Consider the following 483834-nt stretch of genomic DNA (forward strand, 5'->3'; position numbering starts at 1 on the left):
AATTTCAACTTCAACAAAAATTCTCGCCTCCCGGGGTATAAATCGTCTGATTCCACATTATTTATAGTACTTGCACAATTTAACGTTAAATATCGACTTTCCCCATTCATTTTCAACGGGACTGACATTGAACTTTTCCATCATCATTCTTCATACTGGTAGCAGTTGCTAAAGAGCATTGTCCAGTAACCAGGAGGTTGCAGGTTCGAATGCCACCACCTACATTGTACATTGCACATATATCCATGGCTGTTATGCTAAGTAATATACATGTATACCAACTGACTATCATATCAAGAAATTGATTATAATTTCTCTGAAATGATTAAATCCCACTTCAATTAATTTGTCATTTAACTACAATTAAAATGTGTAATGTTCACATCATTTATCTTTCAATTGACTTCATAAGCACGTGCATTCAAATCTGAGCATTCAGCTTTTCAGCATTCCCACGCAATTTTCTGCAAAAATTGCTATTTGTCTCGTGGGATGTCTAATCTTACTACACCTGAGGTGGTCGGATGATCTCGGCAAAGTAGAAGTGCTCACTATTCCTAATGTTGACACATTTTGTCCTCTCTTTGTGGCATCCCGCGTCTTCCTTGACAACCCCACCATGTTTTTGCGGTTCGCTACAATCCACACGCAATATACTGTATGTAACGACATTCCTGCACAGTGGGCTCACCTGTTTGGCAACCCCGCCCCGTACCCGAACCTCAGTCCACCCTGCCTACCGCCGTCTGATCCCAGCCTGGCACTTTACTGGCAGATTTGCGAGGCATATTTGTACGTGAGTGATGGCGTGCGTGTGTGCATGCAGTGGGTGGGAAAAGTGAAGGCTGCCACTGCGGCATCACTCATTTCTCTACCCTCCCTCGCTCCCTCCCCAGGGCCCATAAACCTTTAAAGCACCTATAAAACACTTGGCGAGGCCTTTTTGAAGTTTTTATGAAGATCTGGCTTCATTGTTCCCAAGAGATGAGCCCCGCTCCGCTGGCGCCTCCGAGCTTTCTGGAAGTGCCAGTGAATTCAGGAGGGGAGGGGGGGGGGCGGTTGGTCGGCTTGGGTGCGGGTCCCAGGGAAAGAAGGGCTGCGGGGTTGTGATGGGGGGGCATGGTGGAGCCTGTGTTTTTATGTCCTACTGTGCGTGTGTGTCAGGCGAGCAGATGAGCCGCAGATGCGACGACAACAACGGTGACAACTTCATTTTCTGCCGCCAAATCTCGGCCCCCGTAGTTTTTTTCCACCCCTCCTCCTAGCGTTTAAGACTCCTTTAATGAAATCGACGCAGGTTGTAAGGAAAGCACATGTGCGAGCGCGCATGTGTCGCGCCATGTGGGTAGTCTGCGTATGCCTTTTGTGTGCGTTCGCAGACGACGGGGCCAGCAGGTTGCGTGGTTTGTTGTTTGAAGTGGGGCTCTGTTGTTCTCATACGGCTAAATGAATGGAGCCGGACCCCCCTCCATCTGTCTGATCCAGCGGCACCGGCCCTCCCTCCCAAATCCCGGCTCCGACAACCCGACGCACCGGCCCCCTCAAAGGAACAGTTGGCAAACGGGACGGACCATTAAACGGGGCCACGATGAGGAGTGTGTGCGTGTGCGTTTGTGTGTGTGTGCGTTGAGGGAAGCAAGTATGTGTAGATATCGGCGGACTTGACTTTGACTGTGCCCTTCAATATCCTCAATGTCACAAAAGTGTGCGAAGTCAGTTGGGTCTGTAGTTCAAAGGTCAGAATCGGGACAATGGTCGACCTTCTCAGTTCAGGTCTGCTTTTGGGATCCAAGATTTTCGTTGAAAACACTTATTGGAAGTTGATTCCGTTTATTCAAGATTTTGGGGGCATTAAAAAAAAATGCATAATGTTCATATTTATGGACAATTTTATGTGGATTTATTATTATTTTTACCTCAAATCCGTTTTCTGAAAAAATTTAATTTGGGTTGGTATTTTTTATTTTTTTATAATCGAATTGCATTTTTCCCCTCAATATTATTATTAATTAATTTATTTTATTAATTTAATTATATTTATTCAATATTTTAATATGATGATTTTTTAAACAAACACAAGCGACACAATAATAATATACACTAAACAATATCCGATTTATTAGACATAAATGTTTTGTTCTTATAGGTTTTCAAATAGCGGTGTTTTTATTTTGCTTGTTTTTTTAACGTAGTAGAATAATGTGTAATTGCACATACACTACAGTAGGTGGCGGTGGCGCTCTCTTTGTTTGAGAGTGTATAAGAGTTTTAGCTCCTTTACAGAGGCGTTCTTTCAACAATTTTAGAAACAAATGATGCTATTTATAGTCATGGCGGAGAATTGATGTAGCCCCCTACATATGAATTATTTTCCACTTTATGGGGGGGGGGGCAAAAAAACTATTGAGAAGCACTGGGTTTGGCTTACACAAAAATAAAGGTACAGTAATTTCTGGACTATAAGGCGCACCTGACTATAGGCCGCGCCAACTAAATTTGGGGAATACTCGAGTTTGTTACACATATAAGCCGCACCCGACTGTAAGTCGCAGGTGTTTTAATGTTACCGTACCGGGTTCCCGCTACTTTCTTTTCCATAATGAGGGGCGCAAATTGTCTCTCTGTCATTCGTATTTGGGCTCACTTGGTTTGTTTTGCTCTGCCTAACGCTTCCTTTATAGTGCGCCCCCTTGTGATCTTTAATGGATAAGCCGCACCTTTGTATTAGCCGCAGGGTTGAATGCAAGTGAAAAAAGTAGCGGCTTATAGTCCAAAAATTACTGTAAATGTTTACAGTTTATGTATCGATTTCAATTTGAATTGTTAACTTCCTAAACACTTTTTTTATGTAAAATTCTGCCAAACGTGGCGTAAAACGAGTCAGTAAATCAGACTACAACAATATTGCAAAAATTTACGAAGCAAAAGTCAGAGGTCAAAGCAAGTATTTGTTATAATATATGGCGTTGCGTCATGAAACCTTGTAGGTCCAGCGTGTCGTGAACCAAAGGACCCCAGCATGTAACCTGACCCGGTTTGTGTTTCAAGTCGCTGCGTAAATAATGTCACGTGACACCTCCCTTCTTTCTCGGCATTCTGTGTTTGGAAAGGTGCCTTGTTGTCTTCTCATTGACCGGTTTATTTTTTTTATCATCTTATTTGATCACAACCTTTCACGTTTTGCTACAACGTGAAGTCGTCGAAGCAAAGCAACAAAAGTGAGAGCACCCCTATGTGAAATTATCCCCGAGGTATCAATACTATGTTTGGCATGAAGTTCACAAGATTGAGGTTAGGATGAGGACTTGAACCAGTTTGGATGATTTGCAGATGTGAACAGAAGCAAAACGGACACGTATGAAAACTGCACGCGCATCCATATTAACCGCTTTGTGCAAAAGATGATGTCATGTCTTCTGAAAACAGGGGGGGCAGGGGTTGGCGTCGGGCGGGGGGGTTAAGGGGGGGGGGGGGTTCCTTTAGTCCTTTCAAGTTTGGACCACGGCAGGATGGACGGTACCAGAGCGAGAGGCTCAACGCCTTCATCCACGCCGCCGCGCCCCGTGTCACCCCACCCCGGCGAGCAGTCACATTAGGCACGCTTCGGCCGCGCCATCAAAGGCCCGGCTCGCTCTCTCACACACACACACACACACACACACACACTGAGAGAAAAACGTGCGCGCAAACAGCCGAAGGTAGGAGCCCGCAGCCGGCCTGACACAAGTTAAACAAGCATGTTCGCACCCGGCCCCAAATAAACGCGTGCCTAAAAATAACAACACAGTCACGTAGCGCCAGTTCAAACACACGCACACACTTCATGGCTGTGTTATTGTTTTGAAAATATGATTGCGGTGACGGATGGGGCGGCGGGGTGGGAAGGGGACTCTGGCAAAAGGGGGCGAGTGGCAGGGCCCCCGCCATTGTCCCCGACCAGTGTGAGGCTGTGTCCATAGCTATAGAAACTGGGGCCACACTGGGAAGGCATGCTTTCATCTCCACCGCAGGCAATAAGGGGTCAAATAAATCCCCCTGGATGCAGTAAGGGGGCGGTTGGGGGGCTTATACGCACGCACACACACACAGGGAGCATGTTTACCTGATAGATAGCTGCATTGATATAGAGCAGCCATTTTGAAATTCCAAGGACCTTAATCCTAACACTTTTCAGCAAAAAATAAATAAAAAAATCTGCAAATATATATTTTTCTTTTTTGCCAATTTTTGGAGGAAATATTTAAACCTCATTATCTTTGTCGTATGTGTTTGTTAAAGGGGAAGGCAACCTTAAACATTTCTTGACAACAATATGTTATATGTGGCCTCACTAGTCTAAACATTTTAATTAATATTGCATTTGTGGAATATGAGTTACGAAGCAAAATCCAGCCGTTTTTATCCGTCTCATGGGGCGGCCATTTTGCCACTTGCCACTGTCGACTGAAGATGACATCACAGTCGCTTAGGGCTCAGGCAACGGCCAATCACATCTCACTTGTTTTCTGAAGCTGAGCTGTGATTAGTTGTTAACCAAGATCTGGGTAACTGTCATTTTCACTCGACTGCAAGTGTCAAAATGGCAGCCTTCCTTTTTTTATTGACTTTAAAAAAAGAAGAAAAAAAATAATGGCCGCCTTCCGATATTGATAAAAACTGCTGGATGTTGCTGCTTAACTCATATTACACTAATCACGAGACTAGTGGGGCTGCATAGAACATATTGTTGTCAAGATTTTTTGGGTTAATGTTAAAAAAAAAATCAGCCTGCCTTAAAATTCTAATTCTAAATTTTTTGTTTTTTAACCTGCCAACTTTGCCAAGTACAACGAAGTAACATAATGACTAATAATTTCATTTCATTTTATTTGAAAGGGACAATGCACTTTAATGAACAACAAATTAAGTTGTAAATATGCCAGATTCTAGCAGCAGTTGCTAATTTGCATCTGTAGTCCCCTATACATAAATACATTAAAATGCACATCACAAAGCAATACAAAGTCAATAAAAAACAATTAAGAACATTGCAATAAGACAAGATAGGTAGTAGGTGATGTCTGGTCGCTGCTGGATTTCACTTTCCTTTCTTTACTTTGATCCTTCCTCGGGTCTCCTGACAACCTCACAACTCGAGCTAGATTCTGAAGTATTTGGTTTAGGTGAACGGTATGGGATTTTTAATAGGTACAGAGTACACACTCACACGCATGCGCACATACACACGCACATACTCACGCACATACAAAATAAAAAAATACAAATAATAAAAAAGAGAGAGCAATGATGATGACATGTCGAATCGGTAAAATTACCGAATGAACAATACTGAGCTCTCTCAAAAAAATAAAGTAAGATGACAAGATAAAAACAAAACAATAATAATAATTGACACCTTATATCCATCTCCGGGGGCGGCCATTTTGTTTGCAAAACCCCGGAAATGTATTTAATATTGTCTTTGTGGTTTTTATTAAGCAATTAAGCATCACTGGGAGCGGCCATTTTGCCACTTGCTGTCAACTGAAAATGACATCACAGTTACTCCGAGATCAGGTAAGGACCAATCACGACTCAGTTTGCAAACTCACATTACCAAATTAAAAATTTAAAAAATTAAAAAGAGCTAAGCCGTGATTGCTCATTACCTGAGCTCTGAGCAACTATGATGTCATTTTCAGATGACAGCAAGTGGCAAAATGGCTGTGATGCCTAATTCACATTCCACAAAGACAATATTAAATACATTTCCGGGGTTTTGCAAACTGCCTTTTGTTTGTTGCTAGACCCAAAATATTTGTTCGATTCATTTCAAATGGCTTCCCTTATAAGGGTCCCCAATACCGCAAGAGGACCCCATGACGTGAGCGTGGAAACAGATCTTCTGTATGTCCCCGATGATGAATCCCCTCACACACACACTTTTTGTGCGCGCGCGACCCAGCACAGCATTGAGATTTATCCGTCGGATGGCCTGGTAAACAGGACAGGTAAACAGCATCTGGAGCCAGCAGGATCACTAATTTCAACACACACATACTGTCGACACACACAGTGTTTTTATGTTATGATCTCCTCGCTCAGTAAAAAGCTCAGAGCGTTGAAAAAGGACGCATTTTAACGTTGTGTACGGTCGTAAACAGCAGATGCACGCACGGGGGGAAATCATCTGGAAAGGGGCCAGCCGCGCCATTAGAAACGGACGTATGGGAGAAGCGGCGCAGGGGAAGAGGAGAAGGAATGAAGACGGGAGGCGAGGAGAGAGAGGGAGAAGGTCGGCGGCACCGCCGCATGCCACAGACAGACTGACGATACTTGTACTGGGCTCCACACCAGGAACCTGGCTGTAATTACACCACACGCGCACGCACGCACACACACACGCACACACACACTGTTACCAGACAGATTGAGGTTCTTCAAGTGTGTCTTTATGTCTTTCAATCGCAACACACGTTTGCACCGCTCACCATAAATAACATCCTCTTTATCTCGGACGCCGACGTAAGAGCTTGAAGAAAGTCCGGGCAAGGGTTTTCAAACTTTTACAAGGCGGGGATTTTTCCAAGGGTCTTAGTGCCAACTAAATATAACGACCATTTGTAGCCCTAAATGAGAAAAAAATAATAATAATAATAATGAGAATGTAATATTTGGAGTAAATATTAAGTTTAGAGACGGCTCAATTTTATTAAAATTATTTTAGTTTTGTTTCGTCTGTTTTTTTTTCTATTATAATTTTTTCTAGACAGTTCAGGTTAAAGCTATTTTTTTATTTTATTTAGGGTGTTCTAAGTTTATAGATTAAGCAATTAAGGCTTTTTAAAAAGAAAAAATCTAACTTTTATTAAAATGAGCTTTCAAAAAGGTCTCTAATAAAAATAATAGTTTAAAGTTTATTAGAACTACAATCTGAATTACAAAGCCTATTTGTGTGTGGGGGGGGGCTTGTAATGTTATTAGAATCCATTTTTATTTAGCAATTTCAAAAAAAAGAGACGTAAAATGTTAGCATTAAAAGTTGAAATCTTATGAGAATAAAGTTGTACATTTCCAAGATAAGTTTAATCATAATCAAATCACAGCTCAATTTTTAATTAAGGGAATTTGAAAAAATACGACTACTCTCATAACAGTATGCATTTTAGTTAAGAAACGATGTTATTATTCTCCTAAAAAAAAATGCATTACAAAATGTAATCAATCATATCAAATGGGCAAAAGCTAAGGCAGTAAGGAGTCATTGATATTAGCCATTGTTTTATCCTCATCATATCCTGAATCAATGGACTCAAAAACCTCCAGACAAAAAAACAAGTTCCTTCAATCAAAGCAAACAGAAAGTTCATACTTGCATACAGTGTACACAGTACACAAAGACGACTATAGTATAATATTGCCGACTGGTGGAAATACGTTGCAAAGTGTATCGGAATATAATGCTCATTTCACATGTGCATACATCAATGTTGTGTTGACATGTTTTTGCAGCCGGAAAGTGGCGGAAAAATCAGAAAAGCACATTTAAGGGAAGGCAAAATAAACTGAGTGAGAGTGTGCTTAAAGTAAATAAAGAAAAACCTTGGCAAAGGTTAAGGAATGATTGTGGTTTTGATTAATAAAAAAGGCAAATATTTCATCGCAGGTTTGTGGCGCAGATAGCTTGCGCGCATGAACGTCTCACCGCCCGTCGCCCTTCAGACCTCCACGTCCTTAACTTGATGCTTTGCTACAACAACAAACCTGGATTGACGTTAATGGTCGGTCATTAGAATGAATGTTATTCAAATGACGAGAGAATGAGTTGACCCGTTTTGTCCCAAAAGTGTCAAATGTGCTTCAGATGGATGGATTAACTTTCATAATTGGCACTTTATTGCAAAAAGTGACTGAAAAAGCACTGGTTTGTTCGATGGATACATTGATAGAGAAATATCAGAGAATGCTAGGTGCTAAGCTAACTTGCTACAAGCTGACTAGCTAGCCTGGCTAAACTTCTTTCATGGTGCGGAGCCGCAGTTCTAAACCACAAATTTTCGTTTCCATGGCAGCAAATAAACTTCACTTGTGACAGGTATCACTATTTTATTGCAAAAACTGACCCAAAAAAACAGATTTGTCAGGTGGCCAGATTTATAAATTGATAGAGAAATACCAGGGAATAGGCTAGGTGCTAAGCTAACTTGCTACAAGCTGTGGCTGGCTATCTTAGCGGAGCTGTTGTTCTAAATCACTAATCCTCATCTCCATGGCAACAAATAAGATACACTTATGACAAGTGTCATCATCGCTATCATCAAAAGGCACGCTAATCGCTAAGATAGTATGAAATATCGAGTAGCAAACTCACACCAGCAGTTTTACGAATTCATCAATTTAGCTTTGCTAAGGGATTATGTAAATACTTGATTATAATTTCTACATTTCAGTTTAGATTTTGCGATATAGCGTTAGCGTGAAAAGATTGATTTTATACCATTTTAGCCAGTTAGCTGCTTAACCATAAAATGGTCCATTTAGTTTTTTTTTTTTTGGGGTATAATTTCATATTTTGTGTTAAAACCGTCCCACATGACCCAAAATCATCTAAAACGACATCATTGTATGATTTATTTATTTTTTTAAGATTGATGGTATCGATAAACAGAGCTAACGGTCCGGCGCCGTGTCAATAGTCATATTCATAGCATGCTAGCACAAACATGGATTTCCCAATTTTCTTTTGTGAATGGACACGCTTGTTCCCAGAGCTCTCGACCGGCCAAATCCAAGGTTAAATAAGGTCAACAGGGTTATTGGCACAAACCACAATTGTGATTCTGTTTGCCTTCTCGACTGACACCAGCGCAGATCCCCGGTATCAATAGCTCCTTGTTGATCGGCTTCTCTCTCTCTCAGTTCCCTCTCTGTGTCTCTCTTTCTGTCCGGGACTTGTGAAAGTTATTGGAGTGTGAATGCGTTTAACAGCCTCTGTCTGCTGCCCTGTGGATGCAGAATGCTGACTGGTGTCTGCCCTCCTGCCTCATAGGTCTCTTTTGTGTGCCGCTCCGTGAAGGTTTCCACTTCAGCGACTGGCAAGGGGGATTGACGAGGTTAAACGTGATCAATTGGTCGCAATTTCAGGATAAATGAAGAATGGCGTTGGAGCGCTCACTTTTATTTGGATCGTCGTCCCGCGAGCCCAGTTTGACAACCACGGCTTTCGGTTATCGCCAATGTGTTGTTCCGCCAATGCGCTCACTTAATGAGATCTTCTCATTGACTATGACAGGTGGGTGGGAACGGGTGTTCCCCGTTCCCACTGAGTTCCCATTAAAAAAAGACGCATTAATCCTTCATTGAGACATAAGCAGCTTGAGGTCTGAGGGAGGCTTTATTTTTTTTTACATTTCCAGAGTTCTGACTTAACCGCACTTTAGTGCCCCTTAAGTCTGTCCAATTTCTCATGACTTCATTACTCCTCTTCGGCGTTGAACGCGTACCTCATCCCACATCTTTCTTCCCGCTCGGCCGGGGGGAAAGAAAGGCAGACGCTGGTGTTTGCTCATGGCTCCAGGGGCTTGTGGCTCCCGATTAGCAAACCAGTATGAGTCAACATCTGCTACATCCCTTAGACAAACTATCTATCGGCGCACACTCGGCCTGTTGTCAGACCTCCGCCCCGTCCTGTCCCGTTCCCAAGCGTTGAGGCGCACCCCCCGGGAGGTGGTGCGCGCTCACATGTCGGCGAGGCATTTGCCAAAGACTTCCCAGTTCTCCTGGCACCACGGCAAGCCATCGCCGTCTCGGCCTCATGCGTGCTTCGCTTGTCGAGGGACAATAGTCGGAGGCGTGTTACCAGATATGTATTTTGAGTATTTTTTTTTTAACGGACTATGCTGGTATTAATCAATGGGGTTTCATTCCAGACCACCCCCACAACAGACAGAATCTGTGTCGTTACCACAGAGTGAGGTCATCTTGTCCAATATGGGTTGCCATCCTCACATTCTACACTGTGGCATCTGTAACATTGGATGTGTGTGTCTTTAAAAGTCGGGCCTGGTCTGTTGAGTAACGTACACTCTAAAAACTGTTGGGTCAAAAATAACCCAAATTGGGTCACAAATGGACCAACTCAATTTATTTGTGACATTCAATTAACCCAAAAAGTGGGGTCAAACAAATAACCTACAAAACAACCCAAAAATTGCATTGAGTTGTGGGTTATTAATTAAATGTTACCAACATTTCCGAGCTATTTAACCCAAAAAGTCGGGTCAATTCATTTTTGACCCAGTTCAATTGGGTTATTCAATTTGCCCAAAAAGTTGGGTCAAATGAATAACACACAAAACAACCCAACGAATTGCTTTATGGGCTATTTAATTTGACCCAACGTTTTGGATTAAATAACTCAAAAATGGGGTCCGTTCATTTTTGACCAAATTCAATTGGATTATTCCATAAATTCAAAAAGTTGGGTCAAATGAATAACCCACAAAATAACCCAACATATTGGATTGCTTTGTGGGTTACTATTTAATTTGACACATTTTGGATTAAATAACTAAAGTTAATTTTTGTCCAAATTCAATTAGGTTATTGAATTAACCCAAAAAGTTGGGTGAAACGAACAAAGCACAAAACAACCCCCAAAAAGTGGATTGGATTATTAATGTAATTTTTTTAATAACAAAAAAATAATTTTGATTGGTCCATTTTTGAACCAATTTTTGATCAAGTCGTTTTTATAGTATAGAAGTCCTCTGTCAATTGTCCGACTGGAAGAGGAGATGGCAAACTAGTTGCCTAATCAATCCAACCCCTATTTCAGACTTTCAGTACTTTTTTTTTTCTTCTTCAACTTAAGTACAAGGATTCATGGATTCCAAAGGGCATCAAGGTCTGTTTGCTTAATCAAGACCCTGGGAGGTGAGCTGCGCTGCCGTCGGGCCCCACTGCATCTTTGCGACCCGCGGCGCTCATTTGGCAGCGCGGCATGCAGGACAACGTGTTTAATGTGGTTCAACGAGCTGCCAGCTTTAAACAGAACCACCTCGAGCCGCGCGCCGCCGCAGACGACTCTCATAGACGCCGTCGCCGACTTTCCTTCGCTTTTGTTTTTGTTAGGCAGTGCCAGTCTGCGAAGTATCTTGGCTCCAGACTCAACAGAACACACATGCTGCGGCCCGGGGCGGGCAAGGGAACATCTGTTGTGGTCAGCGGCTGTGTAGCGAACGCTTTCGTTTGGACACGATGGCTTGCGGCGGCACAATGGCTTAGCGGTCGCACGGAATGCCGGCACTCGCGGTTGGGGTTTACCTAGCTTGCCCTCGTCATTCGCCAGGCTACAATTTAATTCGCTGTAAAAGGCACGTATTGCATTGTCTTGATGGGGCATTGGAATTTACAGCAACTTTTTCCTTCTTCTTTCCAGTGTTAGCTTTTCAGCGACGATGCCCTTAATGCTTAGCTTTTGGCCCTGCAAAAAGATACGGCGGACATTTTACCTTGGAGCACAATACTTGGCTCTAATGTGTACATTAGCGTAGATAATATACTCTGCAGGGCAGAAATTCACTCCTAGGAGGCAATTTGTGTTCCTCAAGTACAATTTACACCAGCTGTCAGGAGCTTTTACTGTCAAAAGAGCCATTTTAGGCCAAATCAATAACAAAAAATGTGTCTGGAGCCGCAAAACCTGTGAACATTGTGATGAACGAAACAATGTGTTAGTGTTAGTCGAATGTACTGAGGGCCAATGAGCTCATTCGAGCTGCATCTTTACCAAAAGTATGCAGCATTTCTGTCAAATTTCTGACATTTTTGGCAATTTTATGGACATACAATAATTTTCTGCCTGTTTTTTGACATTTTTTCTGCCTTTTTTAATGTGCTTTTAATTATGTGACATTTTTGACAATTTTCAGGACATTTTATGGTATTTTGGGGGACGTCTTGGTTACCTTTTGAACGTTGTCTTTTCTGCCTTTTTTAAAATAAACTATAAATATTAAATATTTGTGTACATTTTATGGTAAGTTTGTGCTTTTTCTCTAACTGTTTGGACATTTTAGTTTTTTGTTAGTTTTTTACTTTTTCATCTATCTCTCTTTTTCAGACAACTTACAAATTTAGACTATTTTTTTATATTATATTATTCATTTTTTATATAATCATTAATTCACTTAAAGAAGATTTTTATCCCCAAAACATAAGTATGTAAAAAAAGGGTTTTACTAGTTTTTTTTCTTTCTTTTTTTAAACTCATTCACTGCCATTGACGGCTTTAGACGTCAACATTTATTTTTAACTATTTCCATTAGTTTAGAATTGTTTCCACTTTTGTTAACAAGATTATGAAAACTTAGAAAAAAGTTTTTATTGTACATTTAGAACTGATTAATCATGAGTTAACTATTGAAGTCATGTGATTAATTACAATTAAAAAATGCAATCGCCTGACGACCTAATTTTTAATCATCTTTTCTTTTCATTTTTTAAATAATCTTTTTTCAAAAAAGAAACGATTATTAAAAATGTGGGCGTCGGGCGATTAAAATTTTTAATTGTAATTAATCGCATTACTTACTCATGATTAATCACAAATGTTATATCTGTTCTAAATGTACAATATTTTTTCCCCTAGGTTTTCATACTCGTTAACAAAAGTGGGAAAAAATGTTAAATGAATTTTTGACGTCTATAGCCGTCAATGGCAGTAAATGAGTTAAGAGATCCACAGGAGAGGGACTAAAGAGCCACGTGTGGCACCAGAGCCGCAGGTTGCAGACCTCTGATCTACACTAGTACTTTCCAGGACCAAAAATCAAATGTCAAGTGTCCAAAGACAGAATGCATAAATGCCAACTGTCACGAAAGCAAAACGTAAAACATTTATTTGAATTGCCTAACTTGCGATTGCATAGATTGTTTGTTGCCATGACAACCGATTCATCTGAAGTTGCAGTCTCGAGATGTTTGGGCACCACCATCGTCCTTCCTTTTTCTCCCCCCCCTTTTTGCTTTCAATCTCTCCCGTCTTGCCCGCTCTTCCCCTTTTGGCTGCTGTGCCACTGCGGAGACGGCAACAGTGACTCTATTGTGAACGATGGGAATTGGGCAACGGGCCAATGATGTCATCCTGCCATAGGGAAGACCAGCGGGAACGCCCTCCTGGCGTTTCGGAATGCACTATTTTTTCCTGTTGTTTTCCGGAAGGCGGTGATCAATTTAATTCCACCCTCATCACTCCCTGCTCCAGGGCGAGGGGTGACGAGGTGGGGGCTAAGGGGGGAGCGTGATGAGTAAAAGGAGGGGGGGGGGGGGCGGTTATTCGCTCCTTCAAAGCGGGATGCGACCATTGAAAGAAGGTGGCATGGTTTATTTTTCGGTGTGTTTTTAAATGTTCATTTGGTGAGATGCGAGCAATGGAATGTCGTCAGGTCACACCGGTTCGTAGCCGCCGGGTGTCATTACAGAAGAATGGCGGCAGTTCATCAAGCAAAAGGGGGCGAACGGCTCACAAAACACGAATAGTCCTTCACTCACAGTGCAACCCCTTCGGGCCAAAAAGGAGATAATTGCGCGTATAGCTTATAAAGAACACACAGCGCTTATTGCTGATTACATTAAAGGAAAGAATATGAAGTCATTTGACCTTCAACGAACCGCTAATTCATTTTGGAGAAACAGCATGCCGTAGCAACGCCGAAGCATCTCTTTTAGTGGTCTACAGACCATTCTTGTCATTTTTCTACAATATTTTGTAATGCAACAAAATGATGGTCATTTACAGTTTATCAAGTTATAACGCGGGCTAATGTTGTTAGCCTTTTAGCATGTACGTCAGCTAGACGGAAGCTTTGAACAGTTGTGTGAAGCGGTGGTCCCCACTAAAAAAATATTGGATCAATCATCAGTTTTTGCTTTCATTTGTTCCAATGCCAGTTCATCAAAATATTGCTTTACATGAAACCGGTCTGTGGTGCCGAACAGGTGTAATTACACTCCAAAACTGCAGAGGAGCTAATGAGCAAGATAAACAATAACGCTACCTGATTCTGTGGTTAAATTGACTCTGTTTTTGTTTTTTTACGCACAGTAGAATGAAAAAAGGTTAAATGCATTGAGTAGGTCTGTTTTGTTCAAAATGGAAGGTACATTTTCATGGAGACTAATATCTTAACTCATTCACTGCCATTGACGGCTATAGACGTCAAAAATTGATTTGAACTATTTCTATTAGTTAAAAAAAAAAATTCTACTTTTGTTAAGCGTATGAAAACCTTTTTTTTTTGTACATTTAGAACAGATATAAAATGTGTGATTAATTGTGAGTTAAAAAATGTATTTGTAATTAATCGCATGACTTCAATAGTTAACTCAGGAATAATCACACATTTGATATCTGTATTTCTAAAAAAGAAAAAAATCTAGGTTTTCATACTCTTGTTAACAAAAGTGGGAAAAAAATGTTCAACTAATAGAAATAGTTCAAATGAATTTTTGACGTCTGTAGCCGTCATTGGCAGTGAATGAATTAATAGTCTTTATGTGAACTGGCACATTAGCTCACTTTGTGTACAGTGATGAGCAGGTAGAGTCAAAAGAATTGATCACGTTTTCCACTCGACTGGTAAAATGTGGTTGAAGTAGGAGGAGGAGGAGGAGGAGGAATCGGGCTGATGCTTGTGTTGTTTTTAATCCGCCGATTTCGCATGTGAATGATTGTGCGTGAAATGTAAAGTAAAAATAAAAATGACAAGGCAAGCATGCGCGCCGCTAGCCAACAAGCCGTCTAAGACGCGATTACTGGGAAGCGCAACTTGACGTTTTCTCCATCACAACGGCATGGAAACTAAAAGAAACGATGCCACGCTTTGGAGACGATTGCATCAAGCTGGCGGAGGTCTTTCAATGAGTTGGACAAGCGTTTTAATCGCCTCCTTGTCATCGTAAAACTGAAAAAAAAAAAAGACTTTGATGCTGTTTACTGGCTATTTTGCAAAAAAATAAATAACTTAGCGATCATTTTTAAGGGAGAGAAAAATGCAGAAGGGGCTTCAAAAGTAGCGTTAACGGGAGACAGATTTTTGACACGCTTCCCGAGCCATCTGCTTCGGGTTAAAGCTCCGAGACGAAAATGGGGGAGAGAGAAAAGAAGTGGAGAACATGCAGAGGGCAATGGGGAGAATAGAGAGAATGCAATATTGACAGGCAATGGTGGAAAGATATTTATTTGTGCTCGGAGACTCTTTTTTTTTAATTTTTTTTTTCATGTTTGGAATTGTTGTGAAACCCGGAGAAAGACAAAGAATTCCGTCGTGGCTGCGATACAAAAATAAAGAAAAATGGCTTGTTTGGGGAATTTACAGCAACAAAATTCCTGCAAAAATATTTGGTTGTGCATCACATGAGTAATTAGGAGGCATGTTCCTGACGTGAGATGATTTAAAGGCCGATTGAACTATTTTCAACTTGGAATTTCTTATCTTCTAATCTGGCCTTCCCTCAAAGGAAAGGTGATGATTTAAAAAAAAAAAAAAAAAGATTATTAAATGTTTGTGACTCCTTCTCCAAGCTGTCAGTCTCCCTCCCACCCGCCTGTGCCATTCTACCAATCCCCAGTGGGCATAGCCAGCCAGTCTGGCCAGGCCTGCCCCTTGCTGTGCCCCCGTGCTGGATAAGCCCCTGCCTGGACCTTGGGTAGAGCCCTTTGTATGGAGCCATAGGGGTGTTAGTGTGTGTTTGTGTATGTGTTATGTGTGTATAGCATTCACAGCCAAAGGGGAGAAGGGGGTCCTATCTGTGCCTAAGGGCTGCCTCCCCCAGTACCCCCCTCCCCCCCCCTCCCTTCCAACGCACCCTCACCATGCGCCCTATTGAGACCTAAGGGAGCGTGAACAATCACTGCAAAACCAAAGAGCTAAGTCCCCTTGTTATACAAGCCCAATTTTCGGCGAACCCAACCCGCCGGCCTCCCACCCCCGCCGACCGGCGGCCCGGCCCCGCTCGTCAGAGGTTGCCGGGCTTCGTTAAAGCGAGCCGGGCTCCTTTTATGGTCTTATTTAATTAGCCATTCCACAGTAAACTGCCATTCGGCACCAACGCAAGCCACCCCCCCGACCCTCCTCCTCTTCGTCACCCGAGTCTTCACAATCAATCATTGGGTCTTTCCATTTTCCATTGGCTAACAAAAACATTTTAATTGGAAAAGTGGCTGATTATTTTAGCATTTCTTGGGTTACAGGAGCGGGAAGTTTGCCGCCACTATGTTTGCGTGCTATGACCCAACAGTCATATTCTATAAAGGTCAAACATGTTTGAAGCACTATTGTAATGGACTTCCTGCATTATGAAAGCAACCCAAATTTGGTGAAATAGCTAACCCAGCGCTGGGTCCAAAAGGGACGGAGCCAACGCTGGGTTGCTTCTACCCAGCGTGTTGGGTGGAGGGTTTGAACCACGTGTTTTAATCCAACAAGGTCTTAAAAAAACACGAGTTAATGCTAGAAAGAAAATGTGTTTCAGGGTTATTAATGTGCACCCTTAAAACTGCTGGGGCAAAAAGTTGGGCCGACCCACTAACTTAGGTCAATTTGAAAAACCCAACAGTTTTGTACAAAACAACCCAAGGTTGGGTCAAATGGACCAACTTAGTGAGTCAGTCCAATTTTTTATCCAAATTGGGTTGGTTTTGACCCAGTAGTTTTAAGAGTGTAGATGTGGATAAAAAAAAATAATACTAATGTAACTACCAACATTTTTTAAGATGAAGAAATCTCGTTGCCACACTCTAAAACCACTTGGGTAAAAAAAAAAAAAATCTAAATTGGGTCAAAAGGTCAATTTGACACATTTTTTTTAATTGGGGGGGATAAATGACCCAAGTTGTTGGGTTGTTTTGTGCAAAACAACCTTAAAGGTTGGGTCAAATTGACCTAAACTAGCAGGTCAGTCCTTTTTTTTTTTTTACTCAAATTGGGTTGTTTTGAGAAAATTGGGTTGAAAGTTGGGTTAAATTCAGCAAGTTGGCCCAATTTTTGGCCCATATTGGGTTGTTTTTGACCCAGCAGTTTTAAGAGTGTACTTTTTCCACGATTTGACATTTGAATTACAGGCGAATGGTGTTACAGATTTGACGGTCAATAAAAAAAGACCATGTTCTTCAACATGAGCTTTCATAGCAAAAATTTAATTTCCTTGTCGAGTAACCTCCAGCCAGCCTAACTAACTAACTACATGCATATTTTCATATGTAGCAGCTGTTGCTAAAAAGCGAAGCGTGGAGAATCTCTGTCACCCAAACGCCCGAGTGCAGTCAATGAATGGCGTGTTCATTACCAACAGCCTTTTTTTTTCATGAACAAACTTCATGAAAACGTAACTAATTAAATATTTAAAGCAAATTCTTTCCTCTGCCCTGTTTTGATCTGAGCCTGAATTATTATTATTTATTTTTTAAATCACATTTAAAAAAAAAAAGTCATTTTTATATTTTCAATTTCTTTGATTGGCAATCGGGAAGGAAAAGAACCAATGGCACGTGGACCTCCTCTGCTCGCTGTGAGTGTTGCTGAGGAAGGGGGGCGTGCCGCCGCTGGCCCCCACGGGGTGGGCTCGCTCGCTCCGCGGACGTCCTCGCGGCCCGCGGAGGGGAAGACAATGGACGCCGACCGTCCTACAGTAACCGGCTCAGCCCGACTGTCCCCGCTGCCCACTGAGCCGTCTTTCCTGGCATCCTAATCATAAACCACATGACCACCGAGACGCATGCAGAGAGGGCTAAGCAAGAATTTCCTCTGCACAACCCGACATGTGTTTGCGCTTATTACTCTACAATATGAATTAATTAGAAAAGTTGTTTTAACAGCGTAATTGAATTGAGTCGCGGCCACTCAAAAGCACTCCATCCAGAGCAGGCAGCCACATTCAGACTCTGCTGGATGATCGCCCTCTAGTGACCAACCCAAAAGACACTCACTAATTGAGAAAAAAGGGGGTGAAAAATAAGACCATTAAAAAAAAAAAAAAAAAAGGAATATAGTTACAAAACGTTTTGTTTGTATTCCGGGCCTGTTGTGATATATGCACCAGCATGGCTCATAATGAGCGCTTCGCATGGGAAAAGTTCCGTTCAGTTATCCCTGGCCATTTATAGCCTTAATTACGCGCCTATTTTGTGACCCCTGAGTTCAACGGGGCCAATTCCTGTGTAGACCCAAATCCTGATGAACAAAGGTGGAATGCGATGCCCTCTTTTTTTTTTTTTTTTTTTTTTTTTTCCTCCTCCTCTCCTAAACGTTTCCCATCCATCCCGATCTCAACTCCCCTGTAATATTGAAACTATTAGTGCAGCGAATGAAGCAAGTTGAAGCTCAAATGTGGACGAAAAGTGCGCGTTAGGACCCAGGCTGGTCCGTGATTGTGGCTGACATTTTCCACGTTGCGAGGGGAGGGCTCGCCGCGGTGGGGGTGGCCCAAAGGGGCCACTGTCAATCAGTGAGAGTGGCCCAGGGTGGGCAGGCCCCCTTTGACACTTTGTAACGTTCGGAGGAGGGGGGAGGGGGGGGGGGGGGGAGATATTTAACTTGGGAGCGAGCGCCCACTCGCTTCCAGACACGCTCACCCACGTTCGGTGTGTGCTTCGGCTCAAGAGAAGGGCGCCAACTCTCTCTCTCTCTCCTTTTCTCGCTCGCTCTTTCTCCCTCCCTCTCTCTCTCGCTCTCTCTCTCTCTCTCTCTCTCTCCCCCCTCTTTCTCTCTAGCTCTCTCTCTCCCGCATACTCACGCACTCGCTCCTCCAGCGAGGAGCCACTCAAGTGGGGGAGCTTCTGTGGCAGCCACCGAAGCAGGATTTTGGGACTCTCGCCATGCATGAGAAGGAACTTCATTGAAAGTGGACTCTCTGCTGTTTTTTTTTTTTTTTTTTGGGCTTCTTATTACGTGGAATAATAAGAATATTTGGAGTGTTCTCTTGGGAGATAAAAAAGGGCTTTTGACCGGCTGGAATATTACAACTTATCTTTTGCGAAGCAAGTGCGTGGACGGTGTCCCGCGAGGGCGCACGTTGGTGCGTTCAAGGGGAAAAAAAGAAAAAAGGCAGCCGTCATCGCCGGGCACCTTTTTGGGAAGCAGCCCGCGTGTTTCCATGCAGCTCTGTCATCCAGTGACTGTTTCGCCGTGGCTTCAAGTGGTCCAAGTGGTAACCATGACAACCGAGAGAAGCCCCAAGTGAATCCGAGCGGGAGCTGCGCAAGGGCATCTCGGTTGAACACTTTTTGACGCACTCGCCGCGCACCGGCGGACCGCGAAGTGGTCTATTTAAAACGTGTCAAATATATGAAGCGTCAGGCTGCCCTTCTGAAGTAGAAGTGTCACTCAGCGCGCGCGCGGAGCGAATAATAAAAAAAAAAAAAAAAAAAAAGGTCCCAAGAGGAAAACCATGGGCAGCTCTCACCCTCCGCTGCTGCTCTACATGCTGCTGTGCGTCCACGTCGGAGTGTGCCAGCACTACCTTCGCCTCCGGCCGTCCCCCAGCGACCACCTGCCCGTGCCCGACCTCAAGGAGGACCCCGACCCGGATTACGACCCCCGGGAGCAGGACTTGTCCGAGAGGACCCTGCGGAAGAAGCTGGGCAGCCACTTCGACCCCAACTTCATGTCCATCGGCGCGCCGGCGCCCGGCAACCACTCGGCGCCGGACGTCAAGCTGCAGGGTCCCATGCCCAACGAGATCAAGAAGTTGGAGCTGAGCGAGACCCCCTACGGCAAGCGCGTCAAGGTGGGCAAGAAGGCGCGCAGGAAATTTCTGCAGTGGCTGTGGACCTACACGCACTGTCCGGTGGTGCACACCTGGAAGGATTTGGGGGTGAGGTTCTGGCCGCGCTACGTTAAGGATGGCAAGTGCTTCTCGGAGCGCTCCTGCTCCTTCCCGGAGGGCATGTCTTGCAAGCCGGTCAAGTCCGTCAACAAGATTTTCCTGCGGTGGTACTGCCAAGGCTTTTTGAGACAGAAATACTGTACGTGGATACAGGTGCAGTACCCGATCATCTCGGAGTGCAAGTGCTCGTGCTGATCCTGCAGGACGCTTTAACGTGTGGAGTGGACTGGTTTCTATTGCACTGTTAACTCTCTACAGGAGGTGGGCACCATAGCAAATCTATTTTTTTATATAGCATTTTAAAAGTGAAATACCAACATTGTACATATTTAAGAGGAATGCAGCTATTTTTTCTAATCGGACCAGGACCATATTTTATTGTCAAGCCTGAGACGTTTTGGGTGGAAGGGGGCGGGGACAGCAGCACTTCATATGGAAGAGCTTTTTTTTTTTTTTTTTTTTTTTAAAGAGACATTGATGATGCATATGCTACACCTCTCCAAGAGGTGAACCTTCTCCTTTTTTTTTTTTTTTCAACTGACTGTTATTTCACTGCAATGCTGCCTAGAGTTTTTGTATATTAATATCAATATTAATTAAGTTGTAAAAAACACAAAAAAACACAAGTTGAGGTTAAAGATTATATATAAAGGCGTGAACTCAGCTTTTTTTTTTCTTTTGGGAATACATAGTATTGTAGAAATAAATCTGTATGTTTTATTTATTATTTTAACGATTGTGAGTATAGAACATAAGGACAGAGAATAGCAGAATATACCAGAAAAAAAATAAAATATGGGAGATGTCTACTTGAATTATCAAAAAAAAAAATGACTCAAAAAATAAACAACTGAAAACAGCATCCAAGTGTACATGTTATGGTCACGTTTCTAGCAATAAAGTCCATGTTTTCAGCATGCGTGTAATGTATGTCAAAGTATTGAATATTTTTTGCTTGAGTGCAGAAAGTTTGTGATTTACAATCCGCGTGATGTGCATAGCTCTGTTTGGGGGGGGGGGGGGTTAGGCTGATGCCCATTCGAACCCCCCCCCCCCCTTGCTATGTCCGTGCTGCCGAGGTGTTAACATAATGGCTCAAATATGATGCAGACGTTTGAAACGCTGTCTGTCTGCAGGCTCTGGACGCCGCACACAAGTTCCACTGAGGTATTTGGAGACCGGCGCCTATTCTAGTCTGACCACCCTGCACTGACAGGAGGGAGGGGGGAGGGAGGGGGGGGGGGGCTTTGGGGCGGGGAGAGAGAGAGAGAGAGAAAAAAAACAACAACCATGAAACATTGCTCAACTGTTTTTATTACTCCAAATAGCGAAACATGAAAAGAGATTGTGGACTCGGATGAGTCACTGCGGAGTGTAAGCGGCGTTGTTTGTAGCCTTTAAATAGACGACGTGAGTCAGAAAGCAGATTGCGCCCAAATTGCGTGCGCAAAAACGCGCATTTGCGGGCTCGGATTTGACACTTGCCGCCCAGTCATTGTGACAGAAAGCCATTTGAAGGGGTTTGGTAAGCGAAGGAGGCTGGGAAGAGGGACGGCAGCGTGCCAGTTAAAAAAAAATAAAAAATAAAATAGGGTTGGGGTGGGGTGGGGTGGGGTGGGGGGGCTGCTTTCCTTACTGTCAGCTTCTTTCTTGATGATGTCTCGGGTTTTTTTTTTTTTTTCGAAAGTGCGTCTCTGACTCGACGGCGCCACTCAGCCGCCCCCTCTCGACTGCGCAGAATGAAGCACTTTGGGAAACAGTAACCCTTTCAGCCTCTGCCCGGAGAGTATTTTAGAAGCGTGTGAAAGGCAATACGCAGCCCTGGCTCCAGCCACTGAGGTGCGCACCTTTTTAGACATATGAAGACCCCCTGGCTGCCTGTCCCATCAGTACCTCCTCCCCGAATGTGTGTGTGTGTGTGTGGGGGGGGTGTCCTCAGCAGAACCGTGACGTGGTGAAGAATCCAGTGTTATTTCATAAACTCAACTATGACTAATAGTCGAAACATGAGGCACACCTGCACAATCTCATGTTGCATCTTTGCCATAGTCTGCCCCTGTCATGCAGAATCACATTTAGCAGTAGACAACACTCAGTTTTTTTTTTTGAGAAATTGAGAGGGGGGGGGAGAAGATCAAATGAAAATGAATCTGCCTTTTTCCCCTCTAAATCCAGCCATAAATGAATCCCAGCAATTTACAGAGATTATTAGACATGTTGGGAGGGGTGGGGGGATGCGCCCCCCCCCACCCCCACCCCTTCCTAGTTAAATGGAGACTGCATGGCTTATTTGTCACAGCCAAGGACGTATCCAATCCTCAAATGAGCCACTGTTAAGAGACTCCTGTCTTCACTTGCTGGAAACATGCCGACGTGGCCTAATTTACTACTTCACACCATTCACTGCATCTTAAACGCTCATTGGGAAATAATAATAATGCAAATGCATTGTAAAGAACCCATCACGGTAAACTCGACCGCCTTGTTTACGGGAGCATGACACAGTACGTGTGAATTCCACTTAGCAGAGATTTGGTCTGCACGCTCGTATGAGTAAACATAAGGGCCAAGGGTCAAACTGTACTTGAATGCACAAACATATGCACACAAAGATGGTGATATATGTTGAAACAAACACACACCAAAAACTGTTTAGAAAAATAAATAAATAAACAACCCAATTTGAGTCAAAAAGGGACCAATACACAATTTGGGTCAATTTGACCCAACTTTCTGGGCTGTTTTGCACATTGGGTCTTTTTGTTAAATTCATTTAAAAAAAATTGTACAAATTGACTTGTCAGGTTGGCCACTTTTTGACACAAATTGCATTATTTATTTATTTCAACCCAACTTTTTTTTTAGACTGGTTTATTTTATGCAAAAGCTTGATCAAATGAATAAATCAAACAATCCGATTTTTTTAGTTTTAAAAAACTGCAAAAAAAACAAAATTTTTGTTCTGTCTTGTGGGTTATTCATGTAACTTATTGGGTTGTATGAATAACCCATGAAGTTGGGTTGGTCCCCTTTTTAACCCAATAAGAGTTTTTGGGGTTTTTTTGTTTTGTTTTTTAACCTAACTGTCCCTAACAACAAATACAAATAAAATTAAAACTTGGGTCAAATGAATAACCCAGAAAATAACCTAAACAGTGGTTGTTTTGTACAATAGCCCCCAAAACTGAGTTGTATTTTACAAATCCCTAAAAAAAATTGGTTGTTTTGTGGTTTATTCATTTGACCCAGAAAGTTAGATCTGTCCATTTTTGGACCCAATTAGGGATATTTTGACGTTTGGACCCTTAAAACTGCTGGTTCGAAAATTGGACCAACCCAGTAACTTGGGTCAATTTTACCCAACTCTGGGTTGTTTTGTACAAAACAATAAAAACAAAAACAAAGGGGGTTGTTCTGAAAAAAAAAAAACAGAAAATTGGGTCAAATTGACCCAAGTTAGCAGGTCAGTCCAATTTTTGACCCAAATTGGGTTGTTTTTGGCCCAGCAGTTTACAGAGTGTATGCTACGATACTAAACACCAATACCACTCCCACCAGCCTGTCATATACATTCCAGGGAAGGCGGTAAGACAGCCTTGTGGACGTGGGATCCACATTTCCAATTGTTTATAGTTCTTCGTCTCTTGGATGGTATATACTTTTGAATTGTGCCCCCTAGTGTTTAGACTGATGTAACTGAAATTCCTTGCATTACGGGCTGCCATTATCAAGTATCTGTAATCAAATGAGTACTCTTACTCATTCTGAAAAAAAGTGGAATTTTGGCATCATCTTAACAAAAGCACACATGCAAAAACACTCCTACACACACACACACACACGCACCAACGTAGACAGAGACGGAGACGAGGCTGCATGGCTGTAACTAAGGCCCAAACCCCATGGTGGTAAAAGCCAGTGAGTCAGCAGAGTTGAGGTTATTGATGATGACAGGGTATTAGATGGAGCACTGAAGGGGGGTGGTGGGTGGATCTCACACACACTCGCACACACTCGCACACACACCACATGAGTTAGTGGTCTGACTGACGGAATGTTGGGTATCATCTGCTGTGTTTGTGTCAAATATTAGTTAGCACTTGTGGGAGCCAATAAGCACGCGGAGGCCTAATCAGTCAATCTGAACTCTTAGCAAGTGAGTGCACCTTTTGTGGGGAGTTTACAGGAAGCCGTTTATTATTATTATTATTATTGGGTTATGTAAGGTCTGGTTGGATGAGTTTGGTGAGACATCAGAAATGTAATATTTTCAATTTTCTCCCAGGAGGAATGGCCAAGCTTCCCAAAAAAATGTTGTCCAGAAAAATGCTTGACAGAACCACTCGCAATGTTGTCATTGGTATCTCCACACTCCTACCCAGGATGTATGGCTCTACCGAATCTAGAACATGATGCATGTTCAGTGGTTTTCTTCCAGATCTATTCGACTCTACCTGCAAGCGTCCAAGCACCAAAAGGCAACGATTGGTCAGTAAGACTAAAAAAGTCGATCAAGTTTATGCGTACGAGTTCTTTTGTGAGTGTTCAAAAAAGCTCCTCTTTGTGTCTCTTCCAGCGCTTTGATGCTGATCCAGGATCAGGAGCCCAGCATGATCTCAACACATCCATCACGTCCATGACTTGACCTGGATTTCAGTCTCAGTGGGCACGGGATTCATGACATGCCATGACATCAACACGGCGGCCACAACAGGTGACCGCGGTCGATAACAGGCGATGGAAATCGAACCCCCGGCTCATCGCCGTCAAGCGGGGGGCTTTGGGACAATTAAGCGGACGGGCAGGAAATGCGCGCGATGCTGCAAAGAGCCGCGAGTACGTTTGACACTCTGTCTTGCTTTCCCCAACTCTGGTTGGCACTTAGTTTAGGAGATCATTTATTACACGTGGCAAAGTGTGGCAGCTCACTGGAGAGTGCAACGCATTCTTTAGTAACTGAAGAGCATAATGCAGACCATGTAAGGCGCCTCCGTAAGATCAAAGCTGACAATTAAGAGCCGTATGCGAATAAAATATTTTTTTAAAGAAAAATAGCACTATAACATTCCATTTAAAAAATCAATCATAAAATAAGTAAGAAAAAAATCATAAATAAAAATAATAAGAAAAATAAAAAATAAACATTCTATTAAAAAAAAATTAATCAGAAACTTTACAAATAAAAATAGCACTTTAAAACATTCTATTTAAAAAAAATAAATCACAAAAAAATTGTACAAAAAATATCCTAATAACATAATTAAATAAAATATAAATTTGTGCATCATGATTTAATGTTGCAATTCAATTGTGCTACTCCTGCTGGTGTGCTCATCTTGGCCACCGGGGGCAGTATAAGAGTCATATGATCAAGGGGCAACACCACGCTCAGCGACACAATGAGCTGCTACCAGAATTGTAATACAATATTTTTTTGCACAGGATAAAGAGTTTACATCTGTGAGTGTGACAACTATGAATGCTATTCCTTAGCATGTCTATGCTATTTTGTATTATGAGTTAGCATTAAGCTATTAGGAGCATTTCTAAGGCAAAATTCTTTGAGCTTCACAAATTGTTACACACATATTGGATATGTTGTAATTCGTTAGCATTATTGGCTAATTTTACATTATTTAGGGCTCATTCGTCATATAGTCGCTGTGATGTAACATATTGCAAACGCACCAAAATGTCAGGCCTATACCGTAAATAGAGTCGTGGGTGGCACGGTACGAACATGGCTGGGAAAAAAAAAATACATATCCTTCATTCTGTTGCCATGGCGACGCCAGCGAGGGGCTCAAATTCACATGTGGTCCCACTACCTCAATGGATGTGTTTTATAATCATCAGCGAGAGCAGCATTTGTCTTTAAAAATCATGAATCCTAAGTAAATATTGAGTCATTTCTTATATTATTACTGCAGCGGTGTCACATATGCAGCTAAAACATCAGCATTAAACTACACTATGCACACAGCCTTGCTCACATGAACACAAAGTAGCACCAGAGGAGCATAAATACATTAAATAATAATAATTTGCTTCTTGGTCATCATAAGGATGTTGTTTTTAATTTCCTTAATTGACCACTCGACTTAAATATCCCTGCATCAATATACATGCTGGAATTTGCCCTCTAATTGGACCATACATTTTCAATATCCATCTTCCTGACGGCACGCACACACACACACACACACACCTCCCCCTCAGTGTGTCCAGTGGCTGTCTCCGAGTACCCCTCTGTGCGTCTAGATGGCATGCTGAGAATGTTTACTTTCGCCACAGTGTGTATTTACAGAGCCTAATAGTTTTTAGGCCGCAATGGCGCCTTGCTTCGTAACGTGTGTACAACCCAGCGAGTCCCAACTCACGCACGCACGCGCACACACACACACACCAGCACCAGCCCCGCTGAACAACAAATCAAACTTGTGCTATGTGGAGGCGGTTCTAACGATGCCAAGCGATGAGAGTGTCGAAATGTGGCGCTGGAAGCTTCTGTGATTGGAAATAATGGCCCGGGCGGCTCCATAAATACAGCAAAGGCCAGAGGGCGAGAGCGTAAGTGCACTCAGGGCTCGCAATGAATGGATACATGATTCCTTTCAAAGGTGACACGAGGAACCCTGAAATTTGTCATTGTGACAGTCCCTCGACAGCGGCGATTATATGGGCCGCCAACCACCAGGGTCGACTGCAGAAGCGGAAAAGCGGAAAAAGAATACGTCTAATTCAATATTGTGTCACATTGAAAATACAGTCAACCATTTCGCTGAGTTATTTTTGTGCAGAAAATAACCGTATTATGGTGGAACTCTTGTTTTATATTGTGTGTAATTCCACTGTCGATGCAGAAGTGACAGAAGAAAAAGCAAAACAGGAAGTATTTCAGCACAGCCTAGTTTTTTGCTGAATATTATTGAACGTCTAATCCTGATTTTTACGCCTACAGAAAGCAATGGCTGTAGGTTTATTTCGTAATGTACATCAATGGGTGTGATTATTGAAGTAGTATATTATGAGATGATGAATGTGTTAGTTTGGAATAATGTTGTAAGTGCTATAAAAACATGCCTAGAGTATTTAAAGGTGTTTCTGTATCTTGGATTTCACTTATTGTGGAAAAGTTATCGAGTAGTGTTGAATGTCGCCAAGTGGTAAGCAAACCTGCCAGTTTTGATATTCGAATCCAGGTTTGTGCGTTTGATTGCATTTCCTCCGAAATTGCATGCGTAGAGCAATTTACGCTATTTATGGCAAGTTTCAAACAACTCAAGAGGAAGGTCGGCTACTACCACCACTGATGTAAACAGTGAACTCCTATAGCAGGCGTTTGCGCAAAGCCAAGTCTATCCAGAGGGGCTGCTCTGGAATTCCGTATACACAAAATCAAGGTTTAGCGGATGCATTCCGTTTTGACATTCTCATACACACCCAAAAAATTGCTCGTTTCATTTGAGTTGCTCAACCCGCTCGGATAAACGCAGTAAAACATCGCGTCGCGATAACTGTGTCCTTTAACAGGCCGATTGTTCCGTGCTTCATTCAGCTAATTGAACCCGCAGAAACAGGCACCGACTGCTGAATGGCTCTCAGCGCACAATGAGAGCCAAAGGAACAAAACAGGTGAAAATAACTGAGTGCATGACTTGGGCCGCTGAACCTGATGTTCTGACGCCTGCCTGTCTGTTGTATTCAGCCGAGGTGCTCTATTCATGCCGAGGGATGCGGGGAGGGGGGGTGGGGGGGGAGACACAGCCTCGGGGTTACGGACGTGTTTGTGTGCAAGGGGGAAGGAACGGGCACGGCGAGCCGCAGAGAATGCTTGGTGATGGCTTACCAAAAACAGAGCACCCAAGGGGGACAATGGGACCCAGGAAATTCCTGACATAACCCCAACACACGGGAGAGGAAGTGGAAAAGGAGGGATTTATTGGTGACAACGGCCCCCTCGCTTCCACTGGAGAAGTGGGTACCTCTTTTGTCCCCTGCGGCATTGGAGGTGGACTGAATCGAGGCGCCTTGCAACACCTAATCACTCTTGGAAAGAAGAACCGCCAATTAGGGACTGGACATAGTCGGCTTGCAAGAATTCAGGACGTGTTGAAGTTCTGCTGCAAGGCCTGAATGGGGGGAGAGAGTGAAAACAATTGGGGTTGCGTTGGACAACTCAAATTGGAATCGTTTATGTAGCCAGATATTTATTACACTCTAAAAACAGTTGGGTCAAAAATAGCCCAGTTGGGTAAAATGAAAAACCCATGAAATGACCCCAAAAATGGGTTGCTTTGACCCAACCGTGACTGAAAAAGTTAGGTCAGTTACATTTTGACCCAATTCAGTTGGGTTATTCAATTAACCAAAATGTTTGGTCAAACAAAACAACCCCCAAAATTGGGTTGCTTTGTGGGTTATTAATTTAATTTGACCCAGCATTTGGGGTTAAAGAAATGTTTTTTCTTTTTTTACTTTTTGGGTAAAATAACTGCAAATTGCTTAATGGGCTATTAAATTAACCCAACGTTTTGGATTAAATAACTCAAAAATGGGGTCATTTCGTTTTTGACCCCATTCAATTGGATTATTTAATTAACCCAAAAAGTTGGGTCACATGAAAACCCCACAAAACCCAAAAATGTGGTTTCTTGACCCAACCTTTTTTGCCTTAAATGACTCCAAAGGTTGGGTTAGTACATTTTTTTTACCCAATTCAATTGGGTTATTCAGTTAACCCAAACGTTGGGTCAAATGAATAAGGCAAAAAACAACCCGCTTTGTGGGTCATTAATTTAATTCGACCCACGTTTTTGGGGTCAAATTGCTAAAAAACAACAACAACAAAATGTTTTTGGAGTGTCGTTTCATCCATATACCCTAATAAACAGATTCTCCTCCAACCACTCATTAAGCCGATTCCGTCTTTCTTTAAGCAAATGGGAGGACTGGTTTTGTGTTGCATTCTAATTACCGGCCTCGACTGCCTGAGCCCCCGTACAGCTTATGCAAACAATATTGAAGGTAAATAGGCGGAAATGACCGTGGCAAGAAGGCCGCGCAATATGACAAAGAAAACCTTTTCTCTGTGAGATACTTGAGACCTCACAGAAAACACAAGAAGGACACGTTAACGCCTGCTCTCAAAGGCTGTTGATTCAGAAAATATGACTTCACCCGCAAAAAGTTCGATTGGAGAAAATTGCAGTAAATATTAGCCATGGATTGAGGAGTCGTCGTCTCAATACACAACAGAACATAATAAAAAAAAAAATAGTGTTTAGTGTTAAAGTCTCCATGAATGGATCACACATTTCTTTTTCCTCACTGTTCATATTTGCAGCCAACTTGAATGGGTTTTTTTTAGTGAATGAAGCCAAATCGGCAAAGTAAGCCAACACTGCCACCCAGTGGCAAAGAGACAACTTCTGTCAACAGTCAGCTCGACTTGGGACCTCAATATGAAGTTTAGTCATAAGGTTGGAATACTCACCATTGTGGCTTTTTACAATACAGATAACAGATTGCATTTGCTGCAGTAACTTTTCAGGAAGTTAGCGCCATGCTGTGGTAAAACTATTTATACCACTCGCGACCTTAAGCAAGACAATGTTGCCGATACTAAAGCAAAATATGATTCCAATAATTAGGACAAAGAAAATCAAGACCCTGGACCATGCACGGTAAAAAAAAAAAAATGGCCGCAATACTGGTTTCTGCACTGCATCAGGTCCAACTTCCAATGTGACATCACACTCATACATATAATTATGTAAATGGTCATGAAGTGTTTTGTTCAAAGCAATTTGATGGCAAGATGCGGTGATGTCACAGAGCAATAAAGCCGCCACATATTATTACCACATACTGCTGGGCTTTCCCCGCCCCCAAGCACCTGCCGCCAACGATGCCGAACGTGAATATGGATGCGGGAACTGACCGCATAGAATTTCACTTTAATTCCACGCCGTGCGACTCATTCCGTCCACATCAGCATGACAAGGACTAAAATACAGCAGAAGCTGCAAAAGAAGCCTCTATGTTATCGCCGACTACAAACAGCTTATTAAACTGCAGTTTTTCACGCCGCTTCCCCAAAGTTAAGGTAAGCGCATTGAAATTGTTCTATCAAACTCATCAAGAGCGATTTGATTGTCCCCCTAATGACATATTGCAGAGTGATGTCATTGACTGGCATGTCATAGCTTTTGGGAGGCAGGGCCAACATTTGTTAACGTTCCATTTCTCTTTCTAGACACTTTTTGTCAATTTTGCATGCACATTTTTTAACACAAAAAAGCACTATGTTAATAAGAGGAAAACTTTTTTTTATTGTAAGAAACAAAATAATAATGTAAAAACTTAATGGGAATTTTCTATTTATTGTCATTATCTTTGTCTCTTTAGACGAAATGGAAGGACAAGGGGACGGCCGGCACAACGGTCCAAATTGTAAGTACTTGACGTTTGATGTCATCGAATCCGTCCGTTTGGCTACAATTGATTTGTGTACGATTCTATGCCGATGATAGTAGCATGTACGCGTGCCAACTGTGTTGCAGGCTACCGTATTCCGCTGCCGATAGGAAACGGAGCGCGCAATATGGAAACCCTCGGGCTGAGGGTTTTCATTTTAAACCAGGAGATCATCTTTTCCATCCACGCCATGATCAGGCCGCCCGATAACGACCTGAACGACAACGACGGCAACACGGAAGACAACGACGAAGACGAGAATATCGAGGAGAACGAGGAGGACGACGACGACGAGGACAACATCGAGGACGCCGACGAAGACAACATCGAGGACATCGACCAGGAGGAAAACATCGAGGATAATGAGAATATCGAAGACGAGGAGGAGGAAGAAGACGGCACCGGAGAAAGCGACGGCGACGCCGACATGGAGGACAACGACGGCGACATGGAGGACAACGAGCACGGCGAGCATCACGACCACCACGCTGACAACATGAACGACATGCACCTGAACGACGACAACGCCGTGCTCCTCTTCAGGATCCGGGTGCGGCCGCTGCAGCACGGCGACGTGTTTGACGACATTTTCCTCGAACTGCGTCTGGTGAACAACGACGACTTTGACGAGATCGACAACAACGACGAGCAGAACGGCGACCCCAACGAGGAAAATATCGAGGACGAGCAGAATATCGACGACGAGGACAGTTTCGAAAACGTCGACAATATCGACGATGAAGACGAGCACAATAACGACAATGACAATTTTGAGGACAACGACTGCAATAACGATGAAGGCTTCGAAGACATTGACAACGAAAATATCGAAAACTGCGGTTTCATCGGCACGATTTCCAACGAAGAGAGAAAAAACTCTGACCATGTGGTCTACCAGGACTTGGAAGACCCTCTGCCCGGACCGTCAAAGGAGAGGTTCGTCGAGAACGAGGACGAAACCGGCAGGGGCAAACAATTCCAGTGGTGGGACGATTCCAATTCGGACAGTTGCTCCGACAACCTTCACGAAGAAGACGACAACCAAGGATGTTGCGCATCCAAGCAGCGGTCGAGCGACGACGCGGATTCGCAAGACGACAAAAAGGGCAAGAAAACGCGCAAGAAGAACTTCCTGTCCAAATCGGAAGATGAGGAATTTGCATTTCCTTCCGGTGAGCAGGACGCGGACGAGGACCTCCCGCCCGAATTGTCCAGGAAGAGGCCGCGGGGAGAGGGAGGACATTTGTCAGAAACGGGCAGAAACCAGAAACGTTTTCGACACGGCGACACCTCCGACAGCGACTTGGACGACGACGCCCAGCGAGACCCTCGGCCCGGATCGTCGTCCTCAAACAGGTTGACGGACGATCAAAAGGAAGAAACGAGGGACTGTGAGCAATAGTTCCCGCGGTAAGGATGATAATCCATCAACCAATCACAGAAGGCGCCTCCGAGCAGTTTGAGGCAAAAATGAGGCGCGCTGCTTGATGGCAACCAGCAGAGGCGCTGGTGAGCCAGCCGCCACTCGTTCGCTGGTTTAAGAGCAGCCGCGTGTGACGCCAGCCGCAACTCCGGGCAGCATTACAACAATGACACAAACTGGAGTTGGCAACATTCAAGAGAGATTTCTACCCCCAACCAATTCAAACGAGATCCAAACCGATGAGGTAATTGAATATACATGTCTTGAACATGCGCTTTATTCTTGATTACTGAAGCACTTTTGGTGTAATAACGCGCACTGGTGGAAGATTATGATTTATATCTAAATCCAGATTTTCCATTTTTTTCTACATTTTCCTAATGTCAGGAAAGTGCCTGCGAATGTTTTTTTTTTCTTGTTGTAAATTCATGTACTGATGATGTAAATGATGAAACGGATCTCAATATCACATTGGGGTTTTTTAATAATGTCAACAATCGAGTCAAAGCAAAAAAAAAAAAACTACTGTTCTCTTTGATGGTCAGCCTTACTAGTATCGGTTCAGCAGTCACACTCAATAGCGACATCATACGCGTCATGTGTTGATGACATAAATTGCTTTGTTCAAAGCATTTGGAATCAGGGTAACAAAAGATGTGACGATGACACAGAGAATTAAAGCCACATTGTTTTACTTCATGCACTGATGACCGCCATCTTTTGTTTTTTTTTGTTTTTTTCATTAATGATTGAAGCGTGTGGTGTTGTTTTTTTATCCCCTATAAATTGATTAGTAACCTGAATGTTTTTGTTTGTTTGTTTGTTTGTTTTTTCTCGCATATGAACTACAGTTTTTCAAAGCAGGTCCTTGGAGTAAAGGTATGTCGACACAAAGCATGTTTTATATTTGAATCATTTCATCAAATAGAATAGAATAAATTCATTTTTTTTTTAACACATTGGAATCAGAATTTTGTCAATTTTGTTTTCAACCTGTCCAATGTTTTTTGGATTGATTTTTTTTTTTAAACTGATTTTAAAACATGCAATTATAATACACATTCCAATTTATAGTTTGTCTAATCCTATAATTGTACATACATTAAAATATTTCGGATAAATAATTTTAAGAATTCATTACATTTGGAAGCGCCTTTCAAGACCCTCATTTAAAACAAAATTCGACAGATTAAATGGTATGGCTAAAAAAAAAAACGAATTCAATATCAAGAAAAGAGCAGTGTGGTTACAGTGTGTTTGTTTTTGTGGAGTTTTTAATTTTAGAGATGTTTGACGTGCACTTAATAGGCAATTAGAAACAGCAATGCAATGCTAGACAGTAAAAGCAAATACAATATGTAGCATGTAAAATAATAATTTGGGTGATTGGCTGTTAGGGGTAGTGTTTTTTTTGGTCCACTTTCTTACTTGAACTCTTGATCTTCTGCATGTCTTCTGGTGTCATTTTAATTGTAAATAAATACTTTTTTGTATTACACGTTGTATATGAATGTACTGTCATTTCATTAAAAGCACAGTTTGAGACCCGGATCAACAACCAGGGAGAGTTTTTATTCTTGATTTTGGTTTCCTTTTAGACAAAATGGAAGGACAAGGGGATGGATGGCACAATGGCCCGAGTAGTAAGTTCTTCACATTTTTTTTCTTTTCTTTTTTTAAATTCCATGCACGTTTCCTATGAGCTATTTAGGGTCAAACTTGTTTTTTTTTTCTTTCCACGTCTTAATGAATTTCAGGTTACCGTATTCCGCTGCTCATAGGAAATCGCCCGCCCAACGATGACTCCAACATGGAGTACATTGTCATACTGGATTTTATCGTGAATCAGGAGATCATCTTTGCGAACGAAGGGGAGCCGTGGCCAAACGACGACGACGACATGAGCGTCGGCGAGAATCAAGGAAACGTTGACATCATTATTGACAGTGACAATCAGTCGGAAGCGGCTGTTGGGGCGGAGGTGGAAATTGGCGTCATTCGAAGTGCGGAGGATGAAGACGACCCTCTGCCGGGGTCGTCGAGGAATGCCTGTAAACGCAACGACGGCGATGGCCAGGATGGCGACGGAGAGGACGACAGCGGCGGCTTCCGCTGGTGGGACGAATTCGACGGCAACAGCTCCGACGGCAGCGCCGAGCCGGACGCGAGTGACGCGGAGGCGCCTCTGGTGCTGCAAACGCAGGCCAACGTGTACGTCATGAGCTTAAGCGGCCATTTGGCGCACGGCTCGGGCATCATCGTCTTGGCCGAGGGTGGGAGAGCTTCCAAGGAGGGAGACGGTTTCTGGGAGCGAGACGTGGAGGACGACCCGCTGGCCGCGGCGTCCATGGAAAGGTTGAAAGAAAGCCGCGAGGAAGGAAATAGCAGCGTGGTGAACTGATTGGAAGAATGGGATGACATTCATCGCAAATCTATGGACGCTTATAGTGACAAATATTTCTATTTAAATGTCTCGTGCATGTTTTTTCACCATCCAAATAATAAAATGTCCATTATTGGCTGACTGTGATCCATTTTCTTGCCCAGAACTGAGCAGAAACTTTTAACGGTGAGATATTGTGACAGTGTGGATTTTAGAGCGCCTCGTTGTAGGCCATGAGTGCATGTGACACAGTGAGAAAAGTGGAAGCACCACGAAAGGAAAAAAAAAAGCGGGTGATAGGGGGTGCTGGGATCTGACTGGACAGCCAGTGTGTGGACCTGGCATGGCCACTTTAGAGTGCCTCATTGTCAGCCGTGAGTGTGCGCAAGCCACCGTGAGAAATGTTGATATAGATTCACAGTTCAATCATGTAGTTATTTATATGCTTCAGAAAGATACTGCATGACTTAGAATACATTTTTCCAGATCGTAAAGTAATATTTGATTGACAGTTGGACGGAGCTCAGGTTCGGTTTTCTATACTTTGTGGCAGGGTTGTTGACAACTCTTCCCTGTGGTGCGTCAAACAAGACATTTATTTATTTTCAGCGACTTTAACTCATTCACTGCCATTGACGGCTATAAACGTCAAAAATTCATTTGAACTATTTCGATTAGTTTTAAAAAAAAATCCACTTTTTGTTAGCAAGAGTATGAAAACCTAAACGTTTTTTAAAATCTTTTTTTTAAAGAAAAGATTATTAAAAATTAGGGGCGTCTTAAAAAAAAAAAAGCAAAGATGATTACATGTCAAATCGGTGAAATTATCGAATGAACAATACTGAGCTCTTAGAAAGGGGGGGGAAAAATAAATAAAAAATTTATTAATTAGGGGCGTCAGGCGATTAAGTTTTTTTATTTTAATTAATCCCATGACTTTAATAGTTAACTCACGATTAATCACAAATTTTATATCTGTTCTAAATGTACAATAATTTTCTTTTAGGTTTTCATACTCTTGTTAACAAAAGTGGGGGGGGGGATGTTAAACTAATAGAAATAAAGTCTATAGCCGTTAAAGGCAGCGAATGAGTTTTAATGATCAATATATGGCAAGTCACCATAGCAGTGTTTACCAATTATTATTTTTTTAGCCAAGGCATATATTTTACATTAGAAAAACCTCGGGGCACAGCACCAATAAAAAAAAAAAATGCCACAAAAAGTACATTACTATTTCAATAATTAGGGATGCATACGTTAAATCGTACCTTCTGCTTATAAGTGGAACAACATTTAATTGGATGGATGGATGCAACTCGGCGTCTTTGGATATTTTGATTTCTGAAAGCGTCGCATTGTGCTACGCTACATTGACAGTGACATCACACCGAATACGGCGCACGTCTCATCACAATGATGTAACGACACGCCATGTCATCGAGTGCTTTGGTCAAAGCACGTCCTATATTCAATTTGTAGACATGTTGCCATGACACAAAGTGTTGTTTCTCGAGCCACTGTTGGGGGAACTGCCACCTTTTCTTTTCTTTTCTTTTTTTAAACGTTTGAAGTCTTTGCATGGGCGCGACAATGAAACGCTCTCCGGATTGCCTGTGAAAGCATCGTTTACTTTGATATTGCAACTCGTTTAAGGTCAGGTCAGCATGATCAGGACTGGAATATTGCAGAAAGTAAACTGCTATTATATAAACAAATTCCCGAAGCCGCAGGTAAGCGTTCACGCAGCGCATCATTTAAAACAATGATTTCTGACAGATGTGTCTCGAGAAATTCGAAGTTATCCAATTTCAATTCATTGGTCCTAAAATTATTCATCTCGCACAACTACTGGATTATTTTCAATTGTCATTGTCCGGTCTTGCTTTCACCAAGTGGAGAAAATGCCCGTAATTTCAGTAGAACCTTAGGTAAAAAAAATGCTGACTCATTGAAACATTACAAATTTAATGAACTACTGACCTGCTATAATACAAATCAACACTTATCTTGCTATAAGAAAAGGACCCCCCAAAAAAATTGTATGATCTGCTCAGGGCAAGCGATCCTTTCGATTTACAAAGGTGACAAATTCAAACTCACGTTATTGTCCTGTAACTGTTTTACGGATGTCTTCTAGACAAAATGGATGGACAAGGGGATGGATGGCACAATGGTCCAAATAGTAAGTCCCTCGACTTTTGATGTCCAACTGTTTTTTTGTGTGACCGATTATGGTAATAAGCGCGTATGTCGATGATGTTGCAGGTATCCGTTTGCCGTTACCGAGAGGCCTCCGCCCGCCAAATGACGAACCAAACATGGAGTTCATTGCCATCCTTGATTTTATTGTTAATCAAGATATCATCTTTGTGAATGAGCCCGAGCAATGGGATCTGGATGAGAACAATCAGAATAATAATCCCATTCGTGTCAACAATGTGAATATAGACGACAATAACGATCAACCGCGTGATGCGGTCGTCGGGGCTGAAGCTCAGATGGAAGTCAATCGGCGCGCGGAAGCGGTAGAGCAGCCGAGGGACCATCCTCCAAACGACGAAGATGATGAGGATGAAGATGAGGATGCGATCCGAAGCAGCGAGCGTGTAACGAAATCGTCCCCTTTAGATAATACCTCAGACAGCAACACGGACTTGGACGAAGCCAACAGAGAACCTCAGCCGGGACCCTCCTGGCAAAGATCCGAAGACGATGACGAAGACGAAGATGGAACGAGACGCAACCGTCGTTTCCCGTGGTGGCACGAGTTCCATCAGAAAAGTTCCGACAGTAGCCCAGACTTTGATTTTTACGAAGTGAATCCTCTACTCTGCGGGTCGAACCAAAGCTTGGATTCTCAAGATGAAAACGGAGAAACGGAATCAAAGCCCCGGGGGGAATTTTCCGCACTCGCTTCATGCGCCGATGACCTCGCTCAAAGCATCGTCGACAGCGGCGACCCTGCTCGAGAAGTATCTGACTCCGAAGAGAGGTTGAAAGACTTTAGTGAGCAAGAGACGGAGCGCGAGCCAGTGGAGGAACAATTCAAGAAGAGTTCAGCGGGTCAAGCCAGACGTCAAATGGAAAGAAGGAGCGACAAGCATTGCCAACGGTGTCGCGGGTGCGACGATAACGTCTCCGAGCGAGACGATCCTGAAGAAAACGGTCTTGCCTGCGAGAACTCGGAAGAGACGACGCTAGAACTCCGCAACGACTCTCCTAAAATGGCCGACTGTGAGCGTTCTCTTGGCATCGGAAGTCGTTGTGCACCTGAGAAAGGAGGCGGCCTTTCTTCTGACGAAGACCCTCAGCCCGGACCGTCCAGCCGCGCATCAGGAAACGAGATCGAGATGATAAACACGAAGCATTTGAGGTGGTGGCATGAATATTGCGCCAATAGTTCCGACAGCAGCACGGATTTGGAAGAGGCCGAGGGAGTCCCTCCATCCGGAGCGTCGAGGAAGAGGTGCGGCGGCGATGACGATGAGGAACACGCCGAAACCAGAACCAGCAAACGTTTCCGCTTCGGCAACGACGGCAATTCCGACGAGGTCACAGATGGAGATGAGGTCGAAGAAGAGTTGAACAACGATTCCGATTCCCGTGATGTCAAAGGGAAAAAAAGATTACGGTGGCGGGCTGACTTTTCTGCAAGACCCAAATGTAATTCTCACAGCATCAAAAATGGTCCTCGTGAACTCGCCGCCAGTTTCAGTGACCAAGAGGCGCAGGATGACCCGCGGGCAGCACCGTCCAAAGACGGGTTGTCGCAACTCGAGAGAAGATGCGCCGAGGGTTTCCAACTGAGGCATGGACGTCGCTGCAGTAGTTCTGACAGCAACGACTCGGACGCCGCTGAAGACGAACCCCTGAAATTAAGTCTGAGGGACAATTTGGCCCTACTCAGTTTAAGCAGCCGTGTTTCTCACAGAAAACGCAAATCAGTCCGGTTCCAGGAGGAAATCACTTCCCAAGCATGTGATCAAGAGGCAGAAGAAGACCCGCTGCCGGTGCAATCTCATGAGACCTTGAGTGAGAATGGAAACGCTAGTCACAAGCAATGATTTTACGGTCAAATATCTTTATCCAAAGACTAAAGTTGATTCCAAACTACAGATACAATACATGTAGTTAATCTAACTAATGAACTGAGGTGGCAAATCCAGGTCCACAGATTAGCTTTAGCCCCTTGTGCTAGCTAGCTGGCTCCCTAGCAGGTGACTGAGCACCCAGGCTGCTAGCTAAGGAGCTCGCTATCTAGCACAAGGGGCTAAAGCTAATCTGTGGCAGGGTTTCTACTTTCTGGACTTGGATTTGCCACCTCTGCTAATGAAAAAGGTTAGCTGAAAGCTATTTGCTTTATTTTTAAGTTTTTAAGTTTTAGCCTCTGATAGCTAACTTGTGATGAATGCTATTGTTTTAAAAGCTATTGTTTTAGATGTCAGCCGTTTTGGCGGCTATCTTGATCAAAATGGGACAATTTTTGTCAATCTTTTTTTTTGTGTGATCTGGAATAGATCTGACAATATATGAATCCGTGTTTTGTCATTTGTCCGCACACAATACACTTCCTGCCCAAGTAAAAAGTAGAGCGCCGACCAGGCCCGATGTTGTTTTTCATAGAAGGGCTGAAGGGTCAGTCATCAAAATGACATCACCCGCCACATCATCACAATGATGTAATCTTGTGTGATGACGTGAAGTGTTTCGTTCAAAGCATTTTGACTTCATGTTCTATGAGGCTATGACACAGACCCAACCACGGAATTGGAAATGGACTTAGCAGTTTTACATTGATAGCTCAGATACGTTTCGAGGAGCAGCATGGAAACAACATCGCCATCAGTATGAAAACAACTAACGCCTGCAAAGGAAACCTTATCGCCAACTTCGGACGACTTGGTAAACTGGCATTTTACAGACCAGTTCCCTGAAGTTGAGGTAAGTCAGTCCAGACCTTTTTTTCACTGTTACGGTTTTACTCGTTAAACATGAGCTTTTCTTTACCTTGACCTTAAAACCGATGAAAAATAGGGTGGCCAGACGTTTCTCAGCCTTTGGCGGATTTCGACATCCTCGTTTTTTTTTTTTGTCCCGATATTGCACAGGTCCAGTCACGGCGTCTTAATTTGTTGTCATGGTGATTCATTGGATAAACACATTAAAAGGGAATTCAATTGTTAAATGCCTTCCTATTTACTTCCAAATTCGTGTATGCGTATCGGGTGACCAGATTTTCAAAAACACAAAAGTGTGGGACACTACAGTTTTGCTGAAAATCAAATATGCAATCAATTCTCAACCAGGAGCTATTTGACCGATTTAATCGCAAGCCACTTTGATAACTGGTAGTTGTGTTATCACTTTAGCTAATTCTAAACAGAAGACTCAAAACTCGGGACGTCTGGTCGCCCCGCATTTGCATTCCCAATCGTATCTAATCTGTAGCAGCACGCAGGCATTTACCGAAACTCAAACTACTTCCTGATTTCGCATCTAAGAATCATGGGAAATGTAGTCTCACTGAGGTCACCAGTCGCAGTTCATACAATTTTTACATTGTTTCGAGACCAGCGCAAGGTAATTGGCACAGCCGGCTAACAATAGCTATCGGCGCAGAGCAAAAAAAATTGTACAATGGTGGGTGCATTGTTTTGTTTAGCGAACAGTCAACCAAGATAGCATTTAGCATTAGCGATTGCCTCCACATACCCCTGGTCAAAGATTGACTACCGATGAAATTTTATGAAATGATATAGCATCCCGGTTTTTTAATTTTGCAAATCTGGCCACCCTAAGCAAAAGTGTTCATTCAAAAACAGATGACAGATTTTGTTAAATGTATTATTTACTGATTTTGTTCCCCCTTCTTTTTAGAATTCCTTTGGACAAAATGGAAGGACGGGGAGATGGACGGTGCTCTGGTACTTGAGATTTGTTTTGCCATTTAGGTAAAAGGGATTCAGTTTCAGATACATATTTTTAACGGCATTAACACATGTCCGACATGTTGCAGGCTACCGTATTCCACTGGATTTGGGACGAGGGGAACCGGATTTGAGATTCCGCCGATTTTGCATTTCCTTGCATAGTGATGAAATTTCCTTCATAATCGAGGCAGCGCCGAGGCAACCTCCAAATGACAACGACAACAACGACGACGACGACGCCAATCTTGAAGACATCGACAACGAGGCCAACAACAACGAAGACGACGACGAGGAGGAGGAGGCCGTCGCCGAGGACAGCGACAGCGAGCGCGATCTCGGAGACGGCGACGGCCAAAATGAAGACACCGACAGCGACGGGATGCTTGACGATAACGACGAACTTTTCCATTTTGTTAATACGCGCGAGCAGTACGCATTGATCCGCTTCATTTGGCAGGTGTGGCCATTTTCTTGCGGCAACATATTTGACGAAATCGTCTTTGATTTCCACGGAATCCGCGAGGAAGATTTGTACATTCGCAACTACGACGTTGATGGCATCCAAGAAAATGTGGACGACGACGACAATAATGCTAATGAAGTAAATAACGAAGACGGCGACAACGACGGTGTTGAGGACGTCGCCGACGACAACCGAGTACAAACGAGTGCCAACCAAGCTTCGGAGCAAGTCGATGAGCGGCCTTTGCCTTTGTCTTTGCCCGTACCGAACGTCAGATCTAAATTCGAGGAAATTGATGAAGCGTTCCGATGGTGGCACGAGTTTGATTATAACTTTTCAGAGAGCGCTGGCGTAGATGCTGACGAAGAAGACCCTCTGCCTGCTGGATGCGAGAAAAAGACGAGAGAGAACACGCATGACGCGAGAGGAGAGAAGTCGTCGGGATTTCAGATCAACTCGAGCGACGGACTGGATCACGCCATCCGAAACTGTGATTTGGCTTTGGTGGGAAGCGAGTCTGTCTCTTGTTTCAGTGAACTGGAGGCAGAAGCGGACCCTTCACCCGGACCGTCCAGGAAGAGGTCAAGAGAGGAGGCCGGACTCAACCAAGAAACGAGAAGTAACAAACGTTTCTGTCGGCGTTCTGATGTGATGGTGAAGCCTTCCGAAGGCAACGCTGAGGATTCTCTTTCGAGTGGCGCCACAAAAAGATCATGAGACGACTCGGATTAGACATCTTAGATAAAATGTCCAAAAATCGTAACTTTTTATTTTTAACTCATTCACTGCCATTGACGGCTATAGACGTCAAAAATTCATTTGAACTAGTTCTATTAGTTTAACATTTTTTCCCACTTTTTTACTGTACATTTACAACAGATATAAAATGTGTGATTATTCGTGAGTTAACTATTGAAGTCATACAGTTAATTACCATCAAAAATTGAAATCGCCTGACACGATTTAAAAAAAAGAAGAAAAAAAAGGTTATTAAAAATTAGGGACTCAGGCGATTAATTTTTTTAATCGTAATTAATCACATGACTTCACTAGTTAACTCACTATTAATCACAAATGTAATATCTGTTCTAAATGTACAATAAAAATCATTCTAGGTTTTCATGCTCTTGTTAACAAAAGTGGGAAAAAAATTAACTAATAGAAATAGTTCAAATTAATTTTTGACGTTTATAGTCGTCAATGGCAGTGAATGAGTTAAAATGAATAAACATTGAAAAATCCAGAATTTCTACACACTTTCCCTGTTATGCAATAAACATAATATTCACTATACTTCTTTTATATATATATATATATATATATATATATATATATATATATATATATATATATATGGTGAGTGCAATTAGAACTCATTTCTGTTGTGATTTTTTTTTTTTTACGTCTATAGCCGTCAATGGCACTGAATGAGTTAATAAGCAGTCTGCAATGGTGAAAGGCAGATTTGGAATGTTTTCTGATTGTTTGTTTTTGTCCTTCTGCATAATGTATTGCTGTTTGATCTGAAATTTAAAAGATTTGATTTGTGAAAGAGCAACTTAGTGTCTGATATCTTACTTCAGTTCTAATTGCTTTTTTTTTTTAAAAGGCATATCATGACTGGAAAGAGTTATTGTGATTTGACTGAATCCCTCAGATACTCCTACTAGTTGACACTATTTTATATAAGAGGCGGCAAAAACACAAAGCAGTCATCTGCAAGAAAGCGCTGCTCGTGAATATCCCGAATGTCAAACCAAACTTTTTATGATCGTTTTCCAGGTTGCTGCTTCTCCATTTTCAGAACACACATCGAGTTCAAATAAGAACTCCCAAGCGCTTGCAGCTGGCAACACTTTGAGATAATGACGCTGAATTCCACACAAATGAACGCTCCAAATGCCATACCTGTACAATCTGCTCAATGCCTAGACATACAATAGCAAACTTTTTTTTTTCTCTCTCCCCTCAATGGCTTGATCACACATGTAGACACTTAAGATGCGAAGCTTATTTCCCACCAGCATGGTCTTATATCAAACATGACCTTTCATAATTCAACCCCTCTTTAACACTTTTTTTAGATATACACATACACAAAAAAAACTTTTTAATGGAGGCAATCCCATATGGCTGAATGGAGAAGAAGAATACGCATTCAATGCAAGTATAATTGTGGTTCATTCACAATATCAGGTTCATTTTCCCACTGATGGGAATGTTAAGACAGGTGGCTGTGATTGAAGCAAGTAAAGACCAAAAAAAGCGATTTGGAAATGTATTGGAAACGCTGATTTTTACGCTAATGACGTCATTTTCGGAGGTGAGTGTTGTTGAACGTGTGGCCACCAGAGGACGTCCTTTCCCCGTTTAAAAGCAGCTCCTGACAAGGTAAGCGTCAGCAATAATAGAACTTAATGTTACTTTAGAATAATGTGATTTAAGTGAAATTAAAAGGTAGTAATCCAAATAGTTACTTTAGCAAGTGTATAACTGGTCATGAGTAACTTCTGCCTTTTTAATAAAGCATGTAATAACTTGTAAAATATTGCCCAACAACATCAACTAAACCAAATACAAACACAATAAATTGTCTTCAATCATAACCACAATTACCATGCAGAGATATTTTTAATGAACCTATTTGGCTAAATTCCAAATACATACGGTATGTGTAAATATATGGGAAGTACTTGATCCTTCATTAGCTATCTTAAGCTTTATATTTGTTCAATAAGACATCCTTAAAAAAAAAAAAGCAATGACGACTATTTTTGCTTGTGTTGAGAATAATGTGTTTGTATATATAATAGTCTCCGTTAGCGTCTCACTGGCGAACCAAAATAGCACGCAATTAAGCACCTGCCTGTAGATTAAAAATAAATAAAAAGTGAGCGAAATGTAGCTCAACTTAACAAAGTATTCTAATAAGCAGAAATCCTCAAGTAAAAGTTTAATGTAAGTTGCGTTAAGATCGCCCAAAATAAAAGGTATCCTAAACGTACAGAGCACAAATAGTTACTACTCAGCTCTGCCAACAGGGGGTGCCAAAAAAAGAGAAAAAATGCACTCAAGCTGGCATTGATTGTCTGTGGGGGGGTTTCCACTGCAGGGGGCCGCGTCACTCATTCGGGCTCCAAGTGTAGCAACAAGGGCTGAGAAGCTGGAATCCCATGTGAGTGTTTCTGCTCCTTGTTCCTTTTTTTTGTGACATTCACTTTGACATTTCTCACGTCTAATTGGAGCGGTCATTTACATAAAGAAAACGCCGTGTCCACTGTCCCTTTAGTTTGTGTCTTTTAATATTGTTTTTTTTTTTTTCTCTATCTAGTGTCCTCTCTCTTTTGTTGTTATTGCTAGAAACATGAGCAACTTTGAATGTTTATATTGTTTTACTTTTAGGACAGGTTTACGAGAGAAATGTAATACCATAATTTTGTCGCATCAACACGTGTCAAATTAATTGGGGGGGGGGGGGGGGTTTGATTGGCGTGTCCAAGTCAGCTGGGAGTCTTCGTTCTAGTTATTAATTGGTAGTTGATTGGCTCCAGACTTGTTGGAGAGCGTGTTTTACGCGCATGCGCACTCTGTAATGAGACGATTGGCTCCAGACTTGTTGGCAGAGCGTGTTTTACGCGCATGCGCACAATGTAATGAGACGGCTGCCTCGAGCTCATTGACTGTATAAATGGCACAAAGCGTAATAATAAGGGCCCCGTTAGCATCCGAGGATTCAGAAAGAATGTTGATCAGCTTAGAGAGGTTTTTAATGCTGGTGCTAAGATATTTGAGGAAATGGGTACCACTGGACTTTGGAGTAACTTAAGAACCAGAGCGCAAAATTGCCAAAGCAGTACATTTAATCACCCCCAATGTAAAGCTATTGTGCCCCTAAATGTACAATTATAATTAAAACTTCTTTTTTTTCTTTCTTTCACGATTCTCAATCCTCAATTAAGATTTGGCATTGTTACCAATGCTTTTCTTCAGATCTAAAAGACATTTACGTTCACTTTACAGGGGCTTTATATAGGTACAATCTTCACTAAGTCGTGTATTTGTTGTCCCAAACAACACAATAAAACATTGTCAATAACAAAAGTGGTGGGGAAAAAAACTTTAAATGTAAAAGAAAATTCTTGCAAACATTCGATTTTAAAAATTAATATATTTTCTGAATAGCATACATCATGATATATTTAAATGGATAGTGTGTAGAAATTGTTGCCATTTAGTGGTAACCTAATTGAACCGTTGCATTCTATTATTTCACCACGAGATGGCTATCTGCGCATCTAATTTCAAAATGGTACATTTGGAAGCACGTGCACTACGGTGTCTCAGAAAGACCACACTTCGAGTGTCGTGGCCGGAAACGACGCTGATGTGTGAAACCCGGAAGTCGGAAGTCCATTGCATTGATTACTATAGCTATGATTATTTTTTATTTTTTTTATTTTTGTAACTATACGTTGATGTGATAAAAAATATGTATATATAGAAATTATTAGTGGGTTTTTAACTCATTCACTGCCATTGACGGCTATAGACGTCAAAAATCCATTTGAACTATTTCTATTAGTTTTACTTTTATTTCACTTTTGTTAACAAGAGTATAAAATCCTAGAAGAAAATTATTGTACATTTAGAACAGATATAAAAATAAACGTGAGTTAACTATTGAAGTCAAGCGATTAATTACAATTACACATTTTAATCGCCTGATGCCCCTAATTTTTAAATATTATTTTCTTTAAAAAAAACTAGATTTTTAAAAATTTACTCTTGTTAACAAAAGTGGAAAAAATGTTCAACTAATAGAAATAGTTCAAATGAATTTTTGACGTTTATAGTCGTCAGTGGCAGTGAATGAGTTAAAATGAATAAACATTGAAAAATCCAGAATTTCTACACACAATTTCTACACACTTTGCACTATACTTAATTTTTTTTTAAATATGGTAAGTGAGTGCAATTAGAACTCATTTCTATTGTGATTTTTTTTTTTTTTTTTTTTAATGAAAGTGTTTATGCCATCAACAGGTTTCAATGTAAAGTTCTCATTACGACCTCCATCGGCCAGCACGATAACGACAAGTGCGTAAAAGCTGCGCAGCGTAGTCGTTTGTAGTAAAAAAAAAAAGTGAGAGCAAATGGGGAAAGAGCGAAATGATGCAAACGGTCGCTTTGGTTTCTTGCTGTGGTTTTTGTTGTTGTTTTGGCTTGTGGCTTCTTGGCAACATTAATTAGCGCCCAATCAAGTGGAACACGGACAAAGCGCATGTCGAGCGTAATTGGAATATTTGCTTCTCCTCCTCCTTTGCCCGAGCACGCACGCACGCACGCACGACGCCCCCTCCTCTCCCGCGCACACACGCTTGGGGGAAAATGTGTGTTTGATTTGAATGGGGAGTAGCCAGCCTACCCCGGGCTCGCTTTACAACATATGGACGACTGCTCGCTTCTTCTCAGTTGGGTCGAGGCGCGCGAGAGAGAGAGAGAGAGAACTGGTCCACATTTTCACTTGGGACTTTCAAGAAAACAAGAAAAATCGCGCGTGAGAGCGATTTTAAGGACTGTTTTTTTTTTTTTTTTTTTTACTCTATATGACATATCCTGAAAGGCTCATTTGCGGGGATCCAATAAGGTGAGTTTCATATGATTATTAGCGTGTTTGTATTGCAGTGGCCAATGACAGGTTACAGGAACCTGTCATTAGTTTTAAATGGAGCCAAATAGGCTGTCATTACCTTATTATAGGTTGAGCTCGTGTATAGTGCGCGCACATTCACAGACAGGTGTCACTCTCACTAGTTGGTGGTGGTGGGGGGGGGGGGGGGGGGCATAAAGAAGTGTGCGTGCACTGTGTGGTGGAAGCTCAAGAGGCGATTGTGAGCCAAGGATGCATGCCAAAGCAAGCAGTGCGCCTTCTTCCTTCAACATGCGCGTGTCACTTCCAATATTTTGCCAGCGTGCACGCTCTCCAGTCTCCACACCTGAAAAGCGAGAATGACGTTGGAGCAAAAAAATGTAGTCAACAAAAAGTGGTGGAAGATGAAAACTGAAGTTCCTTTACGTCAACATTTTTAAGTCCATTAAGTCCTTCATTGAAAATTGTACTTAAGATGTTAATTTTGCTAAATAATGTCACTTTTGAGTCAAGTGGATCGTGTTAATTTCACGTCATGGATGTTGTACAACTATTTCATCAAATAATTCTACGAAAGCTTTTTGAATTTTTAAATCAAACAAAGAACACTTAGATCACGATGTACCATTACAATGACCAACAGTAAAACAGTAGCGCAAAATACGCCTTAAGTGTTCATAAAAAAAAAAAAAAATTCAAGAGAATATTTTGGTAAATCAAATTTACATGTAGCCTACTTTGTCATTTTATAAGAAAAAAATCTGCAATTAAAGCTTCAGTTGAAAATTTTGTCGCTGCTATGTGAAAAACACTTATGTCCATTTATTTTTTTCATTTATTTTTTATTTTTAGGTTTTTGGATTAAACTGACAGACATCCCAAAAACCTAAATAAATAAATGGGCATAAGTGTTTTTCTCATATGATGATATATTGCACTAAAAGAAGTTGAGCAAAAATACTACCCAAATAAATGTTTAAAAATGTAATTCAAATCTATTAAATGCAAAAGTTGAGTTCCGCGTAACTGTACTCGAGCAGCAATTCTTTCTTCTACCACTAGAGGCCGCCCACGTACCACCAGTGATACTCAGACTACACTTTTAAGAATCACGGCTTTAAGTGATTGAATTCGGTCTTTTTTCTTCTTCTTTTTAAGACATTTACATGAAATCCACAGACATTAATATTGAATCTGTTACATGTATAGATAGAAACTATACTAATATATAAAATTAGTTGTAAAATGCATTTGTACAATTGACACATTTCCATCTATTCAATTTAGCTTTTTATCTTTAGTACTGGGGCAAAAAGTCCGATAATAGTCCTGTGGGTACATTTACGCTGAAACGACTCTTATTGTACCCGTGCGAAGTGCTTTCCGTGCTTCCTTTAAGTGTAATATCAAACCCGCTCAAATGTTGAGCTCCACCCCCTCAAAGCCTGCTCTCAAACAAGTCCGGAGCTGAAAGCGACAGTCCCGTCCGGCACTTCTTATCTTAACGGCTTCAATGGCCTTAAAGTATGCCCCGATTGCCCCTTGAAACAGTGTCAGCCACTTGACCTACTTCTCACCGCTCTTCACCGGAATCAGTCCAATCTCTATCGGTCAAAGCGTCACGTGTGTTTGTGTGTGCGTTTTGGCAAATGAATCATCATTATTTAATTGCATTGCGCTGGGTCTCCGTCATGAACGAGAGCCGGAGAAGGTGGAGCCAGGAACAGGGGCAGCCACATGATGTGTGCAAGATAATCCAAGGCAACACTCTGCAGATTTTGGTCAGTGTGTCGCATATGTGTGTGTGCGTTGGAGGTATTTATCAACTGGCAACTGAATGGGATGGAAAAAAAGATAATCTCGGCAAAACAGAGGTGCTCACTTGCAGATTTAAGAAAAAATAGTCCATAAAAGGAAAACCTTTTTGGAAAAACATGAACACATTACATTCACTTTTTTTTTGGTGTGCTTTTTGTCCCGTTTGACAAATTGTGTGCGTTGCACTCGCCTGTAAAAGTGTTTAAATACCTGCCGTCCGTCGGCGTGACACTCAAGATGTGTCTGGCAGCGGGAAGGACGACCAACCGGGGGCATATATGGGCATGCTCGGTCCTGTCTGCTTCCCCCCCGCGTCCCGCTTGGCCCGCATGCATGTGTCGGCCACACGTTTCCTCCAGGTGTGCGTTTGTGTGTGTGGTCTGCAGCATTTGTGATGTGCCCACCTACATTTTTTTTTCATTTGAATGCACACATCTTGAATTGAATATAGTTTTTCTGTGGGTTAGTAGTCATATCTTGGTGGCCTGCAACATAATTTGGAATCAATTATGTTGTATGTAAAAAAACAAATTTTTATGTTTTAGATTTTTTATTGTTATTTTAACTTATTCACTGCCATTGACGCCTATAAACGTCAAAAAATAATTTTGACTATTTCTATAAGTTAAACATTTTTTTCCACTTTTGTTAAGGGTATGAAAACCTAGAATTTTTTTTAAACAATCTTTTTTTTTTTTAAGGAAAAAAAAGAAAATATTGTTAAAAATTAAGGGCGGCAGGCGATTACATTTTTTAATTGTAATTAATCGCATGACTTTAATAGTTAACTCACAATTAATCGCAAATTTTATATCTGTTCTAAATGTACAAAAAAAAAATCTAGGTTTTTATACTCTTAACAAAAGTGGAAAAAAAATGTTAAACTAATAGAAATAGTTCAAATGAATTTTTGACGTATATAGCCGTCAATGGCAGTGAATGAGTTAATCAGTTTTGATCCATCTCAGGGGGTGGCCACTTTGACATTATAACGCCCTCAGTGTGCAAATGTCACATGACCAAACCCAGAAAACAGGTGAGCCGTGAGCCTTTAGGCACTGTGATGTCATTTTTAATCGACAGCAGAGGGCACTATAACGTCAAAATGGCCGCCACCTACAATGGATCAAAACAGATGAATTTTTGTGTTTAATTCCTTTTGTTTAGATTGGTGTGGACGTTTCGAACATATTGTAAAGGAAATTTTAAAGTTAAGTTCCTGCTGTTCCTGTTTGATTGGCGTGTCATTGGAAAAATGAAATGCTTGGAACCCAAATTTTTCGAACCTCTTGTTCAAAGAGTGACAGGGCGTACACATCCTTGATCAAATGTGCTTCCACGCTTTAACGAGTACCACACAACCATTCAAGAATTCCAAGCACTTGATAAATGGATTTTTGCGAGCTCAAAGCAGATCATTGCTATTTGCTCTGGGCTACATGTTGCGCTTGAACAATAGGGAGGGGGAGACTGCTAAATGGAAAAATGTTAATAATTGTATATGACTACTAGCAAAACTATTTTGTGGGGGCGATTCTAGGGTTCCTGAGCTTACCAGTCAGGCAAGATAAATGTAACTATTTTGTAAAATTTTAACACAATTTAATTTCCACATTTATAAAAGAGAAGCATAACACTTTTTGATCATGGGCATTCGGTCAGTTAGCTTGTCAGGATAAAATGCTAGCTTCAATCATTCCATCGTTTGCTAGCTAGAAAGCGTCAACTCACTCCTACCTAACAATATTATTGCTGTCAATTTGTTACAATATATTTCAATGATGGACTGTATGTTAACATACTTCTCTATTTTGTTTAAAACGAGTTGATACATTGCTGTGAATGGGACTGTTAGCATACCACGGCTAGTCCACCAATTTTATGTCACTTCAAAATTGGCACAACTTTGATACTTCTTTTTTGTATTACAAGCCAACGTAGCATGAAGCGATTGTGAATTTGATACTTTTATGTCATATTATTCGATATTGGCAAATTCATGTTTCTTACCTGTCTTGTTAGGAATGTTTGGAAAATGCATAAATGGCTTTCTTTGTGCCAATTAACCCTATTTAACCCTTCAGTCTAGTGTCTCGCTTCAAACTTTTACACTCATGCTCCCCCCGCCCCTCCTCCACTATTACCCTCCCATTTTCTCAGCAAAACACTGACCTCACAGTACACCCGAGACGCAGAAAAATACACTTCAGTTCGGCCCTATCAGCAATTTTGTCTGCTTTTTCTTTAAAGGTTGTGAGAACTACTTTGACCTTGTTGTACACCTTGAACCTTCTCTCCTTATGCATGGTGCCGGATGGGATTGTGTTGATCTTGAGGACCTTGCTCGGATTCTAGGCCAGAAAACCCGATACATTGTTTTGTGGGGCGTTCGGGTTCAGTGTCTCAATTTCTCAGATGGAATGATTGGGATCAAGTCGCACATGTGAAAGACGAAAGTTCCAGTTTGAAAAAAATCAAGTTGAATCCTGAGTAAATTTCAATCAAGTCGTTATCAGTAATATGCTGTCATGATTACAATTTGCATGAATGAAAATAAATGACCCGGTTGAATCCCACCCATACCCCCGCAGACACCCTTTCGTGACCCCTCCTAACCAGAGTAGACATGGGCAAGGTTTAAAAATTTGTCGCTGATCCGTCTGCTAATGACGCCCTTAGCTGGGAAAGTTGACCCTCTCTTGGCCTGACCCCAAACCCCACCCCACCCCCCCACCCCCCCCACCCCCCCATCCACTTCACTCTACCCATCCAAATCCTTTTCTCACTCACTCTCGCATGCTTACGCAAACACGACAATTGCCGTCACCACTATGGAGATGGCCGTCATCAAGCAGGCGACTGACCTCTGTTACCTGAGGCCTGTCAGTCATGTTGACTCATATGGACAGTTTTATTTTCCCTTCCTCCATGTGTGTGCGTGGGTGTGTGTGTGTGTGCACTCTAAAAACAGTTGGGTCAAAAATAACCCAAACTGGGTTGAAAATGGATCAACCCATTTAGCCAAAAGTTGGGGCACATGATTAACCCACAAAACAACCCATACAATTGGGTTGCTTTGTTGGTTATTCAATTAATTTGGCCCAACATAAATATCTTAAAAAGTGTGGTCAGTTCATTTTTGACCCACTTTGGGTTATTCAATTGGGTTGTTAAATTAAGCCACACGAATACCCCACAACTTGATTTGTTTTGTGGGCTGTTAATTTAATTTGATCCAACATTGTGGGTTAAATAACTAAAAAATTTGGGTCGGTCCATTCTTGACCCAGTTTGGGTTATTTTTGACCCAACTGTTTTTAGAGTTGCATATATGGCTTTATTCCAGATCTTCATAGTTGAAGAAAAATGAAAAATATGTGACAACCTGTAAAATTTTACCAATTTCATCACAGTTTTCAGAATTGAGCTAAAATCTTCTTAAAAATAAACTTTGTAAGTGTCAAAATTTGTCACGGAATACTATAAAATGATATCAAGGAAAGTAGCAATTGGTGATAAGGAAGTGCACATGTTGACGTAATGCAGCTCGCCAAGCCGTATGTTAGCACTTTTAATACTATTATTAAGCTCACTCAACACAAAGAAAAAAAGTTGGATAATTAGCATTGCTAATAACAATGGGGGGGGGGGCTCAGTAGATGTGGAAATCTGCTAATAACCCCACCAGGGATTATTGTACAGCAGGCTGGAGGGACAGCAGGGCACCACCTTGGGCCTTCGCTCACTGTCACCCGATCGAGGACCTCCCTTCGCTTCCCGACCAGCGTGAAAGGCTCCCACTTGGGATACAAAGCAGCTCAGCTGTCCCGCTCGGATCCTCACCTCCCCCCGCCAGCTACCCCGGAGCCCTCCACTATCCACCCAAGCCAAATAAAGCCTCTCAGCGACTTCTGTTTTCCTAATCTGTGAACTCCGACTGAGGCGCTCACGCTTGAAAGAGAGACAACTCAACATGGGATGATCTCCCGGTGACAGGGAGAAGCTGAAAAAACGAATGGCGGAATGTCTCCGCTGAAACCGCAAGACCACCCCGGCGTCCTCCCTTTCTTGTCCTTCCTGCTCCACTTCTGCCTCGTTTTCATCTCATTTCCCTTCCCTTTTTGCTCTACCTTTTGCTAATTGGTTGGCACTGGATGATTAAAACCAACGAATGTGTCACCGGTTGTACAACGTGGACATGGAAAACCTGATGCTCATCATATTTTAGAGCAGTCGTAATGGCTGAATGACTCGGCGTCACCAGCAGTTACTGCACTATGAAATGTAGTTGCTAATAGGCTAACCGTGATGGAATTAACTTTTTTTTATTTTTTTTTATTTTTATTTTTAAAGATCTGTTTCTCAGAAATTCGGCTAGAGGACTCATTTGTTAGCTTGCCTAAATCTTCTGCTTATTGATCCCCCCCCCCCCCCCAAAAAAAAAAGACCACCATTAATAGACTAGGTCTCGAACGCTGGTTAGGCTGATTATGTGTGCCTCATTCTCGGGTGTGATTTGGTCGACACAACCCAGGGGAAATCGGGTACATAAGGGGAAAAAGAACAGCGTAGTGGCCACGACGGTTGCTAGTGAGGCCGCTTAAATATTGAGAGGGGACTCCGCCGCTGTAGGTGGCGGTATACCCCATGGAGATGTGATCCACCAGTAATTTAAAAGAAGAAGAAGAAGAAGAACAGGAAGCGACTGTGCGATGAATAAATCTTGATCAACCATAGCGTTTCTTTGCTGTTTTCCAATAGCATTAATATTCGCTTCTTTAATTCATTCCAAAAAGATTTCTGTTCCCCCCGACAAACATACGTGTGACGTAATATCCGGTCAAAACGTGCGACGTGTATCCAGTCTTGCCTGCGTTATTCGCAAAACCCGTTTCCATAGCCAAAATGAGCATTTCCCTTTTTTTGATTTGCTTCAAAATCCACCCCCTCTAAGCGTCGAAACTTTTTTGCAAATTTTGGGCCTTTTTTAGAATTTCTAGCGTTTCCATTCAGTTTCATTTTTGCATTTCTTGAAAATTTGAATAAAATTTTTAAAAAAATATACTAATATATACTTGAAAAAAAACTAGTAAAGTTTTTTTACTCAGAAATTCCAAGTACATTTTTTCAAGATATTTGAATACATTTTCCCAATTTTTTATAATTTTTTATTGTTTAATTACTCATGCGTTGATGCATGAACTCATGATCTTCAGCTTGAGAGACAGCCACTCTACCACATGAGCCATGCCACTTTTGACGTAGTGTCCAAAATGAGACCAAAAAATGGTTTCTTGGGAGTACAAGGATTCTGCTTACTAACACAGAGCATTTTTTTGAAAAAATAAAATAAAAATACTAACACACAGCAGGAGCGGCATGGCTCAGGTGGTAGAATGGCTGTCTCCCAACCTAAAGGTTGTGGTGTTGTTCCTCAACACTTGAGTAACTTTTTCTTTCTTTCTTTTTTTTAATAAACTGGTAAAAGGTACTCAAAACAATTTTTGTAAAATGTAGTTAGAATTTCTTAGTGAGTAGTAACTATTACGCTCTCTTTAAAAAATAAATAAATAAAATTGTGTTTTGGGAAACCTATCAAGTGAAAGAGACTTTTCTCAGTCTCAAAGTTTAAAGTTTTGTATCAGTTTGCCAGTTGAATCACACGATAAGGTTAAAGCTAGCATAACTTCTTTCTGTGGAAAAAAGACACGCCAACTAATCCTGGAGGATTCTGATATCCCAAAATACTGTACGTCGAAGCCTTAAAACTATTTGTTTAATTTTTGACGTCAGCGCTAAAGTACTGTATATGAAAATATTTTCTCAAATATTTCAACTTGAAGGCTTTTCCCGCGCCTGTATCTAAATGGAAAAACAATGCACCCATCAATGCTGAATACCGATTTTTTTTTTTCATGCTGGGACACATTGTTAGTATTACAGATGTCAACCAGAAAGACCACATTGGAAACAAGAATGAATGATCTGATGATTTTTATTATGATATGGGATAAGTCATAAGGTTTTGATGACATAAAAAAAAAATGAAAAAAAAGCTAGTATCCCCTCCAGAGATTGTGCTTTGTCACTGTTCCCACTCTGCTGAAGCACCCGCTCGTCTCCCAGTCCGCGCCATATTTAGTCATTCCAGGCACTGACACGCACCATCGCCGTGGTCCACCTTAATCTGTCTCGCTCCATCCATCTCATATTTTTATGCCCTCGTCACCTTCCTCCTCGCTCTCTCCCTCGCTCCTATTGCTTCCATTAATCTCTGTCCTCGCTCTCCCTTCCGTGCGTGCGATTTTCAACGTCTTCTTTCCTAGAGTTGCTTTGAACAACTTTTCCGACTTCCTTCTATCTCATGTGTCTTCATTCCATCCCCCGCAAACTTTCAGGCACCTTTCTCCTCTCGCCAGCCTCTGCCTTCTTCTCTTTTCTTGGATGAACTCGCTGCTGTTGGAAGCTAGGTCCGCATGCTAATGAGCGGCTAATTCCATCAGTCGTCCCTGTGTGTCCTCCCTGCGGTAGCCCAGTCTTTTTGATGGAGTGCATTGGCTGATGAACTCTCCCCACTTCAGCTTCCTCCTACCCGGACACATGCCATTGATCAATGTCCCGTTCCCCCTAATCATTTATGGGCAGCCTCCTTCCCTGAAATCCATTTTTTATGCGATTGCGACAGAAGGGGATGTTGCCTCTTTGAGTAATGTTTGCTTGCATGCCTTTCATTTCTTTGGGAAGACTGTTTTCTGCTTTTGAAAAGGCGATTCAAAAACATGGCACGAAAGGGGGAGATGAACTCACTGATCCCCTGCAAACTGTATCCACACTTCTGCCTTTACAAAATAGTTAATATAACGGCAAACTTATCCTATTAAATACTGTACAAGACATGTTGAGCCCTCTATTTCATGAGTATAGAAATAGACCCCCCCCCTCTCCCCCCATTAAAACCCTGACGTATATGATCTGACACATGTATTGCAAGGATAATCCATTAGAGGGCAGTATCACCCAGCTGACTCTGCAAGATCGCCCCAATTGAGAAATAGAACCCGTGGGAAATAGTGGGGAGATGATCTTTCTGATTTTTGGAAATACTAATATGTTTGATATGTCTGTTTATCAATATATTTTTGACAGTTATAAATGTTCGAATTTAAAGCATTGTGACCGGATGTATCAAATATGACACAAATTAAAAGTCATATGAGGAAGTTGAAAAAATGCTAAAAAGCACCAATAAATACTCTATTTACAAAGAATCAGAAGTTTCTCTCATATATTTCATGCTTTTTAAAGCATTCACATCAGCGGTTATCTGGCACAACTCTCATTTTAGGCTGGCTCTTACATCCATCCACTCAAGGGACTGCCAATGAAAATTAGCTTAACTTGGCTAACTTGGTCACATTTACATTGTGAAATGTTGATTAATTTGTATTGTCCCTCTCAAATAAATAAATTCAAATTTAAACCGCAAATGCATTTCGCACTTTAGAACGCCTCGTTGTCTGCCGTGAGTGCACGCACATCACAGAGTGAAAGATGAACGAGTGATGGGAGAAAAAAAGTCTTTAGGGCTGTAATGGCTGGTTTAGAGTGCCTCATCGTTGCGGTGTGGAAAAGTCCCGCAATGCAAAGAAATATAATAGACAAGCATCCATTTTTACAAGATGCACATTTTCTAAAGCACCAATTACCAAGAGTGTAATTTTATCTTAAACCCACAATAAGCAGCGGTTCTGTATCCACTTTTCTTGCCATTTTCTTCCTGCGCTTAATATTTCCCCCTCACTTGTTTCCTTTTCACACCCAGTCTCCACGCCAAATAGTTGAGAGTGCAGATGAGTGCTCCCATTTGCCAGTCGGCTGTTTTTTTGTTTTGCTTTTTAAGGGTTGCAATCGCGCGGACCCTTCACACGTAAGAAGAAGCAAACTTTTGTCTTTCCGACTGCCCTTAAATCCATCTGTCTGCTTTCCGCGCTTGACTGAAGTGGATACAGAGGCCACCTTTTGTCCTTCCCAGATGAAGAAGGGATGCTGTTGTATGAGGGGAGAAAGTGCGGGCGGGGCGGCTGTGATTCATTGTAATTTAATAAATGCCACACAAAGAGGGATGCGGTTCCTTTCGCAAACCCCTTCAGCTGTCACTTTTCAAATGAGGCACCTCTAGATTGGACACCCAGGGAAGGAAAAGGGGGATTAGGGAAGGAAAAGCCCCAGGGCCTTATTCATCTCCTTCTCTGTCTTTCACCCCACCCCAATAGCTTTCTCACCCTGAACCCCTTCGAGGTTTCTTTGGGACCAAGAGGCCCCTTGTCTCGCTGTGGATGTAGAAAATGATGTCACTCAGGTAGAACACAAATCCAAAACAGTTATCAACTCATTGACTTCCATTTTTCAACCTGATTTGATGTCGTTGGTTTCTAAGCGTTACAATTACTCGCCTTCGAAATAGTGTCGAAGTTGCTCTTTTGGCAAACGTGCCTGTTTGGCTTCTTAAACACAGAGGCCACATCTATGGTCCATTGCACCACACCATTACCAGGGATTACGGGCCGCCATGCTACCGAAGCATGACCGCAAAGCTATGCTGGTTTTGACACCAGCGGAAGAACGGAATGAGGGTTAGCGTAGCAATTTTGGACGCGGCTGCTAATGTGGTTCTTGAAATGGTCGCTTACTGTCTGCCTGATTGGATTTGACAGGATTTTCTTCAGTGAAAAATAGACGCAACTACCAGTAGTAATTAGTTAGGAACTCAATTACTTTGTAAATCACTGATTTAGCAATTGACCACAATTTGTTCTTTATTTGAACCCGTATTTACATTACCAAGATTCCTAAAGGAAAATGTCAATCAATTGTATTTACTGTTTCCCCCGTATACAGTATTTGGTTAGTTGATTCAACTTAAAAACACACAAAAAAAACGTTAAAGTTCAGAACTCTAGAAATACTAGGATGGTCTTGGTCTTTTCTCATTATTATTTATTTTCACAAATATTTTTGAATTGTCATATGTTAAATATCATGACCCCGGAGTAGCACAAACTTAACTTAACTTGATTTAAAAAAACTAAATCCTAATAAAATTATTTAAATATTGGATTTGCAAATAGATTGAACATTGGTCAGTTAAAAATAAATACATAAATAAATAATTTTGGCCCACCGGAGTGGCCCATCAGGAGCGCCGTGAAAATTCCCAGTGGGCCGGAAAATTCGGATACCTGTGTCTTTCACACCATTTTCGCAAAGATACAGTATCTTTAGATCCCTTCATAATTTACCATGATTTATTTATATTAACAAAATATTACATTTCCAATTGATTTGCTCTGACTGGCAACTACTCCAGTGCACCCCACCTAGCTTCCCAGAGACCCTAATGAGAGTCCATTTTCCTTGGGGCCAACTGGGGCCCCAATGAAGTTGAAGTGAAAAAACTTTGTATTGAAAATAGCCATACAAGTTTCATGACTGGAAGTAGATGATAGCCAACATGTCAGAATTTTTCGCCAAATAAGTTAGACAGACGTGTTTGTGATTGTTCAGCCTTGGCAAAAGCTCTGCGCTTGACTGAGTGCCCTTTTAGTTCCTTCCTTTTGTGGTAACAATATGAGTTTGACACTGACCTCTGTGTTTGTATCCGTCTCCCGCAGGAAGGGCCTTACGTGAAGGGTCACCGAGCACTGACAGTCTCCTTCCTCTGGGCTGCAATTAAGCACGGCTAAGAGAGATTTTAGTGAGACGTTTGACACGTCGCTCTCGCTCTTCTATTTACACGCACGCCATCTCTGGTGGACTCGCATATATTTGCATCTGAAGACGCGTTCACTCGTTGCTAGCCAGGCCCTCGGAGCAGAATGAGGGAACCCTGGACGTACCTGCTGCTGTGCTTGTGCCTCTTGGCGCGCTCGGCATCCTCGCACGGCGCCAACAACCCCTTCGCGGTGCAGCAGACCCCCGCGGACCCTTGCTACGACGACGCCGGCGCAGCCCGCCGCTGCATCCCCGAGTTCATCAACGCGGCCTTCGGCAAAGAGGTGACGGTATCCAGCGCGTGCGGCCGCCCGCCGTCCCGCTCGTGCAGCGTGGTGGAGCGCGGCGACGACCGGCCGTCGGTGCGAACGTGCCAGATCTGCGACGCCGCCGACCCCCGGCGCGCCCGCCCGGCTTCCTACCTCACCGATCTCAACTCGGCCCACAACCTGACTTGCTGGCAGTCGGAGAACCTCAACACCTCGCCGCATAATGTGACGCTAACGCTTTCCCTCGGGAAGAAGTTTGAGATCACATACGTGAGCTTGCAGTTCTGCTCGCCCAGACCGGAGTCACTAGCCGTCTACAAAAGCATGGACTACGGGAAAACATGGATGCCCTATCAGTTCTACTCGTCACAGTGTCGACGCGTGTACAATCGGCCCAACAAAGCCGCCATTACCAAGCAGAACGAACAGGAGGCTTTGTGTACCGACGGCCACACTGACCTCTACCCGCTCTCAGGAGGACTCATCGCGTTCAGCACCTTGGACGGACGACCGTCCGGCAAAGACTTTGACAACAGTCCGGTCCTTCAGGACTGGGTGACCGTCACTGACATCCGCGTGGTCTTCAGTCGGCCCCAGCAGTCTCGGGAGCTGGGACTACCTGCCGGGAGGGACGAGGATCCCGCCGGGGTCACGTCCACGCTGCCGGCGTACTTCTACGCGGTGGGCGACTTCCAGGTGGGCGGGAGGTGCAAGTGCAACGGCCACGGGTCACGCTGCCTGAAAGACAAGGAGGGCAAGCTGGTGTGCGACTGCAAGCACAACACGGAAGGGCCCGAATGTGACCGCTGCAAGCCCTTTCACTACGACCGGCCGTGGCAGAGGGCCAGCGCCCGCGAGGCCAACGAGTGTCTGCGTGAGTAACCTTTTCGATTTGGGTTTATGCGGGTTTGCATTACAGATGGGCCAATAAGGCCCGTACCAATTATTAATAGTCAAGGAGGCCGATAACCAACACTTAAAGCCGATATTCATTTTCAGGGAAAATATTGCTAGCAAAATTTTAAAAAATGCTAATGCCGAATCTTGTTGGACTCAAAATGCCAACTATCAGCTATCAGATAATTGTCCCTGCAAATAATCGGTCGATCCCTAGTTTGTAAAAAAAATCATAATAATAATAAAGAAAGAGGGAAAAAAAATACTCAGGAATATCTGCCTATGGTCCAAATTGTCCACTTTGAAAATGTATTTTCTATAAAAAAAAATATTTGTTCATCTATCACATTTAATTTAATTAATATATATATATATATTATATGCACAAACAAATGTTCTCCAATCTCATATGAAATGCAGCAGAAAGAAGGAAAGTTTTATTTTATCTACCCCTTTTCTCCCCATAATTCAGTTACAAAGAACGAACACAACTTAAACTAAAATAAAACTTGTATAAATAAATATATTTATATAATTTATCATCTTTATTTTATATATAATTTTATAATTTATATATATTATATATTTGATCATTTATATATATTAAAAAATATAAATATAAATAAAAGCTAGTCACACATTCACATAGCATTTTAGTTTCCAAGTTACAATTCAGTTCATGCCGTTAATGACAAAAAAAAGACAAAAATGACTGGTATAATGATCATATTTCATATTCATATCATCATGCTTCACAAAAGAAAAAAGAAAATACAACATAAAATAAAAATCAATAAATCAATCAAATTAAACCTCTTACTAAACGCTTTTTCAATTAGATTAAATGTATTCACATGTTGAAATACCTCGGCTGGCATTTGTCATAAACACAATCTAAAAACACATTTACACGTGAAAGAGACACCCCTTAGAAGCTACTTAAAGTTTATTTAATGGGTGCTCCAAAATGTATGTCAAAGGTCTTAGAGCCATGAGTGATGCAATGAATAAAACGATTAGCATTGTAGCCATTAATTTTTTTCATCTAAGATAACAATTTTTACTCATTATTGTCTAAAAACGATCCAGACTTTCAATCTTGAGGCGACATGCTGCTGCACTGCTCCCGCGGAGTGAGGAATCGGCTGAGTTTATGACACTGCTTTATACATTTCACCTGTAGATTTAAAAATGGTTAATAATGCTTCCAAATGACAGGTGATGTGGGGGACAGACCAATAGTATAATTTTGTGTTAAAATATGAAATCAACAATATTTGGACAGCTACAATAGACCAAAAAAGGTCATTGTTTGTAATGACATGCAAAGTCCAAGTGACTAATCACTTAGGCAGAAAAATAGCGGATGCGTGGATGTTTTTTGCTGGAGTTTTTGGTCGCTGCCTGTTTGAGCCGGTAAACATGGCGACGTCTCTCAAAAAGACCGAGAATCCATCACTCGCCTGCGTTTCCCATCAGGCTCGTGAATTAAGTGCACCTCTTCAGGGAAACGGTCATGTTTTCTGGAAACGTCTAAACAGTGGATGACAACTCCTCAGCTCACTGGCACTCAGCTACGGCTAAATCATCCAAGTCATCATGCGACCGAGCAAGTGTTTACGCTCTGGAAGCTTGCCATGTCAAATGGTGACTCTTATTTATGTGCCAATGGGCTGTTAATGTAATTGTATAGCCCTTATGCAGTGATGTTGATATGCTCATTTCCAATCCACTCGCTTTTTCACGTGTGGAAGTTTCATATTAGATTTGTACACCTGTTTCAAATGTAAACAGACATCCAGTGAAATTTAATTCAGCTCAATTTTACCTGTCATAAAAATGTGGAAGCATAGCAAAGTAGCACCGAATTAGTGAGCGCTGTCCCCGTTTTCACCTCGCCCCGCTGATGAAGCCAAAAAAAGTGGGGAGGGGAAAAAAATGAAGTTGAGAGTGTATATTTTTCTAACATGTTGTAATTGCCCGGTGAGCTGGCCTGAGATCATATTTAGCAATGCCAGATCTGCTTAAGGGTGACCAGGAGTGACAAAGCTAAACGCAAGCTATCCAACTCGCATTGGTGCCAGCAATACTTGCCCTCTGCACCCTCTCTTACTCGGCGCACGTGCGCCCGATCCGCTTCTTGCAACAATATCCTGTAAATCCCTCAGTGCTTTCTCCGGCGTGCCTTCTGCATACGCCCTCTTTTAAATGTCCCGTAGCTCTTTCCGAAATGTTACACCGGCTTCCTGCAGGTCTCTTCTCTCCGTGGGATGTTATATGTCGCCTTTATCCAGGATTCCTGGACCCAAACAGCCCCGCTGCGCCGTCCAACTCCGATGACCTAATCCCGGTGTTGATACGGGCCAATTAAAGCTCACTGCACACTATACGTTCTTCCATATGCCATAAAGTCGGGCCAAGATATGCGGAATGTAAGGTTCGAAGTGGTTGTTCTGCTTCCAAATGATCCTCAGGGAGCTTTAAAAAAAAAAAAAATTCTTCCGTGTGTAGCATGTCATCAAAAAGCCCCTATAGCTTGATTTCTTTGTGTGTTGTTTTCTGCTGAACAAATGGCGGCAGTGCGGCCTGAAAAGTGTTTAGACAGGACAAACGTGTTAAAAGGTGGCAAGTTACAGAGCGGGGAAGTCCCTTAGGTGTCACTGGAACCCAAAGCTGGGCCTGAGGGTGTTTTTAGTAAAAGGGAAGGTCTAAAAGGGAACAGGGCGTGGGGTCGTGATCCTTTTGCAAAGTGGTGACATGCTTAAGCTGACGCTGAGATGTTGGAGGATGTCGTGGAATATGAGTGGGGCACGTGAATAATTCTTAGTTTTCTGAGAGACAATTGTGCACTCTAAAAAATAGTTGGGTCAAAATGAACCCAAACTGGGTCACCAAGGGACCGAAATGAATAACCCCAAAAGTTGGGTCAAATGAGTAACCCATAAATCAACCTTCAAAAATTGGGTACCGTTTCTGCGTTATTAATTTAATTTGACCCGACATTTTGGATTAAATAAAAGATGAGTCAGGTCAATTTTCACCCAATTCTATTGGATTGTTCAATTAACATTAAATGTTGGGTCAAATGAAGAACCCACAAAACCTCAAAAATGTGTTTGCTTTGTGGCTTTCTTATTCAATTTGACCCAATATTTGGGGTTAAATAAATGTTGGGGGTTGGTTCATTGCTGACCCAATTCAATTGAGTTATTGTATTAACCAAGAAAGTTGGGTCAAATGAATAAACCACAAAACAACATTTATTTATTTATTTATTTATTTACAAAGAATGTGTGTCTTTGTGGGTTATTCAATTTGACCCTAAATTTTTGGGTTTAATAAATGTTGGGTCAGTTCATTTTTGACCCAATTCAGTTGGGTTAGTCAATTAGCCCAGAAAGTTGGATCCAATTAATTTAATTTGACCCAACATTTTGGGTTAAATAACTCAAAAAGTTAGGTTGGTTCATTTTTTACCCAATTCAATTGGGTTATTCAATTACCCCAAAAAGTTGTCATGTGAATAACCCACAAAACTTGACCAAAAATGTGCTAACATTGTGGGTTATTAAATTAATTTGAGTCAACATTTTGGATTAAATAGCTTAAAAAGTTGTTGGCCCATTTTTGACCCAATGTGGGTTATTTTTGCCCAAACTGTTCTTTTTTTTTTTTTGTAGATGATACAGAATATATGCCTATCGTATATTATGTGTGGGGATCTTTGCGGTGAATTATTGGACAATTTTTAACGTCATTTAATTTTGCCCCCCCCAAGTAGATTATGGGCTCTTCTTTCGACCCATCTGCTGCCTCCATCTTGAGCACACTTGTTTCCAAATCCTCGTCCTGGAGGTTAGCGAGGGCAATCTGTTCATATTGATGAGGAACGTGTTGGAGAAGGCTGCGATTTATCTGCAAAGTGGAGCGGGACAGAACGAGGAAACAGATGCAACAGTCCTGTTTGGTTGCCGCTTGTGATTGAGTATTGTTGTTTTTGCCGGCATGGCCCATGCCGGAATGTAAATACTGTTTGTTGACTTTAAAATTAAGTCTGCTAAAAAAGAGACTGTATGGGATGAGAGGCCTCTTGTGGAGTCAAGTGACACGAGTCGGAGATGATTTATGGTCTCGCCGTTGCCTCCAGTGTTGGCGGTGGCGGCAAATTATTCTCCAGTCCTTCCTTCTCGCTCATTTGGAGCACAGGAAGTGCAGCTCAGGGATGCTCCAAGGCCTGAGCCAGGCACCATCCATCGCTAATGGTTGCTTAGCTTAGCCAGATCCCACTGCAGTGTTACACTGGTATGCATTCATTGCACCAGCGAACGCGGGTCATTTACAGGCTCCTTGAATCAGTCGGGTTTATTTTTCAAGATTGCAGGTGAGCTGAGGGTTGGCAGCGCAGTAGAGGGTGTGGCGCTGAAGAATATTTTATTACAGTACGTCGGAATCGTTGCGTTTGGCAGGCGATCGCCAGGAGCCGGTCTGGTATTGCGCACCTTTCAAATCGAATCAGTTGAATCAATAAGGACTCGGTGCAGACATGTATTGGGTATTAATATGTCATCACCTGAGGGAAATGCCTTAATTTAGAGATAGACTGATTTTTTTTTTCCCCCAGGGCCGATACTAATTATTAATAGTAGCCGATAACCGATATTTGGGGCCTTTTGGGTCAGTTTATCCTGAGCTTTTTTGAAACTATTTAGCAAGATTAAGGAGGACATTGGCAGATGGGTTGCTTGGTGAGAACAGTGTGATACATTAGAGGTGTTTGTTTGTGTGCAATCCGAGAGACCAAGAGGCCAGCCAAGGAGAACCGTGCGCCCGATAAGCTCGCAGATGCACACGCAGAAACCCTGACGACCATGTCGTTATTTTTCTCTCCCCTCTGACAAGAAGGCAGATGCTCATTTGATGCTGATTAGAATTTCAAAATAGACCCGCCATCCTTTTACTCCATTTTTTTTTTCTTACCCGCCGCACTTCTACCAGCCGAGGGCAAGTCGAGGTCAGCCTGTGTTCCACTTGTAGAGCGCATTTGTCAAAGTCACTCACGATTTGAGAAATGACTTCACGGAGCAAAAAAGTGCAAACGTCGCAGGATCCATGTCACGTTATCTCGGTTTTCGCACGAGGATGTTGGATTCTCTTCAAATGCAATTTTCAAAGCAGAAGTCAAACGACTGTCGCCCGAGGGCAACATGATATAAATAAAAGACTGTGATGAGATACCAAATTTAGAAGGGGAAGAGAGCACAGATGCTTTGATAGCACTGCCCCCTATGTGTCATTATCCTACTTTTCGCTAATCGACTTGACGACCCCCCCCCCCCCCCCCCATGTCGCTGGAGGCTAACAAGGCCTCATCACATCAATTACTTACAGGATGATGTATTTTTCTGCGCAGAGGAGGAGTTCATGAAAAGGAGCCACTTGCGCTTTTGAATAATTACACAGCCGAGGAATTTTGTTGTAAAATCAACAGTCAGGAGCAATTGTGCCTCACGGGCCTGCACGGATTTAAAAAAAAACAGCGGTCGTGAGTGGTTTCTTCCCCCACTTTACAGTTTAAGCGCTTGCTTGCTAGCTAGCTCCGCCTCTGCTCCGAGAACGTATTTGTGCCTCGTTGTCGACCATGAGTGTGTGCATATGTTTACGTCCGGCTTAACACCTAATGTGTGGACAGCTTGGGCGACCGCTTTAGAGTGCCTCGTTGTTGCGGTGTGGAAAAAGCCCCATGCGGAAACTTTGAACAGATCTTTTTTTTTATGTCTCAAACGTGTATTTTTTTTAAGCATAAGAAAGACTTTATTGACAATTGAGCATAACTTGGTTTCAGCCCATTCAGTAGACTCACTCAGAGCATTCAAGAACATAGACAAAAAAAAATGTGAACATTCAAATATGGCAGGGAAGTTAACCACACTCTTCTCTGAGGTGTTTCAAATTTACTGGACATATTTATTATCACTTTACAGGGCCTTTAAGAGGCCAACAAGCTGCCACTTTCTCTATTTTCAGTTAAAAACAGACATCCCAAGAAGTGATGTAGCTTTCCTTGTTAAGCCCAGATTTAATCCGTTTGATTGACAGTCTTCCCATCAAGTAATTATAAAGAGGTGAAGCCATGTTAATTGTGCTAATATGTGGTGCCCACGCCGCTCTATCAAATCGCACGCCCACACATGGTAGCAATCAACCTGACTTTCCCACCAGTGACTTTTTCTATCAAGTGGCCCCTTCGGCTGAAATCAGAGCCTCGCTTTTGTCATTGAAATCTCGCAGTTTTTCTTCTTCTCAATGTTGTTGCAAGCCTGCGGGCTCCGTTAACTGCCGAACGATGCGGTTTCCAGCCAACACGCTCATGTTGTTGGTGGCTGCGGGAGTCGTGGCTGTTAAGAGAGAGAACATGAGTGCTGAGGACTGTTCCATGAACTCTTGTGTACCCGGTATTAAGTTTTGATGAAAATTGTGTCCGCTTGTTCGCGGCCGATACATCACATCTCTTTCTTTCAATGTGCTATACATTGTGTGTTGTTTGTCTGTTGGTGTATTGGATGACGCGAGTAGTGTGTCCTTTGAATCAATTGTTAGGTTTGACAGAGCAGCTTTATCCAGTTCGACTTGTATATGCATATCCCTAATATATATATTGTCAAAATTAATACATTTGTGCGTTAATTTAGAGGTAATTTAAAGTTCCTTTAGCGCCACAAAATTATATTTTTTACGCGCGTTTAATGACCGCACCTTACTTGGAAAGCCTATACTGGGGGAATTCCAGTCGCAACGCAGCAGACACGTCCAAGTCAAAATTTAGAAGTAATACATTTAATAATAATGCATATATTTGTAGAGACTGAGGTCAAGTTGTATTTTACAATTTTTAAAATGTGCAGAATGGCTTTATGTTAAACATGAGATAGCTCTTAATATGAAAATAAAAATGCACTGAGCTGTCACCAATGTCTTACAAATGCATTTATGCCATCTAGTGGCAGAAAAATGGCCAACGCAAATCAATATCACACTCGTTTTTTACAGTACAGTAAATCTGTTTAATGTTAACTCAATGTTCTGAATTATTCTGACATGACTGTATCAATGACTAAAAGATGCAGCCATATTTCTATTAGTTTATTTTAAAAAAAAAAATCCACTTTTATGTTAACAAGATTATTAAAATTTAGGAGGAAAAATGTATTGTACATTTTTATTGTACATATATAAAATCACAAATTAACTGTTGAAGTCATGCGATTAATTACAATTACAAATTTTAATCATCTGACGACCCTAATATATATATATATATATATATAATTCACCACACTGTATCAATGCCATGGATCCAACAAGGAGGTAATTAACCGGGTGTTCACCCCCAGTGTCTAGAGCAGGTGGCTCGAGCAGCCAGGCACAGTTCAGCCCTGCAAACACACACACAGAAAACCCAGAGCCAGTTTGGCCATGTCGAGAGTAACACGGGGCGTGCTGCAACACGTCTGGACCACAGCCTAAGCCAAGTCGAGAAAGATGGCGCCCAGAGAGTGGCCCTCCGCTCTTTAAGGACCAATATTAGTCATAACATTTTGCGGGGGGAGGGAAGTTGCACAGGCATCCAAAATCAATTGGCTGTGCATACCACCTTGGCTTTGCTCGAAGTGAAGGAAAAAATGAGGTTCGATTTATCCCTAACATATGGGGAGGAAAGAGCCCGGTTGTCTGCTTCACAAGCACACTTGCATTCTATTTGTTGAGAGCAGGCTTCAGCAGGCTGATTCGTCACATAGGATCCTTGACAGGAAGGCTGTGAGAGCCGACTCTGGGCACCTGTTTGGAGAGCCGAAATAGAACTGGGCTGTTCTTGAGTCAATATGTTACCTGGCACGCTCGCTCTATTTAAAGGACTTTTGGAGATGGTGAACTCAGAAACATGTGCGGCGGAGGAGGACGTTGGCTTCCAGCTGAGCGAAGCCGTAATTCCGTCACACAGTAACTCCAATTTGTTGCTCTTTATCTGAATGACATATGGTTATTTTCTTCTCGCGTACTAAAAATGATTTGTCGCCGGTTTGTTTGCCAACCGCCGCTTGTTTGTTGTGTGATTTCCTAGACAACATGCGGACCTTTTTTTTTTTACACTTCTCAACACTGGCTACATGCAAGGGGATTTTTTTTCTTTCCACATTTGGAAACATGTAAGCTTAATACAATGAATTGGGGCCTTCCGAAAGCTTAATGTGAGTGTGAGGGTTGTCCAAGTGTCAGGTTGAGGGTGTCGCAAAGCGAATTTCACATGTAATGCTAGCATACGAGAAACTCCATAGGCTAACAATTAGCATCTATGTGGCCGTTATTTTGCTAAACAAATATAACACACGTAAGCAGATAATACACCCGTATGCATATATTCTTTGTCCTCTGCGAAGAACAATGACTGCCAAAATAGAAGCTCAGTCATTTACTCTCGCTACAGTCTCTGTTTTGCATTATTAGGATCTTCTAATAACGCAAATAAACTGCGACAACCGACCCCGGCCACATATGTTAGAACACTCAAAAGATTGGATTCATTACATTCTCCACACTTGAACGTGCCTCTCAGTACTTTGTTGGACGATCCTGTTGCCGCACGGCAGTAAATCAACAAAACGCCAGAAGACGGCCGTCAGTTCTTCAGCTGCACACAAAACGTGATCCATCACTTTCATGTTCTACCACAAGGTGTTAATGGTCCCACATGCTTGCAGCTGTATGTGCGCTTGAGATGCTTAATCGCAAAAACAGCAGAATGAACTTGTTTGCGTCATCTTTGCATGTTTCCAAATGCTTTTTAATATCGGCTCAAAACACCTTCAATAGACATTTGTTATGAATATTTCACATTCTGCACTTGTCATGTGGTCAAGATGCTTTTGAATGGAACACCCCTGAAATGGGCAGCAGCAACTTTGCGCTGTCCGCGACGCCTCATTATTGATTCATATTTGAAACGCGATTTGATTAGCGTCCGAATTCCAAACAAATTGGGCAGCGTCGTAACCAGATGGAATTGGGGAAACAGTCTGGGAATGTGCTTCCCCCACCCCCATTTTTTTTCCAGGATCTGGGACCGGGGAAAAACAAGGCCTCATTTCCCTGGCCTGGTAACAGGCTTCCTTTTTTTGAATGTGGATATCATGTACGGCTCTCGTGATTGCAGCGACAATGTGTAGTAATTGTACCTTTTAAAAATAACAGTTTAAAAATGAGTGTGATGGTACGTTGATTTGTTGTCTGGAGAATAGATTCCCTGACATTGCCATACTTTTATTGAGGCAAGACGTTTTTTTTTTTTATTAGAAAAATCGCACACATTTTTTTTTTATAATAATAAAAAAAAATCACACAACTAACAACCAAACAAATAAAGTTTTTCTAGGTACGCCATCACTTGACCCATTTTTCCAAAGAGTTACATGCACTAAAGGGTGAGAGTAAATGTCACAACCAGCTGCAGTTTCACAGATTATTCTTCAAAAAAGGCAAAATTCTTGCCTATAGCTTTTTTTGTTTTATTTTTGTCATTCATAGTTTTGCAGTCGACTAAACAAAAATATGGCTAGGTTAATGCTAACATCTAATGCACATAGACTAGCTAACGAAAATAGCATCAGTGCAACAGATATTTGAACAAAAACAAGAACACATGCAGACAGACAAAGAACAAAAATACATTGCTTGTAAGTAGATAAATGGGACCGATAAAGTGAAATTGGAAAATTAACCCCATAAGAGACATTCTAATATGCATGCCAGATCAATGATTGCCTTAAATCCCCATCTTAAATGATCTGTGATCATGGTGGACCAGCAATGGTCACTTGTCAAGTTGTATTAGCATTTACAGAGATTTGTGCCATGCTTGTGCAAACTTGATTACTCGTTAAAACGATAAGATGAGGAACTGTATGTTTATTTTTTAAAGCTGAACTGTATATTGACCATGTCAGGACATGATGTTTCAATGCGGATGTGGGCTGTAAATTTTAAGCGCATACATCCATTGGCTTGGCATGAAGCTATGACAGTGGATTTACTGTAAAGTACACAAACTGAAAGAGGAGCCAGAAAACATAAAAAAAGAAACAATTATTCCTTGGAGCTACTTCACCTCGCTCTGGTCTTAAATCAAACTCTGCAATGTAAACAAGATTCACAGGTTTCGTAATAGCCTTTAATCTCCAAGGTAAGAAGGAGCAAACCAGTCAGATTTCTGAAAGTGCGCCTCACGTCTCATTATATCCTGGCTCACCTCATCGAGAAGCTCAAACCTCTTCCTTTATCTGAACCCGTTTTCCTTCAATCGTCCTTGGGAGACTTTACTCGTCGGCGAGCCGCCTGGATTAAAGTGTCTCTTTGCGGTGATTAATAACGGATGGACCGAAGGAAGCCGGATTCATAAATTATGAGCGCCGCAAATATCATTTTGATGGATGAGAGACGGAGCTGCAGCCAAGCTCGGAAGCTGCAATGTCGTTTTTTACCAAGGCCTTCATCGGTTATACATACTTTTGCATTTCCGTTCCTTTCGACTGGGAAAGGTGATTTGACATAAAATGGTGGTCATGGAACAAATGACGCTTGTGTCTCAATCGCAATTGTTGTCCGTCCGCAGCGTGTAACTGCAATCTGCACGCCCGCCGCTGTCGCTTCAACATGGAGTTGTACAAGCTCTCGGGGAGGAAGAGCGGAGGCGTGTGCATGAACTGCCGCCACAACACCGCCGGCCGCCACTGCCACTACTGCAAGGAGGGATTCTACCGAGACTTGGCCCGACCCATCACTCACCGCAGGGCTTGCAAGGGTAAGTCCTCCCATTATGCGCTGCATTAACTTGGATTTGCTTGCGGTTGTCAGGAATTTGTGAGATACTGCGGAGAATCTGTATCAGTCGTTCTTTCCGTCCAGTTGCCAAACAAAAATGAAGAATTGAACAAGTTTTTTTTTTAAGTTAGCTGCAATGCTACATTCTTAAAAAAAAGTTGCGTCAAAATTTTGATCGACCCACTAACTTGGTTCAATCTGACCCAATTGTTTTGGGGGGGTTAAAAAAATAGTGGATTGTTTTATCCAAAACAATCTAGAAAGTTGGGTCAAAGTGAGCTAAGTTTTAAGTCTAAAAACAATTGGGTCAAAAATAACTAAAATTGTGTCAAAAAGGGACCGACCCAACTTTTTGGGTTATTCAATTCAAAAGTTGGGTCAAATAAATCGGCCACAAACAATGGGTGGGTTATTAATTAAAGTTGACCAAACAATTTGGGTTAAATACCTCAAAAACCCTGTTGGGATCATTCAATTATCCCCAAATAGTTGGGTGACATGAATAACCCATATACAACCCAAAAAAAACTCGCTTTGTGGGTTATTGATTTCATTTGACCCAGCTTTTTGGGTTAAATAATTAAAAATGCAATTCAGTTGGGTTATTTAACTAACCCAAAAAGTTTGTTCAAATTGGGTTGCTTTGTGGTTTATTAATTTAATTTGACCCAACTTTTAATTAAATTAATAACCCACAAAGCAGCACCGTTTTTTGGGTTGCTTTGTGGTTTATTTATTTGATACTTCTTTTTGGGTTGAATAACTCAAAAAGTTGGGTTGGCCCATTCTTTACTTACAGTAATTTGTGTTATTTTTGACCCAACTCTTTTTAGAGTGTTCCAGAAAGCCAGTTCTGAGATTTGAACATTGTTCCCCCTTTCATTTCCTGTGATATCTGGTTTTTCTTTCTTTCTCACACACACACACACACGCACACACTCGATCCTCGTGACAGTGTAATTGTGTCTGTCTTATCAAAGCAGAGTAATCAGAACCTAAACAATGCATCACCCTTTCTTTCATATCCCAGATGTGACGGATATTAAAACTCTGCAAATCCCCCAAAAACTGAAGGTCTTGCTCCATGACCGATCGCAGCAATACCTCAACCCTTGCTCCAATTAGGGTGTAAAGCCTTTGTCTTTTCCCGTCAGTTGAGCGTATTTTAATTTCTCCTGCTGCCACATGTCTGGGTAAAGCAGAGGTGAAAGGTGCGGGTATGCTTGAGCGCGGGGTGAGTGTCACATCTGAAGTGCAGTTACGACAATAAAATACAGGTGTTTCCAAAATAAGGGGGGAGAGCTGGGCTTAAGAGGCAGCGTCTGTTACTAATCAGACCTGCTCTGTAAATGAGCGTCTGAGGTGTGGAATTAACTTGCCAACAGTTTTTCACTCTTGCCTCCGTCGCCAGTTTACCTCCCACAAACATGAACTTCTTGACGAAAATCAACGGCACTGATGGATTCGTGTCGCGAAGTAAAAAAAAGAAAAAAAGAAAAAGAAAATGCCAATCACGCCTGGCTGCTTCAGAACACAAAAGAGTTTTTTTGTGACGCCAAGCCTTTGCCATACAGCTGTTTTTTTTCGAGAAACCGCTGATAAAAGGCTTTAAAAGTCTGTGTGAAGAAACACCCAGACAATATAAACCACATTGGTTTCGAATATCTGTAAGGGAGGGCTTGATTTATGCTGTCGAAGACCACTGAGTGAAACAATCTAATTCTTCAAGGCGTGTTGGGTAAAAATGTCTGCATTTCGAAGGGCTAATGGATTTTCATTGTGTGAAAAGTGAAGTTCTGTCAGTGTGCCAAATCCCAGTTTGGTGGATATTCTGGTATTCAATCAATCAATGAATAGGCAAGAGAGGAAATAACTTTTCATTTCGTCACACTGGTTTTGCTTAAGTGACATCTATCTCCGTCGCCTTGACCCAACCGACCCCAACTGAAGGTTTATTTGCGATGGAGGTCCTCCATTTGACATGCTTCTTGAAAATGCAGGTGTCTTTCAAGGTTGGTCGGTCGTCCATTCAAAGTCTACCTGCGATCGTCACATCAGCACTCTTTTGAGTTTTCCCTTCATTCCAGATGGTCACGTCCTGCGAACGCATCCAAGCCTTGGATTGTCACAATCAAGTCGTAAAACAAGAAGAGCGATGCAAGCGTCTTCATGTGGCCAATAACAGCAGACAAACATCCACTATTTGCACACGAGAGGATCTAATCAGATAAACAAATGCCCGTTAAGGACTACAAGTCCCAATGCGGCGTCTGTCACAGCTGCAGTCACGCAGGCTTGAAAAGTCATCAACATCTGAGGACTTTTTTTTTTTTTTACTGCTTCTTAACTGGCCCGAGCCCCCCTGCTCATAAAACTTTAGAAGAAAAAAAACTGTTTGAGGAGAAAAGGAGGGGGGGCAGAGATTGACCCCCCCCAACCCCACCCTCTAAACCACCTTACGACCTGCTCATATTTGCCTGCTTGTTTACTGAACACGGTGGACAAAGACTATAAACTCTGATGTCTTAACAACCCGAGTTTGTTTTGTTTAGAAGGTCTGCTCTCACTCAATGTTCCCGTCCCTCCTCTTAACTGTTTGGACTCGATGCTGTTCGTCCACCAGCCAGGAAGCAGCGGCGTTTGTCCATTTGCCACGCTCACGTCCTGGCGGGCCCACACACCCCAAAACACCACGTCAAATAAAAAGGGGTGTCTTACTGATTTAACGCAGGAGAAATCAGAGAAATCATTCCATGGGGGTCAATCCAAGATGGATTATCTGCTGAATTGTCTGTCAGGAACTTTGAAAGATTCTTTGTCATAAGACAAATGATGAGTTCCCTGGCTCATTTTTAAATGATGTTCATATTCATCGTAGTGTTTGTGGTCCAATTCTGCTGGGTTTCATTAACACTAATGAGGGCAGAACTCCAGGAATGCCAGAAATGTTTGCTGCACCTGGTGTGGCCTCTGGCCGATGAATTAGGAGACACGGTTGGCACATAGTGGCAAGGACCGTCTCGTCTTAACAGCAGAAACTCTTCCTGAGTTGGTCCCTTTTGTGCCAACATATGCCGCCATTTTTCTCTTTTAACCCGCGCCGTCAAAGCCTGACTGTTCCGGGTGAGCCGGCGTGACCTGAACGGCAGAGATTTTGCGCGGCCTCTGAGCGCGTCAGATTTACGTCCGCTTGAAATGAACCACGACCACTTTGACACCTGCGGACCAGACCGGCCGTGCCCGGAAAAAAGCCAAACGTGCTTCAGAGGATCTGAGCTCTCGTTAATCCCTCCTTGCCCCACTGCCAGATCTTTCTTGGGTCAATTTCAGCCCTTTAAAAAGCTCCAGCAAACAGGTGGGCCCTCGTACGCTGCTCTGCTCGAGTGGCTCAAAAATGTCCGGTGCAAATAAACACATTCACACTTCCGTCAAGTCACGGAAAGAAAGTGTGGCGTGGAAGCAGCTGCCTGGCAAGCCTTGGGAAAAAACAGTGGTGGGTTCCAGGCTTTTTCCTTTTCCAAGTCATTTTGTCTCTTCTAATCTTTTTTTTTTTTTTTTTTTTTTACTCATTCACTGCCATTGACGGCTAAAGACGCCAAAGTTGAGTCAATCAATTTGGCCTTTCCCAAACTGTCCTGCGGCGTCCAGTCTATCGAAATGATGGCTGAAGTTTCACGTTTTGTTTACCGTTTTGAACACACCAGAAGTTCTCTTTGAAAGTCGCTAGATCTCTCGCTGTCTCATCGTCACCTTCAACTTGTTCCGTCCTGCCCCTCCCCACCAACCGGTTCCAAGAGAACATCCTGTGCAACTGCAAGTCCACTGGGCCGCCACGTATTTTATTGCCCTTCGAAACCAAAAGCCACGTGAGAACAAGCTTACCAAGAGTTTTGCTTGTTTATGTTGGCATTCGCCAGGGATTTGAAACACTTTCGAGAAGTGATGTGTCACCAAGCAGGCACCAGAACAAGATCCCCAGTTTTGCTTTATTTCACACGTTTTGTAAGTCGGGTCCATTTTGAACAGCCTGATGCAAATATTTTCCGTTTCTTCTCAAGAATATTGTTGACATCCAGTTTGTGTTTTCAGAAATGAATCCTAATTTCGTTTTTTCTCTGCCCTCCCCAATTTTCACACCCGACCTCTGCCACAGCCTGTGACTGCCATCCTGTAGGAGCAGCGGGTAAGACATGCAACCAGACCACAGGCCAGTGCCCCTGCAAGGACGGCGTCACCGGCATCACCTGCAATCGCTGCGCCAAGGGCTTCCAGCAGAGCCGATCCCCCGTGGCCCCCTGCATCAGTGAGTGAACGCACAAACACGCTCGGCCCGCAGCGGTTTGATTTCGGCTCGGGGCGCGTTATTGTAACGAAGGGGGTGCAATGGCTACAAAAAGACTTGTAACCTTAAAGTAAAAAGCAGCATTCGCTGAAGTCACGGAGATTAGCGGGGGCGTAATTTAAAGCACACGTCTGGTGTAGCCCCGAGTCACTTTTGGGCTTCTGACCGGCCAAGCCGATGTACGCGTGTTCTGTGGGATTGGGGGCAGCCGCAGAAAATGCCACGGTCATTTCATAGAGGAAAGACCAAAACATATGTGAGGATGTGTGCCAAACAGATGCCAAGTGGTGATAAAGTGCAACGTGACCGTGGCTGAGCGCTGACGGAAGGAAAAGGATAGAAAGGGGCAACATTGCCGTTGCAGTTTTCCAGATATATGGACACATATTACCATTTTTAGGAAGTTTAGTCTTCTTCCGCCATTTTTTCCAGGAATTGGAAGTTGTAGGCTTTATCTTTGGTCTCGTCCAACTTTTGCCCTTTCCAAAGAAGCTCTCGTGTTTTCACAGACGGATTCCCCCTGATTTTCAATAAAACTTCTACCCTGGTTGATTCAATATTTTCTGTTCATTCTCTCTGTAGTGCCCTACTAGTACCAACTGTGCCATGAACCACTACCAGTCCATGGCCCGGTGTTTGTGGTTCCACTTCTCAACCACAGATGTAATTCACCACAAAAATGTTGGGAATTTCCTGGCTGATGTGTTTCCGACCACGCTGCCATGCGTAGTGTAGAGCAAGCAGACTGTACGAGGCTCACTGACTCTCTCCAAAAAAAATGACCTTTGCCCATGTAACGTCACGCTGCGCCGCGCCGCGCCGCACGGTGCCACATGGCGCCGTGTTGTTTCTCTCGCGTTGCAGCTCCGGAGCAGATGGCCGACAGAAAGAAACCACGGTCATGGATGGCCGACCCCAACCATTTCAGTGCCACTGAACCATCCAGGGACCGAAAGGAACCGTGCGTATGCGTGTGTATTAGGCACATGCATAAATTTAGCTCTATTAGGCTTAATGACAACTTTGTGTGTGACAATATGGCCTCATGGGGGGGGGGGGGGCATCTTTGCTCCTGGTGAGCCCCGAGACAGAAGACAAGGCTGTTAAGCAGCCAATTAGTATGTTTGATGGCAGCATCCCGGATCACACTGATCCTCTCATTGTGTGTCACTAGATGTGGTGGAGTCAAAGCAACAACCTCCTTTGTTGTAGGCTGTAAACACAATTTTGATACGGATTTTTTTTTTTTTTTGTCCGAGTCAAAACAGCCTTCCAAGACCTTGTCAACATGTCCCGCTGGCTTGCCTTTGGAGGGTCCAATCGCATTCAGTCAAACTGTATGTTGTTGTTAACGTTTATTTTGGAATGGTGCATATAATTGGAAGAGGACCTCGAGGCGTTCCATGAGGCACTTTTAAGAGAGCCAGATGACAGCAAGGGTGGGGGGTGGGGGGGGGGGGGGTCCAGTGCTACATCTGTCTCAGGATGATCCAAAACCTAATAGCCCCCCTTGCCATCTGTTTATCCGTCTACATGGGCTCGTGTAGCGCTTACACAACAGCAGTGTTGACTTAACAACACAACAAATTCGATGTGCCACGAACAATCTGGACTCAAATGTAGAATTTGACATATCTGGGTTAGATTGTTTTTGTCGTTTCCATCTTTCACGGTTCCCAAGGCCCAGGTTGGAAGGCTGTATCGGCCTTCAGATCGATTTTCATATTTTCACACTCATCTATGATTGTCTCTGTGCCTGCTGACCGACAGCATGGTTGAAAAGTGAGGATTTATGTTTCAGCAGTTTTTCTCTTGTCTGTTTCAGAGATCCCCGTGGTGAACCCCACAGCTGCGGTGAGCAGCACAGAGGAGCCAGCAGGTTGGTGTACACTCGCTCGCACCCCGCCCCTCTACTACTTCACGAGAGGAACAAAAACATCTTTTTTTCTTTTTTTTTTTCATATTTCTGGGCTCCAGTTCGAAGGTGTGGAATAAATATTAACGGAGGGTGGGGCGCCTCCTTTTTGAAGTGCTTTGGCCCAGACGTATTTTTCCCCCTTTGTCTTGAAATCCCGAAGTCCTCCGCCAAGTTTCCTCGACCTCGAGGCGCTCAAAGCATCGCCGCGGCTCAAACGGCAAGGCCGGCCAATAGACAGCGGAGGTGATTGGTTGCAGCGTACGTGGTAGATAAAGTGGAAGGAAGCGTTTTGAGGCGTGAAAAGACTTTTGGCAACTGACTTGGGAGGAAATTGGTTCACTCTCCCTTGAACCCCCCAATTCTCCGCTCAATTACCCTTATTTTTCCCTTCTTGATTCATGTCGATTTGGAAATGTTAATGATTTAATGGGCGTAGGTTCCAATGCGGCAAGGCTTCTTTTTTTTTTTGTGCTTCCTCATGACCACACCACATAATTCCAACAGTTTTATTGAACAGCGATACAAATCAATGTTGGGATACAACTTACCATTCCATTGACATTAAGCTCAATAAGATTTTGATTTGTAGCAAATGTTCGCGTTTGGAAGGCTGGTGCAAACCAGACCTTTTCCTCTTGTGTAAATATTTTTTGAAATGCCAAAAATCATTGCAACGGATCTTCTATTGTGCGATGCAGTTTTTGAGTTTCTGGAAGGGTTCACTCGAAACCAGTCACAAAAAGGTCAAAATTCCTCTGAACTCTACGTTTCCGTAATGGGTGCCAGTCTCTCACAAATGAGTTTTTCAGGCGTACTGGACCAAATTTCTTATTTTACGCAGGATCAGCACTAGGGACGATTTCAGTCAAAACAAAAACAAAAAAATCATGACTTGTGTGGTTTGCTGGATTTCGTTTCTTCAACTCAGAAATGTTCATCTTCCACTTACACTTCCAATTCCATTACTTCAAACTTCATTTTGCGTTTAGGAATTTTCTATGGTGAAAACCAGAGCAGAAAAGTATCAAAACTTAACAGTCTGTTTGCTGCTTCCGTGGGAAAATGTTTCAAATCCCATCTGCAATTCTCCTCAGGCACTCGAAAATACGCCATCCGCGTCTTTCTCCCAATCCTTAAACTTGACTGTCCAAACTGTTGGTTTTGTATGGAAGGGGCGGAAGAAGCAATTTGTCCTTGTCGCGGCAGAGAAAAGGCCTCAACGGAGCAAAGGCATCAAGAAGCCTTCAGCCAATTGTGTGTGTTTTCACTGGGCTGCTCTTCTGGGTCAGTGGACGATTTATTTATTTTTTTCTTTTGGCGAGAGCTTTTCCAGGTGAAAAGTGGCTCCTCATGGGAAAACGCTTGCTGCTCCCCCTGCCAACGTTTGGCCGCCAGTACCTCGGGGCCAACCACAGTACGCCTCACATTATACAAGAAGTAACATGCACATATTTGGTGTCGCTCTAATGAAATCCATGCACATCTCATACAAATGCATGCCTGTCACAGTTGCATGCACACGTTCATGATAATGAGCTGCATACGAAACCACTAACTCACCTATAATGAAAAGGCCTTTTGAAAACGAAGATTTTTAAAACAACAGGGAATTTTTTTGGTCAGAGCTCCCCATATAGTTGTAAAGTTTAATTTATTTATGGGGTTCTCATATTGGCGTCTTCAGACCGGGTGCAATCAATTATGTTTTTGTTTTTTTAAGTGAATTGGGACTGGCGTGCTAATAAAACAAACATAAAACAGCTTACTCCTTATACTTTAGCTTTGGGCCAATTAAAAAGCAGATGCGTCCCATAAATATGACATCCCCACAAATTTTCCAAAATAATATTAGAATAATGTTGTACTTTTAAAAAATCCTTTGTTAAAATGTGACTTTCTTAAACTTGAGACTTTGACTGTATTATCATCATCATAATAATAATAATAATAATAATAATAGTTAATTTGTCAACTTACAACTCGTAATATCGGGTTGTAATTATTTCATTCCTCCAAAATACATCATTGTACTTTTGTAACTTTTTCTTTAAAAAAAAGTAATAACATTTTTCTCCTCTAAAAAGTATGAAATTGCAATCATGTTGGCATGGCTACTTTTAGAGTGCCTCATTGTTGGCCATGAGTGTATGTAAAACCATAGAGAAAAGGCAGGCGAGTGAAGTGGAAAATAAAACTAGAATTGACAGCAAGCAAATATACTCAAAAATAATTAATTAAAAAAAAATTAAACACCCTAACTCTTTTTTTTCTTCCTTTTTTCTCTCTCATTGTGCCTTTTAAACTCTCTTTCTCACTGATACACAGCCAAGTATCCTGGACATTTTTATGACTTTCCTGGTCTTCTGTTCCTTCCTAAACTCCTTCATTTGCTGCATCCGTCTTTCCTCCCACCCCCCCCCCCCCCCCCCAAAAAAAAAACACGCAACACCCACACTCGCATGCAACTCGGGCATTTTGTGCGCGCGGTCGCTTTTGATTGATTTACTTTGGTAGACGACGTGACCACAAGGACCGGGTCCAGTTCACCAGCATGTGGTTTCTGCGTTTCGTAGTCTTGACATTCCGAGCAGGCAGCACGGTCAACTTCCCGTGTCCTCTCAAGATGCCTGACTTCAAACATGGGAAATGTTTTCTAATCCGCTTTCATGTTGTCACTCCATCATTGTCAGAGGTCTTCTTCTTTTTTTTTTCTTCTTTTTTTTACGACAAATATGTGAATTCAGCACGGATCCACATTTCTATCATGATAGCGCTCGTCTGTTTTTAATAGTTATGATCCCCCCCCCTCCTCCCTCTTTTCATCATCTCGCAACAATTTGAATTTTGATAAGAATCAAACATACGGGAAGATTTACATGTGCGTTCTCGCCAGCTTGCCTTCGGGCTCTCCGTCTAAAATGAAATTATTGTCATTTTTCTATCCAGCTTTCAGAATGAGAAACTCGGGGGAAGATGACTGAGGCAAACAGTTTTTAATATGTATCTGGCCAATGTGTGGTCTCGGGCTTCACGCAGGCCCACTCGCACCATCCGAGCATGACCTGCTTCCACCTCGCTCTGTCTTTTCTCAACAACCTAGAAAACATGTCAGACTTAACACTTTGAGTCCTCTGCTGTGTTTCACCTGCCATGCGCCACTGCTTGTTGTCCAGGCTTCAGATGGGCATGTCAAATGTTGGGGTTTTCTTACACACAAAATAGCCACACAAATCTTAACATCATCCTCGATTCCTTGCCATTTAATCTAATATGAGTTCTTTAAATGAATGTGTGTAGGGAAATGACATGCTTTCCGAACTCCTGGTTTTCAATTGAATAGCACGTTGTTTTATTCTTGGCTCATGCTACATCGTTATTTTTTTTTTAAAGAGGCCAAGTTCTGTTTTTAAAGATGTTTATTGACAATCACAATTGAAGTTTACTGTAAAACTAAACATAAAACAACAATTACAAGTGGTATTTTTAGCCAGACCACGTAACTTTACCGTACAAAAGTCAGCTATCTCAATGCTAACACATAATGGGAAATGCTATGGACAGGCTAAGGTAATTAGCATCAACAACTACATGTGATGTTTTTTTTGCCAAACCTCATAAATTTACCTTACAAAATCCTTAAAGGGATACTTGCCATTTTCAACAACAACAAAAAAAGTCCGGAATTAATTTGATAACTTCCTTATTTTCATGTACAATTAACACCTATCTACTTTATCTACTTCCTCAGCACAGGTGATGTAATCTTCAGTCGACAGCAAGTGGAAAATTTCGTTTTAAAGGTTTTAATTGTACATGAAAAATAATGTAGTTATTAAGTAATTGTGGACAAAATATTAACTTTTTAGTGCTGAAAATGGCTCAATGAGTCAAAGTATTCCTTCAAGTCCTTAATGCTAGCACATAATGGGAAACGCTGTAGACATACTAAGTTAACTACTAGCATCAACATTGCAGTGATTATAAACCTTTAAGGATTTTTTTTAATTATCTAATAATAATTAACTATTAATTAACTATGGGTCAAAAATGGACCGACCCTCTACTTGGATCAATTTAACCCAACTTTGAGTCAGGAAATTGGTCTTTTTGTGTAAAAACTCATAAATATTGGTCAGATCATTTACTTGTGTCAAAAAAATGGGTCATTTTGTATAAAACAACACAGAAAGTTGAGTCAAATTGACCCATGAAGTGGATCTGTCCATTTTTGATCCATAATTGGGTTACTTTTGACTCAATTGTTTTTAGCGTGTAACACAAAGGGTAGCAACAAATCCAGACAGAGATTATCAATAACAATAATTTCATCCTCTGCGAAAAATGACTAATAAAGAAGCATCTTTGAGGTCTTCTTCTGTGTTTCGTCATCAAATCTACTATGTAGTAGGTCTTTATATCTTACACCGCCCCCTGTTGGCCAAGACACGTACATCGGACACAAAGCCCAGTTAATGCTAGAAATCATGATGCACAATTGCGCACACTGTTTCATTCGTCACATGTAATTGAATGTATTTGTTACTACTATTTGTTTTCGGACTAAAGATAATACTGTAGTTTGTTCAAGTTACTGTGGAAAAAAAAGAAAAGAAAATCACCATTATTTCTTCATGTTACATTTAGAAATGATGGTTGTGCTTTTAGCAAAAATGATGGCAATTGACGCACAATATTTGCTTCAATGGGCCCCAAGCTGTTTTTTTTTTTTGTTGAATGTTTTTTTTTGTCTTTGTTTTGTAGACTGCGAGTCCTACTGCAAACCAGTGAAGGGCAACTTGAAGATCAATATGAAAAAATACTGCAAAAAGGATTATGGTAAGTGTTCATTAGCATAGTGTGACGCGTGCAATGTGATTGTTGACTTGGAACTGTCATCGGATGTATTTTCAGCGGTGCAAGTGAACGTGCTGGACATGGAGACGATCGGCGACTGGGCCAAGTTTTCCGTCAACGTCATGTCCGTGTACAAGAGTCGCGGCGAGCCCTTAAAACGAGGGGATAACATCCTGTGGGTACACATGAAGGATCTGGCCTGCAAGTGTCCCAAGATCCAGATGAGCAAGCGCTTCCTGGTTATGGGCGGAAGCGACGGCGGGACGGGCCCGGGGACGGGGGTCGGGCCCGGCGGAGGAAACTCCAACCCGGGGGCGGAACGCGTGGGGCTGCTGGCTGATAAGAACAGCTTGGTGATCCAGTGGAGGGACGTTTGGACGAGACGACTGAGGAAGTTCCAGCGCAAAGAGAAGAAAGGGAAGTGCGGCAAAGCATGATGGGAGAACCGTACCGTCAAACCCTGACCCAGCCCCTTCCATCACGGGAACGCTGCACATTACCAAGACTGCATGTACCCTACCTGTTTTAAGGACCACATTTTGTGTATATTGTACAATTATTTTCCTTTGTATTTTTCCAAGATTTGCCTCTGTAATGTCTCGTCTTTCTCGTCCTATGGTTTGCCTTATAAAGGGACCGTTAAAAAGGGTATGAAGTCTAGACGAAAGTAAGGCGCCGTTCCCGTCCTGGGTGACGACGTTGGAACCATCCGCTCCGTTTCCAACCGCCGCTCCTTCAAAAACTCTTCCCAAAGGATTTTAAGAAGCAACGACGAAGTCTTAAGGAATCACTTCCAGTCGCAACGGGTCATTTTTTTGGGTACCAGACATCAGCAAGAACTTCTTTGCAATCAAGATCTTTTGAATAGTCTTTGGGATTTTCCGCAACAAACTTGCCGCTGCCGCCGATCTGGACTCAAGCAAAGCTCACTTGCTTCTTTTCTTTGCCGGTTATCTCGTCCAACGTTTTACATACCATGACAGCAGAATGCTCGGATGGTTTCTAAAGAGTTTTTTTGTACCTCTCCCTGGTTGGCCCCTCTCGAGTTCGCTGACAACTTTTTTTGTATTTCAGAAGGACGCAAGTCCTCTTGAGCTGGTTGGTTACTGAAGTGTCATGTGACTTGACAAAAAAGCGAGACGTGACTATTTAGTCTGAATGAACGAGGCCGGAACGTTTTTAGCGTTCGTCAAGAGCGTGCTGTATTATGACACGAGGCTATCGCATTTCACTCCTCGTGTGTTTTGTCATGTTTGCATGTTCGTGGTTTGTGCTGCCCCCCCCCCCCAACCCCCCCCCCCCCCCTCGCAGCGAGCCGCTCAAGAAGCATCGAAAACGTATCTCCCCTGTCATCCTTTGCCAAATGAGCACAGTCGGGTTTTTAAACTTAATTAAGAGACTATGAGAGTCCGATCCAAGAAAGGACAGAAAAAAAAACGGCTGGTAGCTCTAAGCGCTTTTTTTTTTTTTTTTTTTATTATCCGCCTTTCATTCTATAAAAGACATTATAATGTACGGTATAAGATAAACAAAGTTTTGAGTCTGAGGTTCACGTGGCAGCCAGCGTGCTGACAGGCATGTCATGAAAGTTAGCGGTTGTTTGGCTGCGGCCGAGGCTGCTTGTTTGGCTTGTCCTTCCTCCAAAAGACTCTCTCCTCTGCTTCGTATCAGCCAAGCACCCACCGAAACCCCCCCGAGCCATTTTTTTTTTTTTTGCATGTTGTGTATTGAGTGTCTTAGATAAGTGACAGCGCAGGTTAAGGCTGCCAAATGGCCTCAGTGGCGCACTGTACTCCGCACTGTAAGCGCTCCTTTTAAATCTCCGAGAATGTACGTCAAACTGTGAAGGACTCGCTCTAATGTATTGATTGTGTTCGCTCGCCCTAAAGAATGTCCATGTAGTGGAACTTTGCGGCTTTGCGCCAAATGAAATGTAACCAAAATAAGTTCTTGTCAACAGTTGATGACTTCATACTAGCATTATGACCCCAATGGGAACTACAGCGTAACCTCCACATAGGGACACATTTTAAGTGATGGAATTCGTTCCTGTCATGTCATAAAATTTTGAAAATAATTTAAAAAAAAACAGAGACAGTGGGTGTGTCCACAGACTATCCTAAAACCACGCCCCTTTCAGCTGTCAATCAAATACATTCACTACAACCTGGAAGAAATTATGTCTTGCATCTTCCTTGTGCGTACAATGAGGACAATTAGGTGGCCCCCATTCCCACAAAAAAATCCTCCCTCCTGGCACTTTGACCTTTCTCATCTTGATGTACGCACACTCATGGCAGACGACGAGGCGCTCTAAATTGGTAATGCCAAACCCCATAGCCCTTGTTCACACATTGGCTGTCAAGGCTGACTTAAATTTTTTTTTTAAAAATCTCCCTTTCATGGCGCTTCCAACTTTCTCAGTGTGATACGCATGGCAGACGACGAAGCGCTCTAATGTGGCAATGCCAACCTGTAGCCCCCATTCACGCCTTGGCTGTCAAGGTTGACGTTCCACCTTTTTCAACACTTCCAACTTTCTCAACATCATGTACGCACACTCTTTGCAGACGACGAGGTGCTCTAAAGCAGCCACGCCGCCAGACTGTCTGGACATTGAAAGGGGGAGGGCTGACTCATGCTGTCAAATATTAGGCCATGGCCAAAAAAATCTGAAAAACTGAAATTCAGTACTACATAGTTCTGTCTTTGCACATTTTCAGAAGTTTTCTTCAAACATGTCTAATATATTTAGAAACAAATCTCAGAATTCATCTTACATGGTCTTTAATTGTATTTTAATTTTTTTACTGAGCAGCCAGAACATTTCTGTAGTTATCAGCTTCAGTTCACTAAATATCTAAAGATGATAAGCAGTATGAAAATATTGGATAGTTATCATGACCTTAGCCTTTATTGAAAAAAACAAAGCCAAAGAAAAAGCAAAACACGTTTAGTAACACAAACGTTTTGTTTAACTTTGGAGGTTCCACTCATGTCGATTTTCGCCTGAACAGTATCTGCATCTCATTTCGCAACAATATCGCCGTGCCCTATTTTCTTTTGGCACTCTCTCAAGTGCCCACCCTGAACGTTGACGTGAAGATAAGAGCGTGCCAGATGTTTTCTCGTCTTTTTTTTTAGTGAGCCTCACAGGGAGCGCCGTCCTGTTGTTTTACTTTAATGAGGCCCAAAGCTTGGCAATGGAAGCCGGCCCTTTTTGCGCGTTTGCTTTGTTTCATCTGCTGCAGCTTTTTATAGCGCTCACAGGTGTGCGTGAGTGAGAATATGTGTGTGTGCTTCTAATTAGTTCACGCAAGTACCCTCATTGCTTTTGGTGCTCAAATTAGATGCTGTAGAAGATGTTTTGTATGTACACACTGCCGACAACATGAGGTACACCTGCGCAATCTAATGAGCTTGATTTTCTGCAAAATCTCTACTTTTCAGGAACCAAACTCCCTGTTCACTAATTAATTGAATAGGCTAAATAAAAACGGAGCAAAAGACAGTGGTTGCATCTTTTCCCCCAAACTATTTTTCAAAGATCTTAGAGCCATGCAAGTGATGCAATAAATTAAACGATACGTCTCGCTGACTACACAGTTTAGTTCCTTCTGCACCAATGCTTTACATTTAATAAGCGAACTAAAATTATACAGCATGTGACCTATTTTCACTTGTGATTGCAAAAAAATAAATAATTCAGCCTTTCAGTCTTGAGGTGACGTAATGGCGGACGGCTACCGCAGAGTGCTCGTAGATTTCTTCTTGACATTTTCAGCACTCCAAATTGGTTAATAACTTATATAAATAACATGATGTGGGGATAAAACGCTAGTATTGAATTGTGAAAAATAAGCAGCAAAATCCACCCATTTTTATCCATCACAGGGGGCGGCCATTTTGCCACTTGCTGTCGACTGAAAATGACATCACTGTTGCTCAGGTAATGACCAATCACGACTCGGCGTGCGAATGTCACTTGACCAAATATAGAAAACAGCTGGTCTTTTCCTGAGCCCTGAGAAGCTAATGTCATTGTCAGTCGAAAGCAAGTCGCAAAATGGCCGCCCAAACTTGATATCAATCAGAACGTTGTGTTTACAATAGTGGCTCTGCAGAGAACATTTTGTAAAGAAATGTTTGGGTTCCTTTTTCAGCCAGATCTGTCATGAGGTTTGCGCAGGTGTACCTAACAAAGTGTCCTCCCTGTCTGCCTCACACCTTCCGTGTCTTCCTCCCATTTTCCCCACTTGTCATGCTGTAAATATGCGGCGGGCTGGCGTCTTCTGTTGCGTTACGTGAGGCGTCACCTGATGACTCACGTGCTTGTATTGTACAAACAAAGCCGATGATGTTCCACGGATGCCGAAAGCAGAAACATGTGCGTTGGTCATCCCGGCCTTCGAGATGTGTTTCAGATGGTACGCAGAATGTATTCATTTAAGCTTCTATGACAAGCACCCTATTGTAAATACCTTTGGTGCGTGAAGATGACTAAGTATGTGACACGGGGATGATTGGACCCTTTGATTCCCAAGTGGAAGTACAAATGGGAATGGACCCTGCCTCTTTCTGTTACATGAATGTCTGGAGTATGTCACTCATCCCATGAAGTATCCACAGCTTTTTGTTTTGGTGCATACCCTGCTCCCCCATTTCTATATCCAAGTCTTGTACTTTTTTCCCTTGAGGCAATGAACCACTGACTTTTTCATCTAAGTGATACGAAAATAAATTATTAGTTAATGAGCTGTGTGCTGTGTTGATGATCTGTCTCGTTAATGGCGAGCTGCGGGAAATTAGAATGAATGCGTCTTTTCCCGTCGGAAAGGAGTTCTCGCGCACGCATCGGCCGGCGTGTTTCCACTCACTGGGGTTCGACCTTTTGGGAATGAGGGATAGAGTAGCGAGACCAAAAGCTCTGTAAATAAACTGTGAGGCACACCAGTGTAGCTCACCTCTGTGGAAACCTAACACTCCAATCAAAGTCTGGTCCAAAGCAGGAAGGTTTTTTTTTTTTTTTTTTTTTATCCCCTTGTATTTCACTCTGTCACCTACATGGTCCTCGCTGCCCGAATTCCCAATTTCTATCCAAACAAAATCCTCCTCCTGCTGGAAAGCAACCATTTATCATTCAAATCCCCCTCGGGCTAAACTACCAAGTCGTGTCTGGATGATTGTAGACCTTTACCATCAAACGCATCCGTCTTGGACATCCTGTCTTCCATCTCGTTGTTGTGCCAGCTTCTATTACCGGACAACATTTCAACTTAATGGACAGCGCTTTATGGTCAGATGAGGGAGTCCGTGACAGGAACAGATTGGGCAGATAGGACTTGCACGCGTTCAGTATTAGTCCTGTTCGGGGACAAGGAGATTTTCTCACAAATAAGCTTGTGTTTGTTACGATCAGGCTTACTTTGTTGTGTTTAGTATACAGGATACAGTACTACTACAATACTACAAGTTTCTATAAAGTGAAAATACATGTCTTCTTGTTTACAACACTGCCAAAAACTGCTAAAACTGGAACCATCTCGACGAACCGTATCCTAAAGCCACCATTGGCTTAGAACACTGTCTCCTCTACGCCGCAACGTTAGCCAGCAGCTAGCTTGTGAGCTAAAAGACTTGCGGGGCTCCTCACAGCCGGCGGCTAGCTGAGGAACACGCTCGCTTGAGAATTTCTATTACGACATTGAGCTGTTCAGTAAATTGTAATATCCAAAGAAGATGCAAGTTCAGGGTGTAGGCGTAGCTAGCTAGCTAACTGTACGCTAGCTAACTTGCAACTGCCGTTTGGGCTAATGTATTTGAAACAAAATCCCTGAATTCTCTTTACAGCAAATTTGCTTGGATTTACTAGTTAGTCATGCACATTTTAAGTTGTGTGCCATTAATTAGACAGGGTTTGCTCATATGGTATTTTATTTGTTTTAAACCTAAGAACAAATCCTGTGAAGACTTGCCAACATCCTGACATTTCTTAGCATTACGCAAAAATAATGGGTTATTGAGGTTTTTAATGTTCAGTTAGTAGCATTTCATATTCCCAGCTGGTTGTCAAATGTAAAAAAATAAAATAAAATAAAATAATGCTGATAATATTTGCACATCCTAATATGCAAAATAGACGGACTGCTTGTGTTTTAAGACATAAAAGAAGTGCTAAATCCAACTGCTAACGAAATCTATGCCCCATTGTTATGTAACTCAGGTATGAATGAACGAATTAATGATTATGTTTATTGCTCACTCCACTAGTTAAAAACAATGTGTAGGGCAGAAGCATCAGCTTTTAGACAGCCCGCCCTACTAATATATCACATTTTCATTTTTGTTGACACACATCCATAACTATAGTGAAATAAATAACTATAAAATGCTATATTTTCATTGTGCAAAATGACCTTCCCCCGGATAAGTACAAAAAATACAACTCAAAAACCTGCCATTTTTTATTTTTTTTTAAAGAACAAAATGAAACCTAGTGTTAAAATGTGGCCCAGTGATTTATACGAAAGCTAAGGAAGTGTGTGTTGGTGTGTTTCTTTGACGGTAACACAGTGTAGCCGAACTGTTTTTTTGGAAAGCGGCGAGCTGTTTTGAGGATTTGGAAAAGTATCCAAAGACGCTTCATTCTTCTCCACATTCTTCTTCCAGCACTCGCCGAACTTGCTTTCATACGCTGCCAGCGTAGCTTCATTGGCTTTAAAATGGAGCCTCATTACCACTCGGCTTTAAAGTTCTACCGTCTCTTCCAGCAGAGAGTAGATGGTGTGTGTGTGGGGGGGGGGGGGGGGGGGGTGTAAGCTGTGCACTGTACTTTTTTTTTTTTTTTTAAGCTTCCCCTTGGTTCGTTTCTTTCTCTTGTTTTTTTTTTCTCAAGGAAAGGGGTCTGCATGTGTGAATATGTGTATGTGTATGTGTGTGTGTGGCTAACCACACGTCTAACCTCCCCCCCCCCTCCCCTCCCCTTTGAAAACCGCAAAAAATGTGGCAAGAAATCTTTGTAGGGCTGCATCATAAATATTCAGCGCTGAAGTTCTGATCTGGATCTCTCTTTTTTTGGGACGCACGTCTTCGCCGTGAGTGAAAGCAGCTGTCGTGTGACGAGTCCAAACTCCCCATGGACGCCAACGTGCGTGACAATGGCCACACCTCTGCTCGCACATCTGTCATGCTTCCATCCTTTCATTTAATAAAGGCAAATTCCAGCACTCCCCGTTGGGGAATATAGGGCAGTGACACCCAAGTTGTCGGACGTGATGTTTGGCTCAGCACGTGGCTATCACCGTCACGTCACAGTTATAGAAACATTAAGTACTATTAAAAAACACAATATAACAGCACGTGACTGGAACGGTTCAGAGTCAATATTTACATTGGAACCTTGATTTTCGTGATTGTTCCTTTATAGAAAGTCTGACTATAACCCAATTTTTCAAATACCAAAGCAATTTTTCCCATAGAAGACAATGTAAATCCAATTAATCCATTCCAGATAAGGATACCAGGTATCGGCATCGAGCTGATGCCAGGCCCTTATTTCTTATAAGCATTAGGTATATAGGTATTTTTTTAATTTATCTGTCATTGTGATAAAAAATAATAATAATTATCAAAAGTATTAGTCTTACCGGTATCGGGAAAAAAAGTGGTATCGAGCATCCCTACTTATTACATTTAAGTTTTTTGTTGTTTTTTCCAGTGTATTTTTATTTATTTATCTTGCACTCAACAAATAGGCTAAAAAAATGTTTTAATTAAAGCTAACACTAAATCTATTAACTATTAAACTAAAAAGAAGCCTTTTGGGGAAAACAATTACAACTCATAGTAAACCCCCTCTAAACTGATTAAAACAAATCTAAAAATAAATAAATAAGTAAAGCAACAACAAAAACTATTACAACCCTGGAACGACCCAAAAATATGAACCAAAAATATTTCAACTATCGGTTTACACACAGAAAACTGCAACATAAATATAACTGACTATTGAATCAGAGGGAAAAATGCTGCTGACAACATCAAAGGCCAGCGTGCTGGCCCTGTGAGGATGAATTTGAAATCTGATTGGTTTAAAAACACACACACACACACACAAAAACAGCCCCATTGTCTAATATAGTTTAAGTTGCATCGGCCAGCCAAATTACATTGACAAAGCAGGACATAAAGGGGGAAATCTGATTGGCTCCAAAAAACACAATCATGTACTGGAAGCAGTGCAGCCAAGAGAAACACTTCAAAATGAAGAGAATAGACTGTTGAGAAATGAATTAATAACATATCTTAGAACAAATGTTATAATTAAGTTTGCAAATATAGGTCGGTGCGTCTGACAGTGTTTCGGCTCACCAGTGAGTGTGAGGTTCAGTGTTGACCCGTTAGTCGTGGCAAAACACACTTTATTGAGTCAGCAAGTGATTGGGGAATAAGTGAGAAATAAAGAGGGTGTAATTCAAAACCAGTCATTCCTGAATTTGCCTTCTCTTAATCCATTCTGCAGCTTTTCCTTTGATTGGGCGCTGTTGAAAATGCGGGATGAGTCCCCTCAAAGCGTGTAACATTAGAGGCACGTGTGTGTGGTAATGTATTTAAGAGGACATTGATTAATCAAACCAATCATGCTTTCTTGAGGTCATTGACCCAATCGATACCTCATAAGCTGAGTAGAATTGTTCATGTGGAAGAAGAGGGACATCTTTAGTTGCCGGGACTGAAAACGTTGAAGCATGACTGGAAAGGTCTTGGTGGCCAAGTGCAGCCAGATGACATCCCAGTCAAAGCAAAAACTCTTGAGTTTTCGCAAAAACTATCAAAAGCACCAACGTCACTTACCCCCCCCCCCCCCATCCTGTCATGTGGTCTCCATTTTTCACTTGTTCATTTTCTCATGGCTTTTTGTTTGCTCCCACCCCCGTCACCCTCACCGACTGTGACCTCCCGAGCCGTCCGTCCGCACAGATAAGTGGGCATCACCTCAACCTTTCACACGCCATCACATGGGAGCAATCACGACGGGCTTTGGCAGACAAATTAGGGCGGTTAATGCCGACCGGAGATCAGCGCGAAGGTGGGGAAGCTGTCGCTAAATGCCAACAGATGGGGTTTGAAAAGGGACCGGGTCAGAACGGGAAAGTGTGATACAGTACAGTATGGGGTACGATAGGGTGACCATATTCCAAATTCCATATTCCCCCAAAAAAGAGGACACTTCCCCCGACCTTGAAATTGTGGTACCAGTCTAAGTTACTTGACCTTCTATTAGTCACACAATGCCAACAGGACATTTTCATGATTTTATAAAACCCCCGGACAACCAAACAGGATGTAAGAAAATGGCCTGTCCTCCCAAATTTCCTCCCAAAAGAGGACGTTTTGGTCACCCTAGGGTACGAGGCACTTTGAGGCTTTTTATGAAAGGGATGGACGGGTCAAGTGCTGACTGATTCGAGACAAATGAGTATGTGAACCAAACCGCAACGTTCAAAATAAAAACGTTGAAGATATTCCAAAGTAAAAGCAGTAATTCCCTCACCCAATCAGAATCGATAAAATAATTGACAAGGAATCTGATCATTAAGAAGTAACGATAATGGAATCGAAGCGCATAACCCACTGAGGGGGCGAACGTTTGCGAGTGTTTGCTAGCCCATGTTGATTTAAATCAAGGTTGCAACGTTCACTAAATGCGAGCTGAAAGTAAACGGACGTTTGCCAATTGTTTTAAGGGTTTTTCTTGAACATGTTCAAAATGTCCTTGCGACAAGAAAAAAAATTACCGGTCGAACCCTTAAAACTCTTCGAACGAAACGCTGATGAACTGGCATGCGTTCGCCCCCTCAGTGGAACAATTCCAACCCTGAAAGTCGGGGCATCCTTCACTATGCTCAACCAAGGCGTACCACAAAGCTCCCTACTCTGCCCCCTCCTGTTTACAAATGTCCCTGTGACGGATAGCTGGTCAAACGTGAACTTTATGTTGGTTATATAAATTGACGTGTTTGAGAAAGACTGTAAGATCTAAATAATGACTTGACTTGCTTTAAATGTAGTGTTCACTAGCATATGCAGCTCCGTCATTCTTCTCATTTGAAGCCTGCATTTCACAAACCAATGTTCTAGTAATGTTAAGAGGGCAGAACGCTTCCTAAGGGAGCCCAGAGCCACTTTCCCGCCGCGCCACCTCAAGGGGGGGAACGTATGGACAAGCGAGGCCTTGTGTCAACCCAACCCGGGCTTCTTGTTTCAACAACGGCCGCACCTGTGAAAATATGGGCGGCGTATCCACGTATCAAACCAAATAAACTCACCTTGGCGTCGCCGTCGAGCGAGGGCGCGCTCCGATGACAGGTGCCACTCGGCGGCCCAAACACGTTGGCCGGTAAAACACCTCGCTGGCAGACTGCTTTTTTTTTTTTGAACGTATAGAGGCGCTTTATGTGCGGTTATGCCAACTGGTTGGCGGCCAGATTTCTGCCCTGCATGGCAGAACTACTGAGCAAAATATTGCGGACCAGCCATTTTTAATAACACATTCCGAAGAGGGTATGTCACAGCTTAGCAAGGCCAAACAGCACCCAAGCAGTAAAAGCTGCGGAAACCTGACTTCCTGTCCTCTGCTTCTGTTTCCTGTGCAGCACTGGCAGCATGTGAGCCCTCGCAATTTATTTACTGGCAGCGTGACATCAGAGCAGTGGCACCGATGCCGAAGGTGGGAGGAGGAGTCACATGGAAGTCATAAGTAAGTCATAAGTTTTAACCCTTCAGATTTCAAGCAAGGCCTTGGTTAGTTTAGCAAAAATCGAGTAAATTAAGTCGAGTCTTTGCTAAGTTTCAAGCTAATTGAGTTTAAAAGCTCTTAACATGAAACACAAACCTAGAGAATTAGCTGTTTAGCTTAATGCTAAACAGCTATGCTAAACATATCCAGGTCCCCGACATGAAGCTGTTTAGCATGAAGCTAAACAGCTAATTCTCTAGGTTTGTGTTTCATGTGACGCTAAACTAGGAGAGGTATTAAACTCAACTAGCTTAAAATTTAGCAAGGAGTCGACTTAATTTGCTTGATTGCTAATCTGTTTATCTTAATGCTAAACAGACACGCTAATAAATAGCATAAGTCTTGCAATGTTATTTACCTTTAGGCAACGGATATTTGATTTATTACTTCAGCCTATTGAGTCAGTAGTGAGACTGTCCTTTATGTCAAAAACGGTTTAATTCTGTAATTATGTCAATACTGCATTTTTGTTGTTGTGGTAAAACATGTCAGTAAATGAATATTTTTGTAAAGTCGTCATAAGATGAGAGGAAAGGGCCTCATCATGCAGACTTGGACTGCAAAAACCATCGAGAAGTTGACCTGAAACCTTTCGTACCTCTTATACGATACATCTGGGAAGTTTGACTGTACGGCCTTGAGTATTTTATATACATCATAATGTTCGGATGACGCCGTTTGAAGCCTTTACAACTGCATATGGTTAATCTTTATTCTTGTTTTTCACTGTTAAAAGACACCCAGCGGACACTTCTTTAGGTACATCTGCTGCATCCAATACCAGCGCTCTGTGGTGAACGTTTCTGCCTTTACAAAGGTCATGTTTTGGTTTGGTTATTTTGTATTCAAATGTGCTAATTGTTGAGTTGCAGTAGTGAGTCTGACATGATGACCTCAAACAAGGAAGGTTTGGATTCTGTCCGTTTTGGAAGTGCCACATTTGGTTACGATGTTTTGCATATCTAAAGATCTAATCGGCCTGCACGTTGGGGTACTGACACATAGGACAAGAAACCTCTCAAATCTCAATGTTTTGCCAGACCTCGTGTGCGCAACGTTTCATAAATATTCGCCTCGGTTTGTTTTTGTCAAAATCAGTATTTTTCTTTGAAAACAGCGCGTCGCCACGGCAACAACGTGCGACAAACTGAAAAACAAAAATATGTTTTCGACTTAAACATCTTTTAGTTTGAAGATGATCAGATACATTTTCGAGGAGGAGTTTATTAAAATGTAAGCCCTATAAAAAGCCACAAAAAAATGGTGAAATATTCCAAAGTATTTCAAAATGGTGGACTTCCTGTTAGGTTTCGCATATGGCTCCAAAAGGCTTCTTTTTTTTTTGTAATACAATAATTTAATAAAATGTAAAAACTTAAATAGTTTTGCCACATTTTTAAACATCATTTCAATGAATATTGTGCCGCTCCATATGGTGTGTGTGCCTTGACCACTTGGGGGCAGTATAATGCGGATTTAGAGAGACACAGGAAAGGGTCACAGTCGTAATCAAACTGCAATTCATCCCACTGGGAGGTATTTATGACAGTCGCAACATGAGAAATATTAGAAGCATCTCACAGTATAATACAGTACAGTTGTACAACCAAGATAATGAACATTGTTTTATTTTTGTCTCTAGGATAGTTGTGCTTGGAATGTAGAGCTAAAACCACAACACAAGTCCAATGTGGCTCTCGGTCGCCGCCGCTCTTTCATTTTATTCCCGAGAGAGGTCATAGGGCTAAAAGGGCTCTTTTGTCTGATTAATGGTGTTTGCTTCACTTGCATATTTGCTGCCTGGCGTTGATGAATCCCAGCGTCCTCGTAAAGTGAAAGTGCGCACAAGTTGTTTCTAAATGGCAATTGTTAACAGCTCGGTGGTTTCTATAAACACGCAGCAACTCGGATTGGGAACAAAAACAAGGCGGGTTTTAAAAAGGGAAGATGGCGGAGGCTGTAAAGATGTCATATCCAGGTGCCCGACATGAAGCTGAGTTCAGGTTCCAGCAGCTATCTGTTAGCTGAACTGCGAGTTAATGCAGCTAACCAGCCTTAGTGGGATTTATAGTGACAGATAAAATAGTAAAAACCGGGACACTGCAATTTCACCAAAAATCCAATTATACAATAAATTCTCACCAGGCACTATTCACAACAAATTTAATGGCTGGTCAACCTGGTTGTGTAATTACTTTAGCTAATGCTAAATTCTATCTTGGTTGACAGTTAAACAGCTGTAAATAAGTCAATGCGCTAGAGCATTGTTATTACCCATCTTCATTTTGACCCCAAAGTTGAGTTTTTTTATGGCAGATCTTGGAAGCTTCCCACTGGGTTTCTGTTGTTTATTTATTAATCTCTCACACATGTTGGCTTGTGGTGTGCGTACAGCAGCACGGAACGACACATTCCGGACCGCTCCATTAGGAGGTGTTGGAATCACCACCGCGGTCTGCGCTTTTCAGCAACTCTTTGTGACCCCCCCAAAATGTGACGTTAATTGTTATCTGCAGGGCATTTGAAACATATTTTTGTTGAAAATTCTCAAATAACTGACAGTTATCTCATTAAATGTGCAAAAAAAAAAAAATCTATTTGCTGGAGGTTACAGCTGTGTACACTTCCAAAGTGAGGCATGTGCGGCATCGACGATTGCCAGGTGAGATGTTGAGAGTTCCCCTGAGTCAGCATGTGATGGTTTCCTGTCAGCTCCCAAAGTGGCTGTTTTTTTGCCACATGCGTGCCAAGCCTTCAACATCCCTGACAGCTGCTTTCTCACGTCCCCTCTGCGGCTTCGGGCCATAAGATTCCTCTCGCTCGCTCTTTTTGCCGGTTGGTCTGGATACCTTTTTTCGCATGCGTGTCTCAGAATGCTCGCCTTGAATAAGAACCTTGTAGGGTCATTTTGTTGCTATGAGAAGTCAAATTCATGACTTTATTTGTTTGGAATTGCCATTTGGGTTGATTGTTTGAACTGTGTCTGTGCTGAATGAAACATGACCGTACCATAAGCTGCCTATATGCTGTTTATTGTGCTCTAATTCCAATATGCTTACATTTTACAGAATAGGCCGATGGAATCAGCATTGTGCAAGTGTTCTCACGAAAAGTGGGAAATCACATGGTAAGGTAAGCGCTATATTAGGTAGGTAGTGTTTGGAGTATTGCATTTTTTTTTTGTAGGTACCAATCTATATGGCTTATTGTAAGCGGGGTGAAAGGTTATATGTTTTCCCCAATGGGAGCTCTGCCAGTTTTCTTTTCATTACTCTACCTGCGGGCTGAACCCCCGCTATCACAATAAGCTTTATTTTTATCGACATGTCCAGACGGAAGCGGCATTCCTGGGAATTAGGCTCAATTTCACTTGGCCTCCAGTGTTTTTAGGAAACGCTCCCCCCTGATTCCCTTGCATAGCGCACCGTATCTCCGCCCGATATCAGATATTGTTGTCCCACGTTGGGGTTTATTTATTCAATTTGTTTTCTGAAATCTTGCATTTCGGTTATTGTTCACTGACCTAAGAATTGAACTTGTGTTCTCTCATAGCACTAATGAAAAGTTGCCAGTAGAGCAAGTTAATTTGTATTTGCATGCATCAAAACCCATTTGAAATAAAAATTAACGCTTGAATTCAGGAGAGAGAAAAAAGGTAAAGAAAATGTTTTGCCACATTTTTTTTCTTTTTTTTTTGGGGAGTTGTGGTGATCTCATACGGTTAACCGCAATAGATCAATCAGCAACAAAAACCTCCCTGTTCATTCCTAATGACAATTAAAAAATAATAATAGAACGCCAAATGAACTTCTGTCAACTCTTGTTGTTGTAGAACTGCAACATCTGTGTTTCACATCATGTTTATTGTAATTGCCGTCCGACAGAAAATTTAAGGATTTTATTATTATTTTCTTCCCTCAAATTCAACTAACAAACAATATAACGTATTGATACAGCTCGTATAATGGACCTCATCAGATTCCTTAGGCGTACCTAATGTAGTGGCCAGTGATGTTGTCTTTAGGTGACAAGAACGTCAAGACAAATAAACTGTCCATTAGTGTGCGCTTGCCTCAGCCAATTAGTGTTTTATCATCCATGCTTTGAGGTCAGGGGACGAGTTGACCTTGCACTAAACAGCACCCCCACCCCCACCTCCACCCTCCCAAACCCCACTTTTAGTCTCCATACAAGTGCGGACCCACCTGTAATTAGATGGGGATTATCCTTTATTGGAGCAAGCTTTATAGAGTCTAGAGACACTTCCTGGTTTGTGACCCCCTGGGAAAAAAAATCCTCCAATAAAAAGGCCCCTATGCCGTAATCACAGCAGGACGCCCGCCAATCAATGCACCAGCCACACTGGCCATTTGCTTCATACGGAATGAATTATAGCATATACGGTCAATCCCGATCAGGAATGCATCACCACGCAACCAACCCGAGGTCTACATCACAGATAAAAGCTGTGAGCCCGCTGGGCTTTTAGAGACATTGTCCAGATGGTTAAGCATTTTAGTCACATTTTGTGTGCGAACTGATTCCAACCCACCCTGGATGACAACAGGTGCGCCCGCAGTTAAAATTCATGCTGAACTTCGCTGTTGCCTCGGATCGTTCCAATGTACTCGCTGTCGCACGCGATGTGCCGACTGAAAGCTCCCCAAATCGCGCCGAGAGCACTGGGGAAGTGCTGGGAACTTAGTGAATGGGAGCATGAAAAAGGGAAAATCCATTAGGTGCAGCTTTGCCAATTGTACGGCGGTCACACCCCAACCCAAAGCATCAGAACCTCTTGTCGGCTGCCAATTATAGCAAAACAGCTATTCAATGCATCAAAAATTCAAATCCTCATATAAGTGGGTTGTTTTTTGGCTGAAATGTTAGAAGCTTGCGAGCGAGCGCAGGTGGCGCACAAAAAGAAAGTGCAGGGAACACGTATTTTTACAAGCTGGGAAAAGCCAAATGCGCGCGTTGCGTGCCTCGTTGTGGCTCGCGTTCTTCCCGAACTATTAAACGTTTGCAGAGAAATGTGTGAGGCTCAAAGGTTTATGCGGTGTTCCCCCAAAAGAAAACCGACTTCCACTGGCAAAAGAACAGCTTGTTGAAACATTGGCACTTTGGAGTTCAATCACAAACAATCTTCTTTCCACGCATGGCGTCAAATGTCTCAAAATGTTCCGAGCATCCTCCCAAGTCGCCAAAATGGCTGCCCGTTCTCCACTTGACTCCGGGAGTCCATTAGAAGGAGAAGTTCGACATTTACATGCCATCATCGGTGAACCGAAAGCACCTGGGGTTCTTTCACCTGGCCAGTGTTTAGCAGAGGTGACAAAAGTAGCTACATTTTGGACTTCTAGTGGATATGAAAAGTCTACACACCCCTGTTAAAATGCCAGATTTTTTATTTCTAAAAAAATGACACCAAGATAAATAATTTCAAAACTTGTGTACAACTCAATTGTATTTTATTCAAACCAACGTCGGCACACACCTGCCACCATTTAAAGTGTCTCTGATTAACCTTAAAAAAAATCCAGATGTTCTAGTAGGCTTTCCCTGTCATGCTTTTTTCTTGCTAAAATTGGCTTTATAATTCCGTCCTCCTTGGCACTTAACACCTAAACTGTAAATAATCTACCTAAAGCCGTTGGTAAATTTCATGCCGCAGTCATTTCCCTTCATATTGAAAATAAAATGAGAGATGAGAATAATTCCATCACTCTCAGTGCTTCTGAACGTACCATAAACAGGTGCAGACATTCCATCGCCATCCTCTCCATTACTCTATACCCTCGCACCCGCTCACTTCCTATTGTTTAATTGCCGTTATAAAAACGTCCAAATGCTGCCCCTTTGATGCAAGAAGGGCATTCCTGGCATCTCTTAGATGTCGGCGCGGCTTTGTGGTAATCCAAGCCTTCTTGAAAGCATTTTCCTTGGGGGAAAAAGAGGACCGCTCGCTACGGACAGGCTGCGGGGACACCTGCAACTCTGGAACAGCAGTGACTACAGATGCCTCTTGGACAACACTCAACACCAGGAAAGAAATGTGCGCTGCACACTCACACACATGCACTGACACTTGTTATAAGTTAGTAAGTAAGTCTTGGGTCTTAATGTTCAAGTTACTTAGTTTAGCCGGTCATTATATCAGAGGTGGGATTAAGTCATATTCATAAATGCTTGTCAAGTTCCTAGAAAGTCTCAAGCTCCAGTGGCAGAAATGAAGTCCCCCAACTCTGCCGGTTTTCCACTCTGCCTTCCGCCCTTTTTCGTTAATTCCATGATGAGAGAAACATGGTGAAAATCGGGACAGCTATTTCCATAAAACCCTGTCATCAAATTGTCCCAGTCGTTAAAATGAACTGTAATTGGCCTAATTGTGGTCAATCGTGATTGCCAGCCGCACCGAAAGTAGTCGGGTCCCCCTTCAGGATCACACAGTTGATGATTGTACACTTTTTGCCAAATATGTCATTAATTGATTAATGAAAACGATACAAATGATGCATAAGTAGAGTTTGGATTGGAAAGCTTTGAATTAAAAAAAAAATCAGAAGTGAGATGTTTCTGGCATATATTTCAGCCTAGACTGCATGGACGGACTGACGGACCGATAGGGCTACGATAACAAAGTCTGTTCTTCAAATCGCCGCCTCATCGAGCCTTCCATTAGCTCTCATTTTTCCACATTTCCCTTAAGTCAACCCATCTGAAGTGAGTTCATCATTTGATCAGTCTCAGCCCATCGTGAGAGGCGCTAATCCACCGCAGGATGATTTTCTTTAAGCACGCATGGTGAGAAGTGAAGTGACAAAGCACTCCAAGCAAGTGTGAAACCAGATTCCTCCTGGGGCCCCCCCATCCACTGTCACTCTGAGCCGGAGATGATTGACTCGGCGGACACTTTCTCCCTTTGGAACACGGTATTTGCTAAAAACACGGGCATATTAGCCCGGAGAAGAATGTGGCAGCTTGTCATTTGTGACGACGAGTATGGAGGAGGCTAGAGAGTCACATGGCTTGACTTAAATCAGACTTGAGTCACCAATCTTCAAGACTTGCTTGGATCAAATTGATCAGAGATTCGATTTGACTTTGGCTTGGTATCCATGACTCAACTTTGCTTGCCTGGTTACATTTGGAAAACGTGCTTAGCCTAAGTGACTTGATTGGGATTTGGACTTGACTTGACTTTCATTACTGCCTTACTGTAACTTAACTAAGGTTAAGACTTGAGACTTACTACTTTGCAAGCCACTAGTAATCCACCTGGAGTCTCATGTTCTTTCCCAGTCTTTTTTGGATTCTTCCTGGATCATCCACAGTTCCGTTCATCAAAACCAGTCCTGGAACTTTTCTGACACACCTCATGTCACTTACTCCCACCACTGGCGAGGGCCAAACATGCTAAATAAAACCTTCCTTTGGCCAGGGTGCGAATTTGTGGAGAAGGTGTTCCAGGGCAGCTCAGGTCAACCAGGACACTTGTATGTAGGGCATTTGTATTCAATTCGTCCCTACCTCCCTTCCACCTCCTTCAAATTGTTTCCAGCCCACGGCCATCACGACGCTGTCAACTGCTTCTCTCTTCCTTGGAGTCTCCAATCACACACAATTCCATCATCATTCCTTCTCTCCGCTTTGAGTCTTCACTTACACAAACAGACTAAAAAAGGGGGTTGGGACGGGGTGGAGTGGGGGGGGGGGGGCTTCTGTCTGAGCTATGCAGCGTGCATGTGTGTGCGCGCACGGCCTTGCTCTTGAACCGCCGTGAAAGGTCGCCCCTCCAAAAAGGCAGCGCTTGCCATAATTCCACTGCGACTGAAACTATGTCTCGTGATTTCATGCATGCTTGGTTGAGGTAATCAATCTCTTTGAAGTAGTGGCCTGTCTCATTTGGAAACCAAATAAATGGACAATTTCACTGAGTTGTTTGACATCAGGTTTAACTGATTGTGGAAAATGGAGCGTGATTTCTGCTTCTTTTTCACATTTACTCCAGAATGTGCAATGAATGTCTTTCCGAGTGTCTGTTTTCGTGCAGTACTCCCTCAAAACTCGAAAAATTTGGCAATTAAATGATTCTGAATTTGCCAAGAAGAATATGTCAAAACAAGATTCCACTAAAATAACTAAATGGAGTGAGTTGGAAAACAAACAAAACTAATGGGGTTTTTTTGGAACCTGCATCAAGGGTTTCGTAGACCAATGATTTCTAACCAATGTGCTGCATAAGTGCCTTGAGAGGTTATCAGATGTACGATGAGAAATTATCCAATTTGACCAACTTAATTGAACTGAAGGGTATTTTAAAAGTTTAACAAAAGTGAGTTGTATCCCTCTAATCCTGCACCGGATTAACTGTGTTTATTCTTCTTCAATTTGAGATGAATTCTGTTCAATTTACAAGGGTAATTGTCTATGGATCGAAGGTTGAACCTGTCAGATTTATAGCCCACATAGCTTTAGACAAGAGTTCTAATGTGGCTCTGGAGAGGAAGTCTCCTTAGAGTTGTGGTCCCAGGTCATGGTTCTGGATCCCAGCTGCGTGCGCTTTGATGGTCGGTTAAATTCGTACGTGAAAAAAAAAAAACTTGCGGGCCAAAGGTGCAAGGCTGCATATGTGCGAGGAAGGTGGGAGAGTGAGAGCGATCCAAATTGCCACCCGGAGATCTGGAGATGCTGTGCGAGGCGAGGCTTGAGATTGAGGAACGTGGAGGTCAATGAGAAGCAAATGTCGTCCCATTGTGCCGCTCGTCTCAGCAGCGCACTTGCCGTGACCCAGAACATATCACGCTCAATAACCATCATCCAAATGGAGAGTTACAGTAATGCGAGCCTTTAAAGAACATCTCATCTCGCGATTGTCCCTGTAATGATATCCCATTGTTGACAGTGTTGGACTTATTCTGTTGGGACCCGCACTCGGCTTTCAAATACATCCCAGAAGTGGACACAAGGTCCTAATGAAAACCACTTTCCAGAATTGAGAAACTTTAGGATGTGTTTTTTCATTGGAGGTGTGAAAACATTAAGTGTGAGATAGATAGATAGCTGACTGACTAGCTAGCTATCTAGCTAGCTAGCTAGTTAGATAGATAGCTGACTGACTAGCTATCTGACTGACTGACTAGCTATCTAATAGTTCTAAAAGTTGTAACGAGGTGACATTGTGTCCAAACACAGACGATCCTCTGCAGATTTCGGAATTCCAAGCCTTTCAGTATTTCCAAAAAGACTCATTGTGTTGCTGTGATTTCTTCTGCTTTTAAGAAACAACTCCAAACACCCTCACATCCCTGGAGAGCAGAGGGATGTTTTTTTTTATTTTATTTTATTGTTGTGAGGGATGTGAGAGACCAGAGAAGTACAGTACGGTAATCCAGTCTGCTGTGAGACCCGTAAGGAAAACTTTTGAAAGGATGACAAGTTGGTGCCTTGAGGGAATCACAAAGGGTTGGAAAAAAGGGTGATGGGAAAACAAAAGACATGCTAGACTTTATTTTGACAGCAGAGGTGGCAAAAGTACTCACAGTCACGATTTCCATGTTCACATAATGTGCCATGTATATCCTCATAATAATTGTTTACATCAAATTATGAACTGCAGAAATTTAGGTTCAGGAGCACGAGGCTGAAACGGATTATTGGCATTTCCATTCATCTCTATGGGAAAGTTGACTTGAGATGCATTGGGATTGGTGAAGAGACACAAGAGAAGGGGAAAAAAGGGATGCAGATGGAGCGAAGGAGTGCATCCATGCTCGGTGGATTAAAAGCACATGTGCTCGCCGGAGGTGAGGACACTACCGCAACACATGCGAGGAACAAATGGCGTCACTTGGCCCCCACCAGGGACCACACGCCGCACGCTTGTTTCCACACGTTGTTTGCCTACGCCGGCTTTCATCTCTTCTCACAACTTTTCACATCTCTTCTTTAACTTGTTATGAAAAATAAGACTAACAATAGATTTTTTTCTTTTACCTTCAGACGGCTGAGAGGATAGTCCCAGAGGATACCCATACTGGATGGCCGTAAAATCATGGTGAAAGAAAGTGTTTGGGATGCCAAGGACGTTGTGGAGAGCCAGGTGCACCATTAAATTTGACTATGATTTGTATTTGATTTTGTAAGTTTTTTTTTTTTTTGTATGTGTCAAGTTGTTCTCCAGTTCTGACTCCTACGTAGAATCTATAATATTAAAATATATCAAATTCACAGGCGTTTGCCTTCACCTGATGGCTGACAGCCGGATTGACAGCGAACAGCAGCGTGATGGAAGATTCTAGTGGAGGGATGACATGCGAGCGAGGCTCTGCTCAAAGTAAGGTACATTTAAGTATTAATTTGGTATTTTTATCCTGTGACCTGTGACCGACGAGTGACCAGTTCAGGTGTAAGCCTTTTTTTCTTTTTTTTCTTTTTTTGCCTGAAGTCAGTTGGATTATGCTCCAGCACTCCTGCGACTCTGAATGGGATAAGCAAGGTTGAAAATGGATAGATGGATACTTCAGTACAAAAATATATTCATTTAAACCCAAAATAATTTTATGTTTCCAAAATATTACATTGTATTACATTTGCTGATTTTAAATGTATGAAATGATAAGCAGCTTGGAGATCGAGTGCCGAGGGGGGTGGACGGGCGAGACAGCCGTGCTATGGGAAAGTGTTTTGGGGAAACCAAATTAAGGGGAAGAAAGGCTGGACACAAAGGCCTTTGAAAAAGGCAGACAGCTCCCTTGACGTGCGCCTTAAAAGAGATGCTGCTGCTCATGCCAAGAGGGGGAAAAAAAGTGAGGAACGAGAGCGACAGAAGGGAAGAAGGGAGGGCAAAGGGAAGTTAAGACGAGCAGCAGAGCACCAAACTGCAGGAAAAGTCCGTGAATGTCATCAAAGGCAGTCAACAAGTGCGGCTCTATATTTTATTTTCAAATTTGATGTGTATTCTTTGAGTATATGACTCCATATTTGCTATATGGCAGCGATTGTTAAAAGTGTGGCACAAGCTCCCTCTAGGGGTACACAAAAGTATTGCTGAATTAAATGTTCAAATTGTGCATAATTGTTTTTTTTAACCAGTGCAGTACACTTGGTAAGTACATTCAGTTGTATTTAACTTGTAAATAATGCACTTCCATTGAATCTTTTAGTTTTAAAATTGTTATATTGTATTATTTTATTTATGTATTTAATATTTACATTTATTATTATTGATATATTTTCTGCAAGTACACAAAGCATAAATGTCTTAAATCCATTTCTGACCGTGTGAATAAGCTCAAAACGTTGCATCGTAGTAGCAAGGGATTAGCAAAATGTGGTGCGCACAACCATGGTGGTGCTCAATTGCTCTCCAGGGGGTGCGTGTGATCAAAAGTAAGTAAAAGGTAATGGTGGTCTGGTATGATAATTGTACATGTTTATATAGTGAAACTTTGATGTGGTATTTCAGCGAAACGTGCATGGGAGAGTGTGTTGTTGATTTTTGTTTTTTTTATTAGTTTGTCTCATGATTAATTGATTAAACATGGGAGCCTTTATTGGCTAGCCATGTTTTCTTTTATGTAGTGTTACTGTAAGTCAACACCTGAAGCTAACGCTAAGGAGTTTGAGCATTAGCATTGCGCTTCAATATAGAAACAAAGTTCAATAATATATATATATATATATATAATATACATTACACAACAACAAAATTCTGTTTCTCGTGTGTTTCTCCTCTTTGATGGGCTAGTCTCATTCCGTCATCCATTGTTTTCCCCTGCGCTAAATCCACACTCCGTCTCATGCTCGCACAAACAAACACACCCACTTTTTCTCTTTTTCTTCCTTCTGTGTCCCGCTCCTCCATGAAATCGATTTCAGGTCCTTTTTTTCTCCCACCGGAGATCAAGACACTTTTTCCGTGCCAGCCTCCTCGGAATTACGCTTATCCGTCCCTCAGCTGCCCCCCCCCCCCCCCCCACCCAGCTTCTCATCCCTCTGTCTCTGTTCCACAATCCTTCAGTGCTCCATCTGAGTCCTCTGCGTTCTGTGTCAAGTGGTTCCGATTGGCAGGGGATTCCCAGTTTCCACTGTAAATCAGTCCTTATTTTTGTTTCATATGACACGCTAAATCAAATGTGCCCAATTATTAAATCAGAAAGACATTAAATGGTGGGTTTTCATTTAAGAAACTCTCCAAGACAACCTTTTGGAAACAGTTGTCAAACTCCAGGCGCAGGGCCCAGATTTGGTCCCGCCACACCATTTAGTAGCCTAAATAAAGTGTGCCAATTTAATATTTTTCATTTTGGCAGAAAATCGGTACTAAGATTGGAATTTTGTTTTTCAAGCACGTACTTTCACTCTTAACATAATTTGGAGAATTGTTGTCTACTAAAATATTTGCTTGTAACAATTTTTCACAATTTTATGATTTGAAATTAAATGAGGCATAAGCAAATTTTAATGTTTTACACAGTAAACAAGAAAAACAAATTTTTAGCAAGTATTTTTTATTATGCAATTATACTGTTAGTTATGCTGGACCAACATAAAAAAAAAAGGAAAAAATATCTTTTGTAATGGTATATAATATTAACAAAAAATTAAAATCAAAAACTGAAAACCAAGTAAAATTGCTTGGCACACTAAAAAGAATGCCAAGATGTGACTGAAGTGAAAGTGGTTGTGGGGGGGGGGGGGGGAACAAGAGTTTGTGATCTCCTCCATCAGGTCGCTGCAGAGCGTTGGGGCCCCGACTCCAAAGGCCCGTGCGTCTCTTGCTTTTAGCCTTGACCTGACAATTAGAACCAGACCTCAGCCCAAACATCTCAGCCTACACTGGAGCCTCGTTACGCTCGCTAAGTCGGTGATGTCATCACGAGCCGTTCAAATTTGAATAGCACGCGTAACCAAAGAGGCGGCGCTACATTGGGAGGCTTCCATTGGCGTGTGTTGGCACTGATTAACTCGTTGAAGTCTTTGAGAATTTCAATTGAGACAGACAGGAATACGGCGAGTAGTTAAATGTGGATGTCATAAAAGTCTCGATGACAGGTTCCAGATTCTTAGCGGATGAAGAGGAATTTTCCAGATTTGACAAAGTCGTAGAAAAGCACGAGAACCGTCGTCGTAAATTAGAATCAGAGGAAGGAATGAGCGTTGATGTATTCCATATGATGGATGGTGAAAATAACACGATATAGACTTGAGTTTTGCGAACAGTGTTAAAGGGGAAGTCAACCCCCCAAAAATTTTATTGACAAAAATATGTTCTATGCAGCCTCACTAGTTTAAATATTGTATTCTGGTTAGTATTGTGTTAGTGGAATATGAGTTAAGCAGCAAAATCCAGCCATTTTTATCCATCTCAAGGGGTGGCCATTTTGCCACTTGCTGTCGACTGAAGATGACATTATTGTTGCTCAGGACTCAGGCAACGACCAATCACAGCTCACCTGTTTTCTGAAGCTGAGCTGTGATTGGTTGTTACCCAAGACCTGAGCAACTGTGATGTCATCTTCAGTCGACAGCAAGTGGCAAAATGGCCGCCCCCTGAGATGGATAAAAATGGCTGGATTTTGCTTCATAACTCTTATTCCACAAATGTAATATTAATCGGAATGTCATGTTTAGACTAGTGAGGTCACATAATATTATTGTCAAGAAATGTTTAAGCTTGACTTCCCCTTTAACTCATTCACTGCCATTGATGCCTCTATATGTCAAAAATTCATTTAAAATATTTTTATTAGTTTAACATTTGTTTCCACTTTTGTTAACAAGAGTATGAAAACCTAGATTTTTTTTTATTGTTTATTTAGAATAGATATAAAATTGTGAGTTAACCTAGTGTAGTCATGCAATTAATTACAATAAAAAATATATATATAGCCTGACGCCCCTAATTTTTAATATTCTTTAATTTTTTTAATCATTTTTTTAAGAAGAAAAGATTATTAAAAATTAGGTGCGTCAGGTGATTAAACTTTTTAATTGGAATTAATTGCATGACTTTACTAGTTAACTCATAATTAGAAAAAAAGAAAAGATTATTAAAAATTAGGGGCATCAGGTGATTACATTTTTTATTGTAATTAATCGCATGACTTCACTAGTTAACTCACGATTAAAAAAAATACGATTATTAAAAATTAGGGGCGTCAGGGTGATAACAAATTTTAATTGTGATTAATCGCATGACTTCACTAGTTAACTCACGATTAATCAAAAATGTTATATCTGTTCTAAATGTGCAATAAAAAAAATTCTAGGTTTTCATACTCTTGTTAACAAAAGTGGGGGGAAAAATTGTAACTAATAAAAATAGTTCAAATGAATTTTTGACGTCTATAGGCGTCAATGGCAGTGAATGAGTTAAAAGATCCTGAGATGTTTCGGTGTTAGATGTGGAATATGTTTGTCCTATTCAACCATCATGTTTGCTGTTTTGAGTACAGTACCCAAAGAACGGGTACACTATTACACGCTTATAAAATGCAAGGTTGTTTCCCTAACTCACTTGTTTGGGAACTGTGGATTTTAAGAAGATTGGGTTACTTTCTACCCAAATTTGGATTAATTTTATTTTGACCCAGCAGATTGGATTGAAGATTGGATTTTGTTCGTCGCCATTTTGGACTGGTTAGTTTTTGTGTACTGATGGCGAGTGAGGTTCAGAAACCCCGCCGGGGGAAAAATTAACTCATTAAATTCCAGCCCCGTTAAAATGGATCTTTGACGTTTATAACCGTCAATGGTAGTGAATGAGTTTTAAACATCAAAGTCAAGGTCTCACTTTGTATACTTTGAGATTTTTCTAATGTTGAGTATGTGCCTTGGCTCAATAAAGGCAGTGGAAACACTGGTCAAGAAGTAATAAAACAGATGTTTTCTCATTATTACTTGATGACAGAATATCATCAAGAAGTGTGTTATAGTTTCATTTCCATGAATGGAAGCGCCTTCAATCTTCTCATTTGATTCCAAATCCCCAAATTGCCCTCAAGTGACACAAGCTGAAAGCAAGACGGACGTAGCGTGGCTTCTATTGCTGTCATTGCCCCAGGTGATGCCCGCCACTCTTCCCTAATCCGCACTGACAGGGTTTTCATCATCCGGGGAGGCGGGAATGATGGAGGACTACTGGGAATCGGGACAAGTCAAGGGAGGGGAGCGGGGGACTCTCCTCTTCTCGCTCGCCAATGGGGGCGCACGTCTTTGCGGCCTCAGCCGGGGCCACCAAGGCCTCCTTTGTGCCGGTTATCACCAAGTGGCGAGTGATGGTGCTCCCCAGAGAGGGAACAGCCTTAGCTCGGACGGGGTTGGAATGTTCCCAGGTGAGAATGCATGAGAATGGAAGAGGGAAGAAAAGAAAGAAGGTGGTGTGGCCAGCGTCTGTAGCTGGCTCACAGGTGCAGCATAGTTGGAATGCGTTTTTTGCATTGTGGAAGAGCAATAAAAACTAGAAAGTGGATTTTCTCTAGAAATTTCTTGTGAGGGCTGAAGAGGTGAAATAGTGGTTGAAATGTAAAAATGCAAAAAACAATGTTAAATGTAAGAATGGGAATAAATGCAGAATTTAAATGATAGAGGTACATTTGTAAAATATCCCCATCAAGTTAGGAATTTATAGAAAATGTTGAATACTGTGAAAGTTGGAATGGTTTGAACCAGTCAAGAAATGTGGACGATTGAGGTTAATGTGTAAAATCGTAATTTTTAATTTGAATTTTTTTTTTTGCGGAAAATGTTAGGATTTAAGCAATGTGATGAATTATTCCAAAGAGATTAGCCTGAATGAGCTGAATTATTTGAAGTTGGAATGGTTTGAATGTTTCGAGAAATGCCGAAGAAGGAGATCAATATTACTGAAAAATTCGGGAAATTTAGGATGTGAAAAATAGTTCCCAAAATGTCCTGAATAAAATGAAAATTAAATTGGAATTGGAATCTGAAAGAGATGTGGAAGCTGGAGGTAAATATAAAAATATATCTCTTCAATTGAATTGTGAATTTGTTTGTGGATGTTTTGGGAATGTGATCTAGTTCCTTGGATGCTCTAAATGATTTAAAGCAGTGGTCCCCAACCTTTTTTTCCCACCATGGACCGGTTCATACAAGTCCACAACTTTTGCGGACAGCCAACAGGGCACCCCCTGAACAAATCTGAATTCCAAGAGTAACTCACTCACGATAATGCTAAATTAAGAGAAGCTCGCCGCAGAGCGGGCCATCATGCATGGGGGACTTTTTCTCCATTGCAAAGAAACTTTCCAAATATGTCTGTTTTTTACTCATTTTGCTAACTTGACAATTAGCATCATCGCTACGCGACTGAGAGAATTTGCATCTTGACATGTGTCAGAGTCCGTCGTAAACAGAGAGAATCTGGTCACTTTTCAAAATAAAATATTTTTAAGCCTCGGATAATCTATCAACCGGAAGTGCAGTATGTTTTTTATTATTATTATTATTCTTTCAACTGTGCGGCCCGGTGGTTGAGGACCACTGATTTAAAGGATGACTCAACAGGAAGTCAAACTATTGCTCCACCCCTCCCGCACTAAGATTTGAAATCGGCGCTCGTTGCCTGGAGGACCGTTGGGTTGCGAATAGGAAGGGGGTCGGGCGTGGTCTGGCTGTGATTGACAGCAGCAACTCACTAAGCCGTTTAAGGAGGCGTGTACGAGAATGAGCCGGTGGGTGGTGGGGGCGGCTACGTCCGTACGTATCATGTTTAACCTTCAGATGGCAACAAACACACGTTTTTTGCCCCGAATTCAAGCTTTAAACAAACATGTACTAAAATGTAAAAAAAATAATGACCAGGACATGTAGACACCAGTTTATACAGTTTATCAGCAAAAAAAAAAAAAGTCGAATAAGTGTTGAGTTTTGCTTTAAGCAGTGTGAAGTTGGAATTGTTTGAGTCAATTGAGAATTATGGAAGGACGAGGTAAACATGTAAAAGACTGTGGGACTTAAGTTTAACAATTAGCCGATGTCATCCAATCGCCATGGCTGCAATGATGTCATCTCTTCGCTCATTTCGGTGTGTTTAGACTCAAGTGACTCCCCCCCCCCCCCCCCCCGCCAATGAGCAGACGACGTTGCAACCGCTTCCTTATCGCCGTTGATCTCCCCTTCCGCTCTTTCTCAAACCTTCTCCCACGCCCTCCTCATCCTCGACGCACCTGTGCGTTCAATAGCAGCTCCCTCATGTCTGTCTTCAGCGATACCAGCATCACAAACATCTCTCACACACACACACACACACACACACACACATTCCTTGACTTTCCAGCTGCATGCGCACCTGGGCTGGCGACTGTCATCGCCGTGGTAACCGGCCTACAGCTGCCTGTGTCACTATCATCTGCCTCATCTTCTTCTCCAATAATGATTGGCAGCTGGAGACGAATGATAGCGAATTGTATGGAGTCATATAAAATATTACAGTGAATCCCGGGCCTATTTGCACTTTGCTATTCACAAATTCACTTAGTGTTAAAAGAAGTGATCTTTTAAGTCAACTCTGTCGTTCTTCTGAAGTGTGCTTATCAATATTGTTCATTTGTTTTTAACATTAGCTTCATTTGAAAAGCTAACCTGAACGAGGCAAGTTAATGAATTTTCCCAGCAACATAAATACATTATCATCCCAAAATCATGTTTATTGACTCATTGAAGAAGAAGAAAAAATGCTGGTTAATTTTGTTGTCGTTGTTTAATAGGGCGCCAGTTACTGGCGTTAGCGGCTAGTAGCCTGCAGCTAGCTTCTAGCAGCTCGCAGAGAATGCCTGACTTCTAGTATGCTAGGCTAGCAACAATAATTTTTTCAAAGGCAGTTTAATAAGCAAAAATGACTGCACAGTTTGATGCTGAAATGTCATCATTGTTCCTTACCCAAGCAAAAATATATTTTGTCTGAATACAGTAGCTAGCTTGATAGCCTGTTATCCTCTGTCGTTGAGGTAGCTAATGGTTACATTTGAGTACAATTTTTATAAATGTCATAGAATCTTTTGTATATATTATATTTCCTAACTCCTTCCCATTACACCACAGACAACTCGGGGTCCACGGACTCTCGTTTGAGAAACACCGCCATATAACTAATTCAGTAACGCCAAAAGTCAAACAATTTTTTTCCCCTTAAAAATATAATAGCAGCTTATTTTTCCCATTGCTAACGGGTGTGTTTTCTTCTTGCGTTCATCTCCAATTTAAATCTTCCCGTTTTGACTCACAACAACTATCCAGAAGGCATTAAAGTCAAAATCAAACACGCACTGCCTTCCCTGCGGTGGACCACCTTCCTCGTAACAACTTTTCCCTTCAGTTTGTCATCCGACTCTGAAGGGCTTTTACAACATGTCATAGTGACATCGCTGTTAATCACTCCGCTAATGAAATATGCTCAGTCGCCGTGCGTGTATAATAAAATCCACATGAAGAAAAAAGCGCATGCCCACCCAGATTAAAACATCGGCCCTTGTTATTCCATTTTAATACCACAAAAAAGGCCTCATTCTTTCGTTTTTTAAAGGTCAGGATCGGCGTGGGTTAGGGTGAGGCGGGGGGAACAAGACTTTGAAAGACCCCCTGCACGGAGGGCTTTCATGACATCAGAGGAAGTGGCAGCGCTTAACGCCAACCACCCTGCTCGCCTGTTCCATCCCATGACTCTGACTGAAAGCAGAAATGTCGTTTCATAGCTTTTAACGCGCCCGCGCACGCTAGCGGTGTGTGGCGCAGGCACCTCGCGGCATATGTGCAGGCGTGTCTGCAGCGCCTCTTAAGTAGAAAGGACATCAAAAGGTGGGCTGCCGCCCCCCACACCACCCCGCTGCACAGCCCATTGCCACTCCTCACTATAAATCCCACCCCAAGAGGAGCCATTTATGGGACAATAAGAGTGGATTTATGGGCCTCCAGAAAATGAAGGCTGTTTAGAGGTGTGGGATGAAAGATGGCAAAAGATTTCGTGGGAGGCAAGTTGCGCTGCGTTTACTCACGATGGCCTCCTCCATCTTGGAGAACAGCAGTGGGCAAAGTAAAGAGCCACACACCGCCTGGTGAGGGTTATCAAGAGTTATGTAATATTTTTGGCACTCAAAATTCAAATGAATTCAAAAGTTTTAATTTGTTAGCCTACTAGCCTAACCGCATAGTTATTTTAACTCATTGTTAGCAAATAAAATAATTTAAAAAATTTAATTGTAAATGTCTTTTCTTTTCTTTTTTAAATGTTTTTTAAATTATTCTTCTTTCTTTCTTTCTTTCTTTTTTACTAAAAACGTTAGGCTACGAGTTAATCTAATTGAATAATTGGTTAAATGATTTACTTTAAATAATAAAAATTGTACTTTATTAGTAAAAAATAATAATAATAAATAAATAATTGTATTCAATTATCATTAATTAAACTGAATCTGAAAATTACATCTAATTAATTATTTCAATAAAAAAAAAAAGTAATTTAAAAAAGTATATAAATTATTGTATTACGTAAACAGAAGCCATAAACTGACAGAAATTCAAGGCACCAGACGAGCATGTGATGAGATTAGATACTAATTTAATTAAAAAAACAGGTCATGACATTTAAATCATATGCAGTAACATAAGATAGAATAGAGCGATATATGGTCATTTTAAATACTGTATACCTGTATACAGTACATTTAACATTTTTAATCTAGTTTACAAAATAGTAATTTCTCAAATTGCAGCTAAATACATCCAAATGACATTTTTCCATTATCACAATACACATTTAACATTTTATTTATTTATTTTTTAATACATTTTGACATTGGCCATGATTACACTTGGAGTGGCAATGATGCCCTCTGGTGCCACAAATGTTAACTGCAGGACCAATCAGCCTGAGCCTTAGCCATGACACATAAAGTATTTTAAAATCATTGACAAACAAAAATGTCACAAATTTTTTAGAAACTATCAATTTTATTTTGGGCACTCGAGTGTGCGCAAGAACCGATCCCAGCTGACTTTGGCCACCCTGGACTGTTCGGGAAGCTCTTTTGGCCTTCGTGTTCTCACTCATTCATGTTTGATGTATTCTTATTAACAGTCTGTAATAGCAAGTATCAATTAAGATGACTTTTGTTGCTTTTTCCAGAGGCACTGTAGGCAAGCCAAACGTTTGCTGTCGGCATTTTATTGGCTTCCAGTGAGGAGCTTTTTAGTTGTTCATTACAATCTTGGCACGCCAATAACACGTTTTAATAAAAGCAGCTGCATGGGATTAAGGCACTCTCTTCCCCCCCGCCATCTCCTTTTAGGAAGTTATGGAAGAACAGAGAAGTGATGCAGATTTTGTCCTAGTCAGCATTTCTTAGATAGATATCAACAAAATGCCCGTATGCATATGAAACTGGTGTACTGTATATAGTATACGTTTTTCTTGGCTGTGTGACTTTGGACACCACATTCCAGTTCTTCAAGGTTAAAGAAAAGCCCTTCAAGACTTCCTGTTCCATATGTAAAATGTACAATACTGAACCTGTAGCGGAGCGTGCCGTCGACATTCCACGCTGTCTGTCAGCATGTGACCCCAGTTCGTGTTTCCTTTTCGGGTTGCTCCATCAATCATCTCTTATTTTCACACCGTCTAATGGTTATTTCAACACGGACGAGCTGGCACGCAGCTGCCACTTGGAAAGATGGGCCAGGGTCATTCGTATAGATGAAAAAAAATAAATTCAAAAGTTCATGTGCATGTAAAAAAATTGCTTATTCTGACGTTAAAATCTGCCATAACTTACTTAACCTCCGAGTTTTATTTCGTCTTCGTTTAAACACAAGTCCTCTTTCATCGTCGTTGGGCGGCTCGTACAATTAAGCAGAATTCACATGTGAGAGAGCCAAACGAATTGACCACAGTCCACCAAAGTCATCAGAACTGTTGTTTACACGGGCCCTTTCAAGCCCAGTGATGACATCATCATTTTTTGCAGCACGGCCCCATCCCACTGCGACAATATATTCCGGTCGCACGGAGCGCATCGGAGTGAGAAAAGTTTTCCCCTTTTGCCAATAAACGTCGGCCAACGCGTCAATTCCGAGAAAAGTCTCCCATCCGTTCCAGTTTGAAACAGCAACATTTGTTGATGCTGCTTTGGCTGACGCAGCTGCGGCATGTTGAGCCAGCACCAATCACTTACAAGGTTTATTATGGCCTGGATCTTGGACATTATCTTTTGTTTCTTTCATGAGCAGTGAACGATGATTTTTAACCCAGCCATTTTAACTTTTTTTTTTTTTACACTTAAAATTGCTAATATATATATATATATATATATTTACACTTAAAATGGCTTGATTACAAATATTTTTCAACCCATATTTGTTTTGTTTTTTGTTTTTTCAACCCATATTGGTTATTTAACTCAGCAGTTTTGAGGTTTAAAGTTTTTTTTAATCCATATTGGGTTTTTTGGTGTGTGTTTTTAACCCAGCAGTTTTAAGCAAGTAGTTGAGATTAAAAAAATAGTTTTGCTATGTATTGTCAATTTCAAGGGGTAGGACTAGATACGTTTTTAACTTCCTCCTACGCCTTTTGAACATATAAACTCTTGTTTTCCTTTTTTACTTCAACTTATATTTTATACTTGTGATGTGTTTTGTTGTGTTTTCTTTATGTTTATATGTTCAATAAAACCCATAAAAACAAACAAAACGATTTTAAAATGCATGTAATTCATTTTCATATTTATTTGGATTATTGGTAATTAACCAGTATTAATAATTATGTAACCAATTATTTAATCATTAATCATAATAAATTAATTATTAATTTTAAATAATGTTAGCAGTGAAAGTTGACTATTTTCATTTAAAAAAATACTTTAGATTTTTTTTTTTACATTAATTAAACCAATTTAACAAGGTAACTGAATTTAAAAATAATAATAATAATAATAATAATAATAATAATAATAATAATAAAATAATATTATTTATTTCATTTTAAGTCACCAATTTTTTAAAATCAAAATTCTAATTTAATACAACAAATATGGCACGGCTCTATTTAGATCATGAACTTTTGGACCAGATCAAAGAACGACAGACTGTGTGCGCCCCCACCCTCGCCATATTTTGCCCACCCCGGGTGTAAACCTAAAACTGAGCCATTTAAAAGTATAATTTCTCATCATGTCACTCAAGTAAACATGAATCCTGCCTTTACTGACAGAATATGTGTTGGAAAGACAAACAGTGCGGGCCGGGCCTTCGCTAGTGGGGGCTTGGAAGTTAAACAAAGCCAAGACAGTTGGGAAGTGGCGGTTTATATGACAATATAATCACGGTCATATGGCAGTGACCACCCAAAGGCACCCAGAGGTTATTCGTGATTCACTGCGATAATGAGCCTCATCACTTAGGCTGTCACGCTATCTCCTAAGAGGCCCGGGACCATCATTTACAGCCCACCAGGAATCAAGGAACCATGCAAATGTGACCCGTATCATCCATTTCTAGTTGTGCGTGATCCAGAACCCAAAAAGAGGGGTTCGACTTTCGCCGTAATTAAGAGACAGTGAAATAGAGACAAGGGGAAACGATGGAAGAGATGAATCCATCATCCTTCCATCGTCAAGTACGAGCAAATGATTTCCCGAGTTGAAGAAAAAGATGGCTAATCATCCTCACTGTACTGCAAATATTCGGCTTAAAAGAAGGGCTGAACGATTTTGCATTTTACCCCCCCTCACTATTGCGATTTAATATGCGATTTTTTTTTTTCAAGATCCTCTTCCTATGTACATTTTAATAACACAAGCACACATTAATCTGTATTACAATAAACAATATCAGATTTGCTTTAAGGCAAATGAACCACAGATTAATATAAAATAATGTACTTACTACCTAATTTACAACATGACAAAATTCTACCAAATAAGTGTTGGCGTAAACATAAATCAGTCAATCATAAGATCACAATAACAATGCAACAAAAAAATAATAATCTGTGGCTTTATCACTTCAAATGTTCATGTTTTAGGAAACAATGAGCATAGACACTATATCAATAAATAAAGTAATAAATTCTACTGACCGATAGAAATGAAACAGAAGTTTCTATAGCCTAAAAATTTGTTCCATAACAATTTTGATGTGCACACGTTGGCCACCAGGGGCAGTATAATACAGATATACTGACACAAACAAAGAGGAGCTTCACAACTACTGTAAGTGACTGCAAAAATATTGGTCGTCTTTCTCAATAAATAAAGATGTAAACGTAATCTAAACTTGGCTCAATAAAATTTATGAAACACTGCCCTACAAGTCTAAATTGGAAGGACTGAGTGCAACCTGTCCAGGTTGGTAAATTCTGCACGGACACAGGCGGCGGTGAGAAGGGTCCGAACCGGCGCAGCTGAACAGCAGCGGCTCCTGCTGGAGGCGACAGTGTCGACCCCACGGGGTGTAGGCGGGGAAGATGTGGTTGACTTCCTGTGCCATGCTGGAACAACCGATCGCAAGCCTGCAAAATAGAGCGATGGAGGAAAAAGGATGAGTCGTCGGAAGGAGCTGATTGGCTGACGCAAGGGACAGAGCTGACGAGAACAGATTGAAATAAAAAAAATAACAAAGACAAGAAAAAAGGAACTCAGGGAAAAAGATTCTAACCTTGCAAAAGCATCCAGGTTGTTGAGGCGATGAAACTGAGACGGTTCACACACCAACGAGGCGCGTGCACACACGCTTACACATGACTGACCGAGGGGACCCATATGCACCCTTAGCGCACTTTCTGGTGGCCACGTGCTGACTGATGGAGTGCAGAAATTCTGGATGGACGAGGTTCATAAAAAAAATAATAATAATCACATTGGGTTGTTAATGATATGTACACCTTACTGCTGAAAATTGTGCTTGAATAAATGCAGGCAATTATTGAATTTATGAGAAATTGACTTCATTGTTGATTGAGTAAAGCCTTACCAGCAGCATATTGGCTAAGGTGGCTAATTTGTTAGCTATGATAGTTTCTTGGTTGGTTATTTAACTCGAATTAGCAACAACAAAAAAACAAAAAAAATAAGGAATTTGACCGTTCATTTCACTGCTCATATATGAATTGATTTCCAAAAACACATCAAACCGGTAACATTTCGTTTTGAGCAATACGCTATCAACTCATGCTAGCAACGTAACTGCCATAAAAATACAAAATAATATTATTAATATTTGTGAAACACATAGTCAAGTCAAGTACAGATAAGTATTTGTTACTTCCCACTACTGTGTATTGATAAAGTAATACGCCATCTAATATATAGCTATAGGAGGCTTTACCTGTTGTGTGATATATTGATGAACCCGTTCCAGCATTCCCTCACAAGAGAACTCTCGAGGGGTTAGAGGCTTCACCTGCAAAAGTGCAACGCTCCTTTTAGAGACTCGTCTTGGTTACGCCTCGTTACGAAAACATTGAGCGTTACCTCCGAGCGTAGAATTTCTTGGACTGCTTCCCGTATTTGCGTCTTATTGCTCACATCCACTGTCCACACATGAGGTCTGCCAATGAATTCTTCTGCATACGGGTGCTGGGAGGAGATCTGTAATTGAAAATCAATCACTCTTAGCACATTTGAAATCAATTTACTCAAACGTGTACCTTTCTCGTTGTTGGTTTTCCTTTATAGAAGTCGTTATTGTCCGAGGAGTGAGGCGGGCTGAGCCGCGGCTGCAGGAAGACGCAACCCAGGGCGATGGCCTCGATGGGCGCTGGACCCTCGTAGGGGAAACCGAGACCTACAAAAACCTGATAGGGTGCAAGTATTGGCCTGTTTTACTGCCGCTTCTCCCCCCCAAAGTTAGATCGATCCAATGCGCCAGTGGTCTTAAAGAGGATAAGCGATATAGAAAATGGATGGATTTTGTGATGGGCTGACCTTGGCTCTGCGAAGGAGTCTCAGAAAGTGTTCCTGAGAGAGCAGGCCGTGGTTCTTTACAAAGGTGGGTATGGTGGAGACGTGCCCAGGAGGCTGGTAGACCGTTGCGTGGGTTTCCAGCTCTTCGCTGATCACTTTTACATATTCTAAAAGCCCCTAAAATATTTACACAGGAGGAGGGGGAAGCAAAAGATGGCATGGTTTTCATCTTGAAGGGAAAAATACTTAAATTCTATACTTGAGTAACAAAAGTAAAAAATAAAAATGAGGGGTGTCAAAATTTGCACGTTAATTTAAAGTTTTTTTCTTTAACGCCACAATTTTTTTTAAACGCGCGATTAATGACCCTTACTTGGAAAGCCTGTACTGAGGGAATCTCAGTTGCAAAACAGCAGACAAGTCCACGTCAAAAATTTGCAGTAATACATTTAACAATAATGCATACATTTGTGGAGAATTTCACAAGTTACTTCATGTTAAAGATTAGATAGCTCTTAATATGAAAAGAAAAACGCACTGAGCTGTCGCCATCTTACAAATGCAATTATGCCATCTAGTGGCAGAAAATTTGGCTTCAACACATATCAAATCACACTTCTTCTTTTTTTAAGTACAGTACATATTTTGAATTTTAACTCAATTTTATGAATTATCATGAAATTACTGTATCAATAACCAAAGGATGCAGCCATAGTTTTCCACTTTTAGGTATGAAAAAACTATTTTATTGTACATTTAGAACAGATATAAAATTTGCGACTAATCGTGAGATACCTATTGAAGTCATGCGATTAATTACAATTAAAAATTTTAATCGCCTGACACTCCTAAATAATATACATTATAACTTATTTCCATTACCTGCCACATGTACTCTTGTTTGCCATAAATGACAGCAATCTTCTCCTTCCTGTTGAGGTCCGACTCCTGGACTCTCACCGCATCCTCACTTACAAAGCCCAGGAAGGAATTATCAGGTGTGTGCGCTACATAGAAATAGTTCAGAATTTTGATGAAATGAAATGTCTCGTAAGTCATTTTCACATGATCAACCATTAACTCATTCACTGCCATTGACGGCTATAGATGTCAAAAATGTATTTGAACTATTTCTATTAGTTTGACTTTTTTTTTTTTCACTTTTGTTCACAGGAGTATGAAAACCCAGAAAAAAATGTATTGTACATTTAGAACAGATATAAAATGTGATTAGTCATGAGTTAACTATTAGTCATGCGATTAATTACAATCAAAAATGCAATCGTCTGACGCCTCTTTTATATTATATATATTTTCTTTTTTGTTTAGTTACTTAATTATTTAAACTCAAGATTAATCACAAATTTTATATCTGCTCTAAATGTATAGTGCATTTTTTTCCTAGGTTTTCATACTCTTGTTAACAAAAGTGTGTGTGTGGGGGGGGGGGGGGGGTTGATTTGAATAGAAATAGTTCAAATGAATTTTTGACATCTATAGCCGCCAATGGCAGTGAATGAGTTAAAAAGAAGAAAAAAAACAGCTGATAGTGGAAATAAGAACTCTCCACAAATAAGAAGTCCACCTCTGACTGTTTGGATAGTCAGCTGCCTTGCCCACCTCCCTCCGACTCACTGAGTGAAGTGTGAGGGATGAGTATTTACCTAAGAGATGCAGGAATGTGCCTGCATAGGTGTAAGTGTCATTCTAGTTTAAAAACTCTGCTGGTGTGTGTGGGCAGAACGGATTCAAACACAGAACCTCTCGATTGTGAGGCAGAAAAAGCAAACCGCTGTTTTCTTCTAAGTGGCCCTTAAACCTAACACCTATCCCTCACTCTCGCCTCCTCCGGCAAGACAAATAAACACGTTCCATGCTGAGGGATGCCGAGCGACTCATCTCGACGCGTCCAGCTCGCTTCCATCCGCCGGCAGGCCAGAGAAAGGTGACGGTGAGAGGTGTTGGACTGAAAGTTCTGTCTGGACTGACAGTTCATTTAACCATGGCTATTAATTCTCATGATGAGAATACCTTAAAGTATGTGAGCGGGCCCTCATGGATAAATACGAAATACGTTTTTCATTGCCGTTATTGCATTATGCATGCACAAATACTGATCATATAACACAAACTTACGGAACATGGTCATGTACTGCAGAGGTTGGAGGCCCCAGCTACCCCACAGTGTTTGAAAGCCACGGGCACGCGCATAACTGCCCAAGTTAAACGCTGGTTCGGTGCCAAACGAGTCCAGGATCCTGAAACGGCATCTATAGTACAAATTTGGAAGTATATTGTTAATATTTGGTAACAATTTGAAAGAAGCTGCAAATTATCTCAAACATCTTCTCGACACTCTAAAAACAGTTGGGTCAAAAGTAACCCAATTATGGATCAAAAATGGACCGATCCACTTTAAGGGTCAATTTGACCCAACTTGCTGGGTTGTTTTATACAAAATGACCCAATTTTTGACCCAAAAAGAGGATCGGTCCATTTTTGACCCAACTGTTTTTAGAGTGTACTACAAATATTGTATATTTTTTTCAACTATTCAGTGACGTATAGTGAACAATTTAAAGAGATACTTGAGTCAGAAGATACGATTTTGTCTTTAATAACTTCATTTTTTTCATGAACAATAAATAGCTTTAAAATAAAGTTTTCCACTGAAGATGACATCACCTGTGCATAAGGAAGCAGCTTATGACCAATCGTAACTGAGTTTGCTGACCAAACCCAGTAAACAGGTGAACCGTGATTGGTCGTTACTCATTAACAATTTCCTCAGAACAGGTGATGTCATCTTCAGTCGACACCAAGTGGAAAATTTTATTTTTAAAGCTATTATATTCAAATTGTAGTATCAAATTAATTCTGCACAAAATATTAACTTTTTACAGCTGAAAATGGCTCGAAAGTCAAGTATCCCTTTAAGGCTCTTCCACTAGCTAATTAACCTTTTTATCCACCTGTCATCAAATATGTTTGGATTTCCTCATGAATTCCACAAATGGATGAAAACACAATGAGAAGTGTGTTTGCACTACCTAGTGGTGACGTTGGTAAATTACAGCTTCATAAATGCAATTTAAAAACACGACTTCTAATCATCATAAACCATAAATGCTAACATGGTTAATTAAGCTGCTATGAAATGATCGCGTAACAATATTACACTAACATAAACAAATGTATATTTATTGACTCTTACTGATAATGCTGGAAAGCCAGGCCCATGGCTCCTTGTAGGTGCGCAAGACCATGGTAGTCAGTATAGATGAGGTCAAACGTCAGGGGCCCCTTGATTGGACAGCTGCCGCGGCCGGGAGCGGCGCCTATCAGGCTTAACCATCCAACGACAATTGACTCAAATCATTGCGCATCAAATCTTCTAATCGAATAATATTTGCCAGATGTTGGTTGCCCACCTGTGGAGGTGATGCTGCGAGGTGGTGAGGATCACATGGTGGCCCAATATGGTCAAACAGGCGCTGAGGTCTGCCCACTGAACCAGCTCTCCAAGGGGACCGCCTCTTTCCACCGTGGCTTGGAAATGTTGGCCTGCGCCGCCAGCCAGAGCGCCGGGGTAAAGCAGCACCTACGCGTCAACACAAATACTCTTGAAAAGAAACTTAATATGAAAGCTTTTTCTACGTCATGCATGCTCCACATTTGGCGTTTTGCAAGCATTAGCCTGTGGTGTTAGCTAGCGTACGACGCTGCACGCATGAGCTGCTAACTTTACCACAGTTGGGATGCTGCAGTTCGACTTTGGGCCAGAGGTGGCAGTTGCGAGTAAAAAAAGTGAGAAACTACACAAGGATCCTTCAAAAACGCAAAATATTCCAAACTCAACTTAAAATTACTATGTTGACGTTCTACCGCTCTTTGCTGTCCACTGAAATTGACATCAAAGTGTACACCAAACGTCACAGCTGACCTGTTTTTTGGATTAGGTCACACTCTATAAAAACACTTGGATCAAAAAATTATCCAAAATGGGTCAAAAAATGGAAAATACACAACTTTTGGGGTTATATGTTTAACCCAAAATGTTGGGTCAAATGAATAACCCAGTAAACAACCCAACAAACCCAAAAATTAAGGTTTTTGCGCAAAACATTTTTGTTTTGTGGGTTCATCATTTTGACCCATCTTATTGGAAGTCCCTATTAGACCCATATTGGGTCATTATTGATCCAACTGTTTTTGGAGTGCACATTACCTTGACTTTGGCTTTAATTAGAGTATAATACAATGCAATCTATGAACTATGCCCAGCATGTCACTTTTCCCACATAATTTGTTACAAATGTATTACTTATTTTTTTATATATAAATACATTAGCAAAAATGGGCCCTTAGACAAAAAATTATAATTGTTTGCGTAATGTGTAGAATTTTGAGAGGAAAAAAAATCCACTTTGGAATACAGCTGTAGCCTGTAACATGACGAAATGTGAGTAACTGACTGTCAATACTTTTCTGGATGCACTGTAAATAAGTTCTAACCTTCATCAGAGCTGTGTGTGTGTTGTTGCTGTGTTGCCTCATCACGAGAGCAGCCCGTCTCCAGCATTCGGACATCATTTCCACTCTGGAGCGCATGAATCTGATTGCGGGGCCACTGATGTTGCCGAGGACCTCATAGAGTGAACTCATGGTCGTCCGGATCGCCGCCTGTGGGAAATGCAGCAAAATTCTGTAAGTAAGTATGCACCAAACTTTTTGGGGTACCGTAATTGAATAAACCTGTTTGAATTGGGTCAAAAATTAACTGGCCCAACTTTGAGTTATTTAACCCAAAATGTTGGGCCAAATTTAATTAATGACCCACAAAGCAATCCAATTTTGGGGTTATTTTGTTGGTTATTCAGTTCCCTTTTTGGGTTAATTGAATAACGCAAAAAAAAAAGTTGATTGAATAACCCAGTAAGTCGTTGGTATATTTTTGACCCAACTGTTTTAGAGTGTTCCAAAAGGGACTGAGATCATGCTGGATTATTTACTGTATACCCAACACAGATGACTGTAAAAGCAGTTGGGTCAAACTAAAAAAAACAACAACATAAAACAATTTGGCTCAAAAAGGGCCCATTTTATATTTGTACCCCAAAGAATAAGAGGGTTGTTTTGTACTGTGTTGTTCTAATTTGAAATAATATTTGGGTCATTTTGTACATAACAATCCCAAAATTGATCCTAGCAGATTGGTCCCTTTCGACCCAAAATGGGTTATTGTTTAATTCAACTGTTTTTAGAATGTTTGACCTACACATGTGAATAACCCAACGACTGGGAAACAACGACCTATAATAATGAGTTAAAGCCACCAAAAAGTGGTTACCAGTATAGCTGTGGTTAAAAATAATACTAATTTTATTACTAACATTTTCAAAAAAAGAACAAAACTGTTCAAAATGGCGACCAACTTCAGTCTTAAACCCAATCTGCTGAGTCGAAATTATTAACAGAGCCATGGGTAAAAGTAACCCAATCTATTTAAAATCCAAAGCTACCCAGCAAGTGGGTTCAGAAAACAACCCAGCATTTCTTAGTGTGAAGGAGGCCAAAAAAAAAATCAAGCAGCTCAAATCGAGTCCCCACGTAATTTCTAACACCTTTACTTGATTGGGTACCTTCTTTGCGTAGGGCTGAACTATCTGATGCCAAGGGGGAGAAGAAGAATGGTTTCGGCCAGGTTGAGGAGGGGGGCAGAAGTTTTCTATTTGGCTGAGGTAGGTCAGTATGGAGCAGGTAGTACCATCTACTCCATAAAAGGCGTAGCAGGGGTCTGACGTCCATTTGGCCTGCAGGAACTTTGAGATAAACGAGCATTGAATCAAAACGATAGGCGCACTACAAGTTTCAGAATGTCAATATCTAAACATTATGTTGAGAAAAAAAAAAAAACACTTTCTCACCTCAACTTTCTCTGAACACGCTGGATATGCAGTATCCACAGGTACCACACATGCCTCCTTGGACCCTAAAGGGGACGAGAACATATCAGAAAGACCTTTTTTTTTTTTTTCATTATTATTGCAATAAGCAACAGGAAGGCTTAAAGAAAATTAACAGGATGCAAAATGTTGTCTTTACAAAGATAAAAATGTTCAGTTTATAATTTGAAAAGGGAAAAAAAACATTTGACTTCAACAATGGCTCTGTCTTGGATTGCATTAGACTGCACCTAATAAAATGTCCTCTCAAATAAAAATGGACATAATAACATAATAAACCATCAGTGTGCGGCACGCCTGTGTGTGTGGGTGTGTAATAGAATTTAAAAGCAGAGGCAGTGTGCGGACTTCCCGTAAGCCCCCCCGAACCTCTCACCAATGTCAATCAAGTGTAACTAACACCTCACGCACACACACACACACACCTGATCCACCTGCGTCCTATCAAACAGTCGCTTTTTACAATTCTGGCCTTTGCCAAAATAAACACTCCTTTTCTGTGTAAAGCAAACCCAGTAAAAGGAATAAGAGAGGATAAGAAAAATAACACGCATCGCCCATGAGCTTTAAAACAGCACGGTGGCTCCCTTGGCAAATGTATGAGTGGACAAGTTTTATGAAAAGGCTCCTGCGTCGTACTTAATGTGGGCAAAGTTTGGCCCAGGAGTAACATCCGGCTACTGCACATTTCCATGTATAAATGTATGCACATAAGTACATAAATAAAATAAAAAATTCTATAACTTTGATATTTTTTATTATTGTATTAAATAATTTAATAACTAAACGAGTCACCAATATAAACTAAATAATAGATAAATAAATGTATACATACGCTTAACATTATTTCAATTGGGTGGTGCCTTGAAATATGACTTTAATTGAATTGAATTCATGTCTATTACCACAGTCATACCTCAAAATATTCTTATCTCAAATCATCTTTCCCCATTGAAATTAATAATAATGCTATTAATCCGTTCCAATCCAGCCTCACCCCCAAAAAATGGGGGAAAAAATTCAAATGTTTTTACAGTAAGAGAAATACTAATAGCACTCTATATAGTTGTACTTCGTACAAACATATATTATTAAAATAATTAATTTAAATGTATACAATTAATTTGTGCCTTCCAGTGTGCGCGACTTAGACACCTGGGAGCAGTATAATAGTCATGTAGAAATAAACAAAGATGATTTTCACAACTAATGTAAGTGGCACTAAAAAAAAAAGGAAAAACTAGAATGTAGTCATTCTTCACAGAGGATAAAGAACATATGCATGTGAATATTATTGTATGTCTACTATTACTATTTGACATCTCATTTTACTTTGATGACGAATGTGCGGTCGTTTTTAAAAATGAAATGCGCATAACTTTGCCCACCCTAGCATGCACTGTAATCATGTCGACAAGTGTGCCTGTGTGGCTCTGCTTTCATGGACAAGCAAGGAGGTGAGAGTGCACCCGCTCATCCCCGAGGCCAACACACACAATTTACGTGCCAACCATAGCATGCGTAACCTCATTCTCACCTGACACCTCTCAGGTGGGTGGTGGGGTCTGGTATTCCAAAGACTTCATTCCCCATAAGCACCTGCACTCGTTGCCCTTTAAACCAGAGCCCCCTCCCATTCACATCCATTCTCACACGCTTGTTAATTTGGCCCTGTGGTTAACCTCTCTCGCGGTGGAGGCTTTGAAGTGAGCGTTTGGCTCACACTGCAGGGCGACCACAGAGGCGCTCGCAATTGGCCAATTAGTCGATTAGAACTGGAGAAAACCACAAATCTGACGCGAGCTGGGGTTGCACGGTGGAAAAACTCAGCTTCGCTAAGCAGGATCTTTTTTTTTAGCAGCATTTGCCTCTCACTTCTTGTACAGTGGATATAAAAAGTCCACACACCCCTGTTTTCTAAAACCTGATTTTTGTGATAAAAAAATGAATAGACCAAGAAAAATCATTTCAAAACTTATAACCCAATTGAATGTTTTTAATATTTTCTAAAGGGGTGGTAAAAAAATTAACATCTTGTGGTTGCAAAAGTGTGCACACCCACTTATAACAGGGATGTGGCTGTGTTCAGAATAAACAATCCCATTCAAACTCATGTTAAGAGGGCACCTTGCCACCAATTAATTAATTCACTGCCATTGACGGTTATAGACGTCAAAAATTCATTTGAACTATTTATATTAGTTTCACATTTGTTTCCTCTTTTGTTAACAAGAGTGTGAAAACCTAGAATTGTTTTTTATTGTACATTTAGAACAGATATAACATGTGTGATTAATCATGAGTTAACTCATCAAGTCATGCATTTAATTATGATTTTAATTGCCCAACGCTGCTAATTTTGAATTGTAATTAATCACATGACTTCAATGGTTAACTCACGATTAATCATAAATGTTATATCTGTTCTAAATGTACAATTAAAAAAAATCTAGGTTTTCATACTCTTGTTAACAAAAGTAGAAAAAAATGCCAACTAATAGAAATAGTTCTAATTAATTTTTGACGTCAATGGCAGTGAATGAGTTAAAGTGCCTCTGATAAACCCCAAATAAATTTTAGATGTTCTAGTAGGCTTTTCCTAACTTTTTCCCCCCCTTCAATATATACGATGTTAAAGCATTATTGCGCCATGATACTAACAAAATCAAAGATTTGAAGACCAAAAAAAATCCTGAAAATAATACATATGTTCTACCAGGACCAACTTCATTGTGCCATTCCAAGCTAATAGATAAAGTACCCATTCACAAATTACAAATTCATTTCAACTCAAAATTTGGCCAAGGAATTTAAAATATTGGACATAAGTGTAAACAGTTTTCATGCAGCTGATCAAACACACCTCAAAGTCAACTATTTGCGCAAAAAAAAAATTGGGGTTGAGGGGACCTGCGTGTTTTTTTTGTGAATCTCACGTGTCTGCGTTGCCTGAGGCGGACGATGATAATGATTGAATTGGTCCAGTTTCTGGGAAACCCTCTTCAGCTCCCTCTCCACCAAACGAGCCAAGCCTTGCTGGTCCTGTCGAAAGCTGCCAAACCAATATAAGATCAATAATCAAATCTATATACTGTATCTATGAAGTGTATAATGGGTCATTTACTATTCCATAATTCCAGGTGTTGTATTAGTACCTCTGTAGAAGCATATGGAGGGCCTCTGAGGTCATCTTAGCGTCTCGCTCTGTGCTCAGCCGCTGCACTTGAGTACTAAGAGCCTCTAAGCGAAGCGTCAACCTACGAAATCCCAGACTTTGCTGACCTAAAAGTAACATAACACATCCTGCTAAATTCTTCATGTACAGTGTCCCCGCCATTATAACGATGCTTAAAATGGGCTCTTCTTTTTTGTACCCTGATCCTCAGCAGGGGACCTCCCAGCAGGGTCATCTGTGGACAACTCTCGTGGCACCCAGAGGGTCTGCAGCAGCAAAGTGAAGGCAGACAAACCAAGGCAGAGCACCAAGCAACCACTAGAGGGCGCAATAGAGATGGTGGGAGGAAACGTGCCAAGATTGCTCAGATTTCAGTGCTTAAAAATGTAATTAAGTTACTTGTAATAATAATTTATATTATTATTATTATTATAAAAATATCATATTTAAAATACAGGAATATAATGTGCGGATGAAGTCCTTCAGTTAAATGAGCAGAGCACAGCTAAATCTAAGCATTAGTCTGATGATGCTCAATCTTACCTGCGCGGTCGCAGTGCAACACGCATGACCCTCCTCTTTATGCTGTTGCAGCTGTCGGACCTCACTGCCAAACACAGAATGACTCACTCAAACTGTACAACATGCTGAGCGATCATTGCGCAACACCGGACCTGTTGTAATATAATTTCAGATTCAAATTCAAATTGAATTATATATTTATGTAATATATGAAAATAGCCGAGAGATCAGCATGGCCTCGTGTGTTTGATATAATACTGAAGTAAAGTCACCACAGTGGAATGTACATTATATAGATGTCAACATGCACACACTGCTCACCTCCTGAGAGCTTACCCACTGCCAGGCTCCCATCAGGCCTGTTTGTAAAACAAACAGACTTAAAAAAAAAAAAAAAAGAAGAAGAAGAAGATGGAAAATAAATGAAGTCGGGTCTGGAAAGTCCTTTTTTTGTCTGCTTTCGCTCTCTTTACATCCTTCTCTGGCTGCGTCCTTTCTCTGTCTCGCGGCCCATGGGTGGGCATCCTGCGGTTGCCGTGGTAACCTGACTCCCCTTTTTTAAGGAAGACAATACCCACTGTAGCGCTGGGGCTATTCACAGACACAATGGAACCCACGCTATAGGGTGACAGAGTTCCTTTCAGGACTGCTAGACACACTCGAGCCTGTGCTGTGAAACGATAACATGATTATAGACAGGATATAATCATCCAAAGAATGAGAATTGATGCATTTATTTCAAGACATTGGGGCTGTTAATGCCACTCTCAGTTAAAGTTTACTGTCAAACTAAGCATAAAGTCACATGTTGTGTATTTAGAACAGCCATGTAAATGTGCCTTTTAGGCCGCTAGCTCAATGCTAACACATAACGGGGAACGCCATAGACAGGCCGTTTGTGACGCTAACGAATGTTGATTTAACGTCGGGGTTCGTTCAAGGTTGCAACATTTTCTAAACGTTCTCTAAATGTTCTGTAAACAGTTTTAATGGTTTGTCTTGTCACAAGAAAATGTGGCAAGAAAAACCATTAAAACATTTCTGTTAGCATTAAGCTAGCGGACTTAAAAGCAAATGTACGCGGTTGTTCTAAATACATACCATGTACTTCTCTTTATGCTTAGTTTGACAGTAAACATTAATTGAGACATTGACCCAATCCAGATGAACATTTACATGAAATCAACATTCACTACTGTTGCAAATGTTTGCCTCTCAGTGGGCTACGAGCTTTATAAATAGCATCTATGAAGCGGTGTTATATTGCTTTAAGAAACAGATATTTAAGGAATTAAAACACATGGCGACAGACAATATCACTTACAGGCATATGTTCTTTATCTTCTGCAAAGAACAACTATGTTTTTTGGGGGTGAAGCTGGAACGGATTAATGGGCAAAAATATTATTTATAATTTATTATTTACAGTTTGCATAAATGCCAGCCAGAAGCAAAACCAATTATATTGAAAAACAGTTCTGCATTTCATTTTAAGAGCAACTCTGTGTCATAATTTTCAATGTCCTTCAGTGTGTCATGCAAATTGCGGTGCATTTCAACAAGGCAATAAAGTATGTTTGCTTTATCGCTCTGTTTATGTACAGTATCTGTCCAAACAGGATTTTCCAGCTCAGCGGTGCCACAAATAGAAAGTGTTAAAAGCATATATCATCACTACCAATGGACGATCACCCGTAGGCCCACACAGGTCACACCTTCCTTTCTTAGAATTAAGCAGCAGTAAGTATGCCCACCTCTGATTGGCTGAGAGTACCAACTGCTGTAAGTCAATTGAGGCGACGCTGTTGAGCTAATAAAGAAACAATGAAGAATATTTATTATTTATTTATTTAGATGCAAAAAGAGTTCAATGCTTTTTTTTTGCCTTTAAAGAGCTTCAACAAAAAGCTTTCCACTTTCCAGCCATCCATATTTTTTTTTTGTTTTTTGTGTTTGCGGTCTCCTATGTGATGTCACGCCATGTGTGGAAGTGGAAGGATTTGAAGAGCGTAAGCTTGGCCCTGAAGGCTTACTGGCTTTAGACCCATCTGTCCTCGCTTTCTCTCACACACGTACGCATGCACAGTCACAGTCATTGGAACACGAATGCCTCGTAATCGCCGGCAAACGCCAATGCATGTACATACTCCGATGCAATGCCATCTGTACAAGTCTCACTTTGATCGTGGACAGTGAAAATAAAAAATCTACACACCCCTGTTAAAAAAAAAAGAGACCTGGATAAATAGTTTTCAGACAAAAAAAATTAATGTAACCTATAACCTGTACAATTCCATTGAAACAAAATCGAAGTAAAAATAAAACTTGCATAAGTGTACACACCCTTAAAAACTGAGGATGTGGCTCAGAATTAACTAATCACAAAGTCGTGTTAAACAGGAGTCAGCACACACCTGCCACCATTTTTAAATGCCTGATTAACACCAAATTTCTAGTAGGCTTTTCCCAATATTTTTAGTAAGTTTTTAAATGATCTATCTTAATCTTGTTTTTCTATCTTTGCTCACTGTTCACCATGCATACCACCACCTGCACTCACCATTTCAGAATTTTTATAACACTGGACATTTTTCTGTGTATTTGTATTTATTTTTGCATTGTTAACACAAAAACCTGGCATGTGAACAAAGGGTGTGTGGACGTTTTATATGATATCCCCTGTAGTCATTTGACAAACTTATTTTCTTACAGATACTGTTATAGAACGCTGGCTGGAAATATCATATATATTCATCTGAAGGGCTTGACCAGATGCACTTTTTCCAATTACAGTATTACAAAATAAACGATGAAATATAGTTGTGTGACACAAGTTGCTGCAAGTGGCACGGAGGTTTCTCCACAATTTAATCATCAGTAACAAGTGTCATGTGTTGGGCGGTTGTGTCTTGGTGGTAGCTTTGACCACAGCACAAAGGAAGGTTTTGTTACCCTATTAGAGTGCTTCCTGTCCCACTGTAATCCACTTAGACAGTCTGGAGGTAAACAAGTAGCCTGCCTATATATATGTTGCATTATGTGCGAGAAATTCTAGTATGTGTATGGTCTTGGGATTTTGGTCTCAACATTAAGAAAATAAGTCTGAATGAAAACAATCCATTTGAGCTCTTGAGCTTGTCCTGCAACTGCAAATTGAGCTTGAATGCAGCTGAGCCGCTTTGGAGCAAAGGCGCATGCGCGAGGCGACTTGCTGAATTCCGCTTGACGTCTCAAGACAACATCTCCCGCATCCAGGTAGGAGCGACATCAGCATTTGTTTGCACCTTTAGTCTCCTTAAGAAGCATATATGCTCCTTCCTGACACTCGGGTTGAGATCTACATGCATCGTTTTGTCGCCAAGGCACAATAAAAAAAAGACGACGGCGCTGCAAAGATTCGTGTGGCGGTAGGGGCGCTTACGCTAGCCGATGCTAAACCGTTAGCAGACACATTTTTACGATGTTATTTTAATATCTGAATGGTTGTGTACACGGTTTGCGTTTGCATGTGTGGGTCGTAGGTAGCTGTGCCTGTTAGATTGTGGTAGCGTTCGTCACAGAGGCAGCTGGCGGTTAGCTCATGCTAACAATGCTAACCCGGCAAGAATGAATGGAAGAGGTTGAGACAGATTTCTTTTAAATGCACCTTACATAATTATTTGAAGATCACGTTTAGATTTGATGAATTAAGATGTTTTTAAGCGCACTTTTGCAGATGCAAGCTATATTTGTGAAATGTATTTAACCTCAGGGCCAGAGAAAACGACAACAATGTTAATTTGTGGGGCTAAACATAAAAGTACAAATTTAAATGCCAACTAATTTCTTCTACTGATTGAAAATTGATTTTAAACAATCTTTTAATTGGCAATTGTAGCGTATGTACTGTGAGCCCTCTTGTCTTATTTTTAAGTACATCTTTTTTATTTTATGATTCTCTTGTCCGAGGTTATTTTGCATTTGACTTAGCTGAGTGCAAGGGAAATGTTTGTAAGCGTAAGAGTCAATAAATGTATCTCAAATGTTCGTATAAATTAGCGGCAAGACTTAAAGTAAAAACTACATGCATTCACTCCTTAGCATGAGAAAGTACGCTCCTGTTACTCAATTACAGTCGGACAAGTGGATCCTCATGATTGTTTGTTCACATTAGCACAAAGTCTCCCTTGCCTTCCTTTTAAGTACAATTGATGCGCTTTGTGGAAAGATATTTTTGTGACATGGATCATGTGGGAAAAGCAGCTACTGTATTTTAAGTGAATAAGATGCCTCAAATGAGTTAAACAAGGATCAAAGTCTGCAATTAACTATGTGTGAGAGCAAGTGTCTTGACTGTTGCGTAAAAACCACGAAGAGTGTTTTACGACGGCGTCTTTCTGAGTATGTTGCAACTGATCTTTGGACATACTCGTTAGTTCTCCGCGTGATGAGCGCTAAAGCAACGTTAAAGGATGTTCTATGCATATGCTACTTGATCTCCTATTTGCCACGTTTCCGGAGATGCTTGCTTTTAACTTGAGCGTGACCAATTAAGATGTTTCCTAGGCCAGCGCTTCTCGTGAGAACTTGCATTCCAGTCACATCACGGATTTACTTGATCTAATTGTCAGATATTTTTGGCTGTAAAGTGCCCATAGATTGGATTATGCTCTTTCATAGCAAACATTTACTGTGACCAGCTGGCAGTGAGAAGTAATAAAAAAAAAAATCAAATATACAGTATTTGGTATATGACAGAAAAATTGCCAACAAACAAAAAATGAGGATCACATTGCAATTTTATCACAATTTTACTTAAGCTATTATTCTGTTGTATGAATAGCAACAAGTGGATGTCATGTTTCACCATTGCCACCAAAGAACTTGCTAAGCAAGGCGACCCACCAGGCCTATGAAGCACTGGGGGAAACCCTGCCAGTTCATTTTATCTTCTGCATTCTAGTGGAAGACAAAGATACTTTTTGTCATAAATGCATCATTTCAAGACAAATTAAGTCCAACTGGATGATGATAATGGTCATAATGATCTCTTGCAGCACAGTGGTTGGTATTCTATGTCTATCCTTGGCTCTCAAAATGTCTGCTAATTTTTCATTTTCCCTTTCTTTCTTTTTTTTTACAGTGACAGTCATGAGGCTCTAACTAGAATAGGCCAGTGATCAGCTGTGTGGAGGAGTAGTTTAGTAACGCCATGGCTGAAGAGGACTATGACACCTTTGTGGACTCGACCCAGATGGGCGATCTGGCCAAGAGCAGCGGGCCCGCCAAGGTGGACTGCAAGGACCTGAAAGAGTTTAAGCAGCTGGCTCGTCAGGGTTACTGGGCCCAAAATCACAAACTTCGGGCGCAAGTGTACCAGCAGTTGATCAAAAGCATCCCCTGCCGCACGGTCACGCCGGACGCAGAAGTCTATCGAGACCTCATGGGAAGCGCGGCCACGAAGAAGCCGTCCTCCAACATCCCGCTGCCGGACTTTGTGGACGAGAACCCCGTGCCGCGCTACTGCTTGAAAGCCGACGCAGTTGGCTCCGCCCATCGCATCATCAGTTGCGTGGCTGGTCAGTTTCCCGATATTTCTCACTGCCCGTCCCTCCCGGCCGTTACGTCTTTGCTGCTGCACTTCAGCGCAGACGAGGCTCAATGTTTCGAGCACGTAAGCCGCATACTCGCCTGCAATGAGCCGGGGAAACGGCTCCTGGACCAGACCTTCCTGGCCTACGAATCAGGCTGCATGACCTTCGGGGACCTGGCCAGCAAGTACTGCGCACCAGCGCATAAACTGATCGTGGCCACGGCCCAGGATGTTCTGGAGGTCTACTCGGACTGGCAGCGATGGGTGCTCGGCGACTTGCCCTTCAGCCACATAGTCCGCGTCCTAGATGTCTACCTGGTGGAGGGCTACAAGATTCTGTACCGCGCGGCCATAGCGTTGCTCAAGTTCTACCGGAAGCACAAGGCGGGAGCCGCGGCGGGGCTGGCGGACCAGCAGCAGGATTCCGGCAAAGTCAGGTCGGACATTCGGGCTTTCGTCAAAGGGATCGCTTCGGTGGTCACGCCTGATAAGCTGCTGGAGAAAGCCTTCTCCATCCGGCTGCTGAGCCGCAAGGAGATCACTTTGCTGCAGCTCACCAATGAGAAGTCCCTGCAACAAAAGGGCATCACTGTCAAGCAGAAGAGGTAGAACAGAGAAATGTGATCAGAAACAAACACAGTAAAGCCTCAGACCCGACCAGAGAGAGGAAATACAAAACATTTTATGTCGTTTTTATTTTAGTGATAGACTGATGGTTTTTTTTCAAGGCCGATTCAGATACCAATTGTTAAGGAGACCGATAACTGATATTTTAAGCTGATATTAATTTGCAGTAAAAGAGAAAATATTATCATGAACATTTAAAAAAATATAAATATTTTAATCTTAAGCATACAAAGAATTTGTTTAAAATTTCTAACAAAAATTGCAGGGAGCATGTGTTACGCACTAAGTTAAAAACTAAGCAAGTAAATAATTCCCTAAAGTTTTCTACTGGAGATAAAGTTTTCCAAAATTTTGACAATTTCTTAATTTAATTTTTTTTTTTAATAAAGTGTAGGGAGTTCCCAGTGTCAGTATATTTTTTTATATAAAGTGGAAATTTAAATAAATCCATAAATGAAAAATTTCCTGTGTGTCACCGAGCGATAAATGCATGGGAAATACAAATATAGCTAATTTGGGGGGTTTCCCTCAGGGTTCGTAAAAGGTTTCAAAAGATCTTCGCAGACAGTAAAAATTGTCTGAATATGTTCGAAATGGTTTTGTGAAAAGTAAAAACTTGTCTGTGAACATCTTACAAATCGTGATCAAAACCCTCAATTGCGCTACGTTCGCAAGCATTCACCGCTCAGTGAGATATCGGTTTTATCGGCCTTCAGATTCGTTAAAAGGCAGATGCCGATATTTGTCAAAATGCCAAATATTGATAATCGGTCCATCCCTATTTTATTTGAACTTATTAAACACACGTATTCCTCTCAAATAAGAGGCGAAGCGTGCTTGCTTCAAGCTGTTTATTCACCACTCCAGTTGAAATTGACTGGAAATCTGACGCAAAACAAGAAATGTATATTTCAACACCAAAATATTTAACCAAACCATGTATTTTTGTCTTAAAAATCAAATTACAAAGATGGGCTTAAAAAAAAAAAAACATTTTGCAAAATAAGCGTGAGTTCGCTGTATTAGTTTTACTTTTGTTTGTTCTCATATTCCTGTCTCACATTCTCTCCTTGTTTCTTTCTTTTTTTTCTTTTTTGCTCTATTCTTCCATCAATTTTCCATCTCCTCTTCACTCGCTTCTACTTTTGGGTCAGATCGAGGTGGGTTCTCACCTCTCTTCTACCATCTCCATTCATTGTTTTCCCATCCCATACGTGTTGTCTTTTACTCTAGGTTAGATTTCATACCACAATTGTAAATTAAATGGACAAACCAGTCCAACACCCGGTGATTACAGGAAGTGAAAATGGAAGAAAATATGTCGTTCATTCCCCGTTGGCAGCTAAAACCAATCAAATCAACTCTGCTTGCTTTGTTGTAGTTCATGTCAAAAATGTCTGACAACATTTGTGTCCATATACAGTAGTGCAGGGTTTCCTGCCGTTGTTGAGCCAAGGACATCATTTAGTACATTAGAAAGAGAAAAAAAAAAAAACTCATCAAGCAAAAATCTATTCTTGTCTCAATTTGGTCACAAATGTAAATATTTGTGAAAACTGAGCTCATTTAGTTACTTATATTAAATTATTTTGTCTTTATATGTTAATTATTAATATGAATAATTAATAATAATACTTTTTAATTTAATAATAATTATTTAAAAAAATTGTTTTAAATAATTTTCAGAATCACTGCTTTAGTTGCTATTCAAACCACTCACCAGGACTGTAAGTTAAGCATCCCTTCCTGTGTTTTTCTTCCTGCGGCGTCCCCAGGAGGAACGTGCAGCTGGCACTTAACCCGGACACCTTCTCCTCGGAGATTGTCAGCGCTAAGGAGATGCGAGACATCTGGTCGTGGATCCCCGAGCGCTTCGCCTTGTGCCAACCGCAGCTCCTCTTCACCACCTCCACACATGGCTGCAGCCTCAATCGGTACATTTCAGCGTCTCTGCTTTTTATTGGAAAATGGGCACCTGTCCTTCGAAATAGGCGGAGCAAAATAAGTACATCAAGAACATAAAATAATAGTAATTTTATTTAAAAATCAGAGATTTATTTATTTTCTTACTTAACTCATTCGCGCCCAGCCATTTTCACTGAAGCAACCCCCTTCCTGGCTGTTTTACTGGATTTTGACAGATTTTGCAAGGCCCGCAAAATATTGTGTTCTATTGCTTTAAAAAACATGGAACTACCAAAAGAAAGATTTCTCTTCTTTCATCAGGGAAAAAAAAGAAGAAGTATATTTATATCTGTTTCCGTTTTGCGGCAATTAGCGCTGGTTGATCTCTTATACTCTGCTGTCACCTGGTGACCGTTTTTGTAATTACTACCATTGCTTCACCCGTACAATGATCGTATAAATACGTCTTTGGGACACTTACAACATTTAAACTAGAACGTATTTATACGTTTTGGGGAGCAAATGAGTTAAGTGTAGTGCTTCTAGTTTAGGAGCATGTGTGTATTTATATAATTGGTATTTGTGTTGAATGTAAAGTGGGTCTTTGCAGCAAGTTTACTGTACCCCCCCCCCCCCCCTCCAGATTTTACCAGCATTGTGAAGGCTACGAACCCACGCTGCTCCTCATCCGAACCACAGACGGCGATGTAAGGCAGCAAATTTAAAAACGAATGTTAAAGATGTTGAAGGATGCAAATGAGTGAATTATCCCAACGCTCTTTTGGGCTCAGGTGTGCGGAGCCTTCCTGTCTACTGACTGGGAAGAACGCAAGAGGGGAGGCAACAAGTTGAGCTTCTTTGGCACTGGGGAGTGCTTCGTCTTCAGGGTTAGTTGATTTAGTTGGTTAGTTTTATTTATTTAACCAACCGGTAATTCGCAAGCAATTTTTTTTAATTCATTTTACAAATATTGTTTTTGTTGAACTGCACAGGGGAGGTTTAGACAGAAATGACATGGTAAAAAAAATTATAATCTGGGAACAAATGTGGCTTACATTGTGGTCGTTATTGTTTTTCATCAATCTAATGTCGGGCTCTGCTGACAAGTGCTGCGCTTTCTCATTATAGCCAGTAGAGGGTGCTGTCCACTCTGGTTTCACATGCTCTTGAGTTCAACCTTATTGGCATCAATTTGCAGAAAAATACTCCATTTGCTAAATCACGTTGAACAAAAAAAAATCTAACCAATTTTGTGTGGTGCATTAGCGAGTTTCCTGCACTATAAATAGAAACGAGATTATGTCTCAGATGTGTGCCCCCGGTGTGAATTATTTACTCGCCACAACTTTGAGCTGTCAGAGCTGCGCACGCCGTCAAATGCGCTCATCTTACGCATTCATGTTTAAGCACGGCAAGATCCGGATCGTCTGTAACCTGATCCGGTTGTATTTCATCGGGTCACCATAGTAAAACGCTGGACTGATATCAGGAATTGGCGTTTTAAAGGTAGCATGAAGCAACTCGGCTAATTATCTTTTTAGATTTTTTTTTTTTTTTTTAACTGTCTTTTCTTGTTCAAAGCACTTCCTCATTGACAATATGGCAGAGAGGAACTAGTTTAGAATGCAGGACTGTTCCTAATAAAGTGTCTGGTGAATCCCTGACTGAATCCTAATTTGTTTGTCGCCAGCTTAAACCGGAGATGGAGCGCTATGAGTGGGTGGTGATCCGTCACCCCGAGTTAGCCTCCGCTGTTAAGAATCGGGGTCACGGGGACGCCGAGCCCTCCGACGGCCAAAACGCTGACGGCAATGGTTTGCAGCAGCCAGAGAAGCCGCTTGGCGAGCTGTCGCCCTTCCTGTCCGCCCGCCACTTCAACCTCAACTCAAGGAACACTTCCATGTTCATGGCTGGGAACTTTGACTCCATCATTGTCGGTGAGTGACAGAAAAGGACAGTCTTTAATGCAGTGATTCGCAACCACTGTGGGAAATCATCCTATTTCGCTGAATTAGTCTGAAAATTATTATTTACTATGAATAATGGCTGTTTAGCGACATCCAAAGACAGGCATTGCTATTTAATGCTTCTCCACTAGATGGCAGAAGGAACAATTAACATGCGTATCCACCTGTTGCTATACGATACAATAACATTTTTGTGCTCTACTAAACAGTCCCACATTTAGCAACCGAAACGGATAAAAAAATGGTCTAATTTGATTTCAAAGATCCAAGATCTAATCTTAGAAAATGCAATAGTCTTAAAGTAAAGTATAGCAAGACTGATTTGAGTAGGTCTTAAGACTATTCTGAAACTAAAAGTAATCCAAGTAAATCTAAATCCAAGTGTAAGCAAAGTCAAACTAAGTTTACAACAGTAGTTCAAATTCAAGATTAGTCTAAATCGAGACAAAGTTTGAGAGTAGTTTTCTGTCTTGTCGAAGTCCATGACCTCTTAAAGTAATCTAGTTAAGTCCAAGACTTGTCTAAATCCAAGACTATGGTAGTCTAAATGCAAGTGTAGTATAAATAAAAGACCAATCTAAGTAGGTCTCAGACTAGTCTAATTACAAGACCAGTCCAATTCCAAGACTAGTCTAAGTTGGACTCCGAGAGGCCTAAATCTAATACCTCTAAAAGTGATCTTGTTAAGTCCAAGACTTGTCCAAGTCCAACACTAGTGAAAGTGACAGTCCAAGTCTCGTCTAAAATACAAGACTACCAGTAATCTCAGAAGAGTCTTAAATCCAAAGACAATTAAAACAAATCTAAATACCCAGTAAGTCAAGTGTAAATTTAAATAGAGTATAATAAAATATGACTGTTCTAAGTCTAAAAGTGAGCTAAATCCAAGACTATTCAAAGTCCAAGTATGGTCTAAATCCAGGGCTAAATCTAAGAGTAATCTAGGTCTCAGACCAGTATAATTCCAAGACCTCTTAGTCTTGGACTAGATCACCTTGATCGAGTCATGTCCAAGACCTGAATGAAACCTCTAAAAGTGATCTAGTTAAGTCTAAAACTTCAACACTAGTCAAAGTGACAGTCCAAGTAGACTAATCTAAGAGTAATCTAAGTAAATCTCAGAATTGTTTTAAATCCACGACTAAGTAAAAAAAAATATATATATCTAAATAAGTCAAGTGTAAATTTAAGTCTAAAAGTGAGCTAAATCCAAGTATAGTTTAAATCTAAGACTAAATCTAAAAAATAATCTAAATCGCAATTGCAGTAGTCTGACTGGTCTAAATCCAAGATCACAGTAGGCCTATTCTAAATCGAGGACTAGACTAAATCCAAATCTAGTCTAAATCCAAGACTGTGTTCAACGACAGTAAATGAGTCCAGATTTTGAGTAAGTAAATAGTACATAGTAACTGTGTAGTTTTTGTGGCATTTTTGTTTTGTGTGGAGCCATGAGATTATTTCGACGTGAAAGGTGTGCCTTGGTTCAATAAAGGCAGTAAATAACACTGCTTGTAACGGGTGCAATGCTGCATTGCCAATCAGCACCAACTGTGCGTTTTCCTCTCAGGTGGCGGTGAAGGCAACGCTCTCTACATCGACTCGGAACTCAACCACGGGCGCACCGGCTGCTGCACAACGTTCGACAACCCGCCACTGTGCGCCGAGAGCTTCCAGGTGTCCCTGCTGGAATCGTGGGGCTTCCAGGACGCCATGGCCACATAAGGTCACGCCCACCTTTATACAAGCCAACTGCATTAAGCACTTATTCTACACCGCTCACGAAAAGTTTGGGATATTCGGCTTTCGCTTGAAATGTCAGCACATTTGCTGTTTTCGAGCAAAGAGCTGAATGGCAAACTTAACAACAAACGTCCTGCTTCAGTTTGGATTTGGAGGTTTATCCGCAGGTTGCGATAGAGATGGGGACTGGAGGAGTCACAGAAAGGCATAAAAGTGTACGTCCTTGGAAATGTTCAAGTTTTAGGTGGAAACATTTCTTCAACTTCAGCCGTCCTACAAATTAATCCATGATAGTATTTATGAACATCATTTCATCAGGTATAAAATGTGATCTCCCTCCCCCTTTTTTTTTTCCTATTTTCCCCATTTTTTTTCTATTTTTGTATGTAGAAGTGTTTAGAACTGGTTTAAAAATGTGTACATTTTCATGTGGTGTCATCTGTGGTGTGTTGGTACGCGCGTTGAGCTGAAGCAATTACATTTGTAAATCAGAATGTGGATTTGGTTTTGTGTGACATTTCTCAAGACGTTTTTAAATGTCTCGTAAACGGGATTGAAATGTCATAAAAGTAAATGGATTTGCTCAGTCAGCTGAAGTTGTGTTCATGTGTACGTGAGAGCTCCGACTGAATCGATGTGATCTGTGCTTGTATCTGTGATGAATTTCAGTGTTGCCATTTTGCACTATGTTTATGCCAAAGCTGCCGAGTGAGTGACAGCTCAGTTAGCCAATTTTGTTCTTTTTTTTTTTTTTGTTATGAACATCAGAAATTTGATGATTTGGGTTCAAATAAATGTTTATTATCTCCTGCTTACCATTTGGATTTTCCGTCCTTGTGTAAACAGTTACAAGGGCCCAGAATTGTGGCCTGTTGGTTAAATGCTCTCACACTTATGCAACCGTATGCTATTTGTACATTTGTGTGGTTAAATGTGTAATTAAAAAGTCACTGGTATAATACAGCACTCATTCGACTGTCTTGACGTCTTGTTTTTTCCCCCACCCTTTATTCAAGTCAAGTATGCCAGATGCCTTTTTAAAGTCATCTGACCTTGAATGTAAACCTTTAATCCCCCTCACTAACAACTCATTCTCTTGGTTGCTACTGCAATTTTATTAAGAAAATGCTCTTTGTTGTTGTTTTCGGGTTAATTCCTATTTAACTTCCTGATGTTTCCGAATTGTGTTAATGCACAATGAAAATAGATGCGTGCATGTGAGGGAAGGAATGTACTCACTTCTATTTTTTGTTGTTTTTAAGGAAGTTTCTGACTGAACTGCAAAACTGGAAATTTTTACACAGACATCCACAGTTACCTCAAAATGGTGAATTTGTATTCAGTAATGATTGGCCATTTTCATTCTTAGTGTTAAAATGATCCATATCCTTGACAATTTGACCATTAACACAGCACTTAAGTATAGCAAAAAATCTGCCCTGAAACAAAAATTATGTTAGAATTTATTGCACATAAAAGTAAAAAAATAATAATTGCACCAAATAAAAAAAAGTTGAGCCATTTAATTCAGTGATACTTTTGTGCACCACTAGAGGGAGCTCATGACCTACTGAGATTTACAAGTTTTAGCATTCTAATTGAATATAAATATAGAACATTAGGCATGTATTGCTAAAGAATTAGCATCCGCCTCACTGTTTCCATTTCGAGAAGTATTTTTTTATTAATATGTCCACAGTTGAAACAGTATCTATTCTTTTAGTACACACAATATGTGTTAAATCATCCATATTGTAACTCATCATTATTAAAACAGCCATTTTATTAGCACTGGGTGTGGCAGCGTAATGCATCCTGTGAGATGTGATATAGGTGATGGCAAAGCGGCGTAGTAATTCCCTCTTTACGATAAGTGCCGTTGACTCCAGCCTTCCGAGGCCGCTCTCTTCATTGAGGATCCTGCTAATCACACATGTGCGTCTATATTTAGCCTGCTGCTTTGGGTGTTGGTCTGGCGCATCTTCTTGGAGACCACGCTTTTGCAGCCCTTGCAATAAGATGCTTATGTCTTAAACCTATACTGAGATGGGCTTCTTCTGCAACAGGACCCCCCCCCCCCCCCCCGCGCCCCCCCTTACAAGTAAACAAGGGATTTAAGAAACTGACTTGGTAGACGATCCAAAATAATATTGTTTCTTCCTGTCATGTGAGTGGGGGGTTGCATTTAGAGTCGCACTGTGACCTCATCATGCCCTTGTGAGAATTTGTCACGTTTCCCCTTTACAGAGGTTCTCAATATACTACAAATGCCAGCTTGTCTGCCCATAGCTGATTATTATACCCTAACATTAGGACCAAAAATGTCATATTGTAGGATATATAGAAGGCCTTTTGCTGCTAAATGGCATCACGTGTGACAGGGCTTTGCCGTGACTTCAAGGGGGGAGGGGGGTGCTTGTCTAGTGCTGACTGGGCTGCAGAGATGGGAGGAAGAGGCGGCGCGGGGAGGCACAAGCCAGTTCTGACGCACACACTAGTTCCCCATCCCCTCTCTGAGCCTGGAGGAGAGGGGATTTCTCAGCAGCCACCCCCACCTTCTCATCCACTCCAACATTTGCGCTGCCTCAAATTCTTTCACGCCTGTGTCCCACGTTGCAGCATGTCACAGCTCGCTGCAAAGCACCCGCAGCTGCACTGTTGAGTCCCGGTGCAAAATGCAGGGATATGTGTGAACACATGCGCAGTGGAGTGATAGATATCCTCCCATTCGGCTCAGTCAATCATACAGAATATGTCGACAGTTTGTAATGTGTTTTTTTTTATCAGGAAAATGTAAAGAAAGAAACTTTTTGTTTGTTTGTTTGTTTGTTTTTCTATTCATTGGGCTGCTCCCTCTAGTGTGCCCACTTTGGCCACCAGGCGCAGTATAATGCAGTCATGCTCATAAAAGAAGAGTCACCACTATTTTCAGTGGCTCAATAAGCTGCAATAAAATTTTTTTAAAAAAAGTTGTTTTCACAGAAGATACTCGTGTGAGTAGTCTGACATTACATGTCTACATAATGTTGCTCGACTGTTTGTGTTCAATTATCCGTTATAACACTTTGTCTGCGACTATGATGCGAACATTAGCCTGTCTATGGCATTTTCATTTATGTGTTAGCATTAAGCTAGCGGGGCATTTTAGTTTGACAGTGAACTTCAACTGGGAGTGGATTTAAATCTTTTTTTTTTTTTAACAATTGCTCACAAAATGCCAAACTGCTGCTTATTATGAGGTAAGTTGAGTTGAGTTTGCGGTATCTGAAGTTGGTGCTCGTAAGTCAAAGCAACAACAAAAAAAATCATCCAAATGGCGCCTTAGGTCTAGAAAAATCATAAATTGGGACACGCGTATCTCATGGCAGCACTGAATTTGATATTATGTTTTTATAAGACACACGTGGCAATTAATTTAATCCTGCATAGCATATTTTCATTATTTCATTTTTATAAGTGTATTTGTCTTTATTTTTCATTTCATGTTATGAGCAAACTAACATTTCCATTGTGTTAACAAATAATATACCATTGACATACTTGTTAATGTTTGTTTTTATTCTATTTTATGTGTTTAGAACCACTGCTTAATTTCATCACATGATTAGGTTCTTTAAAATGTATACTAATAAAGGTTTTAAATCCTGCATAACATACGTTTATTTATTATTTTCGATTCATTATGTGCTTATACGACTGCGAACTACGAATGTAATTGCATTAATATTCTGTTAATTTGTTATGCCAATAAAGATGTTAAATTCCCGGAATCCTGCTACTGCCTCCAAACGGTCAACGCACATCAAAGGAAGCCTGCAGCGGACTGTACCAAATGGACTCCGTCGTAGGGGTGACCTTCAAAAAATGAGCCACGATAATTGACATTTTGTTACCATTACAATAGCGGGTTAATTGAGTTAATATTAAAAAGATGTTTTTGTACATTTCTGTAAAAGGCTACGTTATTAACAAAGGTTGGTTTAAGATAAATAGCCATGTTGATAACTTCGAGGTTGGTCAGGTGATATTTTCCGCTTCGCCATTTTGTGCCTCTGCGCCGGGTATTTATCACTAGAGTCGTGACTGAGTCGCAACACAAGCAACTGCTAGTTTAGGTAGACGCTTCTTTCCCCCTTCGTAATCCGCCTCCTCCAGCCCAAGCCTGTGGGCCTTCGCCTGGGTTTCCCTTTTTCACTCGACGTCGTCACATCCCTTATTTTCTGGTTTTATTTTTATTTTTTGATTTTATTTCTATATCTTGTCTGGAACAATGTCGGCCTCAAGTCCCGAATACTCCCCGTTCTTCGCTGTGATGGGTGCCTCTGCGGCGATGGTGTTCAGCGGTAACTACGACTCAAGCTTTTAATTTTAATTATATTTTTTGTTACTAATTTGTTGTCCACAAAATGGCGACGTGTGTGTTTTTAATGTCATTTTATGCCAACAGCGTCCGGTAAGTCGAAATGACAACCACGATATTGGCCTTTGGGCTAGCTCTCAAATGTTGTTGGTTGCCCAATTCGTCTTTATAAAAAGCATTTAATTGCTTTCGGTTAAGTCGTGTCCTCCCTCAATGATTTTATCGCATAATTGCATGCTCCACCACGACAGGCATTTAAGCTAACGGTGCTAAAGCTAACAGATGACGTGCACCTAAGTTAGCTTCACGTTAGACTGATATTTACTTGAAATAAATAAATAAATTGTCATAGTAGCAATATTCACACTGGTTAATAATACACCAACAACAACAAAGTAGATCTCTTAAATGGCTTGACGAATGTCACAGACTTATCACAGATTCCACGTGGAATAATTATTTAAATAAAGTTGTGTGTCATTAATGACGTTTGCATTATGACTTTCTCCATATACCGAAAATAGTCAACGATTATTGCAGCATCTGCTGCATCACGTCTTTTAAGTTATTTATGCATAATTGCAGCATAGTTTGTGGTATATATCACTGTAGCTAATACTTTATTATGATAGCCTACTTATAAAGTCTCTTTCTGGCTGGAGTCAATCTGTAACAGAGTCCATTTCTTCAAACTTATTAAAAACTGTTAGCCACTGACTGAATATGTAATGTAACTTATCTTCTACGTACTGTAAGAACTGTGCCATTTCTTTTGCAAAACTTTGGGAACTCTGCTCAGGGGGGTAACTTCCTTATTGCTCAAAGGAATGACACTAAGTCACATGACAATCACATGATAAGCCTTCTGACTCGTACCGGCCATCTGACTGGTCTTGTGAAATCTCGGCATACCTTAACATACTCCATCTGTTTGATTTGTAAAATGTGACCTTACATAAAGATGTACACTTGAACATACTTATATTGTAAGTATTATAATAATATATATAATTAATATGTAGGCTTAACTTACTGGAGCTTTAGGCCATCTCATCATGTATGTTTTTTTTTTTTTTTTTTTTTTTTTATGGATTGTCAACCCCCCGCTTTTTTATTTTTTTTAAACATTATTGACACAACTCAAGGCTTCATAGTCCTCCTTAAGAAATATTGTTGAATGTCAAGGTAGTTTCAGACATCAAAACAAAAAGTATCAGAAGGTCGATAGAAATAGTGTAGAGAAGTGACAGCTGAAGAATTAGCATTCTGGGAGCTGTGTGGCGAGGGGTTTGAGCACATTGGGGGAGGAAGTGGAAGTATTAAAATGAATGTAGGCGTTTTTAAGAATTAAGACTTAGTGCCGTAGTGAAGTGACATTAGCTAGTGTTTCAACTCAACTCCAGTGGCTTCAGTCAACACAATGTATGCTTTTTGGATTTTACAATTTATTTAGCTAGAATAAACCATCTTGTTCTGATAGTAGGTATTGGGGACCACTCACCGTGCTTGCCCAAGGTCACTCATGTACTCTTCAATAGCAATGGACATTTAATGTCTTTGCTTGATTGAAAAGTAGCGATTTTATTTATTTTTTGGGCACTAATAGTAGTAGTGACACATGCTTGAGTTGATACTGCACTGGTTCGATTTCCAGCTAGTGCCACAACTCTGTCACTGCCGGTTCCAAAATGGATGAATTAATAATGGGCGGGTAGCGTCAGGATGTTCATCCGACATAAAAACTGTCTGTCAAATCATGTGAATGGCATGTTGTGGGGACCTTTGATGGGACAAGCTGAAAGTGGCAACATTTATATGTATTTATGATTTGAGAAAATCAAAAAGTAAATTGAAAGTTAATATTTTTGCAATATATGTATAACAATTAAAGATGGTCTTTAAAATGCTTTGAAACAAAACAGGAATGGTAAAATCGAATAATAGACATAAGTGGCACCCATTTAAATTTAGGAACAAAAACAGGGAGGATCATAAAACATAAACGCCATGCATCTAACATGTACGCCATCACGAACCCATGTTACATAAACAACTCTTAAGTTGTATCACTAGTTAAATCATCGCACACAAATAAGCCACCATCATAGTTAGCATACTAGCCTAAATAGCATGCTAGCACAAACTGACGTAACATCACACAAGTGCCAACAAATAAGTTTACTGGCACTTCACTGGCTTAATACAGTTTGTGTTACATGTATTTTTTTTTTTTAATGATAAATCCAATGCAGTTTTTCCTTCATGCACATTTTATAAAGCATTATTTCTGCATGTGGCAGTAGGTGGTATATGCTTCAGCTCGCTCTCTTCTTGTGACGCATGGCTACAGCGTGACTCATACTGTAAATGTTGCACCCTTAACATTACACAGCCTGCATGATTTTTACTACTGATCCCGATATTGGCCAGCGTTTTCTTTGTCTCCCTCGCCTGCTGAACAGTCTAATCTCAAACGCTTGAACAAGTTTGCTCTGACATCACAAGACGTCACAGCAGCTTCCCATTAAAGCAAATCATCGGCGAGGAGGAAAAAAATGTAATAGCTCTTAGCCTGATCTGAGGGGATTAGGATTAAAATCTCGGGTTTGTAGGTACACACCGCAGCAGCTGCAGGAACTACCACACGTGACACATTTCATAGTCTGAATTGAGTGCTTATGTGTGAGGACTCCGTCATTACCTGTCACACTCCACTGACGATGACGCGCCCTGAAATAATGGAGTTGACACCGGATAATGTTACGGAAAGCTAATTTATCACCTTGTCAGGTAAAAATGGATATCTGAGCACAGTGGTGGACCCTTTTCGATTGGTTATCAATTGATTAATCAGACACAAATTGATTGTACATCTTAAACAGAAACATTTGGCAGTAGTTTTATCGTTGGCCCGCAGTGCTCATCGCTGCGCCTTCTCAACAATGATTTAACCTCATTTTGACCACATCTGTCATATAACTTGCCGGATGTGGTCGACCGCTGTGTGCACACTTAAGTGATTGGCCCGCGTCTACATCCATTTCCCAGAAAGCCTTCACGGCTCATCTTGGCGTGGCCGTCTCCATGCTAGCTCTCAACACGTTGCCACAAGAAACTAGTTAACTGAGAGCATCGCGAAGATGTCTCTTGAGGCCTTTCAGATGCTATTAAGGGTTCTGTAGAGAGTTCTGTGCACTTCTCAATGTCTTTAAGCAAAGTAATGTTTAGCTCACAATGCCTCACCTGGGAGACATTTTACAAACCAACTGTATTTGGTTACTCATTTTGAAACCACATAGTTGTCCTTTTCTCGCGCATGCACGCGCCTGTGGTATTGTGGTATTTTCTGTGTGACTTAAACTGAAGTGTAGAAAAACTGAACTGAAAGCGACATGACATTACATTCACATCTGTCTTTATTCGTGTGTGACGTCTCGTCTGTGCAAATCTTAACCGCTTTCCTTTCGTCCTGTCCCGCGGGCAGCCTTGGGAGCGGCCTACGGCACAGCCAAGAGCGGCACGGGCATCGCCGCCATGTCGGTGATGAGGCCGGAGCTCATCATGAAGTCCATCATCCCCGTGGTCATGGCGGGGATCATCGCCATCTATGGCCTGGTTGTAGCCGTGCTGATTGCCAACAGCATTACAGAGACGGTTACCCTCTACAAGTGAGTTTGCGTCCACCGCACTCCTACAAAATGTTATACCCCGATACTGGATTTTCCCTTCAATTACATGAAAAGAATAACAATTGCCACTTATGATATGTTTTTATGAAACATTTTAAATAGAATGCAATCAAATAAAAAAAGTATCTAGTGGAAAATACCATTCAAAATATCTGGTAGTTTTCAAAGAATGCAATGAAGTGCAAAGAACTCAAATAAAACACATCAACGAACTGCTTCAAGTAACATTTAAGAATGACTAGCTATTAAAAGTACAAATAACTTAACTGTTTTAGAATGAAATCTTTTAAAAATAGCTTGTTGCTTATATTACATTTGTTCTCACCTGAATAACATTTTGAGAGATAGGAAAAGCTCGTTCACTCTCTAACCTCTTGCATATAAAATATGGACTGTTTAAAGTACTGGGCCCTGTACTTTTTTCTTTTCTTTTTTTAATCTCTGTGATTTCTATGCAATCATACTATTTTGTCGCAACTTAATGCTGTGGCTGCACAATTTCACGCTGCGTCGGCAAATGGTAGAAAAGGTTGGACGTGGTGGAGGCCTCTGGCAGAGTATTGCGGCTGATGTAAAAATGCTACGACAAAGTCATAGCGTTGCTGCAATTTCATTAACCTTCGTTCATTGTTCATACAGGGATGATTTAGCATCTAAGGTGAAGTCACTCTTTGTCACACACAAACTCATGAACTCTTTTGGAGATCTCTTGATTTCAAGCATTATGCTTTTGATTAAATTGTAACCTTTAGCATCATAAATTATATTTAGAGCTGTCAAACGATTACATTTTTAAATCAGATTTATCACATCTTAGAATTTTGATTAATCACGATTAATCGCTTGGTAAAAAAGGCTTTTTTTATCCCCAAAAAATTCCCGCAAAATTTGAAGAGCACCGGTTGTGTGTGAATTCTTTTGACATTTAATGTTATGAGGACGTCTTCAACATTTCTCGATCCACTGCTTACGCTCATCCTCCAATTTTTTTAATCCGTTAATTACTTGAAAATTTTTAAATGAAAAAAATATTACCCCAATATTTTGACATGATGAAATATTCTAAATGTGATACGCAAACATTTATTAAATGTTTTACTTTAATGCATGTAATTGTTTATTGCTCAAACACAACCTATGCTACCTCGAACGTAGCCATCCACTGTCACGCTAAAGGATAATCAATGGTCAAAATTAGTGTGATTAATCTGCGTTAATTCATAATTGATGCGATAATTTTTTGTTATTAATTAATCAGTTAACGCTTTAACTTTGACAGCACTAATTATATTTAAAATGTAATCATAAGAATAGATATATATACACAAATTCTCTATTGTCACCTTTGATCAGGCTAAGCATTTCTAAATTTCTCTTTGCAAGTCGAAATTGTCTTTTTCTGTGTGCACAACTGATGTCAGCAGTTTTCATTTTTTCATACCTTCAAAATAAAACTTTTATTTAATAGATAATATCAAACATAGCAAATAAAATTTGCCCTTCACCACCCACGAAGATAATTAAACTATCATTAACTAGAAAGTTTAACTCACCAAAAGCTAGTCAAACATGAACTAAGTCTCAAGTCAGTTACGCATTTTATTAAGAAGACAATGACATCATAGACAACACGGAAACAGTTTGGAGACTTTTTAAAAACTGTGTTTGTAAATACAGATACTGACTGCAAAGTGGCTTGTGTTCCAATATATGTTGTAACCCAAGTAATGATTTGACGGGACCTGCCTGAAATTTTGTCTTGACTTTAGGGCTGCAACAATTATTTTAGTAACTGGAGAACAAAAACGAAGGGTTGTAGGAAGCTTTACAGGGATGTTTTTTCCACACGGGATAATATTACCGCAGTTTAGAAATAAATTGGTGTAATGGAAGCAAGACAGGAGGACAATCTGTATCTGTAAAAGGCAGAAAATGTCCAATTGCTGTAATGAACAAATTGTAAGAAAAACTCGTAAACACAGAGTAACACATTAACAACCAGCCACTACGACACGTTTTATTCGATGGCGCCCATGTCACTCACCAGGCCAGTTCTTTTAAAGCCATACTCACTCCAAAGTCATAGTGGAATGTGAAAATGGCGACTCCAAGTGGACAAAAATAATAACTGCGTCTCGCACTCCTGTTATTGTGTTAATTCAAAATCAGTTTTCATGCAAATAATTAAATGGATAACCGATTAAAACATATTTGATAGCTGCACCCTCACCCCATTTTTTTGCGACAGTAACTGAGGACTTCAAACTTAAAGAAAAAAAAAGAGACTTACTGCGCACATTGAATCCATCAACATTTTCGTCATGTGCTGACCACGACTTTCTGTCTCCGTGTTCAAGGAGCTTCCTCCACCTGGGGGCCGGCCTAAGCGTGGGCCTGAGCGGGCTGGCGGCCGGCTTTGCCATCGGGATAGTGGGCGACGCGGGCGTGAGGGGCACGGCTCAGCAGCCGCGGCTTTTCGTGGGCATGATCCTCATCTTGATTTTCGCCGAGGTCTTGGGGCTCTACGGGCTCATCGTCGCCCTCATCCTGTCCACGAAATAAACGCCGCCCCGCCCCCCGCTGCACATCTCTACTACAAGATCTGTCCTACGTGTCGCTGCTGGAGGAGTGTAAATTGTGTGCGTGTGTGTGAGTGTGTGTTGGGGGGAGGTCCATTTGTAAAATTTCTCCAACACAAAGTGGAAGAGATATCAAAAAAGAATTGAAATGGCTCCATGATACGGTCTCGTCTCAACAATGTGTACAAATTTGATAGTCGACTTGTAAATGCGCAATGTAGTAATTTGTCTGTCTTGTGTGTGTGTGTGTGCGCGCGTGTGTTTCAAAAACAATTGTGTGATGAAGATTTCTTCCCCCATCACTTACTTGGGGCCTGGAGTTGAGGTCTTTAAAGAGCTGACCAAAGGGCGGCACAGCTTTTTTTTTTCTCCTGCGGAATTGCATTAATCTTGAGGATCGATTTGTAAAATGGAAGGTTTTTTTTTTCTTCAATGATTTTATTTATAAGAATTTGCCCATTAAAAATGTTGAAATGCATTAAGCCTAACTTCCCAGGATATACATTTACATATATACAGACATATAGATATCTCTATAGATAGGTTTAATGCACTGTGGATTAATTGTGCTAAGTGGTTGGAATTCTTCTGGATGTAATTGTTGGTTTCATCATTTACGATTGCCCGAAGCGTGTCGCTGTCGGGCCGGGAGTTGTCGTGTGTAGCTGTACTCGATTCATGACCGCAAAACATTCTCAGTGTTTTTCCTGTAGTACTGCTGTTTGCATTAAAGGTGTGTGCGTGTGCCCAGTGTCGGGTCTCCAAAACGCTCCCCATCGCCCCCATCATCTGTGGCTGTACCTCATCTTTTCCTCACATTCCAGCTGTTTAAATCATGCATGGATTTATTTATTTTTTTAAGTGTTTTGTTATTGTTGGATTGAGTATTTTTGGGAAACGTATTCCGGCTCAAAACAGCCACGGACCTGTTCATGAGAACTACAGTGGGCTAATGCGCTTTTTGTCATTTTGCAGGAAAGTGATTTGAAGTTGCTCACTTTCAGGGATGCTTGTCCCATCAGGAGTCACCTCAGCAAGTCAAGCAGATGACAGGAAGCATTTCATAGGCGTCGACTTGGAAATGTGAGTTAAACTAGTTTTGCACTGTTGAGTCAGAAATAGTGAGTGTAGTAAGGGAATGTCCCCAAAATGTCTAAATTGGAACTAAACCTTGATTTCAATCAGCATTTATTTCCTCTATTAATAAGGTACTTAGTCGAAAATGTTTAAATGTCAAAAATTGAATTAGACCACGTTAGTTCTGTGTTTTGGAGTAGTGTTCCAAAAGTTTGATCTGGAGTACGTTTCCTGAATCTACTTCTAATGGGTTTACTGACACGTCAACCTTACGATCCTGTATTACCATTATTATCCTAATGTGTCGACGTGAATGTTTCCACAAGCAAATTAAAAGATTTTAAGTTAGATTCCAGTGGCTTTCGAGCATTGGCAATCATTCACCCCCCTTCCCACCAAGTGTGACTGTCCTGAATTTTAAATTAAAATATGACATATTGTGCCGTTTCACAGTCATCAACTTTTAGAATAGAAATTCTCATTTAGTTTCACAAGAAAAAAGTTACCTCACAATCGATTAGCAAAATATGACTGCAGTCAGAGACAACTTACTAATCAATACATTTAATTTGTAGTTTTAAGAATACTGTGACATGAACTTGTCCACAATGCCTTTGTCACAGTGGTCCCTATTCACATGATTTTTACACTTCATGTCATTCAGCAGTTTGGAGACCCTTGAGGAGAGTCTCAGTAATGCCACTAATGGCACTGAAGGTGGCGCTGTTGGGGAATGACTTGAGGAAGTCTTTGCCTTGCTCCAGGCTTGCGCTCAGCTGAGGATCCAAGGGCACGGAACCTGGATAGGAGACATCATTGATTGTTGATGACACGGATACATTTCATAAAACCACATTACTTAGCTTGGAAATGATTACCTCACAGTACACCAGATTAGTTTTAACTCACCAAGGAAAGGTGATCCTGTAAGTTTGGCCAATTCCTCGCCACCACCTTTAGAAAATATATTGCTACATTCCTAAAAAAAAAAAAAAAAAAGTCAAAATATATATATATATTTTTAAACAAAGCTGTGACAAAAGTGAAAAATTCCACTCACTGAGCAGTGCGGGCAAACAAAGCCGCTCATGTTTTCTACGATCCCGAGGATGCGCACGCCAGTTTTCTTGCAGAAAGTCGCCTCTCTCCTGACGTCCCCCGTCGACACCGCCTGCAAGATAACATGAGGGGCTTTTGAGAAGACATCTCGTAACATTTCAAGTGGATCAGGTCACCTATGTTTTTCTTACCTGGGGAGTGGTGACCAAAACAGCCCCATCTACATCTTTGTGCTTCTTGAGGTTCTCCAATATGGCCAAATGTTCGTCAGATGTCCCTGGCGGCGTGTCCACCAGCAAGACGTCCAACTCTCCCCACGCTACGTCTGATACAAACTGACCGATCATCGCTGAGAAGACAACGACAATGAGTTCAAGTGCAAAAATATTCTGATGATGGTAGTTTTTGGAACCCTGCTCGATGTACGCCACCTGTTTTCTTGGGCCCCCTCCACACCACGGCTTCGTCTGGATCGTCCAGTAGGAAGCCGATGGACATGAGCGCAAGGCTTTTCTCCGCATCAGCGTAAACTGGCACCCAGCCCGTGTCGCACTGGTGAACGTCTTGATGACCCACGTTCAGCATTCGCGGGATGCTTGGGCCGCACAGGTCGACATCCAGGATGCCAACCTGGTGGAACGCAAAGTTAATATGCTGTGTCAAAATGTGAATTTATTATGTTGACAATTTGACACTTATGACAGAGACCCATCCTTTCATACATCCCTGTATCTTCCTATATCACCTCTTCCTTCTTTCTATCCTTAGCTTTAAGATGAGCCTTTGCTTGCTCCCCTCCATTGTTCCTTCCATTCATCATACCTATTTTTGGCCCATCTTGTATATGAGCAGCATTGTACAAGTAGTACAACTTAAGGGATCGAAATGTGCTCTAATTTCTTTGTCCAATAAGTTAAGTATCACCGGCCTTTTTCCCAGCATGCCTCAGTGCCAAAGCAAGCTCGGCGGTGATGGTGCTCTTCCCCACACCTCCTTTTCCAGACAGAACCAAGATAACATGGCGCACTTGGGCCAGGCTGCTGCTCTCTGGGAAGAAAACATACCTGTACATTGTAATTGTAATGTCCAACAAGGCTTGTTACTTTTTACACCACTGCATACGTAGTCTCTGAATTTATTCGTGAAAATATGTTAGGACAGTGAACTACCAAAGTGCATTACAAGTTCCACACAAGTAGGTTCGCGTTCATGATGGGTGTCTTATTCTTTTTCTCAACGTGTCGCTTTAATTACGAAAGACATCAGGGAACGAATCGATTTCCTGTTAATCTAACACGAGATATTACGCTTTATTCGTATCTGTAATTAGCAAACTAACCGGAAACTCACCATTATCCGGTTCCATAACTGTGATAAGGCAACCTACGCAGCAGCATCAGTACACATTGAATGCTGAACACATTTCCGTGAATAGCCACATGACTAATCTCAGCCAATCAAATGACATCGTGTAACTATAAAGTGGCCAATGGCAGAGCGCGTGGTGTTCAAGTGTTTCATTGATGCTCGGATTTCTATAGGCCTTCAAATTGCAAACGTTTACTGAGAATTTTCAGCCCGCACCCTAACTTTAGGGCATTTTAACGCTGACTTGAGCCTAGTTATTATTTGTATTCTTTCATTTTAATCATTAGATCATCATTCGCTGTTTTTGTTCATTAGTGGGTTCTCTTAATTATTGCACACTTAAATTTTCCTTTAAATACTATAGTAAATATATATATATATATAATATTATTTACAATATTCATAATAGGTGTGTCGTAAATTGACAGTTTAATTTATATATATATTTTTTTAAATAATTCCCAAAATAACACACACACAAACCCCTCCCTCGCATGGGTCTTATCCAATGAGCGTAAGGCAGAGGCGTGGCCAGGTCATGTTTACGTCTGGCTTCGAAGAGGAGAAGAAGTGGGCCGCAATGTAGAGTGCACCTGTCACATGCTCGGATATAGTGGCACGCTCTCCGTCAAATGAGCCGCTGCTGCGAGGCAGGTCGCAAGAAGATTCTAGTAAGGTAAGACCACCAACCTCTTTTAATATTACTTTGGCAAACTGCGGCATAAAAAAGGCATTTCTCTACAACGAGGCTGCACATTGTTATGTCATGTAGTGTAACAACAGAATTGGCCAAGATATTTCAGTTTAGCCACTGTACTACCATTTATTTGACTATTTCAATCGCAGTTATATTGACAATCCTTGTTTCCCGCGCAGTATTCTAAACGAACCTCAAACTAACCCATTGCAACGGTTCACAGTCAAGTAATGGCTGCTCACGAGCCCAGATGATGCATTTGCAGAATGTAGGCCAAAGCCCACTTAAAACGAGCCCAGCTCCAGACTAACTAATCTAAATTGTTGGCAATTATCTGGTGCACCTGCTTGGAAAAGCAGCGACCAGCTGCTGTGAGCACTGGTGACGTAGGTCCAGGCATGCTCGGCAGGCTGATCGTCACAGCACTATTGCAATTCTTTATGTAACTGGTTAAGGTGGTTTAACTTGTGAATTAAGCTTTCATATTTCCAACAACAACAACAACAACAAAGTTGTCTTTAAAGACATTTTCTTGTTTATTTACACGATAACCTAATGCAACAAGTCACCTCAACTATGATACATATATTTTATTACTATGACATGATTTCCCATTCCCACAGGATGTTCCAAGGTGAACTTCAAATGCCCGTTGCACAGTATGTGACCTAATTTGCGCACAAGTGCACATGAGGCTTGTTGTAGTAGACCTCTCGGCACAGCGTCATAGCAGAAGGCTGGATTTAAACGTTGCACACGTACGCGCATGCCAATTGTGTGGCATATGGGAGAGGTAGAAAATAGGCACGCTAGAACGCAAGCTGCCCCTCCCCCCATGTTTGCTGGCTGAAAGGAAACTGTAATAAAATGCAAATGTAGTGAACCTTATTGGGACTGAAAATCATGTATGTGTTGTTGATTTTAGAGCCCATCCCAAGTCTGATTTGAAGAAGCTGGAATTCCAAAAGAAGTTGCTTCACAAGTAAGTCTGTTTCTATCTGTTTTTGCTGGATTTGGTTTAGAAAATGGAAACTCAAAGTCAATTGAATCCAAAAAGTCATCATGTATGATTTCTTAATCTTATGGGAAGAAATAACTGAAAATTACAAAATGTCAATGATTTTGTTTGACTTTGGCGGTTCCGATGTACAAAAAAATGACCTCTGTTCATCAAGCAATAAAAATAGAATGAAGACGCCTCGCTTAGCATGAAACGCTGCCTTCTAGGAACACTGATAAGTGGGGCCGGGTCTTCCGGTTGCACATCGTCCATGCTGAGAAGGGGAAGGAGCGGCCGGGCTCGACATTTGGCCTGGAGCGAAATGCGGCACGGGATGGATGCCGTCACCGAGATGTCGATATCAGCCGAAGAATGGGAAAGCCAAACAACAACACAGGTAGAGTGGTCCCCCCTTCTATATCACATTTTAAACCATTGTGGGCGGGGCTGGACTGGCCATCTGCCATACAGGGCAGATGCCCGGTGGGTCGGCCTCTTTTGGGGCCGATGCAGTGGTTTTTTATTGTTATTGTTATTTTCCTACATTTTGCCCCAAGAGACTGGCCCACAATTTAGGAGAACCAGTCCATTAATCCATTTTGAATATAGATAGCAAACTTAAACATCAGTGGTAGAACTACATATTGGGCCGGGCCAGGTCAAAATACCAGGTCTGATTTTTTGAATTTTTTTATTTTTGCCAGTCCAGCCCTGATTGTGGGAAAGGAGAGCAAAGTCGCACTTTTCAGCCATTTATTGAACGGCGGGAGAACACACATAAACCCGATGATCACACACATGCAAGAGCTGCTGTTGGCCACATCTCACATAGACACTCAAGAGAAGCAATCGTTTTGTGTTTTATGTTTTTTGTTGCTCGAGTCGCTAGCTATCTTTTTTTTTTTTTTGCAACATTTTTAACTACCTATCTAGCTAGAGCTATATTATTTAGCTATGTTATCTAAATATCGTATCCATCTATTGCTGGCTCTCGCTAGCTGGGTATTTATTGCTAGCTGGTTTGCCATAACCAATCACTCCAAACTAGTAAACCAAAGGAAATAATTTTTCTTCTCGTTCGCTGCAAAAACTAGCCTTAAAAAAAACAAGAGAAAAAAGTAATTAATTGGGGGGGATATTCTGTATTACTACCAAATTTGATTGAGCAAGATTTCGTAAGTCAAGTAACTATACCAAAGCCTTAAAAATGAATACATAATTAAATAAACACAGCTAAACTTAATTACTTAAAATGTACTTGGAACCGCAATAACAAGTTATAATGCTGTAAATTTCTCAACAACTGAAATGTATTGACACACAAAAAAAACATGGCCTTGATTTGAGATATTAAATTTTTAAATATTTGTATCTTTTGCCCAAATCCAACCTTCCCGGATCATCTTTCAAGAAGCTGCAAGATACTAGTAGTACTGTCGTTTGCGTCACGCAGGTCAGTGACATGGAGTCGGCGCTGGATCACCTGGCGACCTCCCAGACGGGCTCTGAGCTGACAGAAGCGGCGGCCCCGTCCAGCCTGGCGCCCGTGCTTGGGGAGTCGTTCTGCCAGTGTGCCTGGGGAAACGAGCTGAACGCCGGCTTGGGGATCAGCGCCGAGTGCCTCTGTGGAGAGGATGACGACGGTGAGCTCAACAATAATTTGAATGATTTTATTACTTATCAAGACAAAATATAACAACCCTGTACAGAGGGTTGTACCTAATATTCTGCCCCTCTCCGTCCATCCATTTTCCTAATCGCTTATTCCTCTCATCGAGCTAAATAATATTGCAAATAGTGTTGATGCAGTTCAGTTTCCCACCACTAGAAAACTGCTCCCGCCAGAAATATGGACTTAAAACGAAACCTTTGGCTGTTTCAGACTTTGACTGGGTTTGGGACGAGCGCGTGAAGTCCTCCGGCGCCTTCCTCAGCTGCGACGACCGCAAGGTGAGCTTCCACTCGGACTACAGCTGCGGCACGGCCGCCATCCGCGGCACCAGAGAGCTCGCCGAGGGGCAACACTTCTGGGAAGTCAAGATGACATCGCCCGTCTACGGAACCGACATGGTACGTATGGCCAATCCTAATAATAAAGTTTAGGAAGTCTCTCTTAGATTTGATTCTTTTGGTCTTCTGTAGATGATTGGAATTGGAACTGCGGAGGTGAACCTGGAGAAATTCAAGTATAACTTTGGAAGCCTGCTGGGTCACGACGAGGACAGCTGGGGGCTCTCCTACACAGGTTTGGGCTCGGAGGTGTCAGTCAATGGGATTACGTGTGCAAAAGTAATGAAACACTATTGGAATGGGGAAGAGCTTAGTTTACACAGGCCATAGCCTTGTCTAATAGAAAATGTGCTTTGCTGCCACCTTGTGGCTTCTACAGGCAATTACAAACATTTTGGTGGGCAATGAGCATCCCGAATGCTTATGTCTACAGTTCCTGAAAACTGCGTGTTTTATGTCTTTTTAAAGGTCTCCTCCAACATAAAGGTGAGAAAGTGAATTTCTCCTCCCGCTTCGGTCAAGGCTCCATCATCGGACTGCACTTGGACACTTGGCACGGCACTTTGACCATCTACAAGAATCGACGATGCATAGGTGGGTTCCGAAAGTTGAGACCTTTAAGATAAGCCAAGGTCTGACTTTATGGATCATTTGCTGGGAACATAAAAAAACACCCAAAACAATAGTAAAGTAATGATTATACAGATGGTTATAAAAAATTATTTAAAAAAAGACTGCTCAAAAAAGGGCAAAAAAACCAAAACAAATTCAAATACTGAAATGCATGTCAAAATTGTTGATTATTTAAAAAATAAAATTTATGTTTTTGCAAAATTATTTTATTAATAAACATTTTTAATATAAAATTTTGAATATGCATAATCACCCAAATATTTATCCGAAAATATCAAACATTTTACATTTCTATGTAAAATTGTAAATTTTACTATTTTGCATTAAACATTAAAAATGTTATGTAAAAAAATATCCTGATGAAAAATTTAATTAATTAAATTAAAAATTATATATATTTTTTTGTTTGTTTTTCTATTTTGCTCACAATGTCACCGCAGAAAGCTGCGCATAGAGCAAAAGTGTGACGATAACCACAGACCATCGTCTCTGTTTCCCGGCCACAGGTGTGGCTGCCACCAGGCTGCAGAACAAGAAGCTGTACCCCATGTTGTGCTCCACGGCGGCCAAAAGCAGCATGAAGGTGATCCGCGCCTGTTACACGCCCACTTCGCTGCAGTACCTCTGCTGCACGCGCCTTCGCCAAATCCTCCCCACCTGCCCAGACGTACCGACTGCCCTGGAGCTGCCGCCGGGCCTGCTCACCCTCCTGCGCCGGCGGCTCGGCTGGGTGTTCTCCATCACGCCCGCAGAGGGTGACGCCGGCCCCGTCAACCTCAGTGCCTGCGACTCACCTAGTCCGGTGCCGGAACCTTGTTTTGAGCCACCGTGCTGTCTCAGCTCTCCCCTGACGCCACCCAGCAGCGACGGCGAGAGTTCCGAGCCGGAAGATTATCGGAGCAAAAGATGCCGCTGGACATGATGCGTGCGTCTCCGAGCAGTAAGTCTGTGGCAAATGTTTAACTGTTGCTGTTTAAGATGAGACGGGCAAACATTCACTTGTGTTTTTTTTCTAAAGTGAACGCTCGACTTATCTGAACTCAAATAATGTGACAACAGTGACAAGCGTCATGTCGAGCAGAGAGTTTAAAACAAAGTCTGGTCCCAAATTTTCTTTTCAGTATGTTCTATGTGCGCTCCACTATGGTGTAAACACGGTATTCTGATTAATATTGCTTTTTTATTTTTTAATAATAATGAACTTTTTCCAGCCATCTAAGGAGGCGGTTTATTCTAAACGTATTTATTTCAGTATTACGGTTTGTACAGAAGATGGAAGGTCAAACAAGTCGTTTGGCAATTGTAGTTTACTTTATTACACAATACTTATTGTGACCCTTTTTTTTCTAATTTTATGCCTTGCACCCAACAAATACTCTATAGAAATAAAAAAATAAAATAAAACTATTAAAAACTAAACTAAAATGAAGCATTTTACAGAAAGAAAAAAAAACAACGAATAAAAATAAACACTTGGTCTAAAATTTAATTAAAAATAACTGGATAAAAAAAAAATCCAAATGAACTATAATGAAGAAATAATTTTTCACTTGACTTTGGCTTTAATGACTTGGTCTCTTTGTAATGCATGTAAAAGTGATTTTCAACAGATTAGATCCCAAAAAATGTGATGAAAAAACTGTGGGAATGTAATAGGAGGGTTAGTTACCAGGAAAAAAGGAATGACCTTTTTGATACTATGGGAAAAAAAAAAAACTTTTTGTAACCTTTCACTTTCTTACTTGGACACTCCTTAAAAAAATAAAAGACAAACACTTGTGCATATTATTTTTAATTGAAACATTGCTACTAAAAACATTTTCCCCAAGATTGTAAATTGATTGCTTATATCAGGATGTCATGCTATTTGGAACATAATACCTCAGGCATATTTTTAGCTTATTGACACCAACAATCAATCAACTGTCACATGATAGCAGCTAAGTGACATCTGGAACTTGCAACAATATGTAAACATTATTGACCACATTTTCAAGTTAGTCCAGGACCAGTTCAGGGTTGTGAGCGGCGAGGCAGCGGTAAACTCTGGTGGAAATCTCGGGTCCGACCCGCCTTTCTTTGCCTTCGCCCTTCACTGCCAGATCGGCCAGCAGCTTCTTTCGCTCCTCATCTGAACTCGATGCCTTGTAAGCCTGCAACGCAAAGTAAGTAGCACAAACGTATCCAAAGGACATGACGAGTCTATTTTGATATACAACACAATCAAAATGAGACTCAATACTCAAGTTCATTTCAGCACGCACGCACACACACACGCAGCTCCACGAGTCGATGTCGTACCTGAAGCAGCAGTTGCGGTGACGGGTATGCGGCGGTCACGCAGGAGGCGGTGGCCTGACTGACTCTGTTGAGCTGCTGGATCTGCTTGCTCCACACCTGCTTCAGCCCGCAGCCGTCCTTCTCCACCCGCACCCCGCTGGCCCACGAGCCGTCCGCACAGAAGGGAAGCTCCGACTGCTCCGTCAGCTGCCTAATAATTAGAAAAATGGATCTCATTTTAGATATTTCTTAATATTGTGATTGCAATTTAATATGTGACTATTTTTCAAGTCAACTCCTATGACTCGAGTCGAGTCAGAATTGAGTCTGACTCGAGTCAATACACACAACTCGAGTCAGAATTGAGTCTGACTCGAGTCAATACACACAACTCGAGTCAGAATCAAGTTGATTCAAGTCAAGTCATGCAAATTGAGTCAATTCCCATGACTCGAGCCAAGTCGGAATAGAGTCTGATTTGAGTCAAGTCTCGCGACGCGCGGCCAGCCGTTCGAGTCAAGTCGCGCGGCCAGCCGTTCGAGTCAAGTCGCGCGGCCAGCCGTTCGAGTCAAGTCGCGCAACGTACTTAAAAGGGCGTCTGGACAAGGACTTGGTGACGGCACACACGTGGTCAGTGACTTCCTGCCAGCCATCCACAAAGAAAACGAAGATGTTCTTGTCCAGCTGCAGATACACAAGAACCTGGACGGGGTGCAAAGTACGTATTGAGTATTTTGTCATGTTAAGCAACGGCACCAGATACGGACCTCCTCAACGTCCAGATTCTCCCCGCCATATTTGGATTGGAATGTTTCACCTAACGCATGTCTCCTGTTGGTCAGATGCAAAAGTGAATAATGCAATGCAATACGGTTGTCAATGTTTTGATTCTTAACGTATGCTTTATTTATACGAATTATCTTTTTGCCGTCACCTGTATTCTGTGTGGGACAGAGTGACCAAGAGAGTGGCCACCTTCCCAGCATCTTGTTTGAGGCCCTCCGTGATGAGACCGAGGACAGAACCCCCCACTGGCTCCTCCCCTTCATTGTCAATCATCTGTAGCAACAACATAACAATTTCAACACAGCCAACGTGGTGGCACATTCAAAATTCAGTGCCCAAATCATTCTAAATAATTCTAAATTCAGTGTCACGTCACAAATTTGTCTCCCTGCAGGTAGGTTACGCATATTTGCTCAATACTTGACACTAAATTTAGCATTTTAAGACGACCGTTTCCTAATGAAAAACATGCAACTTGAACTAAATATTAGACACAAAGGAACGCCAACTTACTTTTTTCACAGACATGACCACGTCTAAGAATTCGGATGGACTTAGCACCTGCACCAGCTGGTCCTCTGCAACCGTTCCAGCGCCATCCTCAGCCAGCTGGAGACACCGTCGAGCATATAAATGTAACCGTGCTGTTCACCTTTTTCCAGTTATTACACAATAGAGAGAGGAAGTCTTTTGAAAACGCGTGTCCACCTGAGGCAAATCCCTGGTCCACGTGATGCTGTTGGGAAGCGGCTGCTGTTGGATGCTGTACCGCCATTCAAAAGAAGACAAAGTGCCCAGCAGGACATCACAGCCTTGCTGTTGCAGGAGAGCTGGAAACCAATGAAATGTAGTAGCACAGCAGATCAAGTGAAATGATCGTTCGAATGGACAGCAACTTTAGGAAAGTTCCTGAATGCAACCGACCTGGATCTATGCAGACAGTCAAACATTTGAGATAGTTCTCCGGCTTGAGACTGTTGAGATGTTGTGCAGCTTCTTTCCTTTTCTGCTGCTCCTTTCGCTTCTCCTGCTTCTCTATTTCCTTTGCAACTCGGTTCTTCTCTCGAGCCTCCCTCCGTTGCTTCGCTTTCTTTTTATCCGCCTCGATCTCCTCCTTGGAACGGCGTTTTTTAGCTGGATCGGGCCGATCGCGTTGATCCGATGGTGTTTGAACTAAAACATTTCTGACTATGGAGTCTTTAGCACTTCCGTTAAATTCTAAATCGCTTTTTGATTCTTCATCGACTTCAGTATCTGAATCGGATATTTGCCATATCGTAGGCTTATGCGACGTGGTCATTATAAATAAACAGAAAACCGCCGATCTTTTTTTTTTTTAAAGGCTTTATTTACGTCCTACTTGTGACGGTGTCCGCTGAAGGTCAAAAGCTATAAAGGCGTGTTACGGTGTTCGTCGAGGGGCCCAATAACCAAAATGAGTTCTCTATGCATTTCACATCGCCAAATAGTTGCATAGTAGTCAATTGTAGTAGAATAATTAGGAGCCAGAAACGATAACGAAATGGTTGACAAAAACACCGACCAAAACAATATGTATAATAACTATGGGAACAAATATTGATTTGGAATAGTTTTTATTTTATAACACACAAACCCCGTTAACCAACAAAAACAAACAAACAGAAAAATATCGTCTATTGTTATTTAATCTTGTTCTTAAAATTCAAAATTATAAAATGTAAAAAACAATGTACATTTGATTTTTAGCAATAAAGTTATATTTGAAACGTCACGTGAAAAATGTACGCATGCGTACTATCAGCGCTGATTTGTAAACACATCAATCCGTCTTTACAGTATATCAGTTGCATCCACTTTGTTGTGAGTTTTAATATTCTTGACCGCTTGCAAATGTCCATGTAAACAACACTAGGGTAGCTTGGACTTTTCCCCCTTTTTTTAACCAGTCCTCTTATCCTCTCACCATGGCACAACCGGCAGAAAAAGGTACGTTTGCCTGACAGAAATACACAATTCTTCGTCGCGTGACCAGATTTTTCGTCTTGTGGAACTGAGCCACTAAAATGGCAAACTCAGCAAGTTTGACTGCAGTGCCACAAGTCTTGAATGGGAATTAAAAATAAAATAACACGTCTAAATGAATGAATGAAAACTGAAATGATGTCAGATTTGCAGTGGGTTCGTGTGAAGTCATGAATTTGAGCAAACACATACATAATCGGAATCTTGAGTGGTGAAACTGTGTAGGCAAAGATGATTTTCAAGTATGTTGTATGATATGGTGAATATTTTGGGGTTTTGCATTACTGTCCTGTTTTAGATTTAATGCAATGTAAGGCAGTGTCTTCTTTTTTCCTCCCACAAAAATAAAATGAAACACTTTCCCCTCTCTGTCATAGAAAAAAAAAAACAATGACAAGGACATATTTCAAAACAATTTTTGTTGTTTGTTTTTCCCTTTTGGGGTTCACTTTATTCCTTCTGATACCAAAACTCCAATGACTTGATAAATTCTTCGCCCTAATGCAGTGCAACATAAAATATATATTTTTTCTAGGTTACTATCGCTTCCTGGTGCTGTTCTTCAACTGCCTTTTGACTTTTGGCTCCTACTTTTGCTTTGACATGCCCAGTGTTTTGCAAAACCAGTTCCAAGGGGTATGTAAAGCTTTGATCAATACAATTGTGGCCTCGGGGTGTCTGTTCTCTCAAATTAATCACATGATAACCCTAGATCGTTTTCCCGTACTCAACCCCCTCAGAACCAGACATGCCCCAATGCGACATTAATCAATGGGACAGTGGACTGTGTAGATGGCTTGGGGATGACCCCTCAGGAATACAATCTTCTTTACGCTATCTATGCGTGGACGTAAGTACACATCCGCAACAAAAGCAGGCGTTCTCAAGCTTTCTTAAACACAAACACGGTTGATCGGCGTCCTCTCATCTTCAGGAATGCAATCGTGGTGATCCTAGCTGGCTTCATGATTGACAAGTTGGGAAACCGATGTAAGTCCATTTCATTCTTATGGTCCTGATTACATCCCCGGGTGATTAGACAGAACTTACTGAGCCCTCAATTATCAAACTACAGTATGTCGCTAATATGTTAACACGTATTGTTACATTTGTGTGACCAGTCAAAGTTGTAATAGCTAACGTGCACTTATTTAGTCGTAGGACATTTTGGCTTGTTGTCAATCAGTCACTTTTGTTTGTTTCTCTCTTCCCATAGTCGGAGTGTTTGTGTTTTCCTTCCTATGTGTTTTGGGCTCCTCCCTGTTCGCCTTGGGCTCCCACTTCAAAGGAACTCCCTACCTGCTGCCTCTCATGCTTACAGGACGACTCATCTTCGGATCTGGCAACGGATCTCTGACCAGTAAGCGCTGTCCATCATAACTGCAATGTGTTTTTGGTGCTTTTTCTATAACTCTGTAAGATGCTAAATGATGACGCCTCAAGGTAAAATAAGTGAATAATTTCGAAATGGAAAATAAATGGGCGTAAATAACGGGATTCCTGTAAATACAATTAAAATGCACTCCTCCTCCAGTCGTTCAGAACCGCATCACTGCCTTCTGGTTCAAGGGGAAGGAACTGGCCTTAGCCTTCGGACTGACCTTGGCGTTCTCCCGCCTGGGCTCAGTCCTCAACTTTTTCCTCACGCAGCGCTTTGAGGAAAAGTTTGGCATGCAGTGGACCCTCTGGGGTGGTAAGTGGAAAGGAACTGCAAAATACTTTAAGGCTGCCGTCTTAGTGTAACTTCGCATAATTATTATTCTTTTTTTTGTAGGCGCACTCTTGTGCGTGCTGGGCTTCACGTCTGCCATCATAGTGAGCTCCCTGGACAAGGTGGGAATGAGGCAGCTCGGTCTTGATGGGGTCATCCAAGAGGAGTCTCGCAAAGTGGTATGAACTTTGTTCTAAGATGAACCTGTGACATAATATATCTGTATATCGACTTCCATTTCTGTTATGCGCCACAACAGACATTAGATGGGGGGGAATTGTGGTCATAATATAGATATGATGAAAACAAAAAAATACTTTTGCACATTTGTAGCCATATGCGCACAAAATACTAATTTGCGGTCACAAAATATTCAGTTGGCGTCCCAAATTAGTTATTAGGTGTGTACGAAATACTAATTTGCGGCCACAGTTTAGATATATAACGTGCACAATTTAAATACTAATCTGCGGCCACAAAATATCAATTTGTTGTCACAAATTACGTATTACCTCTGCACGAAATACAAATTTGCGACCACCGTTTAGTTTTAACACGTCACAAAAATACCTAGCTGCGGCCACAAAATACTAATTTGTAGTCATAAATTAAGTATAAAGTACACTCAAAATATTAATCTGAAGCCACATGCGCACAAAATACTAATCTGTGGTCACAACATATCCATTTGTTAGCCACATGCGCACAAAATATTAATCTGCGGCAACAAAATATCCATTGTTGTCACAAATGTGGTATTATGTGTGCACAAAATACTAATTTGAAGCATGAAGTTCTAATTTGCGGCCACAGATTAAATATAACGTGCACAAAATACTATTCCACGGTCACAAATGATCCATTTGTTGTCACAAATTAGGTATTGCGTATCCACGAAATACAAATTTGCAGCAAGAAATACAAATTTGAGGCCACAGATTAGATACAACGTGTGGACAATATACTAATCCGTGGCCATAAAATACTAATTTGTGGCCTCAAATTAGGTATAATGTGCGCACGAAATTGTAAATTGTGGTCACAAAACTGTCATTTGTAGTCATAAATTAGGTATGAAATACTAATTGGTTCTATGAAATATTAATCTGTGGTCACAAATTTTGTATGACATGCACATGAAATACTAAATTGGTGTAATATGCAAGAAATTTACATTTTTAACCATAAAAATAAATGAATGTAATTCCTGGACAGTTGTTCATGGGTATTAATCCCACAAATTAGTATTTTGTGCGCACAATATACTGTACCAATTTTATGGCCACGCATTAGTATATTGTGTAGCCGGTCAATCTGTTTGTTTTGTTATGTTTCTGTAGAGAATTCAGGATGTGAAGCTGCTGTCTCTGAGATACTGGCTGCTGGTTCTCACCATCATGTTCTTTTACAACGGAATCTTCCCCTTCATTGCTGATGCCAGGTATTGGAAAAGCTAAATATAAAAAAAAAGAAACAAAGGCAGGAAAATCATAACATTGGGATTTCCTGTGCAGTAAATTCATTCAGGATAAATACGACGATTACACTCAGAAGGAGGCGGCCTACGTCGCCGGCGCCGTTTACGACAGCTCACTCGTCCTCTCCGCCAGCGTTGGCATTCTTATCGTAAGTCGTCGTTCTTTCCCTATTGCGATGAACCATGAAACGCCTCAAAATTGAAAGTGAATAAAAAGTTTTGTTTGTGATGATGTCTTTTTCAGGATTATGTGGGTCTGCGGGGGATTTTCGCCCTGTCCTGTGCCGTATTCACGCTGCCCGTGTTCGGACTGCTGGCCTTCACCTTCGTGGCTCCTCTGGTTTCCACCATCTGGCTGGGGGTCACATACTCCTTTGCTGCGGTCAGTTTGGCTCCACTCCACTTGCTTGGAATTATACGCATTAACATCACTTATTTTTAATTAGTTTTCGAAATATCCATTCATCCATCCATTTTCTTGCTTGTTTTCACGAGGGTCGGGGGGGGGGGGGGGGGCGCTGGAGCCTATCCCAGCTGGCTTCATCAATATGCGTAATAACAATGTTATATGTACTTTAAACAATTGAAAATTTGTCATGGTATACTTTAATTAATAATTGGATAATTAGTGAATTTCTGTAGTTATTTTCTAATTTAAATTATTATTTTAATATACAAATATATTATAACAGTTTTTTAAAATATGCATTTAATTAGTTTTTATTAATTTTCTTAAATGTCAAAATGCATATTATAACAATTGTAGTGTAACAAAAAACGATTTGAATCTGTAACTCGGTTTTGATTTGACTAACCTAATTTAATTGTTACATTTTTAAATCGTATCACAAATCCTATCAAATCTTCTCTTGTGGACAGATGTATACCCCTAATAACAATTTTATGTATTCATTTAACATTTTATTTATGAAATAATAAAATACTGTGGAAAATGTGAGCATTTTCTAATTTAAATTATTTTAATATATAAACAAAAAAAATACACATTTAAAATATAAAGATTTATGTAATGTTACTGAAACTATTTTGTTAAAATGGCGCCAAAGCACTCCTTTTACATTAGACAAGGCTTCGGCCGTCAAATTGAAGCTCAATGAACGTCAATGTAATTCCTCAGCACCTGGATGCCACAATTTGGCGCTGAACCATACCTTTGGGGCTTTAGCGCCATCTTGTGGCATTTCAGGGAGTTTCCCCAAAAATGATTCACCAGGAGATAATAGTTTGTGTTTTATGGCAGGCAAGCATGTGGCCATCTATTCCTCTGGTGGTGCCCCAAGCGACCATCGGGACAGCCATGGGCCTCGCTACGTCCGTCCAGATGATCGGCATCGGTATCTCCAATCTTGTTGTCGGGCAGATTTTGGGCACCAAGTCCAGGTAGGAAATCCTGCACAGTGCGTCAACGCTCCGTTTTGGTTCATAATGAACGTCGCTGTTTTGGTTTGCTGTTTCCCGGCCACTCAGTGACACGAAGATTCCGCTGTGGCGGTGGCAGAGGATGATGATCTTCATGTTGGCCAACACCATCGCTTGCATCGTCACTTCGGTGATGCTCAACATCGTCGATCACAGACAGGTCACATATTTTCTTCTGTTTTTCATCCTCCTCCCACTTCTGCCGTTTGCAACTAAACAAGTCTTTTTCTTTAGGGCGGGACCCTGAACAAGTTGACCAAAAGATCGGCACAGGTCGAGAGGAGGGAGTCCGACACGGAGCCGCTAACCCGTGGAGAGGAAGTGGACGAGGAGGAGGAGGAGGAGGAGGAGGAAAGGGATGACCAGCCGCCACCTCACTCCATCAACTCATGATTTCTCCAAAATCCTCAAGTTTGAACTTTTCCCTCAAACTCATTTTTTTTGATCAGTTTGATTTTTGATGACGATTTTATAGACTCTTTAAAATTGAACTTCAAGGATTTTTTTTTTTTTACAAGAAACTAAATGAATATGGAGGATGTACTAAAACCTTCTTCTTTTTTTTTTACTCAAACTGTATTGCATGATTTTAATAATATAATCTACACAAATCAAATAATCATAGCACATTGTATTGACGACAACACTAAGACTGTTAACTTTTGCTTCCACAGCTGTTTTTTTTCTCAATACTATGACATTTATGGCCAGTGATTTTAATGCGTTCTTGAAGAAGGGAATTAGATCACGTCATAACATAAAAAAAAAAAGAGTTAGCAAAAGTGAACAAACTTAATAACTTCATGACGTAGAATGAGATATATGACCTTGATGTTCTGTGCAGGAGATGATTTCAAATCCCTGCAGACATTTTTGCAAATAGAACTGTAAAAATATGTTTTGAAAAAAATCATAATTTTCTCTCCATGAGTCAACTGACATTTTTGTGTGGAGAGGCTTTTTTTGTTTGTTTGTGAATACAGTATTACCCGAGCACGTTTTACACATTGCAGCCTGTAGGTGGAGCTATAACATTTCGTTTTGAGTCCTATTATTTGTATTGCGTTTAGATGTTTTATCTCCGACGATTGGTGAAAAATGTACTCATGTTTTAGTCATCTTATTAAATAATTGGTTCATTTATTACATTTTTTTATTGCCAAAAACAAAAAATTTAAAAGTCAACACATTCTAATATGTAAAAGAATTGATCAGTTTGCCTTTTATTTTTGATTATTTTTGGGGTTTTTTATAGCCATCATAGCATCAAAGTCATAATTACATAAACATTTTTCCTTTTTGCAATATTCTGTTCAACAGTATTTAATGATGAATTTACTTTCATTAAAGCAGTGATTCCCAGAAACTACTTTCACTTAAGCGGTAAGTCCAGTTTTCTATTTTGTTGCCTCAAGGACTCAAAGCAGTACATTTTCAGATGACTAAAAAGGGCAATTGTCCAGGAACATAACGGGAAGCCTAGCGGGTTGCCTATCAGCGTCCTGAGTTTCAATTTGAGAGTAAACTGAGAAACGAGCCTCATGCGTAATTTCAACAAATATATTTTTCGGGGTGTACTGTGTAATATTTATAATGTAAAATATGTGCCTCGGCTCAATGTCATGTATTTAGTCATCTGCTCTAACATTTTCAATGTTTGCTGTAAATAAATGGACAGTGTGGATTAGTCCAAAAAACAATCATGAGTTATGTTTTCAGCTGGTAATCAGAAATGTTGTTTGGTGTACATGATTAAATTGGTCCATGTTTATTTTAATCCCACTAAAGCTCAGGCAGAAAAAAAGATTACAAAAATAATTGAGATCAGTATTTTCCCCTCTATTGAACCCACTACATTGTTTTAAGACTGGAGCGCCTCGTCGTCTGCTGTGAGTGCATGCATGTGACGGAGAGAAAAACAGAAGAATGGTGATTTAAAAAAACTTTTTTTTTTTAATCTTTCTCGACATAAAGGTTCTATTATGCTCTATATAAACAGAACTTAATATCTTTCCGCTACAGAAATTATGGGATGGCGGTGTTGTCTCCCATGGTGACACACTTGGAAGAATGTTACCTGAGAGACATGTAAAAATCCTCTGTTTACTGTGAAGATAAACACTAAAAATACACCTGCCTTAATCTGCTTACAGGACCCGTGCTGCCCGATGGAACACGCACGCACGCACACACACACACACACACACACACACACACATGCAGATTGATCCTTAAGAGCAAGCTAATTCCTGGCATTTCATCTCCATCCAGGGTCCGCTCTTATGGTTTCTCGGCTGGAGGGTCTGTGCAGCCTGGACTGTGTGGACAAGATGAGCACGTCGAACCGCCTCAGCCTCAACAGCCTGGGCCGCATCTGCGGGACCGGCGCCAGCAACGACATGGTGGTCCTGGACCGGGTCAAGAGGAAGAACTCGGTCAGGCGCATGTCCATCATCGAGGACGGCCAGATCGCAGAGGTTCTCTACTTGATCCCCAAGCAGTGCATGATGGAGCAGCTGCCGTTCCTCAATCCCAACGACTACGTCCTGTGTGAGAAGTTGGCGGCCATACCTGCTGAAGTGTCAGGTACACACACGCACGCACTCTCTCTCGCATGATCTCTCAGATTTTTTTTTTTTACTCTCCCTTAAAGGGATACTTGCCTCATTTAGCCATTTTCAACGGTAAGAAGTTAATATTTTGCCTGTAATTAGTTTGATAACCTGCTGGGTTTAGTCATGTGATGTTCCCAAACTGAGCCATGATTGGTCATTATCTGAGGTCTGAGCACCTGTGATGTCATTTTCAGTCAACAGCAAGTGGCAAAATGTGTTTTTAAAGGGACTAATTGTAAATGAACAATAATTAATATGTTACACGTGACCTTACTGGTCTAAACATGACATTCAGACTAATATTACATTTTTAGAATATGAGTTATGTAGCAAAATCCAGCCATTTTTATCCATCTCAGCCATTTTTGCCACTTTGACTGAAGATGACATCACAGTTGCACAGGGAACGGCCAATCACAGCTCACCTGTTTTCTGAAGCTGCGCTGCGATTGGTTGAGACCTGAGACCTGAGCAACAAGTGGCAAAATGGCCGCCCCCTGAGATGGATGAAAACGGGTGGATTTTGCTGCTTTACTCATATTCCACTAACGCAATATTAACCACAATACTAGTGGGGCTGCATAGAACATATTGTCCCCCCCAAAAAGTTTTTGGGTTGACATCCCCTTTAACTCATTCACTGCCATTGACGGCTATAAACGTCAAAAATTCATTTGAACTATTTCTAGTAGTTTAACATTTTTCCCCACTTTTGTTAACAAGAGTATGAAAATCTATAATTTTTTTATTGTACATTTAGAACAGATAGGAAATTTGTGATTAATCGCGAGTTAACTAGTGAAGTCATGCAATTAATTACAATTAAAAAAATGAATCGCCTCTTGCCCCAAAATTTTTATCTTAAAAAAAATGAAAGAATTTATGGCAGTGAATGAGTTAATTTGTTAATGAGTCAAGTATCCCTTTAACGTAAATTACAATTGTACAATACTTTTAGTATTTGTTAACTTTATAACAGAGAAAGTAATCAGCAAAAATCAGTCTTTTTCTTTTTTCTTTTTAAATCAAGGCAGGCTACAGCAAAAACACACATACTTCCCAGTGAGTGGATGATGTCACGGCTCAGAGGCACATTTACACCCATAGCGCTCATTTAGAATACACACACATTCCCGCACACACACGCATGCTCCTGGCCTCGGCCCGCCCCCTCCCCTTTTTACTTGTATCATCATGAAGCAATAGTCCGGCTTGTTCCCCTTCCCGCTCTGAACCACTGCAGTCAGAGTTCTCCTCGCCAAAAGCCGCGCAGTCACCGCCATGAAGGAGAAAGGTAGTGTGCGTATGCATCCTGAAGACTTTTTTTTTTGTTGCATTTTGGAAGTTATGCCATGTAGCTTAAATGTTTTGCATAATAGAAGAATCAATACAATGTGATTCTTATTTGTAGTACTTTGCTTTAATTTTATATGATGATTTGAAAATCTATTAGAAGTTATAGTCTTTTTAAGTTTCAACAAACCCAAACTTGCAACGTTTGCGGAAGAGAGAAAAATTTGCCATTTGTCATTTTCTGCTCCCGATTTGTATGGACCTCAACCTCAGTGCGTTATTCCAGAAATATTTTTAACCGACAGAAGGAGAAATATTCAGGAAATGGAAAATGGGGGGGATACAAACTGCTGTTGCCAAGTGTGGAAAAGAGAAAACTCAGTTAAACATAGAGCAACATGTGAATTTTGAATGACCCTTTCACGCACCTATTATTATTTTTTTAGACAAAAAGTGTTCTTACTTTTCACTTGCGGCGATAAGTGAGAAAACAGTTCTCTCCTTTTTTCTGAGACATTCCACAAGAATCTCATGAGCTGACTCCCATCTTGCCTCACAATTGCAAGATCATCGTTTTGGTCAAATGTGACTCATAGCCAAACACCCGCCCGACTTCTCCGTAAAAAGAATGCAACATTGTTAAACAATTCCACACTTCCTGTCTGCTGCGCAAAAATGAATGGCGATACTTTAAATAGATTCTCCATCGCTCGGCCCGATTAAGTGGGTGTCTCGGGTTCCTCGCCATTTGCCGTCTTTCTAAATCTGCCGTTTGCTAATACCTGACAGCAGATCAGCTTCACATTCAGGGAGTGATGTTGAGAACTGTGCAGTATTGTCTTAGGTTAAGACCCTCCTTTCTCGGCAGCATTTCGAAGCGGTAATCCATGTCTTCGTTGCATCTCGGCCGGATTACTGTAATGCACTTTGCTAGACATGACAGTGGTCTGCAAACGTGAATTTCACACAAGATGGGCGAGATATTTAAGATTTTTAGGTGAGGACCCTTGTCCTTTGTCGCCGTCTTGTAGCATATATGGTCAATAACTCACAAATTTGAAATAAAATATGAAGAGTAACCAAATAAAATTATATGGAGTCTTACTGTATATTGTATTTACGAATAAAGAAGAACATAAACAACACAAACAAAACTTCTAGCATTTAGTCTCAACAAAATAGCAGCACTAGCAATGCTAAGCTAGCATTAGCATCGTAAACAAGCCAGTGTTAGCCACAGCTGCCGCATTGTAGCATGAATTATTCATAATACAGTGGTATTCTAACACTTTTTATTGGTTTTGGAATGTGCTAATAGTGGCTTCGCTCTCCTTCTGTTTGCTAGTCTCATGCTCATTTGTCGGCTAACGAGGGATTCGGATCTTTAGAATAGTTTGTGGTGTGTGCCCCCACTCGTCTGAACATGGGATCCTGATTAATATTACGTTTGTGGAATATGAGTTAAGCAGCAAAATCCAGCCGTTATTATCCACCTCAGGGGACGGCCATTTTGCCACTTGCTGCCTGTCGACTGAAAATGACATCACAGTTGCTGAGCGCTCAGGTAACGACCAATCATGGCTCAGCTTGCTAACGTCACATGACCAAACTCACAAAAGAGGTGAACCGTGATGTGTCCACAAATGTGATGTCATTTTTAGTCGACAGCAAGTGGAGATGGATAAAAGCGGGTGGATTTTGCTGCATAATTCATATTCCACAAGCGTAATGTTAATCACAATGCCGTGTTTAGACTTGTGGAGCTGCATAGAAAAATTTTGCATTGACTTCCTCTTTTTGTATTAAATATAATTAAAGATGACGTGATAGCTTTTACGTCACCTGGCAAATTAATCTAATCTGATGGCGTTTTGATTTTGATTATTGTTTTTTGCACATATGGTACAGAAATATGGAATTCTGTTGGTTGGCAAAAGCAATTAATAAATTCAAAATTTGCAGCAAAATGTAGTGAGTTTTCCATTGTGCTAACACACAATGGTGAAAACATGAGGTAATAATCATAAAGATGACAACAACCAGCCCCTTTCAGGATAGCTTAATCAGTTAACGTCAACCTTTGGAAAGCATGTTCTTGTAATCTTGTTTGTTACTGCGTACATGTCTGTTACCATGGCAACAAATCTCCCCTGTTGCGGTGCAGATCTGGAGCCACATACCGATGTGTCAATTTTATTAGCTTTCACGAGGCTCAGGCGTGCAGTCCGTTTAGTTTTTGTGTTCGACTGAGATTCAAGAAAATAGAGTAAACTATTATGACGACAACAAGAAACAAAAAAGTCATCCACACGCACAGAGTGGGAGAGGCTGTCAATGTTTTCACATTCTTTCCTCTACCAATCACAAGCGGGACCTTTCCCCTGGCCTGTGATTAGATTGTCCAGGCATCCTCTCTTTTTGGCTGCCAGTGAGTGTGACAGCCATGATAGAAGAAGAAGAATGGGGCCCCAAGCACATGCTGCAATGTGACATAACTTGGGTCCAAGCTGCTCTTGACCTGCAGCAAGCCGCCAAGTCTCTGAGGGGAAAACACATTACATTCAGGAGCATTTCATTTATTGCCCCCCATCCCCCCATAGGACCATTTATTTGGTGATTGTTTTGTTTGTTTGTTTAAAAAAAGAGCCATCGAACCATCAGAGTTATTTTATTTGTTATTATATTTTGCTGTGTTATATCACTCAAGAAAGAGAGTCTTTTTTTTAATACTAATGTAATTTTAGTATTATTCTAATTACAGTATCAGGAAATGAAAATAAACACTAATGTTAGCGTGTTTGCTATCGAGTACATGCTAGCTGTGGTAGCTGTCATGCTAATTGGTCATGCAGAACAAGCTTAACTATACAATAAAAAAATAAAAAGAATAACTTTGATTTTAATGTATTTTTCTGATAATATGAGTAACATGTTTTCGTTGGTTTGAGAGACTCCATTAGTGTGTTTGCTCAATAATACATACTAGCTGTAGTAGCTGCTATGCTAACTGGTCAATAACAAGCTTAACTATACAGTAAAAAGAAAAACTTTGATTTTAATGTCTTTTTAAGTTAAAATATAAGTAACAGGGTTGCGTTGGTTTGAGTGATACAGCTAAAAATGTAAAAAATAATGAAAAATTAATTTGCATTTAGCTATATGATGCCATTTCTACTGAGACATTTTAGGGCATATGTACCACTATTTAAACAATGTCTGTTTTATTATTAAAAAAAGAAAAGAAAAAAAGGATGACAAATCAACAAAGTGATACCCAAAAAAGCTGATTTAAAAAATATTTTATATATCCATAAAGTCTCATAGGTGCCTCCCATACTTGAAGAAACACTGAACTCTAACTGTATCTGAGGCTGTTTACCGCCAAGCGATCCCAAGTCACATTTTCCATGACATGCTGATGACAAACAAATGATTGAAGGCTCACCTTCTGCTCTCCCCCGCAGTGCTTCACACTCACCCTCCTGCCGCCAAGCGGGTCATCAGATGCGCCAAATGCGGGGAGGTCTGCAAAGGGGAGGTACTGCGAGTCCAGTCCAATCACTTCCACATCAAATGCTTCACCTGCAAAGGTCAGTTTTCCATTCCAATGACAACAACAAAGCAACGTGAGCAGGCGGGAATACTGTCATGTTGCCAGTTACTGAGCAAATGGGCCGAGAGTTGAAGTCAGGTCTATTGGGTGTTTAACAAACAATAATTTTTGACCAATTAAATACAACTTAAATTGGGTGATGACGTCACCACGCCGATAACTTTGATCATATTCCACTTTTTTGAGAGCCGCTAGATCGTCCCAACTTATGTTGTTGTTGTTATGGTCACATGACTCCAAATGGTAGCTTTAATTTGAGCAAGCGTTGCTGCCCCTCGTGCATTATTCAAACTCAATTTATTGCAAAATGTTCCCTCTTCAATGAGCTCTTGTGGTTGCCGGACAACCACACACAGGAGTTACGTCTTCATGGGACTCATGTTTACCCAGCATGCCATTGTCTTCACCTAATTGACCCTGACAGGCTTCTCGTGTTGGTGCCCTTGTTGTGTTCTTGTGCTGTGTTTACCTCGCCAGGGGAGGGAAGAAAGAAAAATAGAGCAGGGTAGCTTGCATAATTTTAATCAACAGTGGGGATTATTGGGAAGCATTTGGTTTGGTGAATTGACGTGAATTGTTTTACTTATAAGTAACTTTATTGGGTTTGGTACACTAACTGAGTTAGACTTTGTATTTTTAACATTCGGTAAACATCTTTGTAACCAAGGAGATGTACTCAAATCTTTCTCATTTCATCCAACATCCAGCAAATCAGGTTGCAATCCATTTGTCACGTGACACTGGAACTGGAAGGATAAAAATTCAGGTTTAGAAATTAGATGACACAGATATACTTCCATTCAATTTTTGGAAGCTATAAATAAAAGTGAGAACTGGCAAAAAACAGTAATCCATAAAACTTTAAAAAGTAATCATTATTATTAAGACAATTTGTTGAACTCTGGTGCAGATGCATGTTTTCATTGTAGCAAACAATGCTCATGTACTGACTTGACTCCCCAGACAGAAATAGACAGCCCTTGGCATTTGAACGCATTCTGTGGAGGTGCAACTGTTACAGGCTCAGATGGAGTATTTTGAGTATTTATTCTTTAGTTGTCTTAAAGTGTTCAAAAACCTTCTGTGTAATATTTTTTAAAAACTCTTAGCAGCATGTAATGTGACCCCCGTCCCCTTCTTAGTTTAAGCATTATATAAGTTAGTAAAACAGATAAATAATTTTGTGTGCTGGGATTTTTTTTGGGGGGGGGGGAGAAACATTAGCATAAAAGTCGAGCCAAGCTAGCCAGCACTTTTTTTTTTACCATTTTGAAAGCTAAAAGAGGGAAACTCATTTGTTTGCAAAGATTTTTTTTAAATTGTTTTTGCTAATTTATCAAGACGGTAACAGACAAATACAAGTTAATTTAAAATTTAAAAGATGCAGAGTAGTTGAATCAGAACTTCTACTTTTACTAGAATCCTGTTTTTCCACTCAAGTACTTTTATGTCCTCTACACATGTTGGCAAGTGCCTTTTTTTGTGGAATTTAACGTGACAAATTGACTACTTTTCTTCTCGGTCTGTTTGTGTAGTTTGTGGCTGCGACTTGGCCCAGTCCGGCTTCTTCATAAAGAACGCAGACTGCCTCTGTCCGCTGGACTACCAGAGGCTTCATGGCACCGTCTGCAACAGCTGCGGGGGATTTGTGGAGGGAGACGTGGTTGCCGTCTTGGGCAAGACTTATCACCCGACCTGCTTTGTGTGCACCATCTGCAAGTAATATTACAAAACAAACCACAGAGACAGTAATTTGAACACTGAATAGCCCCTAGTTTGATTGTACCACAAACTATGATCTCAAAACCCTAACATCATTTACAACATTTTTTTTGTAATACTGTTTAAAATTAATGGCTTATAATAAGATATTATTTTCTGTTATTCCGCAGGCAACCTTTTCCTGCTGGGGATTGTGTCACATTCAGTGGGAAAGAGTGCATCTGTCAGCGGTGTGTTAACCCGTTGACTCCCCCACCAACTGGCATCAGATACTCCAACAGTAGGTGCATCTTTGCGTGATTTCAAGGGAACATTGTAAAACGTATTTTAAAGGCTTAATTAAGCATGCACATTTTGCGATACTGTTTTGTAAACAGAGCTGATATTTAAATACAGGTACAGTACATAGATAGATGTACACTTTCTTTCCGGAGACGCACAACATGACTTTGAAACACACAGCTGTCCTCTTGGGGAGTGCGTCAAAACAGTGACTCACACACACAGGATGATCCGAGCTTGGCTTTACCTCACTTGGTGGCAACTTTGCATAGCCAAGTTTTAGGATTAAGAGGACAATTGTGCTCAATTCAATGAGATGAGACAAATGCTTCTCGAATTCGCTCGTGTACTTTGTCCGAAACAGAAAACTTTTAACATTTACGTGAACGTATGTTGAGGATATCTACTAGCTAACCATCTAGCTCGCTACTTAGCTAGCTACCTAGCATGAAATGTTAATGACATAAGAATTAACAATTATATTTGATGGTAAACCATAAAAAATATATATATATATATATATATATATATTTGTGTGTTCTTGTAAAAAAGAGAAAAAAAGAAAACTCTATGGAAACCAATTTACAAAGTTCTGAATTGTGTCCATCTGTCACAATAGCAAATGGCTATGTGTTTGTTTTTGTGCTCCTAGATTGCAATGGCTGTGGTCGTGACATCAAGAACGGCCAGGCTTTGTTAGCTTTGGGCAGCCAGTGGCACCTCGGCTGCTTCAAATGCAACGTCTGCAAAAAATTGCTGAGTGGAGAATATATCAGCAAGTAAATACCAATGTCTTGATTATCCCTTTCTTGGCTGATCATTGTCCAATTTGTACACACAAGTCTGTATTGAGCAAATTTCATATTGGAAAAATCTTACAATATACAGTACTGAACACTCACATTTGTACAGTGTTTAATCTGGTTGTCTTTGGTTTATTGCACATTCTGCTATCTACTGGATGAGCATTTCATTCTTTTTGGTCTTACAGGGACGGCGTTCCATATTGTGAAAGGGACTACCAGCTTCAATTTGGGGTTCAGTGTGACGCGTGTCAGAAGTTCATAACAGGGAAAGTCCTTGAGGTGAGGCATGACACATGTACAGGAGCCTGCATTTATACACGGAAACCGGCACTGATTTGAGATCATTTTCATGATTGTGATTTCCGAACTACCGCAATATACGAATGAGTGCTTTTTTTTACGAGTGATCCTTTCTGATTCCCGAAAGGCGGGGGACAAACACTATCACCCGGAATGTGCACGATGCAGCCGATGTGACAAAATGTTCACGGAAGGCGAAGAAATGTATTTGCAAGGTTCGTGTGTACAATGTGGATTTCGACGCACGCAAACATTAGTGTCAATTGTTAAGTGTTGTGATTACGCTTTCTCCATTCATTAGGATCAACAGTGTGGCACCCGAACTGCAGAGAGCGCAGCAGAAACCATGAGAGCAACAGGGTAAGAATTTAACATTAACGCTCAGCTTGTCTTGAAATTATTAATAAAAAAAGCTAGTTCTGGAGAATTGTATCTACTTCTTCTCAGGTCCGACGACTCAAAACACCTTGTCTTGATTTATTTTACCCACCGAGTGAACTGAAGGTTAATCTTGTGAGCGGCCTTTGTAGTTTGATCCTTTTTTCTTTTCTTTTTTTTCTCGCCGTGTCATGTCGTAGTTTGAGATTAAGCAGCTTGTTTCACATGCCGCCTTAACTCTTTGCTCACTTCATTAGGCCTTATGTCATACAATGTACCTGGAAAATATTCACAGCCGTTCACTTTTTCCACATTTTGTTGTGTATATATATATGTTTTTATTTTATTTTATTTATTTATTTATTTTTTTGCAAAATGTGTTCAATTACAAAAATCTTACTTTGAATATTGTCTTTATGGGGTGTTTAGAATTGAATCCAGTTTAGACTAACAAAACGTGGAGAGAAAAAAAAGTGAAGCACTGTGAATACGGTACTTTTACAACAAGGAAAAACAACTGCAGAAGCTACATGTGGTAAATCCTTAACCAAGGTTCAACCCAACTCGGCAACATTTTGGATCTCAGTGCATGAGAGTGTTTGATATCATTGCACGTCCATCCGTTGTAACCTCTATGAATGTGTATAATACTGCATTACAGAGTGTTTTTAATGCACACGAGTCAGGCTGCTTCACTTGTATGGACCTCATGGTGTGTGCATTAATAACATGGAAAGATATTCTGACGCGTCGTTCTCTCCCTCAGTCGACTCTTACTTCGTCTGAAAGCTCCTGCTCCAGACCCGGCTCATGTACACCCGGAAGTCCTGGTCGCTCCATCTGCGTAAGTCACACGGATGCCGTTTATATTTATTCCCAGCATTGTTTGTAGAGGTGTGCCATATTCAATATGTGGAGGGTAGGTCTTAAGTCTTAAACTTCCAAGTTTCAAACAAAGTCCCAAGTGACTGTGGCAAAAGAGAGAGATCAGTTGATGTTGCGACACCCAAATGACGATACCAGAGACTCGGCGTTGTGGGATTAAAGCGTCCCTCCCCCAAGTGCAAATGTTGAACTTTCACCTGTCTCAACCCATAATATCTGCTCCCATTTGAACTCTCCATGTCCTTCTCCTACTGCCCCCACCCACCCCATCCGCATTCCCGCTCTCGCTGTCCCCCCCCCTCCCAGGCTAAAGTAGATGATGAGATCATTGATTACCGAGACTTAGCAGCCATTCCCAGAGTCAAGGCTATTTATGACATAGAGCATCCTGATATGATGTCCTATAAGAGTGACAGCATCACCTCAGCTGCTTTGGACAGCAGATGCAACACGCAGCACAGAAAAAGCTCAGCGGAGGTAACATCATTCAGTGGTCTCCAAAATGATCTCATCTGTTTTTAGTTCATAAAAATGAGATACAAATATTCATTTAAAGTTGAGGTAATGGTACTAATTCTGTACGTTTTCTTTTATAGTCTCTGGCAAATGTATCCGAGACCACAGAGGTAAATGTTGCGCTTGCGTCAATTGATGTGACATCACCACGACCTAATCAATGTGCGTTGTATTGTTTTGTCAAGGAAAGTTACGAGTTGAGAAAATGCATTCCCAAATCGGCGAGCCACGGATCTTTCGGCGTGCATTCGTACAGTCGTCACAGCTACACGCCGACTCGATCGCCGCAGCACTTCCACCGGCCCGGTAAAACTCCCAAGATTCTTTAGTTCCCACCTTTTGTCTGTAGCGACCCCTCTTGCTCACCCGTTGTCTATCCCTCGCCGCCTTTTCCCACTCGTCTTTTTCGTCCTCCACTCCCTCCCTTCTTCTGCAATAACAAATAGGCTCTATATTTTCTGCCAACGACACCTTGCCCACTCCCTCTTCCTGTCACCGCTTAGTTCCTGACACCGCAGGTAAGATCACAACAGCTTAGCCCCATAATGACAACATAAAAAGCTGTGAATACATACACACAGTGGATTTAAAAAGTCTACACACCCCTGTTCAAATGCCAGTTTTTGTTATACCAAAAAATAAGATCAAGTAAAATAGTTATTTTTTATTTTTTTTTTACCATTAACGAGTACAACTCAATTGATTTGAAATAAATAATAAAGATAATAAAATTACCCCAAATAAATTCCAGGTGTTCTAGCAGGCTTTTCCTGACAATGTTTATGACAAACCAAAACAACAACAACAGAAAAACTGACATTTGAGCAGGGGTGTGTAGACTTTTTTTGTATCTACTGCACATGTGATTTCTCTCTTCTTCTTTTTTTTTAAATTCCTAATAGATTACATTTATAATTATAACTAATTGAATGTTCTCCCCAATTTTTTGTTCACATTGTCATGAGGTGTTTTGAATTGTCTTTTTAGGAAAAAATATTAATTTACTCTATTTTGTAGTGAATCTGAAACTAATCCAACTATTATAAATGTGAGGTTATAATAAAATTTTCTAATCTGGCTGTTGAGTTGAAACAAAAAAAAATAACCTGCTCCAATATTTATAACTATTATAAGATTAGTTTTTTTTTTTTTAATAAATGATCATTCTCATACAGACAACAAAAGAAATTTATGCACAGCATCTCCATGGAAACACAGCCATCTAGTGGTCAAAGTTAGCTGTCAATCTTTAACTTTCATTGATGAGAATAGTTTGAATGGAGACTGAATCTGCTCATTGAACTGGATTATTGAACAAATAATGATTTGGGATTGTTTCCCACTCTACATGTTGTCAAACGAGTTTACTGCCTCTGACGTGACATTGTTGCATTATATTGTCCTTTTCCAGATCAAGGTTTCAACATGTACAGAAAACCTCCAATTTTCAAACAACAAGGTACAGTACTTTCAATCTTGCTATCAAACTTTCTTAACCTTCTTAATTAAGGGTCATGTCAGGCAACTCACTGCGCTCGGCTGAATTAAAGGTCAAAGAGGTGGCAAATATTAACTGTGAAGTGACTGAGTCAAAGAGTCAGACTGAAATCATCTATCTGCTATTTTACATTGACAGATCCAAACTCCACCCAAACATCTTCTTTGCCTGGATACGGTTGCAATGGCCTCAATCCGGTAAGTCAATTCCAGAGCACTACTATATATTCTTATTTATATTCAGGCAATAGGCTGCGATGACATTAATTTTTGGGCTCCACGGACAGAAATTCTTCCAAGGTCCCCCTCAAAATTCGAACACCATCCCTATATGCCATAGGAATAAAAAGTGAATAATGCCATAGGAATTAAAAAAAAATAAAAAAATAAAAAGTGGAGTATTTTTTGGGGGAAAAAAGGAAAAAATTTTGTAAACAAATTTTTTTTTTATAGAAAAAAAGTGGTAATGTTATGAGAATAGTGTTTTATATTTAAAAAAAAATCTTTACAGGAACAAAGATATATTTTATTAAGAAAATAAGTCATAATCTTACAAGATCAAAATTTTCCCATATTATGTTATGAAAATCACAAATTTAAACAAGAGAATAAAATAATTTTAACTTAACAAGTTAAAAATTTCAACTTTAGTCTTGGAATGTTTCTCATGTCTTTTATTCTAGAAAAGATGACTATATTTTAGAAAAAAATATAGCTTTATTAGAATAAAATTCCTTCAATAATACATCTTTTGTTCTAAATAAATAAATAAAATACATCATATATCCGAGCTTTTAATTGTCCCAAATCTAAAATACGAAGGAGGAAATGTATGTATGAAAAAATATATATATATATTGCATCACAATCATTTATTCCAAACTATTTGACGGACCCCTAAACTATAGCTTATATACCCCCAGTTTGAGAATGACTGATTTACATAATTATATATATTTTTTTGCTTCTACTCAGCCACAATCCGCTGAATTCCTCCAGCGCAGCGGTGACACATTAAGAGGTATGTTTACCATTATTTACTTTTTGTTTCTTAAAATCTTTATCATTGTTGTTGTTAATCATCCTAAAACAAATGTTTTCTTTTTCAGATTTCAAGGTATGTCAGAGGAATTTGCATCTTTTTTTTCTCTCCTTCATGATGCAACCAACTAAAAAAAAAAATAATCAAACAAAGTACATTTGCAGCTATTTAGCTCCCGATGACATAATTGCATCTTTATTAACCGCACAATCTATACCGCACTTGTTTATGTGGCTTGTAGTAAATCTTCCATTTCAGCTTGCAAGCGATTAACCGTGTTGACAATCTCTTACCGCTGCAAGTGTTTGCTTGTGTCTGTAGCTTCTCTATGACAGCCCGCATCCATTTTCACGAATGGACAGAGGAGTGTCGATGCCTAATTTGCTGGAGCCCAAAGCAAGTATTGCATTCATGTTTAGCTCTTCTCTCTAAATTGTGTGCTTGAAAACTGTTTGTGGTGTTTGCAAATACTAACCATGCTTGTTTATCAATGATGGAAGTAACAAAGTATGAATAAAGTAGTGTATTTTTTTCACTCTCACACAGTCTTTCTTGTGTCCAGGTCTACCCATATGAAATGCTTACGATTGCCAACAGGGGGCGTGTGAAGCTTCCCAGAGAAGTTGACAGAACAAGATTAGAGGTAATGATTGTCAATATTATACAAAATGCAATTTGCGAGGCGAATTTTAAATCTGATTTGTTCAAGAAACAGCACTGCTGATTATGAAGGCCTGCGCGGATTAGTTTAACATGGCAACACACTGAGGCTGAAATCTGATTGGACAAAAGAGCACTGCAGCCAAAAAGAACAGACTGTTGGGACTAAATATAATTGATAAATACTAGAACTTAAATTGTAAATGTATAGTGATGTTTTTACATTCTTTCATTACAGCGTCACCTGTCCCCAGATTCCTTCTTTGAGATCTTCAGCTTGGCGATAAAAGAATTTGACAGACTTCCGCTTTGGAAACGAAACGACATGAAGAAAAAGGCCAATCTCTTTTAGAATGCTTTTTTTTGTCTCATTTCTTTTTATTTATTGTCAGACTGCTATGATTTCACCATACTGATGGGGGCACTAGAGCAGCAAAAAGCATACTACAATATTTTTTTTTTGTACCCCGTCTGTGCCCATATTGAAGGATTCCGAGGACTAAATTATCTGAGCGAAAAGCTGAATCATAGGAATGTTTGCGCGTGGAATGTTATTTTAAAGCAATCTGGAAGATCTCAAAGCGGGACTTCCAATGTTAAGCTTACCATTAGGCCACTGCGACATGCTCACTAATGCCTCCGTTTGTACTTGCCTTCGCAAAATGATAGAAACAATTATTATTATTAGAGGATGTTTAGATAGTGATGTTTATTCTAAAATTGCTGCAATGATTGGGAAAAAAATTTTTGGACTATACTTGGAGCACGAATGAGAAACCAAGTATGTTAGCTGACATAACAAATGACTCTACTGATATTGCATGATGATATATGATGTAATACTATATTAGTATCGTGTTTTAAATCTGTCTCTAAATCTTCGTGAAAATGGGCTTTAACTCATTCACTGCCATTGACGGCTATAGACGTCAAAAATTCATTTGAACTATTTCTATTAGTTTTACATTTTTTTCCACTTTTGTTAACAAGAGTATGAAAACCTAGAAAAAAAATATTGTACATTTATAACAGATATAAAATTTGTGATTAATTGTGAGTTAACTATTGAAGTCGTGCGATTAATTTTAATCGCCTGACGCCCCTAATATTTTAATAATCTTTAAAAATAAAAGTTTATTAAAATAAATGTCTAGGTTGTCATACTCTTGTTAACCAAAGTGGGGAAAAAAATTTCAACTAATAGAAATAGTTCAAATTAATTTTTGACGTTTATAGCCGTCAATGGCAGTGAATGAGTTAAAGAAAAAAAAAGAAGAGTTCTTTTTCACATAACTCAAGCGCCATAAGAATAAAACCAGCTGAAGTGGATATTCATGCCTGTGTATGTTTTAAAATGAAAAGTATGTCATTTTGGACTTTCATGTGGACCTCAAAGAGCTCGTTCATGATGACAGATGATGACTTGATCATCTTATCTGTACCGCAGAGAGAGAGATACCTTTGTTGCTATTATCCTGTCTGCAGATTATTTTAGCAAATTTCAATTACAGTCAGTCTAAGAAGAAAACAGTACAAAAAAAATAAAAAATCATTGTGATTCTTAAAAGGCTGGAATTCTACACTCCACTATCGCTCCGTCAAAGTTGGTAGATCACACGGTTATTTTTAGATAAACAGCTTCAAACAGGCCATCTGTGTCCTCACGCTCACTAAAAAATTCTACTTTTATACTTTGACTATAAATATCTATCCTTTATTTTTCAATAACACCTTCTCTATATTACACCAATACCTATTTACATCCTTCATTCACTGAAATCAACTTTTAGTCCATCAGTTCATTTCCTCTTTCCTAACCTTCCTTCCCGTCGGCGCTCTTCTGTCTTCCTTCCTTGTTTGCACCTTAAATTATGTCCCTAGCTTGGTTGTCTCGTCCCCCTAGCATGAAATCATATGTTTTGACTGTGTCTCAACAAAGCTGCCAAAATGTAGCCAATGTTTTGACACGCTGTCACCTTTCCTGTGTTTTCTTGTCCTGTTTTTGTGGACTTTCAAAGATTTACACAGCAGGCAACTAAACAAATTATCAGCTAAGGAAATAACCTTGCCGGATAACGAGGGTAAGCTGAACAAACGCAAAAGAGGAGAATTAAAAATATTGTCCCAGGTTGATGTGGAAATTACAATCACAAGCGCTTTAAAAAAAATTGGTCCTGAGCCTTTTTTGTACTGACCAGTCCTGTAATATTTTGGCAGACTGGCATATAGAAACAAATAAAAGCAAATGCTCCTAATATTGTCTCTCAAGTGCAGCTTTCTTTTTCTTGGAAGTGGTCTTTCTCACCATTTAGTCTTATCCACATTCCGAAGAAGCTCTCCTTTTATTATTTTTTTTAGCAAAGTTTTGCTAGCTTGCAGGCTTTCTTTTTTTCCTGCAGTAGAAGTAACCGATAGAATGAATGTTCTAAATAAAACTTTTTTTCAGACTCTGATGATCAACAACATATTGTTCAGTCTCCCTCTGTGGCCCAGTAGTGGTGGAAGTACAAATATTTTGCTTCAGCTGCTAAAGTAATTTTGCAAGTACAGTGATTGTAAAAAAAAAAAAAAAAAAAGTTTACACACCCCTATTAAATAAAAAATTTTTGTGATATAAGTAATGAGACATAGATGCTGTCACACAATTGAAAAATAAAAATATTTTCCAAATTTGGAAATAAAAATTAACTTTAAAACGTTTGCACAAGTGCACGCAACCTCTCAATTGGAATGTGGCTAGAATGTGGTACCTTGATTAAGGTACGAGTTCCATCAGAAGTAAAACAGCTCCAAAGCATGCCACCCCCATGCTTCACTGCTGGTATGGTATTGAAAAAGTTTTGAAAGTATTTTTGTATGTGCATTTCAGAGTCTGTACTTTTGTTGTTGTTTTAACTTATGTTTGATCACAAATTGTACTTTGACCAGTCTTCATTGTTTTTGTTATTTTTTTAAACACATGTTCCTTTCTGTATCTGTATGAGTACTTTTGGCACCAATCCAGAATCAAATGTCCCACGGACCGATATTGGTTCACGGCCCGGTGGTTGGGGACCTAACTTTAAAGCCCACCTCGCATTGAGGAAGGTGGGACTTTAGAGGCCTCTGATTGGTCAATTTACAGAGCGCCTTCACTGGCAGGCGTCTGATTGGCTAATCTTCAAGTCAGTCACCAACTCACTGAGTTAGCCCCTCCCTTCTTTGCACCGACTCGATGACCGGCCAAAAGGCAGCGTTTTTTGACGAAAACATCCAACTCGGCGGCACTAATGGAGCCAACAGCCGCGTCCATAGCGTCTTTTTAAACGTGGAACATGTCCGTCCCGGAAGCCAAACGCGCATGAACGCACTATCACTCGTTAGCTAGGAGCCCGGAGGAGAAGGAGGCGTTTCGGACTTCCTTCGGTAACTTGGCGTCGTTCCCCCCGCGATGGAGGCTGCTGACGGGACCCGCCAGGACCACCGCAGTGTCGGCCACCACACGTCGACGCCTCGCTGAGTGACGCAATTAAGGGGCAAACATTGCACACACCTGTCTCCGCTAGTCGACCACATCCTCAACTTCTTGGTCGGCTTCAGAACAGGAGAGAGAGAGAGAGAGAGAAGTTAACGGGTGAACGTTAGCCCCCCTGGAGCACGATGACCAGCATCGACGTGACCTAAAGAGCACGTTCGTGTCACCTCTAACCTGGAGTTGTTCTCGACAGTAATCGTTTTTTTTCTCTCCCAGTTTCATTTAAAAGAGCACATACCGTCCTCGCTCGACCACCATGTCAGTCAAAGAGAACCCCTGTCGGAAATTTCAAGCCAACATTTTTAATAAGAGCAAATGTCAGAATTGTTTTAAGCCTCGAGAATCTCACCTGCTCAACGACGAAGACCTCAACCAGGTGAGTACTTAATCTATACCTTATTATTGCTGTTTTTTTTTCCTATGGGCAAAAAAATAATAATCTAATTAAATTGTAAGCATACAGAGATAAGTAGAAGTACAAAAAACAAAAACAAAAAGACAGGTGAAAGTAGCACTGATTCAACTCTTTTACATAAGTAAAAGAGAAACAATACAGACTTTAAAATGTACCTAAGTACAAAAGTAAAGTAGACATTTTTACTGTCAATCTAAGGTGGATAGTGTAGCCAAAAACTATACTCAAGCAAGAGTACTGTCTTCTAAAAATTACTTAAAAATTTGTAATAAAAAAACAAACAAACTCAAGTACAGAGTAACTGGGGTCCGCTGCATTTAAATTTTACAGGTGCATTCACTCACATTTATCAGCAATGCTCACATCTGTTTCCTTACTCCAAAACAATGTGAGTTCTGCCAATTTAATTATTTATCTCTAGTGCATACATTGTGGATTGCTTCTTCCCAAAGAGGTTCAAAGTTTGACCTAACAATCTCTAGGTAATTAATTTTACAATACAGGTAACTAAGTGTAATTCTAACCACTTTATGGCTGTTTTTGTTACCCCCCTGTATACACTGCGGTGAATAGATAATTTCCCGTGCCAATAAGTGATATTGGCTCATTTCCAGAGACACACCTGGTGATCCCTCGCGGCACACTAACGTGCCACGACAGTGTTTGGGAATCCCTGCCGTATTGTGCGGTGTTGTGACATTAACATGAACTCAACACTGGAAAGAATGGCCGCGCGGGCGCTAGGTGTGTTCCTGCTTCGTGTGTCAAACGAGTCTAAAAGTGCAAAGGTTTGTTTGTACTCAATTAGTCTTCAACCCAGGGGCGCTTATTGACTTTAATTTCATGCTGAACTAGGCCTCTGCCAAAGCTTTCCACCTACAGCTTTTGCTGATTAATTGGGTCAAAACCCATCGCCAGCTATTCTATTTGTCACACTGTCCAAACTCTTATGTAGATTCCCCCAAGGATATGCTCTTTGCAAATCGCATTACTGTATGTTCCATTTGTTGATTAATCACAAATGGTAATATTCCAGCAATACTTCCCAGCTGGTCAGAGAGTTGATGGCTCTGGAAAAGTAACGGCACACTTTCCTTCAAATATGATGGAAAATAGCTTGTCTTTCCCCTGCGGAACACCGGCTGTCAACCTCCAACCTAGCCAGTCATGTCTTCGTTGTAAAGTTTTCCGACAGCGCAGCGCTTGAAGGCACGCCGGTGTCATTCGGTTCATGTCATCAGTCCAGCTGAATTTGTCTGAGGCCGTGGCGCAATCCGTTCTGGGAAGCTGGATAAGAATTTAGAAATAATATTTCCCATAAGAAACAATTGGAACTGACATTAACTCTGTACCCGTCAGGAAATCTTTATCTTACTTAAATTTTGTGGTGCACATTTCATCGCTAGGCTAATTCTACATCGTGCTAAAATCCATTTTCAGGTCAGTGATCATCACAGGATTCATTTTTCAGATCCTTTGTACATTCTTTGTTGTTAATCCTGTTGATGCTCACAGAGTTGATTTAACCTAGGGATGCACCGACGCTACTCAATCGTAAAAAGGCTCCGATACTACGACACTGATAGCGATAGTGTGATAACATTTTCCGACAGTTAGTCAGAATTTTAACTCATAACTTGTAGTGTTTATTTTGCAGATAACACACAGAGGTATTCCTACTTCCAGCAGACTACAATATTCTTTGCCTCGTATTTCTTTTGTCTTCATGCTGAGACACCACAGAACGGAATTGCTTTGCGTTACAGGCCACATTTTGGTGTTACGTGTGGCAAGACTTATTAACATGCAGCTGGATATTAAAATGTCAGTAATGGCAAGTCTTTCCTGAAAAAAACAGTGTTATGTAAGAGAAACTTGTCATTTTGAAGAAAAGCTGGAACACGATTTGATTCAAATAAAACATTTTCATCACATTTGCAAGACGCAATGGTATTATCTAGTATCGGTACTAGGTACTCTCTTCCTGTTTGAAAATCCCTGATTTGGAGTGCCACGTTATTGTGGCTTTTGAGTCCTGACATGAGAAATTAGGTTTGACCTTTTTTTTTACTTTTTTTTTATCTTACCCTGAGGAACGCCTGCTGTGAACCCACAAGGCGAGCCTGTCATGTCTAAGTTGCAAAGCGAAGAATGAGTGAAGGCCCATGCGCTTCATTCTTTTAATTCTTCTCACGATCGGTTGCGTTGTGATTGGACGAAGGAGGAGGTCAAGAGCTGTTGTAAAACCATTGAAGGGGAAAACTTGACCTGGAATTATCAGAGTGTATTTTTCAAATGGGGCTGCTTTCAGGTCATGTGAGGAAAGACAAGATCTTTTTTTTTTTTTTTTCTCCCTTTCCTCCTGAACTCTGCACAGTCTCCTTGGGTTTCAGGCATATTTTTACAGGCTTGGACGCAGCCGGTATCAGTGTGATTCCTTCCTGCAGGCAGGCAGGCCCATTATCAGATAGCTTTGGCTGCAAACCGCTGACGGTTGTGTTGGGGACTTAAGATTTGAAAGTTGCTGTTATTTCCTTTTGTTGACAGAGTCGTACGTTTTGCAATCGAAACAAAAGCGGATTTTAAGGTGGATTATGCGTGGCTTTGCATGGGATGAAGTTATGACTGTAATCAAAACCCCTGACGGAGGAGCCCGGGCGGCTATAAATGTCAGAGCTTTTCAACTTGATTTCTCGCCCGCTCTTTCATGGATTCTTGAGCACATCGTTGCCTCTGTAGAGGATTTACGTCTTACCATTTGAGCGTCTTGCAGAATTCCTCGCTATATTTCTCCCGATCGTTCCTTGCCATTCACACATAAAGCCAGCTGCGGTCAGGCAGGGCTTGTTTGACTCGAAATAACTGCTGACTACTCAAGTGGCGGGAGTTCAAGTATGTGGCAGAACTATTTAAGAAAGCGTGCCAGGCCGACTCGCGTTTCTTAGGTTGAAATTGCAAAATTGTAGCCGCAAACACTCCCAGCGTCTGCACTCGTTCTCTACAAGTTTCTTATCCACCTAGCTGTTTTTGTTGCCGCCCCCCCCCCCCCCCCCCTCCTCTCCGTCCGCTAGTACACTCTCTTTACAGGATCAGAGAGAAAAGCGTGTTGGCCTTTCCCCCCCTAAGAGCAGCGTGGTGCACTGGAATAAATCCAGCAGGGAAAAGTAGCCTGCAGTCAGCTCAAGTGAATTTGACTACCCTGGCAGCAATCGGAACTGTACTTTTATTTGTTTACTTGAATGATGTGGTTACTGCGAATGGGTTGTTTTACTAATCCCATCTGCCGCCATTTTAATAAGCGCTTAATTGTACTGTTCAGGTTTTCTGTTTCATGGTTGCGCTTCATAATCACATTTTCTCATTAACAGGCAAAACCGATTTATGGAGGATGGCTGCTCCTTGCACCAGAGGGAACCAATTTTGACAATCCTTTACACAGATCTCGGGTAAGTGTCTTCAATTTTGGGGAACATTGTCAAAATAACCACCTTTTTCATCTTCTTTCATCAGGAAAAAAAAGTATATTTCTATCTGTTTGCAGCAATTAGCATTAGAATATAGCTAAATTTCATCATTATTGACAAATCTATTTAGAATTGTGAGTAATTGAGGTTTTTTTTCAACATGGCCCTGGTTCATCTCCATTGCTCTGATGCCACTTGCTGGCCGTTACAACAACATAAAACATATAAGTACGTCTTTGGGACACTTAAAACTTAGAATATAATGTATTTATATGTTTTTGGGGAGTAAATGAGTTAATAATTGTTGTTTTCATTTTGATATCTATTCATGCACTCTTTGGGAAAAACCGGACTTCAACTTCCTGTGGGAGTCTTTTTTTTCCCCAAACGGTGGTTCACAAACAATAATGAGCCTGATAGTGACTTGATTCCTTGAACCCTGCTCCCTTGGCATGGTGTAACATGAGCCGCTCTCCTTTGCGCCGCCTTCTTTATCAACCCCCAGATAAAAACTGTCGCGGTGCATCCCAAAAGTGGAGCTGGGAGAATGTGGGGGAGGTGATGGAAAAGTTCCAGTTCTCACAGCCGCTCTGATGGCTTCCATATGTTTTTTTTTTTTTTTGTTGTTGTTGTTTTGTGGCGTGTGTTAAATGTATTTGTGTGTTAATGTTAACTGCAATGGGCAGGCAGACCTATTGGGACCTCCCAATGTACCTTAGAAAGCACTGCTCAATATTTCATGGATTATGGTGGAATCCGAGCCAAGCAAAAGTAATGTAACACTGTCGGAGACAAAAGTGGTGGGTAAAGAAAGATAAGCGGAGGGGGCGAGAACATTTCTCATTGCGATAATGAGGAAATGGACAAATGAGAACTGTCACCATTTGCAGAGGACACGAAGACCACTCGAGATTTCTGTTGACCAACCTTGATTGAATCAACGCAAATGTTTTACATTTAATTAGAAAATATGTCACGACACACCATCAGACAAAATGTCAATGTCACAAAATGTGGATGCACAGGTTAATCATTCTGAAGTCATGTTTATTCATAAAATCTGAATAAAAAAGTGGCGGGGGGGGGGGGGGGGTCAACATCAATAGTAATGCAAGGGAATTAAATGATGCGCCACTTGCTTGAAACGTGATGTGATCCATGCTAAAAAAGTTTTCCAAGAATTCACTTGCCCACACATGGTAAATGTTTACCTAAGGTTGGCTAGTATATTTACTCTTTGCATGTGTGTATGCACTAGAGTGCATTGATCCATTTTTTTCTCTCTCTCTCTAAACTTGGAATGTTACTGCAGGGTGGCACGGTAGGAGAGTGGTTAGAACATCTGCCTCACAGTTCTGAGGTTGGGGATTTGAATCCAGTCTCTTGGGTTCCTGTTTCCTATTGTTCCCTTGGTTGATTGAAGACTCTAAATTACCCCAGGCGTATATTTGAGTGTTAATAGTTGATTGACTTTGTACCCCAAAGTCAGTTGCTTAAGCTCACCTGTGATCCTAGTGAGGAGAAGTGGTAGATAGGTTGAATGGACTTCTGAAATGCACGGCTCGATTGAAATGGGAGTGATGACTCCCAGAATTCCTGACATGCAAAAAAATGTTCAGCAAAAGTTTTTTTTTTTTTTTTCCTGTTCCGAGGCTATGATTCCTCCACTGTGTCCGAAAGCGACCTTGACGTTTATGTCGGGGAAAGAACACCAAGTCGTTGGGAGCCAAAAGCGGCTAGAAGGGCGGGAAGCGACAAATACACTTGTACGGCCAAAAAACATTCACACTTTGAACAGTTGTGTGCCAGTTGCACACAGTTGGTTCCAAAACGCTCGGAATATTTGATAGTCTGCCTGCAAGGGACGAACGAGTATGCGTCTTTTTTTCTTTTTTTAAGGCAGTGTTTCTCCTGAAGGGTCACCCTGACCTTCAATGGTGATTTTCTGCAAATATCATTCTGACTTTGTTTATACGGTAACATTTAAAAGCTAATATGATTTCAAATGTTACTCATCCTGTTGTTACTAATCTGTCCATTTTAATAATGCACAACTTTGTCTTTTTTTTTTTAACATGCAGAAATGGCAAAGGAGGTTTTTCATCCTTTACGAGCACGGCTTACTTCGCTACGCTCTGGATGAAATGGTGAGTAAAAAGCAGCCTTTTCTCTACTCGGCTATTTATAGAACGGTCTGGGATGAAATTCATTGTCTACCACGTTTTGCATTTTGCTTGCATGCACTATACAGTTGATTCGCAAAACCTTCCCTGGAATCACCATTTAAATTTGGTATCATGATCAAACATATCGGTTTATCCTTGGGCGATTCTTCCTTTCTTTATACCTGCTGGTAATGAAAGCCGACACTATCAGACAATTGAAGGGAAGTCCCTTGAGACTTCTCAAAGGGGTCCGTTTGAAACTGAAGCACCAAGTTTGACTTGCAGGCAAGGTTTGCTTTAAAGTTGGGTGGTAGTAATTTGAAATGTGTGCAATTTTCATTCAACAATTTTGAACAATTAGTTTAGACTCCCCCCCCCATTTTCTAACTACGTCCAAACTTGCGTTGCGGTGTCAGGAGGAATGAAGTTATACACCACACACGGTGTTGTTGCAGAGAGTCATGCGCCGAGCTCTCTCTGTTTGGTTTTGCGGCCTGTTCAAATATTGTGCAAGATCCTCATGATTCCTTTGGGTTCCGAAAGGGAAAACTGGAATAACCGCCCCGGTGCCAGGAAGATCGATGTCGTTTTTACAGCGCCAGAAGTTCAGTATCGAATAGCTGCTGTTTTTCAAAGTCACCTGTTCATGTTTGGTTCCAGTTGCACTGTGTCATGTGATTGAGCCGTGACTGACCCAGAAGCGGCGCTTTTCAAAGCACGGGATGCACACTGTATTATGGTGAAGCATCAGCACATCCTTTATTTGACCCTTTCTTTCTACATGTGGCATGTTCTGGCAGAAGAGACGCGGAGTGTTTATATAATACGGATGGAACGGATTTGAGTTTAAACCTTGAGGGGAAATTGCATTTTCCCCACAGATTGACTCGTACGCTCGTAGTGGTTTTCGTATTCATTGTGCGTCCCTAACGCAGGGTAGACATTTTCTTCAGCAAGGTGCTACATCATAAGAAGCATTGTGAGAAATACTGCACAATGTCTTCTCAACACTGGAGGCCACTAAATGGAGCGTCTGTGTTGACAGGATGGTAACACCGGAAAGACGATTGATGATGTGAAGAGAATTTAGAGAAAGCTCACCTTTGTCCTCTGTTCATTGTTCGCTGGATGTCAATCATCCGCTTTTAATCTCCTTACTGAATGTAGGACGTAAAGGGAAGGAGGTTAGCGAGGGTCTGGAGTTGGAAATATCAAGTGACGCTAAATGTAGAGCCTCACAGTAATCGTTTGTGTTTCATTTGGTGGTAGTCAATTATCATTAAGTAATAGTAAATATTTCACCCAGGTTGGTTTGTTTAATGTTTCTCATTCGGTCAACATCAGAATAAAGCCCCCAAAATGTTTTTAAAGTCTTTGTGTGCGACATCAGGTCCAATTTAATGACCGCTATCTTTTGCCAGTATCATGTTGCCCCAGACCACATCACACGTCCCGTCCGAGGGAATGTTAGGCTTGTAGATGAGGTGGTGCCCCTCTCTTTTCTTCTCGTCCCACTTTTATGGCTTTCTATCTTGACTTTTAACCAAAGCCAGATGGGCTGCGGTCCCAACCTTCAGGATGTGGCCCGGCTGAAGGGGGGGGGGAAAGAGAAGTATTTTAGCAAAGGCCTTGGCTATCACAATTCTCTGAGCCACTGACTCGGAGTTGCCCACCTGTGGTGAACACCCACCGTGATGCATAATGATGATCAATAGAAGAAGGTGTGACAGAGAAAATGCATTCTATTACATCATAGAGGCGAGGAGAGTTTAAGTAGACTCTGTATTTGGCATTGAAAATGTCAAGCGTGTAATGTAATTTGTTGTTTCAGTACGCATATGGCAGTAAAATACATTCACTTACAGTGAATAACTGAGGACAATTCAAGTCTCCGGCAACAGACTATAAAAGCTGGTTACCCAGGGCAACAGGCACAGTTATTTCAGGGGGACCTGTTTTCCAAGGGCAACATGTTTTGTCATTTATTCTAGCAACAAATGCCCAAGGCGTGTACTGTAAAACAATGGACAGTGTACATGCAACGCTGTTTCTTTATAGGTCCTGACTGAAGGTACCGTGAAAGCATCATTAGAGCTTGTTTTACGTTCTTTGCCGACTGACAGGAAACGGCAGCCATGCACATTTGTGTACTGCAGATGTAATGGGAAATGCCACCATGTATTACTGTTTTCAGTGCATTTTTAACTTTTAATAGTGATCGAACGCACTAAGGACTAATTAAATTATTCAAGAGCGACTCTAGTTCGTCTCATCAGGAGCAATTGACCAGACCTGTAAAATGCTGCATATCTCCATGTTGAATTGTCTGACCTGTTTACAAAAATAATACGATGATTAAGTGACTTTGTCTTGTTGTCTTTAAGCATTTGTTCAGGTATTTTCTATCACAACAAGTAATTCCCCCCAATGCACCGTACAAAATTAACACATGCAACTGGTTCAGGGTCTGTCAATCTGTCATCTCGAGACGTATCAGAATATAAAATCAGCAAATCCGAACATAATAGGATAAAGATGTTTTATTGCTGAACAACGAGATTGGCAGCAAATTAATCAAGTTTAATGCTAATGATGTGTCTTCACAGTCAGATCTTGAACACTTATTGGCGAGTACGCCGTAGCATGTTAACCACTGCTTTCCGACACTAATCAGTAACATACCACAGCAAGAAATACTGTTACGTTCTTCTGTGCAATATTACTCTGTGGGTTTTACTCACTTATTACCGCATCTTAAGTCAACACGTTAAATGATTAAACCATTCAAAGCCGTCAAGATGCATGAAAAATAGATGCACAAATGGGCTAGGTGGTGCTCAGGACTTGTCAGGTGGGCGTCAAGAACCCTCCAGTGCTGCTTCGATCACACTAGGATGAGCGTTAAAGATCAACACCCACACTCTAATAACTGCTTTGGGTAGCTCACGTAACGCTGAGCTGCCACTGACTGTGCTTTCGTGCAGTTGCCGCATACATGAGCATCACTTCCTATCATATGAATTGGGCCTGAAGTTTAATTCATTAATGATGTCTTTGATTAATCGACTTAAGATGGATAGTTATAGCTAAATCCTGCCATTTTTATCCATCTCAGGGAGCGGACATTTTGCCACTTGCCGTCGACTTAAGATGACATCACAGTTGCTCAGGGCTCAAGCAACGACCAATCACAGCTCACCTGTTTTCTCTCAAGCTGAGCTGTGATTGGTCGTTACCTGAGTCCTGATCAACTGTGATGTCATTTTCGCTCGACAGCAAGTGGCAAAATGGCCGCCTTCTGATATTGATAAAAACTGCTGGATTTTGCTGCTTAACGCAATATTAACCAAAATACCGTATTTAGACTCGTGGGGCTACGTAGAACAGATTGTCTTTTTTTTTTTTTTGGGTTGACAACACCTAATCCAAAAATTGTCTGCAAATAAAGAGGCTCACTGTTGCAAAAGCATCTTACTAAACATGTCTTCAAACTGACTTAAATCAAAACCGACTGTTTGGTGTGTCTACCACATCCCTCTTTATTCTCCACAAGAACATGATGTTCTCATGACGCTTTTAGCCCTTGAAGTCCTTCTCATTTCATGTCAGCTCAATTAATTTCCTGTGTTTACTGGAATTCAAAAATGTAGACCTCTGCCCTATTCCACTGTCCAAGACCGGAGTTTTGGGAAAACTTCCTATTCCCATTTTGTGCATTCTTTGTTAATTTGAGACACACCGTTCTGCTTTCTCCTCCGCGAATCTTGCAGACACCAGTAACTCGTGTTTACATTGTGAAATGTAAGCCCTGTGGTATGCTTAAACGTTGCATAGACCCTCTTCCCCGTGTACCCCGAGGAGCTTAAAATTGCGTGCTCTTTTGATGGGCTTTTTGTCTTACGTTGGACGGGGACTGACGACAGCATTTTGGGAGATGAATGAGTTGGTAGGACGTCAGGAGTTGCCTCCCAGGCACCACCAATGCCCCTCAAATTAGGAACACTTAAAAGGGGCGCTTCAGTCCGTCTCTCACGGCAAACAGCGGAGACGGAAGTCAACTAGTGAATTGTGTTGATTAGATTGCAATGTTATTGTGAGGATTAAATGAAAATCACTGATTTGACGTTGATCTTGATAAGACCATATATGCAAACATTGTCCAATCATGGATCCTGTGAAGAATCTGCTGGCTTTGCGAAGGGGATGGCGTGAGTCTTCTTTAACCCTTGCCCTTCCTTCCTTGTGAATCCAGTAGTAACCAATCTGTTGGAATGTAAACAGCTATGGCTTACAGTGGGGTCACTGTTTGCAACGCTCAAGGCCACAAAACCATGGGAATAGTCGGCCATACGGCTTGTAATCATCAGGCTCTGCACAACTGCCATTCAACCTAATGACAGACCTACTTTACAAATGGTCCCGACTCCCAACTCGTCAGTCACCAGCGTGATGTGGCGAAGCTGTACTTGGCAAAGTGTATGGACAGAGCAGTTCATGTTATTGCTGTGGATCCCTTCCAACCTTTTTGTTTTACTTGTTTTATTTACTTAATTGATTCTTTGGGGCTTCAATAGTAGAGCTTTCCAGTTTCTGCTTCTCTACATTTTTTTTTCCTTTCCCGAGCCATTCATCATGCAGTGAAGGGCAAGCACTACAAGGCTTTGGCTAAAGCCAGGGACCAAGACTCTAGCTAACATGGCCGTCACCTTTTGCTTATCCTATTACTCCCTCCGTTTCACTTTCCCATCGTTTTCTGCTCAACCGCTCTCTCCCCCTACCAGCCTCTTGCACGTGCGTCTTTCATTCCATTTTGCTCTGGCCAATAAATCATTGGTGCCGGAGAAAGCGTCCAGCTTCTCCCTCTCTCTTTCTCCAGAGGCTCCTTCTGCCTGCTTTGCTCAGTTTGGTTTGAAAAGTGGACCAGGGCAGTGACAAAAGGTTTTATTGAAAGTGTCAGGGTGAAGGGCGAGCCAGCCCTGAGAGAGGAACTTGTAAAACAGTGGTGTAAATGGGTAGGTGTGTGTATATGTGAAGGTGGGGGTGCTGTAGGGGACAAGAAGAGGTATGAGAAAATGTGCCATTATGATCTCCCATGTCCAATTGTTGTCATTTGGATTTTGGCTAAGATCCACCTAGCCACTTCTTTTATTTTGGGGGGGTTTCCATTATACAGGTGACACAAGTCATACAATTATAATAACCAAATTCAGGGACATTATTATATTACAGATGTCATCTTTAGCCATAAATAGCACAAAAACAGCCTCTCTGGCTCTTCAGATGGAACCAAAGCCAGAATAAATGCCATTGTGTTGTTTTTGTCGCATGATCATTCAGACTTTTGAACTTTTCTGTTGCACTTTACTAGAAAGAAAAGACATCAGATGTTAATGTTTTCAGCCAACCACAAACTTGAAACATGGAGCACTGTTACACTGCTAGCGATTATACATTTCTATGCTTTCATCCTTATAACCGGCCCCCTGAAAGCAACCATAACTGTGCTGTGGCTTGCGATGAAAACAAGATCCAGCACTGGACTGTCCTGTTACTCAATTTTGATTGCCTATGTCATTTCCCTAAGATGTCTCTGTTGGATGAAGTCCAGTTGTAACCCAGCCTGATACTGCTGTCATATAACGGGGCTGCAGGCGCAGCAGCTGCAGCAAAATGTCTTTTCAAGTTGCGACAGGTGTGTTGAATGACCTTCAACCCTTCACCTCAGCCATCTGTTCATCCCAGGACCCCCGCAGCTATGATATTATCAGGGGGGAAAAAAAAGGAGATTCAGATGCGGTTTTAATCCCGACATTTAAAATGAAGCAGGCAAGAGTACAAAATATAAGAGATTCTCAGATGATGAGCCTCACCATATAATTGGCCTACTTGTAATTGTGTGACAGAGCAATGTGGGATGTGGTGGGTGGTAGTGTTAGTTGCCATGGAGGGTGATTCTCATGGTGGTTTTGGAGTTGTCTTCGAGGGCAATGGTTTGAATATTTACTGCTCCACGAGTGAGTCACAGTACTTTGAGTGAATACTGGACTTGGTTACATTACAAAAGACTGGTCCAGATTTGTTACATCTGCGTAGACTTTACAGATGGGACATAAATGGCATTGAATTTTACAACGCCCATCATTATTCAGTCAAAGTCTCGGTCCTTCTTAGGCTAAAAGAGACTGAAGCTTAGTTTCAACCCTTATCTGGACAGAAGCCACCTGTTGGTATTGAGCTGGAGGAAGGCATGTCAACGTCTGCATACTGAAAGCAAAAGAGAAACGAGTGACGTGTCAAAGACCATGATCGACTGTAAGTTTGTTGTGTTGTTAGTTACCACTGTAACCTACACTACAAGCTTTCCCAAATCAAATCATTTGCTGTTGTGCCTCATGAATGCCCGATTACATCATGCCCTGCATTTGACCACGCTTGATTCTGGATTCGCACGTAATATGCTTGTAAGAAAGGGTGACCCGATAAGCAAGGCTGCAAAAAGAAAGACATTATTGTTGTATTGATAAAAGCTGGATAACACGAGAAATGTTATCAGTCTGGGAAAGCACACACCCACTTGAGCTAATTCCGCTAAGACACTGCGAGTGTGAACAACAGGCCACATGACACAAGTTCAGCGTAGCACCTGTTCAGGTCCGTTTCCCAGCCAATCTAAAACGATTTCTCACAGTCGTCTTCTCACAATTGATGACAAATGTATCATTCATAGTCATTACATGAACCCCATGACCAAAGAGTGCGCTTTTAATTTGGGTCTGTGTTCGGCCCAGCTATACATCTGTTTACCTTGGGTTCATCTTCTATTTATACAACATCCAAATTGGAAATAGTGATGCAGGATTTTCGCTTCATCCGCCAACACTTGCCTCCTCTTCCTCCTCCTCCGCATCCCCATCTCTGACGATGCTGGCCTGCTAACAGGCCGCGCGAAACCGCCCACGCTCCTCTGGCTATTTGCCATGTGAGGACCAACACTCGAGCTGCCCACGTTTTCTGAAATACCTGCTTGGAAACATGTTGACGTGCGTTTGCAGCTGTCCATTTTTTTTATGTCATGGAGGCTGCTACAGCAGAAAGTGGAGCCTTGAGATATGAGTGACCTGACTTGAAGGTTTTTCGCTTTATGGCGACAGATGACTCGTCTCGTCATAGCGCTGCTGTCAAATGAAATAAATGATCACATAACCTTGTTCTCCACCAGCCCATTAACAGAAGGTCTTTCTTCAAGTTGCTGTTTGGATGCGTGACTGTTTGACCGAGCAACTTTTAGAGGTGACTCCATCCGTCTGGCACCTGAGGGCATTTCCCCCCCGCGGCCCCTAGCGGGTTCACTCGTATCCAAAAACGTGTTTACCTCTATTGTCCCGGGTTGCTAAGGAAAGTTTTATTGCACATTTTCTGTTATCGGTAATGAGCAGGATGCCGGAGCCACGAAGAGACCCGAGCGCTTGCCATATTCGTGAGTCAGGATGATGCAGTGCCAGCTCATCATCGTTCTCTCACACTTGATGTCTTGAAGAACAAAAGAGAAGTGACTGTGGGTGCAGAGTTGCTGACCTTTGAGCCAGTTTTTGGGTTCCTGTTCAGTTACATGTCTTGAAAAGGTAGTTGTCAAGTTCAGCCCTGGCAGGCGATTGCCGCGTAAAACCAGACAGAAGTTTACAATCATCTTACAGGTGTTAGTAACTAAATAACTCGGGCAGTGTGCAATATTTTTGGCAGAAGCGTGAGTCTGATTTAGAAAGAATGTGGTGAAAAAGATGTGATGCCTGTGACTCAATCACAGGTCCCATTCCATTTTCTTCTATCGTGCTGTTACTTTTAATTGAATGAGATTATCCGCATGTGTTTTTCAGTGGGCTCTGTCAAACTCAAATGCTGAATCACAAGATGAAAACTAAACAAAATGTTAAGCCAGCTGCCAATGCAAGTTGATAGTTTAGTTCTCCTGCTGTCACAGGGGAAAAGGATATTTATTCATTCACACTTGCTTAGTCAGGATTTTACTCTATTGTTTGACTTTTTGCAATTTTTTTTTGCAAATTTCCATGCACTGATCCCAAAATCTGTTGTCTCTCCATTATTTCCTTCTGTGAGGGTGAAGAGGAGGAGTGCTTCTATGGCTTGACAACCCCACATTGTGTGAACTAGTGCTGCTCCACAAAGGGCCCATTGTGGTCGCACATGGAGAGAGAGAGAGAGAGAGAGAGAGAGAGAGAGAGAGAGAGGGGACAGGGTCTGGGATAGGTGACAGAGGTGTGGGTTCAAGGGGGCCTGGTCTGGGGGCTACTGTGGCCCTGGCTGGACCGAAATAGTGTGTGGAGGTCAGCTGACCCCAGGCCAGAGTTGTGTCCGCACGTGTGAGGGGAGCCTCGTGCTGGTTTCCTTGCAAAGCCCCTCTTACGAATATTAACTGCAGTGCCACACAGTCATCTTATTAATGCAGCAGAGGGATTGAACTGTAATCGGGTTTTGATTTCTTTGTGATTTGTGATGTGAATTAAAATCTTGGTGCTTAAGATGCTTATTGAAGTGTTCCCAGAATCACACTTTTTTTTTTCTTTTTTAAATCCCATTTTGACTCCAAGTCAAGGACAAGGCTTGCATGAGCAGCGCACTCTCGATTTGTTTACACAAACAGATGGGCCAAGCAGTCAACAAGTCCGTCCACTAAAGCATTCATTTCCCGACATTCCCATTAACCGCCAGATCCTTAATCCGCCTCGCCACTTTTCCTTCGCTCAGTGGCCAAAGCGCCCTCCTGCCGCCAAGTCTGAGAGTGACAGGGCCCTCAGGTCAAGCTGACGCCAAGTCTCTCCCCTTTGCGATCTGAAGCAGGCCCACCAGGCCCTCGCCCAGCTGTCCCAGGGTCTGTTTGTCAGTCTACCTGTCAAGCACAGCTGTCGTGCCGAACTCTCACCCTGTCGAGGGTCCTCGGTTGATTTTTAATCCACGGGCACAAGCGCTCGCCCCCATTGATTTAGCAAGTGGCTACCACTGTGGCACTCCTTGAGTGGGCACACCAGACTGCTGAGATTGTCTTTAGACTAATCCCCCGCTATTCATTGACTGGCAGGACTGAGCCTTGTTATGAATAGTGAAAGAACACAAATGACTCCTCCTTGAAATGGATTTTAATTGCTTGCTAATAATTTAAACCGCCTGTCAAACTCGAGGCCCACCAAATCAGCATCTATTTCATCTTTCCTGCTAAACTCTGAACCAAAATGGCAAATTGATTTCACATTTTATTCACACTGGCATATTGCGAGCATTTTTTTGTTACCTAATCCGTTTTTTAAATGAATTGAATAATAGTTTAAACACATTTGGGTTCACAGTCATAATGTCCCTCTGATGTGTGAGGTAAACCACAGCTAAATGCGGACCGTGACAAAAATGAACAAAAATGAGTTTGACACCCCTGGTTTAAGCAGTGAATATACCAAAAGCTATGACCCCAAAACACTTGAATATAATTTCAAGATCATCTTACATTACATTTCAAATAAATGGCTTACAGATGATTTGGTTTCAGCAAAGCGCAAACATACGCAAACAACTCAGGCTGTTAAACAGTCAAAAAATGTCTCTTCTAATTCTACCTCCTACTTTCCTATTATGCTGGGTTTTGGAGCCCTGTTTTGGCATTTTACAAGTACAACAAATACACCAGAAAGCCATTAGTAGGTGAATTTTTCTTTAAAAAAAAAAGTAGGTGAATTTTTCAATGGATAACTGGGGATAGATTAAGAACATGATTTGGTGAATTTGCAATTGATAAACTGTGAATATGCGGGGGATTACTGTACATCAGCATTTTGACCCAGTCTATCACGCGAACGAGGTCAGCATTTAAAGTGCCATTTCACAGGGACGCAGTCAACGCAGCTAGTCAGCCGCCCTCAGGGTGGGATTACCATCAACTATTGACTTCTCCATCCACATCAGAGGCCATCCACTGGATTTAATTGCTCTGGTACTGTCATGGCCCGGTAATGCTGCGCAAATAGGTTTTGCTGAATGTGATTTATTGGGTCACCGGCCAAGTTGAGTGTGACGCCTTTTAATCTTGTCTCGCCCGCTCCTATACGCCGATGCACAGAGGGCTGTAATTTATCATTTGTGGCTGGTACTTATAGACACTAAGACACCACAGCGGTTGTGTGCTGTAATGTTTCCCGTATGTGTATTGCAGGGACGGCAGGACCCAAACGCTGTTTGTTCAAAGAACGCTTGTTCTGCTCCGCATTACATTATACATTACATTATAAAACATGTTTCAAAACTAAAAAGAAACAATATGACCAAGCCACCTTTATTATGTTCAAGTAAATAATGTTAAGTTTAATGTGTTGTTTGGTCATTCTGAGGTCATCAAGAATTATATTTACGGATTCGGAGGCGACTGTCTTTGTCAATGTTCTCACAGGCACATGTTCATCTGCCCAGACTGTTGATGTCTGTTGTGCAAATTCTGGCACCATGTTGACATTTGGGCGGATTATGTGCGAAAATCATGTGGCGGGATATGCGAGCGCGTCTGTTCTTTTGAGTTCCCGCCCTCTGTCGCACTTCCCACATGTCCTTCTGTTGTGTCTTGCAGCCCAGTACTCTTCCCCAGGGTACGATCAATATGAACCAGTGCTCCGACGTCATCGATGGAGAGTCCAGGACGGGTCAGAAGAACTCTTTGTGCATCCTAACCCCTGAAAAGGAGCACTTCATTCGGGCTGAGTGTAAAGAAATTATTAACGGGTAAGTAGGCTTGTGGCTGTCAACCTGCTATAATGTTTGAAAGGTGACCGTTGTCGCTTAGTGTTGTTATGGGCCACATTTAAAAGATGAGAACGTGTGATTGCCTTTGCCTTTAAAACTGCGCTGCCCTCTGCTGGCTTCTTTGGACTGTTTGTGCTTTGTGACTCGTGTGTTTGTCAGTTTGATGTCACATGAACAAGAAATGTACTCTCTTCGCTCTTTATAGTTGGCAGGAAGCTCTGACCGTGTACCCCAGAACGAACAAGCAGAATCAGAAAAAGAAGCGCAAGGTCGATCCCCCGACTCATCAGGTAAAGCATTTCAATTTGTTCCCGTTTATAGTCCATTATTGATGCAATAAAAGTAGCATATGCTGCAGTATTACACAGTGTAAACTGTTGCCAGTCCAACCACAATGTTGTCTTCAGTCTGTTGTGCGTGCCCACAAAGTTCCCTCTGAGGCCCATTGTCTGGTTCCCCTAATGACGATGCCATAAATTAGACTGAGTTGACAGACGTAACATAACTCATTTGCCGAGGGAGAGTGGTGAGACTGTGCACTCTTCTAGGATTTCACAAGCTGTGTTTGGGATTGTTGTGGCCCTGAAAAGTCTGAATTTGTGTCAGTCTTTCTATATATTTGTATAAAAAAAAAAGTGTGAACATTTAACAGCAAAGCTAATCAACCACAAACAACAACATTTTTGTGGGTAAGTGACTTAATCATTACGTCAGCATTTGTAAACAGTGAGGCGAGGACGTAGGAGTGCGATACAAGGCCACGTTGAGTGGCGAAACTCTTGGGAAAAATGAGTCGCAGTAATTTGAGAGAACTGTGAGTCGCACACAATTTGCGGGGAGTGATAAAGTTTACGAGAATTACTCAAATGTGTATCATCGTGAAATCTGTGATGATCTCCCCGGCAGCTAATTGGATGCAAGCGTTACACCGCAGAATTAAATAATCTATTATACATTCACAAAATGCAGACTTTATAAAAGAATAGCATAGTTTGTTTGCAGTAGACAATATGAATACAAAGCAGTTCAACTGATATGGCACAGATTAAATTTCGGCACTGTAAAACAGAAATTGGAAAAAACACTGGCGCCGACGTTTCTACCAAGATTATCGGTTAACAATGAAAGCTTTCCTTGATTGGCAGGATGGAGTAACTACAATACAGTGTTTTTCCACTAAGGAAATGAATGGACATCCAGTGAGTTTAGCTTTAACTGAACCTTCTATACATCACCTAAATTTCGCCTCTTGCGCACTCAATCAAGATCAAAGCCAATGAACGTGCATTTTTCGTCTTCTAAACACTCTCAATTGGAATTGCATGTTGGTGGTGATTCAAAACATTGGGGCTAAATAGTTGTTGGCCCACTTTGATTCTAAATCTTTTTTTTCGTCTTAAAAATGTAAAGTGCTTAAAATGAAGGCATCATTTCCTTGTGACATCAGGACTTTGAATACTGTACTATGGTGATTTGCAGTCTTTTGCTACACGATTGGGATTCATCTCTAATCAGTTGATTATTCAGGCGTTGAGCTGGATCTCTTTGCAGTTTGTGAACATTTGTGAGGTGGACCCTGTCCAGCAAGGCTTGACTGGCACAAAAAAAATCGGCCCTAGCATTTTTACTTTGGCACACCGGACCGGTCTGGCCCAGCCCAGCCCAGCCCGACTCCTGCCTAACGTGTAGTTCTGCCACTGATGTTTATTGATGATGTTTCAGTTTGCGATCTATATTCGAACTACATTACCGGACTAGTTCCTCTAAATTGTGGGCCAGTCTCTTGGGGTAAAATGTAGGAAAATAACAATTAAAAAGCACTGCATTGCCCCCAAAAGAGGCCGGCCCACCGGGCATCTGCCCTGCATGCCAGATGGCCATTCCAGCCCTGCTGTCCAGTGATTTTTACTTAAAAATAAATAATTTCAAATTTGCAAATATGGGCCCAACATAATTTATATTTGAGTGTCTCTCTGTAGTTTTTGTCCTTTTATAATATACTGTCTATTTCTTTCAACAACCATGCCACCAAATGACTTGTTTTTCTTATTCTGTACTATAGATGACATGCATTTCTACAAGCATTTTTCACTTTTTCTATTTTTTTCCCCCTAGTCTCGTTATGACCTTGCCTCCCATTTTGTCCTCTCCTCCTCCCTCCCACTCCTTCCATCCCAAACCCCTGTCCAGGAACCGGGTCCGGCCAAGGTGACAGTGACCAGCAGTGGAGGCAGCATCCCATGTCTGCCCAGCAGCATCGCCAGCGCCGAGCGTGTCCCCATGAGCCGTGCCACTTTGTGGCAGGAGGAGAGCCGCTGGAGTCGGGCCACCATCCCCTGTAGCCGCAGCGCCTCCTGTCTTAGCCAGCTGGGCCAGAGCCAACCAGACTCCACTATCACAACTCAAGATGGTTAGGACTGTTGCACGACACCAACGATTCTCAAAGGGGTTGATTAGTACAAGCCGCAAAACATTAGAAGATTGTGTTGGGGACACTGTGTTAGTGTACTGTACTTGAGGGCACTTGTATCCAATAATTTGACATTCCTTTTCTTCTTTCTTTTTTCCATACTTTTGTTTTTCATATATATTTAGTAGACTTTACTGCCTTTCTGTCAATTTTTTGAGTGTGCATTTTTGGCAATTTTATGGACATATATGGCAATTTTCTTCCTCTCCTTTTTTGGATATTTCATGGTTATTTTTATAACTTTTTATTTTTTGCTTTCAATTCTGTAATTTTTGACAAATTTGTTTTTATAGTAGCATTGTTTTTGAATGTTTTTTCTGCCGTTTAAAAACTAATAATAATTCTGGCCTTTTTTCGGCAAATCAAATACATTTTATGGTAAATTTCTGCCTTTAGATTTTGGACATTTAATGGTTAATGGTTGAATGTTTTTTCCAGCATTTTTTTAAATTCAGTTCTCTGACATTTTTTTATGGTGATTTTTCTGCTGTTTAAGGTAATTTTTAAAACTTTTTCATCCAACTTCCGTCTCATTTCTGACAACTTAAAAAATTGGACTTGGAAAATGTTATCTAAATCATGAATTAATTTAAAGAAACAACGAAGATAATAATTTCAGCTAATTTTTATTTATATATTCACATGGAGCCACAGGAGAGGGACTAGAGAGCCACACGTGGCTCCAGAGCCGCAGGTTGCAGTAACAAATACTAACTATATGTACTTGCGTTGCAGATGGTGGCACCATGAGCACTGGACGCAAAGTACGAGTGGAGAGTGGTTACTTTTCCCTGGAGAAGACCAAGTCGGATCCCTCTCCAAAGCCTGCGCAGCATTCCCAACCACAGCAGCCACCCCAGCAACTCCCCCTGTCCTCGTCAACACCCTCCTGTTCCTTAGGAGCTCCCAGTCCCAGGTACAATTCTGACCCCGAACCCCAAATTTCACCCTATCCCCCCACCCCAGGAACCCTTGCCTCCCCCAGCTACTCCACCATCAGTTCCTCCCAGAGCTCACTGGACTCTGAACCTAGCGGTGCTACACCCACTTGGGAGGGCCACAGTGGTGGTGGTGGTGGAGGGAGCGCCGCTAGTGTGAATAGTGGTGGAGGTAGAACAGGTCGTACAGGCAGGCAGTATGCAGCACTTTCAGATGTCCCGCGAGCTCGCAGGATGTCCTACCGCGAAGCCTTTCATTCTGAGAAAAAGCGACAAGAGCTAAGAGCACGCACACGGAGTCCTGGACGGGAAGAGGTGGCCCGGCTGTTTGGGGAGGAGCGCAGGTGAGCGCAGACAGATGCCGGTCTTGCATGGCATCTTACATCACAAATATGAGACAAAGGATGGCAGCGAATCATTCAAAGACCCTGTAAAGTGAATTTAGAGATTGGTTTCTAAATGCATTATACTTGTCTGAAAATGGGCTCAGACTGTGAACTCGTTAGTACTCAATTGTGGAAATATAGCGTGTACTCTTGTTTTATTACCGTTTCAGGTTGCCTGTTTGTTTTTCTTGTGAGGGAGGGGGCTTAAAACGGTGGCCCACTTTGGAGTCCAGCATTAGACGGCCCATCCACAATATACAAGAACGTATCATGCTTATTCGGCACAATTTCAAAGTGAAGTGAGCTAGCTTGAAAAACAGTACCTAAACCCTGAAAATAAATCTTTGTCCGCTGGCGTGGCCGGTTCAAGAGCGCCTCATTGTTGGCCTTGAGTGTGAGCATGTCACTGCATCGGCAGGTAGTGAAATCAGCTAGACAGCCTGGTGTGGCCTCTTAGAATGTCTCATTGTTGCATAGTGGAAAAAAGCTCTACTTAAGGTGACATTTTCACCACCGTTTTGTGAACACGCTCACAGTGGTTCGAAGTGAAGGGCGCATCTTGATTATTACCCGATTTTGAGGCTTGTTCCCTTTGGTGTAGCAGATTTATAAGACATACAATATTAATCTTCACTTTACAGGGACTTTAATGATTTGGTACGAAAACAAAAACTTGGCATGTTAATTGGTATGCATTCAACTTGGCAGAAGTGCTATGGAGAGATGTTCATGTCCAAGGCAGATTAGTTACACAAAAAATAATAATTAAAAAAAATCACAGATCTCACCTTGATTTACCGGTACTCTCAAATAGGGTTGTGCAATTATTTGAAATTCAATTACACTCCACAATTACAAAAATCGGCATACTCGTAAACAAAAATAAAAGATTATTAATTTAAATTTTGAGTTTATATATTTGCATATTTGCTTTTTTATTTTAAAATGACTAATTTGATCACTTGTTTGGTCCAAAAGAAACTTATGTAGTGTATAGGAATATAGTGTTTCAAATTTTTTTATTTGTCTTAATATTTTTTACATGTTAAAAAAATAATAATAATTGTACCAAAAACCAAATGATTATTCTAATTGTGATTTCAATTATTACCAAATTAATCGTGATTAATATTTTCTAATGTACTTACTCAGTGGGAAATTTGCACCTGTTAGGTTGAACACAAAGCGGATATACACAGCACACAAAATGGACTCTCATGAGCACAGTGGTTGGTAATCGCTGGTTTAAAGTAGAATGTCAACATTTTAGTATCTGAACACTACCCAGGGGTTGTACTCGGTGTCTGAATGATTTTGGGTGTTCTTTGCTGTGGGCTCTTTCACTCTTGCTGCCTTTGCTAGACGGTTTTGTTGTTTTGATCTTTTCCAGGGGCTTCTGAACGGAGCTCCGATGAGCTCACGCTCAACCAACCCCTCCACCTCTGTCCCAATGCTGTTCCCCGCCGGTCATCGTTGATTCCTGCTTTCTCTCATTTCATCTCTTCTCTGCCTGGGAGCACACACAAACACTGTCATTTTAACACACATGCTTATGTTACTGTCAACACATTTGGTGGTACATTGGTTTCCTCTCTTTCCTGACGCAACATTCACACATTAACCGATTTTCAGTGCCTTAAAAGGTAATTCCGCTGTAAGTTGCCATTGCTGCTACTCAATCACCCTAGATATTTTATTCTCTAATTTAACTGCAGCATAGAATGTAACAAGTTTTGATGTATCTTTAGGTTCATCTCCTGGGGTGGCATACGTTAAGTTGCACATTGATTTCCATGAAAGAGTCAAATTAGTTTAAACTATGATTTTTGGCAAAAATTTCCTTATGGTGCTGCGCTGTTTTTGTTTTTTTTTTAAATACATTAATTTTTTGTATACAAATTTTGCTAGCATGGTAGTCAAATGCTGAACTTTTCAATTTTAACATACCTGTATGTTGTTTTTATTTTTACTGATCACCGAAACGGTCTTTCCTCATGTCACAGACGTTCACAAGTCATCGACCGATTTGAGGAGAGTCCACATGTGGAGCGAATGGACACGAGCAACCCCAGCGAGCTGTCATCGAACGTCAGCAATGTGCAGCGACAAGGGCGCAGTGAGAGACGCTATCGGTCCGACAAGCATGTATGCGTTTCATCTTGAAGTAAAATTGACAAAGAATATTTCCGAGTGCATTAACTGAGGGCTCATTCTAAGACTTGTGTGTCGTTATAGGACATGTCATTGGATGCAGGGAAGGACCGCTCGGTCCCGGATGTGTCCAGCTCGGCTTTAGCAAACTTAAGAAGAGCCAAATCACTTGACCGCAGAGTCACCGAGTCCTCAATGACTGTGAGTTCCTGCCGCGTTTCTCACTTTGAACTAGTGGCATACACGGTTTCATGTAAATTAAGAAAACATCCTGATCTACTGCTGCGGGGGAATGTGGCCTCTTATCTGTCTTACTTCCCTTCCCTTCTGCACCACTGTTTGACTAGAGAAAAATAGCAGACACAGCGAGGATGGAATAGAGAATGACAAATGACCATAGGATGAAAAGTAGACTGCACATTTCTTGCTGTCAAAACTGTTTTATGGCCTGGTTGGCATATTTTGTTGATCCCTGGGAGTGTGCCAAGGGTGATGGACCAAGGTGATTGGAATGACTTCTTTGAAAGTTCATGTGTCGTCAACAGACCAAAATATACTAGAACATTGTTTGTTATATACAGTATTAAAAAGCTTTACTATGTGTTGGTGAGCATAATGATCCTTAACTCATTTGCTCCCAAAAAACTATAATTATGTAATATTTTAAATATTACCAATGTCCCAAAGTCATATTTAAGTGGGTTTTTTTTTTATGCTAGAGCCTCTGAACTGAAGAAATCGGTTGAAGCAATGGTAGTTATTACAAAAAATGGCCAGCAGATGGCAGCAGAGTACAATACATCAACCAGGGCCATGTTGCAACAAGTTGTTTTCCCCACAGTTTGAAACAGATTTGTGAATGATGAAACTTAGCTATATTCTAATACCAACTGCTGCAAAACTGAAACGGATAGAAATATATATATTTTTCCTGATGAAAGAAGAGACACTAATTTTTCATTTTTCTGGTAAATTACATGTTTTTATAGCAATAGAACACAATAGTCTGTGGACCTTGCAAAATCAGTCAAAATCCAGTAAAACAGCTGGGTTGCTTCAGTGAAAACGGCTGTGAGTGAATGAGTTAATGATTTTTTTTTTTGTCATTGTAACAGCAAAATTTAACTAAATGTATTCACATAAGGCTGGCATTCTTGCATGAAAAAAGAACAAAAATCTTTTCCCGAGAATATAGCACTACTTTTTATTTATTTTATTTTTTTTAATAAAGGTGCCTTTTCCAGAATAAAAGGCATAACATTCAGAGACCAATGTTGTATTTTTTAAATGTACAAGTTAAAATATGACATTCTTCCCTTTTGACTTCAACATTGCAACTTTTAAATCAAAATACATGACTTTTATCCCAATAAAATATATTTGTTCTTGTAAAGACTAGGGCTTTATTAATAGCAAAAATAAAACTTAATTGTCATACCATGATTTTTTTATTTTCTCTATGCAACATTTAATTGTTTTCTTTGAAAATAGGTCACTTTCCATTCCTGTGGCATTTAGTGGTACACTTATTTCCTTGGAATTTGTCCCCTCAACCCAAAAAGTTTGAGAACCCTGTCTTTTATTCCCCTGTTGTCCATTACTGTCGCCGTTCACTCGTTCCAAACTATGAATACATGTGTAAAAGTATCCGTTACTCGTACAAGTGGGATTAAAGTGTTTGCCACCAAGCTGCTTAAGGCTGCAAAAGTGTCCTCCCGAGGCCCGACTCTTGCACGTCAGCCACTGACCCTAGACCTGCTCAGAGACTCCTGGTAATCACGGTGGTTGGTCCCTGCGATTGAGCCGCAGCTGCCAGCAACCCCACCCACTCACTCCCACACACTGACAGCGCCGCCGCCACTGCTACTGCCGTTTTATAAATAGCCGGCACGGTGGCAGTTACAGGCGAGCGTCGCGTCCCCCCCACCCCGGGGTCGAGGGAGAGGAGCGGATTGTCAACACATGAAGTGAAGGCAGATAGGCGTCACAATGACTCTCTGCCAGACGGTGACTCCGCACCTGATGAAGCTAAACAAAAACAAGGTACCGTAGCGTGCGCATAGGCCTGCCTTGCACGTGTTGTTTGCGTTAGTTGGTTTTTGATGTGCGGCAGTCAGTCTCCTTAACTGTCGTCGCCTTTTGGCAGCACCGCTGACTCGGCTAAGGCGGCGAACCGAAAGTCCCACACACATTAGACAGTTTAGTGTAAAGTCAACTGCATTTGCCAGTGTCAAACAAAAAAGGGGTCTTGTCGCACTAACCCGAACCCACAAACATTAACGGCCGTTGGAGATTTCAAGCAGATAGCACTGATTGAGCTACTCTTGTCTTCACTACAGCCTGATCTGCTGAACTTCAAAAAAGGATGGATGACCAAGCTGTATGAAGACGGAATGGTAATCATCATTATGTCATAACCTCTGTGCCCCGACATCATTTATTATGCATATGTAGTTAACTGCTGATGTCACATAACTCTTTCCCCTTTTGCTTATAGTGGAAGAAACACTGGTTTGTTCTCACAGATCAGAGTCTGCGCTACTACAAGGACTCAATAGCTGAAGAGGTGAGACGTCTTTAAAAGTGTCTCAGACATTTCTAATTAGTATGTGTTGTGAATTTCTGTTACACTCTTTCCAGGCTTCAGAAGTGGACGGCGAGATTGATCTTTCCACATGTTATGACGTCAAAGAGTTCCCCGTCCAGAGGAATTATGGCTTCCAAATCCTGGTCAGTGTTGATTCATGCCATCAATTGCGTTGCGTCATTTCTATCCGGTAAGGGTTGAACGGACGCATTCTCGACTCGGTTAGCTCGGCTGTCTGTTGCCAGTCTATAAACAGCTTTAGACGGCATGTGGTGCAACTTAAGGTATCAGGTTTTGCCGTTTCTCTTTTTGAAGTGATTCTTTGTCTGTCATGAAGGATGTCACTTGACTTGTCATCTCACTGTGACATCACAGTCTAAATGTGCCTCTGTCGTTACTAGCCTCACTTGTCTCTGTGAACGCACGTACTCGCCTCATCCTACATAATTGGTATGCAGTATAGCCTGTATCTACTATATGATATAATCTTCTTGACTTTTAAACATTTTAAGCTCTGCCTATATAAGAGACTGTATTTCATCATATTTGAGAACAGTAGCAACAAGGTCATTTTCTTTTGTTTACATTTGCTTAAGTTATCTTCCGTGGCTATTTTTTGGCGGATGTCAGAAATAGAGTAGTCAAGGGGATCGTCGTGTCTTTGGCGAAGAACAACATGGGTTTGATGTCAAGAAATTAATAACTCCAGTATTTATATCCACAATTCCCTCTCACCGCAGTAAGGCTGCACTGTAGAATTCAGCCGGACATTGCGCATATTAATGAAGGGAATGAAGCGCATGGCAGCATGTGCTAAAATATCTGTTCTTGTAAAAGTTTTTTTTTTTTCTAACAATGTGACACCGATGCTAGTTAGCCAGCCTATGGAGTTCCCAATATGTGTTGGTATTAAATTAGTGCTAGTGCTACTAAGGCAAAGTTATTTAGTCATACTTTCTCTCGTCACTCGTATCTCAAGGCGCAACTCCACCTCTACATAACCAGTTGGTCCTCCTTTGAAAATAGTTGTATGATTCATCAAATTATTTCTACTGCATGACCAGGGCTGAGAAATAGCACAACTGCGTACGATATATATGACGCGCACATACATACATACATACAGCAATCGGTCAACAATTGAAATTCTTACCAGTAAGTTATTTAGCACTGTTAAAAATAGCTGTCCTCCAATACAAATGCTTTAGTCGGACGAAAGCCTGCAGGGTATAGTTAAGGTGGTGATGATGGCCTTGATAATAGTCCTTAGAATCATATTAAAAGTAATTATAGGACCGTGGGATATCAGCTCTGGGGGGGGGGGGGGGGGGGGGGGGTTAGAGTGTCCATGATGTCACTACTCCGAAATTGCTTGTTGTCTCCTTGTTTATTGGCAGTCCCTGGACGGTGAAATTACGCAAACCCCAGTTGCTCCACATACTGTGATAACCGTGTGAATTTCCCCACTGTGGGACGTTAAGGGAATTAGCATCTACAGCTTGCGTGGGACATATAATAGCGCAGCACTGTGACCCCCATAGCAGCTGTTTGACACGTATTGTAAACTGTAATCAAGTTACTGGTGATTGTGACACATGGTCCAATGTATTTGCTGAATAAGTGTCAAATAAAGGCATGGGCACGTCTTGAATTACTCCTCCCTGCCTTAATTTTGGGCCAATTCGAATCACAGATATGATAGTGATGTATCACAAAAGTCAGTCATCCCTGCATCAGGTAGCGTTGCAGCATTTCTACCGCCGACAAATAAAGATTTAAAACCGTCAAACGGGGCTAAACAGAAACTTGTTAAACTAATGAAATTTCAATACAAAAGTAGAAATGAGAGATATTTGCTATGGCCTTAAGGTGCACACAAGATAGTTATAGTATGTTTATCCGCCTATGGAGTATGAGGGGAGTCCTTGAAAAAATATCTCCCCTGTAAGGGGTCCCCGAAACCAAAAAGTTTAAGAAGCCCTGATCTAGTTTACACATTGCAGCTATGTGGTGTTAGCTTTCATTACATACTGTATTACATGGAATGGAATGTGCACAAAGTAGAAATGTGTGATTTAGGAGGCTAGATGACGTTACAATGCGCTTGTAACTCGTCTCCAAAGTGTCGCATCGTCCCGGTTGCTCAATTTGCAAACCACGTCCTTTCTGTTGTCAGTGCAAAGAAGGGGCGTGCACCCTGTCAGCCATGACCTCCGGAATCCGCCGCAACTGGATCCAGGCCATCATGAAGAATGCTCGATCCGCCATCGCCCCCGATGTCACTCGGTAAATACCCAGAGGGAATCGGCACTTGGCCGCTGGCAGATACGAACGCCGCTTTTCTCACCTACTTGAACTTAATCCCTCTCTCCTCCTTACCCTCTGTTTCCTCCTCTTCCTCCTCCTCCCGCAACCGGTGTTTACAACCTGCTTCCAGGAAAAACATCTCACTGAAACTATCCGTTCTGAAGCCCAGGTTGGAATACTTGTGTGTTGAATATCGCCTCCCCCCTCTCTTGCCCTCTTCCTCAAAAAGTGATGCCGTTGCCCCGCAATGTCTGCCCTGGCGTGTTTGTCGTCCTGCCCCATGTCATGTGACTTTGAGTCATGTCTCCGTGTCAATCGTGCCGCTGTAACGGCAGTCAAGTCGGCAAACTCGCCTTGAATCGGCAACAACTAACTTGTGGGAATGAAGATGTAAACCTTGTTAAGCATGCCAGTATGCTCTCAGATTACATGTTGATATACATTCTCTGACTGGCATAAACGGAATCACAGCCTACTAGTGTGTCTCGTAGGTTGTTGTGGTATTTATGGCATTTCTGCACAGACACACGCTTACCTCGGATACCTCGTTCTCATTATTGAGTGCCGCTCCTTCTCACTTCCCCTCGCTGACCCGGCCTAGCGCCTCGACGCGACCTGATGGAAGTATATTAGTCGATTGTGTCACTTTTTAAAAACTGTCCTGCCTATCGGCTCTGAACATGGCGATCCATCCAGTTTACTGCAAATACATTCTTCACGTTGAGCCGCCATATAAATGGCATTAACATAGCGGCTGAGAGAAGGCGTCTGCCATCGGTCTTATTTTAGCTTGTGTGTGTAAACACTAAAGCTGCTTTCAGCGCAACAGGTAGTGCGCCTTAGTAGTGCTTGGATTTTCATGTGTCTAACCATGTGTCTTGTTTTGTTTTTTTTAAACACAATTGAATGATGCTCCACTGTCAGCACTGAGTGTCCCCTTTGACAGCAAATTATGTCAATACATGGGAAAAGCCTTAGATGTATTTTTTTCCCTCCCCATACAGATCTGTTCCTGACGAGAAGATAAAAACGCAGGTGCTGCTAGAGCCATGTCACCAGGTCAAGCCTGAGCCAAGCCCCTGTCCTGAGCCCCCCAACACTGATGGCAACAGGCAGCCGACGGGCAACGGGGCCCCCACCCCTCCCTCTGAACCCCGGAAAAGCAGGGTTCGCGAGCGCAGACGGGAAGGCCGCTCAAAGACTTTTGACTGGTCCGAGTTCAAAATTGAAAAGAAGGACAAGCCGGCGATGGAGCGAGCAGACACCGTTGACCACAGCTCGTCTATTTCCTCGCCGTCATCCTCTCCCGTCTCTACCTCGGCCCTGCAAACCCCCCGTGTATCAGATGCCTGCCCCGCGTCGACAGTAGGCGTCGACGGTAGAGGGGGCAACCCGAGCCACTTGCCAAATACTGTCCTCGTCACTTCCACGTTGAACACGACATCTCCCGTGCAGCCGTCCTTACCCGAACGTCAAGAGCAAGGCAGAATGGAGGTAGACCACCCGACGGCTTCGCACAATGTCGAGGAGGAGAAGTTTGGCATAACGTCAGGCGCGAAGGAGGAGATTGAGCAGCGGTGGCATCAGGTGGAGACGACACCGCTGAGGGAGGAGAAACAAGTGCCCATCAGCACGGCTCCTGAGAGCTCTAACGCAGACCGACTGCCTGCACATGAGCTTGCTGCACTGCTAGACAAAGAGGTAGAAATTGTGAATGTTATAACGATACAAAGACAAATCTTCACTTGAGTAGTGTAGAATTTTAATGCGTCTCAATGGAATTCATCCATTTCTGTTTTCAGTTGGGACAGAAGCAAAAAGAGCTGGACCAACTTCAGAGACAGAACAGTATGTTAAAGGAGCAGCTGGAAGATGCACTAGGAAGAGAACAAAGTGCCAGAGATGGCTACGTCCTGCAGGTAAGACTTTGGCTGAAGTAAAATTGTTGACTCTGTTGCGTTACAGGCAACATTTAAATATTGGGCTTTGGTTTTGCAGTCTACTTTCACATTATGTTTCCAATGTATGTAACCTGTATGGAATTCTACTAACCGGTGTGGGGGTTCTTATCTGGAACTGATATGCATGGTTGTGGTGTTTGGCATGTGTTTTATTAATGTTTTGTTACGGAGTTTCACATCTCCTAGGGAAACTAATGTAAGAAATTTGATCAAACGGCCTTGCACTGTGCTTTTTCTTTGTTTCATCTGTCCTTTGTGCGTGTTGTCTTTTGTCAGCCTGTTTTTTAATACATTTTTGCATGAATTTTGCTGGTGTTAATGGCATATTGCCCATGCATACTGAACAGATTTTTTGTTTTTGTTTCATCATATCACAAAAGTGTCACTTTAATTTTATTTCTTTTACAGTTTAGTTCACTATATTCATCGGCCACTTTTTTAACAGTATATTTTGGGCTGATGTAGTGTTTTCTCAAGTTTTTTTTATATTGCTTCTGAAAAAGCACAGTGGAAGAAGCTTTGGACAAAAAAAAATCTCTCAGGAGACTGGTATCAATGAAACTTGAGATGTGGTTCTCCGTATCAGACAGGGAAAGCGAGGCGATGCAACTAATCGAGCTTGTTTCATCAATCTCTTTAAAGAGTGCGACACCCTCTTGCTCCTCGCCGCACATGGCAGCGCACGGAGTGCCATGGCAGCACTTGCACAAGCTGAACCAAGACTTGCAGGGCGAATTAGAGTCCCAAAAACGCAAGAAAGACCTCGCTCAACATCAGATCAAAACACTAAAACGAAGCAACACCGAAGCCCAGGCGGCAGTAGACCGCCACGAGGCTGATATTCAAGCCCTGCAGTCGAAGCTGGCATCTGCATTGGCTGAAATCTTAGCGAGTGAACAAGCTGTGGCTCGTATGCGCAATGAACTCAAGCTGGAGCAGGAGCGATCGAAGGAGCAAGAGGAGGAATACGGACGCAGCGAAGCCACCTTGCGAGCCCAGCTAAAGGACAGCGAAAGCAGACTGCGTGAGGTTGAGGCCCGCCTTTTAGAGAGAAACCAGGCCCTTCGGCACCTGGAGCACCAGCAGGCCCTTCAGCGAGACCACGTGAGAGAGATCCAGAGGTTACAGGAAAGACTTCAGGAGGTGACTGCGCGACTGGTCGCTACGGAAGAAGGTCAGGCGCTGAAGGAGGGTCGCCTGAGAAAGGAGCAGCATAGCATTCAAGAGAGTCACGAGAGGGAAAGGCAAAATCTGTGTCGAAGAATCGCCGAAGCCGAGACGGCGCAGAAGGAAATGGAGGTCAGACTCTTAGAGGCCGAACAGCAGGTGGAGGCCCTGTTGAGAGGGCGGCAGGGCTCGGCGGCAATAGAACACCGTGAGGAATGGCTGAATTTGCGGGAAGAGCTGACCGAAAAGACCAATATGTCGGAGTCGCTGAGGGAGAGCGTGCGTAGACTGGAAGAAGAGAAAGGTTTGCTCACACGCCGTTGTCAGGAGCTCATCAACCAGATAGCAGAGGCAGACCGGGAGGTAAACAAGCTTTGCAGTCGCCTTGAGACCGAAGAGGCAGATTACCGCTCTCTGGAAAACTCGTATGAGAGGGCCACCCAAGAGTTTCAGAGAATGAGCCAGTTCCTCAGAGAGAAAGAGGAAGAGATTCGTCAGACGAAGGAAATGTACGAGAGGCTGATGGAACGCAAAGAGGAGGACTTGAAAGAGGCTCTTGTCAAAATGACTGTACTTGGCAACAGCTTGGAGGAAACTGAACAGAAGCTCCAAGCTAAGGAGGACCTTCTTTGTCAAATGAGTCAAAGTCTGTTATATCAAGTTGAGCCCGGCAGCTCTGAACAAAATCTAAAAGCCAAGCTTGTGGTCGCAGAGAACCGCATTGTAGAACTGGAGCAGCACCTCAACGCACTGCAACTGGGATACGCCGATCTGCACTTGAGGAGGAAACAAGTCCAAGAACGGAGCAAACGTGAGTGTGCTAAAACTTCCAGCGTAGAGTCCCCGCCGCCATTCGGCACTGCATCTGAAACCGAAGACTGCGCAGAAGATAAGGAGTCGCAAGCGAAAAAACCAAGGATCCGTTTTGCCAATATTCAGTGCCAAAAATATAACAACCTGGACGATTGCCATACCTTTGAGGAAATACAAGAATTTAAACAGAAAGACTTTGATTTATCTGAAGCAATTTCATCCCCTGATTCCGCGTTCCCGCACGCGAGCGACTCTGAGAAGTTCATCTCCATTGTACACGCCCTCGAAACTAAACTGCTCGCCACTGAGGAAAAGCTAAAAAATCTCACTCGAAATCTACAGGAACGTTCCACACATGATCGAGACGTGTCCAAGAAGAATCTGAAGATGATTGAAAGCAAACCTTTGGGTTGTGACAGCGGGCCTCAGAAAAGTGATGTCAACAATCCTTATGCCAAGGCCCTCCTTTGCGTGGAAACGAGCCGCGAGAAAGTCCAGGCTTTCTTGTCTGGCTCACATGAGAACACAGAGTCACAGCTTCGCTCCATGTCCGAGGTCGAAAATGAGCTGTTCAGCGCATCGGCGTATCTCCGCCACGGACAAAAGACCTTGGAGGAACAATCACCGTATCGCCCTCGAACTCAAACATCAGAACCTTTAGATCAGGACGCAATTCATCTCTTTGCCAAAACGCTCTCGTTTGAGGCGCTCGTTTTGAATAAAATGGCTTTGCTTGTACAGACATCGGAATCAGACCTTCTCCAAACGCTTACCGCCATCTGGGACGATATCGAGAACATTAAAAGTGGGGACAAAGATTGTTTGGCAATCGTTTATGCAGACGTGTTGACCCGAAAGTTGATGTTAGAGACCGCGTTCTGGAAAGAACTGGAGACGGAGGCGACACCCTGCGATGGTGCAAATGTTGCTAAATCCCAAGAGGCCAGTGTTCCGGCTGACGCAGACGTAAATGAGTCGGCTGCGTTTAATACCTTGATCAAAGCGGAACTGTCCTACTCGATTCAAAACCTCAAGCTTGGCTATGAAGAGAAATTCCGGCAACTTAAAGGGGAACTGACGGAAGCCCACCGCAAACTCCATCAAAGGGAAATGGCCTTGAAAGCGATTATCGAAGCCTCCAAGAGGTCTGATTTGAAAAGTGTGATCAAAGAAGTGAAAAGCAACTTGGGCTTCAGTAAGCAAAAGTTGGCCGACATCTGCCCGCCCGAGCTCGCGCCGTACGCGGAGCAGATCGAGATGCAAGAAGCCCGCGACCTCGCCGAGAAACTCATCGAGCGCCAGTTGGCTGACAAAGTTCCGTGTTGCGGCGTCGACTCTATTGGGTCTCTTCCAAGTGCGCACGACAGCCTGGCCGCTGAGCTGCAACAGCAGGCGGCCAAGCTCCAAAAGTATTCTCACGAAATCCAAAGCGCGGGGAGCCATCCCGAACTGGCCAAAATGGTCAACGCGCTTTTAGGGCCTCAGACGTCGCACGTGTTCACAAGCACGTCTCTTTGCATGCGCGAAGCCCTCATCCAGGCTCAAGTGGCGTACGTGGCGTGCAGATTGCGATCCGCACATGAACGCAGCTTGGGTCGGTGTGCGCAGACGCACCAGAGCATGGACGCGCTCGTGCAGCAGCACGCCAGCAGCGTCGGGTCCATCCGGGAGAAGTACGAGACGTCCCTTCGGGAGGAGCGTCACCACTTCAAACGAACGCTGGCCGATCTCCAGAAGGAGAACGCCACTCTCAGGAGTGACGTCGGCCAACTCTCGAAGCGGCAAGAGCAGCTGGCGATCCTGGAGGAACATTTCCAGATGCAAATGGAGGAGCTGAGGCAGAAGCACCGAGAGGAATTGCGCTTATCTGAGGGAGAGCGCGCCGCCAGGGAAGCGGCGCTCTTGGAGACGGCAACGGACAGCCAGCAAAAGCTGAAGGGCCTGCTGGCGGACGTGGACGCCATGAAGGAGCAGCAGGACAGCCGCGTGGAAAAGCTCCAGGACGACTTTGAGCAGAGGATCGCTCGGCTGCAGCGCATCTACCAGGACGAGATGGTCAAGTTGAACATGCGGGAGAGCCGAGAGCGGCGAGCGAATGAGAGCGAGGCGGTCTCGACGCCGATGGAAGAGGAGGAGCAAGGCGGGCAGGCGGGCGCGCGGACCGCGTCGGAGGGTGACGCCGTGGTGCTTCTGAAGGACAGGATCCAGGAACTGGAGGCTCAGATGAACGGCATGAGGGACGAACTGGAGAACAAGCAACTGGAAGGGGGCGTGGCCAGCCTGAGGGCCAAATACCAGAGAGACTTTGAGAGTCTTAAGGTTTTTGTTTTTCTCTTCTACCTTGCCAATCTCATGTCGGTAGAGATACTTAGAGACTGTAGATGAATAGTAACAATTTGCCTATTATTATTATTATTATTATTATTATTAACAGCATATTAGAATTGAATTAACCATTTCCCACTTTCAATAGCAAACTATTAATTTCTTGCCTGTGGTGACTTGCTCCGTTCTAATCTTAACTCTTTTCAACTAGCGTAGCTCAGCTTGAGGTGTTTTGCTAACACGCATGACTGCATTTCGCCTGTTCAAGTACACGTCGTGCACTGAATGACAATCGAGCCACCTTCTTTCGTAACTAAACTTTGCTGCGTCTCGCCGACCAGGCCACGTGCGAGCGTGGCTTTGCGGCAATGGAAGAGACGCACCACAAGGTGGTCGAAGACCTCCAAAGGCAGCACCAGAGGGAGATTTCCAAACTCATGGAGGAGCGCGAGAGGCTCCTGGCCGAGGAGACCGCTGCGACGATCGCTGGTACGGCAGCCTTTTGTTTTTCAGCCCCAAATTGGCTAATCCCCTTAGCATGGAGTTTTTACATGATATGTTGGCGTTGAGCTAACGAGTCAAGGATGTTAAGAGCTCTCCTTTTTTGACCTGCAGCTATTGAAGCTATGAAGAATGCACACAAGGAGGACCTGGAGAAGAACCAGCGCTCCCAGTTCAGCGGACTCAACTCCGACATCGACGAACTCCGAGCACAATACGAGTATGTTTTCTCACAGTCAAATCATCTTGTTAGCCTTAGCATAAGTGCAATTGTAACATTCAGTCATGTGACTTGTCCCCTCATCTCTGCCTTGTACCTTAATGCAATTTGAAACGCTTTCTCCGCGCCGCACATGAATGTCCAGGGAGGAGCTGGCGTCCATCCAGCGGGAGCTGGAGGTTCTGTCCGAGCAGTATTCGCAGAAATGCCTGGAGAACGCCCACCTGGCTCAGGCGCTGGAGGCCGAGAGGCAGGCCCTCAGGCAGTGTCAGCGCGAGAACCAGGAGCTCAACGCTCACAACCAGGTGGGTTGGAACCCTACACGTCGACCGGCAAAATTGGCGTCCGCCTGCTTCTCCTTTTTAACGCCGCGCGCTCCCAACAGGAGCTGAATAACCGCCTGAGTGCCGAGATCACGCGGCTGCGCTCGTGTTTCAGCGGGGAGACGGCGCTGTCGCCCGTCACGCAAGGCAGAGACGTCTACGAACTGGAGGTTTGCGGGGGACGCTCGCACGCACGCCGCGCGGAGACGCTGGTCGCTTCGCCGCAATGATTCCTCTTCTCGCCTTCTTGAAGGTGCTGCTTCGAATCAAGGAGTCGGAGATTCAGTATCTTAAACAGGAAATACACTCTTTGAAGGATGAGCTGCAGTCGGCGCTGAGGGTGAGCAAACGCAGCGTCGTGACTTCACATGAGTGAAAACGCTCTCACACAAAAATTTGCCGGGCAACAAAACGAGATTTCATCTCATTTCGAGATGAGTTTTTTTTTTTTTTTTTTTTGCAGTTTATGTAAATCATTCCCGGGGGAAGAAGATGATGTCATTCATGTGTCATGCCAACAGGACAAGAAGTACGCCGCGGACAAATACAAAGACATCTACACCGAGCTGAGCGTTGCGAAAGCGAAGGCCGACTGCGATATTGGCAAACTGAAGGAGAAGCTGCTGATTGCCACTGAGGCGTTAGGCGAGAGGACCGTCGATGGGACGGTCACGTCCGGATACGGTGAATGTTTGTTACACGCCGCCATCCTTAAATTGAGGAGTTCCACCATATCTGTAATGTTTCTCTCTCTCTCTCTGTCTCTCTCTGTAGACATCATGAAATCCAAAAGTAATCCCGACTTCATGAAAAAAGAACAACCAGCCTCCAAATCATCCCGAGGCGTCAGGTCAAAGGCAAGTAGCCACCGATTGTTGGAATCCACGTTTGGTCTTGTTTTTGTGATCGACGTCGGATCAAGTCGGAGTGAAGTCGTGCGTGTTTGTCATGTGTGTCTTTTGTCCACCAGTCTGTCACTGAACAGGTCTCATGGGACAGCTGACACCCCCCCCCCCCATGTGGGTCTTAGGCCCTCCCCCCCAAACCCGCCCGAGATACGCCGTAGGTATATCGCAGTATAAGCATGATGTAGAGCAACGCATCCTTTGCATGACTTCACCTCCTTTTCTGCTTTTTCGATGCACGCAACTCTCAGCCAGCTAATTGCACGAAATATGACGCGTCATTTTCCAACCACTGGGTTAGTGAACTTTGACCTGCACCGGACATGAGTACTTTTATCATCACACTTTTGCTGTTAAGCATGTTAGGGTCACAACTAAGCTTACAATATAGAATGCAGTGGTGCCTTTGCCAAACACTGACGTAAAAAAAAAAAAAGGAAAGGTGAAAAATAGGGGTGGGAATCTTTGAATGTCTCACGATTCGATTCAGAATCGATTTTTGATTCAAAATGATTTGATTGACTGATTTTTGCTCCAATTTATGGCTGTTCAAGGAATTGTTATGATCTACACCAGTCTGACTCGCTAATGCTAATTAGCGCGCTACTCGCGGCACTTTTATCACTCAAAAGAACGGCCTCCACGCTGCAAAAAAAACAACTTTAATTGGAATAACTTGATCGTGACTTTTTCCTTCTACTCTCTAATGTGGCAACTACTTAACAGTGTATTAGACCGTGTGGAACCACACTGCCCCTAAGTGGCCAAATCAGGTACAACATGAACAGCGCTCCCAATAAAGGCACACGCACAAAGGCAAGACAGTATAAAATAATTTAAATAAAATGGATTTTGGAACATTTATAATCGATTTTGAATTGATTCTCATAAAAATCGCGATTCTTATGAGAATAGATTTATTAGCACAACCCTAGTTAAAAAGTAATCCTTAGATCTTTTTAAATGGGTATTCATAAAGTACAATACTGTAGAATGCTTTATTTTATTTAAGAAAAAAAGAAAAGAGTAGAAATTTGTTTGGGCTACTGGAATGGATCTAGAGATGCCAAATTTTCATTTTAGTGGCTCAACGTCAAGGCACAACTGTATTATAATGTTATACAATTCAAATATTTGTTTTTCCTTCCGAGCTGTTTATTTATAAGTAAATAAAGAAGTGCATTATACGTCATTATTTCTACTTTTAACATTTCTGAATTGTAACCATTACTAATTTCATTTGGAAATGTGTGAATTTTGACAGTCATGATAAAATTTGTAGTTTTATGTTCATATACTCTCATTGGATCTTGTGACATTCTATGTTTTCTTTTCAGTGTGGCCTTAATATTTGTCACATCTTCACCGCTCGCTATTTTATTTGATTTATATATATATATATATATATATATATATATATGTGTGTGTATTTTTGATGACATGACGGTCCCTGGGAAAAAAAATCGTTGAAAACCCTCACTCAAATAAGAAATCTGCGGTTGTCGGGGGCGACCCTACCGAACCCGCTTGTTGTTTTGAGTGCTTTTTCTTCCGTGTGTCCTCACGCGTCTGTCCTGTGTTTTCCCCGGCAGAGCCTGAAAGAGGGACTGACCGTGCAAGAGCGCATGAAGCTGTTTGAGGCAAAAGATTCCAAAAAGATCTGAACGCCAACAACCCTGAAGCTTCTTTTCTCTTGATCCCTTGTTTTGTTTTTTTTAAATGTTTTATTATATATCAAATTTTTTTTTTTTTTTTTTTGCAATGACTTCATACACAACATAAGAAAGGTTGTAGTGTGAAGTCGTTTTTTAACGCAAGAACCCCTGCTCCCATGGAAGGCAAGTTTTTTGAATGTTAAAACGATTTTACTGGACTGAATAAAGAAGTTTCATATTTTAAAAAAATATATATAAAAATTTTAAAAAAAATAAACGTATTTAATGTGTTTTTGGAGATGTGTCAAATGAGATGAGGGATTACGAAACTGCGTTTTTAATCATCTTCCCAGATGCCAAAATAGATAACACACACACACACACAGTCTAAAATAATATATATTTCCTAATATCAAATATTTGTCTGCTGTATTTTATTCTTGTTACAATTTATATATGGGAATGATTTTATTGTGTTTGGTGTACATAACTACTGGACGTACAGTATGTAAGCGCATGGTTTGTTGAGTGTTGGGGCATCTGCTGTATTATAAACTCCAGTTTGACTGAATTTGTGATGCTTATGTAAGATTTTTTTTTGTTTTTTTAAATAAACGGTCTATGTGCTGACGTAAGGAAAGGTTGGGATTGCACTTATAACTTGATTACTTGAGGAACCTTTTCATTTTTTTTTTTTGTCTCCGGTCAATGTTGTGATATTCGATTATTGCAGTGCAAACGGACATGGTGATTGGCTGAGGCTTCAATCTGACATTCGTCGTTTATTCAATATTGTGACAAATACACGTTAGGACTCCGCATGATTATATTTGATTATATTTCCTACTTTGATGCTCCTACATGATAAGCTTTGTGAGTCCTACTGTTTAACCGTTACTGTGAGCTGCAATTCCGCGAAGCACTTGGCCCGACCCCTGACCTCTCACTTTCGTTCTAGTTGTGCCTCAAGCCCTCAACCCAGTGAAGAACACAAACCGCTCGTGATCAATTGAAATATATATATATACAACAACAACAACAAAAAGCCTGTGCAGCTATGGAAACACTGTATAGTATTCAAAATGCTTTGGAAATGTACATATATATATATATATATATATGTGCCACATGGAACACCTTGTGCTCTTGTATTAAACTTTGCTTATAGGCTCTATATGAAATATACATGAATATTTTATATTTTAATTTGAATGTATAAAATGAAATAAATGTTTGGAACGTTGGTCAATGGTTGTCTCTTGTAATATTTTTACTGCCATCTGACAGGGCTTGAAAAGTTGGAATAACATACCTGTTCTTAATTATTATTTTTTGTCTACTGTTACTCTTTGCGACATTAAATGTGTTCCACAAGGGGGCGTAGCATCCTCCTGATTTCAACTTGCCAACCATTGAAATCCATAATTATGCTCTTATAAAAAAAAACAATTTTTTTAAGTACAAATGGATTTGAGATTATTTAGTTTTATAAATCAGATTGTTCCACAAACTGACACCTTGATTAGAAATAAATCGTTCTTTTTGTTTTCTTCTGCATTTAGGTTTGGGGAAAATGTCTGCTCTTAATTAGTACTCACTTTCCCTTTAAAAGGAAAAAAAATTTGATTTGCATGTTAGATGTCATGATGGGCTTTATACATTATTTTAAGGCGGTTAAACTCCCATCAATTCCTAAAATTTTAAAGTCAGCCATGGCTTATTTGTTTGTTCATTTTTTTATTTTTTAAATGTATCTATTATCCTCAAATATTACTAACACATTTGACCCCAGGGATATTTGCCTCTGGAATAACATGTACATAAGATTGTTGACCCCGTTTTTATGCGAGGCACTTCACATTTGTTGAATACATAAATTATTGATTATGTAACTTATTAGCGAGTTGACCTGTCCTCTAGCGCCACCGTGAGGCCTAACTTATTAGAACGAATGTGTCTTCTAAAGTTTTCATCCACATCTTCTCAAAGGTTCTGACGACATTAATGGCCGCTAGAGGATAAAACCTACTGGTTTTGGTGATGAAATGACCTTCTGTTGTAGGCGCCATGCACAATCACAAGCTATACTATTTCTAGTGGCGAGATGGTGGCAGCGCGTGTCAAGTGACCCGCAGCGACAGAACTTCCAACGCCCGAGCAAAGTGAAATGGGAAGCAGCTGAGAATAATGTGGTGAAATGCAAACAGTTGATTACGAAGCCTAAAAAATAAACGAGGAGCTCCATGCAGAGAAGTGCAACCCAAGTTATTGTTATTGTAATTAACTTTGCAAAGCAACAATGTCCTCGGTACACCAAAGCAGTCATCATGACGAGTCGCCAGGCGGCGCTAACGTGCAAAGCGCCGTTCAACAAGCACAAGAAGAAGGTTGGCTTTTCATCATCATCAGCCCCGCAGGTGTGCTTAATGAAGCGCAGCGCACAGGTGCGGCTATATGGCGACCCGTCAGCTAAGTGAGCACACCGGCAAATGTTTGTGGCTTGTTCCCGTTTCCCACGACGATGTGTCGTTTTATTGCAGGGTTTTCCGCACTTGAGAGACAAGACAGCGTTTGAGGTTTGAGCTCACGAGCACGTCACAATTCCTATCACTGTGCTTTTTTTTTCTCAAATGGTTTTTTTTTTTTTTTTTAATGCTGGCCAGCTCGTGTGTGTGTGTGTTGGAAATTGAACAGGAAATGTTGTTCGTGTAAAACCGTGTATTTTAGTTGTCGAATATTGTGTGGTTATTTTATTAATGGTGGTATGTAACTTTTTATTTTGTATTTTATGTACGAGTTCCTTGTCTGTACAGTTCTAGTACGAATATAACTTGTTTGTAGGGTGGAAGAAAGTTTTTTTTTTTTTTGTCTCCATGTCACGTTTTCTCATGAAAAACCATAGAAGAGTAGTTTGGACCGTTTGTGGTATCGTACTTGGAAAAGTGATTTTCTAAACCGCAGTGTCGTGGTATTTTTTGTCGTATACATATATATTTTTTAGTAAGCTCCAATTCTTAAAATCATATTGTTACCTAACCTCATTAACGGTGTATTGTATTTTTATTTTATATCCTGATATTGGTGAGGTATTTGTGGATGTTTTTGGTACTGCATGTCCACGCTCATAATCATCGCAGCAGGGGCAATTCCGAAAGACTCCCAAGACTTTTCTTTCTCTGGAGTAGAATGTTTCAGCTCCCTGGCCAATGAGAAGCTTCTTATTGCAGAGCATCTTGTGCCAATACACAACTCTCAACATCCCCCTTCCGCCTCTCCCCTGTTTGTGTTTCAGGGTTGGGGAGTCACCAGTTTGGTAGAAAGCAGTACCAAAAGCAACTGGACCAAGTTATTGAGTGAAAGTGTTTTGGGGGGGTCACCAAAAGCCGAATAAAATTAAAAAATAGTTTGCTGATTTGTAGCTATAGGCCATACTTGGCACATTCCGGGATTGGGACATGTTGAGTATTCAGCCCAAAAAAATTAAATAAATAGGCATTTCCAAAGTATCATGTACAGCTTGCATATAAAAAAAAACATTACAAGATATAAAAGTAGAAATTATGTCATAGTTCAAGTGTTTGTAAATGGCTCAAATAAGGACATGTAAAATGAACAAATGCAACTTACATTTGACAGCATTATTGTTTTTGTAACAATACATTTTTGTGATTTCCTCATTGACCAAATTATTCAACCCTTTAGTCACATCCGTACTTGGCAAGTAGTACAACACTTTTTGGGTATTCTAACATCTTTCAGATGCGAAATGCATGGCTCTTGCGTCCATCTCCAGTTATCTTTGCTCATTGGGAAAAGGCCGCCGCTTCTTTTCACATGATTGGTCTTGTGTTGGCCAACTGTCTTCTTCGCGCCCCATCAGAGGTGATCTTGAGAAGTGGCTCGATGGTGGTGGCCGCCATCGAGCTCTGCTGGATTTGCGGGTATGCTTGGGGACGGTTGGCCTGTTGGAAGGTTCAATATAATAATGTGTTGTGTGGGACTGATTGTCATAACCGTGTAATTTAACTCAGACAAATATTTCATTAAACCTGCACACATATGCATGGCGATTTTTTTACAATCAAATAATTGCCACAAAAAATGTATTGAGACTAATCTTGTCTGTTTGTAAATGAAACATTAACATATTCGGAGTATTGCCTGCCGTCTTCAGCAGGTGCAGAAGCTACCAATATGATCTGGCGACAAGATCAGCAGTGCTCGCGTAAGTCACATAATCAGTGCATAAGTTGATGGAAAGTGTGAAAATTTATTCTACCACAGGAAAACATCATGGCGGACACGGCAGCTACATGTAGGAAACAACCACAAAGACTGAAGAGTTGGAGAAACATTCATTTCTCAGCTGGCCAGTAGCTGCAATGTTTTGTACTTTAATGAATAACTTTCTAAACAGACATGGCTGGTCTCTTTATTTGGGATGCATTTAGTCCTTGGCAAACTTTTCACCTCAGCCTGCAAATAAAATACACTCAATTCTTTGCGCTTACCGAGGTGCATCGATCACCATTGGCCTCATCTGGCGCCTCTCCACCCATGCAAAGACTTGGCGCCAAGACTGGAAGAGAGATGCAGCCTGTGACTTTGGGACATTTATCTTGGGGTGTATGTGCACTCTTACCAAGCCTTCAGACTCCTCCCACCATGCAGCACAACATTTCACTCTGGCAGCAAACAATTACTGGTACCAATGCGGCTAAAGACACTCAGAAGTGCAACCATTAACTCTTTCTATTTGGGTTTCATCTAAACTCTGATGTGTATCGTTTTCATGTAGGGGGACTATAGCTGAAAATTGTCAACTGTTGCTATAAAATGGCGTATTTACAACTTAATTTGTTGTGCATTGCCCCTTTCTAATAAAAACAAGTTGCATTACTTAGCGCAAGGGTGTCTTTTTTTTCCCCCTCACCTTTCGAGCCATTCAAATATGTGTTCGTCTTTTGGATGTGCCCTCTTAGGGCGGACAATACGCACATTTTTATTTCAACACCTATCTGAAAACATTGCTATGTGAGCTACAAATCTCTGGCGCCACACTTGTTTTATTTTTGCTCTCACTCGAGAACTAAAGCAATGATTCGGTAAGTCCGGGAAATAAATTATTTACGCTACCAAATATTGGATTTTTATCCGTACGTCCCGTCTAATTCTCCTATTCGGAATTATTCTTACTTTAAAGCATGGTGCCGTTTTGGCCGTATGCATATGTTGTTCTATGTGACATCAAAATTTGCACAACATTCGGACTAATGGCGACCACAGGTTTAACCAACCAACTCTTACCATTCTATTCCCGGGGGTGCGTCATGTAAGCTAACCAAGCAAACATTTAAAATACCGGGGGAAAAAAAGAAGCTAACGACCACATCTAAGATAACATGTGCCGACGTTGTTCTCAAACCCCAAACGCTTCTGTGTCCCGAGAGCGTGACTATCCTGCAGAAAATCAAACATCTGCTCTGTTTGGCTGACGGTCGCCATCTTGCCGCACCTGTTTCCTAATTACCGCGCAGGCTTCGATTGCTTACACACCGCCACCTACTGCACAGGGGTGTACCACAAAAAAAACAAAAACATTCTAAACTTGCCAAACTATGTTTCACGAACAAGAATATCACTGCAGAAATTTACCGACACATAGGTAAATACTGTTGATTTCATTATTTGGGGCACAAACATTGTTGCTCTCACATAGCAGTTCGGTTCTTATCGTGGTTACCTTTTGTTGTTGTATATGTAAAATAGTTACCCTCGTCCGGTGGTTCTTGGTGCCTCTCGCTCCGCTGCCGCCCTAAAGAAAAAATATCATTACAAACAACCGACGCTAATCCTGCTAACTATGTCCTTGTGAGAAACTGCAACAATACGGCTAACATTTGCTGGCGTTCTCACTTCACTGGCAGCCACCATCTTGCCGCACCCGTGGGCTGCACTTAATGAATCCCCTTGTTGCACACCTGACACCAGTTGAGCTGCAGGCCGGGCCAAATAGCCAATCTGGCTTCTTCTGCTTGTTTGGCTAAATAAAAAACCAATAACATAACATGCAGAGATTACAAATTGCACTACGGTGAATGGCCAGCCACAATAAATGGTAAGATGAAGAAATGAAAGTGCACTTACAAATGCTAAAGTTGAGATGATGGGGTTGGGTATGCGAAAAAAAAAAAAGCCTACTATTTATATACAAATATAGGTTGGCCAGCAATAAAATCCGTTACATGCTAAATGAAGGAGCTGAGGTGGGTGCCTCGTGTCCAAATCCTGCAACAAGCAAAATATCCTCGTGAGAAATAGCAACGACACAGACTGACAAACATTTTTGCTCTTATGCTCACCTGGCGATCATCATCCTGCCGCACCTGTCTCCTGATTAGACTTGCTTTGCACACTAGCGCCGCCCAGTGGGGCCGGCCGTGATGACTGACAGGTCGTAAACAGCCAGCCGTGACTGCTTTTTATATGCCGTGCTGGGTCCTGAACCGGAAGGCAACTGGTCGTCATATCATGCAATAACAATTGGGGACAAGGTTTGTGAAGCGTGAGCGGGAGGCTAATCGTAAGGTTGTATTTGCTCTTTTAATACTGCTATGTTTATTATTGTGGTTGTAGTTTTTATATTGTGGCCGACTTGACATGGGTTATTAATTATGATCTTCGTCCTAGATTCGTAAATAGGCCGAAAGGTTCGCGCTTATCTTTTTGGGTTACTCTGCCCTCTAGTGGACAAACGTCGTCAATGTTTTCCACCCTCGTCCCCGCCCTCCTCCGCGGATCAGACCCACAACCATCCTTCCTTCGACTTCAAGTAGCAACATGAAGTAGTCTGAACTTTTGCAGCAAAGGATTTGATTTGAAGGGCCGATGGCGGACACAAAAAACATTTCCCAGGTTATTTCTCAGATTTTCGAAGAGGCGCCGACGGCCAGGAAGAAACTGATTGAGAACCAGAGCAACCTGCAGCAAGTTGCGGACTACTGCGAAAACAACTACCTGCAGGTGACAGATTGCCATCTATAATACAATCATAATGACGTGCCAAATGGTTGCGTGCATTACTGTCGCTTTTGAAAAAATAAAATTGCTGTCTAATTTGAATGGTAAGCACTGCTGTTGTAAGTCATATGAGGTGTTGTTACCTTATTATTACATGACCGGCATTTCATCAAAGTGATTGTACTCAAGTGGACTATTTAAGTACTTTTCCACCGATGCAGTGCATTTGTTATGATATCCTGCAGGCGGAGGAACCAGCAAAGGCTCTGGAGGAGGCCAAAGCTTTAGCCGTGCAAGCCTTGGCCAGCGTCGCCTATCAAATCAATGGCGTGGCCGCCTTGCTGCTCCGGCTGCTTGATTCTCAGGCCATTCGAGTCAAAAACATGGAGTCCTCAGTCAACCTCATGTCACTGGTGAGAAGCGCCCGTCGCCATAGAAGCATCATTCAATGTGCACGCTTTTGGGTTTCCCTCCTTGGTTCCTGCCTAAGTTTTCCCCTTCGATCCAGGCTGCTTCTATCCACTACGAGAAAGTGGCCAGGAGAGAAATCAGCGTCTTCGCTACATCCAAAAACAACACACGTGCCAAGCTGGTGACTCCGCCCGCTTCGGGCAGGGAGCTCGAGAGAGGCTATTCCCGAGTACCCATCTCATACTCCGGCTTGGACGCCACTGGGCACAGTTTCCAGGTAAATTGGCTACGTTAAAGGTCAGGTCAAGTGTCAAGGATCAATGTCATCCTCTGGGCCCCCCCCCGCAGGTCTACCAGGAGCTCCCAGAAAGCAGGACAGGAACCTCCGACAGCACACTAAGCAATGCGGATGCCGCTACGTACGTCAACCAGTACTTTTTTGTTTTTTATATTCATATATATATATATGCTGACATCTCCCAAACATTTGTGGGGAAATTGTCGTACGGTCATCCGGCTTCTAAAAGGAATCTGATTTAAAATAAATACATAACAAACACGCAAGGACAGGAAAAGCCTAATAGAGCATATGGAGCTTATTTGGGGATGATCAGTATGCGTTGGCTTCAATTTAACATGAGTTTGCGTGAACACAGGATGTGCGCGCTCGTGGAAGCACATTAAGATAGGTTATGTTTTTTTAGCCCCCAAAGTGGAGAATTTTGCATTGTTTTAGTAGAAATAGTGGATGCAGGACGTCAATAAAAAAAAAAAAATTTTAAAGGTATTTTTCGGTTTTTATTTGGCACTATACAAATGTTATGACATAATATAGAGCTGTGGCATTTACAAATAAATGTTGCTGATGACTTCATATATTATTATATTACATGTTACTGTATTATTATTATGATGACGAAAACCTGATGTGCTGGAGAAAAAACATGGCAGATTTGGGATCCCTGCAAAAAACACACCTCTACCTGCCTACCTATCTATCTAAATGTTCTTATATTTTATACATATTGTATAAAATATTTCCTCATTTTGCATATATTTTTTTCTATTCTGCAGGCCAATTACTTAGTAAAAATTTACATAAATTAGGTGATTTTCTTTTATGGGCTGCTTTATTAGATTTTTTTGCCTTCACTAATTATTTACAAAATATTTAGCACAGGTGTGCTATCTACCTTTTTTATGCTGCCTTCTATGGCTGGACCCTTAGCACGTTTTTCTTTTTTCTTCTTGGGCTGCAGATCCAACCAAGGCTTTGCCGTGCCTCTTCCATCAGTCCCCACCCTGCCTGCGGACGTCACCCTCACTGATGACCTCCCTCCTCCGCCACCTCAAACTACAATAGACGCCAGTTCGCCTGGTCCTCCTCCTCCTCCCCCTAATATAGACATTGGCCTGCCCCCTCCGCCTTTCCTGACCTCACCAACATGTCTGCCGCCACCTCCCCCGCTACCGCCGAGCAACCTCTGCTCACCTGTCTCCCTTCCCCCTCCGCCTCCTCCTGTTACAGGAGCTTCTCCTCCACCCCCTCCACCTCCTGTTGCAGGAGGTGCCCCACTTCCTCCTCCACCTCCTCCTGTGACGGGAGCTTCTCCTCTTCCTCCTCCACCCCCTCCACCTTCTGTTGCAGGAGGTGCCCCACTTCCTCCTCCTCCTCCTCCGCCTCCTCCTGTGACGGGAGCTGCCCCCACTCTTCCTCCGCCGCCGCCCACTGCCACTTCCAGTATTGTGCCGCCTCCTCCTCCTCCTCCCCCTCCACCGCCGCCTGTACTACATTAGCATCCACCCTTTGTTTTGTTGTTCTTATGGACAATTTTAAAATCTTCGGTAAACTGCGCATGCCGATTTTTGGGACTGTGGGAGGAAACAGAATTTGGTCTACAAGTTGTTAAGTGCTACAGATTTGGCCTGAATGGTGCTATGCTAATAAACTTTGCATATCTTGCCTTGGCAATAATAATAAAAGCAGAAATGTATGGACCTTGTGATACACTAGGAAGGCAGCAGAGATACCGTCAACATGTTTCAACACTGGCCTCGCAACATTCCAGAAACAAGCTCAAACAGAGATGCCTGTTTCCCCTTCTTCATTTCCTTACCCTTTCCTTAGTAGGTCACCACGCGTTTAGATTTTTTCCCTGCTCAGCCACCCTGAGTACAAAAAAACAGCACTGTAATGACAAAACACACTGATAATATAAAAATAGGTTAAGTGATTTTCAGACATGCGGGAGAAAAACAGCCGGCCTTCAGGAAAACAACGTCAGGATGATAGCAAGGAGAAGGAGCCAGATGGACGGTCATGCGAAGGCAAGCTCCTGTGTACCAATGTGACATTTGTCCATATTATTTCAGGAGCAAGAAATAACGTTCACGATGCCCCGTCAAAGATCTCAGCGCTAACCAAACATCACATCAGATTGCTCGGATGCCCTCCCCTATACTGCGCACAACCACTAGAGGGCATTTTCTCATCTCAACTGTGATGTCTTAGCCAGTTTTGGATAGTAATTTAACCCAGAGTCGATTGAGTCAATGCAATTTATCAGCGTTAAACAGCACGGCAAGCGTTACTTTTGTACAAATGTGTAACATTCATTGAGCAACGCGAACTTGTGATACGCGCCCAGGATGTGTCTTAAGCAGGAAGTTGAAGTGCTGTGGCTTTAAACGAGACAATAACGCTGTAAAAAGTCGTCTTACGCTGTGGACACATTACGAGTGACACATTACCCTTTTGGAGCCACGCACAGTTCAGGACATTTCAAGTTATGTTTGGAATTTCTCCATAAGGTAAGGCTCAATATTACACATTGGAATATATTTTTTTGTTAAGTATATTTTGGGTATTTTGTTTTTAAGCTTTTACCTGAGTTATATAGACTCAGCAGATACTGAAAGGTGCAATGAGTAGGCGATTTATAGGATGAAGGTCCAAAGAGTATGTTGCTCATTCATATTACATTTTCAATGATACGCCTTTGTGATTTATTTTTTTTAAGTTTTATTGTTGGTGTCAAGCCTGCAGGTTCATCATAGGTCACACAAACGTGGCAGTTTGAACCCAATTTGTTCTAGTTTGGGAGGATAAAAGGAGGCGTGGCACATCGAACCACCTGCAAGATGTATTTACTTTTTTAACTGCTGGCTTGATTGTTTTGTGTTGCACAAAGTTTACATCATGATCAAAATGGACTGTACATGGTTTGATTGTCTTTACTGTACAAATGTTCATTTTGCTTTTTGTCATTGCGGTTTTAGCATGCAACGTGCACAGTGAAGAGCTACATTCAGTTGTTTTTCTGTTTTGCTTTCAACAGTGTCTGTGTGGGAGCCATGACCTTTGTGAATATATTTCAATATTTGTGAGTAGTCCCTGTGAAGAATATTACAGCGGTGTCCTGAGATACGAGTGACCCAACTTACAAGTGTTCTGATATGCGAGCTGTCATTTGGACAAATTTACTAAATTACATGTTGTGTTTTCCATAACTATGAAAGCCATAGCTTAATGCTAACGCGTAATGGGAAATGACATAGCTGGGCTAATTGAGTAGCATTTATGTGACGTCCTAAGCGAAGGATATTTTTTTTATCCTCTTATGATTATCTATTCATTTTTAAATATTTCCAATGAGAGTACTTCAAACTAGAATCTTAGTCACACGGAGCTAATTCAACTCGTATCTCTAAGCGGCGCTGAACAGCAATCTAATGGACATTGACTTCTTCCCAGATTCCCGAGCTTGGTGGTGTCCATCGCTGTGGTGCTGCTTTGCTTCTACTTGAACGCCAAGAAGAAGCGAGCGGCGTATGATGTCACCGTGGCGACCGTTCAAGAGGACAGCGGCGTCTCCATCCAAGCCATTTCACTGGGAGAAGGTCAGGAGGTCGCGGAGAGACATTACGACACACTTCCACCGCGCTACAGCACCAATGACCTCCCGCCACCTTACTCACTGGTGGGTTGCAAAAAGACATATATATATATATAAATATAAAATTAGCGCATTACTAATGAGTTAAGCTTAACTTTAAAATCTTTTCCAGTTTGACCCCAAACTGACGAGCGCCTGGCCAGGTGGCCCGCCCCCGGCCTATGAGATGTATCCAATCACGTCGCCTCTGGCTCATCACTGGAGGACCCCCTCGAGACCAACACAGAGTGTTTCACGATGAACGTATTTTGTTGCTCCGCATCGAAGATTGAATGTCAACAAGCCGCCGTCTACACACACGCCAACACTTGCCTTTGAGTGCTAGGATAGTCTTTATTACAATGCACTACTTATGAGTTGAAGGTGAAAATAAATATGTATTGTGGAGGTTGCCTGTCGTGTCGGAACGGGTTTTTAAATATGCGATGAATGAATCCTTGGCTTTTTGAAACGCGTTAAGGCAAAAGGTATGTGTTGTACGTCACTAATAACATCAACTGCAACACACCATGAAAAGCTAACACATGTTTGTCTTTACCTTTCTGCTGAGATCATGTTGACTTGGTTTGCTATTCTCAGGACTACAAACAGAAGTACATCAAGCAGGTTTGTGGTCAAGAAGAGGATATTGGCTCGTTTTCTACCGTTTTACGTGTAGCAACGTGTCAAACGTGTTCTATTGCTGTTCGTTTTCCAGATGAGTGAAGAAACACAAGTAAAGCACATTTCTCAACAAATACAATCATACTATAGGATGAGGTGGTAAAATACATCGAATTTAATACAAATATCACATTTGGTATGTCACCATCACCTACTTGTCTGTCTTAGAGCAATCCAATGTAAACATTACACTACATTAAGAATTTAAAATTTGGAAGGCTAAAAGGTAAATGGACCCTTTCCACATGACTGACCTCGCTAAAATACATGACGCTTTACAAGGAATGGGCATTCAATTGCATTTTCTTGATCATCTATGGGGAAACATAATCAATGAACTGATTAAATGTTAATTTAGAATTTTTTTTTATGGGATAGGAGAATGTGAATGTTGTATCGGGTTATTTGCCGTTTTTGTGTCCAGTCCATTTATAAGTACTGCTCTGGCGCCCTCTTGTGGCATTTTGGTGCCAAGGAACAACACTGAACACAAATGCAAACGCAACACTTATGATTTTTGCTCTCATTTTCCATAAACTGAACGCAAAGATTTAAGACTGTTTCATGTTTCTCTTTTATCGCTCAGGATTTTAACTACATTTGTGTTTATGAGCATTTCCTGAAATAACACATCTACCTCAAGGGTGTGACATACTGACTAACTAACAAATATTCTGACATTTGTGAACAGCATTTGAGAGCTTTAAGCCATTTTATGTGCAGAGAAAAAGTCTTCCATCTTTTTGTCCAGCTCATGAAATAGGAGCAACAGCAAAACTTCATATTTTGGTTCCGTTTAGTTGACGTGATGGTTAAGCGCTGTCTGATAGTAAAGTAGTGCTTTGCTGCCATCTTGTGGCATCTTTAGACAATTATAAAACTTTTTTTTTTCCACCGAGGGAGTGTCAAATCTGTCCCACACAAGTGTCGAAATAATGCCTTGTCGCTACTCTAGACGTCTGTTACCAGGTTTGCGCTTAGCGCACCCTCACTCGCGCAATTGCAATTAAAAACCGAGAGCCAACTCTTTCTAGAACCGTTTCAATACCAACAGAATGATGACAAATCAAGTACAACACCACTTACATTCCCGCCCCTGAATGGCGCAATGCGGGTCAAATGAAATGGTCCGCCGTGATCCAGCTCAAAAGACCCAGCTGACGGGCACCCACTGCTGCTCGTTTGACAGTTTTTCCATGGCGGCGCGGAGACCTCGGAACGTGACTTCGAGGCCGTCGTTGACGATGCAGAGGTCAAAGTAATGTTCGTAGGCCCTCTTGATGCGCTCGCTCTCGTCCACCGTCCTCTTGAGCTCCGAGTCCTGAAGGGTTTGGGGGGGGGGGGGGGGGGGGCATGTTAGGTCACGTGGGGCGCCTTCATTAATTTGCACTAGTGTCCATTCCGTTAACTAAACACAAATATTTTCCTCAACACTTATTTTTTGCTGGACAAAAAGTACACTAGACTAAAACCCTCATTAATAAAAAAATATATATAATAACTGGGACTAAATCAGTTTTGTTTGCTTGTATGCATTTTCGTCGACTAATGAAGACGAGACGAAAATGTACTTCACTTCACTTCATCTAAAAAGTGGACTAAAATCTTTGGACATTTTTGTTCATGAACAAAGACGAGATGAAATTGATATGATTTTGTAAAATCTGTTTTTTCGTAATCTGTCGCTGTGACTCAAATAAAAAAACTAGAATGCTAAAACAAAAAAAAACCTCACTTAAACTACATTTTATATTTACAAAACTAAGTAAAACTCATTCTAATTAGCGAAAATTTCCTTCTTTTTTAGTCTTAGGTAATTGATTGATTCAATACATGAGCCTTTGGGGTTGATTTTTATTGTGATTTTAAGTATATTTATTTCGATATTAACCGGGATGAGGACATTAGAAAGTGACATCATCTAGCAGCAGCCAATAGAAAAGCACATTCAGATGACGTCGTTCCGAGCTGTCAATTTTGCATGCTTGACTTTTGGCTCTCCTGCTTTTCCATTTCACTCCGCCTCAATGCTACGCTAGGTAATATTTCTTTTTTCATTTTACCATGGTGTTTATTAAATATTGCACACAAGTGATACACTTAAAAAACAACAATAAAAAACGATAACTAATACTGCAACTAACAAACTACACCATAATGAATCATTTTGAGAAATGACTAAAACTAATAAAAACTAACCGAATTGCAGTGAAAACTAATTAAAACTAACTACATTTAAAAAACAAAACTCAAAACGAAATATAAAACACACCAACATGAACATTTTCTAAACAATAATGACCCTGATTTGCACTCACCGTTAACTGTTTAGTGACCACTCCTGACTCTATGGCCGACCTGTTCATGGCCTTGAGGACCTCGAAATCGGGAGCCTCGATGAACACGACGTAGGGCAGGAACTCAGACGTCCGTAGGACTTTGAGAGCCTTGAGAAAATTTGTGGGATTACTGCCGTTGCGTCATTCAAAACAGTTTGCGCGGAAAGTACATTTTAGGTTCATCCGTGCAATTTCAACCAACATCCCTGACTTCCCGTGAGTAGATTCCTCTACCTGCGGGTTGACATCCAGTATGCAGATCTTGCCCGTTTCCGTCACCTCGTGTATGGAGTTGATTTTCGTACCATACAAGTTGCCGTCGTACTCGCCGTGCTCCAGGAAACGGCCGTTTTTGATGTCGCACTCCATTTCGCTGCGCGTCATGAAAGAATACATCTGACCGTCTCTCTCGTCCGCCTTTGGTTTTCTGCTGGTGACTGGCAACAAAACGCGGAGATGGGACCTAACGACCGGGACGTGCCGTTTTGTGCGTCGTCCTATGTTTGCACTCACAAGGGATGGTGGTGCCGTACCGCTGGGGATCCATCACCAGCAGCTTGTTCTTCAGACTGCGCCGGCCGACGCCCTGCGCGCCGATCAGGACCAGCGTCTTCCTTCGGAAGGGCGGCACCTTGGCGACCTCCTCGTAGATCCGCAGCTCGTGGCGGTCAAATTCTTCCAAAGAAACACCGATTATTAGCTATTTGATTCTGTTTCTGCTTCAGTACATTGCCAGTCAGGGTACCTGCATTCTTGGTGGTTAAATACATCATTTTTTTCTTCTTTTTGCCACCCATTCCAGCACACAAAGGACCTGGGAGAAAACGTAACAGATTAGCAAATGCTTGGTTATGCCAGCAATTTCAATACAGTACTAAGAGAACGCATTGTAGATTTTCACTGGAAGGAGCTGATGTTATATGCAGATGTGACCACTAGATGGCACCATGCAAACGCTCTGACAGAGTCCCTTTGTGTAGTTGTTAAAAAGAGGGAACGATGTCTTTAAACCTTTGTGTTTATAACACCCTCCCCCACTAGAGGGGGAAAAAATTAGCTATCTATGTTGAACTACACTGGCAATATTCTGAAGAGGCAATTTGTGGTTTTAGATAAAGAGTGGACAATGATGCTCTTTCCCCGCTTCCGAGTGTGTTTACAGTATGCCAATGACTTGTTCTCCACAAAGTGAAGTGCAATTTTGTGACTCAGCACACAGCCTTTGTCTCCTAATGACTGCACACAACACATGAATCGAAAGCAGGGTATTTGACGGTGCCATTAATTTCATGAAATAAAAGTGAAAAATCAAATGTCTGTGTAATTTTGTAAACATTACTATACAACTATGCAAGTGATCAATTGGCCAATTAGTTCATGTGATAAACGTATACAAAATACATAAAAACATTTTATTTACCTTTTTATTTTATTTTATGCAAATATTAGTGCTACAAACATCACTGGACTCCTGCTAATGTAATGCTGGGCCATATTTTGCTCAACCCCACTACAAAAATGGTAATTGATGCAATTTGTTATTTAAGATTTTTGGGGGGGATAATTTCGTTTTTAATGAAATTATTAAATTTCATACAATGAAATAAATGTGTTCAGCGTATATGAATGTATTATTTAAAAATATATATTTAAAAAGCGATTGAGCAATTATGATATATCAAATAATAATTAATTAGCCAATTTGACAAAATACATTATAAAAATGTGTTTACATATTAAATACTTTGTTTCCTTCTGATTTTTCATTTCATTATTTATAGTTTGGTGAATGAGTACTCAAATATTAATGAATACATTACTAATAACATTTATTTTATAATGAATACATTGCTAATAATAATAATAATAACATTTAATTTATAATGCACTTTACATTTCAGTGAAATCTCAAAGTGCTACAGTTGAAGGTTAAAACTAAATTACTGTAAAATCTAGAAGAGTTTAAATATAACAGCAACAATCAGGACTAACAAAATTAAGGGTTACAAAAAATAGTGAATATTATTTCATTTTTCTTAAAATACATGCCATGTTAGGTAAGAAGTGCTTAATTTACTCAACAAATAATACAGGAGTCTAGATAAAGTATCGATCGTCAATCAACAATCCTAGCAAAACTGAATAATCGGCATCTTGGGCCGGGCCACCCGAGTCATGCCGGTGCTCATTACCAGCACTTCGGCGCTCGCAGGCAGAATGGAGAGGTGACGGCTCGGGTGAAATGCATTCATGATGCCGAACGGAACAGATGTTGTCTTTGTTCCCGGCGTGTTTATGCAGCATGGGGTCAAATCTGCATAATTGCAAGTGTTTCTCTCCGTCGGCTTTGTTGTTTGCGAGCTGCCGAGAAGAGGCGTGTTGGTTTAAGCCGTACCTGCGGGTGCGAGCTCCACATCTCTTTTCACAAACGCTTTCCTCTTCTCCTCGAGGAGCTGACTTGGAATTAAACCGGCGCTACCTCCCTGGATGTGGCAGGCCTGGGAAAAACGCAAGATGAGCAACAAACACCTCACAGCCTGTGCCGGTGACTAAGCGAGAGGCTGTGCTGACCTGCCACCAGTTCAGGTCTTCCTGGTTGAAAATCTGCAGAATGTCTCCACTGCAGAAGCTCAGTCCGGCCTCTTTACATGGAATCAGGTTATCGTGGGACGGGTCGTAGTCAAAGTGACATTTGACAAAAGCCTGGAATGACACAATTGTGATTATGTACAAGAGGAATCAAAATAAAGAGGCGGATATTTGCATCAATACCTCTCAAGACTGAGCGTTATTAATTTTCAACAATCAAATTACTCTCCGTCTCAGCTGAAGGTTCATAACCACAAGGTTCCGTGATAGGACACCAACAGAGAGAAACAAGGAGAGAGCCAGCGAGCCAAAATGCGTAGCCATGGAAACCGTTCCCTCCCCCTTCTGCACTTGACGCCTTTTCTCATACTCCAGTGATGTATGATCATTAAAAAAAACACCACACACTGCTGTGTGCGTGTTGCCCTTAAACAACGTTTTAAGGCTTCGGCTGGAGGTAGGAGCTACCTTTTGAAATACTGACAATTGGAGTCAGTTTACATTTTACAAATGGGGAATTTGGTACGGAGGAAATTTAAATACAAAAAAAGATTTATATATATATATATATATAAATATATATATATATATATATATATAAATTATTTAGAATATAAATGGGATACTAAATATAAAAACGAGACTCAAAAATATAAATAATTATCAAAATAATTGTGGAACTACATGCAAAAATAAATACATGAATAGATTTATACATAAATGAATACATAAACAGGCTATGCTCATATTTATGTCATGCTGCAGTCTTATTTATGTATATAGATATTTTTTTGTTTTTGTATTTCCATTTATACTTATTTTTTTGCATTTAATTCTTGATTTATATTTTTTTATATCTGGTTTTATTTATTTTTTATTTTGGCATTTTTGGGTCCTCCATAGTTAAAGGTACATGTGTCCGACCCCATTTATTTAAAATATGTCACAAGAATAGAAACTGTCTGAGCCAAAGATCAATATCTTAAATCATGGCGGTATGAGAGAAACAATTACATTCATATTGATGGAGTCTCCGCTACGCTTTTTTTTTTTTCCAGACCATTGATTTGGAAAGCTGATGTTTATTGGCTGACAAAACACAATTGGCAGCCGCTTTCCTCTTCAATGCCATCACTGAAAATGCTAATATTGAAACGCTCACTCCATATTTGATCGCATTGGGATTAAATGTCGGACGACTGCTACGGTGTCATGTGATTCAGAGAGCTGTCTGGTTTTTAAACGGCAATTTCTGCGCCATTAAAATATTACTTTGCATCTGGTTAAGTGACAAAAACAATGATTCACTATTGGAGATAATGTCACGTCAAACAGAGACTACAGAATTACATTTTATTAACCGAATAACATAAATGCAACTAATTTTTAACTGTCAAAACAAATAAAACAATAAATACTCATGTGCTTACTAAAAATTGTGTTTTGTCTTGGCCATGGTAATTCACGATCACAAAAGGTTGTTTGTTTGAATTATGTTTTTTTTTCTTTTTCTTCCAAAAATCTTCCTAAATGACAATTATGCAGCTAGCTAGTTCATCCTACTTATTGGGACGAGATGTACGTCTATAATGAACTGACCTGTCTGGCCGTGTGCGGCTCCTGGTAGCTGGGCAGGATCTTGAGTACCACGCTGCCACTGGCCTCCTTCAGCATCTCCTGCAGGACTTTCGGGTCGTTGCCCACCTCCTTGCCATTCACCTCCTTGATGATGTCGCCCACGTGCAGCAGACCTTGCTGGTCAATCATGCCGCCGTGGAGGATCCTGGCAATCACAAGCTCGCCGCTCTCCACGCGGAACGTCACTCCCTTTTCAACACAAGCGTTTGATGAGGAGCATAATGAGTTATAATAGTTTGGGATTTTTCATTTCAGTTCTTTTTTTTTTTTTTTTTATATTAATGAATGTTTATTTGCTTTTTTTTGTAAGTTTGGTACGGGTTTTTTTGGGTCGAAAACTTGAAAGAAGAAAAAAGAAAAAAGTAAAGAATGTTTAAAAAAACATTATAAAATAGTTTTAGCATTAGCTTTAGTTTTTATTAATATATGGAGTATTTCTGGAGTGTGAGGGGGAAAAAGTTAATTAAGTATTGAGTATTAAACTACAATTCCTACTACAGTGAAAATGCAGCCAAAACCAAGTTAATGCCGGTCAAAAGTTAACAAAATAATTATTTTTCTACAAGGCATCTTGTGGCATTTTTAAAAGAGCACAAATAACACAATAAGGTGAGTTTCCCACAGGCACACAAATGGGTGAATTAGCGATTATTGAACCGGGACTATGAGATTAGTGTCTTTTAAGGCAGAAAAGAGGGCTATACTGTACTTAGCGATGACACTACCTATTGATCCACAAGCTAATGATCTGACAACAGATAAATCTTCTCTATTTTATATCATGAGGTGGAATCACTATTCCCCCTGCCTTCTTATAAACAAAAAAGTTGATGAGTTTATTTATCAACCACTTACCAGGTGCTCACCAGACACCTTGCGGATGCCCACCATCCGTACAGCGTCAGGTGGCACGGGTTGGCTGTTGAGGGCTGCGTCCATGAAGGAACAAGGGCTGGGAGGAGGTGTCTCATAATTTTTGGAAGCGACGGAATCATGCGTCTCCAGGAGAGACTTTACGGGGGGAAAAAAGATGCCATAAAATGATGAGGATCGCGATAAAATGATGCCAATATCACGCTACAATGCAAATATAAAGACTCTCTGGCTTGAGCTCACTCGAGCCGTGAAGCCTACGGGAGCATCCGGATCAATCATATCGACGGACGCTGGCGCAGCATGCGCCGTTAAGCATAAACTCCGCTCTAGGCCTTATTTAGGTTTGGAGACCTGAAAGTGAGGCTCCTTCAGGATGCGGACCAGCTCGTCGGCTGCTTGGCTCCGGCGCGTCAGAGGGCCGAGCTCCTTGAGGATGTCCTGGACCAGCTCCACGTTGTTTTCCCTCACCGCCTCAAGCTTGGGCTCCTCAAAGTGCTCGTGAGCCTTGGAATCGACGAGAAGAAAGCAGATGGCACACGAGGTGAATCTTGGCCGTGTGTATATTTTCCAGTCTTTTGCTGAACTGTTGGTTGGGATTTAATTACAGTGAAACCAAACCAACAATGACCAATAGCAGTATCAAACGCTCAGCACAAACTAGTGCCTTGTACATTTTTCTGTGTGCTCTGAGAAACATTAATGTTTCAGGCAACCATTAATTTTTCACTTTTTCCTCCTCTACAGTCAATGACATATGGTTTCTATATTTCTGATCCAGGGCCAGCAGCAAACGATGAGTTATTATCTCACCCTTTGCAAGTTATGGATCTTCATGAGTGTGTTTTTGTTCCCCTCTAAATCAATAAACGCTGCAACTGAGTGTATAATTTATATACGCTTTATGAGATGTTAATGGCAATCCAGCATGTCTTTGAGTCCTAAGCAATATTATTATTTCCATGCATGTAGTAGGACAATCCTTAGTCATCAACGGTGAATCAAAACGAGCTTGTTTTGGCAGAATTCACTGTTGACCTGCTGGAGCAATCTGTCGGCCTGTGGCTCTTTGACAACATGCAGGATGGATACATTAATTTATGCAAACTGCAGAATCTTGAAGGAATTGTTTACAGTATTAATACAGCCTTGAATTACTTTAATAACGTGGCTTGTATATGATTTATTGTAATCTGTCCTTTTTCAATAGGACATTTATGCCACAAAAGTTTTGGAAGAGCAACTGCTGAATCAATATTTGAGACTTCTACAATTATTTACAGCTTGAACAGGCTTTGTGGGAGACTTCCACTTCACATTCCCGTCTAAGGAAGGGACATCATGTTATCAGCGTTCAAACCGTACTGCATAAACAGCGGAGAAAGGAGAAAGATCATCGTTTTCAAAGATGGAAATAAAGTCACTATTTTGAGTTTGTGTTGCCTAATAAAAACAAAAATATTCGACAGTGTTTCCTAGCTTCAAAACATTATGTAAAAAAAATAACATACATAAAAAATATGGATCACAGTGCAGTATGCATTCAAGCTTAAAGGGAAAAGTAATTTGTAATCTAACAGTTACTTTTAAAATCAAGTCATCAGTAAAGTAACTACCGGCAAGTTACTTTTTAAACAAGTAATTAGTAACTATTAACTACGTTACTTTTTCAAGGCGAATAACACTGGTGTTATGAATGACATTTCATGGCGTCATGACATCATCTACACAGGATTGCTTCTCAGTCCATGATCTCTTATCTTCAATTTGTTCCATCCACGGGTGAATGGAACGCTCAATATAATGCCCTGCAGACTCATAAAGCTTGACATCCTGGTTTCTACTGTAGCGCTTCCAGCTAAATGTCAAGCTGTCATAAAATAACCGATAACCGCTTGATACTGTATTGTTTTACAAATTGAGCTTGTTCGGGAAAACATTGAAAAAAAAATGTGAAAAGTGTCTAAGTCGGTGAGTTTAAACTGTCAGCCTGCTGTCTTGTGACATCTCATGCTGATGCTGAGCTTATTGTGCCGGCAATCGCTGATGTGATTACAGACGGGGCTGATTGCCTCATTCTATCGCGAGCGCGGCGCAATCGATGCAATTCACCAAAGCCATCTAGCGGGAGAATCGCTTTTTGTATCCATCTGGTCACGTGAGCTTCCTCGCTCAGCACGCAACAGCTTGTTAAGTGTTTATGGATCCACTACTAAGAGTCAAGAGCGTCCCTGTAACCCCAGGAAGAAAAAAATAATTTCCTGCATCAATCTGCGAGTCTTCTTCACTCATAGCGTGCCTATTAGTTCCTCTCTACATTTCCGCCAGGATAAAACGCCATTTTTCTGCATTGAGACAAAAACAGCTTGTTATTCACTGTCAGAAATAAACACTGCCAACATTACTAATTAAGAAGACTTTTCATAAACGAACATGTATTTCCTTGAATGCATTTGCAATACCGCAGCACATGTTACTTCTTGTTTGTTTTTTTCACGTTGTTGCTCTTGGCAAAGCAAAGCTACAGAATACGAGAACAATCACCGAGAAGAACGCCTGCCACTGCAGCGTCCATTCAATTTTTCTACAGATACTTCAAAAAGAGGAACTACAAGCAAATGCATTGCATTTTTGTGTGACTTTAAAGGGCAAGTTTTGATCCGTAAGGCAAGAACGGGTTTACATCATAACTGCTAAATTTCATTTTCATGTCAACTTCAAAGCAGGAAGTGCACTTGTACGAGGGAAGTTTTAGGGAAGGGCTACATGTCTGAACTGCGAGAAATGTCATTGCGCTAGTTACATTTTTGAAAAGCTTCATTCAACTTTTTATTCTCCATCCAAGAGAACATAATGTAATCAGATCAAGAGTACTGTATAAATCATGCAGCCTTCAAAAACGGCTTCATAAATAAATGGAAAATTCCATGTCAATGAAAAATGAAGGATCTTATTGATCAACGTTTAGTGACAAAACTTATTTTTAGAGCCAAATGTTGTCTGCTGCTCACTGGAGGGCTCTCTCCTAATTAGAAATTACCTTGCATCTCGCGTCAAGGAGAACTACTCTGCTCTCTGGCGGCCTTATAACCTTTTGTTCCGGCAGCTCATTAGAATGACGGGCATGAATAAAACTGCAAACATCGCTGCCTTTCCCTTTTACTCCAAATATTAGCAATGACATGACTGCTTAAATGGCAACTTTGGAACAGCAGCGCAACAAGCTGTTGAGAGTTCTTATGATTTTGTTCTCACCACTGGGCTCTCCATGATGCCTTTGAGGAAGATGAGGTCCAAGTCGTTGGCGGGTGTAGAGCTGATGCTGTCACTCAGCGTGTCCAAAGCCTGATGATGCATGACTGCACACAAGACACACAAGAAAATAACTTGTTTCTCTCTCTCTCAAATGTTTCATATTAAGGGATCGCTAGAATTCTGAAGAATGAGTGTTATAGACTAATAAGAGTAATAACAACAATAACAATAACAAGGCGGTGTTACCTAGCAGCCTAAGCTAGGCTTCTAATAAGCTGTATAAACTTTTTTGATGGAGGCTTTTGCTATTTACAACACTGAGAATAGCACAAGACAGCAAACAACGGAAGGTGCAGTTGATTGGGTCACAGCTAATTTGCTAGCTAAAGAAGATGACAAAGCTTATTGCTACTGGCTGGACAGCACAAATCTAAACCACAAATCATAAAGCTAAAGTTAAAGCTAAACATGACATGCTTCAACAACAGTTCAGAATATTTGTAACTACATACTAGCGGAAAGTGAACAGATGAGGTTTGCTAGCAAAATCGCTACATGAGTTAGCTAACATTTTTAGCTGCTGGGCTAACTTTTATATTGTTCAACGTGAACTAGTAAGCTGTAGGTATTTTTATTGTTTTATTTGGCTCATACATTTATTATGAAGAGGTCTCCAATATATAGCTCTCTGCTTTACTGTCATTGTGTCTGCTCTCCTTTTGCTAAAAGAAGAACAAATCCACATTTAATGGTTGTGACAATTGTTGCAAGAGAGTCTACAAATAACTGCGAAGCTGAAAAATACTGCCAAAGCACAAACTCTACACCAAACAACTTTATTTTACAAGCTGACTTGGTCCAAATGGGAATACAGGATGCGATAAAGACTGGCACGTCAATGCTAAACAAATCACAGAGCTGGGTATGAGAAGCAGTCACTATAATACAAAGCTGTGTCAACATTTATCTTGATAAAGAACCACTAATGCGACTGTCAGTGGCTCGAATCGATCATCAAATATTTGAGTAGTCAAAAGTAGTAAAAGTGGGTAGCGGATGGGATTTGAACCCGAGCGTGCAGAGCACAATGGATTAGCAGTGCATCGCCTTAACCTGCCAGCGACCTCGTCTGACGATGACACATTAGTCCTGGTTGCAGATTGAGAACCAAATATGCGAGAGCAACTTACATTTTACAGCTTCACAGTTTATTCTATTATTCTTTGTTTAGCGAGCCCATCACGTCAAAACACCTCATTTACATATTATGTAATTAGAAAAAGCAACTGGAAAGCCCAAGGTAAACAGAATGCAGGGTTGTGTGTGTGCGGCAGAATCCACAAATCATTAGGTTTTTTTTTACGGCGGCAATCGAAAATCCCAAAATGAAAAAAGTGACAGATTATTTTTGCTATTTGTTTTTGATCTAATACCAACAAATAAACATATGATTGAATAGCTTCCTAATCAGTTAAAAGGCAATCAAACCAACAATAATAAACTACTACTATTCTTTGTTAGAATAAAAACAAACAAGCTGTTACTTTTACTCTTTTTTTTTTTGATTGGCAATCAAAAACTAACAACTGACAGCGATTCAGAAGCCATCGCAATTCTTTCATATAACTCGAAGCAGATTCCTTCCGTCCGTCACGATTCTTCACACAGACGAAATGAGGTGATTGACATTTCATTTAAGAGTGATTTACATTGTGCGACTGGGTGATTACAAGCATTGCCAATTGCAATGCACGCTTCATTTCACGTCACGTCTCCACATCTTGACAACGGCGTTCTGCGCCACATGTTGAGCGGGCCCTCAAAGCCAAATTAAGGACACGAGTCACATCTCGGCCTCGCCTCAAGACGAGACGGAAGCCAGACGGGCTATAACAGCGACAGAAGCCGACGACCTTGCTCGTTCATTACGCAGTCCTTCCGCCCTCTCGCAGGATAATTTCAAAGTAAATTGAGTTCCTAATTGCATGAGTCTTCTGCAGTGAAGTCTTTTCTTTATGTTTGGCCTCCGATGACAACAGTGTGCCAGTTTTGCACCTGGCAGAGCACATCAGAGCAACGGGCTCATCTTACAAGCCCTGCCTAATTCTCTTTAATCACATCAGACTCTTTTCTTTTGCCGCTTTTTGTCTGCTTATACTGCACAAATGTGACAGCGTACATAATAACTCCTACCATACTAGCTTTTTTGGCTCGTTTTATTATGACAAGCCCAGCAATCATGGGGGAATTGGCAGCTGAATGTGAACAAAACAGAGAGCAAGGGCATGCATTTGTGATATTATCGTTGGTTGGAAGTCGCGTGAAAATAATACAGCGTGGAGCGTGTCTGGCGTACGATTACTCACAGGGATCATTACAAAATCGACGTCGTCCTTCTCTTGTTCATTTGTCAGCGCAGACGAAAAGGGACGAGAGGAGTGATTGCACTGCATTATTTACCCTTTCCTGTCCTAATCCTTGTTTTGCCGGGACATTAGGATTTCAGGTGAGGAACTCATGTAGCGTCAAAGGCCTGAGAAAATTGAAGGCCTCCTTTCTTTTAATCTGTAGTGCACCATGCTTTGTTAATGACCATGTACAGTACAGGGATGCATCGACATTCAATTGAAATGAATGAATATGCCATAAATCCATTGACGTCTCCCCCAAAAACCCAACACAACTTTTTTTTGTAATGTGTTTTATATTGTTCTTTGTTAAGAATTGTTCATTTATTAGCCAAACTGCTGCTTGTGAGCGTCAACGTCCAGCACTCGAATCTCAAATGTTTGCTTGCAAGTCAAAGCAAAAACGTACGTACGGTCACTCAAGGCACCGCTTTAGTTCAATCATTTCAGTCCAAAAAATAAAATACAAGCACCCAATTGATACAGCTTCCAACAGGTTGAGAAGTAAATTTGCCAATAAACACATGCTTCATTAACTTGAATTACACCCTCAAAGGAAAGATAAATGGTGGCTTTTCCACCTTACAAGGCCCTCAAAGCACTTTACATCCGACTACTCACTTACCTACTGATGACGCAGCATCAGGAGCAACTGAGGGTTCAGTATCTGACTCAAGGATACTTGGACGCGGTCATAATGGCGTGGGATCGAACCCGCAACCTCTGGGTCGGGAGACGACCGCTCTTCCGCTGATCCGCGCCGCCCCACAGATTCAAGATTCAAGTGGACGTGCCATTCAGATCTCTAATAATAATAATAATAATACAGTGTGATGGCCTCTGGCATCGCTTGTCAACAAAGACGGGCGTGCAATTACAAGCAAAGCTAATTAAAAAATGGCTGTTGTGCCCTCCGAAGAGAGCTACAATTAAAGCCAATGTCACGGAGGCCGCTGAACAATCTAGCCGGTTATTGTTTGTGCTTAGAGCGCGGCGGGGGGGGGGGGGGGGGGGGAGCATGAATCTCTTACAAAGCATTTAGCAAAGGTTGTCCTGTTGCTGTGGGATGGCGTTAAGGGACACGGAGAGGAAGGCGCGCCAGGCTCATTCTCAAGAGGTTTTTAGAGCCACGATGGGGCGCCGAGTGCCTTTCGCCAAGATTTCTAATTGTCAAATAAATCAACGTCATTACTATCAACTCGTCAGGTTGTTAAAGGGCGGATGTCCAAGAGAGAGGCCGAAACATTTTATTGACTTGAGTCACCTGGTGAGTCATTTCTGATTTAATGAGGCGTTCATCGGTCATTATGCTGAGCGTCAGAGGTTCCGTGCCGGCGTGCTTGCAGGCTCGCAAGCTTGAATGCAAAAACATCTATTTCGTATAATTGAGTCAACGTGCTCCCCGTAAGAACTTGAGCTTGTGATCAGTTTTGTCGAGATCCACCTACGTTAGAAATAAGTTGGAATAACACTTTCTTTCTTTTTTTGACTCACTACCGACGTATTTCCATTGGCAAAAACAGCTCGTCGGCTTGGGCTGATACCATCTGGGTGACGTCAACGACGAATGGCTTTTCACAAGTCGAGCACAAAGACGACAGTAGAAATGATGTCGTCGCACCCGCTTGCTGTGGTTAAGCTTGAATATACGTACTACGCAGTTCTCTCTTTTCTTGATGCTATCGGCCTCATCTTGAATAGATGTGCCTCCTCACTATCTCGTAACTTCTCACCCATTCTTATTGTGGCGTCTGCAGAAAAAGGCAACAGAAAAAGCTCCTCCCCTCGGAGCACCGCCCGAGACCAGAAGCAAGTGGTATAGCTCGTGCTATAATCAAGACCGCGTCAACCGAGACCAAGACATTATTGAGAGTATCAAGTCAGAGACAAGAACAGAACTTTTGGAAGTCGATAGAGTCAAGACCATATCAAATACAAATTACAGGAAGAAAAGAAAAAATACCATTATCTTAAAAAAAAAGTGCCATGTTGTTTTATGAAACAAGTCTCAAATCTCACTGATCACAAGAGTAAAAAACGCCTTCAGTTCTGAGAACTTAAAAAGGGGTCTTGAGACCGGCCTCAAGGCCAAGACAGAGGAATCTTTATATTAATTTTAGGCAGCCAGATTCGTAATTGTTTGCTCCCTCTTCCGTGCTCCAGTTAAAAAGTGAGCTGCAGCATTTGGAAGCAACTTTTAACTCATTCACTGCCGTTGACGGCTATAAACGACAAAAATTAATTTGAACAATTTCTATTAGTTTAACATTTTTTCCCACTTTTGTTAACAAGAGTATGAAAATCTAGAACATTTGGACATTTAGAACAGATATGAAATTTGTGATCAATCGCGAGTTAACTAATGAAGTCATGCGATTAATTACAACTAAAAACTTTAATCGCCCGACTCCCCGAATTTTTAATAATATTTTCTTTCTTAAAAAAAATAAATAAATCATTCACTGCCGTTGACTGCTATAAACGTCAAAAAATAATTTAAACAATTTCTATTAGTTCAACTCCCCCCCCCACTTTTGTTTACAATTGTATGAAAACCTAGATTTTTTTTATTGTACATTTAGAACAGATATAACATTTGTGATTAATCGTGAGTTAACTAGTGAAGTCATGCGATTAATTACAATTTTAAAAAATGTATCGTCTTCTTGACAATATTATGTTCTATGCAGCCCCACTAGTCCAAATACGGTATTCTGGTTAATATTGCATTAGTGGAATATGAGTTAAGCAGCATAATCTATCAGTTTTTATCAATACCAGAAGGCAGCCATTTTGTCATTTGCAGTCAAGTGAAAATTACATCACAGTTGCTCAGGCCTCAGGTAACAACCAATCACAGATCTGCTTCAGAAAACAGGTGAGCTGTGATTGGTCGATGCCTGATCTCTAAGCAACTGTGATGTCATCTTCAGTCGAAAGCAAGCGGCAAAATGGCCACCCCCTGAGATGGGGCAAAATGGCTGGATTTTGCTGCATAACTCATATTCCATAAATGTAATATTAATCAGAATGTCATGTTTAGACCAGTGAGGTCACACATAACAAATCATGGTCAAGAAATGTTTCAGGTTGACTTCCCCTTTAAGGGAGGAGAGGCTGACTCCAAAATAAAGTGCAGTGTTAAGAGGAAGAACTCTTAACAGCACTAAACTTTAATCTTCCGTGGACTTAACATGTCTTTTAAACAATCATCCTTCACTCATTCAACTTACTCGCTGCCTGAAGGTCACAAGCAGCTGCCATTAAATCAGTCCAACATGACACAGTGCGACGAGAAATAAAATTTCATCCACACAAACTCATAACACAATCAACTTTTCTTTTTTTTCCCCACCTCGACCTCAAGTGCTCGTCCGAAGTGCTGTAATATATTGCCAGCGAACAATGTGGGCGAATTAATAGCAAGTGTCAGCAAATGATCACGTGCCGAGCAGATTTCAATTTGTCCCGTTGTGTTGAGAGCCCGCAATGATCTGTGATGGGTTCAACCAGCTCACTCTGCTTGATGATCCCACACCTCAATCTGAATACATGGATTATTTGCATATGTGTGAGTGAGAGAGATAGAGTGACAGCATTCAGAGGTTGTAAACAAAAACGCGTTAAGGCATGGGGTCCGATGAGACGGCATATGAATGAGCTCATTACCCATCATGAATGTACAACGCGCTCGCGCACACAAACTCGGGATGCTTTTTTTGCCGGAAAATGGGATTCATTATGGCTGTCACTACTGTCAAGTCGCATTACAACCCAGAGGCTTTTGTTGCAACACAGTCCGCAGTGTGACATATGCAGTACACTTATAACAATGTAACGTTACGCGTATTTAAATGGACGCCATGAGACGAAACTTAATTTGGCAACCACGACCATTTTAGATGTGCTTTTAACAATTTAGGGTCACGGATGACAATTTATGTAAGCACACAGTATATAAATAAACCTGGACACACACACAGAGGATATTAATGTGCAGTATGAACACGATGCAATATTAATGAACTTTGTCAATTATGAATGGCGTGTTTATGGTACTTGCAACTCTATGGTACTGGCAAATGTGTGCATTTTAAGGTGACACAAAAAACAACAACTGCATTGTCACTGTCCAATGACGGCAATATTTCACATTTCTGTTTTTTAAATGATATAATATATCTTTATATATATGAATAAGTGCTGTCACTATCGAACATTTTTAGAACCGATTAATGTATCGATTATTCAATTGATTAATCAACTAATCGGATTAATTAAAAAAAATTATTACAGTGTATTACAAAAGCATTTCCCCCCCTGATTACCGTTAATTAACGAGTGATTGGTAGTTATTTTGTGCTTCGTATTTGTATAGTGATTTAAAAAAATTGATGTACTGTTATCAGTTTGGTTTTCCTAAGTAAAAACAGATGTTTGAATTTTTTTTATTTTGATTAAACACAGAAGATAATCCGTCTTCTTTCATGAAGGACTACAGAAATCAGTCAACAATTACTGATGATATGATGAAATTGGAGGATTTGGACACTTTTAAATAAAAAAATGGATTACTCGATTATTAAAATAGTTGTCGATTAATTTGATAATCGATTACTCGATTAATTCTTACAGCTCTAACAATACATGAAGCAGAGCAGTTAATATTCTTAACAGCTCGTAACTATCGATTTTGACTTGCAGATTACAAACGTCTGCCAAAACATTTTTTCTCATCAACATCGAAAGCGGACGAACATGTTTAAATCTGGCTTCCGAATTAGAACTAAAAACCCTTTGCCATCGTTTGTGTATCCGCACAGTTTAAACAGTTCATGGATGAGATCAGGTTATCTCAAAGTAAACAACTTTTCACTGCAACATCCTAACTTTCTCCCACTTTCTGTCACGCTCCATTGCACTCAGCCGGCCAATCAATGTGTGCAATGCAACCGCTGCCGACGCCGTGTGACATTCTTGCCATCTTTATGCATCCGTCGCTATCCTTGTCCTGTGCTCCTGTGCATGCCTGCGCTGCCCTGGGCCCCCATTCTGTCGCTACTTGTCATCGTCACCCAAGATGTACAAACAGACTCTCGGCCGCTTCCTTGCATTGAAATGACCTTATATAGGCACTAATTAATTGCACAGGTCATATTGGTTAACACGCCGCAAAGCATCTAACTGCGCTCGCACACCCGGCAGATAGACAACTGTTTTCTTACCTTCTCCCCCTATTTTCCTTTCCAGGCCCTCCAGGGAGAAGGCCGAGTCCCCCTCCTCAAGGGAAAGTCTTCCAAACAGACTGCCAGCCATGGTGACCAACACCTCACCACAGAGCGCTCACACACATACACACGCGGCAACACTCCCAATATTGTGTGTGTGTGTGCGTGCGTGCGTGCGTGTGTGTGTGTGTGCTCGCTCCCTCTCCTCCTCCTCCTGCCAAACAGCTCCTGGCTCTTTTCCTCCCTCTCCACCTGCTCTTGACGTAAACGTGTGCGCGCTACGCCTGACTGAGCGTCTTCTCCTCCGCATGAATGAACGCAGACGACAGGCTTGTGTGCATGAGTAGACCGGAGAGGGAGGGCGACGCGTAAAAAAGGGGACTGGGGAAGAAAATAGGAAGTGTGATGCTTACTCGGGGAGGGGGAAGAGAGGGAAGGGAAAGGAGGCTGGGCAATTTTCCTGGAGGCTTCCCTGTGGGGGGTTAAGTGGGGGGGAGAGGAGCGGCACTGAGCTGGCATGACAGGGATTGGTCAAAGGAGGCAGTACGAAAGGAGAAGAATCATAAATGAGCAATAAACCTTCGCTGAGATGACATCAGCGACGGGCAAACATGGTCGGCCGTGCCAACGCACAACGAGAATTTGAGGACATTTGTCTCTGTGCTTGAGGGAAGAAACGGACGTGAAGGTGAAGAACAGGCGAATCGCCAATTCTTTCTTCAAGCCTGCTCAAAAAATAAGCTGAAAAACGCCTTGTGAAATGTCAAAAGTACTTACTGTGGCTTGGAAAAACTGTTTGTTTTTGTGATGCCAAACTGAGCCCTTGGCTAGAGGACAATTCGCACATTTTAACTCGGGACATTTCACACATTTTAACTCACTCGCAGTGAAGCTGAGTGCGAGAGCAAGAGCAAAACAATGCACCAAGTACTCAGTGAAATAACATATCATAGACTATGGATGGATGAATAATAATATGTCTCATCATTAGGCCTACCTTTGTCATCACCAACCTGGTGAATCAACATTGTGATTTCCTAGGATTATTGTATACAGTAAATTCTGTAGAGTATATTTGACTCTTATAGACTCAATTTTGGAGTCATATTTACACTTGGAAGAGAGCAAGATAAGGATTGGGGGGGGGGGGTCAATAAAAGTCACTCAAGGGTGGACGAACGAACTCGCAACCCTTCAGCTTGGGAGACAGCCAATCTACTCCCCGAGCCATGCATCTCCTGCTGTGTGTTAGTATATGACTTATGTCAGCTGGAATCTTCCTAACCAAACTATGTCTTTGGTCTCTTGGCGATAAGCAAACAGTAGGAGGGGCATAGCTCAGGTGATGGGGTGGCAGTCTTTCAAGCTGAAGGTCGTGAGTTCCTCAACCCTTGGGTCACTTTTATTTATTTTCAATTCTATATTTTACTCTCTTCCTAGTGTAAATCTTACCCTACTCTAAAACGGAGTCTATTTGGTCCCTATCTAAATATATATCTTCTTGCAGCTGCAGAACAGGAACTGTGCCCTTATCACGAGATAAGGACTGAAACGGTTTGTTGTTGGAACGCCCTGTAAAAAGAGAGGGATCAAGAGAGTGTGCCTCAGAGAGGGTCGGAGATTGTAACTGAGCACATCTCTGTCCGTTCTCCTCACGAGTAAAAATAATCTAAGTCTCTTGTCTTGCTTCCTTGTCTATAATTTATTAAACGTTCTAGGTTGACTTAACCTGACAACGTTTATTGTGAAAAATCATTGCATCACGAGTGTCTTTACATGGATGAATGTCATTTATCAATAAAGTTGATTTCGGCAAACTGGTAGCACTCCAAGAAGTAGCTCTCAATTTCCTAAAGGCTACCTTACCAAATATGCTTCCTTGCCATGAGAAGGTTAGGTTTTTCCGGCCCTCAAATTGGGGAATCAGACAATTACAACAGTCTTATTTTTGTTTCCTCTTCTTTGTAGCCCTCCTTGACAACCACACTATGTTTTTGTGGTTCAATAAATTCTAAAACCGTATCTAAAAACCTGATATTGGGTTGCAGTTTTACGTCGGTCGATGTGCAGTACTCAACCACTTGAACTGTGACTGTAATATTTTCTGCGATAGCCCACAGGTCGCTATCGGCGGGCTAAAGTGAGCACTGTCATTGATCATGAGCCATATGGAATAAAACCTCTAAAGCGCAAGTCAACCATTGATGTGAACTGGCGATGCATGAGTGGCGGACACCAGAAAAATCCTCCGAGGCGTGACTAATTTAAGTCTTTAGTTGGAGCGAACTATTAGCCATCTCATTAAGTCACATTAGAACTGGTGAGATGAGATCTACGTCTGGAGTGCTGGATTATCCACAAAGCTTTCACTATCACTTGCGCTCTTTCGACATCTTCGTGGCTGATGCTCTCTCTCAAGGCAATCGAGTTGCCTGCATTGTCACATGAATACCCTTTTTTTGACAGTGGCCGTTATATTTGAAACACATTTTTTTGTCTTGTGCTGCATTAATTTATCACGCAGGTCTGCCAAGTTGAGCTGCTGAACACAGATGCTTTCGTCATAGTTGATGAAGCCACTTACCGGTGTCAGAAAAAGACGTTGCCACGGGCATTTTATGATGTGTTTCTTCCCTGTGTCCTCCGTCAAGCTTGCTAGGTCAACTGTGAAAGAAAAGAGATGAGAGAAAAATTCAAGGCAAAACTGATGTATTGATTGGCAAATCAAAATCTCCAGCATGAAGGCACTTTGCAGAAAATAAATATGAGATGTGCGAATAATCTTGGTGGTCCGCTTTTAAATCCTCACATGAATAATTTGTCTGAATAATGCGTCTCCAATGATGATCTGATGTCTAAAGCAAGATAATCTGGCCGATTGTGAGCCTTCGACCAAAGTCAACAAAGGCCTGATTATCGGATGGATCTAAAGATTATCCTAAAAGATTAGTCGGTGAGGTGAGGTGTGTTAACAACTGTTTCTGAAAACAGCCATGCCCAACAAACGTAAATGTGAATCATATTCAAAGTTTACTATTCAAAATTCTTGCTTCTTGTACTACATTTTATCAGCACCTGGATTCCCTGTCGCACTATACTGCCTCTAACAGGTCAGTCTGAGTACTGCAACCGACTCCTGGGTTGAGGGAAAATACTTTGTTGCTTATGAAGTATTTTTTTTTATTGGAAATTTTAAACAAAAGTAGCCCCCCTCCCCCCCAAAAAAAACCTAATCATATGATATCAGTTAATATGTAAAAAAACGAAACAAAAAAATTATTTGCCGTGACAACCAAAACAAATGCCTTCCCTTCCATAACGGCAGTCACAACTATCGTGTTTTCAATCTGTCCAAACAAGCTCCCACCCACACTAACTGCTATCTAACTCACTTCGGAACTATTAATAGACATCCCTGCAGTTACTGCCCTTGTGTCCGTGGGGGAATATTACTAACAGATGGAAAGATTGAACGAGCCGGCGAGTGGGCAGGCCAGCCAACGTTTGGCTTAGAGAGGATCTGTTGATTCTAATTGATCCATTTAACATCAGGCAGCATGAGAACGAACGCCCGGGGATCCAAAACTGGCTTGTCAGGTGACGTGGCACTGGCGAAATCCACACTTTAAATAGCGATACGGGGTTGTAGGAATATAAACAGTGTAATCAATAGGCACGCGATTAGAAGAAGAAGAAGGAAAAAAAAACTGACTGTGGTAGTTGCGGCAACACATCAAGTGGGAGGTCCAATCGGTTTAAATAACAGGGATGACGAAAGTACACAGCTGTTGAACTAAGATGCCAGTAGGAGAAGATGCTAATTTCTGGTTGCTAAGACAATGTCTTGCCATGGTAGATGCAGTGCTACGGCAGCCTCAGCAATGTCACTACAGGGTCACACTTAAGTAAATACATGAACCTCACATTAAACTTTGAAATGATTGGGTCATCATCATCACTGAACACCAATGGAATTTCCGTTTTTCTCCAGTTTTCTAAATGGTTTGGTTTACCATGTATTTACACAACAAGTATTGTTAATAAACATTCTCATATGCTGAAAGGGCTTTGTTAAAATTGATCAATGTGGATTTGCTACATTGGCGTTCCGCCCCCCCACCCCCCGGGATCCCGTGTTTGCACTGGGAAATGACAGAGCTTGTTAAAAGTATGCAGAGGCCACATGGCAGCTCAGGAGCCAAAGCCGATTTCAGCAAAGCTTTGTTGGGAATTTGGAACAGAATGGGGTTGTGAACTGCTTTTTTATCCCTCCTTTTTAGCATTGTGTTAAAAAATGAATTGGATTATGATTGCTTCATCTCTGTTGGTTTCAGTTTTTTGGCTTAAAGTGGTGGCATTGATCGCTGTAATCATGCGCTACAGTCAAAAAGTAGTCTTGAGAAAAGAAGCGAGACAGAATGAGTTGCCTCTTTAGTCAGTCTGTAGGATACACTGTAGTAACATACATGAGCGCAACATGACTAAATGTAATGTAGTAAAAGTAACATTTAATAAAAAAATACTCAATTTAAAGTAAAGAGTAAAAAGAGAAGCAAAAAGTATGCTGAATACATTAAAACTACTCTGACAAGTACAATTTATGCAAAAACCTAGTACAATGCTACCCATCTCTGGCTGTAGCTTATATCGGTAATGAATGCCAACATGGTAGTAAAGTCAAGAATTTCATTGTCTCTGTTACACGTTGTTTTACAATGACGGAGTTGTTTTGTCAAGTTTTACATTTATAACATTTCTAACTGGCAAAGTGTAAAAAGAAATCAAAACCACTGGCAAAAAATACATCAATACATAAATCAAATATTACAATGTGATATGTGTTAGCCATGTGCTAATGGCTAGTGTTAGCAGTTAGCGTTAGCAGTCACCTACCTTGTCTTGACTTTTACTATTTTGTCAATTTCACAAACTTGGCTATTCTCAGTTATCCTTGTGGCAAACTGCTTGATCAACATTGCATCATCTGCAGCTGCTGCGGCACGGACATGTTCTGGAATGTTGATCACTCCATTAGCCTTGAATCGGCTAAGGCCTACTTTACATATCTAACTTTTAGTGATCAGTGTCATTTTGCTATTAAGGACCAAGCCACGGCACAATAGCAAAAATTTGAGCATTGGACACCCCTACGATTTATTTTTATTTTTATACAATTGACTACCGGCATATTAAATAGGGATGCACGATAATATCGGCCGCCAATAATTATTGGCAATTATTGACCATTTTGACGTCATACAGATAAACCAGATAATACTACTCAACCCCTCCCCTCTCCTATGGTAGCGTCGCATATTTGTGAGGTCGTAATGATTCATTCCGTTCAAATAGGCACGACAGTGTGCATCATCAAACAGAAGCTAATGGATAGAGCTGAATAATTATTCAAATTGACATTGCACTGTAGTAGAATGCAATTTTCTAATCGCAAAGGCGATAATAAATACATTAATATTTCGCTTGTATGTGCCAAAATGTACATGGGAAGAGGACAATTAGATTATTTTTCAAAATCATTCAGCCCTACTAACGAAAATATTTTCAAATTTTAAATACATCCTTGCGCAATGACATTGGCCAGCGCAGGTGTCCATATGACGACCGCCTCAAGCCGTTCCCACAGTGCCGCAGTGTGTAAACACGCACGCAAAAAGAGCGGCCAAACAAGTCTTAATCCACATATGGAGCCTGGCGTCAGGCCTAAAAATAACCCCGTGCTCCCACAGGTTCAACTCCTCTCATTACTTTACAGGAAAACTGCCGTTTCCAAGACAACCGTGAGCGGCTCCTCACTTCCCCCCTCCCCGGTGCATTGCCATGGCAACAAGGGAAACGGCGTAGAATAATGAGGACGGAATTAAAGCTGATGCTATTTAAAGATTTGACCATCTTAATTACAGAGTTGATTAGATTTACAGTACATTGAATAAAAAAAAAAATAATAATGTCATGTATATGGAATAATAGCAGTGTATGACTCAAGGCAACATGCTGAGAATCCCCCCAGGTGAAGTTTGTGTATTCACCAACCGACAAATACGGAATTCCACACGACTGACCATCCATTAGTTGCTGAGATGTTTCAGTGTGTGTAGCGGGTGGGGGGCACATTTGTAGCATTTTCTACAAGTAAATATGCTATTTTTAACTGCGTATAGTACGTAAATACCCTGCAGAGATGATTCACTCTTCAGTGACGAATGAGGTTCAGACGATGCTGACGATTGTTAGGAATAATGCCAAAATAGTCCTGACTGTGGACACGATACTATAAAAACGTTTACCCCGTGACTGAACCTGATTTAATGTATTTAAATCTTCTTGAGGGAATGCGATGTAAAGGACACACTATTAAAGTACTGTATTGAGAATACACTTGTAACAAGGCATGGAAATATGATAACTTTTCAGTCAGGGACTTCAGAGCCAACTTTAGGAATACTTAAATTAATCCTCTAAGATCCACATTAAAAACTGATGATTTTTAGTCCTGGCAAAGGGTCTTTAAAATGAAAATTATGGAAGAGATACAGGGTCATCTTTGTATCTCCTCACTGATCCCTTTGAACAAAGAGAGCCATATTATTTCAGTTGTTTATAGGTTGTCGCCCATTCAGTAATGGTGTAATTAAAAAAAATGTTTTTAATTGAATAGGGGTGTGGTTTTTATATCCACTGTTTCCAGTATACATAGTTATATTGATTATAATTTACTTTAATAGTTCAATTGAAAGTAATTCATAACGCTCAGCGTGAAATGACCATTAATTGTTTTTATTTTCCTTGAACAAACCCCTCAAATTCACCTCAACAAATTAGATTACTTTAAGAAACAAATCAAAACGTGTTTCTTGAAAGGTAACACAGCCAAAAGTCTCAGAAAAAAAAGCTTTAAACTGACATTACTGTCACCATTTTTTAAAGAAATGTTAAATTTTGCTGATGCTAATGTTATCAAAAGCACCCCTAAACAACTGACCACGTGCCCTGCATGTGCGCATGCGTACACTCCAGCGCCTAAAAAACAAAACAAAAAAATATTTAAATATGAATGCACATATGCCATTTACATCTCAGAAACTGTCTTTTTTGTTTGTTTGTTTTTTTAAATACTAATACAATTCAAATGTAATTGTATATATATATCACGTTTAGGGTTAGGGAAAAATTAACCATTTAAACGTTTAAGGGGCGGCTGACGTCACTGCACAGGTGCTATGAGGTCAATCATGCTAACACAACACATATTTAATATGGCCACTAATTAGCCTTTTTATGCAAAGGAATCAATTCAATGTAGCTTTTTTTTGTTGTCTTGCTATAGACTTATTACAGGGATTTTCTCGTCACATGATTGGTAATTATGTTCAGTAAAACACAAACACTCGCATAAAACGAAAATTAAAAATGACAAAAACGCAACAACGACAGCCTGGCCGCTTTTCTCTTCGACACTTCCTTCAATTTGAGAAAGGGCTTTTCCCGCTCACCTTGTCCGCCTGCCGCTTCCCTGAGAGCGGCTTGTGGACGCCGCTCGGCTCGGTGCTGCTGGTGGCGGCGGGCAGGTCTCGGTTAATCCGCGCAGTTACTTCCAGGCGCCAACGGCAACCCCCTCAACGCGCTTCTTATTTTGAACGGGACCTTGCCTTTAAGAAGAAGAAATGACTTCGTTGAGGGTTTAAGCCGTCCCGTTTCTTCGAGGTTCGGTGATGGAGAATAAACGTGACGTTATTGTAGCACAACACACACGGGAGTGCGAGTCGACCGTGATTCGGAACCTATTGTCAGCGGAAATTAATGAGCTGCCTCTTGGTACGACAGCGAACCCTAGTGGCGAGAACTTGCATTACATCCAACTCGATAAATACTGTACACTTGGAGGCGCTAATACATAAAATGATTTAATTTTATTTGAATAAATGTACAATAAATCAATTAGCTAATTAGCCAAATACAATGGTAACACGGTTCTTTTTGTGAAACTGATTTTGTCAGGCCGTAATTGAAGAAAGTCGTTTGCCCACCCTTGAAAAAAAAAACTGTATCGACTCACACTTTTATGCTATTATTTGCTTTATTGTAAAGTTATTCTCCTCATACAAATTATTTACATTGTTGGCCAGAAAACACAGAGGTGTACAAAGAGAAACACAAAACAGAGCAAGAAACATGCATGCATATCAAGAAATTGAAATTGATTATTTAGCTGTAGGTCGGCCCGCCAGGAAATCGCAGCGCTTTTGATTGTTGTTGGAGGGCGAGTCACGCATTGGGTCCATTACCACCCACTGTTATAGTCCAAACTGTAAAAAAAAAGTAATAAAAATATAGACATTTATTATTAAACATAAAAAAACAAAAATGCTAGCATAAAAGGTAGTTTATAAAACTGCACACATTGTAGCATCTGTCACATGAATGTCCTCTCTTCGTCCAATAAACATCTGAAAAGTGCATAGACTGTGGCTCCCCTTTCCCATATGCGAGGGCATTACAGGAATTACTATAAACTGTAAAAGTCATTTATAAAATGACGAGTTAAAAATCTGTAATGAACACCGTTTAAACAAAATTGGACTGAATTGAATTAGGATCATATTTGACGTCATTTACTGTATTATTTGAATCTTGATCTCTCACCGTGGCTCGGAGTCTTGACTTGGCTCCGCACCATACAGCAGCCACGCCATCGCCTGCTCAGGGGATGACCTCTTCCCATATCTGGACAAAAATCAAATGTATTACAGGATATACTTTAGTACAGTAGAGCATTTGCATTTTCTTCTTTCATTTGCTTGGTTCGGACAAGCTCGTCTGTCATCGTCTGTTTTCCTGAAATCGGGTAAAAGCTGCGTGACGTGACAAATCCAAGCTGTGTATTTACACAGCAGGAGAATAAACGATGCCACTAAATAACACCCTCAGTTCTTCTTTTTTATTTATTTATTGTGTACTGGTGTACTCGTGTGACCAGTTTTATTAACTTAGTTGGTGATGTAATAGTTTGGCAAAGCTGAAATATGAGATTAGGCACTTGGTCGGGGGAGCTGTTAACCTTTTAGACTGAGACACAAATTGGTCATGCGGCAGGCGCCAATATGAGAAAGCCAACATGCAATGTTAGTCAATAATACATCATGAGAGGGTCTTGTCACTCGAGCGTCACCCTTAACTCATTCACTGCCATTGACGGCTATAGACGTCAAAAATTCATTTGAACTATTGCTATTAGTTTCATATATTTTTTTCCACACTTTTGTTAACAGTATGAAAACCTAGACATTTTTTTATTGTACATTTAGAATATATATACAATTTGTGATTACTCTTGAGTTAACTAGTGAAGTCATGTGATGAATTACATTTAAAAAATGTAATCGCCCGATGCCCCTAATTAAAAAGAAAAAGAAAAACAATATTATTAAAAAATTAGGGCCGTCAGACGATTACATTTTTTAAATTGTAATTAATCGCATGACTTCAATAGTTAACTCATGATTAATCACAAATTTTATATCTGCTCTAAATGTACAATATTTTTTTTCTAGGTTTTCATTCTCTTGTTAACAAAAGTGGAAAAATATGTGATAGCAATTTTTGACGTCTATAGCCGTCAATGGCAGTTAATGAGTTAAAAGTAGAGGAACATAATGTAGTTGTTTTTGTTGGAGGAATTTGATTTCTCCCAATTGATTGCAGTAAAAATGAGATTTATCAACCTGGATTTTGTGTAGTCAAAACAAGGATGAATTTCATGCTTTTGATGGGTTGCTATTTTTTTCCTCAATTGAAATTTCAAATCCATTTTGGGGCGATATTTTACACTGATGATACCTTTTACTAAAAAAGTACAAACGTGATCATGCTGTGCGACAGTCCTCACCTCTGCCTGGTGATGAGGTTGACATAATGCCTGACAGCCGTCTGGTACTTAGCCCAGTCCTCCGGCGAGGCGTTGCTGCCGGGACTCTCGGGTTTGGGAGGGTAAGCGTCGGCCAAGCTGCTCCAAAACACCAACAAGCACAAAACCAGCGCGCCGATCATCATGCACGGTCTCAGCATGGTGGATGGACCCTTGAAGAGGAACAACACAATCCTGGCTCACACAATTGATTTGAAGATCCACATACACCATCATATCAAGATACTTATCCGACGACCTACTTGTTGAAGTCTTGTGTCGCTGGATGGTTGAAGATGAAGATGCTGGTGGCGCGGTGCTGGTGCCCTGACTTGCTCCTCTGGTCCGTTTGCCGGCTTTTATAGTGAGGCGGGCGTACCTGACGCGTGCTGCTGACTAACTCTAAACCACACCTCTCACTTTCCCGCTACTCCGGCAGCCAGGAAGAAAGTCACGCATCGGTGCATTACGCAGTGAGGAATCATCCGTTCATTAATACTATTCTGCTTATGGGTTGCACGTCATCATTTTTTGATTTTATTTTATTTTTTTAGCTACACAAGAGGCTCATTATTTTAGGAAAAGTTTTAGTGATAGTTATCTTTGTAAAGGCAAGTTTTTATAGTTGTAGTTTGTAGGATTACGTTTACAGACCACAATTGTTTTTTTTTTTTTCAGATGACGCACTTCCTGAATCTTAGTTGATCAGCAACCTAGTTTACATCAGCAATATTAAATATTTATTACAGCACTTAAGAAATGTGCCAGCGCACATATTTTACATTAGGAAAATCTCACAAAACATGATAGATGCGTATTTGCGGAGTCACATATTTGTAGATATTTGGGGGATCCTATCTTTGGTTATTCACTGGAAAATGTGCTTTTGTGTGCTCAGGTCAAAGATGGGACTATGTTGAAGTAAAGGGGAGGAGTTTCACTTTGACAGGCCCTTTATTCTTATAATGGTTAGCTTTTTTTATGTAAAAAAAATCTTTAAAAAAAATGCACAATTCTTGAACAAAAAAACGTCATGAACAGACTAATAATATAGTGCCATCAAAAACAAAAACACTTTTCCACTATATATATATATATATATAGTATATATATCTAAGTTTTGAAGAAAAAAAACATTCTTCAGAACAATTCACAATTTAATCTTGAAAAAAAAATAACAGAATGGGACTTTTTAATAATATTGTTTCACCACCCAAAAATAAAAAAAATAATTGTTTCTCAAAAATCTATGCCCTTATTCTTAGATTTTGGCTCTTTTTATTTGAATTTTTTTTATTAATTTTTTTTTACTTCAAGACCAATCTTGAGATATCTTGGTGCCTTGGAACTATGTTGAAGTAAAGGGAGGAGCTTCACTTTGACAGGCCTTTTATTCTAATAATAATTTCCCTTTATTATTAAAAAAAAAAAAATACTAACAATATATATTGTTTGAAAGATAGGAAGAAAAAAATAAAGATTCTTTAGAAAAAAAATCACAATTTATTCCTGAAAGAAAATAAAAACGGAATGGGACTTTCTAATAAAATTGCGCCACCCTAAATCTTGAAAATCCATGACTTTAATCTTAGATCATGCCTTTTTTATTTGGGGGAGGAAAAATCAATATTTTTTCAAGACCAAAACAAAATTCTTCTAAACAAACACACTTTAAAAGTAGTTCATTGCTGGCACACTGTGGCATCTGAAGGCACGATTTATCCTGAAATAATAATAATAATCTTGTCTCAATTTACTCACTCGGTGTGAAATCTGGGCCCGTTTTGTGCAATGCAAACATATTATTCTGCTGCATGAACAGCAATGGGTGGGTTCATTATACCTTCCGTCATCTATTGGACAAGCATGTAATGGTTTTGCCTGTCACTATAATAATAATAATAATAATAGATAGATAAACACATTTACAATATTTGTAGTAAATAATTTCCATCAGCACACTTAATTTTTCATCACTGATTGGTGAATATTTCTCATTTTTTCATACAAAAAATACAGTACTGATTTGTACTTGTTAAAATAAATAGGGTTCATTTGAGGGAGTTGTTTTGACTAATCTGTTCTGCAGACCAAACATATTAATCATAAGGAAGTATAAGGCCCAGTAGGATACATCAATTTATTATTGTAAACATATATACAGTACGAGTTGTGCACTAGACATATATAAATAAATTAGTTAAATCAACTAGATGTCTTTTCAAACGCTCAAAAGACCCGGCTGGCTTTAACCAGCACACACTCACGCTGAAAATCTCTCTCAGGTGGTCAGACTCGTCGATTATTATTTTTACGACCTTTGCAGGAGCTCCAGTTTATCTTAGATCTTCACAGTCTGTTGTTCAGGTTACGACGCCTGAAAAGCGAAGTCGCGCTTATCATTATGCGCGCGTTCGTCTGTTTGCATTCACAGCAAAGATGTTATTTGCTTTGCTTTTTTTTATTTTTATTGCTTGATCACTCGGTGACATTTTACGAGGTTTATTTGTCTAAGTGAGAAATATGTGCATGTTTAATTCAACATAAAGCTATTTTTCTGTTGCGTGAATGGCAACAGGAGGAAACAGGTTAATTGCACCTATCACTATATGCTACTGGCATAGATAGATGAACAAAGATATATAATTATTTGTATCATTTCATATTGCATTTATATTATCATACCATTTGGAGTAAAAGAATAATGATTTTCAGACCAATTAAGTGAAATTGGATAATATCCCGCGGCACTTTAGTGGTAATCACTGCAGTAGAGCTGATGAGACAAATGTGGTACACCTCTAATGGGATCCAACACAAAAGATGCCGTAAGAATTTAACCATTAGAAAGATATTAATGCTCACTGTTGATTGGCGCCATCAGAGGTATTACAATAACGTGTTAATTATTGTGTTAAGGAAAAATGATCAAATTGTGTATAAACAATTCATGAATTCGCTTCACATTGTGATTTTGCTACAAAACACCATTAAGACTCCACAATTTTCAATTAATATAGTTATTATGAGAAAAATAATTAACCGCGTTAGTCAAGTTAGTTTATTTTAGAGATGTCTGATACCACTTTTTTTTTTTTTTTTTTACTGGTAATTCATTGTCGTAAGGTTACAATTAGTATTATTAAGGCGGTCTTCATCTGCTGTATATTTCTGAGCATATTATTGGTATACACGTTGAAATATTTATTTCAAAATAACATCATAGATTAATTTCACAAAATGTTTTATATAACATAATAAAAACCTGTTTGAACAATTATATGCTTTTTTTTTTCACCCTTAGCAAAATTCCTTTCCCCTAGAAACTAACGACTTTGTTAGCAAATAGGCTACACTTATAGCTAATGTATTTTGGAACATCCATTTTACAAGATGCAGGTAACGCTACAAAACTAGCACATTATGGTTCACGCATGTCAACGATAATTGTTTTTAAAAATAGCATGTCAAATTATATTGTGTCGAGTCAGCTTCTTTCGTGGTTCATGTTGTCCTGGGGGGCTCCCCTGAGACGTGGTGACAGTCTGTTTATAGAATAATGAAGAAAAAAAACAAAAAGTGTTTTCTTTGGCGTGTCCCAAAGCCCTTGTCAAAAACACAATGTGATTTGGGCATGAATCTCAACTGGTGGCCTCTGTGGACCTCCTGCCGGCAATCAACAAGCAGTTAAAGCGTACACCACCGTGCCATAAAAGGCTGGAAGTGGATTCTAAGATTACGCATTGATTGCTCTGACCATCTCTCAGCAATTATTCCACCATCATTCAAAATATGATTTTGCCATTTAAAAAAAAAAAAGACCAATTGAAAGTGAAAATGGATTATTATTTTCTTTAGTTATGATAATTCTCCTTGAAGTAACGGGATGAGCATATTATGCTGTAACCGTTTCCAGGCTCTAACGGTGGCTTTTCCGGAACATTTTAATTCTACTCCAGTAATCAACATCTCAGCGTTGACTCTGCGGTGCTATAAAAGTCAATGGGAAGAAACAACGATGTGCACAGGACAAACTCATTAGCTGTCCAGATAAGAGGAAAGGGCTACAGTTGAGTTTTTCACAGGTCGCTAACGCTTAGTTAAAACCCTCCTGTGGAGAAGTGCTAATAGGAGGCAAACTTTACTTGATCACAAACAGTTACTTGACCAACTTTGCGATGTTTTGTCCGAAATTTGACCCTTTTCTTTGCCATCAAAGTTCCACTCCGAATTATATAAATATATATATATTAGGGGTGTAAATTGCCTAGTACCTGGCGATTCGATTCATATCACGATTCATAGGTCACGATTCGATTCCGATTAATCCCGATGCGAATCTATAAATTGATTATTGCGATTTATTTATTTTTACTCAAATTTAGAAAATACTCATCAGTAAACTTGTACATGTAGACTGTAAGATTTGTATGAAAATTTATTTATTTATCTGAAAATGCAGGCTTATAACTGAGCCACTGTATTTAACAAACAATCTGTTTCTTGTTTAAACAGCAATGAAATAAAATATTAAGGCTTAATGTGTGAATCATAACCCTAAGTAAGACATTTTGTTGAATATTCCCATAAACAAATGTGTTTAAAAATCGATTCGGTCGCATTTCGAATCGATTCGAGAATTGCGCGCTGTAATATCGCGATATATTGCAGAATCGATTTTTTCTAACACCCCTAATATATATATATATATATATGCACTACTTGCGCAGTTTACACACGCAGGTGTACAGCATAAGTGCAATCTCCTGGGAGAAAATCCGACTCCTTCCTGTCAAACGCGCGGAAAAGGGGAAATGATGTGTTTTTATTCAGTCTTATCTCTGTCAGTGAGCCACTAATACGAACAGAGTGCTTTTCAGTCAGCCATGTGGAACCCCAGATATGATACGAGGAGAAAAATAAACCATGGTCACAATATAGATATAAAATGTTGAAAAAATGTGAATTTGAATTGGAAATAGTGTACTGTACTTATTGCGGTGGTTTTCTACGCTACATTTAACATTAGCTTAGCTTATTTGTTAGCATGTGTTCTCCATTTTCTACCATCATTTTTTTCTTGTTTGGGGTAACACTACTTGATTAGCTAGTCCTCATCTTTCTTTAGCGATATTTGTCAGAAATGTATCTTATTTGTCCCCATGGATGCGAGGATTGGTGACTTAGGTGCAACTAGCTTAGCACCTAGCATTACCCCAAGAGTTCCTGAGCAGCGGGGAACACAGGGAGGATGGGTGACCTTTCAAATGGGACGCACTGTTTTTTTGTCTTTAGTTAGTGAAAAAAAGTGGTGCTGGCAACTCTGTTGTCAGACATGTTTGAAGCTATTTTCACAGTGGAAAATATGACATCAATAAGAGATTCCTCGGTAGACAGTAGGCTAACAACGAACTACGCAGTCTCTGTATAGTCTGTTTGTTTGGTGGTTTCATCTCACAGTACAATGAGACACTAAATGAGATTATTATTTTTTTTAATGGTGTATGTCAAACAGCATTTTTAACGGCCACAATTTGAAAATGTTTCCCTTCGTACACTGTCTTGGGCTCCGTACAGCCACGTCTGTTTACTGGGGTCATAGCAAGACTAACTGCTAAGTCATGCCCATATACGTGGTCTAAATGGATACTCCGAGCGTCACCGTGGAGCAACCGCTGGGAAAAGCTTGTCATATTTCCCTGGGCGAGTATGTTATGGACACTTGGCTATTTACTGGCATAAGCAAAGTGTCTGTACACGTCAGTTGTTTTCCCAAATAGCAGCGTCTCATGCGATCCTGCCGTCCCAAGAGGAGTGTGGCTACTCAAGCCTGCCCCCTCACTAAGAACCATTTGTCTTTGCTGGAAAGCAGAGCGGGCCAATTACAGCGGCGGGCCCGACGTACTGATGCTTTTATGAGCTGGCCGGCAGCTTCAGGTAACTCTGATGGATGACACAGGTGACAGGCCTTAAGAGGCTTCAGGAAAAAAAAGGTTGATGATTTGATTTGGTGGGCGGTTCTCAATTTCGCTAGTCAGGACACCATTTATGGTTTAGAGAGTATTTAAACTTAACATTTTTATGATCACAGTAGTTATCACTATTTGTGGATGACTCAAAAACAGTGAATCTACTTATTTGTGGTTTCTATTCATGTTTGTACGCTTTCTTTACTGCCCTAAGATGCCACAAGATAGCGCCAAAGCTATGACGAATAGGAAAAATGTAATTCATGTCAGAGAATTGTGCTAAAGTGATAACCTCGACGGATCTAAAATCTTTAGACGTCAGGTAGGGGCTAAGTCCAGCTCAGGTCATAAGCCAAAGACGCAAACCAATTTTGGCCTACAACGAGATTGAAAGTAGTTAGAAAGCCTTATATTTGGAACACAAAAACTGTCTCGACAGGACAGAATAATATGCCTCAAATCTACCCAATTAATCCAAAGGATATGATCAGAGAGGATAGGTTAGACTTTCATTCATTCCAATCAGCAAATCGATTCATTCGGATTGAAATTCAATGACTTTTTTAATGGATCAGCTTTGGTGGTTAATATCTACTTCCTTGTTTTGGGCCACCTGTAACAAACACTCAAAGAGTTTGGTATCAATCACTTTGACTCGGTCTGGCTTAGAGGTGCGAGTGTGTAGGATTGGTCGTATATCAATAGTGGCTTTAAAGAAACACAAAGAAAGGTAATATCATAGTAGCCGGAAGCAGCAGAGCGGAAAAGCGGACAGTTAACCATTGCCTGAGAGAGATCGACAGGAAAAATATTGATAATTTATGAAGCTTTTTTCCCCCCAAATCAAATAATTTAAAACCCATTTTTAAGGGTAGTGTTTGTATATATAATATTTAAGTAGTGACAGTGCTTCAACCCTATTTAGATTTTTTTTTTCACCAATGTAAATAACAGCATCCGTTTCCTTTCAACGCTGCATGTCTGCACTTTGGTAAAAGTGAGATGAATGACATTAATCAGTACGGTGGAGGTCTGGGCATCCCACACCCGCAGCAATAAAAACGCCTGCCTGTGTAAGTAATTACTCTCATTTGTCTGTGTTGCATGAGCGGCCGAGCTCATTGGCCCTGGCAGAGCCTGTCCACACAATGCAAAAGTAGTAATCATCGACCAATCAGCGGCTTTATAAAGTCAGACATCACTAATACCTCACACATGTTTAATTATTTTTGAGACTGCTTCACATTAGATTTCCCTTCAGAGCCATCATGATTAGAGAGAATTACTTCTATCAAAAAAAAATGCACAATAAAAAATAAAAAATTAAAAATCAAGCCACCTCTCAAACTTAACCGTTGGCTAAACAAGGAAATGCAAAACTGTATCAACAAATGTTGACAATTTAAGTAAATAAAACATCCTGGCAACTCGCACATAAACCGATGGTGTAAAATGTACAATCTCTTCGACTGTCCATTGCTTTTCAGTTTTGTTTTGTTAATAGGAGAAAAAAAAAAGTGTTAAAGTGCCGTTCAAGCTGTAAAAAGGTAAGACAGTAATCTCCCATCCATCGCGCGGGTTATGTTCTAGAACAACTTCGCAATCAGTGGGGAAAAAAATAGAAATTATATATATATATATATATATATATATATATATATACACACCCTATTTAATTACTTTCTAGTCATGTTTTTGTAGCAAGGTCTTTAAACGCACAAACACATTTAAACACATATATTGTGAGAAAGAGCGCAAGAGCAATGGAGAAGACAAAAAGATCATACAAACAGTTAGGGCTGGGTATCAATTCTAATTTCCTCAATCGATTCAATTTTGATTCACAAGAGTTCATTTTGATTTCCATTTTTCCTGATTCAATTTGATTCGCTCCTATTCGATCCCACGTTGAATAATTATGGAACATCACAACTTTAAATATTAAGGACATAATGAAAACTCTACAAACATAAATTCCCAATTAAATGTTGAAGAGGCAGTAACTGTTTAAATTACATTGACATCAGCAAGGATGAGATGAAAAATATTTTCATAATTCAAATTCAATAATTGTAAATATAAACTAAAAAGATTCAGATTTGTCGTCAGGTTTTTCACAAATGTAAGAAAACACTTAAATGCATGTGAACAGTCAATTTCAAGAAAACAGTAAGATACAAAAAATGTGGCCTTTAAAATTTAAATTTTCTTATGATTTTTGGGGGACAACAGATATTAAAATTATTGATTCACGGTTTTATGAATCAATATCAGGCTTGAAACGGAAAATCAATTTGATATTGATTATTCTTTTTTTTTTTACCCAGCCTAAACTGTATATTGTATACAGAAAACAAACTCACTTTTCCCAAACTTATCAACTTACAATATACATAAGTGTACAAAATTATGTACATTTAAAATTAACTTACAGCCCGTCACTTTCACTTTCTGTAGGCTTAAAAAGCAGGATTACAGCAGATGACGTCAATAGTTCTCAATTACAAAATTCTATTTTAATTACTCTTTCAAATTTAAAGAGAAAAAAAAGAGACCACCACACCAGTGACCAAGAGACCAGTGGTGAGCGCGAGTGCATTTACACCCAATATAAGCGTTAGACCATAATAAAATTATATCCAGTATATATGTGAAATTGTGGGACTGCGAGTCTGGAAACGGCTATGGAGGCGGGGTTTACTGTCGTGCATTTTAGGTCAATCCTGAAATTTGACGCGAAAGCCCAATATCGCTTTTTGTGAGTAGTGTATATGAATAATGGCCAGTCAAGGAGTGAGTATGTTTGTAGTAGACACCTTACAACATAGGTATAGACGACTAGCCGATACACACAATGCTCCTCGAAGCCCCATTCTGAATGTTCAATCTGCAGTTGTGACTCAAAACAAAAACTTAATTAGGTTGGCCTATTATTTTATCCGCCACCTGCTTCTTTCTCCAGCAGCGACTCCACCATCTTGGGTAGGAATACTTCTAGGAAATGACCAAAGTCCTGAAAAGCTCCAGCCCTGTCGCTGCACGGCTCCAACATCAACTCGACCTTTGTGCTCTCTGTCCCACCCAACATGTGTGGCTGAACCTTGATCTCCAGCGGTTCCTTGAGCTCCTCTTCTTTCTCAACGATGTGATCTGTGACTTGGGCCTCGAGCTCCATGCAGCTGCCTTCGGGCCGCATGTCCGTGTCCTTGATTAGCTCACGCCTTACTTTCCTCCTGCCGGCCCACACGGCGTGTTTTTGCACCCACAGCCAGTGTGGGGGCTCCTGCTTGACCCTTTTGGACATCCTGGGCTTTTTGCCTTGAGGGGAGACGGACGTGTCGCTGCCAGCAGAGAGACGCCGCTTAACGCCCATGGCGTTGGTTGGGGACCCCACGCTATCGTTTGCTGACGTGTCGAGTGAGCCCGAGCTGGTGTCCATTTCCGCAGATACTTCGGCGGCCGACTCCTCGGAAACGCCGAAACCCGAGGAGAACGCGAGGTCGCATCTGAGAACACTTTGAAACACTCGCTCCAAGGAAGTGCACACCTTCTCAAACCACACCGACCGGAAATCGTCTCCGGCCGCGTGCAGCTGACTGCGGACGGCTTCGGGGAGCGAGGAAGGTTTGAAAGGAATGCTGATGTTCAGCTCGTCCGATTTGGTTTGCGCGACTCCGCCGTTGGGGGTGAATAAACGCACCAGCCCCCACGACTTCCCCTTGGTGGACTTGCGCCGGTACTGGAGGCTGCGGCAGTACTTCTCGGCCTCCTGGCACGCCTTCTGGAAGCATCTCTGGGAGCGCTCATTCAGGTTCCCTGCCACGTTGTGGGAAAGCTCAAAGGGGTCCAAAACATTGAGGGGGCCCAGCTTAGGTCCATCCTGATGGGGCTTGGTGTTTTTTTCCTCCTCGTTATCTTTGTGACAAAGGAAGTCTGTGATTGGGATTGCACGCCCCTCCCTCAGAGAGATGACACTACTTGGAAAATCAAACTCGGCGTAAAAGGAGAAGAAACCAGCCAAAAGGGTGCCTGGTAGAAAAAACGGAATTCATTTTCAAGATGAGCCATTTTGAAAATGTATCTAATGCTATTGTCCCACCCCCCAATATTGCAATTTAAAGTCACTGGCATAGAAAAAATGACTTACATAGACCTTGGGTGTTTCCACTAGGGGGCACCGCAATGGGCTGACTGGGGAAGGTGCAGTTCCATCCCTCAATCACACACTCCTCCTCCTCACCTGAAAAAGGTCAACAAGCACAATTACCTTTATGCAGAAACATTTGCAAGTATATTAGTTGAAAATATTGTATTAGTATTGTATTGTTTACATACTGAAACAGACAAGTACAGTACTCTCAACTACAACTATCCTGCATTTAGGTAACATCACCATGATTAGCTCACTATTTTACAGGGAGAATCAACACTTACAGGCCATGTCTTTCAAGCGGTCCACGGTGAGGAGAACGGGCGGATCACAATTTTGCAGGAAGAAGATGACGAGCAGGGTCAGGGCATAGTTGTTGAGCAGTGGACCGGCACCACTCGGGTTACCTTTGTGTTGCAACACAGATAACACGCCACTGTGTATTTGACAGGCTGGAAGTGGATTTTCTGCAGGGTCCATCCAAATTGTGTGTTTCTTTTATGTAAAATACATTTTACTTTACTGGAGTAATACATGATCAGCAAGGTCAAATAAGACTGACTGTAATAATGTTCTTCAGCTAAGAACAATTCTCAGTTGGACTTTAAATTTCATTGTAGTCTGTACTTTTCACTTCCAAAATGAGAATATTGTACTTTTTATGAATGCTATAAATCAGGGATGGGCAAAGGTTTGTGCTCAAGGGCTACAATTGCTTTTTAAAACTGGACAGATGGACCATAGCATTCATTGGCTATCGTTATTAGGTAAAAAAACAGTTAAAAATGTTTTAACATTTTTTTAAAGTATGAAACGTTTCAAAAAATGTAAATGATTAATTTTAAGGGGAACTTTTTTTAGGTATCTAAATTAATGAAAATGTAACTGAAAGTAAAGAAGTGAGGTTCTACTGACATCTGCTGGCCGAAACATGAAACAACATACAACCGAAACAAAATATATTATAACATAATAATAATAATCCAATAATCTATTTATAATCCACTAAGAATTCTCACTGAATTAAAATTTTACCTGCCAGTTGGTTCTGTTTGGCCCAATAGCGTATTGTGTACACCAGAGGCCTCAGTCTGTCTTCGATCCCTGAACACAGCTGAAGGAAGCGGGTGTTCCTTACCGCCAGTCTGATTACGGAAAAACAGTTTTAAAATAAATAAATAAATTAAATAAATAAATAAATAAAGAGTATGAAACAAAAAAAAATAAGGATAATAATCCAAATCAACCTGTTATTAATCGTGATGTCCCCCTGCAAGTTGAGCTCACGGTGATGAAATTTGACCACGGGAAGGCGGGCACTGCTGACCACGTGGACTTTGTGCACGCTGGGGACGCAGCGCCTCAAGATGGCCGCCACCAGGTCCAGAATCTCGGCGGGCGAGGCTGTGGCCAGGTCGATGTCCGACAGGATGGAGTCCTCGGAGCGGCCGTCGTCTGACGTGCACTCAGCTGCCTGAGGTTAAAAGGAAGCCAAATCATTCCAAAGTGGAAAATGCACACCGAGCTCATTTCGATAAAGTCGAACCTCTGATGTATGCTTGGCACGGGCCTGGAAGACTTTTGTGTTCTCCAAGTCCAGAACCAAGTCCAGGTCGCATGAATGAATACCAAACGTGTTGACGGATGAGCCGAATGGCAGAATTTGGCTGTCTGTGGGTTACACATGGCAGGAAAGAACGTTTGAATAATACATGTATCGTTTATTCTTGACTGTTTACTTTTTTTTGGCAGGATATTTTGTTGTTGTTGAAAGCCCCAACACTATGCAGCTAGCAAATCATGTTGTGTTCAGGTGTTAAATAATTCAAGACAAACAAATCACCCTGGCATGTTGGCTCATCAATATCAGTATTAGCTAGCTTAGTAGCATTTTCACACAATAATAAACAAATAAAAGGATTTTTTTGTTTGCCAATTAAAAATGTAAAGAAGAATGATGTATGGATTGTGCATACCTGGGAAAAACTCCACAAAGACCTCCTGTAAGAGTTGCACCAGCAAGTTCCGGGCCTCCTTCTCTGCATCTCCAAGGTGGAAGCGGTTCTCAATGTACTCCATCTGAGCATTAACCTGAAGGAAACCACACAAGACATTTTATACCAGTGGCAAACTCCGACATTTTTCAGCCTTATTACCGCGTGGCTGTCATAACTTCCCGTTCCATTTAAAATGTGCATATGTCTTCTGTAAAAGCAATTAGCGAATTGTGCTTTGTTTAGTTCATAGAAATACACGAATAAGCCATGGATGACAAAATGATTAAAAAATGCTTGCTCAAAAAAATAATTTTCTATATAAGGAATTTGTAAAACTTAGAACAAAGAAAGCAGACTATTAATATAAGAATTATAAAACTAAATTAATTAGTATTTTGAGATATAGCAAGAAAATATATTATAGTAAACTGCTGCAGTATAATAAGAAAATTATCAAAATAACCTGGAAATCATAAAAAAAGAAAAAATGAATAGAAATGATCCACGTTACTTATCTCTAAATAATGATATCATCATCGGGGAAGACAAACCGACTCCATTCAACCTTCAAGCACCACTGATGGGGTAAACATTAATATTGTAAATAGTAATGTACATTCAAATTTTGTAAGCGAAACCGATAAAGCAGAAATAAATATTGTTTACAAATTCACAAACGAAAAATCCACTGATTGGAATGGATAAGACATGTCGTTGATAAAAAAAAAACATTGATTGTATTATTAATCCTTTAGTTTATATTTGCAATCAGTCTCTAATGGTGATTAAATTCCCCAAATCAATGAAAATAGCTAAAGTCATACCAATTTATAAATCAGTTGACAAGTATTTGCTTTCCAATTATAGGCCTATAATTGGCGCAGAAATGAAAAACGTTTGCTTCTGCCTACACCCTTTCGGTTGTATATTCATGTATGGATTTTGTTTTTTGTTTGTTTTTGACCATGTTGAATTTTTAATTTGCCGAATAAATTTTCATTCACTTTACTTACAGATGGCAGCTGACAGAGCTGGGGTTTTAAGTGGTCCAGAACTTGCTGCAGATTCTGTAGCTCATATGTCTTTTTGGGGATGTACTTGAATTCCTTCTTCTCGCGGGGCTTGACACGGAGCTTGAGGCCTTTCATTTTGTGCTCGATGCAAGACAGGGCCGCCTGAATGCTTTCTGTCTCACTGAAATGCACAATGGCAAACACACCCTGGAAATACAGAGGGACACAAAAATGCAGGATTTAAGGAAAAACAATTCAACTCACAGCATATTAAATACAGTCCCCTCACCTTGTCTTTGTCCATGATAACGTCGGAAATGGTCCCAAATTGCTGGAAGTAGTCAGCCAGGTCAGCCTGTGAGATGTCCGGTTTGATGCCACTGACGAACACGCTGTGCTGCTCCTGGGTCTTCCTGGTGGTTCGCACATTGCTTAACGTTTGGTGCTTTCGCCCTTTGACGTGCTGATCCACACTTGACTCTAAAGCAGATCACGAGCAGGAACCATAGGAAGAAATACAGAGAAACTCAGCTAACATGCAATGCAATTTGTTTGGGGATAATATTGCTATATCTGTGACGGGTTATCCCCCAAAAAAATTCTGTTGTGTGTCGTACATTTGATACCTAAAATGAGGATTTAAAGCTACCGCAAATAAAAACCCACACGCACTATAAAAAAATGCATCATTAAGCAATATCTGCAGGAGTTCAGAATCAATATTTATCTAATAACATGAGAATAATTGTTTTGTCATCTTACTCCTAGCTCAGCTTGATGTGACCAATCAATCAGATGACCAAAAAATGTTGGGTTTTGGAGGCAATTTGAAATCTGATTGGGTAAAGAAGCCGTCCCACTGTTAAAATTGTCTTAGGTTAATAATAATAAATTCTGCCTATAAGTACAAATAATATTGTTTCGTTTCATTGTGGAAATGTTTATTAATGTGGTTGTCACACCATAATTAAGACATTTCCATTTGTTACTTCATTTAGCTAGAGCTCAATCGAGTTGATTGCAATTACGAACTATACTGTTACATGCATGTGTACCATTTGGCCTTTATGATACACTTGCATATTTACAGTTTAGACTCTGCTGTGTAAAAAGTTAGCGACTACACACAAAGCTTAGTGGCGTTGCTTACGGTTTGGTAAGTTGGCGTCGCACAAGACACAGCGAAAACCTCTCGGCGTTGTTTTTATGTCGCTTTCGGATTCCATGACGGCAAGAAAAGTGAATTAAATGAGTTAATACAAAAAAGCTAACGAAAGGAAACCACCGTCCATGCGCCTCTTAAATCTCCCTCCAACGTGAACCAAACGTTGGTTCCGGGTGTACCTAAAAAATGCTTCCGGGCTGTTCCAGTTACGAGTTCAAAGTTCCGTGAATAAAATTAATAAAGCAATACCAAAGACAAATAAAACACAGCTTTTTAAACATAAATACATTGTGTGGCTTGTACTGTAAGAAAATTCCTTAGCAAGTTTAAAAGTTTTAAGTGAAAACGTTTCATTTGATGCATAATTTACTGGCTGAGAGTACTTCTCCCCGTATTTTATCACGTCCAAAAAAAAAATAATCCTACAATAACGCTTCTAATACTTTAGTCTAACCTGTTAACAAAACCAGTCCAATAAATATATTGTACACATGACAAAACAACAAAAGATTCCAATAATGCCAACATTTATTTCCCCCTCAAACCATAACACAGCTTTAAAACAGGTAATTGATAAAATACCTTTACAACAATACTTTTAAAACAGCTGTAAAACAGGTAATGAATGAAATACCTTTATGACAATGATAACGGTAAAACAAACATAAGTGTATAAAACTCCCCGCTTGTAAAAAAATAAAAGAAACAGTGCATAATTTTTTATCTGCATCTACTATCATCTAAAGACAAACTAAAATAGTGCCAATTACAAAACACTTACGGCAAAAAGAAGTTAAAAAAATAACTGGTTTTAATGATCAATTGTTTTATACAGAGGTGTTCATTTCTTAGCTGATCTTCCTCTTCTAATTTTCGGCTGAGTCTCCGTATCTTCTGCGTTCTTGGTGTCGACCTTGCTGGTAGACTCTTCCTTTGCAACCTTTGCCCCACGTCTTGCTCTTTCGGCAGGCTGAGGTTCCACTACTTTTTCTGGGAAGTCGTCTTCAGTTTTAGCCACATTATCTGGCTCACTTGCGCTAGGAGGGCTCGGCCGCTTGCCTCGAACTGCTCTCACGGACCTTTTTGGGATATCGTGGACTTCAACTTCCAGGTTAGCTGAGTCTCCTCTTCCGTTTTTTGGCTGAGCCTTCGGTTCTTCTGTGATCTTGGCGTTAATCTTGCGGCTGGACTCTGCTTCCTTTGTAACCTTTGCCCCTCGCCTTGCTCTCTTGGCAGGCTGAGGTTCTGCCGCTTGTTCTGAGACGTCCTCTGCAGTTTCTGCCACATTATCTGACTCACTTGGTCTCGGAGTTTCGGTGTGACCACTAGGGCTCAACCTCTTGCCTCGAACCGCTCTCACCGACCTTTTTGGGATCTCGTGAACTTCAACCTCTCGGTTAGCTGATCTTCCACTTCTGTTTATTGGCTGAGCCTCCGTGTCTTCTGCGCTCTTGGTGTTAACTTTGCTAGTGGACTCTGCTTCCTTTGCACATCGCCTTGCTCTTTTGGCAAGCTGAGGTTCCACGGCTTTTTCTGAGAAGTCCTCTTCAGTTTTAACCACATTATCTGACTCACTTGGGCTAGGAGTTTCAGTGTGACCACCAGGGCTCGACTTCTTTCCTCGAACCACTCTCACGGGTCTTTGCGGGATCTCGTGGACTTCGACCTTCAGGTTCCGCGTCACTGATCTTTGGGAGTTTTCTGGTTCTTGCACAGTGATGTTTGAATCACTTGTGGCATTTGACTGTTTTTTGTTCAATTCAGACACATTTGCTGAGGATTTGGCGACCGGTCGTCTCCCCCTTTTGACTGGTTCTACTAAAGCTGGAGCTGACTCTGGAACTTTTTTGGCCTCCTCACAGGCAGCGGCTGCCCCTCGGGTTTTCTTGGTTGGAACGGCTTGTTTGATCTCATCTTTTGAAGTAGTTGTCATACCTCTTCCCCTTTTTTGCTTCTGTTCAAGTTCAGATTTGTCCTCTGGTACCTCTGCGGTGGCAACACCCTCAACCTGTTTTGCGCTCCTGCTTCGTTTGGGTATTTCTGTTGGTGTCTTAATTGGACCATCTTGGTTCTCTGTGGAATCAGGAATAACTTCTGCCTGTTTTGGTTTTCGTAACCCGCCTCGTCTTGTTTTTGCAATGGCAGAAGCAGCAGCATTACTTATCTTCTCTGGTTCAGAAACCGGTGGTGGTACTGCTTCATCTGGGACAAGATTTTCTACATCAGTTGGATGATCAGCTTTTCTGCAACTCCTCGATGTTTTTGAAAGCTCCTGGAGTTCAGACGGTGCTACTATGGAAGTAGTGTCACTATTTTCCTGCTCTTTCTTGTGCTTGGTGTTTCGTCCTCTGGTTACTCTGCCAAGAGGCTTGGACTGATACTCTGTCTTCTCAGAGGTGGCTTGATCTTTTTCAAGTTCCTCTAGCTCAATTGTTTCAGAGATTACATTTCCGCCTCTTCTCTTTTTAATAGTGGCTGCTGGTAGCTGAGGCTGTTCTATGTCAAGTGCTTTTTCTGGCTCAGGAAGATCAACAGGCGTGCGTGTGTTTTTGGTCAATCGTCCTCTTCTCGGCTTAGGGTCAGCTTTAGCTTCTTCGGCAGGGGGTTCAGTAGGCTCTACTTTCTTCCCCCTTCTTTCTCTGACAGGAGCAGAGACAACAGGATCTTGAGTGGCTTCTGCTGTCAGCGGTTTAGCTGCTTTAGCCCTTCTGCCTCGGACTGGTTTCTTGGAAATGGTTGACTCCGTAGTGGCCGTGTCCACATCTTCTATCAAAGCCTGAGAAACTGCTTGCGTAGCCTCTGGTGTCTCACAAGCGACACTTGGAACCTCTTCTGAAACCTCAGTTGTCGCTGCTAAAACAAGATGTGGGTGGAAAATATTTTCATTAGTATCCGTTGAACCTGTGCGAGTAAATATTGTGGCGTTCAGCGGTAGAACTTCATGTTCTTCTAGCTGATTGCATTATTTTGTGGTCTACTAACAAGTGCCGTAATACCGTACCTTGGGTGATGTCAATTTGAGGAGAGTCATGGTTCACACCCGATGGCCCATTGTCCTGTAGTTGTCCTTGAGTAAAATTCAGCTCTAATGAACAAGGGGTGGCAGTTAACATGGTTACAAAACCCAACTAGTGGAAAGCAGTATTAAAGCGACAACAAAAATGCAACATACCTTTGGCTACATCCAAGTCGCTACTTGCAGGCTGCTCTTTAAACTGTAAAAGATTAATAGAATTCCGATATTAGCTTGCAGCTATATACACAGTACTAAACTAGAAAGAAAGCAGACAGCACATGTTTTTACAACTCCTTTCAATTACACATTCGCAGCCATCTTTACCTCAGCTGGTTCTTCCATGAGCTCTTGAAGCCCCTCAAAGTCCTCTACAGGAGCAGTACCCCTGAGTCTGGGTGACCTCATCAGCCGCTTGATACCGAAGTTCGCGTCCACTGGTTCACTTCGCTCTTTGGGAGTCTTCATGAGCCTCTCAATTTCGAGGACGCCTTCAACAGGGGCATGCATCGGGGAGCTGTTCACCTTCAGAATCGGCAAGTTTGTCTGTTCTGGTAGGTCTTGAATTTCTTCAGCTGGTGCCGGTAGGTCTTGTGAGTCTTCCGCTGGTGTGTCCAGATGGTCTGCAACACCACTGAAAGAAACATCAGCAACTTCTGCATCCCCGGGGGTTTTGAGGAGTTGATCATTTCGGTCGATGGGTTCACTCTGTTCTGGAGTGGTAAAAATTATTTTAACTCCAGTGAGGTGTTCCTTTGGCTCAAACTTCTGCTTTGGAGTTTTCAGGAGTTTTCCTCGCAGATCCTCAACCGGTTCAGTCTTCTCTCTGGGTGTCCTCATCATCCTCTTCACACCGGTGAGGCATTCCTGTTGCTCAGGCTTCTGTTTGGTTGTTTTCAGGAGTTTCCCTCGAAGATCCTCCAAAGGTTCGGCCTTCTGTCTTGGGGTCTTTAGGAGTCTCTTCACACCAGTGAGACACTCTGGTAGTTGTGGCTTCTGCTTCGGAGTTGCCACGGCACTCGTCATTTCTGTGCACTGCTGTTTAACAGAATCAGCCGTCTTCTCCGTAGCAGAGGTGTCATTGATGAAGCTGGATTCTTGACTGCTGTTAAGAAGGCGTTTCACAGCCTCTTTGTTATATTGGCCTGCTTTTATCGTAGATGCAAGAGTGAGTGGAGATACGGCCATTTCACCTGGAAATGGGTCAATTCATTATTTTCCCAATTTGTTCAGACTGCACATTTAGTCGAAGCAGACACTTTACCTGGCTCCTCAGGAGTGTTCAACACAGAAGGGTCAAGTACAGATGGTTCATTCACTACCAATGGAGTCTTTGTGGCGCTGCTGTGCTTGATTTCCGATCTTCTCTTCCCTTCTTTTGAAGGCGTTTTAAACATTTCGGAAATTCCTAAAACAAGAGTGTAATATATAGAATGGCAGTCCAGGAAAACAAGATCAGCTGTAAGAATGATTAATTACCAGACAAATCCTCATCCATGTTCACGTTGTCCTTTGAGATTGCTGTATTGAAGATGACTTTTGGTGCAGCAGCAACTGGGCGTGTAACTTTCTGCTTGAACGCTCGGCCCACAACAATGGTTACAGGCGACTCCGCATGGCCAGTGCTGGCATGGCCCAGATGCTTTCTTAGAGGGGTCTGAGAAATGGAGAACACAGTCAGCTCACATCATCACATAAAATCAAATCAAGTCACACCAAGTCAGTTTGCTTTGGCAGTAAGTTTACCTGCGCTGTAGGTACCCTCTTCTTCGCAACCCTTGTTGTTGTTACAGCACTTCTGCCCGTTTTTATAACTGGCAGAGCGGCTTGGACTTTAGCCTGCCCAAACTTGACAGTGTCAGCCCAAGAGCTTGTAGCTGAAACAAGGGAACAAAAGCAAATTAAAACTGTCACCGTTTACGTAATCGTTCTAATTGCATGTTGAATTAGTTGAAAGATACCTTTTATGGATGCCCGTGAAATGCCACTTCTTCTGATGACTTGAATAGCACTCTTTGACAAGCGAGTCTTGCGCGACGTGCTCTTCCTTCTCAAATTGATTTTGGGTGTCACGGCGACTGACTGCACTGGATCAATGACGGCATCTTCTGCCATCGGTGATGGAGTTTGGATGAGAGAGACAGAAAAGCGTCCTTGTACGGATTCAGTCTTCATTTGGGAGCCCTGGGGTGTGTTCACTGGCATTTCATTGGCATTTCCCTGACAGGTAAGCCTTGGGCTTGTCCTCTTCACGATGTCGGGCACTCCCTTAGAAGTCGAGCCTTTTGGAGAAGGTGTCCTGGGTTTTGGAGTCTTCTTTTCTGAAGATGGCTTTTGTGAGGACGGGGATCTTCCGTTTGGAGATTTCTTGACATAAGTTTTAGGAGATTCAGCGCTCTTTGCTTGACTTTCAGCCTCCTACACAAAAACAAATTGGGTTGTCAAAGAAATGCAAATGTGCATCTGAAATGTTAAGCTTCAACCACAAGAGTCTCACCTTCAGCAGGCCAATAATCGATGCTCGCCTCATCAGTGGCTTTTTGGGTTTAGTGAGACACAGGCTCCTTCTTGGATTCTCGCCTTTGCGTAGGGGAGAATCGGGGGGCATTTTTTTGTCAAACAACTCAGGAACCAGAAAACCTCCAAAAGAAACACGTTTCCTCTTCATCTGTGGTTCTGGTGAATCAAACACAAGCTCTGCACTTCTGCGTTTTCTTGGCGTCCCTTTAAGCAAGAATAAAAGAAAAAATGAATACAAATTAGATTTTTTTTTTTTTTAATAATAAATAATAGAGCATTTACCTCTCTCAGTGGCTCCTGGCGAGTTTGTATTTTGTGGACTGGACATTACTTTGGCTGTTGTGGCCTCCTTACTCCTGCGTCTCATCGGCGACTTGGGTGTTGGAGTACAAGATTGCTCAACAACATCACTGGCACTAAACTTCTTAGGAGTGACACGCTGCCTTGTCTGCGGCGAGCGCACTTCGGACTTGACATTTTCTGCATCTTCATCTGGAGCCATCACATGAGAAGCAAGAATCTGAGGGGGGATCGTACGCTTCTTGTCAGACATTGGGGTGACATTACTTGCACTCTTAGCCTCTGCGATCGACTCGCCATCAGAGACTTTGGGCTCGGCCACCTTTGCTTCTTTGCCGCTTGTGGAAACATTGCTTTTCCTGGGGGTCTGAAGGAAGCCGTCGGAAGCTTTCCGAGGGGTCTTAACATCCAGAGATTTTCTAATCATTTGATAGAGAGCACTAAAAGGAGACTCTGTGTTGCTTTGTTGCGTGTCATCATCCACCTTGGGGTCCTTCCCCTTAGCCTGCTCCAGTGGTCGCTGGATGTGGAGGTTGGTTCCATCTTTCAGCTGGGGCTTTGGGGTTCCAGCTTTGCTTCCAATGGCAAATTTCTTTGGTGTGGGGGCTGGAGGGTACTCAAACCTGAAATTAATAAAATGCATGAAGTATAGACCATTTAGACGGTGTTTTTGTCAAAATTATAGCGCATGTTTTCTGTAGAAGCCCATGCGACAAAGACAAAATAAGGGATTCACATTACATGACTGCAAACAATTTGTTAAGAAAGTATACTGCTCTTTAAGACCATTTCATACAACGCACCTGAAAGAACGATCAACAATTGTTATGACATCTCCATCCTTCAAATGCTCAGACTCCTGTAGTACCTCTCCGTTGACACGGGTCGGGTTCGCTGTGCTCAGATTGGTTAAAATAACCTAACAGAAACCATAGAAACACATACAAATGTTTCAAAAAAGGCTTTTACCATACATACTTCAACATCAGCCCTCAAAATTCAATGAGGAATGAAATAAGCAGCACTGAGAATAACATACGGTCGAATAACAAAAACCCTGGCATGTATGTTCAGTGTCACTTGTATTACCTCTTTATTTTCATTCAAGTCAATTCTGCAGTGCTCCTTGGAGACTTGGGGAAGCTGAATACGAATGTCACAGTCAGGCTTCCTGTTGAAAAAAAAAAAAAAGAAGAAGAAGAATAATTTAAATTGTTTTAACTCAAACGACACAAATAAGGAGATGTGTGCAAAGATTCAAAAATTAGGGCCGGGCGATTTTGGGAGAGAGATTTTTTTATTATTATGTTGAAATCACAATGAATATAAATGATTAGTCATCAATTACAAACTAATTAATTATTAACAGTTTTTATTGAACTACCCAAACTTAATGTTAAACAAATATTCATTTGTGATACAGTGTAAGCTCAGGCTTCACCTTGCAAATTCATCTTAAGCATTTCAAAAGTTTTGTGTGCTTATTGACCATTTTAATAAGCAACCACAGACAAAGTCAAGTCAAGTAGCATCAAAGGAAGTTCCAACGCTTTGATAAAGAGAAATACCATATAATCATAGAGCAACTCTTCTGTAAATAATACATTGCTCTGCATATTTATTTGGACTTTTATTGCTGAAAAGGTGTGTGAATGAGTGAGAGTCACTCATAATTAAGTGACATGGGTTGCTATAATTTATTTCATCCACTAAATTACCCTGATGTTGTTAAGTATTTCTGGGTGTCTGGAACAGATAGGCCTAATGAGTGTTAAATATCGCTTTAGTTTAGTTTTAGTGTCTAAGACTACTTTTTGAAATTCACAAAATTACGCAAAAGTCGCATGTACCGCCCGTCGTAAATAGTTGACTCTGTATTTTGTATTCGAGTAACTTGTCCAGCTGCAACAATGTAAAAAATGTTCATTTTAAGCTCACCTTCCAAACAAGCACGATGCAGTGAGAGGAAATTCAGTCCCATCTCCTCCAGTCCGCTTAACCACGACTATCTTTCCATGCAGTGGCATTCTGGCAACGTTACCTTTAACGAAGGGAAATACATTGTAAACTTTGCACGGAACCTGAGCAAAATGGGAACAAATGACGGACTAACAAAATGAATAACCAATGTGGACGTTTAGCTCACCTCGTGTGCGTAATAGTACGAAAAGTTATTTGTGTTTGTGTGCTTAAAGTTGCCTCAATTTGATCGTGCATTAGCTTCTGTAGTCATTTGATATCGAAAAATGTTTGGTATTACCTTAGTAAATTAAAATTAATTTTAAAAAAAAATGGGGGAGCCAGAGATAAGCAAAATTCGTCAACCAAATACCCATACGCGACTGAATGGTATTTAAACGTCTTACCTGGATTCTTTCAACGACACGTCAACTTCAGGAAATCCATACACGTACACACGGGTTTGTTGCTTGAATAAACGTTTAGTAAAATGTTATTATCATTAAAAAAAAAATAAGTAAAACCGAATCGGACTGACCACGAGTAGCTAACGTAAATCTACTTTACTATACGCGTCAGCGGCCGGTGTTCCTCTTTCAAAACGAGGTTGCAGTATCCCTCCGCCCGTCCGTACAAAATACACTTCTAATATAAATACGACAAGTTAACGTTAGTTTCACGGTGATGTAGAGAAGCACTGTTTTAACAAAATTATTTAATTTTTTTTATATCATCTAACTAAAATTGTATCGTTCTTTGATGAAAGGAACTATATTGTCTATGAATTTCGCGGAGCGATAACATTTCGACGAGAGGCTTGTGATTTGAAAAATAATTTGAAAACCCGCGCGAAGGATTCTGATTGGTCGAAGCGTCAACGGTGGGTAAGGCGGCGCTCGTCGCCTACACTGTGACGTTTCCGACTTTTGTCTTTTAAAGGATGTTACGGGTATTTAAAAAATAAATTAATTTTTTTTACGCGTATTTACGCACAACCGGTGGGTAGTATTTTATTTTTAAATGACTTGGTCAAAACCACCAAAAAGTCTAAATTGGGTCACAATACCGCCTAGGAGGTTATTAAACGATAGTGTTAAACGTATCATCAACAACAACAACAACATAAAGTAAAAATATAGAATTTTGTGTTGAACAATTTTGTTTACTTGATATTCCTGTGCACAAATGTCAATCACCAAGATTAACAATTGTAGTAATGGCATTATACCTAAGATAAACCTATGATCCCAGAGAGCATTTTATATTTCCCATTAAAATATCACTGAGAAGTATATACGGTGCTGTATACTGAAATAACGATCTAAACTACTGTGAATTGTGAAATTTGGGCAAGTTTAGTTGTCCACGAATCCATTATTTTGCCGTGTGCATTTCTAGTGCCCTCTAGTGGAAGAGCATTTATTTACATGCAAATTGATCATTTCCCATGCCACAATGGATGAGAATCACCGCATTGAAGGAGTTGTTGAAGGCAAATTGTGCTATTAAGACAGTATCAATGAGTACACATACGAACCACACAAACATCGGTTTATTATTAAATGTTGGTTTTATTTTTGTTTTTTAGATTTTTTGTTTTTTCTTCTTTTCCCCCCCAAAGTTGCTTGATAATCTTGTCCCAAAAAAAAAAGCAACATATTCCATACTTCTCAAATGTGTGTAATCCAGATAAGCCGTGGAGAGAGAGTCAAGTTGTGCGCTCTTTCGGCGGGTCCTGCATGATGAGGGAAGCAGCTTGGACCATACGGATGTCGCTGGGTCACTTTCAGTTTTTCTTGAGTGCGGGCTTGTGACTGAAGAAGAATATTGGGGCTCAGTAGCAGAGTGTGTGTGAGTGTGTGTGAGTGTGTGTGTGTGTGTGTGTGTGTGTATGGAGGGGAGTGCAGTACAGAACATATACAAAGGACAGGCCAAGCATACAAAATGATTCCTTCCTGAGACGTTGGCGTGCGTGTGTGTACAGTAAGATGGTATAATGATGATGGAAGTGAAGGCGTTTTGGCGTAAAGTGATCACAGGGTGCAGGGTTGTTTAAAAAGTCATTCTTGAGGGGGCACAAATCAGTTCTGACCACTGTAATGGAGTCTTTTGCCACCCACAACAGCAGGGGTGGGGAACCTATGACCCGTGGGAACGTTTGATCCGGCCTGCTATGCAATTCTCGAAAATAAAACCCTCAGACAAATGGTCATGAAAAGCTCCAAAACATTGAATATTTCCTCACTTATATTTTATCAATTTAGTATGGCCCTCGGAGGATTTCAGAAAAACAGTAATACAGTGGTGCCTTGAGATATGTGTGATCAAAACACTCAATTTTCTTGAAATGAATGGAAATCATTATTTCTCCCCCCCCCCTACCCCCAAAAAACAACTCAAGAAAAAAAGGTGAATTTAAGAACACATCACAATAGCAATCGTGTAAAGAATTAAAATGTTTGTGCATCATGGCCACCGGGGGCAGTATAACAGTGCTAAAGTACAGGGAAACGTAACCTAACCACTACGCTCGTCTTTTTCCCCCCACAGATTATAACAAATATTTGTGATATATGTGAATATATATCGGTTGATATCGGTTGTCTAAAGCGTTATAACACCATTTTAATCATTAGCACTTGTTTGGCGTTTTCACTTCTGTGTTAGCGTCAAGCTAGCAGGGGGTCGTTCCCTTCTCCGGCCATGTTGTTTGAAATACACAACTTGTAATTCTCTTAGTTTTGTTTAGTTGAATAGTAAACCTGATCTCGGAGTGGCAACAAATAGTTTGAAGCATATTTTTGCGAAGAATTGTTCACTGCTGCTTATTGGGAAGTAAGTTGAGTTTGCTGCTAGCTTACAGCGCTCATATTCGTATCTTGAAAAACACAAAAGTGGGATCACTTGTATCTCAAGGCATCACCGCATCAGAAAAAAGTTTCCTACCCCTGCACTATTGACCCAACCAGCGATTAGTGAGACTCCCTTGTGTTTCTAATACAGTGCGTAAAGTCCATTCTTCACATTTGAACTCTGAACTGCGAACCTGAGCCTGGCAAGCTACAAGTGGCATCCATGTTTTTGTTTTTGTTTTTTCAACACCACATTTGTTTCTGCTACATGGCCAAAGAAATGCTGGAGTGCTACTGTAGTCGTTGATGTTATGGACACACACACACGGAGGGGTGTTTGTGAACACCACATTGTGGACAGCCAGTGATGGCGTTTAAGGGTCTGTCCACTATTTAGTAGGACACATAACATGAAAGAACTTCCTTCAGTAAAGTGTGCTCAAAATGTATTTTTTTCTTGAATCACAAACCCATGAACAAAACACATAAAAGGTATTCTTTAAAAAAAACAAAAAAAAATAAAAATATCATGTGAAGCCTAAAACTCTTCATAGTTTTTAAGAAATTAATACAGCTTATATACAGAAACTGAAAAGGCTACTTAAAATACACCTTAATAATGAATCTTCATTAATTGGATTTCTTGAAAGGACCTGTGACCATTATCATACAACCAAGTTCATACAATCATTTGTTCCTGGAGGCAATAAAATACGAAAGAACCTGGAAGAGGAGGAACAGACGCTCGTTTCATTGCAACTTGTTTCCTGTGCACATTAGTGTGTGCATGTGTGCGTGTTTGCATGTGTGGCATCCGAGGACTGGAAGAATTCTCATTCTTTTTTACATCATTTTTTGTTTTGTTAATTCGAATAATGTACACATGTGATCAAACTAAGTTTTTGTCCTCTCATGATGGGTAAAACAGTGAGGGAGTACGACAATCTGTCATCTCAGAAAACACGTCCTCGTTTCGGCCTCCCATTCAATCACAATAGTTTCTTAACTTTTCTATATATTTATATATATCTTTGTGTAAGAAATCTGTCTGGTTTTTTTTTCATTTTTTTGAAGCTGGGAAAAGAGAAAAGACCCAGAGTCTCTGAGGAGGAAGAGGAGGCGGAGGAGGGTCTTTTGACAAGTCCCGAGCTTGTAGTCTGCATCATCGACAGCAACAACAACAACAACAACAACGGGGGAAAAAAAGTGTCTGGTGTCAAATCTGTCCACAAATCTGTCACTTCCTATCACGGTCACTCACGTGACTTTCCAACAGCCTTCTAGAGAAAGGTGGAGGAGCAGCGGTGGCGTGAGGAGGAGGGGGAGGAGGGCGTCATCAGCAGTGTTTACGGTGTGGTCTCTGAGCGGCGGCGGCGCGGCGCGGCGCCCTCCGGCCGTACCTCCCCTCACGTGAGGAAAAGCGGACCATGAGGAGGAAGGTCTCCCTCCCTCAGCAGTCAAGGCCTCCTCCTTCGCTCCTCCTCTGACTGACCGGCGTGTGTGGAAACAAACCAACAAACAAACAAAACAAAAACTCCCAAGGTAGGCCGTTACTACGGCGATTGTGTGGCTGGACTGCTTTGGGCGGAGCTCGGGGACAAACTGGGGCTGCAGCTGCCCGGCGGGGTGCCGCAGGGACGGCCCCCCGAGGCGCCGCTCTCCAGGCCCTCTGAGTTCTCCAGCATCTCCTGGATGAGGGGAGGCATGGAGCCCGGGATTTCCATTTTCAGCGTGATGACACGCTCAGCCCCTATTACAAAAGAAAAAGATAGGATAAGATTTTAGATAGCTTAATTAAGCTAGTTAGATAGCTAGATATTTATTATCTTATCTATCTATCTATCTATCTATCTATCTATCTATCTATCTATCTATCTATCTATCTATCTATCTATCTATCTATCTATCTATCTATCTATCTATCTATCTATCTATCTCAATAGCTAGCTAGCTAGATACATAAATAGAGCTAGCTAGCTATGTAAATAGATATGGTGAATCAATAGCAAGCTAGCTAGCTAGCCAGCTATATAGATAAATCAATTGGTAGCTAGCTAGCTAGATACATAAATAGCTAGCTAATGTGATTGGGACATCCCTATTACCAAATATAAAACACACAAAAAGTAAATTGTGGAACACAATAACAACACTGAAAATGTCAAAACATTACTAATGATGTCACATGAGCATAAAATGGCCACTCAAATAAATAGTCTTCTTTAGACTTCCATTGTCATTAAAAAGTATGAATCGTGTGTGCGTACCCTTAGCGCTGATGCTCCTCAAATCGGTGATCTTCATCAGCATCTTGGGGAACATGTGCGGTTTGTGAGGCCGCCTCCTCCTCACGTAGATCTTCAGCGCCTCCAGAAGAGGCTCCTGAAGGACGTCCACCTTCTCTGCTTGTTCAAGATCCTGACGATCTGTTGACGAAAAACAACAAATCGGTCGCAATACTGCAAATGACCAGAAACCATGAGTTGAAGTGTGAAAAAGGTATTTGGGGCGAACGTCGCGTACCTCCACAAAGCAGACAGATGGCGCTAAGCAGCCCTGTCTCGGCATCGTCCATCTCCAGAGGGATGAGCTGGTTGGCGAAGGCGAAGACCAGGTCGGTGAGCGGTCCGAAGCCGGCGTTGTGCATCTGGGTTCGGTTTAGCGTGAGTCCGTCTGAGAAGGTCATGGTGTCCTGCTCCGGGGTGTAGCGTGTGCAGATCCGCAGTATCTGTGAACGTGGAATGTCGTCGGTGAAGGAGTCAGTTCATTAGCGTTATTATGATTATGGTATGGAGGACCAAAACTGCCCAAATAAAAAAATTACTAAACAAATGAATAAAAGTTAAAATAAAAACGGATATAAAAAAATGCAATTCAAAAATTAAATAACACAAATTAATATAAATGAAAAAAAAACAAGATAACTTTTTTTTTCTAAAAATAAATGTGGAAGTAAATACAAAAATAAATATAAAAATATAATTAAATATCAATCAATCAATAAAAACACAATAGTTTTAATTTAATTTCTATTTATTTTTTGTATTTCATTCATGAATTATATTTTTTATATCCGTTTTTATTTTCACTTATATTCATTTATTTAGTCCTTTATTTATTTTTAATTTTGGCAGTTTTGGCCCTCCACACTTTGGTAGAATGAAACCCTAAAAGTTTGAGAACGCCGGGGACAAGCCCCAATAAAGCTTTGCAAAAACAAAACGGAGTTTTGAATGTGTCTCACAACTCTGCCTCAAAGTAGGACAGCCTGACATTGAGGACGATAAATATTTGAAATGTGTTCTTTCATCCCCGCATGTCCTCACCAGGATGTCCAGACAGGCGGCTTTGAGCAGAGTGATCTGGTCGGCGATGGTGAGCGTGGTGAAGCCGGGAAGCTGCTTGGCGAATTCCACCGTCTTGATGATGCATTTGGTGGACAGCTCGCTGAACTTGTCCCAGAGGTCCACGTCCAAGGACACGCGTTGCTCCGAGCTATTGTTCTGTCCACACGTGAAGACAAAATGGCGGTTTAATTACACGCTCGGGAGGATGTTGATGTTGCCATGTGGACGGCGTCACGTGACTGACTGACCGTAGTGTATTTGCCGAGCTGGCAGAGGGAAGGGAAGGTTTCCTTGTGGGCCTTGCGGACCCGGTCGATCATTTGCTCCGTGTCGGGACTCAGCACGTAGCTCTCCGTGCATTCCTGCTTCTTTTCGTCCTTCTTCTTCTTGTTCCGGTCGTTCCTCACCGCTACACAGAGAGAAAATAAAAACAACATACGAGTTAGGATTTTGAAAAAAAAAATTCTGTTAAAGAAAAATGTTCCTTCAGTAGACAAAACATCACCATGAGAATAATAAAAGACAATTTATCAATTTTTGTTAAATATAATAACCTTAACTGTAATCAACAAGTAATAAATTATCAAATTAATCGATAATTATTTTTGATAATCGATGATTATATTATAGATATGATTAACATTTTCATCTATTTTTCTTGCGTTACAGATCAAACCAGTAACTGAATCAGAATTAATTTAGGCTTTACACGATCAGGATTTTTCGGCCAATCACCGTTCAACAAATTTGCAAAAACCGTATTCGATCAGAAGATGGCGCAATGATCATGGCCCGGCCCACAAATAGCAAAAACCTGTGAATAATTGACAGAAATTGAAACACATGAAAAAAAAAATCTTTAAAAAAAACGCTCATCATTGATCAATCGGGCAAACGAAGACATTACAGCCAATCACCGATTTTGCATAAAGTGTAAAATATTGTCAGAGTTTTTGATAAAGGAATTGAAATTTGTAATGCTAAAAAAAAAACAACAGATTTATCGGTTCATGGAAAAAATCATCAACTGATTAATTGTTTACTAAAAATAATTGCCAGTTGCAGCCCTAATTAGTCTATGATTGTATTTGTATGTCTTTTCCTAAAGAAAGTACAATATTACTTATTACTAAGAGTATTTTTTTTTAAATCTGAATTTATTTGAAATTCACTTTACTATTATCATAATATTAGGACTATCATGAAAAAATATACTTTGAGTTTTCATCCGGACAAAGTATATTTTTGTAAAGATTACACTTTAAACAATATAATTTTTGCCCTCCTAAAATAACCAATTTTTACATTTGATGGTCTTTTGGGAAACACATGCTAGTTATGTATAACTGGGGTTAGGATTACAAGGGGGTCCCTTTTGGAAAAATGTCTCCCTTGTAAAAAAATAAAATAAAAAATCCAGCAAAACCCGAACTAGAAGATACATCATATCTATAGTGCAATAAAATATTCACAGCCAAGCAGAATTGTAGCAACCCGAGCGTCCTAATCTAACGCTGCCTGATATTTATCAAAGCGATGCGGTGATGATGAAGATAAGCAAACTCGCAATAATCCCGCCGAGTTTCCCTCGAGGCAACCTGACAGAATACATCGCGCGCACACCCCATATGACCAAAAGCCGGAGACAGGGTGTTTAGCATTGAAATCCCATTACACCCCCCCCCCACACACACACACACACCCTCCAACCATTCCCCCCGCCCCGAGCCATCCAAAACGAGGTGAGTCTTAGCACGTGCGTGGGTGGTTTGGGTGAGATGTGGTGCTGCTTGATAAATAGCGATGGGGGATGGAGCTATCCATAAGGCTGACAAATTACCACAGCTTTCATTAGGGGGTGCTGGCTAATCTAATAACATAATATGACAAATATCCTGCCTCTAATGGTTTTCAAAGGGTGCGGTTGCGGAGGCGAGAGCGGCTAAAGCCTTCCAGCTCTCTCTCCGTGTTGAACAACACATTCCCTCTTAACGCCAATGACAACAGAGTTATACGCCCCCCAAAACGGAATTCCTTGCGCTTGAAATCATTTTTTATCATCAGGTTCATCCCGACTGCCCTCCAGGAACCGAAATTTCCCCCTCCTGGTGACCTTGGATTCGATTTCCTGCTTTTAATCCTAACCTTGACCATTAAGGTCCGGGACATTCGGGCTGATGGGAGATCAGTGACGGTGACAGAAGGGCCTGGCCCCGGGGGCCATGGAGGGAAGCGCTCCTCTGTGCCGCCGCTCGTTCATCAGCCGGCGGACAGGCCACCCTGCCACGAGGAACATGAAGGCGGGTGGAACTCGGATCGGCCACTGTGTGATTAACTGGTGGGATGCACATTTGGCGCCTACCTATATGTTATTGCAGTGGGGATTTTACAACTCTTAACTGTTTGAGTGCCATTGACGTGAAAAATCAGTCAGCTAAAAAAAATTTTTTTATGGGAATGGGCGGAGAAAATTTACAGAGCTCCTAAAGTGAAGAAAAAAAAATCTAATGTTTCTTTGAATACAGAGAGATGGATTTGAAATTTGATTGGTTAAAGAAACACTCCAATTTCTAGTATTTTTTATGAAGACCGTGGGCAGAGTAGAGATTGACATAGCAACACAGGGGCTAACATCTGATTTGACCCCCACCCCCCCCCAAAAAAAATCCAACATTCTGCAAAATGCTATGAAATGAAGAGAATAGACTGTCGGGAATTTCATGTCACAAATATTAGATATTTAGGTTGAAAATATGGCAGTCACAAGGAATAAAAAAAAAAAAGATACAGTATACAAATAGCCAGAGACGGGAAAAGTACTGAAAGTACAATTGCTTGTGTAAAAAACAACTTTGGTAAAAGTATTCACTCAAATAATTACTCAAGTAAAAAAAAAAGAAAAAAAAAAGAAAAAGCAAAGGCTCTGAAATGTCCATTTGAAAGATATCATGTAATTAAGCAAAAATGGGTATACCTCAATTGACTCTCTGACCTTATTATTATATTTTATAATATTTTTTATATAATTATTAGGGGTGTGCCCAAAAATTGATTCTCAAAAGAATCGCGATTCTTATTTAGTAGGATTCAGAATCGATATTAAATGTCCCAAAATCGATTTTATTTAAACAATTTTATACTGCCTTGCCCTTGTTTGTATGTGCCTTTATTGGGAGCGCAATTCATGTTGTACACAATTTGGCCACTTAGTGGCAGTGTGGTTCCGCGCGTTCTAATACACTGTTAAGTTGTAGCCACATTAGAGAGTAGAAGGAAAAAGTCTCCATCAAGTTATGCCAAGAAAAGTTTTTTTTTTTTTTTTTTGCAGTGTAGGAAGAGCATATGTCGGTGAGTAATGTTAAGATGCTTCTCTGTATACCTTCCTGAAGCGTTTTGTATGAATAGCCGTTATTTTGAGTGATAAAAGTGCCGCGAGTAGTGCGCTAATTAGCGTTAGCGTCAATGGCACTTTCCATTGTGCGTTAGCTTTGAGCTAGCTACGTTCGTGAAACAAGCTAAACAAGATCTGCCACATAGAGTAGCAGTTGTGGTCCACACACTGTTTTTGTGATAAAAAAAAAAAAAAGACTTTGCTTACAATTTAAAGCTGAATTAAAAAAAATATATATACATTTTAATGCCTCCGTTTGTCATTTTGTCTTGCAAACCAGACTGGAGTAGATCGTGACGATTCTTTGCACATCTATAAATTGAAGCAGAAATCATTGTCAATCAAATCATTTTGAATCAAAAATCAGAATTTTGAATTGAAAATCAATTCCGAATTCAAATACTCGTGTTAAAATGTAACGGATACAAGTAAAAAGTAGTGTAAAAAGAAAGTACAAAAAAAAAAACTACTCAAGTAAAGGAACAAAGTATTTGTACATGGTGACTTCACATCTCTGCAAACGGCACATTAAAACCTCTTGAAAGTTACGCATCATCCCTCCTCCCCTCCCGATCCAGTTTCGGAGGACAGTTACATAAAAGCGGAGTAAAGCGCTCACCATATTTGGGTCAAAGCCCGTTTGCGGCATTGAGTGCGGATGTGTGTCGCAACGGCCCGGCTGTCCAATTCATTCCCAAATTAAAGTGGGGCATCCCTCCGTGCGTGCGGACATTACCCGCGCTGACAAATTGGCGGCGCCGTCATAAGCAGCACAACACAATTTAATGAAGTCATTAAAGAACTATTAGGGATGACTGGCGATCTGTCACGCTGAATTGCCACATGCAATAACTTGAGCGGGGGGCGGAAATGAAAGAAATATGGCTTTTTTTTGTTTGCCGTTGTTTTTGTGTGTGCGCACGCAGTACATCTGGGGCGATGTCATATGAAATTAACAATGCTAATAGAGGAACTTTACGCATTATGACTTTTTTGTGGCTTTATGTTTTATTGTGTAGAAATGATTTACAGTAGCTGGTGTGGACAGAATGTGCGCACGCACACACACACACGGCCATCATTCAATCATATGTTCCAGCTGCGGATTCCTGCCTTCAGTTAATAGACAATTCCTGTTTGTGTGAGTGTGTGTGTGTGTGTGTGTGTGTGTGTGTGTGTGTGTGTGTGTGTGTGTGTGTGTGTGTGTGTGTGTGTGTGTGTGTGTGTGTGTGTGTGTGTGTGTTTGCGAGTGAGAGCTGGGGAGACGGGGATAATTCGAGTGAGGGAAAATTAAAGCGCTGGCAGCTCGTCCATCACACAGATTAAATTCAATGAAAAGATAAAAATGTCAATGTTCCTTTGCATGGACAGTGATGAAACTTTCGCTCTCTTTATCCTCCCAAGCTTCCACTCGGGCGCCCTCTTGAGGTTTCATTTAGACAAAAGCAGAGCTTTTGATGCCATTTTGATGCCAAATAATGCTCAAGTGAATTGAGGTGCTTCATTTAGACAAAAGCAGAGCTTTGATGCCATCGCGTGAATTCTGAATGGGAAAAAGATTTATTATTATTATTATTTTAAAGATGATTTGACTTGAGGCCAAATAACTACGTTGAAGTAAGTTGGGAAGCTTTATTTAGACAAAAGTAATGCTTTGCCGCCATATTGTAACATCGTGGTGCCAAGGGACTATGTTGAAATAAGTTGATGAGTTTCATTTAGACAAAAGCAGTGCTCTTGCCACCACCTTGTGGCATCTTGGAGCCACTCAACTATGATTACTTTAATTGAGGAGCTTCATTTAGACAGAAGTAATGCTTTGCTGCCACCTTGTAGCATCTTGGAGCCAGTGAACTACGTCTAATTGAATTGAGGAGCTTAATTTAGACAAAACTAATGCTTTGCCGCCATCTTGTAGCATCGTGGTGCCAAGGGACTATGTTGAAATGAGTTGATGAGCAAAAGTAGTGCTTGGATGCCATCTTGCAGGACCTTGGAGCCAATGCGCTCATTTGAAGTGTGTCTAGTAGCTTCATTTAGACAAAAGCAGAGCTTTGATGCTATTGCATGACATTTTGTTACCAAAGAATTGCGTTGATGTGACTTGAGCAGCTTTATTTAGACAAAAGTAGTGCTTGGAGCCAATGAACTATTGTTGGCGCTGTCTACTATTCACATTTCCCCCCCCCTGTTGGCTACTGATGGAGAGCCAGGCTTAAGATCATTTCACATCCCCCTCCTCCAACCCTGCCCGTGACGGCGTCCTCTTTGGCACGGCCACCTGGCTGCCGGCCTGGCGCTGTCGTCTGGAGCTGTCCGCCGGCGGACACAAGGTCACCCAGACGTCCCCTGGCTCTCGCGGGAGGTTCACCTTTCCGCTATATCTTTATTCATAGACGCCTTTTATTTTTGCGCGTGTGTACGTGAAGTGTGTGCGTGACAGGCAAAGCGACTCCCTACTGGGCCCCAGATGGCTCGCGCCTCCCCTTCCTCGGCACCCCGGATTCGCTCGCCAAAGTCACCGCTGAGGAGACGGGGCGAGCAATCTGCACTATCTGCACTAAAGTGACCGAAAAAGAAAAAAGACCAACACAACACAAAAGGCAGAGTAAGTGGAGCGTGGTTGAAATCTAGCAAGCAATCTTGTTTCCATTCAAGAATCAATTTGAGCGCTTTCAAGACATGAGACCTTCCCGCCACTAGATGGCGGTGTGACACCGCTTGAAAGCCTCCCTGAGATCCCTCTAACCATGATTAATGGCCCCATTCAAAGGTAAGTAGCTCAGAGGATAACTTCTTTTACTGTAAGCCACAGAGCTGTGGCATGGGGAGTGCCCTTGCCCCCGCCGTGGCAGGAAAGCCAGCTAAATAGCGCCGGGAAGACAGGAAACAGCGGGAAACCAGCCCCACACTTTCTGACCACGTAAGCTGATGATAATTGAAGCGTGCCAATGAGTACAAAAGTGCGCCGTACACACATCACACACACGTATAAATAAATGTCACCAGGCGCTTTGTGATAATCACACCTCTGGCAATTATTTTATCAAGTCTAGCTAGCTGCGTACGCGTGTGTGAGAGAGAGAGATAGTGTGAGATGCGTGTTGTCACACGAGCCCCCGGGGGGGCGCGCGCGCCTGCTCATCCACTCTCGGCAGGTGAGAACATATTCATCACGGGCCTGCCAAGCTTGGCGTCACCCTGACTGTTACTGCCACACCGAATCACGTTTACGGCAAATATTCTCGGCGAGACGCGTTCACTCCAACGGGAGCATTGTATTTTATATTATAATATAACCTCAACACGTGAACTTCATATGACCTCTAAAGTTTGTTCAATGTTTCGGTACTCTCTAACATCGAGCAGAGTAAGAAAATTCATATTTTAAAAATAAATTATTCCAGCGATTACACGCAGTACTGGGCCCGTATATAAATGGTCAGTTTTAGTAATTATTTCATATTTAGTGTCTTTACTGCATCATACTAGCCTCTCTAAAAAAACATGCATTTAAACAGATAAATATTAATGCTATTGCTAATTAACATTATTTTTGCTACAACAGTAATGTCACAAATGTTGTCTGTTAAAAGGGAAATCAACCCTTTTGGTTAATATGGCGTTAGTTAGAATATGAGTAAAGCAGTAAAATCTAGCCATTTTTATCAATATCAGAAGGCGGCCATTTTGTTGTTGAGTAAAAATGACATCACAGTTGCTCAGGTCTCAGGTAACACCAATCACGGCTCAGCTTCAGAAAACAGGTGAGCTATGATTGGTTGTTGCTTGAGCCCTGAGCAACTATGATGTCATCTTAAATTGACAACAAGTGGCAAAATGGCCGCCCCCTGGGATGGATAAAAACGGCTGGATTTTGCTGCATAACTCATATTCCACAAATGTAATATTAATCAGAATGTCATGTTTAAACCAGTGAGGTCACATATAACATATTAATGTCAAGAACATTTTAAGGTTGACTTTAAAGATAAGACTCCTTTAAAGATAGCAGCGAATGGGCTAGTCAAAGTTAGCGACATGAGGCTAACTCTAATTCATGGCCCATTTTTTATTGCGTCAACACAACATCCTGTTTCTGCCAGGTTGTTTTGGAGTCTCTCAGTTCTAAAAACCACGCCATTTTAAGATGCCGTGACTTAATGTCAAACCCTGTCAGAAAAGCTCTTCACATTTCAGAGATGGCAAATTCAGGTCCAGAAAGTAAAAACCCTGCCACGGTTTGGCTTTCGCCCCTCGTGCTAGCTAGCTAGCTCCCAGTGTGCTTGTTTAACTGCCAGGGAGCTAGCAAGCTAGCACGAGGGGTTAAAGCCATACTGTGGCAGGGTTTTTACTTTAGCTAGCTCCCCATGTGCTTGTTTACCTGCTAGGGAGCTAGCTAGCCAGCACGAGGGGCTAAAGCCAAACTGTGGCAGGGTTTTTACTTTCTGGACCTGGATTTGCCATCTCTGAAATGTGAAGAGCTTTTCTGTATGGGGCCTGGTCTGGTGAGTGACGTGGGCGTCAAGCGAACAAACGCGAACCCATCTGGGATTAGACAACTGTGAAAAACCCCTGCAAGCCAGATGTGTCAGCAGGGCATTCGTGTACTCACACTCCTTGGACATTCCGACTTCCAGGCACTTCTGAAGCCGACAGTACTGGCAGCGATTTCGGGTGACTTTGTTGATGATGCAGTTCTTCTCGCGATGACAAGTGTACACCATGTTCTTCTGGATGCTTCGCCGGAAGAAGCCCTGGTGTGGCGAAAAGAAGAGAGTAAGAAAGGATTAGCGACATTTGATGACAATTTCCCTCATATCTTGCTATTGTTTTCCCTTTTTATCGCGATCCGAAAAAAATTAAAATAATCCCAGATGACGTTTTATAAATATTCCAGTAAATAGGCCAAGCAGAGCGGATATGGCAGCTGCTGTTAAAAGGCGATGAACTGCCAAAATGTCTTTAAAAGGTTTAATCCCCGGCGTAGACACTGACAAAGAACTGTCACCATGACGTGGCTCTGCAAAGGCTTTGTCACGGTTATCAATGTGGAAACTGCTGGTATTGAAGATCTTAACAGCTAATGAGAGGTAAACATGTCAGCCATGATCCTATTAAGCACATGACATCCCAATACAGAGTTCCCCCAATACATCGCCATTCATCCTTCACTGCGCGCTGTATCGCTAGTTTGTGATACTACTTATGAACCTTGTGAACATAAGAACGCTTCCCTGTTAATTAAAACTGTTTTAATATTTCCACAAATCCAAATTTAGAGCTGAGCTCCATACATGCACTCGCACTCCTGCTCCGTGTGATAAAGTATTTAGCAATTGAAGATTTGTAATTACCGCAACGTTTATGCTAATTTCCATTAGCTCATCTACAGCGCGTCACATTGTTAGCATTAAACTAGCGGACTTCTGTTGACGAAATTATGTGGCTTGGTTCAACATTTTTGCATTTCAACATAGTGCGGTGTTGTGTGTTTGAAAGTCTATAATTACTGTAACATCCATGCTTATTTCAATTAGCCCGCCCCGTCCGTCGACAGTATTTTACATTGTTAGTATTAAGCTACCGGACTTCTGCTGATGAAATTATGTGGCTTGATTCAACATTTTTGTGTTTATATAATACATTGCTGTGTGTTTAGGAGTTTATATTTACTGTAACATCTACACTAATTTCAATTAGCCCGCCCCATCTACAGCGTTTCCCGTTGTTAACATTAAGATAGTGGACTTCTGTTGATGAAATTATATGGTTTGGTTCAACATTTTTGTATTTAAACATAGTGCAGTGTTGTGTGTTTGAAGGTTTATAATTACTGTAACATCCATGCTAATTCCATCAGCTCATCTGTTTCACATTGTTAGCATTAAGCTATTGGACATTTTTGTGTTTAAAATACAGTATATTACTGTGCGTTAGAAAGTTTATAATTACTGTAACATCTATGCTAATTTCAATTAGCCCGCCCCATCTACAGCATTTCACATTGGTTAGCATTAAGCTATTGGACTTTTGTTGACAAAATTATATGGCTTGGTTCAAAAAATTGTATGTTTATATAATAAACCACTGTGTGTTTGGAAGTGTATAATTACTGTCATATCTATGCTAATTCTATTAGCTCGTCTACAGTGCTTCACATTGTTAGCATTGTAAGCTATTGGACTTTTGCTAACCAAATTATGTGGTTTAGTTCAACATTTTTGTCTTTAAATACAGTACATTGTTGTCGGTTGGAAAGTTTATAATTACTGCAACACCTATGCTAATTCCATTAGCTCGTCAATGGCTTTTCACATCATGTTAGCGTTAGCTAGCCTACTTTAGTTCGATGCAACTGTATAATTTGTTTCAACATTTTGGTGTTTAAATATATATGTTTAATTTTCTTTTGTTGTATACTCAGTTTTGAGTTGTTGGTCCATGTGTTAAAGTAACAGTTGTTTGATTGTTTAGTGCCATAACAAACTAGAAATAAGACTGGATCTGAGCCACATGTGGGTTGAAATTACTTATTTATAGACTTATTGTGATTGTTTTTTTTAATCATGTCTTACCAATAAAAAAAAAAACGGTAGAAATTTCACATAAGCAAACCTCCACTAATGAAAACCCAATGTCCTTGTCTCATGTAATGATGTCATGTAAACTAATCCAAAGGCTGCAAGGTCGCATCAACATTGTGATTGTGCGGAGGGCAGGAAGACATTTTTTTTTTCCATTTCCTGTATTCCCCCATTGGAAGAGGACAGGATATAAACAAGTGCAGCGGATTCATTCAGCAATTCAAACCATTCATTTGAGGCAGAGGCCACATCGCAATGAGATCATCCGGCCTGCTTCCAAATAAAAAAAGACGACAGCCGAGATGTTGTCATTTTGAGATTCAAAGCAAGCCTTTTAACACACCGCGTTGGGTTGTAAGCCGCGCGTCAGCGCTACGAGCCCCAATAAAATCAATGTGCACCTCAGTGGCTGCATTATTGCAGTGTCAAAAAGATAAAAAGAGGTTAATGCAGATCAGCTACAATTGAGTGAGCCCTCAGTACCGGTGCAAACACGCCGCTGCACACATGCAAAACAGGTCAATGTAGCTATTGATCAGACGCAGCGGGACGCTAGTTTTGGGAGAGTGGGCGGGGCCAGCTCCCAGAGAGCCCCCACCATCACGCTGCGGGATTAGCGTCGCTTGCCAACAGATGGCCGCTGGGCCTCAGCCCGCAAATTGCTTTTAACCGATGGCCGCCGCTCGAATCCCAGCAGAGCGATTCGTGTTTCTGAGAGTGGCGAGCGGTCAGGGCAAGCAAGGCCTTGTCTGATTTGTTTTTGGCGTTACCAGCTGTCACTCGGCTGTTTTTTTGTTCAGATACGAGCAAATTTTTAGATATGACCTGTGTTTACGATGGCGGCAGCAGATTTCCCAACATAATTTCACATTGGTTTCCGTGCAGGACAATATCAGTCCACTAATGCACTATTTAACTCATTCACTCCCAGCCATTTTCACTGAAGCAATCTCCTTCACTCCCGGCTGTTTTACTGGGTTTTGGCTGATTTTGCCAGGCCCACAGAATATTGTGTTCTATTGCTATAAAAACATCTACCAAAAGAAAGATTAGAGTCTCTTCTTTCATCAGGAAAAAAAAGTATATTTCTATCTGTTTCCGTTTAGCAGCAATTAGCATTAGAATATAGCTAAATTTCATCATAATTCACAAATCTATTTAGAAATGTGAGTAATGAGCTTTTTTTCAACATGGCCCCTGCTGCCACCTGCTGGCCGTTTGTGTAATAACTACGAAGCTGCATCAAAGCCTTCTGTATGCTTTAGCATAAAAACAAACTAACATAAAAAACATATAAATATGTCTTTGGGACATTTAAAACAGAACTTATTTATACGTTTTTTGGGAGCAAATGGGTTAACTGGTTTGCCAACTGCCAATTGATCCCACAGACGAAGGAAGGACAAGTACAGTGATATTTTGTGTCTGCATTTTCTGTGTCTATAGTTTGTGATTTTATACATTTTAAGACTGATGAAAACCTTTTTTTTTGTGTGTGAAAAGGGCGGTAGTGACACTGCGCAAACACGGATGCCCTTTTGCTCTGTTGATTAAAGTGAAAAATATTTTACTTTTTTTTTTATGGTACCACTGGATACTAGTTAGCCCCAAGGACAACTTGAGTAGCCCACAGGTCTGTTCTAAAAATAGCTCACCTGTGATGGGACACGGTGACTTACTAAGAAAAATTACAAACATTTTAACATTTCTCTGTACCAAACATTCTGTATTTTGTTTAAAAATAAAATGGATTGTGTTCAATGGAGGGAAAAAATGCTGTTTTTATTTAAGCAAATAATGTAATTGTAATACTGTGATACCGTGCCAATTTTAATAATAATATTACACCTTACTGTACACAAATCTCAAAGTGCTGCAGTCATAAAAATGAGTAAAAATAATATAAATGAAAAGTAATTTAAGTAAAAAAATAAGATAATTTAAGTTAATGAAAAAAAAAAAAATACATAAAGTTACCACAATATTTTTGCTTCTGTTATTGTGACGTTACAGCGGTGGTATTAAAAGGTGGATTAAATAAAGTAAGGCCCAGGTACCAAACAAATGACTTCTAATAATAGAAAACCACGAGGGCGCGCGTACACACGGCGAAGGATGTAGCGGCACGAATCCGATTACACGATAGTGTGCTGCCAGCTGGTTACGGTGCTGTTTCAATCCTGCTTGGGTCAGCTGACTCACCTCTGGTTGTCTTTCATCGAAGCTTTACATCTGCTTTGCAACCTGCTCTTACCAAAAGCAAAAAGCAGCTCAGTCCACTAGATGGAGTAACTTGTCTCGTCTTGTGACATGTGTGTGTATCATGTCCCATTTGATCCAACGGTGCCCCGACCCTGACCTCGTTGTCACCAGGGGATTGACCTAGTCCCTCCCAACACCACCAGGCTCAGGTGCCCTCTGACAGCGCCGCCCCCGTTTCCCTCGCCGCCCGTGAGCCAGTTAATTGTTCCCGCCCCCTCCCCCTCCTTTTCTTTCAGGAGTCATTGCTTCCTGCGGCCCATAAGCCTCTTTTTGTATCCCCGCTTAATCCACCCGGCGACAAGAGCCCTCAGCGGGCCTGTCAGCCGCCCTGCAGTTTTAGAGGAGATGAGCGCCACAAGGAAAGGGACGGCAGGGAGGCGGGGCTCGCCAACGGTCCTAACGTGACTTCGTCTTTTCGCGCTCTCCACCCCGTCGGCTCGGTACCTGATGCGTGTTTATGTGTTCCACATGGCGTGTGCGTGTGTGGGGGTGTGTGAGGGGAAGGGAAGAGCGTTGGAAAGGGTTGGCGAGTTCACGGGGGAAGCAAAGGAATCCTCTCTTACGTGACTTTCGCATTGTTGCCAGATTAAGAGTGCTTCCCAGCCACCTACTGCGTTCTCACATGTGCGTTTTTAACGCACGAGGGTGTCAAACGGCGAAAACTCACACTTTAAAACATGCTAAAAATGGACGGCGGGTTTCAAGGCCAGAAAGCAGTCAGGCAAAAAGCAGTGGCTGCAGAATAGAAACGCTAACGATAGAAGTCATTTACTTGATTTATGATGCAGAAAAATCATACAATATTATTTAATTACAGTATCTTTATTGCAAATGAACACTTAATTGCCTCAAAATTTGAAGCGGTTCAAATTTTGCTCAAGTCTTTTTCACGTTATTTCTAGAGCCTGAAAAAAAAATCGGTCAATTTGTTATATAAGTGTTTAAGGACACACAAAAAAACTGTTATTTTATTCATTATATATTTTTGGGATTAATTGGCTGATTAATTAAATTGTATTCTCTAAAATATCAAAATCGGTCTAAAAAATCCATATGGACCAGGCCCCAAGTTATTAAATCATTTTAACTTTTTATTAGGAATGTACGAGTACCGATACCAGGTATTTCAAGGTATCCGTACTCGTGAAAACAACTAGAAATTAATATTAAATTGCCATTCATTTCATGCAATTTTAAGGAAAAATACTATATTTGGATATATAGGTCTATAAAATTCAGTATTTTTTTTTGCAGGGTGGGAATTGTATATTTCAAAAGTACTTGTGGTGTCGATACTTGGTATCGGTATCTATTAAAGAGTTTATTACTCAAACTGGTATCGGTCTGAAAAAGAGAGGCATCGAACATCCCTAATTTTTATTAAGCATTTGTCGCTTAACTCATTTACTCACAGCCATTTTCAGTGAAGCAACCCCCTTCACTCCCGACTGTTTTACTGGATTTTGAGTGATTTTGCAAAACCCATCGAATACTGTGTTCTATTGCTGTAAAACACAGAACCTACCAAAAGAAAGATTAGAGTCTCTTCTTTCATCAGGAAAAAAAAAAGTACATTTCTATCTGTTTCCGTTTTGCAACAATTAGCATTAGAATATAGCTAAATGCCATCATTATTCACAAATCTATTTAGAAATGTGAGGAAAATAGCTTTTTTTCAACATGGCCCTGGTTGATCTCTTTTGCTCTGCTGCTACCTACAATTTCTTCAACTGTTCTTTGCAGTTGAGAGGCTGCATCAATGCTCTAGCATAAAAATAAAAATAAACCTCATCAAAAACGTAAAAATACGTCTTTGGGACACTTAAAATATAACATATTTATAAGTTTTTTTTTAGCAAATGAGTTAAAGAAGTAGTGCTTACACAACTTTAAAATAGCTCAAGTTCCATATGACTTGCAACCCTAAGCAATAAATCGTATCGCGCCAATTTCTTGTGGAAACAGTTGATATGCTGCTACGCCAGCGGACACGAGGAAGCGAGTTTGCCTGCCGCACGCCGCTGTGCCCCCTAGACAAAACCATAACTACGAGGGTGTAAGCATGCATATTTAATGCTCAAGTCTTAATATCTAAAGGGGATGAGAAGTGCAATGCCGGTGAGTGTGTGCCGGCAGTGGGAGTTAAACAACAAACGAGCCAGCTGTCTCCAAGTACGAGCGCTCAGCCACCCCCTCCTCCATCAGCATCTATCTCCCGTGTTCGCAGCAGCCCCCAGGAAATGCCTTTGTAGTTTGGCATGCTGCAGCAAAGTCGACGCGGCTAACCCTCAACTTACCCCAGTCTCAAATGAGACAAGCATATACATTCGCGCGTACCGTTGAATTATTGAGCACGCTTTGCCAAGTCATCTCCTCTGTAGTCAGAGATACGGAGGAGGCATCCTGAATTTTTCAAATTAGCACTGCGGATGTGCAAAGCGCAGGCGGTTGGCTGACAAGCAGGGGGCGCTAGTGGAGCCAAGATGTTATTGATTTAAGGTGCCAATTCTTTTAGTTGAATGCACTTGTTCACAACCACAACAGTGTGCTGCGGAAAATGATCCGGTTTCTCTTAACTGATCATGCCAAAATAGTTTAATATCATTTTAACCTAATTTTGCAGCATAACCCTTCACAAAAAAATGTCTTACAGATGATTTGACTACGAAAAAATGCCCCCGACATGCACGTGAATGCAAGCTTGTTCCCTCAGTCTTCAAATAGTTTCTTGGCACCAGAATGCCACAAAATGTTTTGCATTGTGTGTTAGCATTGCGCTAGCGTAAATGTGTGTGCTACACTGTGCTTGCTTTAAATAAATGTGTAATTTTCTTTTTTTTGTGTTTAGTTTTGACAGTAAACTTCAACTAAACAACTCGAAGATTCTTATTTGAAGAATTTTTCACTATCTTGCTAGGACGTCATGTGGAGCTAGACACACTCTAAGTGTGTGTGAATATGCCAATAGCTAGCCAGCTAATGAACATTAAATAAAGGGTAAAGCAGTATGGTCAATGAAGCCCGTCTGTCATTATTTTTGCTGCCGGCCTCTCACTAACTTGGTCACAAAACAGCAACAAATGAACAGCCTACATTTGTTGCTGTTTTGTTGGCGAACACCAACTTCAGCCCAGGAGGGACTGTCTTCGTTGCTAGCTAGCAAGCTAGCTTAGCGATAGGATGCAGCTGGTCCACAGTAGTTAACTGACTCGGTCACGAATCGTCAACAAACGAAGGAGAGACTGTCTCTCTTGCTAGCTAGCAAGCTAGCTTAGTTATAGGATATAGCTGGACCACAGTAGCTAGCTAATTCGGTCACAAAACAGCAACAAATGAAAGATGTTAGCCAACTTCAGCCTCGGAGGGACTGTCTCCCTTTTGCTAGCTAGCTTAGCTATAGGATGTAGCTAGTCCGCAGTAGTGAGTATTGTCGCGAGTAAAGCTATTTTTGACTCACTCAGTATTTGGGAAAACACGTGTTTAGCTGATGGCTAATGCTGTGACACGTTCCAAAAATGTTCTATCTGCTCCTGAAATGTTTTGCGCTAAAGCCTGAGACGCTTGACCTTTGTAGATATACAAACATGGGAACTAAATATAAGCAGCCGAATAGATGGGAGTAGGCTTAATAGAGAGACATTTCACGCAGTGTGAAGGGCTGCATTTTTAGCTGCTTTTGAGATGTTGACAGGCGACAGTGAAACCTACGCATCGAGTTATTCTTTTCAACTCGCTTTCAACAATATCCGTGGGGCAGATACACTCGGCCTAAAAAAAACTAATTACTGCGTCAGTTCTGAGACTGATTTCGAAATGAGAAACACTTTGATCGCAGGCGGGGGAACGGCTAATTACTCAAATCTATCGCCTGGCCCCGCTCGCTTTTTGTTTATCGCGCTGAGAACTGCCAGCGAGCGTCACACTGCTGTGAGCGCCCAGCGCTCCAAATATTTCCTTTTTGTTTTCATAAAAAAATTAAAAGTTTAGCCCTAATTTGACAAAGTCGTTCATCGGTTACGCGATGAAGGGGGAGACGCGCAGGGGGAGTCGAGGTTTATTGTATTGTCAGGAGGTTTCGTGAGAAAGGGCTCTTCAGTTTCCTCCCCCCCCTCACATATGGCGCGATGGCCATCATTTCCGCGATGTCAACGGGTTCAACTGTGGCCCCTCGACCCCAACTAACTGATTTGCAACCCTTCAAACCATCCCCACTTCCTTTTTTTTTCTGTTCGCCACAATCTGCCGCCTCCTTCCCCGCGGTCCGTGCCATCTTCGTGTCATTTTGTGAAAACCAACACGCCATCGAAGCTCCAAGTTTTATTTTATTGCGTCTTTTTATTTGGTAAGTTTATAGACTTGGGTTAGGTTATTCCCGAAACCGATACACCTGGTAGTTACATTACATCCGAATCCACAGATCTGCTTTGCTCATGTCTGTCTTTTTATGAACTTCAATAAGTCAGGACAACACGCAATACTGCACAGTCTTCATTTGTTGTCACGACCACAAAAAACCAGAACCAGAATGAAAATACAGCTGTCTGCCAAGACCCAAAATCTAATTTTGTTTCTTCCTTGCTCCAAGCCAAAATCATTTTCCGCATATTTTTGGTAAAATTGTATCTCCCCAAAAGTCTTTAAAAAAAGAAAAAAAAAACATGAAACACTACTTTGGACCATATTTCCCTTCAAATGTGAGAGAAACTTCTAAAATTCTAACATTAAACTTAGCACTAGCTTAAGACTTTCACACTGTATTAATACCTTTCATGCACAAGTACGGCAAACTATCAAGCGATAAGGCCTCCTGAAAACATCCACGTGCACAAGTCAGCAAAAGAGATATAGGAAACACGACTTCTTGTCATGCAAATGTACTTCATGCACGTTATACGGTGATAAGATATGGATTTTATCTCATTTTGCAAAGTTCACCAGTGTACAGTAAAGAGAGGGACCAGGTACATTTGACTGTACGCAGCAAAATCAGCAGTGTTAATTCAACACCTGCAGAGTTTAAATCTAACACTTCAAAAATGTCAATCTTGGTCCACACTAATTATAGTTAAAAAGTGTCCCAAAGACGAATTAAAACGTTTTTTTTATACTAGAGCATACAGAAGGCTTTGATGCAGCCGCTCAACTGCAAAGAACAGTTGAAGAAATGGTAGTTACTACACAAACGGCCAGCAGGTGGCAGCAGAGCAAACTAGATCAGCCAGGGCCTTGTTGAAAAAAAACTTTTACTCACAATTCTAAATAGATTTGTGAATAAGGATGAAACTTAGCTATATTATAAAGCTAATTGCTGCAAAACGGAAACAGATAGAAATATACTTGTTTTTCCTGATAAAAGAAGAGACTCTAATCTTTCTTTTGGTAGGTTCCATGTTTTTTATAGCAATAGAACACAATATTCTGTGGGCCTTGCAAAAATCTGTCAAAATCTAGTAAAACAGCCTGGAGTGAAGGAGATTGCTTCAGTGGAAATGGCTGGGAGTGAATATAGCCAAAATAGCTCTTTTGAAAAGTAACATCTACTCTGGACACCATTTAACTCTGAAAATGTTAAAATTATACTTCGGGAGTTCAAATTAATTACTAAAAATGTAACCCTGAAATTTTACCACTCAAAAAACATTTTGAAGCAAGTACGCATCTCTTTTTTTTGACAAACTGTTTTCTAGCTGTCGAATTGTATCCAAGTACCAAAATATGTGGTATCGTTAAATTTGACAGGGCGGTATCGTGGTACTTTTCTAGTACCAACAGTAACATCATAAAGTTTGCTTCTACCATGTAATTACAGTGCTACTTTCCTATTTTGACAACGCTTGTCATATTCGTTTGTCATTGCAAAACAAGTTCTCTTGTGCTGCATCTCTGCCCCACAAGGGTGCAAATGATCCAAAACCACTTGAAGAGCCCCCCCCCCGCCCCCCCCCCCCCCAAATGAAGACACATCTTAGGATGGTTATGAGCCAGACGAATAATATTGCTGTCTTCGCAGATTCCGAGAAAAGGCCCGGCGTCTCACCTTGCAGCCTTCGCAGGCGCTGACGCCATAGTGGTACCCTGAGGACTTGTCCTGGCACACAAAGCAGGGCTTGTAGATGCGGGGCGGCGGGGGAGGCGAGGGCGGGCTTGGCACTATCTCCTCCGAACTGGTGCTCTGCGTCTCTATCGCTGCGGAGAGAGAAGAGAAACACGAGCGGGGGGGCTTAGCCAAAGCGCGCTTAATCGATAAACGGTGGGTGACATTCACGGAGCGGCTGACGCGCGCACCGCACCTTCAACACACACACACACACACACACTGCTTGATTGCGCGCATTTCCCACAAACGCGGATCATCAAAGAAATGGAGAGCCCACCCTTTTGCGGGCTTTTCTCCCCCTTGGAGCCAAAGTGATGTCTTGTTGCGAGGAACTGCCTTGCTGGCAGGGTTCAAAGAAAGTGCTTCCCTCTGATACATGGCCTGCAGTTGCTCTTTTATTTATCCTTATATAATCACGCCTTTAAGCAGGGATGCTTAGCAACTCATTCCTCGACGGACGAAGGAGAAAAACTGCAAGCAAGGCTAATTGCGCCCCCCCCCCACCCCCACCCCGCCCCTCTTTCACATTCTCACAAAAAGAAGGTTTAATAGAGAGATCATCAGGTGTGCCGCGGGAAATGATCACATTTCACATAATTGCACCAAAACGTATTATTCATCTCATTTTTTTGTCGGTAAATAATAAAAGATTGCCAAACACTGCAATGTGGCACAAGCCACCAGAAGAAAACATACATGCCCCGCTGTTGTCTTCATGTAATATGCATTGGACTTTGACCTGGATACCCGGCGTGAGTGTTGGCGTGTGCGCGGCAGAACGCGGATGTCAAATATGAAAGCACGCATTCACGGCGCAGCTCTGCAGCCGAGCAAATAATGCCATAATCCCTGCTTGAGCTCCATGTGCATGCGCGTGCAACTAGGCCATGTTGTCTTCCATTTTTTATTCACATGCCAATATGATTACTTGGCATGATGTCACGCTTCTTTTGTTTTGTTTTAATCGACTTCTTATTAAAAGAAGCGGCAGCAATTCACAGTGGCTTAAAAAGGAGGGATGTTCGAGAGCATTTTTTTCTTTCAGACCGATAGCAGTGGGAGTACTCAACTCTTGAGTAGTCACTGATACCAAGCACAGATACTTATGATAAATTACCCCCCCCCCCCCAGCCCAAAAAACTAAAATGTCAGAGAATTTGAAATAAAGACCTATTTATCCCAATACAGCATTTTTTCTAAAAATTGCATGCATAAAATTAATGGCAATTTTCTATTCTTCTCATTTCTAGTTCCTGATCGTAAAATGGCCACAATATACGTTGTTACACCTTCAAATAAGGCTGGGTTCACTTTTTCCTAAGTCAAATTCAAGTGCCTATAGTAAATAATAAAATACAAAAATATGTAATCAATGAATATGTCCAAGAACAAATAGATAAAATGTAACGGAAATTGTAAAAAAAACAAAAAAAGAAGATATAATTAACAAAAAATCCATCCATCCATTAAAATATAATACATAAAATTATTATTACAATAAAAACATACAATTAAATTAAAAAATAAATACAATATTATATGATATATTACAATATGATATGAAAATAAATAGATTTAGATAGTAGCCATTTTTATAGTTTTTTGGGGGGCATTTTGAAAATATTCATTTAACTGATCATATCAGACAATTAGAGGAAACATATTATTTTTGCATCATTATTATATATATAGAATTGTTTATTTAAAAAATTTTTTAAGGTAAAGTATCTATTTTTTTGTATTTAAACTCGTTATTTACTAACATTATTGTTATTATTATTATTTAACTGACCTGCTTTTTTAAATAAAATAAAATAAATCACAGATTTAATACATTTCCATTTAGCATTTTTAGGGATAAAAAAAGCTAAATTGTTGCAAGAAATATTACAGAACTCTTGTAATAAATATTGTAATAATGTTAATGCTCAGGTGGGCCAGATTAAAAAAATGGAGCGGGCCTTATGCCCACCACTAATCCAGAGCAATTTTACTATAAATTGAGAGTGTCAACAAATAATAGGGAAAATGGCTTTTAAGCGCAAATGGCACGTACGTACGTGTCAGCTGCCGTCAATATTTATTGTGAATATGTGCGGCCCCGTTGCGCTCGCTCGGCATTATCAGCTCAACACAGGAAGGATTTGCGAGGTGGACGGACCGCTCTGGGGGGGAGCTCCTTTACAAATCGACCATCTATATTTAACACAGCGCTTGACTACAGCGGCCGTCAAGTCGACACGTCGCGCGGCGACGTCAGATCGGATGGACGCCCGCCCGCCTTCCTGACGATTGTGAGTAGTATCTTCACGCGCCTCAGCTCGGCTTGCCAACTTCGTGTCCGTGCGGCAGATGGTGCACGGACGAGAGATTATGTTCGCCGCAACCAAAATAAACACTCCCGATGCCCAGATCTGTTTAAGGCTTTCCTAGAAGAAGAAACTCTTGCCTGCTCAGCACCTTTTCAATGTTTCCTGTGGGGAGAATGTACAGCAAATGGGTTTGCTTAAGGTCCTGTTGCGGCGCTAAACACCGTCGGCCAATCAGGACTCCTGCTATTGAGCCATTCCATTTAAGAGCCTTGGGAGTTTATAATCCGTTCACAGCAGCCCAAAAAAATCTGATGGGATGACGTTGGTTTGATTCCCACATATGTTATTGTGATTTTTTTTTTTATTCTCCACAATTGTTTTGCCGTGAAACAACTCCAACATAATACTTCCGATTTACACATTTCAAATTTCAACTTCAGAAATCCACGCCTTCCGAGGTATTTATCGTCTGATTCCACATTATTTACGTTATTCGCGCAATTTAACATTAAATATCAACTTTTCATTTCCATTCATTTTCAATGGGACTGACATTGAACTTTTGAACAAGTCCCACTTTCCACGCCCACGTCCATACATACAACTGAGCATCATTACCAGCTGTCTGATATTGCTCGGTGGCACATTTGGTAGATTGCCTTGCCAGGAGGTCGTGGGTTCGAATCCCACTTCCGACTGTACATTGCAAATATATCCATGGCGATTAGTCTAAGGGATATAAGATGTATACCAACTGACTATCATAGTTCCACTTTTTCCATCTAAATGAATGGAGGGTACTGCATGCCTAGGTGGCGCTATTGAGTGATATAATTATTTTGCATTTTTCCATTGGATATCATTAGTTCCACTTTTCCATCTAGATGAATGGAGGGTACTTTCAGATAACACCTTTCCATATACATTTCAAATTGCTTGAAAAATTCACACCTCCCAGGGGTTCTTTTTATTCATTTATCTACAATTAATACTTTAAATTTACTATTAGCATTCCAGCTTTCAGCATTCCCACACCATTTCTGCAGAAATTGCACTTAGTCTAGTTTATTTATACACATGGTGCAATGGCATCATTGAAGGAAAAACAATCACCTTATTTTCAAACTCCGAAAAAAAGGCGGAAGGCAGACCGCTAGGCAGAAATCGTCCGTCCTTTGCCTTTCATTGCACCTCTGTGGGTGTCATCCGGGGCCCGCAGCGCCCCGTCATGCCGCCGGGCCGCGCCGCCACTACCCCCGTGTCAAACAAATTAAACCCCAAATAGAGCGCGCCTTACATAACGTGGCATATTCTCTCATTAGCAAGCGGCCATTCACAGTTTTTGATGTGGACTAATTACAGCGCGGCATTATTAGAGCGAGAGCGGACCTATTCATCCACATTAAAAGCTTCCTTGATTAGAATCGTAGACAAACATACAGTGTGCGGCGCCCCCTCACCCGCATCAAAATTGCATCTTCATCGACACATGCGATGGGATTTTCCTTATCAGTGGACTCTCTCTCTCTCTCGCGCACATACGCACACACAGAATGGCAAATCTTAATGAGAGCATCCGTGGAAATCTGGGACACGAGGACGCGAGTCTGTGAGGGGGGGCTGGCAACTGTAATTAAATACAATGGCTGGCTTCTGGAGTCCCGTCAGGCCGAGACATGAAGCAAAACAATGGCGGGCCTGTGGCTGGAGAAGCTCCTCGCCCAAGTCTGCAGCCCTCCACCGGCGATTATTCAACGCCATCCCAGTTCTCAATCAACACTGCCTATTATTGTCCCGGCCGCACAATCACGCCGCGTAGGAAGTGACTCACATAGCCCGGAAAGCGCCTCTCCGGGTCCTTGCAACATGCTAAAACGCCGCAAATGTACACACACACGCGTGTCGGCAAAGGGTCGCCCTTGCCAAAAAAGTTGCCACGGGGGGGGGAGTCGGACTCGAACATCACTTTGAGAAGAGGGCAGCCAGGAAAGCGCTGGCGTGATGAAAGGATAACGCCCCGGTTCACTTGGTGCTACAGGAACAGGAACCCGGAAAATAATGTGAAGTGAAAAACAAGAACTAGCTGATAAAAGACGCTATTGTTCTTTGGCAAAGAAGGTGAAATGCAAAGCGCACAATCTGTATCGGAGTTACTGTTTGCAAGTCACACAAAAAGGCTGTAATATTATAAGATAGTTAACTTGTTTGGAAGGAAAGGGAATACGTTACAACACAGTTTGCATTATCAAACAATGAGGTCTAGGTATTATTTTTGTCCACATGGGGTCGCCATCCTGAACATCTACTGTAGTATCTATGACTTTGAATGTGTATGGGTTAAAGGGCAGGTGAGTGACGTGGGTGTCAGGCTATAATTGCCGCCACAGAGAAATGTTTATAATTACTGTAATAATAGTTACTTTACTTTTACATTAGTCTTAAAAATAAATCTAAATTCATTGGTGCTTTTTTTGCCACATTTACTTGCGGAGCAATAAAACAATTCTATTCTTAGCCTAATAACATAATTACCGTAGTCATTTTTTTTTTTACTTTCTGTCTTTATGGCTTTTTAGATTTTCAGTCATTCAGGTTGAGGTAATCCACAAAGGTTGAATCGTAGAAACTGGAATCTGGTTTGTTTTTCTAAAACATTTAAAAATGACTTAGGCAATTATGCTAACAACATAAAAGTGACTTTTTAAAATGTGTACACTAGATCAAAACTGTCTGTACACTGTACAATATAAGATTTTTCACTATGGAACATAATCATATTTCTTTATTCTTAATATTCTAGATTGCTTTTCCCCATTAGCATTGCAAGTGACCTATTAACCACCACAGCTGACTTAATCGAGAGCCAGAATATACCTCAGACTCAGTTCAGATTCTTTAAAAGTTCATGGAAAGCGGGGTTAAAGGACTGTGAGGCAGACATGCTAGCCACTAGCACAACATGCTAACCAATAGTCCACCATGCTGCCCATTTTTCCTTCTGTTGAAAGAATTATTTTGAAATACGTATAAACTGTAGTGAGACCAGTTATTGTGTACAAAAAAACTGAAAGAAAATATATCATCATCCTCTACTACCCAAGAACTGTGAGGCAGAACTGCTAGCTAACCATTAGCACAACATGCTAAACACTAACCCACTAGGATGCCCGTCTTTATTTCTATTGGTAAAATTATTCCGAAATCCGTATAAACTGTGCACAGAATCCCTACTCTAAATAAATGAATAAAAAAGTAAAATATGACCCTCTACCACCCAGCTAGCATGCTAGCTTAATGGAATGCGCTGCTTTCAAACCGATTATTTAATTATGTTCATGTGTGAGCGGTTTGTAATGTCGGTCTTAAGATTCACTCGACTAGCCACAAGCGCACTTAAAGGGGGGGGGGGGGGTAGTCTGCACTCAGCCACATCCTCCTAAAACAATTACGGCATAACTCCGCGCAAACGGACAAACATGCGCGAGACATCCCGATGATGAAGTGGCGCGTGCAGCCGTTCCGACGTCGGAGAAGTCTGGCGAGCATCAAACACTTCAAAGGGGAATCGCACACGCACACACACACAGTCGCACACAGTCACACACAAATGACAAAACTCCAGAATGCTGTCTGTCTCGTTGCTGCCGAGCAGTTCTGGAGGTTCAGCTTTAGGTTAGCCCGTGGAGATTTGATTACCTTTCATCCCCACTGGTGACCGGGTGCAGCTGCGCGGCATATTAATGACATTTCACTGTCATTAGGGGGCAGCTAACTACGTTAAGCGGGCTGGGTTGCTGGGCTGGAGGGAACTCTGGACAAGAGACTTGAGGCTGAGGGGTCTTGGACAGGGGTCGTTCGCACACACGCACACACGCTCACACACACACGCTCACCATGTGTGAGATACATAAAGAGGTCCATTTGTCTTGCAACGCAGCCAGCGCGCAACACAAGAGATGCGAGGCAGACCCCCATGCCAAAGGCTCTTAAGTCGACTCCAAATAATGAAGTGGGACAGCCAATGAAAGAGCCTCAGGGGTGCGAACGCGTCCAATGAAAAGCCAGCCAATCGTGGGCCCATGCGTCAAACGACTGGCAGCCATTTTAGCTTTTTTATGAAAGAGCGTTCGTCATTCATTGACCATGTTTCTAAAACACTCACACTTCAATTTTCGAGTGGAAACACATCCGAGGGCGCTTTGTCAGCACTCTTCAAAATTACCGAGAGGGAAATGGGTAGCGTTTCCTCGCTCGCTGGGAAATCCTGCCATTCTCTTAACAAAAACGTCACGACACCGTCGGGCCGCTTTGACGTCTGACAGAAGAAGCCGGTGAAGGAGACGGCTTGATGCGGTTTGACTCGGGGCGTGCGCGTTCACACGCTGGTGGCTGGATGGAGCCGCTGGGGTGTGTTTGTGTTTAAACACAAGTGCGAACACTTAAATGGTTGGAAGAGGGGGGGGGGGGGGGGCCAGCAGACGGGAATAAGTGAAAACACACATGCAAAGGAGCGGGAAAGCTAGTAGAGATTCTATGTTGTGACCAAAGTTGTTGTTTTTTTTGCTTTGATTTGCAACCCAAAAATTGAGATACAAGCCCGAAATGGTGACGGTAAACACTCAGCAGTTTGGCAGAACTATTAGGGGGAAAAAAAGTCTTCAAGCTGTTTATGGCCACTCCCAGCTGAAGTTTGCTATCAAACTAAACTACTGCCGAGTGAATCTCTGCTAGCTTAACGCTAACACACATGAATGAATGAATCTCTGCTAGCTTAACGCTAACACACATGAATGAATGAATGAATCTCTGCTAGCTTAACGCTAACACACATGAATGAATGAATCTCTGCTAAGCTTAACGCGAACACAAAATCCATAACGCCGTAAATATAACCCTAAAAATGTCAACGGATAATTAGAGTAATAATTAACAATCGAGAAATCATTTGTTTAACTTAAAATTGTCCAACTCCTCCAATTTAAGACTCTCAACAGTGATTATTCTCTGATTTTGTAGTCTTTCATGAAAGTAGGACTGATCGTCTTTTTAATCAAAATAAGACATTTGCTTTTTCTTTGTAAAAACGATGACTGGACCAGTGACTGAATCGGTTTGGAAATTTTTGTGTGATAGTGCCTAATTGTTGTTAAAAAAAAATCACTAAATAGTACTAAATCAACAAAAATAAATGGTTAGTAAACAGTATTGGGGAAAAATGTGTTAATGCAAAATAAAATTATACCAGATTATTCAAATTAAATTAATGAATAATCGATAAAATAATCGATAAAAAAAAGAAGTCAAGTCAGGATCAGCACCATGTCCATTGAACTGAAGCAGAAAATGTGGCAAAAACGGTTTAATTCTTTACATTCTCTTTAATTATGTTATTACTGTAAGTAAAATGCTATCTAGTGCTAATTTTCTAATTAAAAATATGCTACAATTTTTTGGTCAGTTTTTTCCCCAAAGGCTAGAACGGATTAATGGCATTTCTATTTATTTTCAGTGGGGGAAGATTATTTGAGATACAAGTGTTTTGCGTTATGGAATGAATTGAACTCATTAGTCAAGCACATTTATTTAAAAAAAAATTTTTTTTACCTTGTGTATGAATTGGCTCATGTCCATTTTAAAAATCAAACATGGCGCTTGAACACAAAAGCTTGCCCACCTTTATTTGGCTTGCGTTCAGGGTGTGTTAGCGGGATGCTACTGCATAGTAAAACATTTCTCATACCAGCGCAGCCCAACAACGTGCGCAATGAATTCAACCAAGATAAAGGAAAGCCACACAGTCAGCAAACAACAATGGAGGACATCCAGTATTTCTTGTTCCATCATTCTTGGCACTGAGCTCGTTATTAAAAGACAAAAACAATCGCTGTTCTTCCGATCAGTGTTGTGCGCGGTGAACCGGGACGTCCGTAATTAACGTCCTCCACCTGAACATGTTTATAATTGTGTAAACATGAAGATATGCCACAAAAGTATGATTCCAAAACAATTGACTGAATCTAAATCTCATTTTACACACAAAATGCATGAACATGGGCGAATCACGTCAACATACTTCTTTGGCACCAATTACAACTTTCCTTTAAGCTATGAAAAAACATACTCAGGTGACGTTGTGAATATTAATTTGATATATGTATGGATTTTGTTCAGGCTGGTGTCGATTCTCATATTTGGCGGAATATAAATCAGATCATTAAAAAAATGATCGATTAATTAAAAAAATCTGGGGGGAAAATTGCATACAAAAAACTAAGATATGAATTACAGGCCGCACATTTGATTGTTTTACGATACTTTATCCGTCAATATTTGCTTAGATTTACAACAGATCCGCCCCCCAAAAATTGCCATTTTTTTTTGGTCTTATATTTGTAATCAGATACGGTGTAAAAAATGAGCAAGAATAAAAAAAATCTAAAAAATCCGATATTATAAAATTGCAAGGCGGCAAGAGTGTTAAACCTTTTCCAGCTGAGCTACTGCTGCTTTGCGAGTCAAGTCGTTTGTTGCGGCGCAACAAATATGCGCGTTTGTGTTTATGTGAAGGCGTGTTAGGAGGATTACCGGCAACCCCCCAACTCCCCACCACCACCCCCCCTCGCTGCCGTGCTCCACCTAAGCCGCTACATGTTTATCTTGCAGTCTACCGTCTCAGTGCAGTGACGTAGACAACAACACAATGAAAAATAACAACAAGGGACAGGCTGCATATTATAACAAAAGGAGGATAACCTTTCGCTGTTTTTTTTTTTTACGCCAACTCAGTTATAAACAAGCAACGGTGCGTGAACTAATGAAGACTATTAAATATTTTTTAATTAATATACTGATGGAGTGGGCATATATCACGCTGTCAAATGACTCCCACTTCATATTTTTTTTTTCGCGGCAAATGACACGTGATGTTTGACGTTTGAAAGAAATGACAGTTTGTTTTGCAAGCGCTGCACTTTGCGCATATTGCGGCAGGAGCAGAAATGAACGTGACAGCTTGACTTGTTAAAGGCCTGCGCAGTATGTTTGAAGACGACGCCAGCTCCTCGGCCTCAATTTTGATGGATAGTGCTGCAGATTGGGTCCAAATGACTCCCCCACTCCCACCCCCACCCACCACGAGCGCAACAGCATGGAAAAACACGCGCGTGAGTGATAGATGAGGGTCCGAGCAAAGGCCAAAGGGCAGGGCGTTCCAGGGTAAGGAGTTCTTCTGGCCTGGTACCGCCATCCCCTCCTGAACGCCAGGAAATGGTGCGCTGCAAAAACTGAAATCTTAAGTAAGATATAATTTCTTAAATTGAACCTAAATTTGGCAAGTCCTTTTTTTTTTTTTTTTTTACTTAAAATGAAATCGTCAGACAAGCTCATTGTGCATATTTGAAGATACTTACTGCTTAATTATCTTATTTGATCAAGAGCACTCTAAAAATAGTCAAAAGTAACGATCCACTTTATGGGTCAATTTGACCCAATTTCTGGGTTGTTGTATACAAAATGACCCAATTTTTATGACCCAACTAAAGAATCTGACCAATATTTAAAACTTACTTTACACTAAAAGACCCATTTCTTAACTCAAAGTTGGGTCAAATTGACCCAAGTTGAGGATCGGTCCATTTTTAACCCATAGTTGGGTTATTTTTGACCCAACTGTTTTTAGAGTGCAGTCTTGGAATTGAGTGTTAACAGCCAGTAGCGTGAGGCTTAAAACAAGCATTTTCTACATTTTAAGATGACAACTAACCAACATCAAAGGCACTGAACTGGGGTTTTATAAGTTGATTTTTCTTATTCTAAGATTTTGCAGAATCTAGTAATAAGATCAATGGAAAAAAATATGAATATGAAAACAATCAGACAAATGTGCAATATATTTGTGGTTAGTTTTGTTATATTTGCGAAGATAGTTTTTCCTCAGTGGTCTCGTGGTAGAGTGTCTACCTGAGCTCGGACTTGGAAGGTGCGGGTTCAATCCTTGGCTGGGTCATACCAAAGACAATAAAAATGGGACCTGTTACCTCCCTGCTTGACACTCAGGCTAAGTTATCTAAGCGTAAAAAAAATAATTAAAAAAAATACATATGTATTTTTAAGAAAATAGTTATATTTATTACAGCTTGAAAAAAGTCAATATGACTTGTTTTTAGTCTAAAAATATTATTTTCAAGACTTCTGTGGTTGATATAGGCATAATATTATTTTCCTATTTTTCAAAATATTACAGGTAAATTTAAGTAAAATGTTCTTGTTCTGTTGGCAGATAATTTTACTTATTTGAAGAGATAATTTTCTTATTATACTATTTTTTTTTCCTACTGTCCTTTTTTACAGTGTTGCCTTGGGCCTCAAGTCATCGGGGGGGATGGGGGGGACGACACACACACGGGGATGCATTTAGCCAAGACGTGTGCGTAAAGTTGGCGAACACAAGCGCCAAATATGAAAACGCCCGCTTACACGCTGTAGGTATCGGCACGCTCGTCTGCTTTCCATCAATCTACCAGCCCCGCCTCGTTTCCGAAGGGCCCCGAGATAACTTCCCTCTTTCAGACCTCTGAAATAACAACACGCCTATCAGCGCAAATGGGGAGCCACAACTGAGAACACGTGTGGATGAACGAGAGCACTGGTGGGGGAGGGGTCGCCGAGACGCGGCAGATGGCAAAGGTGAGGTCTGCGGGGGGGCTCGATGTTGTGCGGCAATCATGTTAACCGCTGTCGCTCCTCTGCGTTGCCGCCCCGTGAGTTAATTTTTAAATACAATAAAGCGCGGCGCAATTTTGAAGGCGCGTGCATTAAAATAATTATAAACACTGGGGGAAAACAGCAGCCGGTGGGTTGCGGGGTCGAACGAGGTGCAACGAGCTGCCCTGGCAACAACGCGAGTAATACGGTGTAACTCTACCCAGCAGCTGTCCGAGTGTGCTGAGTGACAGAGCGGCGATGCCAGTTGGCATTTGACCCCCGGGCGACCGAGGATACTTGTGGTGGGCACGCGGGGTTCGCTGGCATGTGGGCACGCACGGGACTACGTTTCAGTTTGCTTTTTTTTTCTGTGGAATCTGTCCTGAGCCATTTGCTGAAAAACTCATGAGTAATTGGTGTCAAGGAAGTATGGAGCTAGCGTTAGCCAGGGTTGTTATCAGATATTACGGAGTGTCTTTGCTGCAAGTTGAAACAAATGAAATGTGTTTGTTTAGGAATGTCAGGCGATTACAATTTTTAATCGCATGACTTATAGTTAACTCACGATTAATGTACAATAAAAGTTTTCATACTCTTGTTAACATAAAAAGTGGATTTTTTTTGACTGATCGAAATCTGGCTGCATATTTTAGCCATACAGTAATTTCATAATTCAGAAAATTTAGTTAAAATTTAAAAAAATTTAAGTGTGATATTGATTTGTGTTGGTCATCATTCTGCCACTAGATGGCATAATTGCATTTGTAAGACGGCGGTGACAGCTCAGTTCGTTATTCTTTTCATTTTAAGATCTATCTAATCTTTAACATGACATTAGTCCATGTGAAAAAATGATCCGCAAAGGTTCGAGGCGGAGATTTAGCGTTGGGCTTCTTTGTAATCAAATTAACTGGATAAATCATTGCAGCACTACGAAAAGATGGAGATCTTGTTATTGATTGACATTTGATATTTTTCATAATCACATCCTGTTTCCTGTCAGACAACAAATGTGCCATTCTGATTCAGATTATTCAGCTCAATAGTGGCTAAAACAAAAAATATAATCCTTTCTGTATGTGCACCTTTACCTAGATCCAGATAGACAAAGTTCCCTAAAAATCAATTTTATTTGCATACCTTTAGACCTTTGCACAACACTGAGATGTATCCAACTACAAACTGCACACCATTTCAATAACGGTTTTGTTAAGCGGTGAGAGTAAGATTAGATCTTACTAATGTAAAATATTGAGACACACGACTCTGAATCACAAAATAGTTGGTAATAGCAGGAAAGTGCATGTTGTTCTGAGGTGCTTCACACATTTCACCCTTGCTGAAGGTGTTTTCAGTATCATTTACACGTGAGAGGTACCTGTGAATGTAATCTCCTAGTGACAGCTTCAAAATTCCTAGCATGCCGAAACAGCACTTCCAACCAAGATTATGAAAAAATAAAAAAGAGGACAAAAAAAAATTCCTTCACATTCCTGTAAATGGACGGTCAACCTGGTGAGCGCCCAGTGTTTCAATCAGGGAAAACATCAAAGTTTTCTTTTCTAAAAAAACAAAAACATAAATACATAAAAATATAAAAATATATAAAATAAACCGAATAAATCGAATCCAAAAAATATATATATTTCAATAAAATACAAACAATAATAAAAAAATATATCAAAATATATCAAAATATATTTTAAAAAGATGTAGAACAAAGTGATGAGGATGAGAGAAAAAAAACTAAAAAAAACAAAAACAAATTGAACATAAACAAAAATAAATACATGAATATAATTAAAACTAAAATATTTAAATAAAACACAAAAAAGCAAAAAATATATCAAAATATATTTTTAAAAGATGTAGAAAAAAGTGGTGAGGATGAGAGAAAAAAATATAATAAAAATAATAAAAAAACGTAAAATAAACAAAAATAAACAGTTAAATAGAATTTAAAAAAATAAAAACATTTAAATAAAACATAGAAAAGCACAAAAGATATCAAAATATATTTTTAAAAGATGTAGAACAAAGTGATGAGGATGAGAGAGAGAAAAAATCTAAATGAAAAATGATTAAAAAAAACATAAAATAAACAAAAATAAATACATAAATAGAATTACAAAAAATATATTTAAGTAAAACACAAAAAAAGCAAAAACTATCTCAAAATATATTTTTAAAATATGTAGACCAAAGTGATAAGGATGAGAGAGAAAAGGTGGGTAACTATGGAAAGGAGAGAAGCTTTAGATGGACGCCCGCTCGGCGCCAAGCAAGCATTTCAAAGAAAGTCTCGGTCCCCCCAAACAAAGCTGTGCACTCTGACGTGTTTGCTCGGTGACACGCGTTCGGCTGGCAGAAGGCGTAGCCGCGGCGTAACCTCCCTTTGTCAACTCCCGCAAAGTGAATTAATCCGGCGTTCTGCGGCAACTTGCAGCCGGCGCATAAATCAAGCTCAAGGTCGTCACTGGATCAGGTGAAATCTACGCGCACTAGTCGTGAAAGCGCTACCTTTTTTACAGCGCACTTTTTTTTTAATGTTACTGCTGTGAGTGTGAAAATGGCTTCATGGAACATTAAGCCTCTCTGTTTGAGTGTCCGCATTAGTTAATTATAGATTTGTGTGTCAACATCTCTCCCGCGATAACAAGCAGACTAATTATCCAAAGTTGAATGCCCTTAAAGTTGTAATTTGTCATCATATTGCACTTTTTCTTTGGCTTTTTGTTGCATTTTCATGACACTTTTTCCAAAAAGGGGAGTATAGAAGAAAGGGGGAAAAAACCGACACATTAAGTTACTGATATTGCTTTTATGTTCAGTGACGGTTAACACTTTTGTTGTAGATGCACCCGCTCTCGCTGTGACGTCTTGATAAATAGTGATGAACTTTTTAAACTTGGATGACATCTTAAAAGGTTAAACTGTACTTAACAATGCCCTGTGAGGTAAATATTTTATGACGGTGATGATTTGACTCCGGGAACACACGTTTGACTGCATCAATTCCTGCGGGAAATACGAATAAATTAGAAGTCAACCAGCATTCTGGAACAGATTGTGGTTGACCTTCTACTGTATTCTATTACATACAAGGACTTCCAGTACTCAAAAAGACCAAGATTTCTTGCGGATTGACCAGGGGTCAGCAACCGTTCCTGTAAAAGGAGCCATTTTTGGCCAAACAATTAACAAAAAATTTGTTTGGAGCCGCAAAACATTTGAACATGATGACGGAAACAGTACTGTACCGAGGGCCCAAGAGCTATTTAGAGGTGCACCACAACACAAAAATATGTAGCATCCAATACATTTCATTTTCTTCTTCCTTTCGTCTTCCCTATTTGGATTTTTCCTTTTTTTCTAATATTTTCAGGTTTCATTTTTCATAAAATTATTAGACTTTGGCGATTTTTTTATTCAAAATGATTTGAGTGACAATGATTTTTGCTTCAATCTACAGATGTGCAAGGAATTGTAATGATCTGCTCTACTCTGACTCGCTAAAGCTAATTAGCGCGCTACTCGCGGCACTTTTATCACTCAAAAGAACGGCTCCACGCTGAAAAAAAAACTTTCATTGGAATAACTTGATCGTGACTTTTTCCTTTTTTCTTTAACAGTGTATCAGACCGCGTGGAACCACACTGCCCATCAGTGGTCAAACCGGGTACAACATGAACAGCGCTCTAAATAAAGGCATACACAGACAAAGGCAAGACAGTATAAAATAATTTAAATAAAATCGATTTTGGGACATTTAAAATCAATTCTGAATCGTATTAAATGAAAATCGCGATTCTTATGAAAATCAATTTTTGGGCACACCCCTGTAGTCCACGTCGCCAAATACGTCACACAGCAGACATAACGCAGGAAGCGGTCATGTGCAGAACATGTAGCATAGCAATGGAGGATAGCTTGATCGTTGCGGTTCGCAGGCACCCGGAATCGCACGACGCGGCGTTCTACACGTACCGGGACCGGGCCAAAAATAGAGATTGCTTGGAGAAAGAAGCGTGGCGGTCGGCTTATCTGGTGAGCTTGTTTGTTTAATTGTCAAAAATCGAAGCAAGCTAGCAATGCTACACAGTTAGCGGATTATTCCGATCACAATTACATATGATAACTATAATTAATTAGGTTAGAAAAAGGGGTAACCCAGTCATCTCAGAGCATCCGTTTTTGCGAGGAATCTTGCACGCATCTCATCCTGCAATGTCGTCCATACACATTAACCAGACCTTATTCATCTTTATCGGGCTGGGCGTCACACACAGTGCCGTCTCTGTGCCGGGAGGCCAAAGGGCCTTCGTGAATGCTCCCGCTCGAGTGTTTGCTCTCCACTCACTCTAACAGAGAGGTTATCAGCACATTGATACTCGCTAATCCGATGTGACTGGCAGCATTGAAAAGGCTTCCTCCCGATTCTTAAGCGCATATTCAGCAGGAGTGGTGAAAGAGGTCATAAATATGAGGAGCTATTTTACATGAGAGGGCTGAAGTGGACCTGGAGAGGAAAAGGGGGGGGGCAGTGGGGAAGGATCAGGAAAGCTCATCAGAGACGATACGGGGAGAAGAGAAGATCACCGGGAACGGGGCTTTGTCATGTAAAAAAAGCGCCTCTTTGGACCCGTGTTCTCCCTTTGCCCCGCTCGCGCTTCCCCTCTCTCCCCCGCTCGCGCTCTCGGCGGATAACACAATAGTCAATCACAGGGGAATAGATTACGAGGGTTTGATCTTCTCAACTTCAGAGCGGAGGCATGACAGTGGAAATGAGGGAGAGGTCGGGAGTGCAGCGTGTGCGTGACTCCCGACGACAGTGTGTGCAACGATGCTAAATAATGGGCTCGGCCGGGGCCTTTTCTTTTAAATTCCGAAATGCGCTCGGGTTTGTCACCGCGTATTCATCAACGGTCGCCGCCAAACGGGTGACGCGACGGTACAAGCCTCGACGTGCCAAAACGCATTCCATTACTGAACGCAAAACCCCTTAATGATAGCAGTTCCCCTTCATAAATTAGCTCAAAGTACAAAGTGTCATGCTCGGAGTTGAAAGCATATTATCGCGCATGTAAATGGAAGTATTTGCGTGGGTGTGGACAAGGAGATGCGGCAAAGGGTGCCATTATCTTGTCACTACTTTGTTAAAGCGCTCCTTCATGCCAGAAGACGCCTGAAGGGTTAGCACGCCACTAAGAAGTGTCAAGAACAAGGTGTACAATATGTTGATACACACGTGCTAGATCAAAACAAACCGTAAACAAATCGTTTTATTTCGTTTCCCTGTGAAGTTTGAAACTTTTGCCATGAATGGAAGCTCGCTGTGAATGGTCTAAAGTACTTTTTTCACGGTGGATGAACAGAGGATAGATACGTTCCAGACCCATTGGCAACAGATGTTAATCGGCCGTAGACAACTATGAACAACAGATTAAAATGGCCTCCCCTCATGTAAAATCCAACCGACACTCACTCCAAGCTAAATATCCAACTCAGGAAAAAGAAAATGGCCAACATCTCTCCAAATATTCTCCAACAACTGGGCATTTGACTAGCAAACAGAAACAGAGCAAAGGGAGCTAAGAGGTTTCATAAATGGTGCGTAATTAGCAACATTTCTGCTTGACAAGTATGTTCACCACTTCTTTTTATTACTTAATTGATTGTACATTGCAATAAATCAAATCTCAAACTGATAACATTTGGCATTATAGAAGCGCAAGCCATGCTAGCAACGCAAGCGGCCATGGCTAACGTGGGCTTATTTACAGTGCTAATGCTAGCTTGGTTTCTTTGTAAACCTTTTGTGTTTGTCTTGTCCATGTTAGAGGAGGACGTTGTATGTAAATAACATTTTACAAACCGTGTGTAAAGTCGGAGCTTGCCATTGTACGGCGCGGAATGGAAACACCCCTGCTTGAACCGAAAGCGTGACTCTCTAATATTGTCATCCACCAAGCAACGAAATTAACAGTACACAAAAGGATAACAATGTGGGAATCAGTAGAAGCTGGAATATTTTGTTCTTCCTTCTTGCCGGGTGACAGGTGATTATAAGAATACAAGCGTTGTTTGAAAAGGAGCATTTTTCTCATTCCATTCCTGTAGTTGCGCTTAAGTCTCTCAACCAATCAACAGGCTGCAGTCTGTCTCGCCGAGTGGTTCTCAAAATGGAGTCCCCACAAAATTGTTCACAATATTATTACTGCGCAACACTTGAAGAAGCAACAATTGTGAAAGCATTTTAAGACCAAACAATTGCTGTTAGCGCGATATCCTGTACGGCGTGCATCCAAGCCACCGCTCTCCCGCTAGCGCAGGCTAATGATGACTGATGACACGCAGTTGACTCCGCGGTCTGACGTGCGTTGTCAGGGGGCTCCTTAGTGGAAAATTTGGGCAGAGCGAGCAGAGAAAAGCGAGAGACAGACACATTTGTCTTTACTGTCTCGGGGGTTATTCAGACGATGGGATTTTTGGATAGCATCGAGGGGCTAAGTTAGCATAGGAAGCGATGACTGGGGGTGGGGGGTTGGGGGGGGGGTTAGTGCGACTAGCGGAGTCATCAAGAGAGCACAGTGGGATGTTACACGAATTTAATGAAGGACAAGTTCAGCTTCCCCTCTGTCTGTGTGTGTGTTGTCTGTGCTTCTGCAGACACCAATTTCCTGTATGAATCCCTGACCTTTCCGTGTAGCCTGGAGGGAGCCATTTGATCATTTCAAACGCACACACACATACACACACACACGCGCGCACAATTTTCTGTGATATGCTAGCCTCCTTATGACGACTGGGTTTCGTCAGACGTGATCTCCGGTAAGCCTCCACGGGAAGTCGGTCACATTTCCCCACCTCGAAGGAGCAATGCGTGATTTAAAGTCGCTGCTGCGGCTTCTTCCTGGGTGCGAGCAGATATACGGTCAGGGCCGTAAACATGGCAGGTTTACCGACACTGCCGTGCCCCTCGTGTATCACTCGCGTTTACACCGGGTGAATTATTTGGAATTTTGATTTGATCTGACCGCAGTGGAGCCAATGAATGGTCAGACGAGAGTATACAGCGATTCCCAACCATCCGTCTCAACTGTCCAATGAAAACCACGGTTCTCCCAAATATTTCTAAAAGCTAAAAATTTCACCTCACCTAAACTATGAGGACATTTTGTTGTCTAAAAAGTACACACAAGTATCTGGTAGAACATGAACGTGAACAAATATCATTATCGCTGGGCGGAAACCTCATTTGCCCAAATATGGTCAGTTTCTTCACAAATTGATACTATTGGTCTGTCCCCAAGTTATCTGCTATTTTTGCGCATTATTAACCAACTTAAAGTCTTGAAAATATGTTGAGAACAAATCTATGAACTCACTTGAACGCAAATATACAAGAAACTGCACACTGTTTAAATTTATTGCATTACACATGGCTCCAAGACCTTTGGAAAAAAGTTTGGCAACAAATGGTGACCAACCGGTATAGTACAACCGGTTGTTAGATAGCTTTGAGAAGACATTTTCTAACGTTGCCGACACAACTGGCAGAGAGACTCAAATAACTTGAACCCAACTCTCAGGTGAGCCCCGTGTGGAATCTTGCCTCAAGGGCCCAGTTAACCCCGTCTGGCTTCTTGACTGCTCCGTCTCTCGGCCTCGCGACCCGGGCGGGCCTCATTGCGACCTTGTGGGAAGCGGGCAAGCATTTATTGTGACCCACTTCGGCGACCAATAGGAGCGCACACCTCTTCCTAGTTAACTCTATCCATTAAGCTAAGTGGGACCCATCATTTATTCAGCAGTTGCCGATGCATAATTCAGGGGACAAAGAGGACATGTCATGAATAGGGACACACACAGGTGAGGCCGGCCTTTGCACGCCATTTCGCACGGCACATCTGCAAACACTTCACTTCGGTGGCTTCATGACTATGCAGGAAAATGCGCGTTTAACTGGAAGCAGACGAGCGGGGGGGCAAACTTTAAGTGCGACCCCCTTCTCCTCATCCTCCCTCCACTCGCAAGCACGGGTCCCGGGGGAGCCACTGATGTTAATACAGTTATTAAGCCTCTCCACTGAAGCCGACTCCACCTCTTCAACCCTGGGCATCAAGAGCCTCTCTCTCTCTCCGCGCCTGCCAGGCGGCAAGCACGCTCGCTCGCTCGCTTCCACAATCAGATCAAACAGTCCGAGCAGACCAGCTCAAGGGGAGTCTGTGATGGTGTTTCCCACTGAGCGCTCAAGCAGGTTGGCTCGGATGCATCGAGCCCACGGTGCATCCCAGCAGGCTTTATGGAAGGAGGGCGGGGGGGGACGGGGGGTGTTCCTCCGTCCTTCCATCCTTTTAAGTCGTCTGACAGAGATTCCCATGCATGTCTTCTCGGCGTCGGTGGGATTAGAGCCATGAAAGGCTTTCGGCGAGTGCATGCGCACCGGCGGATTTCTCCGGCATCCAGTAGATCGGAAGGTGAGCAGTGGAATCAGGGGTGGCCAGGTGAATAGGTAAAAAAAAAAAAAAAGCTCTTTCGTAAAAAAAAAAAAAAAATACGCGGCATACCGCGACATGCGCTTGGGCTTATAATCGCTGCATTACATCCAATCCATAATTTACACGAAAGGAGCAAGTTTGCCACAGTAGCCAGACGGAGCGCATTTGGGCAGCCATGCACATTTGCACGCACGGCGCTTGATATAAAAAAAAGGCCTGACTGCTCTCATATTGGACTGCCCCTCTTTTACCAGCCTGGTAGCTGCGTGGCCTCATTTCAAGAAGGCTCAAGGTAATGAGGGGTTTCCCATGAAAAGTGGGCCACGCATGAATGTTATAAATACTCGCCGAGCGGCGGCATTCATGGGGGCTTTTCGGTTTAATCTTGACATTATAAAAGGGACGGGCAAGATGGAGGCAAATACTTTGCATGGGTTTAATAGGACGAGAGGATTTGGGTCATTCTGTACAAGCCCCGCCATGCCAGTGCTTGCTGGCAGCCCACGGGATGCGGGCCAAGTCTCTCGCACTACAAAACGAGTTGACCAGACTCTACTTTTTTACAGCTTTCTGTTAAAAATCCATCCAGATATGATCCCTTGCTCTCCCACGGATCAACCCCCCCCCCCCTCTCTCTCTCCAAACTTCCTCTCCCGCTGCCTGAGATCTCTCTCTCTCTCCTCGCTCTCGTGTTTTCTTTCGGCTGAAAGGTGCTGACAGCCCAGACACAATAATCCAACTCTATTGTAAGACTGCAGGCAGCTCTGTAAACACGATTCCCAGAAATGGGGAAAAGCGAGCCATGAGAGGATTGGGAGATTTATGCAGTCAATTTATGGATTACAAAGAATTTGCTTGATCGAACTGATCAAGTCTTGACGGTCTTGGCGGGGCGGGGGGGGTCTGGGCTCTTAACTGGAGCCACTCTCGTTTTGTATATGTGTATGTATGAAGACAAAGCCCGGCATTAAGAATTCAACCATGCAAAGAGGATCTATGACAAGAAAAAGAAAAGGGCACACAGTGACCAAATAAATAATTCAGGCATATACTTGAGATTAAGTGTCGTGTTTCCTATCAAGCATTTATCTTTTTTGGCTAAACATGAAAAGCTTCACCCACAGGATCCAAGAGTTCGCTTATCACCAAGTGGCTCTTTTTTTTCCCGGTGTCCCGTCTCAACCTACATCTGTTTGGAGTGAAGTCAAGCTTCAGGCCACGTCCCTCAGTTGACACAATACTTGTATATCGCAAACAACAAGCAGCCGGTAACCCGATCGCGTCTGCCTTTGTCGTCGCGACAGAACTTCCAATCCATCACTAAGCGGCTATGCGCTCCGCCTTTCCATCCCCTCATTTTGGCAGTCCATTTCATCTGAGGTCCCAGGTGGGCCTTTAAGAGTCAAATGTCGGGGAGGCCGAGTTCCAGACGTACAAGTAATGAATATGAAATGATTGAAAAGGGGCCGTGGGAGCACAGCGACATGCGTAGGGAACAGAGATCTCCTCTGACGCTCAAGTGGGACTAGATTGAGTCGAGCTGGGCCGCTCCGGTCCGGGGTCGGGGGCTAGCGTGACGGAGCCCGAGAGATGAAGATACACAGTATGTATATCTTAAGTTACATTACGGAAAAGGCTCCATAAATGCAGACATACAAGAGGGCCTTGTGTTCCTCCAGGAAGGCACTTAGACCAGATATTACGATAGCTAACCTAAATCAGGACAATAATGAGATTATCTGGCAGACTGCAGTTATCTTGTCTATCTTCGAAGAAGGAATGCTAGCTAATCAAAACCACAATTCTAGCAAGGGGGGGGGGGGGCCTTGCTGGTTTGTTGCACAAATAAAGCTTACGGTTTGCGTAATCCCGTATTTTTGTTTGTTTCTTATAAAAGACACAAGGCGTCCGTCTCTTTCGCCTGCTGACTGACTTGAGACGGCAGTAACGCCGTTGCTATTTTCTGCCCAGACTGCAAAAGAACTGCCAGGGCTTTAGTATTTTTAGCACGCTAAAGCTCGAGCCTATTTTCTTGGCTTCCCCGCTCTCTAAACAGGATGGCATTCCATTGTGGCGTTTATGTAGGTATGCCCCGCCAGGAGGGGGACGGCTTGAGGGGGTACGCAGTCACGTGACCTGGACAAGTGGGGAGGATAAATCGCATTTTGTTTAATGGCGGCTTCTGCTCGATTAGACGTGTCACGTTAAGTGCAGTTTTCACGTGAATACAATAACGTCGTGGTTCTTAAACTTCCTGGACAGCCGGCAACGCCAATTCAACAGATTTCTCCTCCCGACCCGTAGCTTTCGGCCAATTAAAAGCTCTGATATAATTGCGACGTAGCGTCAGAACATAAGGAGTATTTTTTTTTTGTCGAGAATATACATTGGGACGACACTATTCCTGAACGTAAATAGTGAAAATACGCAAGTAATGGGAGTTACCCAAAAGTTTAACAATATTTGCTTATATTAATAATTTCAACGGTACAAAATGTACTGTAGACTGCATTTTGACATGGAGGAAAAAAAATACAAGTGAATAGGTGGAAAATAGGCGGCAAAGAAAAATCTACAAAAACGAAAATTTGGAACAAACCATGAATATGAGGGTGTACGCTGGAGAAAAAAAAAGTTTCATGATTAGTGAAAAGGGACTTTTTCATAAAAAATATATATAACTTTATTTCTTGAAATTTTTGGACTCAATTCTCATAATTTTACTTTACTCTTTATTACAAAAAAATATGAATTTATTTGTTATAATAGTACGGCTTTTTATTCCGACAAAATGTCAATTTTTTTAAGGTTTACAACTTTTGTAAACATAACATTTTTCTGTAAAAAATATGAATGTATTATCATAAGATAATGACTTTTGTTAGGTTGGGTCATGGGGTCATTGTGCTATGACATTGTCAGTTGCTATGCAGTTACTATGTCCCTTATGACGATGATGTATTTAGCCACTCTTAGTTTGTCTAGTCACTCTGATTTTGCAGTTGCTATTGTGATGATATTTGCAGTTGCTATTGCGATATTTGTAGGCGCTATGCAGTTGCTATGTCGTTTAAGATGTTGATTTTTTTTTTGATTGCTGTGCACTAATGTTTAGTTTAGGCGTTCTTTAAGAAATGTTTGCGAACATTTGCAAATAATGCTACTTCTTTTAATGTGGTTCATTTTCCAGTGAACATCTCACTTGTTAAATAAAGCAAGTTTTATTTTTAATTTTTATATATTTTTTAAAGGGAAAACATAGCGCAGGTGCACATTTAAGGATTAATAGCGACACTGACTACCTAGCTTAGGGCTGCCATGTTGCAAATTTTGCCGTGTAGGTACGGTGGGGGGTGGAAGATAAAGTGAGCCGGAGAAAGGAGACACTTTGGGAATGAAAATGCCTCGCAGATGAATTCTGCGGTGATGAATGTACCAGGTTCAATAGCCAGATGAATTTATATGTGTTCCATTATGAGGGGGTGGCTATGAAACATGGAGCTGGGGGGGGTGGCTGTGGAGAGACGGGAAGGAGAAAGCCCTCCCTGGCTGTGCTGAGGAGCTAGCCATGCACGGCGCGTTGCGAACAAGCCATCTGTAGAGATAAGTAAAGAAGTGATTACAACAGGGCCAGCTCCATTTCTGACAGTTGACGCTTGGCTGCGCCCACGCTGCGAATTGATTTAAATGAAGAAGCTATGAATATTTTAAAGGCGGCAACATCCAACCCCCCCCATCCACCCACCCTGCCCCCTTGAAACTCAGACTCCCGCTCACTCCTGTGTGAGTGCACAACACGAACGGACACAAGGGGAAAAGTAATTATTGAAAGGGAGATTACATTGCTATTTTCACAACTTCCTTGATGAATCAGAGACACTGCCCGGATTCTTGGCTGTGGCCCTCGAAGGATAAGCAATATAAGTCTGTCTATATGGTGTATTATATTGTTGGTTAGCATTAAGCTAAACAAACGTTCATCAGGCATATTGATGTGTTTGTTTTAAATGCATACAATAATACAACTAATTAATAATAATAATAATAATGTAAAAAATTAACAAAATAAATAATTAAATAGTTATAATAATAAAATAAAATATTGAAAACAATTAAAAAAATAAAATTAACAAATAAAAAAAGATATACTTATAAAATAATAATAATAATATAAATAAGTAAATAATAATAAAATTATATGCACAATGTCTAATGAATGATGGTTTAAATCTCAAGAAACTCGAATATCAAGTATTGATGCTTGATACCACTTTTTTTTTTCAGCCCGATGCTAGACAAGTACTCAACTCTTGATTTGTCACCAATACTGAGACCAAGTACCGAGACCACTTGTACTTTTGATACATGGAATTAAGATTTCATGGCAATTTTCTATTCTTCTCATTTCTAGGTCCTGATCATTAAACAGCCATGAAAGGGTGGCCGATACCTGTACCGTGAGTGCCGATACCTTGGAATAAAGCTAGGTATTGGACCGATACTGATACCTGGTATCGGCACTCGCCCATCTCAAATATAATGGGAATTATAATCTAAGTAATGGACAAGAATACAAACATGGAGCACATTTATTCCTAATTTCCAAGCAACTCATGATTATCCGAATTTATTCATTAGGGGGATGTTGGGAGGGAATGTTTTAGAATCACTGCCCGATGCGGTAAATAATAGATCGCAAACATTGTAAATACCTGCCGCGTAAGCTTCTAAACGAATGATACGTCTCATTAACTCATTCACTCCCAGCCATTTTCACTGAAGGAACCCCCTTCACTCGCGGCTGTTTTACTGGATTTTGCAAGGCCCACAGAATATTGTGTTCAATTGCTATAAAAACCTACCAAACCTACCAAAAGAAAGATTAGAGTCTATTCTTTCATCAATATTTTTTTTTCTATCTGTTTCCGTTTTTCAGCAATGAACATTAAAATATAGCTAAGTTTCATCATTATTCACAAAACTGTTTAAAACACTGGGGAAAATAGCTTTTTTTGCAACATGGCCCTGGTTGATCTCTTATACTCTACTGCCATTGAGAGGCTGTGTCAAAGCATTTTGTATGCTCTAGCATTATTTTAAAAAACGTATAAATGCGTCTTTGGGACACTCAAAACATTGAAAATAGAACATATTTATACATTTCTGGGAGCAAATGAGTTAAAAAGGTGCAACAAGGTTGGTGACGAGGTGTTGTTTGGAGCGATGACAGGTTGCGAAACGTCGCCCCGCGGCCTTCACGGCAAGAGAACAGTTGAACTCCCCTCAACCTTTCGCCTTTACAAACATACCTCGATGACAAAAATGGATTATTGATGTCCACCTGCGGGTGAAAGCAGGCGTGTTTCTGTGGTCGCAACTTGAGCCGACTCTCTCTTTCTGTCAACTCGCTCGCTGTCGCCAATGGCTGAAAAGGGGGCGCGGGCATGTGGCACAATAAGGGGCCTGTCTGACGCTTCCCTCCCCTGGAAAAATGGAGGACCTTGTCTCAATGCCACTTCAAAATCTGGGACCTTCCATAGGCCACGCTCTCAATATAAAAGAAAATCTTCCAAGAGCCAGGGACTAATAATACAGTTTGAAGATTCATTTCGGGGGATTTTGCTGCTTCATGTCAACAAAGTCAGAGATTGCAATTTTACTCGTGTAGAAAGCTGCTTTGCCAAGAAACCCCTTAAGTGGATTAATGAAGAAAAGCAAGTGCAGTACATATTAAATGACCTCTTAGTCCGGATGTTTGGGGATAGCGAAATTCCCATCAATGTCAAGAGCTGAGCGTGTTTTCACAGCTCTCGTGATAATCTGCGAATAATATGAAATACAGAGGAGGATGTAATGGTCACAGCTTGTTTGCATGCCTAATGCTAATCTGCTGGCTACACAAGACCCCGCCCGTCGCCTTTCCACGTTTCCGCCTGACAACCGCAACAAAAACATAAATATGATGAAAAAAAACCATCTGACTGACCTCTTCCGTCCTTAAATAGCGCATGAGTCAGATTAAGCCGCAATTCATTTGACCCCCCCCAGGCTACCCCGCTAGCCCACTTGGCACCCCTAACTTGGAAAGACAACCTAGCTAACGCACGCCCCGCCCCGCGCTGTACACTCTCGATGAAAAATCCCTGGTGAGCGCTTTGATTTCATACACTGGACAGGCCTGAGAAGATAAAAATGAAAGACAAAAGCACAAAAAGCTGATGGGCTGGTGGGCATTTGGAGCCCGCCGTGCAATCCCTCTTTTGCTTCCTAACCCCCCCCCCCGTTTGTGAGTGTGACAGTCATGTGAACACGGCCACGCACATTCTTTCATGCATGAGTCCGTAATTGCTGGAAGGTTTTTGGACGGGCATTTAATCTGCAAGACTAGAGTTGTTCATTACACACATTCAGCATAGAGTCAACATGCTAGTAACTTTTTCTGGTTTCAAGACAAGCTGACAATGGATGTATAAATATGGTAAGCCTTTATTCCAACTATTGGGCACTTCAAAATGGTGGTTTTGATAGTTGAGCTCCTGAAGCCCAAGGTAACAGGTCAGCACAAGGTCATATGGATACAATCGCTATATATTTATATTTCCACACGAGAGGGGTCAAAATTAAGCGATTAATCCACAAGTAATCGCTTATCAACTATTTTTAATAATCAAGTCATCGTCTAGAGTCATTTTTTTTAAACATAGTATGGTCAACATTTTATTTGTTTTCATTAATCGATATATTGAATTGAAAAAAATAATCTTTACATTATTTAAAATCGACAGTGCACTAACAAATTAATTATGATTCAGTTACTAATGTTGATAATTGTTTTTCAAAGTTAAAAAATGTTGTTTTAAACATAATCAGTCTGCTCTCATGCTCGGTCGAGGAGCTGAAATTGGGAGCATTTCAACCATAATTTATTTTTTATTTTTTTACAAAAAATAAAGAGTACTTTGATAATCGATTAGTTGTCAATTAATCGTTGCACCTCTAGTTGTTTTTTAATCACTAAAGAATACCACATAAACAACATTTGGTTATTAAGAAGTAATCTCGGGGGGGAATTGCTTTGCACTTTTCTGCAAAACAAAATTCGATCCGATTATTCGATGGAATAATCGAATCTAAAAATATTTGATAGTAACTGCCCATTCATACACACCCGCATATGCATGCATATACACTGGAATACACATGTGTAAAGATAATTTTGGATTCTATGATTTTTTTCATCACTCCCCCTTTAAATCAAAGATTTCAAATGTTGACAAGTGAATTTATATATCAATATGTTCCCCATATTGACCCCAATTAGACGATATTGCCTTAGTTTCAACTGCAGGAGAAATGCGATATTTACTACATCCTCTAAAAGCAGCTAAACTAGCTTTTTAATTAAATTCGCAGAACAGAACATTACCCAGAGACAAGTGGTATTTTAAGCATCTGCTTTTAAAAAAAGAAAAGAAAAGAAAAGCAGAATGCCAGCTGATGTTTTGGGAAACGTCTCCTCCTTTTGAACCTGGCTGCTTGCAATTCCTGCTGAAGATGCAAGGTGAAAACAGAAACGCGCCGTGTTTCGTTTCGTGGGCCTTGTGATCTAAATAAGCCCCGCAGCCACGTGATGACACGGGTGCATGTTGCACTGCTTCCTCCACTACACCCACCAGCAGCACCAGTCCCCAGTCGCCCACTAAATTTTTTATTACCCGGTGAGGCAAACAGAGGCTTATAATGCCCACATCGAACCGACACGCAGCCACTCCGCGGCGGAGCCAAACAATGTGGAGCGGAGCGAGGGATCAGAGGTCTTTTCCTGGACCAAACCCCCACACGCTCTCACCCGAGAGCTCACATGGTTCGAATCAATGCTGCCACTAAAACCGTTTACTGGGCCAATTCAATAATTACTATTAAGCTTGAAGCACACGGTGGGTTATTCACAATATTAAGCAAAAGCAAGATAGTAGCAAACTGAGCGGGTCGTGAGGGGTTTTATTGCTCAAAAATCCCTTTGTCATGTGCTTCTAAAGTCTGGAGTCAAGGAGGAAATTGGCCCTTAAGAGCCTGTGGAGATTCCTGTCTTTTTACACTCCTTCAGCTGTGAAAGACAACAGAGCCATCTCTCGCTTAAAGGGCTGCCAAAAAGACTTTGTTGTTGCAATAAAACTCCATTGCAGCTAAAAAAGAAAAAAAGCGCCATGCAATGTCACCAGGTCTCAATAAAACTAGTATTCTCCTAAAACTTGCACAGATTGTGCCTTGTGGCACCAAGAATGAAAAAAACAAAACAAAAAAAACCCAACGTGGATGCGCACAAGAGGAGCTAAGAAAGTGGGTCAAGTATTTATAATGCAGATATGAAGCTGTGGATTAGTGATATAGGATGCATTTGTGCAAAAACGGTTAAATAGAAGGGATTGTAGATGAAATTCCATCACGTGAAAGGTATTCCGAGGAAGGGGTACCTACAGTGATTGGAGCCGTTCCAGTGCTGGTTTCTGACCGACGAGCTGTAAGGATGAGGGGCCCCGGGCACAAGTCCTTTCTCCGGGAGTAGACAACCTCTGCTCTGGTTGTAGTAATCCATCATCAAAAAGGGATTCGGGCTGGGGTTCAGTCCCACTACGTCCACACTTTCGTACATCATATGAGCCAAACAGGCGGGGGTCGCTATCCCGCGCACCAAAATGAAAAATGAAAAAAAAAAAAATCAAACTAGTGCGCACACCGGGAGAGGTAGAAGAACACCAAACGGGATCAGAGCAAAAGTGATAGATCCATTTGAACATTTGCCGTGTTGGTTTTCACGCGATGTGAAGCGATCTGCATGCTGCGACGAGGACGCGGACGGGGACGCGCAAAATAAAAAAAAATGCGCCGATTAAAATCCAAAAGCGGAAAGCGCACGCAAAATAGTCGAGGGAATCCCGTCTGACTGCAGCTTCTTTCTTTCTTTCTTTCTTTCTTTTTTTTTGGAACAGTCCGCGTTCGTCCCCCCAGCCTGGTTTCACACGTCCACGGCGCTTTGCTAAACCGAGCCCTCAATTCGGCATCCGATCCGACCCCGACGTCCGACCGTGCGCAAGATTTCCCCTCAGCGAAAGCGCGTCGTTTGCGTCCTGAAGGAACGAGCCCGCACGGAGGGAGCGTGTGGCCGCTATCGTGTTCTGCAGCAATGTGACAAGGCGCAGCAGCTGAGGGCTGAGGCTCCACCCCCCCGCACTAGCCCCCCCCCCCTCCCCTCTTCTGCTTTCATCCGTTGCGCCTCCTCCGTTTAACCCATTCAGCACCTCAGCACGCTTCTTCGCAGACCATCCCGAGAGAGGCACCACCGTGAAAGCGGCCTCCTTTCACTCTGCTTTAAGTTCTAAAAACATGTGCTGTGATACTTTCCAACATATTTCCCATCCTAGTCCCCCCCCCCCACTTGCATCTCGTTTGACCCGGTCATCCCCCCCCTTACCATCCTCTCGTCACTCCCAACCCTCACATTTTTCTCCCCCTGTCTCCCTCATTTGCCTAATGCTATGCAGCTGAACTTTTCCTGAACCCCGGCAAGTAGGCAGCCTCACCTCCTGGTGACCCGCAGGATGACTTGGATTCGGGCTCGCTCCCCGTCTCACCATTATTCAAGGTTTCCCACCTTGAGCACTCAATGCAACACTATTACACTTTGGCTTTTTTTTTTTTTTTTTTCCTAGAGTGAGAGGCAACTCCCTGCCCAGGCGAGCATTTCGCATCCAGAGTCAAGGTGACCGACGCTCGCTCGGGGGGTTTTCTCACAGTAATTACAACTTGGGTCAAATCCAGCTGTTGTCTGTTGCGTCACATCCCTGAAACCGGCGTCGCTCCTCCTCGACATTGCAGCATTCCATACAGCATTGTTGCCACTTGTTATGCAAACTCGCGGCTTTGCGGCGAGGAGACATGTGCCAAAGCGATCAAAGTGCAACACGCAGAGACTAATTTCCTTTGTTCGAGTTGGGAAAAGCATTTTTTTTTCCCCATAGGAACGCAGACATAATCTCAAACGGGGTCAAACGGTCGCCCTTAATAAAAAGCATTCTTGTAAATTGAGTTCAGGGGAATTATTTGTGCAGATTGAGAGTTACGAAGTGCCGAATCGTGGCGCTAAACTGGTTTTCACCATTTTGGGTTAACTTGAATTTCGCCCATTGCTAAGACGCTGATGCACTTCCCGCTCGGTACCGAGTCGCCATTTGCCACTAAATAAGAACGTGTGTGCCTTCATTCGTATCAGCAGTTATCCGGCACAAAAGACAGCGACTTCATTAGCATTCATAGTAGCCGGTTGACTCGCTTTTGAAAATTAAAACCCAAAACACTACAATTCCAATGAAAATCCAATACACAATAAATGATCACCAGGAACTATTTATAACAAATTACATTGCTAGTCAATCTGGTGACCGGTTTTTCGTGTTTTTGCTATAGCTAACGCTAAATGACATCTTGGGTGACAGTTCAAGCGCTCTAAACAAGGTTTAAACCGGTCCTGCGTTGTAACTTTGGAAATATGCCGGCAATAAAAAAGCTCAGCTTGCGTTTGGGTCTGACGGCAACCGCAGCATAAGGCGAGTAGGACTACATTTCCCATGATTCTTAAGATACAGAATGGGGAAGTAGTTCTAGTTCCGGTATGACAAAAACACACACACCTGTTAGCGATCAGATGTACAGGGAGTCCTCCAGTTGTGTCGTACGCAACCTACGTCGTTTCGACTTGACGGCACACCTTCTTTTCTTTTTTTTTATAAATTTCCCACAGTAACTACGCCATTTTAAAGTTATTTAAAGTTGCGTTGTTGTTACCTCCAGCAACGGACGTACATCAGCAGCAGGTCGGCACGCCATCGGGCACGTCACATTTCCGCGTTTATAGCTGCGCTCTGCCGTCCCGTCAGCAATGAATGTCCGTGCGGAAACACGAAATATTGGTTCCGTATTTGGATTTAAATTATCCACTCGTACGCCTGCAAAGGTTCTTAAAATGGAGCTTTATCAGCGCGATTGAATCACCCTGTTACCTATTCCATTACCTCGACAATGCCTCTCCTTCTCCACCCCCCCATCCCCCCCACCCACCTGAACCACAGCTGGCTCTCACCAACAGCACTTTGGAGTAGGATTATCTGCATGGAGGGCTTGGTGTGTGTGTGTGTGTGTGTGTGTTTGTGTGCGATCTGCTCCGCCCCCACCCTCTGTGACACTTCATTCAATGCAGGCCCAGGCTGTGTTTACCCAATGTGATAAGAGCACAGTGTGCAGGCCCGGGCTGTGCCGACAACCCCCCCCCCCCCCACCAACCCCTCCCATCACCTGCGCTGATAGCAAAGCCATGCATTCCTTGACAGCATTAACAGTTGGGGTAAAATGGCTGTCAGAAGATGCTAATTTTCCAAGGGGTGGGGAGATCCTACCCACTGTGATAGACCAGAACAAGCTGAGAGAAAACAGACTGGGGCGTGACGCTTATGGCAAAGGGGGGGGGGGGGGGGGCATAGAGGATTAAACCTATAGAAATTGTTTGCTTAGTCCAGAGAGAGTGGAAAATCTAAGATTAAAAAATACTCAAAACCGTAACGTTGGTTGGCGATACGACGAGAAGTTGTGTATAATTCATCCACAAAACTCTCGCTTTGAACGTCAGTCTTGTGTGATCTATCCAGGAATGGAATGTACAAAAATCATAAGCTCGTATCCCCGCTGAGCGGCAAACGTTTGCGAGTGTAGTGGATATGGATTTTCCGTCACTGTTTGTCAGGGTTCAAGGTCGCAACGATGTCCGCTAGACATTCGGCAACAGTTTTATTCGTCGTCCGACAGCTTCTTTTTTTTTTTCTTTTTTTTTTTACAAGAAAGAACATTTAAACTGTTGACCAAACACCCGGCGAACGTTTGCGACTTTGAACGCACCCTACAAGAAATCAACCTTCGCTCCCTTTGCAGATACTCGCAATCCTTCGCCCCGCAGTGGGATACGGGTTATAGCCTAATTGGACTATTCAAATTGGGTTTTTGCAAAATCTGCAACTGCTTCTTCAGTTCTTACTGGTACTCTTAATAGTACCATAAAACGTGGACATCACACCGATCCTAAAATCTTTACAATGTCTTCATGTGAGGTTAAGAAGAGATTTTAATATCATACAGTTGTGGTCTACAAAGCTCTGGCTGGTCTTGGACCTTGATACACTTCAAGACCTTTTAATTCCCAGAGACTTCCAGACCCCAAAGATCATCAGGAACAAACTTCCTGAACACCGGAGTAACATTTCTCTCCAGCCAGACAACTTTATTGTTCACTGCCCGCTTTTTCGTATAACATTAATCCTGATTTTAAATTAGGATTTGATTTTCTTCGTAGGAAGTACCAGAGGCCTAATAGAGGTGGAATAGTGTGTGCGTGGAAGGGAATAGCGAAAAAGTTGGAACAATGGTGTGAAGTTTAACAGCCAGGACTGATATATCCCGCTTTGTACATGTACTGTACACATCACACCAGCTCCTGGCACGGACTCGAAGTCGATACATATCTCATTTTATGTTTGCGGGAAGCGGCATAGCTGTGTGAACTCGCCCACATTATCTGTGTGAAATACAGGCGACGAAACACCATAATTCCTGATCTATCTTTGGCGCGCCAATTTTGCAGAAACGGTGTGAAAGACACTTTAATGGTGACCTTTAATGGTGTTTGTCCGCCTGAGCTGGAGTCCAGCCTCGGCCGTGACCCTGAATGGCAGAGATGGGAAATCCAGGTCCGGAGAGGACCTGGAATTCCCATCTCTCCTGAACGGGGTACGTTTTTTTTCTAGAAAATAGATGGACGTTTAAGAGTTTCACATCAAATGGGTGAAGTCGTTAACGTGAAAGCTGCGACTCCACCGAGGTATTGCATCTTCATGACTGAGTAATTGCAAAATGGAGAAAAGAAGGGTCACACGAGGTTCAACCGGTGTTATCGCAGCAGCAGTGCAGGTCGCTGGTCTTGGTCCAGCCTCCAATGAGTATCATGCCTAAGATGTTGAACAGGCATATTTTTGGCTCGAAGCAAAGTCTGATAGTGTGAGATTAAAGTCTTGATCTGCTCACTTGATATTAACGGTCAGCCTCAGCTGCGAAGCGGCGCAGAAAGTTCAATCGCAACATGCGAAGCTCGCAGACGATCGGCGGTTATGCAAGCGATCTGGAGCAAAGCTGAAAATGAGCGTTCGGTGCAGAGTGAGGGAGGGGGTGGGGGGGTGGAGAATGGAGAGAGAGAGAGGAGGGGGCGGTGGGATTTTTAGAAGAGGATTCAAAGAGTTTTATGGGCAAGGTTGTAGAGGAGATTGCTGGCTGGACCTTGAGGGTGTCAAACTATTTTTACTGCTCCCTCTCACTTGCCTTTCTTCAGGCCAATCAGGGGTGTGAGGGAGCAGTAAAGGGGGTGCGGGTGCTCCCGAAACCGTGCCTCTGCCGAGGAGATGAGCCGTCAGGCTAACACAAACAATAGGTCATTATGTCATTTGGATTATTGTACGTGATAAAAAAATGGTGGAGGAAGAGCTGCTTGGCTGGAGCAGGGTGGTGACTGAGCAGATCGTTTTCGAATGTTCAGCAAATCCTGGACGCGCTCGATCAACACCTGCGACCGAGCGTACCTCGGCTCATGCCGAAGCATTCTTTTTCTCCCTTCATGTCAATGAACACTTTATTCCAGTCGATGTTTAAATCAAATTGAACAAAAACCAGAAGAGAAGTCATGTCAAAGTCATCAGTCGAGACCTTCAAATCGGACCAGGTCCAACAAACGAGTCAACACTTGATTAGACTAAACACCGTGGACTAATTTGGGACTTCCTGTCTGATTTGGTGTCTACGACACAGACACGGACGGACGGGGGCCCTCGCGCCGCACCTCCCGCTGAGCTCTCCTGCACATGTGCCTGCAGATGGCTCATGCCCAGGTACTAAAGACGCTGGGGCAAGCCCTGGCAAAGCCTTCTATCTTCCCTAAATCTTCACAGCGACCTAATAAAGCAGCTCAGCGGGGGGAACATCGGGAGAGAAAAGTAGCAAAGGAAGTCGTTCAGAACATTTCTTGGTGAACGTCCAGGGACGTTTACATCAGAACGACCCGAGTAAAAACTGTTTTTGGTAACGTTTTCCATACTTGGTGAACAAACACTGTATTATGCATATCTGGTCAGAAGACGGTGAAGCAAATCAATATGGTTTTCAATATGTGGGGTGGAAAAGATTCAAGGACGGTTCGATTTGAAAGTGGAACGATTCGATTCGGTTTGGTTCGAAATGTGCTATTTCCTTCTAAGATATATTTCTCCAATAAAAGTCATATACGTATCTCGAATATATTTCAAAGTGGACTGATTCTGTCACCTAAACCTATTGCCATCTGCCATCTTTAAAGTATTGGTGTGTAGTATCGGAGCATGTTAACGAGTCTGAGTACTCAGTACAGTATCAGCGCAAACTGATGTCGTCTGGTAATGAGCATTATCAAAAAGCTATGTTAGCTTATTAGCTGGCACAATCAGTGCACAGATTCATCAGCTGTATCATATCAAGGACAAACAAGTTGAAAGTGTTATTTTGATCCGTTTTGTGTTTTACGCCTGACATGGAAAATACACTTTAACCACCGTATGATCGCAATGGTTTCAACTCAGTCGAACAAATAAATGAATGAGTCACTCTTTCATTTTTTTTTTTTTTTGCTTTATAATTGCCAGCTAAAAATGGACTGAACATATTCTTCAAGGATTCAGTATAAGCACGAATGCTAAAACAACACGGCAGTCCACCATTGTTGTTTTGGTTGTGACTGAGCCGTGCGTGCCGAAAGTGTGTACTTAACACGCATGGACATGCCCTCCGTTTTCCGGCAAGTGCTGTCAGTAAAGATGGAATTGATAACGATGTCATTTGGAGAAAAAAAAAAAAAAGAAGCCACTTTGAGTCCAGTTGTCAGTAAGTTATGTGTTTTCACCTGCGTAAATCTCTTGGCTTGTGTCACCCTGTGCCTCGCAGCATGTTGACTTTATGATCAGCGCCTAGCATTAGCATGCTTGTAGCACTCGCCAGAGTACGCCATTACTGCATTCCTTATGGCCTGTATGTGTGTGTGTGTGAGAAGCGTATTTACTTGACAGTCTATATGGGACTCCTGTCGCCGTGTGCTGATTTTCCTGCGTATACTGTACGTTGTTTGTTTACACAACTGATTTTTGCGCACCGGCCAAACCCAACAGCTGTGCTACCCGTGTAATGAGGGGCCCGGCCGTGCAACGTGAGAACAAGTAGCCAAGATACTCCACGGACCTCTTTGCCATAATTTCCTATGCGTCCTTTCTGAAAAGACCCTCTTAGTGACTGCAGGGATCTTTTTAGAGCTCCTCCCTGTCATTATCCATTTAATGTCCCCCCCAACAGCAGATTCCAGCATTTATGGTACAGGCCTATATCTGCCCATAAAGCCTTTTATTGTTTAGCCCCGCTCTGTGGAGACCGTAACCTGGTTTTGCAAGTTTTTATGGGGACCTTCACTCTATCACACCGGAGGAGGACAAAGCTGCCCACCATCGGTGTTTACCAAAGTATGGCTCGGTCATAAATCCATCAGGGCCGGCGGCATTCTGGAAATACCTCAGCGAAGTGAGGTGGGGGCGGGGGGGGGGGGGGGGGTATAGCTTATTGTATTGCTTGTAATCTTCCACACTCTGCAGCCTTGAGTTAGTCAGTCCATCTTGCCGATGATCATTAGGAGACCATCACTCAGCAAATCAAATAGAAAATTGTTATGGATGTATCCCTGGAGGAAGGATATCTCGGGTCACGCAGGACTTGGAATGGACCCTCTTTAGCTGTCAGGCAAGTTTACATGCGAACATACGTGGCAAATTCCCTTTGGAACGACAAAAGGGCCAGAGAAGGGATCAGAAGAAAAATAACAAAAAATAACCAGAATGTTCACATTGAGTGCGCGACACACGTTTAAGTCATAACCAACGCAGATATTTTCAAACGTATGCGTATGAAGTGCAGGAAGACTGGAATGGATGAAGCCTGGAAATCTATCCGACCTTCCCTGACTCATAAAACACTCAGTTGACGTGCACAGTTTGCAGTGGAAGCTTTCTCTGATGTATTCCGAGTTTCCATTCTCTCAGACTTGACAAACTTCCCTCCCAAGTCTCTCGAAAGGTATCGAGTGAGTTGGCTAAAAACCCGCAAAAAGTGACAGTTTAGTTTGAAGTTCACGTTGGTCTGAAGAAAGATGTACTTACTCGATAAAGAGTGAGCTGAAGCAAGTGGGTGAACTGTGGGGTGAATTCGCAATTACAAAATCTGCCAGAAAACACTCTCACAAATTAGCACGTCATCGCGACTGAAATTGTATTTTTGTACATTTACATGAAATGTGATAAATGAAAACCATCAATACCGGTTAGCATGGTCACTTGCAAAATCTACAAATCTATCCTCAAATAACAACGCCAAGGTGCTATGAACAGACAACTGAAAAGGCAGATGCTAATGTTAGCTAACAAATAGCCTCAACCGAGGTTGACTCAACAGTAGCGTCAAATCAAAAGTTGTTCAACCCGAGTAAGTGATATCAGAAATCGGTGTCCATTCACACTGACAGAAATCTCCATAAGCACACAAACTCCCTTCCCTATACTCTCTTCCATCACCACTTTCACTCTCCAAGCAGTGGATTTCTTGCTTCCCAAACAGACGTTGTGTGATGCTCAGGGTGTCATGGAGTGGATATCAGACACGACGGTGGGCTGGTGGGGGGCAGGGGGGGTGGGGGAGTCGGATTCTCTGCGGTTAACTTTAAGTGGATTGCTCTCAGTCAAGATATGCCCAGCCCAACGCATTACAACAACTCTGTGTGTGACCTCTACTTAAGTGGTGCCCCTGATATATATATATATATATATATATATATATATATATTCCAGAGTGTGTGTCAAAAGTCCCCAAAATGCAAAGCTGGTTCAAACGTTAATGACATCTGAAAGCCCCTTTGCTTAGCCAGCAAAGCGGGGATGTGAGGAAAACAAAGGCCCCTCGGGTGGGGGTGAGCGACAGACCGCCACGGCTGGGAGCATGACAAATGCCCCCGCCATCGTCGCCACTGTGGCCCCTGTGGCCCTGCATCTTCCAGGGAGGTTGTGGGTAGGGGGGGGTCGGTTCGGGACTCCGCCTCATTCTAACCTGGGGGAGGCCAGCAGGAGCAGAATTAATGGAATGGATGACTCTGCCTGCCACTTTAAAAAGAGAAGGTAGCAGAGTGATGACGGTGAGGGAGGGAGGAGGAGTGATCAGCATTTCAAAAGAAAAGGGGCATTGAGAGTGTAGATGGAGCAGCGAGCCTTTTTCTTTCCGTAACTGTTCTGTGTGCGTGTATTGTTGTTGTTGGTTGCATATGAAAGAGTTCACCCTCTTTGGTGTGTGCGAAGGTCATCTCAGAGACTTGCACAGACACCGCAACAGGAATATAGCTTTTATTCTTCTTTATCATACACTCTCACTTAAACATTATTGTTTAAGGGTAAATGGCTTGTCAATAGAAGGCTTACTCAACTGTCTCTAACTTACATTTACCCGTTATTGTCTAAAAAAGCTTCCAGATTTTCAAATCTTGAGGCTACATAATGCTGCACGGCTCCCGCAAAGTAAGGGAAGAGAGTTTTACAACACTTCTCAGCAGAGGTGGTAAATCCAGGCCCAGAAAGTAAAAAACCCTGCCACAATTTGGCTTTAGCCCCTGATGCTAGCGAGCAAGCTAGCTAGCTCCCTAGCAGGCAAACGAGCACCATGGGAGCTAGCTAGGGAGCTAGCTAGCTAGCACCTGGGGCAAAAGCCAAACTGTGGCAGGGTTTTTACTTTCTGGACCTGGATTTGCCACCTCTGCTTCTCAGACAGTTAAATCAGATTATTATTTTTTTTAATCTGAAATTGCTTCATAATGAAAATGGCAGAAGATGTGGGGACAGACGAATAGTATGTAATTTGACCGAAACGTACCCCGTACTTCTGACCGTGTAGCAATAGCGCTTAATACAGGAACTAATTCAAAGAAGAATAAGGAAGTGGAAAGTGGTCGTCAACATGTGGCGTATTGTGTCAAAATGTGCATCCACTTCTGTCAGCACCAGATGACTGATGTGCCGTTGCTCAACAATGTTGCGCATACCTTAGCCCATTGCCAAGGGCAACATTTTATCTGCGGAATCAGTCTTCTCTGACATTATTGCATGCGGCGTCTCCATTTCAAAAATACGAAGCTCGACGCAAGCTATAAATTACAACGGACGTCCGCCAAGGCTGAAATGTTCCAGTGAAAAAATAAATTGCGGACTGCCTTACTTTGTGTGTTTGTTTGTCCATCTGGTCAAGTTAGGATGACAACATAAGAGGTTATGATTGAGCTGCCGTTTTCGATTACATTTCCATTGACGGCATGTGCCACTTTTACACGGCACGCTATAATTTTTGACTCACTCAGCTCTTTTCAGCGCAGATTGGAGAGGTTGGTTTCCCTCTTCATAATAGCATTGCGGGAAATTGAAAGCAAATCAAAACGGCCCTTATTGAAGGCATCATAATTTGAGATATGCTAACGTAGAAGCAACAAGAAATGGGCCTGTGGTATGCTAGCCAGCTAGGCTATAAATAAAATAAAGCAAGCAGCTAGTCATGACTGACAACTAGAAGCAAACAATATAATAGTTTAAGTGAAAATTACGAGCGCAGGTTAGCATGGTTAGCCAAGGAGAGTGCTAATAGATTGGTGCTAACTCTTATGCTCATTTGCTGGTTTTTGAGCAGAGATGGTAGCAACTACTCCATATCTCTACTTAGTGAAACAATAAACATTTGTTTAAATGACAACTATGAGTTCGGGTTAGCGTGGTTAGGTGAGGAGAGCATTAAAAAATAGATGCTAACGTTTTTTTTTTTTTCAGGAATAACAGCTACTACTCCATACTTGTGTCCAAATTCACAAGGCTGGGTCCTCCGAAGGTCGAATTTGTCGGCTGCATGACGTCACGCCTGGCGCGACTCGACAGCGCGCGCGGACTTACATATGAATGGATTGGCAATGCGGCTTGTCGGTAGCGCATTGACCGGACTCCATTCATGAGTAAGTGCGTGTTGTGAATTTGGACACAGGCCTTATTGCTACTTAGTGGAAAAAGAAACATATTTAAGTGAAAACTAAGAGTGTGGCATTTAGCATGGCTAGCTGCAGAGAGCGCTAATGGATAGATGCTAACTTTTAAGCTAGTTTGGAGGTTTTTGAGCTGAAATGACAGCAATTACTCCATATCGCAAATTTTTTTTATGGTCAGTTTGTGCGCTAAAAGATAAATAGCGATTTAAGAGTAAGTTTGAGCATTTGGCAGCTGTAATAAAAATATAAATAATGAAAGATATACACAAAGTAAAACAGTGTCATAACTTTGCAAGTGTCGCTGTCACATGAAGGCAAACTCGTAAAAATGCGGAACGGGTATCAATGTTTTCTTTGCTGGCCTATCGCGTCAGAATTCCATCTGTGGCGAAACTTCCCAGAGTACAAAGTGAAAAGAAACACACAGGGGCTCTGGGCTGACAAGAAATAAAGCTGCGCAGTCACTATGGCGACCCAAACCATCTGTGTTGTGAACCCATCGAGAGGGGGAGTGTCTCAATAGTAAGTAAATAGGCTAATGCGAAAAGTGAATGGCTCCGAAGGGCAGATAATGATCAGCGTCTTAGCCATTCTCTCCGCGTTACCACGACAGGAGGGGGGCCGAAACGCGAGAAAGAGCCCTGATAATATTTAACCAGCGCAGATCTATCATCAATCTGGACCCCTCCCTCCAAACCATCAGTCCTGACCCCCAACTCTGGCCTATTGTCATTCACACCCCGACTCCCTTTCACTCCTTATTCAATATTTTGGAGTCATTGTTCCACCTTACATGCCCCCTCTGAACTACATTACTTCTCCCACTCAGCTATGAAAGGAGCGGGCGGCGGTCAGAAAAAAACATAATATGTTACAATGTCAGGCCTAACAAAAACGTCAGCCGGCCATGGCGAAAGTATGGCTTTTCTCAAGCGGTGCATCATGTGACGCGGTCGTCTGAATATATGCCAGCTGAACACATTATTTGCTGCCCGAGCTGCCAATGGGCCTTGAAGAAATAAAAGCAGTTCATATACAGTGCATGCGTCCACGCAGGTTTTTGCATATTTCTGTTTCACATGTTCAGTGTTGCATGTTCAGTCCAAACACATTTTGACCATTTGGACTAAACCCGCAACAGTAAAATGTAGAAAATGAGGACTGGCTTGTCATAGCCAATTATTATTTTCCTCAATTTAATTAATCTGTTATTGGTGCAGTACATTAAGTGCATGATCATCCTAAAAAAAAAAAAATCATTCCATGCTTATAATAGATCATATAAAATGTACGGTAATAACTGCCAATCAAATACTTCTACGACAACATGGAAAAATGGATGCTACTTCATCTTGCATCTTTCTTATGCCTACAGATAACAACATGTTTAAGTTATGAATGTATATCCTTTTAAATTCTCTGGTGGCTGGAATACTGTAAATCCCATCCGGGATGTTGCGGGCAACAACGAGGCACTCTAAAGAGGCCATGCACTTGCTGTCGAGTCAGAATTTAAAAAAAGCAAAAAAAAAAATTCCGGCCCTTCTGTTACTTTTACCTTTCTCACCTTGACATGCGCACACTCATGTCCAACAATGAGGCGCTCTTAACTCATTCACTCCCTGCCATTTTCATTGACGCAATCCCCTTCGCTGCCGGCCGTTTTACTGGATTTTGACTGATTTTGCAAGACCCACAGAATATCCTGTTCTATTGCTATAAAAACATGGAACCTACCAAAAGAAAGATTAGAGTCTCTTCTTTCATCAGGACAAAAGTATGTTTGTATCTGTTTCTGTTTTGCAGCAATTATCATTAGAATATAGCTAAGTTATTCAGAAATCTGTTTAAAACACTGGGGAAAAGAGCTTTTTTTGCAACATGGCTCTGGTTGATCTCTTATACTCTGCTGCCACCCGCTGGCCGTTTAAAATAATAATAATTACTGATTATAACATTTAGCATAACAACAAGAAAACCACTTGTCTTGTTAGTTTCAAAACTGAATTTTAAAGTGATTCATTGTGGCATTAAACTGAAAACGACAATCATATGACACGTGTTTTTCACCATGTCATAAAAATGCAAGATCCCTTTGTCAGTGTTTGCGCCGAGTAAATAGAGAATATTTTAGCGCGCAGCTAAGAGCCGGACTGTCTAGACCACATGTAACCAGAAATGTGTGCTTTCAAGTCTGTGTTGATCTGCTATGCAAAGTTTCTACGCGACTGAGCTAGCAACAAGACGGTAACCTAGTTGGATACGCTTTCCTCTCTTCGTACGTGGAAGGCTTTTTTTCCCCTCCTGGATCCCAAAATAGTCGATGGCACAATCACACACACACACAAGTAAAACATTATCTTAATTGCAGCATTCTCTGCGTACAACAGGCTGTTGATAAGGTAATATTGAGGGCCATTTAGCTGATAAGAAGTTGTTGACTTTTTTTCTAATGTGCTGGTAAACAATGACAAAGGTCACGTCAACATTTGAAAAGGAGGAGATATATGCGCGAGCTTCATCACTCTTACCCGTCATCATCATCAATCCGAAACATGACTGTGTTATTAGTTATCACCAGCTGGTGTTTATCTGATTACGTGTACTTGTTGTGAAACGGCTTTACGCAAGCCTTCCGCAAAAAACTTAGTGACACAATACAGTACGTATAGGCAATATAGAGAAAGACGTCAACAAAAGTTGCCGGCGAGCATTAGCGGTAATAGTCGCAATGTCTTCACTTCCTCTCTCGCCTTGACCTCAACTTGGCTATTTTGCAAAACACTCGGAAGTCGCAACGCAAGACACAAAACCCCCCCGCTGAGCACAATCCTATGCGGAGGCATTAAAGTGGAACGAAGTTGTAATAATAACGCCGAGCGAGTAAGCAGAAAACTGCATCTCATAATACAAAAAGCCTCGATTAAAGTTATAATTAGAATAGCACCAAATAGTGTGCACGGCAAATTAGGGAGGGACATATTTGCATATTAGCGGTGTAATAAGATCAAATGTGGCAACTGCGGGAAAAAATGTTGATAGTCAGAAATCATGTAAACATTAACTCATTTGCTCCCAAAAACGAATAAATATGTTCTATTTATTTCTTATAGTTTTAAGTGTCCCAAAGACGTATTTATAAGTTGTTTTTTGTTTTGTTTTTTAATGCTCGAGCATATAGAAGGCTTTGATACAGCTTCTGAAATGCAGCGAATGGGTGAAAGCAATGGTAGTAATTACAAAAAACGGCCAGCGGGTGGCAGCAGATCAACCAGGGCCATGTCGCAAACAAGCTGATTTACCCACAGTTCTAAACAGATTTTTGAATAATGATGCAACTTTATAGCTATATTCTAATGCTAATTGGTGCAAAATGGAAACATACAAATATACTTTTTTTTTTCCTGATGAAAGAAGAGACTAATCTTTCTTTTGGTAGGTTCCATATAGCAATATAACACAATATTCTGTGGACCTTTCAAAATCAGTCAAAATCCAGTAAAGCAGCCCGGAGCGAAGAGGGTTGCTTTAGTGAAAATTAAAGGAATGCGGGGAGAGTCTTCGTCGTCGAAAAACACAGGTGCCCAGGTGCAATCAATGGCCAACTGCTTCTTCCTTGACAATCTCGCCATGTCTTTATGGTTCAACAAAAAATAATAACGGACACTCAAAACGTCTTAAAGGTTTGCAGTTTTGCAATGGTTGACTTGAGTCCCTTTCGGCATGTCTCAGGTTTATAATAGTTTGGGATTTTTATGATAGTTAGTTTTTATTTCGTTAACATTTTTGTTTGTTTTTAATTTTATTTTGTTTTAATTACTTTCTAGAGCAGTTTTTTTTTGGGGGGGGAATTAATTTTAGTTAAATTTTTATTATATATTTATGTTTTGAAAACAAAGGACATGCTTGCGATAATTAGCGTTACTTTTAGTTAGTTTAGTAGTTTTTTTTTTAAAGGCATGTTGGTTTTTATTACATTTCTTGAAGGAAAATTATTTTCGATTTTAGTTTTAGTTTTGTTCCCTTCATTTTTGTTGTGGTGTGTGGTCGGCCTAAATCGCACAGTAACTGAAACTTGAGCTAAATTAGCATTAAACATTTTTTTATTTATTCAACGACAAATCATGTCTTTGTTCATCTACCGATGCCAGCGATGTATATTGACAAGAAGAACAAAGAAATGCTCTTCAACGAGATTTCAGAAGGTCCCAAAATTAATCTCTTGCCTTTTCTCGACATTTTTGTTGGCCGAGAGAATTTCTGATGTAAAACATGCACTTTGGCTCAATCACGGTAGGCGAACACGACATTCCACAATCAGTCATGACTTCGAAAAAAAGTGTCCATGAAAAAAAATACATAAAAGGGAATTAACCCAACAATGTGAATCCTCCCGGGCGTATGCAGTAATCCTCCCTCAGCAGGTTTACAGATTCCAATTTGGGAATGGGTCAATATCGCATCTGGCTAATCAGTTTGGACGCAAAGGATTGCTCTCCAACTCATGTGCGCACACACACACACACACACACAATGACACAGCGCACACTCCTGGGAGTCCTTGCGTTGCTGACGTCTTTTCTAATCTATACCTCGAGGTGATGAACATCAACTCGCCTACACGTGGCCGAGCACTTCCTGCCAGTAATGATCACCATGTGAGCGACACAACTGGCGCGATAAGAGGAGCGCGCATGTGTCCCGCTCGGACCCGTTCCCCCGTATCCAGGTAGACGAGAGCAAATTAAAACCCGGCCGTCGATACAAGAGCGCAAACAATCAATGATGTTATCGAGCCACGTGCCGCCAAGGAATAGACCCCCCCGTGACGGCAACATCATTCCTAAGTGAGCCTTCACGTTTCACGTTTCAAGTCCAGCTTGTCATAAAGCCGCATAAGGTACTTTGTTACAGTCCGCCGCTATCGCACAGTCACAGGCGCGCGCTCGTGTACGGCAAATGCCATCATCAGCACAATGCAGGTGCCCGATTATTCCAGCAAAGGAGGCAACAATGGCGGCCGCCCGCCCTCTGCCCGTGCCAAAAAATTCAGCCGTCTGGCAAAAGAGCTGAGTATGGGGCCGCGTCGTCCAAGGCATTGAAGTCGAACAATTGCTGAGCGCACGTCAACACCGCAATGACAGCCTCCGTTAACGCTCGTGTGTTGATGTCATTTGAACCGATAAAGTTGGAATTACAAAAAGCTGAGGATGATGGAGTGCATGAAGCGTCTTTGCGTGTTTTCTGCACAAGATATTTCAGTTACGGTATGAAAAGGAATACATAATCACACGATATTTTGATGTGAGAGGTAGGTTCTTATTTATGAATAATGATGCTGGTAATGGTGAATCGCTAAAAATTAGCAATATTTATTATGTCGTGCTTACATATAGAGTAGTGCTGTCACTATCAAATATTTTTAGAATCGATTATTCAATCGATTAATCGACTAATTGGATTTATTTTAATTTTGCATTTTTCATTTTAAAGTGTTTTACAAAAGCATTTTCCCCCTGATTATTGATTATTAAACAGTGATGGTGTTTATTTTGTACTTTGTATTCCTATAGTGATTTAAAAAAAAAGGGGGGGGGGAGGGGTTGATGTGCTATGTTACCTGTTCGGTCAAATGTCTGATTTTGATCAAACAAAAGACAATCAATCTTTTTTCATGAAGGACCACAGAAATCAGTGAACAATCACTATTGATATGCTGAGATCAGAGGATTTGATCAATTTAAAAAAATGGCTCCAAACGATTGCTCGATGATTACAATTTTTAGAACCGTTTATTCTGTCGACTATTCAATCGATTAATCGGACACAATTTTATTTAGCATTATTTGGATTTTCACAATTGCAAGCTGAAGAATGCTATTAAACGATTATGAAAAAGTAGTCGATGAATTTGATATTCGATTATCAGCAATTTAATGATTCATTTTGTCACCTCGATTGTGTTGTAACCAGGGATGTGCTGGGAACAACAACGGCTGACAGACAACAATTCTTATAGCATTTATTAGTTCTATTTAATTGTTAGAATTACGAACGACTGTTTGAAAAATGCTCCCCTGGAACCCAAAAAGTTCGAGCTCCCCTGTCTCGTGCCGCTTCCATTTTCTTCCCCAACCGAGAGATCCCTTGCTCCCTCGTGCCCCGTGCCCGCCCGCCCCGAGGAAACCTACAACTCTATATAATCAACTTAACCGCTTTGCCGTATGCCGCTATGCTGAGCCGCCATGAGGTTTACTGGTCACACGGCCGCGCTCGCTCGGCTTATCTCGCGCCGCGCAGCAGTCAAGTGGTAGCGAGAGAGGAGCCGGCCCTCTCGGTGGTTACGCTGATTGAGTGGCTAACAAAAGAGCGTATGACAGCGTGTGTGTTTATGTGTGTGTTAAGAAAAGCCTCTCCGTTTACACGTACGCTATATTTAACCATGCGTTGCTTTCAAAAAAAGAAACAAAACTGAATACCGGTTTTGGATTGTCTATTTTAACCATGGAAGCACTTTGTGAAGCGGCGGTAGGAAGTAATGAGGTCCAACGTAGCAGACGTGGCTAACATTGCCTTGTTTACAGCGCTAATGCTATCGTAGCAATGCTGGCGCTGGTATTCTGTTGTGATTCATTACTAAAAACAGAGGATATAAGGCGGCAAAGTATTTCACCCTAAATGATCCTGATCCATCACATTGCAATAAATAATGTTTATTTTCATGAATGTAGCACGGCCCACAGTAGCAAAGCACATCTCCACCCCTTCTTCAAACACACTAATCCTTCCAAATTACACAAATCAACCCGTATTTGCATAATATGGTTATTAAATAAAAGGGATAAGATACCGCCACTGTTTGCTAGGACCCAAAAATAACCCCAGCAACATTTGTTCTCTGCTGTCGTATTTCATCGAAAGGAAACACCGCTTAAGGTCTGGTTTCCTCTCTCTGTTATTGTTGCCATGTTGCAAAATACTGCCAGCGTTACAAAGCACACCCAGTTTCCTAATAATGAAAGCCGCCTTTTATGTGCGGTGGGGGCCGCTACTGCGGTGGTAGCACGAAACACATTTGCATGATGGCGAAGTAAATTGCAGTTTCTAATAACAAGGTTGCAACAGGATGTAAAAAAAAAAAAAATGTGCTTGAACAAGTAAACAGATGGCAAAAGGCCTTAAGAAGCAAATACTGATTCCTATAAAGAATGTGTCATTTGGTGATGAAAACTTTTGGAAGTTGCACAGTTAAATTTGGCAAAGTAAAGTTTAGCTCCTCTTATTGTTTCCTGCTTCTTGCAGACAGGAATTCAAAAACTGGACATCATACCAGCATGACACAGTCAGTATGTTTAAACGCACACACAAAAAAAAAAGAAGTATTTTTTTCCCTGTGATGTCACACCACTTTTAATAATTATCCCGTTGGTGTTATTTGTTCATTTTCTGGCATTTTTACGTTTGTCTGTGTATCCTCCAAAAAAAAATAAAAACTAGGGAGCTGACGTTTCACCAGGATTGTTAAAACATGTAGAAGTTCAAAATGGCACCATGCTGTAATTTCTAAGTTATTACACATGGGAGAGGGAGATTGACACTAAATTCTTGTAATAATGCCATTTTGGGGCACATAGACACACATTATAATGAATCATTTTTGATGCACTGTACACCTGATGTGTTATAGTGCATTTCCCACGATTACCCAATTTATCCCTTCAGTGGGACCTCAACTAAAGGTGGAAAATAAAAATAAATTGAATTGAGATCCTTAACTCATTCACTGCCATTGACGGTTATAGACGTCAAATATTCGTTTGAACTATTTCTATTAGTTTCACATTCATACAAGAGTATGAAAACCTAGATTTTTTTAATTGTGCATTTAGAACAGATATAAAATGTGTGATTAATCGTGAGTTAACTCATGAAGTCATGCAATTAATTACAATTAAAAAATTGAATCGCCTGATTTTTTAAATGTTAATAATTATTGACTTCAATAGTTCATACATTTTATATCTGTTCTAAATTTGTCTAGGTTTTCATACTCTTGTTAATAAAAGTGGAAACAATGTTAGACTAATAGAAATAGTTCAAATAAATTTTTAACGTCAATAGCCAGCCGTCAATGGCAGTGAATGAGTTAAAAGCCATAATCCACCAGGAAACCATATTTTGGACAAAATCCCAACACAGGTTAATGTTTAGATGTAGCTTTCATCATTAGCAAACACATTACATACAGGCTAGCAGATATCTCCATTTTGCTACAGTTCTCTGAAGTACCATATTAGATATATATCTTGTGTTGGATAGACACCATACTATATACATACATGTCAGAAATGTAGGTTTTTGCTGACTTCCACAATGCTAGCCGCAATTGAGCCTTTAAGCTAATGTTGGGCAAAATCAACGTAGTTTTAACTTATCGAAACTTGGAAAAATGTATTACGTAGCTAATATTTACTGATTTATATAGAAAGAACGCAAAACAAGTTGGTCTACTAGTCTTTTTATTCCAAGCCTAGTTTATCGCTCCGATCTCGACTTCCATCTTGGCTAATAGTGGATGAAGGATAGACGATATGCCAATATCATTCAATGGTACCATCGTTACTAACATGGTAGAAATTTTTGTGGACATTGGTTTTGTATTCATTCTATATTATATATATATATATATATATTATCTATAAGTCATATTGAGGGTCAATATAAAAACAAGGCTCGTGGTGACCTTTGACGTTCACACAGTTGTGGACTGTATAGAGGACAAAAAGTGTGCCAGAACGCGATTTCAAACTTTCATCGAAACAACTCCACACTCTTGACAGTCATTTTTGTGTTGCGGTGTTGCTTCACATATCATCGCCTCCTTCCTTTTCTATTCACTTAGCCTAAAACTTTATTGGCTTGGTGTCCTTTTCCGCCTCTTTTGTCTCTGCCACATTCTCCCCTTCTCTGGAAGCCCAGTAAAATACCTTTATCTCTCCCACCCGCTCTCGCCCGCCTCGCTCTTGGGGGAAGATCAGTGCCAGCGAGGAGGTTTATTTGTGTAATTTACATCCCCTGCGACAGCCTTCTGCGGCCCCCTACAAACCCTTGGCTTTTACAGCAGCCAGACCCCCTCATAAAGCAGCGGCTCTTTGTGATGGGCCAGCGGGCCGGGGAGGAGGCCTGGCCGAGTGAGGCGCGATCCAGAGAAAGCTGGTTGTAAAAAAAAAACAAAAAAAAAAACAACAACACAGGGACGCTTGGTATTGCCCGGCTTCCTGTCTGGCCCGGTGCATGCGTGCGTGTATGTGTGTGTGTGGGCCGGATTCTCTACAACCGAGGCAGTTGAAGGGTGGGTTACTTGACCAAACAGGCTTTAGTAGATCCAGAGATCAGGCATTTAATCCTCCAGCCATCATGTGCTCGCTCTGTACTCGCCGCGCTGGCGAAGGGTCAAACGCTAATCCCATTAACAGGTGATACGGGCTCACCTGGAGAACCGGCGTGAAAGCGGCAACAGCGCAGGAGGTAGAACAAATGAGAAACATGTGCACACATGCGCCGGGTGGAAATATCCTCAGCTCGTCCGTCAAATAGTTTAAGTTGACTGTCAAACGAAACTAAGTAGAGAATTACACGTATTTAAAACAGCCACGTCATTTTGCCTTTAACTCATTCGCTGCCATTGACGGCTATTAACGTCAAAAATTCATTTGAACTATTTCTATTAGTTAAACTTTTTTTTTTTTCCCACTTTTGTTAGCAAGAGTATGAAAACCTAGATTTTTTCTATTGTACATTTAGAACATATATAACAATTGTGATTAATCGTGAGTTAGCTATTGAAGTCAAGCGATTAATTAATATAAAAAATTGTCATCGCCTGACGCGATTTATAAAAATAAAAGAAAAATTATTACAAATTAGGGGCATCGGGCAATTAAAATTTGTAATCGTAATTGATCAAATTAGATTAGAGTCTCTTCTTTCATCAGGAATTTTTTTTCTATCTGTTACTGTTTTACAGCAATTAGCATTAGAATATAGCTAAGCGTCATCATTATTCACAAATCTGTATAGAACTGTGGGTAAATCAGCTTTTTTTCCAACATTGCCCTGGTTGATCTCTTATACTCTGCTGCCACCTGCTGGCCGTTTTTTGTAATAACTACCATTTCCTCAACCGTTCTCTGCAGCCGAGATGTTGCATCAAAGCTTCTTGTATGCTCTAGCATAAAACAAAACAAAACATAAAAACATATAAATATGTCTTTGGGGCACTGGTAATATTAAAATGCAACGTGTTTATACGTTTTTTGGGAGCAAACGAGTTAACTTTGTTAAACTAAACTTTATTAAACTTGTGTCTCAAGACACCAGTGGAAGATATATTTCGACTGTTCTGAGATCTTAGTATGTCGGCGAGGAGCTAACTTTAGCTCGGGTTGTTAGCGGAAAGAGTTATAAGGGGGCTGCGTTGACATGTTTTTGCTCTGCTGAGCGGCTATTAAAAAGCTCACACTCATAAACAATCAAAGGTCTTGTTGAGCTTTTTTTAGATCATAGGTTTTCAATATAAACTATTAATAAAAGGCAGTTACACATTTTTTGTGTTTTTCTTTCCCACGGATAGTGGGCGTTTCGATATTCGAAGCGAGGTTGGGTAAAAAAAAAAAAAAAAAAACATCAAAAGGAGCTGACATCAATACGATCCTGAAAGAGAGCAGCGCTAACAAGTGCGAACACGTTGCGAGAGAAAGCGGGACTGAGCCCAATCAGTAATGAGAGCCAGCGCGCCGATGAAGAATCGGGGTGACCTTGTGGAGACGAGAGACGGAGAAGACAAAGAGGACGCCGCCGTGAATACAAAAAAAAAGTGAAGACGCAAAACCCCCAAAAATGCTAATGAGTCCAACGAGGACACCAATGATCACATTTATCAAAAAGTGCTGACGCAATCGCCAGCCTTACGCCAAATCCCTCCCAGTGGTGCGTTAATGAGGGGGGGTCAAAATACACACACAGACACACACACACACACACACCTAAGCAGCATCACAACTGAGTTGGACCCGGACCTCAGGGAGGACAATGCACCAAATTGCAATCTGTTTGTCCACGAGGACTGAGCAGAAAAAAACAAACAAACTCATTAGCAGTATTTGGACGGTCAGCTCAGAGCGTTTAAAAGCGGTAAACAAGTTGCGCGCCCGCTCCACAATGTCACGTACGCAGACGCGGCGCGGCGGCCCGCCTCCTTTCTGCAGGCGATGACATATCAAAAGGAAGTGCGCCTAATTAAAAGAGCGCAGACAGCGGCCATATGCATCCTCGTTTCATTAGCCCGCTTTCAGATCCGTCTCGGCGATGTCATGGATCGGGAGGAAAAGCAAATGTTGCGACACTCTTGTAACGGGAAAGAGGAGGAAACGGCAAAGACGTTCGAAGTGCACACAAACAAAGTATTGCGTCAACATCAGGATGAGAGCCATCTGCCTCGGTTTAGGACTTTCTGCTTGCTAGCTTCATGCTAACGCTAATGTTGAGGTGCTATAATACTTAAAAACTCATTCATTGCCATTGACGGCTATTGGCGTCAAAAATTCATTTGAACTATTTCTATTAGTTAACATTTTTTCCATTTTAGCAAATATATAAGACAGATATAAAATTTAAGATTAATCGTGAGTTAACTATTGGAGTCATGTGATTAATTACAATGAAAAATTTGGAGCGTCGGGCGATTAAAATCTGAATTAATTGCATGACTTTACGAGTTAACTCACGATTAATCACAAATTTTATATCTGTTCTAAATGTACAATAAAAACAATTCTAGGTTTTCATACTCTTGTTAACAAAAGGGGGAAAAAAATGTTAAACTAATGGAAATAGTTCAAATGAATTTTTGACGTCTATAGCCGTCAATGGCAGTGAATGAGTTAACGTTAGGCAAAGGAATGAACCTAAACACAGAGACAATACGAGTACTCAGTCATATATTCTTTATCCTAATTAAAATTTTTAGTTCGATATCGGGCCGATACGCGGGTCTTATTTCAAGGTATCGGTGCAAGCGTACTCTTGTGGCGGCTTCACGATAAGAATACGCATACTAATTTTCTGACCAATTAAGTGAAATGTACATCATTCCCCGCAACACTTGTTGATCTCTCCCGTCACAGTGGTTGTAAACGCTGATGATTCTTGACAAAAATGTCATTGCGGCGGCGCACGTACATACACACTTAATTACCGCCAATCTAACGAACGAGTGTCCCCTCACATTAACATCACAGCGTCTCCTCGCTGGATATGTTATTTTATCCCGCCCGTCCTTGCTGCTATTAATTATTCATCAGGCAGGTGAATTGGGACGCCCATAGGTGGTGAAAAAGGGAGGAACACAGAGTCCCTGTGATTAAAGGCTTTAGGGAGAAAAGGCAACAGAGACGAGAAGAAAGGAAGCTAAAGCAATAGGAACGGAAGGCGATAAAGGACATGCCTGTCCTACTTTTAGCATTTTAATATAGTGCTACACATGCGCAGAGCTAGGCTACATAAGGCCCAGGCCTGTGACTGTGACTGTGTGTGTGAGTGAGCGCGTGTGCCTAAGCAGCTTTCAGAGCGGAGACAGAAGGCAAAACAGAGCGCCCCCGCTGGCATTCTCAGTGGTGTGACACAGAAAGCTTGTTGGTTGGGGCATTAAATCTTAATGCACAGCAGTGGAGGGGAGGAGGATGGAGCAAATGAGAAGATGAGAGGGAGAGAGTGCAAGAGAGAACGGTGGAACACAGTTGGAAGATGTGCAGAGGCTCAGTGCTTAAATAGAAGTGCAAATAAAGTTTAAAAAATAATAATAATAATACAAAACACAAAATACATTTTTACTGCCAATTTTAAAAAAAATTGGAAGAAATTATCAAAACATGTTTTAACAGATTTGCTATTTGCTATTTTTAAAATATCTCATCTCATTTTTCTTCGCCATCCTCATGTTCTACTGTAGTATCTGTGACTTTGAGTGTGCATGGCTTTAAAGAGATACGAGCCATTTTTAGCAGTGAAAAGTAATTTTTTTGTCCAGAACTAATGTGATAACTTCATTATTTTTCATGTACAATTAATACCTTTAACTCATTCACTCCCAGCCATCTTTCCTGAAGCAACCCCCTTCACTCCCGGCTGTTTTACTGGGTTTTGCAAAGCCCACAGAATATTGTGTTCTACTGCTATAAAAACATGAAACCTACCAAAAGAAACATTAGAGTCTCTTCTTTCATCAGGAAAAACAAGTATATTATCATCTGTTTCCATTTTGCAGCAACTAGCATTAGAATATAGCTAAGTTTCATCATTATTCACAAATCTCGTTAGAATTGTGGCTTAATGAGCTTTTTTCAACATGGCCGTGGTTAATCTATTTTGCTCTGCTGCCACCTGCTGGCCGTTTGTGTAATAGCTACGATTTCTTCAACCACAGTTGAGATGCTGCATCAAAGCCTTCTGTATGCTCTAGCATAAAAATACATAAAAGACGTCTAAATACGTCTTTGGAACACGTACGACATTTTAAATAGAACATATTTATACGTTTTTGGGAGCAAATGAGTTAAAACTATTTTTTCCACTTGCTGTCGACTGAAGATGACATCACTTGTGCTGAGTAAGTAGGTAACAACCAATCATGGCTCACCCACCTGTTTTCTGGGAGTGGTTAGTAAACTGAGCCATGATTGTTCGTTAGTTAATCATTTTTAAAGGTATTAATCGTACATGGAAAATAATGAAGTTATCCAAAACATTCCTAATTAAAATTAAACTGCACTAATAAACTAAGCTACCAGAGGGTGCTAGAACTACAAACTCGCCTTTTTAAACAGATGTGCCGCTTTTAATATTGTGATATTGTTACATCCCTAGTGTAGAATTGGTTGGCTGTTAGCTAGCTAACTATTAGCCAGTCTGTGTATTGAGTTGAAGCCGCCGGCGGCTCGTTTGTTTTGCTTTCTTACCGTTTGTTCAATAAAGCAATTGAAAGTGCACCAGTGGCTGTTTATACTTGACCGCTTGCAGGTGCATTATAATACGTTCTAACTTGCGGCGGGGTTTTATATTGCATTAGCTAGCTAACATCGTTACCTGGCATTGCCGTTGTTTATCTTCCTCGTTAAGTGTAAAATGATCCTAAATGTTGGACATTCTCTGTCGTTTACGGACTGTTTCCAACTTATTTCTACTAACATGTGGAAAGATGATCCCTCCGGGCAGACATTTTGCTTACCTTAGCTTTTTTTTTTGTAATTGAATTATTGGAGTTATTTAATTAATCGTTAAAAAAAAAAGTACAGTTATACATTTTCAAATGCAGGGAATCAAAGCAAAAAAGTTGTTTACTCAAGTAAAATACAGACACCTGAAAGATCGACTTAAGTGCAGTAAGCAATCATTTGAACTTGGGTACTTCCCACTCCTGCTGCCTGATGAATTCAAAGGGCAAGGTGAGACATGAAGAGAGACTCAAAACAGGAGGTGGGGATTGTGCAGCGAGGGGGGGGGGGGCGTAAAAGGAGGATATCCCGAGATGCCAGGAAAGTCGCACTAAATCAAAGCAGTGACATCATCGCGTGTTAATAAGTGCGTTAAACCCTTTTCCCCCTTCTCTCGGCTAAAAGCCTGGCGCCCAAACTCCGTCATCCCTAATTCATCCTTTTGATCGAGAGATGATGAAAGGCTATGAACTCCCCCCCTCTGAGGCGCTCGGAATTGGGCAAAAGTATTGGGACGTGGGCAGGAAGGGAAAAAAAATTGTGCAGAAAATGTGTTCATTCTGTCGAGTCAATGGAGAAAAGGAGGAAACATCCCGATTGTCACGTGAATCCAATTGGTTGCGGTGATTTAAAGATTCAGAAATGGTTGTTGTTCTATATGCAAATGAATTCCCTCTCTGCACCCCCCCCCCCCTCCCTTCCTCTGCCTCTCTCGGCTGAGTGATAAACGCCATCTACGGGCTATAAATCCAGAGGGAGTCCCGACAGGCGTCCCAATAAAGCGCTCTATTTTCTCCCTGTTTGTCGCAGGCCGAGAGGAAGTGAGATCACATTAGGGGGGGGATGAAGAGGAGGAGGAAGAGTGAAATTTCATCAGCGGGACACACAAAGGCGCATTGACAAACAGGAGGGAAGGAACGGAGGGGACAACAAAACAAAGTTGAAAGGATGCACGAGCCGGCGGTGTCCTGTTCGTAAACGACGGCGAGCGCGCACGCAAACATGCTAACTCCCCGTCATCGGCCCATTCAAGCTGGAATACGGCAAGGTTATTACTCGCCATTGTTCTGCTTGAAATGCACAGAGGGAGACAGAATGTTCCACTGGTGAGATGAGTATGCATTGTGTTTTTTGTCAGGACACTGTCTCTGAAAATGCTGGGCACCATTTTCATGTGAGAAGGTGAGCATGCGCTGAAGCAACATCACCGTAAATGTTGACTTTTTTTTTTTTTTGTGGTCACTTTATTTCATGACCAATGGGGGGGAACAATCTGACATTTTATTTTAACGCCATATTGTCCTACCCTATATGTAGAAGAGCAACTATTGAATATTTTTAAAATATAGTATTCTACTGATTATCCCATAATAGACAGATTCAATCTGATTTAAAAAAAAAGACACCAAAAACTGAAAACAACGTTATTAAAGACAATAACGTGCAGGTACAGGTACCCCATGGGGGTGACAGCTCCACGATCTACTGTAGTATCTGTGGCTTTTGAGAACGTATGATCTTATAAGGCGGGGCTTGGCCTGGTGAGTGACGTGGGTTGTCAACTAAAGTTGCAACGATTAATCGAATAATTGACAACTGATTTATCGCTTAGAGATCTTGTTGAATTTAAAATTGCTGAAATCCTCATGATTTGATTTCTGTAGTCCTTAACTCATTCACTTCCAGCCATTTTCACTGAAGCAACCCCCTTCACTCCCGACTGCTTTACTGGATTTTGACTGATTTTGCAAGGCCCACAGAATATTGTGTTCTATTGCTATAAAAACATGGAACCAACCAAAAGAAAGATTAGAGTCTCTTCTTTCATCAGGAAAAAAAAAGGTATATTTCTAACTGTTTCCGTTTTGCAGCAATTAAGCATTATTCACAAATCTGTTTAGAACTGTGGGTAAATCAGCTTTTTTTCAACATGGCCCTAGTTGATCTCTTTTGCTCTGCTGCCACTTGCTGGCCGTTTTTTTGTAATAACTACCGTTTCTTCAGCCGTTCTCTGCAGTTGAGATGCCGCAGCAAAGCCTTCTGTAGTTCATGAAAGCAGATTGATTATTTTCATGCTAAATCGGAATTTAAAAAAAATCTAACATCTGCTTTAACTTAAAAAGTCATGTTACAGATTCAAGCCAGCAACTGAATCCTAATTAATTTAAGTTGTGTAATTTTAAAATACAAAAAAAAATAAAACATGCTTTTAAATCTGATTCATTCATTGAGTGATCAACAAAACAATCGGCAGAATAATTGATTAAAAATAATCGTTAGTTACAGCCCTACCGCAAAGATTTGAGGAACAGCCCTACCTATATGACAGTTAAATATGTTACAATGTTACTTGCCTGTACAGTTTGATCTATTTTCTATTTCCTTAAAGAAAAAATCGTATTAAATTTCGAACAAGTCCGAAAGACTTCTGTAGCTCTTTTTTGGCCCAATCATCAGTGACAATAATAACATTCCAGCAATCCATGTCAAAGTATTTGATGTTCTGGCAGCGTTTCCATAATGGCTGTAGCAAGGCTTTGGCGTCCGTTGAGTTGTTCCGCCGGTGCCAGGAACATCTTCAAAAGTTATTAAAAAAAAAAAGTCTGCGGAAAGCTGAAAAGCAGTGCCTTCCAACCAACGTCGGACTGAAAACTATTAGTTGGTGCGAATGTTTTAACTGTTGCCCATCAGCGCTCACGTGACAATATCATGCAACGTTGCCGCGGCATCACCTACGCCGAGCAGAGCCGTTAGAACTGCTCATGTGTTTGCGGTTACGCGTCTCGGCGCAGGAATTCTATCTTCGGCGAGCATGAAAGCTCCGAGAATTCATTCCGAGCCCAAAGAGGATTCCCACCTGGTAGCAATTTAACCTCGGCCCGGTGGAGCAGACCCCGGTGAGCGAAGAAATAACGTCTGTCGGGAAAGTGGTTTCATTTTTCAATCAAATAAATCATGACCTTACAGAAAATAATTTTTGTCTTTTAATGGCCTCCCTCGCGTTTGAAGTTCGTCGGGGGACAGCTCGGCTTTGAAGTCCGTGAGGAGGAGGAGCAAACTTCCCACTGAGTGTGTGTGTGTGTGTGTGTGTGTGTGTGTGTGTGTGTGTGTGTGTGTGTGTGTGTGTGTGTGTGTGTGTGTGTGTGAGCAATCATACCGGTGCCTCCTCCACATCCTTAAAACACAAGGCCCGGAGGTATGTATTCGCAAAAAAAAAGAAAAAAAAAGAAATCCTGCACAGCCCTCTACACATTATTTACTCTGCCATATAATTTGCCTTCACGTAAGGAGACAAAAACACAAGGAATTCCAAAGCAGTTCTAGATACCGAGCAAAAAAAGTACAATAAGACAATCCTGCAGCAAAGAAGGGCTGAATTGAGTCTTCATGTGCGCCACATGTGTCGAACCGGCTTTTGAATTCCCCGCCGCCATTGTCACCTCTTAAGCTGCGTTATTAAATGGAGAGCACATAATGGCGGCGAGGCCGAAGTGTAAGCCTCTAAGCTCTTGAACTCAGAGGGGGAAGGGGGGGGGGGCACAGAGCAACACGGGAAAGAGAAGGGGTCAAGGAGGAATTAGGAGATCATTGAATAGATTAAGAAGAGAGGGGAACTTCGAGTCCAGGGTTCACCGATTCCGGCAGGTTTTAGATGTTCCCGCATACCAACACACCTGATACTAAAGATCAGGATCGTTATCAGGGCATGCTGATGAGCTGATTATATGAATCAGGTGTGCGAGTGGGCGGAAACATCTCAAGCCTGCAGGACTCTGGAACTCGAGGACCGGAATTGGTGAACCATGCTCTAGTCCAAACTTTTCCCTTTTACATTTTTTTTATCATTAGTTTATCACAAAACACTAAAGCCATTGAGCCAAGGTGGGCAAGCGATATGAAAAATAAAAATGCCGTAATTCACCAGCGGGGTGATCATCAATGGACTGACTACAAGCTATGTATCGAATAATCTTTTACAAGAGATGTTCAAAATCGATTCGTTACATTTGAGTAACTTGGATAGTTTGGGCTTTGGAGCTTGTAAAAGTTAAATATTAATAAACATGATAGAAGCTACAACCATACCATATCGAATCGAACCGTAATCCCGGTGAATTGAAGCATTATATATTTTTTAAAAAACGTTATATCCTTCAGAAGTGGGCAAAACCGTCAAAAAAATGCAAAAGCACTCCATCCATGACGGGCCGTCGTATTGACGGTTTTGCCCATCTCTGACAATCTTGAGCTGTATCGAACCCTGTGTATTGAGAATTGCATCAATCGTCTTTTATGGGAGACGTACGGTCCAAAAATCATCCCTCCTTTCATTTTCTAAACCGCTCCACATTCGTCCACCTCAACGAGGTTGCATTTGGCTTGAATTGTCCCTCCTTAAATCATTAAGAATCCAAACGAAATTCATCGGGCCACGACTAAATCCTGAGGTTACAACTTTAGCTGGATGAGTTAAGACGATCCACGGCTCATTTGCGCGCGCTCCTTTTATCCCGCCGCAAACATGTCAGCACCGGCTACCTTTCGCCCGCCACAGCCGGGAGCGCATTACGGACCAGACAGATGTGCAAACGACGCTAATCCGCACCAAGCGCGCAAGACACCAACTTCTGGGAATCGAGTACAAACAGTCACCCGAGCGTGCGGACAGACAGGCGGCGACCGCCTTCCCGATAAAGGCTTGAATATCCCTTGAAAAGCGTTTCCCCTGGAGCACTTCCACTACTTTCCCGTATGCACCTTCTGTCCAAGCGATCTGCTTTTGACATAAAGGCTATTCTTCAAAGGGTCTGGAAGCCGCCGCCGACTTTGACGGCACATCTGCCGGGGACGGTAGACGCCCTCGCTTGGGAGGAGCGCGGGGGGGGGGGGGGGGGGGGGGCCTTATACTTACGCAGATCCAGCTAATTGACTCCTCTGCTAAAGCCTACGCTTGCTGTTTGGGCATGCCTCAACGGTTCATACACACCGACACACTCATTTATAGACCGGTTGTCTGGATAGGACAGCCAAACGTGTCGCTGACAAAAAAAATTTGGGGGGGGGGGGGGGGGGTTGGATGAAGGGACTCGTTGGCATTGAAGACGAAACCTCATGATGAAAAGGAACAAGTAGAAAGGAGACCTTGAGGAGATAAAACAAAAAAAAAGTAAAAAGGAGGGCAAACAAAGTAAGCCAAGTGCTTACAGGAAATAGTCCTGTTTGGTGGGTAAATATTGAATCGGCAAGATGTCAACTGTTGCGCCGCCTCGCGCGTTTCCCTCCCAGTTGTCTGTGTCAACAGCAAACAAGACGCTTGCGCCTTCACTCCGAGGCATCAAAACAGAACGAGCGTATTGACTGGAGCGTCTGGATTCGGCATTGGCAACGCAAAAAAAACGTTGAAAGCTTCTGACTCACGGACCGTGCGCTCGTCTTGTTGGGCGGACCGCGAGAGAGAGAAGTCGTGGGTGGGAGTCCAATGGTGATTCTGTTGGGGTAGGGTGTGTTTGGGGGCGTCCATTTCCCATTTTCTCGTCATCTTTCTACGCAGCCTCTTCCAAAGAATGAGCCATTAGCGGCGTTTCTGGGTCACGGAGTAAGGTCTAAGGTTTGACGCGCTCTATGTGTCGGTCGAGCATTCTTCTTTCTTTCTCCCTTCAATGATCAGACACGATTGCCTCCCACCCTTGACAATCGTGATCGTTTATGGTATTTCACACAGAAGGCGCATACTCTACAGTATGGTGGTTTTGAGTGATCAGGTAAAGATGTTTTTTATCTGAAAACTCTGACGCTAGTTTGTAAGCATCAACAACCTGGTAAAAAAAAAGTAACTTTTTTTTTTGTCTCGTCTAACACATTCCCGTGTTCATGCGGAAACAACTTGAAACGCTATATTATGTATGTCATCGACAGCGGTACGACACACCAACAGCTTCTGCCGTGTTTTCACTCCACTCTACATTTCACGTTAGCTCAGCCTAGAGTGACCAGACATCTTTATTTATTTAAGCGGGCCAGATAGCATTTAGCATTAGCTAAAGCAATAACACGAGCCTCAGACGCCAGATTGACTAACGGTTAAATTTGTTATGAATAGTTCCTTGTACATTTGTGAGAATCTGATCACCCTAGCTTAGCTGTTAGCATCACTTCTCCATCTTGCTTAGTGTGTCACATGATTAGCTAACTCCTCGTGCTCCTTTTGGTGCTAATGATACTTGTAAAGAAGTCTAGTTTATTTGAAGTGGATTAGCAATTTACAAGAGCCGATCTATAGTGCGGCAGGACTGTGTTTTTGCCGCGCCAGCTAGCCGGCACCAGCTAGCCGGCACCAGCTAGCCGGCACCAGCTAGCCGGCACCAGCTAGCCGGCACCAGCTAGCCAGCACCAGCTAGCCGGCACCAGCTAGCCGGCACCAGCTAGTAGCAGATGTGAAGCGAGATAGATCATGATTGATCATTAAATTTATATTGTAGGCCAAATTTATGCCATCTACCGGATAATACCACACATTCCAAACTATTAAGCACAGAATTGTATTAGCTGAAAATCTAGGAGTGATATATCTCAAATATAGTATATGGATGCCACAGACTGGAATGGAAGCTCGTTCATTCATATTTAAACACCAAACATTCCATTTTTAGCCAAGTATGAATAAAATATTGCGGTGTTTGGTACATGTCGCTAACTGGCGATACATGATGCTGAATGCCGAGTGTGTTTCGACTAAAGTGTCCAAAAGGTTCATGTAAAAGTCTGATTCAGGTTTAAAAAAGTCAGCAAGAATTGAAACAGCATCATTTCTTTTCAGTCAGCACATGTCTGGAATTTGTGTTTTTGCCTGTGTGTGTGTGTGTGTGTGTGAGAGAGCTTATCAGTTTAGATTTTTATCTCGACAGTGGCTGATCAGTCAACGTCGCAGGCCGTGGAATTCCTCGGTCTGACGTCTGTCGACACTTTTGGTGCAAAAACAACACGAGGATTGCCGGAGTTTTCTGCTGTAAAATGTTGTCACTTTTTTTTTTTCGTCCCCCTCAGCTGTGTACTACTTACTTTTATTCACATCGCTGTTACGGTTGGAAAAAAAAAAATGCATGTAATGTGATGAAACGCGCTACGCGCAAACGTTTTTATGTTCAAAAACTGTTTACTTATCACACATTTTGTGTGTGTTTATTGTGAGCACATCATTATTATTATAAAGGGGACATTTGGGTGTGTGTGTGTGTGTGTGTGCCTGCCAGTGCCAGAAGGCTGCAAGGAAGAACGGGACAGAGCCGCTTTCATGTGCCTCGCAGCACAGATCACAGTGCTCAACAGCTGTTTGCCTCTCATCGTAAATGAATAGCAAAAAAAAAAAAGAGACATCCGTGAAATGAAGGGGAAGAACGAAAAAAGATCAACTGAAAATTAATTACAATGAGAGGAAAAAGGAAAGATTTAATCATAAACTGATGCTGCCCGTCCGCAGGCTTCCGCTGGCATTGTGAGCATCCGCTTTTAAGAGCTTCTTTTCTTGAAAGATAATTTTATTGCATGTGTTTGTTTTTTTTTTATCTGTCTACTGTGATGTGATTTTGAGAATATTTATGGTGCAGGCCTCAAAAGTCGAAATTAAAACTCACTGCAAAAATAATTACTTATAAAATCGGGCTGCACAATATATTGAAAAAAATATCGATATCGCTATATTGGCCCATGCAATATGCAGTCAGCCGCTAATTAAAATGTGCACCGCCATCCAATAGTTGAACATTATCGAGAGGTAACTACAATTAATTAACTGAGAATATATTGAGTTTGCTTATTTTGTTGCATGAATTTTTTTTTGAAATTTCATTAGATAATAAAAATGTCATTTCTTTAGGTACATGTTAAATATCGCATCAATATCACTATATTCAGTAACTATATCTCGCATGATTTTCCAATATCGTACAGCCCTACTTATAAATATTTTAGCATACTTTCAACCTTAGACCACTCCTCCTGGTTGATGTCCAGCATAGCATACCGTAATTCCTTTCCAGAGTCCAGAAATGTATTAATTTGCCTGCTATTTTCCTGTTCAGAGTTGGATTTTCTTTGCTTTAACGTGGTTCGAGCCACACGTCTGGAGAAAGTGGACTTTATCACCCAAGCACATTCTGGTGCCAAACGCACTAACTGCCAATCTTTGGCTAGCTTAGCAATTAGCACGGCTTCTCACTTAGTCAGAAAAAAACTTGTCAGAAATGGCGGGCGACGCCACGGAGGTGATCATTTCTGACTTTGGATTGTCATGTTTAGCTGCAGCAGTCAAAGCGCTTTGCTAGCTAGCTAGCTGTTAGCAAGCACCGAGCTGTGCCTCCACCTCTGATGGGTGATGCGAATGACAAAGCCCAATGAAGTTTTGCTATTTAATGTCTTTTAATGAGGTAGAAAATGTAAATTCATGCAATTCATTCATATGCTCAAACGTGAATGCAAAAGTAAAACAACCCCCAAAATCCGTAACATAAGCCAGCCTGCACGACGATTGCCCTCACCGAGCGCATTATCGCTCATTTTGCCGGAGACAAATAAGTGCTAATGCTATCGCCCAAAGCTGCGAGGTTACGTGTGGCAAACGGGGCCCCTTAAGAGACGGTGCCAAGAAAAAGCTGGTGGCCCCATAAGCTGCGGCCCAGCCGAGCTCTTTTCGCACTTTTTGCACAACACAGCCCGCCATTGTGCCTGCGCTGAAAAAAAAAAAAAAAAGCGCATTAGCTGCTGAGAAAAGGGCTTTCCCTCTGAAACCCCCTCGAACAACAAGCAAAGCTCCGCTTGATAATTCAATCACTCCATGACACCGCTCGGAACCCCCCCCCCCCCTCCCTCTTCCTCAATCGTCTCCTCCATTAGGTAACTGCTCTATATTGTGATATATGCCGTCATTCCTGACCGCTTATCAAAGGACAATAGATGAACGGCGCCTAAGAGAGCGCCATTGACATTTGAATGTATGCCGGCGCGGGTGAATTATGACACCGCTCGATTGGTGTCGCATAAAGGGCATTAGCAGATAGCGATATATATATTTGTGTGCGGAGGGGAGATAAAAGGAAGGAGAAGGAGGTCAGCGTGAGAGCGGGTTGAGCGAAAGGATACACGCTGAAGGAGAGAGAGAGAGAGAGAGAGAGAGAGAGAGAGAGAGAGAGAGAGAGAGAGAGAGAGAGAGAGAGAGAGAGAGAGAGATGAGGAAAAAAAAGAGGAGTTGTTATCGCGTTACCCTTGTCTTGACTTCCTCGCGGGGGCCTTTGAAGAGAAGAGAGAGAATAAAAAAAAGAGATACTCTCGCTGGCACATCAGAAAGAGATTTAGATGATGCCAGTGTTTACCCAATTGAGCGCCGCGTGGCTGCTGGCGGCAGCCTGATGCTTTTTTTTCAAACTCGTCGTGGCCCGACCGACCGCGGCTTAGTTTGCGCGCGTCATGTATGGATTTTTACACTCGGTGTGAATGTTCGCCATAGATAGCGCATGTATTCCTAATAGAGCGCGCCGTGCGAATGAAGCCGTCCGCCGGATTAGGGATGGACAGCTCGGAAAAGTGGGGGCCTGCGATTTGCATACCACAAAAAAAAAAAAAAAAAAAAAAAGCGGCGAAAGAAAGACGTAGCGAGAAGATGGAGAGAGGAAGGGAAACAAGGAGAAGGGGGCTTAGAGAGTGGCCCACACTTGCCAAAGCCGGTCGGGGATAAATCCTGCGGTTAGGATCAAGTATTCCGGGCAGCCATTTGGCCCCAGGTTCCCTCAAAGCAAATGGAAAATAACAGGCTGTGAGTAAATAGGTGGCCGGGTAATGATAGCTCTGTCAAGTTCTAAAGTGGAGAAAGGCAAGAGTGCGGAGAGAGGAGGATAATAGGGAATGAAAGAGGAAAGTGTGGGCGAATGGCAACGCGGTAGGGGAGGTCGGATGACAAATAAGACAAAAAGCGCTAACGGGAAGGTTTGGGGTGGAATTAGGGGAGAGGGATGTCTCGCACAACAAGAGGCCAAAAGGGAGAGCAAGGAGGGGGGACACGGTGACGCAATTTCTTGTGGAAGCCTTTTTGGAATAAGCTCACTGATGTTTTTTTTTGGCAAGTTGCGCATGTGTGAGTGTGCGTGTGTGCGCCTCAGGCTCCAACTTCCGGCGGCACTCTTGAGATCTACATCGGGGTCTCAATTCCGCTCTCAGCTCACACATTGCAAAAAAAAAATATGCCCCCCCCCACCCCCCCAAAAAGGGCTGATTTGTTTTGAGTTTTATAAGGATTTTTATACATATATTTAAAATCACATACTCCCTCTCTCTCTTTAATAGATAAACCGCACCTGTGTGTTTTCTATCTATTCAAATCGCCGGTAACGACAAGCATCCGCATGAGCAGCGAATGACAAGCGCACGTGCGCAAGATTATCATTGTCAGCTCCAGACAGCGTGTTTAATCCATTCTCACCACTTAGCCGAGTTGAAACGAGTTGAATTTACGAGCCTGACAATCCTTTTATTGTTGGCGCAGTAATATATGGTCGATTTCACTTGCTTTTCCATGCGTTGAACCCTCACATTTTCTCTCACTTGCCGCTCCGACGAGACGTTTTTATTCATTACCACAATATATGAGGGGAAAAGTCACCATAGAACACAAGAGGAGAAGAGTCATGGGCTTCTAAGTAAGATTACTAGTTTCCTGTTCTAGGGTTGTTACAATTAGTATGTTAATTTTGAGTTCATTTAAAGTTGCTTTAACACCACTATTTTTTTTTTTACTTGGATATCCTGGGGGAATTCCAGTCGCAACGCAGCAGACCCGTCCACGTTAAAATTTACCAGCAATAAATTGAATAATAATCAATATATTTGTGGCGACTGGCGTCAAGTTGTATTTTACAATTTGAAACATTTCACAAGTTACTTCATGTTAAAGATTAGATAGGTCTGAATATGAAAAGGAAAATGCACTGAGCTGTCACCAACGTCTTACAAATGCAATTATGCCATCTAGTGGCAGAAAGATGACCTCAACACTAATCAATATCACAATTTTTTTTTATAGTTTTTAATTTTAACTCAATTTTATGAATTACTATGAAATTACTGTAATAACTAATATATATATATATATATAAACCAAACCAAATTGAGTCTTTCCACTTTGAGATATATTGAAATATGTATCGAATTTTCCTTTTACAGTACTAATACTAGCCTACACTGGCGCAATGATGCAACATATCAATCCACGGAAATTCATTTATTTTTAGTTTAAAATATCTTACTTGATTCTCCAGGATCCTCCACGGTACCCTGGCCAACAGCAGTACCCAGGATGTAGTTTTTTTTTTCTATGGTCACATTTGAAATCCATTCCGATTTTGTTGTACCAGCCTCGCGCTAGCTAGTGCTAAGCTAGTTCGTTTTCAAACTCCCTTTTGTTTGTTGTATTTTTAATCATTTGTTTTTGTTTCTATCGATGCTAGTGTGTCAAAAATATTGCTTCAAAAGAACTCGGTCCCTATTGCAAAAAAAAAAAAAAAACCCGGGGACTGCTGGTGTCACTTCATTTTTCAAAGTTCCAATAATGCTCTAGTTAACTAACAAGCTCAATAGGTGCGATCGGCTGCCGCGGCGGATGTGTTTGGCACGTTGTTTTTAATAATCTTCCCTCCTCGCTGTCAGACATATTGGCAGCCTTCGAATGGCTTTCCAATAATGACATGCACCTCCTCTCCAGTGGAGTCATTCTCAAAGAATCGGCTACCTTGTCACATGCTAACAAAGTGCTCAGGTCAATGACATAAGACAGCGTTTGTGTACACACACACGTTGGACCGCAGCCAACGGGGAGCACCTCGCAAGTGTTCCTCGCCGTCATTATATCCCAATCAGCGGGGGCATTGTGAGCGCGAGTGTTTGTATATTTTCGCCACCCATGGAGCGCGCTCTCGCATGTCCCCCTTGATTCGTGCGGACCACCGGGGCAGAGCGGAACCACCTGTCCGTCCAGGAAGCAGCGCGCACACACGCTCTCTCGCCAAGATTAGCATATCCATATTTGCTCATGGCTGGTGCATTCCTCTGCGGGTTTCTTAATGGCTTCACTTCCTTATGGTCTGAAAATACTTTCATATTCCTCCACCTGGCCAAAAAGCACATTCATAAATGTGATTTGTCCCTTTAATAGCTTTGGGGGAAAAAAGACGGTTTGTGTGCTTTAGCGGTTATAGGAAACGCTCGAGTGGCAAGCAATTACAGACGAGCGCGGCCTGTCGGGAGAAGCCAATTAGTCCGGCGTGGCAGCAGGTAGCGGGGGCTGGCTGCGCGCTTTATGATCCCTCAAAACGCCGCGCTAATCTAAAAGCACGGTGACAGACAGCGGAAGGCACTAATGATAAGAACGGGGATCAATAGCCAGGTTGGGTTATTGCCTGCCGGCTCCGTTTTCATCAGGGCCAGCGCCTCGAAAGGTTTTTAATTGAAAACACCCGCGAACGTTGCGCCGAGGCTGTGTAATGAGACATTTGATTGGCTGCGTAATAATATTTGTTGAAATTCGATACGAGCGCGAGGGGCTCTCCCTTGTTGATGATAAGCAATAAAGCTCCGGGCAATAAATGTGATACCAATACCTGTAAGCCAAGCTGACGATGGCTGGGATAATGCGAAGGCATAAGCGAGGACTGCTGGAGGTGGGGAGATGCTGAGAAATGGCAACAGGGGGGAGTGGCCAAAGCCTCTATTAGAACCCTTCTGCTCTGCTTGTTCCAAATAACGGCTCTATTGTGTTCGGCTAAGGCGGATCGAGTACACAGAAGAGAGAGTGAATGACAATGGGATGAAAGATGACGAATGAGTGCAGAAGAAACAAACATGATCACATTTAACATTTACATTGAGGGGACAAATTCAGATCCAAGCTGTTTTTTCAGCCTTGGTGGAGGTCAACTTGTTTATATGCACCCCTACGCCTCACTGTTGAAGTCCAAGGAGGTCCGTTGGAAAACACGGGGCCAAGCTAAAGATCGTCCGATGGGTCGCTTACAATAATCGAGGTTGTTGTTAACAACTTGTTAACATCTTGACACCAGTCGAGGGGAACAAGGAAGCGGGAACGACGCGCTCCACTGAATTCCAAAGCAAATGCTGCCCGCTCCGTCTCCACTTTGAGGGGGAAACAAATGGAACTGTGACAAAATGCCAATCACTTGAGTCATGGCAACCGAATAAACGACGGCGTGTGTACGCAGCATTTCCACAACTGAAGGGCAAGTCGGGGAAAAACACATCTGAGAAGAACCTCCGCCAAGGCCGAGCAAATTGTACACTTTTATTCTATTCTTTATTCTTTCGGTATTCTATGCTACAAGTCAAGACATTTTTGAATTAAAAACAGATATGTATATCTGTGGAGGATCAAAATGTGTCCCCCTCAATTGTTGATGATATTATATTTGTACTTTATATATGCCATAAAATGCATTCAACTAACTCACTCCCAGCCATTTTCACTGAAGCAACCCCCTTCACTCCCGGTTGTGCTACTGGATTTTGACAGATTTTGCAAGGGCCACAGAATATTGTGTTCTATTGCTATAAAAACATGGAACCTACCAAAATTAAGATTCAAGTCTCTTTTTCATCAGGAAAAAAAAAGTATATTTCTATCTGTTTTCGTTTTGCAGCTATTAGCATTAGATTATAGCTAAGTTTCATCATTATTCACACACCTGTTGAAAACACTGGCAAAAAGAGCTTGCTGCAACATGGCCCGGGCTGATCTCTTATACTCTGCTGCCACCCGCTGACCGTTTTTTTGTAACAACTACCATTGCTTTAAGCGACCTCTTCAGGTCAGTGTGTGTGCTCTAGCATAATAAAAAAAACATTGGGTTTGAATGATTTGAATATGAAATAAAAAGAAGAACAGACGGACAGATTAACGGATGGATTGACCGACCGGTTAAAATCAGCAACAGTTTTTCATATACATATATATATATATATATATATATATATATATATATATAAATAAATATATATATATATATATATATATATATATATATATATATATATATATATATAAATAAATATATATATATATATTTATATATATATATATATATATATATATATATATATAAATAAATATATATATATATATTTATATATATATATATATATATATATATATATATATATATATATATATATAAATAAATATATATATATATATTTATATATATATATATATATATATATATATATATAAATAAATATATATATATATATATATATATATATATATATATATATATATATATATATAAATAAATAAATAAATAAATATATATATATATATATATATATATATATATATATAAATATATATATAAATATATATATATATAAGCAAACAATAACTGTGGCTCAAAAAAAAAAATAATCCCCAAAACACACGTCTGACAGACGGCCATTAAGAATGTATTCAAATTCATTAGCCTCGTTCTTGGGCCCACGCTGCATCCTCTCTCCAAAGTTTTCTCCATTAATTACTTAAGTAGATTTAAGTGAGCGTGCGAGCAAACAAACAAAAATAACCTTCTTGGCAAAAGGTACCAAGCCGATTTCAAAGCTGAAACAAAAACAAAGCAAAAGTCTCTGTGAGATGAAGCGTCACAATCTAACAGCGCGCAAACACACGTCGGGCGGGAACGAGTGCGCACGCAAACATTCCGCCTTGAACTCCATCCAGGCCAGCGCTCAGCTTTCCCTGCCTCCAATCCAAATCCCTCTCGCTGCAACTTCAAGCAAAAAAGGCTGGCTCTCGGAACGCTCGTCTCGCTTTCGTCACTTGTCGGCAGTGGATTAGGTTGGAGGGGGCTTAGCGAGGCCGTTTCCGTGTCAAAATATGGGAGAACCAACTGGGAGGTTGACTGTCACGTGTGTGACCTGACTTGCAGAAAAATGCTAGTGAAAGGGGCCAGCATTATGTTGAAGCTTAATAGTGTGTTTGCATGTGTGTGTGTATGCGAGGAAACGGTGGTGTCCCAAGCTCTCTGGTGTTTACTGACAGGAAATGTTTGTCCAGGCATAAGGGAGGGGAAACTCGCCGCCTCGTATCACAAACACTGGGAAAGTGGCCCAGCGCACACACATTCACATAAACACAAGCGCGTAAAAAAGGGGAATCTGACGGAAGCGCCAGTCTTTGTGAGGGAGGCGTGGCATTTGCTGCATTCCAACAAACTGGGAAGTCGGAAATTTCCCACCTCTGAGGAGGGAAAAGTGGACCGGGATGCCAGTCAAAGTTCGAAGGGTTCGAAGATGTTGTGAACGGTAGCAAAAATAACCAAAAATGGGACTTTTATGAATAATTTTTCTATAGCGAGCCTAGCCCAGCTAATATAAGGCAACCCTGGACTGGTCAACGGCCAATCACAGGGCAGATATCATCCAGCCAATCAGATCTGTGTAAAGTCTAGTTCAATCACTAATTTAATACCACTGTCATTGATAAAAAAATTGTGTTTTTCCAAAGGTCTTGGAGCCACCAGTGATACAACAAATAAAACGGTGAGCTGAGTCAGCACTGAGTGAACTCATTCACTCCCAGCCATTTTCACTGAAGCAACCCCCTTCGCTCCCGGCTGCTTTACTGGATTTTGACAGATTTTGCAAGGCCCACAGGATATTGTGTTAGCGCATACAGAAGGCTGTGACGCAGCATCTCGGCTGCAGAAAACGGTTGAGGAAATAGTAGTTATTACAAAAAACGGCCAGCAGGTGGCAGCAGAATATAAGAGATCAACCAGGGCCATGTTGCAACAAGCTCTTTTTTGCTTCTGTTTTGAATAGGTTTGTGAATACTGTAATGATGAAACCGAGCTATATTGTAATGCTTATTGCTGCAAAACGGAAAACAAATAGAAATATACTTTTACTCTAATCTTTCTTTTGGTAGGTTCCATGTTTTTATAGCAATAAAACACAATATTTTGTGGGCCTTGCAAAAGCTGGGAGCGAAGGGGGTTGCTTCCATGAAAATGTGAACGAGTTAATAATGTGAGAAAAAGACGGGCAACACTTGGACAGACCAATCGCATCAATTTGTGAAAAATATGAAATGAGCAAATTTTGAGACATACAAAATGTCCGCCTAACAATGATGTTAGTTAGGCTAAAATTCTTGCCCGACTCATATTTTCTTGATGTTGTTTGAGTCGGGAAGAAAGGAGAACATGCAAACTCCACAAAGAATGGCTAGTTCCGACATTCCAATCGGGAACCTCAGAATGTGAGGAAGAATTGCTCAAAGAAAGTTTGTCAAAGGAATACATTTTCCCCCAAATCCTTATTGTTTTTGTTTTGATCATCTTAAAAATTATATTTGCAGCAACACAGGAAAAAAATAAGACAAAACATGTTTCAACAGCTCTCAGCGACTGCAGTGACATTTCCTTTTGAAAAAAACTTTCTCACCTACTTAGACGAGAAACTTTAGCGCGACACTTCTCCGGCTTGTGATTGATTGCCCAAAAAAAAAAAAAAAAAAAAAAAAAGAGGAGTTTGCAACAATGATCGTATGTGAGAGGTTTATTCCGGGAGCGCTTGCCAATTTTGGTCGTCTCTGGCTGTCCTGCCTGATGTTTTTATTTGTGTGTTCTGTGTGTGGGCTCATAAATTAAGGACAGCGCTGGAGGGCCCCGCGAGAGCGTGGGCGTATATTTGCGGCTGTTTACCAACACGCGTCTGTCAGGCGGAAGCGAGGGAAGCGTTACACACGCGCGTCACACGCGGAAGGCGACTCAAGTTTGACTTACTGGCTGGTGAGGGCGTGCTGTAGCCGCTGAGAGGAAGTCCCGCCAGGGCCGGCGGCGACAGACTCCCCAACATGTGGGGGAAGAAGTAGGAGTAGTTGGGCATTGGGAAGCCGCTGAGGTGCGGGCCCGGCATGGGGTTGCCCTTCCCAGCCATGACGCGGACGAAAACCCCCTCTGTGGTTTGCAACAGAGCCAAAAGTCAGTCAGTGTCGTTTACTGCTTGGATTTAATCTCCCATGGGAATTGCTGGATTAGCGCATAATCCAAGCGAGTGTCCAGCGTAGGACGCAAACTCGTCGCCGGGTGGTTAAAATCCAGTTGAGGAAATAATGTTGAAATTTTTTTTTTTTTTAAAAAGCGCTCCAGGATGTTTTATCATTCCTTATCTTCAAATCCAATGGACTGATAGTGATGTGATCTTCCTCTACAGAGTTCCTTTTTGGCTCAGATCACATGATGCCACCATGCTCTCCCGGGATGGGCCTCCTCCTCCTCCTCCTCCCCCTCCTCCTCCTCCTCGCAGCCTCTGTCGAGAGAAATAGAACAAAAAAGGCATCATTCAGTGCTGGGATTGTTTCGCCTTTTAGTCGGCGAGCTGGAGCTAAACAGCGCTTTTGTTTTGACGCTAATTAATGGTAATGTCTCGTCTGAAACCTTACGAAAACAACCCATCTGCCTTAATTACCTAATGGGGTGTTAAAACTGTGAGGAGAGCGGCGGGCGCGTGATGTTTCCTCACAGCTTTTTGCGCGCTGCTCATTAACAGCGACAGGCTGCAAAATAGCGCGGGAGACGAGCGAAAAACACACACACAAACGCCAGCGCAAAAAGAAAAAAAACGTGGCTAATTACGGCAGTTGCCGAAGCCAGAGGTGAGACCCAAGGTGCCACTCTGGGACCACCAGAGATTTGTTGCTGCCGAGTTTACTTCCGAAACAAAGACAGAGAGTTGTTATCGGCGCACAGAGAACGTTATCAAGAGGTGCGCCGGCATAAACAAGATTAAGAGAGTAGCGTGGCTTCAAAACAGCTTGTCACAACACAAGCGCAGTTTACTCTTTCTCGTAATGAGCCATTTACAAGTCGTCGAGAGGGGGGGGGGGGGTGTAAAGCAGGGGGAATGTGTCTTTGCATGAACATTGTTGCACAGGAATGTGATGCTAGAACATGAATCACACCAGGACATCACGGATGAACTCTCGGAAAGGGAGAGGGGTCAAGGTAGACTTGTTGCCACTTGTGCGTAAAGCACCGCGATGTGACAGCTGAGAGGCGTGTACGGCACGCAACCGCATACAGATGCGAGACGAACTGATAGGAAGCATCAGTCACTTGGACACTCGCCCCTTAGCAACTGTTAAGGCTAGTTCTGCACCTAAACAATACTTTTTTATTTATTTAAGATTTGCATTGTTTTCAACAAATTCCTTTTGTTTGTTATGACTGTGTTTTGGGTTGGGTCATGGGGTCATTGTGTTGTTATGGTCCTTCATTTGTTCCTTTTGGTGATTATGATGATGTTGTCAGTTGCTATGCAGTTGCTATGTCCCTTGTGATGATGATATTGTCAGTTGCTATGGCCCTTGTGATGATGATGATGATGTTGTCAGTTTACATGGCCGTTGTGATGATATTGGAATGTTTTTTTTTAGCTATATGACAAAGTGCTTTACATAGCCTCACATATTGTCAGTTGCCATGCAGTTGCTATGTCCCTTGTGATGATATTGTCAGTTGCTATGCAGTTGCTACATCCTTTGTGATTTTGATATTGTCAGTTGCTATGTCCCTTGTGATGATATTGTCAGTTGCTACATCCTTTGTGATTTTGATATTGTCAGTTGCTATGTCCCTTGTGATGATATTGTCAGTTGCTATGCAGTTTCCATGTCTCTTGTGATTATGATATTGTCAGTTGCTATGCAGTTGCTACATCCCTTGTGATTTTGATATTGTCAGTTGCTATGTCCCTTGTGATGATATTGTCAGTTGCTATGGTCCTGTATTTGTGATTTGTTATTATGAGCCAATTGATCGTATTGAAAATAGCTGAAAAACAAATCTATAAATCTATTAAGGCTCTTGAAAGCTCAAATATCTGATACGTTTGTTAAAACTCTACCTCTTCCGTCACTCTGTGGGAGCCGTGCAGTATTTTGTCACCTCAAGATTGAAAGTTGTTTTTTTTTATTTGTTTTTTTAGACAATATCATGTGACAATAGTTAGGTTAGGTTGAGGGAGACGTTATGAAAATGATCACAGTTGTTTGCTTTTGTGAGGCATAAAAGGCTTTTTGTCTGGTCTGTAGAAAATGGAAGGGCGGATGAAAGGTTATACAATCTTATGATTTTCTGCTTCAAGCATATTTCTAGCTGCGACATACATTGCGGTTCTTCCAACAAGAGTGATGTGTCCAGCTCTAATAAGTCTCTTAATCAAACTGAAAGCTGACTTTATGAGCTCGGCCCTTCCACTCACTGACTTATTTTTATTGATTGTTGTGCTAGAGTACTCTTGTCACTTTGTCATTGTGGGATGGCGTGCGCTCTGGTTAGGCCAAAGGCTGAGCTTGTATTAGGCTGAAAGCTTAAACAGCATTTTTTTTTATAACCCATGGGAGTTAGTAATAGTAGTATTTGCTTTTAAAGGCCTCCCCCGTCTGCGGAATAGCCTGCTATTAAATCAAAAGTGAGCTGAGTTATGAAACACATATACTAACAAATGCCTGTAAGGTATTGCATTACAACCATCAATATTTGAAAATATCGCCTGCACGTTAGTGGGATCATACAAAATGCATTAGAATTGTCAGCAGCCTGCAAGTGATGTAATGCCATCTATATTTCCATGTAACAGCCAGGGGGCTGTATAGATGCTTGCTCCAGTCTTTCAATAAGGAGCAACCTCTTACTGGGTCAATGGGAGAACTCACCGGCAGCAAATGGGCTACTTTCTTCACCATTATCATTACAGCGTCTTGTGTGGCCGCCATTCGAGGCTGCTGTGACTGATATTCAGCATCGCACATCAGCGCGCTTTGTTGTGGCGGTGCAACAGCTCTTCATAAGCCATGCCGCAGTAAATAAATGGGGCAGGAGATCTTGACAACGGGAGCGAAAGACAGCCAAACTCTTGATTTTAAGCTTTTAATGATGAGGGGGTTTTTTTCATAGTGGACTAATAGTTATTATGTCAGAATTACTGAATGAGTGATCAAATTCATAATTGTTGAGCGTTTCATGATTTGTATGGTTTAAACTGCTTTTTTTTTTCCATTCGTCAATAAATATAACATTTGTAATTAGTCCCATCTAGTGGTGAACTAAAAGAATGCAACATTATGTTTTAAAGTGCGCACTACGGTGCCTCAGAGAGACCAAACTTCACAATCCTACCACCGATTACTACATAAACAAAGTTTGTCTCATTCAGGTAGCAGAAAGATGGGTGCGAAACATGTCAGCCTTGCAATATAATAATCTATTCTGTGCACCTCGAATAGTCTAAACATGGTACTCTGATTCATGTTGCGTTTGCAGAATATTAATTAAGCAGCAAAATCCACCCGTTTTTATCCATCTCAGTGGGCGGCCATTTTGCTACTTGCTGTTGACTTCAAATGACATTTGCTCGGGGCTCAAGTAACGGCCAATAAGGGCTCAGCATGTGAATGTCACATGACCAAACTCTGAGAAGAGGTGAGCCGAGATTGGTTGTTACCCACTGCTCTGAATATATGACTGAATAGCCGATAGGCCAAAACTTTTGAAGTCGCTAGGCCACCATATTGCTCCTCCCAAGAAGCGTTTCTCGGCATACGATCCTATACATTTTACAGCATCGAAATTGGAGAACATTTGAGCCAGTACTTCGTAGAAACAGCATGATTTATGATGTTTTAAATTTGTTAAACATAGACAAGATGACTTCAGATATTTTACAACTTCCCTTAAATACATGTATAAATGATATGCTTAATGATATTTACAGGAGGAAATTTGTATTTTTTTTTTATTAAAAAATTATAACTGTAATTCAACAAAAGATGCCTCTGCCAAATCTAATATTGGGGTCTAAGGAACTGAGCGATAAAAGAAAAATGGGGGTCTTCAAAGCAGCACATACCATCCACTTATTTATTTTTTTAACTTGTTAAAAAAAATAGTGACCACCCCGGCACAACCAACCCCACCCCGCCCCCGGCCTTATACTAACCGTTTATATAGTAGTCTGCTCACGAGGAGGGAGGAGCAAGATGGCCGCCCTGTGACTTCAACGGCTTCCACGGACCGGCGTGCAAGGGCTATCGGCTATCCAGTCATATATTCAGGTCAGTGTCGTTACCTGAACAACTGTGATGTTAATTTCAGTCAACAGCAGAGGGCGGTATAATGTCAAAATGGCCGCCAATTGCAAAAAAAAAAACAGGTGGTTTAGACCAGTGAGGGCGCAAAGAACATGTTGTTCGAATTTCTTTGGGTTGGCTTCAGTTTTAAAATAATTTCCATATCATTGCCATTATTTCCAATGGGATTTTTTTTTCTTTTTTCCACCTAACTATTCGCAACAGTGTAAAACAGCAAATATTAAGCATGTGTCATACTATATTCCTCCTAACTTTCCAGACAGACAGTAGTGCATATGCAGATGATGAACGCAGCCTAAGCATTTCCTGCCAATATTTTTCTCTCTGACAGCAAAAAAGGCGCACGCTGTGAATGCATTCAGCTACAGAAAGACTCCGAATACAAAAAACCTCCATTGGTTCCTGATTCTTTACAAAGCCCTCTTTCCATCTTTGAATCTCTTTCACCAGCAGCACTGCTCCCGTGTGATGTACTCAACGTGTTCTGTATGACGCGCAAGGTCACCGATAGGAAGCTGTTGCGTGCCTTTTCACTGGTGTCAAGAGCAGGGGCGTAACCAGAACGTTTTTCATTGGGGTGGCCAGGGTGAAACCATGACTCATACAGGTGCTGGGAATAAAAATGTCAAGCAGATGAGCATGACCCCGATAGGCTGTATACTACAAATGTCAACGTTTGTTGCGGCATCTCACAATAGCTTACTCGCATAATATAGCATTAACATAAGCCTATAGTTGCCCCGAGGGCTGGATTCATGCATTTAATGCACTACTTTGGAAAAAAAATTCAAGTCAGCAAGGTCTATTTTTAAAGCTTTATCTCTTACCAGCACATGCTATATTCATTTCAACATATGTAGCCATAAGTGCGCATCTGTATGAAGGATGGCTCCAGGGGGAGCCTAAGTGATCACTAACAGTAGGGGAAAAATAAACAAACAATCTGGGTCACTTGGTCTTCACTACGGCGGTGGCAAGTAACAGCCAGGGAGGAGGAAGGTTCAGAGGTCGCGTGGCACGAGAGAGCGTAATTGGTTGTGACAGCAAACTTTGAATTAATCATCGGCCGAGCAGTAAATGGCAGAGCGGGTTCAGGGGGGGCGGACGGGCGGACAATACGGCGAGCGCAGCCACGGGGGACGGCCCACGCTACGCATGACATACAGTATGGAAGCTGGTGCGGACATAAATAGACACACGCGTGTGCGTAACACACATGGCGAGATGGCAACGCGCACGCGGTTCAACAAGGATTACGCAAAGTAACGGTTAGGAGATGTCAGGTCTGCGAAGAACAATTTGTGACGATTGCGCCGCTTTGCATTGCGTGTACATGTGAGTTGGTTATTTCGGCGAGGGGGGGGGGGGAGTTTTAATTTCAGATGATGCGGAGATGTTTGGTGAAATGCACTTTGGCCTACGACAGATGGAGTTGAAAATGTTTCAAATGTTTACATGCTATCTGTGTCAATTGCAAAACTGTTACATAATGGCTTTTTCCTGCCATGCGGAAATCATGTGTCGCTCAAGTATCAAAGTACAGTGGGTGTCGGTTTATTTTAAAGTATGCAGTATAAGACAAAAGTGACCTAGAATTTCTTGAATTTGACAAAAAAATATATATCAAAGGAGGTTTTATGAAGTTTGCATTTTTTTTTGCATTTGTCTTAAAATAGGAGTTGAGTAACATAAAACTAGGGATGGTCGAACGATACCACTTTTTTTTCAGACCGATACCAATACTAGATACCAATCCCAATTACCAATCCCAATAATACTTTTGATACATAAAATTTTCCCCAAAAAACAATGAAAGATAATTTTCAAGAGATGACTTATATATCCCAAATATAGCATTTCTCTTAATATTTTTAAAATTAATGGCACTTTTCTATTTTTATCATTTGTAATTTCTAGTTCCTGATAGTAAAAGAGCCACAAGAGGGCGGCCGACACTGTTATCAGCCACCGTCACGAGTACCAATATGTTAAATGATTCCGGGTATCGGCCCCATATCAGTACTCAAAACACATAACTAATCTTTCCCTACTGAAATAAATAAAAATGCTATTAGTCCATTCTAGCCTCTTGTAGAATTGTGTAATATAGTTTTTTATTTATTTATGAAAATGGCACAACATAATATTGTACATTATAAAAAGCTCCAATAATGACATAATAATCAAAAAAATTTGCCCCACCTCCCTTTAAAAATAAAAATAACAATTATGGATTGCAGTATACGGACACATGGAGACGGTCCAAAGTCAACTGCAGTAATAAAAAAAAAAAATAAATTCCGAGACGATGAAGAGCATATGCCAGCGAGTCTTGTTGTTATATTATCTGTGTTGCTTCACCGTTGCTGTGTTCAAATACACATTGCTGTAACACCAGGACGCCGATGTTTTCTGTTAGCCCGTCAATGGTGTTTCATATGGTTCGTTAGCATTAAGCTAAAGGGTCACTTGTATCTCAGGGAGATCAGCTCTTTTTTTATTCCATGCAACACAGATGTAAAGCAGTTTTCAGAAAACAAAATATGAATACTTTTTATACACAATTGTTTGTAAAGAAAATGCAGCAAGTGCTACATTCGGGAACGCTATATTATTCCTTTTTCTTCCCTTTGTGTGAAGGAATAACACATTGTATGCATTCATCTTCATGTTTTGATTTGGAACAGCACGTGTGCTCCCAATGGATTTGCATGCATGGAAATGAAAGCTATTTCTATTTTAACACACTGCTATGAATCTATAAATGCACAATTTATGAATAGAATAGAATCCAAACAAGAAACAACACCAATTTTTAACGCGCCAGGTGAAGTGTGTTCCCCGCGGGGAGCTGGAGCAGGTGCGATGACGCGCCTGTTGCTGGACAAAAAAGCCCGGCTATGAACCGATGAATGAAATATGAAAAATTGCCCTTAACTTTTCGACCGACATCTGGCGACGCTCCCGCGAGAGTACGTTGCGAAACGATCCGGATGACTTTGAATTTCACTTTGAAGGCTTAAGTGTAAAACAGCCCCGACTCTCCCGGGGTAACACCAAAGGCTGTCAAAGCTTGCTTGCGGATTGTGAATCTTTTACATGTGCGCCATTCGTACGGCTTCGCAAAGGTGCCCGGCAATGGAAGTCGCTGGGGCGCGGCGCGTTCAAATTTTCATGAGGAACGCTTTTGTGCGCTTGAATACATGTCACGAGGAAAATGTGGCAATTGAGTAGCGAACGCACGCATGAGCGTATGCATACATGTGCAACAAAGCGCACTTGTCTGTGCGCGGGTGCGTATCAACAAGTGTCTAAGCTAGCGTGTGTGTGCGTCCCCAAATGCCCTGAGTCACCTTAGCATGATGTCGAGCTGCCCTGGAGGAGTAGGGGGAGGAGGGTGTGGGGGGGGGGCATCAAACTGTACTTTTCATGCTCAGATTTGCATAAAAAGTAGAGCATGCAGAAGTCACTCGCACCGTATCTCAGCTAATGTTATGTGAATTATTCAGGCCAGAGCGGCCACGCTAAAAATCACTCAAAGTAGTGGACTGTGGTTTCTACACTCGCTATGTCGGGCCTGGAAATGAAGATAGAAACAGAATCACCCCATTAAGATGCTCCGCAACATCGAAAGAAGTCGAGATAATCGGAATTAGCTTGCTCGTTTCTGTAGGAGTTCTTATTTTTCTTCTCCTTGAACGAAAACTCACACACACACACACACACACACACACACACATCGGGAAGAAATTTGATATTTTAAAGTCGCCATACACGAGGACAAAAAAAAAAAAAAAGTCTGTAGCGCCCCCTACATGGGTTTAATGGAGTCCTGTCCCACTACGTTTGACCTACGGCTACAAAAATTGGGTGACATGTGTAGCACCCGGAGACGAACCAAAAAGTATTTGGTAGATGGACCCTAAAATGAACAGGAAGTGAGGTATGAGTATTTGAATGTCCAGTTTTGGCCCATTTTTGCACATGTACAGGAGGAAAAAAAAGCTTAAGTTTTCATCATACTATATGACGGAGGCGGGGCATAACATTTTTAGTTTTAAAATTTCTACATAAAGCATTCCCGGTTGTACGTTTCACCTAGAGAAAATTTGGAGGCATATTAACAGCCCACGACATACAAAAAAGTCTTTGGGAGCCAAACCTAACAGGATGTCCACCATTTTTCTACACTTTTTAATTTCCGATTATATGATTCACCTATCATTTGTGAAATCAGATCAGATCAGCCTAAGACCTACAAAAAAAAGTATTCTGTAGCCATATGGTAAACCTAAAAGGAAGTGCACCATTTGGATTTTATTTTGGGAATTGCACACCATTTTTGGCCTTTTAATGAAACTTTGTACACACGAGGCTTGGCAAAAATATAACAATTTTAGACTGTCCTTGTCCTATGTAACAGTACCCCAACGTGGCCAGGGTTGCAAGGGCCCTTCATAGCTACTCGCAGCTCTAGTAGTATTTTTTGTTTGTCGTAGAGCTCCACTTTAAGCAGACCAACACTTTATGGGTGAAAGAGCAGCAAGTGGGGCGGGGGGTGTCGCAAGGAGGCTAAAAGTGTGCTAAGTGCACATCCAAGCCAGTGAGAACCGTCAGCTCTTTTGCCAAGCCCCCCCCTTGTGGGCCGAATGCACTTGTCAGCGAGGCGGGCAGGGTGACATTTGTGCCTCACCTCAGAAAGGTCACACGCTAATTATCTCAAAGGCCAGCAAGCGGCGGACCTGGAAAGAATAAGAGTAAAGCCCGTGGAAGAGTTGTGAGCATGTATGTCAGGATTCAAGATGGTCGCTCGCTGCCTTGTGTGACCATCCGTGCAGATCTTGACCATCTGTACCACCCTGGATACAAAGTTGGACATTTTTCTTGACTTTTCCCAGGTGATGCATCACATCCTTTAGGGCACACAAAGTACATTCTGTCGAGATTTTACGCTAAACTGAGTCTATTTGGTCCCACTCCAAGTAGAGTAAAATTTACATTTGGAGGAGGATCAAAATAAATAAATAAATAAAAGTCACTCAAGGGTTGAGGAACAAACCCACAATTTTAGAGGATGTTTTTGGTCTCCTCTTGGATATAAACAAACAGTAGGAGTGGTGGTAGAGTGGTCTCCCAAGCTGAAGGTTGTGAGTTTTGCTCCTCAGCCCTTGTGTAACTTAAAAAATAAAAATAAACCAGTCTAAATCTCTCATTGCAAAATGTACTTAGAATTTCTGAATTAAAATTTTTAATTGTTTTTTTCATGTGATAGGCAAATTCTTGTAAAAACTAAAAATACTAGAGTAAAATGTAACTATTTTACTCTCTTACAAGTCTATTTAGAGTGGGATAAATTGCACTCAGTTTAGAGTAAAATTTACTCTACAGAATTTACTTTGCATAAATATTTTTTTCTTTTTTTCCCCTTTTTTATTTTTCTTTCTTTTTTAAAAAGAGCTCAGTATTGTTCATTCGGTAATGTCATCATCATTGCTCTTTTTTTTTTTTTTGTATGTGGGTGAGTATGTGTATGTGCGTGCGTGCGTGCGTGCGAGTGTGTGTGTATTCGTTAGCTCACCAAAAACCTATTAGAAAAAATACCGTTCACCTAAACCGAACAATACTGTGCATAAATATTTAAGTCAAGAGACCATTGATGAAGTTTATCGGCAACACAAATTTCACGTTAGCGACATACCCGTTTTAGCGCAATAACGGTTCATAAAAACGAGTTTAGTTCAACTTTCCCTATATTCAGAAGGAAGAATCTTTCATCCAGCTTTGAACCAGTGATGTTAAGGAAAGTTCGGAGATTCATCTTTTGCCATTTGGCTTGAAATTTAGCAGGGACTCGACTTGTCTTGCTTGTTCTTTTGCCGCAATAAAGGCCTTTTCACACTGCACTTAGCACCATGCAGTGCGTCATTGACCAATCCATTGACTTGCTTTTTTAAAAAAAAATTATATTCAGGCACAGTGGGTTCATGACAACATCTCTGCAGTGATTTTCAACAGCAGTAAATTGCGACTCAGTTTACCCACTCACCTGTTTGCCTCCAAGTCCCACACGACTCTTTTGTGCATATCAATATCAAGCTAACGAAGCATTAATCAAGTTAGGCGCGCAACACAACGCAACACGCAGCATTTGCTTTTGGGGCTGCCCCACTGTAACCATTCAGCTCAGTCAATATTTGCAGGAGGCTATGGTTACATGCGCATAAACACACGGCGGGCCTGGAAGGTACACACGCACGCACAAAACGTCCCCGCTCGCGCTCAAAAGGAGGTCGGAGATACAAAGGGCCATAGATCACCGATACGAACGGCCTGCGGCAATCTCCTTTTTTTTTTTTTTCTTCTTCTACTGGACATTTTTCCAGCTCTGTAAAAACATGAAGGGCTGGGCTCGATTGTTTACACAGCTGGCTCCATGGAGCGGGCTTGCTTAATATGAAATATGACGAGAGCAGAGAGGTGAGAGGGGAAAGAACTTGGAGGAAAATGGCGACCGGAGCCAGGATAGAAGGGCGGGAGGGGAATCAAAGGCTGAAAGTGGTCAGCAATGGAGGACGGTAAAATAATCATAAAGGATACACAGAATGCGAAGCGAGTCGAACTGGGATCGAAAACTGCAACGCACTCACGGGTCCAATATCTGAAATAGGGCTGCAGCTATTCAACATCGCCGACAAACTATTAATCTTTGGTGGAGTAAGTGAGGGAAGAGAGCAGAGAGCGTTGAGGTTTTCCTTGTGGTGAGTCATGCCTCCTGCGGTCTGGGGTCCATGTTATTCTTTCACTGCAGTGACACACCACTTTCGTTCGTTCGGTTGCTCTCGCCCCGCCTGCCCCGCAACTGCTATTGCCTCAACACGTTTGTACCCAGAACAACAGCGCAGTGGATCACTTCCAGCAAAAAAAAAGATTCGTATGCAAATGTGTGACGGAGGACTGACCTGATTCTGACAAATATATGAAAATACTCCCTTGAATCGACGCCATTCCTCAGTCAGGAATTCTCTTCATTAATCATTTGATCTGACCTACATACCATATATGGGCATGTAATTATATTCTACTGGCGGTGAATTGAGAAAACAAGAAAATGTTTATTTGCTTGACCTTTTTTTAATTTAAACATGGCATCCCCCGATAGAGATTTCAGATTTAGACAGAGTGTCTGCGACAAGCCGAGCAGGCAGAGCATGATGAACATGTGACATGTATCCAATATGTTGTGACCTTCTGTGATTGAAGTGCTGCATGAGCATGTGGCACACAATGGGAGTCATGTCGGGGGCAAATGTGTTCCGGGCTAAACTGGTTGAGACGAGGGACTGTCGCTCTGGTACAGTAAGCAGATTATCATTGAAGCAAAAATGTGATACTATTGGTCGGTCCCCACATTGTCAACGTCTGAGAAGTGTTAAGATGTGTGTTTGCGGCATTTGTGAAAATAGTTTTTGGTGGTTTTTTTTTAGTCAAGTCATCTACTTTTCTATTTTTATTTTTTTTGTTTAATTTTTTCTCCAAGAGCTCAGTATTGTTCATTCGGTAATTTTACCGATTTGACATGTCATCATCATTGCTCTCTCTTTTTTAAATATTTTATTTATTTATTTATTTTTTATTTTGTATGTGTGTGTGTGTGTGGGGGGGGGGGGGGGGGTGCATGTGTGCAGGTGTGCGTGCGTGTGAGTGTGTACTCATCAGTTCACCTAAAACCTATTAAAAATGCCATACCGTTCACCTAAACCAAATACTTCAGAATCCAGCTAGAGTCGTGATGTTGTCGGGAGACCCGAGGAAGGATCAAAGAAAAGAAAGGAAAGTGAAATCCAGCACCGACCAGACATTACATACTACCCACCGGGTTACCAACCAGAGTCTTTCACCAACCCCAGAAACATCTAAATTCCAACAAATTAGGGAGACCTCAAGAGACCAAAGGAGAGACTGAGGAGTCATCTACTTTTCAAAGAAATTCCCAATTATATTTGGTCACAAACTTTGGCCTTTCTAGCGGAAAAAAATCCGGACGTTTGGCGACAATCATCAAAAAAACGTCAAAAGTCACCTTGCTATATTTGGACATGATGTGGACTTTTACCAGAGACCTGGCAGCAACATTAGTTTCATGTCCAGCCTAATTCAGACATGCTCTCATGTCTACTATAGTTTCTGAAAAGGGGTTGACGGTTTTGTGTGAAATAGGCTGTGAAATCATCGGAGGCCATTTGTAAACACTCGACGGAGTTAATAACCACGAGGTCAAGCAGGCTTTGGTAAAACCCCCCAAAAAATCGCAATACACTTAAGAAAGCACGTATGAGCTTGTGCGCGGTGCGGCGTGTGTGTGTGTGTGTGTCTCGTGTGAGTGTTCGCGAGGCGGCACCATCGCCAACCTTGTTCCAGTTAGCCGGAGAGGCCCGGCGCAAATGAAGACCACATTTCTGCGGACGACTCTAAGAGATCGAACCACCCGCTACTCACACACTCAAGAAATAGATGTAGTCAAAGCACTTTGAGTTACCGTCAGCAACCTTTAATGTCAAAAGAGTCATTTTAGGCCAAATAAAAGAACCTTTGAACAACATATTATGCTATTTTTGTGACATTTTGTGATTATTTTTTTACCTTTTTTTTTTATACTTAAAAAAAAATCGGGCATTTTTGGCAATTTTGTGGACATTTTATGGTAAATTTTGGGATGTCTTGTTTAGTTTTGGGACATTTTATAGTTACTTTTTGCAGGTTTTTCTTTTCTGCCTTTTTTTTGGCAATTCAAAGACATTTTATGGTAATTTTATGCCTCTCTTTTGTGGTTTCTTTTTGAACGTTTTATTTTCTGCCTTTTTAAAAAAATACATTTTCGTACTTTTTTTGTGGCGATTTGGTGTACGTTATCTGGTAATTTTTCTTCTCTTTTTGGATCTTTCTGAAAATTTTATGGTAACTTTTTTTGACATTTTTCTTTCTGCATCTACCTTTCAACTAACAAATTTGGACTGACATTTTTTTAAATATTTAATTATGCATTTTTATAAAATTGAAATCGTTAATTCATCCAAAGAATATTTGATCAAAAAAATTAAAATAAACATGTAAAAAAAAACATTCCTACTAAATTTTTTGGGAGATCCAAAGGGAGTCAAAGGAGAGAGCCGCAGGTTGCAGACCCTTTCCCGTAGTCCATACCTCGCCATATGCACCTTCAACCCAGATATTTACATGACTTTGTAGTCCCACAGGGGGACACAACACAGATCACTCAAGAGGATGTTTCGGTTTTCCCCTCGCAAACACGCGTGCGTCAGCCGTGTATGTGCTCACACAATCAGCATACATCCGCGCCGGCACACAAGGCTGTGTCACCTTTGAATACCTATATCCAGGATGTCAAGCTAACAATGTTTCGAGAAAGACTCGAGCGCATATTTCAACACAGAAGATCCGACGGCACGAGAGTGAATGACGCACTTAAAGGCAGGGCCTCTTCCTGTTTATGCCGCCGCTCGCCCGCTTGAGGATCAAAAAAGATGTGCGGCTGTGTGCCCTCTTAAAAGACGGGCCAGAGTTTGGACAAGAGTTTCCATAAGCAGTCCAACAAGCAATACCCCACAGTATGATGCGAAGAACTCGTAGTACGGTCGTCCACACGCACAATTTCCCCGCTTGATTGCGATTGTGCAAATGGTGGGATCGTTCATCACAGTAACGTGTTCGCGCGTGAAAGCAACCGTAAAAGTGTCAAGGTGTTGGTATCAAGCATTAGGGTGTGAAGAGAAAGCGCCAAAGCAAATGTCAGCGCATGTCCAGGGGGGCTTGTTAGCCTCTAGAAGGCTACGTTCATTCACTCGGATAAATCTATCATAGTGCGTTTATACCTGGCCGAATGTGTGCATATTCACACCTTCAACCCAGCACGTTGCCGAGAATAAGGCCTCGAGCTGGAGCCATGCCAAACACAAAATCCTTTTATCTCATAAGGAATACAAATAATTGTGGCAGCTAGCTATCTTGCTAAGCTAAGTATTTAGCACTTCGCATGTTCACTGTCGCTGCTTGAGCAATATGCTTTTCTTCACTGCCATTGACGTGTATAGCCGTCATTGGCAGTGAATGAACTAATACGATAAATATGACGTTGAAAGGAAAATCTTGTTCCTAACTTGGACTCGGGGTCTTGGTCCCTTAACCTCCTGAGTGTGATTAGTCTCTGTTCCAGCTCCTAAACTCACACTACACTATGATTGGTAAAAAAAATAGATATATATTGAATGGAGCCAAGTATATATATATATATATATATATAGTAGTAGTCGTAGTAACATTAGTAACACGCCAACACAACTGGGTGCTGACATAACATGCTATGACCTTTCTAGGACATACACGCATAAGCTAGTAAACACCGACAGCACGGATCAGATTGAGTAGCCCAGAGGTCACGCTACAAATAGCAAAGCTTTGAGATTAAGAAGCATGCATTAACTGCGCGTATGGATATTTGCTCTATATGTGGTTACTAATATATATACATAGTATAACGCTGAGATAGAGCCAGCTGGAAGCATGCGAAACAAAACTGTGATGCAAAAATCAACAGCTGGATGGAGCCAAGTATGAAAAGGCGGCCTCGATATTTTTTTTAGGTTAAATCCATAAAGAAAGGCCACAAAATGCCACTATTTAATATTCAGGTAGAAATGTCAGGGGTATAAAAAAAAAAAAAAAAAAAAAAAAAACGTAACGTGACAAAAATGACTAGAATATTTTCATAATAAGATAAAGATATGATAGTAAATATAAAATAATGGCCAAAACTTCATTGTATTATATTTTGAATATACAGATCCAGTGCCGGTACTGGGCCACCCAAAAAAGGCTTAAATGCGAGGCCCCCTGGAGGAGCAAGGGTGCGACACCCATCCCACTCGAGTTAATCCCCCTTTAATAGAAACACATCAACGAAGACGCATCAAGCACATCTCTCCTTGTCCTCTCTCACCTGCGCTCGCAGAGTCATAAAACTCCCATTTAAAAATGCACGGGCTCCATAAGCTGCCAAGCCTTTTCTATTAACTGTGTTATAGCGTAGCTCGCTAAAGCTGCTGACGACAGCCCGGGAATTCAGCTTTCCATTAGGACGGAGGGAGGCGGTGGGAGATGAGATGCTCGGGTGAAGGATGAGAAATGAGACAGAATTGAGTCATTTTTCTCTTTGGCACGCCGCTGCAATCTCAACCCCCCCCCCCCCACCCCCCACCCCCCGCCTCCCCCCTGGATGCGGGAAACGGGAGAGGTTATGAAATAAGCTAAGCAGCACATTTGCTAATAGTTAAAACATGCATATTTATTTGCGCGTATTTGACCAGGTTTTCGCGCGCCGAGCTGCCTCCGCGGCGCTGGCAAAAGATGGATTGATTGGAGTGTTCCTCTGAGATTCCCCCCCCCCCCCCCCCACCCCCGCGGTGTCCTTAGGCGCTCACCAGATGACTATTGATCGGTTAATTGATTGATTGGCATCTGGCCGACAATGAGTCAACAACATCATCGCTCTTCCGTGGCCCCCGCGCGACAGCACATTTAAACAGCGACATCCTGAAGACAAACGTCTGCACAGAATTTGTTTCCCCTCAGGACGACGTTCAATAACTCTTCAGCGTCGAAAAAGTTGCGGAGATGGTATCTGCCCCGAAAAGACACGGCACTTCGCCGCAACTTGGAATAAAAGCGCAACAATTCCGCTGGAAATCCGCCCTCGCCGGCGCATGTGCTCATTTATCAAACCCTCTCATCTGCGCGTCCTTGAACGTGACACTAAACACCAACCTGCACTTGATAAGAGCATCTGCTTAATGTCTTTGAATTAAAATGTAAATGAGATTTCAACGGTTTGGGTGCGACTCCTACATGCCAGCCTGCGTTTTTCCCCCCCCCTCATAGTTCACCTCTCCTCGTCCCCGCCTCCCCTTCGCGTCCACAAGTCAAACACGGACTATGAAAATTAATGAGCGAGCGAGCTTGCTAAAGCAGGGGTGACACTCGGGGAACAAGGCTCCTGTCCCTCTAATGGCCCATATAGACAATGTCGGACGCATTTCAATTAACACACAATGGGATTACATGATATAATGACACGCAGGGAGGGTCGGCCGACGCGCGACAATGGACAAAAAGGACTTAAGAGGAAGCGCAAGATGACGACGTAGGCAGCGTCTAAAGGGGTGAGTGACACCGGGGAAGGGGGGGGGGGGTGTGAAGCTGTTACATCTTAATGCACCGCTGCCACCGCGATGAATCGTCTCCGCCGACGGGGGCGGGACACCATCCGAAGGCCGCTAACAGCCGCCGCTGTCAGGCTCGCATTAACCTTGAGAACAGCCAGGGGAGCGCGTTAGCCCCGCTGACCTCTCGGGTCTCTTCGCGCAGCCCTGTTGTGTCCGCATATATGACTGAAGGGTGTGTGTGTGTGTGTGTGTGTGTGTGTTTGTGCGCCTTTGTCCATCCCCTCCCCAGTGTCTTTATGAGCGCCATCAATGGGATTAAATCAGTCCATCAAAGGCTGCCGTGAGACCATATAGGCCCGTCTGGGCTGAAGAGAATTCACCTAAGTCTTCCCCTTTTGCCCCCCCCCCCGAGGTTAAGGTCTATGCAGACCAGCAATGGCGCCCCCAAAAGCTAATTTTGTGTACACAGGTGCACACACCAGATGTGCTCATTTGACAAAGAGGATGGAACGTTTGTGTAAAGTCGACGCAATATAAACAAAAAACGAATGTCTTCCATCTGATTCCGAAGATGGCTCTGAATGAAATTGAGCTGGGATAATATTTGGATTTTCCCTGAGCAAAGAGAGCAAATGTTTTGGAAACACAGTAGTAGTGGGGTCCGCGTTTTTGCTTTTTTTGGGTCCGGCTGACGTCGAGGCTTGCGGCGCTGAAAGCGTGACAAGGCAGCCACACTTGAACTGGAAATCGTGTTGTAGAGTATGAAAGGTGGAAAAAGTCATCGGTGGCAACTGGTCAGTAGAAGGCACAGCGGTCAGCAAATGACATTGCTTGAAGTCGTCGTGTGAAGCGAGACCAGGCGTCAACAACCTGGACTGTCAAAAGAGCCGTTTTAGGCCAAATCAATAACAAAAAAGTCTGTCTGGAGTCGCAACATTTTTGAACATCGCGGTGAACAAAACAGTGTGTTAGTGTTAGAAAAATATACAACATCCAATATTTTATACTTGGTTTTTCATACATTTTTCGGGGGCCATTTTATAGCAATTTTTCAAAGCTTTTTTTTTTTAAACCACCTTTATTTGCTGTCAATCAATTTTGCTTAATGGAATGGTAATTTTCAGGATTTCTTCTTTTGCTTTTGGACGTTTTAGGGTTACTTTTTGAACATTTTCTTTCCTGCCTTTACTTAAATCAATTTTCGGACTTAGAAAACGTTTTGGGGGCAATTTTGCCGACATTTGATGGTAAATGTCAGGATTTCTCTTTTCTTTTTGAACATTTTATACCGGTAGTTGCTTTTTGAGCATTTTCTTCTCTGCTTTTTTTAAAATTCAATTCTCAGACATTTTTTCCAATTTCATGGACATTTGACAGCAAATCTCTGCTTTTCCGCTTCCTTAGTTTTTGGCATTGAAATTGATTTATTTTTAAAAATATATTCACTTATTATTATTATTATTTATTTATTTATTTTTTATTTCTTAATTGATAGGACAGCTAAATAATTGACAGGACGAGCCTCTACACATGGTGCGGGTGCTCAACACACTGAGCCATGGCCCAATTATTTAATTTTAATTTCCTTTGTTTTCTTTGGTCCTTCCTCGGGTCTCCTGGCGGCGGTGTTCGGTTTAGGTGAACGGTATGGGATTTTTTTTAATAGTTTTTTGGTGAACTAACGAATACACACACACTCGCACGCACACACACATACACATACAAAAAAATATATAAAAAAATAAATAATAAATAAATAAATAAAATAAAATTTTATCAAAATCATTAATTCCTTCAAATAATATTTCATCTTAAAAATGTAAATTTCTACTTTCTAAGTGTCACAATTGACGCTTTTCCATCGGACCGGTTCCACACCAAAGCGGCATTTTCGGTCTTTTTCGGGGCCGAGCGGTTACAACGGAACCGCTTTTTAGAACCATCTCGGAGGTTCTGCAGCGTTGGTCGTCTGTCGCCGAGAGGGGCCGTGTCGTCACTGTCATCTGATTGGCCGACAGCAACGCATTCCTTTTTTGATATTTATTCCCTTATTTATAGCGAGGCAAGAGGCGCCACTGGTCTTCGCCAAAGTCATAAAAATACAGTTTATACGATAAATAAAATAATGTTTTACAACAACGCTGAACTATATTTACGATTTAAAAGGTACTTGCGGATGGATTAGTAATGATTGCACACCGCTCGCCTGGCTCGTATGTTCCCATTCACTTGAATGAGGCTCGAGCTCTCCATTCAGGAATAGCTTCGTGAAACCAATCGTGAAATCAAGATCGCAATATTTCATCCATGGTGGTCCATATGAAATTGTAAATATGGTTCAATGTTGGCGCGACTCGCCACTCGTGAAATGTTATGGCGGAGCCGCACGCACCGCAGGAGTGCAAGCTTGGCTTGGACAGTTCAAATGATTGCGACCCCTTCCCGCCGCGCGCCTGCTGTAATGGAAATGCCAAGAGAGGCCGCGTAGTGTCGTTCTGTACAGTGTGGCGTGGTGTGGTAGCGTGTCGTGCGGGGCTAATGGAAAAGCGGCAAATGACTCTGTACCGATTGCTTCAGCTCACCTCACCTGACCGCCCCTCCCCTCCCCTCCCTGCTCACACTGCAGCTGCAGTTCACCTGCAAGCAAGTCAGTTGCTACGAGTATATCAGCCACAATTAGCTCTCCCCTCATCGCCAGAGTTTTTCAGCATTCATTCTTCTATTGATTCTCTAGCCCGTTTCTTCCAAATTAACTCATTCACTGCCATTGATGGCTATAGATGTCAAAAATTCTTTTGAACTATTTCTATTAGTTTAACATTTTTTTTCCTCTTTTGTTAACAAGAATATGAAACCCTAGAAAAAAATTATTGCACATTTAGAACAGATATAAAATCTGCGATTAATCGTGAGTTAACTAGTGAAGTCATGCGAGTAAAAATTTTATAATTTTTGACGCCACTCATTTTTAATCATCTTTGCTTTTTTTAATGAAGGACTACTGGAATCAGTTCATTACAGATGATATGCTGAAATCAGAGGATTTGGACAATTTTAAATTAAAAAAATGGCTCCAAATGATTACTTGAGTTGATTATTAAAAATAAAAAATAATTTTTTTAAATTAGTGGTGTCAGGCGGTTACATTTTTTTAATTGTAATTATTTCACATGACTTCACTCACAATTAATCAGAAATTTAATATCTGTTCTAAATGTACAATAAAAAACATCTAGGTTTTCATAATCTTTCCGCTCCAAAAAAACCCCACAGTAAAAGTCATTACCCACTTAAAGCCCCTTTGTTGTACTGCAAACGGGGTTCCGACACCCCCACCAAAATACATTTGTGTGACACTGGTATGATGTCAGAATATTTACATAGCTGACACAAGTATGAGCATCCATTCAGTTTTAAAGACACAATGGCAGTGATAGAAAAAAAAAAACACAAAACAAAGAACGGTCGAGGCGCCTTGCCAACCTTGACGTCTTTATGTCCTTCACGCACACTCTTAAGGCCTTGGAGGGTGCAAAAAGCTTTTAAAGTGCATTTGTGCCTGAGTGGCCAGAACATTGTGCACAGCGCTGCCTCCGCCCGCCGTTGCTTCGCCACATTTGACAGCGCGACTATGCAACGGATTGGAACGCTATTTTTAGCGAGCTGCTGACAATATCATGTCCCCAAATGGGTGTAATTGTATTATGCTGGAGGTGCTAAAAGCCTCCAGTTGGGGAAGCGCGTCACAGGAGGAAAGTCTTTAGGATGAGAAGCTTTGAAGAAAAGTAGGAGCAGCAAATGAAGGAGGACATATATACAAAGTCAGCATTAAAGCGGGTGGGGGATGGGGGGGGGGGTGTTCGGGGGGCTGCACCGAGATGGAGGAAGAAAGAATCCTAAGGGGCCGGTTTTCCAAGAACTCAAGAGAAGACAAAGGAGGATGATATTACATTTTTGTGGCGGCGCATGTTGGATGGCGCTTTTTGGTATCGGCAGCTCTTGAAGCTTCTTAACGGCCGCGTGATGATAGATGAAAGACTGAACTTTAATCAGAATGGCGCCCGAAGCATTTTCAGGGAGGTAAACAGATTATCAGTCAAGCCCTCCTTCCATCTTCCCTCTCATTCTGCCGTCGTACTCCTTTCCTCGGCACATGACCACTTCTGACACTGGCATGCCATTCGTCTCTTTCCCATCAGCCAACCTCCACCCCCGGCCCCCCCCCCCCCACCATATGCCCCTCGTTTTTACCTCCGCGTTACTTGTCAGGAGAACACTCCTCCCCCTGCAGTCCATCGGAATATCTCCGACGAGGGTTGGAACTTCAAAGCGCCTCCTCGTCCCATTCCGTATCTCATGGCTTCATCCGCCATGAAATTAGAAGGTGCGAGATGTGTACGAAAACACGGGCTATTCATAGGCTCTTGTCGTAATGGATGATTGCCTTTTTTTTTCACTCGCCTGGATCATGTGATAGAGCTCATCTGTACATTTTAAAAAGCTGCATTGAAATGGGGCAAAGGTAGGCGAGAAAAAGAGCTGAGAAGAAATTCCAGGCATTATGATACATGCCCCATTCTCCTCCATTGTTATTGTTTGCTGTCGCCAGTTAAATTTAGACCTCTCATTCGCCTAAACGTGGCCGCCAATAGCCATTGATGTGGGTTCAATACAGGGTTACAATAGATTTGGAATTTCCAAATTTTTTAGAGCGGGATTGTTGGTCGTTATTAGCTTGACTTTTTTTCCCAAAATGTTTCGTTTCAGTTTCGTTTTTTATTAGTTTTGATGTTATTTGATTTATTTTGTGTATTTCTTGTGTGCAAGATTAAGAAAACAACAACAACAACAACATCACAGTAAGTACTGTGCAGCATAAATTGAACAAAAATATGACTTTAAAGCAAATACAACAACTATAAAAGTTCATGGACTTTGAATTAGAAAAAGTGCAGTGCATAATACCGCTTCTAAATTAGATGCAGAACAACTTTATCGTCTTGAATAAAGCGAGGATGGTCTCGCTTTTTATCCCCTCTTTGTCAAGTTGCCAACTTCTTAAGTGGATTTGTAGTAGAAGTATTCAAGCCGGTTGCACTGTGTAGGGCTGGGTATCGACTTAGAGTTCCAAAATCGATTTGATTCGATTCACTTTGATTTTTGGTTCATTTAAGAACGACATGCTGTAAAAAAACTAAAAAAATATTGCAACATATTTGATATATTATGTATTTTTACATATTTAACTACCCCGGTATTCTTTTTTAAATATATAAAAAGATTCACAATTGTCTTAAAGCCAGGTCTTGAATCATAAATGTAAGAAAATACTTTTGAATTCAAACATTCAAGATACAAAACAAAACAAAACAACAAAAAATTGAAATTTAAAAAATACTCTATTTTCACATGAACTTTTCAATTGATAGTTTTATGAATCGATATTGGGCTATGAAAAGGAAAATGTATTCGATTTTCAAACCCAGCCCTAGCAGCGTGTCCTATTTTTTCATATATGAAACCCCAAAAAAAGACGTCGCTGTGGAGCAACGTCAACTGCTGGCACTTTTTTAATTGGCTGCCACTAGATGGCACTACTTCTATGTGACACACCGTTAAAGGACCACAAGTCCCAGGCGACTGTTCGACCTCCCTTAATTATGTACGACATTCATTTTCAAACATAAGAACAAAGGACAGTTTCACTTTTAGTTCGTTTTGTAAAATGCAGTTTCAGTTAGTGTTCGGTTTTCAAAAGCATTTTCATTTTTATTTTATTTCCTTAATGAAAATGTTTTTGTTTTTGTTTACTAAAATAACCTTGGTTCAATATTTGTGTGATTTTTTTTTTTTTTTTTTTTTGCTGCACTTTATAAATTAAGTATGAAAGTTTGTCAAGAATTACGTAGTACTCAATTGTGGAAATACAGCATTAACAGTTTTTCACCATTTCAGTTTTTCTCATCAGCTTTGGGCTTACGTGGCCGCTTTAGAGTGCCTCATTGTAGCGGGTCCGGTCAACTCCAATGAATTCTTTGACCGAGTTTGCATTGTCACTGTTCACACTGACGCGTGGAATCCGCCTTTTAATACGTGTTCAAAGTTTCCCCCAGAATTTTGCGGGGAATCCAGTTGGCTTATAAAAGTGAAGAAACTTTACAGGGAGCCGCGCGTGAGAACAAAGATACATGTTCTAATTTGGGAACTGTCAAAATGTATCGCTGTTATGCCGCCTTCTCCTACCCGCCGTCATTTTGTCGTGGAAAGAATTCAGGATGTTTCCTTGCATAATGACGCCGGCATCCGTGTTCTAGTTTGAAACGCATACAAAAAGCACCCCGGGAGAAGGAAAATGCTAATAAAGCTATTAATGATAGATCAGCACGTAACTCAAAGTGGCAGCGAGCGAGGAGGAAGAGAAGACGGGAAGCGTCATCTTAAGAGAAACGGAGTGAATAAAAGGAGCGAGTGGGAGTTTAGAGAAAGATGGACTCAAAAAGCTGCATTTGCGTGTCTGGAAATTGGAACGCTAGTTAACGCGTAAGCACCCGCGTGGCCGTGGAGATAATGCACTTGTACGTTTAATGCGCACATCGTAAGGGGGGGGGGGGGGGGGGGGGTGAGCGTCCTTGTGTGGATTGAGGCCATTAGCTGAGTTCTCGGGGGATTTTTCAACAACTTCCCTCTCAAAGTGCCTCCTTTTTTTCCGCACATTAATTGTTTTTTCATTATCTGGTACGCTCGCGTGAAGGAAGATGTGAGAGCAGGAACCCGTGTTGATTTTATGCAGTGCGACGCACTGCTGCGCAATATCTCAATCTGTGAAGGTGTGCGCCTTGAGATACAATGCGCTCATCCCTCAATTTAACGCCGCTCTCTTATCGCTAATTGCAAGAAATGCGATCACTATTCTACATGTGTTTATTTAAGAGGACCGGAATGCGGTCCTGACTCGGGAAGGAAAGCTGAGAAACATCTGAGGAATCACACAACGCTAATGAGTTTGCCGACGCTGCACTCTGATTCACATTTGCCGTTCGCTGGAAAAGGGCTAAGAAATTTCCAAGGTCTGAATTGTTGTAGGACGGAACGCAGCCGACTCCCGGCCAATCGAAGCGGCTCCTCTCAATTCCACTGAAATAAGGGCGGTTGAGGTGCACGCCATGCTTGACATTGGAAAAACTGAGGTCCATGCAAAAGAGTGGCCCACGCAAAGCGTATTTATGCAGGTAAGACCTCACCTTTGAGGATGATGTTGGGGATTATCCCACACTTTTCAGATTTATGAATGAATTAAACGACATCCTTAATCTGCCTGCGCCTCAAAATCCACCAAAAATGGAAATACACCACCTGCACCACTTAAACCAGCTTTTTGCGAGTCTAAAATCGAGTCTTAACTAGACTTGCCCCCCCGGCACAAAAATGAAGATGCGTCCATTTTTACACCGGGCGCAGCCTACTTTCTGTCACCAAATTGTCAGTTTTGTCAGCAGCTTTCGTCGCGGTAGGCTCAACTCGCCCTGGCACAAAAAAAGTGAAGATACGCCCCATTTGAAGTAGCCGATACCAGCCTATCAGTACTCGCGACAGTGGCCGATCGTTTTGCGATCAGGTACTAGAAATGAGAAGAATAAAAGATCTTTCTTTAAAATGCTCTCATCGTTTTTTGAGGGGAAATTTTACGCGTCAAAAGTGCTAGTGGTATTGGTACTGTGTGTATCAGTATCTACTCAAGAATTGAGTACTCACACAGTTGTCTTGTTTTGTGGTCTGATGCAATCGGCCCCTCCGACAGCGGAAGAAGTCTGTTAGAAAATGAACGAGGACTTTTGCGACTGCGGAAAACTACTCAAGTGGAGCTGAAAATGAGAATAATAGGTTCCTCTTAAGAAGGGGAGGAAATGAACAACCGAAAATCAATAACGGGGAGAGGAGGAGAGAAAAGGAGAGCGACAGCAGATGAGGCGCGCATCGATTTTCGTAACGAGGCAGAGCGGCGGGCGGCATGAACAATGACGGAGGAACCCACCGACAGCTCCAAACATGGAAAGTGAAACGGACAAGATGAAAACAAAAGAGAACGCAGGAGCGTAACAAAGAGAGACAGGATTGGGGGGGGGGGGGGGGGGTGGGGGAGGGGGGGCAGAGAGTGAGAGGAAGGTGCCTCTTTTACCTCCATCTCAATTTGCACAAAACTTTCATTACTACCAATTTGGACCAGGAGCCCGTAGGCCGGGTGCCATTAGGCGAGCCTGGCATCAATCAGCCTAATCGCCCTCCCAGGCCGCTAAATTACAGCACCCAGTTGCTTATTAAAATTTGTCGCCTGTCTCCCAACACTCTCGGCACCGTTGGAGATGAGATCCCCCGTCACTCTCCAGACGAATGGCTTCCAAAGAAGAAGCGCGACGAAAGATGGGACAGTAGAAGGTTTAAAAAAAAAAAAGAAAAAGAAAAATGGGCTTGTCGGGACAGAGCGGATCAGAGAGCGGTTTTTGGGGAGGGAGGGGGGGGGGATTATCTGGCTTGATTTATACACTCAAGTAGATGTGCTGTGGGTTCTTGCACACACACATTTGACATCCCAACACAACACACTCTCACCCAAATTCAGCTTCCACTCTTGTCAAAAGCTACGCACACACACACACACACACACACACACACACACACACACACACACACACACACACACACACACACACACACACACACACACACACACACACACACACACACACACACACGCAGTTGCGAAGGAGGTTTGCAACGCTTCCCATTGCACACTCAATCAAAGCGCTGGCCAGATAAGACACATGATGAATGGTGTAATTGAAGGCGGCGGCGGCGGCGGGGTAATGCAGCATCGCTCCGGGTTCAGTGAGGGAGGGGGGGGTGGGGCGGGGGGTTGACGAGTGGTGAGTAAATGATTAGCCCCTGGGATTTATTGTTATTGCCTGTATTATTATAAAATACTGACACTGCCTGCCTCACCTATTGTGTCACGCCTCCAGATTCACTTTTTTGGAGACGAGCACGCCGGCGAGTCACGCTAATGGATGCGAGGGAGGGATTGGAAGGGGGAAAAAAATAGAGGTCGGATCAACAAATCAAAAGGTAATTTAGCAAAGTGAGGCCCCTTTTGTGAAAATGAGTACATTCATTTCATTCACGGTCGGAGTTCTGGCTCAAAAACTGGTCAGATGACTACGGCATTGTTACACTGTGCAAATTTAACAAACTGTTTCTGAATTGACTTAACTCAACAATGACCTAAATTGACAATGCCTGTAAGTATACTGAACTGAACTGCAAGAGTGGAATTGTTGTAATCGTCAGTAATTTCTTCTTTTTTTTCTTTTTTTTCTTAGCTGCAGGTTGAATGACTTAAAAATGTTCATAGTAAACGCCAGTGCAATGGAAGTCTAGCCGAAGTCATTTAATCGATGATGTCATTGATATCCGTTTCAGTAAAGCCACATATCAACACACAAGTCAGATTTCCATCCAATTGTTTCAAAATTTGTAAGCGGATTTACTGAAAATACGCAAAAACGGACATGCGACTGCCTCATGCCCGTTTCCATCTGTTCTTCTTTTGCGAATATTGAGAGGGGACTCCGCCGCTGTAGGTGGCGGTATACGCCATAGAGATGAGATCCACCAATAATTTAAAAGATGAAGAAAACCTTTCACTTTCTTTGATCCTTTCTCGGGTCTCCTGACAACCTCACGACTCTAGTATTCGGTTTAGGTGAACGGTATGAGATTTTTAATAGGTTTTAGGTGAATTAATGAGTACACACTCACACGCACGCACACATGCACAAATACCCATAGCTTACTTTTCTATATATTTTCAGGTATAGCTGCTATGCTAGGATTTTTGGGGCCGATAAATAAACGATAAACGATCACTGATCCAATCACAAGATGGATCAATATATTAACATAACTTACGCCTCATAATGAAAGCTATTTTGTATCAACGTGATGGTCAAATTAAATAAACAAAACATACTGTAGCTAGTTATTTTCTGTTCTAGTTTTCTACCAGTCCAAAAAATAAAAAATACACGTTCACTATTACTTTGTGATTGAATGGTCGTTGGTAGTGCAAAGGCTACAAATAGATTAGCTTTCAGGCTCACATATTGTCCCCTTATTAATTAATTGCCTCAAGTCATTTTTTTGCAAAATAATTTTTTTGCCTAAATCATCATGACGCAAATGGTTCAAAATTTTCCTGAAAAATCTGAAAAAAATGACTTAGGCGATTATCTTAAGAAGGCGTCGATATACATACACGATGGTATCGCAGAACGAATGAAGAACGTTGTTTTTGCTGTCTCACCGATCAATGACATCATTGGTCAAGCGTGCAAATTATGACATTACAGTCGATCGCCGATTTTGCATCAAAAGGCAAAATATCGTTTGAGCTTGATCCAGTCGATCTACTGGCTACCCAAAACTTATTTGTCCGTCGCAAATTTTGTTGATATGAACATTAAAAGTCACCTGCTAAATCCTACACACACACACACACACAGACGGCTGAACGTCCTGTTTTTTTCTGCAAAGGGGACTTGCTCTTCGTCTGTCCTCTGCCTGTCTGGTCCATCTGATGACCCTGATTTACTGCGCTATACTTGTCGGTGCTTAATCGCTCTTAATGGATCTTGATTTGTGGCACATGAGGAGATCATCTCAATTAGGGAGGCTCTCTAAGTTGTTGACCTTCTCGCATCAGTTGAACAAGTGAGTCTTAGGTGGCCAATTATTTACAGATCCGGGCGATTTTTTTTTTTTTTATCTTGTCGGACTTCCCCTCTAAAAAAAATAAAAAATAAATTAAAAGCCACGGATGATGTCACATGACACGAGTGGCCTTTTGAAATCTTCACGTTGCTAAAACGCATCTAAATCAATTGCAGAAGCGCTGCTGGGGCAAAAACACATGCACACATGCACACGTGCACACATGCATTATTGTATTTGCTGCACAATTGGTAAGAGCGTGCTGCGGTTGCTTGAACCGTGTCTAGTGTCAACACATACAGTACATGGTAAACAGAACGGGGGCGGAAAAAAAGCCACATGTGCACACACTGTGCCAATCGTGACCTCAGACAAAGCCTGTTCTGCAGCTACAAATAGAAGAGAATCATAGCTGTTGCTTTTGTCTCAAGGTTTAATTAGCACATAGTTAAAAGAGCGAGCTGGCAGGGTGCAGTGATCCCAAATACGCTCCATAGTTTAAAAATAATTATGAATCTTTGATGTGCTTTTATTGTTTCAGTAAGAGAGAAACTGTTTTGTTGGTTAGCAAGATTTCACGGTACGGTGGCGCCTGTGGTTAGAACGTCAGCCTTGCACCGGAGAGGTTCTGAGTTTGAATCTGGGCTCAAGTCCATGAAACTTTGCTGCCCAATTTCGTCACGTTGTGGCAATCCGCTTCTTCCCTGACAGTCCCGCCATGTTTTTATGGTTCAGTAAAATAATTAATTCAGTACAGGATACTGTACATGGAGCTTTAAAACCCGATACACGGTAGCAGGTTTTCGATGCATACATTAGACTGTGCATAAACACATTGTGTTTTACAATAATTGTTAACTATCTTTATAAATTCATATGTACCTGTAGCCAGAAAGCAAAGCGTGGAGAATCTGTGTTACCGAAATGCACAGGGCGGTCGATCATTACAATAGTCTCTCAAAATATCCATAATTCTCAACCATTTTCTGCCCTTGTAGCAATCTGCTTCTTCTTTGACAATCTTGCCATGTTTTTGTGGTTCAATCCAAAAAAAACAACATAATAATAATCCAGTAATATTCTATACAAACAGTAGAATTTCGAAACTTGACACAGATGTGTAGTGCTCATACGTTTGATGTGCAGGTGTGAGTCAATAGTCCACTTCAGTCGATTTTAGTTGCGTCGGACCTAAAACTTCTCGTCACTCTACATCAGGGTTCACCAATTCCGGTCCTCGAGGTGTGGAATCCTGCAGGTTTTAGATGTTTCCGCCCACCAACACACCTGATACTAAAGATCGGGATCGTTATAAGGCGTGCTGATGAGCTGATTAAATGAATCAGGTGTGCTGGCGGGCCTGCAGGATCTCCGGACCTTTTTTGTATTCGATCCTATGCAGAGTCTTCATGTTGTGGTAACATAAAAACTCAATTTAGTCGCATTGCAGGGTGTGCGTTTGATGGATGCAATGGGTTCGTAGCTGCTGTACATAATCATTACGCGCCGTTTCTACCTCTGTTGGTCGGCAGCGGCTTCCTATGTGTTGAACTTCAGACTGATTAAGCGGCGCGCTGTTCAGCCAAGTGGGCATCCGGCCGGCAGACTGCCCGCATCGATTGCTCGGACCGACCTGTCTTCTGGAAGCAGAGAGAGCTGGATGGAAGGAAGAGAGAGTGGGGAGAGAAAGAAGAAAAAGGTTCAACATTAGCTTAAATGAAAGTTTATTAGCTGCATCAGTCAGTCAGGTGGAGGGGGGGGGGGGGGGGGTTGTGCCCCGGGCCGTTCTCCGTGCTTCCTCTCTCAATCTATTTCCCACTCGCCCCCCTCCTTTCTCATATGTGTGTGTGCGCGTTTGCGAGGGGAGGGGCAGGCGTGACGGGAAAACATTAGCTCGTTGGCAAGCCGCTGGTATACCATCCAGTAATTGGCTCGGGTAATGGTCATGTCCAAACAAATGGTGTGCGGCCTAACCTTGTTACGAGCAACCGACTGCTCCGCCCTCACCTCGTTGGAGCTGGCGTTGGGATTTAGCGCAGACATTTTTCTGTTGATGTTTTTACTCAGACACACCCAAATGAGCTCTGGCGTTTGAGAGTCGGCGGTTTTCTGGCAAGCGAGAGACGCAGAGAGGGCGGAAGCGCCGCAGATATGCAGGAAGTGGCTTCTTTTTTTTTTTTTTATGCCTCTCTCCCGTGGCCGTCTGTCTGATAGGAAGCTGAGCCGCTAATGTTTGAATGGTGTGTGCGGAATGGAAGTGTGCACGAGTCTATCATCTTGATAGTGCGCGAATGGGGAAGAGACAAATAACAGTAGTGCCGAGCGGTGTGTACGTGCATGTGTGTGTCATGGCAGCCCCTCACTCAGCCAGCTATCATCTCCCGCCAGACGGGCCCCACCGAGCTGACCCAGCTGGATAATGAGATCCATTATGATTTACGTGCCAAGAGGACAGCGAGACAGAACAAAGACATGCACACACATAGTCGGGGTGTGCATGTCAGGGTGTGTGCGCGTCTCTCTGCCGCAGTTTCACATTTCGCTTCGCCATTGTTTTTTTGTTGTTGTTTTTTTTCTCTCTCTACCCTGCCGCCGCCCCTTGCCCTTCTTGTCGTTTCCTTTCCCTGTGCCGTCCCCCTCCCCTGTCCGCCTTCCTCCCCCTCCCCTGGGCCGGGGGCTCCATCCATGGACCGGGTCTCGGGGCTCCGGGGGCTGGGCGGGCGGCTACGGTGGGCCTCCTGGCACCTCGGGCGGGCCCAATATCCGGGGGCGAGCTCTATCGCCCCTTCCTGCATATCTGCGGCGCTTTCGCCCTCTTTGCGTCTCTCACTTGCCAGAAAACCTCAGACTCTCAAACAGCAGAGCTCGTTTGAGTAAAAACAGAAAAATGTCTGCGCAAATCCCAACGCCGGGCAGAGCAGTTGGTTACTCGTAACAAGGTTAGGCCGCCATTGTGCGCGCACCAAAGTGCGAGTCCGTCACTTCTAGAACTTTGTGCAGGTGAAACAGGAGATTTCTCTCTTTCACCGTCCGCAGAAAAACGCAAGTTGACTGTTTCTCAAACACACACACATTGCCCCGGGGGCCTTGGAGGCCAAAAGCAAAAAAAAAAAAAGTGAAGCAAGGATGTGCCGCATCAAAAAAAGTGGACCACACAACCTCACCCTGACTGATGGCTAGCCCTGCACAGCACTGCAGCATGCTGGGGGATTAGTCACCAGGTATTTGTGCTCGGGTTTGTTGGTGGAGATCTGCAGTAGCTGTCAAGCGGATTTCACAAAAGCAGCTGGCACATACTGGTTGTGGGAGCCAACTATTTTAAATGAAATTCCTCAACTTGTTTCAATGACATAAAAATGTGATCCCATCACTCATGCCTGCCCAGTCCACATCTGGGAATAATCCAACTCCTACAATGTGTAATGTTATTGTTTCTGACTGCTCCTCCAATAAATACCCATCACAATGCAAATAAAAAAAAAATACACATAAATAAATAAAACCTCAAAAGTACCACCTTGATCTTGTATTCCCAAACCCACACACACACACACATATTCTCTGCGGCATGCATTTCCATCATCAGGTGTGATCAGCGCGACTGTCCACAAGCCAACATTCGCTCAACCGTGGCGGCCACTGCGCAAAGGTGCATTCATCCTCACGTTATGACACATTCCCACAGCTCAATATTGAACTTTTAGACCACTACACACACGCGTGCGCGCGCGCGCAGGGTGAAAACAAGGTAGACGAGAAGGAGCTGACAAGCCCTGTTACCATACAAAGGTCAAACAAATTAAATAAGCATCAAAGTGAATGAGGATGAACAGCACGCCGGCGCAGAGGGGGGAGGGGGGGGGTGTTAATGGAGGGAGGTGTCGTGGCGAAGAAAAAATGTAGCGCGATAATTACTCTTAATTGAATTTTAGCTTTATTGCACCATGGCATTTATTCTCTATGGTAACGGGCTTCTCTTTTGGGTAATCAATGGATTTTAAGACTGCAATATACATACTGGACATGGTAGACAGAAGCGCTGAATGATTTGGAAAAAATAAAGAATACATTTTAAAAAATCTAATTTTTTCAGATTTTTGCAATCATGATTTAATGTGAACTTTAGGTCCCCTTCCTATGTATTTTTTTTTCTCCAACAAACACAAGCAATAAATGTATTGCATTAAGCAATATCAGATGTATTGTACATTTTTCTTACTTTATAAAAAAAAAATCTTTACAATATGTTCTATGCATCCCCACTAGTCTAAATACTGCATTCTGATTAATATTGCATTTGTGGAATATGAGTTAAGCTGCAAAAAAAAGAAAGAAAAAAAAAGTCATTTTTATCCATCTCTGGGGACGGCCATTTTGACATCACAGTTGCTCAGGCCTCAGGTAACAAGTTACACCCATTCATGGCTCACCTGTTTTCTGAGTTCGGTCATGAGATGTTCACAAGCTGAGCCATGATTGGCCGTCAGCAAGTAACAAAATGGCCGCCCCTTGTGGGGTTTACCGCAAAACTTTGTTTAGTAGCAACTTTTCCCCCCCACATGAACAAATCCCTGCAGCAAAAGCCTCAAAAACTCAGCGTCTAATTTGGCCAATAATATGCTATATTTTGACATGACTTAAAAGTGATTTGGAAAGCAGGGTATGTTAGTTTCATAAGATTTAAGCGAGCCTAAAAAAAAGACTGGAAAAAAAAAGATGTGGGTTTTCTATGATTTACAAGAGTGTTATGGATTTGCACAAAATGTTTTTGGGATTAGAGTCTTCGAATACTCATAAATAGCATTTGAATTGTATCTTGTGTTTTTGGCTGGCACAAAGAAGCCTACTGAATTTCATTGGATGTTTTTATGTTCAAAAAACATGCTGCAATAAAAACATCTAGTCATTATCTCCATTCTGTGCGTATGCAGAGGTACGCTTTTCCTCCACTAAATGGTCAGCCGGTCGCTGGGCTATTTTCAATGTGTTTAGTCTGCTGGGGAGTTTCAAAACCACATCCACGCTGTTGCGGCACGACTCGGGCAAAGTGGCCGCTCGAAAACCCCGGGACGCACGCTGCGACCAAAATAAGTCCCTCGTGGCTGAGCGCTAACACAACAACAGCGCGCCTTAGATCCCAGAAAAGGTACGTCAATATTTCTCCGGCGAGCCCCCCTCGGCATCTCAACGCCGCTTAACAAAACAGTTGTTCGCTCGCAGTGGTGCCAAGCCTAATCACTTCCTTCGGCGCCAGGTGGTTCTCATTGACGGAGGGCCGACTCCTCCACGCGGCGGGACGCTCGGACGGAGGAAATTGGCTCCTCCGCGCGCGTTTATTGCTCGCGAGCCGTGCGGAAACGCCGGCCGGCCGGCCGTTGCCTCTTTTTATCCGAGGATCTTTGAGCCGCCCGTTCCGCTGCGCAGAAACATCTGCGTCTGGAGAAACAATTACAAACACCTTTTTCCTATTACGCCCAACCATTAAGCGCCATTGTGCGGAATTAGATGCAGTCTACGGAATAAGTGGAATCTAATTCATGGCCTCTTCTTCATGGGCCGCCGCTGATGCAGTGGCTGCTGTGCTAATGAAGAGGATGAAAGAGAAGTGTTAATCAAACCGAGCATCTCATCTGTGGAAAGAACGAGTGGAGGAGAGACCTCAAAGTGGCTCCTAAGGGATGTTTGCGAGTGTGCAGGGGGAGGTGTAAAGGATCCAGCGCGTATTTGTCTGTTGTACTATTATCTTGCTAAATGAACAGTAGCTCTGCAAACTGAGCTGTCAGTTAAACAAAATCTAAATAAAACCAGCATAAATGCGTGTCCCCGGGCCCTGGCTCTAATAATTGCGCGGGAAGCCCTCGGCGGGGGCAATCCCTCTCCGGTTGCTGCCTTTGGATCCCTCCTGGGCTCGTCCGTTTTGGAGTACCAGCGCTAACGAGGAGGGTCTGATTAGATTTAAATGTCAAGAGAGATAGGACAATACAGTTATCTTCCAAATGATGGCCCATTAAAGGGCCCAAGCAGTGCACCTCCCTCCTCGACTAACTAATCACCAACTCCATTTATCATCCGCAGACAGGGGCATCATTTTGGAGGGCATATTCCCTTGTTTCTGATTCCTAGCCAGGAGTGTCGTTATCATAGGATCAGTATATGTTCCTGCAACGCCGCGCTGCATCGCTTAGCGCCCGTGTTCTATTCAAGATGTGTCGTGAGAGAGGGAATGGTAGAGAGATGTAGGCGAAGCAGGAATGCCGGGTGGTATAGTGGATCACATCGTAAGGGTTGGACCGATTAGTCGACTCGCTCATGAGTTGACTATCGAAAGCTTCACGTTCGCTAGCCGCTAATTAACTATGCAATTTTAACGGCAATATCGGAATAGGAAAACTACCATAATATAAAAGCAGCACATTTGTTAAAAAAAAGACAGGTGGAGCTCCATTTGTGTAGTTCCAGCACCCTCTATTGGTTAGTTTTTTTTAAGTATAGTTTAATTTTAATTAGGCATGTTTTGGCCACCAACGTTATCGTATTTTGGGGGGAATTTTGTCATATTGTGATCATATCGTATCGTGACATTTGATCATTGTTACATCCCTACCGCTAAATACGTGCTTTTAGCGTTCCAATTCTAGAGTATATTCGACTCACCCGTCTGCTACCGTCGCCGGACTATAATGCTCTGTGGAGCGGCAGACTGTCAAGCCAATGAGGCGACACGATCTTCGTAGATCTGTACAGGTCTGAGAGTAAAAAAATAAGATGGTTTTGGATTAGCCACGCTAGCTACTGCTAAATATTTGTACCAGCCAGAACACAGGACGAGTGGGAATCAACATAAAATATCAATGACGTCATTGATTAATCGACTTCAACTGAACTACAGGAGATCATTGAAGTTGTTCAACCTCTATCTTAAGTGTAAAAACAAACAAAAAAACATGGTCTTTTCAATCCCCTGACTAAATGGATCGACGGACGGACGGAACTTTGAGTCCACCAACAGACAAGGTAAATAACTGATTCTGTTTTCAACAAACTATCACCTACAAAACTCCAGAACCAGGCAGGGTTGTACTTTTATCAATTAGCAGGATTATACCAAGGCTGTGATTTCAACCAACTACATTATTAAGCGAAGTTTAATTATGTACATTATTAAGTACATAATTAATCAGTTATGTTTTTGTCCACATTTGTTGTCTAATTAGGGGCCAATCCCATTACTGCATAGCTACATAACTGGTTACGTTTTGACCTCATTTGTTGGTCAATTAGTTACCATTTGTTGGGCTCATTTGGATGACCCAAAATTGATATACCAATCCGTTTTTTTTTTTAACCAAATCCATACCAGACTAAATCACCTAAAATGCTTATCACTCTCTCTTCCTACTCGTGCTTGCTTTGTTCCCCACAAATCCACTTTCTGCACTTCATCTTTCAGTGTTTCTTCATGATGGTGTTTCACGTAATCCCCGATCCTTTGTCTTTTCTGTTCCTCTTTTGTTCTTTACACACTTCACACCTACATCAAAGGGCTCCGTAAATGCACCCAGCTCCGACTTGATACCAACGGGGCTTAATGCATAGAAGGCATTCAAGGTGCATTACAGTCCTCCCAAACAATCCCATATTATGGATCGCACGGTAAATAGCTACCGAGTGACCTGTGAAAGCTTTTCCTTACATAAAGACATTCTCTAATCAATAAAAAACCCATGTTAAATTGTTATCAGCGGGCGCCATTGTTTTGGTAAAAGGGTTTCAATTATCTCGTTTCAAGTCCAGACTCAGACTCGTAAAGTTAATAAAGCGGCAGACTGCCCGGAAGCGCTTGAATAAAAGAGGCACGAGAAGTTCAAAGACGACCTGAAGTAGAGCATACGCAGAGTTTAAGCATATTCAAACTCACAGAAATGTAAAGTAATTGCGCAAACACATGTTATGTTGCAACCGGGGCCTTGCTGGGGTTCCTTGGGAACCACAAGCAGGCGGCCTATTACGCGCAGATGTAGGAAGTCTGGAAAGGAAAAATAAGAGGGAGGACTGAAAAGCGACGGACAGCCAGAGAGAAAAGGAGGAGCCCCGAGTGTCATTGCTCTCTCTGTCAGCTCCCGGCCTCCCCCGTTCTCCCCCCCACCCCCATCACCCCCGTGAGATGTGGCTGCTTCGTGGGGACAATTACCAACTGACACTTCATCATGAGCCGCGCGACAGGCGCTGACGGCCCTCGTCCAAACAAATGATGCCGGGGTCGAGGTTGCGGGACAGCCTCTGAGTGCGCCTGCCTCGAAGCCCCGAAGCTCGGCCCCGCACCGCATTAGCGCGCGCACACACACACACACACACACCGACATTAAAAGAGACTCCTTTAAGGAAAACACATTTATCAGTATGCAATGGGGAGGAAGGGGAAGGGGGGGGGTGCTCGGAGTGCCACAGTGCCATCAACTCCCGCCCTTCCAATGCGTTCATATGCACCCGGCGAGATTACACATTTAAATGTAATCACATGATGGGGTTAAAAAAGCCAACAAGGCGAAATGGCAATCAATCAGCGCCGCGACAAATGCAGGAATCAATTAGCCTTGACATCCGTCTCCGCAGGCAGGCGAGACACTCCGCCATTTCGCCTTGGCTGAACAGCCATCACCTTTACACACATAGAGGGTCAACAGCTAATTGACAAAAGGAGGAATAATGAAGTGGAGTGGTAAACATCATCCAAAAATAATAATAATAATAATAATAATAATCAACATCTGAAGCAAGTGCCTAGATTCATAAATGCCCAAGAGGCTGGTGATCTACTTTTAAGACTTCTACCATGCAATGCTATAAATAGACCACAAACTATGATTCTAGATTTATTGTTATTTCAAACTCATGTTACATTGTCCTTAATTTACTCACCACTAGACACTTCCAAAGCAGAGTTTATTTATGTATTTATTTATTTTTGACTGATCTTTCAAGAGACACAGAATATTGTGTTGTGTGACTCTCTTCTTTCACCACAAAAAAAAAAAACCTTTTCTAATTTTTTCCCCCTTCATTAGTAATCAGCGAGAGAAAATTTGGTTGGTTTCACCTAAGATGAGATCCTTCAACCAGTGTTGTGAACGTTACTTTATAAAGTATTTAGTTATAGTTACTTGCTCAAAAAGTAATTAAATTATTTCATGATAAAAGTTACTCTATTTTCACTACTTAAAAAAAAAAAGTTTCATATCAAATAATTAAGATTTTTTTCTCTCCATGTTATTATCATTTATTTATTTATTACAAGGAATTCAAATTACATCCAGGCTATTTTTAGTTTGATTGATTTTTGTGAATATTTATGTCACACAAATTTTCATGAATGGACCTACTGTAAGCTTATTTCGAGCCTTGAAACTAACAAATCAATTGTAACAGAACACATTTCACGTACAACAACGATAACGGCGGAAAGTAATTAGATTACTCCGTTTATGGAAAAAGGACAGGGTTACCAACGCTCATATTTCAAATGCCATTATTCCCAAAACACTTCCTTGGCAGCAACTACTACTTTCCTATTTATCCAGGGCTATGGTGCCATCTTGTGGTATCTTTGGTGTAGATTCCACAGAAAGAAAAGAAAAAAAATCATGAATTGTTGGCGGATCACTGTCGGTGATGAAATGGTAAAAGAACAACGAAATAAATTTGCTGTTCGCTGTGCATGCGGGGCTGGAAGCAGTATAAACATTTATAAAAGAAAAAAGTGCATGGCCAGAGTACAGGCGCCTGTGGCAATGTTAGTGTAATATCCAGTGAGCTACTACACCTCTGGCTTGTGCAAACCAAAGAGCAACCTACTCCCCGTTGGCACGCCCGGGCACTTGCATCCGTCTTTTCTCATTATTATGCGATTTTCTCTGTTTTTATTATCACATTCTTTTCGTCCATGTAACTGATGTTTTCCCTATTGGCTGACCCCCCCCCCCCCCCCCCCCCCGTTGATAAATGTGTTTATGTGTCTACAAATCCCTGCGCACGCCACTGTCTAAGATAAATAAAGGCCGAGCTGAGAGGTATTGGGGTGGGAGGGTAAAAATGAAGGGCAGGAGAGGAGGGGGGGGAGGGATAAACAGAGTCATGCGTCATGTCGGAGGGGCCCTTGAGAACGCTTTCAATCTTTCTGTCAATATTCGAGCGTGCGGGATTGTGTATGCCATCATTAAAAAGCCGACACATCCCTGTTTATTCATCATAAGGACAGGTCCTTGTAAACAAGTTGGGTGTTGTGTGCGCCGAGTGTCTTTGGAAAACGGATGGACGTCGTACAGTAATGTGGGGAAGGAGTGATGGCGTCCGCTAACCGGATGCCTCGTTATTGATGTTGGCGCCCGTCGCTGTGTTTTAAGTTATTAAACAAAGCTGCTGGTGGCTTGCCAGGCTTAATCACATGCAAATTTGAATAAGATGACATCATGAGTCATCCGGGCATAGCTGGCTGCAGCGCCTACCTTTTATATACTTCATTTTTCAACATGATGTGATTTTTAAGATGCGATTACCCTTAATGAGCATACATGCAGTGGTGCCATGCGGTACCAGTTTAATCCATTCAGCTCCAAACGCAAATTTCCCCCCATTGAAGTAAATATAATTAATCATTAATCCATTCCCACCTCAGCACAAAAAACACAATTCTAATGTGTTTTAATGAGTAAAGCGGCACTTCATATTTGTGTACTTTATAAAAAAAAAAAAAGTGTGTGGGACTTGGCCACTGGGGGGCAGTATAACACAATCACGCAGGTACATTTGAAGAAGAGTTTCACAACTACTGTAGGTGACGAACTAAACTGCAACATTTGTCGTGTTTTTTTTTTTTTTACAGAGGATAAAGAATATATGCCAGAGGGTATTTTTATACAGTCCCTCCAAATGTGTTGATGTTCCATTTGTCTTCCAATATCCGTTGTTTAAAGGGTTATAACACTGCAACTGTCAATGCTTATTGTTCGCCCATCTATGGCTACTACTTAGCATTAAGCTAGCAGAGGGCAACTTTGTGTGGTAAATAAAAATACACAAGGTTCAATTCTCTCTTTTTTTTTATTTTTATAACTGGCAGTGGCAATTGACGCTTTTTCTGAAGCGAGTTGAGTTTGCTCATTTTTGCTCGCAAGTCAAAGCAAAACATAAAACAAAAATACAAAAACGGCCGAAACGATGGCTCATATATTGAAAAGATCGTGGAAACTAGAGACTAGGATCTCATGGCACCGCTGTTGCATTAGAGATGAATCCGTCGTCCTTCTTTTTGATGACTATAAAAGACACCAACATACCGTTATAGGGATTTATGAAAACTGCCCATCAAAGACCTCCTTGGTGTATTCTTAAAAAAAAATATTGATCGATTTATGTTGTTGGAAAAATACTGTGATTATATTGTGACTTACTCCGTGATATATTGTGGAAAAAAATAATAATAATATTGGCCATAATCGGGACCTCTAGTTCTGACTCTGACTAACGTAAATAAAAATAGATATACATACAGTTGCTTACTTAAAGACAAACAGGTGAGAGTGCCCGCATACATCAATGCCACCTGACCCACAGAGAAAGAGTCAAACAGCAATTGCAGGGGGTCTATGCTTGACATATAGGATTCATGCGGTAGTCCACGTTGACCTGCCAGGGTCACTGCTGGCGGAGGGGCTCATTCCTGCACACAACAGCCCCATCGTCCGTGTAACTGGACACTAGCAAAACAGTGACACTCACACACGCACACACACACATCAGTCACTCGGTAGAAAGGAAGACAGAGTAGCATCCCACAGGTTGGACCACATAGGTGGGCTGACATGCTGGAAAAATGACAAATGTGTTCAGTATGTGGCGTCAGTGTGAGAGCCAGCAGGAGCTATTAAACTGTGTAGAATCGTCTTTTGTTGGAGGGTTGCACACTCCTAATAAGCTGTTATGAACATTTTTAAGGGGACGTCTATTACTTGCAAGTTTTCCCTTAACCTCAAGATTGTCCCGATAGTGTTGTTGTTCTCGAGATTGGTCAAAGGCATTTTTACTCTGCCTTGTCTCGGTTTCTGGATTTATTTATTTTAGCAAGACAAGTCAAGACTAGGCCAGTGGTACTGTGGTCAGTGAGAAACAGAGTTTTTCTTTTAAATCTTCTTCTTTCTTTCTTTGTAAAATGACATTTGTCATGAAGTGAAACAACAAATTTGTGTAGAATTAAATGAAATAAAAAGATACTGGTCATTTTGTTCTGTTTTGTTTTTTTGTGATTTGTCTTGTGATATCACAGTCTTGGTCTTGTCTCAGTCTCGACCTCCAAAAGTCTCGGTCTTGTCTCAGTCTCGACCTCCAAAAATCTTGGTCGTATCTTGGTCCCGACCACCGAAAGTCTTGGTCTTGTCTTGGTCCCGACCTCCAAAAACCTTGGTGGTTTCTCGGTCTTGTTTCAAAAAGTCTTGGTCTTGTCTCTGTCTCGACCTCCAAAAATCTTGGTCGTATCTTGGTCCCGACCACCGAAAGTCTTGGTCTTGTCGTGGTCCCGACCTCCAAATGTCTTGGTCTAGTCTTGGTCTTAACCTCCAAAAACCTTGGTGGTTTCTCGGTCTTGTTTCAAAAAGTCTTGGTCTTGTCTCTGTCTCGACCTCCAAAAATCTTGGTCGTATCTTGGTCCCGACCACCGAAAGTCTTGGTCTTGACCTCCAAAAACCTTGGTGGTTTCTCGGTCTTGTTTCAAAAAGTCTTGGTCTTGTCTCTGTCCAAAAGTCATCGTTCTCAATACTCTCTATGTTTTGGTCTCGGTTGGTGTGGTCTGGACTACAGCACTACAGGCTTCGCTAAAAATGTGAATATTAGGCAGACCTACGTATTTTTCCGTTGACATTTTGTACTCCGTGTAGCTTCAAAAGCACGCAATTGCTCAGCCAGTGTCCTGCGTTCACCTAGCACTCAGCAACAGGAGGCTACTTTATACTCTGCCTCTGACAGCTTTGTGGTAATAATAGAGCGCAGGCCCCTGCAAGTGCAAGTGGCATGCTCAGTCAAGTGAGACTTTGCCTAAAAGAACCCACATCCACATGCGCTTAAAGGCAGCCAGCTTCACATCTAATGAGACCATTGGGAGAGTGCAGAACAGGAGGCAGGGAGGCAAGGAGCGAGGGCAGGAAGGGTGGGACATGAGAAGAGAGGACGACGTTGAGTCGAGCAAGACAAATACTTGGAAAGAAAGACAAGCAGACGAAACTTTCAAAGTTTGGGATTGAATGAGGTTGATCTGTTAAAGTTAGCAGGATTATTTATCTTGCTATGGGGGGGGGGGGATTACTTCCAAATCCAAACTAAATTGAACGTTTCCACATTAGAAGGTTGAGATATGCCTTCTATGATTGAACAGTTCTAATGTGTTATTCAATACAAGGCCATCAAGGCCTTGGGGCAGATACTAAATCTGACATACGAGCAAAAGGAGATGAGAGAAAAGAGAACAAGGAAGGCAAATCCAGTAAATTATCAAGTGAACAGGCGACCCCCCCCCCCCCCCCCCCCCCGCCCCCGGGGATGGGAGATAAAGACTAGATTGGGCCCACACCATCTTCGGGTAACTAGAGGAGGAGGGTGATAAAAGCTATGACAGTGGAAAGTGATACAAACCACAGAACTAAACCCCTTAGTTCCCTCTCATTGTGAATTACTGAGAACATGTTCACAGTTGAATACTTCCAACTTAACTATTTGACAAGAAATCACCGTTGTCCCAATTCACTGTGAATCCTAATCAGCGCGCCTATTGTTAACGGTCCCTTGAGCGTTTTCTACATCAGCCTTTAAAATCACTCCAATGTGTGTCAAACATTCAGGGAATTGAATGACAGTGAACGCATCTTCTTGATCAGGAGTGACGCTTTCTGCAAAGCATGACAGTTCTTCGCAAAAGGTTTTTTATAAACACGTTGACCAAACAAACCGCACTAAAAAAAAAATCGGCCCTAGAGTTCACTTGAAGACCCCGTGAAGTGAATTCAGAGATTTGTTTCTACATAATACATGTTTGAAGATAACGTTAAAAACATAGGCAAAGTCTGAGAACTATGTAGTGTTTGGGTACCGAGTGACGCATTTTGGAGTCCGGCATTGGTCCCTTCATTCGCGTTCTATAAGAACGAAAGGGTCGACTCTTGATCAGAGGTTATCGGGCGCATTTACGGCGTGCAGTTAGCTAGCTAGTCTTCGAATTGTCTTGATGGCCTGGCCGCTTTAGAGGGCCTCATTGTCAACCATGAGTGTGCGGAAAAAACTGGCCTAGGGTTCTGTGCTCGTGTGGCTGCTTAGAGCGCCTCGTTGTCAGCCACAAGTGCACAGTACAAAAGGGATAAGATCCAGAGGATGGGGAAAAGAAAAGGGGGGAAAAAAGAAGCCAAACCAAACATACCGAGTGTGAACACAACCTAACTGGATCAACAATAATAACTTTCTGTTGGAAGGCTCGAGTTCCTGCATGGCTGCTCGCTGCCTGACTCCTTGCACGGCTGTCCACAAGCCACAGTTAATCCCCATACAGCCAGAGGAAGGCCTCAAGATCATCCCACGGGGAAGCTGAGAGGGGAAAAAAAAAAAGTGCAGTGAATGACTGCGGCGGACTCTTCAGAAGTCCGCCGTCCTTCCTCTGGGTGCGTAGAAGCTCTGGTGTTGCTGTTGGACGGTGACCTTGCTGACCAGCTGCACGGTCTCCCGGATCAGTCGGCCTCCGAACCCACACTGCGTCCCCCCCCCTTGCTTACGTTGGCACGAGCACTGAAAGTCGGGCGGAGGCTCTATTCGTGTAACGTTGAGGTTTTAGACGGGGACATCTCGTTCTACGTCAGATTAAGAGGAATATTTGGATGCTGTTTTCCAGTTCTTTAACCAGATTGGAAACCTCACTCCGTTTGCCACATGGGCTTTATTAGGAGGCCCCACTTGAGCAGTGTATGCCATATAAAGATAATTGATGATTCTAAATCCTAATCTGAGGAGATTTTGCTCCTCTTGATTGCATTTCAGACCACATATTGCAGACAAGGAAGGGCCCTTCATCAAGGTACGGACACCAGTGACTACTGTAGTTTATATGTCCGTCCTCCCTTCTTCTCCTCAGGGATTCCCCCGGGGTTGTCCGGAGGCACATGTGTTTTTGCTTTACCTAGAACGGAGCCCTATCTCAACCCAGAGCAGACCGCAGCCTTTGTCAGTGGCACCATTAATCAAGTGTCCTTAACAAAAACAGAAAACCAGATGAGAGACAAAAGGAAGAGACGTAGCGGCTGGGGGGTTCTTGTTTAGGCGGAGGGGGTGAAAGTTAGGAAGAGAGGAATGAGGAAGAAGGGGGGGATGCTTGACCCAGATAGAGGCCTTTAATAAATCAAGCGGTAACAATAATAAGCAACGTTTTCACGTGGCTTGGCGGATTAATCGGGGAAGAGAAGGGAGTCTTTTTCTTTTTCTGTCTTACAGTAATTGTGAAAAAGCTCTGGAGAAAGAGGTTTTAGGTTTAGTTCCTGCGTGGTGAAAAAGGATCTCAGTGGCTGTTTGGATTAATTAAGGAATCAGTCTCTGTAGAGACCGTCCAACAGCCAATATAAATGGCCGTATAGCCAACTTCATTTCTAGCCGTCAAGACAGGGTATTAGGTAAAGTTTTCCGCTAGCCATAATCAAGCCTCGGATGAACCGCACACACTTGTGCGAGTTTTTGACTCAAAACTGATGTAGCTGTCTTTTGAATGCTCATTTGTAAGATGACAGTTTTGGGGCTTTGAAAAAGGCATCTGAAAAGGCGTCTCAAAGTGGAAGTCTTTGAAAACCACAAGTTACCGGTTGAGCGCGAAGACGGAAAACGGTAGCGTGGCCCCTGCGGATTTGTGTTTGTAAGCAGTGGAGACTTGCGCGACAAGTTAAAACAGCCCCCAAAAACAAAGTAATGGCAGCATAATAGCACTTAGCATTTCTTTACATCACAGGTGCCAAACTGCTACCACGTTTAAAGCTAACCATAGAAACGATAATAACCAAATGCAAGGACGAGGGCGTTTATTAGCATTCCTACACAGAGCCTATTAGGGAATCCATAAAAACAAACACAGTGCAGCTCAGCTTCTGGCTAGCAGATGTCAGTTTTTTTTTTTAAACTAGCCAAAGAGGAGACAAACTATTTATTCAAGCTGTTGACGTTTCATTTTAAATGCCATAAGTACATTCCAGTTTATTTTGAATTTCGTCCCCTTTACTTTACCCAACGCGAACCAAACCGTGACCTTATCTGCACTTACGGAGCCACCATATTTGATGTACCAATGTGTTTATACATTACCTTGCTATTAGGCAACCATAACTACAACTTGGCCCACAATTAAAACAGGTTTGACAGTCCTGCTTTACAAAGTCACATGCTTGCAGGCAGGTACTTTACTTTTGATGTTCGCCGTTTTTTTTAAAAACATTCCACTTCAACTTAAAAGACACTAACAAGAGAAAGAAAGAAAAAAAATGCACTAAATAAAGTATGCCCATGCTCAGAGGTTTGCCCAGGGGGCACGTTAAACATTTGCCTTCCCATCCCAGTGGTGATGAATATACATCAGCCATATTTGACACGCACACACACACACACAAAGCACACAAGGTGAGTTACAGGATGTGAAGGAGACCTCGGAGACTCTTTGCAAGGGGCCGATCGATTGGGCAATGAGTGTGGACAAGGAGGCTTCAGGATCGATGGGAGGGGGGGGTGGGGTTATTATTGAGATGGGACTACACCGTGCGTATGTGTGTGTTGATGGGTGTTCATCGAGGGCACTTGATGCCGTCTATACCTCATTTGGGCGGGAGGTTTTACTTTGTGTGAGTGAGCGCTTAACACGCGCAGCAGTTAACAAAAGGCGTGCGGGGATTTGCAGTTCAGCGCACTGTGCACGTGGAAGCTAATGGCGTCCCAGGGGAGCAGGTGGCACCGTCCTCATCTCAGTCTGACTGTAGAACTCGCTTTTGTTCCCAATATGTGTCTTAGCCTCTTTCTTCTTCAAAAAACAAACAAACTCTATTCTTGATTATAATTGTCTTTTTGGTACAATTCACAGCATGAGGTGCCCCTTTTGCTGCATGTTATAAGAATATACATGTGATATAAAAACACAAGCTTGACGACGCATTGCTGTGTTCTTTTGAGGAGGATGTCAAATTATGCTTGCACAAATTGTACGGCGGTGACATAACCACCCCACTTCCTGTGCTACATGATCTTGGTACATCTGCCGCAGAAAATGTCAACTATATAAAGAATGATATCCCTTGAACTGTTGTTACGATTCAGGGCAGCTCGGTGAGCAAGCGGTTAGTGGGCTACGTCACAGTTCTGGGGTTCGATGCTCGGTTTTGGCCTTCCTGAGCGGAGGTTGAGTCTTCTCCCCTGTGCTTATGTTCAAAAACATGCACGTTAGGTTCATTGAATATTCTTCATTGTCCATTGTATGTGTATGCCTTGCCCAAAGTGAGCGGATAAGCTCCAGCCCGTCCATACGACATATAAACAAAACAAAAAATGGATGGATGGTTGATTACAATTCACGCATTGTGTTTGCAAAATACCAGACTGCAATATCACAGGATATCGTAAGCAGCCGCTTCTATTTGTGGTCCACTTAGGAATGACAATAACAACAAAGCAACCCGCTTTAGCTTGAACCACAGTAGCATGTCTCAAAATCGGACAATAAACTCGAACTGGCACACGCGAGAGGAATTCTTGGCTGGGCCCCCCAAAATGGGACCACGGAGACCACTCAAAAAGTTCACAGACTGATACCTTACATTTAATACAGTATGTAGGAAGTCTTTCTTTTTCAGTATGCCACATATGTGTGTGTGTGTGTGTGGGGGGGGGGGGGCATCAAAACAACCATATCGCATCTGACAACTTGCTGTGCGATATAACGATATATATCGTACAATAAAACCCTCCATCTATATTGTGACCAAAAAATTTTAGCCTACATGTGACAATATTAGAAAAACTCGCATTATTTTTGATCATATTTGAAGCATTATTGTTATTATTATTAGGCCTTGAATGTGTGGCAGTGCTTCCGTCTTAAATATCCAAAATATGGCGCAAACGTGTCACGGACGTTGATGACGTGACTGGACAAAAATGTCCAGTAATTACATTGAATAAAAAGGAAACAAAAAAACAAAAAAAGTATCTGTTGTGTGGGTAAATTTGACTGCAATTTTAGGTTAACACGTCGCAGATATGTCACATGTAAAAAATAAAAAATAAAAATTTTCTTCTCAGTATTGTTCATTCGGTAATTTTACCGATTTGACATGTTATCATCATTGCTCTTTCTTTTTTATTTATTTTTATTTATTATTTTTATTTTATTTTTGTATTTTTTTTGTATGTGGGTGACTATGTGTATGTACTCATTAGTTCACCTAAAACCTATTAAAAATCCCGGCGCCCGTGCCTTATCCGTAGCACCTTCTTTTTTCGTTCATTTCCCCACGGTAAGCACGCCATTTTAAAATTAGTTAAAGTTGTGTTGTTGTTACTTCCAGCAACGGACGTCCATCTAGCAGGTCGGCTCGCCACCAGGTGCGTCACATTTCCGTTTTTCTCCGCTTGTGCGGGAAACACGGTTCCGGGTTGCGCAAATAAAAAAAAATTTCATGTAAATATTGACTTTAACGGGGAAATTCGGATTACATCGCCAGCGTAGGAACGGAACTCGAAGACTCCCTGTATTATATATATATATATATATATATATATATATATATATATATATATATATATATATATATATATATATATATATATGTATATTATACTATCGTGTTAGCTCCGTTGCTACTCTAATATAGCATGGATGTAAACAACGTTGTGCATTACAATGTACACAACTGTACATGTACGTGCAAAGGTAAACAAACATTTCTGAGGCTGATCAAAAAGAATGCAACCACACCAGGCTGTAGCGGCCATCTTGTAGTGAGCTCTGTTTCAGCAATCTGGGTTCTCTTCAGCTTTGGACATGCACCAAGTCAAGCTGCACAATACTCCACTGTGTCTGGCAAGCAGCAAAGAGCAAAGTGCACAGCGAAGACATATGTTGTGCGTATGTCGGGACCCCGGATGGTATGTTTGAGTGTATTTTTGTTTTGACGCAATTCCGAGAACGTGTGTTATGAGCGTCGGGCCTCCATGTTGGATTGGAAGGCCTCCCATATGTCCATCGCTGGTTACATCATCATCACTGAGGCTTTCCGCTGCCTCGGCGCATGCATTTTGGGACCCTTGGCAGCAGTTCCTGCCCCCTGAGGCGACGAGAGAATGGTGTTCTTGGAAACCGACGCGGAGTCAGTATGACGGGAATAAAATATATCAGCTTAAGCGATCGTGGAAAATGAATGACAAGTGCAAGTACAGTGAAAATATACAATGGAAGCTGCCAAGATGGAGTTTAAATGTTTCAGAATTGTGGCCATCAAACTAATAATGAATAATTAGACCTTATTTCAGGTTGCATCAAAGGATTGACGATGCGTGTTTTGAATTTTAGTCAATTGGTCACTCTTGACAGCACTGCTACGTTAGCTTCTTCGTTAGCCACGAGCTGGTTAGCTAACATATGGTAGTTAAGTGTTTGATTAATTTCAGTGGCGGAGGACTAGAGGAGTGTTTCTAACTGTGTAACTTCTGCTTATATGAATAATTAACAATATTAAAATGTTAATTAAAAGCACTGCCTTTACAGTTAATCAACGTAACAGTAACACTTTCAAACAAATATAATCGATTGTGTCCGACTTTTAAGATTCCATTTTATGTCCAGAAACAGCCCAGTCTGGTAGTCCAATGGCCAACATGCATGGCAACATGTGGGAACGAGGGGGAGGGGGGAGGGGGGGGGGGGGGTGGCTGACTGCACCGCCCAGCCTGCTTGCCCACCACAGGGAGTTTGTTTTTGTTTCTGGCTGCCAAGTTCCTGTCAGGAGGCGCCCCAAAGAGCAACTGCAGACTACTCAGCACTGTCGACTACGCCCTCTCGTCTATGCTGTGGAGCGGCCGGGCTTTTCTGCGTTGCGAATGGGGCGGTTGCTTTAGAGCAACGGTCCAATCCAAGAAGGTCCCTGTCGATGATTTCAGATATCGTATCACAGCATGATTTGAAGCGCTCCCTACTTTTTGTTTCGCACCTTGATTTGAGAGTCATAACAAAGTATAATTCCTGCCTGTAAACAGATGAACGCTAATTTACATTTCGAACATAAGAAAAACACACACATTGCGTCGGGATAAAGACACACTTTACGAGGCAAGTGCTTATGTTGTGGGTATCGTAAAAACTGAGCGCGACGAATAAAAATATACAAAAGGTTATTGCTATTGTAAAAACTTAGCACCACTCAAAGCATATTCAGTTAAATGCTCGTGAAAAAAGAAAAAGCGGAATGATTAAATAACATGGCCCGCGAACAAAATAGTCGACGAGGCGGTTGCTTTTCACGGCTATGGTGAACATTTTGTCTGAGTGCCACTTGGAAAAAGACAATCATTTGCTATAATTGAAAGCATGGCGGTAGTTAGTCAGCATGTACGGTATGCATGTGCACATGTGTGTTTGTGCGAGTGGAGGAAAGGTCAGACGCGGTCACATAAGAAGCTGTGCGATCCAAAGAGGCGAGACAGAGGAATCGCTTCTGTCTGTATAAAGAGAAAAAAAAAAAGGAGCAAGAGAGGGAAGTGTGGATGGGAAGATGGTGGCTGCGGTTGATGGCACAAAGCGGAAGAAAAAGCCGGAAGCCATTTATGTAGCCGGATTTACTCAGCGAGGCGCAAGGCCATTGCAACATTTTCTCATGATCTTGATTCAGATTACAAAATTGTCATCACAAAATTATGACATGACTCTTTTAAAATGGCAACTTTTCTCATATGCGTTTTTCTTATATTACGACGGTCCTGTCAGCTTCCTCATAATACTGCATAGTAACTATATTCTTGTAAAATGACATTATTTTTCTCTCATATTACATAATATTAAAATTTTGTTCATGACATATAAGGAAAGGTTTTCTCCTAAAATTACTTTGTTAAAGTAAAAAAAAAAAATGAGGACACTTCATTCTAAAGGTGCAACAATTAGTCGATTAATCGAGAACTAATCGATTATCAAATTAATCAATAATTATTATTTTTGGCAGTCAATTAATCATTTAGATTTTTATTTCATTTATTTCAAAATTGTCCTAATGCTTGGAATTTCAGCTCCTCAACAGTAAATATTCTCAGATTTCTGTCGTCCACCAATGGAAGCGGTAACCAAAACAAAACGACTGCTTTTACCTCGGAAAACAATGATCAATATTATTACCTATTTACCACACGTGACAGACGAAACCAGTAACTGAATCATAATTAATTTATGTTTGTAAGCTGCTGATTTGAAATAATGTCCTGTTTTTGAAGGGAAAAAATGGAAATGTAAGGTTTAAAAAATAAAAAAATCCAAAAAATAAAAAATAAATCAACAGATGAATTGATTACAGAAATAATCGTTAGTTGCAGCCCAACTTTATTCTTCTAAAATTCTGACATTTACTCTTGAAAAATTACGATATTATTTTCTCATAATTTCATGACCGTGTTAAAGTAAAAAAAAAAAAAGTAATACTTATGACATTTTGCCCTCATAAGACTTAAGACTTTATTCTTAGAGCGTTACGACCGCTAGTAAAAACATATATTATGAAATTAATTATGTCAAATTACATATTTATCTCAATGTTATGACCATTCTTCACAACACCAATTACAAGTTTTTCCCCATAAAATTGCAACTTTATTGTCATGACATTTTGATGGTCAAAATTAATAAAATTTTTATAGTTATTGGTATTTTGTCTCACTTTCAGTGTGGCACAGAACCAGCCAGCAATGTGAAAGCATTCCACAAAAAAGTTCAGAGTCAACCATATCTCCACATTTGGAGGGTGGATACCCGTAGCAAATCTAGTTGGTCCAAGAAAATGCCCTAAATAATCAATAAACAAAGAAGGTGATCCCCAAAAGTAAGGCTTGTTGATCAAGGGGTTGCCATGAATAAACGTACACATTTGGAATGAGAGACAAAAATACAGGACAAATCTGGCTTAGCAACAAAGTACACCAGGCTCTGATGATTCAAATCCTTCCAGGTTTAGGTAGGGTAGCATTCAAAAAATCTAACGTGTGGAAAGGAGGGGGAAGGGAAAACAAATGTGAAACGCGGCAGTGCCACGCTAGACAACGAGGGAGGCGGTGGGCTGGCGAGGCAGACCGCCATGACCTACAGCACGCCGAGTGTGAATCATTGGAGGCATGTGTTCCACATCAACCGCCGGGGCCACTTCCCAACCCACTTACAAGTCAGGACCTAAATCATGACAGGAAGGAGGGAGGGAGAGGGGGTGGAGAGAGGATGTGGGGGGCGGGGGGTGTTTAGGTGAAGATAAAAATCCAAACCATTCTTTGCCAGATAGTGACAGTGAATTTGAAACCATCAAAGGACCGTGTATCCCCAGAAGAAAATCGCAAGATTAAAACAGTGATGAATGCATTTAGAGTCGAATGAAATAATGACATGATTTTGGAAAAGTGTGATATTTCGCTATGAATAGATAAAGAGCAGCATTATTTCATCATGAGCTCTCTTGCCGCAACTGCAAGGAGAAAAACTTCCTCTTAAAAAAAATAAAAATAAAAAAATAAAAAGAGTAAGTAAGGACTCATTCTGTTAGCAATTTAGGTAGACTGTAGTCGGGATCCCCTCTCGCTGTGGTCAGGAAAAAAGAACAGGATGGCACTAGGCAACACATGGCATGAAGTGGCACAACAGGAAATGAAAAGACAAGTGGGTGAGAGCTCAGTGGTCAGTCTGGGAAAATGACGCTATTATTGCATGGCAGAAAGGGAAAAAAAAATCAATCCTTTAGGTTTCACTCATCACTCATGACTTTGACAAAACAGGATATTATATCAGTCTTGCCTCAGAATAAAGACCAATAAATCAGTGCGGACGTGAATGAGGCTTTTTTTTTATTTATTATGTGGTTATTGTTTTGAAAAAAAAAACATGCTTAAGGAAAATACTATAAGGCTTTCCTCACTGCTTTTTGGAACTACGGGTTGAATGCTATGCGCTAAGCTAACCTCCTCTACACAAACTACAAGCTGCGGCTGGATAGCTAGCGCAGCTAAACGCCACTCATCACAAGTCACTAATCCACAAACCCAAGACAGCGAATAAGCTACACTTCTGACAAGTATCATCATCACTAAAGGAGCAGCTAATCTTGCAACACACGAGCAAAATGAGAAAACAGGAGAAGAGAGAGACGTCATGCTAACCGCTAAGCTAAACACGCATAGCAAAACACCAAAATAAATGCTTACCTGGTACAGTACTTTTTTTTTTTTTAAATATCAATTTAGATTTATTAAGGTAGTATATAACCCAGTCAGAAATTTATATATCACAATATAAACAATTACCATGAAGAGATTCAATTTATACCGTGATATGGATTTAAGTCTATATAGTAGTTATACTAGCAGCATAATCCTGCTCACCAACAAACAATACAAATGTTTCAAAGAACTAAAAAGTATAACCTAACAATTTGGCAGTCACATAATGACGAACAATGCTTTTGTTCCGAAGAAAGATGGCGTTTTGATACGAACATAAAAGTGGAGGGGTATCCAATTATGTGGAGTTGACAGGAGCGACAAATTCGGGCTTACCCCCAAAACGTCAATCTCCCCGTATTTGGACGAGGAAATCTCCCCTTGAATCGATTGCAGCTCTAAGCTCTGAGAGATGTGAAGAAAGAGGGGGAGGGGGGTGTGGGGGGGGGGGGTGTGAAGAGCTTTGTGCTTCTTTATCCACGTGTTCCAGCTTTAGTGACTCTCCGAGCCTCTCTGGTATAGAGACAAAAAAAAAGAAGAAAAAAAAGAATGCTCTTTCTACTCACTCTGCTTGAAATCACCCCGTCGTTTTTTTCCCCAATCGCTCGGACCTTCTCGTTCTCGCCCGGCCGGGCATCATGTGAAAATTGGGAGTAAAACAGTTCTTTTGTGGCTCGACAGCTCACGGTAGCGCTTGTGGCCACAACTCAATTACTGCAATGCGAATCAGGTGGCAGTGGAGAAATCCCCTCGGCCCGACGCGCAAATAAGAAACACAGAAGCGCCTTTATGGAGAGACCAGGACAAATGTAGCGTGCTGTTACTTCACAGCAGCTTCAGACGACAATTTCTGCTTTAACTCGTCAACTAAGAGCACATAAGGCTTTTAAAGTATTCGATTTCACAGATTCAGTCACGGTCGGGACTCGATAGATATTTTGTCTTTCGGCCGTCCGTGTCTTTGGCGCCTCTTATCGGCCTGTTGGGACTCCATAACCCTGTCCGATTCTCGAATGATGTCGAACCATCCCGCAAGCTTCCAAAGAACATGATAAATAAAAAAACTATGGCATTTATAAACTAGAATGTCGGTACCTCACCAAGAATGTGTCACAATGAGGAAGGCAAGCTTCTGAGAATTCCATTACAAGGAAAGAAAATCCCCCCCAGACCCAAGTTTTTGTCTGGCCTATTTTATAAGGAGAAAATCGATTTTACAATCAATTTCTATTACCAACAAGAGCGCAATTGTCAAACAAAATGTGTAAATAATGTCACGCTCATTCACTACAGAGGTTTTTTTTCCCACAGTGGTTAGTAGTGGGATGGACATTCGAAGAGACGACTCAATGATTCAGCTATGGATGGCAGAAAAATGTTTTATAGTCTCTTTTCTCCATATTGCAGCAAAATTCTTTTCAGAAACATTAACTGCCTTGTGAAAATGGAATGTAACAGAAATGCACTAAGGCCTGAGGCTCTGGGCTAAACTGCTTCACATCCAAATAGTGGAGCCAACTCTTACGACACAAAAGACCAAAAAGGATGTTGACCGCGACCCATTGCAAAACTGAACACTGAATCTCTACAATGTTGTACTAGAGGTTGAACGACTTAAACTTACATCACAGAATTTGAAGCCCTTCCACAGTTAACTCATTCACTGCCATTGACGGCTATAGACGTCAAAAATGTATTTTAACTATTTATATATATTTTTTTATTCCACGTTTGTTAACAAGAGTATAAAAACCTAGAATTGTTTTTTAATTGTAAATTAAGAACAGATGTAAAAATTTAGATTAATCGTTAGTTAACTAGTGAAGTCATGTGATTAATTACAATTAAAAATTTGAATCGCCTGATGGGCCTAATTTTTTTTAAAATATATAAAAAATAAGGGGTGTTTAATTGTAATTAATCGCATGATAATTTTATATCTGTTATAAATGTTCAATAAAAAAATTCTAGGTTTTCTAAAAAATTAAATGTAATGATTTTTTTTTTTTAACTAATAGAAATAGTTCACATTAATTTTTGACGTCTATAGTCGTCAATGGCAGTGAATGAGTTAACTATATAATGATTAAATCTTACCTTGTAATTCTTCATGAAATATTAGGTATTGTGCTGGCTATTTTTCTAACGCGGAAGTAAATCGCCCGGGTCATTAAAACCCCGCCTCTCCCCATGTGGTTGCCACGCCCCTCTCGTCCGCAATTGGATAGATGTTCAATTCTTCAATAAAAATTTGAAACAAAACGGCTCCTAGCCTCAAGAAATCGTAGTGGAGGAGGATTTCTCATAGAGGGGGAAATGGAGGAAAACAACGCTTTGGTGATGTTTTAGGTGAGGAAGCAGCATTTTAACATGGCTAAAAGCTCCAAAAAGTTGATTTTTCACGTTGCTGTCCTTTTAAGATTCTTTGTAGTCGACTACAATTTTATGAAAGTTGAGTCAGAGTAGCTCAATGGATGACGTCATAGTTCTTTTTTCAGCATATTTTGACGGACCAGCACAGAAACAAAGTCAAAGACTGTCACGATGGCAAGATATTTTACTTCTTCACAAATTATTATTATTTTTTTTTTAAGATTATTAAAAATTAGGGGCAAGAGGCGATTACATTTTTTTCATTGTAATTAATCGCATGACTTCACTAGTTAGCGATTAATCACAAATTGAATATCTGTTCTAATTGTACAATACAAAAAATCTAGGTTTTCATTCTCTTGTGGGCAAAAAATGTTAAACTAATAGAAATAGTTGAAATTGATTTTTGACGTTTATAGCCGTCAATGGCAGTGAATGAGTTAAGCAGCCAGTTGGGCTTGAATTCATTCGCAACGTCTGCTAGTTGCTACCAAGTAGTGAAATCAAATGTTACCTCTATGACTTCAAAACATCACGACAACGCAACCTAACCTTGCTGATCAATTTCCAACCGTCTGCTTGTATAACAAAATGACATTTAGCGTGATGGAGAAATAGGCCGTTCCAGTTCCCAGGTCGATTCCACCAACATTGCTCCAATTTGTGTTCTCGGAAATGGAACGCAGGCAAATAGAACACATACAGAAGCGCCATGGAGATTCAAAAACACACCAGCCAGCCAGACTACGGTATTATGATGCACACTATTGGAATGGGATATTGTTATTCTAGCTTAAAGCACTACAATGTGTCAGCCAATCAAATGGCCTGCTGGAGTCCTGATCTCATTTCCTTCCTCCGCTCCATGCCCTCGCTTCCTGTTTGTGGATCTTAAGTGTGTCTGAGTGGTGGGTTTTACCCAAACACTTGACCGAGGGCAGTCTACTTTCAAGAGGAAAAAGAAAGGACGACATGACTTTATGCCATCCTGTGTGCGCATGTGATTGGAGTGGACAGGAGCGGCGGTCTTGGGGAAATCACGTCTTCATCCTTGATGATAGGTGAAAGGAACGCACTGCAGACGTAAGTAGAAAATGGGCGCCCCTCGCCGCTGGATCCCGACCAGCTATGTCCATCTGCTTTTCAAGCGGGACGCAATCTACCGCATGTGAAGGTCTGAATTGCCGAGGGACCCTCGTTCTGGGCAAACGGAGGATTGGAATGGGGAGTGCAGCGGTATCTCATGATACTCAATGTCAAGGCCCATCAACGGCACCTGAGACTGTGATTTGTGTTACTCAAGAGCGGGTGGTTAAAAGGGTTTGATCGCGGCCGCTTTCACACTCAAGCCAAATCAATCATCAGCCGTGGGACATATGGTTACTCATTGTGACGGCGCTAACCCTCCGCGGGAAAATGAGGGTAGCTAGGACTGGGAATGCGCATGTGTCAGGTTACGTCGGAACAGCGGCACAATCTCACATCCCCCCCGCCCCCCACCCCTATCAATAAAATCCTATCAGCCGCCATAAACATAATGAACCTCTCTCATTGTGGTATTGGCTCCCAGCAGTGGAAACCCCCTAAGTCACACATGGATCACATGACCCTCTCTTGACATCGGCGGACAGGGATCCCAATGGAAGGATGCAAACTCACACACGCTCCATCCAGACCGCCTTTGTCCTTTCGTCATCCAACCAAAACAATGAGAAGGGTCACGCAACCCCCCCACCCCCTCAGAGGGATGGTGCATATCCACACTGACTGATAAGAGGAAGAGGCAGATGTCGCAAAATGGGCAGTGACGTAGACAATGACTTATTTTGTTTATTTATTTCAGGCAGCGGTCACCATAGAAAACAAAACTGTAATATTTGTGATGCAAGCGCTGCATCGTGGCACTGAACTCAAAGCTAACTTCGCAACAAGCGGCAGTTTGGCAGCTAATAGTTTATGTTGCCGAGGATAACAGACCTCAAGTTGTTGTGTTTCTTTTATTATATCCAGGAACAATCCGGAAAAGAAAAAAAACACAAAGAAGAATCCACATAAACTTAAAAGAAAAAAAGCTTTGTTTGTGGTTATGTTAATCATTCATTACTGCTAAGTGATCCTTATTACAAAACCATCTTTGCTGTCATTATTCATCCGGCACAAAACGCTAGCCCGTTTCATGTAGCCACAAAGTGTTGACAATAGATTTAGAAAAGGACAGTGGCCCCTCCAAACGGTCTTTCATATGCAAATGAGGAGAAATGCTTTGGTTTTTGCGGGCCTGGTTGGAAATGATTTAGGGCATCAACGAAGCTCTCAGGGCCTTTATGTTGGGTCTCGTGGTCGAGGCTCATATATCACCCCCGATCCTTCATCAATTAGCATCTCCGAGCCACCTGTCGGACACATCCTAGCACAAAACATTCCTGTCCATGGGCAGTTGCTATACGACGATCATCACTAGCAACGCGAGACGGATTACGTAACCATTTCAAAAATATCGCCCCCCCTCCGAACGAAATCGTTATTGATCTTCGCTTGAACGTCAAGTTGCTTTTTAACATATGTTGACCCTGCGCAAACAGAAAAGAGCGAGCAGAGGAGAATTGATGCTGACCTTAAAGGGGAATCAATGAGTTGACAATGAGCTATTTAAATGCACTCAATGTGCATCCCTCCATTGTTTTAGAAGCAAATGTGTGTGGCTTATTGATGTTAGCATTGTCCGGGTGTGTTGCTACCACCATTTGTTCTACTGCTGACTCTTTTCTTTCTTCAACTTGTATTTTCTAATTTCTAATGTGTTTATATGTTTATATGTTCAATAAACCAACCGAGCAAACAAATAAAAGGTTTATGATAGTTACATTAGCCCATTTATGGCATGTTGCATTGTGTGTTAGCACTAAGCTAGCGTCCTTCGCGTCGGTTAAAGACACAACATGCACTCGGGTTTATCTTTTGAAGAATTTTGCACTACATGCTGCTTAACAAGTACTTGTAACTACAGCTATCAAAATTAATCGACAACTATAATCGATTATCAAATTAATCAATACGTTTTAATAATCAAGTAATTTAGTAGAGCCATTGTTTAACCTAAAATTGTCCAAATCCTCTCGATAGTAATTATTCATCGATTTCTGTAGTCCTTCACGCAGACTGATTATCTTTTATGTTTAATCAAAATAAAACAAACATCCACTGTTACTTTGGAAAACAATGACTGAACCAGTATCTGAATAAAAATCAACATCAATCCCTCTCGTGTGATGTTGCTACGTAACTAAATAATACCAAATAAACATCAATAATTGGTTATTAAACAAACAGTAATCAGTAAAAACATGTTTCAATTCACTTAATCAGTGGGATAACGATAGATTAATTAATTCGAAAAACAAAACAAAACAAAATCACAGTCCTACTTGTAACTCTGATTTTTTTGTTTGTTTACAACTCAAGTAAAAAAAAAAAAAAAAAAGGCACGCAATGAATCTTATCTTGAAAAACTCAAAAGTCAGACCACAAGGAAATCGAGGTACCACTGTGTTAATGTTGTGGAAAATTACACAATATCAAGTATGTGAAAGGTAAGCGAAAAAAGTGGGGAGAAAAAAAAGTGGTGTGTTGATGTTCCACCAGGCTTTATGATCTCAGCGCCTGGAGCCTCCCGAGACACTGTGTGATGGGAGCAAAGGCAAATAAAGCATTTCTCAAAGACTTGAGGAATTTTAACTGCTGCCTGCCCAAACCCCACAGATACCCATTTTTGGAGATTTGTATGCAAATTTTAACTTTCATGCAAAGCCCCTCCCTGGCACTAGACAATCTCTTTCACAGCCTCGCTCTTATGACAATACCTCAAATCCAACCACCGCCTCATGATACCCGCTTACTAAAGCCCTGAACGCTTTTTTTTTTTGTTATTTGGAAATAATAGTAAAAATGTAGTTGAGGAGATAAGTGGCACAAAAATAAAGGCCTAATCCATCAAACCACAATGCAAGGACATGGACAAAGTACATTTGTCAAGGCTCCATTTAGCAGGAGCCTTTCATTATTTAAGTAGCACTCTTCATGCAGCTTAGCAGTAAAATTGCTCAATCAGTCTCGAATGAGACATTCAAGTTGAGAAAAGGGGAAGGGAAAAGGAAGCGGTGGCTTGGACTGCATCCAGGAAACATGACATTGTGATGGTGAAAACAACATTCGTACCTGGGATGCATTCGTCAGCTCGATAGAGTTGCCCTTGAAAACGACTTTCGCTGTCTACTCGTTAAAGTTGTGTCCGAGGGAATTGGCATGGGCAGCGGAGCGGAATTCTGGCTGTTTGCTTTCGAAATTATACGGACAATAATTGGGGATGAAGTATAATAAATACAAGATGACAATAGTTAACAGATTAATATCATGTGGTAAAAGCGCACATTGGAAATAATCCTCTTCTTTTTTTTTTTCTTTCAAATTAGCTTCATTCAACTTGTGAGTCATGGTTATCTTAGCATTAGGAGCACATGAGCGCTAAACACAAAGCCAGCGATTGTACACTCAAATGTAGTTTTTTGGGGAGGAGTACACTCGGTGAGATGAATTACAAGTGGACAAACGGACATTTGTGCTGCTGCTACTCACACACACGGATGACAGACAGGCTATTTTGTGATATGAAAAAAGGGATGGACGTAAGAACCTAAATTCAAACAATAGTGAGAAATTGTTGATTGTGTCTTGAACTCTACATTCACGTTTTCTGGGCTGACTGCAGACTGTTTTGCAACAAGAACCAGTGAAAAACCCATCTATGTTTTTTGGGGGATTATGTGTGGTATATATAGTAGGGAAGACCACATTTATATTCTCAAAAAAAGAAGAAACCCGGCCCAGCCTCGAGATGCTTAACTCATTTGCTCCCAAAAACGTATAAATGTGTTCTATTTTAAACGTTTTAAGTGTCCCAAAGACGTATTTATACGTTTGTTGTTGTTGTTTTTTGAGAAAAGTAATCTGAGTATTTGAATATCCAATGTTTGCCCATTTTGGCATTTTACAGGGCTCATACTTCTAAAGAAGAAGTTTCATTCAATTTACTTGTGTGCTTCTATGACAGAAGTGGGATTTCCATTCACCTATTTTTATTCAAATTTTCAAGTAATGCGAAATAAAACTGAATGGAAATGCTAGAAATTCGAAAAAAGGCGCAAAGTTCGCAAAAAGGTTTTTACGCTTGGAGGGGGTGGATTTTGAAGCGTATCGAAAAAAGTAAAATTAAAGAAGTGAATATTAATGCTATTTTAGAAGGAAAATAGCAAAGAAACGCTACGGTTGATCAAGAATTACAAAAGTAAACTCATACGACGTCATCGCACGGCACAGTCGCTTCCTTTTTTTAATTAAAATTTTTTTTTTTATTCATTTATTTATTTATATTTTTTAGAGAGAGCTCAGTATTGTTCATTTGGTAATTTTACGGATTCGACATGACATCATCATTGCTCTCTCTCTTTTTTCTTTTTTTGTATGTGCGTGAGTGTGTACTCATTAAAAATCCCATACCGTTCACCTAAACCGAATACTTCAGAATCCAGCTAGAGTCGTGAGGTTGTCAGGAGACCCGAGAAAGGATCAAAGAAAAGAAAGGAAAGTGAAATCCAGCACCGACCAGACATCACCTGCTATCCACCGGGTTACCAAGATATATATATTATATATTTATATATTATAAGTTTTTTTTATTTATGTTAGAGCATACAGAAAGCTTTGATGCAGCCTCTCAACTGCGAAGAACGGTTGAAGAAATGTTAGTTACTACACAAACAGCCAGCAGGTGGCAGCAGAGCAAAAGAGATCAACCAGGGCCATGTTGAAAAAAAACCTTAAATTACTTATAATTTTAAATAGATTCATGAGTAATGATGAAACTTAGCTATATGCTAATGCTAATTGCTGCAAAACGGAAACAGATAGAAATGTACTTTTTTTTCCTGATGAAAGAACAGTCTTTAGTTTTTCTTTTGGTATGTTTCATGTTTTTATAGCAATAGAGCACAATATTCTGTTAAATAACAGAAATGTTGCTCCCGCTTTAAACTTTTTTTTTGTGTGCGAATCAGTATCAAACCCGCACCCTCCAGTCTGGCAGCACAGAGCGATACCAGTGAGCTGGAGTTATACAGAACAGTAGTAACGTACACACACAAAACCTGCCTTTTTACCCTACACCCTTTGCAGTCGACTTGGGAGCAGTCCGCAGTCGACCAGCACTCTGCCTCCCATTTATTGTGCAATGTAAACCAGGGGGAAAAAAAATATTTAGAAATATGTAAATATATGGAAAAACGTTTTTTTTTTGTATTTTTCTAAATCGGTTCAAGTCTGCTGGTTCATCCCTCCCTCTCGTCTGCCACATCGCTACTGCGGATCCCACTGTGGACCATCTGTGTGATCCTCTCGTTCCCACATCCACTGTCGATCTCTTTCTTCCCAAAACCCGCTTCGTGGCTTTAATGTCACTTCAAGCACATAAGACTGTTGCTTCACTCTACGATCTTAAAACTAGAAGAAAAAAAATAAATAATCGAAACCGCCTTCACACCTACGTGTCACCTGCTGAGTCAATTCTGTGCGCAGAGTGCTGAGAAATATCTGAAGGTCTGTCGCTACATTGCACCACGTCTGCACGCTGTGCCTCAAAGGCTGAAGTCTCGAAGGTTTGTTGCTTACCAGGGATGAAACCATTTGGAACATTTCAGTGAGCAAAAATAGTGCCCTTACTTGCTGTGATTCTAATCTAATTCACAATGACTGAATTCCAGAGGCTGCGTTTTAAATAAACAATCTCACACTTGACTGCAGACGAGGAAAGCGCATAGTTGTGTTGTCTGGACAAAATATTGCCTGAGCAAGATAAAGGCTATCCACGGGGTGCTGTTAGAGGACAGCAGGAAGGAGGGAGGGTGATGGGTGACCAGGAAAAGGCTTGACCTTTGGGGCCAATAGGTGATTAGTAACATTTATCATACCTACAAAAGCTGCTAAATGTGCGGCCCGACAGATTCTCTCGGAAGGATTCCGCCGCATTTCTGCGTCAAAGTAAAAAAGGAGCCTACCACTGGCAACCAGATGCCCCGTGTTTATGACACGGACAAATATTGGAATCCCTAAGTGGAAAAACATGTCTTGCTGGCGCACAGCGGCGGCGGCAAAACGTTACATCATTTACGCGATTTAATGAGCGCGGCCTGGGTTGGATCACGGGTTTAAATAGTCAGCGGTGCCAACGTAAAGCCGTGTATTTCATGCGTCACGAGCGAGGCTTAAAACTCGCTTTCATTCAAAAGGAAAACAATGGTCGGAGGATGAAGAGACTTTGGTTGTGGTTAAAGGAGAGGCTTAACGCCTAATGAAAGCCAGGCAAGGTTTATGAAACACGGGCGAGCCGCAGAGCCACCGCTCAGTCACACTCATTTTCGCATGGAGGAAATGACAAAGGGGCAATTGAGAGCAGGAATCAATTTCGGCCCAACGTTATCAGTCGCTGCTAAATTCGCGAGGCAAGTGGACAGAGTTTTTGGGCTTGGCGCCAAACAAGAATGAGAAAAAACGCTTGCTGGCATGGCGCACCGACGCTTATGCAACAAGCATCCTTCTAAATGATTTCATAATTAAAACAAACACAGCCTTGCAGCGGGCAATTCAATACAAAAACTTGTGCTTTGCTATTGCACATGATTAGGCAAATTAAACAAATTGGAGCTGACATTTCAATGTCATTTCCCACACTCAGATATACGTAGAATTTTACGACACAACAACTTTACAATATGTTCTATGCCACTCTACCAGGCAAGTCTAAACACCACATTCTGATTAATATTGTGTTTATCAGTGCGCTACTCGGGGCACTTTTATCACTCGGCTCCACGCTGCAAAAAATTATTATTTTTTTATTATTGGAATTACTTGATCGTGACTTTTTCCTTCTACTCTCTAATGTGGCTACAACTTAACAGTGTATCAGACCGCGTGGAACCACACTGCTCCTAAGTGGCCAAATCAGGTATAACATGAACAGCGCTCCCAATAAAGGCACACACAAACAAAGGGAAGAAGCAAGACAGTATTAAATCATTTTAATAAAATCGATTTGGGGACATTAAAAATCGATTCTGGCTCGTACTAAATGAGAATCACGATTCTTATGAGAATCGATTTTTGGGCACACCCCTACTGTAAAGATTTTTTTTTGGGCTTGACTTCCCCTTTAAAGTAGCACTAAAAAACTTTTCAACCTTAAAATATTTTCATAACTCTTGTGATGAAACATCGACTTAAAACTCTGCCATGGCCTGAGGGGGTCAGTATCTATGAGGAGGATGGTAGGAACACTGCCACACAAAAAACTACAAATGCGCTGACTGCTGTATGGCATACGTCACTTCCCCCTTTCCCCAATTCGTTACAAAGACTGAAGTCAATTTGAATGTCGATCCATGATTACTGCTTTCCTGGCAGAAGCTGCAATACAACTGAAAAGTTTTGTCTGAGGAGACAAAAAAGGAAAAAAAAAAGAAAAAGGGAAGTTATCTGGATAAAAGGACAGTCAAGGATCAATATTGTCCTGGATTTCACTTGCTGGCGTGAGCTAAAAAACTACGCAATGCGCTTGTCCTCATGGGAAATGTGGTCTTCATTCAGGCATAACAATACAGCTTTTGTCCATATGGTACTGCCATAATCAACATAAACTGAAAGTTCCTTAGTGTTGCTTTAAGAGCACATTTAGGGCTGAAACAATCAATCAAATAATTGGAATAACCTAATAAAAAAAAAAATCCTGCACAAACCACACCAGCGAGATTACAAACACAAAGTATCCATGCTAGCTAGCTTAATATAGCCAACCGCCGCTAGTTAATACATACTGTAGCTATTAATGTGCACTATTAATCACTTTATTGAACAAATATTAACAAAATTAAAAAATAAACAGTTTCAGACACGAGCTGCTACGCTCAAATCTTGCCGCCCAAGCACTCAAAACAGACAGGCTAATGGTTAGCCAGTTAATAGCCAGTTGCTAACCTGAGCGAACAGCCAACTCCACACACTCATGTCACAAATTCTCCCATTTCATAAAACATTTATCATAATCATTCATTCAGATTAGAGGCTACGGAGAAAAATGTATTGGGTGTATTCAGAACCTAAAAAAAAAAAAGGTAGGTAAGAAAAAATGGCAATTCAAATCAGCCTGGAGCAAAGAGCCCCCGCCTGGAACAGTCAACACATTTCATACATGTAAAGTCTGGAAAAACAACACACTTGGGGCAACCCGCCTTCATTTAGACCAAAATGCACCTCGACGTGAGGAAATAAAACCATTTTTAACCCCCCTCTTGCTACCAAGCGGCCTCCTGTAATGTGCCCGGTCAATGGACTGTGGGTCTATTCAACTGCAGACAGGCCTCAGCACGGCTATAAATAATGTAGGGCAGCTCGCATGAAACGCTAATCACCATTGTGCTGTCACCCAGCAGACAGGACCGCTTGTTTAATTTACTGCAACACATCTGTCTCAGTTCTGCCCAATTTAACTCCACAATTTCAATGAGCAACTTCTCCGGTTATTGATCAATATCCTTTTCTGCCAATGCCGGGAATCTACACAAGTGCAATCTTCAAACATCTTAGTCCGTGCCAGCGTGCATACGTACAAATGGCTTTGTACCAAACTGGTGTCACGCAGCGAAAACGAGATGTGAAAACAACAAAAGGCGAAGCCATCAACACTCAATAACCGCACCTCATTATCGGTCATATTCCGCTCACTTCATTACATTACGATTCCATTAGCATGGCGGCATTTGCATACTGCAGCCACCTCTTTACGGCCGCTGCCGATCGCAAATGGCAGCCATATGCCCGCACGATACGCGCGGTTACAAAAATGATTACCGTGATGCAAAAAAGTGCCGGAAATTGGGAAATGATGTTGGAATACAAAACAAATGAAGGAATGCACTGACACTGATTGTAAATGACAATTTACAAGCTGTTTACAACTCCCAGAAATGTATGTCCGGAGTATATCAAGCTAAGTACCTCAAGCATTCATGGAATATACTGATGTACAGGTACAAGTAGCACACCAGTAATCGTGCCACTGAATTGTACGAGGGGGGTAATTCAGGCTCGCCCATCTACTTCCCCAGCTGCAAGCAGCGAAATCCAGCCATCCAAAAGGCACTTCAGTGCAACATGACAATGATAAGGCCTGATGGCTCATCACCGAGTCTGGCTGCAGCATGACGACAGCCCACACAGACAAAATAAGTGGCTCGCTAGCTTTATAGTCTTGACGATCACCGGCCAAGGCAGCAGTGCAGTACGGGAGGGGGGGAATCAATACCGCCAGTCGTGCCACAGAGGACATGCTAGCTGCCGGAGCTAGCACGAAATCATCTTCGTCCGGGACCATTATCTTCCCGCCGCCGCCGCCGCCGCTGTGCTTGCTCGGCGCTGATAAATGTGGCGCGCAACTTGAGCTAATGTGCAAGCAGCTGCAACCGCACCAGCTGGGTAACACGCAGTCAACTGCCACACACTCCCACACGGGAGGCACAATAGAGAGGATTTGTTCCACCGAAATCAGTGTTGGGATGCTTTGTGTTGTGTTGTGTTGATTTGAAAGCGAGCGCGGAAAGGAGCCTCGTGTGTAATGTTATTGCAAGATCTTAAACAGGCTTTACAGAGATGAAGGATATTATAATGGAGACAATACTGACGACATCCAGTGTAAGAATATTTCCTTTTTATTATGTGGCCCAAATTTCTAATTCCATTATTTAAAAAAAAGTCTGGCAAATAAGATAAGGGTATTGTATTTTTTCTGATATGTAAGTTGTTATTGCCAAACCAAATGTTTCCATATAAAACTACTAACGGGCCCTGAGCTGTACTAGTATTATTTTTGAAGCGCTCTAAAGCAGACTGGCTGGTTTGGAATCATTTTTAAATCTTATCAATTATTCCATCGAATAATCAAGTAATCGACCGCCCCATTTTTTTTTTTTTGTTAATCCACTTAGGTTGGACATAAATCGAAAAATTTGCCTATGCTAAATGGTGGTTAGCAATTAAGATTAGCATTAGCGCGCTAGAGATTACCACTCAAGGTAAACAAACAACTAACTACCACTTAGTTCACACATACATCCTACATTATACATGATGTAATTGTGTCTTAAAAGTCACTTATAGACGATGCTTCAATATTATTCCATGAGTAAACAAGGGCAGAGCTAGCTGTTAGCTACATGATGTCAATAACTTCCAGTTCCGGTCTTCTTCTGGGCACGTTTAGTACATGACTGCCCTCTACTGGTTCAGTGATGAACACCTAAAACCGAGTGGCAGGTTTATATTTTGGAATAATTACAGCCAAAATGGTTTTTCGGAAGTTCAGAACTTCCTCTCCTGTGTATAAGTCAGTCAACGTATTTCAGCAGACAAATAACATCCGCCATTCGGCCACTAGATGGCGCACAACAGATCACAGCCACCACTGCGAAACTGCATGCATCTGCAAAAAATATACATATATATATATATTTTTTTTTTAAATCTGTGCATTAAACGGAGCTTCGAGGCAGTAATTTTAGTCAACGTATTTTTTAAAGTCGACTTATCCGACTTCCCCAGCCCTAGTTTACTCATCAATATAGTGCAGCAGGTCTAAAAAGTAAAACAACAAGCTGTGCCTCAGTACAAATTGAAGATTAAGGAGGACAAAGTGAAAATGAAGATACGCAAGACAGGCAAGGCGTAAAAAAAAAGCTGTTGCAAATCCAATTTCCAGTGACAGTGCGTTCAGGATCACCATTTGAACATTGAGGAATTCATCATCCGTCAAAGTTAAAGGCAATGTCCTGGGGGGGAAATGAAAGGGAATAGAATGGAGACAATTTATTAAGATGATGGAGGGTGGCTTGATAAAACCGCCGCTGTCGCTCACTAATCGTCTTCCCGGAGAAATAAATACACACGCCATTATTTTTGCATTTATGAGGTTGCTGAGCAAAGTTAATATGAGTGTCTTCAGGCATCTCCAAAGACAGAAACGACTGCGACCCGGCCCGGCCTGGATTCTGCAATGCCCGGTGGGCTTGGTGACAGAACCAGCCAGACTGTCTCCGCCTCAGAAGCAATTGATACCATTGTTTGATGAGTTGCATGTGGAAGGAGATTAGAAAGCAACAATCGAGTTCTTTCACTGGAATTTGCACTCATCAAGTTGGGGAAGAAATTTGTACATGAAAGAAACATTATGACGGCGATATAAAAATATGACATAAGCCTTCACGTGCCAAACGGCTGGCTTTGCAAAGAAACGACAGAAAACGAGCACGGCCACATAACGGATTCAAGTCGTATCTCAAATGCGTGCGTCCGACTTGCGTTTCGTCAGAGGGATCCGTTCCACTGGCAGAAAAGCGATACGACAACTCGAAGCAAATAAATGTGTCAATGATTTCAAGGTCGTCCAAAGTAATTTATGCCGTGAAACGCAGTCCCAATCAATAAAAGGATAATGTGTTATATGGGTCTTTATCTCAACCTCATTAGGGGAAAAAAAAAGAAAGAAAGAAAAAAGGAGACGAATCGTGGCCTGATTCTTCAGGCAAATTAACATAGTTGAAGAACCGAAAATATCACCACCGACGATCCATTCTGGGACACTTTATCACGAGACATGCAAAAGGAGAGACTAGAGATGGAAATGCAACGTTATTAAAGACAGTAGTAGTGTATTGATGAGCTTTGACTTCCAGTAAATGGACATGTTTTATCTTTTAATGCCGGGGTTATGGAAATGATCTGGCACCTTCTGTCACGCTTCTAATTTGTGCCACATGCCTCAAGCTGTAAATATGCGTTACGGGTTTGATAAAGTAATTCGGAAATGGGAGAGGAGATGAGTGTTATTCCCATTGATACAATGGAACGGAAATGTGTTTTAATTGACAGTATGCAAATGCCGGCAGGCTAATTTGCCCTTTGCACATAATCTCCAAAATATGTCTCTGTCTTTTTGTGGTTTTGAAAAAAAGTGTGTTATTCTTCATGTGACTTGCACAAACTAACCATCACAAATGTAGGTTGTCAAACTCTTCTTTTCTTTAGTATTATTAGCTTCAAATGAAAATGTTGTGTAGCTTTTCCCTGGATCAAAATCGAAATGTCGTCATCAGATCCGCTGAATCTTTGAGTTTTTTTTTTTTCTTCCTTCTTTTAATTTGATGTTTACGAGCACCGCAGTGTCAAGGGGTCCTGGGACGGAGCACACGTAATCATGAGTGAAATCAACATCGCTGGGAAATCTGTGCTAGCTAAAAACGCTGTTGATTCTGGATGAATGCGTTAACATTGGAACACAGAAATGACACATGGTATTGTTGTGTTGCTTTTGGGGGGCAAAAATATATATTTTTTTAAACTCCTACTTGGCTGTTAACGAGAGACGATGTATATACACAAGGGCCAGACCGATTGCCGGCGCAGATATTCGGCATTTTGATGAATATCAGTATCAGCCATTAATAATAATAAAATCAATTTTAAACTGTGTTAATCTCATGGAACTATTTATTTAAATTTTCGGTTAACTTTATAAGATGTTGGCAACACTGGAAACTCTCTGCACCTGTTGTTGTTGATTTTTTTTTAATTAAATCAAGGATACATGACCGGTCAACATAACAGTTGTGCTGAAATTTTGGAAAAATTTATTTACAGTAAAAACTATAGCGAGCTATTTATTTGTTTACGTTTTCATTTAACTTTATGACACGCTGATGACCCTGGGAGCTTACAATTTTTTTAATTAAAATATTGTCTAAGATTTAAAAAAGAAATAAATTAATTAATTAAATAAGAATAACAATAATAACATCTTGAAAATCTGAAAAGTTGACGGCAATATTTTTTTCACTTTTACGGAAAATCAATCATCGGTATCGTATCGACCCTGGGAAAGGAAAAAAAACATATTGGTCTATTTCTAGAATATATCAGCAAATAATTAAACCAGGATGTATGTTTAAAAAAAATGTACGTATCAATTTAGGGGCGTCAAAGAACATTCCTTTTACATACCCTAAAATGGATATTTGTCGCTAGTGTATCAATACTGTATTGCAAGATATGGCAATACAATATTATTAGTCACACCTGTATCTCATTAACATATGTATGATGACAAAAAAGAAAAAAAAAATAGTGTTCTTACAGCTTATGTCCTAAAAAATAACCAAACACCGAGTGACACCGAGAGGATCCCGTCCTAAAAAACCAACCAAATGAATACGAACGCAACGTTCTTTTTTCAGCCTGTGCTTGGATAACCCCCGCTGGCCTCAGACCACTTTGCAAGCGGCCCTCTGCGGGCTTGAGGTGAATATCAAGCGTAAAGTTGAAGTGAGGTGCCCTGCCGCTTTAAGGCCGGGGATGCAACCGTGTTATTCTACCAGCCTGACCTAATTGCGCTCTCGCTCTGCTGACACGAACACCGAGAGCAGTGCACTCTGACACGTAAAGATTATTTAATACCATCAAAGCCATAGAAAAGAGGAATGGAAAGAGAGTTAAAAGGGTGGAGAGTTAACCCCTCACGTGTTTGGCCGGTGAGGCATGTGGATCGTGGCGGCGGCGGCGAAATATAATAATAATAAATAAAAAAAAGAGAGAGAATCAGTATGCACAACTGGCCTGCCTAAGTGCCGCCGGCCAACATGAGTGGAGCTCTCACATCTCAACATCACAGACTCTGCTCCCCTTCCAAAAAAAAATTTAAAATCCCACTCGGCTGCAGCTACATTCTCTTGGTATCAGCTCCCGCCCTTCTTCCCTCTCACTTTTCCCACACTCACCCCAGTCCCGGAGGCACTGACGACGTCATTGGACACCACAGCCAAACCACTGTAATATAGCAATTTATTTCTACTTACGCCGACAAAGTCGGCCCTGTTTCATTTCGAGCAAGGCTGCCTGATTAGCGCGAGGCCGCACTACGACGGCATTACAGGCTGGGACGTAAACGTTATCTTTCGGTATTACAGTGTTACTTCGTTAGAACGGTGGGATGTTTTATGCTTTGTTTAAATTGCATGGTATGTACACGGAAAACTACTACCTAAATATGTACAAGTGTTGTTCTTTAACCACACTGTCCACTTTTCTGCACTTTTTTTCTTAGGGGGGGAGAATCCGTTTCTTGTTGATCCCCTTGTATAATATATATATATATATATATATATATATATATATATATATATATATATATATATATATATATATATATATATATATATATATATATATATATATATATTATTTTATTCACAGGGTTTTACAGTAATTGTAATGTAGAATTAGACTATACAAAGTTAAAGAAAATACACGTATAATTTGAAAAAATAAACTTACTTTTTTTTTTCAAAAGACGTCTTTGCAGTTTCATTTCATTGGCTGTATTTTATTCCAAAACCAGACAATTCCAAGAAAATATTTTGCTTTGGCAAAAAACAACAAAAAAAAAAACACTTAAAGCAACACTAAGGAACTTTCAGTTGACGTTGATTGTGGCGACGCCATATGGACAAAAGCGGTATTGTTATGTCTAAAGGAAGACCATATTTCCTATAAGGACAAGCGCATTGCATGGTTTTTTTCCGGGCCAGTGTTCATCCTTTACTGTCCTTTCATCCAGTGTAGTTTTTGACGTATACCATAAAGCAGTCAGCACATTTGTAGTTTTTTGTGTGGCAGTGTTCCTACCATCCTCCTCAAAGTTGCTTAGTGCCAGTAAAAAATGATATAGACCCCCCTCAGTCCATGGCAAAGGTACCATTCAACTAGTTTGAAGTCAATGTTTCATCAGAAGAGTTATGAAAATATTTCATTAAGGTTGAAAAGTTCCTTAGTGCTACTTTAGGTGAGTTATCTTCCTCGCTGCTTCTATCCGGCCTAACCGATTGCGACCAACATCAGCGAAGTCTTCCTGATAGAATCTGCAGCTCCGATTACTAACACCAGTTTTGCCAATGAGTTTCACGCAATTAACCATTGGAAAACTTTTCGGTCCAATACATATTTTCGGTTCAAACCTGTTTTTATAAATATAGCAAAAATATTAGCAGCGCGTTAATGAGAAATGATAGGTGCAGGAATGAAACGTAGTGTATATGTGAGGAGTTTTACTTCTTGTTTACTTCTATGGATTCTTCTCCAAGAGTCTCATTCATGTGTTCCGAGCATGACTACTTCTAAAGTTACCGTAACTGTTACCTTACTCCCTTCTTCACAGATTGCCGTTGCGTACGGACAATGCCGTTTTTTTTTCTGATTTATTTAACTCACATGGGCACATTAGAAACACGTGCACATCAAAAGAATCCTCCCAAACTCACATTGGCTTGCATTTTTAAAGATAGCGAGCCTCTGCAAGCGAGGCTTGCAGAGAACACAAAGAGCTACCGAAATAGCACATTTTGACAGTGCGGGGGCTGGACCGGGTGGAAGGTGTTTACCATTAAACAAGCTCTGGGTGACATCTCTGTAGGGAACGCGTCTCACCTGTCAATGCTTGGTTGTGTTTGTGCTGCATCGCCACAGCTTTGGGCTTGTCAAAAAGCAGGCGAGCGGGTTGCCGTGGCGAGCAGACGTGTCGACCACTGCAGGCCAAATTAAACCAAACCACCTGCCACTGAGAAAGAGGAAAGAAAAAAAACAAGACAGAGGGGGGCTTTTCCACACAAGGCTCCGTCCAAACTTTGTCGCCAGTTTTATGAAAAACGGTTTCAGCGAATGCTTCCTGTTTTACGCTAACAAGTTCAAGGCAGCGCAACAATGTCACAAAATGTCATCGCCTCTCATCGGTGAGATTTGCGCCAAGTGAGATGAGGACGCAAGATAAACAAATGAGGGGGGGGGGGGGAAGAAGCGACAGCAGGGACTTACTGACACGCTGCTGTGTGATTATAAGAGAGAAACAATATCCAGTGGTGGAGACAAGAGAGAGAGAGAGAGAGAGAGACATGGCAGGGCAGTAGGAAGACATGAGTGGGCACTTTGAGCGTGACACAGACGCCACCCCGATGACACATTTAGCCCAATGTGATAACAAAGGCGGGTGAGGCCTAAAGCTGGCACCGAGACACCAACTACTCTCCGTTGATGCATGTCAGAGAAGCCCAGGAGTATTAAGTCCATTTTTTTTTCCAGAATAAGAAATGCCAAATTTCACTGCACAGTTTGAGACCAGCAGCCGTAGTCTCTCTTTAGAGACCTATTGCATATTTAATAGGAAATATCATTAAATATTTGTGGAAAAACACTTCTGCTTGATGATCGAATAAAGGCCAAAATCAAGTGTTCCCAAAATTGTGCAATTGGTTCATACAAACTTTTATCCAATCAGATTAATTTGTAGGAATGTAATTGTTTTGTTTTGTTTTCAGACTGACGTACCATTGTGGAAAGTCTGGAATTTGTTAGCTTTTTTTAAAAAAAACAAAGATGTCTACTGACTAAGAAAAAAAAAAGGCAATATTTAGCTAATCTAAAAAGTTGTTCAATAAACATGCTTTAAAAAAAACATCAACAAACTGTTTGTATTTTCTTTCTATTTCGACGGCAATATTTTCCCTTCAGAAAAAAATTAAGATCATCTCCAAATGTCAGTTATCGGTCTCCTTGACTACTAATAATCGGTATCAATATCAGTGCTGAGGAAAAACATCAGCCTATCTCTACTTAACGGGGCGACCTGCATTTGTTCTAAAACACGGCAATATCCTGCTTCAGCCAATTCTGTCTCAACAGGGCAGGCAAATAAACGTGTGTACTGTTGCACTTTTGATGCGCCAATTTACTGGGAATGCAGTGTGGAAGCGGCTCAAAATATTTGGGTCGCCGCAGACGCAGTACACGAAGGTCAAAGTGATGTCAAGTTGACAACTACTGTGCTGCGGCACACTGGCGTGGAACAGGGAAACAAAATGATTATTTATTTACTTCCTTATAGTCTGTTGTCACCTATCTATGCCAGCAACTTATAGAGACCGGCAGAAAAATGTATTACTCTTGCATTAAGATGGCAGAAGGTACAATAATGAAAAAAAATAATTTGCCTAATGACATAAAAACACCGTAGAAAATGAATGGATGGAGGTAGGCACTTAAATCCAAAAGGTTCATAATTCCGTCCGTGGCACAACGTGTAACTCCGGATGACACTCACGAGGAAAAGGTGACAGGGTAGGAAAACCCTCAAAGACGCTAAACTTCCCAAAATATGACAAGCTGTCAACCGCATCTTGTCTGAATGTCACCGGCTGTCAGAGGAAAAAGGGGTGGGGTGCATGTTTGCAAAGAGGAAGTGGGCTGAGGTGCCATTTAGTTTTGTAGCATGAACATTACAATTCAATAAATCAAATGTCACACATACAGTGTGTGAGGTGAGGCATGTAAACACAGCACAAGTGGTCGTTACAGGCTTGAATTTAGTTTAATAAGACCCCCCCTCCCCCCTCCCAGTCTATAATCTGCACTTTTTACAAAATAACACTGCCTGCTTGGGATGCTGCGGGGAATGTGCCGCAAAGCTAAAAACTGTGCTGACATTTGCCGGAATGCTGACACATTGGCAGGGTTCAATCACGGGTGTTAACAAATTGCCCGTAATTGGAACTTAGAGCCGAGTCACTGATGGAGGAGCGAGCGGTTTACTTGCCTGACTTTTCGTGCGATTCCATTCTCACTCAGTAATGGTGTTAAGTGCCAGCGTGAATGGTTGTAAGCCTGTACTCGTACTACGACACCGTAAACCACTTTACTTGTCATAAACGGTACTATTTTTTTCCTTTCTGAGCTTGTGGTGTACAGTTTGGCAGTTAAAGTTTACATTTGATTAAAATAAAGAAAATGATGCAATGTATATTTAAGATGAGAGTAGCTTGCAATAGTTAGCTAGCGCAATGCTAACATTCAATGTGCGACACGACAGAGGGGCTAACAAATAACAATGTCGCAATATAAATGTTTAAATAATGAATATATGAACACGAACGGCGCACTCAATGCCATTCAAACAAGCTATATTCTACTTTGTGTCTTTTCATCAAATCTATGTAGAAGTATTTCAAAAACAAAAAACAAGTGCTATTATACGTAAACATTTATTCAGAGATGTGTTTTTGAACAGTATTTGATTGTGTGTAAAATCAGGGTTATACAATGTCAAGAATTTAACAACCCCAAAAAGCACAAGAAGAACATAAAAACTCCGCACACACACACACACAGGATTTGGCAGATTCAAACCCTGAACCTCAACACTGCGAGCCAGACGGGATGACCACTAGTCCCACATGCTGCTGACCGTTTGTTTTTATATACCAGCTGAACACAATTGTATTTAATTTTTCCCCGTGTGTCCATACTTAAGGGACAATATACATAAAATATTCCCAACTCAAGTGTAAAGCAGCCCATAAAGCGCAGCTATTAACTGGTGTCCAATTCAGGTCCCAGAACGTTACTCTTCATATTCGAGCGTCCTGGCCCATACAGACAAGCTCTTATCACGGAAAATGTTATGTGAACGGGCTTCAAAAACGACTTTTATTAACTTGTTTTTCCCAATACTAAGACAAATACAACTGTCAGTGTCAGCGTAGGAATACTGTAAACACGCACACGTCCTCTCGTTGCTTTTCATGCAGCCTCCATAACCAACAAACCTACGACGACAGTCAATTTTACAACAAGTTTCATACTTCAAACCCAAAATTATCCGAGGTTTAATTTTTAAAGAAAACACTCGTCAAATCACCGAATGAGAGCCCGCAAGTACAAGTCCGCCAGGTGATGTAGATCCCCAGCAATGGCCGCGTGTTGTCAAGTGTTGACAAGCTGTCAAGATTACAAAACTAGTACCTGAGACCTGTTGGCTCCTCCTCGTCCTCCTCCTCCTCCTGGGTCCCTTCCGGGGCTGCTCGGTGGAAGTTCAAGTCACGCAGCTTTTGCCCCCACCCCGGCTTGTCTCCTTCAAACTTTCCCGGCAGGGGCTCTTTATCCTCCCGAGCGGCTCGGTTCGAATCCTCGGCCGTAATAACAACAGCCAGTCAAGCGAGCCCCCCCGGGTGGGTAACCGCGCGTTTTAGGGACGAGTGGCGGCGAGCCGCGTTTCGAGCAGGCGAGTTTGGCGCGGCTCTCTCGTCTGGCAACCATCGGAGACTCGCTCCAGCTCCGAAAGCCAACCCCGGCGTTTGAGCCCGCCCCTTTCCTCTCATGAGGGCCAGTGGTGGAGAACGGAGAGTGGACCTAGTTCTCTTCTTTTGCTCCACTCCAGATGTGCACCACGCTCTGCGCGGATAATAATAATAATAATATTGTAGGGGGGGTCACAATTTAAAAGACAGTGTTGTAATAGTCTGTGATTTATGCTTTAATCAAAATTCCCTAAGAATAAAAAAATAAAAAATCGAGTAAAAAAATATATGTCATATGCACTCCCACTAGTCTAAACACAGTATTGTGATCAATATTGCATTTGTGGAATATGAATGAAGCAGCAAAATCCACCTGTGTTTGTCCACCTCAAAGAGGCAACTGGGGCTGATGATGGATTCGAGGAAGCTGGGAAGTCCGACCACATACCAGGAAGTGTGCACGGGAACGCCCCCTTTCGACTGGGAGTTGCAAAGTCAAAAAGAAAAGGACCCCCCCGACGTCACCAACTGGCTTCGACCCGATGTCGCCCGACACAGACCGTGAATGGTCAAATATAATTTACACGATTATAAATATTTATCTCTTTATTTATGATAAGATTAATTTAGATATTCCAAGTAAGTAACTTCTTGTAAACGTGATTTGGACTGACTGCGTTAGTCAGAACGACAAACAATTTATCGGAATCAGCCCACCTTCTTCGAATGGAGCATTATCTTGAACGAAACCAGGTGAGCCGTGATTGGTCGTTACCTCCACCCCCATTATTTATTATTATTATCATCACTATAATGTTACGAAGCTGGCAACGTTGTTAGCTTTGGGGAAACTATGCTGACACTGCAGCTCTGCTTACCTTCTACCTTTGCTCTGGAAGTTCGACCAGCCTGGTTGAAATGTGATGTGGGCGTGGTTATGTTAATTAGCCCTACTGTTCTCTAACAGCAGCGGGGGGGGGGGGGGGGGGGAGCACCTAACGGCTTGCTCACAGAAATAGCCAGATGACAAAGATTGACTTGGTTGTTGTTTAATTTCATGCTTGATGGGAGGTCAGGCACTCCAGAGACCAAACTATTTGTACACAAACATTCAAAAGTCAATTTTCCATCATATGGTCCCTTTAACATTCCCACAATCGTATTAGGCTTTGAGTCAATAGCCAGAGAGTGATTGCGTAACTGTATGCAGCTAGAAAATGTAAACACTGCAGTGCTGGTTAAATGCACTGTGGGCCATGTTGGCAAGCTGAAAGAAAAATGATTATATCACGCATAATCATAAAATGGAGAAAATAAGTCAGCGTGTGTTCTGACTGCCTACGACAGGGTTGGGAAATCTTTATTCGCCGTACAGGCAATGTTTGAAATGGTAGAAAATTGACTTTTTTTTTTATGTTTGTATACAAACAGATTGGGTCTCTGGAGAAGATGCCCACCCATCAAGAAGGAAATTAAACATCTGCTTCTGCCTCATGCGGACCACAAAATACCAAATGCACGACGCCAGTCATACAATATCCAAATTAAAGCCGTTTGTTCACAAAAGTCGGTCAATATCGTCTCTGGCTGAAAATCAAGCCAAAAAGAATGGGAACAAAAGTTGTAAAAACAAAAAAATCCTCAGAGAAACTGCTAGAAATAGTCACAAATGCTCACAATATATAACGAAAATTATTCGGCCAATCATGACTTTCATTATTGTTCCTCTTCCCTAGCTTCAACCCAAACAATAAAACAATACGAGTTGTCACGATAAGTTCCACTTTTTTTTTTTTTTTTTGTTATCTGCATGGACCCAAAAGCCAAGAAATGATCACCGTGGGACAGCAGGACGCCTGGCGAGCATTGTGGCTGTATTCAAATATGTAGGCTATGCTTCGCATGAAATTTTAAACAACCTGGTCCCTCCTCCGTTGCGTGACTGTGCCCCCGTGTCCTGCTGAGTGTGCCATTAAAGCCTAAAATATCCTCCGTCACAGATTGCGCAGTGTGATTTTGACACAGCGTGCCTTTGGCTTTTCCCCCCATTCTGCGTTCTTCTCTACTTTATGATCTTTTTATGCGTCTGATGTCAGAAGCGGTACTTTGTTCGTCAACGCTTAAAAAAAAAGAAAAAAAGATGAACCTAAAATTCAAAGCTGAACGATAGCTGCAAAAAAGCAACATTGCTCATTCGTGAAGTAGGGGTGGGAATCTTTGAATGTCTCACGATTCGATTCCGATTTTTGAGCCTGCAATGCGATTCAGAATTGATTTTCGATTCCGAGCGATTTTTGATTCAAAATGATTTGATTGACAATGATTTTTGCTTCAATCTATAGATGTGCAAGGAATTGTAATGATCTACTCCAGTCCGACTCGCTAATGATCATTAGCGCGCTACTCACGGCACTTTTATCACTAAAAAAAACTTTTATTGGAATAACTTGATTGTGACTTTTTCCTTCTACTCTCTAATGTGGCTACAACTTAACATTGTATCAGACCGCGTGGAACCACGCCCCTCAGTGGCCAAACTGGGTACAACATGAGCAGCGCTCCCAATAAAGGCACACACAGACAAAGGCAAGACAGTATAAAATAATTTAAATCAAATTTATGGGACATTTAAAATCGATTCTGAATCGTACTAAATGAGAATCGTGTTTCTTATGAGAATCGATTTTTTGGGCACACCCTTATTCGTGAGTGAATTAGCATAAATGGACCAATAAAGCTGATGTGTTATATCATCACATTTTGTGAGATTTTTAGATTTGTTTTTACCAGAAAATTAAGCACACATCAACTTAAAAAGTTACAAATACCACGTCAATGATCACCAACACAATGTAACATTTCAATGTTAGCTAATTTAACGTAGCCACCATCGCTAGTTAGAAAGTATTGTAATGCCCTCACAAGTAAAGAATAACTGCCAGTGCACTTTCAACCAACTTTATTGAACAAATGTAAGAAAACAAACACGTATATAGGCACATTTATAGTCACTCAACATGGTTTAGCCAGATATCAACCAGCCAACTCTCATTCGTTGACCCCCATGGCACTCACCAGATCAAGCCATACACACTCAAAGTCAGAGGTAATATAGTAGAACGTGAGGATGACAAAAATATTATTTTCACCTGAGTACACGATTAATTAATAGGATGAGTTGTAGAATACTTTAATTCCAAAATAATCAAAAGCAAATCCCAAAAAGTGGGGAAAAAAACAAAACTTCTTTTGAATCATGTTTTTTTTTTCTACAAGCGAAAAGAAAAGAAAAAAAATGTTGTACAATTTTTATTTTCAAGTCAAATTGTGTCAACAAGTCTACAAGAGACAGTGTCCGCCTTGTTTCCTTTGCCGCCTTAGAGGCTCTTATGCTGTGAGTGGCACTAAGCTCTGTCAGTTGTCACACATCAGCACATATGTGAGGAATGCGGCGCTCCAGGGGGGTGGAGAGTGGCGGGCGGGGGTGACAGGGGACACACAGGCATGCATACAAGTAATGTAATGTTGATGCTAAAAGCATGCGCCGGTAGAAGCGGCCGCTATCATAACAGAATTGTTGAATGGACGTCTTATTTTGCCGGCGTCCAGTGACATCAATTCAGGTTTGCTACAAGTGGTGGCAGGTTGTTTGCATGTCGACTGGGATCACTCAATGTGGCCATTTTGAATTGTGTGCTGTCATGATATGGTGAGTAAGGCCGCCGGAGGGCTCCGAAGCTCAGCTGCAGTCTTGTTTTGTCGCCGGATTTGCACTGCAAGTTAGCGGGACTGAATCTTAATGGCTTCCTAGTGGAGCTGAGCGATTGGGGGCGGCGGGTGAGGGTGGGTGTGAAATTACTAAAAAAAATTATAAAATTTTGCGATTTAATACGCAATAATTTTTTTCAAGGTCCTCTTACTGGTTATTTTTCAACAAATGCAAGCAACAAATTAACCTGTATTAAAATAAACACTATCACATATTTATAAATAAATCTTTTAATAAATAATGAATTCATATGACTTTTTTTTTAAATTTCAATTAGAGTTGGTAACTGACTACAACAAAATGCAAATCTGTGATTTTATCTCTTCAACATTTTATATTTCTTGAAACATTTACTTAACTATCTTGACTTTTTTTTTCTAAATAGCACCCTTTGTAATTCAAAAGTTGCATTCTATTTCACTCATTTGTGAAAATATACTGTCACTACAGTGGTACTTCAAAAATTTAACATTTTCAAAGTTGGTTTGGTATATGGAGAAATAAAGCAAATTCCTGAAGGGAAAAAATTAAAATAATCCAATAATCATACTATGAAATATAAAATGACTGATTGACTGAAACCGATCTAATAAAAATCAATCAATCAATCTATAATGTCATAGTCAATTGGAAATGATTAAAACCTGTAATCGGACCATATGAAGAAAAAAAAATCTGAGAAAACTGTAAAATGTCAAATGGAGTGAAAAACTTGAATTAAATGCTTTACATAGAAAATCTTCAACCTGTCAATCTCGAGTCGGTGGGCTCGCGAGGCACTTGGTTCGCTTGTGTCTGGCAACAGTACCGAGGAAGAGAATTCGAATTTGGACACGTTTCAAGGATCCGAGTGCTATTTCGAGAGAGCGACAAAGAGTGACAGACAAGCCTGACAGCAGCACGTGCGCTTATACAATGCAACCTCGACATACGAGTGCTCTGTCTTTGATTTTTTTTTTTTTTTTTTTGCTTTGACTTGCTAGCAATGACTTGAGTTACGACTTAGTTCTCCAAAGCTCTCGTAAAATGAACATGAAATGAATTACATTTATAAGTCATGGCGTCATTGTTGTTGTTTTTTAATTGTTAAAAGAGCATTATGCTAATACAGTTTGGCACGGCAAGATAAACTAGAAGTGAGAAGATGAAGGAGCTGACTTATATAAACACATCATGTTCATTGGTTCAAAATATGACCACAGATAGATCCCGGTTAGTTTAACCCAGGCGGACATATGCAATTATATCTTTGTGGCTTCAACAAAAAATGTGCAGCGACGTTTTTATACTAACTCATTCACTGCCATTGACGCCTATAAACGTCAAAAATTCCTTGTAACTATTTCCATTAGTTTGACATTTTTTCCCCACTTTTGTTAACAAGAGTTAACGAATGAGAGTGTAGAATTAGTGATGTATGAAAACCTAGAATTTTTTTTAATAATAATTTTTTTGTTGTTGGAAAAAAAAGAAAAGATTATTAAAAATTAGGGGGCATCAGGCGATTAAATTTTTTAATTGTAATTAATCGCATGACTTTAATTGTTAACTCACAATAACAAATTTTATATCTGTTCTAAATGTAAAAAAAACATTTATATGTTTTCATACTCTTGTTTACAAAAGTGGGAAAAAATGTTAAACTAATAGAAATAGTCAAAATTAATTTTTGACATTTATAGCCGTCAATGGTAGTGAATTCGTTTTTTTTTTAAAATGGTGTGGCACCAACCACTTCGGGAGGGCACATACCACGAAAACTACAGGGTTCTCTCATCCTGTTTGATGTGCGTTATAAAGTCCAGTTTTCCGTTCAAATGCCCACAAATTAAAATAATCATAGATCAAGGTTTATTCTTTTTCCTAGTGATGTTACTTTTGATTGGCTTCTTGTTACTAGGCAGAGTTCACATAGTTGGGAGTCCATAAGCCATAGCTTAGAGGTGAACAAAATATATTTTTTAATGATCTCATAACTTTCTAAAATATTACTTTAATCTTCTTCTTTACTTTTTATTAATTTTTATTGCGGACAGTACCGGATCAAGAAGTTGGATCCGGTTGGGATCCCCCTCACCCCTAATACAGAGTGACCACGGTATGTATAGTTTTGTCACTGGGGGTTACTCTCACCGTCTCACCTTTCGCTTTACAAGGTTCCTTACACGATCGGCTTTGCTCTCACCCCTGAAATGGCCTTGGCGCCCATTTACTATCCAGTATGAAAGTGCAGAACTATTTCCAAAGTGTTGCAACACTAGCCGACCCGATCAATTCTTTCAACCCCAGCATGGAGCCACATACCACATGTCACAAGGTGGCAATGATGGAGAGGGGGAGTCCCCTCTGTGCAGCCAAGAGAAACCTTACCAGCTCCCCTGATGTCAGTAAACAGTGGGGCATCCAACGCACCGCGATAACGTGAGAAACTGGGAGTAAAATAATACAAGCGCTACATTACAACCTAGTAAAAAAATGGGCAATTTGGGTATTTTTTAAAGCTCTTTTTAATTGATTATATATTCCAAAAAGTACACCTTCAAACCGATAACATTAGTTCTATAGTAACATTCTGTTACCAATAAACCACCATGGCTAACGTCTGCTAGTTGACAGTGCTAATGCTAGCTTAGAACTGCTACCGCTGCCATTTGGTTGAAACTGGACAATGTTCTGTATACGCACTTTCTTACTCTCATTCCCATCACCAACGGCCACGTTTGAGAATCGTGCCGCAGTATTTGAACTCCATTACTTAGCGCCACTGCTTTGCGGCTAACTCCTAGCACGATCACGCATACCGGCGGTTATCATTAATAACCGGCAGCGGGAATCATGCCCAAGCCTACCTCTTCGAACCATTCCTGAGCGCGGCAAGGAGAGCCCGCACTCGTCGAACAAATCCAACTTTAGGTGTCAATCTTCCCTCGAGTGAGTGCGGCCATAGTTGTGGCAAGCTTATGTAAAGAGTTGTCGAATAACTTGGAAGGTGAGGCGGTGCCAAGGTTTAGTGGTCAGTCACCATCCGCAGTGAATTTTCATTCCTCCTGTCTGCTGCTGTCTGTTTAAAGCCGCATATTTATTTCAAACTCCAGACAGCCCACTATTCATCACACTGTAACCCTGCTTTTATTAGTTTGTCATTCAAACTATAGAGAGGAAAACAAGCTGCCGCTACACGTGCTCGGCAGTAAAGCCGAAGGCCACAAAATAGGCTTAAAGCATGATAATAGCATGAAGATATATGGGCAAGTAGCTGAATGTATTTATTGGTTGACCAGACGTCCTGGTGTCATCGGGACAGTCCCGATTTGAGCCTGTGCAGAAATGTGGCAGTTGAATTACTTTCACATTCACGCTTGCAATCTCATTCTCATCCGCATTTAATCGCTAGCTAGTTTTCGTCATGCTGGAACCAGAACTACTTTCTGATTCCGTGTCTAAGAATCATGGGAAATGTAATCCTACCATAGCCTAATATGGTCGCCGGTCAGACTCGATGCAAGTTTCGCTGTTGAACTGTCAACCAAGTTAGCATTTAGCATTAGCTAACGTAGGCTAATAACACAACCACCATTCACCAGATAGACTAGCGATTGAATTTATTGTATATTTGATTTTCATATTGTACACTCTAAAAACAGTTGGGTCAAAAGTAACACAATTATGGGTCAAAAATGGACCGACCCACTTTATGGGTCAAATTGACCCAACTTATTGGGTTGTTTAACGACCCAATTTTTTGACCCAAGTAAAGGATCTGACCAATATTTATGAGTTGTTTTACACTAAAAGACCAATTTATTGACTCAAATTGACCCAAGTAGAGGATTTGGTCCCTTTTTTTACCCATTTGACCCAACTGTTTTTAGAGTGTAGTGTCCTGGTTTTTTAAATTTTGAAAATCTGGTCACCCTAAGACTGTACCAACTTGAGTACACTGAGAAGCTACTTGAGTTGGTGTTCATTATACCGTTCGAGTGTGAGGATTAAGGACGAAATGAGCAATGGCAGCTGATGAGATTGTTGAGATCGGTTGCATGGAAACAGAAAAGCCCTTATAGTTGCCTTTGTACTGCAAAAAAAAAAAAAGGCAGCATACAGCTAACAGCTAACAACACTCTACAATACCCAGCAGGGCACAGAAGCATGTTTCCACACTCTATACCACACACAGGGACAGACCCCCGAAAAGCATCCACATTCCCACCCTATCACCTGCAAGAGCAAAAACCCATTATACAGTTTAATTTTCTCATTTTTTCCCCTCCTGGCAAAAAAAAAAAAAAAAAAGGAGAGAAAAAGAAAACGATGATTTTTCAAACCTCTGACAGCCGAGTCTTTCGCAGGATTTAGTCCATCTGAAAACATGTGGTAAGCCTTGTGGAATGTTTCAAATGATTCCCAGATGTGGCTCGCAGACAGGTTTAACCCATTCTTTTCCAGTTCACTGGCAGCGAGGAGGAATGGAGGACGCCTTGCATGGAGAAAGCCTGAGCCGTATCAAAAATGTTTATACCTTATTATCGCAAACTTTGTTGGGGCCCGCTGAGCTGTACTTGAGCGCAATTCAACGTAAACTAAGCTAAAAATGTCATCTTATGCTGGATTACTCAGGAACGAGTGCGACGGCATCGCTTTTTTTTTTTCCAGATGACTCAGCAATTGCAGGGTTCCGGTAAAGTACTACAAATCAATTTTATAACGAACAAAGTGACACTTTCTCACTGTATTGCTTTTTTTTTTCCCCCAGCAAGCAACCAGTAAAATCACATCTCTCATGTAACCATTCACTTAATGCCATTATTGAGATGTGCGTTCTGATCTGCTGTTTTTAGTTTATGCAAAACCGTGTTTGCACGCGTGTTTGGAACACCCCCAAAGATGGCAATATCAAGATAGGGAGGGCGGGAAGAGACGTGCCAAGTGAGTTGCAAGATATGAGTAGCAAACTCATGTGAACCCATCCTCATCGCTGCTCTTCCCACCCCAACCCCTCTTTGCCAGCCCAGCCAGCTATGAAGTCGTTGGCCTACATACCCGTCAAACTGCCAACAAACCAGCATATTGGAGAAACTGGCTGCGAGTCAATGGATTGGACTCCTATTATATGCAATCATAATGGACAGAAAGAGTAAAGGCATCGTACAGACCCCACTCGTCGAACCACAATATTCTGATTAAGTCATTCACTGCCATTGACGGCTATAGACGTCAAAAATTCATTTGAACTTTTTCTATTAGATTAACATTTTTTTCCCACTTTTGTTAACAAGAGTATGAAAACCTAGATTTTTTTTAATTGTAGATTTGGAATAGATATAGAATTTGTGATTAATCGTGAGTTAACTACTGAAGTCATGCGATTAATTACAATTAAAAATATTAATGCCCCTAATTTTTAATAATATTTTTTTTTATAAATTCATGGCAGTGAATGAGTTAATATTGTGTTTGTAGAATAGAAATTAAGAAGCAACATTTATGTGTGTCATATTTAGCACGTTTATGTTGAATTTATGTTGGTCTATGTTTTTATTTTTTATATTTAAACAAACCAGAACTTTAGGTTGTGTGTAAAATAATGACATCAAGGGCAATTCCGTGTACAAGTTGCATTGCTCATCTGAGAATTGCTCGTGAAATTAAACTACAAATGTATGCGTTTTGATTGTGGCCAACTGATTAATTGGTCCGACATTACTTTTTTTTTTTTTTTTACTTTAAAAAATCCTCTCGCGAACGGGATTAAACCTTTGTGGGCCTGATTCGGCCCACAAGCCGTACTTTTGTTTTAATGGACCAGTATGGGCACCCTCTCTGTTTTTTTTTTTTTTTAAAGTTTAGAAAGATGCCCATTCTATTTTTAATAGTGCATTGATAAGAATATTAATCAACATTTCTAGACATGGCATTCTGCAAAAACGCATAGAATACTCTTCTTAATTCTTATTCCACAAATGCTATATTAATCAAAATACCATGTTTAGACTACTGTGGGAACCATTATTGCGAATAATTTTTGCCTTGACTACAAGAAAACTTGATTAATCAGTTGCAGCAAAACAAGAAAACTAGCCGATAACATGGTCGCTGTCAGAGGAAGAGAGAATGTAGCAGGATACTGCAGGCCATATGAGGCCACAGCAGGCTGGGAAAGCTTGTTACTGCTTTGAGCTTCCACATGTAAATGCACCGCAAAATCCTCCCCCCCCCACCCCTCACCACTGCTCTCTCTTTTAAACGCCCCCCCTCTCCCACAAGCCTCCCTAAGGAAAAGAGCTGTGTTTTAAAAGAAGCGCAAACAGCTGCCAACTCATTTGCCGCTGCGTTCTCTTGTTTTTGTTTTTATTTTCTGGAGGAGTATCGAGACGTGCTTCATGCAGAATGATAACTTTATATGTAGATGGAAGTCAAATGATGTAAAACACATCATTTCATATTAACACCTTTTACAACCAAAGATAGAGTTGACGGTGCAGGAAAGACATACAGTTTATACACACTAGTAGGGTTTAACCGAATAATTATCGGCCAATAGAGTAGTAAAAAAAAAAAAAATAAGCAAATTTTTGCCCATTTATTTACTTATTTTTCCACATTAAAACATTACAACAACCAAAAAAGATGTTATTTTATTAATTAGAAATTGCAAACTGCATCATCCTCCAAAAAATCTCTTATTGATTAGCCCAGTAGTTTAAAGTCAGGACATAATCACAGTAAACATTCACAGTCTTAGCATATAGTGCCAACGTGTATTTCATATTTAATACAGAGCTGTGATTCAGTTGCAAAATTAATGTGTGCACACTAACCTGTCTTGTACTCCATTCTGTCATTTTCTCTCTGGTGAGTCTGTTCCTGTTCCTGCACATACTCCAAGTCATCCAAACAAACATCCAGGTGGGGATCGCTAGCATATGGTAATGTGCAGTGATTCCAGGAACTGTCAGATGCTCAGGGCATTGTTGTCATGCTACCAATTGTCCTGCCGCAACTCCTGTATCTTCTCGTGCACTGATCATCATTTATTTCATTCATTTGTAAAAGAAAAAAGACAATATGAAGCAATATTCAAATTCAAAGTAAAGTAAAATAAATGAAAGGGGACAAAAAGAAGTAAAACTTGTTTTGTCTGCCCCTGATCGGCTAAAAAAACACACACACACACACACACAAAATGAAACTGCGTGTCCTTGTGCTATATATATTTTTGCAGTAATTGTGCTTTTATAAATAAAATAAAAAATACAAATAGATTGAGAAGATCACCTTGAGTTGAAATACATTTAGGTTTGGAAAAAAATTCTGTTCCTCTTAATTTGTACTCACTTTCCCGTTTTTTTAAATTGAGTGTGTTAATTAACTGGTAACATTTCATGATGGCCTTTATACAATATTTGAAGTCGGTTAAACTACATGAATTCGTAAAATTTTAAAGTGTTTAGTTGTATAAATAATGGATTGGTGTGGTCTCTGTATCCACAGCCGCAAACAACATTTTAATGCAAGCAAAGATGCAAAACATGTAGACAGACAATATCACAATACTCACAGGCCTATATTATTTATCCTTTTCAAGAAAACAACAAATATTACTGCTGTTACTAAGTGACTTACAGTAGTTGTTTAAGTCTTCTTTGTTTGTGTCTCCTTGTCTGTATTTTACTGCCCCCGGTGGCCAAGTCGGGCACACTGAAAGGAACAAACTCTTAAATTCTTTATGAAATATATATAAACAGAACGTAATATTATATCGTGATATTTTCCTCTTTTTTTTTTTAAAGCCGTATAACCAAATCTTACAAATGTATATCTTATGACGCCAGTCCTGGAACTTTTCTGACACACAACATACGTACTTTAAAAAACAAAAAAATCACTAACCACAAAAGCAACTTTTTGGGTATGTAGTCTACACATTTAATTCCCTTGTCTTCGCTATCGGACGGAAACTTAGATTTAGTGTGTAAGGCCACATGTTTCCCATGTACAACATCTGGATTTAAACGTTTTTGTATGCAGATTTTGCTGTGTGTATTACTGAGCTTTATCAGCACAGGTGGGTGTTGTTTTCTTTTAAATCGAGCCGGGCCAGCATTTTCCCCCAGGGTGTCGGTGTTTATGTTAAATTGAAACCAAATGACTGAAAGAGTTCTGGCTCCGTACGCGAGGCTTACGGTGTTCTTGGCAAAAATCCGTCCGCTTCCATATTAGCTTCTGCTAAAGCTGGCAGAGATGAAGAGAACGCGGCAATGAATAAGATCCCCCCCCCTCCCGGGCATCAATCCCAAACAACCATGTCATATGATAATGTCCTGCCATAAAACATGACTAGACGTCTTTCCCAAACAGCCCCCTGGCAACCTGGTATCACACAAAATGTTCGAACATACACGGGGTTAAGTTACACCGCCGGTGAGCGGCCCATTTTTGGATCGCTGGGGTGCCAGATGCCAACATGTTCCCCTTCCCAGCATCTCATCAGAGGAAACCCGGGGAGTATGTCCCTTTAATTAGGCCGCCCGTGAAAATAATGGTGCATTAATGACATTTCTAGGGGGGCCAATGAGCTGGAACAACAGAGGAAAGACTAAATCACAAATCAATTCCAACAAATGTAATTAAGGTTTAATTAGCCCCAAGGGTGCCTGCGAAAAGCCGTGGTGGGGTCCAACGCGGAGGAAGAGCTAGAGGGGAAGTGAAAGAGAAATTTCGGCAAAGGGAAAAAAGTAACCTCCGCGTGGGTCATGAATTGCGTCTATTCTATTCCAGCAGTGAAGCAATAAAACAATATTGACCGGACAATGGTTGAAATCATAGCTTCCGTATGCTAAACGTGTGGCTGTTGGCACGTGCCTGCTCGGCAGTTACCGAGGCGGAGAGGCCTGATTTAAAGGCGCTGCGTCGGGACGTGCTAATTCTCTATAAAAACAGCGGCATGTACGACGGTTAAAGCTCAGCAACATTGCGGTGGTAAAAAAGAAAGGAAGGGGAAAGAGGGAACGAAACAACAGGGAGGGGGGAAAATGCAAAAACCACAGGGAGGTTTGGAGAGGACTTGGCCCGCCTCGTTGGATGCCAGATCACACAAACGCAGACTCCCACGCCAATGAATGAGCTTCATAAACGGCAATTAAAACCCTGGGCGCTAATTTAGTGGAAATGAAGGGCTGTAAAAAAAAAAATTTAAAAAACAAGAAAAAAAGGATGTTAGGGAGAGGAGGCGAAGACTGAGTAACAAGCGGAATTTCTTTGAACACATTTTTAGTTTTCCATATTTTTGGACACATTTCCACCGATTAACATATTCACTACAATGGACTTTTATATTCATTAACTGGAATTCAAACCTGTTATAACCATCAAGTATGTTTTTCAACAATTATGTGTGGAAAAGGGACTGAAATTCACATTTGTAAACCACTGTAATGACAAACACATCCCTGTAGATGGCGGCATTGCATCGCTTTGAGTAGAAGATTAGCGAATGAATTTTGGCTTGTTATGGCAACAGCAAAATTTTAATCAAATATGGCTTTATGTGTCCCTAGATGTATTTTTGACGCAGATTTTCTAAAAATGCACATCAAGTTTTTGCAATATTTTCGTTTTTTGTTTTTGTTCGACCTATAAAAGCTTGCACATACGGATTTTACCATGCGTTGTAATTTATAGCTATGGCGTTTCAGATATTCAAATTTACAATATAATGTATTATATTATTGTTATTAGGGATGTTTGATACTTTTTTTTTCCAGACAGATACCAGTGCGAATACTCAACTCTTGAGCAGTCACCGATACCTAGTATCAATACCACTAGTACTTTTGATACAGAACAAAAATAATGCATTTTTTTCTTAAAATTTACTGACATTAATGGCACATTTTTATTCTTGGAATTTCTCATTTCTAGTTCCTGATCATAGAACAGCCACAAGAGGGCACCCTTATTATTATTAATATTATTATTATTATTATTATTATCATCATTATTATTATTATTATTATTAAAACCTGATGTGCTAGAGAGAGAAAAGGCAGCAGATTCGGAATCAGCGTCAAAAATTCATCTTGAAAAATGTACTTGCATCTCTGATTTAAAAAATAACTAAAAACTTGTTGAACAGTGTTAAGCGTGTGTTGCAATTGTGAGAAAAGATGAAGCATTCATGGAGTAAATGGCAAGCAGCATGTAAAAAAAGACACTGACGTTCAACACAAGTTATGAGTGTTGAACACGCACCACATTCATATCAACTGAAAAGGGTGTGGGGGGAAAACTGTTTGTTTGCATTATTTTCTATTATATTTTTGTATTAAATATGTTTTTACAAATAAAATATTAAAGCAAGCTACTTTTCCCAAAATTTTTGTTTTTTGGATGGGAGGCTAGAACAGATTAATGACATTTGCATTCAATTCAATTGGAAATTATTATTTGAGATACAACCATTGTCAGAGAACAAATTTAACTGGTATCTCAAGACACTAAAATATATTTTTTTAATGACTTCAGCGAATAATTTAAATGGAAAAAAATGTCTTTCCTCATCTTATGAATGCTATGACCCATGTTCGTCCACTTCATGCACGGACCAAGCGCCGGGCGTGGTCCAAGCCGAAAAACAACCGAATGAGGTGCGAGCGCTCAGATAAACACGCTCGCATACACACGCAGGCATCCCACTCCCGCCCTCCGACAGCCGTGTAAACTGTGAAGTGACACAGTTGATATGCTCATCAGGCCGCTGCGTATAATTGAGGATGAGTGTTTGTGTCACGTGATGCTTCGCGACTGCGGGACGACGTCGTAAAGCTGCTCTCCATGCTAAAATATCAGCGCACTGGAAAAACTGTGTATATTGCGTGCAGGAATTCCTTGTAAACCAGCAACTATTCCTTCACACAGGATGGGTGGTTTCAACACCTCTTCCTGGTTTAGGTTATTGCCGAGTATCATCTGACATTGGGCTAGCTCGTCTTCCCCCTTAAAGACCGATTATAACCCACGGGGCTTTTATTATAAGCTCTATTTCTTCATGCTACTTGCACGTGGAACTTACTCAAATGTCATCTGTAAAATTGCAAATAGCTCGGTAAAGTCAATAAAATAGATCAAGTACCACGAGCTGAAAGTGCTTTTTCTTTTTTTTATCGTGAAATCTGAGCTGGATTGACTCCCTTTAATAGCAGTCCAATGTGATGTCCCAAGTCACCTCTTTGCTACAGGTTGTTTAATTGCTTATTGATTGCAGTGTCCTATTGTGGCAGTAATTGAGCGGCCAGATGAAGATTGCTGATCATCATAACGGGTTTGACACTAGCTTTAAAGCAAAAGCAACCAAGTGCAAACTGACAATAAAATAATCGTTTAAAGGGTTTTGGAAAATGGTTTTCAACAAAATTTGAACATAAAATTTTTCTCATGGCTGTTGTTTTAGGTTACATGAGGGATTATGTGCTATAGTTAGTAGATTTAAGTACCTGATGGCACTGTGACTGTACGGCTCATCGCGTGCCCGTCCCCAAAAAGGAAGTGATAGCTGGATAGAAGTACGAGTCAGCATCAAATAATAGTCATCTGTGACTGTATCGTTTGGGCAACTGATAAAAAAATATTGTCAAATCTGTCAAATAGAAACTAACCCTATCTAAAACATGCCTAGTGTGTTGAAAACGTTAGCATCTTTGTCAACTGCGCATTTATATGTGATCCTAAAAAATTGTGTCCCACAAGGCTCCATACTAAGGGCTCATCTATTCACGCATAGCTACAAATACTTTACTTGTGGTTATCCACAGATAATAGTTTTTTAAATGCCCCTTCCATCCTAAAAATAGTGTCCCACAAGGCTCTGTCCTCGGCCCTCACCTATTCTTGCAAAGCTACCAAATTCTGCGCATACTACATTTCTAACAATCCCCAGGTAATCGCGCCCAAATCCATATGTAACCAGCAGGGTTCAGTATTTGATAGTAATTACGGTTTGGTGTACCACAAGGCTCTGTCCTAAGACCTCATCTATTCATGCAGGGCTGTGAGTAAAAAATGTGTTACCTTTTATTTTTGCCGTTTCAAACAGGGTTATTATAGTTTTGGAATGTTAATTTTTAATTTTTATTATTATTTTTTTTTTTAAAGCTTAGTTTTAGTTTAGTGTTCTTTAGTTTCAGTATTAGTTATTTTTATTTTTTTATTTTTAACTCATTCACCATTTCACTGAAGCAATCAAGCCCACAGAACATTGTGTTTTATTGCTATAAAACGTAGAACCTACCAAAAGAAAGATTAGAGTATTTTCTTTCGTCAGGAAAAAGTATGTTTCTATCTGTTTCTGTTTTGCAGCAATTAGCATTAGAATATTGCTAAGTTTCATCATTATTCACAAATCTATTTCAATCTGTGGGGAAAACAGCTTTGTTTCAACATGGCCCTGGTTGATCTCTTTTGCTCGGCTGCCACCAAAAATAACTCATTTTCTGTCTCATAAGGTAGGATGTGCATTGGAAGGACGCTGTTACAACGCGCCGCGATCATCACGTCTACCACAGGGCACAAGGCGAGAAGCGCAGAAGGCCGCCATGACTGTGCATCTGGAGTTGACCAGATGTGTTCGGATCTCAGTGACAGGCACAGAGATTAAGGTCACACTGTCTCACTTGGATGAGCGCCAGGCGCCACATGATGCTAATGGGTCGGCGGAGGCAAGGCGTAGGTAGGCTGGCAGATGTCCACGCAAGGCTCCGTGTCCCTTCCGCAAGCCAGTTCTTCTCAAGCCGAACAGATGGATAATGATATACGGAGCATTGGCCAGAGCTTTGAAAAGTCTTGAAATATTCCAACCAGCCAGACTCACTGCATCAGTTTTGTTTCCTCACTTAGCTGGAAAAACATTAGTGTGTGGACAAAAAGAGGAAATAGAGAGGGGGAAGTCAATTTGACACAGGACACGACAACTATCAAATAAAGCGGACATGATATAAATAGTAAACTACGTGTCTAAATGGGCATTGACAAACATTCTGCTTCCACATTTTGTACCAAATTAAACCACGGAATTTCTGCACAAATTAATTCTCTAATTGCATATGTCTTCTTCTTTTTTTTACGTATTTATGCATATCTCGCGCCTTTAGCGAGGTGAACGTTGGACTGCTTAGATATATTCGAATAGACAAGAGTGTCCATGACTTCCTGTAGTGCAATGCCTGAACTCACTTGCGCTTCAGTGTTCATAAAAGCAGACGTCAAACAACACAAGGGGCTGCTAACACAGACAGCAGAAGGACAGCGAAAGCGGCCGGTGGGCAGTACTGAACTGACTGCGCTTGTAGTAAGCAGGCTCCCGGGAATCACTGGAAACAGGAACATGAGTCCACATTTCTAGACAGTGACTGTCCTAGTTTTAGGAATACAGTCCATCTATGCTCTCTCACTCCCTCTCTCTCTCTCTCTCTCTCTCTCTCTCTGTTTTGTTGCTCTCCGTCCAATGTCAAATAAATCATGCAAACGTTAACATCAACTTGGCTATCAAAGGTCACTGGATCACTTACGGAGCAGTAACGCTGAAGGGGTAGGAGGCTAGGCGGATGAAGTAACTGCAACTAATGGCATCCAAGTTTTGAGATTATTGTACCTTCCTTTCACTGTCTCTCTCTGTCTGCCTCTCACTTCCTGTCTTGTCCCCAGTTTTTAGGGCACCAGAGTGGAAAGTTGGCCTGTCACATGATATTATGGGTGACAAAGGAGGTTCAGGGGAGAGTACAAAGGAGTATTACGGATGACTTGGAAAAGAAAAGAAAAATGTACAATGAGTCAGAATATTATGGCAAAGATGTTATAGTATTATAAGTCATATTATTTTGAGGAAAAAATATTTCTGACTTTTTTTTTTCTTCAAAAATTATTCTCTCTAAATTGCAACTTTATATTGTGGTGCATTGACGAACACTATTTATTAATTTAATTATTGTATTATATTTTCTTTTCTTTTATTATTATTTACTTATATATTATTATTGCTTGTGTTTGTAAAAATAATAATAATAATAATACAAATATACCCTAACCCTATCCCTGATACTCACAGGCATAATTTATTCTCAACAGGGGGAAAAAATGAGTCTCACTTCCAGTAGTTTTGAAACTCTTCTTTGAATTTGTCTGCATTACTGTATTAAACCACCCCCTGGTGGCCAAGTCGGCACACCAGAAGCAACAATGTATCAATCATGATGCTGTTTAATTTTTTAACTTCGCTTACATATGTTACTGCTATATATATATATATATATATATATATATATATATATATTTTTTTTTTTTTTTTTATTTTATTTATAAATAACTATATTATAGAGTGCTTGTTTCCATATTTAAAAATTATTATGTTGGATTTTGGAGGGAGGCTGGAACGTATAATTGGCATTCCTCTTGTATCATATTGTATAACTTTTGTTTCCAATACAGCTCTAAAAAACGTGCATAGGGAATATGAGTTGTGTTGAGCACCCCCAAAATGAAAAAAGAACATAAAGAAAAATCCAACCAAACCTGCCCATGCAGCATTAGCGCGCTTTCTGTCTTTTCTGTCAGTCTTTTCCTCCTTTTTAAGGATGTGAGAAAAACCAGCCAGAAGAGAGGGTTTAAAAATCGAAGCGTGGAAGGCGCCAGGAGAGGTTTTGGAGACAGCTCGGGCGAAAAGAAACACTCACCCAAAAAACTCTGCAGAGGTTACATGAGGACTCGAATATTCAGAGCATGTACTAGTTAGAATGGGGAAGGGGAAGAGAGGACAACAGGTTTGTTCATTTGTTAATCCCCTAAAGCTCTCGCTACCTCTGATCTGTTCATCCCGCTCCTTCGCGTCCCCTTTCCCCCCACCCACTTCGGTATGATAAGATTTCCCCAGAGATGCTGCGACTCCACCCCTGATTTTTCTCCATTTCCCTCATTTTTTTCTTCTTCTTCATTTCCCTCATTTTTGAGGGGGCGTTGAAGTGCTCATCTCTGTCATTTAGCCGCTTGATTCGCGTCCCCTCCTATCGCTCTGCAGCAGTGATGCGTGAAGAACGCTTAGGGCCAAACCTTCGCCATGGGGGCCTCTTAAGAATTCAAGGTCACCTCTTGACAAAGCTCACGCTGCAGCGTACGCAGTGTTACACAAGGATTGCCGTGTTTTGCGATATTTGACGCACTTCCTTGCCAATTCGGTATGTGTATTGTGTACATTGGAAAACAGCAGGCGGTTCTCCAAAATTTTCAATGATTTAAAGCACAGATATCAAACTCAACAACTAAAAAAGGATGGACGGACAGGCAGGTTGGATGGATGGATGGATGGATGGATGGATGGATGGATAGATAGATAGATAGATAGATAGATAGATAGATAGATAGATAGATAGATAGATAGATAGATAGATAGATAGATAGATAGATAGATAGATAGATAGATAGATAGATAGATAGATAGATAGATAGATAGATAGATAGATAGATAGATAGATGGATGGATGACAGATGGATGCATAGATAGATAGATGGATGGATGATAGATGGATGGATGGATACATAGATAGATAGATAGATAGATAGATAGATAGATGTATGGATGTGTGGATTGATGTATGGATGTATGTATGGATGACAGACAGACAGACAGTGTATTTTTTGGACTATAAGAACTTGTGTATATTAAAATTAGAGCTTGGATTCGCATCCAAAATCGTGTTGACGGCAGCAAACGAGTTCCAGTTAGATTCGAAACTTCTGCTTCTAAAAGTTTTCCTTTTTTGTTTAACCTCCTAAGGCTTAGTGGCCACATACATGGACAGCACTTTGCATGTAAAAAAACAGCTTGGGCCTTAGGAGGTTAAAATGGCACACCTTTACAAGAACCCTGCATTGCATTGTGGCCAAAGGTAGCATCCTGATTGTTTTTTGTGCCTTTTGCTCCTGTAAATAGTAAATACTTGACGTGGAGGTAACCACATGCTAAACTAGCTACATGCTAAACTAGCGCAATACTAGGCAAATACTTTTGGTGCATTGCCACCACATGCTGAAGAAGGTGGCCCCCCAAAAAATACATAGCTAGATCCATCCATCCATCCATCCATTTTCTTAACCGCTTGTCCTCACAAGGGTCGCGGGGGTGCTGGAGCCTATCCCAGCTGGCTTCGGGCAATAGGCGGGGTACACCCTGAACTGGTTGCCAGCCAATCGCAGGGCACATACGTAGCTAGATACAGTAGCTAAATAGCTAGCCGGATAGCTAGATAGCTGCTAAAGCTAACTTAGCTAGCTGGTTCAATGTAGGCTGAAGCTACAGTTGGTCACAGTTAATTTAAAATAAGCTCTTACGCGATTGTGATATGATATAAAACTCACTCACACTTATTCCAACACACATTGGCCAATGACAGTGACGTACGATCTGTGGCCGTCAGCCAAGCTAACATCGATCAGCGCTGGCTGTCCGCAGCGCACCAGCCAATCAATCATGTGTATTGATCGAGCCCCCGATGGAGGAAAATGTGTGTATAGTGCGGAATGGCCGCTGTCCTCTGGTATAAACAGGATATGATTTGAGTGTCAGGTTTTAAATGACAGATGCTGATTTGTACGGAGCCCCAAACATGACATGGGGGGGAAAACATTACAAATGCTAATTTGTGGCCATGAAAAGGCATATGTGCTATATTGTGGCCTTTTCTTTTTAAATCACCATGTCATGTCTGGGGCTCTGTAGATGTGCAAACTTGAGGTGAAAGGGTTCAAAAGAAGTGTGTTGTTCATTTACAAAACAGGCAAGGAGGATTTCAAGCACACGTGAACAGTGCAAGGCCTCACCCAAGGTCTCTATACATGCAGTGCATGATGTATGCAGGTTATTATCCGGGACAAGGACGCTCGGTTTCACCATTAACACAAATTTCATATGACCTACAAGCGAGGCCCTTCGCTGCGAGAAGAACAGAAATTAGTCAACTTCCCATTAAATATGAGCACATCGTTCATCTTCACACACACAAAGTACGCATCCAACATCAACACAAGACGCCTGGATCGTCTTAACCAAGCCAAATCATCTCTTATGATCGCTTCTCTTAGATTCGGGGGATAAAGCGTGCTCGGTATCGCAACGTGATGAATGATAAATACAATTTTACTGGAACAACAGTGGGAAAAAAAGATTATGCGATTTGGCGAGAGACTGCAAATTGCGATTATCTTGCCTCACGCCCCAAAACAAATTAGAGCCAATACTTCTCTTGGCGCCTCCAGAGTGCGCAATGAGAGAGACAGAGTGGGAGAAAAGAAGGAAAGACGAGGAAGAAAACACAAATAATGGCTCGCTGGCGGGGGTGAAGCACACTCGGGCTCATCTTATGTATCCGGGGGAGGAGAAGAAAACACGGCAATCAAGCGCAGGAGGGAAAATTAGAAGACCTCCTTCTTGAAAAGGCCAGAGGAGAAAAGTCCGTCTTTTATGGGTCGCGAACAATATTCTGCGTTCTTTCGGGGAAATGCGAGACAAGGCACTTTGGCGTAACCCGCCCCCCTCCTCCCGAAAACATAAAAGCAGGCATCCTCACACATATGTTCCAGCACACAGGTGTACACACACAAAAAGGCACATTACACATGAAAGGATGTGGGCTGTGGGAGTATGTGTCTTTTTATCAGGTGAAGGCGAAGAAGGGAGGGGGGCGGTGTAAGATTTATCTGCTGCTGTCGGAAAACTTTGACCCCCAAGTTGTAAATCTGTCAAAGGAGTCTAGCCAGCTCAACAGGAAACACGGAGAGGAAAGGGGGGGGTTGTTGGTGGTGGGGCACAGGGGGCAAAAGGCACACCCACGGGCTCAAGCATTTCAAAAGGGCCACCTTTCAGAGTTAGGGAGCGTGGAGTGTCCCTCCCGCCATGTTTACAATACGGAAAGTGATCTCACACAGCTGGCAAAAACCACCCCGGGCACCCCCACGCCCACCATCAAATTAAGAAAAAGTTGTGCTGAGCATCGTACAGTAAAGAATCCAATATTACTATTCACCTGCTACTGTGAGGCCATTGCAACAACTCAGCAATTTTTTACAAATTAATTTGTACTTGACATTTGACATTTCAATGGTCATACTACCAGCTGTTAGAAAACGACACTTGCTTGTTAACTTTCAACCTCAGCTTGTACGGCAAAACAAGGAAACAACCCCTTCGTCCTTCCCATCCCACTGCGGAAAACCCCAAATGTACAGTTCCAAACAATTGCACGGAGAGTTCACTTTACTTACTCTATAGCGCATTGGGTGGCGTGTTATGACAGGCTGACGGGACGGGACGGGACCCAGCATCTTTCTGTGCCAGCTGTGCGGGCCAACGTTACACATTCGTTGAGGGGAAAAACAACATTTATTAGTGTGTCCTGGGAAACCTCGGCACCATGGCAAAGAGTGGCATGCAGCCACAGTCTGCCCTGGGAACAGCTCAGTCAACCATCTGGCCACAAGCTCGCCTTTACAATGGTGAGTCTGTGGGCAGGAGGTAGAGCGGTTCCGCGTTGGTGATGTCACGGATTTGTAGATTTCGCTGAAAAATCGTTTTATCTAGTCGTGGCTTTACGGGCTCAAGTCAACAATAACAGCATTGCTTTGGGTGTCATCTGGGTGCTTCATTTAGACTAAAGTAGATGTAGCAATTACAGGATAGTGGAGATTACAGGTGAAAATCTGTGATATAAAAAGACAATGTAAAAAAATGTGTACCATTTTGATCTTTTTCTCTCCCATTCACTTAAACACATTCACATCTTTGAATAGAAAAAAACAAATGCAAGCATGGAATGGATAGAAAATACTATATTGCGGTACATGTGCCTTTAAGAGGCGGGGCGTGTCAGTCTGTGAGTGTCTGGGTGTGAGCTGTGGCCCGCAGCAGCCCCCGCATGAGTGTGCTGTTTATTTTTATTTTATTTGACTGATTTCCCGATGACCAATAAATGACTGAAAGCGCATTGGCGACTGTGGCTCTCCTTTCCCATATGTGAAGGGCATCACAGTAGGTAAGTACAGCTGTACCTTGACATACAAGGGCCTTGACTTGCAAGTTTTAAGAGATGCTGCATAGTGAACCCAGCTAACTCTGAAAATAACTGGCATGCCATAAAAAATAATAATACAATGTAAATAAATAAATGTCATTATTTTAATTAAAAAATAAATAATAATAACAACAAATAATGTCAATAAAAATATAAGGGGAGGCTGGGGTCAAAAGAAAACAACAAAATTCACAAATAAGTAGTCTGCAAAATTCCCAACTTCGACGATGTGGGAGTCCAGTAATGTTATTGCCTATACATGCCACAAGATGGCGGCAAAGGACTAGAATAGAACAGAATGCCATTTATTGTCATACATCGTACGTGAATCTATGTTTTGTAAATGAAGTTTCACTCATTTCAACAGTTCCTGTGGATTTTTCAACAAATAACAGAATAGTTTGTTTCGGGGTTTTTTAATCTGCGAAAATGAAAATGTGCACATTTTGATCCACAACTATTTTACCCCAGCCCCGTTTAAACGTTCCTCATCATCCATTTACTGTCTGTAGTGCACACGGTGAGATCACCCGAGAGCAATTGCTCAACATTAACAGCCCACACCTTCACATTTCATCACCGACACCACCAGCGACAATGAAAATCCATGGTGTCACCGAGTTCATTGACAATTTACACCGAGGCTGTAAGAGCGGACATAAAGCGTCGCGGCCTGGTGGGACTGCACATAAACGGAGCTGTGAAGTCCAACAAACAAAGGCTCGCTGTTTGCTCTGCCTTAATTTGGATTGACGCGGCCGCCTGCTGACAAACAAGAGAGTGAGCGCACGACGGCGGCTATTTCTGCAAGTGCGTGCGCACAGTACAGTTAGTGTGTAAATGACAAATAGAGAGGCCAAACCAGGTCAGAGCTCAGCTAGACAGACACTGAATGCAAACGTGCGCGCGCACACACACACACACACACACTTCTCACATGACTGTGCACGAGGGATTTTCATGCTTTCACTGACTGAAAGAGAGAAAGAGAGGTGTGAAGCCTCAGTCACGCGATGCCACTCTGTCTGGCCTGGTTTGCTGTGCGTGCGTGTGTGTGTGTGTGTGTGTGTGTGTGTGTGTGTGTGTGTGTGTGTGTGTGTGTGTGTGTGTGTGTGTGTGTGTGTGTGTGTGTGTGTGTGTGTGTGGGGGTGTGTGTGTGTGTGTGTGTGTGTGTGTGGGGGTGTGTGTGTGTGTGTGTGGGGGTGTGTGTGTGTGTGTGTGTGTGTGTGCATGTGTGTCCTGTAAGTAAAAGTGGTGCATGACTGGCATCAAAGACAAATCCAACAATATAAGACCAGCACACAGGAACAGGAAGTTTTGACACAAATTTTCCATTCTGAAAAAAAAAACGGTTAACTGCTCCTGTTTTAAAATATTTAGCTTGTTCTAGCGAGAATCGAGTAAGCAAAACATGACACCAAAATTGTGCTAGTATTGTAAGCCACTCTCGTGAGAACATTAACACTGTGTTTAAATATAGGTCAACAAAAACTGTACTGCCTACATTACACCAATAGTTTGAAAATTAACTAAGTATATGTTGCTTAGTCGTCATTTTTATGGTATTATCATGTCTGTAATCTATGATTTCCCTTAATACCACATGGTATGCACATGCGTAAGTCAATATAGTATAATGCAGGCCAAGCATTTTAGTCAATACCAAATGATTATAAATAACTCTTATATCCTGATATAGGCTATTTTATATCACGATAACGATATGCCACGATATATTTCCTGTTAGTCTTTAAAAAAAAATCTACAACACACTATGACTGTTTACGTTTTCTCATTTTATGTTTAAGTGACATTAAACAGATATGTATCAAAATAAAGAAAATAATAATAATAATAATAAATAAGAGGGATTAAAAAAATGTTCAGACAAAAATTGATTACGAATAATAACAAATCATGAGCTCTACTGTGTAATGTAATTTTGAATACATTTATTATGTAGATTTCAAAAGTCAAAATGAAAACTCAGGACTACATTGTGAAAGTGATGTTAAATGTATTCATAATGTAAGTTTACAACTTTACAGCCATATATTACCATAACAACTAAAAACATGAGATCACTTCCCAAAAATTTGATGTTGTTCTTATGTGAGAAAAGAGTCCAAATTAAAAAATATTAATAATAATAATTTTACCCAGCTTAAAAAATGCGGGTCTGAAGGGGCTGCGACATTGTTTTACCAACTAAATAAATGATTATTTAAATAATAAAAAAAATTATTTTCTATTTATTTCATTTAATTATTAGTTGTTTCTTTTTAGCTTACAACATAAACACACTAAAACAAAATAACTTTTGGGGGGGGGGACAAAAACAGTCATTTAAAAACTCTCAAATATAAATTATTGCCATTTATGGCAAGAATATTTGTTAGCAAGCAACCTAGCCTAGCCTAAAACCTAACCTAAAATTTGAGTGAACTTTTTGATTTCATTGAGTTCAGTGCTGTGTACACTGCACATATAATTTTATGTTACTGTTATTGGAAGGAACAGACCCGAGGACAGCATTTTGTGTAAGCAAAATTGAATTGAAAATCCCATTAGGAAAGCAGCACTACTCATTCCACCAGACTTGTTGGCAGCAAATTTTTCAGACTCGCGCATGTAAGCGTGCACACAGGGCACATGTGTTGGCACGGGAGGGGAGGGGGGGGGGGCGACGGAGCTACAGAGGGCATTAGAGGCCACGTTTGGGGAACTTGTTATGGTAACAGATACATGTGTGCTTTCATAGAAGGGGAAGTGAAAGCTGAAGGCTGCAGCTGTTGGCTTCTCTCTGCGGTTTGTGTGTGTGTCACCCAGAAGAGAAAGGAAGTGAAGAGCAGAAATTGCTCATGTGCCACAATTATTGGGATCTGTGCTTGACGCTCTTCTGTTTTTTTCTTGGGGGTGAACATATTGGGCAGACACCAAAAAAGAAGAAATTAGCTCCATGTACGCATGAGTCATCTGCGCCCTGATAGGTTTACCACTTCACAAGGTCATAATAACTACCACTTAACAACTGGATGACTTCAACTTCAGTTTGAATCAAGATCTGGGTTAGCCCGACAGCATTTTTTTTCTCTCTCTCCATAAACACTAAATTATTTATAGAAGAATGTTTGATGGAAATTCAGCTAATAAACAAATCTCACTGCACTTAATTCATAGGCACTTGAATGTTGTATATGTTGACATTACTAATATCATTTCAAACGCATATAACAACATTGCACTTCATAACAACCCAGGATGAACTTAGCTCCTCCCATACATACAAACGACATACATACAATACAACCCCATGCTTATCAATTTTTTTTTTAATATTTTCGGGGGTTTAAAAAAAAAAGTCCCCAACCGCCCCAATGGTCGCCAAATACTTGGATTTTAGCTAGTAGCGGGTTGGCCTGGTCCCTGTAAGCCAAACACTGAGGCGTGACTGTAGACAGAGTACGAAAACAAGAGTCCACGCTTGCATGCACACGTAAAAAAAAAAAACACACACACAGACTAGTTGAGCGAGGTGGAGGTTGATGTTGGCTTGAACCCATATACCCCCACCCCACACTTCACAACCACGTTCCCCTCGCCCCCGCATCCCACAGACTCCCACTCTTAAGCCCCAAGCTCTACCATGAGATCAACATTGGGGCCTGCAGGAAATGAGAGATCTCCACAGGAGATAGAGAAGGAGGCGATGGCGAGAAAAAAAATACAGCTAAAATTTTTATTTTTGGCATGCAAATGTCCACTCTAAAGGTTATAATGTGCATCTGGACTTTTTCATGTTTTGTTTTTTGTTTTTTTAAGCCAAAGTGGATGAGCGAGTTAGCTTTTCCAGCCTTTCAAAAAAAGAGATGACAGACTCAGGTCACACGACTTGACTCAAGTCAGACTTAAAATGAGAAATTTAGGATTTGAGACTAGGAATCCTTAGATACAAATACAAGTACTCGAGTACCAATACTTGATGTTTCCATTATGTCTTGAAAATAATGTTTTTGTTCAACTTTTTTAAAAATTTGTTGACAACATATAAAAGAGTCAAGCTGAATTTAACTTGAACCACATCACTTAGATGTCATATGACCTTTGGTTTTGTAATAAAGGTTATTTTCTGTATCGTAGGTGCAAAACTCGCAACTGACCTGTATGCTATGATGCTAACTACAGAGGCCACCTCATCATGGCGCGAGATCCAAAGATGATTCAATTTGTATTCAAGGTTGTTTTTTAATTAAAGTGGTGAAAACGAAAATAGCAAATCCAAAGTCTTCAGCAATTATGACATCTAACTTAATCCACCCTACTTATTTAGACATTTCAGGTATGAACTTGTGGCAAACCAAGCTTTCATGTCCATTACGTATTTAATTGGGAAGAAAATAACGTAAAAGACAATGAGGACATTATTGGACCGTGAAATATGATACGAGTGTGAATGTGTAGAGCTAATGTGCTCATATTTGTGATTTAACAAGATTGCATGACTTGACTTAGAACTTGCTTAACATTTAGTGGGTTATAATAGATTTAGATTTTTCATTATAGCTGTTTTTTTTTATTCACTTAGAGCACTTTTTTTCCAAAAATGCTTTGTTTTAGTTTAGTTGTAATTAGTTTTTTGTATGTGTGTGTATATATATATATATTAGGGGTGTTAGAAAAAATCGATTTGGCAATATATCGCTATATTACAGCGCACAATTCTCAAATCGATTCAATATGCGGCCGAATCGATTTTTAAACATACATTTTTTATGGGAATATTTAAAAAACTTTTTACTTAGGGTTACGATTTACACATTAAGCCTGTTCTATTAATGGAACATTAAGCCTTAATATTTTATTTCAGTGCTGTTCAAACATGAAACAGACTGCAACCTGTTTGTTAAATGCAGTGGCTCAGTTATAAGCCTGAATTTTCAAAAAAAAAAAAAAACATTTTCATACAAATCTTACAGTGTACGTGTACAAGTTTACTGATTAGTATTTTCTAAATTTTAGTAAAAAAAAAATCGCAATAATCAATTGATAGATTCGTATCGGGATTAATTGGTATAGAATGGAATCGGGACCTATGAACCGTGATACGAATCGAATCTCCAAGTACTAGGCAATTCACACCCCTAATATATATATATATATATATATATATATATATATATATATATGGAGTATGGTTGGCCCTCTATACTCTGTACGATTGAACAGTAATACCAAAATAAACCCATTTAAAATGAACGCTAAAAGCTCATTTATTATATAAACAAAGACAAGCCATGTATCTTATTTTAAGCACTTTTCCATAATAAGCTGGGTGGGGGTTGGTCTTGGCCTGCTTGACTTTTGCCACACTCACTTGGAACTTGCTTAAAACTCAAAGCTTAACGCACAAGACTTACTTCTGACTTGCAAATATGCAACTTCGGCCTACTCCCGCTTTTGCTCTCCCGCCTCACCGACGTGGATTCCGGGTATGGGAGATATGATTATGATCTTTCCCGTAACTACTAAACGCAGTGGTTCCCTGTTGTAATTTTCCTGTACGCGCCAGCGTGTGCAGTCGCCGCAGATAAGCAAGAGCCCACGCACTTGCAGGGCGGCGTGGAAGACGTGGGGGCTCGCTTAATGGCTTTTTAAATTTCCACCGAGTGAGTGACTTACAATTTTGGAGGAGAACAGCTGTTCCTGATTTGGGGAACAAAGAAGGGGGGGGGGGGGGGGGTTGGGCAGCGATCTGAGACTGGACTGGCCTCTACTTTAATGGCCTTAAATCCGCCCGTGTGTGTGTGTGTGTGTGTGTATGTCTGTGGTCATCTTTCATGCACTGACTCTGCTGTGTAATCTCTCCTGTGTGTGTGTGTTTGTGCACGTGTGGCGCGTCGGAGGGCAACAGGATAAAAGTCCACCGCCATAGATTACTGCCACAGAATGCGCGAGAGCAGAATTACGGCCGAGCGACAGTGAAGGTCAACTCATTTGGGGACGAAGAGAGAGAGAGAAAGAGAGAGAGAGAAAGCGCAGGGGGAAACAAGGGAGAAGGCTCATGCAGAAGTGTGAGATGGAAAGCAGGGGAGGGAGGAGGGAAAGCGAGGCGGAGGGCGGGAAAGGGAGATGAGGAGAGAGGAGATTAAGGCCATCCGAGCATTGAAAAATCTAACGTCAGCCAGGTGGAAAGAGTCCAAGTTGTTTTGATCCAAGTCGAGCGAGGCTACGCGGCGGCAAGTTTAAACGCCGTCTCGCTGGCTTCTTGGAGTCGAACCTTTTGTGGCCCAGTTCCATCTCCTGAAATACTGCGGCCTGACCCCACCCAGCTCACTCGCTCACACGCACTCATTTTGGGATTTTTCATAGGCTTACAGTCATTTCCGGGAGAGTAACCTTAACTGTTTGCTTGCTCAGGCCTTGAATCTCTCGCCATTGTGGTCACTAAACAGGGGGTCGTTGATTTACGACGGAGTTCCGTTTCCATGGCGACGCTTTTGGACGTAAGCGGGACTCACCATAGACTCATAATTACAGCGAATAATTCTATGAGGAACACTTCTAAGCCATAAATGAGGCTCGCTGAACTTTGTCAACCTCGTAATTGTACATTCTCAAGGGCCTTTGACGTGAGAAGTTCAACTGCATGTATTTTAGATTTAATACGGAGCAGCAAGGGTGCGTATCACACACACACACACACACACACACATTAGGGGTGTCAAATTTTTTTAACGCGCGATTAATGGGGGAATTCTAGTCGCACCAAGATGGCACTAGATACATCAAAAGCAATACTTTTATATTAGACAAGGCAATAATTCCTAACAATCACTTCAACATAGTTCCACAATTCACTAATTCATCAATTCATATTTTTTCCCTGGAACCTAATATTCACCACAAAACCCTTTTTGTGGTGAAAAACATGGAACCAAGAGCAGGGATGTGGGGAGATGGAAGTGGAGCAGGATTCTCAAAAAGTATTTATTCACAAAAACAAAAGGTGCATCAAGAAATCCGACAAAATTAACAACAACAAAAAAAGGACTCAAAGTAAAAAAAAAAAAAATTGGGAAGAAACTCACCACAAAAGGAAACAAGATATGACTCAGGGAAACGCGGCCGTCTACGATAGAAACTATGAACCAGCAAAGACAGAAGGAAACCAGGACCAGAACTGAATACAAGCAAACTGAAGACACAGCGAGGAACACCTGGACAAGACACGAGTAAATGAGGAAGCAGATTAGCAGACAAGGGAGCGGTCTGACGAGAACAGGTGCAAACAAAAACCTCAGCAAGACATAAAAAAGGCACACAAGGAAAAACACTATAAAATAACTCCAATCAATACGCTATGGACTCAATGTACTGTATGTGTACCTAAGTACTTGGTGCACCACCCCATATAAAAAAAAAAAACACCACTGACCCAAAGTTTAGCACTCAAATGGGGACCCCCCCCCGAACTGAATAAGCTTTCCCCAATTAAATGCTCTTTGGTTTGAAACATGTGCATGAAAGTCACACACCCTGCGTTCGGTTTCCTGCTGCTGCCTTTCCTCTGAGGCCCCCGTGCAGCGCCGCAGCCTTGTAAAACATAGCAGGTCAGCGTCACATGACCGAGGTCTAGGACGCTCCGGAGTTGGGTGTCAAAGAACACATGGTGCTTCAAATCAATGGACTTTGGGC

General features: G+C 41.5%; 22 protein-coding genes and 4 long non-coding RNA genes across 47 annotated transcripts; 17 read left to right on the forward strand and 9 right to left on the reverse strand.

Annotated features, from left to right (window-relative positions):
* Positions 1-18625: 18625 nt before the first annotated feature.
* On the forward strand, positions 18626-20721 carry nog2 (noggin 2). Its single transcript, XM_086064575.1, has one exon. It carries the CDS (start codon positions 19429-19431, stop codon positions 20059-20061), a length of 633 nt encoding a protein of 210 aa, XP_085920701.1. The 5' UTR covers positions 18626-19428; the 3' UTR covers positions 20062-20721.
* Positions 20722-29784: 9063 nt separating this feature from the next.
* LOC147156633 (uncharacterized) lies at positions 29785-31754 on the forward strand. Its single transcript, XM_086064796.1, has 3 exons — positions 29785-29974; positions 30277-30321; positions 30432-31754. Exons 2-3 carry the CDS (start codon positions 30282-30284, stop codon positions 31745-31747), a joined length of 1356 nt encoding a protein of 451 aa, XP_085920922.1. The 5' UTR covers positions 29785-29974; positions 30277-30281; the 3' UTR covers positions 31748-31754.
* A 15-nt stretch (positions 31755-31769) lies between these two features.
* LOC147156634 (uncharacterized) lies at positions 31770-34292 on the forward strand. The gene is made up of 4 exons (XM_086064797.1): positions 31770-32012; positions 32620-32647; positions 33367-33411; positions 33526-34292. Exons 1-4 carry the CDS (start codon positions 31935-31937, stop codon positions 34167-34169), a joined length of 795 nt encoding a protein of 264 aa, XP_085920923.1. The 5' UTR covers positions 31770-31934; the 3' UTR covers positions 34170-34292.
* Positions 34293-35712: 1420 nt separating this feature from the next.
* On the forward strand, positions 35713-38218 carry LOC147156635 (uncharacterized). Its single transcript, XM_086065180.1, has 3 exons — positions 35713-35884; positions 36292-36336; positions 36420-38218. The coding sequence occupies exons 2-3, from the start codon at positions 36297-36299 to the stop codon at positions 38216-38218; spliced, it is 1839 nt and encodes a 612-aa protein (XP_085921306.1). The 5' UTR covers positions 35713-35884; positions 36292-36296.
* A 584-nt stretch (positions 38219-38802) lies between these two features.
* Positions 38803-41525, forward strand: LOC147156636 (uncharacterized). 2 transcript variants are annotated; one of them, XR_015091794.1, is made up of 3 exons: positions 38803-39095; positions 40032-40105; positions 40171-40313. XR_015091794.1 is itself a non-coding variant. In XM_086064925.1 (3 exons), exons 2-3 carry the CDS (start codon positions 40048-40050, stop codon positions 41262-41264), a joined length of 1125 nt encoding a protein of 374 aa, XP_085921051.1. In that variant the 5' UTR covers positions 38803-39095; positions 40032-40047; the 3' UTR covers positions 41265-41525. The 2 variants fall into 2 exon arrangements, 1 of the variants encoding a protein (XP_085921051.1); XM_086064925.1 differs by having other exon boundaries at positions 40032-40078; positions 40171-41525.
* A 4485-nt stretch (positions 41526-46010) lies between these two features.
* ntn2 (netrin 2) lies at positions 46011-85693 on the forward strand. 2 transcript variants are annotated; one of them, XM_086065193.1, is made up of 7 exons: positions 46011-46194; positions 57687-58929; positions 69616-69804; positions 73978-74127; positions 75992-76045; positions 80846-80920; positions 80996-85693. In XM_086065193.1, the coding sequence occupies exons 2-7, from the start codon at positions 57891-57893 to the stop codon at positions 81373-81375; spliced, it is 1887 nt and encodes a 628-aa protein (XP_085921319.1). In that variant the 5' UTR covers positions 46011-46194; positions 57687-57890; the 3' UTR covers positions 81376-85693. The 2 variants fall into 2 exon arrangements, with proteins under 2 accessions (XP_085921319.1, XP_085921320.1); XM_086065194.1 differs by lacking the exon at positions 46011-46194 and adding an exon at positions 47875-47978.
* Positions 85694-99705: 14012 nt separating this feature from the next.
* Positions 99706-126713, forward strand: LOC147156638 (uncharacterized). Of its 3 annotated transcripts, XR_015091699.1 has the most exons (7): positions 99706-101539; positions 101736-101835; positions 101967-102074; positions 116426-117651; positions 120070-120242; positions 121222-121360; positions 126006-126713. It is a non-coding gene; the product is annotated as an uncharacterized LOC147156638 (long non-coding RNA). The 3 variants fall into 3 exon arrangements; XR_015091698.1 differs by having other exon boundaries at positions 99706-101835; positions 121222-121364; XR_015091697.1 differs by having other exon boundaries at positions 99706-101835.
* Positions 114885-126776, reverse strand: LOC147156639 (alpha-1,6-mannosylglycoprotein 6-beta-N-acetylglucosaminyltransferase B-like). 2 transcript variants are annotated; one of them, XM_086064465.1, is made up of 18 exons: positions 126638-126776; positions 126338-126401; positions 125994-126112; positions 125775-125901; positions 125556-125671; positions 122581-122645; positions 122296-122475; positions 121169-121336; positions 120085-120254; positions 119868-119999; positions 118790-118923; positions 117536-117660; positions 116675-116830; positions 116398-116544; positions 116222-116338; positions 116076-116150; positions 115407-115567; positions 114885-115260 (listed from the first exon to the last, which is right to left on the reverse strand). In XM_086064465.1, exons 2-18 carry the CDS (start codon positions 126361-126363, stop codon positions 115056-115058), a joined length of 2223 nt encoding a protein of 740 aa, XP_085920591.1. In that variant the 5' UTR covers positions 126364-126401; positions 126638-126776; the 3' UTR covers positions 114885-115055. The 2 variants fall into 2 exon arrangements, with proteins under 2 accessions (XP_085920591.1, XP_085920592.1); XM_086064466.1 differs by having other exon boundaries at positions 125994-126060; positions 126638-126664.
* Positions 126777-129424: 2648 nt separating this feature from the next.
* tbc1d24 (TBC1 domain family, member 24) lies at positions 129425-139096 on the forward strand. Of its 3 annotated transcripts, none has more exons than XM_086065327.1 (7): positions 129425-129571; positions 131439-132493; positions 134291-134449; positions 135064-135127; positions 135212-135307; positions 136111-136357; positions 137958-139096. In XM_086065327.1, the coding sequence occupies exons 2-7, from the start codon at positions 131508-131510 to the stop codon at positions 138110-138112; spliced, it is 1707 nt and encodes a 568-aa protein (XP_085921453.1). In that variant the 5' UTR covers positions 129425-129571; positions 131439-131507; the 3' UTR covers positions 138113-139096. The 3 variants fall into 3 exon arrangements, with proteins under 3 accessions (XP_085921453.1, XP_085921455.1, XP_085921454.1); XM_086065329.1 differs by having other exon boundaries at positions 131439-132325; XM_086065328.1 differs by lacking the exon at positions 129425-129571 and adding an exon at positions 129576-129723.
* A 3089-nt stretch (positions 139097-142185) lies between these two features.
* On the forward strand, positions 142186-150185 carry atp6v0cb (ATPase H+ transporting V0 subunit cb). The gene is made up of 3 exons (XM_086064453.1): positions 142186-142473; positions 145975-146158; positions 148537-150185. Exons 1-3 carry the CDS (start codon positions 142401-142403, stop codon positions 148739-148741), a joined length of 462 nt encoding a protein of 153 aa, XP_085920579.1. The 5' UTR covers positions 142186-142400; the 3' UTR covers positions 148742-150185.
* Positions 150186-150383: 198 nt separating this feature from the next.
* Positions 150384-152333, reverse strand: nubp2 (nucleotide binding protein 2 (MinD homolog, E. coli)). Its single transcript, XM_086064452.1, has 7 exons — positions 152245-152333; positions 151823-151941; positions 151326-151524; positions 151086-151243; positions 150896-151006; positions 150745-150814; positions 150384-150634 (listed from the first exon to the last, which is right to left on the reverse strand). The coding sequence occupies exons 1-7, from the start codon at positions 152258-152260 to the stop codon at positions 150492-150494; spliced, it is 816 nt and encodes a 271-aa protein (XP_085920578.1). The 5' UTR covers positions 152261-152333; the 3' UTR covers positions 150384-150491.
* Positions 152334-152817: 484 nt separating this feature from the next.
* On the forward strand, positions 152818-158792 carry spsb3b (splA/ryanodine receptor domain and SOCS box containing 3b). 2 transcript variants are annotated; one of them, XM_086063937.1, is made up of 9 exons: positions 152818-152938; positions 153885-153941; positions 154187-154356; positions 155413-155602; positions 155842-156029; positions 156102-156204; positions 156438-156563; positions 157109-157185; positions 157268-158792. In XM_086063937.1, exons 3-9 carry the CDS (start codon positions 154231-154233, stop codon positions 157451-157453), a joined length of 996 nt encoding a protein of 331 aa, XP_085920063.1. In that variant the 5' UTR covers positions 152818-152938; positions 153885-153941; positions 154187-154230; the 3' UTR covers positions 157454-158792. The 2 variants fall into 2 exon arrangements, with proteins under 2 accessions (XP_085920063.1, XP_085920062.1); XM_086063936.1 differs by having other exon boundaries at positions 157109-158790.
* eme2 (essential meiotic structure-specific endonuclease subunit 2) lies at positions 158379-161147 on the reverse strand. Its single transcript, XM_086063935.1, has 8 exons — positions 160593-161147; positions 160377-160498; positions 160182-160277; positions 159817-159941; positions 159650-159713; positions 159469-159584; positions 158904-159093; positions 158379-158755 (listed from the first exon to the last, which is right to left on the reverse strand). The coding sequence occupies exons 1-8, from the start codon at positions 160966-160968 to the stop codon at positions 158600-158602; spliced, it is 1245 nt and encodes a 414-aa protein (XP_085920061.1). The 5' UTR covers positions 160969-161147; the 3' UTR covers positions 158379-158599.
* mfsd1l (major facilitator superfamily domain containing 1-like) lies at positions 160164-168000 on the forward strand. The gene is made up of 13 exons (XM_086063934.1): positions 160164-161636; positions 162208-162308; positions 162413-162522; positions 162607-162662; positions 162889-163032; positions 163207-163365; positions 163447-163562; positions 164724-164824; positions 164898-165009; positions 165105-165242; positions 166122-166261; positions 166349-166460; positions 166535-168000. Exons 1-13 carry the CDS (start codon positions 161615-161617, stop codon positions 166691-166693), a joined length of 1470 nt encoding a protein of 489 aa, XP_085920060.1. The 5' UTR covers positions 160164-161614; the 3' UTR covers positions 166694-168000.
* Positions 167572-184164, forward strand: LOC147156646 (actin-binding LIM protein 1-like). 3 transcript variants are annotated; one of them, XM_086063931.1, is made up of 22 exons: positions 167572-167683; positions 168572-168886; positions 173673-173798; positions 175357-175540; positions 175714-175823; positions 176478-176604; positions 176817-176910; positions 177059-177146; positions 177233-177291; positions 177379-177444; positions 178076-178153; positions 178501-178671; positions 178791-178820; positions 178896-179016; positions 179157-179228; positions 180122-180169; positions 180347-180405; positions 181183-181228; positions 181317-181324; positions 181571-181645; positions 181812-181892; positions 182148-184164. In XM_086063931.1, the coding sequence occupies exons 2-22, from the start codon at positions 168583-168585 to the stop codon at positions 182259-182261; spliced, it is 2061 nt and encodes a 686-aa protein (XP_085920057.1). In that variant the 5' UTR covers positions 167572-167683; positions 168572-168582; the 3' UTR covers positions 182262-184164. The 3 variants fall into 3 exon arrangements, 1 of the variants encoding a protein (XP_085920057.1); XR_015091584.1 differs by lacking the exon at positions 179157-179228 and having other exon boundaries at positions 181317-181892; positions 182148-182224; XR_015091585.1 differs by lacking the exons at positions 167572-167683; positions 168572-168886 and adding an exon at positions 170023-170209 and having other exon boundaries at positions 181317-181892; positions 182148-182224.
* A 945-nt stretch (positions 184165-185109) lies between these two features.
* Positions 185110-224222, forward strand: mpripa (myosin phosphatase Rho interacting protein a). Of its 6 annotated transcripts, none has more exons than XR_015091583.1 (26): positions 185110-185799; positions 189207-189284; positions 191384-191449; positions 202092-202243; positions 202470-202554; positions 204380-204674; positions 205470-206016; positions 208062-208203; positions 208294-208410; positions 210549-210605; positions 210707-210775; positions 210850-210939; positions 212973-213082; positions 213234-213272; positions 214108-214804; positions 214906-215022; positions 215707-219363; positions 219711-219858; positions 219985-220090; positions 220236-220395; positions 220476-220583; positions 220667-220753; positions 220935-221097; positions 221188-221270; positions 221384-221475; positions 222911-224222. XR_015091583.1 is itself a non-coding variant. In XM_086063927.1 (26 exons), exons 1-26 carry the CDS (start codon positions 185680-185682, stop codon positions 222980-222982), a joined length of 7344 nt encoding a protein of 2447 aa, XP_085920053.1. In that variant the 5' UTR covers positions 185110-185679; the 3' UTR covers positions 222983-224222. The 6 variants fall into 6 exon arrangements, 5 of the variants coding, with proteins under 5 accessions (XP_085920053.1, XP_085920052.1, XP_085920056.1 ...); XM_086063927.1 differs by lacking the exon at positions 221384-221475 and adding an exon at positions 203410-203463 and having other exon boundaries at positions 204455-204674; XM_086063926.1 differs by lacking the exon at positions 221384-221475.
* Positions 224223-225371: 1149 nt separating this feature from the next.
* Positions 225372-227804, forward strand: LOC147156648 (uncharacterized). 2 transcript variants are annotated; one of them, XR_015091591.1, is made up of 4 exons: positions 225374-225417; positions 225514-225549; positions 227148-227198; positions 227258-227804. It is a non-coding gene; the product is annotated as an uncharacterized LOC147156648 (long non-coding RNA). The 2 variants fall into 2 exon arrangements; XR_015091590.1 differs by having other exon boundaries at positions 225372-225549.
* Positions 226480-231823, reverse strand: LOC147156649 (uncharacterized). 2 transcript variants are annotated; one of them, XR_015091589.1, is made up of 6 exons: positions 229336-231823; positions 229121-229261; positions 228872-229016; positions 228747-228788; positions 227485-227552; positions 226480-226935 (listed from the first exon to the last, which is right to left on the reverse strand). It is a non-coding gene; the product is annotated as an uncharacterized LOC147156649 (long non-coding RNA). The 2 variants fall into 2 exon arrangements; XR_015091588.1 differs by having other exon boundaries at positions 228890-229016; positions 229336-231811.
* Positions 229497-232398, forward strand: abi3b (ABI family, member 3b). Its single transcript, XM_086063938.1, has 6 exons — positions 229497-229561; positions 229721-229996; positions 230239-230406; positions 230502-230681; positions 230753-230823; positions 231664-232398. Exons 2-6 carry the CDS (start codon positions 229862-229864, stop codon positions 232199-232201), a joined length of 1092 nt encoding a protein of 363 aa, XP_085920064.1. The 5' UTR covers positions 229497-229561; positions 229721-229861; the 3' UTR covers positions 232202-232398.
* A 68-nt stretch (positions 232399-232466) lies between these two features.
* Positions 232467-234856, forward strand: LOC147156651 (uncharacterized). Its single transcript, XM_086063939.1, has 4 exons — positions 232467-233215; positions 233743-233787; positions 234159-234384; positions 234473-234856. Exons 2-4 carry the CDS (start codon positions 233759-233761, stop codon positions 234599-234601), a joined length of 384 nt encoding a protein of 127 aa, XP_085920065.1. The 5' UTR covers positions 232467-233215; positions 233743-233758; the 3' UTR covers positions 234602-234856.
* A 259-nt stretch (positions 234857-235115) lies between these two features.
* On the reverse strand, positions 235116-261161 carry mpp2b (MAGUK p55 scaffold protein 2b). 2 transcript variants are annotated; one of them, XM_086063933.1, is made up of 13 exons: positions 260865-261161; positions 255938-256017; positions 245718-245821; positions 242817-242969; positions 242445-242600; positions 241551-241778; positions 239934-240065; positions 239758-239860; positions 238108-238176; positions 237876-238037; positions 237597-237799; positions 237342-237470; positions 235116-236344 (listed from the first exon to the last, which is right to left on the reverse strand). In XM_086063933.1, exons 2-13 carry the CDS (start codon positions 255966-255968, stop codon positions 236168-236170), a joined length of 1647 nt encoding a protein of 548 aa, XP_085920059.1. In that variant the 5' UTR covers positions 255969-256017; positions 260865-261161; the 3' UTR covers positions 235116-236167. The 2 variants fall into 2 exon arrangements, with proteins under 2 accessions (XP_085920059.1, XP_085920058.1); XM_086063932.1 differs by lacking the exons at positions 255938-256017; positions 260865-261161 and adding an exon at positions 253351-253656.
* Positions 261162-261588: 427 nt separating this feature from the next.
* Positions 261589-263616, reverse strand: pyyb (peptide YYb). The gene is made up of 4 exons (XM_086064408.1): positions 263539-263616; positions 263258-263448; positions 262015-262095; positions 261589-261677 (listed from the first exon to the last, which is right to left on the reverse strand). Exons 2-4 carry the CDS (start codon positions 263434-263436, stop codon positions 261653-261655), a joined length of 285 nt encoding a protein of 94 aa, XP_085920534.1. The 5' UTR covers positions 263437-263448; positions 263539-263616; the 3' UTR covers positions 261589-261652.
* A 6830-nt stretch (positions 263617-270446) lies between these two features.
* tut1 (terminal uridylyl transferase 1, U6 snRNA-specific) lies at positions 270447-277726 on the reverse strand. 2 transcript variants are annotated; one of them, XM_086063630.1, is made up of 10 exons: positions 277555-277726; positions 276694-276884; positions 276405-276611; positions 275371-275485; positions 274941-275065; positions 274642-274868; positions 274430-274539; positions 273679-273801; positions 273392-273484; positions 270447-273273 (listed from the first exon to the last, which is right to left on the reverse strand). In XM_086063630.1, the coding sequence occupies exons 1-10, from the start codon at positions 277628-277630 to the stop codon at positions 272180-272182; spliced, it is 2361 nt and encodes a 786-aa protein (XP_085919756.1). In that variant the 5' UTR covers positions 277631-277726; the 3' UTR covers positions 270447-272179. The 2 variants fall into 2 exon arrangements, with proteins under 2 accessions (XP_085919756.1, XP_085919755.1); XM_086063629.1 differs by having other exon boundaries at positions 273679-273861.
* Positions 277727-278079: 353 nt separating this feature from the next.
* mki67 (marker of proliferation Ki-67) lies at positions 278080-285940 on the reverse strand. Of its 2 annotated transcripts, XM_086064995.1 has the most exons (14): positions 285769-285940; positions 285341-285443; positions 284492-284573; positions 284206-284321; positions 283385-284025; positions 283080-283306; positions 282544-283000; positions 282329-282459; positions 282062-282239; positions 281847-281990; positions 280910-281775; positions 280742-280784; positions 280571-280654; positions 278080-280422 (listed from the first exon to the last, which is right to left on the reverse strand). In XM_086064995.1, exons 2-14 carry the CDS (start codon positions 285427-285429, stop codon positions 278411-278413), a joined length of 5070 nt encoding a protein of 1689 aa, XP_085921121.1. In that variant the 5' UTR covers positions 285430-285443; positions 285769-285940; the 3' UTR covers positions 278080-278410. The 2 variants fall into 2 exon arrangements, with proteins under 2 accessions (XP_085921121.1, XP_085921122.1); XM_086064996.1 differs by lacking the exons at positions 284206-284321; positions 284492-284573; positions 285341-285443.
* A 2702-nt stretch (positions 285941-288642) lies between these two features.
* On the reverse strand, positions 288643-453295 carry raraa (retinoic acid receptor, alpha a). 2 transcript variants are annotated; one of them, XM_086064202.1, is made up of 10 exons: positions 452987-453295; positions 408624-408763; positions 379741-380266; positions 309838-309986; positions 299567-299708; positions 291809-291969; positions 291540-291716; positions 290737-290941; positions 290481-290639; positions 288643-289963 (listed from the first exon to the last, which is right to left on the reverse strand). In XM_086064202.1, the coding sequence occupies exons 3-10, from the start codon at positions 379892-379894 to the stop codon at positions 289767-289769; spliced, it is 1344 nt and encodes a 447-aa protein (XP_085920328.1). In that variant the 5' UTR covers positions 379895-380266; positions 408624-408763; positions 452987-453295; the 3' UTR covers positions 288643-289766. The 2 variants fall into 2 exon arrangements, with proteins under 2 accessions (XP_085920328.1, XP_085920327.1); XM_086064201.1 differs by lacking the exons at positions 379741-380266; positions 408624-408763; positions 452987-453295 and adding an exon at positions 337892-338598.
* An 8209-nt stretch (positions 453296-461504) lies between these two features.
* On the forward strand, positions 461505-462279 carry LOC147156657 (uncharacterized). Its single transcript, XR_015091863.1, has 3 exons — positions 461505-461708; positions 461869-461956; positions 462038-462279. It is a non-coding gene; the product is annotated as an uncharacterized LOC147156657 (long non-coding RNA).
* The last annotated feature ends 21555 nt before the right edge of the window (positions 462280-483834 follow it).

Source organism: Leptonotus elevatus, chromosome 20 (genome assembly GCF_054856555.1).
Source record: "Leptonotus elevatus isolate MCC_2025b chromosome 20, RoL_Lele_1.0, whole genome shotgun sequence".
NCBI classification, from domain to species: Eukaryota; Metazoa; Chordata; class Actinopteri; order Syngnathiformes; family Syngnathidae; genus Leptonotus; species Leptonotus elevatus.

Excerpts from the sequence above, each read along its gene's own strand:
- eme2 (XM_086063935.1), bottom strand. The coding sequence starts at position 160,968 with ATGACCACGTCGCATAAGCCTACGATATGGCAAATATCCGATTCAGAT. Across the intron at positions 160,499-160,592 it reads GACTGTCTGCATAGATCCAG|CTCTCCTGCAACAGCAAGGC; the intron begins GTCGGTTGCATT and ends ATTGGTTTCCAG. Across the intron at positions 159,714-159,816 it reads CTGTCCCACACAGAATACAG|GAGACATGCGTTAGGTGAAA; the intron begins GTGACGGCAAAA and ends TCTGACCAACAG.
- mpripa (XM_086063926.1), top strand. The coding sequence starts at position 185,680 with ATGTCAGTCAAAGAGAACCCCTGTCGGAAATTTCAAGCCAACATTTTT. Across the intron at positions 185,800-189,206 it reads ACGACGAAGACCTCAACCAG|GCAAAACCGATTTATGGAGG; the intron begins GTGAGTACTTAA and ends TCTCATTAACAG. Across the intron at positions 213,273-214,107 it reads CTATCCGTTCTGAAGCCCAG|ATCTGTTCCTGACGAGAAGA; the intron begins GTTGGAATACTT and ends CTCCCCATACAG.
- ntn2 (XM_086065193.1), top strand. The coding sequence starts at position 57,891 with ATGAGGGAACCCTGGACGTACCTGCTGCTGTGCTTGTGCCTCTTGGCG. Across the intron at positions 58,930-69,615 it reads CGAGGCCAACGAGTGTCTGC|CGTGTAACTGCAATCTGCAC; the intron begins GTGAGTAACCTT and ends GTCCGTCCGCAG. Across the intron at positions 74,128-75,991 it reads CCCCGTGGCCCCCTGCATCA|AGATCCCCGTGGTGAACCCC; the intron begins GTGAGTGAACGC and ends TGTCTGTTTCAG.
- LOC147156651 (XM_086063939.1), top strand. The coding sequence starts at position 233,759 with ATGACCTTTGTGAATATATTTCAATATTT. Across the intron at positions 233,788-234,158 it reads GTGAATATATTTCAATATTT|ATTCCCGAGCTTGGTGGTGT; the intron begins GTGAGTAGTCCC and ends ACTTCTTCCCAG. Across the intron at positions 234,385-234,472 it reads TCCCGCCACCTTACTCACTG|TTTGACCCCAAACTGACGAG; the intron begins GTGGGTTGCAAA and ends AATCTTTTCCAG.
- LOC147156633 (XM_086064796.1), top strand. The coding sequence starts at position 30,282 with ATGGAAGGACAAGGGGACGGCCGGCACAACGGTCCAAATT. Across the intron at positions 30,322-30,431 it reads CCGGCACAACGGTCCAAATT|GCTACCGTATTCCGCTGCCG; the intron begins GTAAGTACTTGA and ends ACTGTGTTGCAG.
- mki67 (XM_086064995.1), bottom strand. The coding sequence starts at position 285,429 with ATGCCACTGCATGGAAAGATAGTCGTGGTTAAGCGGACTGGAGGAGAT. Across the intron at positions 284,322-284,491 it reads ACTTGAATGAAAATAAAGAG|GTTATTTTAACCAATCTGAG; the intron begins GTAATACAAGTG and ends GGTTTCTGTTAG. Across the intron at positions 284,026-284,205 it reads ATTGTTGATCGTTCTTTCAG|GTTTGAGTACCCTCCAGCCC; the intron begins GTGCGTTGTATG and ends TATTAATTTCAG.
- mpp2b (XM_086063932.1), bottom strand. The coding sequence starts at position 253,441 with ATGGCTGGCAGTCTGTTTGGAAGACTTTCCCTTGAGGAGGGGGACTCG. Across the intron at positions 242,970-245,717 it reads GCATCATGGAGAGCCCAGTG|GCTCACGAGCACTTTGAGGA; the intron begins GTGAGAACAAAA and ends GTCGATTCCAAG. Across the intron at positions 237,471-237,596 it reads TACTGGATGTCAACCCGCAG|GCTCTCAAAGTCCTACGGAC; the intron begins GTAGAGGAATCT and ends AATTTTCTCAAG.
- nog2 (XM_086064575.1), top strand. The coding sequence starts at position 19,429 with ATGGGCAGCTCTCACCCTCCGCTGCTGCTCTACATGCTGCTGTGCGTC.
- tbc1d24 (XM_086065327.1), top strand. The coding sequence starts at position 131,508 with ATGGCTGAAGAGGACTATGACACCTTTGTGGACTCGACCCAGATGGGC. Across the intron at positions 134,450-135,063 it reads CATGGCTGCAGCCTCAATCG|ATTTTACCAGCATTGTGAAG; the intron begins GTACATTTCAGC and ends CCCCCCCTCCAG. Across the intron at positions 135,128-135,211 it reads TCCGAACCACAGACGGCGAT|GTGTGCGGAGCCTTCCTGTC; the intron begins GTAAGGCAGCAA and ends TTTTGGGCTCAG.
- spsb3b (XM_086063936.1), top strand. The coding sequence starts at position 154,231 with ATGCTGAGAAGGGGAAGGAGCGGCCGGGCTCGACATTTGGCCTGGAGC. Across the intron at positions 155,603-155,841 it reads CTGTGGAGAGGATGACGACG|ACTTTGACTGGGTTTGGGAC; the intron begins GTGAGCTCAACA and ends TGGCTGTTTCAG. Across the intron at positions 156,030-156,101 it reads CCGTCTACGGAACCGACATG|ATGATTGGAATTGGAACTGC; the intron begins GTACGTATGGCC and ends GGTCTTCTGTAG.
- nubp2 (XM_086064452.1), bottom strand. Across the intron at positions 151,007-151,085 it reads TTTTGGTCACCACTCCCCAG|GCGGTGTCGACGGGGGACGT; the intron begins GTAAGAAAAACA and ends GTTATCTTGCAG. Across the intron at positions 150,635-150,744 it reads TACAGGATCACCTTTCCTTG|GTTCCGTGCCCTTGGATCCT; the intron begins GTGAGTTAAAAC and ends TCTCCTATCCAG.
- LOC147156639 (XM_086064465.1), bottom strand. The coding sequence starts at position 126,363 with ATGCGTGTTGCACTGCGACCGCGCAG. Across the intron at positions 118,924-119,867 it reads CTGGCTTTCCAGCATTATCA|ATGCCGTTTCAGGATCCTGG; the intron begins GTAAGAGTCAAT and ends TTTGTACTATAG. Across the intron at positions 115,261-115,406 it reads AACCTGGATGCTTTTGCAAG|GCTTGCGATCGGTTGTTCCA; the intron begins GTTAGAATCTTT and ends TCTATTTTGCAG.
- tut1 (XM_086063629.1), bottom strand. The coding sequence starts at position 277,630 with ATGGAATCCGAAAGCGACATAAAAACAACGCCGAGAGGTTTTCGCTGT. Across the intron at positions 274,540-274,641 it reads GACATCACGATTAATAACAG|ACTGGCGGTAAGGAACACCC; the intron begins GTTGATTTGGAT and ends TTCCGTAATCAG. Across the intron at positions 273,862-274,429 it reads CAAACAGAACCAACTGGCAG|AAAATCCACTTCCAGCCTGT; the intron begins GTAAAATTTTAA and ends TGGACCCTGCAG.
- raraa (XM_086064201.1), bottom strand. The coding sequence starts at position 338,069 with ATGATGTACGAAAGTGTGGACGTAGTGGGACTGAACCCCAGCCCGAAT. Across the intron at positions 291,970-299,566 it reads AGTCGGAATGTCCAAGGAGT|CGGTGAGGAACGACCGGAAC; the intron begins GTGAGTACACGA and ends CTCTCTGTGTAG. Across the intron at positions 291,717-291,808 it reads AGCTCGGCAAATACACTACG|AACAATAGCTCGGAGCAACG; the intron begins GTCAGTCAGTCA and ends ACGTGTGGACAG.
- pyyb (XM_086064408.1), bottom strand. The coding sequence starts at position 263,436 with ATGCTGAGACCGTGCATGATGATCGGCGCGCTGGTTTTGTGCTTGTTG. Across the intron at positions 262,096-263,257 it reads AACCTCATCACCAGGCAGAG|ATATGGGAAGAGGTCATCCC; the intron begins GTGAGGACTGTC and ends ATTTTTGTCCAG. Across the intron at positions 261,678-262,014 it reads AGTCAAGACTCCGAGCCACG|TTTGGACTATAACAGTGGGT; the intron begins GTGAGAGATCAA and ends TTTTTTTTACAG.
- LOC147156635 (XM_086065180.1), top strand. The coding sequence starts at position 36,297 with ATGGATGGACAAGGGGATGGATGGCACAATGGTCCAAATA. Across the intron at positions 36,337-36,419 it reads ATGGCACAATGGTCCAAATA|GTATCCGTTTGCCGTTACCG; the intron begins GTAAGTCCCTCG and ends ATGATGTTGCAG.
- LOC147156646 (XM_086063931.1), top strand. The coding sequence starts at position 168,583 with ATGGTTTCTCGGCTGGAGGGTCTGTGCAGCCTGGACTGTGTGGACAAG. Across the intron at positions 176,605-176,816 it reads AGTGGAGAATATATCAGCAA|GGACGGCGTTCCATATTGTG; the intron begins GTAAATACCAAT and ends TTGGTCTTACAG. Across the intron at positions 181,893-182,147 it reads TTGACAGAACAAGATTAGAG|CGTCACCTGTCCCCAGATTC; the intron begins GTAATGATTGTC and ends CTTTCATTACAG.
- mfsd1l (XM_086063934.1), top strand. The coding sequence starts at position 161,615 with ATGGCACAACCGGCAGAAAAAG. Across the intron at positions 162,663-162,888 it reads TGACAAGTTGGGAAACCGAT|TCGGAGTGTTTGTGTTTTCC; the intron begins GTAAGTCCATTT and ends CTCTTCCCATAG. Across the intron at positions 164,825-164,897 it reads CCCTTCATTGCTGATGCCAG|TAAATTCATTCAGGATAAAT; the intron begins GTATTGGAAAAG and ends TTTCCTGTGCAG.
- LOC147156636 (XM_086064925.1), top strand. The coding sequence starts at position 40,048 with ATGGAAGGACGGGGAGATGGACGGTGCTCTG. Across the intron at positions 40,079-40,170 it reads GGGAGATGGACGGTGCTCTG|GCTACCGTATTCCACTGGAT; the intron begins GTACTTGAGATT and ends GACATGTTGCAG.
- atp6v0cb (XM_086064453.1), top strand. The coding sequence starts at position 142,401 with ATGTCGGCCTCAAGTCCCGAATACTCCCCGTTCTTCGCTGTGATGGGT. Across the intron at positions 142,474-145,974 it reads TGCGGCGATGGTGTTCAGCG|CCTTGGGAGCGGCCTACGGC; the intron begins GTAACTACGACT and ends TCCCGCGGGCAG. Across the intron at positions 146,159-148,536 it reads GAGACGGTTACCCTCTACAA|GAGCTTCCTCCACCTGGGGG; the intron begins GTGAGTTTGCGT and ends TCCGTGTTCAAG.
- LOC147156634 (XM_086064797.1), top strand. The coding sequence starts at position 31,935 with ATGACACAAACTGGAGTTGGCAACATTCAAGAGAGATTTCTACCCCCA. Across the intron at positions 32,013-32,619 it reads ACGAGATCCAAACCGATGAG|TTTTTCAAAGCAGGTCCTTG; the intron begins GTAATTGAATAT and ends TATGAACTACAG. Across the intron at positions 32,648-33,366 it reads AGCAGGTCCTTGGAGTAAAG|ACAAAATGGAAGGACAAGGG; the intron begins GTATGTCGACAC and ends GTTTCCTTTTAG.
- abi3b (XM_086063938.1), top strand. The coding sequence starts at position 229,862 with ATGGCGGACACAAAAAACATTTCCCAGGTTATTTCTCAGATTTTCGAA. Across the intron at positions 230,407-230,501 it reads CAGTCAACCTCATGTCACTG|GCTGCTTCTATCCACTACGA; the intron begins GTGAGAAGCGCC and ends CCTTCGATCCAG. Across the intron at positions 230,682-230,752 it reads CCACTGGGCACAGTTTCCAG|GTCTACCAGGAGCTCCCAGA; the intron begins GTAAATTGGCTA and ends CCCCCCCCGCAG.